The sequence below is a fragment of the Chanodichthys erythropterus genome, chromosome 19, assembly GCF_024489055.1.
Source record: "Chanodichthys erythropterus isolate Z2021 chromosome 19, ASM2448905v1, whole genome shotgun sequence".
In the NCBI taxonomy this organism is placed as follows: domain Eukaryota; kingdom Metazoa; phylum Chordata; class Actinopteri; order Cypriniformes; family Xenocyprididae; genus Chanodichthys; species Chanodichthys erythropterus.
In genome coordinates this window covers 7,404,657-7,837,156 of record NC_090239.1, presented here as the reverse complement: position 1 = coordinate 7,837,156, position 432,500 = coordinate 7,404,657, and the positions used below count along the sequence as shown (strand labels likewise).

Here is a 432,500-nt window from a genome sequence, read left to right as displayed (position 1 = left end):
TACTGACTCAGCAGCAGGTCGCGGTGGGCGTTTCTCTCTTGTGCTGGACTGGTGGGTTGGTGTGACCGTGGAAGGGGTGTGGACCGCTCTTCCAAATGGACATGCTCTGAGTACATGAGAAAACTATTTGGTATGTAAATGTGAGTAATTCTGTCCACATTTTTTGGGACTGAGCTTTGCAATACCTCATATCATAACTCATGGAAAGCACCAAAATGTCTGTGTCTGGATCATTAAAAAGTAAAATCACATCTGTGTTCCATACTTAAAGGGGGGGTAATGCTATTTCATGCACTCTGACTTATTTACACTGTTAAAGAATTGCATTCTCATGTTAAACATGGTCAAAGTTTTAAAACACGAGTTAGCCGTATGACGGAGTATTTCTATGCCAAATCCACTACTTCGGGTTTCAGTACAGGATTCCAGGTTTTTTGTATGACATCAAAAGAGAGCGTAATTCCTTGTATAGGCACTTCTCCCTGATAAGCGTGCACACGTCATTTAGAGCAAGAGAAAGAGCACGCCCATCAACGCGTTTCGTTCAGGATACGGAAGCCGAGAGATTTTTCAACAATGGCTGTGTCCCAATTCAGGGGCTGCACCCTTCGATGGCTGCATACATCATCGAGGCAGTCTCATTTAAGAAAAATAACCGTTAGATTGCAACGCAAGAAAGAAATTACTGTATTTTACACCTCACAATGAATATCGGTAAATTTTATTACGATTTAGTAAATCGAGGGAACGAATTAGTAAATCGGGCACACGATTTAGCATATCGGGTGATTGAATTAGTAAATCATGTGCACAATATAGCAAATCGATGGAACGAATTAGTAAATTGTGCGCACAATTTACTTTTTTTTTCTTGCATGTCATGTGCGGGGCTCGAATACAATATTTGCTGTTTGTTGCATTGTCAAATCACCTTTATTTATGTAGTGCTTTTTACAATGTAGATTGTGTCAAAGCAGCTTTACATTGATAACTGGTACATTATTTAGGCTGCACAGCAGCTCTTAAAGAATAGTGTCAATGCAGGCAGATTAAAGCACTGTTGAATATCAAATGTCAAGTCAAATTGTGAAAAAATTGTCTTTTTTTAGTTTATGTGTTTATAAATTAGCTTTTTTTTCTGCACTACCATTCAGTAGTTCGGTTTCAGTAAGTTTTTTTTATGAAATTTTAAGACTTTTACTTAGGAAAGATGCATTTAAATGAATCAAAATAGACAGTAAAGTCCATTTTAAAAATTCTATTTTAAATAAATGCTGTTCTTTTGAACTTTCTATTTGTCATGATTATCAGCTGGAGTGCCCTTGATAGCCACCAGAGGGCTATATTAAGACTATTATCACTATCAAAGACTTCAGTTCCCATCATCCTTTGCCCAGACTTATCAGCCATGATTGCATTCAGCTGTTCCTCATTTCATTGATAGTTTCTGTCTATATAAGCCTGGTTCACACATCCATTCCCTAGTTGCAAAGTACTGTCTAGTGTCACAACTGCAATTCTGAGCATTTATCCTGTGTTCTCTTGCCCTTGGTTTTGATCTCTGCCTGTTTTCTGGATTACCCTGCCTGCCCTGTGTGTTTCTAACATGTTGTATGTTTTGGACTGCCTTCTTGTGCATTTATGACCCTTTGCCTGTTCTTGACCTTGATTGTGGATTACCCTTAATTAAACTGCATTTGGATCCTCGACCATTCGAGTCTCTGAGCAGTCGTGACACTATTCATTGAAGAATCCTAATAAAAGTATCATAGTATCCACTAAGATATTAAGCCATACAACAGTTTTCAAATGTGATCATTAAAGGGTTAGTTCATCCAAAAATGAAAATTCTGTCATTTATTACTTACCCTCATGCCATTCCACACGGAGCCATCGGATTTCATCTAAAATGTCTTAATTTGTGTTCTTAAGAGTAACGAAGGGTGTGGAACGGCATGAGGGTAAGTAATAAATGACAGAATTTTTGGGTGAACTAACCCTTTAATAAATATTCATTTAGCATCAATATCAGAATGATTACTTTTAATGTCTTTCAAAAACAGTTTATGGAAATATTAATAACTTTCATGTTTAATATTAAGGACAGTTGCTATTTATACTTGGTTCAAACAGCATCTACCACTATTGTGTAAATAGCTGCTGCCTAAAAGATACTGCTAGAGAATCCAATCTGGGTCCTGAAGCTAAACCAGCTGAGAACCACTGCCCTGAAGTATATGAGGTCAGATTCACAGTTCTATGCTGGGAATATTGGCATACTGTTTCTCCAAACCATGTGACTGAGCAAAACTACTCTAATATGCCCAGAACTGGGTACTGTGGTCAGTGGCTGACTTCAGCAGCAGCAGGCACAATGAATCATGGTTTAGTGCTACAGCCTGCTCATCCATCCGCACGCAGTCCTGGATGGCTGCCCAGATCAAGCCCGAACACACACAGACTGCCACTCCATGTCAAATTAGAGTACAAATGAGTTTGAGAAGAAACCTCAGTTTTACTTCAGCAGACAAAATACAGGCAAAACTTATGTATGCACATACATTGATTAAACACCCACCAAAACTATTCTGACAGTGAATGGAAGCAGGATAAGTTACAATATATGTTTCAGAAGGTCACATGTTTAACGTTTTGGATGAATTTACGAGCGTGATCTCAAATTAGCCCCTTTAGACACACCCTATACAGTACACTGTGTGTCTGTCAATCAAACGTGTTAATTGGGTGGGATCTAGAATTATGTCTGTGGCTTGGAATGTGAATTTTTGATCCTGCTATGCTTTAGCATACATTATTATTATACAGTAAAGCAGCATGTTTTTGCTTATATCAGCCCATTAGAATAATTTCTGTAGGATCATGTGACTAAAGTAGTAATGATGCTGAAAACTCAGCTTTGCCATCACAGGAAAAAAATATATTTTTAAAGTATATTCAAATAGAAAACAGTATTACTGTTTTACTATATGTTTGATCATATAAATGCAGCCTTGGTGACACAAAAAAAAAAAACGTCATCATTGTAAATTAAATATATAGCTCTGCAGCACACATGCTCAGTCCTGACCAGAACATTTCCGTGAACTATATATAAGATATGAAGTTGTTTTTCCTTCTTTTTTTTCTTTTCGTAAATATCTCTCAGCCAGAAAACAGACATTAATTGTCTGGAAAGATTCAATTCTGTGTGAAACAAGCTACACTCTGGCCAGCCCTCCTTTCACATTCTTCAGTTCTAGTCTAAATCAAATCCCAAAAAATCTAACAAAAAAGCTGTACTGGAATGTCCATATCTGTGGTCCATTAAGGGGACAAAACATTTGAGCCTGTCTCTATTTGTGGGGTGACATTTTTCCAGTCTCTTCACGCTTTCATCCATCCATCCATCCACCCACTCAGTCTATAATTCTGAAATGCCATGTGTCTCCGCTCATGTAGCCGCTAACAAGACTGTCCTTTTCCTGATGTATCTGCTGGACTATGTTGTCCGGTAGAGAACAGAGGTTCTCTTTCAGCAAGAAGGGAGGACAGAAATTTGGGAGAGAAGGCTGGTTCATGAAAACAGTGGTTTGTCTGACCATCCTGTCCTGATACTGCTTTCACTGAGGTGACTGGACAATGAAGGATGAGTGTTTGTGAGGATATAACTGTAGTTGGGGGAACAGTAGGCAATTGTAACACACCAAATTTCTCTCATCATCAACAGTCTGGATGAATGGGACTCAACATATGCTCAATCACTTTCTGTTTCTGTCTAGACAATAAATAACTACTAACTAAATAAATAAATTCTTATTCTGTATGTTTGTCATTTTCCAGTAAAAAATATAAAACTCAATTAAACGAGACAAAAACTTATTTCAGACATTTAATTTGTTTTTGTTTATTTTTTTATTGTTTTGAGCATAAACAGCATCAACTAAATGTTGTTAGATTAAAGCGGAACTCAGTAAGATTTGCGAAGCGCAGCTCTGGACTACAACGACTTCAACACTCATCAGCGCAGTAGTTTTGCAAATACAGTACAAGAAATCTCAATGGAGGTGGGTAATTTTCGAAATTGTCTTATAAAGTCATAACATATACATTGTTTTTGAATTACCGTAAAGCATTTTGTCACTCTCGCGTGAACGTGAACATGAGGCGAGATTGTTTCGGGTCGGTGCAGCTCCACTTGCAAGTGCTGTATTCTGGCATAGACGTGCCAAAGGAGGTTAGTGCTCACCTCAAACACACCACTACAAGTCAATTAACCATCGAAGGACTTAGAAAACTATTTATGAAGGTAAAAAAAGTTGCTTAATTCTGCTTTAATGCTTAAAAAAAGATTAGCCAATTTTAAACAAAAGTTGAATTTATCTTGTTTTTGATACCCCTAAACACAAAAAGACTAAAAAAGATTAATATATATGTTTATTACTATATTTTTCTCACCAGAACAAATTATATATTTGATTTTTGAAAAAAGTGTAGTAAAACTATAATTAATATAAAATCTTAAATTCATTTTATCATTTTATTTAAAATTCATATATAAATTTATTATTAATTAATTATGAACTCTTAATATTAATAATTAGTAAAAAATAATTACAATGTATGTAACTTTAATTAAAATTAAAATTTAATTTAAATTTTAAATTATTTTTTTATTATTTTATATTGTATTATATTAATTAATAAATAAACTTGAATAAAGTAAAATGAATTAAATTAATATAAAATCTAAAATTATATATAACGTTTTTTAATTATGAATTATTATATTTTTAATTAATTAATTAATTTTTATATTATATCAATAAATAAACTATAATAAAGTAATATTAATATTTATTAAATTAATATAAAATCTAAAATTACATTACTTTTTATTAATTATGAATTATTATGTTTAATTAATATTTTTTTATATTATATTAATTAATTAATAAATAAACTATAATAATTAAAGTGTATATATATATATATATATATATATATATATATATATTGTTTTTTTTTTTTTTTTTTTTTTTATGATGTCCAATGTTGTTCCTTTATGTTAAAGCTTTGAAGTTAGTCAAACATTGATTTAATGCCACATTGTACATTAGGTGTTTGCTCCTTGAAGTAGTAAGATAATTCAGGGGCCCATCTTTAGTTCATGGTTTTAGTTCATAGTGTGCAGACAGACCGAATCCCAACAGCTGAGAATGCAGAGCTACAGTATGTGAACGCAAACCTTAGGAGAACGTGACGGGAGGCTGTGCTGTACACCTCTCTCCTATGTTAGGAAACATGGAAAACACACTGACAACTTGATGTCCACTTTGATCAGAAAGACCATTTTATTCTGTGAAATACATGGCAATGCTGGTCCTACAGCTGCACAAACCATCATGGACCTGCATGCTGTTCTAAGCTGGCCTTTCCAGCAGAGTCACATCTGGAAACTGAAATATTGCCATAATTTCATCCAAACTGAACTGTGCTAAAATTCTTTTTGTTATTCTTTCCCTCTCTATTCCTTCTCCTTCTGTGTGGTTCTTCTTGTTCAGCCCTTGGAGTGAAACACTAACTGCTGCGGTGAACCTACAGTTGTTGATCTCCGTTCATGTTCCACGTGCCCATCACGAGTCAGGCCGGGCCTCCCACGATGGAGCTCCCTCAGAGAGTCCTCCTTTAACCTCTGCCCCATGGCTGCCTGGGATAGCAGGGGCGTAATCATGGCCGTATTTTAATGACCTGCTGAAATTCAGAGGAGTTCCCGCCCTTAGAAACAGCTGCAGGATTCACTCCATCTATGGAGACGAGTGCTCAGGAGGAACGTGGTCTCCGGGGTCAGTTGTGGTTTGCCCCTGTATGGCACACTGTATACTGTATTGCCAACTCTCCTGCAATCCATTCCATATTTCTACTGTGCTGTACATGAAACTCTATCACTTAGACTGATCCTCCAAGCCACATTACACCCTATCATCTCCAATATTGCTCTCACAAGCACAGTACCCACATGCCAAGTACAGTACCAGGATCTTGTTTTAAAAAAGCAATAAACTCGACATAAAGACAAATTTGATCCCATTTACTTTCTCAAAGAACAGTTCACCCAGAAAGGACAATGCACTCTTCATTTACTCAACCATATGCCATTCCCAACCTTTATGACTTTCTTTCTTTCTTTCTTTGACTGAACATTTAAAGGCACAATATGCTATCCAAAACCACTTAGAACAATGTTATATATTTTGTTATACGCAACTGCTTGGATACATTTATCAACAGAAAAGGAATCATGTTATATAGCTCAATACAGTAAGTCTCATTGTTTAAATTTATTTTTCTTGATTTACAGAGAGTAACATGTTTTACCATGCCTAATACCGATCTAGCTTACTGCAGTGTGCAACAAGTGTCTCATAGTAGCCGCTGAGCGAACGCAAAGTAGCACTATAACAACTTTCAACATACAAATGTATCTAATATAATAGACCGTGCTGCTTTACCCCACATACGAAAGACCAGAAGAAGCGGAAGCAGCGACTGCGGCATAATAAAAGGTCCGCTGCTCTCGAGCCGTGTTTCGCGCTCATCTCCCATTAGCCTCGATTCTGCTCGTACAGCACTCAGCCATGTGCTGCTTCATACTACAGTAACGTTAATAATCTCACCCATGAACATGATTTCTAGTCCCATCCTGATTCTTTTTCACCGGCTGTAAACGTGAAGACAACACATCCCATGCCTTCACGAAATCGAAGCATTACCAAGCTACGCCTTTGTTTTGAATAAGCGACATATTGTGGTTTAAAGGCATATTGAATATATCAGACAATTTTTATGGACTACATACAGTACATTTAATCATTAATCTCTTTAAATTATATGAACAAAAGCAATCATGATTTCCCCTTTTGTGTGTGTTTATACTGTATAGAAAGTGCAGGGCTTGACCATAACTTTTCTGCTCACCAGCCACTGTGGCTAGTGGTTTTCCAAAGCTACTAGCCACTCAGCATTTTCACTGGCCACAATTTTGACATTGACACCTTGGGGAAAAACTGCCATACAGTTTTTTTAATATTAATGTGGCAGCAGGTATAGTAGGCTGCTGTTACTTTAAAGACCTGATGCACAGATCCATTATACAGTTACAATAACTAATCATTTCAAAATGTTAACTTGTAGACTGTGTAGCTAAAAGGAAATCATTTGCTGTTTCACGTGGCTGGCAAACCTCAATGAACTCACTGGAGAATATGTCACTGTGGTGTGAGCTTTCCGAAACCTCGGATGAACTCTGTCGTCACGCATTACTCAGACATACAGAGAGGTGTGATAAATCTGATTAAAATCTGAGGAGCACAGTATCTGAAATGTCTTGTATATACTTCTGGTTCAGTGAAGGAAATCCACCCACATAACAGGAATTAAAGTGAAACAATCTTCAACTGAAAACAATCTATGTTTGAGTAGTCACAGTTCAACGGACAGCACCAGCCCCTTTCTGAACAAAAAAAGAGAGAAAAAGATAGGCCAGCCATATTGTTCTGCCAACTCATCCTCCTACCACAAACATTGATATCATACCATCATCCTACATTGATCTTGGTGAAACTCTGTCTATGTGTGCATATCCACTGTCTTCAAATCAGATGCGGGACCATCCTGTTCAGGTCTACTGTCTAGCTTTGTCCAGCAGCCATCTCCTCTAAAATATCTAGGGGAAAAGACAAGAGAATGAAGGCAAGAGCAAATTAAATAAAGAGACAAGTTGAATGATGTGCATCAAACTCAAGCACAGTCACACACCAGCAGGGGGTATAGCTGGTCTGTCATCACTTTTCTGTCATGCCAGTGCAATGCTTTGTTTGTCATTGATCCAGGATCTTAACGGAGACATCCTTATTGTCACAGACTGAAGGAGATGGAGCGGATTCATTTTGACAGGACAGAGCTTGTCCTCTACAACTCTTAGACATTGGGAAACAGGAACCTTGCAGAGAAACCTGTCAGGCATACAGAGTTTAAAATATTAAAACATATACAGTATTTTGATCAATTTATATGATTATTAAAAATACTATCAGATTTCTTCCAAAGCTGGATGTAACACATAATGTCAATGACTTGAATGTCAAACATGTTAGACAGTCTATATTGACTGTCTGTGAAATTAGTTCCAGACGGTCGCATTAATCACACAGCATTACACAGAAATCAGGTCTAATTTCTGTTCCCTACCCGTCATGCTCTTCTTTAACCTAATAATGATATATACTACTCTTTCTGTTTCTGTCCCTTCTATCCCTAAGCTTAAGTATGAGCAATAATAATAGTCAATCTCGCCTTAAGCACCGGTAACCAGCATGTATGAACAAGGGAACATATATGAAGCAGGCCAAATAAATAAAATGACTTCTGTGTTTAATTCGCATCTTAGAGCAAACAGATCTTAGATAAACTCTGCACTGGATGAGATATTTTTCAGGATATATTACTGTTTAATATATAATTTCCTGATCTGCAGAGCAGTTATGCACACTCAGCTCTCTGTTTCTTCAGCATAACCAAACACACCAGACCGAGAGAGAGAGACGTCCACACTGTCGCTTTCAGCTTCTTAAACAGTAATAGATTCATAATATAATTGCATTTTATATACATAATCTAGTTCCTGCAAAAGTTAAATACATCTATCTTACATTTCCATTGATTTCAGCTGGCATTACACAATGTGAAAATAACTACTTTGGTTTTGTCACAAAATCTCTTGCTATTTCAAACAATAAAACAAAAACAAATAATTAATCTATCACTAACTGCTTGCTTTTCCAAGGACCATGGTGTATGTAGGCTGACCTCCCTTAAGGTCATGGATGGTGAAGTCAATTCTCACAGTGTCTAACTGATCTCTGGACAGCAGTAATAGTGCAAGAGAGAGCTAATGTGTGCTAAAGTGACACACTTTACTAAAACATTCCCACAAACGTCACATTTAAAACAAAAAACAATAATAAAATGTGCATCATAACTATTATTTAAAGTGAATCATAGAGTGTCACAGCCAGTGAACTTTTCCATTATAGACTGTAACTAGTTAGGCCACGTTCACACAGCAGCAGAATCCGGTTGTCAGTCCTGTATTTGAGTCCTTTTACGTTTACGTTTCGCTTTCGGTAACTTACAGCGACAGATGTGCATCATCTTAAGATGTTAGATCCAGTCACTGTTTTCCACCGGAGCGGCTCCCGTCAGTTTTGTATTTCTTATCCAAATTCAAATGCAGTGTCGTGCGCGAGACGTCGCAGAGGAGGTGACACGTGAGTGCAACGGTTAAAAACTCCGGCTAGCGCTTGTTTACTTGCTGCTGTTGGTTAATGAAGTTTGAATTGATAAACTCACGGTTCAATTGGTCTCTTGTCATGTCAAAAGTGATGACAGTCATATGAGACTTTTCAGTTTTATCAAAGTCCCTTTAAGACACGTCATTTCACTCGGCGGCCATCTTTGAAACGCCTCTCGGGCATCCTGGGCATCCATGCAGCTCCTATCTCTTTGAATGGGAAAACATCAAATTCTCCAAAGCTGTTTGCCAAGCTTTCGATTAAATTTCATATTTGAAATCACCAATGAAATCTGACAACAACTGTCTCATTTTTTTTTTCTTTTTTCAAACGCTCGAATCATGACAGAAAAACTGTATTTTTTTAGGCTGGATCAAGCTAATGCGCATGCGCAGACCTAAAACGCGTCTTTTGCGCCTCATTTCGGAGGCGCGCGTCTGACTGTTTCTATAGAAACCGGCGCTTCTAACTGCCGCTGCAGTGACGCGATGACTTTACCAATCGGCGATTGGCTCTTATTTTAAAGGCGGGACTTATTCCGCCATATTGCACGTTACACTTTCTCCATAGACAGTAAAAGAGACTTTCTCCCATTCAAAACAAAACAAGTGACATGTCTTGTGTTATTCTATAGTCTTTTTGTTTTATGGATATTACATTGGTCATTGTCGTTATGGTTACTAGTAAGAGAAAGTAAGAGAATAGAGTACCTCAGGGCAGTGTTGCCAAGTCCGCGGTTTTCCCGTGGAATTGGGCTACTTTTACACTGTTGCCGCAGGTTGTTTTTCGTGTCTGCATGTTGAATCGATTCAAAATAACATGATATTTAGTCCCTGGAATGCAAATTTTAGTGGAGTCCTGCCAAAAATGCGAATTTTACCCCCCAATACCATGATTTTACTGTGTTTTTACTGTTTGCCAAGTCCCCGCCAAAGGAAGTAGTCCCTTTTTAGCAACTTGTTAGCAACCGCCATTTTTAAGACACAATAAAGGTTTTAAAAAATCACAAGCGGGTTATAACTGGTGTGTTTTATGTCATAGATCAAAACTAATATTTAGAGGCTTTGTTAACCACAGACCTTATTTCAGGCGATGAAATAACCTTATTTGACTTTGGGGCGATGGAACTGGATGTCCTAAAATGATAACTCGCTTCCGGGTTTTGCCTACAAAAACACATCATTCCTGAGGTACTCTATACGGGCTTAACTCTCGTTGCACATTCATACAGTGTTCCAGACGCTACTGTAAGCTGCTGTGTGAACAGTGATTTCGAGACTCACACCTGTAAGTAAATGCGGTTGTCAATCCCAAAAACTGACAGTGTGAACATCTGATAGACATTATAGACATGACAGACATTATAGACTTCATACAATGATACAGAATCTGTTAAAGGGTTAGTTCACCTAAAAAAAAAAAATAAAAAAAAAGTATTATATATCGTCTCAAACCCGTAGGACCTTTGTTTGTCTTTGGAACACAAGATCTTTTTGATGAAATCCAAGGGTATCTGATCCACAGTCAGCAACGACATTGCACCTTTTGAGGTCCAAAAAGGTAAAGACATTATTAAAAATATCGACGTGACGTGACTACAGTGATTCAACCTATGTGTGGATCAGATACCTTCGGATTTCATCAAAGTATCTTAATTTGTGTTCCGAAGACATAGGATGACATGAGGGTGAGTACTTAATGACAGAAATTTCATTTTTGGGTGAACAAACCCTTTAATATATCTTAACATTATTTTTAAAAGTGCCTAATGCCTTTCTGCACTGACCTCATTTTGCTGCTGATAGTTTTATATCTCCAGAGTCTTTTATAACTTTTGCATGCTCAGCAAATGCTGTTGTACTGTTTTGGCGGTACAACCATTTTACAAAAGGAAATGTCAAGCGATAAATGTACCCACTGGAAAAAGATTCTGTCTCTTATTTAACCGGACTAGAATTTAGCAGATGGAAACTTGAGTGGAGAACGCTGGGTTTATGGGCCATTCTGTGCTACTGTTGATGGGGCTCTTGGATCTTTAAAGAGTCCCTGGCACGGAGCTCACTTCATTTCTCCTCATTTCCTGATGCCATTTCAAGAGTGTTCTCAGGTTTTCCGATCCTCTGTTGTCCTGTGCAGAATTACAGAGGAATGATGTTTCAGGATGGATATTGGCCCTAAAAATAACCAAAATGAATGCAGCTTTTATTTGAGACCGAAAGCTTAAAGGAAAAACGTTGTTTAAGAGAGAGAAAGACGACACAGTGTGCAATCTGGTCACAATACTGTTTATATGCACTTTTTCAACAGAGATATGAAAAGGAAGAAACCAACAGATAGAGCTGCCATTTTTCCCTAAACTTAAGCTAAACTTCTAAAATGAAAACAAAGATATTTATAATAAAAATTCTAAGTGTTTATTTTATTTCTCTGTTTTTAAAGTTTGTTCATTTATTTATTTATTTACTGGGAATTGATTTAATTGGTAATCTATATATATATTTTCCCTGCATCCTTAAAGGGTTAGTTCACCCAAAAATGAAATTTCTGTCATTAATTATTCACCCTCATGTCGTTCCACACGCGTAAAACCTTCATTCATCTTCGGAACACAAATTAAGATATTTTTGATGAAATCCAAGTGTTTCTGAACCACACATAGGCAGCAACGTCATTGCACCTTTCAAGGCTAAGAAAGGTAGTAAAGACATCGTTAAAATTGTCAACGTCACTACAATCGTTAAACATTTTATGAAGCGCCGAGAATACTTTTGTGTGCAAAAACAAAACAAAAATAATGACTTTATTCATCAATTTATTCTCTTCCCTGTCAGTGTCCTATGCTGTTGACATAGTAAACACAGTGCAGCACTTCCGGGTTCTACATCAGAACTACGTCAACAGCGTAGGAGACTGACAGGGAAGAGAAGAAATTGTTGAAAGACAAAGTCTTTTTTTCAAAAAGTATTCTCGTCACTTCACAACATTAAGGTTGAACCACTGTAGTCACATGGACTATTATAATGATGTCTTTACTGCAGTTCTTAGCTTTGAAAGGTGCAATGACGTTGCTGCCTATGTTTTGGTTTCATCAAAAAATATCTTAATTTGCGTTCCGAAGATGAACAAAGGACTAACGGGTGTGGAAAGATATGAGGGTGAGTAATTAATGACAGAATTTTTATTTTTGGGTGAACTAACCCTTTAACATAACTTTCTATCGTGTTAATCTTTGTAATGTCTTTTTAACAAAATCCAGTACTTAATGACATCATCTTCCAAGAAGTGACATTTTTTTTTGGTGGGAAAACAACACCACAAACAGTAGTAAATATTACCAATGGATTTTTAATGGTTTATTGTTTTGTGGTTGGTTGGTTTGTCTCACTATAAAACGTTACATCATTTTTTTATCAAATTTCAAAATTCATGTTGACCACCCTCATGCAAACTCTCAATTCCTCACTGATCAAACCCTAACTGTAGCCCTTTCTATCTTGTTTGGTTTCCATCCTGTCATTTTGTAAATAATCTAGTTAAAATGAACGTTTAAGTACCTGAGCTTGAACAGAGCATATCTCTGGTTTTATACTAGACCTTGTAAACCCTTTTATAGAAATAGTTCCTTAAATTACAGCACAGTCTAAAGGCAGTCTAAAGGTACTGCATAGCAGAAATAACCCACATGAAAACTAAATTAACATCTAAGCAGTAGAAATAAACATAAGACATGGATGGTTGTCCTGTTTTGTTAATGCCAGAGGCTTTGGGAATGTATGTGGCCTTTGGTGGCTGCTCTGGTAACACCCATGGCATCCACGGCACGCAGGACTAGGCGGGTTTCACCGCTTATAAATACACCCACTAGACAAGGCCTAAATTCACATTGCAACCTCCCCATCTCATGCCTGAGAGTGTGTGGTGAGCAGTATGGTTGATATCTTCAGTTTATTATGTGTGTGAAAGTTCTGAGTATCAGTGTTGGTGGACTCTGGTGTGTATATATTTATAGTGCTGAAGAAATATAAGCCTACTCGTCTGCAAAACAATTTCATCTGACGGGTGCCCTGCAAGCCTGGACTTGGCGTTTAATCTCACAGACGTCACTAAGATCAGGTTATATAATGTGAACAGAGGGGCAACTCTGAGCAATGATGTGAAATGGCAAAAAGTATTATTGCTCCTGAAATAAACTATGCTCAAAGACGAATCAAGATAACGCACATACACACACTTAAAGACTCATACTCTCTAAGAGGTGTGATCATTTTTCTTAGAATAACTTGTATGTTCAACAGAAGTCATAATTTTGCGGTGAACTATCTCTTTAAGGCACAGCAAATCCCTCTAATCTTTAGTCAAATGTATTACACACCAGGGCTGTGTCATCATTTTCCAAACCCCTGGTTCAATGTGGCTAAAGCGTAATATAATACAAGTATAAATTATTTTTAATTGATTATTAAATTGTTTAATTAAGGTTTATACATACTAGTTTCCATGACAGAGTTTAAGATAAATCTTAATGTTACTACTGATTTTTAGTAAATACTGTTACAAAAATTTCAAATGATTATTAAACAGCAAGCAGAAACTAAGCAAAATCTCCAGCCCTTCTGTGTCCGAATTCACTCACTCGTTTTCATTCACTCCCTCAAGTGGACTACATCAGTGGAGTACTGTAGGGACTAGTGAATGAGGGTATAAGGGGTGATTTCAAACACTGCCCAGAAGTTTGGCTCTGCCCATGAACCAGACCCGTTGCCATTACAATCGCCCCCAACCACCAGCGGTCCAAAGTATGCACTAGATGTTTGCCAACGGCCGGGTGAGTGGCGTGTTAGCCAGTCAGTGTCTCCTCCTGCTGTCGGTCAGGTTTACAGTGCAAATGTTAAGGGTCAGGAATCAGGCCTTCCAGAGCTCCAGCTGGGTAATTGAAACTTGAAAGCCCTGTAGTAGTAGAGTAAATAGATAAAACGCGTCACATGGGTAGTGAGAGGCACTTGTGTAATGTCTGGGGTTTGGCTGCTAAAAAAAGGAAATTATTGTTTCATTTTGCTCATGAAGTGTGTACCAAAAATAAAATAAATAAAATAAAATAAAATAGATAAAAAAAAAATGAAATAAAAACTAAACAAAATAAAATAAACCAAAGCCAAACATAATAAACTAAAATTACGTAAGAGGATTAGGGCCAAGCAGTAATAAAAAAATTAAACCATCTTGAGATTAAAGTTGTTAAATTTCGAGATAAAACTCGTTAAATTTTGGGAAAAAAGTCAAAATTAAATGTTGAGAATAAACTCGTTAAATTACGAGAAAAAACTCGTTAAATTTCCAGAAAAAAGTCGAGATAAAATGTTGAGAATAAACTCGTTAAATTACCAGAAAAAAACTTGTTAAATTTTGAGAAAAAAGTCTAGCTAAAATTGAGAATAAAGTAATTAAATTACGAGAAAAAAGTCGTTAAATTACAAGAACAAATTCGTTAAATTATGAGAAAAATGTTGTCTAATTTTGAGAAAAAAGTCGAGATAAAATGTTGAGAATAAACTTGTTAAATTACAAGAAAAAACTCGTTAAATTTCCAGAAAACGTCGAGATAAAATGTTGAGCATAAACTCGTTAAATTACGAGAAAAAAACTCGTTAAATTTTGAGAAAAAAGTCTAGATAAAATTGAGAATAAAGTAATTAAATTACAAGAAAAAAGTTGTTAAATTACGAGAACAAATGTCGTTAAATTATGAGAAAAATGTCGTTAAATTTCGAGAAAAAAGTCAAGATAAAATGTTGAGAATAAACTCATTAAATTATGAGAATAAACTCATTATATTATGAGAATAAACTCATTAAATGAGAATAAACTCATTAAATTATGAGAAAAAAAAACTTAATTTAACGAATTTGTTCTCGTAATTTAACGACTTTTTTCCTCATAATTTAATGAGTTTAGTCTCAACATTTTATCTAGACTTTTTTCTCGAAATTTAACAACATTTTTCTCATAATTTAACAAATTTGTTCTCGTAATTTAACGACTTTTTTCCTCATAATTTAATGAGTTTATTCTCAACATTTTATCTCAACTTTTTTCTCGTCATTTAACGAGTTTAATCTCGAGATGGTTTTATTTTTTTATTATTGCTTGGCCCTAATCGTCTTCCGTATAAAATACATTGCACTTCTAACTTAAAAATACTATTACAAAAAGAAAGCTCAGGTAGATTGATATATGAAAAGCATTCCTAAAGGTGTGGCAGTACATGCCGAGTGTCAAAAGTCTTTCTCATATTTTGACCAACACCTCTGAAACATTGCAGTGGTTTAAACAATAGAGCATGATGCTAGCAATGCCACAGCCATGGTTTTGATTTCCAAGTATTGCATGAAAGTAAAAAAAGATATACCCTGAATGCAACATAAGCTGCTTTGAATAAAAAAGACTGCCAAATTCATAAATCAGCCTGTGTAGGAGATCAAGGGTACAAAAAGGAAAGAAAATATTGTTGAGAAAGTAAGAGAGGGATGTTTCCCAGCATATAGAACCGCAGGGTGGTGTTTGGCACCAGTTCAAGCTCACTACTGGTCCCCACTGAACCCATTGAAACTTTATGGTATAATGGGGATGCACAGGATTTTAAAGCTTTATTACCCTCAAGAAATACACAACATTTCTGCTCAAATTCTCAGTGGCTGTTCAAACAAATGGAGCAATGCTAAAAGTGCCACAGACCACAGTGTTTACACATTTTGGGGATGTTTCTTCACATTAACCCAGGATAGGAGAAAGAATGTCATGGACTCGACTCGAATGCGAGTCGTACCTCATTGAAAAAGCAACGGTGGAGAATGACGTCAAGTCAGGCAGACACAAAGCACAGAGATAACAGCAGCGATCATTGTTACACTCATTGCTACAAGGGCTTTCCTCTTTTTTCTCTACTTTAAAGGTACAATATGTAAAATCTTTGCAGTAAAATATCCAAAAACCACTAGGCTAGTGTTAAATATTTTGTCCAGTTGATTACTAACAATATCTCTAATGTTTTCAACTACTTGTAAATCATGAGAAAATTCCCATTCTAAACAGTGACACGGGGCAATGCAGTCGCCTGTCAATGACGTCAGTTACCGCCTTTGTTACCGCCTTTACTGACGTAGAAACCACATGACAACAGTGCCGTGGACAAATGTGGAAGTAGTGTCTAGCGTCCAGCAAACCACTAGCTTGCTTCAAGCAGTTCCTTATTTACTTCTTGCAAGTTTTATGGTGGATTGTGTTACTTATTTATGGAACATAATTACTGTTTACCATCTGCCGCTGGTTCTGTCGAAAAGGACAGCTCCCGTAAACTCATGACCGGAAAAGCGGAAGCGGCGCCTGCGACTGTGTCATAATAAAAGTCCCGCTGCTCGTGAGGCGTGTGTTGATCAATCGCTCCAGCTCCTCGTTCAGCTCCCGCAACACTCGGTCCTGCTCTGCTTCATACTACAGTAAATTTAATAATCGCATCCATGAACATGAGTTCTTCCAGACTCCAATCCCTATTCTTTTGCACCGTCCATGGAGATGGAGACCACATGTCCCAAGTTTCCGCTCTAAAACTTGGCGTCATCAAACTACGCCTTTGTTTTGAATAGGCTTCTAGCGACCTCTAGCGGAAAAAAAATATCACAAATTGTACCTTTAAGAGACCAATGTTTTGATGTCCTTTATAGATGATGCAGAAAACAAAAGTTTGTAATATGATTTAGTTCTTGTTAACTTTTCTGCCTGAGCTTTTCTGGGTCAGTGTCTATCTGGCCTTGTTTCGCCCAGTGTAAATGCAGATAATGGATATGGGTCACTTTTAAAAGATGTAAGCTGGTCATCAAAAAAAAAAAAAAAAAAAGTCAACGAATCGGAATTTGGCATCAAGACCTGCAGGGTAAATTTAGCTGTAGTCTTCAGTCTCACATTATAAGTAACTCATGATCACATAAAGAGGTAAGAGTAGTGAGGTAGAAGTAATGAAGGTGATTAAGTGTTGTTGTATCCGTTTTCATGTTCATTTCCAGCTTACTCTCTGGCTGTTTCCTGGCAACATTGGCATCCCAGGAAAGAACTGTTGTTTCGAAGAACCTTCGTGGGACTCCACAGGAAGGAAGTTCACCCCACTCCACCCAGCAGGGGTCAGGGCCGGAACGTGTCAAGGGGTGGTGCACATGCTTCAGCACTGACAGCAGGAAACAAAAAAGAGAAATGTTGAAAAAATAAGCTTTTCAAACATTCAGGATGTGTACAGATCGAGAGGCTTCCGGACACCCTGAGTAGAACCGTCTGCTTATATTCAGTCAACTCAGAAACATGTCAATCAAACTTCTACTTTAACCACTAGAAAAGACTGGAGAAGTAGAAAACAACATATTTAAACAAAATCAATAATTTACATTATATGGTGGGAAATTCTGAGACCAGATTAAAAATCTTGCCTGGAAATGAAGTTATAAGATTTAAGTTAAATAAATTCTATTTTGCTCTTAAACACTTAAAACAGTGTTATTATTATTATTATTATTATTTGTTTTAGCTAAATCTATTAAAAAGTTTTTCACTACTTGAAATAAAGTATATATATATAGATGAAAAACTAATCAAATAAAAAAAAATATTTTAGTTCTAAAATTACAAAAACAAATTAAATAAAAACAAACTACAGAAATGAATAAAAATGACAAAAAATACAAATTATAAAAACTAAAATTAAAAGTGTAAATCTAAAATTAAGAGCTAATTCAAAATACACTCTAAAAAAACGGTTGGGTTAAATGTTTGCCCAACCTGCTGGGTAGTTTTATTTAACCCAATTATTGTTTGAAAATGACTATATGGCTGACTTAAAATGATTCTAAAATGAAATTAAAATGTTAATTTATTAAACATATTAATAAATGTTAATTTTCAAGATATTTTGGGTTCAAGTAAGCAATACTGTCATTTTTAAACAATAGTTGAGTTAAGTAAAACTACCCAGCAGGCTGGGCAAACATTTAAACCAACTGCTGGGTTTGTCCATTTTCAACCCAACTTGGGTTATTTTTAACCCAGCATTTTTTAGAGTGTAATAATAAATACTAACACTGACTCAAAATTTTGCACCAATAACAATCTGTAATGAAAAATTTCTTAAATGATAAAAGTATGCAAAAGTGTTGCGACTTGTGGACCTTTTGACATGTATAATTCAGAGTTTCACGTTTACAGCACTGATTTACAGCTACATCTGGGCACTATCAGCATCTCTTTCTTTTATCTCCTTCACAGAATCTTCATTATGTCTTGTTTATGCAATGTTCAAACACGAAAGATATCCAGTCCTTCTATCAAAATGCATAACTGGAGAACAAACCCTGCTTAAGTGAGATGATGGGAATGTAGGATTAATTATAATAAATGCTTTTTTTACATTGCATGGCTCATGCATTCACAAAAATATCATGATTTTATGCCTTAAGATGGTTCAAATGTCTGATTGTATGATAACTTTAACTCTGTGGTTTTCCCTCCGAGTATGACTCTGAGTATGCAAGATCCACCCCAACACTCGGGTGCAGTAAAAGATTTTTCACAGAACAATGCCATTGATACTATTACAGTACTATCACCTGCTCAGGAATTAGACCTGAAAGACTTCAATGATCTTACACTGACTTTGTACACACCATCTGTAAGGATGCTTTTAACACAATCTTACTGAAAGTTGGCACAGAAAGTGTTAAACCAATGTCATGCATTAACATAGGAGGCGATAACAAAATTGTAAAATGTACAAAATGTATACAAATATATAGAAATTATTACCACAAACTACACAGGCCAAAAAATTGCATAATTATTAAAATGACATCAGCAGCATGAAATGAACCGGAAGACTGACGACGACAACAACAACAACAACAACAACAACAACAACAACAGAAGTGTCATTTACAACTACAATTTTTAACATCTCTATTTTGACTAGGCTATACTGAATATAATATGCTAATAATAGTAGACAGTATTCAGTTAGTATATCCCATTCCTAAAATAGCTAGTTTAATGTTTCATTATCCCATTTGAGTAAATCACTGATCACTCAGTCTTGTCAATTGTCTCACTACAGTTGCACTGCTCTGTCCTTCACCGCTAATGATGTTGACATCTAAGACTAAGTTGAGGTAGAAAAGAAAAGAAAAGAAAAGAAAAGAAAAGAAAAGAAGAGAAAAGAAAACAGAAAAGAAAAGAAAAGAAGAGAAAAGAAAACAGAAAAGAAAAGAACTATATAGCCTATATTATAAATAAAGGATCGTTGGCTCCCCTTGCTGGTCATTAAGTAAATGACGTGACAGAGAAAAAGTCCGTTTGTGTTTTGTGGCACCAACACTGATTTACGGTTGATAATATGAAGTATCGATATATCGATAATGACGTTGAGTATTTAAAGTATCGATACTCAAATTAAAATATCGATACTTTTACCAGTTTTTTTTTTAATTAACAATAAATTGAATGCATACAATATGCATTGAAATGGACAAATAACCTATGTTAGCGAATAATTTGTAGTAGAAGTATCGATCTGAACACGCAAATGCTGCAAGTCAGAACCAATCAATCACAGAGAGTGCCACTACAAAACACAGGGCTGCGTTTAGTATCGTGATGCTTTTGGGAAACGCAGCCAAGAACAATGCATAACAGAAGACAGAAAAACATATTATTATAAGTTATTTCACAATAAACAAAATGAAATAGTAGCCTACATATTATATTTATTTAAATTGAACGTTAAAAGTTCATATTGATGTTCTGTCAGAATACAAATGTTTCATTTTATGGGCAACAGCCTGTCACTGGCAGCTTATGAAAATGAACCATTACTAGTTCAGCTAGGCATAGGCTTATTGGTAGATTTTCCATGGTTTAAACATTTTAACCATATGTGAACAAAAATATAATCTAATAAACTGTAATTAAGGCATATTGAATGTCAAAATGCCTTTCAAATATGTTAAGTGGGTATCATAACCCATTTTACTCTTAGTAATTCAATAATGGAATATATGTTAAAAATCTATAAGTTCATATTAGAGGTATCGTATCGGTATAGATATCGGCGATACTAGCCTTGAAATCAGTATCGAAAACAAAATAAGTGGTATCGCCCATCCCTAGAGACTCCTAGAGTCTTTATATGACTATACAGGGGAGATTCAGCTGATGGGACGTTACTTTTAAAGGTGTAACCATAGACATTGACGTAAGGAAGTCTTTGTTGTGAATCAAATTCAGACACAATGGTCAGGTGGCAGTTATACACACCTACATATTCAAATTAACTTTGAATTATCTGAGCTGAAATGAAACCTAAATTAGGCTACTGAACGTAACTCCGTCTTAGCTGTGTGACATTCGGCGAGTTGCTCCCGAATTATCCAGAAACATGAGCAAAAAAAGGGTTCACTTCGGTAAGTAGCCTATTGTTTTATGAAAAATTGTTACTGGAAATGTTTTAGGCTAATTTAAACAGCCCAGGTCTATTTAAATGCACATTTTATTAACACTTTGGCAGTATCAGAAGGTTAGCTGGCTCTAATGTGATTACAAATGTGTTGTTGTTGTTAGCAAATGATCTCCACAGAGGAAACAGACATTTGCCCAGAGACACTTTCAAGCCTCTTCCTTATAGACGTGTGTACGGACGACAGAGGCGTTCAGAGAAGGGTAATTTGCCAGAAACTTTTTTAAAAATGTATTTGAGTGTCATACTAATGTCGGTAACGACTTTCTTCCGTAGCCTAACGTTACTCAAAATCTCTCTCACAATTTCGACGTGAGATCAAAAGTCGCAATTATCTTTTAAAATGTTTTATTAAGCGGCAGAAATAAGCTTCAATACATCTGTAAGATAAAATGTGTAGCCTATGCAATTTTAAATAACAGTATTGTGTTTTTGACAGCTTTGAAAACGTCTAGTATACTGATAAAATATGATAGAATTAAATAATTGATATTATATTAAAATATATTTTCAAAATAAAATATTAAAAATGTCTAATACAGAATTAATGTGTTTATGTGTTAATCAGGGAGAAAGTGGCTCAATGGTATGGCTATATGTGCTCAACAGACCTGGTCTCATAATCAGCAAGAATTACCAACACAAAGAGGTGAGGTGTAGCCTAATGGACTTTTGTGTTCTGGGAATTCTGTAAATTACAATTTCCGGTTTTTCACTGTAAATTATACAATGACTTCACTTCCAAAAACAATATTTTACTGTAAAATGACATTATATGTATGGTTGGGTCTATTACAGTTATACACTAGTACGGAAACTTTGTTAACCAATTAACTCTTTCACCGCAGAATTTTTATAGTCTTTAAAATTACAATAATTTTTTACAGTGTTGGGAATCAAACCCACTACCTTTGTGTTGCTAGCGCCATACTCTGTTTGAGCTACAGAAAAGTTCACTATGATTTCTTCACATCTCATTTAATGTATTTGATTTTAATTAGGCCATGGCTCAAATGTCAAGACTCTGCTGAATATAATTATAAAGGACCTGCAGCCCTTAAGCGCTGTGAAAGGATCTCATCTTGCACGGATTCTACAACCCTCTTTAGATGTTCCCTTCCGGATCCGAACTGAACTTCAGAACCTTTACAGGGACAAGAGGTTGGAAGTACAGAAAGCAGTCAATAACGCAACTAACCTCACTCTCTCAGCTGAGCTGTGGAACTCCAGTGAGGAGATGTTCTACCTGACAGTATCTTGTCACTTAATTAATGAAAACTGGGAACTAAAATCATACGTTCTAGAAACAGCTCATTTACTCAGCGATCATACAGCAGAAAAAGCCGTAGAGCAACTTTTGAGAATTTCAAACGAATGGAACGTTACAGAAAAGACCGAATTTGTGGTTACAAATGTTAACGGCATAAGGAAGGTCCGTAACAACAGATGCAGATGGACCTATATATCTTGTTTTGCTTATACTCTGGAGAGAGTTTTCAAAGAAACAATAATGCTCTCCGACTGGGAACCTCTGCTCTGGAAATGTCAGCAAATAGTTGCATTTTTCCACCAAAACGAGAAAGCCTCGCAAAAACTCCAGGAGTATCGTGATTCTCTCCATCTCGAGCGAAAGGAACTGACTCAATCGTCTGGTCTAAAGTGGTTTCCTACTCTCCATATGCTGAAGAACATCTTAGTGCTGTGGCCAGCCATTTTTAAGGTTTTTGTCGACAAAAGAGTTGAGGATCTTTGCCTGAACGAGAATGAAAGAAGAATAGTTGAAAACATTGTAGCAGTACTGGATATTCTAAAGGACGTCACAGAGAAAGTAGGAAAAGAAGGGTTCAGCCCCATCTCAAACATCATACCGCTTGTCCAAATGCTGCAGGAGAGGCTGAGAAACCTGATGATGATGGAGAACAGAATAGCAAAGAAACTGTCAGAAAAATGTGACTATCATATCGGCAGCATCAAGCAAAACCTTTGGTTTAGAGTTTGCACAGCGCTGGACCCGCGATACAAAACCAGAGTGCTGCGGGACGCTGGCATTGAAGATGTTACAGCAGAAATCAAGAGACGCATCAGGGGAGAAACACACACTTACGACACTGAGAGTGAAGAGTCAGTCTGGCAAAAGTACTGGAAATTAACAGGAATTTCAGGGAACACACTCGAATTCTGGAAGACCAAAGAAGAGTTTCAAAAACTGGCAACGGTGGCCCGCAAGTACCTCACAGTGGTCTCCACTTCCATTCCAATGGAGCGTGTGCACCAGCCACATAAATCACAGATCGTCAACAGGAGAAACTGCCTGGAGCCAGAAAATCTCAATATGATACTGTTTTTGAACAGCAACCAATGAGAGAAAAAAAAAACAGTATGTACTATATGTATACTATTTATAAATGATGCCAATGCCAAATACTGTATGTCAAAATGTATATATCAAAATGTAAATTCATGTAAACCTGCAAAAGTCTATCTATTCTATTTATACATCTATGAATTAAAGCTTAAAGGGATAGTTCACCCAAAAAATGAAAATTTGATGTTTATCTGTTTACCCCCAGTGCATCCAAGATGTAGGTGACATTTTTTTCTCGTTGATCACAAATGATGATTTTTAACTGCAACCGCTGCCCTCTGTCAGTCAAATAATGGCGGTTGATGGGAACTTCATCTATAAGAGTGAATAAACCTTGCTTAGACAAATCCAAATGAAACCTTGCGGCCCGTGACGACACATTAATGTCCTAAGACACAAAACGATCGGTTTGTGTGAGAAACCGAACAGTATTTATATCATTTTTTACCTCTAATGCACCACTATGTCCAACTCCGTTCAGCATCGGTTAGTGATGTCTGATCGCGCTCTGACAACGGCAGTGATGTCTGACACTCATTGAAGTATAAGCGCGAGACATTACTGCCGTTGTCAGAGCGCGATCAGACCTCACTAAAGGAGTCCTGAACGGAGTTGGACATAGTGGTGTATTAGAGGTAAAAAATGATATAAATACTGTTCGGTTTCACACACAAACAGATCGTTTTGTGTCTTAGGACATTAATGTGTCATCACGAGCCGCAAGGTTTCATTTGGATTTGTCTAAGCAAGGTTTATTCACTCTTATAGATGAAGTTCCCATCAACCGCCATTATTTGACTGACAGACGGCAGCGGTTGCAGTTAAAAATCATGATTTGTGATCGACTGAAGAAAAAATGCCACCTACATCTTGGATGCACTGGGGGTAAGCAGATAAACATCAAATTTTCATTTTTGGGTGAACTATCCCTTTAAGACAATGACAACGAAAACCTTAAAATGTTAAGTTAGAACGAGAAAGAACCTTGGAGGAATAAATGACCAAATTAAGAGATGATTGCTATGATTCTGTGTGCTCAAAAAAGGAACATATTGAACAAAAATAAGACAAATTAACAAATAGCAGATACAACTGTAAATGGAGTTGTCTATAGAGTTCAATAAAACTTCTATAGGAGTAAGTTTCACTTTCTCAGAAACGCAACTGAAACAAAAGAATAAATTAGGTAAAGCAGGTGAGGTGGAGTTAAATTTAGCACTAATTCAATGTCAACATTTGTTTATTCAAAACAACACAAATTGTGCAAAAAAGAAAGTGTGGATAATTACATTGTCATCTGAAGTGTGGAATACCACTGCAAAAAAACAAAACAAAAAAAACTACAGTACATGACAACTATCAGTCACTATCATCAGAAACCACACCTCTACCTGAAGAATATAAGTAACTTCTTTTTACAGCTTCTGAAAATGGCAAATAAATGCAATTGGAAGCAGGATTAAAGTGGTAAAGACAAATGCAGATGGGATGAAGAGAAAAATAATAAAAAAAATAAAACAGGATCAGACCTCATGGGCAGCCATTTTGATAAATTAGAAAAAACATTTTGATACATTTCTGAGGAGATACTTTAAAAAAAGAAATGTTTCAGAGTAATTGGGATATACATGCATTCTGGAAATTCCCAAAAGATGAAGACTGGTACTAACCTGAATGAAGTTGCACACAAATGTCTGGCTGTTGTGTACCGGCTGACATCTTTGACATGGAGAAAGCCAGACTCGTGGCCAGTCGATGTGGTTGCTTGGATCCAGAACACAATCTACAGTATATGATATGATGATGTTTCTAAATGGCATCTGTTACCACATAGCCTGTTTGTCATATAAAATCAACATTTTTGAAGCATTAACTGATGTGTGTTGGTAGCATTATAAACAATAATAGCTTTTTAAAATTTATTTCAAGGGGCATAGTATTTAATTATTTTTTTTTTTTTTTTTTTTTTTTTTTTTAAGGACAGTTTACTTCAACATTTGTATAGTCAATCAATAATGAGTGAAAATACATGCATGTACAATACACATAGGCTACATTATTCCTTATCGTGTTTTTTCAGTAGGCGAAGGAATTAGAGAAAGGGCAACAATTGTAATTGATTTTACACAATATCCTGATAAAACATTTAAATACATTTTTGCATCAAAAAGAAACTAAATGACTCAAAATGCACTTCTTTTTCTTAAAGTGGAATAAGATTATGTTTCAAAATTGTATCTTGATTGCCAGTCACGCTGTTCATGTAGAATGAGGCTTTACCACCAGATGGCAGTATAGGAGCATAGAAAGTCTGCATGTGTCATAGTATTTTCACATTAGGTCATAAGACTGATAAAATATATAATATAATATAGATATCTGTATTTATTAAAACATTAATCTCATTTGATGTCAACTCATGGTGTGCTTACCTCATTGTTAATGTTCACCTTAAATCCAAAATATTTCCATGCAAAAACTAAAGGCCCCTTCACACACTAAACGATCATTATATTAACGTCAACACCAGCGGGGGATATTCTTTTTCTGTCATCTGCCGCTTTAAATGCTCAAGCACTTTAAGCAGAATGAATTCTGATTGGCTGGAATGATTTTATCGTTCATCAGCTGGAAAACAATCGTTCTGAAACCGATTCCGATTCCACTTTTCTTTAGTTATTGTCTTTGGTGTGTACGGGCCTTTTAAGAATGCGTTCATTTAATTTAGGAACAGTAGGCCAACTAAATTAAAGAAAGAAAGTATAGTCATAGAGAGTTTGCCCTTACTATGCTTTGGTGCCTCCATTTTAATTGTATTTATTAGTCATTTTATCATGATTATTACTTATTTAAGGTCCACCACTTTAGAGGAATTTACATTTTGAAATATAATGTGACCCTGGAATTAATCTGTCAGATCTGTTTCATCAGCAGAAACAGTGTGCAGTGGTAGATTTCCCTGAGTCAACATACTGAAACAGCTGTGATACAGTAGTTTTTAGCCTGAGGATGGTTATTAAGCATGCAAATCTGCAAAACACTGGATAACTACAGCATGAACAAACTTGCTGAGGTATTTTGCTTCACTCTTAAATAATGATTAACATTGACACTCATGAACATCAGTACAAATTATGGCCTTCTGGTGAAGTTTATCAGCTTTCTCTTTTATTGAAAAATAGAACTGTTATTTTGCAAGGGAAAGTGAGGCAGGTCAATATATATATTATTTCAGTACAGAATGATACAGAAGTGAGAAAAAGATAAACAGCAAATACTTGAGATGGTTTTATACTATACTTTAGTGTTTGTCAACCATTTTCTAAAGGAATTGTAGGAAGATGTTGTGTGATACACCTGTGCTCATATAGTAATCAAGCAAAGAAACTATAGTAACTTCTATGCTATCGTATATGGATACTGTTGTCTTTCTAAGCATAGAGATGAAGGTATTAATGGCCTGAAAGAAAACTACTCAAACTGTAGAGGGAGCCCTGGTGCTCTCAAAACCTGTTACAGTCCAGCATTCCAGCACAATTTCAGTCTCACAAATCCAGTCCCGCACATCTGGTCATCTTCAAAAACTTTGCGTGCAGCGTGATATCTCCGAGACCACTTCCTTAACCCATAAAATAAACAAAAATTAAAGGGCAATAAAAGAGAGGAAAAGAAAAAAAAATGGCACGTTTGATTATCCTCCATTTGTGCTTGCAGACAAAACGGCATGATGCAGCTTTTCAACCAGATATAAGGCAACACAAGCCCCTCGTACCCCTTTAATAAAGCCCTTTAACCAAACCATTCTATACACAGAAAACACCTCAGGAAACAGAGTCCGCATTACAAACATCCCTCGGTTTCTTTTTCAGAGTTCTTATTAATCGTACCTTGTTCCTCTGTACAGACATGCTGATTTCACAAACAGATGAGCAAGCAAATAATGTAGTTGTAGTCTTAAGAGTGTTAAAGCTGATGCAAAACAGATCACAAAGTGAAGGTAAAAGGCCACAGAAATCTGTACAATAATTCTATATCACAGAAACCAACTGTTTAAGAATATAACCAATTCTACGAAATGGTGTTCTCTTCAGCTTCTAGTGTGCTTATGTCAGATTACAGGGCCAGCACTGTTGATTAAACAATAACATCAGTCAAAAAACTCAAATATACATTAAATGAATAACTAAACATGATGTACATATATCAAGAGTGGAACACTGTTAAATTATCTCCCCAAAATATAACTGTGTGATAGAAAAAAATAATTTTCCAAAGTGCACAATGAACAGTTAATACTTGCTGGGATACCAGGATGTTAATCAATGGCAATTATTTGATGTTTTCTGTGGTAAACCGGAGCCTATAGTGTTAAGTATCTTGTCAATTTTAACAACTTTTTTTCTTGCTATTTTGTAAAATTCTCCTAATAGAGACCTAAATGTGAAGTGTGTAATTTCTGCAACTCTAAACAGAATTTCAAAAATTAGTGATGTTTTTTGAAAAGTTTACAACATTCACATCTGGCATTCGTCAAGCAAATGAGTAGCTCCGCCCCCCCAAACTTCCATGATTAGCTGAGCCAATGTTATGGAATCTATTTAAAGATTCCAAATAACCAATAAATAAACTTTATTATTATCATTTATGGATTTAATTTTGGTGTCGTTAGTGGTGCAGAAATTACACGCTTCTCAGAGAAATTACGTGAAAGCTTTACATGACTAACATAATATTGCATGGTGGATCAAGTTTGCTAATTTTGAGATTTTAAAGAATTTGAATAAAGTACATTTCTGTCTATGTTTAACCGAGGCAGAGGGTATGGCACTAACTCACAGAGTGGCAGTCTTATCACGGTGTGTTGATCTCTCTTGAAAACCTAAATACAAAAATACAAAGAACTACAAGAGTCATTCAGAGATGAAAACCCTCTATAGCCACTTCTGCTCATGAGCATGGTTTGAAGTTCGAGGCACTAGACTAGACCCTGAATAAGAGAGCTACCTCTCTGAGCCTATACAATGATAATCAAATAGCACACTTCTCAGCCCTCTTGACATCAATCCTCATTCACACACACAAAATTGACAAGTCATCAATGGTTCCACTTAGACTGATTCTACTGCCTCCAAGTAAAGCAATGTCTCCCCTGCTTTCGGTTTCTGTATCCCATCGATCTAAAGTCTCCACGATTGAGAATTTCATGTGACCTGACAGGAAATCCCCTTAAACACACATGGACCACATGACAAAGTCCAGATCTACTACATAAACAACTCTCGACAGTAAAAAGGTAACATATGCCAGAGATAAAACGTTCTGTTGAACCTCCAAACACGTTTATGGTATTCCAATCATGAATTCAACATTTACATCAATACAGTTTTGTGTACAAGGCAAAAATTTAGGATATAACTTAAAGATGGAATCAAAAACTGTAAAACAGAAAAATTAAGACTGTTGCTATTAGTTTGGAAGCATTTTCCGAGTCCAAAGGCATAAGGCGAGCTTCATCTGAGTACTGCGTCGATCATGGGAGAATATGAGGCTTGGTTCCACGCAAACCTCCTGTATCAGCATTCCCAGTGGTCAACACTGGAATTTATTAATGATACTCACGAGACTGTAATTACCATTTGAATTGGAATTCCCTTGCCTCGGCATATGCAAACACACAAGCACATTCCTCTCACAGCTGTGGCGGCTCTGGCAAAAGTCGCTAGTAACAGAGGGTTTGTTTGCCTGAACTATGAATTGTAGTGAAAAAGCATTTAGCAAGGGCTAAAACATACGTTTTCCCTTTCATCTCCATTATAAAATCAGTCCTCCACATCAATGTACAAGCTTTGCAGCCACCAATCGACCACAACCCACCTTCACCACTTCTTTTAGTCTTTGCAAAGACTGTTCTGGCAACTTACAGTTCATTTTACACCCTAATCTCATCGTCATCATCGTCATCCATGTAGGAGAAGTCCGTGTCGTCTTGCACTCGAGGTGAGCTGTACTTGATGTCGTCCATATTCCCCTCATAAATCTGATTGTGGGGTTTTTCCTCCAGCGCGGTGGACCCTGAACTTGAGACCGAACAGCTGTCCAGGTGTTGATGGTTCCTGGTTTGGAGCTCTGGAGTGTAAGGGTTGGTGCCCGGCCTTTGGCGTGGGGGGCGGATCGGAGGAAGGGGGTCCTCTTCCTCCATTTCATTGGGAGGACTCTGGGGCGGCGAGCTGCGGCCCTCGCTACTCTTCCCCTCTTCGAAACCCAGATCGTCATCATCTAAGCCCTTCTTGTCCATCACGCTCAGGATGTCGCCCAGCATGGAGGGACCCAGATCGATGTGGAAGGACATGATGGACTCTGCATGTTTCATGCCTCCGGTGTAAGGAACTGACGGACGCAAGTCGGTCAGCTCACCAAAATTCCTCTCATCCAGCTCCAAGTCCGATACAGTGGGTGCTGCGGCTCCGTTAAGCGGCTTTCCATCAGCTTCCGGAACATTCTTTAGAGGACTTGAGGACACGCTCTTGGGAAGGTGGATATCAGTACCTCGTCCTGCATTGTCATCATTCAAATATGGCAGCGAGATTGCGTTTTTAACATAACTTGGCGAGCCACTGGGGGGCGCCAGTTTAGATTTGTCAGGCTTGTCCCGATTGACCGACTGGGAGCGCTTGCTGCTTCGGAACGTACGGGAAAGGAGGCTCTGTTTAGGTGAGCTCTGCTGTACCTCCGGCTCCCTTGGTGGCTCCCCTGAGCGGCTGCTAAGAAAGGAGGTGTCCCCAAACGCGTCGCCTCCTCGCCCCACATGCATAGTGTGACGGAAGTCTCCCAGAGGTGCACTGATCATCTCTGCAGTCAGGTCAGCACGAGAGCGCCGCTTTGACTGGGAGGACGAGGATACAAGCTGCTTCAGAATAGGCATGATGACTTCTCAAATACTGTCCACAGAAAAGTAAAATCACCAGTTTTTTCTCGCCAAGAGATGGGTCACTCTTTCCGGTGTAGATCCAGGACAGTGGTCAGGATGAAAACTCTTCCAAGAATCTAGGACACATGGCCATTTTTATCCTAAAGTACAGTGTCCTGCCTTCAACATCTGACAACTGACCTATAACAGAAGAGAAAAGAAACAATAAATGTCATTTTATTTTACACAGACAACATTTTATTACCTAATCTGAGACAGACTCTCTTTTATTTTAGAACTTGAGTTGAAATGTACATGATACTTTGAATTTCTGGAGATTTTGGGCCATGCTGTTGACATCACATGCTAAATTTATGTCCCAATTTGTTTTAAACGGATTAATTAGAATGGAAACTTGGCTTTGAAAAAGAAAGCATTTCACCACTAAAGCCACTTGAAGTATTACATAACACATCAACGGAGAGGTGGAAGAGGTTAAAAAAGGAATTCCCATTTCATCCCATAAGCCAGGAGCCTTTTTATTGTTCTTGGAGCAAGTGCGGTCATGAAAGGGTGACACGTTGCACGAGTGTTGATTTACAGAGCTCCTGTTACTGAAGGATTTACTTTTGCATGGTGGTCACAACACCACCACATAAACCAAAGCTTTGTACACTTCCAACACGGCTTGCTATGAACTTTTGAACCATCTGTTTACCCAATTGAGGAATCTGGAATTAAACCACACAAATGGCATGCCAAATTCTAGGGCCTAAGATCGACTTTCAAAAAAATGCATTATTGACTTCTATAGTGTCAGTATTGGCATTGGACATCAGTGCTCCAAAAATGATCCTGGAAAAGCATACAACAGAATCCTCCCTTGAACCTGTGTGCAAATACTGCTATATTCAAAAAGTAACACAGAACTGAAATTGTAATTAATTTAGTTAAAGAACAATGCTATTCCAAACAGTAAAGAAAGTTTAATGAAAGTAGCCTTGCTTAAAAAAAAAGAACACAATGTACAAATGAAAACAAATAAAAGGGTGCAATGCAGATATCGGGCAGTAATGCGTTCCAAGGCACAAATCCAAGTCACAAATCCCTTCTTTCCAAATCCACATTCACTTCATGATTACATAACCATGATCTCAAAGGATCCTGGGAGCACAGACTTGTAAAGGTTTGCATTTCTTCTTAAATTCAACTCCTTCCAGTGCAGAATTCTCTGTAGTATGTGCCAGGCTCTTATATCATGCGGAAATCTAGACCTTTACTCTGTTGTACACCACTGCAGCTGCCTGAGATTTTCCTTCCAGACCTGCTGACAAGGTAGTTTTTCCTTTTCCCTTGACACCTTTCTTGCATTTTTCACCATTCCTTTTGACTGCTCCTTCCTTTTCATACGTAACTAGGTACTTTAATCATTCTAGTTCCAATTAACTATTTGGGTTTTGTAATTCTTCTAGTAATCTGAGGAAGAATGAACAGACAGTATAACATTTATTTCCATTAGGAGACTTTCCAGATACTGATTTGCAATGGCTAAAGGTGGTTTAAGATGGCTTGGATGTGTACATATTAAGCAAGCAAATAAATACATAAACAAAAGCATGTAATAATTAATGTATTTATTATTCATACTTAAGAAAATATATTAACAAACAAGTACAATAAACAATGAAAGATGGAGTACAACATTCTGTTAAGCTTTTAAAAAGCTTATATATATTAATAAATTTATTATTATTCATTCTTATTGCATGTAAGCTACTGCATGAGCTACAACCAGTTCATACTTTCTATTTTTTTCTTTGCTTCTCCGCATCCTTTCTCTTAAAGTGAAACATATTGCATGTCTTGGAAGAGTAATGGCGGTTGTATCATCCTATTGTAATGTCACTGTAGAGCGTACGAAACAAAGGGAAAGTATAAAAAGAGAACGACTGAACACAAGAGAATTCAAGTGCTCTCTGGGTTCACCGTGAACTTTTTTGATCCCCAACTGGGCGATGTGATTTATGGTTTAATAATCTGATTATCTGCTTCTTTACACAGGGGAGGCCTATTAGCCTTGACTGACCACCAACAGCAAACACAAGACTTAAGCACACCAGTCACTCAAACAAACTCTGATCAAAGAGTTGCACAACTAAAACAAAAGCCTAAAAAAGTCTAATTTCTCTGAAACTAAGGTGAAAACATGAATCGGAGCAGGCTTTGCTTGTTGCCGTCTAGACGGTTGTCCGTAATTCTCCATGTTTTCAAACATGACTTCATAGCCACCCCCGGGTTGTGTGCATGCCATCTGGATGAATGAGATCCAGGCAACAATATTCCAAAGACACGTCACCCCACCAAAACATTTGCATCTCTGACAACAAAAGCCCATTGAGCGACTGTAGCTGTGAGAGAACAGAGGAGGGTTTGATAAATGATAAGCTCTCCACTTGAGTCAAAGAACTGGGTGTCCCTGTGGAGGATTCAGCTCTGCCCGCTGGCAGATTGACCTCATTGTTGAATCACAGCATATCGCCCCACTCCAGGGCCCAGATAAATATGTTGTATCTGTGTTTGTATGAATGCACAGTAATGCAAGACACACTAGTTCCTGTGTAAAGGATTTTGATCATATATAAAAATCAACATAATCAAGAAAGGGCATTTTAACATCAGGACATAATGAGCTTGAATTAAAAAGGTACACTATGTAACTTTTGGCACTCTAGCACTTAACAAATAAAACTGCATGCATCTTGTGGAAGAACACTAGCTGGTGTTACTTAATTCTGGTTATGACGAGTCATGCAGGTACTGGGCTACGCTTCAGCAGATGTCATCCCACTCGGTCTAAAATAGTCCATATATAAACACTTGTTATAAGTGTACTGTAGTGATTCAGGATAAGACAAAAACACGGTTTGAAAGATGGATTCATGATGTATTGCTCATTACATAAATTTTGTAAATTTTGAAAAAAAAAAGAAAAATAATGGTAAAGACAAAACTGTATTGCATCAAATAGATTTAAATATATATTCAAATGGTGAAACTATATATATATAAAAAAAGAAGTTATTTTAACATTATAGATCTTACAATGCCATTTTAAAATATACAGGCTTGTATGCAATTTATGTGAAAGTAATATTAACCTCAGCCCTCATTTTAAGTCATTCGAAAACCGCTTGGGTATTCCCATGGGAACCCATGTCGAATTAGCCTACAAATTAATGTCATAAATCACAACTCAACAGCTCTATTGCTCCAGTGGTAGGAAAATCCCTTATTAAGCAATGTATATATGGCTCACAGGGCATGATTAATTATATATTTAAAGTCCCACTGAAGTTCCTTGGAACGTGCAGCATGTGTTGGCATAATTTCCACTGAAACAAAGGCATATCAAACTGCTCCTCCCCTTTTTAAAAATAGCCAATAGCTTTTTGTTTATTTAACAGCTCGACCAGAGCTGTTGAGCTTGGTAAAGCAGCAATTTCCTCCTAATTTCTAACCATTTCTCATCATAATCTCCATAATCGCTTTAAAATATAGCATTCAAATGTGCAGAATTCAAATGGGTCCAACGCCTTTTCTGGTATGCGCCGACTCGCGCATATGATCTGCTCTGTGCTATCGTGTCTCTGGACCGGAGCAGACTGTGCGCACTGTGGCAGTTTGAATTGATTTGCCCCAATGGAAAGCATATTTACACTGAATCGCTCCCTATCCCATATACTGTATAGTGCACTGTGTGCCATTCACCATGTAGAAAATAGTAAATGTGTGAACAAGTGACTGATTTAAGCTGCAGCTTCAGAGTCTTCTTATAACATAGGGGTGGGATGCTTTAGATTCTAGAGAGCATTTGATTGGACAGAAAATCTGATGAGAAGCTGAAGTGCAGTGATGTCATCAAAATCTTTGATCCATATTGGCAGAAGTGTGAGACAATAAGTTTTGAATGCTTATATCTTCTAAATGCAAATTGTGTCATTGTTTTGGAACACACTAACATATTCATACTAAAAGTAAAAAAAAAAAAAAATCTATTTTATTTCATGGGGACTTTAACTGGTTTTCTAGAAATTAATGCTGTTTGTTCTATTAATTCAACTGTGCTAAGTAAAAAATGAAATTTAAAATGAAATGAGTAAAATTTTCCATTCAAAACTGAACTGTCATTACAAAACTATTTGACTTAAATGGGAATAGATTTTTTTTTTTCTGAATTGCTCATTTTTAATAATTAATTAATTAATTAATACATACTTTTTTCGAACTGTGTTGTCAAATGTCATGAACTGGTTGTCATGAACCAAGCTTCAAAAAAACCCCACAAAGTCTTTGGTCCTTTTCATGCCTATTTCCAGCAATCACAGCGTCTAAACGCTTCATTAACAGCTACAACTCAGGGGATTTCAGAGCATGTCATTTGTGTTCAGCATCATTACACATCAGTACAAAATCCTAACGGCTCCTGAAAGACAACACACCAGCTAAAAATCTCTCTCTGCCTCTGGACATGTTTGTACATATCAGAGCTCACTGGAGACCTACAACTTCACAGGTGCTCGGACCCTCGTGATCAAACTCAGTGAGGGTCTAACCACACATCTGCAGGGCCTCGTTTCAGCGGGGCCTCGTTTCACAGCCTCCAAACCGGGATACCAGGAGACCCACTACGGTCTCGTCAACATTCCTAAGCGTGAAACACACAAATACTCTCACAAGAAAAAATATATTAGTCTGTCTCGTCTGGCAGGAGGTCATTATGGCAATGACGTAGAAAAACAAGGGATGGATTGTGGGTTAAAATGTAGAAATATTTTGAGGTTTGAGCATGAATGTGGCCATCAAACCCACAGCCGTATTTATACAACGCACTTTTATGTATGCAAGTCACCAACCAGAGATTAAGACCAGGAAAAATAAAGCAACTATGGTATAAATGATTCACATCTTAACCACAAGGATCATTCATCCCATGCTGTTAACTCATGATGTCACGATCTCTTGCGTAAAGTGTCCTCTCATGCAAAGCACATGGAAGGAAGTCAGATGAGACGCTCCACTAAATGAAACGCCAGCTGTCACTTAATGTTATTGTCTTTTTATTTATAGATCGGTTTTAATCTTTTAAGAGTACTCATTACTTATTAAACGGGGTAATAACACGCTCTAGAAAATATAACTATTCTTCCAAAACAACAGCAGCTTTCTGTTATTATGGTACACAACTCTGGAACTCATTACCATGTTTTATTTAGGGTGCGTTCACACTTGTAGTTCGGTTCGTTTGGTTCATTTGGTCCGGACCAAAGAAGAAAAAAAAAAACATTTGGTCCTGGTCCAGTTAGCGTTCAGATTGGCAATTTTATCACCGAACCTTATGGCATAGGGATACATTCACAACGTGATTGGTCGTACAGTATTTTATGACGTATTGCCTATTTTGGGACGGAATTTACCGAACATCCAAAACAATGCTGTTTGCTGAGGTAAATGCGCTCGTTGTGTGTACGTAGCCTGCATGTGATGGTATTTTGGCCAACTGGGAACTCGTGAAGAGCTTATAAAATGTGTAAATTAGTAAAAACAGCGGCGGGAATCCATCCGTCACAGACACAAGTGAACTGCTGTATGGAGACGCGCGTCTGATGCCTGTGCTGGGCAAACTCGCCACTATGACGAGAAAAACCGTCATGCGTGAGGATTTTGTCCTTTTTAGGGTCTCGTCTTCCTGTTTTTGGTTCGTTTACATGTCTTTGGTCCGTGTTGCGTTCATATATCGTTCGAACCGCACCAGAGTTCGTTTGGAAGCGGACCGAGACCCATCTTTTCAGCGGTCTCGGTCCGCTTGTTTGGTGCGCACCAGGGTTCGGATGGCAGCGTTCACACATGTTCAAATGAACCGCACTAACAGAACAATCGCACCAGGGTTCGTTTTGATCGAACCAAACATGAGTGTGAACGCACCCTTAAGCAAAAATGATGAATATTACATATTACATCAGAATATAGTGACGCTTTAGACATGACATGTAATGAAGCACCTGCAACCTTGTCAGTCATGACTGTATTCACATTACAGCATAACATTACGATTGTTTAACTTTTTTTTTTTTTTTTTTTTAATTGAAGGATTAGTTGACTTCAGAATTAAAATTTTCTGATAATTTACTCACCCCAAAGATGTTTGTGTCTTTCTTTCTTCAGTTGAAAAGAAATTAAGGTTTTTGAGGAAAACATTCCAGGATTTTTCTTCATATAGTGGACTTCATTGGGGTTCAACGGGTTGAAAGTTCAAATTGCAGTTTCAATGCAGCTTCAAAGAACTCTACACAACCCCAGCCAAGGAATAAGGGGCTTATCTAGTAAAACAATCTGTCATTTTCTAAAATATAAAATAAAATAAGATAAAATAATACTTTTTAACCACAGATGCTTGTCTTGCACTGCTCTGAGATGCGGCACGCATTACCTAATCAGGTTGGAAAGGTCACGCGTGATGTAGGCGGAAGCACCGATCCAGTGTCTACAAAGCGAATGTGCAAAGACTAGGTCAAACGGCCTTTACAAAAAAAAAAAAAAAAAAAAAAAAAAAAGGTAAAACAAAGATGTCGGATGATTTTGAAGTTGGAGGAGAAAATGAGATTTTTCAACCTACCGCGGTACTTCCGCCTACATCACATGTGACCTTTCCAATGTGATTACGTAATGCATGGCGCATTTGAAGCTAGACTGAAACTGCAGTTTGGACCTTCAACCCATTGAACCCCACTGAAGTCCACTATAAGAAGAATAATCCTGGAATGTTTTCCTCAAAAACCTTAATTTCTTTTCAACTGAAGAAAATCACACATACATGGATGACATGGGGGTGAGTAAATTATCAGGAAACAGGAAATCTGAAGTGAACTAATCCTTTAACAGTTTAATCTGCTTTAAGCATGCAACCAAGAAAGAAAGAACGAACGAACGACAGAACACCATTCATGTAAGATTTCAAATAAGCAAATTAAAATTATTAAGGCTTTATTCATTTACCTTGAATTTTGTGTGGTATCTACTTGAATGAGGAGCTCTATAAAGGATCTTCATAGTAAAAAAAATGCCATATATTTAAACTTGCTTGCTATATTTGTCTTTGTAACATCAAAGTCCCTTTCAAATAAAGTCTGTTCACTCAGCAGCCATATTTGAAATGCCTCCAGGCAGCTATTTCGGGCATCCAATACCAAGTCCTATCTATTTGAATGGGGGAAATCCTGAAATCTCAACTCAGAATATAACATATTCAAATGAGCAACAAAATCTGACATAAATTGTACCATGAATGTTGTTTCTTATGCTCAAAAAGCTTATTTTTCAAGCTAAACCAGCCAATGCACATGTGCAGTACCTAGCGTAAGTCTGAAGTTTATATAGGAACCGGAGATTCTAATGGCAAATGACTTTACCAATCAGCGACTGGCTCTTTTGTTTAGAAGGCAGGATGTATTCTGCCATATTGCGCTTTATAGTTTCTCCTATTCCTAAGTAATAAGAGTGAACCGTCACACAGGCCTACGCCAGCCTGAGATTCATTGAGATCTAGGACAGCAGGATTGAGGCACATTCATCCATTTGATTAACGTCAAGACAGAACATAATCTCTTTAAGACTAAACATCCCTTTAAGAGTCTCCACTCTTGGAGAGGTTGATGGTGTCAACAGTAAAACACTGAGGATTCCTGTCTGCCTGGCACAATGCCCCCCATATTAAACACTTAACAGCAGTCAAATCAGCCAATAAACGGTCAATACAGTTTTGATTGTTTAAGGCTGATTTGATTGCTGTTAAGTATTTGTAGTATTCCAGTATACTACAAATTTAAGCAAGGGTAGACAATAAGCTACTCCAGGAAGGAGAGCATTGCACAGAGACTGTCTGCATGAGATTCACACCACAGTGTGATATTCAGTGCTGCTGCTATCTGTCATAAAATAATTAAACTGTGATGTATTTTCTATGTATGCAGCTGTAAAATATCAAATGTTTTTAATTTCATACCGTCAATGTAGGCCTTCTATATAAAAAATTAAGAACAAATATTCATTACAATTTTACTTTATTAGGATGATTAACAAAATATCATCCTTATATAGTCCCTAACATGTTAACGAACTTTAAATTTTGTCCTGTATGGTTGCAAGAAAGCGATATAACATACACATTCACAAGAAATTTTAATTGAAACCAGGAACTGGTTGAAAGCATAAAAGAGCTGTACGGTTTTCAGATGTTATTAATGACTACAGTTACAACCCGTTTTTCCTGTTAACGCCTCCACAGGCCGGAGGCCTAATATAGACACTGATATTAGGTGGTGAATAAACAGATGGAAATATACATGTGAAACGGGGAAGACATGAAGACACCCACCAAATCAACCAATAGAATCCCTTCTCACACCCATAAACACTCTATAGAAAAAAAAAAATGAAACTGCGAAAAACGTAAATGTGTGTATACATTCGGTCCAACCCTGTGGACACAGAGGGAGAGAGAGACACTTATATGTGCACCTGTGTTGATACAAACACACTCAATAAGCAGTGACAGTGAAGAGTTAGGACCAAAACATGTACGTATATGTGAACGCAAACACTGTTTGAAAAGCAACACGTGTGTAAAGTAGACATTTTGAAGATGTTCTGGTCGCTCTTTGCCATGCAATCACAATGAAGGTTTCCTGGAGTTTTGAAGCTTCATGAAGGACACCTTCAGACGTCATATGTCCATTTTGAGCCATTGACTATTTAAACCAGATCAATGAACTCAAGAACCAGATTTGCGAACCAATCATTCAGACTAGTTTTGAGAACAAGACCAGCCGATTCATCTGAAAAGCTACGTTTCCCAAAAAGCATTGTAAGCATAAGTAGATTGCAGAACCAATGCCACCAATGGTCTCAATTTAGCCAACGATGCTTTTGAGAAACACAGACCTGAATGGTTTGTTCACAAATCAGAAAAGAGGGTGCAGAATTTCAGATTTTTGTCTGTTCCTCACACAAAGCTATTGTATGGCTTCAGAAGACTGGGGATATATTGCGTAGTCATATGAACTACTTTTTTTTTTTTTTTTTTGCATCTTTATGAAGCTTGACAGCACTAGTCCACATCCACCTAACATTATACTGAAAATACCAAGATATTACTTAACCCTCAGGTTGCGTTCAGGTCATTTTGACCTGGAGAGGATTTTCTTTTTCCCGATAATGCTACTTAATGTTTTCACATTAGGCTAAAACTTACTGATTTTACTCACCCAGGGTATAACTACTTCCCCAAATGTTTTGAGACATTTTTTTTTTTTTTGTGGGAACCCAAAAGTTGTAACAGGTTTTCAGTGCCAAACAAGTGTTAAAAGTCACTCTTTCTGCTTCAGAAGGAAAGTCATATAGGTTTAAAATGACATAAGGTCAGTAAATGATGACTACGTTCTAAATTTTGGTTAAACTATTACAGGGAGATGGCAGGATCATTAACAGATTATAACTCAATCAACAAGCTGAAAGAAACACACACAAAGTTCAACCACACTACAGAGTACTATCAGCTTCCCAGTCTCGGCTTGGCCAAGACAGGATATTATGCATTAGCTTAGTTGGCATTCAGCAGCCAGCAGGGTAAACAGATATACTGTGTGTGCTTGTGCTTTGAGTTTCTCTGCCAAACATGCTGAAACTAACCACAGGGATTACACACTAGAATGCAGAAAACACTAAAAAGTGTGTTTAAACCAGCGAGCCTCATGTGCCACACACAAACACACCCTTAAGTCTTTCAACCATTCAGTCTGACTTCACGTTTAACGATACCTCTAAAAAAAGGCAGCTTTACCTTTTCGTCAAAACCACTATTATGGCTCACATTTTACAGGAATCATTCTTCTTGCCAGTCACTTTTCAGCAAGGTGAAGGTTGCAGCTCTGTAATCACAGCATATAAACAGACAGAACGTGGCCCTACTAATCAAGTAGATGATTAACTTTCCACATCCTTTCCACTCCACATTCCTGCTGTTTTCCTCTGCCAAATGCCCATGGGTTCAGATTTAGCCAACAATCCTCTCACAGCTGTGTAATTCTGCACACAATCAAAAAACTTTAAACCCAGGCTAAGAGGGCAAAAACGATCACTTTTGAAAATGCAAATGGCATAATCTGGTTTGAGGGCTAAGAAGAATGTCTGCTTGGAATTTAGGCCCATAACCCTTTCCAAACAGCACAGACGAGAATGAGTGAAGGAGTGAGCCAGCAGTGCTGTGTCTTCCTTGGGTGTTGCCGGCAGTTTTGGGGCCCCGAGTGTCTAGGACACACAGGCATGAGTGTTGAAGAAAAGCAGACACACATCGGGTGGTGCCATCTTGGCAGAGGTGCTATAACGACTGTGAGCCAGCAGGCTGGCCACAGTCCTCACAGGGCATTTCCATCCAACATCTCAGACAGACAGAAAATGAGACCAATGTTACGCGCCTCTGAACATTTCTGATGGGGAGAGTGGGTAAGTTGCCCCCTTAATCTATAGCAAGCTGTGCTTATGTCACATGACCACTTTAGAAAGGGCCCATCATATAAGCACAATCTTTAATGGTAAAGCTTTTTATTTCAAAGTGATTTTTTTTTTTTTTTTTGCAATGTAGTCAAAATTCAATGTTATGTCAAAGCAAATTTATCCAGGTCTAATATATATTTAAAAAAACAATTTTCAACGTAAAAGTGCTTTATTGCTATGATTGTCAACAAACAAGTAATGACAAGAAAAAGCAATATAATAGCAATAAAGTAGTGACAAAAAAAAAGGTGCCAATATATTATATATTTTGGACTGTACTAATATATATATATATATTTTAGTAAAGTCCAAAAGTTTGGAACCACTAAGATTTTTAATGTTTTTAAAAGAAGTTTCGTCTGCTCACCAAGGCTACATTTATTTAATTGAAAATACAGTAAAAAAACAGTAATATTGTGAAATATTATTACAATTTAAAATAACTGTGTACTATTTAAATATATTTGACAAAGTAATTTATTCCTGTGATGCAAAGCTGAATTTTCAGCATTGTTACTCCAGTCTTCAGTGTCACATGATCCTTCAGAAATCATTCTAATATGCTGATTTGCTGCTACAAATATTATAATTGTGTACAAAATGCATATTTTATATATATATATATATATATATATGCATTTTGTACACAATTCATAAAACGTGAAAAGATTAGCCATTAATTAAATATAATATAAAATAGTTAGCTTACTATTAAAAGTGTCATTACAAAATGGTTAAATTGCTTCATCACAAATACTACTGCTGCTATTAATAATTAAAATACTATTTTTAAATGCTGGGTTATTCAAATAATAAAATAAAAAAAAAATGCAAAATACAATGCAGAAAAAAAATAAGACTTGTACATTAGGGATGGAACCTTCTAATTTATAGTTTTATTTTCTCATTTATGTTCATAATTTTATTTGAAATATAAATTAATTTATTAATTTATTCCTCAACTCAAATTACCCCATGACATACCACGGTTTAAATGGGACCACGGGGTATATTTCTATGCCCCTGTAATGATACAAATGTTTTTTCCATTTCGCTTTGAAATATAATTAGGTGTATTTGGCAACTTATCTGAAAAGTGCCACAGTTTACCCCAGTCGGTGACTGTGAGCCATCTGTGAGCCATCATGTTCCTCCTCCACCAATGCTCAGTTCTCCACACAGCTACAACTCATGAAGCACTTTGCTGAAGTCAAATAGATAAAGATGATATTTCTCAGATGACCTTCTCCAATATCTTTGAATTATGAAATGCAGACTTTGGACAACTTGTTGTCATTCAGCTTTTCTCTCTAGGTTCAAAAGTTGAACCATTTTGGATAATTCTAAAAACTGATTTTTACAATCCTGCCATTTCTGTAGGAAAATGCAATAAATGTGTCTACAGCATGAGTCACTGGCGAAGGAGGCTCAAGTTGTTTGCGTTATACATTATAGACAATATAAAGCCTGTCTTTCAAAACAACTTCCTTCACAGGTACACAAGACACCAGTCAAGCAGCATTTTTCAAGGCAGCACCCATGAAAAGGAAGGTCTCTATAATTTACAACTTTCTGTTTTGCTCATAGGAATTCCCCATTGGCATCAAAAGGATACAAGAACACCATGAGAAAGCCAAACTTGCAACATTCAATTATTTATTTATTTATTTTTTATTTTTTTACATCCTAAAGAGCTGAATAATTCTAAGACTGGTCTCAAATATTATACATTGAGAGAGAAATCAAATACTCCTGAACAGCTTTCAATTGAAACAATCCTATCTGAATGACCTAAAAAGACAATCTCAGAGCCCACACCAAGACTTCTCACAATCCCTTGCACTTGAAACAACTTATGCAGAACCTAATACATAGGCTATCACAGCATTTAAAAAATAAAAAATAAAAAAATACACAAAAAATTACCTTCATTTACACTTAGTTCAGACTTTCTTAGCTATTCTGAACTGCAGTTTGAAAAAGACATTTACTAGTCAGAAACTTACTGTAATTACTGTAATTGTGACGTCTACAAAGCATAAAACAATTCCAACTCTCCTGCAATGACAGAACACCAATTAAGTTAAAGTAAAAAAAACAAACAAACCATGACTTATCATCAACTGATAAATCCATGTAAGTCCTCTCAAGCGGTGACTCAACATGATGACGACAGTCTTTGTATATTTATGCATGCACGCATGATGTGGTTCAAGCACTGATTGCTAACGCACACCTGTCAGTGCGGTTCAGCTCTACTAGGTCTGAAAAGAGCAAGGTCCACTCACTTTACACCCTTAAACCAGATGTTCCTGGTTAGAAGAGAAGAGTAGCTCCAACATTTTGAGAGTTCAGTAACAGAACCATATCTCAAAGCAGAATTAATTGCACTCAATGCACAGTCATTATTACAAATATTTACCATGGTTGCCACCAAAATATTATGACAATGGTGGCTAACACAAATGAATGCAATGCAGAAGTAATAATAACTGCAGCAACTACAGTATTTTGGTACTTATGATCCTACAGGCAGTGCCTTTGGTAAATGTAGTTTCAATAGCATCACCATGGCATATTTTTCTAGTCGCAATCGTGTTAAATGCTGCCCAAATCACTTAATCTGAAATCAACAATACTTAAAGACCATGATTGATTCCCGTCGTTTAAAATAGGAAGCCTGACTGAGCCAATCAATACAACACTCCACCTTCAACACACTCACTGACCTAGTGTCTGAGTTTACTGGAGCATATAAGTGTTCCTCCACAACGCCTCTGGAAACGCCCAACTGTCTACCCTCAAAGACACTGAAACTGTGGAAGCAAAGTCACAACGTTCACAATAGACTTAAATAAACAGGCTTATAAAATAAAATAGATCTTAAAGTAGAAACGATCTGAAGTATAATTCAATCCCTTTACACAAACAAAAGTAATAGAAATTTATCTGACTACAACTAGACCTCAGAAGACATTCTTACCTTTGGAATTGTGATAGTTCGCCAATTTTTTGAAATCTTGCCAGCTAAACTAAACTAAACTAAACTAATAAGAAATCCCAATGATCCCATGACCAGAGGTTTAGAGAAATAAAATTAAATAAAATAAATCCCAATGATCCCCCCCAAAAAAATCCCAATGACGCTCCAGCATCCCCATGACCAGAGCATTAGAGAAATAATAAAATAAAATAAGTTATGAAATAAAAATAAGCCGAGACACTCTAGCATTCCCCATGACCCTAGGACAAAATGTTTGGAGAAATTAAATATGAAATCAAATGAAATGAAAAAGAAAAATCCCAATGATGGGCCAAGATGCTCCAGAATCCCCTTGACCCCATAGGACAATAGGTTTGGAATAAAATGGAATAAAATAAAATAAAATGGAATAAAATAAAATAAAATAAAAAAATAAAATAAAATGGAATAAAAATAAATAAATAAATAAAAAATAAAATAAAATAAAATAAAAATAAAAAATAAAATAAATCCCCACTTCATTCCTGTGGCAAGTTCTGTAAATCACGTCTGAGCGACCACAAGCAACAGTAACTGGCCGAAGCTTAGTGAAGGGTCAATTAATCCATCGTTGATCTATTTTGAAAGAAACACAACTGCTAAATTGCTAGTAATCTATGGAAATATAAACATTCTGAAGACCACACATGATTTTTCCACACATGTATGGGTCATGTGTCCATGAATTTGGGCCACATTTGTGGGTTACTTTGAGTATAATGACACTGAGTGACAAAGGGCATATGTTATGGATCTATAAGGATATTGGATTACTCAAGTGAAGCCAAGAGCATCTGGGATGGGAAATGGACACTAATGGAGAAAAGACTTGCTCCTTTTCTCTTTTCAAAAGCCACATGCTTGAGGGAGACCACCTGTTATTCTATGAGAAAGAAGGAAACTGGCTGAAATGAAAAGTGAATGATGGGGAGAGATGGAGAGGAGAAACATAAGAGAACGTAAAGAATAATGTACAAATGAAAAGACAGTGAAAAACAAAAATGAATGTTTTTCTCTCTGTGAAAAAGTAGTACACAAGCAAGTGTCCACAAAAGGGCTATGGAATTTGTTATGGCTTTTATCGTCTTTGTCTCTGGTGTTATCTTAGTTCAGGATAAACACGAGTATCATTAATGAGCAACATCATTAAACTGACATATTACAGTTCAATAAAAGGTGATAAACACAGTAATGCAACATTAACAGCTTGGAAGCAAGACAAAAAAGCAAAGAGCCAAAGCCCACAGAAAGTGGCTACTAAATTAAAACGCTATCTATGTGTGAAATGTGGCCAGACTAGTTGTTGGGCAAAAATGTGTGGCTCAACCCAGAGAAAATCACCTGTCATTTGCTCAAAGGAGTATCTTTTGGCTGCCACATGATTACAGTGACTTAAACCAGTTTCACAACTTTCAACACTATCAAACAACAAAGTAATCATGAATTTGTCATCTCAATAATGAGAGAGAAATGAATCTCAGTCTGAAATTCGACACAACAGTCATCATCTTGAAACCAAAGCAAGATTACTTAAGCGCCAAATTACTTCAGGCTGGAGTATTTGAAGAAACTAGTTCCCCATCAATGAGCATGAGTTGATTACATAGAAAATGAGTAGTCACCAGACTCACCAATAATTTTCACAAGTTCACATTACTACTAATGCCTATAGTTAAAATTACCATAAAGAAGTCTGACTACTACCAGAATAAATTCCAGTCCACTTTTTGCAGTTTATTCTGGCCAAAAGAGGTTTAAAGAAATAATTAAAAAATAAAATAAAATAAAACAGTTGAAACAGTTTCTATTTTCATTTTCCAGGAATCCATATCATAGATTCCTTATGAAAACACAGCAGATTAATATCAAGTCAGTTAATAATGACTGCAAGCTACACTAGTTAACAAAAAGTTAAACAAGGTCATATGACAGGATTCCTATGGACTATACGCTACAGGGCTTTGGTCTTCTTGGAATCAGAAGAACTGGCTCATTGCCTGGTGTCAGTGGGGGTCAGCCTGTAGGACGGCAGGAGGTTTAGTTTCAGAGGAATACGCTTCTCTGCCTCTAGTATGTCAGATTCCTGAGGCCTCAGCTGGGCTTGAAGCAGAGCTCGGGTTGTCATATTCAAGTTCACAAGGAGAGGAGACAGTGCAAAAATATTGACTCTTGGCAAGACAGAGTCGTGGTTAAAATAGTTTTACGTTCCCTTGAGGTTTGATATGAATGCAATACAGTTTTCCCAAGTTCAAAGTCTTCTACAAAAAAGCTAACAATATCTTGCAGACATTTCCTGTCATTGTATAATAAATGGCATGCCGTGCTGCTCAAAAACAATTTTGCATCAAAAATATTAAACATAAAATAAAAATGATCTGATAATCCAAAATAAAATTGAGTAAAATATATATATATATTATATATTATATTATATTATATTATATTATATTATATTATATTATATTATATTATATTATATATATAATATATAATATATAATATATTATATATAATATATTATATATATATATATAATATATAATATATTATATATTATATATATTATATATATTATATATATTATATATATTATATATATATATATATATATTATATATATATATATATTTATATATATTTATATATTATAATATATAATATAATATAATATATATATATATATAAATATAATTGCGTAAAATATTATATGACAGTAAAGATACTTAGAATGTTTCTAAACATTCCTATTTCAAATAAATGCTGTTCTTTTAAACTTTCTATTAATCAAAGAATCCAAAAAAACAAATCATGCGTCATGGTTTCCACAAAAATGTTAGGCAGCACAACTGTTTTCCACATTTATTATAATAAGAAATGTTTCCTGGGCACCAAATCAGCATATTAGAATGATTTCTGAAGGATCGTGTGACACTGAAGATTGGAATAATGATGCTGAAAATTCAGCTTTGCCAACACAGGAATAAATTACATTTTAAAACATATTCAAATAATAATAATAATAATAAAAGCTATTTTAAATTATAATAATATTTCACAATAGTACTGTCTTACTGCATTTTTGACCAAATAAATGTATCCTTGGTGAGTTTTAGGGACTTCTTTCAAAGAAATTTGAACAAAATCTTACCGACCCCAAATTTTTGAACATAATGCATAACTTTCAATCTTATAGCCTACAGTTTGATCTTCGACTTAACATGTGGTTTAACTTTAACACAAAATCTGCAAGTGTCTCTCATAACACAACCGGGATGGGTGGATGTTGAAGTTTTGTTATCTAGAAAGGCCAGGAACACCCATGATTAACTAACCACCATAACGGACAACTTACACGCAAACCTGAGGGCTAAATTTAGGAAGGTTATGCTTTCAAAGCCCCCCGGTTGAACTTAAGTCCCTTTGAACACAGATATGTTGACCTCCTGTAGTGTGTGTGTCGACAGCTGGGCTGATTACAACAGAGGAGGGGAGTAAGGCTGTCCGAGCAGCACAACTGACTCATGCTGCTGTGCTGAGTCACAAGAAGGCCACCATGATGATTGAGCACCAAGCTAAGAATTATTCATAGAGTTGATGCGAGTCTCTTCTCCTCTAATACACACACGCACACTTCGTACCGCTGCAGCTAAATCACATCACAGCAGCAGTGGATGGGCAAGCAGCCAGTTATATTACTACAGATCCATCCACACACACTCTCTCACTCAAGCACCAAGCAAGATGCTGCTGATGCATTTCATGTCAACATGAAATCAAATTTACATACACTTTCTTATTTGATTGCTATAATGTAATAGCAAAATAGCTATTAAAGCATTTATTTCGCCACTAATTGTTATGGTGCAATTTATGGTGACTTGATCAATGCTGAACTAGGGAGTTGAGTATTAACTGGTGAGATGAATGAAGATTCTTAGAAAAATGTCTGTAGTAAAAAATAACAGCATACAGGTAGGTATTAATCAAAGTAAAACAAATCATGAAATGGCTTAGTGTGATTATCAAATCTCAAAGGCTGCATTTTAATTAAATACTGTACATTTATGAGGTGTGCATTTCAGAGTAATGTGCAGCACTGCATTCATTTACAAAATTATCAGGGATTTTCATTATCTAAAAGCTTTATATGGTGTACTAATATATTATTATATTATATAATATATTTACACACACATACATTATATTATATATATATATATATATATATATATATATATAGATAGATAGATAGATAGATAGATAGATAGATAGATAGATAGATAGATAGATAGATAGATAGATAGATAGATAGATAGATAGATAGATAGATAGATAGATAGATAGATAGATAGATAGATAGATAGATAGATAGATAGATAGATAGATAGATAGATAGATAGATAGATAGATAGATAGATAGATAGATAGATAGATAGATAGATAGATAGATAGATAGATAGATAGATAGATAGATAGATAGATAAAGACAGACATAGATAGATAGATAGATAGATAGATAGATAGATAGATAGATAGATAGATAGATAGATAGATAGATAGATAGATAGATAGATAGATAGATAGATAGATAGATAGATAGATAGATAGATAGATAGATAGATAGATAGATAGATAGATAGATAGATAGATAGATAGATAGATAGATAGATAGATAGATAGATAGATAGATAGATAGATAGATAGATAGATAGATAGATAGATAGATAGATAGATAGATAGATAGATAGATAGATAGATAGATAGATAGATAGATAGATAGATAGATAGATAGATAGATAGATAGATAGATAGATAGATAGATAGATAGATAGATAGATAGATAGATAGATAGATAGATAGATAGATAGATAGATAGATAGATAGATAGAGAGGAGTTTTGTGTCATTTATTTAGTTGTAACAGACTAATAATTACAATAAAATATATTTTTTTAAATAATTAATAGTAATAGTACTACTTGTACCATTTATTATTATTATATGGACTTTGAAACAGAATACATATTTTGACAAATTTTGCCGCCCTACAAAACAATGCACATTTTTAATGCCATTTTAAAACAAGCACAATTTTTATCAGAAAAAAAAAAAATGCAATTAAATTTTTTCCCCCTCAAATCATGCAGCCCTACATACTGTACAGGTTTGGAACAACACGAGGAGGACTGGATAGTGACAGGATTTTAATTTTGGGGTGAAGAAATTGTCAGTCTTTAAGAAAGTCTGGGCGAATGCAAATTCTTGCATGAAAACCCATTTTAAAAGTGAAAGAATAGAGGGAATGGGGCTGTAAGGTAAGAAATGAAAGAGAAAATGAGGAAAGAAAAAAAGAACATTTATCTATCCATCTGGCAGGTCAGCCGTATAACACACACACACACAAAAAACGACCTTGGCCCACATATCCCATGCTAAAATTTAGGCCAGAACGGTCTCTCTGCCTGCCTGCTCTCCTAACTGGGATATCATAATGAGCTCAGGATATTAACCAGGCAGCTTTAACTCCAGGTATACGGTGACCTGTATAGTCTGTCCGGGCAGATACTGACCTCAGAGCTCTGGCACCAGGGTTGCTAAGAGACACTAATGCCACCTTTCACAAATACTGACACCAAGAATGATAAAAATGTCAAAGGTTAAGGGTCAAAGCCCTGGACCACACAATGTTCAAGTTATCATTTTTTATTACTTTCACATAAGCTTGTGGTGGTGATCATCGGTCATGAAAGAGGAATTAAGATGACAAATGATTCTTTTCAAATTCTTGGAGCAACAGTTTATATATTAAAAAAAAAAAAAAAAAAAAGTCAAACCAGGATACTCAAAAGTTGATTGTGCTGTTGAGACAACCCATTAGGGTCAATCAATTTCACTCTGATAACCTTTTACAATACCAGAGCGCTTGCCAAACAACAGTGTTGGCCGTTAGAGTAACGAACTGTGAAAATGCAGCCATCTGACCTATGCGCATTATGCAACAGATGTGGCCAATAGGTTCAGGATGATATATATGGAGAATACATCTGGAAATTCACAAGAAGTTCTTGGAATGCTTCACTGGATTCCTGTTTCATTGCAACGTGGACCATTTAATTCCCCCAAGTGGTTACATAACATTTCATCTCCCACTTTTTCTTCTTCAACTCGGACACAAGTAGCACACTAACTGCCCTAACATCAGCTCCAAGGTCCAACCAGGCATTTGGCACCGTTATACTAATGACTCAAAATCACAAGCTCCTTGTCTTCACCTTTAGTTTGCAATCCCAACAAGCAGCACATGTCAAAGCCCCCCATTAGAGATCACTTGTTAACTGCTAACTCACTTTCACAATCGTGTGCATTAGTAGCCTACAAAAGCCCCAGAATCTCAATCTGAAAGGTGAAATGCAGATTGTTGAGGAAAATTATATTGCCTCTAAAACAGAAGTTATGATTAACTGATTTAATGGGAATAAGATCTTTCCATATATATAAAAAAAGGTCAGTGTACTGCACATAGCTGATAAAAAGCCAAAGACAAACGAATACTGCAAACTTTTCAAACATCAAATAATATAAAACAATAAGTCTGAAATAACATGTAAATATTAGCATCTGAATCAATGTATTTCATTTAGGCTATTTAGTACACAACTCAATATACACTTATTGGGCTAAAGAATATATAAAAAGTTATTAATGAACATTACTAATTAATAAAATTGATTTCTCTGTCATTCCGACAACAAATTTGAGAAATACAGTTCCAAGATAAGTATAAATTTATGTAGGGTAAAAAATAAGTCTAAAATATTGAAACACCATTATTATATACACAGCACAAAGCAAACTAAACACATTAGAGGAATGTCTGAGACTGACTCGTTCAAAACTGTACAACAAAAAAGCTCTTTGGGACCAACTTGGGACCAAGTCCATTTGAGATATCTTTCTGACTGGCCTCTTAAGATCAATACAAGACACTTGAAGAGCAAATGCTTCATTGTATCTTTATCTAACCCAGTGAACTTTTATCTGAAGTTCTAATGGAAACTTGTGGAACATGAAAAAAAGAAATTAATTTACGTAAATAAATAATAAAGCCTTTTACCACTGTTTTCTCCGTAGCCTCAATGCCAAGTTGAGCTTCTCATCCAGCAACAATGGACCAAGTTCAATGGAATCACACTCCAAACAAAAGAGTCCGGAGAGTGTAATAACAAAACACAGGCTCAGCCTGACAGATGTCTCCGATATCCTTTCAACTTTAAACAGTTTTATGTTGCGAGCACGCCTTTATAGATAATAAAAAAAAACGTGTTAAGTAGGACACTCTCCGCGGAATCCTGACGAGCGCGTCTTCACGTACTGACTGTTCAATGTGCGATGGCGCACTAATGCAGTTCAAGCGTCCAGACTGTCCTCTGACTGAGTGTGACGACGCCCCGCCTCCCTGCATCAGCGTGAACAATTGAGCCCCGCCCCTTTCAATCGTGAGCTCAGCCTCCCATTGCCTTTTAAAGGACCAGTATCAAATTTACGACCATAAATTAAGTTTGTTTTTTTGGCGCCCATTCATTTTGATTTAAAGGCACCTTTACATATCATACACTTTTTATATACATTTGTTATTCATTTATTTATTTTTAATTTTATTGTAATACACATTAATTGTATTATTTTAATCATGCACATTTATTATCCTTATATAGTAAACTTATTTGTAATTATTAAATAGTAATATTTGATTTTAATAGAAATTATAATATAATCTATAATCTATAATTGTATTCAAATAATATAATAATTTATATTATCAGTAGGCATACATGGGGAGAGTTAAAGAAATTTAAAAAAAAAATCAAAAAATTTTTTTGTTTCTCTTTGTTTCATTTTATTTAGAAAATAATATAATTCTTTCATCAGGTCATCTTATTATTTTTTTTTCTTATATATATATATATATATATATATATATATATATACTGTCTAGTACAGAATATACATATTATTTGATCACAGAGTACACCCTTGGCACTAAACACTCATTATAATACAACACATCCAATTTTAAAAGTCCTTAGATGCAGCACTGGTATATAATATTAATGAAGTAAACCACACCACAGGAAAACACAAAAATAAACATTTCAAATTAATAGACATTATATGTAAAAAAAAAAAAAAAAGAAAAAAAAAAACAGATTTCTTTGCAAAAGTATCTGTGATCATCTTTTGTCTGAGAATAAAAAAGCTCATTTTCTGTTTTATTACGACCCTGGTTACAGTCACTAAATAGTGTGATGTTGCCGCAGTAACCACACCAAACAGCTGTGACATACTCAACCACATACATCCTCTTCAGCTGGGTGATTCATAGTGACAAACCATTCCAGTGGTCATAATTGCAAACTGCATGGCCAAACATACAATGAAATGCGGGCCCTTTAAACATCTTCATGTGATTAAAAAATAAAATAAAAAAACTTTCTTTCATGTACATCTGAATACACCTTCATTTTAGCGCTCTATTTTAAAACCCATATTTGGTTTAAGTTCTACACTGATCTGAAAGGCAAAATAAACATAAGCTTATTTTATACAATATATCTGCATGGCAAATTCAGGCAGTTAAGAAAAAAATATAGTGCACCTCAACATGCACTCATTCTCACTGTTTCATTGCATCCTACACACACACACACACACACACACACATGGTACAACCATACATCATAAGGTTCAAAAAAAGCATAATAACTAAACAAACAGAATAACATTCAGTTTAACTAATATACCATCCAAGCATGAAGGTCAAGATATGGAAATCCATATGGCCCACCTAAAGTTTTTGAAATTATGATGGGAATATATGTTTTGTATATAGTAAAGCTGTAAAAACCACTACACATTTACAGAGTTTTTAAAGTCAATCTCCCCTTCAAACCTGCCTATAAAAAGCCGCCAAAGTGGTCAATAAACTTCCCATAACTTTTCAAACTGGTGATTACTTCTTGACATGCTATATGTGGTGCTAGCAAACTGGCTGATCAATGGGCTCATATCCAGTGGTAAAGTTTTACTCTATAATCACCATCAAAAGCATTTATCCAACCATTTGATCTTGGCATGGTGCAAAATACCCTTTTGTGGAAGAGGAATATAATATTGAATTGAACATTTAACAAAAAATCAAACAGGAAGCGAGTACAGATGGTTCAAACAAGAAACTATCACCTTTGAATAAAACATTATGAGTTGTAGCCCAGATGGTGGAGGAGTTGCTAACAGCATTTGATATTAGAGTCCAAGAACTGGGGACTTATGAACTGATTACATTATGCAAACGCCCCAAATCTGTTGTTTTTATATACTGATATATCAAGTCATATGTTCAGATCATTTATTTCAGTTTACACTAGCATCTAAACCCAAATAGCATTCAATGCCTGCAAACCCCAAGACATGCAGTGTTCACAACACTTATATAACCCAAGATTATATAAGCATATTTTTTCCATTTATATCTGTTTGACTGGAGCACATTAATCATTTATCTGTCAAAAGCCATTTAGCTGACTTCAGGTATGTAGAGCTCAGGAACACCTGTCTTTGATTTGACCGTTCTAAAGAACATGAAATATTTTCCTTTGCACTTTTAAAACATGTTCCTCCACAAAAATGACATTTTTAGTCATTATACTGTGTCAGTTCCTCTTCTGTGTTTAGAAAGTTAACTTTAATCAGGAAATTACTTTTAATAGGATAAAAAAATGAGATCACACTGGGATGAGTATGATGTGGAATCTCCCTCCATTTAGACACATTCCTGTCCTGTTCTGCCTCTGACATCATTAACGTATAAATGCAAGGTTTTCTGTCTCACTCTTGCCATACTTCAAATGAAAAATGTAGTTTGGAAAAGGAGAAACAAGAGGAAAGAGCTCATATCACATTTGCGGTTGTCACCACAGAATAAAAGAGATAAAAATGATGGAGAAATAAATGCTCCTTCTCTTTAACATAATCAAAGTGTAAATTGAATCATAGATGATTGGCTTCATTCTCTCTGAACTTGAGGAGCAGTATGACTGTAAACTGGCTGGAGGCAACAGATGCTTCCAACATAACAGGATTTCATAGGTCTGTTGATCCGATTTATCCACATGCATTAAACCAATGAGAGTGACAGGATGAGAAACATCATGTGACAGGTCATGTATATGTCCAATAGAAGATGAAGATACACATTGCAACACCTACACAAAACAAGCAGAAGTATAAAATAATTGCACACACACACATTCAGTGACTGGGATTTTGCCAAGTAGAACATCCTTGTTGGTCCTGGAACATCTCATCAATCCTATCAGATTTTAAGGTTAAGTCAAACATACTTGCAATTATCTGATTGCAGACTTAAACATTTGGCTAATGTAACGCAAGTGCATGTTTCCATTAGACTGAGTTTGGACCTTGTATGTTGGACCTGAATGTTGTTCCAGGATGTCAATACAGGAACACGTCCTACCTGGCAAAATCACAGTCATCCACTCATTCCTAGTGGCTGTTACAGCAACTTAGTCCCTTTATCCAATAAAGCTAGTATTTAAGCCTGCACACCTAATAAATGCTACGCTTAATTGTTCTCACCTGTCCGAAGCATAACTTAAAGGGATAGTTCACCCAAAAATGAAAATTTGATGTTTATCTGCTTACCCCCAGTGCATCCAAGATGTAGGTGACTTTTTTTCTTCAGTCGAACACAAATGATGATTTTTAACTGCAACCGCTGCCGTCTGTCAGTCAAATAATAGCAGTAGATGGGAACTTCAACTATAACAGTAAATAAAACTTGCTTAGACAAATCAAAATTAAAACCTTGCGGCTCATGACGACACATTAATGTCCTAAGACACGAAACGATCGGTTTGTGCGAGAAACCGAACATTATTTATATAATTTTTACCTCTAATACACCACTATGTCCAACTTCGTTCAGCTTCCTGCTAGTGAGGTCAAAAAACGCGTTCTGTTGACGGAAGTGATGTCTCGCCCATATACTTCAATGAGCGCGAGACATCACTTCCGTTGTCAGAGCGCGATCAGACCTCACTAACCGGAAGCTGAACGAAGTTGGACATAGTGGTGTATTAGAGGTGAAAATAAATATATATACTGTTCGGTTTCTCGCACAAACCGATCGTTTCGTGTCTTAGGACATCAATGTGCCGTCACGAGCCGCAGGGTTTAAATTTTTTTTAAAAAGTTTTTTCGACTCTTATTGTTCAAGTTCCCAATCACTGCTATTATTTGACTGACAGACGGCAGCGGTTGCAGTTAAAAATCATAATTTGCGTTCGACTGAAGAAAAAAAGTCATCTACATCTTGGATGCCCTGGGGGTAAGCAGATAAACATCAAATTTTCATTTTTGGGTGAACTATCCCTTTAAGCCCCTGGAAATGAAGTTTTTTTGTACGTCCACCTCATCAGATTGAAGTTATTCCTAAAATTGTCTTAACCGGGTGCAACAAGCTTCCATCTACAAATATGCCCACACTGAATCCAGTAATGCAGGAGGACACCACACAATCACAACTAATCAGATCGTATCTTTAATATACAGTTATGTCCCAACTGAAAAGACCAGCAAATGTTGCATTGTAAATAATACACATGCTGGGTTCAAAACAACCCAAGTTGGGTTGAAAATGGACAAACACAGCAATTGAGTTGTTTTAACCAAGCAGTTGGATTAAATGTTTGACCAATGTGCTGCTGGGCAGTTTTATTTAACTCAACTATTGTTTAAAATGTACTACTGTATATGGCTGGCTTAAAATGAACTCCAAATAGGTTGGAAATTAAAAATCAGAGGAAACAATAATAATCAAAAGGTGAACATTTATTAATAAGCAGTTTAATGTTTATTGTTTAATTATTATTCATTAAACTTATTAATGAATGCTCATTTATTAAACATATTAATAAACATTATTTTTTTTTTAACATACTTTGGGTTCATTTTAAGCAAGCAATACAGCAATTTAGTTGAGTTAAATAAAACTACCCAGCAGCTGGGCAAATGGGCAAACATTTACCCTATCCGCTATAGGTTAAAGCAAACCAATCGCTGAGTTTGTCCATTTTCAGCCCAACTTGGGTTGTTTTTAAACCATCGTTTTTTAGAGTGTAGTATAATGGTGTGCCTACCAGGCTTTTGTATAGCTTGAAGGGTTAGTTCAATCAAAAAGGAAAATTCTGTCATTAATTACTCACACTGTCTTTCCACACCCGTAAGACCTTCGTTCATCTTCGGAACACAAATTAAGATATTTTTATTGAAATCCGAGAGGTATATAACTCGTCCATGGACAACAATATAACCACCACTTTCAAGGTCCAGAAAGGTACTAAAGACATCGTTAAAATAGTTAACGTGACTACAGTGGTGAAAGTGGTGATTGTATTGTTGTGTATGGAGGAGTCATATACCGCTCCGATTTTATCAAAAATATCTTAATTTGTGTTCTGAAGATGGGTGTGGAACAACATAATTAAAGACAGAATTTAAATTTATTTGGTAAACTAACCCTTTAACCAGCAAGATTTCCTTAGTCAACCACACTCTAAAAATGCTGGGTTGTTTCAACCCAAATTCGGGTCAAACCCATCCATCCATAAAAAATTTAACCCAACAGTTGGGTTTGTCAATTTTTGACCCAAATTTGGGTTGAAACAACCCAGCATTTTCAAAGTGCAGTTTCATTGTAAAGAATATGCTGGTTGACCAGTTTCATACGGCTATGTTGGCTTACAAACTGGACCAGCAAAAGATAAAATTGAAATTCAGATAAAAAAAAAACTCAGATCTATATGAAAAGAGGAACCTTTAAATTGCTTGTTTTCTTCAGTTGCTTCCGGTTAATGCATAGTTCTTGGAGTGGTAATGTAATTTTAAGGATACTTTCACTTAGCGTTACACATTTCCTCTCCAACATTAGTCACTTGTAACCTCTGAACGCTTTTTTCAATGTTCAAACCAATAACTTTTGCAGAAAACATAATTTATTTAGGAATATACTGTGTTCAGGCAGACTGAGCAATGTGATTGACCTTGTTTATACAGACAGTAAAATCACTTCACGGAAAATAAAAAGCAAACAACATCATTAAACCTCACAAGTAAGCTGTGCAAGTGCCGTTTAGTTCTCTGCTGGCGTCATGTTGGGTCCCTTAGTCCATTTTCTTTTATCTTCAGTAACTCTGAATAGCCGCGTCAAAGCGAAGTGGTGAAAAATCCATGGTCCGAAGTTCACAGGTACAATACATTTGCTTGGTTGCACAATCTTTAAAAATGTCATCAGCTTCTACGACGTTACGTCTTGCCAGATGATCTATGTGAACGGCGAAGATGGCATCACTGGCAGAGTCATGTAAAGTGAAAATCTGAGGTGTGTGTGAACAGGAACTCTTTAATGGGTATGTTTGACATCCAGCTCCGCCTGAGATGCTGGCAAACATCCCATATCCACTGCTGTTTATTTTAGGATTGTGTCTGACGTTACCGTTTGTATGGCGGAAGTGCAACCTGATGCTCAGGATGACATCATAGAGTCAAATCAAAAGGAGCAACAAATGACCCCGCCCACCACGTACACACACATACACACCCGCTGCTGACATGAATCCTCTGAATCTGAATGAATCCAGAGCAATAGTATAATAATATCATAGTAAATCAGACTCTTACATATTTGGCCTTTTATCTATCAGTTTCACACGACAAATATACTCGTGCTCCAGTCCTCGGCTTTACACAATCTACATTTCACATCTGGAAAAAAAACCCCCAAAAAACATTCAAAACACAGATAAGCATTAAGCACTTAATTTGACCTTTGGCCTTTTTAGAGCACTGGTGAAAACTGCCCTGTAACATCAATAAATGATGCTGACTTTCCAACTCAAACATGTGCTAAGTGCAGGCGGGTCTTTATCAGATCATAGTCTCTAGTCAAATGAACTTTAACCTCTCATAATCACCACAGTACTTTGTCATCTGTGTAAGAACAAAAATACCACAGTAAAAAAACACCATTTAGCATTTTTTCTTAATGTTAGTCTCCGCTGGTGGTCCAAGTGCTGAGATTTTCTCCATAGCCTTTTTTTTTTCTTTCTTTTTCACATGTTGGTGCTTCTGTCCAGCATTCGAAACTTAGTGTTGGTGTTGTACTCTTTTGTGGAACTCAATACAACAAAAGAACCAATAACAACAAAATGAAAAAGCAAACAAAAAGAATTGTTTGAACAAAAAAGTCATGCAGTTTTTTAAGGCAGCACAAAAAAGCCCAAAGCAAAACAAATACAGCTCACCGATGCATTTACATGTCTTTCCAAGTGATTGTCTTTCATTGCAAGTGAAACACTGAACACACCCAAGCAGATAAACAAAACAAAAACCTAAACGAAAAAAAACAAACAAACTGTGATCAAAGAAAGAATACAAAAATAAAATCAGCTTGCAATGACAAATAAAGCACAACAGAACCAGGGCTGATGTTTGTTGTTGTTCTTCGATAGACGTGAGTTTGACCAAGCATTTGGGAAAACAAGAGATCCCCCCTGCCTTCGTTTCGTGTTTCCTGTACCGATATTTTTATTCTGTCAAACAAAGGAGGAGAAGCCGGCGATGGGGGCCCGGGAGCCTGGGGCCAAGCTGCTTGGGGGCCGGTAAAGTGTGCCGTGCTGACTGGGTGGGTTGGAGCTCTGCTGGGATGGAGTGGGAGTCCGGCTTCCCTTCGGTCTAAAAAGGCTGCCAGTCTGGGACTGGCTTTGGGGCGTAGGGGAACTGAGCTGTGGGGGGAACGGGGGAAGAGGAGGCAGAGGTGGCGGAGGGGCGCAGTGTTCGGGCTCTCCGGACTCAGACTCGGTGTAGTTGTAGGCCTGCGCTCGGGAGATCCCCTTCTGCTGCCTGCGCCAGGAGTTGTAGTAGGTAGGGTCGCTGATGTAGTGGTTGACAAAGGAATGGGTCTTCTGCCGGTTGGGGTCCACCTCGTATTCGCTGTCGCTGCCCTGGAGTGGAGAAAGAGGGAAAGAATGAGTGATGGAGACAGAATCACTTCCACAATCTCAGTTTTTAAGGAGGGAGATGACTTGAGACGGTATCCAAGTTCAATCCAGAACCAGAGGATGCACTAGAAATAGTCATTATTTGTCATTTTGACAGCTGAGTTGTACATTGTCAGTCATGCTTATACTTTTATTCAGCAAGGATGCATTAAATTGATCAAAAGTGACAGTTAAGGCATATAATGCTACAAAAGACTTCTATTTCAAGTAAATGCTGTTCTTTTGAATTTTCTATTTATCAAAGAATCTTGAAGGGAAAAAAAAAAAATTATATTATATATATATATATATATATATATATATATATAAGTTTCCAAACTGTTTTCAACCTTGATAATGATAAGAAATTTTTCTTGAGCACCACATAACCGTTTTAAAAAAATACAGTTTTACTGTATTTTTACTGTATTTTAATGCAACCTTCTGTGATTTTTTTTTTTTTTTTTTTAAAAACTTACCGACCCAAAACTTGTGGTAGTTTAGAATGTAATTAAAAAATAAATTATATAATTCATAGCATTTCATATGTGTGTAGTTAATCTTATTATGTATGCAGTAGCGGCAAACATTCAGGTTGAATGGAAGTTAATAAAGATTAAAAATCATGACTGACAAGTGTGAGTTTGGTGAAAATGATTGATTTGAGTTATTTAGTCAATCGATCACAAAACATTTGATTTACACTGATCATTATAGCAAATTTACCATGTCAAATATTTTCAAGACTTATATTTATAATCTAAAGTGACATTGACAAGCTCTTTTAGTTTTTATCAAGCACTGTGTTTCGAGACAACAGATTTGACAGTAACTTGATGAATTATTCTACTGGAGTACATTTGGAATTTATAAATTTTCTCTCCAAATGACCTTTATTTACTGTGGTAAAGTAGCTGTGAAATGCAATAAACCACACACCTTATTGTTTAATCTGTCAAAAATTGCCCAAAAAGAAAGAAAAGCCAAACTAATGAATAAATAAATATCCTCAATGCTTTAGGACTACCACTCGACCCTCTGGTATCAATCACACGCTGTGTTTAGGGGGTTACATATCCATGTGGTGGGGTTTTGACCATGTATGCATGAAACGAATGGAGAGGATAGGAATGGACAAGCACTAGGAAGCGACTTCCTGTCAATCAATGCACAATGCATGTCCTCACCCATTGAGTTGGAAGAGTATGGAGGCCCCCAGTCTTAAAGGAGAAAACAAGCGCCTCCTAGAGGTAAACAGAGACATGGGGTTTAAAGCAGTGCAGTATGGGCCCTACGTCATATTTCATGGGACAAACAATGGCTTCTTCTTCTTATTCTTTTTTAAATGGTGCATTACCCTTACAAAAAAGTACTGTAATATCAGGTTTATTTTATATATTAATTTAATACAAGTTATTTCATAACAAACCTCTATTATCACCATTAACACAGTTTGAGTTAAATATTAAATTTAGTAATATTCAATATAAACATTCAGTATTTGTAAAGTCTTAAATACATTTTCTTCTTTTAAAGCCTTAACCTTTCTGTTAATTGTTCTACATCACAAAATCATGTACATATTTTCAAGACTTTTGGACCCTACTATTAGAAAATGAAAAGAATACCATGCTATTATAGTATATATCAGCGGACTAGTAGAATGATACTTTTTTATAAGGGTAATGTGGCCTGGGAGTACAACTTCTCAACACTTTCTCTGACACTAATGCATCTCCTGGATCAACGTTGAGTAGGTTGCTCATGGCGGCCTCCTACACTCTTTGTTGAGACAGCTCTCTGCACTAGAACAATAGACAACTGTATGAAAGTCTGCTCTCCATCAATCTGCATCTTCCACCACATTTATTACAACACCGGCCCTCTTCTCATTCTGACATATCTGGCTCACACTTCTAGAGCTGACTGATGGAGTTCAGATGTACCAACCGATGCCAAGTGCCAAGTGGAGAGGGAAAAAATGAAAATAAGAGAGGAACCACCATAGCTCAGGCTTTTAGTGTGTGCATATCCTTTTCAGTAAACTTGTCTATCCTCACCACCACTTTCTGCACTCCCTTCATGAGGAATTCAATCAGGGAATTTCCAAATGATACTTTTAAAGGCCCGCTGAAGTGTACACGCAGCATTATTGAATGCGTTGACATAATTTCAACTGAAACATGAAGACAGGGTGATATATATCGAACAGCCCCGCCCCTTTTATAAAACAGAGCCAACAGCGTTTTGTTTATATCACAGCACGGCCAGATCCGTTAAACTCAGTAAAACCTCTGATTCCTTTTAATATCTAACTGTTTATCCTCCTAATCTCCTCTTTATCACTTTAAAATGCAGCATTCTGTGCAGAATTCAAATGGGTCCGATACCTTTCGGATATGATCCGCTCTGTGCTCTCGTGTCCCTGGGCCAGAGCACACTGTGCTCGCACTGCGGTGAAAACGGACTTCATTTGCATCTATGGAAAGCATATTTAATAAATCGTTCCCTATTCTCTATATAGTGCACTGTGTGTCATTCGCCATGTAGAAACTAGTAAATGTGTGAGCAAATGACCGATTTCAGCCACAACTTCAGTGTCTGTTGATAGTGAGGGAGGGGGCGGGACTTCAGATTCTAGAGATCATTTGATTGGACAGAAGATTTGATGAGAAGTTGAAGTGCGATGTGATGTCATGAAAATCTGTGATCCATTTTAGCGGAAGTGACTGCAAGTTTTGAATGCTTATATCTCCTAAATGCGAATTTTTGTCATTGTTTTGGAACACAACAGCTTATTCATAACATTAAGGCTAACATATTCATACCGGGTGTGTCTCATACGTCCTGAAATGTGAAGCTGCGGGCTCTTTGATCGCCCCCTGGTGGCTGGATGGAGTACAGGTCATAAACCCCGCCCTCTCAATGCAGTCGAATGAGACTTCAGTGAAAACTTAAAAATAAATTCTGCTTCAAATAAAACTTTCTGAAAGATGGTTTTGGTCATTTGAGGTAGTTGTTATCACGCTGATATATATTCAATTGCTTGTTTTGTGATAATTTTAATTTTAGCTAGCATTTGACGCTATAAATACGGGGCGTGTCGTCATGATTCACAGTTGATTGACAGCTTGTCTGAGGACTGTCAGAGCTTCGAGGGGAGATTGAAGATGTATAACTAACTATATTCTTCAATTTCTTTGTTATTTAACACCAACAAAATGAGCTGTTCAGCAATAAACTGTCCTAACCGACCTACAGGATCTGATAGATCACTGAACTTTTTTCTGTAACATTAAATGTGGCGCTATAAGCTAATTAATAATGTTATTAGTTAAGATAACACACCTAATGTTAACCATGTCGGGAAAAAGCAGGTGATCGTTATCTGGCAGTTACTTATTAATTTTATGGGTATAAAATAATAATTAGCAGGACAAAACTAATGATAGCCTACTCTAATTACAGCAATCGATCTCCTGTAACGTTAGTTGAACTTAATTTAAAATGGCAGGATCGTTTCTGACGATTTAGAGTTGTTTCTAGTGGCATATTATATTGAGTTTATCTACTGAATTTGCTGTTTCAAAAGTATTATTGCTCTAGAAACAGAATAGCCATTTTATAGGTAGAGTTTTAAATTGTGTATAATTTTTATAGTCTATTTAAAATACATCAATGATGACGCAGTCGTCTGGGCGGATGTTTGATATCGCAACTCAGCCTCCGGGCTCCACTGACGATTCTTTCTTGACGTATTGCGTAACGTGTCAGCGCCCATTCGTTGGCCCATTTTGGCTTCAGTTCATTACAATGGAAGGAAGCGGCGTAGCATCGTCCATCTTTTTTTTACAGTCTATGATTCATACTAAAAGCTAAAACACCTTTTGATTTTAGGGGGACTTTAAGGGTTAATTTTGAACTTTCTGAATAGCTACTGTAGACTCTTGCTTCATTGTTTGACAGCATTCAAGGCTGTTACTAACTTAAAAAAAAAATAAATAAAAAAATTAATTAAAAAAAAAATAAATTTAATTAGGTTTAAAAGCTCTCTATCTGAGAGCAACACTATCATTTGAGTTTTTTTATTTCAACTTTTCACTGAACTATTGCAAAACACAGAGAGGATAAGATCACTATATTAAATAAATATTCTTGGCAAAACGTTTCAACGTGTCTCCTTGTCTTTGTGTGTTGAAAAGACTAACAATGTACAGATCTCTCCAGTCTATCATTATTGTAACATGTCCACACATATGTGACACACATGCCTCGGTTCAAATTCCAGAGAGGAAAGCATTTTCCCCAAAACCAGCCTCACATCGCCCTAAAAAAAGAGCTGCAGATTCCATGCCAAAATACCTGCTGAATTTCTTCAACCTTTAAACATCAGATGTTTTGGGGGAAAAAATCTGATTAAATTGTTTCAGATATCTATGCATAAGAGAAAGTTTCTTAAACATTCCCATTTTGGTAACCAAATTTCATGGCACCCCCACAAATTCACTGCTATTAGTTAATATAACGCCTTTACATACTGTAAAAATTGGTAACCTGCAATTAGATGTTATGGTTAACCCATAAAACATTATTTTGTTGAAATAAATTAGGTTGCATTTAGGTTGATTCAGCAATATTCCCAGTAAATAATATTTTTGACATGAATAAAACCAGTTAAATTAGATGTTTTTTTTAGGTTAGCATTTTATTTCAGTATATCATGCCTATAATAATACAAACAGAACGACATTGTTTTCCATTTAAATTGTTACAATTTAATTTAATAATAAATTATTTTTGATAGGTTTACCATGGAAATAAGGGACATTTTAAATAATATATTATATATAACCCTATCCCAAAATATATTTTTAAAGACTTGACCTTGGATTTTTGTAGCATCTTGCCTCAAGAAGGCCTATTATTGAGCATGTGCTGATTGATTTCAGCCTCTTAAATGAATGCAGTGTTTTAATGAGGGACATTCCAGTCATACCAGCAAATTCAACAACTCAATAAGCAGCAAACAAAACGCCCTGTAATTCAGCTTTGAAAGCTTTTTCTGTTCAGCGTGACCTCACAACGAAGCCAGGCTCAGAAACTAAAGCTATGCTGACACAGTGTGTGTGTATGTTTGTGTGCGTGTGTGTGGTCATCAAAACATGTTGGTTGACACAGTGCGTCGTGACCCAACCCTGCCCTCCCCCCGCTGACACAGAGGATGAGACAGCTGTTCTCTCCTCCAAAAATGTTTGTTTGCATTCATCCTCTCCTCTGTTTTTCTTTCTCCTCAATCCAGCTATGATCCATATACTATTTTCAAGCTCATTTGACATATAACCAACAATACAGTGTTATATATTACACACAGCAGGAAAATGAAATTCCACTGAAATCCAGTTGAATAAAATAATTAAATCAGAGCACATTAGCCATAATATGAGTGCTGTAAAGGGCAGCTGTGCCAAACCACCTGGAGGGAAAATCCAGTTGAAACTTAAAGCCAATTCAGCTGGTGATCACACACATGTGACTAGAACATTGAAGAAATATTGTTGCTGCCGTCATGCATCATGTGTGTTGCTTTCTGTTAGATATGCATAAGAATCAATGCATAATACAGATTTTGTGTATATAATTTTGGCAAAAAATAAACACGTTTCCCAAACACTTGGTTAAGCATGTTCAGCGCAGTCTGTCCACTCAAACAAACACTGCACTGAAGAAACTGAACATTAAATAAATGTAATTCTGAAAAAAAAGAAGAATTAACTAAAGAAAGAAAACCAAACACAACTGCACAATTTAATATTACAATAATTTTGAGCAGTATATATTCTAATGATGAGTAAAGTCTAAGGAAGGTTAGAAATTTTATCTAAAATTAAAAAAAAAAAAATATATATATATATATATATATATAATATATATATATATATATATATATATATATATATATATATATATATATATATATATATATATATATATATATAATAAATAAATTGGTCCCACTTTATATTAAGTGGCCTTAACTACTATGTACTTGAATTTAAATTAATCATTTGATACAATGCACTTATTGTGTACATACATGTTTTTACATTTTACTTATATTTTAAAAACACCTACATGTAATTACATCTGTAATTATATTTATAATTACACTGTTGACCCATCCCTTACACCTTACCCCTACCCTTAAACCTACCCATACCACCAAAGCTTTCCCTAACCTTACCCATATCCCACCTCAATAGCAGCAAAAGTGTTTTGCAATTCAATATGAACCCAATAAGTACATTGTACTTATTTTTTGATGTAAGTGCATAGTAGTTAAGGCCACTTAATATAAAGTGGGACCAATAAATTTACTAAAGGACAAAGTCAATGTGATTCAGGCCTCTTTATTATCATAAAATACCTTGTGTTATTTAATGCCTACATTTCAGACCACCAAAAATACCAAAACAAGTTATTCAACCAAACACAAACTAATAATAAAAGAACAAAAGCTGAAGACAGATTGTGACGGGACTGGTTAATGAATTCTCAGATGGGAAGATCTGATCTTACTGGAACTGGTTGTTTGGCACGCATGTTTTGTCTCCTGCAGAGAGAGAAAGTGGGGCAAGATGTTCCCACCCAGAAAATCCTAGTTTTGAGTTGAGCATCACCCCTGCCCTACAGAAATCTCTTAAAACTTCCTCTGTGGACCTACATTTAGACAGAGACACTAATCCTGACCTTGTGATAGTAGTTGAGAGAAACACATGGTGTTTAAATGCATTTTACACTGGATTATGGGTTGTTTTCTTTCTGCTGTAGATGACAGTGCTGATGCATCACTAGAGGCATTACGTGTGTGATATTTTTGTCCAATCTGCTCAAAATGACTCAAAAAAATGCAACGCAGGCCACTAGATTTAGGTTTCAAGGCAAGTGTGACTGCCAAAACAAACCCACCCTCTCTCATATCTCGACAGAGGGAGAAATCCTATTGTGGCATAGATATGGATTAACTGAGGGGGAGGAGCGTTTAAGTGTCTGTCTCTCACATTCCACAGATCCATTAGAATATTAAGCACAGCGGAAATCAGACAGACAAAGACACACTTTCATTTGGGCTGGGCGACATAGGCAAAAATAATATCTTCATACACTACCGTTCAAATTAAAGCAACGGTGCGTTAAAGTGACAGTCAGACATTCATAATGATTTCTATTGCAAATAAATGCTCTTCAACTTTCAAGACTGATAATAAATGTTTCTTGAGCACCAAATCAACACCAAGTCCAACAGATGAAGGATCATGTGACACTGAAGACTGGAGTAATGATGCTGACAATTCAGCTTTGCATCACAGGAATAAATTACATTTTAAATGACATTAAACAGAAAACAGTTCTTTTACATTGTAATAATATTTCACAATATTACTGTTTTGTATTGTACTTTTTATCAAATAAATGCAGCCTTGGTGAGCATAAAAATACTTGTTTTAAAAATATATAAAAAAAAATTAACAACCCCACATTTTTGAATGGTAGTGTATTTTAACACAATGTTTAATTTATATCTCAATATGTATGTGTTTGCTCTGAAATTACTTAAAAGGTTTTTCAATCAGAAATCAGAAAATGCAGTCAAAATCAAGGTATGATTTGCATACTGTTTTTTGGTAAATGAACACGGAATTAAAAAAAAAATTATAATTTTACTAATTTTCCAAAAGATAATAATCACTTTCATACCTGCAATAAGAAAGCATATTAAAATAAAAGTATCTTAAAGGCATAGTTCACCCAAAAATGAAAATTATCTCATGATTTACTCACCCTCAAGCCATTCTAGGTGTATATGACTATCTTTTATCAGACGAACACAATCAGAGTTATATTAAAAATATCCAAGCTCTTCCAAACTTTATAATGGTAGTGAATGAGGCATTGTATTTTGAAGCCCAAAAAAAGTGCATCCATCCATCATAAACTCCACATGGCTCCAGGGGGTTAATAAAGGCCTTCTGAAGCGAAGTGAAGGTTTTTGTAATAAATCTCATGGGATATTTTTTTATTTTTTGGGTGAAATACAAAGTTAGCATGAAACTCTAGATGGCGCAGACTAATAGGTAATTTAACACAACCTGCTAATTATCACATCATTATAAATAAATTATATATATATATATATATATATATATATATATATATATATATATATATATATATATATATATATATTTATATATATATATATATATATATATATATATATATGCAACAGATGATTGTTTCCTGCTGTATTAGTAGCCAATGAGCTTGCGTGCTTAATCTTTAAATACATGAGTTAGCATTGCTTAGTAGTGCAGCGTGCTTCAGAAACCCTCCACCTTCCCCAGCTCCACCTGTATAGATCTGCAGCAGCAGCAGCGTAGCAGATCTATTCCGCCAAGACCAAATATATCTACATATATTATACATATATCCATTACCATACCAAACACTCTGAGAGTTGTCATGACAGAACTATCCCTTTAAATTTAAATATTGCCAGCAAAATCATTGCAAATTTATTACTAATACTTGATATATGGCCCAGCTGTAAGTGTTAAGGCATGTTTTATCACATAGTGTTAATATATGCACATGTTTCTCCAAATAAATCTAAAATTTCTCTGCAACATTATAAGACTGACTGATTAAAGCAAAAACTTTCCATGAGAAAGAACTTTCACAAGCTATTTCGGGCTCTCTCTGGGAAGATTCTTAGAGTGATGATGATGTGACACTGGGATGATCATCAGAGAGCCAATTAAAACAAAGATTCTTTGACATGGAAGACTGCCCTAACAATCCCTGCTGTTAGCTGCAGCCGTAGTGCCAGCGTTTCCAAGAGAAACCTAGCGCAGCTCAAAATCTGATTTAAAAAGCCTTTTGTGTCCAACACACTCAAATAACTAGACAAAAATTACACCTGTCCGACATCTCACTCATCTCGCATGTGTTAATTTACAGGCAGAACTGTCTCGGGTGTTGCAATGCTAACTGAATTTAAGCCGTCTTTAAGAGTTCCTGAACAATGTCAGTATTATATGTCCCTGTGGTGGCTCTGGCTCTTTTGGAGACAGCTCAATGGATCTGCAATAGCCTGGAGTTATCCGCTCAATAAAACTTCAAAGAGAGATTCCAGCCTCTCTCCTCACTCGGCCTGATGGTGATGATACCAGACTTTAGCAGGAGCAGAGGGGAAACAGGAGATGCTCTGTTCCCGACCACGAGTCAACGGAGGCCCGATGCCAGAGGTCTGGAAGGTGGTGGCAGGAGGTGTCAGTGAAGGGTGAGGAGGAGACGTGGAGTTTTGAGATTTTGTTTGACATGATTTTGGGAGTTCTGACAGGGTAATGGTGAAAGTGTATGAAAAACGGAACAAAAAACAACTGCATGTTGCTTTAAGTCCTTAGGGAAATAAACTATTTTGCTAGGGGAAAAATCTAATATTTTATTTAAAAAAAATGTGTTTGTAAAAATAACTTCTTTGTACAGCAATAAAACCAGCTTAAAAAATAGGATTGGATGTGATACATTTAAAGTTAAAATATGAAAGTCTTCACTAATATTATAATATAAAAACATTTAATTTAGAGTGCAAACAGAACCCATTTTGAATCTCGCCAATTAAAAAATAATTACATTTTAAAATATATATATTTTTCAATAAATTGCAGAAGTGAACTGATTAGTATGCAGTTTAGTATATATATTTATAATTTTATAATTAGATTTCAAGCAGCATGAGTGAACTTTGTTACAACAATAATTTAATTAATTTAACTTTTTTTTCACTTTTTATAATTATCAAAAAATATCAAAAATTAGAAATGACAATAAAAAAAAAAAAAATCCACTCCACAAATCAGAAAGGGAATGACCCTTCTGAACACAGGACTAAAAATAGATTTATAGTGTGCAGCAGTGCTTCATGGGAGAGGTAAGTCTGTTAATGTGAAGAAAACAACATGATGAGTTTGTGTTTCTTGCTCTTGATTTAGTAACTGCCAATGCCAGACTTTCTCACGACTCAAACTGAGAGGATTTTGCTGATCATGCCAGCTAAATGGTCACTTGAGAGAAGTGGAGAGAGTCCAACCAAGGCCTTCCTGTTCTCACACTTCAGTCATTATGTGTGAGTATTTTGTTTGATTAAAGTTTCTGTGCACTGCACATTGTGTTTTCTTCTCAAGTCTACCACATATTTTCCAACCTGTGCCTCAGGACACAAAGTCTGGAGAGAATGATCTAGGATGCAGCAGAATGTTCTGGACATGATAAAAAACTAACCACCCACAGGACCTAGGATTGAAGCCATGCTCAAGTAAGACAGCCAAAATCTGAAGTAGGGTATAACAGACCTGTCCTGGAGGGCTGTATCCTACTTTTGAGAAAGTTTCAGCACAGCGAGTCTTGTCCTAATAAAAGTGTGTGATAAGGGAATTTCAACAGGTCCTATTCTAAATGAATGTGACTAGATTTAGCATTAAAAATGATGCTTGGAGGTTAAAGGGACAGTTCACCCAAAAACTAATATTCTATAATTATTTACTTGCCCTCATGTTGTTTTCAGATCTTCTTTCCTCGGTGGAACACAAAATATATATATATGAAATATCTCAAATGGTGCTTTTATGTCCTTTTTAAAGCTTGAAAGCCTCTTGAAATTAAATGAGGGTGAGAAAATGAGGACAGAAATTGAGTTTTCTGGTGAACTGTCCCTCTAACATGCATTAACAGACACGGACTGATAATGTGACAGAATGTTTGTTACCTGTGAATCTGAGATCTCTGAGGGCTTCTCTGTGAGACTGCTGCTCTCTGCTGGGATCAGGTCATTGTACTTGGTGCTGACGTCCTCATCGGAATAGTGCAGACTGCCTGGACTGGGTCGAGGAGGTGACCTGATGACAGGATTAATACTGTTTAAATGTCCAATTTTATTGCTTTTAACATAAAATGTATTTCTTTTTAACTTGTTTTGCAAAACAATATAAAATAAAAAAAAAGTCTGATGAAAAATGTTCTATTTTTTGTACACCTTATAGGGTTAGTTCATTCAAAAATGAAAATAATGTCATTTCTCACCCTCATGTCGTTCCACACCTGCAAGACCTTCATTCATCTTCGGAACACAAATTAAGGTATTTTTGCTGAAATCCAATGGCTCAGTGAGGCCTGCATAGCCAGCAATGACATTTCCTCTCTCAAGATCCATTAATGTACTAAAAACATATTTAAATCAGTTCATGTGAGTACAGTGGTTCAATATTAATATTATAAAGCTTCGGAGCGTTATGAGTCTTTTGTGTCGAATCATGATTCAGATCGCGTGTCAAACTGCCAAACTGCTGAAATCATGTGACTTTGGCGCTCCGAACCGCTGATCCGACACGCTGATTCATAATGCTCCGTAGCTTCCTGAAGCAGTGTTTTGAAATCGGTCATCACTAAATAAGTCGTTATTTTGTTTTTTTGGCACACCAAAAATATTCTTGTCACTTTATAATATTAATATTGAAGCACTGTACTCACATGAACTGATTTAAATATGTTTTTAGTACATTAATGGATCTTGAGAGAGGAAATGTCATTGCTGGCTATGCAGGCCTCACTGAGTCATCGGATTTCAACAAAAATATCTTAATTTGTGTTCTGAAGATTACCAAAGGTCTTATGGGTGTGGAACGACATGAGGGTGAGTAATAAATGATTTTTGGGTGAACTAACCCTTTAAGTTAATCTAAACAATTATATGACTAAGACAGCTGCCTAATCTCATATGTAATCTCATATATATATATATATATATATATATATATATATATATATATATATATATATATATATATATATATATATATATATATATATATATATATATATATATATATATTAGTTGCATCCTGAGTATAAGTCACACTGGGGCAAAATTGTTGAGAAAACAATAACAACAACAAAAACAACAACAAAGTAAGTATACATATGTGACCCTTTAATAATATATATCCACTTAAATAAATTTTTGATATATTTACAGTAGGAAATTTGTAAACTATCTTCATGGAACATGATCTTTTTCTTAATATCCTAATGATCTTTGGCATAGAAGAAAAATAGATAATTTTGACCCATACAATGCATTGTTGGCTATTGCTACAAATATACCTGTGCGACTTATGACTGGTTTTGTGGTCCAGGGTCACATATACATTTTATTATTACATACTATGGTAGGACTGATTTGTTTTTTGTGCATATTTGTGTGCATTTATTCGTACTATACTATACTGTGTGCTTGACATTAATAGCATTATACGAGTTGCTTTGGAATATATGTCGCAGCACGCTTCAGATGTAAAAAAAAAAAAAAACATGACTTATAGTCCGGAAAATATGGTACTGAAAATGAAAAATGAAGTAATATCTGACTGCAGTACAGTATGAAGCATCTTTAGAAATGGGTTGGCTGTAATTCTAACTGGAGACACTTGTCCCTTTGTTGGGTGAATGAAATACAGTGTGTGTGTTTGTATTGAGAAGGGATTCTTTATGAGCATCATGGGACCAGTGTAAGATTCCAGCTCGGAGGGTTTTCTGCATAATTAAGTCTCTGTGACACAGCAGTGGGGAGCAGCAAAGAAATACCTTGCAAATTCCAGATTATGCATCAGCTATTGAAAATAAAAAAAACTTATTTTACTGACTGTGGTTTTCAGCCTGAAAACATATAATATTTTTGTTACTCTCTGAAAAACCTTTAAAAATCATTTTACTTTAAGTCTTTTGTACAAGTTTCACTATGCTTTTAAGGACACTTTACATGTACACAACAGAGACAGCAAAAAAATTGATCAAATGTGCTATTTTCAGAACAGAGGAAGTGTCATTTTCTCTGCCACTGAAACCGAACCATTCCAAAACAAATTCTACATCCACACACAGCGCCTGTGTTTTGCCGACGTTTGCAGTCTATTTGTGTACAAGTTGTTTGCACATTTCTCTCACTACACTGTTGATTTCAAACCTGCATTCACGATTGCAAGAGAACATAAACCTAGTTGCTAAATACATGAATGTAAATATACACCTACAGCAAACAGAATCATAAAAATCCAACAACATATCAGCAATATGTAATCTAATTCTTTAGGATTATTTAATAATAATAATAATAATAATAATAATTAAAAAAAGATGCATTGGAAAATGCATTACATATTTATTTCTACAGAAAAAATAACATTTAATTACAAAAAAAAATAAAAATTAAATGGTCTCTCATAAACTACCAGTCCATATACCTATCTTCTTTTATGTTTGTAATTTCTCTTTCCATAAAATGAAAGTGAATGGAGGCAAACTAGACAAAAAAGCACTACAAAAGTATCACAAAAAGTCCAAAAGAGTCAAAATATGTTTGCACTTCTTCATTTTCATATTTAAGCAACATAAATGTAGGTCTGCTCTATAAACAAAGCTGTCATATGGTGTCCCCAAAACGTTTGTATGAACTACCCCAAAACTCTCAAGTCAATGGGAAAACAAATGCTGTTCTCTGTACAGTTTTGTTCTGATGGTGGACTTTGTCTGAAACCACAGACATGCCATCACAGACACTCTGAAGAATCTTAAAAGAACGATGCCGCTTTAGATCTCAAATCACTGACCCCCTTCTCAGCGGGCAGTCTTTGAATCCTGACAGTATCTTGACAGCAAGAAACTCTCTGTATTGTGTAACTTGAGTTATGATATGTCATAAAGCTCGAGGGTTTATGATGGTTTCTGAGGGTCTTGCTGAGGTTATAACAGCAAGACAGCGCACTTGAACCAGCTCTGCCCTGTTGAGGAAACACTTTGCAGTGTTTCAGCAACGTCTTTGATTCTTTCCACTTTGATGCTCCTGTCACTTTCAGGTGCAAGATTTTCCTGAGGTTCTTCAGTCACTTCCCTGATCCTCTCAGTCGGTGAGCACAAAATCCAACTCATGCTTTTTAAACCCTCGACCCGAATGAGAACAAAGCCTGTGGAACTTCATCTGCACATTCCTCCCACACCTCTCCATTAATCTGCGGCCAGAGGAAAGAGCCTGGCATCCCCTCAAAGACCAGAGGAACTTTGATCCTCCTCAAGGTGACCCAGGATGAAGGAAGGCAGATGCTGAGAACTAAGGAGTGATAATAGGCTGGATTTCTCAAATGGAATTGGGTCTGCACACCTGGCACACCTGGATATACCGCTACAGGTGGGAGGGTCTTTTCATGACAATGCTTGACTATATTTAAAATACTGTGTAACACATTGCAGAATTAAATTCTACGTGGACATAAATGTTACCACAAATCATGCATCTTACTGAGGAGAGGTCTGCTAGTACTTTTATAGTATTTGTGATTCTTGCCAGGTGGATGTAAAAAAAAAATGTAAAAAATGCACAGGCAAGAAAAATGTAAAATAATCTTTATTGTCTAGACTGAGATAGGGAGGTTAGGTTCAAAATAAACACTATAAAAAATAAAATAAAATAAAAAAATGACACAAAATGAACAAATGCCATGCTTAGAGACAAGTTGAAATAGATTAAAAAAATAAATAAATAAAAAATTCAGCGCAAACACTTGTAAATTCTTCAAATGCAGAGTCACCATCCCACCAAATCCATAATTTCGTAAAATAAATTATGGCATAGTTTTAGTTGCATTAATAGATGTTTTGTGAATATATTTTAAAACAGTTCCATTTCACTGAGAACGATGGCAGTATAGGTGAGGTTACGAACCCGAATCTGTTATTGCACTTAGCCTGTGCCATGTCAGAGAGGAATGGCCTCATTAGGGGAAACAGAAACTTTTATATTGAGTTTTATGATGGAAAGTAGGATCTTATGAAGGTAGCCATTTGGTAATCGCATCAGTCTTTCCATGAAACCTAGATTTTGGGCTATTTTTGCCTCATTACTGCCACGTGGTTGAAACTTTATGAGAGTTTAATAGTTCTATGTGCAAAGTACAAAATAAGCACATATGATAACTGATTTACCACTTCATATAAAATGTCTCCACCTAGCAGCTATTGCTGTCCTTTGAGTAATTGTTGTCATGACCATTCCAAAACTCTGGCTGACATATTTAAGCTGGAATACCTGCTTGCTCACATTACAACTTCAATACTTATGCCACTTTTTCAAGACTTTTCACACAATAGCAGTCTGTGTGGAATAAACTATGGAATATTTTCCATTGCTTTGTCACTAAATACATTCAATTACTACACCTTGCAAATTACATTAATTGTTTTTCCTCACTCAAACACAACCACCACCAAAAAATCTATGTATTTAAATGCCAATTTGCATGTTTACATACTTTTTCAAACTAATAAACGTAATAAAAAACTGAATAAGAAAGCAATTTGCTACATTTCTACACTAATATTGCAATATATTCCAAATCTAAAAACTGAAATACTATCAAAACAAGCTGAACAAATACAATACCATCTATGCAAAAGGGCACAACTTAATAATGTTCTACTGTAATGTAAACATGGACCAAGCAACATATTGCATTTAGTGCATGCACTGAATTCTAAACAGTATTGAGGTGTCATTCTTGTTTTGTAAAGAAATTTTACAAAAGAAAACAATGCTTACCTGTTTGTTAGTGTTTTAGGTCATTGTTTTATGAGTGACAAAGTGTGTTTGTTGGGTGTGAAATTTGCTGCTGTGTCAAGTTGTTAAGGAGAACTGTGTAAAGAGTTTTGAATAAGTGACCCAAGTACAATCCTAATGATTGTAAATAACTGTAAAAACTGTAACAAAGAGAGACAGTAACTTCCACTGACCTGGTATAGACACCATTTTTACGGCAGAAGGAATTTTTGACTGAAAGTCGACGATTGTTAAGCTCCAAGGCAGGGAAGCGGCTCTCGTCCAGACTGACCATCTCTCCATGTGCCAGTGCATTGCAGTTGGAATTGTTGCCTGTATGGATGAGATATGGAGACATTAAGATGTAGTTTGGACCAAAACCCAATAGATCACACTGAGATGTGACAAATTTTGTTTTGGTGAGGATGATGCTTTGGGTCTAAATTAACGGAACAGAAATGAATTTTTGTTTTGGGGTCAATCATAATAACAGGATGCAATGTCACCAAAACCACAAGGCCATAATTGTGGCATTTTTGGAGCTCAACACTCCCATTAAGGTAAAAAGTTCTGGGCGGACAAGTAGTCTTGTGTGAATGGTGTGTATATGTGTGTTTGTGTTGGACATTTGTGTGATGGAATGTTTTTTGTGTGGAAGGAAAGACTAGGCCTCTTATGCTCCCTCAGTTTGTTTAACATGTTTAGTGACCCACATGACTGACCCGCCCCTCAGTACTGTTGTGTTCAGCCAGCTCTTACTACAGAAACGCTGACCGCACATTTACACACACATACCAAACTGATGATGTCACAGCAACAACACTGCTGTTTCATTCATCATGCCTCTCACTGAATGACCCAGATAGATAGATAGATATATGATAGATAGATAGATAGATATATGATAGATAGATAGATAGATAGACAGATAGATAGACAGACAGACAGACAGACAGACAGACAGACAGACAGACAGACAGACAGACAGACAGACAGACAGACAGACAGACAGACAGACAGACAGACAGACAGACAGACAGACAGACAGACAGACAGACAGACAGAAAGAAAGATAGATAGATAGATAGATAGATAGATAGATAGATAGATAGATAGATAGATAGATAGATAGATAGATAGATAGATAGATAGATAGATAGGACAGACAGACAGACATACTTGAGTCAGATTTCTTGGCGTATTTCTTGCTCTGGCCTCTGATGATGAGGATGAAAACTAGAAGCAGGATGAAAATGAGGCCAACCAGAGCCACCACTACCAGAAACCACCATTCCTCATAGAATGGAGCCACTTTTTGAGCTGGAATTAAAAATAGTTGCATATATCATTACACAAATTGACTTTATGATTTCAGATTGATTTTCACTTCTACTACTTCTTCAAGGGTTTGAACTAACCTGATATGGATGGTGACGGTTGGCTTGGAGAGCCATACCCATAGTCATTCACCCCAATGACACGGAAGTCATAACTGACTCCCTGTTTCAATATATCCATGTTGAAGGTGTATGATGTCACTTCCTTGGGAATGTCCTTGATTAAGATGTCCCACAAGCCTTCATCTGAAACATTTTTTTTAGAAAAGAAAAAGGCCTAGTCAAACATAGTAGCATAGTTTGACGTTCATATCAGTCATAAGAGTCTGATAACCTTAAAGACACAGCACACCCAGATATGAAAATCCTGTGTTTACTTACTCACCTTCATGTCATTTTAAACCCATATACAAGTTTAGATCAACATGAGGGTGAATCATGTGAATAATGACAAAATTGTCATTTTGGGGTATATTGTCGCTCTAAGAACACTTGAAGAGTTCAGATGCAAATCCTCCAAGTGCCATCTGAAGTGTTCTTCTAAAATGAGCATTTTTATTAAGCTTGCCTGTTTATGTTCAGTTAAATTCACTTTAATGGCAATGAAAATGACCTATTAATTGATATTAAAGTGAAATTACTGAACCTAAACATACGAGCTTGATAAAAATGCTAATTTTAGAAGAAAATTTCAGATGGCACTTAGATTCTTTTGCATCTGAACTCTTCACTTATTTATGTGTTGTGTGTGTGTCTTAGGGCTTTGCTATAAAAATGCGAGACGCGGGCAGTGGAATGGAGAATAACCACAAGATCTTGAAGCGTTTCTTTTTAACTCGAGCGCCGTGATTTTAGAATGCCGTGTCATGCGCGAGATGCTGCAAAAGACACAAGACGCGAGTGCAATGGTCAAACACGTCCGTCTATCGCATTTTTACATAGAAAAATAATGGAAAAGTAGCGCAGTGGAATGGAAAAACACATTCTGTGTGAATGGCCCCTAACCATGCAACAGCTGTCAGAACTAATAATCCAGAAGTTAGACCTCATCAAATAACATTTCATCACAATAGATCACATGTCATTGCAGCTATGTCTAATGTGTTTAATGTGCTACCAAGAACCTCAAGCGCCTTCAGGAGCATTAGGGGAGAGAGAGAGAGAGAGAAGTGCTGGTGTCATGTGCCAGGTCTTGCAGAGAAATTACAGTTTGAGATCTTCAGGGCTGAGGGAGACAATAATATTCCAGCTCGACGGCACATGAACGGTATGCAAAAATGGTCTGGCATACATCACACTAATGTATGGATCTTTAACACACAGTTTCTTAAATCAATCCCACCTGCTCCTCCCCTAGAACTCACTCTTTTTTCATTCGAGCAGGGCTTCTCCTCGGTCATTGAGGGAATCTGATCTGCACTGTCTCAATTGGAATGCTCACATCAATATATCGCCTTCATCGGACACAAGCTGCTGTCAGCATCTTTTTTCTAGTCTGAGGCATATGGAACCACTCTTCATTTTATGGAGCTTATTATGAGCTCCACCTCGTCCGTTAAATCGCCGCCCTTCACCAAGTTCCTGACTGGAGCGGGTATGAGAGAGAGGAGGGGCGCTGAAACAACCAGGTCTGCTGGCGTGTGATGAGGCACACCTGAAGATAATGAAGCCTCGTCACCGCCGCTGTTAAATGCTGAGCGCGCCTCTCCTCGAGAGACCGGTTTCTTTCCCCCATGCATGCACGCTGGTGACCCTTTGGGTCCAGGAAGGGAACGCGGAGGGACTCCCGCACCACCATAGATGTGAGTTGCCAGAATAGAGAAGCATGCGTAACGCCGCCGACAGGTTAGGACGCCAGGCTGCTTTTCCCTCTCAGCTGTCATATGGCTTAAAAAAGGATCCTTTTCTCTGGACACTTTATTTTCTGTTTTTGAAGGTTTTCTGTTTATATCTGTTAAAGATAAGTCTAAGGTGTCCCCTGAATGTGTCTGTGAAGTTTCAGCTCAAAATACCCCACAGATTTTTTTTTAATATATTTTTTTTTACTTTTTAAAAACTTTTTTTTGGGGCATCTTTAAATATGAGCCGATTTAGGCTGTGGCCCCTTTAAATGCTCACGCTCCCCTCCCACGGAGCTCGCGCTTGCCTTAAACAGTGCATGTACAAAGTTAACACAGCTAATATAACCCTCAAAATGGATCTTTACAAAGTGTTCGTCATGCAGCATGTCTAATTGCGTAAGTACAGTATTTATTTGGATGTTTACATTTGATTCTGAATGAGTTTGATAGTGCTCCGTGGCTAAAGCTAACATTACACACTATTGGAGAGATTTATAAAGAATGAAGTTGTGTTTATGAATATACAGACTGCAAGTGTTTAATAATGAAAATAGCGACGGCTCTTGTCTCCGTGAATACAGTAAGAAACAATGGTGACTTTAACCACATTTAACAGTACATTAGCAACATGCTAATGAAACATTTAGAAAGACAATTTACAAATATCACTAAAAATATCATGCTATCATGGATCATGTCGGTTATTATTGCTCCATCTGCCATTTTTCACTATTGTTCTTGCTTGCTTACCTAGTCTGATGATTCACCTGTGCACAGATCCAGACGTTAATACTGGCTGCCCTTGTGTAATGCCTCGATCATGGGCTGGCATATGCAAATATTGGGGCGTACACCCCAATTGTTACGTAACTGTCGGTGTTATGTTGAGATTCGCCTGTTCTTTGGAGGTCTTTTAAACAAATTAGATTTATATACGAAGGAGGAAACAATGGAGTTTGAGACTCACTGTATGTCATTTCCATGTACTGAACTCTTGTTATTTAATTCAATTTTCAATTCGATGGCACCTTTAAATAAAAGCCTCTCCGAGGCCTGACACCACACCCACTGTGTCTGTCGTTTGCTCCTCCTGCCACAATATGTGAATAAAAGCCTAAATTCAATCTGTTCATCATATAAAGTGATCATGTCTCTTCAGAAAATTTGGACCAAACATTGCTCAATTCATATGTGTTAAGTTTTACGATCACTTTATGAACTTTTTGAAGCATCAAAGTGGTAATTGCACAGCTGTCAATTGAGGAACAGAAATCTCTCAGATTCCATTAAAATATCTTCAGAAAGTTTACAGGTTTGGAATGACATGAGGGTGAGTATGACATTTTTGGGTGAACTATCCCTTTAAGTTGGTTCTTCTAAATCATTTTCTTCTATTTTATTTCCCCACTGTAAGCTGTAAGTGAATTCAGTCTATTTTCTATTTCTGTTTAATACCTATTGCTGGCTTTTTTTTTTTTTTTACACTTTTTTTGGGTAGATGGGTAGAAAATTGGAGAGCGAGAAGGAGAGTGGAACCTGTCTAACCTATGATTATACCAGCAGTACCAAGGCTCTAAGTAGGGCTGCACAATTTGTGGAAAAAATCTAAAAGTGATTTTGCTGATAAAAATTGTGATTTAAAATGTGATTAAAAATGCTGGGCTTGTGTTGGCCAAAAATGCTGTGATTATACATTAATATGACCATAATATTATTATTAATAATAATAATAATAAAATACATTATTATTAAATAAAAATATTAAACAAAATAAGAATTATTGTAATTTTCACAGTAAAATAAAAAAATAAGTATTTAAAAATAATATAATTATATTAATAATCATACTTGTGCAACTGTAAAATTAAAATATATTTATGGCTATTTTCTTAATTTCTCTTAACTTTTTTCAAACATTAAACCATCAAGCTTTTATTTTGGCAGAAACCCACAGGAAACCCTCTCTCTCTCTCTCTCTCTCTCTCTCTCTCTTTTTTCTTGACAACAGCACTTCTCATTACCAGTGTGAACACAGTGCTGCACTTCAATGTGAAACACACAGCACATATATTTATTTAACTAAATTGCAGTGTTTCAGATGACACTTTTCGTAGACAAAGACTTTAAGGAAACGACAAGAACATATGAGATATGGGGAAATTAATTGGCACATACACATGAACCTGCAACTCCCACATGAGCACCTAGGTTCAACTAGAGCATGTGTTAACCACTAAGCCACGGCTCCAGCATTTAATTTCTCAAACGTGCTCATTTACATTTTTATCTCACCTGAGGGTCTGGCTTCAATAACATAACGTGTGATGGGTGCTCGCCCAGGATCCCCATTGGCCCAGTGGATGGTGAGGGCGGAGCCATATCGAGAGATGAAGGGCTCACCGGGAGGGCCCGGGGCTCCTGATCACAAAGAAGAAATGGGGTCACATGAAAGCTCAGCTGAAACTGTTCAGCTGAAACAGTACAGAGGCTCTAGCATACAGACAGACCTTCTCCAGGTCCTGTGGTGATGTTGGCCTCCACCTCCGGACCATAGGTAAAGGTTTTGGCACGAATGCGGAAGTTGTACGTGACGCCATCCGCCAGGTCTTTGATTTTCAGCCACAGGGGGGCGTTCCCCTTCACGTCCACCGTCACGATCTTACTGACGCCTGGGGGGGAGGGGGAGTGAAGACAGTCGACACAGGCCACTGAGGACTCTAGACAAACACACTGCTTTTAGTTCAGGCAACAGGAGCTCAACACACACTCACACATGGGTGTAGATCTCATTTCAACCACATTGTTGGAATCTGAATATTGATTGCAGGGTCCAAAATTAACACTCATCCAATGCTAAATGCAAGTGAAATGACTTTGGCCAGTTAATAAGAATTTGGCTGGTAATTGTATTATTTACTATAATTTGAGTGTTTAAGAATGATTATTTGACAGGTGAAGCACATGATCCATTAAGTGACCAGCATGACACATTTTGAAAGACTTGTGTGTCAACTTGTGGATATTTTATCATCAAAAGTTTATCTTGAACTCGTTAAGTTTCCTTCAGAAATCCATATGACGCCATATGAAGTCGCCAAATATGAAGAACAAAATCAAGGACTTGTGACAGATGCTGTTTCACCAGACAATGGATATCTTGTAAGCAGTGTTTTTATCGCTAACTAAAATGAAAACTACTAAAAATCATTTTTTTTAACTGAATTAAAAAAAAAAATAAAAAAAAAAATAAAAAAATATATTAGATGAAAAAGTTACACTTAAAAAGCATAAATGATAATTACAAAGGTTGCCTTAGCAACTTACTGAAATAAATTAGCCTACTAAAATTATTAAAACTGAAATTGAAATAATAATTAATTGAAGCTAAAAATGTATTTAAAAATATATTTAAATATACAAAAAATAAAAATGACAAAAGAGTAAAATTACTAAAACAAACTAAATTAAAATGAAAAATGGAAATATATATATATATAAAAAAAAAAAAAAAATATATATATATATATATATATATATATATATATATATATATATATATATATATATATATATATATATATATATATATATATATATACTATAATAGTATTTAAGATAAAATAATATAATATAAAAATAGTGATGCTTCAAAATTATCTGTACTGTTTGTCATAAACAAGCAAGGAAAAAAATAGCTAAATTATTTAAAAATATAGATATTAAATAAAAATAATGCAAAATACAACTAGAATGGCTACTAACTTTTTAATTAACCCACCACCAGCAGGTGTGGCAAACGTTAATTGTGGACCCTGACTAATTATAATATTGACAATTTGACGTTAGAACAATTCTGGAAGGAATTGTTCCCGGGCCCAACACCCCTGCGCACACACACGCGCACACACACACACGGATTTGATTCCAAACTGACCATCAATTAACCTCATGATTATTTACACTGTAAAAAATTATTTTCATGATTTCTTAAAACATTTTTTCTTTTGTTAAATCAACTTAGATAATTAATGCATTTCATCTATCATAATATTTTGAGTTTGTTGATTAAACTAATAGCCTTCATTGTATTAACTCAAATTTTTAATTTCAATAAACTCAAAATTTGAAGGCAACAAGGTAACCTTTTTAAGTTAAACCAAAAATTATTTTTTACAATGTTGTAATGATAGTAAGGTGTTGAAAAAAGGAACATTTAAGCTAAAGTTGGTATGTTTTAGAAAAACACAACACCTAAGAAACAAGAAAGCCACTGACCATCAACAGGCATGCAGGGCTCGTAGATGAGTCTGTAACCCTCGATGATACCATTAGGGAAGACAGGCTCGCCCCACGACACGTTGACGGAGGTGGTAGTGAGCTCACTGAAATGGATGAAACTGGGAGCGCTGGGAGCTGAAAGAGAAAACATCTGCTAATCAGGAGAGACACGACAGACAGTCTCAATGGCTTAAACACGTCTGCCTGTCTCCTTTTCCTGGGATTGAGTCTTTAAACCCTTCTTGGAACAAAAAATAGCTAGAACAAAATAACCTGTCATTCTTTGTCTGTCTCTATCTTTGGGGGGAAAAAAAGAAAAAGGGCAGACATAATATAGAGACAAATCTTTTTAGACGAAAAAGAGGAAGACTAGTGGGAAGATAGACTCTTGCTGATTTATTGTACTTCCTTTTCTATGTACTTGAACTCCACAGCTTGAGGCAAAATCATTTAACGCCAGTCAAAGTGTTTTCTGGATGAGCAATTCAAGATATCAGTGGGAACCGTCAAGCTATTATATGTAGTTTTAACCACAAACAAAAACATTGTTCTCTAGCATTCCAACCTCAAATAATCTTAACTGCATACTAAACAAAAACAATATTATTTTTTTTTTGCAACACATTTTAATGATTTTAATTTAACAAAAATATCTAACAAAACTCCAAATCCAGTCAACAAGTTCTTTAAACGATCTGATGATTCAAAAAATGTGCTCGACTGATTCAAATCAATGACTGGTGAGTCTCTTTGACCAGTTTGAACCAGTTCATAAGGATCAGTCCCTTGAGACTCAGACTATAGTAGTGGTGAAGTATGTCATATTTGTCATCTTTTCCTCATTAAAAAGACAATGACTAAACCAAGTGTAAATTCTGCCCTTCAATTTTACACAGAATGGAAACATGCCATTTTCTTCAAAATATCATCATGTTTCCCTTTCTAGAATTCTATATTAGCAAAAAGAGTGAAAACAAAAAGCCCACACATAACAAAAAATCCTGGAACGCCATTTCATCCATCTATTTTGACACTGAAGCTCAACACGGCCAACTTTATAATATCAGATGACAAAAACAGTCACTTCTTTGGCAATCAAATGAAAAGCACATTTCTTTCAGACTCCAAGGGAAGCATCTCCTTCAGAAAGAGAGAACAATCTACAGACTGTGTCCCACAGACGCTCTGAGCCGTGAGCCAGCTCACAGGCATGCTGAATGAAAACCACAAGGGCTGAATAAGGCAGAAATAACTCTGCTTCATCAGACCGAACTTTATACACACAAACAAATGCATATAGCAGATTTACTGATTAGAAGCAAATGATAGCTTGTTGAGTTTTTGATATGTCTTGGCCAGTTGTCAGCAGCGGTTCACATTCCAGAAGGTCTTAGACACATAAATAATGAAATCATTTAAAATAGTTTCCATCATTCCAAACTCCTAATTGATTGCCCATGTGTTTACTGTAAAATAAGTGGCAAAAGTACAATTACTCACTTCAGATTTATAATCTAAAAAAGGAGAGCTATCTAGTGTCAGATACCAAAGTGCTCTTCCTGTACTTGGTACATTATGTGCTGAGCAAATAACCTAGGACAAGTGTTTTTGTTGAGATATGCATAAGGGACAGGGAGGGACAGAACTTTTCCTCACCGGCTTGTTGGGTTCTTCCTCTGGTCGGTGGACTGCGTGGCCCATCGCCGGCTGCGTTGAAAGCAGCAACACTGATCATGTAGGTGGTGTAGCCCGTTAGATTCTTCAGCTTCACCCCTCCCTCTGGCAGGAAGAGTGTCCGTAGTTTCTCAGTCTCGTTTTTCCGTTGATATTCCCAAAAGAAAATCTACAATAAGAAAACAATAGGTGACACTCATATTATTGTTCTGTATTGTCTATTTTAGGCATTTATCAACACTCAGGTACTTTTATATGCCAAGTGTTGATTTTTTATTTATTTGTTTTTAAATGAAAAGAAAACTTTTTGTCCTTTTGTTTATATGAAGGGCACTTTACAATGTTCTTGGAAGTATTTTCCCTGCCTCATTAATTATTGTAACTTTTTCAAAGGGATCATGAACTGCATTGTTTTATTGTTTTGTAATGCTTTCTAGGTGCACTTTTAATGTTAGTATGATTTTTACATCAAAAATTGTCATAATTTAGAAATAAAAGGCATTTTTCCTACCCTGATTTTATCTCTCTAATTTGAACGCTCTGTTTTAAGGGACGTGTCTGCTTTAAGACTTCAGTGTAAACGCCAACTACTGTTGATCGTTTAGTCGCTGGGTTGATTTACTGACACATAGACAAAAGAACATCTGACTGTACATGAATCATTAATATCAGAAATCACTGGTCACAGATCAGGCATTAGAATTAACATGTTGTCACATTACTGTCAAGTCCATATCATAAAAGTCAGTTTGCAAATTGACCAAGTAATCCACAGTGAAATGTACCGAATACAAATAAATAATGCTCAACTTATACATTCACATCTTGCTGTCCCTGAAGCCATCTTTATTACTTGCTAGCTCTAGTAACCCAGCATTAGGGTCTCTCTGTTACCTACTGCGTGACGTGGACGATTCGGTGGGCGGGGCTAAACAGGCAGTGATGTAGAAGCAGGCATTGATCGTCTACGGAGGCGGTGTTTAGCCACACTATTACATAATAAAGTGCCACGTTCCACGACCTGTCGTTTTGGCAGATTGGTTTCAATATAAGTTGTTTTTAGATTAACGAGATAATTTTGAATTATTATAGGATGTTTTATAACACAATGACCTCTTATATTTCAAAAAATCAAGGGAATTTTGATTTCTCAGTTCATGAGACATTTAAAGTGGCCTTTATGCACAGATATTAGTTAGTTGCCCATATCTCAATTAAAAAAAAAAAAAATGAAAATCCATTATAAAAAATACAAATTAGTATGTTTAAAAATATGACGATCTAAACAAAGAGCAAAACAATCAAACAATTTCAACATTTAACTGTTTTATAAAACTGCCAAAATCAAGCTGAATCATTCAAAAAAAATCATTCAAGCTGTAATTTGTAATTATTCAAAAAGTGTAATTTCCAGCAGATGATGTAAATAGTTCACATTAGTAAGAAAAACCCATGAGTCAGGGAAGGTCAACAACTTAACATCATACAGAAAATACTCATCGGAGTCACACTAAAAGCATTTTCCACTTAATCATCAGAGACTGACCTTATAACCCTGAATGTCTCCATTCTGAGTCTCCAGTGGAGGAGGGTCCCACGTCACATCAAACTGTGTGGCAGTAGCTGACTGGATGACCACATTTTGAGGCGGGGCAGTCGGAACTGTGAGAGAACATTGATGTGATGTGAAGTTTTGTTCTATTCATGTATCAACAAAGAAAGGACTTCATAATGGTAATGCAAGTTTTACCTGCTTCACCAACAAACACTTCCTGTGGTGAGCTAGTTGGTCCCTCACCAACAGCATTGTACACACTCATTCTGATTTCATATCGCTTGTGTTTCATAAGATCTACAAGTGCAAAAAAACACAAATAACAGTTTCTTCATACATGGTTGGCACTTCACAGATTTAATCTACTTAGTAAAAAAAAAAAAGACAATCAATGTGATTTGCTTTATATTACATGTTCCACTTTCTGGATCATCTTTTTTTTTTTTTATTAACTTTGACTCAGTCTTTCTTTGAAAAAAGTGCCGGCTCCCAGTCCAAGTGATGAGTCAGTCTGCTTATCTGAACTCAATTTACACAGTGCTCTTCCTGCAGACATCAACGGCAGAGAGAAACCAGACGCGGCTCTTAACTTCATTACCACTCTAGATGTGAGGTGAGAACAGGCCTGCTGATAGCAGCTAGCCTAAACATCCAGGCTGCATGTTCTTAACTCTAAAGCAAGGCTTGACTTGTGCTGAATTAGACACAATCATATATCAGTTTTATGGGAGGAAAAAAAATTGCAGATTGTAAGAACAAACAGGAAGCAACTTACTGTCCAGCTCATACTGAGTGAGGGACGGCTCGCTGAGATTCCGTAAGCTATATGGAGCTGCAGGAGAGAAAGTGGAGGACATTTGAGAAGAAGATATGGTCAGAAAAAGAATAAGAGTGAGATATTAGCTTAAATAAAAAATAAATAAATAAATAAATAAATAATGAATATGGCATTTTGCTTGGCATACTACAATGATACTCTGGCTTATTTTATTATTAACTGATTAATTGATCATATATATATATATATATATATATATATATATATATATATATATATATATATATATATATATATATATATATATATATATATATATATATATATATATATATATATATATATATATATATATATATATATTATATTAAATTTTTCATTTATTGTTTTGGGCTGTAAGTTACGGAAGAGGATTATGGCCAAGCAATAATAAAAAAATAAAACCATCTCGAGATTAAAGTTGTTAAATTTCGAGAAAAAAGTCGAAATAAAATGTTGAGAATAAACTTGTTAAATTACAAGAAAAAAATCGTTAAATTGTGAGAAAAAAGGTCAAGATAAAATGTTGAGAATAAACTCATTAAATTACGAGAAAAAAAATCATTAAATTTCAAGAAAAAAGTCGAGATAAAATGTTAAGAATAAACTTGTTAAATTACGAGAAAAAAGTTGAGATAAAATGTTGAGAATAAACTCATTAAATTACGAGAAAAAAGTCGTTAAATTACGAGAACAAATTTGTTAAATTACGAGAAAAATGTCGTTAAATTTCGAGAAAAAAGTTGAGATAAAATGTTGATAATAAACTCATTAAATAATGAGAAAAAAGTAGTTATATTACGGGAACAAATTTGTTAAATTACGAATTTGTTCTGATAATTTAACGACTTTTTTTCTCATAATTTAACGAATTTGTTCTCATAATCTAACGACTTTTTTCTCGTAATTTAATGACTTTATTCTCATTTAACGAGTTTTTTTCTCAAATTTAACAAGTTTACTCTCAACATTTTATCTTGACTTTTTTCTCGAAATTCAACAACTTTAATCATGAGATGGTTTTATTTTTTTATTATTGTTGGCCCTAATCCTCTTCCATAGTGAGTTGATAGACAGTTGATAAAAAAGATAATTAAATATAAAAGATAAATTAATCACAATTTTCATGGTTAGGTGCAACAAAAAAAAGGCCAAAGCATTACAACGAAAGGGTTTCAACATTGGTAATTATGTTGCCATAATTATTATATTCTTTTTGGGTGAGTCATGTCTCGCCATATCTCACTAGTAAGAGAACTGTCACTAGTGCAGATACTGTATGTTTTATGCTTACAGGTGAGTTCTGCCCAGCTGGTTGAAGCGCCACTGATGGTATGAACACTGAAACTTCGGAGCCGATCGTAAAGCAACTCCCGATATCGGATTCGGAAGCCCAGCAGGATCCCGTTAATTTTCTCCTCAGGAGGAGGCTGAGGACGACAGGACAGGCTGAGTGAATGTCACCACACACATAATCAACAGTGTCATTAAAGGTGAAGTGTGGAATTTCTGCGCCACTAGTGTCACCAAACAGAATTGCCATTTCTCCTTCTGCTATTGGTCAGAAAAAAATAGACTCTAAGCCTTTGCCATTTAATTTGTGTCTGCGGTTGAAACTATTCTGCAACTACATGTAATTGGAGGTTGTGTAAACACATGTACGTTGCTATCCGGAGGGAAGACATCTTTGCTCTGTCACTTCAAACATTTGCTCAAGTTTAATGATCAAATCTGAGAAATCCCCCCTAATAAATCATGAATGAACTGGGTGGAACCAGTTCGCTCACCTTTTTGCCACCTGAATGGATAGAGATGTAAACCCGAGGCCTGGGGCTTTTTGAAATGGTAATTCAGGGGTGACTTTGAGAATATGTGTTTAAGATACATACTATGCCCTCCTGCTCCGTTATTACAAACTGTTGATGGAAAAGCAGAGGAGAAGTATAGTGGAAAGTCCCGCCCCCTTACCTGCCAGCAAATCAGCACAGAGGTTGTGGTGTGTGGCGTGACAGTCAGGATTGTGGGAGATTCGTCAGGAGCTGGAGAAAGCAAGAGACACAATTAAAAGACAGAAAGATAACTGTGTACTTGGCATCATTGTGAACGTTTTGCCGCATCAGCTACAATGTATTACGCTACATAAACAATTTATTGCTGAACATGCCAAGTCTGTCTTACTGCCTGATTTGTTGCGTTGGGTTTTAAACAGGCATTATGCATTGGCCCGTCTCACTTCACTAGAGTTGCTTAGGTATCACTCAGCAACCAGAGATACGGTATTACCTCATTTATTCTACTGCCTCCAGCAATGACATCATTGCTGGAACACAATAACATCACCTGCGTTCACAATAAAACCTTGGCTGCTATTACGGCTGTAAAACAGTACTCTCATAATACAGGCAGAATAGCATCTGTGTGCAGCATAATGGGCAATTCATGACATGCACATCACGTACAGAATGACTCGGCTGTATATATTCAGAGAAGAGAGGAAGGCGGAGCCATGTAGAGAAGAATATGGTGTTTAATGGCTGTGTTCTAAAACCTGGTGAGCTCCAGCACTGTCTACACAGGGATACTGTTCAAAACTTTTGGGTTGGTAAGATTTTTACGGCCAGATATATTGAATAGGGCAAATTAGCATGAGAGCACAATTCCCAAAAAGCGCAGATGGGAGTGGAAAGTTTTTTCAAAACTAAAAAATAGAATGAAAATCGTACTTATACACATGACATATTATACATTGGACGAAATAGTTCATTGAAATTATATTAACTATTTTTATCTAGCTTTTGGAAATGGGGTGTTTTCACTCCACAAACAGGTCTTTTTTTTATTTATTTATTTTTTTGGTAAATTTTAGCCTCAAATTGAATAAAACACTAATTTAATACAGCTCTTTTCCAGTGTGCTTTCCCAGAAGAACCAAGTGATGCTGCTAAGTGTTTGCTTGTAAACAGTAATTTCATGTTTAGTTTCAAAGTCATTTGACTGAGCGTCTACCAATATTTTATTTTTTAATGAGTAGCCCATTTTCTACTCCTTACACGGTTTAGAGAACATATGAGATGCTGACTTAGATTTTGGCCATACATCCACAAAAGGCTGTTTTAAGCAACCTACTGTAAGCTGGTTCTCTCAGCCTGCTCAGGTTGGTCTGGTTTGCTGGTTTTAGAAGGGTTTTGGGCACTTGTTAGCTGGATAGGCTGAGAGACCAGCTGCGTGACTAACTTAAGACCAGCTTGGGATCTTGGAAACCAGCTAAGGATATCTGAAACTCTTATGATGCCTTAAAATCTAAAAAAAAAATGGTTTTGAAACAGAGCTTTAGAGTGTGCATGTCTCCACAATAAAACATTGATAAAGAGTACAAGAGAAGTGAAAATAGTTAAATGTTCTAACCATCCTGTAGTGTTGTGATGGCTTCACTCTCTTCACTGTAGTCACTGTCTCCAATATCATTAGTGGCCTTCACTCTGAACTGATAGGAGGTGAAGGGCTTCAGTCTGAAATAAAAATCACACACGTGAGTCAAAACACAAGAAGCTACTTAGAATATGCTTTGCATAAAGCCAGCATAATGTTACAATGACTAACGATGTAATGCCACTCTTTATTGAAAAACTGTGCTGTGAAGTACTGTGACTTTATGCATCAAATCACACAAAACTTCCCAGCAGATGTCTTTTGTACCTGTCTACGATGTAGGAGCTGGACTCATGGCTAACAGACGCAGAATGAACCGTCCAGTTCTTCTCGGGCAGCTCTCTGACCTGAACCGTGTAATACCGGACTGGCGATAAACCGTCACTGCCGGGTTCCCATGATAATAGCACACTTCGTGCCTGTACGTTTTCCTGAGGGACTGTAGGGCGGCTGGTGGGCTGGGGCCGAGCTGGGGGTCAAAGTTCAAGTATAAGTAAACTTAAAACCTAATCAAACAAAGCCAATAACCAGATTAACTCCTATCATATGAAGTGTTGGGAAGTTCAAAATATTTAAATTTTTGTGAATCGGTTTGTTTAGTGTGAATTTAATGTGAAACAGAAGTCTTTCAAAAAACATTAAGCAAAACCTAATTTTATTTCACTTTAAAGGTGCCCTAGAACTTTTTTTCAAAAAGATGTAATATAAGTCTAAGGTGTCCCCTGAATGTGTCTGTCAAGTTTCAGCTCAAAATACCCCATAGATTTTTTTAAATTTATTTTTTTTAACTGCCTATTTTGGGGCATCATTATAAATGAGCCGATTCAGGGCTACTGGCCCTTTAATTCTCGTGCTCCACGCCCACGGAGCTCGCGCTTGCCTTGGACAGTGCATAAACAAAGTTTACACAGCTAATATAACCCTCAAATGGATCTTTACAAAGTGTCCGTCATGCATGCTGCATGCATACATTGGATTATGTGAGTATTGTATACTGTTATATTGTTTACATTTGATTCTAAATGAATTTGAGGCTGTGTTCCGTGGCTAACGGCTAATGCTACACTGTTGGAGAGATTTATAAAGAATGAAGTTGTGTTTATGAATTATACAGACTGCAAGTGTTTAAAAATGAAAATAGCAACGACTCTTGTCTCCGTGAATACAGTAAGAAACGATGGTAAATTTGACTATGCCAAGATAAATTAAATTTTTCATTCGAGGGCACCTTTAACTGAGATCTTCATTGTTTTTGTGCTCAAAGCAGAATTAAATTGTAAAATTAAATTATATAATCTGATGCATGAAAATGGAACAAATATATAGATGAATAATTTCAAAATTGTATCCAAATTTTAAGTAGCATGGCAATTTAAATAGTTTCAATTTAGTTTAATATATTGAAGCAAATATAAGCAAGCTACTTCTTTGGTTAGTAATTTTAGTGAAGTTAACTAGTTTTTCAAATAGTATAACTACTTTAAAGTATGAGTAACTTGTAGCATGGGAAGCTTTGAAGTAGCATCTCCAACACTGGTTTTTATGTCTATCCTCATAGAAACTCAAACAATATTATCTCTGCTTCACCACACGCTTATAATCCTGCTGAACTATTTAAAAAATACATTTGATTATGGAAAATGTATGACTCATTTTTCATTATATAAGCACACTTTATGAGTCAAAACCCCTGATCTCTACACTGGATCAGTGTACTGCATAAATAATCTGAGGTCTGATTGTGATGCTCTGTAAGAAGAACATGCTTTTGCATGAGTGGAAATCAGTGCAGCGAAACTTTCGCCAGACGTCTCAAACCACACCAAAGCGGGTCTGGCTAGAGGGGATTGAGTTGTTTTGGACTCAGTCTCAGTGGACTGTAGACGTCTCCGTTCAGAGACATGAACACACAAACACTCTCTCTAGATACAAGTCTGATTACATGTCCCTGTTACAGTCACATCATACGTAGATAAGGATGGGTGCTTTTTCAAGAGCGGGGAAGCACAGATGCCACTTATGAATTACAGAATGTGTTTATTTATTAATATACTGTATAGGTCTAAAAAAAAGTTCAAAATAAGACCTTTGATCATTCATTTCTTGCTTAATGTCAACAGACACACATTGATGTGATGCTCAGTTTGAACTTGTCTTGCTCCATTGATGGTGGTTGATAATAACGTGCATTACCTCTTTTCTCTGTGGTGACCACCAAAGCCTCCGCTGCCTCTCCCCATCCCTTGCGTGTCTGTGCTCTTATTCGGAACACGTACACGGATTCCGGCCTCAGTCCGGTGACGGTATACTGCCGTGCGCTGGAGTTCAAGACATCAAACGTGGCTGTGTTGCTATTGGTGGAGTTCAGGCGGTATGTGATCTGATAGGCTGGAGAGGGAACCGATGACATCACAGAGATTAGAACAGGACAAACTGCTTTTCCTCACATGCAATTGAGAGAATGTAACACATTTGGCTTGTTTCATAATTGGAGGAAACGCAAACCAATGAACAAAAGCAAAACCAATGTGATTTCATTAACAATGGGGCCGCTAAGGAGTGGAAGCAATTAAAAAAAAAAAAGAAAAGAAATTAATACTTTTATTCAGCAAGGACACATTAAATGAAATATTTCACAATATTAAAATTTTTACTGTATTTTTGATCAAATAAATGCAGATTTGTTGAGCATAAGAGACTTTCAAAACCGTTAATTCAAAATCGTTCAATAAAAATCTGAATGGTAGTGCAAGTAAGGGTAAATAATTCTGTGATTGTTTTCACATGTTCATGTATATTTGCATGTGTATGATCCATTAAACATCACTACTGAAATTATTCAGGGATGTTTCATCTCATGATGGTAAAAAGAGGTCATTCAGAAGACAAACATGCAAGTATAAACACCAGAAAACAGAAATGCATGCACACGACACACATGACAAACAAGCAAACAAACAAACTCTTGTACCCAGGATGATCCCATTGGGTTGGGAAGGTGGCTGCCAGATGAGTCTGACCGAGGTCGTCCGGACTTCAGGAAACAGAATGACGACAGGCGGCCCGGGCACTGAAAAAAGATCACACAGTCTTATCATACAGACACATCTAAGTACATAATAAAGCAATATTTATTTGTTATGTACTGCCATGCCCACCATCATCAAGGGTTCGCTCAAGGATTGAAGGAGAGCTGGGTCGGCCGTCTCCAATGCGGGTGAAGGCTAGCACCTGGATCTCATACAGAACATACTTCCCCAGTCCGGTCAGCTGAACACTATGGCTGGCGTTTCCTTCCACCGTCCAGAACTGAAGAGGAGAGTCTGAATCCTTCTCCTTATAAGCCACCTGTGAAAAAGAGAAGGTATAGATCAAAGTTAAAGTGGATGGGGACCACGGACAGCTGTGGTCACCATTCACTTTTTATTGTATGGAAAAAAAAACAGCTTTGGTCATGTGTTATGCAGTCATGTCTTCATATTGTCATTTCTGCAGCTTTGTTTCAATGAATGTTTTATTTTGTTTTTTCCTCACTGGGAAGTGCATCTCACAGACCTTGTAGCCCAGGATAAGTCCATTCCGATCAGGTTCGGGAACTTCAAACCAGCGGACCAGAATGCTGCTGGAGGTAGTGGCAAATGCAGAAACATTTGTGGGGCCACAAGAGGGGACTGCAATAAAACAGAGGAAAACAGAAGGATTGGTTAAAGTCAGATGTGAATATACAGATGTGTTGGTTAAAGTCACTATTAATTTATTCTTTTAATGGAGTATTGCAGTATTTATTATAAATAATTTATCCATGCACATCATTATTATTATTATTCTTTCATGTGCCCTCATAATCTATAATCAAAATAACTTTCCCTCCCTCTTGCAGCAACATCTCTTCTCTGATGATGTTCACTGGCATGAGGGTGGAACAACCTGTCACTCACATGAGATCGACCAATAGCAAACCACAACCATTCAATCAATTCTCAAAGGAATTTTTCTTGTTCGAGAAGCTGTTTCACTCGTATATACATCACAATAGCGAAGAAAATACTATTGCAACTTCCTGGAAGTTGCATATACAGTATAGATAAATTATCCTGTCTGAATACCTCAAGTCCTTAATGGGGTTGAAATATGTTCATTGTATATGTGTGTGTGTGTGTGCGTGTATGTGGAGGGGGATTAAGTGTGCTGATGGCTGGACACATATCAAAGGCAGTGGAAGATTTTGACCATTATTGGGGGAGTAACAGAGAATCACTCTGCGGCACAAATCCCCGGACACGGAGTGCACGATTGCAGGAATTTGATTGGCTAGAGAAAAATCAGGGGAGTCATGTGTACAGCCCCATGTGTTACCAATTTCCTCAACACCCACTTTTTAATCCCAAACTTGCTTCCCTAAATTCTGGTAACCACGGAGGCCGAACAGAGCTGAAGGAGAAAAGGGGAAAAAGAGGTGGTCCAGAGGAAGTGAGGATTGCTTCTCTTTCATGGCACATAAAGAATGAAAAGATCTGCATGTGTGCACAGTTAAGTACTCATTTAGGCTTGTTTTAACAGGAAATCATGTGCCCACATATGATGAATGCATTGCATTGAGCTCAACATATGTAATGTTTTTCCATTCCATATTATGAAATGGATAGTTCCGGCTCCACAGTCTGGCTGGATGAACCAGATATATTAAGCCTTTTGAAGCCTGGTTTCTCTTTACCTGACTCTCGGGTTCTTCCGCGAACGGGTTGACTCCATGGTCCTGCTCCAATGCCATTGATGGCCTGAACTCTGACCTCATACTCCGTCCACTCCTCCAGGTCCTCGATGGTGAACTCTCTCTCCAGGCGGTCTGCGATGACGTGCAGCAGGGCTTTGGACTGAGCTCCAGTCCTGCTGTACTGCACACGGTAACCCACCGAATCAGGGTTCCCGTTGTATTCCCATTCAGGAAGAGGCTGATGGACGGTTGAAAAAGAGAGAGTGAGTTTGTGTCTCAGTGCAACATATATGTGTATTATTTAGATTCTAGAACTTACCACCCATCTGAGCCAGAGGCTGGTCTCGCTGGCTGTCCGCAGGGTGACATTTGCAGGGGCCATATCAGGAGGAGCCTGCAGGGTCTGGATCTTCCTGGAAGGCTGGCTGGGTGGACTGGTGCCCACTATGTTCACCTGGCGCATACGAAACCTGCAAACCCAAATATACACTTACCTTAATGGGGTTTTATACATTAACATAAATCTCGGGTGATCCAATCACAAGTAGTGTTGTTAACTTAAAGTAAAATTAAAACCATTAAAAACTATTTTTGGTATGTAAAATAAAAATATAAAATGAGATATTAAAACTTGAACAAAAATCAGAAATGTTGTCTGGTCAACTAACTGAAATAAATAAATAATGAAGCTTAATTTGAAGTACTAAAATGACTAAAACTGAATAAATAATTAAAGCTATATAGAAATATTTAAAAAAAAATAATAATAATAAAAATGCCAAAAGCATGGCAAAAATACTAAAACTTAAACTAAAATTAAAATGAAACCTGAAAAAGAAAGCTAATTCAACATAATCAATAATTTAATAGTATATAAAGTAGTGTTATCAAAAGTACCGACTTCAATACCAAGTCAGTACTGAAATTTAAAAAATGTGACACTTTGAGAACTTTTGAGCGAATTTTTATAAACACCTCTGATTGGCCATTGTGTTCACACGCTCATTAGATACAGTATGTCTGTGATTAGCTATAATGATCAACACTTCATAAACATGCTGTAATTTGATATCAATGACGCTCATCACCGAACACTCTTTACAAATCCGCTCAAAAGCTCTCAAAGTGTCACATTTTTTATATTTCAGTATTGACTTGGTATTGAAGTCAGTACTTTTGACAACACTAAAGAATATTACAATAACACAAATGGTCAAGCAAGACCAATCGTATTATTATATCTAAGAGTAACATGCATCTCCTCTGTGATTTATTTTCAAGGAGACCTGTCAGAAACGAACCAACTGTTCTTGCACACCCTACTGAGGTCTTATTTGATAATAGAGTGAAGATAAATAATAAATGTCACCTATAAAAGGTGTAGGGGTTGAGGCCGGAGACCTCCAAAGAGCGAGCATCGGGCTCATTGGCCAGCTGATGGACCATCACCCAATCCTCATTCTCTCCAATGATACCGACCTGAAAGCAGAAAAGAAGAGAGAGATTCCTGCAAGTGTTCAGGCAAGAAAAGTGTGGAATATGAAAGCTTCACTCCCTTGAATAAAGAGAGACCCACCTGGGCCTCCACCTGCCAACGAGAAATTGAAGTCTTGCCGTCATATCCTGGCTTGAACTGCAAAGTTACTGATCGAGGGCCGATGTTTGAGATGGCCAAGTTTGTGGGAGGCCCGGGAAGCTCTGTATTGGAAGAGAGAAAAGAGTATTCTAGTTATTTAGTTTTATTTAATCCAGAATATAATTTAGCAATAAATCCTAATTAGAAAAAAATATAACATAAACAAAACATTAAAGGAATGTGTGAAGCTGTGTTATGGCGCCCTCTTTTGGTATGATGAGATTTTATATAAAAATGAAAGCACCACATTCAGTCACATTAATAGGAAAACACAAATTTTAAATTTTAAAAAAATTGAGTTTCTATGTGGTTGCTAGAGTGCTCTGGGTGGTTATTAACATGTTGCTATATGGTTGCAATGGTGTTTGGGGTGGTTGTTGCACCATAACAATAGCATGCAGCACTAAAATCACATTAATAAGCACCACCAGTTTCTGTAGTTTTCCCACAGTTAAATGTCTATGTGAAAGACAGAAATGAACGAGAACAGCGGTACAAATCATTCCACACTCACAGCTGTTACCCAGCTTATTATCAGAAGATGAAATATGCCTTCAATAAAACACTGTGGGAATGTCGTGAAAGCAGCAGGGTCTGCATAACTTAATAAGGGCAACATGGTGTGACGCTATGACTGTTCAGGATTCATACATCTTTAAACGTCTACATTTAAAGTACAAACTCTTGAATGTGTGCAGTTTGTACATAGTTTGAGTCTGGAATCCATAGACCATCTAATGAAGCAATAAAGGAGAAATTATCTTTGTCCTGGGAGTCATAATAGTGAACTCCACGCAGCCAGGGCAATCCGTGTGTTTGTGCTGCGTCGATGCAATAACGAGAGCTCAGACGTTTAACTTTATAACCCTCTGTAGTCCTTTTAATGGGAGCTCTAAAAACCAGTGGTGGTCTAAAGCTGGTTCAGGGGAACTAATGGAAAGTGTATGTTTTCTTGTCTCCTATTAACATGTCAGACTTTTTTCCGGTCTGGTTTTAATGTGCAATTTGCCGTAACTGTTTTGACTGGTTTGTTGTGCATGTATGTGTGCATTCATGTATGACTGCTTTACCTGGTGGTACTCCTGAAGAGATTGTTGAAGATGACAGCTGACCCTGACCCTTGGAGGTCATTCCGGCCACCTCAATGGTGTACGTGGTGAGAGCAGTCAGTCCAGTGACTCTGTATTCCAGAGTAACATTAGGCAGGTAGTGTGTAACCCGAGTGTTAGTACGGTTATACTCCTCCCATGATATACGATACCCTAGGAAACAAATATTAAATATAAATATTAAAGATGCACCGATGTGTTGGCCAATAATCAGTATCGGCTGATAAAAGCAAGTATTTTCACTATTTAAAAACAGCCGATGATCAGGGCCAATTATATCCTATCAATCAAAAGAGGGCAGAAAAACGTGTTCGGACTGCGACTCATGCTGTGTGTGAAGAAAATCTTTCTTGAGTTGAATTTAGGGCAACAATAATGCATTAATAGTTAAATAGCGACATAAAAGCAGGCTCTGTTTGACCCTATGAATCACCTGTAATTCAAGCCAGGGTTGCCAGGTCCACGTTTTTTTTCCCTACAACAAACATTATTTGTAGCATATCTCCCATCCAGTAATCACAAAGAGCTTTGTGCTTTGTTACTTCTGGTAAAATCTAATAAAATTGACAAATTTTGTTAATTTTATCACAAAATTCAAACAATAATGTTTAGACGCTCTTAAATGTGATGTGATGGATCGCTGTAGTGTCTCAGTTCAGGAGTCTTTTCTTCCACTTTATTATAAGTTATAGCATGAAAAACAAGCATGATCATCAAAAGGTATGTTGAAAATATGATACAGTGCAACTGATATGAATCATATCTCATGTAATTGCTCAATCAGTGTTTCAACCAACGTCAATAAAACAGCTTGCGAGCAATACGTCACTTAATGTTGCATTTAACTCAGGAAAGTTATCCAATGTCCACAGTTCGTTTGTTAGCTATAAAAACACTAGAGAGGAGCTTATATAATGTTCATTAGATATGTATATTTGAATAAATTTGCCATGAAGACAAGTGTTCATGAAAACTACCTTATGTGCAAATGAGTTGCATACAATCATTTTATAAATACATAAATATAAATTTAAAAAATCTAAATAATATCCATGTTTAATTTTCAGCCAAGAGGTAAGTATGTGATGTTTATATCCTCTAATAGTAAAAACCTGTTTGACAATACCAGTTCTTCAAAATATTATAACAGCTCGCCCACAATCACATGCATGTCATTTTGGACCATCTAGCAAACAGCTGAAATCCTGCCTCATACATTTTATATCTATGATTGGCTTTTCAGAAGTCATTTGAAGTCATATTAAAGATGCACTGAGATGGAATTTGAAGTACTAAAATTAAAAAAAAATAAAAAAATGAATAAAAATGAATGAAAAAAAAAAAAGGTAATTCAACATAATAATCTATACTATATTAATATATAAAGTAGTGTTGTCAAGAAAAATTATTATTTCTGCAATAGAAATATTTGTTAACAACAGATACAAATCCTACCAGTCAGAACGCCGTTCTTCTCGTTTGGTTCTCTCCAGCTGACTTTGAGAGAAGTGTCTAGAATCTCAGTGAAGCTCAGGTGACCCACAGCACCAGGAGCTGAAAATACAGGACAGGGATCAGATCAGACTAAGAGGTACCTTCACAGGTACAGTATACCTAGAGCTGTGAGTATGATTTCCATCAAAAAAAGGTCAGAGGTTATCCTGCTTCCACGGCTTCTTGTAATTGAAAGCACTAAACATAAACAATTACGGAAGAGGATTAGGGCCAAGCAATAATAAAAAAATAAAACCATCTCGAGATTAAAGTTGTTAAATTTCAAGAAAGAAGTCGAGATAAAATGTTGAGAGTAAATTCATTAAATTATGAGAATAAAGTCATTAAATTAAGAGAACAAATTCATTAAATTACGAGAATAAATTAGTTAAATTATGAATTTGTTCTCATAATTTAACACATTTTTTCTTGTCATTTCATGAATTTATTCTCAGCATTTTATCTCGACTTTTTTCTCGAAATTTAATGACATTTTTCTCATAATTTAACGAATTTGTTCTCGTAATTTAACAACTTTTTTTCTCGTAATTTAATGACTTTATTTTCAACATTTTATCTCGACTTTTTTCTCGAAATTTAAGTTTTTTTTCATAATTCAACAAATTTGTTCTCGTAATTTAACGACTTTTTTTCTCGTAATTTAATGACTTTATTCTCAACATTTTATCTCGACTTTTTTCTCGAAATTTAACGACATTTTTCTCATAATTTAACGACTTTGTTCTCGTAATTTAACAACTTTTTTCTCGTAATTTAATGACTTTATTCTGAACATTTTATCTTGACTTTTTTCTCAAAACGTAATGACATTTTTCTCATAATTTAACAAATTTTTTTCTCGTAATTTAACGACTTTATTCTCAGCATTTTATCTCGACTTTTTTCTCGAAATTTAACATAATTTTTTTTCATAATTCAACAAATTTGTTCTCCTTATTTAACAACTTTTTTTCTCGTAATTTAATGACTTTATTTTCAACATTTTATCTCGACTTTTTTCTTGAAATTTAACGACATTTTTCTCATAATTTAACAAATTTGTTCTCATAATTTAACATTTTTTTCTCGTAATTTAATGACTTTATTCTCATAATTTAATGACTTTATTCTCAACATTTTATCTCGACTTTTTTCTCGAAATTTAAGGACATTTTTCTCATAATTTAACAAATTTGCTCTCATAATTTAACAACTTTTTTCTCGTAATTTAATGACTTTATTCTCAACATTTTATCACAACTTTTTTCTCAAAATTTAACGAGTTTAATCTCAAGATGGTTTTATTTTTTTATTATTGCTTGGCCCTAATCCTCTTCCGTAAACAATAACCATGTAAAGCAGGGCTTAAAAATTAAAAACAAAAAGCAGAATCAGGATTTTAGCTTTTTGAGCATGATTTTGGTAAAATGTTAATAATATAATGACACATGCAAGTGTCTGACCATACATTAAGCCACAATACTAACTTTGACAACATGGTGTTTATTTATTTATTTATTTTTTTTAGTATAGTACTGGTTCTACACTAACCTGCAATTTTCACTGGTTTCAAACACACAACACCCTGGGTATTACCTGCCATTCACTTTCACTTAAATGTAATGCTTTAACGGTGACATATCTTCTGAAAATCTCCTGAGATCCAAAAGCTAATGCCAGCACATTGCCATTGCGACTTATCTATGATGACTTGACACCTGAGGCAGAACCTGATTTCACCAAGTGCAACATGATCCTAGATCAACATCTTTGTTGATCCTGGAACCACATTCCAATCAACCAATCAGAGTTTTCAGATAGGTATGTTGTCCCAGGATCAACAAAATATGTTGACACAGGAACGTGTCTAACTCAGAAAAATCATAACGTGCTCAACTTGCGGGCATTTTACTCACAATGGATGCGTCAACGTCACATTTTGCATAGGCTGTACTATTTGAATTCATGATTGGTTGACTGCCAAGTTAAATATTATAAGGAATAATAAAATAAAATTATTAACCAGTTAAAGGTAATTCCAAATAAGAGTTTCTGTTCAGAACGATTACACACAATTTCGTTTTATTTTATGTTCCTGTTCAAATTTTATTCGTTTCTGGTTTTTGTTTTCATTCCTTTCGTTCCGAGTCCTGATGTAAAGTGAGAATGTAAAGTGTGTGTGAACAGCACTCACTGTCTTCATGTGTGCGCAGGCGTCGTGGAAGGCTGCGAGGACCATCTCCAGGTGTGGTGAAGCAGAGCACAGAGGTGAAGTAATCCGAGAACTTCTTCAAGCCAGTGATGTGACCTACATGCACGCTGTCCTGGAAGTTCGGTCGAACTGTCACTACTGTCATCTCATCTTCCTTTCCTGGCTCCCATGCTAACAGCTAAAAAGATAGAGGAAAAAAAAGTGATCAAGTTTATTTATACATATTTTTTTTTTTTTTACTTTTTAATTTTTTTAAATATAATTATTGACTATTTTCATTTTTAATATTTATTTGTTTATACTTTTATTTATTTTTAAACTTTTACTTTTTTTATTTATTTATTTACTTTCATCTTGTATTATTAATTAAAATTAATTAATTAATTAATTAATTTATTTATTTTGTACATTGTCTAGTGACCATAGCAGCATTAAAGGATTAGTTCACTTCAGAATGAAAATTTTCTTTGATCGGGACAACGATCTGGGATCGCGTAGAGCATTTTGAAGCTGCACTGAAACTGCAATTTGGACCTTCAACCCGTTGAACCCCAGTGAAGTCCACTATATGGAGAAAAATCCTGGAATATTTTCCTCAAAAACCTTAATTTCTTTTCGACTGAAGAAAGAAAGACATAAACATCTTGGATGACATGGGGGTGAGTAAATTATTAAGAAATTTTAATTCTGAAGTCAACTAATTCTTTAATTCATCAAATGTTGGGAAAGAGCAATATAATGATTCGTCAAGCTTATTTTTAGCATTTTTAGGAGATGATTCCGATGTCTGGATCAAAACAGTGAAGTAAAATAATAATAAAACAAAATAGTAAAATAGTCTAAATGCTGCACCCTCCATAACCTAGAACTGGTCTGCAAGACTGAACCACTTTTGGGTGTGTTTGCACCATTACCTAATTTGCATAATATCATTGAAATAACACCATCACTGAGCGTGATTCATTTGAATTCAAGTGAATTCCCCACTGAGAATGGTAGAATGGTCACAGATTTCCTCTTTTGTCTCAATACTATTGGATTATTTGGCATTTCAAAGTTTATAGACACTTGAAACTCTCCTCAGAGGGCACTAAAGAGGGAATGAGAGTTATAAGATTGTTCTCAAATGAGTCCACAGAGAGAGAGAGAGAGAGAGAGAGAGAGAGAGAGAGAGAGAGAGAGAGAGAGAGAGAGAAAAGCCTGCCGACAAATATTCCCTCCAATCCCAGCTGTTGTTGTATGGGACCGAGCCTAAACCTGGCTAATAAGCTATTAAGACTAATGTGTCCGGCTGACTGTCTCCATTTTGTAATTGTCCTAAACAATTCTTTCCAGAGACTGTCTGGCTATAAAGAACCAGAGTGACAGAAGGATCAATTCAGGATCTCTCAGCAAAAACAAAAACAAAGGAATGAGAGCAGGGAGTTTGAAAGACACCTTTGGCTACCCTTGCATGAAATCTCATCAACAAACTTTTAAAAACCTAAAAATAAAAGCTGCGTTTAATGCATTTTCAGCAGCTCAGGTCTGAGTGCAGATTTATTCTCATTCCTTCAGCGTTTACCTTGTAGCCCTGGTTGATGCCGTTGATGAACTGCGGGTTCGGGGCTGTCCAGGTGAAGCGTATTGTGGTGGAGTTGACGGGCTCTGCTTTCACATTGCCTGGAGCGATGGTGGGAACTGGTTGACAGGTAAAATGGAAAAAGGAAGACAGAGACGGAAACAAATGAGACTTCTATTTTTGGTAACACATCTCAGCTGCTAAACCCCAGAAAACTGACGTAAAAGATACATTAGTTCTGTCTTAACAAATTATAGGTTACATTAAGGGAATAATTATCCAAATATGCCTCAGATCGTTACAAACCCATACACTGTCATTTTTAAAAGGAAAACAAAAGGGAACAACAGTTCACAGTAACCTCAAACTTTTATTTTGAGTAAATAAATACATATATTATATATTTTGGTTTGCTCTATCGTATGTCTTCACAAGACTTTGAATTTAGAGCACAAGTTATATGGACTACTTTTATGGTGTTTTTTTTTGGGGGGGGGGGGTTGTCTGTTTTGACTACTGAATGGTAAGGTGATGTGAAGACTCCAATTAAAAACAAAACAAACATGAATGGATCAGATCTAAGCCCTCACCTCCCTGGAGTGTCCACTCTGTAACCTTATGGCAGTAAACACCCAGTCCAGCTCCATTATAGGCCGCCACCTCAATTTCATAATTAGTCCAGATGATGAGATCCTCCAGCAGCAGGTTGGTGACATCAGGGTTAGAGATATTTTTATACTGGATATCCACAGGCAGACCGGTCAGGCGATACCTGAGATTAGCAGAGGGCTATATTGTTACTGTCAAGGACAGATGCAGAGATCTTCTGATCTTAACGGGCAGAGAGCTTTGACAGATCAGAGAATTTCCCAAGATAACCCTGTCTAAGGTGCTCTGATAAGCATCTCTAAAAATATACCTTGTCATCTACTCTTCATAATCAGATCTGTCTCTTGGTTTTTGTATCGCAGTACCATCTATAAGCAACAGAGGGTGACAAAGAACCACTCTAGAAATGTCAGGCCATTCTGTGTTTTCTTTGAACTGAGCCGAGGACCATATGGGGCGACCAAGGTTCGCAATATCAAAAACGGCCTTCAGCTTTCCTCAATGATGAACAGAGAAAAATATATAAATAAATGAACAAAAAGTCCATTTCACTGTCATCACTGACAGAGAGGAAAATGCCCTGAAGTGCTCAAATCCTGGAGTAGCCTTGAAATAATACAATACAATCAAATTTACCCACAAACCAGCTGTGGGGAAGGAGAATTTAGCCCAGCTGGGAAAGAGTCATATTGGCGTTGACTTGGAAAAACATACAATGAAAGATTGAGAGTGAAATAAGTGTAAAACAGAGAAAAAAACTAAAGGTTTAAAATACAATAAGACCCCTGACATGAGTAGACATGTCTCACCGGATGATGTACCCTCTCAGGATGCCATTTTGGTGGCTTTCTAGTGGTGGCTGCCACTGAATCATGATGGACTGGTTGGTGCGGCCACTGGCAATGACATTCTGAGGCGGAGCGCTGGGCGGCTCTTCTGGAAGAGAGACCCTGGAGGAGAGAAGGTAAACACAAGTAATTGGTCAACCGATATGGATTTTTTGATGGCTGATGCCAGTGGTTCCCAAACTGGGGGGTCTGAAATTATAAAAAGGAGGCATGGCAAGTCTAAAGGATAGTGTACAGTCAGCAGATTGTTATGAGGAACTTCTTCTGGGTGATACAAGACCCCAATGCGAATTGTCCAGCTTAATATGCGGATACTTGCCCAATTCAGAGCAGACAGTTACGTCACTTACAGCTGCAAGCACATAGTCGTGACAGAAAAACAGCGGTAGCAAGTGGAGGAAAATGTGCAAAATCCACAGAATAAGAGAAACATGATTTGTTGTGCCTGTGGATGTCAGAATTTGAATGCAAAAAAGAGTCTTCATTTTTAAAGAATACTGTTATTGAAGACACCCTTTGAAGCTAAACTCAGATGTTTATGTTGCAATTCACAGACTGGACTGATGAAACCTGCAATTAGTCTACTATTAAAAAATGAATTTGATGTAAACAGTAAGTCTACATAATATTTGCATATGTAATTCATAGAGGACATACATACATCTGTTACAAATATTTAAACCTGTAACATTTTACATAATGTTTAAACATAGCCTATAACATTTTTATCTCACTTTATTCTTGCATTTGCGAGTTTATATATCCCAGCTCTCCCAGATTTTATAACTCACAATTCTGGTAAATATTTCACAGAATTTTAACTTTTGTTAATTGATAACTTTTTTAAAATTCTTTTATTCTGTGGCTTCGACAGACTGCTACAGCAGAACTGTCATTATAAAACGGTTAGTTCCAGTCCTTGATTCTGATTGGTCAATATTCACGATAAAACACGGCTATGACCGCTTCACCCAAAGATTCTGTGTATCACTACACAACACCCTTAGCATCCCCTCTTAGCATCCCCTCTATATATTTGTTCTTATTGATATTGTTAATTTAAGCTTACTGTATTATAGTAGAGTATTATGAGAGTAAGTTACCTGCATTTAGATATAGCGGTTTCCTTTAGGTCAGTCCTATGTTCATCAAAAATCTGTTTGAATGTCCGCTGTGATATCTTGTCTTTTAACAGGTAATGGGTTTCCCCGTGACTGACAGCGCTAGTAAAAAATATTTGTCAGTTGCGTCTTGTTCCGTGTTCACAAGTTTCGATCCTTTCAACATTAAAAGTCCTCGCAACTGATTGAATCACTCATAAAGACAGTCTTTGGCGCCATCTAATGGCGGTCAGGGACTAGTTTTTCCAGCGGAAGGAAGGTTTTCAGTGAAAGTTGCACTGTTACATATTTTCTTGGCTTTAATATGTATTGTGTGGTAACCATTTAATAAAAGCAATAAGCCCCGTGAAGCCATGGTTTACAGTGAATTTATAACAGCTAATGGGCGTTGTTAGGCACGACGCGGAGCAAAATAGGTCTATAACACAAATATTAATTTGACATATTTTATTACCTCAAAATGAATTGAAGTTATCAGTTATCAGTTGTAGCGCATGTTGTTATGTAATAACAGACCACTAGATGGTGCAATTGAAGAATCAGAATTGAGTATTGTAAAACCGTGTAAAAATATAAATTAATATGCATGGTTCTTCACTAAGCATGGACAAGTTTGTGAAAAGTATATGATTCTGCTTCAAATGTCACAAGTACCAAAACAGCGTGTCTACTCCAGACGCGAGGGGCACATTTTCATCGCTGTCAAAATAAATGTCCTACTTCTGACACTATCCTCAAAAAAAATAAATAAATAAATTTTAAGAAATGTCAGAAAAATCAGCTGATATATTGGCATTGACCACTAAATACAATACACTAAAATGAAAATAATACCAGGAGCTGCAGATGTAGCCAAAGTCAAGGAAAGTCAGTTCACTCAACAACCATCTTGGGCTCAAAAACGTATATAATATTTCTAATCAGCAATAAAATAGGACATGAATGGTATTGCAAACTTGTTTTTTAGGCTAAAAAAATTAAAAAAGTTGTATTTTCATTTTTTCAGAACAGTTGTAAACACCAAGCGATGACATTGTTGACTGACAACTGGCTCTTTTACTTGGAAGGCGGGACTTCTTTTACTCTAGCTACACTCTAAAAAATACTGGGTTAAAAGCAACCCAAGTTGGGTTGAAAATGGACAAACCCAGCGATTGAGTTGTTTTAACCCAGCGGTTGGGTTAAATGTTTGCCCAACCTGCTGGGTAGTTTTATTTAAACCAACTATTATTTAAAAATTGCTATATGGCTAGCTTAAAATGAACCCAAAATAGTTTGGAAATTAAAAACCAGATGCAATTAGAGACAACAATAATAGACAAAAGTTGAATGTTTATTAATAAGCTTTAATATTTTATTAATATAAATTTAATAGTTTATTAATATAAATGTATTAATAAGCAATTTAATAAATGTTTATTGTTTAATAATTATTAATTGAACATTAATAAATGTTCATTTCCAACATACTTTGGGTTCATTTTAATTAAGCAATACAGTAATTTTTAAACAATAGATGAGTTAAATAAAACTACCCAGCAGGTTGGGCAAACATTTAACCCTACCGCTGGGTTAAAACAACCCAATTGCTGGGTTTGTCCATTTTCAACCCAACTTGGGTTGTTTTTAACCCAGCATTTTTTAGAGTATAGTTTGTCCTAAATTCAAATGGTCCGTCTCTGCTATATACTGTCTGAGATGTACTATGATCTCTCTGTATCTCTCTCTTACTGTATATAGGCTGGTTTGATCCTGTAAATTCTGAGTTGGGATTATCGTGGCTAGAAGAGGTTTGTCTCAAACCTCAGGAGAACCAGAAGGATTTGTGTCCGTTCTGATAGGGGCATTTGCTGAATGTCTAATTTAAGTGTCGAAAAGCTTTCTTTACATGCTGAGGGCTTTGATTGCACTGATCCTTGGAAGGTACACTGACACACATAAACACATCCAAGAAAAATATAGCCGTATACACAGAACGTTCAGACAGATAAATCCTCCCATAGTCACTGTCCCATGAGAGCACAGGCAATTTTCACATGCTGTGACAGAGTGATAGAGTTATCTTTATGGTCAGACAGGGCACAGCTATGATACTCGACAGGCTTTAGGACCCTATGATCAGCTCACCGGTCAGTCTCCTTGCTGAACTGGCCCTTGCCAACGTCGTTGACGGCACACAGGCGGAACTGGTACGAGCGTGCCGGGATCAACCCGTTGACTGTTACAGCAGTCGACTCTGGCTCAATGTTGGCCAACAGGACAGTCCAAGGAGCGTCTGTGTAGAGCAGATAATGAAGGACACTTAATGAACTAAACCAACAATCTTAAAGATTAAAAAAGAGGTTTTACATATACAATTTACTTAAGGTCCTATGAAGCCACAGAAGACCCTTTCAAGTTTCTATTTAGTGGTGCTTTAAAAAAGCTGAAGAACACAAACATAGAATAAGAACCTATAAAGTAGCATCAATAACTTTTTCATGTATTTTATGTATTTAAATAATTGTTTGTGATATTTGCTAAACCTTAAACCCTATAATAAATAATACTATTAAACATTTTAAATATTGCTATTGGTTATTATTTTAATTTTAATTATTATTTTTAATAAATATTTTAATAAAAAAGTAGTTAATAATAATAATAATAATATATATTAATAATAGGTATTGTTATAAATAAATTATTTTAATCATATTTAAATAATAATAATAATAATAAACTATTGAATTTTGTTTTGAATATTATTTTAATAATAATAATAAATACTATCACTGATGCTTATGTTATTGTTATTATTATAAACAAAATAATTTTATTAATAATGTATTGATATTTTAATAATAATAATATAAACAAATCAATTTTGTTTACATTAATAATAATAATAAATACTATAAATTATATTTATGTTATTAATATGATAAACAAAATAATTGTATTAATATTTTATTCATAATAATAATAATAATAATAATAATAATAATAATATAAACAAGTGGGTTTTTTATAGTACATATTTAAATAATAATAATTATTATTGGTGTTATTAATATAAACAAATTATTTTGATAATAATAATAATTATTTACTCTATTTAACATTATTATGACTTTCAGAACATCTTCAGTGAAATTCATAACAAGGTAACTATATCAGTGTCACACAACTTTCCCAAGATTAATGATCCACATTTGAGGTCTACTCACTGTTTTCAGACACTTCCAGAATGTAGCGAATAAGAGGGCTGTTCCCATCAAAAGGTTTGGCCCACGTCAGGTTTATGGCTCTCTTCTCTGTGGTGCTTAACACTGCGGTGGGGTTCTCAGGGGCATGAGGCAACTGCCTGTGGGTAAAATGTTATTTAAGAAGAAGAGAGCGTGAGATAGTCTTTATTTTTCAGGGTCATTAAATGAGCATTCCATGTCTAATGTCTAAATAAAACAAGTACATAAATGGGTTATTCTACAAAACTAAGGTCAATGCAGGTTGCCATTTAGAACTATTCATGTTACATGCTATCTAGTTGACTAGTTTTAACAACACATTTGACTGTATCATCAAGTTGCAGCCCCCGTAAATGTGACATATACTTTAAATATAAAATAGAATTTATATTAAAGAAGAGTTTAAAAAGAGAACGGCAATGTTTGACAGTGGAGAAATGTGGAAATGAAAGAATGAGTTTAAAACGACTGTGATTACCCATCAAAAAAAAAGACAAGGTGAATCAAAACACATTCAAAAAAATGATATGAACAGAAAGAAAAAAAAAAGACAAGCAGACAATAACTACTATGCTATTAAATTAAAATATGGAGGCAACGAGACCGAAAAAGAAACCGAATGAGTGCAGGTGATGAACAGGGATATTGAAAAACCGAATGAGGTACGATTCACAGTGCAGGAGAGAGAACAAATCAAAAAGAAATGATCATAAGAGATGAAGGACTGTGTGGATAGGGAACAGAGCAGAGAGGACGATGGGAGAGAGTTTTCATCTCTGACCTCACGCGTAAGTGTGCGCTGCGGGAATCATTGCCGCCCACTGATGTCACTCTGCAGGTGTATGTGCCGATGTCACCTGACCAGGTCTGAGAGATGTGCAGAGTTCCATTGACATCCAGTCGCAGTCGAGGCAGAGACAGAGGGAAGATCACCTGACCGTCCTTCTCCCAAACAAACCTGAAAGTACAGACAAACAACATAAAACATAAACCAATAGGTCTACAAATATCAGTTCATTTCAAGACCATTTCAGTGTATACATAGCTTTTTTATTCTGTCATTAAAATACAGATAACATAATGTGAAATTTCTCAGCAAAGCAGAAAATTAAGGAAATATTGTACAGCAGGAGTTGATTTGATCCATCTGGATTTGATTGTGAAAATTTTGCAATGTTAATGTTAATAGTGGTGGTTCCTAAAACCCTCTTTTTAAAATTTCTTAGAAATCACTACAAGCAACCACCTAATAAAGACCTAGAAACAAGGGCTGCACGATTTATCACAATTAAACCGCACACGATTTGGTAAAGGCTGAGATTATTTTATGTGCAGCTTGTCAGAGATGTACGGCTCTGTGATCAATAGTAAATGCTTCTCCATCTGAAAGCCAGAGGGTGCTCTTGAACAGAGTTTGGAGTAAAAACATGTTATTAAATGTTGTGTTTTGCTGTACAAGATGTTAATAAATGCTTCTCATGTCTGGAAAGATGTTTGACGCCTGTTGCTTTTTCAAATGTACATTATAAGCGACTCAAACTTGCCGTGCTTTCAGATGGATTAGCATTTGGAGCCATAATTCACTGAAAAGCTGCGCATAAAAAAATTAAGCGCATCCTTTGCAATTTCATAATCGCACTAAGAATTGTGTTTAAGCACTATTTCAATGTTATTTTTCATATTGTGCAATAAATTGTGCAGCCCTACTAGAAACCACAACACTCTAGCATCTTTTTAGTAAAACCCTTGCTACCACCTAGAATATCCTAGCATCCACCTAGTAACAGCCAAGCAATAACCCAGAAGACTGTGGTATCCACCTAGTTACAGCCTAGCAACCACCCATAACATCCTAGCAATCACCCACTTCTAGCATCACTCTTGTAAAACTATAGCAACCACCAAGAACACTCTAGCATCCACCTATTATTGGTCTAACAACCACCAACAACATCCTAGCAATCACCCAAAATGTTGTAGCATCCATCTAGCAACACCCTAGCAACTACCCACTTCTAGCATCACTCTTGTAAAACAGCAACCATCAAGAACACTCTAGCATCCACCCATTATTGGTCTAGCAACCACCAACAACATCCTAGCAATCACCCAAAATGTTGTAGCATCCATCTAGTAACACCCTAGCAACCACCCAGTTCTAGCATCACTCTTGTAAAACTATAACAACCATCAAGAACACTCTAGCATCCACCCATTATTGGTCTAGCAACCACCAACAACATCCTAGCAATCACCCAAAATGTTGTAGCATCCATCTACCAACACCCTAGCAACCACCCAGTTCTAGCATCACTCTTGTAAAACTATAACAACCATCAAGAACACTCTAGCATCCACCCATTATTGGTCTAACAACCACCAACAACATCCTAGCAATCACCCAAAATGTTGTAGCATCAATCTAGCAACACCCTAGCAACCACCCACTTCTAGCATCAATCTTGTTAAACTCTAGCAGCAAGTCAGAGCCGATGGTTAGTGGGCAGTGCTCTGACATGTAGCGCCAGTTGTGCTTCGGGGAACCTGAGTTCAAGTCCCGACCAAGTGTGACGCGCAAGACCTGAAAAGTGAAGGCAAAAGCATTTCAATCGCCCCCTGGTGGCTGGCTGCAGTATAGGTCTTAAACCCTGCCCTCTCAATGTAATTGAATGGGATGTGAGCCAAACTATATAATCCAATTACATTGCAAAAATTTTTTCCAAAGATGGTTTCTGTAATTTTATGAAGTACTCATCATGCAGACCTATGTTAAAGTGTTTGTTTTCCCAATAAGTTTGGTTTTAGTTTTTTGATGCTGTAAAAAGGGGTGTAACATCGTGATCGACAGTTGTGCTTGTGATTGAGTCTGTGGGAGTGGGAATATGGGCGCTCCCATGGCTCCACCTCAGGAACACTACTGCACAGACTCGGGCTCCAAACGATGTAATCGGCAATGACCGTTATTGGGATATTTTGGCTTCATTTTCTACAGTCGAAGGAAGAGGAGATGTGCTATCCTTCTTTTTTACAGTCTATGATCCTGACTTGGTCCTTTCCCGCCCCGCCCCCATTTCTCTCCAACTTGTAGGTGGAAATGTAGGTGGGGGGAGTGAATGAACAGCGCTCTCTTCCACTCTCATTACCCACAACTGAGGTGCCCTTGAGCAAGGCAACTAACCCCCAAATCACTCCCCGGGTGCTGCAGCAAAAAAAAAAAAAAAAAAAAAAAAAAAAAAAAAACCTCCTGGTGTGTGTTCACAGTGTGTGTGTATTCAGTACTCACTGCTGTGTGTGCACTTGGATGGGTAAAATGCAGAGCACACATTCTGAGTAAACGCCAAAAATAAAATATCTAACAACCAGCCATAACACTCTAACATCCACTTAGTAACAGCCTTGATGTCTTCAAATACAAATTAAAGTTAAACTTAAATCTAATAATGAACAGCAAATTAAACTAAAAATAGTTTAGAAGAGAGAGAGAGAGAGAGAGAGAGAGAGCATGACAATGATTTATTGCATCACTTCATTGTCAGTAAAGCAATCGTTCCTTTGTGCCACTGGTCTGGCAAATGTAGTTACCACATGACACCTTTGTGTATGAAACAGTGTATTTAACTGAGCAGCTCTACATATTACATTCATCACAAAGACACTGCACAGTGTTCAGGGAACATCCAAGGTCATCAGAAGCTTCTAACAGATGTGTCCGACCTCTGCGTAATCGATAAGACTCTCACACACACGCTGGAAACAGATACGCATTCACAAACACTCGTGATTAATTGCATCATGGCCTGGCTTGTTGGAAATCCTTTTACTGCTGCTATCAATTACTGGTTCCATCCAACACAATTACACCTCCTTCTCATCCCTCATTCTTTACAAAATAAGCGAAAAGCCTCCACGGGTGTTCGGAAGGAGGTTGCGGAGGACAGAAAGAAATGGAAGCGAAGACAGAAGGAGCCTGACATCACTGAATCAGCTGAAAACAACTCTTAAAAATCGTCACTAAGTAAAGTTCAGTCTGAATCTTGCCTTCAAATCACTCTTTGATGCCGGTCTGGCGTAATGGAGGATGGTTGAGGCTGCAGACTTTCAATTGTGAGCAATGAGATTCAAGGGAGATTCAAAGGATTCTGGGGATTTATACGGTAGTTGTAAATGTTGAGATAATGTAATGGCTCATGATTTCACGCTGGTGTGGCGTCATTAACATCAGACGATTTTATCCATTGGGATTTGAATGGTGTGAAACATGGCAGGCTATGATATTGCTAAGGCATGCATCACTATTGCTCATACTCAGGGTAAGGAATTTTAACAACCCCTGCATTCTGCTCAACGTTAGCAGTGGGATATTCCTACTAGTTTATTCCTAAGTGCTCCATTGCTTGACATTGCTGAAAGACAAGAAAGCAAAATGTTACCGCTAAGCTTCCCTGAATCCCGCTATATTTGAGTGACATTACAGAACAGAACTACAACCACCCAAACATCCTAGCAACCACCCAGAACACTCTGGCATCCACTTTGTAACACCCTAGAAACCACTCAGAACACTCTAGCATCATCATAATAATGCCCTTGCAACCACCAGGATCACTTTAGAATTCACTTGGTAACAACCTAGTAATCACCCAAATAATGCATCAATGCATCATCCATCAATAATGGGTTAGCATAGCAAACACCCATAACACTCTAGCATCCATCAATAATGGGCTAGCAAATACCCATAACACTCTAGCATCCACCTAGTAACGGACTAGCAACCACTCGGAAAACTCTAGCATCCACCAAGTAATGGACTAGCAACCACTCAAAACACTCTAGCATCAACCTAGTAATGGCCTAGCAACCAACCAGCACACCCATAACAACTGTCCAAAACACTGTGGCATCCACCTAGTAACACCCTAGCAACCACACAGAACACTCTAGCATCATCATAATAACAACAACCTTGCAACCACCAGGACCACTCTAGCATTCACCTAAGAACACCCTAGTAACCACCCATAACACTCTAGCATCCATCAAGTAATGCCCTAGCAACCACCCAGAAAACTCTAGCATCCACCTAGTAACGGACTAGCAACCACTCAAAACACTCAAGCATCCACATAGTAATGGCCTAGCAACCAAGCAGCACACCCATAATAACGACAAAAAAACACTGTGGCATCCACCTAGTAACACCCTAGCAACCACCGAGAACACTCTAGCATCATCAAAATAACACCCTTGCAACCACCAGGATCACTCTAGCATTCACCTAGTAACACCCTAGTAACCTCCCATAAAACTTTAGCATCCATCAAGTAATGCCCTAGCAACCACCCAGAAAACTCTAGCATCCACCTAGTAATGGACAAGCAACCACTCAAAACACTCAAGCATCCACATAGTAATGGCCTAGCAACCACCCATAACACTATTGCATCTACCTAGTAATAGCCTAAAAAGCATCCTGAACACTCTAGCATCCTAGTAACAGCCTAACAATTGCATAGCAACACACAAAAATCCATTTAGTACCACTAGGCAACTACATAGCAGTGTCCTTCATGTCATTTTGAAGGTGAAATATTCATATTTTCTTCAAATAAAGTAAACATGTAGCTGGTTAATATTTCCCCTACCCACATGGCTTTAGTTACTTTATCACAAAAAAAAAAAAAAGTAAAAAAAAAATGCAAAACATTCTTTGTTTACAACATTTATTTGCAGTCAAGTGTATGTGGGCCGCACCTGACTGAGACGCTGGGGTCATGCGTCACACCGCAGGTCATGGTGGCTTTTGTTCCTTTGATGACGCTCTGATCCTGAGGTGGATTAGTGATGCGTGTACGTGCTGTAAGGTGGAACCAAGTAAATGCACATCAGTATATGCACAGGTGTAAGACACAAACATGCAAACACACTTGAACATGGACATCATAAAGTAAAAGGATAGCCTCTGATCTATACACTTCAGAACACAAACACACTCACCCCAGACCACGAGATCAGCCGAGGCCTCGTCTATGCCACGGGAGTTGCTGGCCATGCAGGTGTAGGTGCCGGCGTCTGATATGTGGGAGGGGCTTATGAGTAAACTTCCTGACTCCAGGAGAGTGAACCGCGGTAGCTGAACCGAGCCGCTTGCCAGCACTCGTTCTCCTGCCGAAGTCACACACATATAAATACATATGACATAAAATTGTTATAAAATAGTAAAAATAAAATGGTAACCGCACATCATTTGGCATCTGCTGTATATTAGTGAACCAAGTTATATGATGAACAGAAAACGTATAACAAAAATATAAGGAATTTTATTTTAATAAAAACAATTAAAAATTAATTTGATTTTTTAACTTAATATTATATTATTATATTTAGTGCTGTCAAATCAATTATATGATTAATCATATCTAACAAAAGTTTGTTTACATAATATGTGTTTATATATATATATATATATATATACTAACATATTATGTAAACAACATTTATGTTAGATGTGATTAATCGTGATTATTGTTTTTTACAGCACTAAATATATTATATTATATTATATTATATTAAGTGCTGTCAAATCGATTAATTGCAATTAATCATATTTAACAAAAGTTTGTTTACAAAATATATGTGTGTATGTGTATTATATATATATTATTATATTTATATATTAAAATCTAATAATATATATAAACATATTATGTAAACAATTTTTATGTTAGATATAATAATTATATTATATTATAATATATTGTATTATATTATATTTAGTGCTGTCATATCGATTAATTGCGATTATATATTATGTAAACAAACTTTTGTTAGATATGATTAATCGCAATTTGACAGCACTAAATATAATATAATAATTATTATATTTAACATAAAAGTTTACATAACATGTTAATATATATTATTAGATTTTAATATATAAATATAATAATTATACACACATTATATATATATATATATTTAGTGCTGTCAAATTGCGATTAATCATATCTAACAAAAGTTTGTTTACATATATATATATATATGTGTATTATATATATATATATATATATATATATATTATGTGTGTATATATTATTATATTTATATATTAAAATCTAATAATCTATATTAACATATTATGTAAACAACTTTTATGTTAGATATAATTATTATATTATATTATATTATATTATATTATATTATATTATATTATATTATATTATATTATATTATATTATATTATATTATATTATATTATATTATATTATATTATATTATATTACTTTATTGAACCTGCATTTATGATACACATTCTACTGTTAGTTTGAACCCAAATACAGCTCTGGTAAAGTATTTACGACTCATGTCGTTCCAAACCTGTACGACTTTCTATGTTTTGTGGAACACAAAAGGCGAATTATACTGGTTGTTTCTTTCCATGCAATTAGTCCCTATGGGTACTGAAGGTTTTAAGCCTCAGAAAGGACATAAAAAGCACCATAAAAGTATAATAAAGGTCAATATGACTCATGTTCTATATTCTAAGTCTTCAGAAGTCATATACAATAGTTTTGTGTGAGAAACTGACTGAAAGTTAAGTCATTATGCACCTGTAACCTTCTCTTTCAATGAGATGTGACCAATTCATTGAAAAGATTTGAATCAGACATTGCTACTCTTTCACAAACACACAAAGTACAACCATGGCAAATGTCAAGATTTTTTAATGGAAAAAAGTTATAAATGTGGGTATGCAGCTCACACAAAGCTATTGTATGGTATCAGAGGACTTGGAATAATGTGTGAGAGGCATATAGACTACATTTTATACTGCTATTGCATCCTTTTTCAAGCTTGACAGCCTTGGTTTCCATTTATTCTAATTTTATGGACAAGAGGGACCAAAACAATTCTTTAAAACTTCTTTTGCGATCCACGGAAAAAGTCTTATGGGTTTGGAACAACAGAAGGATGAGTAAACAATGACAGAACTTTCATTTTTGGGTGAACTAATCCTTTAAAGCCACAAGCAAGCTTGTTTTCTTTCCTTCTGCTCCAACGTGAAACGTAAAGCACGGTTCTGGGGATGGACATGCTCCTCTAATTTGTCAGTCTTCCATACAATTGTTTCCTTACAGAATCATAATTTTGTGGCAACCAATATCTATAGTACATTTCTGATGGTTCTGGTTAAAAATGTACTTGTAGCTTCTACAATGATTTTTAATGAGCAGTTTGGATATTAAAGAAAGTTGTTATTACGTGTGTTTGTGTCATGCCTAACAACATCCTTTTACTGTGGTAAAATCACAGTAATGTACAACCAGGAGTGGATTATTTCTTTAATATACAAAAGTTTGGAATAATAATGTTTCTGAAAGATGTCTCTTATGCTCACCAAAGCTGCATTTATTTAATCAAAAATGCAGTAAAACCATATTGTGAAAATGTATTACAATTTAAACAACTTTTCTATTTAAATATATTTTAAAATGTAATTTATTCCTGTGATGGAAATGCTGAATTTTCAGCATCATTACTCCAGTCTTCAGTGTCACATGATCCTTCAGAAATCATTCTAATATGCTGCTCAAGAAACATTTCTTATTATCAATGCTGGAAACAATTAATAATTTTGTGGAAACCATGATGCATTAAAAATAAAAATTTTGGGGAAGCATTAAAAAAAAAAGTATGCTCAATTAATATTACTAAAATTAATTACACTTTTAAAATTGACTAAAAGTGACAGTAAAGACATGTATAATGTTATAAACGATTTATATGTATTTCAAATAAATGCTATTCATTGAACTTTCTATTCATTTAATAATAAAAATAAATAAAAATATCCCAGTTTACACAAAAATATTAAGCAGCAAAAACCTATTTTCAACATTGAAATGACCAATTATTAATAAATGAGCAACAATGATAATTGATAAAAGTTGACAACCAAATCAGCATTTAGAATGATTTCTGAAGGATCATGTGACACTGAAGACTGGAGTAATGATGCTGACAATTCAGCTTTGCCATCACTGCAATAAATTACATTATAAAATATATTAAAATACAAAACGGTTATTAAAATTGTAATAATATTTCACAATATTGCTGTTTTTACATTGTGCATATATAAAACAAAATGTACATAATTGTAGCCAATGTCAAATCACACAATCATTTTAATGTCTGATGACATCTGAACAGTATAATATGTGAAGACGGCATTGCAGCAAAACAGTAAATATAATGTCAGAAAATAACCAGGCAGAGCAGGTAAAACAGAGGAACAGAGAGGCACTGGGGTGAAGTGCAGCCTGGAAACTGACACTTTGTAGTGGTTCTTTGGAAATGCTTGAGAGTAGACAATGAGGGATGTGTTCTTCACCTTTCTGCCAGGTGATGGCAGGACGGGGCGCTCCTGAGGTCTCACAGTGCAGGATAACTGACATGCCGTCAATCACAGTGCTGTCGGATGGTCCTGCTGTGATGTTCGGAGCTATACCTGTGAGAGGAGCACACCTGCATGAGAAACAAAGACGTACAACGGCACACACACACGTTCAAACACTTCCTCGCATTCGTAAGCGCTGGGAAAATCACACAAAACTCGATTCACACGGATCAAAGCTTGGCTTAGAAACCAAACAAGTAAAGAAAACAACGGAATGAAAGCAGGTATGAAACGAAAAGTTGAACAACAGAAGAAAAACAATTCACTGGGAAATGTAGACAGGCATGATAAATTGGGATTTTGGAGGTGGGCGTACAAACAGTTCTTTACAGCCTGGTTGATAAGGGAAAGGGAAGGCTAATACTTAAAGGGGTTATGAATCGAGAAATCAACTTTTCCTTGAGCTTTTAACATATAAGAGAACATTGAACTATAAGAATATCCTGTAAGTTTCAGAACTGAAAACTAAACCTTGTTAGTCCGATAAAAGCTTTTATTGAAACCAGCCCCAATGAACGACTCGTCTATGACAGGTGAAACGCCGCCTCCGCATAAGAAATCAACGCCTATTTTATTGCAACGTTAGCCCCGCCCACTGGCATGTTAGTGAGATGACGAGGAGATAAGAGCGATACAGGACTAAAAATAACATTAACTTTCAAAGGATCCTAATGCTAGGAATATGGTTATTTATTTTCAACAATGTCTCAGTTGAGCTTTATTTATTTGTATTCAGTATTTCACTGTGGATTCTTTGGGAAATTAATTGCATTTCAGCACAGGCTTTGCAAACAGACTTTTACAATATTCAACAACGTAACTAACTGTGTTAATTCAAATGCCTGATCTGATATGTAATGATTCATGTACAGTCAGATGTTCTTTGTCTATGTGTCAGTAAATCAAACCAGTGACTAAACGGTCAAGTTCACATTGTTTCTCTTAGTAGGATGAAAATAATCTGTTATTTAAAAGTGATTAAATTATATAAAGAAAGCTATCAAAGAACGCTCCCTTTACAATCGCAGGAGCTGTCAATCAAACAGCGTGCGCTGAAGCTGTCAATATAACAGTGCAAGTTTTATTAAACAAATCTCTTAGTTACATCATGTTTGCACTGTTAGTTGTGTTGAAAGCATTTGTTAGTATGCAGAAATTGAGTTGCAATGACGAGATCACTGTTTTCATGCGCTCAACAACATGTCTGTGACTGTCTACAACAATGTTCATCACTGCAACCTTTCATGCCACAATCTAAATATAATGCCATAGATCTAAATGTAATGCGGTCAACACTTATCACGATTAGTTAACCTTGAGAGCTGTAATAGTAAAAACATGATAAAAGTTTTCAAGAGAGTAATACTTAGCCATTTCATATGCAAAGATGTTAGCCAATCACAGCAGTGGGCGTACACTGAAGTCTCACAGAAGACACGCCCCTTAAAACAGAGCATTTAAATAAGAGGGCTAAAATAAGGGTAGGAAAAATGCCCTTTATTTCTAAATTATGACAATTGTTGATGTAAAAAGCATACTAACATTATAAGTGCACCCCAGGAAGCATTATAAAACAATAAAACAATGCAGTTCATGACCCCTTTAAAGAGATAGTTCACCCAAAAATTTACATAACCTTATATTGTTCCAAACCTGTATGACTTACTTTTTTCTGGGGAACACAAAAGATGATACTTTGAAGAAGTGTTTTTGTTCAAACAAAGTCAAATGGGGTCCAAAACAACACTGAGACATTTCTTTTGTTCTCCACATGAGGAAGTAAATCATACAGGTTTGGAATGACATAAATGTTATGTAAATGATGACAAGATTTTCATTTTGGATAAACGATCCCTTTAACTTCAGTACCGTCCATACCCAATGTTCATTGTAAGCAGAGGTAAATATTAGCTAGATTTGGTGTTTAGCTTTTTAGCGAGCTCTATGTGTCCCTGAGCGGCAAGATAAGCTCAGTCAGTCCTCTATAAAAGCCCTCTTTATCTCTCCCTGTCTCTCTGTCGGTCTCTCTCTCTCACTAACTCTTCCTCACAACAGGGTATTAATCACAGCCTTAGCACAGCAACAAAAAAGCATATCAGCAGCACAAGAGAAAATGAAGACTGGAAGAAAGAAAGGCATTGTTGGTATGGCAAAAGCCTTTCTGATTGCAAGAGAAAGAGACAGACAGAGAGAAGCAGAGGAAATAAATGTCCACATGTATTTGTGCATCAGTGTATGAGAGCACGAGAGGCAGAAAGAGGAAAGGTGTAATCCGGAGAGAGGGGCGGATGGATGAACTCACTCGTAACAGCGAGATAGGTGTTGGTCTGCACCTCTCCGGCCTGGTTGCGGGCGAAGCACTGGAACATTCCGGTGTCATCAGGCAGAAGGCCATTAACCTGGAGACTACCCCCTGCCAGCACTCTGTAGCGCGGGGTCTTCACAGGGCTTATGGGTACTGCGTCCTTGTACCACACGATATCAGGCTGAGGGACACCTGACATGAATAGGTATAGATAAAGCTGAATGATAAATATGAAAAAAAAAACCTTAATAATATAATATATATATTAAAATAAATTAAATAGAATAAAATATTTAAAAATATATATATATTGACTATAATATTTAATATTATGAATATAAAGTCATTATAATTGATTATTTATTCTATTTAATTAATTATATAAAAATGAATTATTTAATCATAATGAAAAAAAAAATATATATATTTTTAATCATAATGAATATATATATATATATATATATATATATATATATATATATATATATATATATATATATATAAATAAACAACTTTTCCATGTTAATCTGAAAATTTTTTAACTATCTGCAATTCAAACTACTTTATTTAGTAGCTCCGCCCACAGTAGAATCTCATTGATCCAAAATCATGTTCCATACAGCTGTAAATTAAACCTCTTGTTCTGTTTTTGCTGTGGATGCTTTGTGCAGCATGTTGCTGTCAGTAAGGATAGAAAAAATTACTTTGTGCTCGAAAAACCTCTTTAGGATGAGATGTCAGGTGTCTCACCTCTGGCCTGGCAGGGAATGTCCACCACTTTCTCCATCTCAGCTGTGATGTGTTTCTCTGGTTCCTTTACAAACTGAGGCGGTTCTGCGGGAGAGAGAGAGAGAGAGAGAGATAGAGGGTTTTGACCTCCACATGTGCACTTTGGGGAAAGAAAAAAAAACAACAACAGACAAAGGCACAGGAAGCAAGAATGAGCATTTTCAAATAAATAGGACTGTTGTTGGATTTTTGAGAACATCCTGTTCAGGCTTTTTGGTTTTACTCTAACAACAGACTTTACAGTGGAGACAGAAATAGAAAAATGACCTTAAAGGAGACTAAATAGTGCCTGCCTAGTTGCATTTAAAATGACTATTTGCCTTAAGAAGAGTTTCGAAAATTGTGATTTTGACAAGAATACTATATGTGTCACTTTTATTCAAAGCAACGTATATATAGATAGAGTACCGCTATATACACTATTGTTCAAAAGCTTAGGGTTGGTAAGAATTTTTTTTTTAAGTAAAGAAGTCTATTGTGTTTTTTTTTTAATCAAAAATACACTAAAACAGTAATATTGTGATATACTATTGCAATATAAAATATCTGCATTCTAAAAAGCAATTTATTCCTGTGTTAGCAAAGCTGAATTTTCAGCATCATTACTCCAGTCTTCAGTGTCACATGATCCTTCAGAAATCATTCTAATATGCTGATTTGCTGTTCAAGAAACATTTCTTATTATTATCAATGTTGATAACAGTTGTGCTGCTTCATATCTTTGTGGAAACCGTGATACTTGTTTTTTTTTCAGGATTCTTCAAAAGAACAACATTTGAAATATAAATATTTTTTGCAATATTATAAATGTTTTTAATGCAGTAAAATGTCTTCTTTTAAATTACATTCTTTCTGAATAAAAGTATTCTTTAAAAAAATACCGGTATTTTAGGGTCTTTTAACTAGTTGCTTATTAGCATGCATATTACTTGAATATTGGCTATTTATTAGTACTTATTAAGCACACATTAATGACTTATTCTGCATGACCTTATTCTAGATTCCTAATCCTACCAAATACCTAAACTTAACAACTACCTTACTAACTATTAATAAGCAGTACATTTGGAGTTTATTGAGGGAAAAGTCGTAGTTAATAGTTTATATGTGTTCCCTATACTAAAGTGTTACCAAAATACTAAATATTGGAATGGTAGTGTATATTTTATCTGTATTTATTTTACTAGATATCAAACCCAAGACCTTGACGTTGCTAGTGTCAGTTGAGCTACAGGCACACTAGGACTGAAATGTCACCCAACTCAAGCTTTTCTGCAACGTCTTTTTGGGGACTTTCTGTTCAGTTGGCTTTGAAGAGCGAATCAGTGAACGGTTGTGCAAAATTCCTTTGCTCTTGCACATGCTCATTAGTTTCAACATGCCCACTGCTGCTCATCAAATATAGATTTTTTTTGCTGAATTTAAGATGTTGACTCAGCACACTGATTAAAATAAGCAGAATATTAGTAACCTAGCAAAAATTACATCATAATTGATGAAGAAATTAGTGATACAAGTACTAATGATATGCTGAGGATAGCCAGTCAAAACAGATGACATTTAAATATAGTCTTAAAGGTACAGTTGCAAAAACAGCTTGTTCATTTAAAGAGGATGAATCAAAGAGTTAAAACTATTTTTGGTGCAAGAGACCTTGAGTAACAATAGAAGTGGACTTCAGAACAGAAGAAAAAATGTACTTAAAATGTCATTTAATAATCACAAATGCACTAGTGCACTAGTTTATCTATCACACAAAGCTGTATACAGTCATATGTGTGTTTATTACCAAGCACATGCAGGTACGCTCCAGCGCTGACAGAGGGAACGCTGCTGCTACGGAGGACAGCTTCACACTCGTAGAAGCCAGAGTCACTGACCACTGGACTCAACACCGTCAGTCTACGGTTAAAATCGCTCAGTCCACTCCTCATCAGAACGCCGTCCTTCTTCCAACTGATGCTCAGCTTTATTAATGGCCTGATAGAGAATTAAAATGAGAGGGAAAGAAACAGGAAGAGTAACTGTCAACCATTAAAACTTTGGCTTTTCCAACTTAATACAGTTCTGCACTATCAAAGCACCATCTATGATATGTTTTTTTCAGTTTGAAAAAAAGAAAATGTTATTATAAATAAGCATTTACTCTGAAAGTCTATGGGGTAAGACATTTCACACAATTAAAACTGTATATTTAAGAGTATATTTACTATAAAATAGCATGAAATGCCCAGTTTTTCACCGTATAAAATAAAAGGACTTACCGTTAGCCATTTAACAGATTTTTTACATTATTTACCATTGCACTTTACAACCATTTTTTACAAGACTCAATAGAGTCTGTACTTCACCTGAAATAATTACAGAAAAGTGTTGAGAAAAGAATAAAAAGTATGACAGACCTCAATCCACTGCTCGTCTTGTAATCACCGTAATTAAAATAATTTTCCTGTCATTCAAACTGTGAAAGAATCAGAGGTTGTCACCTAGCATTGGCCACACACTCCATGGTGACCTCAGAGGTGCCGGAGATGACGCTGGTGTTCCTCGGCGGGATGACAATGGTGGGTGCGATGGGGTCTGCTGGACCACCAACATCTACAGCAGAAGAGAAATGTGAAAATGAGAAAACGAATTGAGCTTGAACAAGTGTGTTATGACACACAGGTAAAGGACATTATCGAGTGAGTGTTTTTAATAGAACTCTGATCTGTCATCTTCAGGTGTGAGTGTGTCCAGATGTAGGAAGTGCCAGCCGATGTATTGTACGTGTTACAGCAAGTGTGACAGGTTTGTGTTTGGAACAGGAACTTATATCTCTGCTCTCCTGGCAGCTACGCTTGTATATGTGTGAGAAAGAGTGTGTGTGTGCAGAGTTCTGTCAGAGACGGTCTTCTGTAAAGCACTGATACTCAACTACAGCTTCTGGGTAGGACTGTCCTCTATACACACACACACACACACACACACACACACACACAAACACACCTCCCACCCATAATCTCTAATCTCCTCGCTGTTGCCGCACCATTCTTTAGTTGCTGCTATTAGACTCAAAAATATCATATCCTGGTTTGCAGAGAGAATCTGATACACCAAAAACTCTTACAAAGTACAATCCATAACTGTCAATATTCTCGCTCTGGAATTCGGAGAAGCTGTGAGAGTGAAAACAAAGCACTGTCACAGAAGACAAATATGTGTTTGTCTGTAGCCTGTTGTTCACAGGTTTATATGTTCATATAAACCGGCATGTCTAAAATGGAAAAGCCAAGACTCGTGGAGTGGATACACAAAAGCTTTCATTTTTTCACATAAAAATGAGACATAAAAATATATATTTCATCTTTCACTGTATAATAAAGGCCAGGTTTAAAAATTACACATAGCGGAATAAAAATAAATAAATAGGTTATAACCAAATATTTAATAAAAAAAATAAAAAATAAATCAATTAATTTCAGTTTTCATTTCTTAAAAAGCACAACAACTTTTATGAATGTTACTATTAAATATGGAATAAAGTGATTATATTACAAATGCTGCATATACATATACATATATACATACATATATATATATACATATACATATACATATACATATATATATATATACATATACATATATATATATATATATATATATATATATGCAGCATTTGTAATATAATCATTAAAAATATGTAATAATTAAAATTAGCTTAATTTTACAACAGAAGTCTATAGGAGATAGTCCAAATATAACTTTGTGGATGTGTGTGTCCAAATCTCTACACACTTACTTTCTACGGACAGCGTTATGGGCTGGCCTGTTTTGTTTTCGCCGTTCTTGTCATTTACGGCTTGTACGTAGTATCTTCCGGCATCTGGAGCCACGGTGGACAGGATGACCAGCGTATTGTCCAGAGTAATAGCTCTGTGAGAAAACAACAAGCAGAATCATGGTCAAAAATCTCCAACTGTCAGACATCACACTCAAACGCTGATTTATAACACTCCATCAGTAATATCACCACAACTACACACCAAATGTTCAGTGCCGTGCTTGAAAAGCTGATATTTACTTGAAAATTTCCCAGTGGATGTTTCAGAGACACTGTAGAGTGCTAATTTACTGTCATCTCATTAGGCCTATTCATATACACAAAGACAAATGTCTTTAAAAACATGACAGAATTCTGAATGTTTCTTTTTTTGATGTTGTTGTTTTTCATAGTCATTGATTATGACTCATTGAGGTATAATGAACAAAGAAACTTAATTTCTCCATCTGCCATTTCACCTTCAGATAAACCATCTCATAAATTAAAAAAAAAAAATCTTTGCTTCATAAATATCACATAAACCTTTTCTGCCGTCTGGAATATGCAACAGCTGCTGTGATGGAAGACGTTTTTTCATAAAAACAGAAATATTACCATTATCTTCCATCTTTTCATTAAGCCCTTACAGTTCAAGTACTTTGAAATAAACATGCTAAATAAAGAGTTAACAAGTATAGGGAACCAGAAATATTATAAATCTAATACAGTTTTTTTTATTTTTCTTATTCCCTTGGTTAGCATAAGAGACTTCTCTTAAGTCTCTGTCTTACCAACAGTGTGTATATATTGTTTTGTCTATTGTATTACATATGTAACCATAGATTCTCATCTTTAGCAGTACGTTCATGCATCTCACTTTGAATAAGCAGCCATCTCCACCTGACCGCCCACTGCTGTCCACTGGGCCGTGTCCTGGCACTTACCCCATGGAGTCCCAATTACTGTGCCTCCTTTGTTTACAATCAATGTTTTCTCATTATGACTATGTGCTGGACAATTGAGGAAGAAATGTTCGTTCTGCATGGCTGCCATGAACTGGCCCCCACATTCCCCTGCTCGAGTCCTCCAGGGTGTGGAATGCTAATAGGAATCTGACCATCTCACTGTAGGAATACCAAATGTGTGCCGGAGCCCCAGAGCTGCTATTGCACAAGGCTGCAGATGCTTACTAATAAAGTCAGCATATTTTGAGGTAAAACTGACAGATCTTTCACTCATCTTTCATTCTCTCTTGGCTTTACAACTCTAAGAGAACAATTGATGGGCCTGTAATTGTATATATTCTTATACTACACACTTAAATCGAACTATAACATAATTGTTATTTAAGTTTTAAGTCACTATCTATACTTTCTTATATCAAAATCTGCTTCAAGCTGGAGTTCTGGAGTATTAATGTGGTTAAAAATAAATGTGGTCTATTTTTTTCCCCATTTATGCTTTCCATCAAACCGTTGTGGATGTGGTGGTACAGTCAGAAAGAGCTAGTTCTTTAGGTACCAGCCTCTATCGATCCATGAGTTTTCTGAGACCAGCACTGTAGTTGAGGTCAACAATAAACAGCATTTGCAAGTGAAACATATATTCAATGCCTCTCACAGATCAAAATGCTTACACTATGGCCTACACCTTCCATATTCAATTTATGCTTCAGTTATGCTTTTTTTGTAAGTTGAAAATGGAAGGCAGTCTGGTGGAAGCTGGATATTTTACTTTATAACGTGTTAAATATGGATATTTTTCTTACACAAACACATTGCTTTGCTTCAGAAGGCCTTTATTAACCCCTTGGAGCCGTGTGGAGTACATTTATGATGATGGATGGATGGATGGTGTTTATGATGGATGGATGCACTTTCTTCAGCTTCATATCGTTGGTTCCATTCACTGCCATTATAAAGATTGGATGCGTCAGGATATTTATTAATATTACTCCGATTGTGTTCATCAGAAAGAAGGAAGTCATATGCACCTAGGATGGCTTGAGGGTGAGTAAAGCTTGGGGTAATTTTCATTTTAAAGTGGACTAATCCTTTAAGACCATTTTTCAAAGTCTTGATTTTGTTTTTGGGATCTACTAGAATAGTTTTTCATGCTTGAGTGTTCAAAAAACACATATTTGACATTATTGCAGAACCTCTCTTCCCAGTCTGTCAGTTATGCACAGTTTAGTTGCTATCTCTGTCAAGCCAACCATTCCGAAAAGTGCAACGTGCTCTGATTGGTTGGCTGGACCAGTGTGTTGTGATTTGGTCAACTGCTTCGAGAGTGTTTCGAAAATGTCACACCCCTTACCGTAACCGCAAGTTTTGAAACACTATTGACACAGCTCAACCAGGCCACGCCCCTTTTTTGTGCATGGATTGGGCTGGAATTATTTAAATGAGGAATACTGTGACGTGTACATTCCTGGAAGAAAACTCAAGACTAGGTGTTTCAGGGAGTTCAGAAACATTGTTTACTGATAGTCAAACTCACTTTGTAACTTTGCAGACCATTTCCAGGCAACATTTCTACCAATTTTCTACTGATTTTTAATGGTTGTTAACAATACCGACTCTGAAACACATTGAGTTGTGGTGCTCATGTGGCCGACATGAGTTTGAGTCCAGCTTGCCTCATGCCTGGATCATGTTTTCCCATCATGTATTATCTGTTCTCCACTTTCCTACCAACAAAAGCTGCAATGATGACTATAAAAAATAACCAATAACATACAATGTGTGCACAGAGTGTTGCAGAACAGCTTTTATCAAACCAAATCATCAACAAAACAACTCAAATACAAATATTCATGAGTTTCTGCATATTTAAAACTAATTTAGTCCTAAAGCCTCGATTACAGCAATCCAAACACTTCAGCACTTTCAATAAAGATAAAACACATAAAATATTGAAATGACTGATTCTGCATTTACTGAATTGATAAGCGATATTACGCTAAGGATTTCAACAGCACAGTTTGGTTTATTAAAAAGCAAAAGCCTCATCCTATTCCTACACGTCGCCTGAAGATAAACCTTAACAACAGCACGATAAAGACATTACGCTCGAGCGCAGCTGGCTGTCACAGGATATTACATCAACCTCCTGAAATGATTAATGACTGCTGTATGATTAGAGCAGCTCAACATAGAGGGATGACATAAGTGCGGATGATTGATTTTAATATCTCCTCATGCACACACTTGGTCTCAAATTTCTCCCGTTTTCGGCCCACTATGCATCGTTCCAGACGGATAAGGGGCCGGTTAATAAGGGCGAACGGCTGTGGTGTGATGATCTGTAGTGAATATTTCACTCTGCCTGGGTCCTGGTGCGGCAGGTGTCAGGGAGAGAGCCACACTGCTGCTGAATTATGGATTGGAGTGAGCGGCCCAAGACTGCAAATTAATCTCAGGTGATTCCCTAAACCTGAGCACATAAAACGAGAATAAAGACGTAGCTAGCAGACCGACCAACTAATGAGGCAGTGAAGAACATGCACACACATACACATTTATAAATGCACATACATTGTTATTTCCTTATGCACATTCACACTCTCTAATATATGATCTACATGCAACCAAATTCCTGACTGACAGTGCACACATGAAAAAGGTCATGCATAAATATTATCGCACATGTCTCACAATACTCATAAATACTGCACATATACATATTTCTGAAAGGCACAGATAAATATAACGTAAGATGAAGCCTATGAACCCGTTTTATGTGGTGGCAACATATGACAGAGGTAAATTATTATAAACTTATATAAATGCCAAAGGACATGTAACCCAGACACCCATAAGTAATTCTGACATTTTTATCAGGAATTCTGACGTAATTCAAGTACCCCCTAATGAAGAGTGCATATACATTGAATGGGGATAAATTAAAACAGAATGGTGCAGTTTTTGTATTTTTCTATATTTTGGGGATTTGAATTTGGGATATTCTATATTATGGACAAGAATGATAAATCATATTCCTTATTGAGGAAAGACATATACTGCGTCCGAAATCGCTTACTGCCTGAGTAGGTACTACATTTGTATTTACTTCAAGGGTTAGTTCACCCAAAACTGAAAATTCTGTCATTAATTACTCACCCTCATGTCATTCCACACCCGTAAGACCTTCGTTCATCTTCGGAACACAAATTACGATATTTTCGATAAAATCCGATGACTCAGTGAGGCCTCCATTGACAGCAACACTTTCAGATGCCTAGAAAGCTACTAAAGACTGCTTCATGAAGCTTCAAAGCTTTACGAATCTTTTGTTTCGAATCAGTGGTTCGGAGTGTGTATCAAACTGCCAAAGTCAAGTGATTTCAGTAAATGAGGCTTTGTTACGTCATAAGTGTTTCAAAACGTTTCGAAATTTCAATGGTTCACCACTGGGGGGCGTGACTTTGGCAGTTTGATACACACTTCGAACCACTGATTCGAAACAAAAGATTCATAAAGCTTTGAAGCTTCATGAAGCAGTGTTTTGAAATTGCCCATCACTAAATATTGTTAAATAAATTAATTATTTAGTTTTTTTGGCGCACAAAAAGTATTCTCATCACTTCATAACATTAGGATTGAACCACTGAATTCACATGAACTGTTTTAAATATGTCTTTAGTAGCTTTCTGGGCATCTGAAAGTGTTAATTATCTTGCTGTCAATGGAGGCCTCACTGAGCCATCAGATTTCATCAAAAATATTGCAATATGTGTTCTGATGATGAACGAAGGAATGACAGGAGGGTGAGTAATTAATGACAGAATTTTCATTTTTGAACGAACTAACCTTTTCACAACCGTTAAAAAAGTTTGTTCAATATTGTATGAATAAGGGTTGTATGAATAAAGTTCAATTGTACTACATCCACCATGTTGTTACTGTCACATGACTTACCAGCGTCAGTTGCGCCAACGCTATCTCACGACCAATTCGTACGAATTTATACGATCTCACTCGTACAAATTCGTATGATTTGGGTGACGGGTAGGTTTAGAGGCGGGGTTTGGGGTAGGTCATTCGTACGAATTGGGTAACTCGTAAAATATGTACGATTTAGCAAAAATCATATGAATTCCTCGTCAAATTCAGTATGTACGATTTGAGATTGTGAGATCGGGTTGCGCTGCTTCACTTCTATTCATAAATCCCCTCTCTTTTAACCTACTGTTTTTCGAATACTATGTTCCGTACATACTACTCTTTTTGGGTACTGTTTTTTGCATACTATAAGTATTCAATTTTGGATGCAGCGATGCTTTTACCGTTCTGATTGATTCCATGATACCAGAACATCATACAGACAGTAAGCAATTACCTAGCAACCTAGCAACACTCTCAAAACAACTCAGAACACCTTAGCAGCTGCATACTGTAGCAACATCCTAGCAACTATCAACAACCATCAAAAACGTAGTTACTTTTTTTTGGACCTATTTCACTCTTTTCCTGCCTTTCTCTCTCTCTCTCTCTCTCTCTCTGTGTTTGTGTGTATCCCCACACGTGTTTGTAAAAAGATTTCATGGAATCAGTGATCAATGACTGTTTCTTGTCGAATCACAGAGCTGAGAAATTAGAATCACTGTTGAGTTGTGTTTTCTCATCAAAGGTATTTACTGTACCACATTCACTTACTGCAATCCCAAGAATGCAGTTCTGAGAGAATTCATACAGTATGTGTGCATAAAAAAGGGCTGTTCCAAGACCTAGTGTGCTGTCAACTTAGCGTTACAGAGTTACAAGGCAACACAGGTTCACTCAATGCAAAGGTTGTTCCAAAAGGTAGGTAGCATAAATACATCTTATAGCCAAAATCTGAATCATATAGCAATCCCAGAATGCACAGAGAAAAGTTGATTAGTATGGGGTCACTGTGATTTTTTAAAATGTTTTTGAGAGAAGTCTACTACTGCTCTGTGAAATATTATTACAGTTTAATCTCTTACTTTTATGTAAACCATGATGTGTGATGCTTTGATTCTTTGGATTCTTTGATTAATAGATTTATTCAGAACTTATTAGAAATATTTTACATTTTAAATGTCTTTGCTTTAACTTTTGCTCAATTTAATGTGTCCTTGCTGAATAAAAGTATTAATTTCTTTCAAGTGACTCCATCTTAGTGACTCAAACCTTTTGAACAATAGTGCACTGACAGGTACAGATAAAAAAGTAATTAATTAAAACAAATCTTACTACAAAATCATACTTGATTCTGATGGGTAAATCATGGCATTATATAGTCAAGTTATATAGTCTTTGTACAATGACTTCTAAACTGCATAAATAACCATCGACCAAGGACTTTATATATAAAAAGACGGTCCACTCGTATTACTATGAATGGGAGAAAGCACAATGCGCAATATGGCAGAATAATTCCCGCCTTCTAAATAAAAGAGCCAATCCCCGATTAGTAAAGTCATCATATTTAGGACTGCGCATGTGCATTAGCTTGGCCCAGCCTGAAAAATGAATTTTTTTGTCATGATTTGAGCATTTATAAACACAATTAATGACTTAGTCCGATTTCATTGGTGATTTCAAATATGAAATTTAATTGTAAGCTTGGCGAACAGTTTTGGAGAATTTAATGTTTCCCCATTCAAAGAGATAGAAGCTGCACTTGCATTCCAGAGAGGCGTTTCAAAGATGGCCGCCGAGTGAAATGACTTGTCTTAAAGGGACTTTGCCATCGACCCAGCAAACAGACAGATGTGCTGGTTTCACGGCCCTTGTAGCACTCTGTTCTTTTTCTTCTCAGATAAACCTAAATCAATATTTCATGTCCATAACATAAATTACATGAATATCCCCTGCAAAATATACCCCTACAGACCAGCTAGATGATGCCTTACTTGTTAGGATACTAGTTTAGCAACATGCTAATGTCAAATTTTACGGAATCAACTGAGTCGAGCCTGCTGCCTATGAAAACATTTCAAATCAGTCAGAAGGGAGCTGCCTAGATAGTAGACAGTAAGACAGCTTACTTGTGTGCTCCAGTGTTGAAATGTGTGTATCTGCTGACCCACTATAACAGCTATATGTACACAATGGCGAGTGGAATGGCATTTGTCAGTGCAGCGCTCTTTTGGCACTCTCCACGGAGCAGCAGGGTCCACAGTCAATGACCTCTATTACACTTAGACAAATACGCACGGCACAAGCCACGGTCCCTTTGGAGGAAATAGGATCTCGAGTGAATATCGCACGCACACTGGAATGGTAAATATATCTGGGAACACTTACAAATACTGACAGAACACACACAAGCAGATCTAGTACATGCACACACACAGCGCAAGCTGAATACAGGTGGTCAAATAAAACTGACAAAAAGAATATGCTTGAATTTTCCAGGGAAATGCCCAGGCACACATGCGAGCAACACCTGTCTAACAAACAAAAGCTAACGCTATTGCTGCAGCCAATATTTCAAGTTTTGTGATGCAGAAAAACAGAAGTAGCCCCTCTGGTGCCATCAGCGTCTGTTGAAAGGAAATCCTTTCTGACACTAGTCAAATATATTCAGACCTCAAATAAAACCTCAATTTTACCACCCACTAACAGGAACCTGAGCCAGCCCATGTGTCTTAAGCGTTTAGCATAACCATCCCTGCTAAACTGCTGTAAGCCGTATATGTCAATGAAAAATAGATGCAATGCTACTTTGGATCAAATCTGCTAGAGCTCTATGACCTTTGACATTTGGTCAGGAATGATAGCATGAATATTACAATCTATTTATGGTATGATTCAGTCAAATAACTCCTCACTGACAATGTTTAAATGCACAAACATTCAGAATACATATTCCGATTGTGTATGCATTTTTTAACACCAAAGATCTGTCACAGAATTTTGCTAACATCACCATATTGCGTTTGCAGGTGCAGATGGTTGAATTTACGTTACACTTACACAATCCGTGTAGATGTATGACTAAGGGGTTGTGAAGAATTTTTTGAGAGAGTAAAGATTTTATTTTTAGAAAAGCACATAAATGTATAATATACAGATGGGTAAAGAGTCTCATGACCTGCATTTTGTGCTCCTGTTGTCGGAGGGGATAAATCAGTTTATTAAATTACTGTACAGAATTATTCAAATTAAGTATCAAGAAAGCACTTCCTACATTCCCAGAATAGGATGTGAATTTATTCAGAATATGATGATTACAGGACAACATGTTCTCCAACCAATACAACCATATAGGTTGTTTGTCACTTCCCTGAATTACGACCCATAGGAGCGTTTACTAAAGTGGCGCCCCTGTCGACAACAGGACACTTTCATTTTAATTCATGAAATACGACCCATAGGAGTTTTTGCTAAAATTGTGCCCCCTTTCGACAACAGGACACTTTCATTTTAATGCATTGTTCCCTTTTATCTGCATCATGTTTTGGGCTTTGTGTAGCTCAATTGGTAGAGCATTGCAATAACAATATGCAATCATGTGATCATGTGATCGTGGGTTCGATCCCAGGGAACACATGTGCTCATAAAGTGTGTATGCACTGTAAATCACTAAAGTTAGGTTTAGGGATGGGGGTGGGTGTAGTCATTAATAAAAAAAATAGTTTTGCTAAATGGAAATAGGAGAAATGGTGTAAAAAGTCCACACATTGCATGTAAATGAACACGCATTTTGATTGGTAATGACAGTCATACGTCATTTCATGACGACAGACGTAACATGACACTGTCATTATTTTTATGCCCACTAGAGGGCACATGACTTCAAAACGTAAATATAGGTCGTAACTAAAGGTGCTACTAAAGGTGCTTGAAAAACTACCTGTAGGGTCGTTTTTTTTTTGGAGGACAGTCTCCTTGGACCTTAATCAGAAAAGGACATGCATGCAAACACACTGAATGCACAATATGCAAATGGTGATTATATAGGCTACTAAGAGAAATGCAGATATTTAATCCTAAAATGAGTTATGTCAAATCAAAAAAAAAACAACATTATAAATATAATTTTTTTCTTCAGAGGCATGTTTGCATACTATAGAAATGCTGTCACTTGTGTCCTGTCATCACTAATACACACCTTGCCCTGGAAATGACTGTTATTATGGAGGGACTGGTTTGTGCCGGTGTGTCACGAGAGCTGCCTGAAACCTCAACTACCACGCATTTAAGGGTATCCTGTTAGAAATGATGTTTTAGAAAAGAGAAACTTGAAGAGGAGAGTGTCAAATGAGAAACAGTCATCCAAATGCTGAGGACTATTGGCCTCTTATCTAAATCGAATTCTTTAGTGGAATAGGTCGGAATGCAGGGGACGAAAACTAAATAGAAAAACAGAATAGCACCTTTCCTTTAACTCTTGTTTGGAGTGGAGCAGCTCCTGGAATGTGTTTACCATCCGAGGTTCTGATTATACACAACATTAGCCCTCCCAAATAACACAACAAATCAAATGCAGCCAGTGGAAAAGGGCCTTTCAATTGCATTCCTATTCAATAATGAAAGACTAATGGCTGTTGCGGTTAAATGACTGCTTTCAAGCCGCTCTCTCGCTCCCTGTAGGCAGGAAGGTAATGAAGGGAGGGTGACGTCTCCGCCACACAAGACTGCTGTGGGACACACCAACTGATGATAAGGGACATGACATCAGAAGTGTCACTTTATGGATTTCATCTGAGAATCACTATATGATAGAACAATAGATAGACAGAACGACAGAGAGACTGACATATATGATGGACAGAGGGACAGACAGACAGATAGACACAGATGGGTGGACAGATGGATGGATGGATGGATGGATGGATGGATGGATGGATGGATGGATGGATGGATGGATGGATGGATGGATGGATGGATGGATATGACAGACAGACAGACAGACAGACAGACGGACGGATGGAACGATAGACAGACAGACAGACAGACAGACAGAAAGATGGATGGAACGATACGACAGATGGATGGATGATGGATGGATGGATGAACGATATGACAGACAGATGGATGGATATGACAGACAGATGGATGGATGGAACGATACGACAGACAGACAGAAAGATGGATGGATGGATGGGTGGATGGATGGATGGAACGATACAACAGATGGATGGATGGATGGATGGATGAACGATACGACAGACAGATGGATGGATGGAGAGACGGATGGATAGATGGATGGATGGATGGATGAACGATACTACAGACAAATGGATGGACAGACGGATAGATGGATGGATGGATGGACGGACGGAATGACACGGCAGACAGACGGATGGATGGATGGATTGGTGGATGGATGGAACGATACGACAGATGGATGGATGGACAGACAGATGGATGGAACGATACGACAGATGGATGGATTGATGGAAAGATATGACAGACAGACAGACAGACAGAGAGATAGATAGATAGATAGATAGATAGATAGATAGATAGATAGATAGATAGATAGATAGATAGATAGATAGATAGATAGATAGATAGATAGATAGATAGATAGATAGATAGATAGATAGATAGATAGACGGATGGAACGATAGACAGACAGACAGACAGAAAGATGGATGGATGGATGGATGGAACAATACGACAGACAGATGGATGGAACGGTACAACAGATGGATGGATGGAGAGACAGATGGATGGATAGACGGATGGATGGAATGACACTGCAGACAGACGGACGGACGGACGGATGGATGGATGGATGGATGGATGGACGGATTGGTGGATGGATGGATGATGGATAGACAGACGGATGGATGGAACGATACGACAGATGGATGGAACGATATGACAGACAGATAGATAGATAGATAGATAGATAGATAGATAGATAGATAGATAGATAGATAGATAGATAGATAGATAGATAGATAGATAGATAGTACAAATAAACCAATGAATGGAAAATAAAAATAGAAAAATAGCACTATAGAAAAGGCTAAAAACTGATCAGAGTCTGAGTTGACAAAGGCATCGAGCTTCCCTGAGAGCAGCACAGCCAACAGGAGCAGCTGCGGAGCCGGGACGGTGTAGAGAGAGTCCCAGTTGCAGCATCTCAGCACGAAATTGTCTCATCAAGGGGAAACTAGAGTCAGGGGAGCGTGGAGAGAGAAAAAAATGCTACTTCTGCTGGACAAGCTTCACCAATCTACAGCTCAATTTACAACAAAATCTGTTCATTCTCGCACAACATGAGAAAAGAAAGAAAGAAAAAATAATAATAATTTGGTTGATGGGCAAATGCTGGTCAGGCTTCAGTGGCTGCGCACACACAAACAAAAGATGAAGTGTTCTGAGTGGGTTAAATGGCTTTTTGAGTTCCTATAACTGTCCTCAGCTCTCGCGCATTTGTTAAATCCACCTCACTGCATCACAGACGTCTATAGAAACGTTACAAAACAGCAATATGAAAAAAGTATTTCGTGGCTCAGATTATAAATGCCTGGGGCAAATTACATTACACTATTACCTTCCATGAAAAGCAATAAGTGGAATTTCATTGAAGAGAAATTGTTTGTTTATATATTGTATTGATTATGGCAGCAGTAATTCACTTAATGATGATCGAATGATGTAGAAAAGCATTTTAATTGGGCATACATCCAGATGCACACTGCCTGGACTGCACTGATGGAGTGACTGTACATTCCCAGCATAGTATGCAAGTATTGTGGAAGTCTGTTAAATCTTTCAAAACTTAGCACTCTGAAATGGCCTGCAAAATGGGGAATTGCGGTGTGCAAATTACATTAAGCAGAATTTTTAATTCAGTGTCTGCTGTAACCTGATTTGCATAATTCCTCTAGTAAATCAGGTATAAAAAAAACGATGCTATGAGCTGCATCAAATTATTTTTAGTGAATTGCGTCTCCATATAAACATTAGTTTAGCTCGTGTGGTTCAGTAAGAAAGTGCATGCTTAAAAACAAAATGAAATTATAATTGGCAACACACATTACAGTCAGTCATACAGGTTTGGGACAACATAAGTGTGAGTAAATGATAACAAAATGTTCATTTTTGGGTGAACTATCCCTTTAAGTGATTCAGACCAAATGAATTAGAGATGTTTAATACTTAAAGTTAGAAGTTTGGAACAAACCATAACCAAAATGTCTATCTATTTACAGTAGCGCTGTTATGCAAGTGCTGTAATAATGTTCCGATACTCCTTTTCCATTCCCGATACCGATTCTGATACATAAGCCCAGGGTATCGGCCGATACCAGGGTGCAGGGCTCTGAACCAGTTCAAGGAACGAAAACGGAAACCAACGAAATTTTGACCGGAACGTAACCAGAAACGGAAACTGAATCAGATTGAATCGTTCTGAACAGAAACGCTCATTTGAAATGGCCATTAACCGGTTAATAACGTTATTTTTTCGTTCTATTTAATGTTTTGCTTTGGCAGTCAACCAATCACTAATTCAAATTGTACAGCCTATGCAAATGTGACGCTGATGCATCAAACGTGAGTGAAATGCCTGCGCTGACGCTCTAAAGTGAGATATGCCCGCACTGACGCGCTCAGGCTCAGCTGTCAAGTCATCATAGGTTAGGTAAGTCACAATGGCAATGCCCTGGTATTAGTTTTTCCGATGATATATGTCACCATTAGCCCTACATTTAAGTGAACATGAATTTCAAGTAGGCTAATATGCAGCTTGTTGTGCGTTTTGAAACCAGCGAAAATTACAGGATATGTAGAACATGAGTTCACACAACGCCACATCATGCACATGCAGCGGTTCACAATAAAACTATAGGCTAACATAACACATATATAGGCATGTGACGGTATCAAATTTTCATGTTGCGATTAATTGATGAAGCTTTTTATCACGGTATACGCTATTATCACAACGTTAAAATAAGTTGCAAAACCATTTTTGTCATAGTTTAACAGTTTTAAGAACTTTTTTGTAATAAAACAAAAACAACTCTGACTGAAATTTTCAAACAGATTAAAATGCAAAAAAATTAGGCTATAAAGAACAACAGATAACACTTTACTCTATTTAATGCATTAACTAAGATTGAGCAATAGCTACATTTGTTACAGAAAGTGTTATTTTTTGTTAATGTTAGTTTAGAAACACAACTGATCATTGTTAGTTTTATCTCAGGTCCATTAAATAAGTTATTTTGATTTTAGTAATGTTATTAAATAGTAAATAAGAAATTAACATTATTAATAATAATTAATACTTTATAAGTATTTTTATTGTCAGTTTAGTGATAATGAATTAACATGTTAACTAATTAAGCTGTATGTTTTCAAAGTTTTACTGAACAATAACAAATAATCGGAACATTTCTAATCATTAGGGCATGTTGTAGTCCAGATTAAAATATAAAAATGTTTAGGTTTGAAAATAAATATCCTTTTAAGTCTTTTTTAAGTATTCAGTATTTGGTGCTGTGATGAACAACACTGAGATTACAAAAAAACGAATGGCTGTTTGAAGCATTTTAAAAACTTCACTAGCGCAGTTACTTTGTTTGCACGGTTTCCGTGGTAACCGCTGCACGCTGCTGTTCCATCAGCGCCCTCTGCTGTCAGAGAGTGAACGCGCACTTTCATTCAGCTCGTCTCCTTCACTCGTTCCGCCATGTGCTTCTCGTGCACGTTGGGATTGTTTACATCTGAGCGCGTGTCCTTTTGACGCAGAAGACAGCGGTGTTGTGCATTTTATACGATTGATGGGTAAAGTATTCTTAATTGCCTTATAAAAAATTAATAATTGGTAATAAATTATTATTTACGGTATTCTGAAGTGCCGACGATTACAATATCGTGCATATTCATTATCGCGATTTATCGCATTACCGAATATCGGCACAAGTCTACACATATACAACAAAAGGGAATATTTAGGCCTATAGGCTACGCAAAATATTTCACCATATAATTAGGTCTACATATTAACAAAACGAAAGTGGTTCATTGTGGCACACTCCAGCGATCTAGGAAAGGAAACAGACATTTTGCTTGTTTTCATTATTTAAATGTCTTTTGTAAATGTATGAATTATGTCTGTCTTTTAAATTACGACCATAAACCATAAATTACAAAGTACAGTTTAGGAAAAAACGTTCCAGTGGTCGCAACGACGCCTCATGCGCGCACACACACATTTTTGCATTGCTTACTTGATATCGCAGCTGTTAAATATTAAAATAAAATACAATCAACCAAACATATAAAACTTTACACTGCTCAATTCAATTCTGTAATACAATCTGCCGTCCTGTGACCACCGCCTGACTGTGCTGTTATGTGAAGAATGATGTTGATAATGCGAGTTAAGTACAAAGCTTACATAATAAATAGCCTAATAGTTTAGTATTCGTCTTGAAAATGGAAACAGTGCCGAATGAGAAAGGTATGCTTCAGATTCACTTTAAATTAATTCATTTAGCATCTTATTTAGTTTTATTTCTAATAAATAACCCTGTTTTTCACTTCTTCGCTGCTCTAAACAGTGGTTGCTTATGGCAACACAGCACAACTTCCTGTGTTTGCATTCTGAGAAGAATTGATTTCCGATTTGCTGCGTTAAGCAAAGACAGCGGGCACAACTAGATATTGTTTAAGAAAATGGTATCGGATCGGTATATGAGTTTAATTACTCGCCGATACCGATGCTAGAATTTTTGCTGGCATCGGTGGTATTTCCGATACTAGTATCAGAATCGGAACAACCCTAATAATAGTATATTTCACCCTCCCCTGATTTAATCAGTGGGCATATTAAATGCAAATACTTTCATGTTGTCTTTTAAAACAAGAATGCTATTCTATAATTCATACTTTCCATGTAACACAAACTTAACATAATTTGGCAAAATGTCAACAGCACTGTTAACACAAATTAGCACTGTAGGCGACTCAAAAGCAAAGTGCTGGAAAATGTCATTTTATCATCCACAGCAGCGCTCTTGTGCGCTAGAATCTCAAAGTGGCTGAAGGGAGGCAGGGTTGTGAGCAAAAATGGAGAAACGCGTCTCTCTCTCTCCCTCTCTCTCAGACATAGATTATCCTGCTCTTTTCTGGGCCGTATGATTGCATGATTAGAGGGAAAAGAGACACAGAGTGGATGAGAGGTGAGGGAGAAAGCTTTATGCTTCTCTCCATTTCATGACCCTTGGGCCGCACAGCTAGTTTTCACTGAAACGAGAGCCACAAAATGAGTACAATCTGACAAAAATAAAGAGCGAGAGATTAGAATTCACCAATCTAGAGCAGACGGAGTCAGAAGCGACAGGACGCTCTCAGACAGACTAGCAGTCCTCCATGGGTGTCTCGGTCAATGTTACGCTTATTTCCATTTTTCACGGAGTCTTTGAAACTGCGACGGAGGTGCCAATGGCCTGATTAAAATTCAATTAAATGATTTTCCTGGAATAAATGTTATCAGTCCCACTCATTTGCAAGAGAGAAGCTAGAAACAGATGTTCATATGCAAGCAAGGCATATAAGAGTGCAGGAAGGAGCACAGGAAGACAGAGAGAGCGTGAGGAAAACAGAAACAACATTACAAAAAATGGCAATACTTGGACACATCATTCAGAGGCTTTGCAATTCCAGTTAGAAATGGTGATTAAAGGGTTAAGGACCTGATATACTAGCAAATATCTTGATCATGTGTTCTCTTTTTTAACTTTAGTTAGTGTGCAATGTTGCTGTTTGAGCATAAACAACATCTGCAAAAATACAATGCTTAAAGTTCAATGCAAAGGGAGATATTTTCTCTTACAGAAATCGCTTAAGGACTACAACAAATGGCTGGTAGGGACTACAACAAGCTTCTTCCAGGATTGGTGACATTACTAACCTTAAAATTTACATAAACCCCGCCCCCGAGAACACGCAACAAAGGGGGCGAGTCCATGTTGGGCTGCTTTAGAGAAGAGGAAGAGTCGTTGTACAAGAGTGTTTTTGTCATGCCATCATTTTACGCCGGACTGCTTCACAAACAAGGGTTGATTCAACGCTGGATTTGCACAAAAGATTAACATGACGACACATGCTAGTTGATGAGTTGAATCAACTCCACAGCAACTACATACATTTTTCCACTAACCATTCAGAAACGTCCACATGCATTCTAAAAGTTGTAACGAGTTTCTCCATCAGTGTCTAACTCCGGTTTGAACAATGTAAGGAAGAACACCATTACTGACAATTGTCATTTTGGCTGCGTGAGATTCTCCAGCTTTGTTGTTGTTTAGTAAGTGAAACGCGAACTGTTAAAGCTCCGCCTCTTCTGGAAAGGGGGCCAGGAGCAGCAGCTCATTTGCATTTAAAGCGACACACACAAAATGGCGTGTTTTTGCTCACAACCAAATAGGGGCAAATTTGACAAGCTTTAATAAATGATCTGTGGGGTATTTTGAGCTGAAACATTCTGTGGACACCAGAGAGTTGGGATGCATTGGAATGTTTGGTAACAGTATATTGCTGCAAAGGTATTTCAAACTTTTTTTTACACCACATGAAATAAAAAAAGAACTTCGTTGTGAATATATATCGGGGCCTTTAATTAAGTGATAATTCGTTTAAAAATAATTAAATGACCCTAAATTTCATTGTGTAGACTGACATTATATTACAAAGCCACTAGATAGCCAGATGGATGGATGGATGGATGGATGGATGGATGGATGGATGGATGGATAGATAGAGAGACAGACAGACAGACAGACAGACAGACAGACAGACAGACAGACAGACAGATAGATAGATAGATAGATAGATAGATAGATAGACAGATAGATAGATAGATAGATAGATAGATAGATAGATAGATAGATAGAAACAAAAACAATTCTGCAGATAGATGTTCAGCTTTTGATGACTCATAGAGGTTTTTGAGATCACTCACACTAGCAAATCAATAAATGCATATATGACAACAAACAAACCTCCACAAGTTCATACACACATTCAGAAACACACCTGGAGGCAATATAACAGTGTGCGTATCTCCGGACTAGATGTATAGCTATGAAGATCCCTCAAAAACAATCTTGTACAATCAAACTGCTTGTGGAAAGAAAACAATGAAGACGAAATAGAAAAAAGGAACCCAACTGATTCAGAAACTTACATTCGACTGCTGGGAGGGATTTTGCGTCCGTCTCTGAACCAGGTAACCTGTGGTTGAGGGAAACAGCGAATGTGAGGCGCCGGTATAACAGCTCCTTCTCCTTGGGATACGGCTTGAGCTCGTTCCCCTTCCTCAAAACTTCCCATATCTATAGACGAACACAAAACAAATGGTAAGAGTGAGCAAATTACACAACATACGTGTGTTAAACTGTTATATAGTGCATATGTTAGCATTTAGCACTCAACGTCTGTCTACATACTGACTCAGAACACCACTACAAATACAAACAGGACTTTAATTTCTGGTACAAGTGACTACATCAGTGGATAAAGAACAGTTGCAGTGTTATTAACGTTTGTCCCTTTGCCAGAGACACACAGCAGAAATTTCCAGTGTTTTCTAGTGTCTTTCACCATCTGCTTCAGTTGGGCAGCGTTTGACAGACGTGCTCTGACACAGCGCCAGACATCGTCGCGGCTGCCGTTGGACAGGGGATGATATGTGCTAGCTAGCTATCGGCCATGACAGTGACCAGAACTGACTCATCCGAACGGACATTCACCATGCGTTAAATCAGCAGTCATTCTTATCTGATTCAGCAGAATAAACGTCCTTGTTGCTTTAACACAGACACGAGTAACTAACTAAACTAAACTTCAATAACAATCGCTAGAAAAGAAGGTTTGTTGTGTGTTTTAAAAATGTAGTACAGCCCAAAATTAACATTTTATCATCATTTACTCATCCTGATGTCATTCCAATCCTGTAATATTGGAGGTCTAAGGCAGAATGTTAGAGGATGAAGGAAAGTAATATGGGGTTGGAATAACATGAGGGTGAACTATTCATTTTGTTAGCAAAGACAGTTAGAAACAGATGCCATTTCATGCTACACGGTGTGGAAGAGATTTAAAAATCAAAGGCAGTGTCTTAATATCAAGAGCATTATTCATCAAAAAAGCTAATTAAGGAAAACCACTTAAAAAATAATATAATATCCAGCATGGCAATGTCCTGCCTTTGATATCACAATGTCGTTTCCTGTGTATTGACTCCTGTATTTGATTGCTCTCACTTCATCCTTCAAAAGAAACGAAAGGTAATTGGATGTCAATTATTACACAGGTGCTTGAAAGGGAAATGAGAATAAGGTCTAAGTACTTCCATCCTGACCAGAAGTGAAGCACCTCGACATATCCTGAAATGAAAGGCGATAATAAGAAGCGATGGGCCGATACATCAGCCAGGCTGATTAATTTGATAAGTCGGCCATTTTGAGATTTTTAGCATGGGCTGCTAACTGTGAGCACATGGCGATTCACAGATGTGTGCGTTCCACATAACCTGATATTGCTGAGTTGAACATGTTCCTGGGTCAACATTTTTGTTGATCCTGGAACAACATTCATATCAACCAATCAGATTTGAGACTTAAAATCATGAATTGGTGCTTCTATATCAGTGTTATTCGTCTATCATTTCCTTCTGATTTTTGGGATAACTTATGGGTAGGGTTAGGATTAGGGGTAGGAATAGGGTTAAGACTACATTTTCAGACTAGAATGTTGTTCCAGGATCAACAAAATATGTTGACCCAGGAACGCATCTAACTCAGCAATATCAGGACGTGTGTTAGTTCCAATATGAAGATGCTTGTGTCAATAATAAAATAATAACATTTTGAGCAATTTTTCAGACCAAATACAAACCATTCAAAAGTCTGGGGGTTGGTATAAAGATGCTTTTGAATAAAGTTTCTTATGCTCACCAAGGCTGCATTTATTTGATCTATAAATATGGTAAAAATAGAAATTTAATGAAATATTATTATTCCAGAGATGGCAAAGTTTAATTTTCAGCATCATTACTCCAGACTTCAGTGTCATGATCCTTTAGAAATCATTTTAATATGATTTGGTGCTCAAGAAACATTTTTTTTTTTTTCTATGGAGTGAACATGGATCAGCGAGCAGGAAGTGAGCAAGAAGTGAAGTGATTACAGACAGGAAGTTGCTTCACTCACATACTTTGAGAGAGAAAAATTAAACTTTAATAAAGACCGGTGTCATGAGAAATCGAGTCTCCCCCAGGAATCAGGTCTCCTTTAGGACCCATGCATTTTGTTATCATAATGTCTTGACTAATTATAACCTATTTCACTACTGTGTGATGTTTATTACATTAAGTGCACAAACAACAAATATAAAATGAATGCCTATGTATTGCATAATAAAACAAACTGAAATGCTTGATTTCACAACCTATAGCTTTAGTTATATACGTTTAAGAACTATGTAATTTAAAAGACATTAACGGTCATTATAATGCATTTTAAACTATATAAATCATAACATGATTTTGCAGGAATTATAATCAGGCGCTAAAAATACTACCCATTAAAAGTCCGTTGAAGTAATGGGATCACTTGGGGTCCTAAAGGAGACCCGATTTCTGGGGGGACTCGATTTCTCACCACACCGGAAACAGCCGGAGAGGACAGTGTAGGCAGTGAAACTTGACTCTGGATTGAAACACCAGAGACTTGCCACTCGGTTCAAGCGCAGCAGCTGTTCCTCATGCTAAACAGATTATAAAATGGAGGAATGAATTAAATTCTGAGGGAGTGAAGTGATTGGTCCGCAAAACTCATCAATCTAATGAGGAAGTTAGAGTGCACAGCTGTGGCATTGGATAGGAGATTTTAATGAAACACAGGTACGTCACCTCACCAACAGCTGCTGTTCCTGTGAAACACACACACTGGGGCACAATTTGACCGTCTGGTAAAAATCACACACGCAAGGACCAACAAACACACAAATCCAAAGTGGTGGAGAGTTTCTATGGTTACTCACATGCCACTTGTACTTCAGTTCTCCTCTGTAACAACGCTCCGACTCTGTTCCTCACAATACACCGATAGAAGCCAGCATGCGATCTGTCCAGAGACGGTATCAAATACCTGTGAGAGATAAAACACAGTGGGTTTGCTCTCCAAAACCACAATAATGACCATGCATCAAGCATAATGTAATGCCAAACTGTCAGAGTGCCTTTCATAAGTGATTCATAAGCGTTTTATGTATATTTTATATGTACAAATGACTCTCATTCATTCTGTCACAGCCGTCCTTCGCAAAAAGAACATCTCTGTAATCTGTCAAAACAGTCAGGCTCGCACAAGCATGGCAGAGAGCGTTTCCTTTTCATTTCAGCGTATGTTCCTTATCTTTATGGAAGAACTCCTCAGAGAATATAAATACAGTTATAAAATATTTTTTTACTTATTCCCATCTCATTGTGATGACCTTGAATTCTACTTTTTCAGTGCAGAATGTAAATGTGCTCACATTACCATCTTCCCCTCAGTAGGTGGCGCTCTAACATACACAATGACTATGTGGAAGTAAAACAAGCTGCCCCAGGTTTTAGTGAGGTCTATGAGTGAGTAAATAGCACATGATTAGATCATGTCCCAATAGTTTTATGTTCCTCTGCATGAGACCCTTGTTACTTTCATTATAGCCAATATGGCAGAAAACCAACCGAGACACAGAACTGTTAATTCCTGGCTTCTGTTGTTCATTTGTAAAAGACTGAATAACACAGAAAATGAATTAAAAGTCATGGGATGAAATAAAGTTGCTCATGTTTGACTGATAAAGATCAGAACAATGCATATCTGCCATTTTAAAGTATAAAGGATCATATCTCTTAAAGGGGTAGTTCACCCAAAAATAAAATTCTGTCATCATTTACTCACCCAAAAGTTGTTCCAAGCCTATTTGATTTTTTTTTTTTCTTCTTCTGAACACAAAAGAAGATATTTTTAAGAATGTCAGTAACAGTTGTTCAGCAGAAGAAAGAAATTTATTCAGGTTTGGTGCAACTTGAGGGTAAAGAAATGTTTTATTTTTGATGTTTAAATATTTATTTTTGGGTGGACTATCCCTGTAATATATATATATATTATAATGTACATCTTCTTTCTTCTCATTTTTTGTGTCAAAAGCAAACCGACCCCAAACTATCTGTGAGTGGCTCAAAAAGTTCTGTTGTAAAACAAGCAAAGATGGCACATTTCAAATCTCATACTTCCAGCTGCAGTTGAGATGAATGAAAACGCTGTACCGGATATCTTTTTTCTCTTCTGTACACACCAACTAAAACTTCATTGCTTTAATTCACCTCTCATTGTGAAGTGGATGAAATCGGATCATCTTCCAGACATTTTAACTCAGACAAACCACATTTTCTCTCAGCTCGAATGACCTGAACTCAAATTAAAATGACCTGGAGGCCCATGGGCCACGCATTACTGGACCGGAGTGCTCTCCGACCTCCTGGATCAATGATGGAGGGAGATAAAAGAATGAAACTCCACAGAAATGAGCAGGATAGAGGGAAGGAATGCGAGAGGGAGAGGCAGATGAGGAAGACACTCAGTGTTTCGATCTAGATGCTTTAAAAAGCCATTGACCTCAGATGGCAATCAATACAAACAATGGAGTAGAGACAGTAAAGAGATCTGTCCAGACACAGAGAATGAGACTGAGAGAGAGATGGAAAGATAATGAGAGCAAAGAGAGAACATAATGCAAATAATAAGAAACAAGAAAAAGTCAACAAACAAAGAAAGGAGGATGACAGAGAGATGGACACAGAAACACATGCAAACAGGAAGACAACAAGTGGACTGTGATTGATGAGCCAGATGCTGTTAGAAGGTCAGCTGGGTGGTTATTCAGTCAAGCAGTCAACATTTTCTGTCACTCAAACTACTGCTGTCTGAAATAGCTTCTTATTTCCAATATAGTGTCATTTTGTCTTGATGTAAACAATTTAATTTCTATTGTAAACTGTTTTTTACCCATAAAACATTGAAGCAACACAACCTATGTACACCAGAGGGGGAGGATACAACAATAATATGGAGAATTATAAATATAAATATAACAAATAAATGGAGAATTCACAAAGGTAAATACGGTAGTCTGTCTTTTGATAAAATTTAGGAGCTGATAGTTTATAAAAAAATAATATAATATAATATAATATAATATAATATAATATAATATAATATAATATAATATAATATAATATAATATAATATAATTAAAATAAATAATTTTACACTTAGAAAAAAATCAAACAAATAAAATATTTGTTAAAATATTTTAACAAATATTTTTTAAAACATTTTTTTAAATATTGTGACCCAAATATTTTGGGTTTTTAACCATTATAAATATTATCAATATTAACAAAACTGCTTCACTGATGATTTTTATTTTTATTTTTATAAAACTATAATAAAAAAAGATCATATAAATTTCATTTATTTATCTATTTTTTATTTTTATAAAATTATAATTAAAAAAATATCATATGAATTTCATGACACTTTTCTCTTCATCCTTATATTTTTAACTAATGCCTTTCAAAACAAATGAATTTTAATTCAGAAACTTGGTCATCACAAAAAGGCATACTCAAGTAACTTTCAAAATGAATGGCATTTTTAAATAAATGAACTTTTGAATAAATCAGTAGATCCCAACACATAATTGAGCATCACATATTTGACTCACTGTCAAAAAGGAGCACCATATAAACTCTCAAAGGCCGCCTGCAGTCCACAAGAATAGAAGAGCTGTTATTGGCTATTATCTAGTACCACACTGACTTTAGACCTGTAGTTTAACCTACCTCTAACCGTGAGAGACGTGATTGTGACTGTGTGGGTGCGGAAGAAAATGGCTGAAGTTTGGAAAGTGAGAGTGGTAGAGTGGTGGGGCTTGAATGATGGTTGTCTTGTTAGAAGGCAAGAGTTGAAGAGAGCTGTTATTAACAGACTATAATGAAATATCAAACGATATTAGCGATGAGGTTAGCGGGTTGCAGATCCTGCCAGGCATAGTAAATTGCTTCTTGTGTGAAGTATATTAGCGTTAATGGACTAATTAGGAAGTTTGGGGGGCTGGTGGGGGGTATAGTTTTTAGTGTGATAGCGAGACAAAGCTTCCTACATGCCCTGAAACATTGCAGGCTGTACATGTTACATGAGCTAAACTCGACTAGATAAAGAGAGGCTGTGTTCTGATTAACATGGTCCTACACAGTGGTGATTGCTCCAAAATATTATACCTAAAATCATACTTTCAAATACACACATATTTACACAATATCATTAAAGGGTTAGTTCAACCAAACATGAAAATTCTGTCATTATTTACTCACCCCTATGTCGTTTCACACCCGTAAGACCTTCATTCATCTTCAGAACACAAATTAAGATATTTTTGATAAAATCCAATGGCTCAGTGAGGCCTCCATTGCCAGCAAAACAATTAAATGATTAGTTCACTTTTGAATTAAAATTTCTCGATAATTTACTCACCCCTATGTCATCCAAGATGTTCATGTCTTTATTTCTTAAGTCGAAAAGAAATTAAGGTTTTTAATGAAAACATTCCAGGATTATTCTCCTTATAGTGGACTTCAATGGCCTCCAAACGGTTGGAGGTCAAAATGACAGTTTCAGTGCAGCTTCAAAGGGCTTTAAACGATACCAGACGAAGAATAAGGGTCTCATCTAGCGAAACCATCGCTCATTTTCATTTTTTTTAATTATATGCGTTTTAACCATAAACACTCACCTTGAACTAGCTCTCTTCTTCTTCTTCTTCTTCTCTATAAGATTGTCTATTATTGCCCTCCAAAGGTCAAAGTTTGAACTAAATTCTCATTTACAATATGCTTGTGCAAGTACTGTATGTAACAATTAGTTCAAACTTTGACCTGTGGAGGGCAGTAATTCACTTAGCAGCGTCTACACTGCCAGAATTCCTTTAGAGAAGAGGAAGAAGAGAGCTAGTTCAAAATGAGCGTTTATGGTTAAAACGTATATAATTTAATTTTTTTAATTTATTTTTTTTTGCAAATTTTAGAAAATGACCAATTGTTTCACTAGATAAGACCCTTATTCCTCATCAGGGATCATGTAGAGCCCTTTGAAGCTGCACTGAAACTGTAATTTTGACCTTCAACCGTTTGGAGGCCATTGAAGTCCACTATAGGGAGAAAAATCTTGGAATGTTTTCATCAAAAATTTCTTTTCGACTGAAGAAAGAAAGACATAAACAACTTGGATGATATGGGGTGAGTAAATTATCAGGAAATTTTAATTCGAAAGTGAACTAATCCTTTAACACTTTCTAATGCCCAGAAAGCTACTAAAAATGTAAAACAGTTCATGTGACTACAGTGGTTCAACCTTAATGTTAAGAAGCAATGAGAATACTTTTTGTGCGGCAAAAAAAAAAATAACGACTTTATTCAACAATATATAGTGAATGGTGATTTCAAAACACTGCCTCATGAAGCTTCAAAAATCTTTTGTTTCGAATCAGTGGTTCGGAGCGTGCATCAAACTCCCAAAGTCACGTGATTTCAGTAAGCGAGGCTTCGTCAAAAGTGTTTCAAAATTTCAATGGTTCACCACTTGGCGGGGGGGTTGCGTTACTTTGGCAGTTTGATCCACGTTCCGAATCACTGATTCATTGGAACTTAGCATCGGAGCATCGGATATTATGAAAAATATCTTAATTTTAATTTTAATCTTAATTTTCTGAAGATGAACAAAGGTCTAACAGATCTTACAGGAACGACATGAGGGTGAGTAATTAATGGCTGAATTTTCATTTTTGGGTTTAATTATTTTTTTTTTTGGAAAGAAGTTTCTTATGCTCACCAAGGATGCATTTATTTGATCAAATAAATATACTCTAAAAGTCAGTGTCACTACTGGCAGCATGAGGCGATACCTGGACCCTACAGAGGTTGCGCAGGCAGTCCAACTCCTCTAGGATGGCACATCTATGCGTGCCATTGCCAGAAGGTTTGCTGTGTCTCCCAGCACAGTCAAGAGCATGGAAGAGATTCCAGGAGACAGGCAGTTACTCTAGGAGAGCTGGACAGGGCCGTAGAAGGTCCTTAACCCATCAGCAGGACCACTATTTGCTCCTTTGTGCAAGGAGCAACAGGATGAGCACTGCCAGAGCCCTACAAAATGACCTCCAGCAGGCTACTGTTGTGAATGTCTCTGACCAAATAATCAGAAACAGACTTCATATGGGTGGCCTGCTGGAGGTCATTTTGTCGATATAATTCATTAACACCTCATACCTGTTAACAAAGGTGCAGAAGTCAGAGATGAATTAAAACGAATAAACACCCTGGCCAAACACCTTGTAAAGTCCACTTGCCTGACCACTATCAGCCAATTGGATGCACCCGTATTCTGACAGATGGTGCTGTGGCTCTGAGTTTAACCTTGCAGAGTTTCGTGAAGAATAAAATCCCGCCACGAGCGGCATATATTCAGGGTGACTTCCTCTCTATCTTCCTCTCTCCTGTTCCTTCTTTCTCTAATGAATATAATTAACCTTTAAAGAGCTGTGAGCTTGTGCAGCAGGTTGAGAGAGTCAGTAGGGGCAGGGGCTTCAGACATTGATTGATTGATGTTCCAGCCAACAGAGAGCAATGTCAGGTCCCCTTTAATTAGCCTTCCTTTAACGCAGAAGTGAAAAGAGCGAGATAGAGTGAGAAAGCACGGGAGCAAAAAGTAGCAGATGAAGTTCAAAAGCCCCTGACTGAGACGGCTGACAAACAGACACCCGTCTGTGCTGATGTTGCCTTGGCAACCCGTCGCTGTTGGATAAAGTGGTGGTCAGCCTCTCTGTGACTTTAACCTATTCACAGGAGCAACACCTCAAAGATGTCAAAGAAAAAGTTTCCATGCAAAGAACAGGAGCATTGAACTAGTTTTGTTCAGTAGCCTGACTCCTGCCTACAGAATTTTATTTATGCTCACAAACATGCTTATACAACGCTATCTGGACTTAAATAATTGAAGACTATCATTGGCCAGCATTTCTATAAGTCTTGAGATTCTTAGACTGCCTTTATTGAATTCAATTCATTTTCATCAGGGTAACAATGATATTGCAAGAGGTTTAAGAACTCGTCAGACATCAATAAGTAGGGAAATACTGAAAAGGCTTGAATGTATCATAACTGAGGCTCAAGTGCTTCATCATCTGAGTAAGGTATACAGCGGGACTAAAAATAAGAAAAATATGCTTTTCACTACTCCCATAGTGTATGATTTCAAAAGAAATATATATGTTTTATTGAACATTGATGGAGCAGCAGAGAATCTGAAAATAAATCATAAACGTTGTTTGTTTGTTTAAAAATATTATAAATGGCTCACCAGCATAGGGGAAAAAGGCACAAAGTATTGATACAAATACTTTAGCTAATATAATATGTCTAAGTTAATGCTTGTTCAAATCAATCACTTTTAGTAATATGTCGGTTTATTCAGATAAATAAAATAATTCAAATTTGTTCAATAAATATACTGTCATTAAAATATATTCATTTAAAAATACAGAAGCACAATTATTTAAAAAAAGTAAATATTCTGAAAACATTGAGATCCCATAATAATTTAATAAAGCTTTACAGTAGTAACAAATAAATATGATATTGCATTATATGATATAATATATATATATTTTTTTTTTTTATAAAAAAAAAATATGATGGTTTCATTACAAATATGTAATTATCTCTAAGGTGGACACCCACTTTGATAAATGATATTTACCATCTGAATCCATGTCATGTCAACAAATTGAAAAGTCAGTCGGCTGTTTATTATCATGTTAATTATTGTGCGTTTCAGCCCAGCAGCAGGGGTGCCTTTTACCCAAATACCATACTTTTACATATTCTTCTGTTATTGAAAATCTGCTGCTTTATTTTCCTTGAACAAAAGTGAAAATCATTAACAAGACCTTTGTCTCAAAATAGAAATAGACAATATAGATAATTTTATTGATTCTCATTTGCTACATAAATCTACAACATTTTAAAAAACATTAATGGTGCCCTAGAACCAGTTTTTACAAGATGTAATCTTGTAAAATTTAATAGACAGAGCCGTAGTTCACTGACAAACCATGCAATATCGCGTTCATTATCGAAGGCGATTCATCTGCGATATGAACGCGATATTGCGTGGCTTATCAGTGAATTACGGCTCCGTGTATTAAATGCCGCTCCATTTGAAAGCAGGTGATGGCGATTTAGCGGTAATCAGGGAACCGGCTTTACTGACGAAATGCGCGTGACAATCGCATGCGATATATCGTGCAGCCCTATTGCTTACCTAGTCTGATGATTCAGCTGTGCACATCCAGACGTTTTGCCCTTGTCTAATGCCTTGAACATGGGCTGGCATATGCAAATATTGGGGTCATTCATATTAATGGTCCCGACTGTTACGTAACAGTTGGTGTTATGTTGAGATTCACCTGTTTTTCAGAGGTCTTTTAAACAAATGAGATTTATATAAGAAGGAGGAAACAATGGAGTTTGAAACTCAATATATGACATATATTTCCTTTTCCTGACATACATTCCTGGTTGCTTACACAATATTCAACTAAAAATGGAAAACGTTTTATGCATTTTGGCTATTCATTTACATGACAATGGTGTCTTGAGGGCCTGAAAAGGCAAACCTTTGAAAACGAAAACTTTGAAAGTGCAAGTTTTTGAAAACGATACCGATATCATCTCTGTGTAAACAATAAAAACGAGGATCTGTGAAAACGGTGACGGCATGCACATGCATATTACTTGTTTAGTCTGCAAGCGCATTTGGCGCGAGTGCTCTGTAAAAGGATGCGTCTAAAACATTCCCATTTTTTTAGATCGTTGTTGTGTAAATGTACTAGTTATCTTGTTGCTTTCCCGCCACAAGTTTGTCACCATGGGTATTCATTAATTAGATCACACCTGTTTGTATTCAGTTTGTTATCTTGTCTATTTAAGCCCTTTCAGTTCTTTGTCTGATGTTGTTTATGTTTTGTGCATACTGCTATGTAATGTAGCTTGATTTTTTGCAATTCTGCTTTTGTTTTGTATTATTAAAATTTTCTAATATTTGAACTCTATCTTCATCATTATCATCATCATTTGCAAACTAGAATGTGCTTTTTTCTACCACAGTCCATATAACTAATTTTAGTTTATTCAGTAAATAACGCAAATTAAAATAACATAAACTAGCTTTCATTTTATGAAACATAATAAAGATTCAAATATGAAATATATATTTTTGCAAAAAAATCTGGACCTAGTCAGGCAATCGAAACAAGCAAATCATGCCAAAAGAACTCTTTAGCGCTCCTCCACATCCATGAAGCACTGTAAATGATGTCAATCTTCATACGCTCTCAAAATAATTAAATATTTGTATAAATATAAGCATATTTTGCAATAGTTTTACATTCATCCAAGGCCACTGAGAAAGTGGACGGGCACTATTGCACTCTTATAATTCTGTATTCAGTTTGCAACCAAATTCTGTCCAAATTGAGCTGTTGAATTTTAAAACCCATTCTCAATTCAGTTCTGAATGGTGCACTACCCTGGCATGAATTGCATAATTATGAACATATCCAACAATGTCTGTAAGGTCAGACTGCAACAATTCCATTGGGAGGTTACGGGAAACTAGATTATGGATGCACTCATGCATACACAGATATACCACCAGACACTCACACACACAGATACACTGAAAGAATGCTGGATGGACGTCTCATATTTCAGGTGCGGAAAAGAAACCATTAGCATTGTCTGGACTGAAAGATCTTCTCAGTAAGTGTGTTGGTATCCGGTCACAGACATCCAGCAAGCATCACAACAGACCACATTAATGTTTACATGAAAAAAAAAAAAAAAGAAAACAACAGAACGCTTTTTCCACTCCGGTGCTGTCTTTGACATTGCGTGGTTTCAGGCAAAAAGAATGAAAGGAAGAAAGCAGATCTTTTTTGTACAGGCCTACGCTGCAGGTGATTCAATTTGCTGGGAGCGAAACGCAACATCGGCTCTGCCTGCAGACGCTGTTACAGGAAGCACTGATAACATCTTCTGCCTATAGAATAATCAGTGCATATAGTTGATGAATGGTACAGCCTTTCAGTAACCAAACAACAGCGGTACTTGCTGTTATGGTGACACTAATGGCAGGCATGTTGAAACAAGAAAAGGTTTGCTTATATAAGAAATACTAGTGAAGCTCTGTTTATTTCAGTACTGGAGAACAACTGTTCACAGTTTATTTGACTAGGAGTCAATGACTTCAACACAATTGATTTTAAACTATTTTAAATGATCAATAATTGTGAAATGAAGTGTGAAATGATGAGAATTTAGATTAAAAGTTAACATTTTCAATACTATGGTCATAGGGCGACCATAACAAGTTGTTGCTCAACAACAAGTTGGAGAATCTCACACAGCCAAAATGAGGATTGTCAGTGACGGTGTTCAGCCTTACATTGTTCAAACTGGAGTCGGACACTGACGGAGAGACTCAGGAAGAAGTTACAACCTTTAGATTGCAACTGGACGTTTCTGAATGGTTAGTGGGTAAATTTATGTAGTTGCTGTGGAGTTGATTCAGTCCAGCGTAAAATGACAGCATTTCGGTCCAATTCGGTCTTAAAGGGACAGTAGCCTATATTTGTCATTAATGTTAATAAAACAACAAAATATGTTAAATAAATGTCTACTTGGTAAATAAACCTACTGTATCTGAAAAACAAGTTGTATGTATATGTATTGGTATATGTATTGGTATCGGTGAGTACTTGAAAAAAAGTATCGGTACTCATACTCGGTCCTTAAAAAATGGTATTGATGCATCCCTAGTAACAACACTCTACTACAACAACTCTTCCTCTTCTCTAAAGCAGACCAATATGGCCTCACCCCCTTTGTTGCATGTGCAGAGTTTATGTAAATTTTGGGGTTTGTGATGTCACCAACCTGGGAAGAAGCTTGTTCTGAATCTTGACTACAGAATTGTGATAAAAAAAACTGAACTGTAAATGGAGTGAAAAACCAAAACCAAGAAGCCCCAATGGGAATGTATGGCACGACGATATATTACAGAATCTTTCACAGAATTTCTGTGAGAACCCTCAGTGGTAACTCGTCTCTGCCATCCTCCAGACAAGCCAAATTATTGCACTGAACTCTAGTTAATTTGTGCAGATCCAGTGTGAAATTGTCCCTGTTAATGTGAAAATATGGTCTGAGAGTCAGCCGTGAGAGGAACTTGTTTACTAAGATTTCAACATGAGAAACGATAACCACAGAGTGAAAACTGGAGGACTAAACCAAAGGATAACAGAACGAAAAGGAGAGAGATTGGCCTTAAAACATATCTGCAAGACATTTATCGGGTGATAAGTGAAAGGCTAGGTTCCTTTTTATGCTTCATAAAAGTAGTATTGTTATGATCCAAGCCAAGGCCTTCAGAAATATCAGTTAAATAGATTCAATATTTATTTTAAAAAGTTCTCCCAAAAATGAAAATTATACTCTTCTGTGCACATTCAAACCTATTGCTGTCCTTGTATTATGATCTGAGTGGCGGGAATTATTAAAGAGACAAGACTGTTGGTGTATAATGTCCTAAATTTTGATATTTTCTTCACAAAATCACAAAGGAATATAAAACAAAGTAATATAAAACATTGAAATAGCAGGTTGACTAATAAGACAATTACTTATTTTACACTACCGCTCAAAAGTTTGGAGTCGCTATGATGTTTTATATCTCATGCTCACCGAGGCTGAATTTACTTGATAAAAAAACACAGTGAAACAGTAAAGTGAAATATTATTACAAAGAACTGTTTTCTATATATTAAAGTGTATTTTTTTTCCTGTGTTGGCAAAGCTGAATTTTCAGCATCATTACTCCAGTCTTCAGTGTCATATGATCCTTCAAAAATCATTCTAATATGTTTTTTCTAACATTTCTTATTACTATCAATGATGAAAACGGTTGTACTGCTTAATATTTTTGTGGAAACTGCGACAGATTTTTTTCAGGAGTCTTTGATGAATGGAATTCAAAACAACAGCATTTAAACAAAGTCTTTTGTAACATTATAAATGTCTTTACTATCATGTTTTATCAGTTGAATGCATCCTTTCTGAATAAAAGTATTAATTTCTTTTTGAACTTTTGAATGGTTGTGTACATAATTGGATGAATTATTAAAATAATAATAATTTGAAAAAATAAATAATAAACCAATCTATCTAATTAGACAAAAATGAGACAAAACACAAGGTCAGGATGCTGAAAGAAAAAAGCTTTTTCAGGAGAATCTACAAATTACCTACTTAACTTTCTCTGCATTTTAAGCTGATGTAGGAGAAATTATTTTAACACTATTTAAAAATAACACAATAACATGTAAATTCTGCATTTAATCCTGCAAAGTGGTAGTGTTAAACAGACACAGAATATGCCTGAGCTCATCGGATGCCCAGGCAGGCTGATGTCATTAGCGCCACAGTAGCAGAGTCAGCTGAGCTGGCATTAGAGGACCACACTCCTGCCAGACAACAATTGATTGAGCTCATTTGGGAAAGTCTTCAATGTGTACCACACACACACACACACACACACACACACACACACACACACACATATACTTGTGTGTGTCAGGGGGCTTGGAAAGGAAAGGTCATTGAGAGCTGGGATGCTTTTAAATGACGATTCATCACTCTCTCTCTTTGCATAGAAGAGCATTCATGGCCAAATTACCATTCGGCTTTGCTGACCCACCTGCTTTCACATGCCTTCACATGTCATAGGGGAGGACACAGATGACACAGGAGACACCCCACACAAACACAAGAGTGTACAATCATCTGACAACTGGGTTTCATTTGGATTACTTTATGCATTACAGTTCCAAGTCTTGGTTCTGATCAATGTTACAGACCTTAAATTATCTCCTTGACCTTTAGATGTATTTGATTTCATAATCTGGTGTCCTAACCAGGCAAATTTTCATTTTGTGTACTATTTATATTGCATCTAAGCATGCAGATACACATAGCCAGTTCAAATGGGACATTTTTCACATTTTCTTTTCTTATTTATATTTCATTGGTAACACTTTAGTTTAGGGAACACATATAAACTATTAACTATGACTTTTCCCTTAATAAACTCCTAATTTACTGCTTATTAATAGTTAGTAAGTTAGTTGTTAATGTTAGGTATTGGGTAGAATTAAGAATGTAGAATATGATCATGCAGAATAAGGCATTAATATGTGCTTAATGAGTACTAATAAATAGCCAATGTTCTATTAATATATTAGCGACTAGTTAAAAGACCCTAAAATAAAGTGATACCAATTAATTTACCAATTCTGCTCAGTAATTTAGTATAATTATTATTTCACAGCACTCCAGAGTGAAATTAAATAGAAAATGGCCATAAGAGTTTATTATTCATTTGTATATTGATTTATTTTCATTTCTCTTCATGTTTCGTTTTGCTTTAAAAATGTGTTTTTATTTTTCACAACTCTCTGTAATGACTCAAAGCACTGATTATTACTTTTGTTTGGACACATGTAGATAATGGTTTGCATAATGTCTTGCAGGGATTTGCCAAAGAATGAAAATTCTGTCATGATTTACTCACCCTCATGTCATTCCAAACCTGTATGGCTTTCTTTCTTCTATTGAACACAGAATAAGATATTTTGAAGAAAGCTGGGTTGTTCGAATGTTCCAAACAACATTGATCCCTATTAACACTGAGAGCTTTATTTAAAATACCCATTTTTATGTTCCACAGAAGAAAGAAAGTCTTTAAGGGGTGAGTAAATGATGACAGAATTTTCCTTTTTAATCTGAATATTCATGTGCATATAAACATAGTCATTGCTAGAAAGAGCTCAACTGTAACTGGATTTTAGTGATAATAAGAAGAGATTGAGTTGATGGGAAGCCTTAGAACAGCAGTGACCAGCACACCATCTGTACACCACCCTGTCCCTCAGTCTAATCAGCCAGTTTTATCTTTTTAATTAAAACTCTATTCACCACAGCTCCAGAGTTTACATTATATTCAGAGGATAGTTAATTAAAAAAAGTCTGAATTGGATGACCTGAGCACATTTGGTGGCAGATACAATCATCTTTAAAAGTGAATTCCTGCTTTTCAACAATAATTGTTTCTTTGAATCCTCACCTTACAAAGTAAAGATGGAACAATTTATGTTTCATCACATTCCTGCTGTTCTAATCACAATCACTATTACAAGGATTATAACCTAATAAAACTAAAATTCATCATATTGGTAACTTCCAGAGATTTTTTTACTTTTTTGATGAGACATGAAAATATAGCTTCAAAATAGCCCACTTCAAAAAAAAAAAAAAAAAAGCGCCATTCTGTTCTACACTTGTGTCGAGTCAATGCTACACTTGAGGCAGAGGTTCTCAACTCTGGCCCTCAAGGTCCACTTTGCTGCAGAGTTGAACTCCAACCTTGATCAAACTTATGCCTGTAGGTTTCTAGTAATGCTGAAGACCTTGATTAATTCGTTCAGATGTGTTTGTATTAGGGTTGGAGCAAAACCCCTGACTTAAAGGGATTGTTCACCTAAAAATGAAAATTCTATTCTGTCCATATAATGAAAGTCAATATAATGAATATTCTGTCCATATAATGAAAGTTTTTGTCTATGACCCTGTTTCCACCTGGTATCAAGATGCATTTTGGTCGATTGGATCACAAGTGGATGACCCTAAATACAGGTGTAAACAGGGTGAGCTTGTCCACTTTCGACCACTTCTAGAGGTAGTTGTAAACGCATTCGACCAGATTGCTTTCGTAATGTCATGTGGTCAAATGTGTTTAAACAGCCACTAAAGACTGCCTACTCTCTGCCTACTGACCTACTGTGTAAACATTATGGAAAGTGCACTAGCCAGACGGGATTTAAACTTTGTTAGCTGAAGACCCTAGTTTGGTTTGAAGACAAAAAACATACCAAGCACAATGTTCTCTCACCATTCCTGATTTCTTCACAGAGTTCGGCATAGTCTTGCAGCTATCGAAAGCTGATGCTCTCTGTATGTTTTTCGTTGTCTCCAGGTGCATATGTCAATCGCGTGAGCTTATTTTGTCCATTATATCGAAAGATAAAAAAAAAAAACATAAATTTACCCGCCCATAGACCCTCCCCCTCGAAGAAATCAGGCCAGAAGTAGTTGAAAGTGGACAGAACAGACTGATTACACTATCAGGTGACTATGCGTCTTTCACTTTTGAACCGATCGACCAAAACGCATCTTAATACCAGGTGGAAACAGGGCCTAGAACAAAAACAACACTGGACACCACTAACTCCACAAAACAAAGGCATGAGGGTTTACTACCCCTTTAAGTAAAATGAAAATAAAACCGTATTTTCTTTTTACAAACCTGATTCCAAAAAAGTTGGGACACTGTAAAAATTGTGAATAAAAAAGGAATGCAATAATTTACAAATCTCATAAACTTATATTTTATTCACAATAGAATATAGATAACATATCAAATGTTGAAAGTGAGACATTCTGAAATGTCATGCCAAATACTGGCCCATTTTGGATTTCATGAGAGCTACACATTCCAAAAAAGTTGGGACAGGTAGCAATATGAGGCCGGAAAAGTTAAATGTACATATAAGGAACAGCTGGAGGACCAATTTGCAACTTATGAGGTTAATTGGCAACATGATTGGGTATAAAAAGAGCCTCTCAGAAGTCAAATTGGGCAGAGGATCACCAATACCCCCAATGCTGCGGCAAAAAATAGTGGAGCAATATCAGAAAAGAGTTTCTCTGAGAAAAATTGCAAAGAGTTTGAAGTTATCATCATCCACAGTGCATAATATCATCCAAAGATTCAGAGAATCTGGAACAATCTCTGTGTGTAAGGGTCAAGGCCGGAAAACCATACTGGATGCCCATGATCTTCGGGCGCTTAGACGGCACTGCATCACATACAGGAATGCTGCTGTAATGGAAATCACAACATGGGCTCAGGAATACTTCCAGAAAACATTGTCGGTGAACACAATCCACCGGCTAAAACTCTATAGGTCAAAAAAGAAGCGATATCTAAACATGATCTAGAAGCGCAGGCATTTTCTCTGGGCCAAGGCTCATTTAAAATGGACTGTGGCAATGTGGAAAACTGTTCTGTGGTCAGACGAATCAAAATTTGAAGTTCTTTTTGGAAAACTGGGACACCATGTCATCCGGAGTATAGAGGACAAGGACAACCCAAATTGTTATCAGCGCTCAGTTCAGAAGCCTGCATCTCTGATGGTATGGGGTTGCATGAGTGCTTGTGGAATGGGCAGCTTACACATCTGGAAAGGCACCATCAATGCTGAAAGGTATATCCAAGTTCTAGAACAACATATGCTCCCATCCAGACGTCATCTCTTTCAGGGAAGACCTTGCATTTTCCAACATGACAATGCCAGACCACATACTGCATCAATTACAACATCATGGCTGGGTAGAAGAAGGATCTGGGTACTGAAATGGCCAGCCTGCAGTCCAGATCTTTCACCCACAGAAAACATTTGGCATTCATAAAGAGGAAGATGCGACAAAGAAGACCCAAGACAGTTGAGCAACTAGAAGCCTGTATTAGACAAGAACGGGACAACATTCCTATTCCTAAACTTGAGCAACTTGTCTCCTCAGTCCCCAGATGTTTGCAGATTGTTATAAAAAGAAGAGGGGATGCCACACAGTGGTAAACATGGCCTTGTCCCAACTTTTTTGAGATGAGTTGATGCCATAAAATTTAAAATCAACTTATTTTTCCCTTAAAATTATACATTTTCTCAGTTTAAACATTTGATATGTCATCTATGTTGTATTCTGAATAAAATATTGATATTTGAAACTTCCACATCATTGCATTCTGTATTTATTCATAATTTGTACAGTGTCCCAACTTTTTTGGAATCGGGTTTGTACAGTATTCTCAACAGGAATCCATTGGTACAAAACTTGACTTTGCATAGGTATTTTATCATTTATATTTCTCTAGTACTACTACAACTGCAGATATGAAGGGTTTGAAATCCAAGATATTCTACATTAGAAAGCCAGAGACCAAAAAAAAACATCAAAAGCAAACTTTGAAGTTACATTAAGAACTTCTAGTGCAAAAACAAACATGGATATTTTTCAGTATATCAAAAAATAAGAACATAAATGACTAGAATAAATAAATAAATAACATCTACATGTTCTACACAGTTACACAGTGCAAACTCAATGATATACTTACCTAAAAATGAAAATTCTGTCATTATTTACTCACCCTCATGTCAAAACTGTATGACTTTATCCATATAATAAAAATCAACAGTTTTTTGTCTATATATAAGTCAAAGGGGGCCAACACAACACTGGTCTCAACTGACTTTCATAGTATCAACAAAACAAAGATGCCCCCCCATTAACATTTGGAATGAAATGAGGGTGAACTATCCCTTGAAGTAAAATAAAAATAAAACTATTTTCTTCATACTTTATTCTCAACAGGAATCTATCGGAACAAAAATGTATAATTTATATTTATCTTAATATTACTATAACCACATATTTGAAGATGTTCTAAGATATTCTACATTAGAAGACCAGAAAACATCAAAAGCAAACTTTGAAGTTACGCTCCATTTTAGTAGAAAACAAACACAGTGAAAAAGATCAATTACAAAAAAATAAGTAAACAAATGACTAAAATAAATATATAAACAGCACATAAAATATAATGAGAAAAATAAGAGATATTTAGAAATAAAATAACATTATTTAAGGCAAGGGGAATAAAGTGGCCAGAGCAGCCGCTAAATAGAATCCACATTTCTGTCAAATTAAGGTTAATGCAATTCTAATGTAGGCAGTTCTAGCGATCTAGTTTTGATACATCACAACATGCCATACATAATGTGAAAAAAAACTTTGCATGTTCACAAAAAAAAAAAAAAAAAAAAAAAAAAAAAAAAAAACCCTGCTGCAATGCAAATCAGTTATTTTTAAACAGGCATGAAAACACTCACTGACCTGTACTCCAGTGAGAAGCGTGTGATCTCTGTATCGTTGTGAATCCATTTAAATTCCAAAGGCCAGCTCCCTTCGGCCATACAGGTCAGAACCAACCGGTTCCTTTCCAGGTGCAACTGACTCGGTACCGGCTCTGTTTTAAAGTATGGAGGAACATCATCTGCAGAGAGACACAAAGAAAGAGAGAGAGAATGTGAGGAAGAAGGAATCGGTTCTGAGGGAAAACACTGTTTGACCTGCCGCAGGTAAACATGACCAGCTAATGCTCACAGACCCTTGCTGTATCGGGCCCTCTGCCTGCCGCTGATATTTGCACATAGAATTTCAAACATGGCCTGCTGTCTTGTGTGCCATTCAGCAAACCTGAATCACTCCACAATGAATTTGAGGATGAATATACATAACCTCAAACATTTATATCATAAGAAATATTTACACCTTTCTGTATTGCTAGAATGTAGAGTAAAATAAATGGAGGAAGATGATCAAATAATATAGACATTTTGCATATTAAAGATTTAAAGGGGACCTATTGTGCAAAATTCATTAAACAAAAATGTGTGTTAGCAGTGTGTACACAACCACCCTGGTAAAAATCCACCCACTCCTTTTTTATATCCCCCACAAATCCTAAACAGTGTCTCAACAGTGGCATTTTCTACACATTGAAACGGCACAATGTAAAAGGCCCCGCCCATGACAGTTGACAGAATCTGCCCTATTAGCTAAGCTCCACCCCTGAGTGAGCTGTACACAGTCCGCCATGTTTATCTCCTCTCTGGAGCAGCTATTGGAAACACAAGAATATCTCAGAGTAACAATGTTCAAGGGAAGAAGCAGGCGAGAACCGGTGAACGTTCTATGTAAAACTTTGATCACAAAATAAACAAACAACAAAACAAAAGTAAAGCAGCAGCCCCTCATGGACAACTGCTGCATATAAACATAATAAAACACAGCATAAATGTCCCAGGCCTGGCCCTCTCTCCTCCTTCACTTTCCTCGCTACTCCTTTTATCCTTCCTCACTCCGTTCCCGCAGCTCTTGGCCTCGCCCTGCTTGCCACACTCAGCTACGTGACAAAACAATCTAAATGTTCTTTTCTGTTTTGGCTGTATCAGTGAACACAGAAGGCGTTTTTCCATTCAACTGCACTACTTTTCCACTGCATTTCTATATAGGTTCACTAGATGGACGTGTTTGACCGTTGCGCTCACGTCTTTAATTTTTTACAACGTCTTTGGAACAATGTTCCAAAATTGCAGAGTTCAAATAAAAAAAAAAAAGAAAATAAATAATACATAGAAAATAATTCTAATAATTAAGCACAGTGGAAGTGGAATTTGCAATAGCCTTTTCTTCCCTATTGTGACATATATCCGAGTGAAACCAACTTGAACACCACAAAAATGTAGGGCGGGACTTAATTTTGTCTATCAGGAATTGATTGAATGGTTGTTGCTTGTTATTGCTGTGATCTCATGTAAGTGACAGGTTGTTCCACCCTCATGTAAAATATTTTGATTCATATTTTTTGGTGGAGCAAAAGGGAGCCCATGCCTAACTTGCAGACTTGATTTCATCAGACTTGAGCAGAAGCATTCATCTGAATTCTAGTCATGTCTGTATGTGTAAGCTCATTTTGTAACACACAGCACAGTTGTGTCCAGTCATTTAAAGTGGGTCCATGCACTCAATCTCATCTAAGAGTACTCGTTCATCTAATGGAAAGATGCCGGGAGCAGATGGAGCTGATATCCCATTCCCATAGGAGGAGGAATATCAGGAAAGTTACCTCAACAGATAGCCTGGTTACTTTCGACACGCAGAGTCAGCAACTACAATTTCGATTCTGATCCTAATCATCGGTGTAAATATAGACCAAATTAACTGAACGGTTGGATAATACAATTATAAGATTGAATGATAATCAAGCATTAAAATTAAACTGTCAGAGTGATCTATTAGGCAGACGGCTTGCAGTATTTCTTTGGTTTCACTAATCTAAAGAAAGTTTTAGCTCCTCGATTGAGAAAGAAAGCATAGAAGAAATGGAATACAGTGGCATTTTCCATATTTCTAGTTCATGTTCTTCATGCACTGGTGATTAAATATGTTACCTGTTGAACTTGGGGTACACTACAAAAATAGATACGTACAAATAAATGTTCTACAATATTAAAAAAAAAAAAAAATATATATATATATATATATATATATATATATATATATATATATATATATATATATATATATATATATATATATATATATATATACAACTTTAAAGTGAAAATTGAAATCAAATCAAAATTTTGCTGTAATATTTTTGTAATATATATATATAATATATATAATCTACCAAATTTTAAGGTTCCTGTACTGTGCATGTGCAGCAATAGCTTCAATTTCTTTTTTATATAAGCAAAATGGACATGAACTAGAATTGGATAAGATGTGTATTGATTAGGGTGACCACCATCAAACAAACAAAATGTGAGACAATGTGGGATTAAGTAATTCTTAACTTAATAACAACATTTGTATTCTGCCTTTCAGCTGATAAAAATACTTTGTTCTTTAGTAATTTCCAGAAAACACCATTACATCACAATATAACATAACATGTCTTTTTACATGTAATTTAAATTAAACATCACTGACCCTAAAGACAGCAGGCATCATGCAGATAACTATTTTTAATAAGGTGACCAGATTTCTGAAATGGAAACTGGTGACATTTCCTATTCGAGTGGTCAAAATATATGTTATTATCTATTTAAAAAAACAGGGACAATACATTTTTGAATGTTTTTGTTTTTAATTGTTGTGGGTTCCTTATAGGCTATTATTACATTAATAATTATGATTTAGTTTTATTATTAGGATTTTTGTACCTGAGTGTACCTTCACCACTTAGAAGACTGTGTGTGTGTGTGTGTGTGTGTGTGTGTGTGTGTGTGTGTGTGTGTGTGTGTGTGTGTGTGTGTGTGGAAATTGCTGCGTTGTGACGGAACTTATGTGGACGTTTACAATTGTGCAAAACAATCTCGCACCCTGTTGAGGCCCGGTTATAAAACATACAGACAGTATGGATAGTTAATATGTTACTAACCTTGAAACTGATTTTTATTTTGATATTTGACGATAATGGCGCTTTGCTCTGTTCCAGATCCAGATCACGTTAGTCATGAAGTAGCGGCGCGCGCGCGCGACCAAATGTATCTGCACAGCCCCCTCTGTTGGTTAACATGATCGCTACACAATTTCTCCAGCAGGCTGCTGTATGCTCGTCGGGCTTTTTGCAATGTATATGCGGGTTGGTTTGAACGAGCTATAAAACAGGGACATTTCAGGGGACAGAACACCAAAAACCGGTCTGGTCATCTGGTCATTTTTTAAACAGTTCTGACCAAGTCCAACTCCGCTCCACATTTGGATTGACAGCCGTCACAACCTACTAGTGACCGTGTTTGCTCCTTTCTTTTCAACCATTGGATAGAATTTTAAAAAAACGGCTGTTGGGATGTTACTTGCGTTGAAGCGCTGGTAGGTGAAAAACTACTCTGTAAAAATAATAAATTTAATGCTTCCTTAAAAAAAAAAAAGTCAAAATAACGCATGCACGTTTTCTTAATATTATAATTAAAAACCAACAGACTGATGAAAATGCGGGACATTTTCTCAATATGGAATCAATAATTTTCTCAACAGGGAGTCAAAATGCTGTGCGGTACAATGCAAAGCGGGACGGTTGGTCACCCTACTATTGATGCCTGGCCCTACTAAATATCACATTATAAGTTTTAAAGGAACACTCCACTTTTTTTGAAAATAGGCTGATTTTCCAACTCCCCTAGAGTTAAACAGTTGAGTTTTACCGTTTTCGAATCCATTCAGCCGATCTCCGGTTCTGGCGGTACCACTTTTAGCATAGCTTAGCATAGTTCATTGAATCTGATTAGACCGTTAGCATCGCGCTTAAAAATTACCAAAGAGTTTTGATATTTTTCCTATTTAAAACTTGACTCTTCTGTAGTTAAATCGTGTACTAAGACCGACAGAAAATGAAAAGTTGCGATTTTCTAGGCTGATATGGCTAGGAACTATACATTCATTCAGGCGTAATAATCAAGGAACTTTGCTGCCGTATCATGGCTGCAGCAGTGCAATAATATTACGCAGCGCCCGTGAGCCCCTGCTTGCACAGGGAACGTGCCTTGCAACCATGGAGACGTTTGTGAGAGACGCTGCGTAATATCATTGCGCCTGCTGCAGCCATGATACGGCAGCAAAGTTCCTTGATTATTACGCCTGAATGACAGTATAGTTCCTAGCCATATCAGCCTAGAAAATCACAACTTTTTATTTTCTGTCGGTCTTAGTACACGATTTAACTACAGAAGAGTCAAGTTTTAAATAGGAAAAATATCAAAACTCTTTGGTCATTTTTAAGCGCAATGCTAACGGTCTAATCAGATTCAATGATCTATGCCAAGCTATGCTAAAAGTGGTACCGCCAGAACCGGAGATCGGCTGAATGGATTCGAAAACGGTAAAACTCAACTGTTTACCTTTAGGGGAGTTGGAAAATGAGCCTATTTTCAAAAAAAGTGGAGTGTTCCTTTAAGTATTACTACACATTTCTTTATGCATAAAACATTTTTGAAAAGGGAAAAAGTGCAGCCTTAACTTTTAAATTCATACATTTACTGAATAAGTTGTCAGAACCATCATAAACTTATTGTCTTCCTTAGCTCACTGCCAAATGGGCCATATTAGCCCTTAAAACGCACACAGATTAGCCAAAAAAGCGCACATGCTTTGCAAATCCACTGGAAATATTCCGCCATCTGTGGAGCTTTGAGATAGGCCTACTATTTCACACATACTATGATTTGGGGTGCATTAATCCTAATCTATTTATGGTGGATGGATGGCATGCAAATTAAGATTCAGCCACTGTAAAGTATTAAATACAAGAGCGTTAAATACCTAGAGGAAGACACGGGCAAGAAAAACAGGAGGGGGCATTAATGTGATGCACGTTTGGGACATTCACAAAGTTTTATGAAAATGAGGTGGAAGGAGCCGTGCATGAGAGATCTGATTAGACGGGTGAGGCTAATTGTTCCCAAGCGTTTCGAACAGCACTTTTATCTCTGATAGAGAGATAAAGATGCAGACACCGAGAAAGAGAGAGAGAGAGACTGAGAACGAGTGATACAGTTAAAACAGGCAGAAGACATTGATCATCGATGAGTATCAGGGCTCGCGTTTCTCCCTCTCATTAGAGAACAAATGATCTGGTCGACTAAAAGCCTTAATGATCCGTCAATGGAGCTAACAAACACCCTGATGGGCCTCCGAGGGGCAGAGCGGAGCAGAGATACAACCATAAGATCATAGAGTCTCAATTACTGATGCAGTAAATGGCAGCAAAGAGGGCATTATGCCCTCCTGTAACCTTACATGAGCAGACCAGTAACAAGTGTTCTGGGACCAAATTGTGTAAATTGTACAGGGGCTTATGGGACGCATATCTTAATTGACAGACACGAAAGAGTCAGAGGGTGGAAAGACGAAGTTTTAAGAGAGGCCTTTGAAAAAAAGTATCACCACTGCAAGTCTTCTGAGAAAAACTACCCTAATGGGCGCTGACGTTAGATGTAGATGGTGAAAAGCTGTAAATCCTAGAGTTTGTTTTTTTTAAAAGAAAGCCTGTCGGAGGGGTTCGAGACAGGAGGTTGTACGCTGTCAGAAGATACACTGCAATTATGGTCTCTTTGCTTCTCCTGTGCTTGTTATCGTGAGTGTGCAGAAGTGCAAGAGGGGTCAGCCGGGGTTTCCCAAGGGGCCACGGTAGTTGTTTTGGCGACAAGTTGTCGAGGAGCCAAAAGGGGTCTGGTGGCTGGTGTCACAAAAGACCCTGCACAAGCGCCATGCAGAGAATTACACTTCTTAACTCATTAGTGAGTATCTCACATACACATAATACGCGTACACGCTGCCCAGGGGTTAACATCCATAATTAAACACAAGCTATGTGGTTCTATTAAAAGTACGGGCACCTTTGGTACTCCCTCTCTCTCTCATAATGAGTGATTATGCTTCGGACTCATTAAAGAGAACTGAAGGTGTGATGTGTTTACAAACACAAACAAATATACAGATATTCTAATGCAATAAAGCAGGCCAAGTAGATTAAAGGTGCCGTAGAATAAAAATTGAATGTACCTTGGCATAGTTGAATAACAAGAGTTCAGTACATGGAAATTACATATAGTGAGTCTCAAACACCATTGTTTCCTCCTTCTTATATAAATCTCATTTGTTTAAAAGACCTCAGAAAAACAGGTGAATCTCAACATAACACCGACTGTTACGTAACAGTTGGGGTGTACGCCCCGATATTTGCATATGCCAGCCCATGTTCAAAGCATTAGACAAGCCAGTAGTAACGTCTGGAGCACCACAGCTGAATCATCAGACTAGGTAAGCAATAATAACTGACATGATCCATGATATCATGATATTTTTAGTGATATCTGTAAATTGTCTTTCTAAATGTTTCGTTAGCATGTTGCTGATGTACTGTTAAATGTGGTTAAAGTTACCATCGTTTCTTACTGTATTCACAGAGACAAGAGCCGTCGCTATTTTCATTTTTAAAAACTTGCAGTCTGTATATTCATAAACACAACTTCATTCTTTATAAATCTCTCCAACAGTGTAGCATTAGCCATTAGCCACGGAACACAATCAAACTCATTCAGAATCAAATGTAAACATCTAAATAAATACTACTCACATGATCTAATGCATGCATGCAGTATGCATGACGAACATTTGGTTAAGATCCATTTGAGGGTTATATTAGCTGTGTGAACTTTATGCACTGTATTATAGTCAAGAGCTCGGGGGCGGGGAGCACGAGGATTTAAAGGGGCCACACGCTGAATAGGTGCATAGTTAATGAGGCCCCAAAATAGGCAGTTAATAAAATTAATTTAAAAAAATCTATGGGGTATTTTGAGCTCAAACTTCACAGACACATTCAGGGGACACCTTAGACTTATATTACATCTTGTGAAAGAACGTTCTAGGTCACATTTAACTGTATTTAGCTTTCCATGAGAAAAGAATCTAAGGATTTTTCTTGGTCCAAACCACAAAAAAAAAAAAAAAAAAAAAAAAAATATGGATGAAGCACCTTCACTCTCTTCTATTGTAGTAACTGAAGCCGGCAGTGTGTCAATATGGCGCTGACATCTTGAGTCTCGAGTCTGCGCATAGTGAACGTGGAGCTTGAGTGATATGAGTGATATGAGTTCAGCCGTGATATCAAGGTCCAACACAGAGAACAACACATTATGACGGTGTGAAATAAAAAGTTCTGGAAATGTACAAATTAAAGTTAAAGCGTCAATCTCCTCCTGAAGATCCAGTGACGACTTTGCTTAGAGAAGCTGTAATCTCAGCTGTCAATAATGACATCAAAACCCGCATTTTTATAGCATCAAATAACTAACTTAAAACAAACGTATTCAAAGAATGAAGACTTTAACATCAGCGTGATAAAAACTGCCTAAATGACAGAAACCAACTTTGGAAGAACAAATATTTGACGTGTAATTTGACAGTTTAGTTTGTCTCAGGTACATTACCTTACATTGAGAGGGCGGGGGGTTATGACCTATACTGTATCCAGCCACCTGGGGGTGATCAAGACTCTTTGACTTCACTTTTCAGGACTCGTGTGGCACGCTTGGTCCAAACCTAAAGTTCTATGGTTACTTTTCACATTGTACTTTTGGATCTGAACCAGGTAACAGCTCCAGTTTCACTGTGTTACTGAAGCATTTGTCCTAGTGATAGGTCAGTTAATTGGCTGAGACAGGCTATTTTGAGATCAGTGTCACACCTTGGTTGCTGTTGAAAGCGCACAACGCAGATGATGTTGAAGCAAAGACTTTAATAACAAACTCCGAAAGATAACGAACACGTTAGACACAAACAATAACCGACAATGAATAGGAAACAGGCAGGAACTTAAATACACTTAGCAGATTTCCACATGTTTCTTTTCAGAAATCTACCAACAAGCCTTGTCTATTTAATAACAACTTCTGTTTTGTTATTAAAATTACACTAATAAAATGTATAAAAGTAATATAATGAAATATTTTAAATAGTATTTAAATATTTACATATTTACTTGTTAATATTTACAGTTTATTTATTTAATTTGTATGCTGCTCATTTGCTGTTAAACTGTATTATTTACACTATTCAAAAGTTTGGGTTAGTATGTTTTTTGTTTGTTTTTTAAGAAATTGATTACAATATTACAATTTCAAATAAATGCTGTTCTTAAGAATTTTCTATTTATCAAAGAATCTGTCTATAAATTATATAATATATATTATACTATTATCATTATATATAAATTATCAAAAATATATATATTATGATTTCCACCAAAATATTCAGCAGCAAAACCCTTTTCATCTGTGATGATAATAATAATATGTTTCTTGATCACTGAATAAACATATTAGAATGATTTCTAAAGGATCATGCAACACTGAAGCTTGGAGTAATGGCTGCTGAAATTCAGCTTTGCCATTAAAGGAATAAATGGCAATTCACAATATATTAAACTAGAAAACAGTTATTTTAAATTGGAATACTATGTTGACAATATTAATGTTTTTACCTCTTTTTTATATTAAATAAAGGCAGCCTTGGTGAGCATAAGAGACTCCAATAACATAAAAATGGTAGTGCATCTGTATTATAACAACTATCAGTGACAGAGCCATGGTATCGTGCTTTGAAAAATAATACATTTAAATTCACTCCTAACCAATATAAACTGGATTTAAAGTTTAGGCTGAACACCAAAAATGTACACAACACTTACATCTGTCTGTACCAAAGTCACATGAACTGTAACTCATCCCCAAAAACCACTTTCACACAAACCAAACAAACTTGGGTGTGCTCCAAAAACTCAGAGCAGGGAAAAAGCTAGAAAAAGACAAATAAATTACAGCATTCATATGTAAATATCTTGCTCCCAGCATCTCACTGGAATATCACTTTAATCACAGCATAGGGTGCATCTGAAAACCAGCTTCATGATTTCCACAGCACTCTACCACAGAGAGATCCAGAGTAGGACAAGAGAATTCTTTTGTACCTGATGTGTTTCTCTCAGTATCCTCCCAGCCGCCTGTCTTCTATTCACATACATATGCATATTTCATATAGTCTGTGTAGCCTGAGGGCAAAGTGTGCATATAGACACAGAAACAGGGAATGACAGGTGGATGAAGCCAGTTGGACACTTAAAGTCCAAAAATCCTAGATAATAATATGCTTAGATACTGAATGCATACTAGAAAACTGAACAACGACATTTAAGATTGCATATTTTTTTACAGACTCCATCTCTGACCCAGTTACCCACACATCTTTAACCGCTGTGTCATCTGGAAAGAGTCACTGGTGGCTGAACCGCAGTTTGTCTTTATTTAGCCTGTGTCTGTGTGGTGCCATGACAGTCTCTAACCTCTTCCCAGAGACACACTCAGTACAAGGCCAGCATTCACCAAGCATACCTAGAGCAAGGGTTGGTCTTTCATTGGACAGATGACTTAATGGAGCTCTCTCCATTTTTTAAACATCAACTTCATCTCAGATGTTTCTGCCAAAATTCTGAAGCAGAAAACAGTAACAAATGAGAACTTTCAATGCGAGTATTGAGCTACAAAATGAATGTGGATAACAGATCAGATAATTTGATATTGGAATTCATATTGAGACTTCTGAATTTCGATTGCAAACTATCAATCTAAGCAAAATGTGTGGTATTGTGAGATGTCTTATGAAAGTGGAGACAAATGAGGCCTTTTTCTTAGCAGAAATATCCAACAGCGACACCAGTGGTTGAAGTCACAGCGGGAAGCAGCTTCTCTCTTGCCTCCCCTCAGCCCGTTGAGTTTTAACAGACCCGCAGTGTTTCTCAAAAGGTTGAATTGTCTATTTATCAACAAATCTGTCTATAAATTATTATCAGCAATACAAACCCGATTCCAAAAAAGGTGGGACACTTTACAAATTGTGAATAAAAAAGGAATACAGCAATTTATAAGTCTCATAAACTTATATTTTATTCACAATAGAATACAGATAACATATCAAATGTTGAAAGTGAGACATTTTGAAATGTCATGCCAAATATTGGCTCATTTTGGATTTCATGAGAGCTACACATTCAAAAAAGTTGGGACAGGTAGCAATAAGAGGCCGGAAAATTTAAATGTACATATAAGAAACAGCTGGAGGACCAATTTGCAACTTATTAGGTCAACTGGCAACATGATTGGGTATAAAAAGATCCTCTCAGAGTAGCAGTGTCTCTCAGAAGTCAAGATGGGCAGAGGATCACCAATTCCCCCAATGCTGCAGCAAAAAATAGTGGAGCAATATCAGAAAGGAGTTTCTCAGAGAAAAACTGCAAAGAGTTTGAAGTTATCATCATCTACAGTGCATAATATCATCCAAAGATTCAGAGAATCTGGAACAATCTCTGTGTGTAAGGGTCAAGACCGGAAAACCATACTGGATGCCCGGGATCTTCAAGCCCTTAGACGGCACTACATCACATACAGGATTGCTGCTGTAATGGAAATCACAACATAGGCTCAGGAATACTTCCAGAAAACATTGTCGGTGAACACCGTTGCCGGCCAAAACTCTATAGGTCAAAAAAGAAGCCATATCTAAACATGATCCAGAAGCGCAGGCATTTTCTATGGGCCAAGGCTCATTTAAAATGGACTGTGGCAAAGTGGAAAACTGTTCTGTGGTCAGACGAATCAAAATTTGAAGTTCTTTTTGGAAAACTGGGACACCATGTCATCTGGACTAAAAAGGACAAGGACAACCCAAGATGTTATCAGCGCTCAGTTCAGAAGCCTGCATCTCTGATGGTATGGGGTTGCATGAGTGTGTGTGGCATGGGCAGCTTACACATCTGGAAAGGCACCATCAATGCTGAAAGGTATATCCAAGTTCTAGAACAACAAATGCTCCCATCCAGACGTCGTCTCTTTCAGGGAAGACCTTGCATTTTCCAACATGACAATGCCAGACCACATACTGCATCAATTACAACATCATGGCTGCGTAGAAGAAGGATCTGGGTACTGAAATGGCCAGCCTGCAGTCCAGATCTTTCACCCACAGAAAACATTTGGTGCATCATAAAGAGGAAGATGCGACAAAGAAGACCCAAGACAGTTGAGCAACTAGAAGCCTGTATTAGACAAGAATGGGACAACATTCCTATTCCTAAACTTGAGCAACTTGTCTCCTCAGTCCCCAGATGTTTGCAGACTGTTATAAAAAGAAGAGGGGATGCCACACAGTGGTAAACATGGCCTTGTCCCAACTTTTTTGAGATGTGTTGATGCCATGAAATTTAAAATCAACTTATTTTCCCCTTAAAATGATACATTTTCTCAGTTTAAACATTTGATATGTCATCTATGTTGTATTCTGAATAAAATATTGAAATTTGAAACTTCCACATCATTGCATTCTGTTTTTATTCATAATTTGTACAGTGTCCCAACTTTTTTGGAATCGGGTTTGTATATTATCTATAAAAAAAGTGGGTCGCAAGACCGTTTTGAGTAGGTCGCAGAGTGTGTCTTGTTTTCCAATTTCACTATCAAATATTATGTTTTGAAACACGCCAAGGATGTGTTCTGTCACCTTTGTTGTTTTCCGTTTATACAAGTGAAATAAGAATGCAGAGTGAGAATTATAAATTATACAAATATGCAGATGACATGGCACTTGTTGCACTTTTATCGAAAGACTGTGTAAATTGAGTATGAAAAGCGGGTGTTAAAACTTGAAAAATGGTGTGAAGCAAGTTCCAATTCTTTTGTTGCAAGACAAAAGAATTGATTTTAAATTACCCAGAGCCCCTAACAGAAATAATGCTATGTGATCAACCTGTTGAAACTGTGAAGACTTTTAAGTGTTTGGGAACTATGATTGACTGTAAATTGAATTTCTCGGATAATGTGGATCTTATCTGTAAGAAAGCAAATCAGAGGTTATTCCTTCTAAGGAAACTTTCTGCAAGTCAGGTTGTTTTGCAAAAAGTTTATACTAGTTTAATTGAGAGTATTGAGACTAGTTTAATTTGCAAAGAGTTTATACGAGTATAACATGACTGTGTGGTTCGGACGAATTACATTTGTGAATAAAGTAAAATTAAACAGAATTACAAGAGTGGCAGGTAAAATCATGGGATCCAAGCAAAAGTCAGTCAATCAATTATATGAAATTGCTGTTCAGAGAAAAGCTTTGATTTGTGAAAAAGTACTTTGTGCAAGACCTTATGGGCTTCTTATACTCTAATGAAGCTTCGATTTAAAAAAAAAAAAAAAAAAAAAAAAAAGTGTGCCATTATATAAACATATGACTAAACAAACAAAAAATGTGTGTTTGTACCCATTCAACTATATTGTCTCTGAAGTATTACATTTTGCAAGTTTAAAAGTGCATGTCTACTGAGCGAGGATTCACCTCAATGCCTGAGGAGGTGCAGACGAGTAAGGGGCTGTTCACAAAGGACACAGTCTTGCATTAAAAAGTACAACAAAATGAAACGTAGACACATTTTTCAAAGTAAAATACCTTTGAGCGCCTTAAAAAATACAACAGCGAGACACGACACAGCTGCCGTCTGGCGTGGACATAGACAAAGAATTAAAAAACACAGCAAGAACACGTGTTAGACAGAAGTTCTAACTAAACAACGTCTGTTCTGTAATGGAGTTGATGTATAGCACCAGGATCTAAAAATTACAATGCCAAGAACACCTGCACTGTACTTGAAAATATGCAGCATAAACATACACAAACTCACACACTCTTTCTATGTCTGTAAAATGTGTACTTCATCTAGGTTTTTGGAGAACGTCTGTAAGGATTCAGTCAAAACAACTGAACCTTGTAATAGATTGTCATGAAAAAGTCTGGGATCGAAGTAGGTAACGTCTTGAAAATAAATTATAGTCCAGATGGCTTGATTGAACTTTTCCAGACACACACACACACACACACACACACACACACACACACACACACACACACACACACACACACACACACACACACACACACACACACACACACACACATATATACACACTCTTGCTCTCTCTAAAAAAAGACAGACTTTACAAAAGCTGATAACACATGACTCTGTCTGTCTGTGTGCGTCAGTGTGTGTGGGCGAACTGTTTTCATTTCCCCACAGTAGCTGGAATAAAATCTCTCCAGTGGACTGGCTGCACTAAGCAAATTATGGCATTATGATTATAGAAAGCAAATCTAATCCCTCACTACAGCAGACGGAAATGCAGTGACATCTTCAAGATAGTGTCTGTGACAGTTCCATCACATATGGAGCATGGGATATGTCTCTATAAAGCCTGCAGAGACATATTAAAGTGATGAAGAATACATTTGCTATGGGTTTATGACACAAACACATCCGAAATAGGCAGAAAACACAGCTGAAGATAGTTTAGGTACCTTACACTTCACAGTGCAATTACACCGCATTATCATTCAACTTAGCAGGTGAATTGCTAAAGTGTTGTTAAGAACTTTAGTGCCTGTGTTTGTAGCTAAAAAATGTGCATGGAAATCATCACACACAACTCAAGGCTGAAAAACAGCCTAATCTGGCATACATTCTGTGCATGACTGACCAAGTATGTGTATTTTTGAGTATTGATGTAGTCTGTCATTCTCAAGCAAACAGAGTATGTATTATTAAAAGGTGAAGGACACTGGTTGCCTTAATTTTTTAGCACTCTGGGGGCCAACCTGACCCTTCTTCACCGTTTACTGGTATGTGTCCACTGTCTGGTGCATAGTGAGCAGAGCATTGTGGGCATTTTTTATTTCATTGTCTATGTGGGACCTAAGCGGCATGCTTACACTGAAGATTGAGTGCTTAAGAAATGCAAACTTCATGCAAATGACAGTCAGAAATGGGTTTGATGGCATTCTGTGATGGGAATGAAATTTTAAACATTACTGGAATAAAATATTCTGTTGACAAGTGATATTTAGCATGAATGTTCACCGACTTTTGACGGCCAATATATTTATTATAATAAAATTATATTTATTTAATTTTATTTATTCATTCATTTATTAATGTGGATTGTATCTTTTACAATTGGCTATCTGCTTTAAACCAAACTAAACTAAGTGTATATTTATAAAACGGTTCGTTCCTGTCCTTGATTCTGATTGGTCAATAGCTGTGTTTTATTCACGATAAAACATGGCTATGACCGTTTCACCCAACGATTCTGTGTATCACTACACAACACCTTAGCAACCACTCTTAGCATGTAAACTATATGTTCTCAATTGATATTGTTCTTTGAAGCTTACTGTACTATGTAGAAAAGTATTGTGAGAAAGAGATAAGGTGAACGAGTTTATTACCTGCATTCAGATTTAGCATTTTCCTTCAGGTCAGTCTTATGTTCATAATAAAAAATCAGTTTAAATGTCCACTGTAATATCTTGTCCTTTTAACAGTTAAGGGGTTTTCCCATGACTGACAGTGCTAGTCAAAGCATTTGTCAGTTGCGTCTTGTTCTATGTTCACAACAATTTTGTCTTTTTAATATAAAAAGTCTTCGCTACTGAGTGACTCACTCATAAAGAAAGTCTTTGGCGCCATCTAATGGCGTAATAATGTAAGTTCTGTTGCTGTTCACGGTCAAGGACTGTTTCTTCCAGCGGAAGGAAGGATTTAAGTGATTTTACCTCATGAAAGTTAAATTGATACATATTTTTTGGCTTATTATTTTTTTATAAATGGTCGTGCTTAACACCCTTCAGCCGTGACTTATTCACGATACAACACAGCCTCTCATACCTTATTGCTTATATATATATATACACATATATATATATATATATATATATATATATATATACACATATATATATATATATATATATATATATATATATATATATATATATTGTGTGTGATGATGATGATGATGATTTTATTGACTGTCTACTAAAAGCAACGATATTGATCATGTTTCTTCCACACTACACATACCGTTAAGATAAATGCAGAAGATGTCTTCAGCTGTGGTTTAGATGACTGAACAAAAGAGTGTGTTCATCTGCGAGTGTGTGATCTCAGTAAGTTATTCAATCTGAGGAACGTCTCATTTGCTACTATTAGACAAAGAGCAGAAACAATCATTCAGGTATAATTGTCCTAATTGCTGCAGCCCCAGAGAGAAGCAGGGTGAGAGGAGGATCATGGGAACTATAGCAGAACAGTGAAGACAAATGGAGGATGCTATTATCCAAGCACTCTTCACGTTTTCCTATTTTCGTTTAAGAGCAGATGAAATTGATTAGAGCTGTAAAAATGAGATTACTTATAATAGACTTATTCTACTATTATATCTACTAATCATACTGTTCTACCTATTTGGACAAGTGAAGACACGATGGTCAGTTTCTATTCCTTTCTTCCATCACACCCCCCCACAATAAAGTCGATTTTATATTGTTATATGTTTGTGAGGCCGTACATGTGTTTAAAGGGGTTTGTAGAAATAATTTAGCACCTTCTCTTCTGCTGAAGTCAAACTGACACGTATGCATAACTGCAAATGCAAAGATTGTAGCAATGCCATGATCTGTAGTGTGTCTTTAAGAGCACATTAAGTCCATGTATTCGAATCTACACTCACAGTTGAAGGTCATGGCTATTTTTCACTTTGTCACTGCCATAGGTCAAGAATCTACTTCACACCATGCACGGACAGCTGCCTTTCCACCCACACCATTTCATCTATGGACCAAGACATTTTTCTAGCCTTACAGCACAATCGCCAGCACATTTGAAAGCTGAAGCTAGAGGATTGGGTGTCCTTGGGTCACTGTTATGACTTTTGACTTAAAATAGGTTACACTTAAAGGGTTAGTTCACCCAAAAAATGAAAATAATGTCATTTATTACTCACCCTCATATCGTTTCACACCCGTAAGACCTTACCGTTCATCTTCAAAACACAAATGAAGATATTTTTGTTGAAATCCGATGGCTCAGTGAGGCCATCAAGCAATGACATTTCCTCTCTCAAGATCCATAAAAGTAAATGTTTTATGTTAGAAAATATGGTCACACTTTATATAGGTGTCTTTAATTACTACGTGCTTACTCAAAAATTAATAGTTCAAAAAATTAATACAATGTACACTACACTGCTATTTAGGGTCACTAATTTAACTTTTGACTTAAAAGAGGTTACATTTGAGGATCAATATAGCATTTTTACTTTATATCTTTCTTCATCCTTTGCCTGGCAACATACATACCAAAGCACAGCACAGAAAGGGCTTCTTCAGCAACTTTTACTTTAGTCTTTAAAATATATAATTTAGTTCCTAAATTTATAAAGTTTATAAAATGGTACTGTTATCATAAAGCTGTTTTGCGGTGTTGAGTTTGTGAAGGCCGGGGGTTCTGATGAGTGTTTTTGGAATCGTAATCGTAAGGACTTTGAGCAGCCAGGCCAGACTAATCCTTAATTCACCCTTAATGAGCTTCTAATGAAGAAACCATTTCCCATTACACTGTGTGTGGTTCATGTACAGAAAAGAAAGCACAAGGTCTAAGAGAAACGATTGCCTGCCGATTTGGGTCATATTAAAACAGTTATTGACCATCAGTAAGACAACATTACGGTACACTGATTAGGCCAATATGAGTTTCCCGCTGCCAATGTGAATCCAGACCAAACATACTGTGCAGTCAAGCCAACATGGCCTCTGCATACAGACCTCTGTTTAAACTGACCATAGCCTCAGGTACCTGTCTCTCCAACTGAGTAGTGATCAAAGATCAGAATCAGTTCTGGCCTTCACCTAATCTTTATTCTACCATATGCCAACTCTTTACCCAATAGCCCACCAGCTGCCAAACTTGCCTGCCGAGTCAACAGCCTTGTCCAGCAACATCCATCAGACTGTGAGTAACAGGTAGGACTAAACACAGACCTGTTGCACCACTACCAAAGAAATGCACTTTGGATTATCAATCAATCAATCAATCAATCAATCAATCAATCAATCAATCAATCAATCAATCAATCAATCAATCAATCAATCAATCAATCAATCAATCAATCAATCAAGCAAGCAAGCAAGCAAGCAATCAACCAATCAACCAAATAAATATAGATAAATCTTGGGCTGTGTTTTATTTGTGTTTTATGTGTTTCATTTATTATTTTTTATCTGTATAAAACTGGAAATATTTCATAAAATTATATATATAGTCAAATATATGTAACCAGTAGTCGAATCAGACTGCCGAGATGCAGGTTGGTTTTACATCTCTATTTAGACAGAAAAGGGAAGGGACTGGAATACTCACAATTAGATGACAGACAGAAATAGTATTAGAAACAATCAAGAAGGATAGCAAAAAAGACAATGTAAGTAATCAAAGTGTACTGTAGGTGTGTCTGTGAGCCTGAACATAATCACCTTACACTGTCTCTCACTTAGTCTCTAGGCCTAGCAGCTCTATCAAAAAGGCCAATTTTACTGACACCTCCATTAACTGGCCTGTCCATCTTCCCCTCTGCCCCGCCCCTTTAGGTTACTCTCTCCACTTGAGTGACGATGTCATTACCGGACGGCATGCTGAGTGACAGCTCTCTCAGCCAGTCAGTCCATCAACATGTGAGTGACTGACAGCTCCAATGACCCCATCATTCTATTTCACACTTCCATAAATGTGTGATGTCCTCCCACTCATGATGCCACTAATGCTGGAGAACTTTCTGGGCTTGTCAGTTAGACATCTTCATTTCCCTCAGAGAACTTTGCAAATGAAGTACAATTGTGATGTGTTTATAGTTAATGCTTGTTTGCTGCCCCCTGTAGGACAAGCTGAAAAGAACTTGGACATGAAATGTCTTAAAATGCAAAATAACTGTAGCTATAGAATTAGAAGTTTTATCTATAACTTATATGTATTACTCATAGCTTTTACATTTTATTTTTTCTACACAATAGCTCTCAGCAAAAATAAAATAAAACACTGAAGCAGAAAGAAGACAGAATAAATGACTAAATGGTTATGAAGCCCTAAACTAAATTTTCTGAGACTTTAACACACACTGTAAACCCTAACACTCAAAATAATTAATTGGTTTGAGTAGGACAAACTTAAATTAATCAAATTAGTTCACTCAAATTAACTTTTATGAGGATTTGTACTTTCTTATTTCCAGCATGCTTTGCCCATGGCACTCTAAAGAAAGAGTAAATGCTAAAATTAAGTGTTATATAATATATATATATATATATATATATATATATATATATATATATATATATATATATATATATATATATATATATATATTTTTTTTTTTTTTTTTTTTTGTGCAAGATTAATGTTAAGTGCGATTAAGTAGTGATTAATGTTTTGTTATGCTACTTTAGAAAAGTTTCTGTTAATGTTGGTTTTTGGAGATTTACCATGATGGTGACAAGTGGTTCATGCAGCTTGGTTTGAAAGCAAGTATATTAAAAGCTTTATATTGCTGTACGCATTCAGCAAGTGTTATACTATGCTATTGTTAACATGTTAGCAAATTAGCTTGTTATAGCTAGCTAATTTTACTCTAATAAAGATGTTTACAATGTGGTTACATGATCATTTTAAATGAAATGTATAAGCATACTCAAACATTTCAAGTTAAGAACAATTAAAACGTATACAAACCTGCCAGTTCTGCTTACTTAAACTTTGAATTTCTTAACTTAAAAATTTTGAGGCAACTGATTGCCTTAATTTTTTTGAGTTTTGCCAACTTACTCTGGTTTACAGTTCCGTTATGTGTCTTGAACATCATAGAAGACAATGTTACCATCCATTCGTTTTAAAAGTAGGAGAAACCTAGTTAATTTGGATCTTTTTTTTTTTTTTGCACTATTATTTTTAACTTCTAGGTTTATATTCATCTTTATGTGTCTATGTCTTCTTGTATTATAGTAGCCTACATTGATGACAATAATTATTCATGAGACTGCGTGCCCTTATCCTATAAGAAGACGCCTTGCTTAATTATTCATGACAGCACACAGAGATTTCCTGTGACAGGCCATGAGATCGCAAACAGTAAATGAAAGATGCAGTAATGGGTCAAAAACAAGTGTTTGTTTTTGCTTTCCAAGAGTTTCTGCATTGCATAAGTTCTCTCTAATAGATCCTGAGTCTTCGAAACAAACACGATTCATCCACATTGTGAGTGTAACCAGTCTTTACGGCCCTTTAACCAATCAAACAGCTTATAAAGACACTGCAAAATAAGCCTCAAAAGATATTAAAGATGTATATCATGTATCATTTTTTTTTTTCATCTACTATCATATACACCCTGGAAAACATTCATATGTTGGTAATTCGCTCCATTTTCTCACATCCAGTAATCATGTTGCCACTACACAATACACAAACACTTTGACAACAGTACACACACACTGCCCTTTATAACCACACACACTGGTCTAACGTGTGCTGTGCCACTTGATAACAAGCAGGTCCTGAGAATAGCCCTGGTGTAAATGAACAAGAGAGTCACACTCTAATCTGATGGAGGATATATCACACATTCAGTTATGGAGAAACATCCTCAAACATGTGCAGCTCACATCCATATTTCATGGGAAGGTAAATCACCAATTAGTACCACCTGTATGTCCTTAAAGAAACAGCTTTAGGGATGAATCATGGAATATGATTTGTAAACAATAATCTGAACAACCTGTTAAAAGCTGAGAAGATGGGGCACTGCAGCAAGCTGTCGAAAACATCTTTGTTTAGAAGAATGTGTGTAAGCACAACCGCCTGTCTCATGCAATGTGTAAAAATAAAGCCAATTAGCTCCAGACAGCAAAGGCCACATTTTCACACTGGCTATTAATGTCAAATGATCGATTTAGAATAAATGCACACAACACAGGCTGATTTGAAAAACGTGTCTCTTCCTAAATGTTTGCAAAACTCAAAACAAATACATACAAATCACTGCAGTTTCCAGATTAAATGAAATCTAGAGTAGGGTTATTGGGTATTGGGTATTTTAAAAAGTGACAATACCAGCATTTCCCTAGCATTTTGAGCATTGTTGAGCAGATTCTTAAGCGCTTCTGATTGGCCCATTGTGTTCACACGTTCAACAGATATGTCTGTGATTGGCTACAATGATCATCGCTTAAAAAACATGTTGTAAATAGACATCTTTGACACTCTTCACCGAGTGCTTACACAGATACACACAGGAGTGTTTGAAAGCAGGTTTCTATTAGCGGATCCCTAATATAGCCTGCTTTCAAATGCTCCCGTGTGTATCTGAGTAAGCGCTCGGTGAAGAGTGTCAGTTCAGGTTTTTGAAGCAATGATCATTGTAGCCAATCTCAGACGTACTGTATCTGTTGAGCATGTGAACACAATGGCCAATCAGTGGTGTTTAAAAACAGCACTCACAATACCATTATTACCAATTTGGTATGAGTACGTTTGACAACCCTCCTCTAGAGGCAGTAGAAAAACAAAAACTTTTATTCATTCTCACACTAAATGATTACAAGGGCAGATAATTGATTAATAAAGACTCATTTTCACATGGTTCCTTCCTTGTACAATACTATATTATGACCTCAAAACGCCGTTACCATAGCATAACCAGCACCATGTATGGCTTTTCTGACAGCAAACTTGCTCGATACCTCACCCGGTATAGGATTACACTTGTGGAGCACTTGGATTTGAGTCAAGTGAAACATGTGTCACAATAAAAGAGCTCCAAGACTTCTAGAAGCAAGCTAAAATGGCGCGGTTTCTTCAGCTTTTCAGATGTTTAGGGTTTAGTACAGATGGTATGTTATTTTCAATCGCATTAGAGTGTTAAACTTTTAGCACCAGTCAACAGACATTTCACTTCCAAACTGCTGTGATACGTACAACAACCAATGATTAATGTTCATCTGTTTTGGATAAAACTGAACGTACTTTTAGCACCACTTACTGGACATTTTACTTTGTGTCGTGAAATGCCCAAGACGCAACATAATATCATTTTCCATAATGTCGCCACAGGCATGGTTTTACAGTGATCCCTGGTAGAACGCACCCCTACATGGCACATAAGAACAAAACAAATTGTTATTGTCTGTGTAATACTAGGTCCCAATCCAAGGGTCCCCTTAGAGTTATTCATGTCTTTGAAAACCCAAATAGGAGTTAATGAAAATGACAAAATTGACAGCCAAACAGCTGCTGTAGGAGAAATGTTGCTTAGTCACGTACCTCTAGGGAGGCGAGAAAACAATTAAAAAGCTGCAAAACTTGTGAGGGAACTGCTGAACTTTTACAGATTCTTTTATCTTTCCCTGAAGTCATCTTGATTTTAAGGTTGCTGTGAATTAGTGTAAAAATTGTCTGTGAATGTGAGATAACTTTGTTCCTGTTGTAGGGAGGTTTCCAACAGCAAATACTTTGTTATGCATGACTTGATCTCTGCTGCAATACTAGGCAGTAAAAATAGTAACTGTGTAAGCAAAAATCAATGAATCAATGAATCAATCTATCAATCAATGAATCTATCTATCCATCCATCCATCCATTATGCACTTCTCAAAACATGTCATGCACTGCTTTGAAAACTTACTTGTCACTCACATGTTGATGCACCTACTTTTAATAGTTTCACTTGATAGTTTCACAATGATAATAACCCTGATATACATAGACAAAATCCTTAAAAAAAACGACAACACAGACATAATAGAAGCACGTGTCTGTGTAAACAGGCCCTAAGTTATTACACCAGCCAGACATATCCACAGAGAATACTATTTTCTACAACATGACCACTGACCTAAAAAGCAACACGCCACCACTGCAAGTCTCCAAAGAGCTTGGTGTGATCACAGTATCTGAAGAAATTACAGAGGAGCGTTCTGCTGCGTTCCTGATGAGCCTTCTCTATCCGAAAGATAAATGCCCCAGACACCAAGGATTTTTTCCTCACTGCCTCTAAACAAGCATCTAATGACGTTGCAAAAAACACCTCTGCTTGCATCATGTACCGCAATCGATCAGCTCTGTCTTGGAATGACGTAAGACCGGTTCATACCGCCACCATACGACCCCTGCTAGACTACTCTACGACACCGATTATGAAATGGGAGGCCAATGAGTAAAGTCAAGGACTCGAATGTGATGATCCTTAATGAATAACAAATGTCTGAGGAATGCAGCAGGTTCAGGGCCGAGTCAGCTATTAAGATTACGCAAGTGGAATTAAACGCTGGTTTTCAGATCCCTGACCTTGGTGGCAGATTATAGGGAGGGACCAATAAAAATCAGACTTGTGCAGTGTCATTTTGAGTTTGTGGACAGCTTTATTCCTACACGTACACACACATGCACATATTCTCAAACAACTGTCACAGTTGAAGGTCATGGCTATCCCTCACCTTGCCCTGTGCCATTAAAGACACACAAAAACACAAACACACAATATATTATGAATTCAGACAGCAATTACCTCAAGGTGTAGTACTGCATGATACTGCAAGACACGCATAACAACAGCAGAGCATACTGGAGGCATTTGCTTTATACTAAAGGTTAAAAGGTCATTTTGATGAGCGTTAATTCTTGTGTCCACTATATAGAATACTGTTTTTCCAGCAAGAGAAAATAAATATCTTATTTTTTAGTAATAATAAAACTCAAGTGTCCTTCAGCTTTTGAAATGCAATAAATAAATAAATTATTATTATGCCACGATGGATGGATGGATGGATGGATGGAATGATACGACCGACAGAAAGACAGACAGCAGATAGATAGATAGATAGATAGATAGATAGATAGATAGATAGATAGATAGATAGATAGATAGATAGATAGATAGATAGATAGATAGATAGATAGATAGATAGATAGATAGATAGATAAATAGACATACGATGGATGGATAGATGGATAAAATGATACGACCGATAGATAGATAGATAGATAGATAGATAGATAGATAGATAGATAGATAGATAGATAGATAGATAGATAGATAGATAGATAGATAGATAGATAGATAGATAGATAGATAGATAGATAAATAGACATACGATGGATGGATAGATGGATAAAATGATACGACCGATAGATAGATAGATAGATAGATAGATAGATAGATAGATAGATAGATGATAGATAGATGATAGATAGATAGATAGATAGATAGATAGATAGATAGATAGATAGATAGATAGATAGATAGATAGATAGATAGATAGATAGATGATGGATACAATATATTATGAATTCAGACATGGATAGATAGATCAAATGGATGGATAGAATGATATGACCGACAGAAAGAAAGACAGCAGCTAGATAGATAGATAGATAGATAGATAGATAGATAGATAGATAGATAGATAGATAGACAGACATACAATGGATAGATAGATAGATAGATAGATAGATAGATAGATAGATAGATAGATAGATAGATAGATAGATAGATAGATAGATAGATAGATAGATAGATAGATAGATAGATAGATAGATAGATGTTTTATCTTTGAATAACTGACAAAAAGCACACATCAATTTCTATTTATATATTCAAAGACAAACATAAAATGGCAGACAAATCTAAACATTCAAACAAGAAAATGTGTCATATATTAAAGTTTATGGATAACTGAGTGCACCATCTGCATGGAATCTGCTAGTTAAACTTCAAAATTCTGAAGAAAATATGGCTTCCAGTTCCTACAGTATGTGAAAGTTTCTTCCAAAATGGTTGCTCCACCTGAAACTAACAGAGGTAACTAACAGAGACTGGGAACTAACAGAGGTAACAATTAAATGAACAAAAGTCTCAATATTTTCTGAACACACATGAGGTGTGACACACAGATAAAGACTCACACGACTGCACACAAACTCTTACACAAACCTTCGCCGGAAATTTAAAAGCCAGACAAGCAGCGGGACTCTCCCTATAAATGACCCATTGCTTTCTGTTCTCTGTGCCTTTCTGATGCAGATGAAGTCCTAATGGATTTTCCAGAAGCATTATTCCGCCCGCTCCTGCGTTTTTCTTTGTGACAAAGGACAAAATGGTTTCTATCAGGCGAATGAGTAGACGGATAACGACTTGGAGATCTTTGAAAGGCGCAGAGAAGTTGGTACGCGTCTTTGGATTTTGGGTCACATACAAGTTGCTGTTCAAAGTCGTATTAACACTGATGTATTCACATACTGTACACACTACTTTGGTCACACGCTTCTTTTTTCGTTTCCCAGACTCTTTTGGCAACATTTCTCAGCTCAGTGTAACAGCAGAGCCCCGTCTGAACTCACCCAAACTTGAACAGATGTTCAATAAATGTCTAAACTCAGACTATGAAAGGGGAATTCATCATCTCTTTAAGCGACGTGACATGAAAAATATTTCACACGGGCCTCGCGCAAAATCACCAGCATGAAGGGTCACAAGCTAATGCTGTGTTTTGGATGCCACAGTCAACCAGCTTCATCCTTTTTCATTTACACATCTGGCAGATGCTTTTATTACAAAAAGTGACTTATAATGCATTCAAGGTGTCATTTTTATCAGTATATGCTAGTGCATGCTCCAAAGTTTATCACTAGGGCTGGGGCAATGCATTGATTCTTGATTCACGATACAATGAATCTGGATTGAGCCTGATGTTTATATATCAAATATGATTTGAAGCAACCCGATCACTTATTTAGTGTTCATGTAAGCACTATGTTCAGATTTGTTAATTGGAATCATTTCAACAAAAAGTGTCCGTACTGTAAATGTAGCTAATGCTATCTAAATAAACAGATACATTCAGGGCTTTTATGACAATCCTGATCCATCAGCTTAATGAGCTGGTAGCCTTTTTCAGTACACAGAGAGTGTGAATTCAAAGAAGCACTTCCTCCTGGAAGGGACGGTGGCAAGAACATCACAGTGACATGACTGGAGAGAAACAGATGTTCTGGGACGTAGATACAAGGCAAATGTGACGCCCATGCACACCTGGCAGGATGAAGAAATACCACACTTGATGAAGATGGAACAAGATGGACGATACCAACAAGAAAACTACAGAGCACCATTATTCAGAAAGTAAATGAGCATGTCAATCAGTGATTCTCATATTCTTATACACATTTTGATTTTGCTTTCTTAAGAGTTTTTATTTTAACGATAATGCTAAATGATATCCTGTATGATTTCAAAAAAGAATGCCTGATGGGGCTGTGAAGGTACACTAGAAAAAAGTTTGCAAAACACTGCTTTAACTCTCTATTGATGTTAAGTATCTATGCTGGGAAACCTTTAATGGAGTCCAAGGGTGGTGAACGGACTATATATAGGAAGGCTGGAGAAGCTTGCAGTGTTCGTTTTCAGTTTTGGTGGAAGGGTGTAGGAAAAAAAAAAAAGGTGAGGGGGAGAGAACAGGATGATCAATTGTTGAGAAGGATGAATGCACAGAGGAAAGAAAGGGTGAGAGAACAGAGAAGGAGAGAGAGGGAGATTATGACCCAAGAGTGACACCGAACCACTTACTTTCTCTTGGTTGATTTGCGGTCCACTGATAAAGCGACTGGAAAACAATTAATGTCGTCAATGAGCCAACAAATGAAGATATTAATTCAGAAAGACAGGAGCGGAGGGCAGCTGGCCTCCTCTGTTAGTTACGAGCACCTGAGAAGCACTGCCAGAGACGCCATTAGTATTCACCCTTTACGCACCCTTTGTGTCTGTCTGTCTGTCTCTACACCTGTTCTTTCTCTCTGCATGTGACAGATTTTCCAAATGAAACCGAATATGCACTGGGAAATAACGACAAGCAGCTGGTTTGCGATTATAAAAAAAAAAAAAAAGAATTATAAAAAAACGATGGGTTAAAAACAACCCAAGTTGGGCTGAAAATGGACAAACCCAGCGAACGGGTTGTTTTAACCCAGTGGTTGGGTTAAATGTTTGTCCAACCTGCTGGGTAGGTTATGTTGAGATTCAGCCTTTCGTTGGAGGTCTTTTAAACAAATGAGATTTATATAAGAAGGAGGAAACAACGGTGTTTGAGACTCACTGTATGTCATTTCCATGTACTGAACTCTTGTTATTTAACTATGCCGAGGTAATTTCAATTTTTAATTCTAGGGCACCTTTAACTCAACTATTGTTTAAAAACAAAATATGGAACAAAATAAAACAAAACAATAGTTTTTGCTTGTTTCTGTCCAAGGACATTTATGAAATGAATAAACTCCTAATATAATGCCATCCAAGAAACACAAAAGATGATTATTCATTCTTTGCTTTTCCATTCAAAAAAAAAAAAAAAAAAGAAAAGGAAAAAAGAATGAGGATGGGAGATATAAAAAGCTCTAAAAGTGCTCTGTATCACATTATATTGTGCATTACATAATGTGAAAATTAATTTTTAAAACAAACTATTAAAATCATTTTTTTCATTAATAAAGCTAAAATACAGTATAAAAAATATCAAATAAAACATAAAATTAGATATGTTGCCTTAACTGATATTAGTATAAGTTAAGCAACAACATTAACAAAACAAAAATGAAGATTACGAATTAAACTAAAAAAGTAATAAAAATAGTAATAGTGATTAAAGGTGCCCTCGAATGAAAAATTGAATTTATCTTGGCATAGTTGAATAACAAGAGTTCAGTACATGGAAATGACATACAGTGAGTCTCAAACTCCATTGTTTCCTCCTTCTTATATAAATCTCATTTGTTTAAAAGACCTCCGAAGAACAGGCGAATCTCAACATAACACCGACTGTTAAGTAACAGTCAGGGTGTACGCCCCCAATATTTGCATATGCCAGCCCATGATCCCAACATAAAGGCATTAGACAAGGCCAGTATTAACGTCTGGATGTGCACTGCTGAATCATCAGACTAGGTAAGCAAGCAAGAACAACAGTGAAAAATGGCAGATGGAGCAATAATAACTGACATGATTCATGATAACATGATATTTTTAGTGATATTTGTAAACTGTCTTTCTAAATGTTTAGTTAGCATGTTGCTAATGTACTGTTAAATGTGGTTAAAGTTACCATCGTTTCTTACTGTATTCACGGAGACAAGAGCCGTCGCTATTTTCATTTTTAAACACTTGCAGTCTGTATAATGCATAAACACAACTTCATTCTTTATAAATCTCTTCAACAGTGTAGAATTAGCCGTTAGCCACGGAGCACAGCCTCAAACTCATTCAGAATCAAATGTAAACAATATAACAGTATACAATACTCACATAATCCGACGCATGCATGTCGCATGCATGACGAATACTTTGTAAAGACCCATTTGAGGGTTATATTAGCTGTGCAAACTTTGTTTAGGCACTGTTTAAGGCAAGCGTGAGTAAGTTTTGGAAGATCATTTAGTCCATCTCTGCAAGATGGACATTTCAGGATAAGAGATGGACTAAAAGTGAACTCCCACACCTTACTGCCAGATTCTGGAAGATAAATTCTTCAAACAGTGGTACAAGAGGATGTGGTGCTGGTCCTTCAGGAGTCACTCTCAAGCTGTCTGTCTATAAGGCCTATAAAAACCCAGTCTTCATGTACTTTATAATACTTCAGCTTGTGATTCTTATTAAGAGCAGGTCGCTTTTTAGGATTCTTCACCTAACCTAAGTCTCTTAATTATTTTGCAGTTAACGTGTCTTTTCTTCTCCAGCTGTTTTTGTATGACCCAGCTGACCCAATGAGCATTTCACTGTCCAATGGTCATGCTTTAACTTTGCAATTTCTAGTATTACATTAGTATTGCGTCCTTCTCATGAGTATTTAATAATTTTTGACTTTTATGTCTGAGTTAAATCTCTTTTTTGGCTCATTTTATCTGTAAAAGAAAACCTGCCTAATAATTCTGCACACCTGAATATAGGGCATTCTTCATTTCCAGCCTTCATGAACAATTATATATCACTTATAAATGATTAAAAACAATATTAATAGTAGTTATTAAGATTGATGTGGATTGGAATTGGTAAAATGTGCTTGGAAAAAAAATATGATCAGAAAATCAACTTGCCTAATAATTCTGCACTCCCTGTATGTATATATATATATATATATATATATATATATATATATATATATATATATATATATATATATATATATATATAAATAGTTCAGGGCACCAGAGTTCTCACCAGATTTTTGGTTCCCTCAAGTCTAAAATCCCCATATTAACCCCTATATGTTTGAGAGCAAATCTATAACTGCCTTTATTCCTCACTAATGGACACTTAAAATTGACTGCAAGCTATTCAGAGACTTTGTTTATTCACAGCAGTGGGGTTTATCTATAGTGGAAAACCTTGAGACAGATACAACAGGCTGCATGCGCAGACACTTGGAGCTCCTCTGGAGAGAGAAAGCAACATTTACACATTGGATCTTTCGTACAGAACACTCTGCACAAAGGTAAGACCATCTGCAATGCTAATCCAATTAGTAAACAAGTAGAAGAACACACACAAACAAACCAGACAGCGAGACCCAGAAAAGACCAGACTCATACTTGTCTGAGGTTGTTTGAAAACAACATGGTGACATTCCAAAACTAGGCCGAATAATTAAATGAGGAAAGCAAAGTAAAGTATACCCTTCAACATATCAGAATTCAAGGTCATTAGCATTAATCTAGAAGATTTACACCATCTGCCATGATTGTTTACACTTGCCTGGGTAATTAGATCCTAATTAGTAAATAGTTGGGGGCTGAGGAATGAGAAATGGAGCGATGTATGGAAGAAGAAATTGACAGTATTTATATGAGTTGATAAATACATCTGCTAATAAATTGAAGGGTAAAATGGTAATATTCATCCCAATAAGCGGATTAAAGATCAAACCAAACAGCCTATGTTCAGTGCATCTATCAATGTACCCCTACAAACAAGGGTTGTACTTTCAAATGGTTGGCACTTTCAAATTTGAAAACTTTTTTTTGTGAGGGATGTACTTTTGGATCGATGGATGGAAAATCTTATAAGTTTCATGCAAAATACAGAGGTAAAGCATATAAGGCTAAGAGTAGTCCATACAGGATCTCAAGTGCTTTTATGGATTTTGTATGCCGAAGTGTCCTTGGTATTGTGAAAGATGGTGAACAGCTCATATCATGGGCTGACAGCATTCAGATGCCTGTGCGCTTATGGGAAATAACCTCAGTTGGCCTCACAACATGTTGCCAATTTCCCTCAAAGCTGGAGAGAGCCAAACTCATGACAATACACAATCTCTGCCCCATAAACAAGAAGATTCAGCCTGAAAGGAGTGAGCGTTAGCATGAGCTTCAGATCCGTCACCCGGAGCCAAACACGAGGCAGAAGAACAGACTGCATTTCTGCTTGTGAAAGTCAAGAAACCACAACAGGGCGAGAAACTGCTATACACAAAAAAAAAAAAGCAACATAAAATTACAGCAGGAAATGAAGAAAAAGAGATGTGTGGAGAAGACAGGTAACCTTTAGCATCTAGCGGTCCCTGCGGGGCACAGACATTCACACATTTAAATGCCAACTATAGCACAAAAGATGCCAAAAACTGTTGAAATACGCTGCACAACCATATGTTAACACTACTATTTTACGACATCTGTCATGCTTCAGTCACACAGGGAAAAAAAATCAAGGACTGTTAGTCCTGCCGTGTAGATGTTTTTTAGTTTCAAAATGTAGCTGTCAGAAGAAACAGTTGATGTTCCTTCGGTGTGAAGGCAAACGTGGAGCAACATTTCTCTTCTGATTTCACTATGGACATAAGAGCTGGTTAAATAATGTTACATAATGAGGAAAAACTTTCTTATGGAATTATGAGCATCAGTTGAAGAGAAGTGAGTATTCTGGATGGATTTGAATCCACACTAGGACAATGCCATTCTGTTTCTAAGCATACGCTGCAGTTTTGTCATCTGCTGCTTTAAATGCTTGAGCTGAATAAGAGGGATTCCGATTGGCTGTCAATGTTTTTATTGTCCATCAGCTGAAAAAAAAAAAAAAAAAAAATCATTCTGAAAATGATTCCAACAATATAGTTTCTCTTTACTGTAACTGTTATAGCTGTGGTGTGGATTCTTTTATATTTGAAATGATTTTTAGAACTATATACAGTGTTGGGGGTAACATTACAAGTAACTTGAGTTACGTAATCAGATTACTTTTTCCAAGTAACTAGTAAAGTAATGCATTACTTTTTCAATTTAGAACAAAATATCTAAGTTACTTTTTCAAATAAGTAATGCAAGTTACACTAATTTCACATTTATTGCTCTCCTGTCCCCATGTTGAGAGAAATAAAGTGCAGAGGTGTGCGCTGTGTCAACATGATGGTTATTGTAGTTCTAGACTAAATGCGAACATTTACTCATCGCACTTGCACGAAAACATTCAGTATTCCTCAAAATGAATAAAAACAGTAAAATTCAATTTTACGCAAACCTGTAATAATTAACTATATTAAATTACACAAATGTACTTTATGTATTTAATATCACTTTATAATTAAACAGTGAGCATGTTTAGATGCAAACCAGTAACCTGATAACTCACAAATATCAGTTTATTGAAATAACCAGTTTACCCATTTACATGCAAACCAGTAAAGTGACAATGCAAGTAAACCATGTTTACTTGCCGTTTGTGATATTTCCTTCTTCCTTTCCTGCAAAACGCTCGCTCTGTCTGAATGCGTTTCTCTCTTGTATGACATGCACACTTCAATAAGTCGACAGAAAGCAGGTTAATGAGTTTACATGCAATGCAAAATCGGGGTAAGAGGCAAAAAACTACCTGTTCCGACTGGTTTATGCTTAAGCCGTTTATGACCTTACTAGAAAGAAACCGGTTTACCACGTTTACATGACCAGGTTTGTTGCTGGCTTATTAAGCTGTATTGCTGCCTCGCTATCTTATAAGAGAATGACTTGTACGGCAGCGTTTGTGCATGAAGGTACCTCACGAAATTGATTTCGGACAGACTTCTGAGGCAGTGTAACAGTTTAATGATCTACAGCAATATAGCGCGAGCTTTGGTGAGAACTAAACAAATATTTAATTACTACAGTAGTAATTTCTCGATAGAAATGATATCAAAATTGAAATATGTTGATCAAAATCATACATTTATACACAAACTGAGCAGCAAACGCAACTTTCGGACGCCATCTTTATTTTTCTAGCTCAACTGTCACAGAATGGAAAGCACAGGATTGTGGGATATCAAAGGCAGCTAAGAATACATCTATGCTTCCTTGAAAAAAATGATCAGATGAAGGTATCTCATGAGACAGGAAGTGAAGCTAACATTGGATTCGGACGTGCCTTGATGACTTACTACCTTGAAATGTGTCCTCAGAAGGCAGCATTTTCCAGTTTTCGGACGCAGCCATCGTCTTTGCTGCTGACCTTCAATAATCCAATTCAATCATTTGAACTGCGCCCTCTACTGTACAGGTGTAAATTTGCATTTCCCTCAGCCTGAATCTTATTAATTTCACTTTTGATTCGAATGGGCCTTAACATTTGCCAAAAATAGAATAAAAAGCCTGTTTGCAACGCATTACTTTTCATAAAAAGTAACTAACGTAATTAACTTTTTTTAAGGGAGTAATGCAATATTGTAATGCATTACTTTTAAAAGTAACTTTCCCCAACACTGACTATATACTTATCTTTACAGTTATCATCCTTGGTGTGAATGGGCCTTAACTCTTAAAAATCCATAACGTCCATGGACCCTTTCCATTGCAGTAAAGGTGGAAATGAGTTCTTTAGATTATTAAAATGTTCTTCACATATTAAAATGTTCTTCAGTTATCATCTTTGGTGTGAATTGGCCTTAACTCTTAAAAATCCATAACATCCATGGACCCTTTCCATTGCAGCAAAGGTGGAAATGAGTTCTTTAGATTATTAAAATGTTCTTCACACAAAATGTTTTTTTTCTACGGCATCACTGTGAAACACTTCCTTTTGGAACCATTTTTTTTTTTTTAAGTGTAAATCATAAACAGACCCTACACAAAGTCTACACTGCTCTGTTGTAGCATGAAACTACATGTCAGGAATATCAAATGGCTCAGAAGGAGCTAGTTCAATCTACCATGTACTAGTTTCAGTCACGCACTCGCTGTAAACTCAAATCTTATAGTATCCGTGAACATATTTACAAATCCTTTATTTTATTTTTTGGGGTTCTTTGGTTCTCCGAACCATCAAAACAAACAGTTTTATTTTTTATTTTTTCTTACCCCAAAAATGATTTAGTCACCCCCAGCTGCTTTCAGAACTTCAAAGACTCCACCAGCAGCTCAATCAATTAAAAATTAATTAAAAACAGGTTTCCTGATGTGAGGGAATGTCATTTTCCCTGAAGTTTACAAGTTATTTCGTTTTTTTCTTTTTAAACATTTACTCTTTAAAAGATTGTCGAACAAGATATAAAATGCAAAAGTAAAAAGCCCGTTTGAAATGACTTTTTACTCATATTAGTAATATTACATTTAATGATTCTAATTTCATTTGAAATAACCACCCTTTTAGTAAACAGCTTCAGTGTTCATATATAGCTGATAATAATAACCCAGTCAAAATATGTAGATTTTAATGCAAATACTTTTCGCAAACTAAATACATTTAAATCACTTTGAAATTAAATGATTTCTTCTTTTAAATAATTTAGTTACATAAGGCACTATAGATCACAATGTTGTAGAATCAACTATACTGACTATTCTTTAAATGGCAGTTATGTTTGAGGTCACTGATGATTGTTAATTCGGTGCGATGCAAATAGGACTTTCAAGACAACACTGAGATGACATTCTTCTCTTGAAACGCACAGATAAACTGGACGGCCATGACGACCGCTGCACTTTCTAGAGAAGACAGCTGTGTCTTTCACAACACCGTGGAGCAAAAACATGCAAACGGTTTTTGTCGCCTGCTTCAGTGCATTTAAGCTCAGCCGGAGAGAGACTCTAAGACCGTTTTCGGTATTCAGCATGCCACTCACACGGTTGCATGGGAATTATATTTTCTCCTGTGCCGCTAGGCAAACATTCCTGTGAGAAATCTTTGCTAATCTAGTTCTGTTTAAAAGCAGCAATTACAGGATCCACACGATTTAATTATGCCTGTGTGGAAGCGCCGCATATACATTCTCTCCCCGTGGATAATCTGTGTGTGGATAGATCAAAGCGCATGCACCTAACACACATGCTCACACACACACACACCAGGAGGCTGAATTCAACCATTATGAGTCAGATGAATTCTGTGATCAGGCAGCAAGAAAGCAAACACAACACTGAGAAATAAATGAACAGCATAAGGTTATAAAAATGCACAAACAACAGCATACTATTCACATGTGACCTCCTTCCATGACACCATACTGACAAAACACAAATACAAGTTCAATCGCCCATGATGCTAATAACAATGCTAATAATCCAAATGCCTTTCTGATGCTAATGATGATGTCCGCATTCTCCTCAATAATTACGATGAATTAAATGTTATTGAGCGCCATTTGCTCAGCGGTCATTGTCCATTTAACTATGTTAATCATGTTTAAAGCAGCAAAAGGGGAACACAAGCTAGTGTAGTGTGACTTTCTGCATTAATGTCCTGCTAAGCTGCATGTGCATTTAGAATAAACATGTAGCTTTTTTAATTGGTTCTTGTAGGCCAATTTGTGTGTTGGAGAATGGAGGTTGTGTATGTATAACAGATTTTTATTGTTGGAAAAGCTATCTTAGAGGGATGGTTCACTGAAAAATTAACACTCTGTCATCATTTTAGTCACCCTCATGTTGTTCCAAACCTTTACGATATTTTACTGTTTTTGTTCATACAAGGAATGTCAGTGCAGCTAAAAGAACATTGGATTTCATTGACTTTCATTGTATGCACAAAAACACATTGCTTCCAAATATCTTCTTTAGTGTTCCACAGAAGAAAATATATCATGCAGGTTTTGAATGACATGAGGGGGAGTAAATGATGACCAAATTTATAACAAAGACTTTTTAAAAATCCCTATGGGAAAAATGTATAGGAAAAATAGATTTAGAAAAAAAAAATTGGATGGCCACTGTTGAACTCTATTGTCATAACTCAACGTTGTCCCAGTTTTCTACAAAAATTGTATCTATTTATTTATTGGTGTAAGTTTTCATATAATAAGCCAGATAATGTATAGTGAGCCGGTTATTATTATAAAATAAACCCCTTCAGTGTGATACAATAACTCAATATACTATAACCTCAACCCCCTTTCAGAATGATAGATAGTTTCAAAGTTGTCTAGAAGTATAATTAGAGGTTGAATACAAATAAATTGAGACCCTTTTCCATTTATCTCAACAACAAAAGTGCCCCAATTTACCTTTATTCACCCTACTTCTACACAATTTTGCTTCCTGAGTGCAACCTTCGAACAATAAATGTTTACATTTACCCTAGATACTCCTCTATTTTTATGTTTACGTAACACAAAGACATTGAGGCACAACCAAAGACAAAATGGGTACTGCACACAATTGGCTACATTTACATATATATTACTTTAAGTATCAGCAAATGTGTACATGTACAACCTATTGTAACCAAGACAAGAGCAATACGTGTGCAGCATGAAAATACAATTTATGTAACCCGATGTTTTGCGATGACAGACTCCTACCTGACTCACAGTCTGGACGCTTAGACCTATTTCGTCATGACCTCCTGACCCCTACCGTCCTTCTCCATCCCCCTTTTGTACAATTTCCCAGTGATACCCTAATGATGTACACTTTTTTTTTTTACTCCTTAACTAGACCAAAAGTCTCTGGTGTCAGATCCTCACACTATTTTCCACTCTCCTCTCCTCTAATTTCCTGCCTTTTCATCCAAATATCTCTACTCCGTGTCCTGTCTTTTGATGGGTTATTTTAAGCTATTTTCGGTATCAACTTCGATCTCACAGTCCCTACGAGAGCCCTCGCAGACAAACCGCAGAGGCAAGGAAATGTGATCTAGAATGAGGTGGAAAAGCACACAAAGACACTTGCGCAAACACAGACATAAAGATATAGAGTGTATACTGAGAAATACAAACAATGAGAAAAGCATAGCATTTCCAGATGGAGCTTCTGGACCTCTGGAAAGGCTCTGTTCACACATTGTAAACACAACTCAGGCTTCTTCATTAAACCTTCATGCATGATGACATGGTGTTTTCCCACTTCTGTTGATGTTTTCTACTTTATGAAGCCTGTTTAGCGAACCTAGCCTCATTTCCACATAAGAGAGGACAAAAACAACACTGTTTCAGTGGGTAATGGAAATAGAAAAACCACTGACCATGGAAATGCTAGGGCAAGATCGCTGTCAAGGCCGTTTCCATCCACCCTGTCAGAGAATGAAGAGTACACCGCATCTCTATTTCTCCATTTCTGTCTGTCTCTCTCTCAATACCCTTGTGGTCAGATCTGAAACCAGTTGGAACTTGGTTCAATCCAAACAAGGCAAGGCAAGGCAAGCAGTGGTTCCTGGAAATAAGATCTTAAAAGTAGAATAAGCTAGGCTGATTATTGCTCTAGTCTCCAAACAAAGGAGCAAATCCCTCTTGTGTCCACAACCGCAGCATCTATTATATGAGCAAGTTCACCCAAAATGAAAATTCTGTCATCATTTACTCACCCTAATGTTTTTACAAACCCTCATTACTTACTTTCTTCCTTTGAACATAAAAGATGTTTTGAACAATGCTCTTTAACAAAAGAAAAAATTACCACTATAGTTTAAGAATACACAAACTTACGGAAACAGTCACATGATACAAAATCTACTGTATTAGTTCTGTAATTGCCCATTTAAACAGGGTTTGTATGCATTTTTTTATATATGCTAACCCCCCTGAAAGGAACCCCCTTCCTGAAATATAAAGACCACTGTACATTTTCATGTATAAAGTCTCATTTACACTATATGATAAAGATAAATATGATAGTAAAGAATATATATGAAGAGTTCAGACGCAAAAGCCATCAAAAATGAGATAATGATAATGAGCAAATGCTCTCCGCATATAGTATACGTTCATCAAATACTTTTGCTTCAAATCCACTAAAGCATCAGCATCAGCCTTTGGCAGAAACTGCTAAACCTCACTTCACTTTGTCAGCAAAAACCTCTAAGTCCATAGAAGAACCAATCGGAGGATGCAAATCGAATCATATGATTTCAAGATGAATGACGGTGTGCATATGAGCCGGCTTTCAATTGCCAGGCTGCAAGTTCAAGTATCATGTTTAGTTCATTGTTACAGTGCCAATGACAGGATTACACGAGTAGCAGGTAAACACAAATGTGTTCATTTTGCTGCTGTAAAACTGACAGAAACAGATGTTTTACTATGTCTTGTTGTCCAAAGAGGTGAACTTAGAGGTTTTTGCGAAAAAAGCACACATGGACTGTCAGACAGTCAAATTTGTGAAATACCAATGAATTGACTAAAGTGACATTTTTGAAACTAAGGCATTTCAATAACTGACTAATAACCTTTTCATTGCCATTAAAGTGAAATACTGAACCTAAACATAGGAGCCTTGTAAAAAAAATGCTCGTTTAAAAGAAAATATGTCAGATAGACTTATGCCAAGTTTACACTAGAGGATTTTAAGCCCGATTTGCAAGTTAACAAGCTCGCCGACAGGTCGGGCTGTGATCGGGGGCAAATCAGCGATGCATCAAAGAGGCTCGCTAACACGTCGTTGACACCAGACAAATATCTAGCATGCTAAATATCTGGAGCTGTCGGCTGACTCGATACCCTGTGGTGTCACGTGTCACAACAAGCTACAGCCAATAGACCCTTTTCACATTTCCAGGTCTCTCAGAAGCGGAAATCGTCATAGTTGGGTAAAATTCTATAGCGGTGAATGAGAGAAGACATTAAATATATTTTTTTGTGTTTCCATTTGCTCAAATAGCAAAAGAAAAACTCTACAACAGTGTTTTCGCAATTTTCAAAAAGAGGGAAAAAATAGAAAGCGACTGATAACAGAAGTCAGAAGAGAGAATGATGTCAACTTTGCTGTCACTCCCATAGCTGCTGTATTAGAAACACCCTCACAGAAGCGTTATTTTTGTAATTTGATGCAAAGGTAATATAATAAGTATAGTGTTATAAATGTGCATACATTTAAAAAAAAAAAAAAAGAAAATATTAAAATTTTTGCAGGATTTATGATATTGATGACTGTTAAAACGCGTCATTACAGTCAGTGGAAAGGGTCTATGAAATACACACTTATGTCTATGGAAGCAGCAATAGCAATCCATTCAAACTGAATTTTCCAATGTTTATTCAAATCAGATACACATTGTGTAAATAATAACTATAACTCACTATTACAATAAAATCTCAAATCATAGGTAGAATATTTGTAGTCTCAGTCATCAGTTTAGAAACAGGCGCCTCAACCCCTGTGATGTGTGGTAGAAGCAATGCGAGATCTCGAGAGAATGACGCACTCACAGATCAAGTGTGGTACAAAGCATTCTCAATTTATTCAGGAAGAAGGGTCATGTTTATAAGCATAGGTCAAACAACAATCTCCAGGATGGCTTGAGCATCCATTCATACTTAAGAATCAAACCTTACCATGTATCAAGGACTATTTCTTAGTCCTTGATAATATATAATAGCAAACAAAATATAAGAACAACAAATAAGAAATGTATGTGATAAATGTGTGTGCGTCTTCAACTTCTGGTTGCGTGTGAGAGTGTCAGTGTGTCCAAGGACTACTACTTCTTGTTTTGTCTAGGTAGGTACATGATGTGCAATAGAAAAATCCCAAGACACAAAGAAAGTCAAAAAGTGAAGCCCAAAAAATAAGAAATTATTTAACACTCACTCACTCACTCTATTCTTCTCCTAGTTCACTGGCCACGTATATTTTGGTACAAATGGATGAATTCATGTGCTGTAGCCTATACTGTAAATCTGACAGGACTCTCTGAGTGAGCAAGGCACAAACAAAGAAGACAGCGCCCATCTGGCGTTATAGATTAACATCAAAATCATGATATAGGTTTTAAATGACAAAACACACACATATTTGAGAATCGGAAAATATCAGATAGTTGATGACATGGTGAGAAAAGCAATAGGCTACATCTGTCATACAGTGTGGCTGCGGTGTGTCACGTGACAAGCATGACACGTTTTCGGAAACGTTCTAAAATAAAAGTTCTCCTTAAAGGGTTAGTTCACCCAAAAATGAAAATTCTGTCATTTACTCACCCTCATGCCGTTCCACACCCGTAAGACCTCCGTTAATCTTCGGAACACAATTTAAGATGTTTTTGTTGAAATCCGATGACTCAGTGAGACCTCAATAGCCAGCAATGACACTTCCTCTCTCAAGATCCATTAATGTACTAAAAACATATTTAAATCAGTTCATGTGAGTACAGTGGTTCAATATTAATATTATAAAACGACGAGAATATTTTTGGACAAAATAACAACTTATTTAGTGATGGCTGATTTCAAAACACTGCTTCACGAAGCATCGGAGCACAAATTAATCAGCGTATCGAATCATGATTCAGATCGCGTGTCAAACCGCCAAACTGCTGAAATCACGTGACTTTGGCGCTCCGAACAGCTGATTCGACATGCTGATTCAAAACGCTCCGAAGCTTCCTGAAGCAGTGTTTTGAAATTGGCCATCAAGTCTTTTTTTTTTTGACGCACCAAAAATATTTTCGTCGCTTTATAATATTAATATTGAACCACTGTACTCACATGAACCGATTTAAATATATTTTTAGTAACTTTATGGATCTTGAGAGAGGAAATGTCATTGTTCCCTATGGAGGCCTCACGGAGCCACCGGATTTAAACTAAAATATCTTAATTTGTGTTCCAAAGATTAACGAAGGTCTTACGGGTGTGGAACGGCATGAGGGTGAGTAATAAATGACAGAATTTTAATTTTTGGGTGAAGTAACCCTTTAACTCTGGGAAGTCTGCCAGAATTTTAAACTTATGTGTGAAATGATTAATTTAATTAAATTAATATATTTATATATGAATTATATTAAATATATATTTTTCAAATAAAGTTGTCGGGCGACAGCTCGTGTAGTGTGTGATCCCCTGTTGCGGTGAACACCACAACGACTTAAAGACTCCACAGCAAGTCATGTAGTCTGAACAGCGCAGCGATCTGCCGACATTTAAAGTCCTGTAGTGTAGAGGTTTTTGCAATGGAACTCTTCATACAGTATGTTCTCCATGAAAAATAAAAATGGGCCTTTTGTATTGTCATGTAGCCTATATCCTTCTTTTTTCTTGTACTTCCCCATTGGTTTTCCTCTCTCCATTTTGGCAAAGTCAACAAATAATAAAAAAATTTATGCAAAAAATGTAAAAAAGAAAAGAACAGTTGGGACAGTTAAGGCTACATCCAACTAAATGAGGTCAGATGAAACGGAAACCTAAGAAGCGGGTCAATGTGTGCTGTCCCATTACTTGGCTTACTCCAATACACAGGCCTTTCTCAAATCCTCACGTCCCAAACTAAAAGCTACTGTAATCAGCTGAACAATACCCTCGCTAAAATGCTATAATCCAAAGCCTGATGCGTGGACACACCTAAATGATCTGAGCCATATTTTAAGCCTAGAGACATCTTTCAGCTTAGAGGGCCGACTAACCAGTACTATACATTGCATGTTAATTAATCCCTAAAAGAAACATTTTAGCATGGAAGAGAGAATTCAACTCTGAGCTCTGTTAGCATGCTACTACTTCATCGTCTTTTATTTCCTCATCTACACTCTTTGGTAAGAAAATGACAGACAGCCCGATTCACACGGGCTACTGTGGCCTTTGAGAGAGAACATGTTAGGTGGGCTGCTTACAAGAACGAGAGCGGGTGCTGTGAAAATCCAGCTCAAAACCTACAATACGGATTAAATTCCCTTAAAAGCATAAGGCGTGCTTTTTTATCTTACATACGTGTCACATGAGAGCACATTAAGACGGCTTGCGTGAGAGTCTGGGTGTTCTCACAGCGAGTCCGATCGATTAGAACTTCGTGAAGGGAAATCAAAGACAACATGAAATGATGGAAGAAATGGAAAATCCAGACAATTCTGGAGTATTTTCTATCAGAGACAGAGTTAAAACCAGCTGGCTTAAAAGCTCAGAAATAAAAAAAATTAAAAAATAAAAGTTGAATCCGTGCAACGCTGTAGTCCATAATGCTCCAGAAGACATAATGGTTGTAGGATCAAAAAGAGATCATCACTCAGGCCGTATTGTTTTCTACAGATTGGGTTGAGAAAAAAAATGAAAGGGCTGGACTATTTTTTACTTCAAACGGCCTTTGCTGACTTCTCGTATCCAATCCTCTTGATCTGGTATTTCCCAGAGGAGTGTTGTCTGCATTACGATTCACAACCTTATGTCAAGTACCCTAGATTTCAAACAACTGGATAGCCTGCCTTCCTTACCTCAGACTCCCCCATTAACGTCAGAGCTTGTTTTATTAGAAACAACAAAAACAGACATTTGTTCTTACCCGTACATTACAAACACGACTGACTTCTTGACATTTCCTTTTTTTGTGTGTCTTGTCTTGACAAAAGACTCACTCGTAAGTCGGTTCGTAGGGTGCTTGTGCATGCTCTGTCGGAGAACATTTTTACTCTCAGGAGAGCACATCACATTCCATGTCAGAGCTTCAAGCGTCACAAATTCCAGCAAACGCTGTACACAAAAATAATGGGATGTTTAAATGTGTTGTGTGTCGTGTAATCTTTCAATATATGAAAATATTTTCTTAACTCATATAAACCATAAAAAGCAGAGACAACAATAAGTCATGAAGGTCGAATTCCTGAAGAGTGCTATCAAAACATGACTCTGTTTGTCCCATCCTGCCCGGCAATGGCTTAACCAATGGTGTGGTTTTTATATTATATAAATAAAAAATAATAAATAAATAAATAAATAAATGCACATATTATATAATGCTTTCTTAATGCAATCAGTAGTTTGGGGTCCGTAAGATTTTTTTAATTTTTTTTTAAAGTATTTTATGCTCACTAATGCAAATATAAAATACATTAAAAACTGTAATATTGTGAAATATTTTATATAATTTAAAATAACTGTTTTCTATTTTTAAATATTTTTTACTGATTTCTTCAGAAATCATTCTAATATGCTGATTTACTGCCCAAGAAATATTCTTATTATATTCTTATACATTATATATATATATATATATATATATATATATATATATATATATATATATATATATATATATATATATATATATATATATATATATATATTTATTTATTTATTTTATTTTTTTTTCAGAATTTTTTGATGAATAAAAAGTTCAAAAGAATGGCATTTATTTGAAATATAATTTTTGTAACAATGTCTTTACTGGTAAATATTATTAATTTAATGCATCCTTGTTGATTTTTTATTTGGTTTTTTTAGATACTGGACATTCATTTCTAAATTTGCTAAATATTACATTTAAAATTTTTAAATTATTAATAGTTTTACAGATTTTAAGTGAGCTTTAAGTGAGTGGTAGATAAATAAAAAAAAAAAAAAATATATATATATATATATATATATATATATATATATATATATATATATATATATATATATATATATATATATATATATATTTTTTTTTTTTTTTTTTTTCTTAAAAACATAGTGGTAGATAAAAAAAAAGGAAAAAAAAAAGTCTAATATGGGGTAACTGATATGATATACATCATGCATCCCCTAATCTAAAACATTTTTAACGTGCACCAAAAAAAGGCTATCAGTCCATTCATCCTCAGCTGCTGGTGTGTCCCACATCACTACTAAATCCCAACATCAATATGCAACCGGCACGACGGGCCGCTGTCTATTTAGGGCTGCGTGTCAGACAGCTGGAAGTGGAGCAGACCTAGTAAGAAGTCTCTTACTTTTTATTGCCTTGAAATAAACACTGGATGGACGCACTGGGATGGCACGGGCCTGGCCCTGTATTTTCTAAGCGGAAAGAATGAGCGAGAAAATGAAAGAGAGATTAAACATTATCTCTGCCCACAGAGCTTCAGAGGGGGCAACTTCTGCTCTGCTTTGTTGTGTGATCAAAGGTGAATCAGAGAGAGCAGATTTCAAGCAAAAGTAAAACTAAGCAAGTATTTATTCATCTAATTCCTCCCCAAGATGCCATGAATATGCAAGCAATTTCAGAAAGAAATGCCCTGAAGAACTTTTAGCATCTTAACCTTATGCAAACATAGCCTGTAGGGATTTCAGCAACGTTGAGTTCTTTTCAAACGTAGGGTAAAGGAAAACAAGAGATGCCAGAGGCTGTTTTAGAGTTTTAATGTTTTAATGTTTCAACTTGTTGAGGAAAGATAGCTGATTAAAAATCATTATTAAAGAAAGGAGAAAAGAGCAGTAAGTGCGCCTGACTCCAGGCTTCACTTTGATTGCCTCTACTGTACTCTGACTTCCAGCAAACTTTATTATCATAAAGATAATTACAGTTTAGTATATACTGTATGACAAACAGTGTGTGTTTGATGGACAAGGCTAGTGAGATAAATAAAAGAGAATGCGAAGGAAAAAAATTAAAAGATGTAAAAGTACATATGTGGGTAGCTGATGTGACATTTCAAGCAGCGCTATAAACCATCTAAAACTATTTTTAACAACAGTATGCTTGTCTAATTTCTGTCTAATTATTTATTTCACATGCAATCTTTATGGCCTCATTGATTAAGAGACTACATGAAACATTTGTACCTTTAAAACTTAATCTGTCACATCACAGAACTAATTATATTAGAAAAGTAACTTTAAAAAGTTGAAATGTGATTAAAAAAAGGTCAAAAGCAAAAGTAAAGACTTTTACATTGTTACAAAGGAATTATATCACCGTTTCCAAAAAAAGCAGCACAACCATTTTCAACTGTTTAATAATAAGATAATAATAAGAAATGGTCTTGAAGAGAAAATAATCATATTAGAATGACCTCTGAAGGATCATGTGACACTGAAGAGCAGCGTAATGATGCTGAAAATTCAGCTTTACCATCAAAGAAATAAATTACATTTTAAAATATATTCAAATAGAAAACAGTTATTGTAATAATATTTTATATTACTGTATTTTTGATCGAAAAAAATGCAGCCTTGGTGAGCATAAGAGAATTCTTTAAAAAACATTAAAAATCTTACCAACTCTACACATTTTTTTAACAGCAGTATATATAACGTATAAAGTCTGTCTGATCTACAGAAACTTTGCTTCTGTACTGGGGCTGGAGAGGTTTGAACTAAAACAAAATTGCATATATTACAGACTTAATGCACAGAGACGGCATAAATGTATATATGTCACAGACTTAATGCACAGAGGCAGTATAAATGTACACTAGGAGGCAATGCATCACACCTGAAAGTTAATTCTCACAGACAGCCAGTAGAAAATATGACTGATATGACAGTTTAGGTAGTTTACATTGCATACAAATAAAGTGCTATATATATATATATATATATATATATATATATATATATATATATATATATATATATATATATATATATATATATATATATATATATATATATATATATATATATATCCAAGTTTCAAATGCATTCATTTTAATGGGCATCTCAAAGAGGAAAAACTTCAGATTGTTTCTGAGCACTAGGTAGTGATGGAAGCAGACTATCATGATTTGGCATGCTTTATAGAGAAAAATTCATGTCACTATCATTTGCTGAATAAATGCTGTCATAATGTTTGCAAAAATGTACATAAACATTTCTTAAATTGCATTCTGTTTACCGCCTGCTTACTGTGGGAGTTACTTGCACAATGTTAGTTGCAGCAGGCAAGAGTTTTGTACATTAGGTGGGAATTTGAATAAGCCTATGATATGAAGCTAAAAATATACGCAGAAAAAGGCATGTTTGCACTGAAAAATTGTGCTATTTTAACACACAAAGTGCCGCTTTTAATGCTGTCTTAGTTCTGAAATATTTTTTTCCCAAATGGATTGTAAGGAATAAAATAATACTGTAACACTCTAAAAAGTAATTTAGGGGACTTGTTACCACAACTTAAATAAATCCATGGTTGCAAGTTAAAAATTCTGATTTATTGTGTTAATTAAATCTTATAAGTTGCAAACATGATTTTGTAGAGTTCTGTTGACATAATAATGTTGATTATTACATCAACTTAATATAGTCCGTAATTTAAACTCAAATTTCTGTGTTAATTAGCCTTTAAAAAAAAATAGGTTGCAGTAACTTAATGGAATTGTCTTGAAAACTTTGGAAATTAGGCAGTGGATTTTTAGTTTCCAGCATGCTTTGCACAGGACTGGATAAAGGAGAATACAGTAAATGTTGAAATTAAGTGTTCATTTATTTGTTTTTAGTGAAGGGAAAAACCTGTTAGTGTTTAATGCTGTTATGATCGAACTTTAAGCAATCAGCTTAAAACTTTGTTTTTATGCTATACATTATTAAGTTCCTCTAACTCAATGTAGCATTTTGGTTGAACGTAAATTCACTCAAAGTTGTCATAACTCAAAAAAAATCGATGCAAACTGTTGCGTTAATTTTTTTATTTATTTATTTTGGCGCCAACTTTTGCTGTCACAATATTAGATTTTTCACACCACGGTTATTGTGGCCAAAATAATTCACAATATCGATATATCGTGATATCTATAGAATCCTTGGGGGGAAAAAATATCAGTCTAAATATTTTTACTTTGTTTATTTAGTTTTTCTCTTTCAGGGTTGCTGCACATTTTTTTAAAGTCAGAAGAAATAAAAATGAATATTAGCCTAGAAGTCTATTCATTATGGCTGTTACCAATCAAATGAAATCATTATCAACAAAATCCATCTTTGCAGTACAGAGGTGACACAGAATGAAAAGTGGCATTAATATATTTACACAGCATTTACAATTTGTCTACATAAATTTAATTCAATATTTAAATATGGATTTTTTTTTTCTAATTTTAACATTTCCATTAAAATATACATTAAATATGAAACTAAACTGCCAGTAGGTGGCAGCAAGTCACTGTCTTTATGAGTGAGTGAGTCATTCATTCAACCGATTTGTTCAAATGACTGATTCATTCAGGAAGCAAGCAAGTGACCATCCTAATTTTAATCATTAAAAACTGATTTGTTCTAAACACGGATTCAGTCAGTATAACAAAATCATTTCTGTCTGTTGCACAGGGGCTCTGTTCTGCTGTTCATAATTTTGAAATTTTCATTGGCGAAATAAAGGAAAAAAAAAACAATATTAACAATACTGTGTCTAAAATGTAACTCACATTGTTCATTTAACAATAAGCTAAATGAACATTGCATTTGTGCTGATTTGGGGAAAACGGCACTCTTGTTCGTGTGATATTGTAAAACAACTATGATATGATATAATGACCAAAACTCGTTGGGGCAAAAATGCCCATGTGTCTTGAATTTTGAGGGCATATAACTGCATGCATACATCACGCTGAGTAAGACGAGTAAAGAAAATTTGGTACTTATTAAAAGAATCACACTTCATTTAAATATATGAACACAGAAAATCACTCTTAACAGGTTAATATAACATTTCCCATTCCATGACTAGTAAAATAATCGCAATTTACTCTCTGTAAAATGGCGTAATCCGCAGGGTGATGGACACGGAGGTGGGTTAAAGGTTGGTGGTGTTGCCACCCTACGCACTGACAGAAACTCTGGTATATTGTCACACCCTAAATTAACATAATATCGATATTTCATGCTTTGAATATCACGATTATCGTTACCGGTATATAGCGACACCCCTAGCGCCAACACATTTTTTAGAGTGTACTACTACTACTACTACTTACTTGTGTTCTATTCCTGATCAGTCACTGTTTATGTTGATTAGACAAACCAGCCCGGTGTTTTAATTTCCTGCCTGTCACACAGAAGGATTTTCACACCACAATTATGTACTTTACAAGTGTCACTATTCGACATGTCACTAGCTGACAAACAAGTTTACTATCGTGCAACCGAGAAAATCTAGCCGTGGGCTTTATGATGGATCTTAATCCCTGGCGTATGTATAGAGGAAAACATATTTTGCTAGAGTCAGATATGGTGATTTAAAGCTGCAGTCCATTGTATGTGTAAAAACAGATTAGAATAAAGTAACAAATACGGATAAGGAAAAAAAAAAAAAAACATCCCAGGACAAGTTTCCGCTACACTCCTTCAGATACTAAATCTATGAAGCTATAACCAATCAAATGCACTATTTCCACAGTTGCCTCTATTGTTACTGGCATATAAAATGATTGATGTAAAGAAAAATGGAGTGGGAAAAATGTTGATGGCATGTCAGAATGATAGATGAAGAGATCTTATCCCATAAAATCCAGTTGTTGAGTTGCCCCGCTGAGAACAGCGTCCCCCTCTGAGCAGCCACCCCTCCTCTGATAGAGAGGTCCTGACGTGCTGCTGGGATTTGACCCCTACCCATCCCACTCTTTCTCACACTTCTTTCTTTCTTACACTCACTCTCTATTTTTCCTTCCCCACTGGGTCTACTCTCAAAACCCGTGGCTTATCCTCCTGCTACTGATAAAAAAGTAATAAAGCTTCTTAATGGCACATCAGTTTCTCCCTTTCCCATCTCTGCGATCCGTAGTGGATTCGGGGTCCCTGAAAATAGCGCTTTGTTGTTTTATGAAACAAAAGGAGCAGGCAAGCGAGCATCTACGGGCTCCCTCGTGGTCTCCAGGTCCACGGTCTGCCATTCCAGAAGGCAAAATAAGCAACACTCTCAGACTTCTCAATGGATCTTCCCTTCCCCGTATCCTCCGCTGAATGGTCGCTAATGGCTGTCGAAAAGACTCGGCTTTCTGAGTCCAGGGAGGAAGAATCTCTAAAGGAAGGGGCTCTGGAAGTTTAAGATGGTTCTTTGAAGGTTCTTTTCCTGCAAGTGAAGAGCTAGTGATTGGGGTCAGTGCAACTCTTTATAAATGGAGAGTTCTATGTGTGCCAGTCCATCAGGTCGAAATGTTCACCTCAAAGGGTTTTTTTTGTGATGACAGTATCTTTTTGATGAGCTGAGAGAGAGGGTCGATGTTATTTGATGCTGTTTGAGTAATATTTCTATTCAAGGTGACCTGAACGAACATGTGTGAATATGTTTATTCACCAAGTTTTGATGCTGCTCGACCAACTACTTGAAAGATTTAAGTGCAAACGTGACCTGCTCCATCACTTTGAGTCGTTTTGACCCAGAAACACATTTTGAGTTTTACGGTATGTGCTGAATGAAAATAATAAAGAAAAGTCTCAGTTTTCTAGTGATATAATAATTGTTTCTACTCAAATTTGAGATATAATCATTGGTGGCTGTCATAAACAAACAAACATGTCGTTGCCATAATTAGACTAATTCAAACATACACTACCATTTAAAAGGTTTGAGGTCAGTAATATTTTTTAATTTTTATTTTTTTTGCATGAAACTAATTAAAAGTGATAGTAGAATGATACAAAAGACTTCTATTTCATACAATTGCTGTTTTTTAACTGTCCATTCATCAAATAATACTAATAAGACATTAAAAGGATAATTTATAATAAGAAAAAATCTTTCTTGAGCACCAAATCAGCATGTTAGAATGATTTCTGAAGGATCATGTGACTATGAAGACTGGAGTAATGATGCTGGAAATTTTGGAATAAATGCGTTATTATGAATTAGAAAAAAAGTTATTTTAAATTGTAATAATATTTACAATATTACTGTTTGTACTGTATTTTTGATCAAATAGATGCAGCCTTGGTAAGTGTACAGACTTTTTCAAAGACGTTAAAAGATCTTACCCAACCTCAAACTTCTTAAAGTGGTCCTTGATTATGATTTCACTTTTTTAACATCAGTTAATGTGTAATGTTGCTGTTAGAGCATAAACAACACCTGCAAAGTTACGATGCTCAAAGTTCAATGCAAAGGGAGATATTTTCTTTTACAGAAATCGCTTTTTAAGGACTACAACAAACTACAACAAGAGATTCTTTCCAGGCTGTTGACATCACAAATCCCAATATTTACATAAACCCTGCATCTGGGAATACGCAACAAAATGGTGCGAGGCCATGTTGGTCGGCTTTAGAGAAGAGGAAGTGTTGTTGTAGTAGAGTGTTGTTACCATGCCGTCATTTTACGCCGGACTGATTCACAAACGATGGTCAATTCAACGCTGGACTTGCACAAAAGTTTAACATGCTAGTCGATGAGTTGAATCAACTCCACAGCAACTACATACATTTATCCACTCACCATTCAGAAACATCCAGTTGCATTCTAAATTGTAATTTTGGCTGCGTGAGATTCTCCAGCTTTATTGTTGTTCAGCAACCGAAGCATGAGCTGTTAAAGCTCCGCCCCTCTTCTGGAAAGGGGGCTGGGAGCAGCAGCTCATTTGCATTTAAAGGGACACACACAAAAACGTCATGTTTTTGCTCACACCCAAATTTGAATAAACGATCTGTGGGGTATTCTGAGCTGAAGCTTCACAGACACATTCTGGGGACACCAGCGACTTATATTACATCTTGTAAAAGGGGCACTATAGGTCCACTTTAAAGGTAGTATATGCTAAACTATTAAGACATCAATAACAGGTAAAACAACAATAACAATACAAGTATGATTGTAGTGATATGCTCCTCCCCAACTTTATTTCTAGTGAACTAATACAATCTTTGAGGTTAGTTCTGAGGTAAATGCAACATCATGTGACATGTTGTTCACAAGGTGTTTTAATTATGTCTTTCCTTGGTTGACACACTGATTGAGTTACATTGGTACAAGTTACAAGTTGCACTCTAAAAAAGAGACAATCCGTTTACATCAGTTCACATTGAGGCCTACTGATTAAAAAAGCATCAAATTTGAATTAAAATTGACATGATTTGACTTTGTTTTATCAAAAATAGCATACACATAAAAGATCTTTTGCTTATAATCACAAATATTCGCAACACAAATATTCTTCTAGAGAAGATCAGATGTTCCTTGCAGCCACACTTGTTAACATTATCTTTTCAGCACTTCTGAGCATTGAATGGAGCTAGTTACTCTTTCAACGTGTTGCAACAGAAGAAAAAAAAAAAAAACTTAAGCCTTACGTACTTCAAGGGTCCAAGATAACCGAAGCCACAGGTCTAATCGAATCAGTCCTTCACCCTTATGTTTACAGCCAGGGAATCCTTTAGATGGATGTTCTCCCATACAATCAATCCTAATCTATAGAGAGAATTACACCAAGGTCTAGTTTCCTGGAGGAAATCAATGAGGTTACTTTTTCACCTCAGAAAAAAAGAGTCAGGAATATATTATGTCAACAGATGACACCTTCAAAATCACTTTGAGATAAATGTAGATGTTTTCCTACACTGTGCCTCAAACATCTTCAGTGCTTCTATGACCACAATACATAGTTATTCTTACTGAAGATGACCAAATTATACAAATAGAAAAAAGAAAAAAAAAAGGATTAGACGACAGAACAGACCTTGGAAAGACAAATATCAGTAGTTACAAGGCAGGCAATTGAGAACTCGGATGATGAAAGCCGCCCACTCCCTGACTCAGCCAGAGAAGGGATTGTTGGAAATAAAATGAATGGTAGAGGCTGGCTGGGGTGATGTCTCTGTGGGACAACCTCCAGACAATAAAAGCCATTATGCTTGCTGTGGGTTCCTGCCATTAGGGTTCCTAAAAGCCTGATCAGGACCTCACAGTCGGTCCTCCACCTGCCTGCTTGAGCCAACTTGACAGCTCAGCCCTGAGTAACCTGCCCCCGTACGCCCGGAGGCATGTCCTGGGTATGTGGGCAGCGAGAGACATGCCTTGATTGTGCATTCACCCGGCTGATTTCCGAGAAGGTACACAACTGAACATCAAAGAACACTCTAAGCACAAGCAAAGCATGAACTTTTCCTGTCATGGAGAGCAGGCACAAATGTGTTACTAAATAATATTTGCTCATGCTTTTCATGATCTGGGGACATTTTCATACACCAGAAAACGTTAAATTGGTCCTATTTACTTTCTTAACACACACTCATGGTTCTACAGTGCACAGCTGTGAATGTTATTCCAAAGAATAAAATAGTTCATCTTCATAAACTTTGATCAAAATGTATTCTCTAATGTGCCAACTTTTTCACCTTTTCAACTAACAATGATCGTCTAGGCTAAAACAATCACTTTAAAGGTGAAGTGTAGTTTTGGCACCACCAGTGTCACCAAACGGAATTGCAAGAATAACAACAGGTTTTTTTGAACCCAATTGGTTATCCAAGAATATATTGATTGAGTCATTGTGTGGTGCTGGTTCAAAGAAACTGACTAGCAATGACTTACTTTTAGCTATCTTTGCATATTAAACTATGGTATATAACACACTTCTGCATAATAAACTATGGCATGTAACACAAACTTTCTGAAATCAATAATTATCACAGTAATTTAATGCTGGTTTACATTAATGCAATAAAGATTAGCAAAGTAATAGCCAATAAAAATACTGAAATAGGAGTGTTACCGTTATACGCTGAGAACATCCATGTCACCATCTCGGTTCCCAGCAGGTAGAGGCTCAAATAAATGTGGCCTGATTCCTGGGACAACATCATCCTCTCTACAACCCACTGCAAGCTCAGTCAGATCTGCCTCCATTCTGGTGTGAAACGCCCACTTTTCACCATCCAATCAAAGCCAGAGTAATAAGATTAAGTCCCACCCTACATTTTTTTCTCTTGTTGAATATCCTGTTTAACTCATGAATCTCACATCACAGAGTTGAGCGTAAACACTTTTTCATGTGGACTTTAACATTGCCATGTTAACATCTAGAAATTAGTATTTGTAAATTATATATATATATATATATATATATATATATATATATATATATATTTACAAAATATAACCACTACAATTCAAAAGTTTGGTTTTAGGTTTTGTTTTGTTTTGAAAGAAAGAAAGAAAGAAAGAAAGAAAGAAAGAAAGAAAGAAAGAAAGAAAGAAAGAAAGAAAGAAAGAAAGAAAGAAAGAAAGAAAGAAAGAAATTATTTTATTCAGCAAGGACATATTAAATTGATCAAAAGCGACAGTAAACACTGTTACTAAGAATTTTCATTTGAAATAAATGCTATTCTTTTGAGCTTTCTATTCATCAAAAAATCCTGAAAAATATGCATCACGGTTTCCACACACACACACACACACACACACACACACACAAAAACACACAAAAGTTAGTTAGTTAACCCAAAAATGAAAATAATGTTCTAGATCTGTAAGACCTTCGTTCATCTTCGGAATACAAATTAAGATATTTTTGATGAAATACAATGGCTCAGTGATGGCACCATTGACAGCAATGCCACTGAACTTCTCAAGATCCAGAAAGCTTCTCAAAACATATTCAAAACAGTTCATCTGAGTACAGCGGTTCAACCTTAATATCAAAAAGTGCCGAGAATACTTTGTGTGATTCGGATCGTGTGTCAAACTGCCAAACTGCTGAAATCACGTGACTTTGGCGCTCCGAATCACAGAACTGAAACAAATGATTCGAAGCAGTGTTTTGAAATCGGCAATCACTATTATTGAAAAGTCGTTTTTTTTTTTTGTTTTTTTTTTTGGGTGCACAAAAAGTATTCTTGTTCACTCTAAAAATTGCTGGGTTAAATATGGACAAAACCAGGGATTGGGTTGTTTTTACCCAGCCATTTTTTTCAACCAATTTTGGATTTATTTTTTTTAGCCAGCAATATATTAATATAGTAAAAGGCATATTTTTGCTCACCCCCAAATAGGGGCAAATTTGTGGGGTATTTTAAGCTGAAACTTGACCAGACCAGAGACTCATATTACATCATGTGAAAGAGGGCATAATAGGTGCCTTTTAACCCAACCTGCTGGGTTTGTCCATATTTTACCCAGCTTGGGTTGTTTTTAACCCAGCATTTTTTAGAGTGTTGCTTTATAATATTAAGGTTGAACCACTGTAGTCAAGTGTAGTGAAGTGTTATGAATATGTTTTGAGTACCTTTCTGGATCTTGAGAAGTTTGGTGGGATTGCTGTCTATGCAGGCCTCACTGAGCCATCGGATTTCATTAAAAATATCTTAATTTATGTTCCGAAGATAAATAAAGGTCTTACGGGTGTTGAATGACGTAAGGGTGAGTAATAAATTACCTTATTTTCATTTTTGGGTGAACTATAATAATAATCAGCATCAAATCAGCATATTAGAATGATTTCTGAAGGATCATGTGACACTGAAGACTGGAGTAATGATGCTGAAAATTCAGCTTTGTAATCACAAGAATAAATAGCATTTTAAAGGTCCCGTTTTTCGTATTTTTTTGAAGCTTTGATTGTGTTTATAGTGTGCAATATAACATATGTTCATTTTTCGCGTGTACAAAAAAACTGTATTTTTCACATAGTGAAAGCACATAGTTTTACATGTGGATTATTGTGGTGTTGTGCCGAATGAACACAAAAGACAATAATTCCCGAGAGACTGAACTCTTTAATCTCCACAAGCAGCGACAGAAGATGTACAACGTTAGCACTCACTCAGAAGAGTACCTCATACGGAAAACAGCCATATACATAAACATAGTCCCCTCTTGTGGCCCTTATGTGCACTGCAGTCCAACATTAACTATTGCAATAAGGATACCACAATTATAATTTTCGGGAAAGAGTTAAACATAAATTGTAACCATTGATCTCTAAGTACAGCATCCCTGGGAAGGCCAAACAAAGGTGATTGGACTGCGGGATGAAAATAACACCGTTTCGACGACATGGCGACAAACACACTCTACAAACACAACTCTTGTGTATTCCTTTGGGCGGAGGTTAGTCAAAAAACTGTTTTAGTGACGTCGTTAAAGAAGGAAGTAGAGGGATGTAGTCCAAACTGGCCGTTAGGCGACTTCTGTTAAATAAAATATCTCGCTTGGCATTGAACTTTGAGCTTTAAAATTTTACAGATTTTATTTATACTCTAACAACAGCATTACACACTAACTAAAGTTTGAAACATGGGATCACGAAGAACGGGACCTTTAAAATATATAAAAATAGAAAACAGCTATTTAAAATTGAAATATTATTTCACAAAATTACAGTATTTTACCATTTTTTTTAACCAATAAATGCAGCATTGGTAAGCATAAGATAATTCTTTCAAAAACATAAAAAAAAAAAAATATCTTACTGACCCCAAACTTTTGAACAGTAGTGTATTGTTTGTGTCATGTAATGTATGTTGTAAGTCAAATTTCTGCAATAAAGTGATTTTTAATTCCAATTTTGATTAAAAGATGCACAAGTGGCTAAAGAAGCACAGAAATGAGTAAAATCTAATCTAATGATATATCAAAACATATATTTGTTACTCGTGACTAAAGTGAATGTTTCACTATATGAGGCTCACTATGACATCTCTTCTCTATAGGTGTTTGTCGGGCTTTGACAGATAGCTCTGCTATGACTTCACTTCCTGCCTCTCCAAGCATGCAGATCAGGCAGATAGCTGGGCCTCCAAATCCCAGCCCACAGCTAAAACTGGAATCACACAAGCAAAAATAAGGAAAGATGGAAAAGAAAGACAAGGTGACAGGGATATCACGCGCTCTCTATTTTCTCTGCCCGTGTCTGCCTATCTCTCTTTCACATTTTCCTTGTCTTTTCTCCTCTGTCCTGCAGCGTGAGCTGTCTCGCATGGCTGCCGGAGCATCTCCCATTGCTGGGAGGCATTCGGAATGAGCAAAGGGCCCGGCACACAGCAGCCAAATGGTTTTTTCTCCACGAACACTGCTAGTACTGCATGTTCCTGAGGTGTCGACTGCAGGAGGAGAGAACAGGTCTATTGTACAAAACAGGGATTTCCATGATGTTCAGCCCTAATTGACCTCTCTTAAAGGGAATACAAATAAATAAATAAATAAATAAATAAATAAATAAATAAATAAATAAATAAATAAATAAATAAATAAATAAATAAAAGGCCTGCCAAAAATAAAATGTCTGCCATCATCTACTCACCCTCATGTCATTTGAAACCTCTATGATTTTTCTGTTTAGGTGGAACAGATAAGGAGATGTTTGGTAGAATGCCCATTTGCTATTTTACTGTATATACAATGAAAATATGCAGTGATAAGTTCAAAAAAGCACCATAAATGTAGCCCATATGCTACATTTCAAGTTTATATGATAGTATTGGGTAAGGTTATTTAGTGATGCAGCACTTTTAATTGCATTAAAATGAGATGTGAGATATGAGAATGAGGCTGTACATAATAAAATGGTTACACATGCAAAGCTATCATATGGCTTTAAAAGATTTGGAGTATAGCACACAAGTCCTATAGACCAGGGGTTTTGAAAATTTCCCTGATATTAAAAAAATGTGAAATATGAAAACATAGTGCTGTCAAATCGATTAATCAATATATATATATATATATTATTATATTTATTTATATCATAAATATGTCTCTCTCTCTGTGTGTGTGTGTGTGTGTATATATATATATATATATATATATATATATATATATATATATATATATATATATATATATATATACACATATATATATATATACATACATGAGGGTGAGTAAATAATGACAAAAATGAGAATTTTATATGTCTATAGTTTATTAATTAATATTTTTATTAGGGTTTTTTTTAGTGTTTATGCAGTTTTAATGTTCATTTTTATTCAGTTTTAGTAATTTTAGTACATCAAGTTTAAGCCAAATGAAAATAGAAATGTTTTTTTTAATGTCTATATAGTTTTTATAATTGTTTTTTATTCAGTTTTAGTTTTATTTATTTTAGCACATCAAGTTAAATAGTTAAAAATGACAGTTTTCATCCCTTTAAGATCAGAATCAAGTGAAAGATTCTGAAAAGCCTTCGTTGGTCTGGTCACTGCTGACTTTTTCCTCCTATTTTCCCTCCTGTGTTAATTATTCAAAGCAAACTCTTTTTTTCCCCCTTTTTTTTTTTTTTTTTTTTTTAACTAAACAGCCAGGTGCTTCTAAAGGATTCATGCTAGGCTAATCTCTCTCATCCCAAACCATTTACTCTCCAGCAGTGCCGAAGAAAGGTCTGTCAAAAACTCTTAAGCCAGTGAAGACTTCGGGCAACCATTTAGACAGGGTTTACTTTGAATATCGCTGTGTGTGACTTGTTTGTGTCGCAAGGGGAATCGTAAAAGGACAAAATCCTGTGTGCTTTCTGTTAGCGACACTGAGCAGCACATGAAAGCCGTTCTCACTCCGCTAATACAGCAGCGGAGAACTCAGAGCCAAAAGCCTGAGGGGACCAAACAAGCTCCAACACACCAGTTACGCTCAGATAAAGAAAGAGAGAAAGAGAGAGCCAGAAAGAAGATGAAGAATAACACTTTTCAGCATTTCACAAGTAAGATCCATCCTTGTTAGTGGCTTGCAAGCCAAGCAAAAGTGAAGAAAAAAAAGTGTTTCAATAGACTCGCTAAAGGCACACTTTGCATCAACTTGAATGACTTTTTTAACTTCTACATGTGAAAGGTATGAAAATAAAAAGCAAGACCACTCCAAAACTGCGTAGACGTACAAACGTAAACATACACCCCCGTATCCCTCTAATTTCCCTCCTGAGAATCAGATCAGGAGGCGTTATTCAGTTTTTCCATCTCTCCATCGGGGAGAGTGGAGAATCTCTGTCCGGTGTCTGAGATCGATAGCTGGTTGGAGGGAGACGCGTGGGCCCTGGATCAATGCAAGAGGCACTCCGCAACTCTTTGAGCCATGTTGGTGGGAGACAAGCACCATAAATGCAATATGGAAGCAGGAAAGATCAAACAACTGATGGAGGAGACGGAAACTAGGGGATAGAGCAGGGAAAGGGGGGAAAGCAATCAGAGAGACACATAGGACTTCACAAAAAAGACAAAAATAAGAGGAAAGAGGGACCACAACACTGTTGCTTGGTACCAGAAATAAAACAGGAGCAAAGAGAGAAAAACACTTTTTAACAAGTTAGTAGCTCTGTAAGAGGTATAACTGTACTTGTATAGTTTCTTTAGTGTAGACCCATGTTCAAATTTCAAACTATTACTGTATCTATATATTAGGGCGGTCAATTGAGCACATATCTGCTTTCATACCAAGATCTGTCACGAAACTCTAGACTGTGCCGCTTGATGGGTCCTTAAGACAACCGGATGACTTTTACATAGTTAACTATGTGGCACCTGTATAGATTTGTTATGGGTAATTTATATATTTGTGCAGCAGCAGTATGTTTTACATACTCACAGCAGTGTATCGGTGTATGTACTTGCAATAGCGTAGCAGATCTATTCTGTCAAGACTATATTGTCATATCCATTACCATGCTAAAATGTTGTACTTTTTAATATGATACAGTGTTTTAGACAAACCTTTTTTATTTTACCTACAATATTTACGCAACTGGCACATTTTTAATGTGCTAGAAAATGGGAGAACAGAAGAAAAATCCAAACAACTTGTTTCATCTGTACATGAGATGAAAGTGTAAAGAGCGCAGGAAATGAGAGAGGAACATGAAATGGGGGGAAGATCAAACTTTAACGCCTTTCAAAGCTGTTTCTTTCAATCCATCACCCCTTACATTTGATTTCAAAAACAGAACGTGTCAGGTAAAACTTTTGAGAAGGAAACTGACAGGATTGAACTCTATTCCACTAACAAGGTCCATAGATCCTAAAAAAAAGAAATAAATGCAGTTTGACGTGTTCATCAATGTCCAGATAGCATTATGAGTAACAGCTGCAGTGATCTAGCTGACCTCTACACAGGTAGTTGAATCTCTTTTCTTAAACTGCTAAACTGTGGAGAAGAGAAGCACACACTTGGAAGATTGGAAGAACTGATCATTCAGACAAGCAGAAATATCTGAGAAAGGATCTGCGAAGGATGTAGTTTCTAAATCTATTTGAGCGTGCTCTTCGGAGCAGGATTAGCATTTGAGCTTCAAATAATGGCAGAAAGATCTTTTCAACAGCTCATCTTGTCCATAACCAAATGCCCTGCAGCAGGTAGGAACCCTTCTTTCTCAGACAACAAAATGCAACATTTTCTGCCAGTTTAGCATGTAGAATAATAATATAAATCACATGTTATTAAGATATTGCTTGCTGGGCTTACTTCACCTCCCTTCTAACACTGCTTTTAGCCTTCTCTGATACACTATCTAAAGATGTACCTTAGACTTATATTACATCTTTTTTTCACAAGATGTAATATAAGTCTAAGGTGTCCCCTGAATGTGTCTGTGAAGTTTCAGCTCAAAATATCCCATAGGTTTAGTTTAAATAAATTTTTTTAACTGCCTATTTTGGGGCATCATTAAATATGTGCCGATTCAGGCTGCGGCCCCTTTAAATCTTCGCGCTCCCCGCCCCCCCCAAGCTCTCGACTATAAAACAGTGCATAAACAAAGTTCACACAGCTAATATAACCCTCAAATGGATCTTTACAAAATGTTCGTCATGCATAGTGCATGCATGCTTCGGATCATGTGAGTATAGTATTTATTTGGATGTTTACATTTGATTCTGAATGAGTTTGATAGTGCTCCGTGGCTAACGGCTAATGCTACACTGTTGGAGAGATTTATAAAGAATGAAGTTGTGTTTATGAATTATACAGACTGCAAGTGTTTAAAAATGAAAATAGCGACGGCTCTTGTCTCTGTGAATACAGTAAGAAATGATGGTAACTTTAACCACATTTAACAGTACATTAGCAACATGCTAACGAAACATTTAGAAAGACAATTTACAAATATCACTAAAAATATCATGATATCATGGATCATGTCAGTTATTATTGCTCCATCTGCCATTTTTCGCTATTGTCCTTGCTTGCTTACCTAGTCTGATGATTCAGCTGTGCACATCCAGACGTTCTGCCCTTGTGTAATGCCTTGAACATGGGCTGGCATATGCAAATATTGAGGGCGTACATATTAATGATCCTGACTGTTACGTAACAGTCGGTGTTATGTTGAGATTCGCCTGTTCTTCGGAGGTCTTTTAAACAAATGAGATTTATATAAGAAGGAGGAAACAATGGTGTTTGAGGCTCACTGTATGTCATTTCCATGTACTGAACTCTTGTTATTCAACTGTGCCAAGGTAAATTCAATTTTCAATTCTATGGCACCTTTGACAAAAATTTCTGTCCAAGCAGGTTCCTGATTTCCTGTCATCATAATGAGAGATATTTCAAAGAAGAAGGTGAAACAATACACATTTCGTCAGAGCTCTCCAAAAAACACATATTGGAAGCTTCAGAGGGGAGAAGCCCGGAAGCTCCCGATCAAAACAAATAAAAGGCTCCTCAGATGGAACAAGATGAGAGGGATGTTCCATCAGGCAGACTCCATGCCAGACCTTTATTAGTCTCTGACTCACCTCAACGCTGCTCGGTGGAGCCCAGCAAATAGCAGATTAAATACATGGAGGAATTAAAGAAAAGTCTGAATCAAAGGAGATAAAAGCAGTCATGCTCTCCATATATTAACCATTAATCCCCGCCCCTGTTCCCAAATCAGAATGTGCGGGGGTCTGCTGGGAAGGGCTCAGTGTTGTGTCCCACTGTGACATTTCAAAATTAGTTTGAATAATACAGGTGGAAAAATTGGAGTGATTGGCACATGAGATAACATGCTGATTTGATGTATTTCAACATCAACTTTACATTAAAGGGAATTAATGAGATCGCTAACTTGAGAATCAGGAAACATACAAGCCAATTAAACAAATCAGATCAGAACCAAACAAGCACTACACTTCAAGATTATTTTTCTTACCTTTTTAGCAGATTTTTTCCCCCTTGTTTTAACCATAAACTCACTTTTAACCGTAAACATCACTCCTGATTTAAATATGTTTTTAGTACCTTTATGGATCTTGAGAGAGGAAATGTCATTGTTCCCTATGCAGGCCTCACTGAGCCATCGGATTTCAACAAAAATATCTTAATTTGCGTTCTGAAGATTAACAAAGGTCTTATGGGCATGGAACGGCATGAGGATGAGCAATAAATGACAGAATTTTCATTTTTGGGTGAACCAACCCTTTAAAGAGGACCTATTATATCAGTAAGGATGGTTTCTGAACTCCCTGAAAGCCTCGATTGTAGTCTTGAGTTTTCTTCCAGGAATGTACATGTTACAATATCTTCATTTAAAACAGCTGAAGTAGCTCATTTAGTTAAGCTCAAATAAATGTATCTTAAATACTTGTGTTGGAAAACAAGCCAAAAATATTTTTTTTGCAGTGACCAGACTAGTTTGAACCAATGTAGAGCAGCCTGCTTTTAATACTTTCTAAATATTACTTTCATCGAAATTTATGCAAGTCTAAGATGTAAGCTAACCTCACCATAAGTTAAGCTTTAATTGGATATTTTAACCCTAAAACGATGATGATCAGCAAAAAATTATTTCATGTCACTTTTTTTTTTCATCTGGACTTAAGTAAAAACATATCCAAATGAATTTTTAATATATTTGATATGTTTTGGATTTTATGAGTTGTATCTCCCACATTGCCCTATTAGGGTATGAAAATTCAAAGTCATCAATATTTTTATGATTTACTTGATGCAGAAAAAAAAATGTAATATGCAAAATATGCTGCATGCATAACAAGTCTGTGACCAAAAATTGAGGCATATAAATGTTTTGTATTTTTACATTGCTGAACTGTCTCATTTTCAACCTCAGGGGTTGCATCATCAATCATATAATGTAATTTATGATACAACATATACATTTACTAAGTAATCCTGAAGACTTTGGTTAGATTTTTCAGGTGTTTGATTAGAGTTGGACCTAAACTCATTATTGTAGCCCTCCAGGAGCAGGGTTAGACATTCAGGGTTAGATTCTTTTCTACCATAAAATGAGCTGTGTGAAACCCTGCAAGAAAATTTCGAATTAAAAATGAAATAATATCAGTTTTACATGTGAGTATCAACTTTCGCACATTTTTACTCAACACTTTTTAACTTTCACACATTTTTGTCAACATTTGAATAAAAAAAAGTCCGTGTACAGGGGGCCCAGAGGCCCTGGCTCCAGGTCCCCATTTTCTACTGAGAGGGACCCCCTCCCCTCAGATTGATTTCTATTAAGGGTGTTGGTTTTAAGTCAAACTGACAAAACAAGCAAAGAAAATTTGAACTAAATCATGTGACCCACATATTCCCAACAGGCTAATCTATAATAATGATAACAGTATTAGGTGCAAAATTCTCATGACTTGTACAAGAGACTAAAGAGTATGTATATTGTGGTGCATGTTGCCTGTTTAAAAGATTCGTGTGATTCACTGAACTTTGAACATGGAGAGAAAAAAAAAAAAAAAAAAAAAAAAACGCAGATGGCTGTAATAGCTATACACAGAAACACTGTGGCCGCTAACAATAGACTCTCAGCCTCTAACTACATGCTAATTTGGAGATCTCCCCCTCTGTTAGCTTTTCTACAAGATTTTTCATCTGTAAAAGCCGAGTTGCACTCAAAAACCTCTGCCTGAAGGTATTACTACCGCAATAAATGACATTTTGGCTGGTCATTTTTACTGCATAAAACATAATAATTAGCTGTTACCTAGTTTCAAATACTTTTCCATTTTGCATCAAATCACTGAGAAAATGTATTGAAGAAAAGATCCAGCCTCCTAGGACAAATTAATGGGCACTGACTTATATCTCAGAACACACAAGAATGAAAGTCTGGCTCTCAATTAAAATCAAAAGCAGGCTACTTCATACATTTCCAGAACATTTCTGAATTTCTGATTGGGAATGTTTACAGCAACCAACATCAAATTGCCCAGTGCTTCCACATTACTCTACATTAAAGTGTGCATCCCACTTAGTAAATGTCCTACTCTCCCCTGGCTCCCTATTGCCTCTCTTTCTCCTTCCCTTTTGGGAAAGATGACACAGGGCTTGGCGGGGAAAAATGATTAAGCAGTGCCGAGGCCTGCAGGGGAGAGATAGTCCAGCAAGTTTCATCACAGCTCTTAGGAGTCTTCAGGCAATGAGAAACAGATCAAGCAGACCAAGGTTTAAACAATTTTTTCCAGACATTTTGAATTATTTATTTATTTTTCCATGTTTATTTTTATTATTTTTCACATTTTGAGATTTAATAGGATATTGCATTGCATGAAGCACAGCAACAGTGCATACTCAATGAACGCTTAAGTTATGGATTTAACAATATCCTGATTGTAATATTGCTTTTGTACAACAGTTGAATTAACAAGAATTTAATACTGAGTAACTTACGTTTTAGACACAATGTTGCCAGTTACTTTGGTGCAGTTTTGTTTGTCAAAAAATAGAAAGAAAAGAAAGAAAAAAGTCAGCATGAATGAATCAGTGTTTGAATTGAGTGCATGATTCAATGAAACTATACATCCGAAATCGCATACTCTCTTGAGTATGTACTTATTTTGAATAAGTAATTACTTCACAACCACTGAAAAAAGTAAGTTCTAATTCTATATAGTATGAATGTGTGTATTATGAATATAATCTGGACGTACTACATTCACCATATTGTCCTTATCACTTGATCTATCAGCGTCAGTTACGTCACTTCAATGTCATTCACAAATCCTCTCCTGTGGCCTCATGGGATAGTAAAGTGTCCATCATATGTACACTTCAGAATCTCGCCTGAAGAAGTAGGTCATCTGGGTAATTTTTTGCCTACTCTTTTATGAATACTGTGAATTCGGACATAGTTCTTTTGTCACATACTATTTTTCACCTACTATATAGTAGGGAAGTATTCAATTTCTGATGCAGTCTATATTCATTTGTTTCACTTCCTTAATGAATTAGTGTTTTGAACGAATCGGTACTGAATGATTCATTGACTAACTCACTCACTAAAGACAGTAACTTGTCGCCATCTACTGGCGTGACGATGTAACCAGCAGAAAGTCACCAAAAATCCCCACCACTAATGCAAACACTGAACAAAATGTATCTTTTTAATACTTTATATTTTTAATATATTTATATTCATAATATATTAATTATATATATATATTATATATATATATATATATATATATATATATATATATATATATATATATATATATATATATATATATATATATATATATATATATATATATATATATATATATATATATTATAAAGTGGTATGACTGCATTATTTGAATCCATTCTTTCTAAAAACATTTGCAAAAATATAATAAATTAAAATTGCTCGATGTATTTTTGTCTCGTCTCTGTAAACGCTGAAAAACAAAGCTTCATAAAGAAACATTTTGGTCGGCAATTTCGTGACGATTTCAAAACAAGACATAAAGTCTGAACCCACAGGCTCAATTAAAGTAGTTCAAAGTTTTAAATGCCAAAAACAGCTGCTCAGTTTCATCCCAAACCAAACTCCAAGCATGCTTTCTCCCCAAACGAATCCACACAAGCTGTCCTCACATCTATAAAATATCAAAGTCGATGACGAGACTTCAGCCTTCCCACACTTCTCACATGGGGTGCTGGGGCGCTAGAAACGGAAACCCCTTGGACCCGAGGCCATACCCAGCTGTCATGTCATGTGCCATTCTAGACTGGCCGGCCCTCTGTGAATAATCCCATCCTGGAATGCATGGAGAATTCAGATGCCACGCTTGTGGCACGCCAGCCACGCATCAGGTCCTGTGGTTCACGAGGCTGGGAGACTTGGCATGGAGATTGGCTGAGGTACAGTTTTGTCTGGAGGGAGCAGGTGTTGCAGTGGGGGGGTCAATCGGGGGGTTTCAAATGCTGCAACCCCCTCCATCCACACGCCTGCCTGATTCCGAGAACAGGTGCGACGGGGCACAAAGGGTTCAGTGCAAAATCCGAGATTAGAAGAGGCTTTAATACAGATTTTTATTATCAACACCAAGTGACGGCCCGGCTGTGAGACCATGAGGATGTTTTTACAACCCTACACAATCACTGTACAGTGTCCCCTTTGGAGCTGCAGCCAAAGAACGGCCGTGCCAGCTTGGATGCCACTTTGTAAGCAATAACCAGATGGATTCTCTTTAGAGACACGGGCATGTTATCCGTGCAGACCTGCAGGGCTCTTATCGTACAGTAAATTCTGCTCACCGTGAGGATGATTCAAACATTTTTAATTGACTTTATCACCTGGCCCGACTGTCAAGTCCACTTGGACTCCATGAACATGGCAGAAAGAGAAAGAATGAGAAAACATCTGCTTGTTCTGAGAACATAACTTACTGTTTGTTTTGATGCCAAGGACCCCAAAATATGATGACCTCCATCCTAAAATATAATTCCATGTATAAAGAATCATTTATACAGATTTATATTATATATTGTCACTGTATAGCAAATTATACAAATTATACAAATAAAATTATTAAAATATTATTTGGAGAATATTAATTTGTAAATATTTACAGTAATATTAGATGTATAATCCTTAAAACATATTTAATATATTTATTTTAATATATGAATATATTTATATGAATTTAAATATATATATGTATATATATATATATATATATATATATATATATATATATATATATATATATATATATATATGTATATATATATAAATATTTTTAGAATTAATATTTTAAAAATTTCGTTTTCATTTTAATGTTCCTTTTTTGTAGTTTTTGTAATTTTGTTATGTGTTTTTGTATTTTATAAAAAAACATTTCTACTTAATTTCAGTTTATGTTTTATTTTAGTTATAGTAATTTTATTTCAGCTTCAGCCAAGGCAACATTTCTTTCTTTCTTTCTTTCTTTCTTTCTTTCTTTCTTTCTTTCTTTCTTTCTTTCTTTCTTTCTTTCTTTCTTTCTTTCTTTCTTTCTTTCTTTCTTTCTTTCTTTCTTTCTTTCTTTCTTTCTTTCTTTCTTTCTTTCTTTCTTTCTTTCTTTTTCAAGTTTTTCATCTAATATTTCAAATAAATTTTATTTTAACTTCATTTTAATTACTGAAAACAATTCTTAATTTTTAGTTTTAGCAATAAGGTAACTGTTAAACTAGGAATGCAAATAGAATAAAACAAATAAAACAATTGTGATTAATATCATGATTTTCAACCAACCTTCATAAAGCATAATGTGAAATATCAAACAGTAAATTTGTTAAAATACTGTTAAACATTCAATATTTAATTAAAACCTTAAGTTAAAATGTTAACAACCCTAAAAACCTTTTTTTCCTCTCTCATTTTTTTCCATAAGCCCCTAAGCCATCCCTGCAGACCCCTGTTAGAAAACACCTGCAGCTTTTTTGCCATGAAAATGATTAAAATGATTTTTTTTAAGAGTCAAACATGTGTTCAAGAGAACAGAATCCTCGCCTCTGGGACAACTAGTGCAAAATAGAAACGGAAATGCTGTTATTCAGGTCTGTGTGATACTATTTACATCTTTCACACAAGAGAAAGCCATTTCTTGGAAAGAAAAATCGAGCAAAAAGAATACATCCTGAAACCTGATTAGTTAGACTCCATTACTACTATCTGTTATTATTTTCAGAGGAAGAAATAATCCATTTCTTAGCCACTAACAGTTTAGGTAATTCATTTCTCACATGTTTTCGCAGCATGCGCCGTTCCGTACGGGCCCTTGTGTTGGTTTATCTCCAGATCCTGAGGTGAACCTAATCAGGTGCTGAGGCAGGGGACTGTCATGACAAAGTGAAATAATTGGATCTTTGATTTAAGAGCTGCATGAAAAACTAATTGCATGAGTTTGTCATTACCTCTCCTCTTGTTTGCTTCCTGCGGCACCGATCTACTCCACAACTCCTAGAGAGTTGTAAAGAAACCGAAACTCATTGTCTGCCCCTTTGCGAAACAACGGTTGCTTTTATTGCCTATTGAAGCCTTGGTGACTACAGGCAAACAGCTCTGAATGAAAAGGGCAAAAAGCAATTATTCGATTTAAGATGGCATTTGGATACACAACGGCCAAATGAGCATTGATTAGGGGAGAGAAAGGCCGATCTCGAAGTATAAAAGGAGAGCTGCTGACAAGTCTAAGCCCACAGTGTAAATAGGTGAGGTCCCGCTTCCAAACACTGCTCTCTGTTTTCTTGCATCCTGCTGACATTTTGCCCACCTCTGCACTGGAAGTGAGAAATAATCTGGACCAATCGATTCACTGTTAGCGCTGTAGTTTTGCCTTTCGTCAGCTGGGAAACAAGAAAAACTCGAGTGCTGGAAAGAAGTCTTTTCAACAGGTACATCAATACATGCTTTAAGCACGTTCTGTTTCACTCTATGTTTTTACTCATTCTTTCCCTCTCTTTGTCACACTCGTTCCTGTTTACTGACAGGCACCTCATCAGCACTGCAAAATGCAACATGAATCAATACATTCTGTACACCTGAGAAAAGACTCATTATTCTGATTTCTTCCGAACCTGAACAATGTGACACTCGAAACAAGCAGCTTTATCTGAAAGTGTGTTTGCATCATCTAGGGATAAACATGAGGCATTTTCACACATGAAACACGTTAAATTGCACTGAAATTGCCTTTTCCAGGTGCTACATTTGCCATTTACACACAAGACAGTTTTTCTTCTTTTATACGTATTACCAGTTTTGGGGGTAATGCATTACAAGCAACATAAGTAATGTAATCAGATTACTTTTTCCAAGTAACTAGTAACACGTTACTTTTACATTCACAACAAAATATCTGAGCTACTTTTTCAAAAAAGTAACGTTTAATCTCACTTTATTACTTTCCATAGTAAGTAGGTAGCAGCATCTCTAAATTTCAATTCTTGTGTCAGAAATACTAACAAGCAATAGCACATATTAGCATGTTACCATATACCCTTTGATACCATAGTCATCATGTAGCCATCCACAACCTAAGCACAAGCTCTACTCTTCAGCACAATGGTAACCACAAAAACTCCAACATAAAAACATTTTTGTTCACTCGAGTACTTACAATATCTCAAATGTTTCCAACTACAGTATTTGTAAACCGTGAGAAAATTGTAACTTTAACCAAGGCTCCGGGACATGTGAGGAATCGCCTTTCAATTGCGTCAATTTTATTTTGTAGAAACCATGGAAGCACAAAAAAACCTTTTTTAATATATTAAACATTTTAATATACAAGGGAACAACTGTTTGGTTACATTTATAGACAGAAAACTATTCATTGTTATATGGCTAAACACGTTTAGTCTTATTGTTTAAATCTAATTTTCTTGATTTTTTTGAGAGTAGGTTACCATGCTTTACCATGCCAGAGAAAAACACTATTTTCTCAAGTAGCTAACATAGCATAATCAGATGCAGCTTTATTTTTAGTAACAGTAATACAGAATTTTCTCCATCATACAATATGTTTTAAAATTAATTGCATGCCATTTATCAACACAAGCCATCCAGCATTTAATATGATATTCTAAAATCGAGATCTGTGTCTCACAGCAGCCGCCGAGCGAATGCACAGCCCCTAACATCATTTTCAACACTCAAATATATCTAATATGTTAAACAGAGCTGTGTTACCTCATACTCTTGACCGGAAAAGCGGAAGCGGCCCCGGCGACTGTGGCATAATAATAGCTTGCGGCGTGTGTTGCGCAATCGCTCCAGCGTCCTCGTTCAGCTCCCACAACACTTGGTCCTGCTCTGCTTCATACTACAGTAACATTAATAATCTCATCCATGAACATGATTTCTACCCAAATCCTATCCCAATTGTTTTTTTTTTACCGGCTGTGATGTGAAGACCACATGTTCCAAGATTCCGCGCTCAAACTTGCCGTCATCAAGCTACGCCTTTGTTTTGAATAGGCCTCTAGCGACCTCCAGCGGACAGAAAATTCTACATATTGAACCTTTGATTTAATGAAATTAAGTTGCGACAAAAGTTAGGGTTAGCGTAATTACCCGTATATAGCGTAATTACCCGTAGTAGATCTATACAGGTGGAGCTGGGGAAGGTGGAGGGTTTCTGAAAACGCACTTCACTGCTAAGGCAAATGCTACTCATGGATACTGGATACTAATACAGCAGGAACCAATTATCTGTGGCCATAGATAATGATGTGATTATGAGCAGGTTGAGTTAAAGACTTATTATCCTAGAGTTTCATGACAGAACTGTGTATGTATCGAAAAATCTATATATTTGGCAACATTACATTGCACTTAGTTTATTATTTCAGATGCCTTTTTTAAAAGACCACAATTGAAAAATGTATATTTTATATAAAATTCAACCTGCCAAAGTGGCTAGTAGGAGTGACTGTGTTACACACCACTGTTGAAATCCACCTGCATTTGGCGGGTGTTAATGTCAAGACTGAAGTACTTGGTGGGACAAACAGGATATCCTGCTTATTAACAGAAACTAACTTTAGATAGATAGATATGTTAGAGGGGAAACATTATTGCTCCATGCCTGTCAGACTGCTTTTGTCAGACCAGAGCCACAGACGGCAAGCCAGGTGGTAGAGATAGTCTGGCACAACGGGTCATGCCAACACACAGGGGGCCTGTTTATGAGGGCCATGCCAGGACTTTTAGTCTGACCGCATGCCTGGCACTATTTCCTATGCATGTGGCAGCTAGTCCCTACAGGGTGGTGTGTATTAGGCTGACACATAGATGGTGGAGGGGAGGACATGGTGCAAGGACAACCGCCGAGGGCATGGCTTACCAAAACGCTGGGATGTTTGGAGTGCCTCCACTTAGGGGTTTTGGAAGCAGCAGGTAGACTTGATCGAATCTTGATCCTCCTGCTGTGGCAGAACAGCACCATGGGAAAGAAAACTAGGATTGTGGGAGTGCATATGTTTGTCTGTACATGCCTGACATGTGCTTCCTGCTGCGATTGATTTGTGTGCACATACATAAATGTGATTTGAGTAACATGAGTCCTAGGGGAACATCACAATGCCAGGGAAGCATCCTCAATTCTCTTTTGTTGGCTCTATCTTCAAAATATTGTCAGATAATAGCATTTCCTGCTTCTTAATGCCACCCAAACATGCTAGCAGAGTGTTGACCCACTTAATGAATTCACTGGACCGGCTTAATTGACTGTCTTGTTACATGAAGCTAACTTGTGTTGGATGGAGGCAACCTTGCTTTTGTTCTCCATTACACTGCTGTTAAAGACATGGGTGAAAAGAAGGGATTCTGGAATCATTCTGTTTGAAGAGGGAGAGACAGACAGGAAGACAGAACCTATTAACTATCTTTGCCCAATACCAACACATTAAGGTTTCAAGGAATGACCTGCCATTAAAGTCAAAATGAAGTCAAAGCTGATGAAATTAATTTATAAGTTAATATGTCATTTCATGACATTTGATGACATCTACAAATTTAATGACATTTGTACAAATACTGATTATGAATGTTGACTGTAAAAAATATTTTACAAATATTTTTTCTAGTTTTTTATGAGTAACTACAAACCAATATTTGGTCCCAAACTAGCTACTATGGATGGATGGATGGAATGACCAACAGAATGATACTGTAGATAGAACAATAGATAGAACAATAGATAGATAGAACAATAGATAGATAGATAGATAGATAGATAGATAGATAGATAGATAGATAGATAGATAGATAGATAGATAGATAGATAGATAGATAGATAGATAGATAGATAGATTTACACATTAATATATTATTTTATTACATTTTCTACATTTTTACAAATACTTAGCTACTACGGTTGGATGGATGGAAAAAACTACAGAGACAGATAGAATGATGAACAGAGAGAATGACAGATAGATAGAAAGACAGAAAGATAGAATGAACGAATTAACTATCATTAGATAAAACAAACAATCGATAGAATGAATGAACAAACAAATGAAATAACGATCGTTTGTTTTATCTATTAACCATTCGACAGATCAATAGATCAAACGAACGATCAATAGATAAAACAAACAAACAATCGATAGAACGAAGATTGATCGAAGATTGATCGATCGTTTGTTCTATCTAGCAATCGTTTGTTCTATCGATAGTTTGTTCATTTTATCTATTGGACGAACAAATGATCGATAGATAGAACGAACAATCGATAGATAAAACAAACGAACGATCGATAGAACGAATAAACGAATAGATATGCCACGATAATAGATATGCCACGATAGATAGAATGAAAGATCGGTAGATAGAACAAACGATAGAACGAACAAATGAACAATCGATTGTTCGTTCATTCTATCTAGCGATCGTTCGTTCTATTGATTGTTCATTTGTTTGTTCGACAGACAGACAGACAGACAGACAGACAGACAGACAGACAGACAGACAGACAGACAGACAGACAGAAAGAAAGAAAGAAAGAAAGAAAGAAAGAAAGAAAGAAAGAAAGAAAGAAAGAAAGAAAGAAAGAAAGAAAGAAAGAAAGAAAGAAAGAAAAACAGCTTTCCTTGTTCACTGACTTTACCGACATGGCAGTACATTTCACAATGTTAACCAGTTGCACAATAGCTATGGTTTGTTTTAGTAAGCTTGCATTCAGGTTTGGCTTCATTCTACAATGGAATGCCCACATTTCACGATCAATCAAGTCCCGTCCTACATTTTTAAATTGTTGGATATTCTGTTTCACCCAAAAATATGTCATGTTACAGAAGTAAAATGGGTTGCAAATGGCTTTTCATGTTGACTTTAAGTACATTACAAAACTGGGTCTACTGAAAAGGTGAAACTTTGATTGATTTCTTGCAGTCCAGGATCTGCAGGGGGGCTGCTTCAGAAGTGCCTACACACTAGGGGCTCGTTCCACCATTCAGCTTCTAACACACACACAGACACACACACAGTGGCCGGTGCCAGTAACACTTTTGCTTCGTCAGTAAACAGTCGACCGTCCTTGTCACTAAAATGTTTATGTTGTTGGCACAGGCCTGCGGGGCTGGCAGCGAGGCCCTGGACTGACTGAGAATGGACCCAGAAGCTTCCAGAGACACACAAATAATGACAAAGCGCAGAGAGAATAATTGGTGACACTTTACTTGATCCTGCTGTATCGTATAGCATCTACTCTGGTGTCACACTGTGAACACTGAGCAGATATGTTTTGCATGTTCAACAATAAATCAGCCAATAGAATCCTACAGACTTACAATTAAATGGGATTTGAGGGTGCTGACATCTCAACCATACGATAGAGTTTTATATCTTTTAGATAAAAACATACATTTTGACAAAAAACAGCTTGAGGTCATTTATATATTTATATATATATATATATATATATATATATATATATATATATATATATATATATATATATATATATATATATATATATATATAATGCTCTGTTTCAGGGGACACATGCAGTCATACTGCAACAAAAGTCGTTACCTATTTGCCGCTTTTCTGCCGCTTCTATTTGTAAGCTTCTCTGACAACGTACATGACAAGCTGCTTCTTCTTCGGCTTTTGCCTTGATACGCAACATGACCGTGGACACTGCCTACTAGTGGTATGCATGCAAGTCGACGCGGACAACGTCGCATAAGTATAAATGAAAACAGATGCATAGCCTAAGGCGCAGAGGCTCCGGCGTAGGTCCGACGCATAAGTATAAATCAGCCTTAAGTCTCCTCGTCTTACACAGTCAATTGCGCTTGTTCCTGTTGAGTGCCCTTAATCTGGCAACCCGCGTTAGCGTCGAGTCTGAGGAGGAGCGGTTGGGGGAAACTACATTCTACTACAACTTTTTTTGAATTTGGACTGCAGTACCCATTTCAACGGCTGTCAATATTACATACTGCACCTTTAACTTCACTTCATGATTAAAAATGATGAATTTGCAGTTATTAGTTTTATCTTTGCAGGACCACACAGGTCTTTTAAGAGTGTCCCCATAGGATCAGACTTATAAGAATGGTTATCTAGCTCGTGGTTGTCACTGTCAGGGGAGTCTAGAAACACAGGAAGTCCCTTAGAGAACTCAAAGCTAAGTGAGATAGTAGTCACTGATGCCATGAGCTCAGTACAATTTTCAGTCAGAAATTGCTAGTATATGTCACAAATAATTGCAAAGAAATGTCAATTAACACACGTGTGACCTTTCCAATGTGATTACGTAATGCATGCTGCATCGCAGAGCTAGTGCAAGACAAGCATTTGTGATTAAAAAGTATATACATTTTGGACAATTTGGACCTTCAACCCATTGAACCCGTGAAGTCCACTATATGGAGAAGAATCTTGGAATGTTTTCCTCAAAAACCTTTATTTCTTTTCGACTGAAGAAAGAAAGACATCTTGGATGACATGGGGGTAAGTAAATCATTAAGAAATTTGAAATCTGAAGTGAACTAATCCTTTAATTGTCATGAAAGTAATGAAAGTAACAATGCAAAAGGTCCTAAAAACTTTATGTGAAATATAATTTCTTTTCTTTTTCTTTTCATATGGGATGACCTAGACATGTTCTTCATGGGTTTTGTTAGTTTCACCCATAGGTTTATCTTCATGGCGAACAAACAGACCTCTTATTTTCACTCTTCATTTCACTCCTCTTCCCCCTCTCTCTCTCCTTCTCTTTCTCATGCTCTCTCGTTCACTCCTCCTCTCTCTCCTTAAGATGACATGCAATCTCAGTCAAGCCGATAAAAGGATGAGACTGGCTATCCTGCATTCCTCACACAAATCTGCTGTAATCCACATACTGTTGTTATTTTCCTCCCCTTTAATCTCAAGTCCTTTCTTTTCATCCTCCTTGTGTTCTTTTCCTTTTTTAGGGTTTGAAAGTGGGTGCACAGAGATGAAAGAAAACAGAAAAACTAGACAAAGCACCACAAACAAAGTCTCACTTTCTTGCCTTGTCAGATGTCATTTCCAGTCAGTCTGTCTGTCTGGCCTTCTGAATTCTGACAGCTCTCACGTTTGGTGGTAGCCACTGTCAGGGGTCAGGTTTGTTGCAGATGCGTTACATCAGATGAAGATGCAGGCAAATCCAGAGCCGACCCCCATTTGCACCATTAGGGACGAACAGATGAAACGGGGATTACTCCCTCCTTATTAAAACCAACAGAATGAGGACCAGTACAACCATATGTGTCACAACCAGTGTAATCGCATTTGATCGGAATGAGATACTCGACAGAACAACAACAAAAAACACTAAAAACAGCCTCATTTGATGGTATAACATCTGTCAAGGCCCAAACAATAATGCTCCATAATGCCAGCACGTTTGTATAGCAATTTGACAGGCTTTTGTTGTTGTTTGTGCTCAAATGGATATGGCAGACAGAAAGGCCGAGCAAATGCACAGAGCCGAGTTCTCATATTTCAGCTTTCGTTATGTTTCTGCCCTCATTTTTCCGTCCTTTCACATTAAATATGCTTCAGAGGCTTCTTGTCGACGTTGCGTTTCGCTGTTGGAGTCATTAGAGCAGCGACGGAGATCAAACGTTGCACAAAGTCAGATAACATTACCTTCGGCATAACCAGAAAACACACAAAAAAACTGAAACAAAAGAAAACCACATTCAAAGCTCTCCAGGCCTTTAAAACTACAACCGCATGCACCTGTAGATTCGGGGAAGGAATGCCGCACGAGGGCACGACACCGGAGATGGGACTGCTGTGAGCAGTGAAGGGCGTGTCAGAGCTGTCAGCGAGCGCTTTGATAGGTTGAGCATGATGCTTGTCAGCATCTGCAGCCATTCGTGTACTGCACAGCAGGAGAGGCAAGGAGACGTTGTCTGCCGTTTGTAATGGATCTACCTTTCAGCCTGACAAAAAGAATGCACACTTTGCAGTGTGGAGGAAGAGGCTTTCTGACAGCATTGGGAGTTCTGGCATGGGAACTGTGACTCGGGTGCACTACTGCTGTAGAGTTCCAGCTAAATCAGCGGTATATGTCGGTTGACTGACATTTACATGCACTGATATAGACGTGTAAGAATGACTTTAATGCATTAAAGGTGCTGTAAGAGATTTCTGCTGAATTGTTTACCTCAACCACATGACATCTCTAAAACAAAGTCATATCAGCCAATATGATAGCAGTTAATTAAAAGGAGTCTGTTTGCATCTTTCTCTATTGAGGGTTATTTCAAAACCATTGATGTTTTTTTTTTCCCCGCAAAAATATTGGTGACCCGTTCTGCATTAAACATATTTTTATCCAATTAGATTCTTTCTGAAATAAGAATGTCCCTCCCCCTCATACAACCTACAACAGCAAACAACTAAATAGAAAGCATCAAATCATGGATCATGGTTATGTTGTAACTTAAGCCTATTTCTTATATTATATATATATATATATATATGTGTGTGTGTGTGTGTGTGTGTGTGTGTGTGTGTGTGTTTAAAAAGAAAAAAAAAAAAAAAAATATATATATATATATATATATATATATATATATATATATATATATATATATATATATATATATATATATATATATATATATATATATATATAATTAAAAAAAATAATAAATGCAAAAACTGCAAATATTTTAGAAGTTTACAAACCTTAAAACTTAAAAATTTAAAAACTTAAAACTTAAAAACTCTTAAAAACTAAAATGCAAAATCCAAATGCACAATATTTTTTTTTCTAACAGCAGGAGGGCATTTCTGATTGGTTAGTTTTCTGACAGGCACAGATAAATGGCAACCATGCACACATACAAATATATATGCAAACAAAACAATAATCTACAGAAAAAGTGATCTGACCAAGCTTTTGTAAGGCAAAATAAATGTGATTCATATAATATACAAAATAAAATATTGTAGCTGATCAATAATTAAAACACTTCACATTCATATAATATACAGTACAGTGGGTACGGAAAGTATTCAGACCCCCTTACATTTTTCACTCTTTGTTATATTTCAGCCATTTGCTAAAATCATTTAAGTTCATTTTTTTCTTCATTAATGTACACACAGCACCCCATATTGACAGAAAAACAGAACTGTTGACATTTTTGCAGATTTATTAAAAAAGAAAAACTGAAATATCACATGGTCCTAAGTATTCAGACCCTTTGCCGTGACACTTTAACTCAGGTGCTGTCCATTTCTTCTGATCATCCTTGAGATGGTTCTTCACCTACATTTGAGTCCAGCTGTGTTTGATTATACTGACTGGACTTGATTAGGAAAGCCACACACCTGTCTATATAAGACCTTACAGCTCACAGTGCATGTCAGAGCAAATGAGAATCATGAGGTCAAAGGAACTGCCTGAAGAGCTCAGAGACACAATTGTGGCAAGGCACAGATCTGGCCAAGGTTACAAAAACATTTCTGCTGCACTTAAGGTTCCTAAGAGCACAGTGGCCTCCATAATCCTTAAATGGAAGATGTTTGGAACGACCAGAACCCTTCCTAGATCTGGATGTCTGGCCAAACTGAACTATCGGGCGAGAAGAGCCTTGGTGAGAGAGGTAAAGAAGAACCCAAAGATCACTGTGGCTGAGCTCCAGAGATGCAGTCGGGAGATGGGAGAAAGTTGTAGAAAGTCAACCATCACTGCAGTCCTCCACCAGTCGGGGCTTTAAAAAACACCTGAAGGACTCCAAGATGATGAGAAATAAGATTCTCTGGTCTGATGAGACCAAGATAGAACTTTTTGGCCTTAATTCTAAGCGGTATGTGTGGAGAAAACCTGACACTGCTCATCACCTGACCAATACAGTCCCAACAGTGAAGCATGGTGGTGGCAGCATCATGCTGTGGGGGTGTTTTTCAGCTGCAGGGACAGGACGACTGGTTGCAATCGAGGGAAAGATGAATGCGGCCAAGTACAGGGATATCCTGGATGAAAACCTTCTCCAGAGTGCTCAGGACCTCAGACTGGGCCGAAGGTTTACCTTCCAACAAGACAATGACCCTAAGCACACAGCTAAAATAACGAAGGAGTGGCTTCACAACAACTCCGTGACTGTTCTTGAATGGCCCAACCAGAGCCCTGACTTAAACCCAATTGAGCATCTCTGGAGAGACCTAGAAATGGCTGTCCACCAACGTTTACCATCCAACCTGACAGAACTGGAGAGGATCTGCAAGGAGGAATGGCAGAGGATCCCCAAATCCAGGTGTGAAAAACTTGTTGCATCTTTCCCAAAAAGACTCATGGCTGTATTAGATCAAAAGGGTGCTTCTAGGTTTACTTTTTTAATAAAAAAGTTTTTCTGTCAATATGGGGTGCTGTGTGTACATTAATGAGGGAAAAAAATTAACTTAAATGATTTTAGCAAATGGCTGCAATATAAGAAAGAGTGAAAAATTTAAGGGGGTCTGAATACTTTCCGTACCCACTGTATAAAACTTTCAAAATGCAAAACTGCAAATGCTGTTTATAAAAAAAAAAAAAAAAAGTTAATTTTATGAAATATTTAATGTTTCATACCTTGATTCGGTCATCGATGATTTGAAAGCATCATGAGGAGCAAAAGAAAAAGAGAAAAAAAGACACATTAGGACATTTTAGTATCTCCTCCAAAAAGTTTCAGTACAACACTTGACTTGATTTTTTCCTGAAAACAAAGCCCACACACATCATTACACCACACAGAAATCCTAATAGGCTACTCCTGCTTAAGGGCTGCAGTGAAAATATTAACCGCATCTGTTTCAAAGGCATCACGCCATTCATTTTGACTTGTGTCAAAGCGAGCTATCTGTGATTAATTTTGCTCTGAAAAAACTAGCGTTTAATTAAATTTTTTTCCCAATGTCAGTCCCTATTCATCTGCATTGTGGAATCTGATCTACAGCCCCTCTTTGTATGCCCGGGGTCTGGATGTCTCCACGCAGTCACCGTTTTACTAATGTGGCTGTTTTCGGATAGTGTGATGCACTGCTCAGGCTTTTCCAAATCCATTGAAAATCGCCTTTCCTGATCGTCTCTCTCCTTCATAGATCAAGGAGATGTCCTCGAGATAGCACCCTTTGGCTGCCAAGACTCCCGGCTCAAATAACTCTCTCTGATAGCTGTTTTTGCACCGGGTTTCATTAAATATCCGACCGTGGTACACAGACACACGGATGCACATTCGAAAACTGATATGCGGCTAATCTGAGGAGACAAATCGCTAGGGCAAACAGTGTGTTAGAAAAGAAAAGAAACATAAAAATAACATTTAACAATGACACCAGATGCTTGTCCACCTCCAACACAACACCAGACATTTCATTATCCTACAGCAAAGTTTTGCTCAAGGCAAGAGGAATGATAAATGGCACAGTCGGGCCTCGTGATACCGCCTTACGGCTTTTACACTGCCTGTGAACAGATGTGGACAACATTTCTGATAATGCAAGCCTGAAGGAACGAGATACAAACAGCCGAACAAACCAGACCAATGTACATATGAAATGGACATAGCGTTCAGTATATATTGAGATCCATCTTTTCACACTGAGGACAGCTGAGGGACTCAAACACAACTATTAAAAAAGGTTTAAACGTTCACTGATGCTCCAGAAGGAAACACGATGCATTAAGAGTCGGGGGTGAAAATTTTGAACAGGATGAAGATGTCCACATTTTTCTTATTTTGTTGAATTTTTTTTTTTTTTTTTTTCATTAAGTACTGCCCTTCGGAAGCAACGTGAAGATACGTGCATGTTTCCCAGAAGAAAAATTAAGTACAATTTACCTTGATCTTCAAATTCAAAAAGTTTTCACCCCCCCCGGCTCTTAATGCATTGTGTTTCCTTCTGGAGCATCAGTGAATGTTTGAACCTTTTTTAACAGTTGTGTTTGAGTCCCTCAGTTGTCCTCAGTGTGAAAAGATGGATCTCAAAAATCATACAGTCACTGCTGGAAAGGGCTCAAATATGCAAAAGATGCTGGAAAACTGAAGAATCTGCAGGACCTGGAGGATTTTTCAGAGTTCAGTTTAACTGCTCAGAACAAACAAGAGACTCGTGAACAACCATCACAAATCACAAAACATAAAAATAGTCATGGATCATCAGGTAACCACACACAGTATTAAGATCCAAGGGTTTTATATATATATATATATATATATATATATATATATATATATATATATATATATGTGTGTGTGTGTAAAGTATCTCTCTCCAGCATTATCTTTTTAATACATTCCTAATACAATGCGCGGCTCTGCACTGTTTGGGAAGCTCACAATTGACAGCTATTTGAAGGATTCACTGTTAGTTTGCTATAACTACAGAGAGAGGCGCTCCAGGTTCCAAGAAAGACTTCGGCAGTCTGTGCCTGTGTCAACCACAACAGTCTAGCGATCAAATAGCATCATCCAGTTTTAAAGAGCCCTACAACACCATAGAAGCAGCAGCCTGTCTGATTACAAATATCAAAAGGATCATTCCAGGCAGATCTATTGTCAGATCCACTTGGGACTTTGGATGGAAATCAGTCTAGTCTTTTTTTGGTGGGGAATCAAAATTGACTTGTGTTCTACGCTTATTAGCCAGTGATACGGGGAATACTGCAGATAATAGATAATTTCTCAAAGAAACATGCTTAAGAGCATTTAAAAGAACAAGATCAATATGTGCATATGTATATGTAGACCCAGATTCTGGATTATAAGCATAAAGACAGTCTGACCAACTTAAATACACTATGAAATGAATTAATATTAAAAATGGATGCATTATATTGATCAAAAGTGGCAGTAAAGACATTTATAAATTTATAAAAAAATATTTCAAATACAAACCTGATTCCAAAAAAGTTGTGACACTGTGACACTAAAAAAGGAATGTAATAATTTACAAATCTCATAAACGTATATTTTATTCACAACAGAATATAGATAACATATCAAATGTTGAAAGTGAGACATTTTGAAATGTCATGCCAAATATTGGCTCATTATGGATTTCATGAGAGCTACACATTCCAAAAAAGTTGGGACAGGTAGAAATAAGAGGCCAGAAAAGTTAAATGTACATATAAGGAACAGCTGGAGGACCAATTTGCAACTTATTAGGTCAATTGGCAACATGATTGGGTATAAAAAGAGCCTCTCAGAGTGGCAGTGTCTCTCAGAAGTCAAGATGGGCAGAGGATCACCAATTCCCTCAATGCTGCAGCGAAAAATAGTGGAGCAATATCAGAAAGGAGTTTCTCAGAGAAAAATTGCAAAGAGTTTGAAGTTATCATCATCTACAGTGCATAATATCATCAAAAGATTCAGAGAATCTGGAACAATCTCTGTGTGTAAGGGTCAAGGCCGGAAAACCATACTGGATGCCCGTGATCTTCGGGCCCTTAGACGGCACTACATCACATACAGGAATGCTACTGTAATGGAAATCACAACATGGGCTCAGGAATACTTCCAGAAAATGACACATTGTCGGTGAACACAATCCACCGTGCCATTCGCCGTTGCCAGCCAAAACTCTATAGGTCAAAAAAGAAGCGCAGACATCCAGAAGCGCAGACATTTTGCTCATTTAAAATGGACTGTGGCAAAGTGGAAAACTGTTCTGTGGTCAGACGAATCAAAATTTGAAGTTCTTTTTGGAAAACTGGGACGCCATGTCATCCGGACTAAAGAGGACAAGGACAACCCAAATTGTTATCAGCGCTCAGTTCAGAAGCCTGCATCTCTGATGGTATGGGGTTGCATGAGTGCGTATGGCATGGGCAGCTTACACATCTGGAAAGGCACCATCAATGCTGAAAGGTATATCCAAGTTCTAGAACAACATATGCTCCCATCCAGATGTTGTCTCTTTCAGGGAAGACCTTGCATTTTCCAACATGACAATGCCAGACCACATACTGCATCAATTACATCATCAAGGCTGCGCAGAAGGAGGATCCGGGTACTGAAATGACCAGCCTGCAGTCCAGATCTTTCACCCATAGAAAACATTTGGCGCATCATAAAGAGGAAGATGCGACAAAGAAGACCTAAGACAGTTGAGCAACTAGAAGCCTGTATTAGACAAGAATGGGACAACATTCCTATTCCTAAACTTGAGCAACTTGTCTCCTCAGTCCCCAGACGTTTGCAGACTGTTATTAAAAGAAGAGGGGATGCCACACAGTGGTAAACATGGCCTTGTCCCAACTTTTTTGAGATGTGTTAATGCCATGAAATTTAAAATCAACTTATTTTTCCCTTAAAATGATAGTTTAAACTTTTAATGTGTCATCTATGTTGCATTCACAATTTTATTCACAATTTGTAGTGTCCCAACTTTTCTGGAATCGGTTTTGAAAATGCTATTCTTTTTAACATTCTATTTATCCTGAAAATGTATTAGTTTTCTTAAAAAAAAACAAACAAACAAACAAACAAAAAAAAAACAACAACTGTTTTTAACATCAATACTAGTAAGAAACAAAAAATATGTTTGAAGGATAATATGACACTGAAGACAGGAGTAATGCTGCATTCACGCCACCTTGTATTTACCGGAATTTTGAGCTGACAACACGTGACGTTATACTCGGAGCTGTTCACGTCCTTGGACTGGGAATTGTGCATTTCCATGGCACCACTATCAACGGCTAAATGAATCTACAGCGGTCAGGTGGTACATCGGCCACGTGGTACACGTGGGAGCTTTCAGAAAACTCCCAGCTTACAAGCTGTAATTACGAGCTCTACGAGGACGTGAACGCTTTTTACAAGCTAGAATCTCGTAACTACAGGAATTACGAGGCTGCGTGAACGCACCTTAATAATGCTGAAACTTCAGCTTTGCCATCACAGGAATAAACAAGAAACTAAAGTTCGAAGACAAACTTTGATGTTGGCTTGAGTAAGCCTTGATGGGCAGCCTGAGTCAAAAGAGCCAGTGCACACATCTGTTCGGTGTTCTGAATTAATTACATTTTTAAATATATTAAATCAGAAAACAGTTATTTAAAATTGTAAGAATATATGAAAATATTACTGTTTTTATATATTTGATCAAATACAGGCAGCCTTGGTGAGCATAAGAAACTTGAGTGGTAAAGTATATTACTTTTTAAATAATTACTACAGTAAAATGGATTTATTTGTATACATATTTATACACATTTTATAATGTAACCAGCTTCTTTTTGTTAAATGTTTTTCATTTAAACGTGTGCTTATGCTATTAATCATCCATCTGATTGGGCCTTGTGATGTTCACAAGTGTGTGGTGCATTTCTGTACACCAGAGAGTCAGTGAACAGACTGTAGGCTGGACGCCTCATAAAGCACACTGTGTGTTTCAGCGCTTAAAGTGATGCTGGGAAGGTCATGCCAAAGTTATTTCAGCCACTTAGTCTGGGTTAATTAAGGCAGTTCTTCTCTCCAAGGGAGAAACTTTTTTAATTAAGGAATTATGAAACAGCAAAGATGTCTCCAGGAAGTCCGTTGAACTAAGAACAATACAAAGGTAAAACACAGCTTGATATGAAAATGCAGCAGAGTTATAAAATAAGAAGAATGGCAAAACAAAAGAAAGGATTATATATTTGCCTACTCCGATTAGTGCTGTAGCTCTCACTTTACCAGATTTCAGCTGGCATTAAATAAGGATTAAGCTCTGCTTACTGTATTCAACTGTGAAAAAAAACAAAAAAAACAAACAAACAATGTTTTCTTGAAACGAAAGATGTGGAGTCAAAAGAACATGGTGAAAACTGAAAACTTTAGTGTTTGCCATCCGCTGGAGCAACAGCATGAGGCCAATACAACACAACCACAAATGTCCTCATTAAAAAATATATGAATCTTTTATGGGTTGGAGTTAATGAGCGTGTAATGTGGCCTGTGATCACTGAAGCTAATGAGAGAAAGGTAACGGTAAATATGATGCCAAGGACAGAACAATTTGGCTTCATGCATGTAGTTCTGTCATTCAGATTGATTTGATTCCTAATGTATCTTTTGAACCTAGTCATGAAATGGTCTACAAATTCTTGAAGATCGTCATGAAATACTACACTATTGGGCAGATTTACTAAACAGGGCAAATTACCTTGAAAGCACAATTCCAAAAAAGTGCCAATTGGGAGTAGAAATTTCTGTGTGTGATACTGGATCATTTCCATAATGACCAATGCAATCTACCAAGAGCAGCACAGATTTAAGACATGGTTTAATTTTAAGACTGGTTTAAGACATGCTTTTTTATGGGCGGTAAATAATGGTGCAAATACCAGTAAATTGACTAGCACAAACCTTAGTAAATCATCTTGCATGATTCATTTAAATACTTTCCTCTCATAAATTTTGCGTCTGGAAGGGAAACTCCAACAAATGCATATGCAGTAAGGTCAGCAGCAAAAATAACCCTGTCCATACCTTTTCAGTGCTAATTTTCACTGCGTGTCTTTAGTAAATCTTGACAGCAGTTTAACGCCAAAAGAGGGTTTGCGCTGTCTAAGAAAATGGATACAGCAGCACCCATATATTCTTGTTGAGTTCACACTTACAAATAATCAGATAAAATATACATATTTGGACAGGGCTCTGAGCTTGAAATCAAAAGTGTGCATCTCAAAAGTGAGGAGTTAGGGTGGTAGAGGGATGCTGGAACAGAGGAAAGTCGACTCTATATATAAGCCTCTTCTCATGCTGATTGGGTAGATTATCTGAAAAAAATCATTTAATGTAAAAAATATTGATATTAATAGAGAGTTGGTCCTACCAAACAGCTCCCATTCCTTTGGGAATGCTCTCCAGCATATGTCGGAATGTGGTTTCATGGATTGGGCATTGCAGTTCATCCTAAAGGTGTTCAAGTGTGGGCTTTGTGCAGAGCCGTAAAGTTCTTCCATACCAGACTCATTAAACCATTTCTAGATGGACCTTGCTATGTTCACAGGGCAGAAAAGGGTCCTTTCCAAATGATTTCCACAAAATTGGAAGCACAGAATACTCTATAATGACACTGTATGCCAAAGCATTAAGATTTATCTTTACTAGAATTAAGAGGACCAACCGAACCAGTTAATTAGAAGGGTCCTGCATACTTTCAGCCATGTAGTGTATTTTGAGAGAGAGATGACATGAGAAATTGGAAAAGAAATAGGAATAAATCAAAACTATCACAACCTGGTGAAGGATATTCAGCTCTAATCACAAAAGCACATTAATCATATTCCTGTGGAAGAAATATCCAGGGAAGGGTTCAAATAATTTATCTGAAATGATTCTCAAGTTATGCATTTACCATTTCCAGTCAAAAAAGATTATTTTTTATATACTTAAAAATGACAAAACCAAGTTTTGAGCGTAAGACTGAACAGGAGCCTACCAGAGAGCTTTTTCCTAGGCTACTCTTTGTCCACATGTAAATGATGACTTAATGGATTTTAGCCTCAGCAAACAGAAATTAAACCATACCTTATGCAGCATGTCTTGGATAATTGCGCAAAGACTCATTCAGTCAAGGGACAAATTGACACACAGCAATGTGAATCAATGAGCATGCATCTTTATTGGGGAGAGGGGGGTCGTTAATCCATTCTGAAGTCAGAAAGGGTGGACGGACGTGATCTATTTTGCAGTTAATCTGCCCTTCAGATGTTATGCATGGACAGTGCTTTTCTATTGGCTTTTAATTACCTGTGTGAGAAAGTCCATTTCTATGGGAATTGATTATACATTAAGCTCTCTTTCTTCAAAACACAAAGGGGTAAAAGGTGGGACACCACACACGGCTTCATTTGGAAGAGATAAAAAGTTATTTCTCTACAAGTTTTTAGCCTTTTTAAAGCAGAGATTAGATTATTTTAGGAAGGAGAGATGTAATTGATATTAATTAGAATGCACAACCAAAAAACAAGATTTTTGAAAAATTAAAAAACTGAGTTATCTCGTTTTGGAAAGAAACTCTTCATTTATTCATTTACCAGATGCTTTTATCCAAAGTGACTTACGATTGAGGAATACAATAAGCGATTCATTGATACAAAGTATCTTTAATACAACGTAGCAGGCATTATTTCGGATTGTACAAGTACAAACTCCATTAAACTTTAGGAATTTCAATTCAATACTGAATGTTGTGCAACCCTGCAAAGAGAATTAATACTTTTTAATCATATCTGCTTTATTTAATACACTGTTTAAAATGTTGAGGTCAGTAAGTTTTTACTTTAGATAAATTCATTAAATTAATTCAACAAGAATGCTTGGAATTAATCAAAAGTGACAGTAAAGACATTTATAAAGGTACAGAAGATTTCTATTGCAAATTAAGGGGCCGTTCACACAGAACGCATCTTTGCGTCTAAAAACGCGAGACGCGGCGCTCAGGAGTGGTTTTTAAAAAAAGCGCAGCGTAGAACGCGAGTGTCTCGAGACGCGCTTTTGAGACGTGAGGCAATTACGACAACAACGGAAATAATAAAAATGAGTAAACAGCAGAATTGACAGACACAAGTTTTGACATGGAAAAAAGAAAATAAGATAATAATGAGCGCCTCCTCCGCCATGTTGCCGTCAAATAAAACAGTTGTCATGCCAACTTGCTACTGTAAAAAGAAGCTTGCAACGTTCGCCCCGCCTCCGAATTCTTCTGATTGGTCCACTGTTTTGGAACTGACATTGATGAGCGGCGCTGCATGTAAAAGTTGAAATTCTTTTAACTTGACACGGCGTCTTAAAAACGCGGCGCTCATGTGAGAGGCGCTGCAAAAGACGCGAGACGCGAGCGTAACGCTGCATTCACACGGGGCGTCAGCGTCAACGCTTGACGGAGGGCGTGTCTGAAGCTTGTGCTGACGCAACCGTTATAGTGATTACAGCCAATCACATTACTTTCCTGTGTTGCACGAACGCAGTTGGCTGCGACTGCTCTAGGGTATTTGCATAGGGCGATCTGATTGGATGACGCCTGCGTTGGCACTTGAAAAGTTGAGAAATCTTCAACTTCTGCCGCTTGCAACGCGAGTGAAGCGACGCGACGGAACCCACAATTCAGTTCGGCAACGCATGACGTCACCCATTCAAAGTAAACGAGAAGCGTTAACGCCGGCGCCCCGTGTGAATGCAGCCTAACGGTAATGCACGTCCGTCAACTGTGTGTTTACATAGAAAAACAAATGGGAAAGTAGCGCATTGGAATAGAAAAACGCATTCTGTGTTCTTTTAAACGTTCTAGTCATAAAGAAAAAAAAAAACATCACGTTTTATACTAAATTATTAAGCAGCACACCTGTTTTCATTGATAATAATAGTAAATGTTTCAGTGACACTGAAGACTGGAGTATTTGTGTTGAAAATTTAGCTTTGCATCACAGTAATAAACAACATTTTAAAATACTGTATATTAAAATACAAAACAGTTATTTTAAAATCCAAATCCAAAAACCCAAACCACAGTAGTAAACAGTAGTGTAGGAGTATTGATGCAAGTTATGCTACAAGTTGAGTTCAGATAGGGATCCCCAAGCTTCTGACTTAACGGTCACTGCTAATGATAAGAGATTATAACACCTCTTTAGATATGAATTACTCGAATAGCCTTCCTAAGTGGTAAGAACGAAGACCAGCCAAACTAGCCTCCAGAATCAGAGCTATGATCAACCCCAAGGCACAACTCTAAAAAGAAATACACTCGTTCTTGCCAGGACACGATGCCATAATGACTACACACTTGCCAAGGTGCTACTTTTTGCCAATGCGCATTAAACTGCCTTGCTTACCCGTTTTTGGCATTTTAATAGTTTTTTTTTTAGACTCCAAAGCTATTTGGGCTTCAGTTTCACCTTTCCTGAAGAGACTTTTGTTAGTTTTAAAACAGAAATATTCCATTAAACCATTTGGAATTAGCCTTAAAGGGATAATTCACCCAAAAATGAAAATTACCCTATAATTTACTTCCCCTCAAGCCATTCTAGGTGTATATGACTTTCTTCTTTCGAGCCAAACACAATCAAAGTTATATTAAAAATATCCTGACTTGTCCAAGCTTTATAATGGGTGTGATTGGAGGATGAGTTTTCCAAAATAGTGCCTCCATCAATCATAAAATGTACTCCATGTGGCTCCAGGGGGTTAATAAAGGCCTTCTGAAGCGAATCAATGCATTTGTGTAAGACATATATCCTTATTTAAAACATTATAAAGTAAATTAACAACCTTCCTGTGCGACATCCATACCATTCAACTTGTGTCCAAAACATGATAACTTCCACAACGTAGTACATAATGACATGACCTATACACTACGCCATGAGGTAAGAAAGAAGAAAGTCTTATACACCTAGGATGGCTTGAGGGTGAGTAAATTATGGGATAATTTTAATTTTTTGGGAGAACTAACCCTTTAAATAATCCTTGTCAAATGTTCACTTTATGTCCATGTTCAGTCTATAACTGCATGTCTGTTGATCTGTTTCTCAGGACACAATTACAACAAACTTCCACATCCTAAATTGCTGCCTAGAGAGTTAGACTGTAATGCCTAAAGTATATAAAGAGTTACAATCATGAGTGGGGTAAAAAACAAAAAAAACAAATTACTCAGTGTCTGCAAGGCCTTCAGTTTGAACCATATTTTCAGATAGCACTCTGAATGCGGACATTTAGAGAAAGAAGGCAGTTTAACACATTTTATTGTCCTGGCACAGTAATTTACTCCTCTGAGGCAGGAATACAGGAGGTAAATAGAAAATGTGAAAACGGAAAGAGGCTTTCGTCTGGTAAATGAATGATTGACAGTGACCTGCTGTTTCTAAGATTACCATTTCAATCCACCACTCACTTCTCCCTCAATAACAGTACAGCAGAGACGAGTACAACAAAAGATAAATAAGTAAAAACATGGTAAACAACTTTAGGTATTTCTTGAGAATTTATGAAAATGTGTGTAATTTAAAAAAAGAAGAAGAGCAGAATGAAAGGAAAGATGGAAAATCTCAAAGTGTGTTCAAATCTTTGTCGATGTGGAGCACTTGGACAACCTTAAACAACTTTGAAAGAGCATATCAGACATGTTGTTAACACACATCTCGAAGTGGTTTCAATCAAACAGATCACTTCTGAGTGCTGTTGCGTTAATCTTACTCTAATTAACTATGCACCCATCCAGCTCACTAATGCTTAAGATCTCTCATGGATATGGAGTCTCAGAGTACAATGACAACAGATACTAGAACAATAGTCATGCTTTACCTCAGGGAGAAAAATACAAAGGCATATATTCCTTAGTGTGTATTCAAAGCCAGCCTGGGAATTATAAAATGATTTGTCTTTTGCATCTTTTCAAAGATCAATACTGGTTCATTTCAATGAATTTTAGTCTGGCTTCTCAAATTCAACTTACTGTTACGGAAGAGGATTAGGGCCAAGCAATAATAAAAAAATAAAACCATCTCAAGATTAAAGATGTTAAATTTCGAGAAAAAAACTCGTTAAATTTCGAGAAAAAAGTCGAAATAATATGTTGAGAATAAAGTCATTAAATTACGAGAAAAAACTCGTTAAATTTCAAGAAAAAAGTCGAGATAAATGTTGAGAATAAACTCGTTAAATTACGAGAACAAATTTGTTAAATTATGAGAAAAATGTCGTTAAATTTTGAGAAAAAAGTCGTTAAATTTTGAGAAAAAAGTCGAGATAAAATGTTGAGAATAAACTCATTAAATTATGAGAAAAAAGTTGTTAAATTACGAAAACAAATTCATTAAATTAATTTAGAATTTAATGACTTTTTTCTCTCGTAATTTAATGACTTTATTCTTATAATTTAATGAGTTTATTCTCAACATTTTATCCCGACTTTGTTCTCGTAAGTTAACGACTTTTTTCTCGTAATTTAATGACTTTATCTCAACATTTTATCTCGACTTTTTTCTCGAAATTTAACAACATTTTTCTCATAATTTAATGAATTTGTTCTTGTAATTTAACAACTTTTTTCTCGTAATTTAATGACTTTATTCTCAACATTTTATTTCGACTTTTTTCTCGAAATTTAACAACATTTTTCTCATAATTTAACGAATTTGTTCTCATAATTTAACAACTTTTTTCTCAGAATTTAATGACTTTATTCTCAACATTTTATCTCGACTTTTTTTCTTGAAATTTAACGATTTTTTTTTTCTCGTAATTTAACGAGTTTATTCTCAACATTTTATCTCGACTTTTTTCTTGAAATTTAACTCGTTTTTTCTCGTAATTTAATGAGTTTATTCTCAAAATTTTATTTCGACTTTTTTCTCGAAATGTAACAACTTTAATCTCGAGATGGTTTTATTTTTTTATTATTGCTTGGCCCTAATCCTCTTCCATATACTGTCTCATAGATTCGCTCACAGCAGCCTCGAGGTGAAGTTTATCTGTAAATAACAATTTAAATTTTGGTCTGTTCATCACTCAAAGCTATCATTTTACTTAGGAAGACTTTGAATATGCCGCATGATTCAAATAAACTCTTTTATGTATATTTATATTATGTTTATGCATTTTTCAGACGCTTTTACCCAAAGTGATTTTATAAGTTTTATTTGTTATAATACTTTTATGATGTTTTTGTCTTTTTCAAAACATGATAGCTACCGTATTCTATTAAAAACTAGAAACCTGTAACTTAAACTATTTAAAAATGTAATTGTTAATTGAAAAAAGGCTGAAATAAAAGACAAAGACAAATATTGCTTTATAATAAGGTGTCAGCAAACATGAACTAACGAGCAAAATATTCTTACAGCATTTGTTATCCTTTTTTTTTAATGTTATAACAATGTTCATGTGCATTAACTAATGTTAACAGATACATTTTTTGATCTTACATATAATAATCTTAATGTTATAATCACAGCATTCCCTAATGGTAGCACTTTACAATAAGGTTCATTAGTTAAACATTAGTTAATGTAATAACTAACATGAACTAACCATGAGCAATAATTTTTTTTTTTTTTTACTGGATTTACTAATCTTCGTTAACGTTAGTTAATGAAAATACAGCTGTTCATTGTTTGTTCATGTTAGTTCACAGTGCATTAACTAATGTTGACAAGATTTTAGTAATGTATTAGTAAATGTTGAAATGCTGTAGAAGTGCAGTTCATTATTAGTTCATGTTAATGGTAAATGCTGCAATTATAACATTACGATTATTAATGCTGTAGAAGTATCGTTCATTAAAAAATGAAACCTTTAAGTGTTACCTAAATATTAGATGAAAAACTTATAAAACTTAAAAATAAGTTTAAATGGATAATTCACCCAAAAATGAAAATATCTTCAGCAGAAGAAAGAAATGCATACAGGTTTAGAATAACTTGAGGGTTAGTAAATGATGACAGCATTTTCATTTTTGGGTGAACTATTAAATTAAAAGGTAAACCTTAAATTAAATTTTTAATTTAAAACAATAATAAATATTTTAAGAGCAGCATATGTCTTCCACAGAATAAAGAAAATCATACAGGTTTGCAACGACGCAAGGGTGAGTAAATATTTTTCATATTTGGGTGAACTATTCCTTTAAATATGTTTCAGAATAAATATTCCTTGAGACTAACCTTTTGTTTTGACTTCTTTTGGAGGAAAGGTGCCTGGTAACTGCAACCTGTTTACAGCCATTTTAATCAAAGAAAAAACTTTGAGGTCAAGAACAAGAGCATGTTCTGGAAGACTTCTCTAACCACAGTGATCTGTTAGCTTCAAGGCATCCTTATTCTGAGGTAACATGAAATAATGGAGATACATCAGCCAGAAAAAGAAACAGAAGACTGGAACTGAACGTAAACATCACGACTGATGTGACAGCTTTTAAAAGCAGCTCTGTGTCAAACAAAGTACAAAACCCTGTATCAGTCACTGTCTGTTTTTAAGAGACACATTTAACACATGTCAACATTTAACATGTTCTGAGACGCATGGCTCGGCGACAAAACAACACAAACCAAAAAAATGTCTCCCCTGGGATCTGTCCTCCTTAAGTGCACACACTCACACTCAAGATTGAGGCTGTAGGCCAGGACGGATTTGAAATGTCTCCTGCATTTCTCATCCTGAACTCAATTATAGCTTACAAGGGATGAAATCCCCTGTTAATTGCTGCCTTTCCACATGACAGGAAACATTTTCAGCTCTCAATTCCCAGGCCATGTGTACGTTATTCCACATGTATTGACTTCATCAAATATTTGACATTATGACAAATTAATTCCACTCATTTCCGACTGTTGAGAGCAATATATTAAAAACAGAAAATGAACAGAAATTGGGCTTGGCTTTCTCATTTTAAAGGTGAACCAGGCTTTCTTTCTTACTTTATAAATAATTAAATAAAATAAATAGCCCATTCATGGTTTTATTTTATTTTTGCCAAAATACACAGAGAACAGAACTATAAAATATTTAAATGAATAAATCAGGATTGATTTTTTTCTTTCTTTCCTTCAATGCAAAGGTCACCAAACCTACATGCAGTTTTCAGCTTCACTTTTGCCATTCTCATCAAGCATTTTACAATTACAAAAATAGCATGCCGAAGAATTAGGGAGGGAATGTGGTAAATATTTATGAATTAATGTATTTTAATTAATTCATAGTTTTATGCATGGAAAAGATGAGTTGGTCTCCACCATCTCTGTATCATTCCAAAATAATAGGAAGAACAAAACATAAGGTTGAGACCGGACACTTAAAATTACTTTTGCCAAATTCAGTCATATTAAATCAGCTTTTTTGACTGCAATAAAACCCACATGAAGCACATGTACAGTATTAGAAAATGCATTTGATTGGCCATTGCATTCAAGAAATCAACAGACATTGCTCAACGCTGCAAAAGTTGTAAATAGTTGTGTAGGCTGTCAGTGGAGGGCCAGAAAGCTATCAGATTTCATTAAAAAGTCTTCATTTGTGCTTTGAAGATGAACGAAAGTCTTACGGGTTTGGAACGACATGAGTAATTAATGACAAAATTTTCATTTTTGGGTGAACTATCCCTTCAATGCTCTAGATACGCAAGTGACAAATGAGTACAGGCATTGGTCCACCCTATATCACCAAGGTCCACTCACTTTAAAATTTCTGGCCTCACCACTAGGGTGAGTAAATGACAACATTTTTTGGGTAAACTATGCTATTAAGAGTCATAGAACTAAGACAATGAACTGTTCCTGAGCTTCGTCCCTGAGATACATTAGCAAAACAGGGTCAGGATAAGAAAGGAAGAGTCAGCTTTCTGTGTTCCATAAGTGGACTTGACCGTCTGATGTCTTTTCTCAACCCACTTGAGAGTGATGAGGTAGGATTACATGATAATCCCACACTCTCAAGGCCCACCGAGTTGAAGTAGGTCACCTGTGGTGGGGCAGATTACAGCTTTAATCTGACACTGAAGGGCCATGATCAACCTGTGATGACCCACACGAATGCTAGCAACAGCAGCAGCTAGTTCTGTCTTTCCCTCTATCTAGTTCTGCTCAGTATAAGATCTAACATCTATGTGTCAATTAAACTATGCAGAAGACTGGGGAATACCAGCAGTCACATACAGTATGTCCAATTCAGAGAAAACCAGGGGCCCTAAACAGATTGGGGGCCAAAAACATGTCACGTTTAAAATTACATCAAATGGATGGATGGATGGATGGATGGATGGATGGATGGATGGATGGATGGATGGATGGATGGATGGATGGATGGATGGATGGATGGATGGATGGATGGATGGATGGATGGATAGATAGATAGATAGATAGATAGATAGATAGATAGATAGATAGATTCTTATTATTAAGAAGGTAATGAATTGATAAATGAACAATAAATTATTATTATTATTTTCTTTTAACAGTTCATTAAGTTCTGATTCATAAACAATCAATTAAAAGGCATAACAAATAAATAATTCTATAATAATAATAACCATAATTTTCTTTTCCCCATTTAACAATTCATTCAATTCATCACAGTTCGTTCAAGTTATCAATTGATTATAAATAAAATAATAAAATATAAAAGAAAATAATAAAAAGAAAATAAAGTAAAATAATAAAAGAAAAGAAATATATGTATATATTTATATGAATATATGTTTCTAAAAATAGAAGTTTATTTTGTTTATTATATATTTACAACCAGTTATTGGGTGCATCAAAATTACTAACAGAATTGTTAAGGAAACCAAAATTATTAAGTGGAATTAGAACCGGAATACTTCAATGTTTCCATTTGCATCCCTAGTGTGCTGTCTGTTGCCTACACACACACACACACACACACACATGTTTGTTTTTGTGAATTGTGGGGACTTTCCATAGGCCGCAATGCATTTTATACTGTACAAACCGTACTTTCTATCCCCCTACCCTACCCCTAACCCTAACCATCACAGGAAACTGCACACCTTTATTTTCTCACAAAAACATCATTTAGTATTTTTATTAATTAATTTACATTGTGGGGACCGGTGGCTGGTGCCCACGATGTAGGTGAACTCAGGTTTATATTACATTGTGGGGATGATAAACAAAAGCACACACACGCACACTCTCTCTCTCTCTCTCTCTCTCTCTCTCACACACACACACACACTCACACACACACACAGTCACATCACCTAATGTCCTTCTCATCTCATCCCAATCCTATTGCTGTAATCCCACTGTGATAATGCTATTGTTTTTTTGGCTTCAACTCTCCAGTCCTTCTGTTTCGATGGGGATCAGTGACATCATAGCATTGGGTTTATAAATACCGCTTATTTGTCCTTTTTGTAAATAAGCTCTCACTGGATTAACATACACATTGCCACAGTATTATCCTTTATTGAACTGGGAAAAGAGGTAGAGCGTATTGGAAGAAATGCAGACGCTGCTGATTAGAACACATAACACAGTGCGCCCATGCAGACTGCAGATTAATTAACGGACAAACAGGCTTTATTGATTTCTCAGTGACATTGCAGTGGGGCAGAGAGAGCGAGGGTTATCACCACCCCTCCATCGCACAGTTCTGAATCTCTGCCATCCTCTGCATTCATTAAAGGAAACCGCCAGCATTTCCCCCAAATCGCTTCCATGTGGTAGTTATTTTACACTACTCAAGACTGTTTTAAATGCAAAATCCATGACTTGATGTGAAAACCTGCCAAAATATCCAAAATGTACTTAAGCTGCACTTACAATCAGGTTTTATTGTCTAGTCCAACTCAAGCAGAACTGTGATCAACATCTGTAACACTTGATTGAGATGAACTGATTGTTGCATTTCATTAGTCAATGTGAAATGCTGCTTGTTACTCATTTTACTTCCGTAATCTGACATACAGTGGCGTCCAGAGGACTGAGACCACTAACTGATTCTATTTTGCATTTTTTAGATTTTGTACTATTTCTCAGTACAAATTATATTATCCATGATGGAAGTCTCAGAAAACATACTGTGACAGACTTTATTTCTCATAATTGCAAATGTATCTCTACTGTATATCTCACAATGGGACTTTATATGTCAAAACTGCAAATTTATATTGCTTTTTTCTCAGAAAGTGATGTTATACTTGTAATTGAAAATTCTAATTGCCCCACTGTGGAAAAGCGGCTATTGTTTCTTTTTCACACAGCGCAAGTTTATCGGTGACTGAGTTCTGGACTCTTGCCAAAACTCCTGTTATAATCAATGACACTGTCTACACTGCACAAAAAATCTCTTATTTACAGCGTGTTTGCACCACTAGTTCATTCAAAAGCATTTGTGAGCATGCAGAAATTGAGTTGCAATGACGAGATCACTGCATTCACGCGCTCAACAGACACGCCTGTCATTGGCTACAATGCTCATCGCTGCAACCTTTCATGCAACGGTAGTAGTAGATCTAAATGTAATGCTATAATCAACACCATGTTTTACTGTAATAGTAAAAACATGGTAAAAGATTTCGAGAAAGTTCCACATGGAATACTTATTTCATATGCAAATAAGTTAGCCAATAGCAGTGGCCGTTTTCATTGACGTCTCACAGCAGACACGCCCCTTCCAACACAGCTAAAATCAAGGTAGAAATTGCCTTTTATTTCTAAATTATGACCATTTTTCATGTAAAAATCATACTAATATAAAAGCACCCCAGGAAGTATTATAAAATGATAATAAAAAATGCAGTTCATGACCACTTTAAATCAAAACTCAATGAAGGCAAAGCCAGACTTTGGTCCAACATGGCGAACTCCCAGGTGGAGTGTGCAGCGAGCTCTGGCCAGAGTATGACGCCTGCTCTTGGCCCCAGAAGCCCTTTATCACGGCATTACAGGAACAGAATGCAGCCCAGGACTCAATAGGAACCAGATGCCCAAATTATACCATATCCTGACGGAATGGCTTCAAGATGGCCTGATGCTACCGTTCTGTTGTTTAATGTGGGGGCTGGGGTCTTACTGTAGAATAAAGGAAGGGGTGGTTAAACAACAGAATGTAGTGTATTTTTGTAGATATTTTTGAGATCTACTGGACATCTGAGTCACTGTTTCTACAGTGAAAGCTGATTGTAGCCACACAGGCATGAGTTCTGTTATTCAAACATGGAAATGAGTCAGACCAGGCCATGTAAGGCAGATGGGGGGGGGGGGGGGGGGATCTGGAAGGCCAAATTAAGTCTCAGACCCAGCAGTCATAAATTAATAAATCCTTTCTCTTTCATCTTTGTCTTTTTGTTGCTATATATCATTGTCTCTATGGCTTTTTGTCTTTGTCTTTTTCTACCCCTCTCCATTTCTATTACTTTTCCATTTAATACTGTGTAAATGTGATCTAAAAACTTTTATAGGAGGTTTTACCTCTCAGAATGTAACATTCTTTCCATTACAGCTATATAAATTAATTACAAAGTCCTTTCTCCGGATCACTCTGTCCCTCTCCATGGCCGCTCTTTTATCCATTAGTGCAAAAAAAAAGTCTGATTTAAAAAGTTCTAAACACTCTAATATTGACCACCCTCCTTCTTTTCTCATCATTCATTCACACATTCTCCTCCTTTCATCTAGCAAAGGCGGTTGGCATATGGATGTATCTCAAAAGCTAAAAAAAATATTCTGTCTGCAATGGCAACATGTGATTGCTGAGTGATTCAATGAGTCTTTCACTCAACCGATTCATTCAAAAACAATTCATTCAGTAATTAAAGTGACTGACTGCATTCAAAGTTTGTATCCACATGCAGGTCACACATGCGCATTTAAAACAGAATAGACCGGAACACATGCAAGCTACAGCGACAATGGAGGCCTATATAGACGAAAGATTGTGTGAAGAGGTTAGAAAGTACATTCATTTGTACAACTCTAGCATGAAAGAATTCAACTATATTTACATGGGTTGTAACTCGTGGCGAATGATTGCTCAAAACTGTGAATGCGTCGAACTCATGTATATGCCTACAAGTCAGGTGAAGTATACTTTGCAAGGCTGTACGTTTGACTGTGCGCATTCGCTAGTGTACGCGTAAAAAAACAAAGTATGCCCAGGGCTGAAGTAGCAGGTCATCCGAGTCCTTTTTGCCTACTCTTTTATAAGTACTGTGAATTCGGACATACTTTTGTCACATGCTGTTTTTTTGTCTACTACAGGGAGTGCAGAATTATTAGGCAAGTTGATTTTCTGATCATATTTTTTTTCCAAGCACATTTTACCAATTTCAATCCACATCAATCTTAATAACTACTATTAATATTGTTTTTAATCATTTGTAAGTGATATATAATTGTTCATGAAGGCTGGAAATGAAAAATGCCCTATATTCAGGTGTGCAGAATTATTAGGCAGGTTTTCTTTTACAGATAAAATGAGCCAAAAAAGAGATTTAACTCAGACATAAAAGTCAAAAATTATTAAATACTCATGAGAAGGACGCAATACTAATGTAATACTAGAAATTGCAAAGTTAAAGCATGACCATTGGACAGTGAAATGCTCATTGGGTCAGCTGGGTCATACAAAAACAGCTGGAGAAGAAAAGACACGTTAACTGCAAAATAATTAAGAATTAAGGTGAAGAATTAAGTGTAAAACCATCAGGAACCCTTTAGTCTCCAGCGCCACCATTTCCCAGTACTGAAACCTACCTGGAGTCTTCAGAAGTGTGAGGTGTCAGGATCTCAGAGACTTAGGTTAGCTAAAGAATCCTAAAAAATGACCCGCTCTTAATAAGAATCACAAGCTGAAGTGTTATAAAGTACATGAAGACTGGGTTTTTATAGGCCTTATAGACAGACAGCTTGAGAGTGACTCCTGAAGGACCAGCACCACATCCTCTTGTACCACTGTTTGAAGAATTTATCTTCCAGAATCTGGCAGTAAGTTTTGGAAGATCATTTAGTCCATCTCTGCAAGATGGACATTTCAGGATAAGAGATGGACTAAAAGTGAACTCCCACACCTTACTGCCAGATTCTGGAAGATAAATTCTTCAAACAGTGGTACAAGAGGATGTGGTGCTGGTCCTTCAGGAGTCACTCTCAAGCATTTTTTAGGATTCTTCACCTAACCTAAGTCTCTGAGATCCTGACACCTCACACTTCTGAAGACTCCAGGTAGGTTTCAGTACTGGGAAATGGTAGCGCTGGAGACTAAAGGGTTCCTGATGGTTTCACACTTAATTCTTCACCTTAATTCTTAATTATTTTGCAGTTAACGTGTCTTTTCTTCTCCAGCTGTTTTTGTATGACCCAGCTGACCCAATGAGCATTTCACTGTCCAATGGTCATGCTTTAACTTTGCAATTTCTAGTATTACATTAGTATTGCGTCCTTCTCATGAGTATTTAATAATTTTTGACTTTTATGTCTGAGTTAAATCTCTTTTTTGGCTCATTTTATCTGTAAAAGAAACCCTGCCTAATTATTCTGCACACCTGAATATAGGGCATTCTTCATTTCCAGCCTTCATGAACAATTATATATCACTTATAAATGATTAAAAACAATATTAATAGTAGTTATTAAGATTGATGTGGATTGGAATTGGTAAAATGTGCTTGGAAAAAAAATATGATCAGAAAATCAACTTGCCTAATAATTCTGCACTCCCTGTATATAGTAGGGAAGTATGTGATTTCTGATGTAGTCATAGTCTCATAGTCTTTATGAGCGAGCCATTGTGCCAACTGATTTGTTCAAAAGCACTGATTCATTCAGGAACTAAACAAATGACCATGTTTATGAGCAAGTCAATGAGTCAGATTTCCAACCAATTCGTTCAAAGCCATACCTTTACACTATGTTCCGTGTTGAATCTCAGGCAGAACTAACGACACGTTCTGCATGTGATGATGAAAAAATAAAGTGACTCTGATGCAATTTACTTACACAGAACTAAAGCTTATGTAAATACGATTGTTTAGCTGCCTTGTAAGCATTTCTATTTATTTTAAGAAATGCAAAATACAGCGTTTCTTCACCTACATTTCTCAGTTCCTGCACCTCGTTCTGTAACGTAAGGGAATAGTATGTGAGAGAGTTAAAATACACACAGTGTGAAACAAGGTGCCTTGTGAAAGTTAGTGTTCAAAAAGTGTAGCGCTTTATTCCACAGAACACCTTTGCTTTTCTTCCTCTGCTCCCTGGTGAATTGTAGGACTTTGAATAAATAATGTGTTTGAGAGCTGAGGGTACGAATGCAAAGACTGACAGAAGACCTCTGGGGGGCTTTTCTCTCTGTGAAATTTTGCCTGCATCTCTTTCTCTCTGTCTTTCCCCACTCACTCTAAATATACCACCTCTCTCTCTCTCCTTATGTCTGCCCTGTAAGTGACGTCAGGAACTCTTAACGCTTGACAGATTTAGAATGGGAAGTGTCTGAGAGGGTAACGCTGAGGGTAAGATTGTTTTAGGGCATTTTATGAATGTATACTGAAAAAGGTGAATGGTTTTTGCAACATATTTTCCTTCTGGAATGTGACATATTTAGAAGTGAAACATAACATCGAAACAAAACAAAAAATATAGAGTGGGCCCAGTGTTATTTTTTACGGAAGAGGATTAGGGCCAAGCAATAATAAAAAATTAAAACCATCTCGAGATTAAAGTTGTTAAATTTTGAGAAAAAAACTTGTTAAATTTTCGAGAAAAAAGTCGAAATAAAATGTTGAGAATAAACTCGTTAAATTACGAGAAAAATGTCTTTAAATTTCGAGAAAAAGTCAAGATAAAATGTTGAGAATAAAGTCATTAAATTACGAGAAAAAAGTCGTTAAATTACGAGAACAAATTTGTTAAATTATGAGAAAAAACTTCTTAAATTTCGAGAAAAATGTCGAGATAAAATGTTGACAATAAAGTCATAATTTAAGTTTATTCTCAACATTTTATCTCGACTTTTTTCTTGAAATTTAATGGCATTTTTCTCATAATTTAACGAATTTGTTCTTGTGATTTAACAACTTTTTTTTTTGTAATTTAATGACTTTATTATCAACATTTTATCTTACCAGTTTTTTCTCGTATTTTAACAAGTTTATTCTCAACATTTTATCTCGACTTTTTTTCGCGAAATTTAACGAGTTTTTTCTCAACATTTTATCTCGACTTTTTTTCTCAAAATTTAACGAGTTTATTCTCAACATTTTATCTCGACTTTTTTTCTCAAAATTTAACGAGTTTATTCTCAACATTTTATTTCTACTTTTTTTCTCGAAATTTAACGAGTTTTTTCTCTAAATTTAACAACTTTAATCTCGAGATGGTTTTATTTTTTTATTATTTCTTGGCCCTAATCCTCTTCTGTATATTTTAGTATTATTTATGTAATATTGTCACGTTTATTTTTGGGTTTTGTTTCATGTTTGTGTTTCATATCTTTTATTTTGAAGTTTTATTCCTGGTTTCTTGCCATGTGATTTCCTTGCCCTCATGTGATCATGTCATGTGCTTCCCTAGTCTCATGTGTCATGTTCTGATTGGTTCTCTTGTTTCCTGTGTCACGTTCTCATTTGTTCATTGTTCAGGTGTGTCTTTTTAGGTACACTAGCCTGGCGAGATCTGGCGGTTAAAGGCGGGGGAGGACACTTTTTTGCTTTCCGTAGTGTGCTGAACCAACATTATTCATGATTGTATTATTCGATGATTGTAGCCGAAGAAGTGGATGCAATTGAAATTCCCATGTTTTAAATATCAGATATCGAATATCAAGACTGGTTAAATACAGTCTAAGAAAAAACAGGCAACACACATCGTCATAGAATCTGACCAATGAGAATAAAGTGTGTCGTCATCAATCAAGGATTTCACAGACGATTTTGAGCAACTGCAGCACCTAATCTAGGTGGCTGGTCGCGTTTTACTCTGGCAGTACTTTAATGGCACATGTGATCATAAGGCAGCTGCAGTGCCGATCAAAGTAGGACAAATTTTCTAACCAGAATGCATTGCTTTTGTCAGCCGGCAGCCGATCTTTGCGGTGCTGCATGAAGTCGAACAAACCTTATGTGTATATTTTATCTTTATATTTTCAATATAATTAATTTTATTTCATTTTTGTCATGCTTTTGTCATTTTTATTATTATTTTTTTTAGTATTTTCAATTTATTTTTATTTCAGTTAGTAATTGTAATAAATTAAAACAACTTATATCTAATTATATATATATATATATATATATATATATATATATATATATATATATATATATATATATATATATATATATATATATATATATATATATTATACACACACACACACACACACACACACACACACACACACACACATTTCGTTAATGACAACTGAATGCAACTTGATTTTATTTGAAGCCAGATCAAATGTACTACCATACCATACCATGACAAAAACTAATTTATGACCTCCAACATGTCATAAGATCTAGTCCTGCTTAATTTGACAAAGAACAACACTGACAAAAAACAACCTAAATGTGGCTGCAGAACTGACCCCTTCAAGCGTAAAACATATTTTGTTGTTTATTAATTCTGTATTTAGGTTCTTTTTGAGTCCAGTCACCTAAAGTGTCACTCCTGAGAAAGTAGTTTAGTCGTCCTCAGGGGCCCTCAATTTGTCACGCTAGGCCTTGTGGGACAGGGTGCTGTTTTTGGCAGAAGGTCGGTCAACAGCAGCCTGAAGGTGTCTGAGCCTCTGGCAGTGCGATATGTTTCACTCAGAATGAAAAATACTGCAGCAAACTATGACGAATGACTGATCAAAAACCAACAACACAAAGTTGTTCTAGCACACATCTGAATATACACACAAATAATAATAAAATATGCTCACAATCTATCTTTCACACTTCCCCATGTAAGATTGACAACATGTTTTCATGTGTTCACATCAGGACTTCTTCTGCCTATGGTAGGGGGTTAGAGAAATGTCAAGGAGAAAGAAATTGTCAAAGCGCAAACCAGCAAAGTAGAAAATGTATTGTTTGACACATCCGTGAATGTCTGCGCTGTCAGATCCAGTAAGTTTAGCCTTGCTGTTCTGAATATGATACACACACAATCTGATGTGACATGCATTGGCACACCTCTTCTCAGCGCAGTAGACTATATTCCGCAGACGTCGAGTGATGTGATGGGCATGACCCACACGCCGGTGACAGCAGCAAAATAGAAGGAGAAGATGAGAATAATGCGATCCTAACACCAGCATGGCAGGTTTTCAAACCGCGTGCTTCAGCATATGCTAAACTATCAGATCCACCTGGCAGGGACCGTAAGCACATTTGAGTTTCAATCCATCTGAACTTGAGAACCATGTTCGCCTTATATATGTAGGAGAGACTGACTAAATAGATAGTCCATATTTACCTTCTCATACTCCTACAATCAGTCCACACCTTCCAGGTTTTTACCTGTCTCACTCCCTGACCTTCTCTGCCTCTCCTCCTTTGTCTCATCCCCTGCCTTTACTTTTGGAAATGGCACATTTGCATGTGTAACTCATTCACATATTATGATTATTAATAAATGTGTGCAAATGCTATCATCATTATCCCCTCTGTGCACAACAGCTGTTCACAATGAGCTGCTTTAAAGATCAGCACATGATGCCGTTGAAATAGATCGACATTCCTTAATGTAAGATGTAAAACTGAGATCTTAAGATAATCTTTTGAGTGTTCTCTCTGTCTCTTCCATTCTCTGTTCTTAAAGATGGCTTTGTGAATTATGGAAGCCCGTTTCCGCCACTAAAAAAAAAAAAAAAAAAACGCCACTTAAAAAAAAAAAAAAAAAAGCCACTAAAAAAAAAAAAAAAAAGATTAATTGCGACTTTTTATCTCAGAATTGCGAGTTATAAAGTCAGAATTCTGAGATATAAAGTCGCAATTGCGTGATATAAAGTCAGAATTCTGAGATATAAAGTCGCAATTGCGAGTTATAAAGTCAGAATTCTGAGATATAAAGTCGCAATTGCGAGTTATAAAGTCAGAATTCTGAGATATAAAGTCGCAATTGCGAGTTATAAAGTCAGAATTCTGAGATAAAAAGTCGCAATTGCGAGTTATAAAGTCAGAATTCTGAGATATAAAGTCGCAATTGCGTGATATAAAGTCAGAATTCTGAGATATAAAGTCGCAATTGCGAGTTATAAAGTCAGAATTCTGAGATATAAAGTCGCAATTGCGTGATATAAAGTCAGAATTCTGAGATATAAAGTCGCAATTGCGAGTTATAAAGTCAGAATTCTGAGATATAAAGTCGCAATTGCGTGATATAAAGTCAGAATTCTGAGATATAAAGTCGCAATTGCGAGTTATAAGTCAGAATTCTGAGATAAAAAGTCGCAATTGCGAGTTATAAAGTCAGAATTCTGAGATATAAAGTCGCAATTGCGTGATATAAAGTCAGAATTCTGAGATATAAAGTCGCAATTGCGAGTTATAAAGTCAGAATTCTGAGATAAAAAGTCGCAATTGCAAGTTATAAAGTCAGAATTCTGAGATAAAAAGTCGCAATTGCGAGTTATAAAGTCATAATTCTGATATATAAAGACGCAATTGCGTGATATAAAGTCACAATTCTGACTTTATTTCTCGCAATTGCGACTTTATATCTCAGAATTCTGACTTTTTCTCACTACTGTGAAACGTTATTTCTCACAGTTCTTACTTTGCTTGCGTTTCCTTTCATTGCGACTGACCATCAGGATTGCTGCTTTGTTATTATTATACATTAAATAGAGGACATCATAAAGGATTATTTCTAGCGCCGATTTACCAATAAAAGAAATATTGAATTTACTGGAGGAGACACATATAGATTAGTCTCCGGACATATGCATTACGCAGGAATATGCATATATAATGTTTCCACGGTAACCTTGTACACAGCGTTTCAAGGAGAAAAAACAGCTTTTTACTGCCATCTAGTGGGCTTAATACTAAAACCACCAATACCTATCATGTTTCATTAACTTTGCAACTCAAAGGTAGAAATAGAATCATGCAATTCTGCAAATTACAGTCGAGGTATTTGGACAATAAAAGTTGTTTTTAACAGAATGGATACACTAATGAATTTTACACGATAATAACAATATCATAATAATCATAAGAAGAAGAAGAATCAGCTGTGGCGGAGGCGCAATAAATCAGACAAAGCTGAAGTGGCACATTTTAATACATCCAACAGCTTCAGACTTCACTGCAGCACGTCTATCGTTGGATGCGCTGTTACAGACAGAGATACTGACCATCAGTTAATTGCGAGAAAAAAAAGTCAGAATTCTGACTTTATATCACGCAATTGCGACTTTATATCTCAGAATTCTGACTTTATATCACGCAATTGCGACTTTATATCTCAAATTCTGACTTTATATCACGCAATTGCGACTTTATATCTCAGAATTCTGACTTTTTATCACGCAATTGCGACTTTATATCTCAGAATTCTGACTTTTTATCACGCAATTGCGACTTTATATCTCAGAATTCTGACTTTATAACTCGCAATTGCGACTTTATATCTCAGAATTCTGACTTTTTATCACGCAATTGCGACTTTATATCTCAGAATTCTGACTTTTTATCACGCAATTGCGACTTTATATCTCAGAATTCTGACTTTTTATCACGCAATTGCGACTTTATATCTCAGAATTCTGACTTTATAACTCGCAATTGCGACTTTATATCTCAGAATTCTGACTTTATAACTCGCAATTGCGACTTTATATCTCAGAATTCTGACTTTTTATCACGCAATTGCGACTTTATATCTCAGAATTCTGACTTTTTATCACGCAATTGCGACTTTATATCTCAGAATTCTGACTTTATAACTCGCAATTGCGACTTTATATCTCAGAATTCTGACTTTATAACTCGCAATTGCGACTTTATATCTCAGAATTCTGAATTTTTATCACGCAATTGCGACTTTATATCTCAGAATTCTGACTTTATATCTCAGAATTCTGACTTTATAACTCGCAATTCTGAGATAAAAAGTCGCAATTAATCTTTTTTTTTTTTTTTTTAGTGGCTTTTTTTTTTTTTTTTTTTTAAGTGGCGTTTTTTTTTTTTTTAGTGGCGGAAACGGGCTTCCATAGTGAATTCTTTGGGAGTCTATATTTAACAAAATGAAATCCTTATATAGTATCACACATGACAGTTCCAAGATCACAGCTATACTGTAACAACTGCCACTTAAAGGTTAAAACGTTTTTTTACAAGATGTAATATAAGTCTAAGGTGTCCCCTGAATGTGTCTGTGAAGTTGCAGCTTAAAATACCCCATTGATTTTTTTTTAATAAATTTTTTAACTACCTATTTTGAGGCATAATTAGAAATGCGCTGATTCAGGCTGCGGCCCCTTTAAATCGCGTACTCTCCGCCCCCTCCCGAGCTCTCGACTCTATCACTGCATAAACAAAGTTCACACAGCTAATATAACCCTCAAAATGGATCTTTACAAAGTGTTCGTCATGTAGCATGTCTAATCGCGTAAGTACAGTGTTTATTTGGATGTTTACATTTGTTTATGAATGAGTTTGATAGTGCTCCATGGCTAAAGCTAACATTACACACTGTTGGAGAGATTTATAAAGAATGAAGTTGTGTTTATGAATTATACAGACTGCAAGTTTTTAAAAATGAAAATAGCGATGGCTGTTGTCTCCGTGAATACAGTAATAAACAATGGTAAACTTTAACCACATTTAACAGTACATTAGCAACATGCTAACAAAACATCTAGAAAGACAATTCACAAATATCACTAAAAATATCATGTTATCATGGATCATGTCAGTTATTATTGCTCCATCTGCCATTTTTCGCTGTTGTCCTTGCTTGCTTACCTAGTCTGATGATTCAGCTGTGCACATCCAGACGTCCTGCCCTTGTGTAATGCCTCAATCATGAGCTGGCATATGCAAATATTGGGGGCGTACATATTAATGATCCCGACTGTTACGTAACAGTCGGTGTTATGTTGAGATTCGCCTGTTCTTCGGAGGTCTTTTAAACAAATGAGATTTACATAAGAAGGAGGAAACAATGGAGTTTGAGACTCACTGTATGTCATTTCCATGTACTGAACACTTGTTATTCAACTATGCCAAGATAAATTCAATTTTCAATTCGATGGCACCTTTAAAAGGATAGTGGAGAGGGAGAGAGAGAGAGTTCGAACTTTGTGAATACAAATATAAAGAAAGTTGGACAAATTATACAATTACTGTGTATCCACACTGACCCTTAAAAAACCTGCTTAAACTGGTTTGTGAAACATATTATGACCTAAACTTACTCATTATAGAGTTGTGTTGCTATTTTTTTTTTTTTAATGACGTTTCTGTCTGTGATGGTGTGAATAAAGCAAAACACTCATACACACACACTTTGACAGGAATCAATGACAGTTAACACGTCCCTTTCACAGCATTTCCTGCACCAATCTACAGAATCTACAGCTACACAACAAACCAAATTAAGTGAATCTGCAGTCTTGAATGTGATGAAATGCAATCATGCAAAAACTATAAACACTTTTGTTCGATTGTTTTGCCTTATGGAAGCCGTTTTCACAATACTTTTATTAGCAAGGATGCATTTAATTGATCAAAAGTGATTGTTTTTGTACTCAAACAAATACAGCCTTGGTAAGCATAAGAGACTTCTTCATTAAAAAAATAGATAAAAAAATAAAATAAAAATCTCACCAGCCCCAGATGTTTTAACGGTAGTGTAACTGTCAGATTCAGACAAACTAAGAAAGTTGTGAGAAATAAAGCCATACTGCAAGATATAAAGTCTCAATTATGAAATAAAAGTCACATTGTGAGATATAAAATCATAATTTGGACATACAATTTGGACAATTACCTTTTTATGTATTTTTATTTTACTCTCAGACAGAAACACTTCCATAGTTGCCTTGAAAAGTTGCACTGAAACAATCTTACGGGTGACCAGTGTAGTCTGATTCACAAACAACTGACTCTAATAAGTGAATCAGTCTAAAAGAATCTTTTACTGAGCTGTTCTGACTCACTAACTGACTGGATGTTTATGTGCCAGTATGTAGTTGAAGTGATAGTTTAAATTCCTTCTGCCTTTAGTCAGGCTTCATACTCAATCTGGATTATAATGCACTAGCCCTCCAATCAGAGGCGATTCGAGAGATTCATATGAATTCAGAGGGCATATGAATGACGGGTCATGGGATAACAAAAGGACACCAGTTGCATTCTGAAAGGGATGATGGAGTTTAATTAACCCAAGAGGATGTCCGGAATCACTTTGATACTGATAAACACACACATGCACACAATGTATACACTCGCATAGAAACAACGTGACATTTACTCAGGCGCCGGAGCAAAATCCTTCATGATAGATTCTCGGTGCCCAAGTGATGTGACCTAAATCCTGTTCAAATCTTCCCAGATGACTAGGTCTTACAACTGATTTCAAAATGAGATCAAACTGTTAATGGATGACATGACAAAGCAGAAATCGCCTTAAATTCTTAAAATGCATTCCGTTCAAAGAGTCTTATTACAAAGGGAAAAGAGGGCTTACTGTGAGTTGTGTATTCCATAGGGATTTAATGGTACCCAGGCAAATCTAACAAAAGGTAAATATGATTCACAAACAAAGAAAATGTTTTATAATACAAAAAGAGTGAGATAGGGTTAATCTGTAGTCATTATAAAGCAAATTTTATATAAAAAGAAGGATAAATGTGTAAGACAAAACTGAAGATTATAAAAGGTGACAGAATGAACAACAGGAGGTTGAGTCAGATTGGACAGTGTAAACAGCCAGGTGCCAACTCGCTGTCAGGGGGGCAATGACCCAACGACACCTTCACATTCAACACTAACTGCTGACCAATCAGAGTAGAGACTGACACCATGCTGAGTCAGTTACCATGGTCTCTTTTGACTCATCACTGCCAGAGGCAAAACACACACACACACACACACACACACACACACACACACACACACACACACACACACACACACACACACACACACACACACACACACACACACACACACACACACACACACACACACACACACACATATGCACTATCATCTATCTATCTATCTATCTATCTATCTATCTATCTATCTATCTATCTATCTATCTATCTATCTATCTATCTATCTATCTATCTATCTATCTATCTATCTATCTATCTATCTATCTATCTATCTATCTATCTATCTATCTATCTATCTATTTTACGGTGTTTAATTTCTGAAAATAAACATTTAAATCTATTTGGCAACAATGTCTGCTTGGTTGAAATGATTGGCCCTCTGTAATAATGTCAATATATTTACAGTATATTAAATATCACAAATCAGCTGAAAACTTTTTCAGCTGAATGGTGATATTCAAATGTCCAGTCAAATGTCTAGATAATCCCAGAGTTCGTGTGGTTTTCTGGGAATGCAGCCATGACTGTCATGAGTAGAAACGCACTAGAAATGTGTAAGGAACATGCTAGTTAGATTTCACTGCAGTGGGAAGAAATTAATACTTAAGCGCCAGAGATTAAGACAGAAACACGTATGAAAAGTTAGATATGTATAAGGGAAAGAGTTCAGCTCTCCACATATCATCTTTCTGTAACCCCTCAGTTCCAACTCGCCCCGCTTTGTGCGCAGGCCTCGAACCCGGGTCTCTGGCATGGGAGGCGGGCGTGGTAACAAGGAGGCTAAAGACTGCAGCCTCTAGTGCCTCTTGCTTGTGTGCCTCTTGAGGCCAGGGGAGTGAGGAGTTTCACAGCTCCTATACTAGCTGGCCCATGTTACACTCACCCCTTAAACCTCACTCCCATCCGGGTCACGGCACCAACACAACCCCTCAGGTCCTCATTAGGTCCTCGGTTTAATCACACAGCTCCTACTAGCTGGCCTCCATTGCATTTCCATCACTATTCTACAAGAATAGTTCACCCAAAAATAAAAAGTTGGTCATCAATTACTCTCCTTCATGCCATTCCAATTTGAATAACTTTCCTTTCTTTATGTTACAAGGAAAAAAAGAAATTCATACAGGTTTGGAATGACATTAAGGTAAGTAATTGATGACCTAATTTTCATTTTTGGGTGAACTATCTCCCTTAACCTGAAATTCTCCAGACTCTCAACAGGTCCGCACTGAAATATGCTTGGCTAGATTCATTCATCCCCCTGCGCCCGCCCCCCCGTCCTCCGAACATCACGCTCTAGAGCCCACTAATGACACAACGCAGCAATTCATTTCATTAAAGTGATTTCTCCTTTCTTCTCTGCCTAATTCATTCCATCCACTTTTTACCGCACTTGATTAAAAGATAAAGGAAAGCTTATTAAATATTAATAAGTGTGGATTGCTTTTAGGTGCTCGGTGCAATAATAGATTTTTTTCCCCTTTGCTTCACACTGAGCGGATCCGGGTGCGTCCGGCCCAAGCGCCTCTTCATTATCAGTTGTTTAAAGCACAGCTTTCATTTCACACTATTTTTTTTTTTTTTAATGTGTTCACCCTCCCTCTCTCTCATGCTCAGGCTAGTTTAAACCTGCCGCTCTAAAGACGTGCTAGTGAGGCTAGCTAATTAGCATCAGCACCACTCAGCAGGTTCACATACTTTGAGTTCATCTTCAATTGACTTTTCCTGACACAAATCACAGCTTAGAGGGGGAAGAATTCTTTAGGTCAACTCTCACTCTAGAAGTGAAACAGCATTGTGATATATCATCGTAAAGTAATAGTTTCAGAAGGTAATATTATGGTGGTTTGATGAATACAATTTAGTGGCAGACTGATATTTAGCCCAAAAAATCTGACAGTATTTGACTATTCACCATGCCACTTAAAAACTGCCTTTAAAAATCAGCACTGTCAGTGATATGAGGGTGCTGCTTGTACTACTATGGCAATTTTATATATGATAGCTTTGAATTGCTCTAGCATAACTATAATTTTCCAGTGAAAAACGCTGTAATTTTCCATAATATCCAATGCAACTGCAATGAAATATTTCAAATGTAAACACCTAAACTAATGACTGTTTTGCGTAGTAAGTGTGCCTCAAAGATGTTGTTCACATACAAAATAAGTTCATATTCAAGTAATAATCAATATAAATCAGTATATATACTTGCCAGCTGATTATTATGTTTCTAGCATTTTATATGTTTGGGAACAGTTCTTTTAACCCTAAGTGATGGAGTTGCGTAGATTTTCTTTTCTAAAAACAACCATGTAGGAAGATATATCATGGCCATATTCCAGGATGACAATGTCAAGATTTATGAGGCTGTAAAAGAATGGTAGGAAGGGAGCATGAAGAATCATTTTAACACATGAATTTGCACCTCTGAGTCCAGACCTTAAATTCATTGAAAGTCTTTGGGATGTGCTGGTGGAGACTTTACAGAGTGCTCACCTCTTGCATTGTCAGTACAAGATCTTGACCAAAAATTGCTGCACCTCTTGATGGAAAGAAATGTTTTTAATCTTGGCTTTGTCACCCTGGAATATGGCCATGATGTGTCTTTCTACATGGTTGTTTAAGAAATGAAAAGCTACACACTCCACTCCATAGCATCCCTTGTTGGCAAACTCTGTTTACACTAGCTCCGCCCATCAATGTCTGGTTGGACCACTCAAGTTTTAAAAAAGACACGTGGAATTCAACGTCTTCAATGGCGCAGCAGAGGCAAGTAAGCATAGACCTGGATTTTAACACGATTGATGCGGGTTTGAATCCACCTTTTGCCAAGCTATAAAAATGAAAACAATGTTCTAAAAGTGGAAATAAACTGCAAACAAGTGTTTAGCTATTGTTAATTGGGTAGGGTTAGGGGAAGGTGTAGGGAGGGTTTTTGTTCTCCCAATAAGGCAGCATCCATTTGATAATTTTAATAAATATAATCATTTACACTCTATGATATTATTGTATCCAGTTAATGTACAAAAATACTGAGATGCAAATAGTACCTGCCAATATAAAGTATAGATAGCATCTAATTACAATTTACTCCTATTGCAAAGAACTGATACTTTTACATGGTGTAAATAGAATCTATCACTATTTCACCAAGTGTAAATTGCATATCGCTAAGAAATGCTGCTATTGTCACTTAGCGTAAATTGAATATATTGCTACTTTCACTTAGTGGGAGGGTTGGAAGTGTGTGTTTTTATATATCATCACCATGGTTTTCTTCATATCATGCTTTTTTATGTCATCTTAACATCAAAACAACATCTGATGCGGGAATTCTAAATACAGCCAATAGCAATCCAACTAAACACAGCAGACAGAAGCACATGCCGGAACCATCTTTGTTTCCACAGTGACAGCTGCACAGTCTTATGGGATCTCTTACTGTGAGTTCCAGCTGCTATTTCCTGATCAGGTAAAGCCCTGGAGTCACTCTCACCCCCCGGGATACCTCACTTCTCCTCTTTCGACTACATACTCGATCTCCAGAAACTATTCTAATAGTCACCTTCCTGAACAACCTGTCGATTCGGCACCAATCAGGTAGCCTCAGCATCAACCTGGAAATGAAAAGTCATCCCATATCACCCACACAGCATGCACTTCCTCCCACACAAACACACACCCACCAGATCCTGATGCGCAATTGCTCGAGGAGAACCACATTAAGAGAGCGAGACAGCGGGATAGACGTGCTCTGGAGTTCACGCGTGATTATAGCCTGATAAAAAGACACATGATGAGAGAGAGAGAGAATCGTTTTGCATAAGATCTGGGTAGCAAAGGGTGAAACTCATGTCCAAATTCATCAGAGGGAAAAATGACTTCCTCCCCCTCACCTCATTCTCGCTTAGTGGAGATGAACAGCTAAAGCCGTTCGTGTCTGTTTGCCTTGCTTTATACCTTGGCATGTTGAGTGTATGATTGCCACTCTGAGAACCTGAGTGCTTGTGCCGTTTTATCTGAGAAAGGATATATGCACCCAAATTGTCGGTTAGCAGGTGGTTTGTTTTCTTAAACAACACTGGCAGACATAAAACACTGCCAAATAACCGGAAATAAATGCTTCGGTCAGTTTACTCAAGAGCCGATGGCAGATAAATTACACGCTATGAGAGACACTCGGCTCGCCTGCTGACACAAGCAGAATTAGGGCCTTCTAAGGTGAGACGAGACCAAAATAGACGCATTATGCTCTCTGCTGTGGAATCCACATGGATGTCCAAATCCAACAATGGGCCTCCAGCATACTGGAGCTCCTAACTCAGGAGTGATGTAAGAGCTATTTGTGACTCCAGAATCACAGTGGACCAGAAAAGGATAATGTGTTCGAGTCTGTGTAATAACGGCCTTCTTCATAACTCTGCATTTCCATAGGGATGTGATCAGAAGTAGTGAAGTAGAAAACTAAAGTTTTACCAGATCCCGGCAGACATTCCTTCACAGAAATCAAAAAGATAATTGTGGTTGAAAGCAATACGGCGTACAGACTGGACGGAGATGATCATAAATAATACTTGTGTTTGCAGTACACACTATCAGGTAAAATAATCGATGCATATGTAATGGTGTGTTGGGTTTATCTAGTACAAATCAGCAAGTTTCTGTTTTATAGGTGAAAAGTCGCCAACTTTCAGCGCACTAGCTAACTTAAATGTTAAACAAACATACAGCGATAGATGTGTGTGCCATCAATGAATGGTCTCTTAAAATAATCCACATTGCTAATCATAAATAGCCCAACGATAAGTTACATTAGACAAAATTCCCCGAACCACCCGAAAGTAATTCATATGTTGTCTAGGAAATATCCAAAACTTAAGTTAATTTACAAAAATAGCTGTCACGGTCCCGCAGAGTCAGTGACTGTACATATTCGGACAGTTCTGAACCTTCTTCTGCATCTATGTTTAATAAATCTCTCCTAAAACATGCTAGCTTACGCTTGTCAACATTGAGTCCAGCACCTCTTTTTGCCTCCAGCTAAGCCCCGCCCACCAGAAAACGTTGCAATGTTTACAAACTTTTAAGGGGTCTATATAGTGTTTTGTTATGAATTAAGATTTTTTTAAAAAAAAAAAAGAAAGCCAAAAATGTCTTCTAAATAAGTCATACAAATAATTTTTCACAAAAAATACTGAATTAAATTATATTGAAAAAAATTGTATAATACAAATAATAAACATAAATAATTTTTAAAGATGATGTGAGTAAAATCAAGTTTTTGCAAATAATATTTATAATTTTTATGATATAATATTTAATATTTATTTGGAAATATAGCATTTAATATTATTTATACATTTCTTTTAATGATAACATAAAAGAAATCAGCAGCTTGAAGAATACACACTCTACCTTTAATAAAAAAAAAAATATATATATATATATATATATTGTGCTGTCAATCAATGAAAAATTTAAATAAAATACAAATAAAAAAGGTTTTGCACCCCTGGTTTAAATAATAAGCAAATTGCACAGAAACCACAAGTGCATGCATGATTCAGTGTCCTTCACTGCTGCATAATTCCACAAACTCTTAGAAAGATAGATAAAGACAGAATAAAAGTCAAATAAATAATTGATAAAGCTTTGATTTTCACCCTTGCTAGAGACCATTCTTGAACAGAAAGAACCAGACCTGTACTGCAGGGTCAGAAGAGCAAAGGTAAAGGATTTGAGAATCTGACCAGGGCCTCTGAGAGCTGAGCAGCCTGCGGCCAAATCACACACAAACACACAAATGAAAGCCAATCATTATAAATACAGGAAACCAATGATATACTGCAAATCTTGGGGGCCCTATACAAAACCTAAGATGGGGACCTGTATAAAGTATCAGGGCTGTATAACACGGAATGTATCCGAAACACCCCCATTATTTATAATAATTCATTATTCCCTACATTAGTCCACTAATATAGTTCACTTGAGGGAGTGAATGAAAACGAGTGAGTAAATTCAGATAGAGATGAGCCGGAAGGGCTGCTGCTTTTGCATAGTTTGTGCTTGCTGTTTTAATAATTATTTGAAACTGGCAGCTCCAGTAGTAATGAAACGATTTATCTTAAACTCTGTCATGGAAATTATGTATAACCTTAATTAAACAGTTTAATAAGCAATTAAAAAGGAATTTATACCTGTATGAAATTATGCTGTAGCCACATTGGACCAGTGGTTTGGAAAATGGATGGATGGATGATTCAGCTGCAGGCGCCATCTACTGATCAGATGCAGAAATTAATTTGGCATGCGACTCTCACAGTGCATTGTGGGTATTATCTAGCCATTGAGTGTACACAAAGACTATAGAATAACACAAGACATGTCACCCGTATTGTTTTGAATGGGAGAAAGTGTAACGCGCAATATGGCGGAATAAGTCCCGTCTTCTAAAAAAATAAGAGTCAATCGCTGACTGGTAAAGTCATCGCGTCACTGCAGCGGCCGTTAGAATCACCGGTTTCTATAGAAACAATAAGACGCGCGCTTCTGAAATGAGGCATAGGAGACGCGCATTTACGTCTGCGCATGTGCATTAGCTTGATCCAGCCTGAAAAATACCAGGGTTTTTTGTCATGATTCGAGCATTTGGAAAACAAATTATGAGACAGTTGTTGTTTGATTTGATTGGTGATTTCAAATATGAAATTTAATCGTAAGGTTGTTGAACAGTTTTGGAGAATTTGATGTTTCCCCATTCAAAGAGATAGGAGCTGCATGATGTCCAGGATGCCCGAGAGGCATTTCAAAGATGGCCGCCGAGTGAAATGACTTGTCTTAAAGGGACTTTGGTGTACATCGGTTGTACACTCGTTATTGCAGTGCAATGTGGGATTGAATGAGTGACTTGATAATATCCACTATGGTTTCAGACACCGCTACAAATGGCTGTCCCCTCAAATAGGGGTATTTAAGGGTATAGGCGGCGATTTAAGACACAGCCGTGGAATTTGGCAAATTTTGGATGAATAAATCAAAAGTGAGACCGTTTTTGATAATAAATATTTTTTTTTTATTATTAAACCATAAAAGCACAGAATCCACAAAAATTAAAACTTTAATTTCTGCAAAAACTAAACTTTTTATAGGGCCCTGTTAAATTTTATGAACTGATGATTCTTGAAGTCCCTTTAAGACAAATCATTTCACTCTGCGGCCATCTTTGAAACGCCTCTCATGCATGCAAGTGCAGCTCCTATCTCTTTGAATAAGGAAACATCCAATTCTCCAAAGCTGTTTGCCAAGCTTTCGATTAAATTTCATATTTGAAATCACCAATGAAATCGGACAACAACTGTCTCATAAATTTGTTTCTAAATGCTCAATCATCACAAAAACTGTATTTTTCAGGCTGGATCAAGCTAATGCGCATGTGCAATCCTAAGTCTCTTGCGTCTCATTTCGGAGGCATGCGTCTGAATATTTTATAGGAACAGGAGCTTCTAACGGCCACTGCAGTGACACGATGATTTAAGCAATCAGCGATTGGCTCTTATTTAGAAGCCGGGACTTATTCCACCATACTGCGTGTTGCAATTTCTCCCATTCAAAACAATACGAGTGACGCGTCTTAAGTTATTCTATAGTCTTTGATAAAGCACAGCAACATCTAAATAAAACAGATTTCATTGGGCCCCTATTAATGGAGAAGTATGCTTTTAGATTCAGAGAGTTACAATATCTGGTATCCAACAAACCAAAGCAGCCAAACCTTGACCTCTCGGCGCTCGCGCATCTGTCTGCTCACACAGCAGCAGCTCTGACCTTCGACAGTAAAAGAGCTGCAATGAATCAGATTCATAGCCATTGTTAATCTTGAAATATCTTCAACTGCAGCATTGATTTTGGTACATTAACGAGAACAAGTCCATGCGCACAATATCAGATCTGATACTGATACCAGCATGGTATAATTCAATGCCGATTCTAATCAACGATCCAAAAGCTTCTCCCAAATAATGGCACTACAAAAGCTGCTTCTATTTCGTATTGTGTCAAAGAGAAAGTTCCTGCTTGTTAGAGTGTTGAGACCATGACAAATGTGTGTGCTGTGTGTGTGTGTGTGTGTGAGAGAGAGACTAACAGCTCAACCATACCATCAGCGTGACATGATGACAGTGGTTGTTTGCCTGTAATAGGGCTGGTGGGCGGCACAGCTCTCCACATCTTTCCCGCTGTTCTAAGGACATACTGACACTCCATGCACATTCACCACTACAACTACCAACCCACACACACATGCACAGCTTGTCTAAACGTCTACCATCTTATCTTCCACAAACAACACCCTTCTGGCTATTATCGCAAGAGTTGCGTTAAAATTCTGCTGAAAATTAGAGATAAAGAGCACCAACCAGAAGAACATGAGCCTTAATTGGGTATGAGAGGACATTTTGTTCTTGATTTTAATGCTGTATAACAAACAAAGTATACACTTGCCTCTCTAAAAAAAAGACTTATGTATATTACTCATCCTAATGTCTTTTCAAACCTGTATGACTGAAATTCTTGCATGACACACAATATCCTATAACGTTTTCACTATAATGAACGTGAATTGGGACTGGGGTTATCAAGCTTGAAAAAGAACATAAAAGCATCAAAAGTGACCTGTACAGTATATTTAAAATCCTTAAGATCAGAGAATCAGACTGAAAGTTTAGCAATGCATCACTCTTTTAAGTCAAATGTTGAATCAGGCTGAAGTGATTCATTCATTCAACTCAGAGGAGATGATAACCTTAATAACTTAAATTTCTGTCTTTTTCTCACACAAAGCTATGTTGTATGATTTCAGATAGTGAACAATTCCTTTTACGATACATTCACAGTGCTTTTGAATAATTTTTTGTAGCTTGACAACCCTTTTCACTTTTATTATATTGAAAAGAGTGTCCAGAAGCGTCTTCAAACACTCCACTTTTGTGTTAAGCCATCCTGTCAGACTAAAAGCACCCCCTTGCCTGGCTCGGTATCAGTTTTATTTTCTTTACAATGACACATGGGGGCTCCCATGTGCACACACAGGCCTTAACAAAAGGCGACAAAAGGTCCAGTGGTTGAGCCTCCTCTTTTTGGTTCCATCGTATCTAATCTGACCCGGTCCATAAACAGACAAGAGATATAAAGGGGACTGAAATAGCTCGCTGCCTGTCACATAACACAGTGATTGCTGATACCCGCGGCACGGCATCACGGGGTAAACACGTATAACACCTCGACCGCATTCCAGGACGAGATGACCCTTCAGAGCCCCCTCTTATCGAACCGCTCCCTGAATAGGTCTGCCATAGTGAGGCCAGACGGGCTCTGACAATGGACAGCACTCCTCTAGCTTAAAGATAGGACCGAATTATGAATGACTCCATGAGAAAAATATGTTGGCGGGGGTTACATTGACAGTGAGGGAATGACTTGCCTTGGTTAACTAATAAATAAACAATTTGATAGCAAATTGAATAAAGATTATCAATAGTAAACAATACTTACTATACATTTTCTACAATAGTGTGCAGGATGAATCACGAAACAGGGCCCCACCCACATTCAGCTGTTTTTTAACTCTCTAATGAGCTCATATAGTGTGCTGGTGTCCCTCCAGACAATAATGAGGGAATTAATCAGTCACATGACTAACATGACAGCTTCAGTGGAGCTACAGGCCTGAAGATGATCTCAAACAGCCATCACAAAGTCTTTCATGCACCTACTAGGAGACCTCATGTCTTTAAATGTAAATGGGAAGACTTTGTACTCTAAACAGAGCCCCAGCTTGCTATTACTACACGCGGATTGAATAATGCCTGCTGGTGTCACATTAAAAGGCTTCCCTGACTGCCTCTGACGGAGTAGTGTCATATACAGAAGATAACATAGCCCAGAGTGCAATTAAACACTGCATGTTAGACTGAACACAAATTAAAATTATTTCATATTACTAGCCTTTATGATGTTCTATCTTTCGTTGAACATAAAGGGAGATGCTCTGAAGAATGTTTTTATACAATGAACTCCAAAGAAAAAAGAAAAAAGACAAACGTAGTACCATTAAAGCAGTCTGTTTGACTCATGTGGTTTATTTCAAGTCTCTATATTTGAATAACAGACCGAAGTTGAAGTCATTACTCACTTATAATGTTGTCCTTCACTGCATTTGCAGTTGCATATTTTCAAATATGCATGGATTCTTTTAAAGACTCTTTTACAGTGATTTTTTTTTCTCTTTGAAAAAAAATCCCTTTTAATATATTTTGTGAATATAAAAAAACATTATTTGACAATCATGTCCACTGTATTTGCGCATATTGGACTACGCTTAGGACATATTTGTAGGATTTTTGTCCATTTCGAAACTGGATGGATGGATGGATGGATGGATGGATGGATGGATGGATGGATGGATGGATGGATGGAACGATAGAATGATAGATAGAAAGAATGATAGAATGATAGATAGATGGAATGATAGATAGAACAATAGACAACACTTGAACGATAGATAGAATGCTAGATAGATAGATAGATAGATAGATAGATAGATAGATAGATAGATAGATAGATAGATAGATAGATAGATAGATAGATAGATAGATAGATAGATAGATAGATAGATAGATAGATAGATAGATAGATAGATAGATAGATAGATAGATAGATAGATAGATAGATAGATAGAAAGTCTTTAAGAAAGTTTTTATTTTTGGGTGAACTATTCCTTTAACAAAAGCAGCTGCATCATCATCATCATCATCAGGGGTCGGAGCTCACACCCAGCTGTGCGCAGGGGGGGGAAATAATTGCAGACTGACTACAGATAATGTCATGGACAAGACATGGTTAATAATTCATGGCCTCAGACGGATGAGGGTGTGTGGGTGGAAACAGTGGCTGATGTTTCAGCCAAAGGCAACGGGAAGTGATGTAGAGTGTCTGAAAACACTTAAAAACGTACAGGCCCTGCATTGATCACACGGCCTGGTGCCACAGTCAGTTAGGACAAAGATGAGGAGCCCCCTGCGGCCCCACAGAGATAATGAAGAAATATATGAATATATGCAAATGACTCTTTGTCTTGAAAGTAGCTGTTAAAGGGATAGTTCACCCAAAAATGAATATGCTCTCATCATTTGTTCACTCTCATGTCATTCACAAAAGTACTTCTTTCTTCTGTGAAAACAAGACTTTGAATATTGCATAAAAGTATTGTCAATTTGGAGCTTAGCTTTCATTATAATGAAGAGTGGACAGGAATATTTGTTTAAATATAAACCCTTTGTTTTCCACAGAAGAGGAAAAAATCCAACAGGTTTGAAACAACAACTATTTATACACCAAACTTTCTCAATCTCTCTCTCACAAACGTACTAAACTCACACAAAAACAGACAATGTGCTTATTTGTCATTGTTTGACCCTTTCTCTCCATTCTGTCGCCTGCAGCTGTTTGGATCTCCATCATAAAACCCTGAAGTCTCTAACACAATCAGTGACTTCAGACTGACGCACATGGAACCAGCTTTTCGTCTTTTCTCCCATGTCAATCTCTGACAGAATCTCATGCATCAACCCGGGGCTCAGACAGGCTATGAATAGCGCCACTCTTTTGCATGGTCAAGGCCACAGACGCTACAACAACAGCCGCCACTGGGGAACAATGACAGAAGTAAGATGCTTTACGAAGGGCCAGAGGTCTGACCCCGGGCTTGAGCTCAACATGTCTGTGCCGTTGTGTGTGTGTGTGTTCCGGCTGGGACATGGACGGAGAGCCATTGATCTTCACTGATTTGACAGCTGAGCTTTTTGAACGTGATCTCATGAGTATTTGTGTGTATTTCTATGGAAAGTGTGGTCCTACCACACATACATTTACTTAGTTTCCATACACACTGAAACGAACAATACTGATGTATTGACAGCACTAAAATATAAATTATTTATGTATTTGCAGTTTGATACACGCTCCAAACCCCTGATTCAAAACAAAAGATTCATAAAGTTTCGAAGCTTCATGAAGCAATGTTTTGAAATTGGCCATCACTAGATATTGTTGAATAAAAGTTTTTCCGGCGCACAAAAAGTATTCTAGTCGCTTCATAACATTAAGGTTGAACCACTGTAGTCACATGAACTGTTTTAAATACGTGGCATTTGAAAGTGTTAGTTATCTTGCTATCAATGGAGGCCTCACTGAGCCATCAGATTTGATCAGAAATATCTTAATTTGTGTTCAGAAGATGAATGGGTGTGGAACGACATGAGGGTGAGTAATTAATGACAGAATTTTCATTTTTGGGTGAACTAACCCTTTAATGTGTTGATTCTATTGTACTCAATTGTCATATCAGTGACATTATGTTTTAGTCGCATTTAATCGGACGAATACACTCGAAGATATATTTAAAAACATCCTGGCTTTTCTAAGCTATATAATGGCAGTGAATGGGAGGCCCGATTATGAAGCCAAAAAAAGTGCATCCTCCCATCGTAAAAGTACTCCACACATCTCCGAGGGTTAATAAAGGCCTTCTGAAGTGAAGTGATGGGTTTTTGAAAGAGAAATATCCATATTTAAAACCTTAAAGCTTGAAAGAGCCTGCATATGTTTAAATATATCTCTGATTGTGTTCATCTGAAAGAAGATAGTCATATACACCTAGGATGGCTTGAGAGTGAGTAAATAATGGAATAATTTTCATTTTTGGGTGAACTAACCATTTGATATGTAATTATAACATTTTGCTCTGTTTGTGACTTCTGTTCAGAACTCGTTTTAAAGGATTCTATACACTTCTGTGATGTTTTTACCATTATTTATTATGTTATTTATTGTGTTTGTCGTGTATACCTGTAAATGTTACATATTAACCCTTAAATGCATACCTTGGGTCTTAAGTGACCCGGGATGTCATTCACTACCCTCCTCACTGTTAAATTTTTTAAAGTTAGACATCAACCTTCTTGGTATTCCTCAATCAATTTATTATAAAGAATATAACAAGAAAAAATCATAAAATTATAAAAGAATGCCTGTTTTTGTATTCATTTTTTGTAAATATTGTATAGGGTCGCTAACGACCCAAGGTGTGTATGAGTGTACATATATTTTTTCTGCACAACAATAATTGAATTTTAGATGATGGAATAAGTCCAATTCACCTTTATTCCACAAGTTGGCAATGTCTGATACACAATGATGAAGTGACGACTCATTCAGACAGAAAACGAAAGAATAAGCAAAACATGAAATGGCTCAGCGATTTACTGCAGAGCAAGTACTGAACACAATCAAATATGACTGTAACTGTCACTGGATGGATCTGGTGAAGCTGTTAGTGATCAAAATATTGATTTTGAAGATGTTGAAAATTATATAGTTTTGAGAATACGCTTGAGATCGCGAATGGACTCATATTCGTGATCTCAAACATAAAATTAGCCCATTATTTGCTGAATTTACTGGCAAATGAGCTCTGACGAGGACAGTGATGATGGCATAATATATCTACTCAAACCAAGCCCTTTCAAGCTCCAAAAGGTAATAAAATATGATTTATTTTATTCTTCTGTAATTGTTACTCTAATATCAGAGGAGTTTTATACTATCACGACGATAGAGATCTTTCCATGTTAGATATTGATCCGGGTCGTTAAAGACCCGAATATGTAAGAATGATTGGCGAAACAGTCATGCATTTAAGGGTTAAAGCATATTTATTAATAATTTTTATTGCTATTCTTACAATATCTCAATATATAGCCTATCTATAAATATCCAAATAACTATATTTTATTCATAAAAAATATGTATAATTAATAAATAAAACAACTAGAAAGAAAATAAATGTCTTCTATGAATGCTGAATGTTATATATATAATTATTACTTTTATCAATTATACATTTACATCATATATTTGTTAGAGTGAATTCAAGCAAATTTGGCCATTGAGAAGACCTGTGAAAACCATTGTGTTTGAACATTTTACATTTTCAAAAAACATCCTTTGGTATGATTTATAACCTGTTTTCCTCATGGGGACCAAAAATGTCCCCACAAGGACAAGGATTTCAGATATTACCATCCTTGCATGGTCATTTTGTCCCCATAATAAGGTAGTAGAATATACCAAGATGGCAAAAGGAAAATAGATAAATCACTATTTTACTTGATGCTTGTATGTAGAATGCATTTTATTTGAGTATGTATTAGAATAATATATTAGAGTATTACATAATTGGCTTGCTAACATCTCAAACTCAAATCAATTGTAAGTCAAGTATCTTCACAATTTGTGTTGCACATGCAGTTGCTGCCTATGTAGAACATTCTAATGCAAATATTTATGAGGTGTCATTTAATTAAGGATGCTGCCTTAGAAGGTTGTTTTGGATTGAAAGCTATAGTTCCTTTGGTGCAGTTACATTACGCAATTCTCTAATATACATGTATTAAACAGGCGTTGACATGTTCAAGCTGTGGGCAGTTAGCATGTTCAGGGATGTTTAGGGCTTTAGTATCGCCTGCAGCTATATTTTCTGCTGCTGCTGCAAATGTTAATTACACTGTACACTAACAGGTCCCTTGTGCAACTCCTCTGAACACAATTACATTTTTCTTGTTTATTTTCCTCTATGCAGTTTCAAGTAAGCTTGTTTTGACCTCAGAGATGAAGTCTATAATCTGAAGCGAAGCCATACTGCGAGATCTAAAGTCACACGGTAAGATATAAAATCACAATTATTAAAAAAAAAAAAAAAAAAAAATTAATTGTGAGACCTGAATTCACAATCACAAGAAATAAAGTCATAGCTGACCTCTATTTTTGTCCATAAATTCTTTAGAGACCTGTGAAAGCAAAAGTTTACCTGAGAGAGGTGACCTGTTACATTAGTTATTAATATCTGAGAATGACCCACAAAGCACAAGCCTCATGTCTTACATATTTAGCAGTTATTTAACACTCTATGTGAATGCAGTCTATATGCATTTTTAAGACAGAAATTAAAAAGAGAGAGAGAGAGAGAGTATGTTTTTCCTCAAATCCTAGCGGTGAGGCCACGGAAGCCTTTGAATAAACACCCTAAAACTCCCTCATATGATCACAGACTAAATGTGTGTAACCACATAAAAAGCACAACAACAAAGATTTCCTAAAGGACGAATGCTGGGAATGCTTGGAAAAGGGGTGAATTCCAAGTTTTAAGATAAATACACAAAAACAGAAATAATGAATCGTTTGGGTGTGTTGTGCAATGTGTATTGTGGGAAGGATTTGTGGTGAGATTTTGAATACGCTTCAGTTTTACTTTGTCTTTTCACAAAACAGATGGAGTTGCTGTTTGTCCCACAGTGGTTTGGCATGGTAGCACATACTGCCACCGATATTCCTCCTGACTAGACAAATTCCAGCTTAAAAACAGATAGAGAAAACCTCTAAGACTTCCCACTGTTGAAACCAGACACACTGAGTTTTGAAGTGACCCAGAATGTAGAGCCCGGCCTATTCACAGCAGAACTGAAAGAGCTCGGTGACCCGCTCATAATGGGGAACTTTTTCCAAAATTCCTCTGTTGAACTGTAAACCAGTAGAGCAGGGAGAACTAGAGCAACAGGCATTCTCTGGGATGACCTAAGGACAACTATCATGTAAACTTTCAAAAGCAAATAATATATTTTGCTGTACATGTATATGCATGTTTGTATGTTTGTTTATTAGTAGGAGCATTGCAAGATCAATGACAGCAACTGTTTGGAATCAGTCCCCACAGAACTCTGAAAATTTCAATTGGCAAAGAATTCTAACATCCATCAGTCACAACATTCTACATCCTCCAGCTCTGGTGTGCTCTGTTATTTGTTGTGCATTTTGAACTGAAGCTATGGTCTTGGGATTATTGCAAATGTCTTTAAACATTGACGCAAGTTTGAATCTGCTTGTGAAATATACAGATCCTATTCGCTATCATTTCTTGCACTAATAAAAAAGCAAATAAATAAATGAAATCATCTAAATCTATCTATCTATCTATCTATCTATCTATCTATCTATCTATCTATCTATCTATCTATCTATCTATCTATCTATCTATCTATCTATCTATCTATCTATCTATCTATCTATCTATCTATCTATCTATCTATCTATCTATCTATCTATCTATCTATCTATCTATCTATCTATCTATCTATCTATCTTCAATGTTTTTAGGAACACACACACACATAAATTGCAACTTTAATGTTAAAAAGGATGGATGTGAATTGCAATCAATGTAAAGATTGCAGTAATGTACAGTAAACATGTTAGTTATACTGATGCGCAAACAAACTGTTGCACTGTACACATACTATACACTGAATTTTGAAAAGGTTGTTCTGTAATGTTTTTTTGTTTTTTTTTCATGTGTGCTTTGGTGTGCATAAATTTTATGAATTGTATGGACTCCTTATATCATTTGGTTATTTAATATCCTTTTGGAGTACTTTTTTGGGAAGACATCTAAATTTACCTTGAAAAAAGCGAGCAGAAAATACAGTTTTGTGAGATCATCCTTTAATCTGATTAACTTTGCTTGATATAGAAAATTATGACCAATAAATACATAATATGTATGAGATGAATCGCACAAAAGGGTGTGATTAAACATTTTAATCATTTTAATCTACCCCTAATTATATATAATATATAATATATATAATTATATATATATATATATATATATATATATATATATATATATATATATATATATATATATATATATATATATATATATATATATATATCCAAAACTCCAAAACTTTGGAAACACCCCTGGCAAAGTATGGATTTGGATGATATCAGCATAAATCCTTATTATTTTTTGGTGCAAATACATTACAGTAACGTGACATTATCATTGAAGACCAGTAATAATAATTTTCATTTTGATTACATAATTATACACATGTCAAAGTCAGACATGCCCCTTTGCCAGCTGTGATGCCTGGTTACTGGTTTAAACTTGGCCCAGGTTTGTAAAAGATTTTTGGGTCAGCACACCTTAATAGCTTCAACAATTGATTGCCAATTAAGTTTAGAATACAATGAACAAATTAGAACCCAGTTTAGTTCAGAGCTGCTAATGGTGGGTATTTTGATGAATCAAATTTAATTTTTTTTCTATGTATAAACTGTTTATAATAAAATATGTTTTCGTAGTTTGTGTTGTTTGTGCAAAATTATCGCAAATTAAAAAGGATTCATGCCAATATTGTCCAAAACCCCACTTTTCTAGGGCGTTTCCAAACTTTTGGAGGGCAGTGTATGTATTATAATATATGTGTGTGTGTGTGTGTGTGTATATATATATATATATATATATATATATATATATATATATATATATACACACACACACAAAAGCAACTGCACACTGTTATTTTAAAGTGGTTTCAATATTCAAATATAGAATGTTTCAATAACTCTGTGAGGGTGTAACTACGGCTTGAAACCACTTTAAAAATAACAGCGTGTAGTTGCTTTTCTTCTGCTTTTGTGTTCAGACCCTCACATCATGTCAGCTTAATTACTCACCTCCAGCACAGACACTACTCTGCTCTGTCCTTTAAGGGATCCTTAATTAGAAATGGCAGAGAAGAAACCCATGTCTCTGGCCTTTGTCTTTCTTTTCTGCTTAGTCTCTCCACCATGCAGTGGCAATCACAGAATTTTCTATTGCACCCCCTCCAAGCCATTCATTAAAAACCATCTCCATCTCTCTCCATCTCTCTTTTCCCTGCAAGACCTTCCATCTCTCTTCATTTCTCTCTTTCACCCTGTTCACTGCACTGCACTTTCAGGAATAAGCTTTCACTGCCTCTACCGAGTCAATGCATTTCATTTCTATTGATCTGTTGCGAACCAGCTGGTGCAGTCCGGTACACATTTTGGTGACTATTAGGCTGTTTTCGATTACTTGGTCCAAACTGGAGCTCAATTCCGCCCCCATCCCCTGCAACCACTGGTCTCTTTTCACATTGCACTTTTGAGCCAGAACTGCAGTTTGCATCATCAAAGTGAGTGCCACTAAACACCCTACCAGTGCTGCTGTTCACCGCTGTAGCCAGGTAATGACTAAGACGGAGACGACACTAGTTATTTCACACACAGAATGTCACTTGCAAGAGATTGGACATTCTCAATTGGTCAATAAATAAATGTCTAAGAATATCATAATACCCAAAAACTCACCCTCATCCAAAAAATAAATTGTAACAAAATACTATTTTAAGGACCTGATGTTGCCAAAGATTTGCACAGTTTTCTGTGATTGGTAGGTTTAGGTGTAGGGGTAGTGTATAGGGCGATAGAAATGACAGTTTGTACAGTATAAAAACCATTATGCCTATGGAATGTCCCCACAATTCACAAAAACAACCAAAAAACATTTCCATGGTTTAACTTTCCAATCCTATACTAGCAGCAAACCAAACCAAGCCAGTGGGCCTCATGTCAAAACTATCTCTTCCTTAATCCCTGGAAGATCTAGAAAAAATGGGACAGTGGAGATCTCTTTAGATGAAGGCAGGGAAATGTTGGTATGTTGTGCAGTTCTGTGCACTCTCTGTCCCTGAGCTGAGTCCACTCTGTCGCTCATGTACAGTGGCCGGCCTACTTACTGCGACAGCCACGCGGCTTCACAAACAGGCCAGGAATAGCGTGGCGGTATCAATATGCTATTTATAATAACTGGATGCATAAATTACATTTGTCAAAAAGAGGGTGAGGGGGAGAAGGATGCAACCTAGTTTGCACCCTGCCTTCGTTTGTTGTCATGCTGAATGTCTTATGTGCGCTCTCTCTCTATGTCTCTCCCCCTCTCTCATTAAAAGCTAGCACTTGAGCCATCGGGTAATGAAGGTGAGGAGGCTTCAAAGTGCAATCTCAGGGGGACGGGGGCCAGCCATACTTGTGCAGGAGAGTGAGACATTTGAGATTTCAGAACTCTAATAAACTCCTTGTCAGAGAGAGGAAGCTTATGGGCTTGTTTATGCAGATGAAGGTGGGTATGAAGATTGTATGGCGGCTCGAGGATCGGATGACTCCATCTCTCCGGACTGGAGTCGGGCCAGCAGCTCGGTTGAGCCTCACAAGGCTCACTGTTCATATATTGGAAGGTTAATGCACCCAGCGGTACTACACTGCAGTGGACGAATTATTACATATTCCTCTGGTGTCTGCAGAGAACGGTTTTAGATACACCAGTTACGACCCAGACTTCATTTAGCACTGACCTAGGCTGACAGGATGCTGGCATGAGAAATGTTTTTGAAAAGGTACAATAAAAAGAAACTGGATTTGATTAAAAAACGTTATCACTTTTGCAACAAAACACAATAGAAACTGCTTGATTTTAATGGAGCTTCTGTTTTATCTTGTTCTTGTTCCAGAAAAGACTTTAAAACCTTTACAACTGCATTACCTCACAATACATTACAGTTCAACACAATTAAATGTGCACCGTGTTCAGGAGTGAAACAAAGGCCCTGTTTATACCTGGTATTAAGATGTGTTTTCGTTGATCCGATCACAAGTGGACGACGCTAAATACTGGTGTAAACGGGGTGTAAAATGCTTTGAGCTTGTCCATTTTCGACCACTTCCAGAGGTAGTCGAAAACGCATTCAACCGTATTGCTTTCGTAGCGTAAACGCTCATGTGGCCGAATGTGTTCAAACAGCCACAAGTCAAGTCAAGTCACCTTTATTTATATAGCGCTTTTTACAATGCAGATTGTGTCAAAGCAGCTTTACATTGATAATTGGTATATAATTTTTCCTTTTAAAGAATAGTGTCAATGCAGACAGATCAAAAGCACTGTTGAATAAATGTCAAGGATACTGTTGAATATCAAATGTCAAATTAAATTAAATTAAATTAGGGCTGCACGATTAATCGTATTTTATCATGATAACGATATCTGCTTCTCTCGATTGATTTTAAATAATCGTCATGATATTGGCCCGCTCTATAAAAATGAACATAATTTGGAAATATTGGAAGTAACACAAAAGACCACCTACTCTTCGCCTACTGAACTAATGCATAAACATTATGAGAAGCGAGCAAGCCAGATGGGATTTAAACTTTGTTGGCTGAAGACCTAGGGCACGGGGCACGTTCATATTTTAATTGTGCATACTTATTTTGTCCATTAGATCGTAAGATCTGAAAAAGCCTATATACAGTGGCATGAAAAAGTATGTGAACCCCTTGCAGAATCTGTGAAAATGAGAATTATTTTAATAAAATAAGAGGGATAATAAAAAATGCATGTTATTTTTTGTTTAGTACTGTCCTGAGTAAGACATTTTACATAAAAGATGTTTGCATTTAGTTCACAAGACAAAACAATAGCTGAATTTATTAAAATAACCTCATTCATAAGTATGTGAACCATTGATTCTCAATACTGTGTGTGGTTACCTGATGATCCACGATTTTTTTTGTTTTGTGATGGTTGTTCATGAGTCTCTTGTTTGTCCTGAGCAGTTAAACTGAGCTCTGTTCTTCAGAAAAATCCTCCAGCTCCTACAGATTCATCAGTTTTCAAGCATTTTTGCATATTTGAAGCCTTTCCAGCAGTGACTGTAGGATTTTGAGATCTGTGTTTTCATACTGAGGGACTCAAACACAACTATTAAAAAAGGTTCAAACATTCACTGATGCTCCAGAAGGAAACACGATGCATTAAGAGTTGGGGGGTGAAAACTTTTGAACAGGATGAAGAATTCACAATTTTTTTTATTTTGCTTAAATATCATTTTTCATTTAGTACTGCCCTTCGGAACCAACAGAAGATACTTGCACGTTTCCCGGCAGAAAAATTAAGTACAATTTACCTTGATATTTGAATTCAAAAGTTTTCACCCCTCGGCTCTTAATGCATTGTTTTCTTCTGGCGCATCAGTGAATGTTTGAACCTTTTTTAACAGTGTGTGAGTCCTTCAGTTGTCGTCAGTATGAAAACACAGATCTCAAAATCCTACAGTCACTGCTGGAAAGGGTTCAAATATGCAAAAGAAATGGTTGAAAGTAGAAGAAGTGGTTGAAAGTAGACAAAAGAGATGGATTAAAACACCAGATGTAAACAGGTATGTGTTTGCCTTGTCTACTTATGATCCGATCGATCAAAACGCATCTTAATACCAGGTGTAAACAGGGCCTCAGAATTGGACAATCATGTTTTACCATTTCTCACCAACACCTGACTCTTTGTAACACACACTGCCACAGGCGGGTAATGCCTGCTTGTTTTACAGGTGTGTGAAACTGCATGAAATCAATTTTGCAGCAAAGTCTGAGCGAAACCTGAGTGCTACGTGAGAAAATAAAAACCCTCAGACCTTATTTAAGCTACTTACATTCCCAGACCTGAAGTCATAACGGCAGAAGGCACTCAAGGGCCTCCCATCCATCCACGTTTTACTGTAAAGTTCTATTGACACACAGAGTCTCAGGTCTAGAAAACTAATCCACTTATCAGTCTTTTGTATCGCCGAGTACACTGCCGGCAGTCGAGTGCCAAATGCATCTCGGTCTCATCAGCGCTGCCTCTCCCTTCCGGCAGTGAATGTACCGCTCAGGTCCACAGAGGAATAAAAATGAGCCTGCATCAATTTGCGATGTTTACCGGAAAGGCCACTGATTACCCCAAACATTTATTGGTTTTCATTGTGCTGATTTATTTATGTGTGTTAAGCGATGAATGGCAAGCGAGACGGGTTTTATTACTCATCTTTTATGAGAGGAAGAGAGAGAGAGTGAGACCGACAGAGATAAGAGTTCGAGAAGGCAAGGCTGACGATGGTCAAGCCTTGCCAGGTTCAATAATGTAATCATCGGTGAGAAATGGGAACCTTTCATTTTGTTCTCTGCTTCCATATCGCAATGCCACCGAGAGCCTTTTTTCAAATGGGAGATTTAATCAAGGCAATGGCAACAGAGTGAAAAACTTTTCCCTTGATCAGAGTTGAGAGAACCTATTAGTCTCTGGCGCCAAACTTGCAGATGGACGCCTGGCACTGTACTGCTGGAAAGTATGCAATCAATTAGTCATAAATCAATGTGAACTTAGTTGTCAGCTGTATAGAGTTCCGTTACACTTCATGAATTCCATGAAACGTCTCTCGAAACTTTATTGATTATGTAACTAGGCTGTAGTTTTTGACATCTCTACCTCTATCCTCAAATCTACCTATTGGCCACCATGTTTTGATAATAGTAGCAACAGTTAACCCCTAAAATGAGAATCATTTGCTTAACCTCATGTCATTCCAAATCTATACGGCACAAAATAAGATGTTTAGTAGAATGTTTTTCCATACAGTTTAAGTGAATGAAGACCAGAAGTTATCAAACTCAAAAAAGAACCATGAAAGCCTCATAAAGATAGGTAATACAATTCTTTCTGCAGGTTATATTGATACGTCAATTGGTGGCAAGTGTCTTTATGAGTGAATCAATGAATTGTTCACTTAGCTGAATTGATTAGTTTAAAAAACGCTGATTCATTCAGGAACAAATCAAGTTAAGTTTAATGAGCGAGTTATTTAAACACTAGAATGAAACTGGAGTGAGTCATTTAATCATTCACTCAACCATACTGATTTATTAAAAAATGCAGATTCATTTATATTGATCATAACATACTGAGTCAATATTAAGTGAAGATTATATAGGATATGTATAAGATACATACAGGATCATGTGACACAGAAGACTGGAGTAATTTCAGCTTTACCTAGTTTAAATAATTATGATTTCTTAATGACTTTGAACAAAGTATGTGTATTTAGGGCTGGGCGATATATCGCATGAGATTGTCACGTGCATTTCGTCATTAAAGCCGGTTCCCTGATTGACACTAAATCGCCATCACCTGCTTTCAAATGGAGCGGCATTTAATAAACAGAGCCGTAGTTCACTGATAAGCTACGCAATATCGCGTTCATTATCGAAGGCGATTCATCTGCGATAATGAACGCAATATTGCGTAGCTTATCAGTGATCTACGGCTCTGTCTATTAAATGCCGCTCCATTTGAAAGCAGGTGATGGCGATTTAGCGGTAATCAGGGAACCGGCTTTACTGACGAAATGTGCGTGACAAAAGTATATACCCTATGTGTATATACTTTTATTATACATAACTCCTTTTTTTAGTTCTACAGAAAAAGGAAAGTCATGTCCTTGCAGATTTTAGAAGATTTAAGAGTCACTTAATAGGCAGCAACCAAGTTAAAAAACTAAAATGTCTCAGGTTGGCTCCTCTGATCTCTACACTGTAACCATGACAGCAGTATTATCTGCAAGCAGTCAAATATGCTTGATTTCACTGCTCTGCCTGCAAGTTGATGACACGACAACTCAGGGGTCGCAAATCACAGCAATGGAGTGGGTGGAACTTTGACCAAGTGATGACAACTTCCACATCAAGCGGGAGATGGATAGATCTCATAAATCTTGATCCGAGGGCCTCCAATCAATACACTGAGCATGAATGGCAGCTCATTCTTCATATACGGGAGCGGCCCACTCTACAGCAACCCGCAAACTCTCAGGACCTTACTGTCATAAACTGTCACCTACATCCTTTATGTGACACCTGGGTCATGTAATCATGGTCGATATCGACTAATCACCTGGAGCAAAAAAAGGAGCAAAAACTGCTAGCTAAACACAGTACTTTGTTGCTATATTTTATTTAGGGTGATATAACACCGAATTATACAATGTAAACAGCCTCCAAAACCAATGTATGTATTATGTATAACACAGTGAGGGCTTGTCAAATTCACAATGTCAGTTCAGATGTTGTGAGCTGAAGCATATGCCCATGTTGTGCAGCCTCAGCAAAACGAGTTTATTTCTGACAGCATTTTTCACCGCGGTAGTCTATGTTCAACATTAGCTCATGTTTTTAATATCATACATCATGTGACATAAACCTCCAGCGTCCTCTCCCTGACAACATAAAGGTCATGTTTGACAACATGAATTCATGCCATCAGAAAGATCGTACAGGTACTATTCTGTGTAAAAAGTGCCACTGGGCAGCATTAACGTCAAGAGAATTGCAGGATTAAATTCTTAAACGTCCAATCTGTGACCTCCATAAATCCGGCATTGATTTGTCAAATCCGTTTTTCTATTCATTTAATCTGGCATGAAATGTTCATAAGAGTAGATGTTCTGCATGCATAGGTGTCTCTTCTTGATAATTTTCCTCAATGGCAAATCAATAATTTTGAGGCTGTATCGACTTGAAGTAAATTATATACAAGAGGTTTTGCTGCTTTGTGCTGGTACTGCAAATCACATTTTATATTTCAATGTGAAGCTACACCAAGCCAAAGCAGCATGACAGGAGAGAAGAGCATCCTGTAGTGTTTTAAACAGTCGGACGCGTTTTGAATGTCAGTGAAACTGTGGGGTCTCCAGGTGGCAGCGAGAATCTGAGGATTATCCGAGAACATTGAGTTTAAAAGTAACAAAGCAAACAATAATTAGCCTTCCCATGATCCTTTACCAGCCTCCCATCTATTACGTACCGCATATCAACAGATGTCTTACGAATGCGGGGGTGAAAGAAAACAGAGAAAAGAGAAAATGTGGGCAGCCAGTCACCCCCCCCGCGTGTTTGTTTATCTGCACAGGAAGCATCAGGTGCCAACCAGTCTTCCATTTTTTAATGATTGATAATGGCGTCTCTTGAGAGTTGAGCTCAGCACAGGAAATGCTGAAAGGATATTAGCCGGGGCATCTCCTCTGTGCATTCATATTTTTATTTATGTGACCGCCACTCCAATAATCTGGACATGATTTTGTAATTGACACAATGACACTGCTTTACTGTTTATAATTATTATAACCATCATCGGTCATGCCATTGTTTTCATTAGCATGCTTATTATTGTTCTCAAACATTCAAAAATAAAAAATACAAAAACTGTAAAAAATAACCTTGTGATATTTATTAGTTGCCAACATCACAGGTCTCAACAGTGAGAGCGTTAATTCTCAGGTTCAGACTACACAATATTTTTTGTCGGTTACAGTGGTGATCAGAATTATTAGACTCCTTCATAAATATGATCAAAGATGACTGTAAAAATAAATCTGCATTGTTTATCCTTTTGATCTTTAATTCTTAAAATTAGCAAAAGTCTAACCTTTCATTGAAGAAAAAGAATTGAAAGTGGGGGAAAGTCACATTATGAAATAAATATTTATCTACAAAACACGTTGGCCACAATTATTGGCACCCTTTTATTCAATAATTTTAGCAACCTCATTTTGCCAAGAAAACAGCTCTCACTCTGATCCCTTGTCAGGTGTTCTCCAAACTCATCAGGCATTATAGAAGCAGAGACCATTCCTTCATGCAGAATATCTCCAGATCCTTCAGATTCCAGCTCCATGTTGGTGCTTCTTCACTTCAGTTCACTCCACTCATTTTCTTTAGGGTTCAGGTCAGGGAACTGGGATGGCCATGGCAGAAGCTTCATTGTGGGCTCAGTGACACATTTTTGTGTTGGTTTTGATGTTTGTTTTGGATCATTGTCCTAATGGAAGATCCAACCATGGCCCATTGTTGGATTTCTAGCAGAAGCGGTCAGGTTTTGAATTTTTATCTGTTGGTATTTGATAGAATCCATGCTACCATATATCTGAACAAGATGTCCAGGACCTCCAGCAGAAAAATAGGCCCACAACATTAAAGATCCAGCAGTATATTTAACCGTGGGCATGGGGCACTTTTTATCCATGTGTGCACCAAACCCATCTGGTGGGTTTGCTGCCAAAAAGCTATTTTTTTTTGTTTCATCTGACCATAGAAACCGGTCCCGTTCTGGATAAGAGCAGAGGATTTTTTCTTGAAACTCTCCCACACAACTTGTGAGGATGTAGGTGCTGTTTGATAATTTTTTTTTAGGCTTTCTGAGACTCAACTAATCTCTGCAATTCTCCACTCAAACTCTCCTCCTCACCACACATTAGGACGATTTAGACACACATCCTCTTCCAGGCAGATTTTTAACATTTTTAATTGATTGGAACTTCTTAATTATTGCCCTGATAGTGGAAATGGGGATTTTCAATGCTTTAGCTACTTTCTTCCAGCCACTTTCTATTTTGTGAAGCTCAACAATCTTTTGCTGCACATCAGAACTATATTCTTTGGTTTTACTCATTGTGATGAATGATTAAGGGAATTTGGCCTTTGTGTTTCCTCATGTTTATACTCCTGTGGAACAGGAAGTCATGGCTGGAAAATTTCATGTTCATGATCACCCTGGTGCGCTAAAAAAAAAAGTAAATATGAATGGGAATATACTTCAGAGATATTTTACTCATAAATATTCTAGGGGTGCCAATAATTGTGGCCAACGCGTTTTGAAGAAAAACATTTATTTCATGGGCCATGTGCGTGCTGTCATCGAGAAGGTGGGACTATCGACTGACAGAAGGTTCCGTGAGCATAAACCAGTATGTCTTGTTGTCTGAAAAGCCCCAAAGTGGACACATATCTGGATTTCATGGATATTTGGATTTCCTCCAAAGAGAACGGAGGTAACATATGCTTATTTGTTATTTATCTTTTTTCACTCTGTTGCAATAGTCCCTCGAGGAAACATCATAAACACATAAGTATTGTTGCCAAAGTTCCACAAACATTTTCTGCATTTTAAAATCCCACCTAGTATAGGGTGACCATATGCGCCATTCTCCCAGGACGCGTCCTGTCCAGGATTTCTAAGTTGCATAAAATGTCCCAGTTTTGGTTTTGTTTTCATATTTGCGGAAGGTAACGACTGAAAAATAATTTGACCAATAGCATGCATTATACATAATCAACCGATCGTGGCTTGCAAGAAGGCTGGATCTACAGAGAACGTTCAAATCATTGCAAATACAACAACATTTTAATGCATTGCATGAAGAATGTCAATAAGAACAGTGTCTTGCACAGACCTCCGTGTAGAAATCGCCTTTCTAAATCGTGTTCCGGGGGCACATCGATATGACCACTTTCACAATTAAAGAGGCAAGGGCTCAAACCATTTTAGGCAATTTAGAAATCCTGGACATGGCGCATATGGTCACCCTAACCTAGTAGGAACAATACCATTGTCTCTCTTTCGTTTCGGCATGTTTGAAAGCATGTAGGAACTAAGAAGGTCCTTCTGTGCTTCTCTTGGCCAGTGTCACACATGTGACAGAACTCGTCGTGGACAACCTAAAAATAATTAAACATGGTAGACTTTCTGTCCTGACGTTGTGAAACTTTGCAGATGTGGCATCGCTTGTCGTCCACAATGACACACTACATGAGCTGAAATGATCGAATCTTGCGCCCTGATGCCTATTGTCATTTATGAATCCCCATGACACCCTACGTCAAGCAGATTGTGACAAAATTGGGTTAAAATTTGTGTAGTCTTAACTGTGCGTTACTCATATTTATGATTAATCATAGATGCGTGAGAATGTAAAATGTATTTAGGAGCACATGTAAATAAAAAAAAGTCCTCGCGGATCCTTTAAAAATCTAACAAATTCAGAAATTTACAGTCATAAAAAGTCCTTAATATCTTAAATGTTATGACAAACATCTTAATTATCATTTTAAGAGGTTTTAAATTTGGGGGGATAGAAAAACAGAAATCGCAATACAGCCTAATGTGATTATAGAGTGGTGCGGGTATGACATCAGAACCCGGAAGACTAATTCGCGCCTGGATTCTTCAAGATTTTCCTATGGGGTTTAATAATGTTTTTTTTTTCAATTTATGAGTAAAATAAGGTCTGTGGTAACATAACTTTCCGATACTTTGATATTTTGTTCTACAAAGTAAATTACACACACCCATATTGAAAACGCACATTTTGAAGCTGTTGTGTTCATCTTTGAAAACGTATGTTTCTAATAAGCAACTGGATAAGAATGTTTGGGGTGTGAGTGTGTGCAGTTTACGTTGGAGAACAAAACGTCAAAGAATGTGCTCTCTGAAAAGAAAAATCCCTGCATCTTTATCGTAATATAAGCCCACCATCATTCGCAGGTGTGTTTTTTTAATCTTTGCATGATGTACATGGTTTCTCCAGGATATAATCATATACCCCTGCAGTCCACAAGCCTGCTGTCCTCCACCAATCAGCTTGTAGCATTTCCCTCACCTGTTTTATAGACTGTAATTTTGGTCCTCTCGCCCGCTACTGCACAGCTCTGAGAAAAGAAGGTCTTCTTATTCTGCTCTAGCATTTCTGAGTCATTACAGCCTGAGGGACTTTAGGACTTCATGATAAAGCAAACAAATGGCTCATAATCACAGTCATAATGTGGATATGGGTGTCATTAGCAATGCTATTTATTTCCCCAGTGCAAGTCGAGCGAGCACAGCTCTCGTTTTCCCTCCATTTCCCTTTCTCACTCTTTCCTCTTGGCAGAGTGACTTATTGTCTTTGACAAGAACGACAGCTCCTCTGTCCCATTTCGCGCTGATTCTCCGAACCCTACAGCATGGCGCTGCTCATTTGTGCAGCTTTCTGAAAGCCTTAGCTGATCCTGAGTCAGTGCTAGCGATCTGGCGGATAAATGTGAGCCTCGTGCTCTCGATCCTCCACAAAACACCACGAGACAAGAGAGTAGAGCCTTGGATTAGCCAGACAGATCATCAAGCCAGGCCGAAAAACAGAGATGTCTCATGGAAGCGTTTCAAAGAAGGAAACCATTCCAAATAGGCTCAATGAGAGCACACTGAAGACATGGGCATACCTTCCAGTATAAAACATGTGGCATCTAAGACTTCAACAGTGGGCCTCAAAAGTGAGACTGCCTTTTCATGTAGGGTCAAGAGAGACCCATAACTTATTGAGACTATTCTGGTTTACTGCACAAAAAGATCAGCACACCTCAAAATATAAAAACAGGGACATGTCATTGTGTTGCATCATTCTCAGAGATATCATCAGCTGACTGTCACCTAGCAATAGTTTTGAGCTCTCCATCACACTTCAAGGCACCCGCATGAACCCACTCTGGCAAAGAAGCATAATCCTCAATTTGTCCAAACATTAAATGCAACATCTATCCTTTACAATAAGGCCAATCTCTGAATGCACTACACTAAGCTTAGAAAATAAAATAAAAAATATCCAAGATGTGGATGTTAAAGGCCTATAATATACATAATATACATGAACAATATAAACATTTTAAAGGTGCCCTAGATTCAAAAATTGAATTTACCTCGGCATAGTTAAATAACAAGAGTTCAGTACATGGAAATGACATACAGTGAGTCTCAAACTCCATTGTTTCCTCCTTCTTATATAAATCTCATTTGTTTAAAAGACCTCCGAAGAACAAGTGAATCTCAACATAACACTGACTGTTACGTAACAGTCGGGGTGTATGCTCCCAATATTTTGCATATGCCAGCCCATGTTCCCAACATTATGAAAGGCATTACACAAGGGCAGCCAGTATTAACGTCTGGATGTGCACAGCCGAATCATCAGACTAGGTAAGCAAGCAAGAACAATAGCGAAAAATGGCAGATGGAGCAATAATAACTGACATGATCCATGATATCATGATATTTTTAGTGATATTTGTAAACTGTCTTTCTAAATGTTTCGTTAGCATGTTGCTAATGTACTGTTCAATGTGGTTAAAGTTACCATCATTTCTTACTGTATTCACGGAGACAAGAGCCGTCGTTATTTTCATTTTTAAACACTTGAAACAGTGTAGCATTAGCCCGTTAGCCACGGAGCACAACCTCAAATTCATTCAGAATCAAATAAAATAAATTAATAAATACAATACTCACATAATCCAACGTATGCATGCAGCATGCATGAAGAACACTTTGTAAAGATCCATTTTGAGGGTTATTTTAGCTGTGTAAACTTTGTTTATGCACTGTTCAAGGCAAGCGTGAGCTCCGGGGGCGGAGAACGTGCGATTTAAAGGGGCCACACACCCTGAATCGGCGCATTTCTAATTATGCCCCAAAATAGGCAGTTAAAAAAATTTATTAAAAAAAATCTATGGGGTATTTTGAGCTGAAACTTCACAGACACATTCAGGGGACACCTTATACTTATATTACATCTTGTACTAAAAACATTCGATGGCACCTTTAACAGGATACACTTTTTATATCATTGATTATAAATATTAATTTTAAAAAATCACTTTAAATAATACTTTAAATAATTAAAACATGGAATATAAATCTTGAATACTGACTGGGATTTTTTTTTCAATGGCAAAAAAGTGTCCCAATTTGCCTGAAATCATAAAAAAAAATATATATATATATTATATATATATATATATATATATATATATATATATATATATATATATATATATATATATATTTTAAAACTATATGGACTAAACATATATTTCATTTACAATAACTGTTGGTCAAACAAGAAGTGTCACACTGTCATCAAACTCTCTGTTGTTGTCAAAGTGGAACGTTTACGTACGTTTACGTGACTGCTATGCATTTTAACATTGGTAGAAAAATTATAAAACGGCTTCATAAAAATCCAACAAATGAAAATCAATTCCTGGGGGAAAATATCAATGTTTAATAAAAAGGTTAATTCCTTGCAATGGTTCTTACTCTGAGCTGTATTTAGCTGCCAGTCAAAATGAGTTTCATTTGCCAGAGCTGGTGAAACGTCTCCAGAATGAAGAAGAGAAGAGAAGAAAACATCTTAAAAATAACACAATTGCAGTTCAGCTGCTCTGACAGATTACCCTCTCCATTAGAAAACCTTTCACTTTCTTCAAGTAATCAAAAAACAATTGGCAGAGAGCAAAAATTCGATCACCAAACGAGAGCAACATGAAGGCATTCAAACGTTTAAAACTTTTAAAATATATGCCCTTTTGCTGGGCTCTGGTTTGGGTGATTGTCATTGTTATGAACATCTGAACATCACAATTATATAAATATGTCACACCAGAGAGGAAAACAATTCATCTTTAAAGCATTCTCTCACTTTCTCCTGTTCTTTTCTCAGTCCTACCATCAGCCATCATTGATTTTCATTTTCTGCAAATTACATTTTTACATTTTCTCTAAAATCATTACAGCTTGATTCATTAATAGGGGAAACTGTCAACAAAAAGCACGGGGTCCCACCAGGCTGCCTTAAATTCTGCCTGGTAGATTACAAAGTAACCATTGAACACTGTAGCAGCAATGGATTCTGGACTTTCTAAAACCACTTTAAAGGGGTCATTGATTATAATTTCACTTTTTAACTTCAGTTAGTGTGTAATGTTGCTGTTTTAACATAAACAACATCTGCAAAGTTACGATGCTCAAAGGGAGAAATTTTCTTTTACAGAAATTGCTTTTTAAGGACTACAAGAAATGGCTATTAGGGACTACAACAAGCTCCTTCCCGGGTTGGTGACATCACAAACCCCAAAATTTACATAAACATAAACCCTGCCCCCGAGAACATGCAACAAAGGGGGTGAGGCCATGTTGGTCATTGTAGCCATAATGTCATTTTACGCCAGACTGCTTTACAAACGAGGGTCAATTTAGGGACAATCGTCATTTTGGCTGCGTGAGATTGTCCACCTTTGTTGTTGTTGAGCAACCGAAGCATGAGCTGTTAAGCTCAGCCCTCTTCTGGAAAGCAGCCTGGAGCAGAAGCTCATTTGCATTTAAAGGGACACATACAAAAACTGTGTGTTTTTGCTCACACCCAAATAGGGGCAAATTTGACAAGCTATAATAAATTATCTGTGTAGTATTTTTAGCCGAAACTTCACAAAAACATTCTGGGGACACCAGAAACTTATATTACATCTTGTGAAAAGGGGCATTATAGGTCGCTGAGTCTGAATAAGCCTACTTCCATACTATGTAGTATGTGAAAAACAGTATGTGAGCCAAGTAGTATGTCTGAATTCATAAAACAGTAGGTAAAAGTAACCGAATTACCTACTACTTCCTCAGAGATTCCTAAGAGTGTAATCGATAGACATTTTACTATCCCATGAGGCCACGGGAGAAGATGGAAGTGAATACAACTGACGCTGTAGGTAGCATGGCAATGACAACAGTGCAGATGTATAGTATGTCTGAATTTCATTCACACTACACACATTCATACTATAAAGAACATTTTTTTTTTAATGGTCGCTACCTACTAGATGGTATGCAATTTCAGAGACAGCATATGCCACTTCTAGATTCCATTCCTCTCCTTTTCCCACAACTTTCTAGGCTCTTTTCACTCTCCTATTCATTAAAGACATAGAAAGCAAAATAAAAAAAACAAATAAATAAATAATAAGCCACTGTGTGTGGGTGTAAAGAAGATTTGTTTCCTTATAATTCAAAATCGTTTATAATTCTATGGTAATATCTAACTGCTTCAGGCCTCTATAAATAAGCCTATAAAAAACAAAATCACCTTTAATCCCAAATCAAAACCCCAGTGTGCAATATAAAATAATTGCCTTACCTGTCCTCTGTCAAAAGTGAGACATCAAAAAGAAGAAAGAAGAGAATGATAAAGAAAAAAAGAATGTTTAAATAGGTAAACAAATGTCTCATTCAGTGCTGTCGTTACTCTCACATTGCCATAGTCATTAAAACGAGATGGACCCGGCCCTCCCTGTGGCCACACAAATGACTCAGCACAATACATTTTCTCCCAATTACAGATCTGCTCCACACATTTTACTGGGCTAAACACATGCTGCTTATTAAAAATAAATAAAGCTGCATCCCAGACAAATACTCCCCCGGTTTGTTGTTTACCCAAACCACAACATGCTTATTAGGGGAGTACATATAACTACTGGTGAGGCGTAAACCCTCAATGGTGTCCAGTGTTGAAGACTAGAAGATGGACAGAACATCAGTGATCCAGCTATCAGACTCTAATGAAGCAACATTCAGCTAATTCAATCCATAGCAACATTTTTTTTTTTTTTTTTATGGTAATGGGCTTTTTTGCGTAGGTAAAAATAGCAATACAGGAATTGGTGTGGAAGGGATTAGGATTTGATGGGACCAGGATGCCATACAGGTTAGTCTAATTCCTGCTTTCACATGAGAGAAAATTGAACCACAAATTTGATTATTTTAATGGACAGTGCCAATAATTACAGGCTAGGTTGGTAGATTCTAGGTATTTGTAATACTGACTGTATCTCAGATCGTTCAGTGTTACCAATGCTAAGGTCATGGGTTCAAGTCCCACTGAACACAAAAAAACTGACAGAATACCTGGAATTCCCTGTAATATAGCATCTGACAAGTGAATAAATGTAAATTTAATGACAGCAAATTAAGCTGCTTAAACTGTTTCTACACACAATTGACACAAAATTCACAGAAAAGAAAATATCGCTAAAAGCATCTGCTAAGTGAATAAATGACAGCAAATGAGACTGCTCAAGTTATTTTCACACCAAATCAAATGAGAATAAAAAAAAAAAAAAAAAAAAAAAAAAAAAATTAAATATTTAATATTTGTGCTCGTTGTTCATGTTAGCTTAAGTCCATTTAATTATAATCAATATGGCTTTTGGTTTTAATAAGTAAAATTGATGAAAATTGTTGAAATTAACATTAACTAAGATTAATAAGAGTATTTTTCATTGTTATTTCATGTGAACTAATGTAGTTAACTATTAACAAATGAAAACTAGTTATTTTACACAATGTATCCTTAAATCTGGATTGGAGCCAACAAACATTGGCTGATTGGTTTAAAGACATATCGGCGTATCACTACTTAACATGAAACGCGCTCGCAACCCACTTTACCTCATGATGTGATGCATTTCTGTGTGCAACAGAATATTTAATGGGGAGGGGGAAAAAATTCTAGGATTGGAAAGGGAGGAAAAACTCAACTAGAGTCCTTAGTGATGTCTTAGATGTCTAGATTTTCAAGAGGCAGAATTACTACATTTGAATGAAAGATTACAAAGACAAACCGAAGAATGTGCATTAATAAAGTAAATAGGGTCAATTTAGTTTTCAAATTGAACTGAAATGCAGCGAGTAGCGGAGACAAGAAATAGAGCATGTGTGTGGGGAAAAAGAAAGAGTTCTTGATGGAAGGGGAGTTTCTTTCATCTTGTGCTTACTTTGAGTACCACCTACATCATAAACAGAGCTCTCAATATCTCTCTTTTTCTAACTACCTAAGCCCTAAACCAAGCATGCGCTCCCACATATATATACACAGACCCACAAACATCAAACGCAATCATACACACACTTGCACACCAAACATGTATAAACAGACAAGCCCCAGAATAGAGACAGGTCCACCTCTAATGGATGCCAGCTCAAAGAGCTTCTCCAAAAATGAAAATACCTCCATTTTCCTTTTTTTTTTTTTTTTTTTTTCAGTGAGGCCCATCCAATCAAAAACTTTCTGTTCTTTTCTCTTTCCATCAGGCTGTCAAATCATCATCTTCAATCAGCAGCCCGGCTCTTTCCCCGCAGTAACGGATTAATCTATCTGATATGGCAGCAAGCCTCGACCAATGAGAAGAGCACCTCTAACAAGAGGAGAATGAACTCCTTTCCTTTTGTTTTTATGCATAATTCATGCACCGCATCTCTCTGCCTTTCTCTCTCTGTCTCTGCCTCAGAAATTGATTATTTCACATCGGACCCTTCATGCAGATATTACACACCTAAAGGGAAAACAAATATGGTTTATTTGCAATCCCATACATAAAGAAAGTCATACATATTCAGTTATTCCATGCGTGTTTCATCTTAACCCAGTTGTAATATGGATATGAGAGGAAACTGAGGCGGGCGCTTTTTTTCGAATTCGCAAAAGAATCATAAAAACTTCACAGAATTGAAAAACATGCAGTTTTTCATCCCTAAGCATTTCTGATCCAGCCCATGGAGTTCATTATTTGATCTGTTATATTTCAATATTTTTTTCCCCCCCGTACCATCGCATTCGTGACTAGGATGTCAACCTCTAGCTCATTCGAGAAAAAAATCGCTGCGCTGCGCTAAAATAGATGACCCAGTGTGCCATGCTGGGACGAGGTACAAGAATTTCCCATCCAATCTGCCTGCTTTACCTTCACAGAGTCCCCATCCATTACGCCAATGGAGAATAAATGAATGGGATTTCAATATTCCTTCTAAAATAAATAATGAATCTGAGTATTTGCTTTGAAAGTCATTGTGGCCAGTCTCATATGTCATGGAGGCTTGGCAGCTGGCGCTGTAAATGCGATGATAAAGCTTTATACAAAGGCAAAATCTCCCTATCAAACTCTGGCTTTTCCTTTCACAAACTCCCTCTGGCTGACAATCTTTCTTTGTCGGTTCTGTCATCCCTTCATTCATGAAACACTCTAATATCTGCTGCTCCAAAGCTCTTCCCCTCCAACTACATTGCTCATGCTAAACGCCTGTTCTGTTTCATTTATTACGATTATACACAGCATGCAAAAGCATGCAGGCAGATGAAGGGGTGTTGGGCTCCTATTTTATGTTTTGAGGGCACTCAGTGAAAGTCCTGGCACACTAACATAAAGATAAAAGCCTAAATATATTTATCAGTGATATTTATCATCACTGTTGGGCAGAAACCTTGTATCTCCATATTTTTTCATTTTTATTTTTTTTTTCATAAATCATTACTATTTGTAATGTCTGTCTGTCTGTCAGTTTTGCAAATAAAATCTGACATTTGTCTTTGATTCATAGCCAATACTGTCTTAAAATGATAGTTCACTCAAAAATGAACATTTTGTCATCACATACTCACCCTCAATTTGTTTCAAACCCATATGACTTTCTTACTTCTGTTGAACACAAAAGAATATATTTTAAAGAATGTTGGTAATCAAACCGTTGACGGTAGCCAATGACTTCCATAGTAGGAAAAAAAATATATGGCTACTATCAAATGTCTGGTTACCAATATTCTTTTGTGTTCAACAGAAGAAAGAATCTCATACAGGTTTGGAACAACATTAGGGTGAGTAAAAAAATATAAAATTTTAATTTTGGGGTGAACTATCTGTTTTAAATAGCCACTATTTTAAATGGTGTGTAGCACATCAACTTTTATATCATGAGATTTTGGCCAAATGACAATAAACTGAGCACCCACATAGCTACAGTAAACTCTATAACCTGTAAGTATATATATATATATATATATATATATATATATATATGTATATATATATGTATATATATATATATATATATATATATATATATATATATATATCTGAACGCTACTAATGACAAAGTGCAGCAGCTCCTCCCTGCAGAACATGAGATCCAGAATCTAGATCGGGGTGGAGACAGGTTTAGGGATATATAAAGTGGGAATAGTTGGATCCAGATCCAGGGGGTGGAGATGGGTAGGTTTAGGGATATACAAAGTGAGAGGAGTTGGATCTGGATCCAAGCCCACCCCCTGGATCTTGTGTTCTGCAGTGAGGACCATCTCTGTCAAAAACCTTGTAACTCCATTTGAGCTTGATATTTGTAAAATGATAATATTATAATGACACATGCAAGTCGCTGACCACATACAAAGCCACAAAATAAACTGACAATGTGGTGTTTAATTATTTTTAAAAGACAGCATTTTTTTTTTCCATTTCATGAAAAATAGTGGTTTTGGACATACAAGGTTTTGCTGTGTCAGAAATCATGAGGCTCCTCACAATTCTTTTATTTTTTGACAATTTAACTATTTTTTACAAAAGTCACACAATATAATATGATACAAATCTGACTTCTGACTTGTGATGTAGCCTGGAATTAAACCACACTGTGTTGCTTCACTTTCCCAGAGGAGAACTGGTCCCATACTGAGCCTCGTTTCTCAGTTTTTTCTACATTCTGTCACAGATGGAGTTTGGATTCCTTTCCACTGTTGCCTCTGGCCTGCTTAGTTGGAGGGCACTCAACTGAGCAGGGTAGCATTTCCCAAAAGCATCATAAGCCTAAGTTGATCATAGAACAATTGCCACCAATGGTTTCTACGATCAACTTAGGATTACGATGCTTTTGAGAAACGCAGCCCTGGACGATGGCATCACTGGTTTTATACAGAGCTGCTTTATATCCGAATTGAGCTAATTAAATAAACTGATGAACTTTACAATGGAACTGAATCAACACTGAACTGACTTCAGCTGAACAATGACACTAATTCTTTTAGAGCTGCTTTACAGCAGAATTGAACATTGTTTGAATCATTAAATCATTACTTTCTTTCTTTTTTTACATCACTGCACAGTAAAGCTGCTTTGAAACAATCTGTATTGTATAAAGCTCTGTAAAAATAAAAGTTACTTGACTTGACAATATGAAGGTGGATACTTTTCACCAAACCTAGACCTGATGATCTCTTCAACAGCAAAATTTTTAACCTCCAACAATCATGTAGCTCCATTTTCAAAGATACTTCTTTTGGAAGTTGCATTTAAAATCCACTTAACTCAAGAAACTGAGGGGGCACGTGGCCCTTCGGCTTGAACAGGCATGGTGATTCTGGGAAGATGAGTCAACTGTGAAACCTCCATTCTGAAGGGACACGATCTTAACGCAGCATGCAAAATGTTTGGGCGGTCTAGGTCTGTGACCTTGGCTGATATAATGGTTCATGCAGAAAGGCATTTAGAAAGAACTGATAGAGCCGAGGAGAACTTTTTCAGGTATTTTTTTATCCTTTGGAGAGCATGGCATCTGTGATTAAGAGCAATAGCTTCAAACGACTGGGCAGAATGCCTGCAGCTGTGCCCACACTCTCTAGTTCTTTTTCTATATCTTTTTCTGTCCTTATAATGTATGAATAAGGGATGAAGTTGCTGCTGTGTTTTAAGAGGAAACAAAAGGGAAAAGTTAACAGTTGGCGGGCACATGTAAACAACTGCTTCCAAGCGGTCCATTCGCTTTATCGCCCTTCTGCCGGTGCGTTTGGGATTCGGCATGGATCCATTTAGTGACTGGTGGCTGGGAAACGGTTTAGTCAGACGTCTGTTTTATGGAGAGTGTGTCTCTGTGTGTTTGGCTATGTGGTGAATATTAAAAAGGATGTCTTTAGGATTCTAAAGGCCCGTCTAAATGCAAAATTCGGTAGTGTACGTTGCCTGTGGATATGCTGTAATTTTGGTGATGGCCTGCTTCCGCTTCATTGTCAAGTGTACGTGTGCATGTGTGTGTGCTGAAGACTGTCAGAACCGTGTCAGAGCTTACTGTGCCTTTATTTTCTCGGCAGGATCACCATATACTATTTTCACCATTCAGGCTGTCACTGGGATCCCACTTCTCTCAATTATCATCTTATTTAAGGGCAATTTGGCTCTCTACATGATAGACGAAGCCAAAAGGGGAGGTGTGGATGGGAAAAGAGACATGTAGTAAGAGACATATTGTAACTGGGTCTGAGAGAAACAAAGGAGAGAGGTGACGCTCTTTATTTTTATTTCATGTTGATGGTAAAGGATTGAAACAGACATCTACCCAAGCAACCACCCATCAACCATGCAGAAAACTCTAGAAGCCATCTTACCACAGTCTGGCAACCAAGCAGAACTCTCTAACAACCGCATATCAACACCTTAGTATTGTGGAGGCAAGTTTTTCATTGGCTTTCCAAAGGCCAACTTGATTTTCCAACTCAATTTCCTCTATTCCTTCCTATTTCTTGTGTATATTAAGCAGAAATCCACCATATCAATGTGTGAATGTAATCACAAAAACATTATTAATTCAAAATCATTCGATGACATTTCATATTTACCCTAGTGGGTGGTGACAAATAGTATAACAAATGGACAAATCATGTGTATTAAAAATATTCATTCAGAATTGTTTAATGACATTATTTACGGCAGCAGCTGATGACAAATGTGTGCTTTTCATGAAAGCGTCATCGAACTGATTCATTCAGAATCATTGAGTCATTCATGACTCATTCATCAAAACAAGTGTTATCATGCTTTATTCAAATTTCCATGTGTACAAATCTATTAAGAAAATTCAGCGGAGTGTTAAAAGTATTGTGTTTTCTCACAAATAAAAACAAAGCAGATATGTTTCCCTCATTGTGTGAATCGCTGAGTATACATGTAGTCAAACTATACAATAAAGACAATAACAGCATAAATATTATTTTAAGTTTAACTTTACGTCATTGTAATTTATTTTAGTCACATTTACACAGTTATGATTCGATCATTCTGTCTTTGTTGAAAAATGAGTCAGTGGATTAAAGTGGAATGATTCATTCACTCAAAAGATTTGTTCAAAAATTAAACAATGCTAGACAGAAGAAGGAGTAATATGGAACAGGTGGATAGTTTTTCCAAAAAGCCAAACTGTCTGATAATGTCATGTAGACTCTTTTCTAATTCATCGTTTGCTACTCCATTACCACGGTCTGACCGTTTCTTTCCCTGCAAGCTGGAGAGATCAAGGCTGTCTGGTTCTCCTTGCTCTCCCTAATGAAATGAGCATACAGTTTACAAATTAAAACAATTATATCTGCGGGCTAGAGGCGCACTGGTCCGTGAACCATGAAGCAACAGCATGCCAGAGCACGTTGAGTATTTCATCGTGATGACGAGAGTAGAAGAAGATGCCAAAGACAGCAGTCGGCATTTATTTAATTTGACTCATCTTCGCTCTGCTTGCAGCTGCGGCATGACTTGACGTTCAATGTTGAAACACACATTTTTTTTTTCCTGAGTTAATGGGGTGGAAATTAAATGCTACGTGTTATATGGGGTGTCCAATCCAGTATACAAAACGGAGACAGATAGCAAGGGAGTTCTGGGTAACTGTGTCTAATTTGCCATTAAAGATGCAGAGCTTATTTAAATCCACTAAAGAATGGTGTAAGTTTGTGAGTAAGAGTGGCTCGGGGGTTGCGTAAGCTGAGGATATTTTAGTTTCTCTCTTGCTCGGTCTGATCTGGGCACTTTTTCTCACTGCCATGATCAATATGCATCTATAGCATGGCAGAGTATTTCTTATGACTATGCGATGTGAATTCTCTGCAGTATAACCATCCTCTCCCCCTCTTCTCTTTCATTACCAGCCTTGCCTCTCATGAGACAGGATTATTCAATCTCTCTTTATCGCACACTTGCTCTCTAATTCTAGAAAATATACAGTACATCGCATAAGCTTTATACCTCTCTTCTCCTTCACATAATTCACACACAAGCTTAGATCTCTCTTTGTGACGATATTGTTTAGCGTTTATGACGATAATTAAACAATTTTAGTAATAAAAACATATTGTTACAAAATTATGACGAGAAACAAATATATTAAAGACAGACTAACAATATTTTTTGAAGAAAAATCTCAAAAAAAAAAATCTGATTGTTTCAAATAATCAAAATCAGTGTCAATAATGCTTTCCCACTTGAGTGTGAAACTAACCACTGAATGAATACCTGTAAACTAAAACTCTTTGCTAACAGGTTGTTTAGCTCACAAAAAAAAAAAAAAAAAAGCATCATATACACATAATCAGTGTTGGGGAAAGTTACTTTTAAAAGTAATGCACTACAATATTGTGTTACTCCCTAAAAAAGTAACTAATTGCATTACTTATTTACTTTTTATGAAAAGTACTGCGTTACATTACTTTTTCTCAGCTGGGTTGGGCTTGCTTGTTTGTTTTTTTAAAAACAACAAAAAAAAAGTTATATTTTTGGCAAATGTTAAGGCCCTTTCACAACTAAAGTGAAATGAATAAGCCTCAGGCTGAAGGAAATGCATATTTACACCTGTACAGTAGAGGGCGCAGCTCAAACAAACCTTTCAGCTGTGCTGCCATTCAGGATTAAATAAGAATGGGATACAGGAGAAGGAAGTTCAACACTCTTATTTCTAAATCTAATCTAAAGTAATTCTTGCTTATTAGTATGGTTGAATTAGATCATTGAAGGTCAACAGCAGAAACATTGGTTAATAAGGTGAGATTAAATACATAAAGTAATTTAATATAGTTAATTATTACAGGTTTGCATACAATTCTGAGATTGCATTTTGCTGTTTTTATTCATTTTGAGGAATACTGAATGTTTTTGAGCAAGTGAGATGAGTAAATGCATGTTCACATTTAGTCTAGAACTACAATAACCATCATGTTTACTAGGGATGTCCAGATCTGATCACGTGATCGGAAATCGGGCCTGATCACGTGGTTTCAGACTCGATCAGAATCGGACGTTACCTCCCGATCAGGACTTGGATATATTAGGGGTGCAACGTTTCTCAGTAAAAAATCAAACCATACGGTTCTCCACTTACGGTTCGGTACGCACTTGCACTGTGGACCATCTCGAATGACGACGCATCTATTGGTTAATATGGTTTGTTTAAAATAGCAACGTGGAAAACAGACAGAGTTCAAATAATGTATGTTTCAGTCGATGGATGCGCAAAACGTTACAACAACGATAATCAGAAAGCGTGGACAAAACTGTCACTCTTTGTAAACTGTTAGCTGCGAGTGCCTTCTGCTCTACTGTCCAGTCATTTACGCCGTCATCACTCAGGTGTTGATACAGGTGAAACCTGAACAGCACACGTTGCTGTCTGTGTTTAAACTAAACTAATTTAAGTCTTGCTGATTTAAGCCTTCAAGAACAAGACGCGAAAGAGAACTCGCACGCGCTGTGAGAAGATTTGTGTGCGCTCATCCGAAGTGCGCACACGCTTATTTCAGTAAGCTGAGTTCTCTTTCCAGTCTTGCACTTCAACGGACAAATTCATACAAAAATTGTCAACATGCCCATCTTAGCGATTATCCTAGCAAACATAGTCGGTTATGTCTTAAGTGAACGTATATTAGTCGAGAAAGACAGCGCATGTGTAAGAGTAGGCTATATGTACTGGATCGTGCATGTCTTCTATAGGGGAAAAAAATATATTCCTGCTGCCTGTATTTAATGTTAAATCAAACAACAAATAACAAAGAAATCACTCACTGCTCTTGACTGAATAGTTTTTGTAACTTCAATAATGATTAATCTTTATTTATTTTATACAGTAAAGATAATATGCAGTGATATTTTATATTTGATTACTTTATCCATTTTCTGTACGTGAAAACGACTGTTAGATACCTGGAAAACCTGAAAAGCACTATTCCTGGATCCTGGATTTGTTTTTTTTTCGCTCTTCTTTATTCTTTTTCATGTATTACAGAAGTATCGGATCGGGACTCGGTATCGGTAGATACTCAAAATCAAATGCCTCGGACTCGGAAAAAAACGTGATCGGGACACAGTGCACACAACACCTCTGCTCTTTATTTCTCTCAACATGGGGCAAGGAGAGGCTTCAGTCAATAAATGTAACTTGAGTAACTTGAGTTACTTATTTGAAAAAAAGTAACTTAAGATATTTTGCTGTAAACTGAAAAAGTAATGCATTACTAGTTACTTGAAAAAGTAATCTGATAACGTAACTCAATACTTTTCACTGCACACCCCAACACTGCACATGATATTGTATCAGTTTTTCAATTCAACAACCTTTACCTGCGCTCTCACACAGGCACACGTACCTCATCCCCTTCTTTCTTACACAAAACATCCTCTTGATTTTATCTCACACACACTTCTGCGCAGAGGGTGAATCAGAGGACTGATGATTCCCTCTGATAACCAATCAGAGTAAGCCATCTCAGTCACATCAGTCCAAGCCCAACAGATGTACGCACACTTGTGCTTTCCAGCTGTTTTCGCCAACATGGAGAGTGATGGAGTGGATTGCAGCCCAATCAGACTGTACTGAAAAAGATGCCTGCAGTATAAACGTATGTATGTCTGCATATGTAGGCAAAGCCAAACCAATGCACATAGCGGCCCCTGAGTATCATCTCTGCTTCCCCTCTTATTTGGACGCTCTGTCTGTGATTAAAACTGAGCTGCTGAGCAGATGTTGGGACACATCACAAGCATTATGAGCCAAATACTGAAAGACACATGCACAAGAAAAAGTGGCCCAAGACGGAACCTTGGGGGATGCCAACTTCACACCAACACAAATGAAGCCAGCATGGTAAGAGGTGGAAAAGCATAGAAAGAGAGACAGAGAGGAGGACAGAAAGGCAGCTGAAAGGAGTTTCTGAAGGTAGCGGGTTCAGACTAGGGTCAGTTTAAGCTCTTCAAAGTGTCTGCTCAGGGTAGTCAGACTGGATAAAGCTCCATAAAGACGCTTTTGCAATCAATTTGCATTTAACGCGTTTCGCTCTCACAGGCCCATTCATATTCGCTCTCCATGTGAGAGGAGAAACTCATCTGAACCAGTCAGCTTGAAAAAAAAAAAAAAAAAAATCCCGCATGAATTCTAAATATCACGTCTAAACTACACGTTCCATGCTAAAATGGTGATCCCGAGGTTATCAGAGCCTGGAGATTAATTAGCCAGACATGTCAAAGCAGATCATACTCTAAACATTTTAACAACCACCTGCAGGGTGACATGAGATATTTGCCTGTTAAAAAGTAAAGAAAAGTAGAAATCAGGAATTGAACACCTGAGGAAATCCAAATGTCATGTCCCTGAAGAGCGTTCCTGGCAATTAGCTTTCTTTATCTAATGAAAAAAGTTTATTTACCCCTCTACACTCCCTTCTCAAAACTCATTTTTATTCAGCTAAGTTGATGTTGAAGCAAAATGTGAGAGGGTGTAAATTAGATGTGAAAGAAAAAAAAAATACGCCCACACAATCCTGATACTTAGAAGCCCAAGGCAGTTGTTCTGTGCAAACCTCACCTCAGACAGATTTGACATGGAGAGTGTTGCGAAGAGCTCAGCTTCAGCCTTTAGAATTAGAAACTTACAGAACAACTGTGAAGAGTTCCCCAATGACAGCTCCCACCTGCCATTGCTAACAGTCCAACGATGCTAGCTGAGGCCTTTCTCCTGTTTTTGGTATCTGTTTTCCTAGTATTAAAGGGCTAGGTCGCCCAAAAAGGACAATTCTGTCATCATTTAAGCGCCATTCCAAACCTGTATGTCTTTCTTTCTTCTGCAAAATACAGAAGAAGATATATTTGACTAAGGTTTCAATTGTTTTTGTCCATACACTCTTAAAAATACAGGTTCTTTATTGGCATTGATGGTTCCATGAAGTGTCATGATCACCAGTTGGAGTGCCCTAGTTAGTCACTAGAGGGCACTCCAACCCGGACTGTTCCTCACCACACTTTTGAACTTCATTTCCCATAACACACTTCCCGGACTCATTATCCACCCAGCTGTTTTGTGTTTGATCATTAATTCTGTCTATTTATACCCTGTTTGTTTCTGCTTTTGTTATTGAGGTTATTCGTTTTTGGTCACTGGCTTCTGTTTGTGTTTTCTTTGTTTATTGTGGACTGTTCTGTGGACTCTGACTCTTGTCTGTCTGGATTATGTTTTTGGATCACCCAATTAAAGCTGCATTTGGATCTTACCTTCTTGTCTCTGTGCCATTACGTGACATGAAGAACCTTCAACACCAATGGAGCCTTTCCATCAGATATAAGGTTCTTTATAGTGTAAAAAGGTTATTTAGAACAACACATTAAGAAAAAATTGTTATTTTAAGAGCTGTTCACAGAAAGATTCTTTGGGGAACCCAAAATGGTTCTTCATTTCAACACTTTGAAAACCCACTCCTGAGAGTGTAGAATGAAAGCCAGTGAGGTCAGAAACAACATTAGACCCCAAAATAATCATCTTTTATGTTCCACAGAAGAAACAAATTCATACAGGTTTGGAATAACATGAAGGTGAGCAAATGATGACAGAATATTAATTTTGCAAAGAACTATCCCTTTAATACCATGTGTGAACAGAATCTTAGTGTGATGGTCTTACACACCCAAGGAAACTGTGAAAGAGAAAGAGAGATGCCTCAGAGAGAAAGAGATAAAAACAGAGAGATAGAAAGAGGACGCTAAGAGAACAATGTGAAATGTGACGAGGCATATTTAATTAAATTTCACAGGCAGTGAGGAATCAGATACAGGACACTCAAACAAGCGGTTCAGTCGCCCAGAGAGTCAAATGAGATTTGTTTTCAGGGCTGCTATTAATATATGGCAAAGTGCTTCCCTGATAAGTGAATTGCTTGGCCATAATTAGCATCCTGAAGGATTCGGAGCAAGAAAAGAGGCCATGGAAGGTCCACCAATACAAACAAAGAAAGATTATAGAAGAGAAAAGAACAGTGGTCATTGGTCAATGTACTAAGCTTTGGTTGAAAAGATGGAGCAGATAGAAGGTCCTCCAAGGTTTTAAAAGGTGCTGTAAGCGATTTTAGATGAGTCAAAGTGATTACATTTTGAATTTGTTATTAAAGGTTCCAAAAGTTGGTTTTCGCAGCAATGTAATAGAAGAGCCATTTTGTGTTCTCCAAATATCCTTTCAGTAAACGCTTCTTAAAAGTCATTTTTTGTTTGTTTTTTGTCTTAGTAAGGAAAAAAATTGTATTATCTAAAGAACTTTTTTTCCACTAAAAAGAACATTTTGTGCAGCTAAGCCATTTCACCACTACTGTTAGGTAACTGCACTGGTTCACTATTTTTTTCCACAGCTATTCAAAATTAGTTATGTATTCTAACAAAAAAATATATATATTTTTTTAGCAAACAACACATATATCACTAATATTTCACTAAAGTACAGTAGGTGTTGTACATTTTTTGAAGGTCTCTTAAAAACTTAAAGCACTTATGCCCTCCAATCGCAGTCTCTACCGATCACCACCCTCCAAAAACGTTTTAGCAAATGCAAATAATTCTGAATGACTAAAAAAGCTTTTTTTTTTTTTTTTGTGCTATAGTGTATCATCAAACACAGTCACTCTCAACACGGGTTTGACTTTGGGTAAAATCTGATAGTGTCCGGTCATTGGCGTTGTGTTGACCTTTGTCTTTGCTGATGGACAGCCTGATAAGCCAACAACCTCTCAAAATCTCGGTCACCATCTACAACTGAATCATGATCACTGTCCCATCTGAAGAGCTTTTTTTTTCCTTTTCTTTTTTAAAAACAATTTTTTGTAACATAATGTGTTCTCTACTCATAATGTGACTATATATAAAATTACATTACTCATATCTTGTTGTAACAGTTTGGTCATTTGGTCACACACTGCCCCAAAAATGGTAATGTTTTGAGAGAGAGAGAGAGAGAGAGAAAGAGAGAGAGAGCGCAAAAGAGTAGGAAAAACAATAGAGAAGCCACGGAAACCTTCAGGGCCAGGAGAAAGACAGAGCAAAGACAGAGTGAGCTGAATGAAATATGAATGTCACAGCGGGTGGGGGGAGCTTTTTGTTCTGTTTGTAATGGTGAATATTTGATGAGTCGAGGCTGTTCGGTAAGCATAGCACCATATGCTAACAATCAAATTATGAGCAGGCAGCAAAGTCACTCGTCATGTGAGCCATCGGCGCTGCGGGAAACACGGCATCTTGTGCGTCAGTGGCTGAAGCGCCCAGTCCTGCCAACAAACAGGAAACTTTTAGCTGAACTCCTCAAAGCGATGATCTAATCCTGACAATGTTTTTTAAGATTAATGTTTAAGGGTCATACATCCTATGACTCAAGCTGTGTTTCGATTCATAGGCTCCCACACACACTGAACTGAGAATGTGGGTAGAAGTTCACTTCACTTGACAAAATTTGATCATTCGGAATGCCATTCAAAATCATCAAACACAAGAAACAAGAGAGATCAGGGTTAAACTTGTATAAGTCTATATAAATATATATATATATATATACACACACACAGGTTTTAAAATTTGGAAAATAACACACTTCAGATGAACATGACATTGATCATCACATCAATGTCCAGCTTCATGACCCAATTTTGGCCAAGCTTTAGCTGTCGAACAGATGGCCTCACATTTGTCTCTAGAATACTTTGGTATACAGAGGAGTTCATGGTCAACTCAATAGCCGTGTTTCCACTGTCGGGTCTAAAGCGGACATGTTAGTGCGTGACAGGACTAGTCGCGTTTCCACTGTCACTTCCGGGGGTTGATTGTGCTTCGTCGGGGCTTCCTCGGGGCCAACAGCCCAGGTTTTTAGGCCCGCCGAATACCTTGGTCCAAAGCGGGCCGTCTCGGGCTTGAGGGAGTGGTTACGAACAAAGGCGGAGTTTATCTGTGTGTGGAGCATAGACAGTAAAAGAAATGGACACAGCGACCCCATTGGAACTCAATTGAGACAAGTGAAGCCCATTTTTAGCGAAACTTCCGTTTCTGACGCGCAGACTCAAACTAAGCTTGATGACGTCCGCAACCTGTCTGACAGATGTAAATCTTCTAGTAGCTGTGCATGAAAACTGCCATCGTTAATCTTGCAGAGACGGCGAGCTTGAGCGGGGAGTTCTTTGGCGTGAGTGAGCAGGAGTAAGTATTCTGATTAATTATTTTGTATAGTATTTTAAAATGTAACGCCAGTACGCCATATTAAGTTAATGCATACTATTGCCTGCGAGCTTCTCCTCCTGTCTGTACGGTAATTTCTCTACTGTGCGACAGAGAGTCAAGTGGTTATGACGCAATCGTTAGCCTATTTTTACAAAAACTGTTTCTACGGGGCCATAATGTAACATAGAAGGTAATGGAGCCCTTTATACATTGTCGTGTATGTTTAGAAATAAATTATGGACAAATGGAGTCTTTAAACGCCTCAGATATAAAGTTATTCGCTGTCAAAGTGACGCCAAAATGAATGGGAGTCAATGGGATGCTAACGCAAGTGAAGTTCTGCTACAAGATGGCGGCACGCGGCCGACTTCAACTTCCGGTCAACTTCCTTGGGCACTGGTGTGGAGACGGAGGCGCCGATGATTACATGTAGCCTAGGTTACCAGCTAACATCAGCATTAAAGACTTTTAAAATCATTTTAGCTCAAAACTCACTTTCAGACAGCAGCAAGTGTTTGAAATAAATTCTGTTTGTGCTCCGATGTGGATTTTGATCACCAAGACTATGCACGCTATTAACATGGTAAACATGGTAAATACAACGGCTTGAAGAAATCAGACAAATATACGTAGGCTATCACAATCATGAATTTATTTTAACTGTAAGCACGTCTCGTCTCTCAACGGACTGATATCCATATTTAGCTCCGCATATTTCATAAAATAAAGCAACTCCATGTTTTCGGGATTCCGTTTCTCTGTCACTGGAGAGAGTGCTAAAGCTCCTCGGGTCGTATTTTTGGTGGAAAATTTGTAGAAATTATTATTCTTTGTAAATGTGATGTAAACAAAAAAAGCGGCTAATGACTTTGAGGTGCCCAGGGCCTGTGGCTACAAAACAAGCCCCAAATCATCACCACTCCACCAGCATGCTTGACTTTTGGTATGAGGTGTTTGTTCTGATATGTTGTCTTTAGTTTTCATCAAACTTGGCATTGTGCATTAGGTCCAAATATCTCCACTTTGGTCTTGTCCGTCCAAAGGACATTGTTCGAGAAGTCTTGTGGTTTGTTCAGATGTATAACCAACGAATCCATTTTCGTTTTACCAATGAAAGGTCTGGTTGCAAATTCCTGTGCATCAGCAAAACCAACTGATTGATGAGCAACAACTATGACGTGATATTGATTACCATTTTCTACCGACCCTTGAGAACTTAATTTTGGACTAGTTCTCCTTTTACTGATGAAGTACAGGCCTGAGCTATTAACGATTGTCAATAGGAACTAATTGCTGGCAGTGCGATTTAATCAAGGATTTAACTAAATTTGTATCTAGGAAACAAGCCCAGAGACGCAACATCGGCAAAATCATTAAAGTGACTTTTCAAAACATGGGATGGATTAATTCACATTCGTTGCTTGAAGCGTATAGCATATCAGTGCTTTCAGTATGATTTATGAATGTTTCATGACACATTCAGGTATAAAAGTTGAATGAATGACATCATGAACAATGCCATATGGCTGAAGCCCTAGGGAATCCATCAGTCAGAGACAGAGATGCACTTGCCCTCAAAGTATTTATGACTTAGTCTGTTCCTTTCTGATTTTTTTTTTTCATTGTTCCCAATCACGACCTCCTCTCCTCCTTCCTTGTCTTCCAAAATGACACCCGATCATTATACTTTGATACCCTTTCCGCCTTCCTTCAACGTGAACAAAGTCTGACATTAAGCTTTGTGACAAAGATCAGCCTGGTCCAAAAAAAAAAAAGTACTAAAAGTTTTACTAATCTACGATAACACAAGAAAGACAGCGGCTGTTCTGACATTATCATATCCTTTTTAAGAATGCAAATCTGCAAATATGAGCGAGAATCTTGCCTAATTAGTGAAGGTAGTTGGAATCAGAGCAAGAACGAGCTCTCTCGGGCGTTGCGGAAAAACAGTTTTGATTCGTCACATGGGTGAAGGTCTTCTTCACCACCCGCTCATGATTTAATTGTACCCATTTAGAGAGATCAGAGATTCAACTCTCAAAGATATTAGGCATAAACTGGGCATTCTGGTATTCTTTTAAAATTTCTATTCATCAAAGAGTCCTAAAAAGCACCAAATCAGCATAGAATGATTTCTGAAGGATCATGTGACACTGAAGACTGGATTAATTCTGCAGAAAATTCAGCTTTGCGTCACACTAATTTTAAATTGCAATAATATTTCACAATATTACTGGATTTACTGTGTTTCTGATCAAACAAATGCAGCCTTGGTGAGCATAAGCGACTTCTTTCAGAAACTAATGATAATCTCACCGGCAATGTTTTGAACATTTTATATATATATATAAGTATACGATACAGAAAATTATTAGCATTTTTGAGTAACTATTCCTTAGAGCAGCTACGGAGGACACATGTTTCTCAAAGGGTAACTTTTAAGATGAAGTAATGTGACCTGTGCTATTGTAAAAGCTTTCAAGTGCAAGGTAATTGGCGGTTGTAATTTGGACGAGAAAAAAAAAAAGCAACTGGATATAAACTAATTGGGACGCTAATTCACCTCAGGGAAGAACACGTAAAATCTCATTTTGTGCTGGTTTGTTTTCCTGTAATTGTTCTCACGCCTGCCTGATCAAGGTCATCTGAGCCTGCTGTTATGAACCCTCCACCATGCTCAATAAATATTACATGTACCAAAGACACAGGAAGGAGAAAAGCAGGAGACTGGAAGGGTGAAATACAGACACCTAGTAAAGATGAATACAGGAAGACAGGAAAGTTATTATGACCTTGTGCAATCTGTTTGTTAACATGTAGGTTTACTTATGTTTGAAAAAAAGAAGGTTTCCCTTGTGTAGTGAGCAGCAGGGCTTAAGCATCCTCAAAGCTCTTTTAAAATACATGAGGCCACAGCACTGAAATACCAGAGTTACGGCTAATTGCATCACAGGAATACTGTATTGACTCGTTGCACATCTGGCTTGAAAATATCCTGTAGTAGTGCTGCAACAAAGTGATAAAATTGCTAAAAAATTAATAAGCGAAAATAGTCGACCACAAATAGCATGATTGAAGATAACCATAAAGCTATAACAATATAGATAACCAAAAATATAGAGTATAAAAGAATAAAAGAAAAATATATATATAAAAGAATAGCACTGTCCACACCACAGCTATAACAATAACGATATAGAGAAATTATATCGTTGGGATCACTTTCAGAAGTTTTTTTTTTTTACAGCAGATGAATGATAAAACACTGACAGCCAATCAGAATCCATTCTAATTTAAGAGCTTGCGCATTTAAAATGGCAGACGATATTGCGGAGAAGTTAATCGCCGAGGTCCAGAAAAAGCCACCATAGAGACAGAGTGCATTTAGGCCACGCCCACACCGTCTCCATTGACTTTGTATTGCGTGAGGCTATAACAAAAAAACAGAACAATGCCTTAAAGCTGCTGTGTGACAAGGTGTACAGCAAACAAGCTAAAAAAAACCCAGAACAAAGTTTTTATAAGCTACTGAACCGTAAAAGCCAGCCTTTAAGGAGACAAAAGTGGATACAGGCAATAAGACGTGAAGCATCAGCAGGAAGAATGGGTATATTTTGGGATCCTGACACTCAGAATGCCTCAGTAAGCCTGCGTGTGCAGTAAACATTTAGTCACTGTTACGTCAAATATCCAAATGTCAGTTTTATATATTATATTTCCTGTCGCTGATTACGTTCCCCTCCAGTGGGCGTAGTTCTCATAGTAATATGACATGTCGCGCTCTGTACCCACTTTTTAGTCTTTAAACGCTTGTTTTTTGGGTCGACAGCTTATAAAAAACTTCTGGGTTTTTGGTTCTGTTTTTTTTTTTTTTAGGTTTTTTGCTGTACATCTTGTCACACAACAGCTTTTAGACATTGTTCTGTTTTTTGTTATAAGTCAGAAATGAAAAGGAGGCAGGCTCAAGCAATACAAAGTCAATGGAGACGTTTGGATTGCACCCCCCCCCACCCCCGGTGGGTGTGGTTTTCAGATTATGACGCGTGTCACTCTTGTTTGACAAGTTAACCTCCCTTTTCAAAGATCTTTTAAAGAAAATGGATATATGAAAAAAAACAATCGGTCCTTACCTCGGAATAAATGCTGAGAAATATTAACGATTATGTCAGACTAGCAAAAAGTGTAACAGAAAATTACCTCAGGTATCCAGCACTAGTTTCGACAACGGTGTCTTGGTTTCTTTGAATTTGCAGTGGAAAAAGTCTAGGCATTGCTTTTATTCCACTATATTCAGCTAAATTCACTGTTAGATTAGATCGATTGCAATAGCTATTCACTCAAAACATAGCATGCTGAGGACATCTGCTGGTTAAAGCTGTGTAAATGCAACAAGAACAGCAAAAACATGTTGTACACACTTTGAAACCGATTAAATTTCATATTTTAAATCACCAATGAAATCTGACAACTACTGTCTCATAAATTTTGTTTCCAAACGTTAGTATCATGACAACAAAAACGGCATTTTTCAGGCTGGATCAAGCTCCCGGAGCTTCTAACGGCAGCTGTAGTGACGCGATGACTTTACCAATCGACGTGGCTCTTATTTAGAAGGCGGGACTTATTCCACCGTGTTGCACTTTCACCCGTTCATAATAATAATAATACTAATAGTGCACCGTCTTTCTATATATAAAGTCTTTCTTGTAACACAATTAACAATGTATGATATAAAATGTAATATTTTAACTAAATAACTTTACTATTTCTTTTTTTTTTTTTTTTTTCTTTTAAGTTAAAGCCCTTTATTCTAGGCCTATAACATTTAGTCTTCAGTCACCTGTTTAATTTTTTACACATAGTATTTTGGAGACTGCTTCCATATACACCTGTTTGACACGAGCGTGATCATTCGGGCTTCTTTGGAGCAGAGACTTATTGCGAAGGAGATGATCAGAGTTGACGAGTACTCGCAAGTTTCTAGTGCTCACCAGAGCGGAGTGTGACCATCTGTCTGTCACACTATCACACAAACACTTATCTGGAGCTGTACGTGTGTGGAGATTTTTATTAGAGACTTAATTACAGTGATAAAATTACTGTCTGCTGCATCAGTGAGTTAGAGGTAAATGAGCGAGTGTGTGATTGTGTGTCTCTAGGCTCTATGTCGCAGCTGTGTGCCTTTGTTTCTTTGTCGATGATAATGGTTCTGAGTCACTCATGAACACCTGCAACGCTACTAAATGGATCAGAAATTACAGAGGTCAATTTTAATCTTCTAAACGGAGGACACATAAACATGCAAGCGCCACGTTCAAATGTACAGCGACTATTCACCGGTGCAAACCACAACAAACAGATGAAATCATAGTACATATGCTCTGATAATGTGATGTTAATACTATGTGTTGGTCAAATAACACAAGTCAGAGGGACAGATTTAGGAAGGATTATCGCCAACTACCTCACAATACGATATGCACTGTGGTATGAATGTTATTAATCAATACACTCTGATGCATAACATTATGGGTCATAATTGAAACACTGAACTTAAGAAGTGGCTCTGACTGCACAGGAAAAATAGCACAGTTTCTGCTCATAAGATGATATGGATTTGCCCGGCATAATGCCCGGTTATGTTCTGCGTGGACATGCCGTGAAAATTACCTAAATATTATTACTCTATTACCTCTAGTCCACTATTAACTAAAATTGTGTCCATTAATGCAGATTGTCTGTCATTCTTACTACTCTGAGTAATGATAAAAGATGGAGCAAGATTTGTTTTATAGACTTTAATGTTAGATCGGTCATTCACTTTAGTGCTCGGCTAACGCATGCAGTTTCATTGATACTGTTAATAATACAGTTCCCACATGAGCACCGCAATAAATTAGAAATATATGTGAGGAATGGTAAGGAATTACAGTTGCAGCATCTCATATTGTATGTCAAAAAGAGTAGCGTATCACTGAGAAACGTCCTGCTCAAGTCGTCCTTGCGATGGAGGTTGAATAACTAGTTCTTCCAATATTACATCATCGGGCTTGCGCTCAGATTAATAGATTAATACAGAATACAATTGATATTGGTCAAATCAACACCATCGTTACTGTCTTTAGAGTGTGTACAATCTCTGAACTTTAGGAAGCCTCTGGAGATCAATCAACTATGGTAATGAGCATTTGTTTCCGACTTGCACTGTAAGTGGTAGACCAATCACAACAGACTGGGCCATCTGGCCAATCAAAGCAGAGCAGGCTTGTGGAAAGGAGGGATTTAGAGAGACTGATTCACTTGAGAATCATTGAAAAATGTGGTGAAGTGGAATGTATATTATCTTCACTTCTGAAGGAAAACCCCAGCAGACATTACTCCAGTGTACTAAGAAAACACTGTTAGCTCATCCATAGGAAATCATTCTAATGTGCTAATTTGGTACTAGAGAAACCTAAATTATCTTGGCACAGTTAAAAACTGCCGTGCTACTTAATGAAGTGTGCAAATCGGAATACTTTTTTTCAGTCTCTTTTTTTTCCGCTGCCGGAGTGCACTTTTACATATTTCTAAAGTTCAAATTTGTTTTAAAAAATGGCCAAAATGATTCCCCAAAAAAACTAATTAGCCTATTGGTTATTTGAGAAGTGAAGGCCATTCTAAGTTCTGATGGCCCTATACATTTCCTCACTGTATTTTTTTTTTTTTTCCTTTTTCAAAAGAACCTTTTTCATGAACAGAATTTGTGTGTGTGTGCACTGTAAACCTAAATTGAACAAATTAGTTCAGTTAAATTAACTGTTATAAGTATTCATTACTTTATTTTACTTTTGAGTTCACAGCACTGACATATTTCAAGTAAACAGAACTGTTTCATTGTTTTGAGTTGTATGAACTCATTTCTTTTCATTTAGACAAACTTAAGTTTAACTGAAACTGGGCTGGGATTTCTATTTCCCAGCATGCTTTGCCCATGGCATTCGAAAGGGAGAATAAATGCTCAAATTAAGTGTTTTATATTTTAATTTTATTTTATTTTTGTGCAAGATTAATGTCAAAAGGGATTTAGTAGTGATCAATGTTTTGTTATGTTATAAGAGTTTCTGGTAATGTGGGTTTTTGGAGAGTTACCATCATGTTGACAAGTAGCACAAGCGGCTTAGTTTGAGAGCAGGTAAGTTACATGCTTCAAGTTGCTGTACTCATTCAGTAAGTGTTATACCATGCTATTTTAAACATGTTAGCAAATTAACTGACATGTTTTAAATTCTCCTATTAGGGTTTATAGTGAAGTAAATAACTAATTTGAATTGCAAGAACTCAAAATAATACAAAAAAAAAAGTTAATTAATTAAAAAAATTATGTTAATTGCTATTAAACTGTATGAGATAGCTAACTCATTACTTCAAGAAAAGGGCAATTCAAATGCATGAGTACTACAAACTCAAAACTTGAGTGCTGCTTACTTAAAAGTGGGAACATCATAACTCAAAAAAAAATAATGCAACTAATTACCTCATATTTTCTGAGTTAGGCCAACTTATTTGGGTTTACAGTGTGTGTGTGTAAAGAACATTTCTTTACATTTCCTTTTTGTACTATAAAGGTTCTTTTGTGCAATGGAAAGGTTCAGTGAATGTTAAAGGTTCTGCACCATTTGATGCCAATAGAGAACCATTACTTTTTTAAGAATGTTGGTGAATAAAAGTATCAAATCCTTCATAAAAAGGTACATTTCTAAGTGTTTTCAAACTGGTGAATGATAGCGTACAACAGCTGCACAATGATCCACATGCTCACTACATTCTTTCTCTTTCTTTCTTTCTTTATCAAACATCTCATGCACAGTGCCTCTCAAGTGCACTTTACCAGTTAGTCAGTGTAAATTTCCGTATTTAGTCGGATGAACAGAATAAGGGAAAGAAAGGGAAAAGTGCTTTGAGGACTAAGAGGAAGGTTGAACCCTCAGGCGGAGCAAGATTCATGGAGGAGGACGTGCCCGCCGCCCGCCAGCTGGGACTTACTGCACTGCTGGAATGTAAGGAGAAGGGAGCAGAGGGCAATGTTATGGATGCATAAGGATCAGTACCCAAGAGATACAGGCCAAAGACACGGGGACCCGCAGATAAGAAGAGAGAAGAGAAACCAGAGGAGGGACAAGGGACATGACAGTTGTGCAGGGATAATAACAGCAATTTACACAGGGCTTTTCCTGGTCGAAAAAGGCCTTCAGTGGTAGCTAATATACGACATAGGCCATAATGCTAGTTTCCATTTTCTTTCTTTTTTTTTTTTCTCTCTTCCCACAATCCTCTCTCTCTTTTCATCCACAACCCCTGTCCCTCGGTCTAACTTGGCAGGGTATTTTTTCTGTGCCTCTCCTCTATTCCTTTTTTGGTCTTTAATTATCACTAATTAAGCTCTCCCTCGTTTGCTCCATTTTTCTCAGTGGGTGAGAGCGGGTTGAATAATTGGATGGAGAGAGGAAGACGGATGGCTCCTCCTGAGCCCAGGATTTGTTCAGTCACGGCACACAGGAATCTTCTGCGTGTGTTCCATCCTTTAAACGCCCTTCCTCTTTTGCTCCAAACGCCTGGGGATACTCATGCAAACCTTTCTGGGCACCGGGCCTTAAGAGTTATTTATAAAGATGCTCAAACTACATTTTCCTCTTATGACTGTGCAAAATATGTACAGTGGATATACTTTGTAACCTCACTTGAATAGCTTGGATTTGATAGTATTTATATATACCAATTTCAATCATTTATATACCAGTGTCAGGAATTGTTCTGCTGTTGACTCAAGTCAATAAAAGCATTTACAAGCAGCGTTACAAGATACTTAAACAAATGTTATCACAAACTCTCATGCACATGTGAATACTCCAAGAGGCCTGTCCTCATTTGCCTGAACAGACAGGAAGAACTTCACAAGGTCCTTCAGTCAGGCAAATTAGAACCTTAGAAGAGTGAGGAATCCTCTCCTATTTGGGTTTACAGAGTGTGTCTGAATCAGATCTCCACAGCAGATATCTATCCTCAGGCAGGAATCTTGCTTCAGCTGTGCTCATAATGAAGTCTGTTTTGTTATTTTTACTCATTAAAATGGCATATCAGAAATTCGGCTCCATCCTCACTAAGGGGGTGATATAAGCTATGCTCTTGAAACAAACATACAATCGAACAAAAACCTCAGAATGTTCCTTTCAAACAAAGGAAACAAAATTTTGCATAGCTCGAATGACTGTGATGACAAGAGTACAAATAGACGTAAAAAGGATCGATACATGCTCTCGGCAAGAACTGGTGCTTCACAGTTGAGTTTGTTTGGATTACTGGAGAGCAGGAAATAGTGGCTTTCTTTGTGTGCTGAAATGTTCTATTAAGATGAATGGACGGCTGTGACTCATGCTTGGCACAGAGGACCTCCTTTATTGTCATATCAGTGGTATTCAAGCTAGAGAAATGAATATCTAGTTTATATCACATACGAATATTAGATTTTAATTTTTGGAATTCAAATAGAAATGTGTGTAGAGGAAAATATTTGGAACAATGTGCACCAATGATCGGAACACGTTGAAGCAAAAAGGGTCAATTCTTTTTTATTAGTTCATGTTGACTTAATAGCTGTGGTAAAATGTTCTATGGTTATATATATAAACATTTGTAACATATAGTACATTTGAGTTCTTGGCAAAGGGAGAGATAATGGTAATAAAATAAGATGAAAATTGTCTTACCTGTCGATGCAGCATTTTTATGAAAGCAGCATGAAAAAAAGAGGAGAAAAAAAGAGAAAGAGGAATTAGTCAAGCTCACATAAAAAACATTTGACCTTTAAAGAAATCACAATCTTATAATACTTTTTCCTAATATCATATATAATTTAATTCTTGTTTTGTTGGATACAAAGCTCTGTATCTCAAAGGAAAAAACATGTGTTATTATTTTTGACTATCACACTGAGAGAGAGGTTGAGAAAAGAAACTGAATAGAGATAGAAAATCAGTAAATAGCACAGTGTGCCTATCTCTGCAAGATGGAAGCTGGTTTGCAATTAACTCATTAAAGCACGTTAATTACCCAGGTAGATGTTGCGCATCATTAATTAGTAGTTCACAGATTCACACACAAAAAAAGCTGGTGAATTATGTAGTGTAATAATCAATAAAGTAAGTTCAAACTATTTCTTTGTCGCTCTGTTTCCTGTGCTGTGAACACAGACTGTGTTGCAGTGTGAGAAGTGGTGAGAATATGCATTGATGAGGTTTCCCACGGTCATGGAAAATCTGGAAATATCAGGGATGTGATTTCCATGACTGGTGAAGACATGTAAATGAATAAAACTTTTAAAATCTTCAATTAAAAAAAAAAAAAAAAAATCCATAAAATTAATTTTCAAAATGCTAATCACCACAATTACCCATAAAATCTTGGAAATTCACTCTGGGAACGCTGACTGATGCACGTGATAAAGTGTGTGATAAAGGACCTTCATATCACTCAAATCACATATCACTTGGCAAAAGCCAATTAATACATGAGAAAACATGGTCTATATTGAAAAAAAAGGAAAAGAAGACAAGGAGAAAAAGCAACTATCACTATTACTACTTTCTCATATGGGGTTAGAGAGTTTTCAAAATTCCTGCCTTAAAAAAAATATTACTGTTTGCGTTACAAACCCCAGAACACCGTATTGACACCTTAAGCCCTTAGAAACACCCTAGCAACCACCCAGAACATGCTATCAACTCTAATCTATGCAATTTATTTCGTTTATATAGATCAGTGGCTATCAACCAGTGAGAAGCCCTTAACAACACCCTAGCAACCACCCAGAACATACTATAAACCACCAGGAAGCCCTTAGCAACACCCTAGCAACCACCAAGAACATCCTATCAACCACAGAGAAACCTTTAGCAACACCCCTAGCAACTATAGAAACTATCCACAAGTTATATCAACAACCTAGAACTCTGCACAACCAGCTAGAACACCCTAACAACCAAACTGGAAATCCTGTTATTCAGCAAGAAGCCCTTACCAACACCTTAGGAACCACCAAAAATATCATATCAATCACCAAGAAGTTCTTAACAACTCCTTAGCAACCATGCAGGACATCCTAGCAACACCCTAGCAACCAACCAGAACATCCGATCAACCACCATGGAGCCCTTAGCAACTCTTTAGCAACCAGCTATAGAACATCCTATCAACCTGTCAGAACTGCTTAGAGACCTTCTAAAACACCATATCAACATCCTAGCAACCAGTCAGAACATTTTATAAACACCCAGAACACAGCAGCTATTTAGCATTATACTTAGAAAACCTCAGCAACCATATAGCAATGCCCTAGCAACCACCCACAACATGCTAGCATCATGGTGAAGTTTTGCCCTATGAACTACTTGCATTTTTATTTTTTCATTTAGCCTATTTAATGAACACAATTTAGCCCCCTTTTCCCATCTTATTGAACTCTCCTTCACTCTGCTTCTGGTTAAACAAACTCAACAAGTTCTGTCTGAAGCGCTAAAAGCGGGTGATTAAGCTTCACAGACCACAGACTGCGGGACAAACGTTTCCTTTAGCCTGTGTATTATTTCCTCTTTAGCGGCAGTGAGTAAACATCCCGCGGCTTGCCTGCCCGCTGCTCTTGCGCATTTCCCTGTATTGAGTCTGTGAGAGCTGCTGAGAAGGGTGGACATCCATGACCTTGCGACACTGAAGGAGCAAAGCATGGATGCAGGCTGTATATTAAACACTTTCACAGGCGATGATGAACACACTCCAGTGAAAGAAAGAAAGAAAAAAAGGAAAGAAAACACACCACAATACCAAATGAATTAGGCTGTACTGCAATTCATGCTCAGCAAAAAGGTAAAAAAAAGAAGATAAAGTAAACATGCAATTAAAATTGTAAATATTATTATTATAATTATTAGTAAAATACTATTTATATTATATAATACAATATAACATAATATAACATTATTTTATTATTATTATTATTATTATTTATACAACGATCTGTAATTGTAATGATGGCTCCAATGTTTTCTGTCAATGTAACCAAGGCCTCAAGGGTAAAAAAAAAAAAATCACAAAACAAAACAATCTATTAAAATGTAACCAAGACCTCAAGTGTAAAAACAACAAACAAATCACAGCACGAAACAAACAAAAAAAAAAAAAAAACTAAATAAAACAAAAAATCTATTAAAATGTAACCAATGCATCAAGGATCAAAACAAGACAAAACAAAACAAAAACAAAGCAATCTATTAAAATGTAACCAAGCCTTAAGTGTAAAACACGAAACAAAACAAAACACGAAACACGAAACAAAACAAAACAAAACTAAATAAAAAATAAAAAATAAATAAATAAATAAATAAATATATATATATATATATATATATATATATATATATATATATATATATATATATATATATATATTAAACTGTAAAAGAGACCTCAAGTGTAAAGACAACAAACAAAACAAAACATGAAACGAAACAAAACTAAATAAAACAAAAAATCTATTCAAATTTAACCAATGCCTTAAGCGTAAAAACAAAATAAAACTCTATTAAAATGTAACCAAGGCCTCAAGTCTAAAAACATGAAATGAAGCAAAACTAAATAAAACAACAACAACAACAAAATCTATTAAAATGTAGGGTAAAAATAAAACAAGGTTAAAAACAAAACAAGGGTAAAAACAAAATAAAACAAAACTCTATTAAAATGTAACCAAGGCCTCCAGGGTAAAAACAAAACAAAACAAAACAAAACAATCTATTAAAATTAAATAAATAAAATGAAAATCCTCCCCATTTTAAATCCAGCTAAATTCTCACTGGAAGCACCAGAGGGGTGCCTCATCTAAAGGCATGTTTCATGATTTTCTGAAGAGTATTAATTTAATGAAAATGATGTTAATGATCAACTAAACGAGCTATGAAAGCGATCTGATTCGTCCTCTTCTCAGAGCGCCCGCAGCTGCACGAGTGCCGCCCATAGCAGCAGGTGTCTCCTAATGATGGACTGAAGACTCTCTTCCACCTACTGCTCGATATTTATGAATGCTTTAAATTCAGTAATAAATGACAGACGGGGCTTAAAAGACGTTATGGATCCCCCGGTGACTGGTTTAAAATGTTTATTTTAGGTTAAAGAGAGGTTCTATGAGGTGTGGGGAAATCCGAACCGGTTAGAGGAGGCAGATGGCTAGAAATAAGAGGACGGGAAAAGCGCCGGGACTCTGTTTTTGTCATTACAGGCAATAAGGGCCTTTTTTCTGGCTGGAATTTATGAGTCAACTGGCTATGGAGTTCACCGTACAATCATGGATTTGGAATGTATCACACACGGTTGATGGGAAATGCATTTTGGATCTCCACAAGTGCAGGCTAGCAGCAAACTTGAGTCACTGGCGAGACTAAAGGAGGCCATCTGATTTGTGCCATACTGAGGTTTGCTAAGTCAGTCTTTATACTGTGTATTTAAACTCCAAAGGTTCAGAATCATGTACTGGAAAATTAGATTATCTAATCAGCCACTATTTCCAATTCATTTTGTTTTTTCATTGTTTACTTTGTGCTTTTTGAAGCAACACTTCTGATATTCAATTTCAAAAGATCCTGAAACCAAACCGTTTCAGATGGGTTCAAACATAGTCAGCCAGAACTAGAAGAAAATAATTGCAGAAGGGAGAGTGGCGTCCTCCCATGCAGAGTTGCACATCTATTTGACTAATTATAATCAAGCCTTACAGAATCACCAATCAGACCTGCCACAATTTTTCAATCCGAGCCATAAAGAGGCTGGTCAAAGGTCTCATTAGGAAAATTACAGAGTAACTCTTATTGTCAGCACCTTTTACCCTCATACATGAGGTATTGAAGGACCAAACTGTAATTATGGAGAGTTTTTTTTTCCTCCCGTTCTCTCTCGCACAAGTGTCTCTCCACTCCATTTGATGCTGTCTGATGAATATAATTAGGTGGACCAACTCTTACAAGAGAAAGACTGGCGCTCAACTGAATTCTTGATGAGACAAAACGAAAGTGATTTGTTTATTACCGAGCCACTTTATACACAACATAAACACAGGGAAGTGACGGGTTAGACAATAATGCCTAAAGCATTATAAAGCAATTTTATCACTAAAGCCGTCAAGTGGATGCGTACCCTGCTGAAAATAACAGCTTACGCCAGACTTAGATGGTTTTAGCTGTTTTTAAAGGGGTTTTGAGCACAAAAAAGCTGAAAACTAGCCAGTTAAAGTCCAGCAAAGCAGCTTACACTGGTTTAGGATGAGCTACTCAGGGTTATCATTAACTAAAACTATAATAATAAAACCTCTGAAAAATTCATTGCATGTGGGATTATATTACCCTGCTAGAGTCTCGGCTGGCACACGCAGGACTGTCGCTAGAGGGGGGAAAGGTGGTGACAATTCTGTGATTTCAACCTAGGGTGGCCCACAGCAACAACACACACAGAGGCCCCAGATACCCTCGCTACGGCCCTGGGCACACGTGTTCACAATGCTACACTCCTGCGGGTCTCTATAGAAATGCCATCCCCAAACGGACCGCATGCTGTCACCCACCTCAAACAGCATCCATGTTACAGACCCAGAGGGCTTTTAATCACATTCCCACACTCCCTAGCAAATTACTGCCCCGTGATTGCAATCGATAATCCGATAGAAGCCACTAGACGTTGCCGTTAGGGACCGGGGACAAATGCCCATCAGAGCCGAAAAGCAGCAGGGGACTTTGTGAAAAGCAGGGGGTCATGTAATGCATGAAAACACACACTGTGTCATTCACTCCTATTCTGCTTTTGAATATTATTACCCAAGGGCAGAAACTTAACACAAGCAGAATTTCTCATGTTGACAGGTATGTAAAATAAAAAAGGGAACAAGAGATGGAGAAATGGAAAAATTAGACAACTGCATTAATTCAGTTGACATACGGATGGAATGAAGAGAAAGGGAGAGCGAGCGAGCGAGCAAGAGAGAGACTGCATGTTAGAAAAAAAAGTTTGACAGACAGTATGAGATGAAATTGAAGAAATTGAAGAGTAATGGGTAGCAGGGACTCTCTAGAACTTCAGTCTATCAGTCATTCTTTGACAAAATGTTCAGCTCGCGTCCATTTCTCTTTATCTCTCATTTCATTGATGGTGTTTTCTGCTCTCTCTTGCCTCTTTACTCCATTTGTCTTTTTGCACGCTCCAAAAAAGTTCTGTCTCTGGTGTCATCCATTGGTCATCTTTTCTCATCTATTCGTTCTGCACTCCTTATGACCTGTTTCCTTTATGGTGCAACATCTTTAAAGGGACAGCTCACACAACAATGAAAAATATGTCATCATTTACTCATCCTCATGTTGTTCCAAACCCTTATTACTTTCCTATGAGGAATACAAAAGGAAGAATAACAATGAATGTAGTCTGAAGCTTCCAAGCTTCAAAAATAGTGCAAATGATGTTTTCTTTTGTGTTCCATGGATGAAAGTTTGGATCGACCTGATGGACACATGGTTCATATATATATACACACTTTAAAATAGAATTAATTTCTGTGATGCAAAGCTGAATTATTCCAGTCTTCAGTGTCACATGATCCTGATTTCTTATAAATATTGGAAATGGTTGTCCTGCTTTTATTTTTTATTTTTATTTTTCATAACCTGTGATACTTTTTCAGGATTCTTTGATGAATAAAAAGTTAAAAAAAGAATTTATTTAACATAGAAATATTTTGTAACAATATAGACTAGCATTCAAAGGTTTGGGGTTAGTAATTTTCTTTCTTTCTTTAAGAAATTAATACTTATATATATATATATATATATATATATATATATATATATATATATATATATATATATATATATATATATATATATATATATATATATATATATATATACACACACACACACATTTGGAAACATTACTATTTCTAATGTTTTTTTTTTAAAAAGTATTTTTAAAAATGTTTTAAAAAGAAGCAAAAAGAATCACTCTGTCACTTCTGGGTCCAGGTCAGTGGGTTTGGGTTTCTATAATCACAACTTAAAATGGCTATTAACAAACAAAATGAAATCTAATTCCTAATCTCCGCCTCCCGTTCTCGTGAGCCTATTTGCACAGCTGATTGCTTTAAATCCGAGATTATGACTGTACACACACCTTCACACATCCACCACTTTTCCAGAGTATCCTGTCATCTCTCTCAGCATGGATGTCTTTAAATATGCCACTGTTTGCCATGGTTAAATGTTCATTCACCTCCTAGGGCAACGCTGCTTTCCTGATACCGGGCCAAACTCTGAGCCACCAGTGGGAAACAGAGCACTGTGTGTGCATGACGGCCCTACAATCACACTGGGTTTAATTGCCTGTGTGAAATTAGATCTGACCGCATGTCAAATGCATAGTCTGTGCAAGAGACCATTTCATCTGCAGACAAGATACAACATTGTAATTTTCTATTCTGAAGCCATCTGAGAATGACGGTCTGCATTGTGGGCAAAGATCAAATCGCATATTCTGTTGGATTTTGATGCACAGCTAAGATAATGGTAACGGCTATCACTTGTACTTTGTGAACTCTCTAACTTAAAGGGGATCTCTGTGAATTTTTCATGGTAGGTTCCCAGCAACCCTTGTATGAAATACTGACAGGAATAACAGTAAGATGTCAGTGCAATAAAAAGAAATGTTTTACAGCGTAGTCACTGCATATCATATTAGTGTCATATCTTCACTTTAAGCCAAATGCAATGCCTGATTTACCTCTGTGGGCGTCAGAAAATGAACATTTACTGTGACAGGAAAACATCTCACTTGCATTTTCTCGGGTTATGTGAAGAAATGGACAGGCTTCTTTCAGCTCATCGTCACAAATGCATTTTCATTTGGGCATTTCAGCTTAGCTAGCAAGGACAGGAGCGGGAGGAAGCGAGTTAAGTTATTCTCATAACCAGATGCTCTGAAACCTTCTTGGCTGACAGATAAGAGAATAAATGTATCAGGGGAAAAAAAAACAACATTAACAACTTGCAATGGCATTTGTATCAGAGATGAAATCAAGTAGAAGGACACTGAGGAAACCCAATTTCAAGTTGGTGAGATTCACATTCTCTGTTACACAGCCATACATCAGACATACATGTTATCAGTTCCATAATGGGTATTCTTTTTTTTTTTTTTAACCATTTTTGCGGGTTTACAGTATGTATAAAATTAGTTATTTTCATAATATGAAATAATTAATAAACTAATAATGAACTTTAATTATTATTACATACTATAAATATTTAATTATAGCAAATTTTACAAATTATCTTACGATTAACACAAACTTTGCAGTAGTCCGGGTTCCAAAACATAACAGTGTGAATGAAAAAGTGAAATGAGACCTGATCACAACGGATCATTCTTAAATCATGCCGGACAATAACATAAGGTTTGACATAAAATAATATCATCAAGTATTCAATTACAATAACATAAAAGTGTTTTTACAAGTGTTACACTATATGTGAGCAACTGCAATACAAACAGGTTGCAGATCATATCTATTCATATCTACAACATATTGTAATGGATGCTTTCAGAGGTCATGATTTGTTTAGATCGTTTCACTCCTGGTTAACAAAATTAAATTAAGACTGGTTTAACTAATGTTGTGTGTTTCAGTGTTGGGGTTCTTATTGCTCTAAAAGTGAAGCATCATGTGGTGTGCAATTCATTGAAGTGTCAGAAACGCCCTGCTCTACCAATCGCTGCATCTGCATTTTCTCTTTTCTCGTGAGACTTCACAAATGTATTAAATATTGATCTTTACCCTGGTAGGTATATATTTGTTGAGCTCTCTTTCAAGAGAGCTGACTAACTTGGTTTAGACTCAACGTCACATAAAATTAAAACAGAGGATGTGAGTGAAGGTGAAATGTAACTTGTTCCATTCATAGAAAATAAATCTCATAGGATTCACACCAGCCCTAAAGAAACTGCTCTGAATTTGTGAGTCGGGCCATCTTCCTACAGAGCGAGAGAGATAAAATCAGCCGTGTCTCCCATGATAAAAGACACCACGGTTTCCAATCTCATCCACACTAACTGTAAATGAAATATTAAACTTTGCATATATACGGGACATTAGCAGTCAACCTTGCCACTTTTCAATCAGACCTGGGGCGGAACGAGCGAGTCGAGGGATCAGCTAACAGCCATGAGGGAATCCTGGTAAAGCTGTCGTCTCAGCCGGTGTAGATCTAATACCCGTGAGTTAAATTACCGCTCACACAGAACAGGCCAGAGTGGAAAACACACAGGAATACAGGGATCAAAAACAACATAACCATGCAAATGAACTGAAGTGCATCACAGACTCTCTTCGGTTCAATCTAACTCTAATGCAGGAGATAGAAAGTCTGTCCTCAAACAAGGCATACACAATGAGTTTCTTTTAATTATTATTATAATTTTTTTTTCAATAATTATTATTTTTACATTGTTAATCTCAATATAACACTCATTAAAAAGGTCATCTTCAAAAACACCCCTCGTTTGATATAGCATTCCGAGGAGGATAGGGATTTGGGTCCCCCTTGGATGAAATGGGGTGGTGGGGGGGATGCCGGGGGAGCCGAGAATCGTCACCACCTTTCTTGGCCCTGGTTACTGGAAATAACATGAAAATAAGTATCAACTGATCATTATCAGTAAGAATTTTAATATCAGTGCATCCCTATTTCAAATATAGATAAATATGAATCTCTGAAATTACAACCCTTGTGTTCAGTTGTCATTAACTATTCTCTTTATATTTTGAGGTTCCCGAATGGGTATGTGTAAAAATAATAGTATAATAAATCAGAGTGTCTATTTACTAGGGCTGGGACAAAACATTGAATCTCGATTCACGATACAAAGAATCTGAAGCTATCCAGCAGTCTTCTTCATGAGCGTTTGAGAGTGTGCAATTAAAAACTAGCCTAGAGCGCCATCTGCCGTTAAAACTAAGCTCAGAATTGATTAGAGAGAGAAAATATCAGCATCGATCCAGATTCATTGTATCAATAGAGAATCGATGTATCGTCCCAGCCCTACTATTTACACAGTGCAAATAGCCTGTCTGGTTGGTAGATGCCATTTGCACTAACTCCGCCCACCACTGTCTGATTGAGCCAGACAAAATTACAATAGAAATCCTTCTAATAACAGGATCAGTGGTGTAGAGAATAAGGGTGGTATTAGCTTTTGACAAGACTGACCCAAGTTCGAATCCGCCTTTATCCAAACTCATTCTTCTCTGTTTTCCCATCACATATCAGCTCAAAGAAGCATTTAAAAATATTCGAAAAGTGGAAATAAAGTGGCAAACTGGTATCTAATAGTGTGAATAAAGTGTTTATTGGTAAGGTTAGGAGTAGGTGTATGGGTGGGATATATACGGAATGTCCCAAGTAATGTCCCAATGAGGCGGCATCCATTTATGATTTTAATAAAAAATCATATACATTGAATATGTTGTTATTATTGCATTCTTTTTTATACTGTACTACAATACAAAAGTAACCCTAACCCATAGCAACAGCTTTTTTCACTCAGTGTAGATAGCATCTATCACTATTTACATTTAGTGTAAATAGCATTTAAAGGTGCCCTAGATTCAAAAATTGAATTTACCTTGGCATAGTTAAATAACAAGAGTTCAGTACATGGAAATGACATACAGTGAGTCTCAAACTCCATTGTTTCCTCCTTCTTATATAAATCTCATTTGTTTAAAAGACCTCCGAAGAGCAGGCGAATCTCAACATAACACCGACTGTTACGTAACAGTCGAGGTGTACGCCCCCAATATTTGCATATGCCAGCCCATGTTCCCAACATTATGAAAGGCATTAGACAAGGGCAGAACGTTTGGATCTGTGCAGAGCTGAATCATCAGACTAGGTAAGCAAGCAAGGACAATAGCAAAAAATGGCAGATGGAGCCATAATAACTGACATGATTCATGATAACATGATATTTTTAGTGATATTTGTAAGTTGTCTTTTAGCTAAATGTTTTGTTAGCATGTTGCTAATGTACTGTTAATGTGGTTAAAGTTACCATCGTTTCTTACTGTATTCACAGAGACAAGAGCCGTCACTATTTTTCATTTTTAAACACTTGCAGTCTGTATAATGCATAAACACAACTTCATTCTTTATAAATCTCTCCAACAGTGTAGCATTAGCCATTAGCCACGGAGCATAGCCTCAAACTCATTCAGAATCAAATGTAAACATCCAAATAAACACTGTACTCACGCGATTAGACATGCTGCATGACGAACACTTTGTAAAGATCCATTTTGAGGGTTATATTAGCTGTTTGAACTTTTTTATGTTGTTTAAGGCAAGCGCGAGCTCTCGGGGCGTGGAGCACCAGATTTAAAGGGCCACACACCCTGAATCGGCTCATTTCTAATTATGCCCCAAAAATAGGCAGTTAAAAAAATGAATTAAAAAAAAATCTATGGGGTATTTTGAGCTAAAACTTCACAGACACATTCAAGGGACACCTTAGACTTATATTACATCTTTTTTTTAAAAAAAGTTCTAGGGCACCTTTAAAGATATTTGTACCTGGTGCAATGAAATACTTTTCATGCTATTTATACTTAGTGTAAATAGCATCTATTGCCATTTGCGCTTAGTGTAAATACCATTAATCATTTTTTGCACTAAGTGCAAATAGCTGCTGCCATATTCAGTATCAACCTCTTAGGTTTCAGTTAAATAGTTATATATAAATACAGTCTCTGACCTAATCAAAATCAATTTGACAAATAATAATGAAGTTTTACTCTTTGTTGTACAATAAAGTATATGTTTGAATGTTAAACTTAGTTTATAAACAGTTTTCATAAGATGAGAAAAGGTATCAACTATCAATCCAATGCTTAAATTTACATTTACATTAAGTCATTTAGCAGACACTTTTCTAAGTACTGTATGTTTTTTGAGATCTCAGATGTCAGGCACAAGAGTTAACCTGCAGTCTTTATCGTAGTCTTTCATGGGTCTGCAGAATGAAAGAGGAGCGGCAGATGGATGGAAATTGAATGAAATGCTTTATGAGGCTCAGGGCACAACAACCAGAGAAGCTCATTAAATAGAACTTGGCACCCAGGGATTCTTTTGGTCATAAACACACACTCTCGGGTATAACAAAACATGTAGTAGCTAAAAGCTGCCCGAGGTGGAAATTTTATCACAATTCCACTTTGAGGCGTAAACCAGCGAACAAACATTTAGCAGATCCCTGTCCGCAGCAACACAACCAGTGAGGTCTAAAATACCTGGAGAAAGTATTCAAAATCTATTTTTGAATGCCTGTTAATGAAGAAAGATGCTTTTTGCCCACAAAATGGAGTAGTTAAAGCAATCTATCAGCAGGTGCTAACCTCTAAAGCTAGCAAAAACCTGGTTTCCACACATAGATTTGTCTTGAACAGATGAACAGTCACAGACGTTGCTATTGCTAAGGTCATATTGGCCAACTTGTATGGTTGACACATTTCATAACACAGTCTACTATGAAAGTTTTAAACAAACAGACATATCTGTGCATAAACAAACATGCAGTATTTTAACCGAAAACAGTCCTGGCCACTTCGCCTTGCTCTGAATGACATGTAAATGTTCAAGTGCTCTTCATTAGCGTTCAGCTCAGCCTTCCAACGAGTGTTTTTGCCAATAAGAAAATGGAGATTTATGAGTAATGGTGCGGAAATTCACTGGCAGTCGTCCTCCCTCTACCGCTTGGAGCGTGACACGGCCACATCAGAGCACATTGGAGCTGTTGTGGAGAAGACGAGACTTCCATTCCAGTCAATTTGATATATTAAACAATTATTGAATATGCCACCAAATAAAAGTCTCTGACAAACAGGCCTGTGTAAATCTTTGGGCCGCTCTGTTAAATTATGTATGCCTTCATGAATAATGCAGGAAGTTATGTGAGTAAATAAATAAATAAAGTGTCGAAACAATCAGAAATGAAAACAAATATGTTCTCGTCACCGCTTTAGCTGATTCTATTGTTTTGATGACGAGAAACTCTGAGGCCGTTCTGGAAATCTAAATGGCCGAGTCGATACAAATCTGCTTGGCCGTCAGTCACGATTATATTTGAGGGTTTATTTTGATGATCACATTATAAGCCTCTCTGAAGGTTTGATGGATTATGAGCTGCTTAGCTGATGTAGAGTAATAATTTGATTGACAATTGGGGAGACTGAAGTCAGTATGAGGCACACACACAGCAGTACTAAACTACTCAATACATTGCAATCAGTGTCAGCGGGTGCTTCTAAAAGTACTACTAAACCAAGCACAAAACTGTACAAGCATTGCAAAAGATTGAAGTATGAGAGTTAAACAAAATGTTTTACAATCAATTGGATCTACATCACCGAACAATCTGAGTGTGACTTGATAATAGTGGTGTTTTAAATTTCCAACACTGCCAGTCACTGTTTCAATGGCTATATTCAGAAAAGTACACTGCCATGCTACTCTCACTATTGCTACAGTATATAGCATGTATACTGTAAACCCTTTGAGAATTTTCTGTATACATAACACATAGATGACCTACTACAGTACATTTGTCAAAATGAGCAGCATACAAGAGCCCTTATCATGTTGAATGGTGTATCCCACAAATGCAAACTTGGAATAAAAAAGATAAATAATTGGTTTTAATTCCAAAATAATAAAGCTGTGTTCCAATTTACCTCAAAAGGGGATATTGGAAATGGGAATGATGTCACACTCGAGTCGACCGTGTTCCAGTAAAGAGATCGGAAAACTAAGACGGACGTTTCCAGGCAAACATTTGTTGTGCTTGCTCTTTCATAATTCAAACACATAAAAAAAGCAGTATTTGCACAGATGATGCCGAAGTACCAAGTCCACAAATAGAGGTTGGATAACACTGTGTGGAACATTGAGTTTATTGAGACACAGGCAAAGAACAGTGCTAATAAATTACTACTGTTTCACTTCAGTTGAAGCGCTGAGCAGCCATATTGGATTCTGAAGTTTCCCAGTCAACAACTTCAATCTGGTGGGAAATTCCTAGTTCCCAGTAGTAACTTTTAACTTCCTATTAAAAGTTACTACTGGGAACTAGGAATTTCCCACCTCTGAGGAAAAACGGAACGCACCATTTGTGGATACAACTCACATAATTAAACATGGAATGTGATTAGGTCATGTGACATTTTAGTGAGGTCATGTGACAGAAATGTCTATCTTTATATTGCAATGTTTCAAAATGTGATATTTACTATTGTATGTAAATATAGATGTATGATGTGTCAATGTTATACATATAAACATTTTATATATGCATCATGTGACAGTAATGGCTGTTAAAAATACTGCTTTGCCATTACATGAATAAATTACATTTTAAAATGATATAGAAAACATTTTAATATGTAATATTTTTTCACAATATTACTATTTTTACTGTATTTTTGATCAAATAAATGCAGCCTTGGTGAACATAAGAGACTACTTTCGAAAACATTAAAAAAGTCTTACTAACCTAAAATTTTGATCATAAATATGCCATTTCCACACTTACAATGAAATTTGATATGAAGCTTTGCTTTCTGTATAGCTTTAAATCAGCCACATCATTATAATAATGTGTGGTGTTAATAATATTCAAACCTCTGAGCCACTGTTTTTGCTGCTTGTATGTTTAAATTCAAGTTGAGATCCTTATACATTCCTGTCTTGTCCTTCGGATCAGTCTTCTCTTTGATGTATCACACTGCCTGAATCTTTCACCTTCCATTGTTGCCTTTTCATCATTTTTTACTTTTTTTTATATATATCTTTTCTCTCTCTCTTACTATGTTTCAAAGCTCAATGTTTCTCCCGGGGGACTGTTTTCTAGCGAAAGACGGATTGCTGAAACATTTGTTACCCGACTAAAGTCTCTTTTCTTCTCCCACTGGTAATGTTCAATTGCACCATGATCAGGCGGGCACCCGGGGCCATCCAACTGGGACCGTGAAACGCTGCAAGGATTGCAGTTTTCCTGCTCTCGTCTTCTGCTTTAAATCACCTCACCTATACCAGCACTCAAATCCGCTATTAGTGCTGTAAACGAATACAGTCTCGGTTCAGCCCTGAGACGATTATGGTTAAAGACCCAGCGTTAAATTTTATTTCATCATCGGCCTGGCTTTTTGCAAAAGTCTCACATCAACATTTACTCGACACAGCTGAGTAATTGCTCAGGCTGGTGTTCACCTGCACACGTGCGTGGAGACTAAACTCTTTGCCTGGAGCTAAAACGGTGCAATAAATTGAGACCCTTACACTAAATGTGATGACCGAGTCTCTGTGGACTAGTGGAGTTTCATAATGAATCTTTTAAGGAAACTAACCATTCTCTGAATTGTAAACCATGTGACTGCTTTGATGGCCTTTTCATGCCTTCAAGGACTGTAGCATGAGCAAATATCCCAAAAGTACAAGCATTTTGTTGAATGCATGAGTTTACTGAGCAAAACGAAAAAACTGAACAAATAAAGTTTGAATGATGCTCTGCAGACCAACTGAACTGACTGAACGGGGAAAAAAAGAGATAAGTCTCTTAGAAGAACTCTGTGTGAATGACCTGAGTGAATCTGTTGAGTGACAACTCAATTGAATTCTAATAAAACTAGTCGACACCTACATACTCTAACCGACAAAAAATGTCACTGAAAAAATCAGTAAAGGAAACTGAACAAAAGATTTGAGTCACTGAGATTAATCTAAATCCCGAACCGTTAGTCTCTGTGGACTTGCTGATCGCTTCCAGCTAGTGTAATGACCAACAAAAACATCTTCCTGAATTACTGTAATCTATAAATTAATTTGAAGATTCTTTTTCAACAAATTGATCCAGAAGATTCAATTTAGCTGGATGAATCAAAATCCCCACTATTAGTTTATGTGGACTCGCTGGTCGCTAGATAATACTGTAATGGCCAACAGAAAGTTCTTGCTGAATGAATCTATGAACAAACCTAAGTGATTCTTTTCAGCAACCAGATTGATTCAATTCCAGCTAGTGTAATGACCAACAAAAACATCTTCCTGAATTACTGTAATCTATAAATGAATTTGAAGATTCTTTTTCAACAAATTGATCCAGAAGATTCAATTCAGTCAAATGAATCAAAATCCCAACCATTAGTCTATGCAGACTCAGTGGTCGCTACATGCAAGTGTAATGACCAACAGAAAGTCTTGCTGAAATTAAATCTATGAACTAAATTGAACATTTATTTTCAGCAACCTGATTCAAAAGATTCAATTCAGTCAGATGAATCAAAATCCCCACAATTAGTCTTTGTGGACATGCTGGTCGCTACTTATTAGTGTGATGACCAACAGAAAGGTCTTGCTGAATGAATCTATAAATGAATTTGAGCAATTCTATTCAGCAACCAGATTCAAAAGATTCAATTCAGGCGGATGAATCAAAATCCCCACCATTAGTCTCTGTGGACATGCTGGTCACTACTTACTAGTGTGTTTGAGCAATTCTATTCAGCAATCAGATTCAAAAGGTTCAATTCAGTCAAATGAATCAAAATCCCAACCATTAGTCTATGCAGACTCAGTGGTCGCTACATGAAAGTGTAATGACCAACAGAAAGTCTTGCTGAAATTAAATCTATGAACTAAATTGAACATTTCTTTTCAGCAACCTGATTCAAAAGATTCAATTCAGTCAGATGAATCAATATCCCCAAAATTAGTCTCTGTGGACATGCTGGTCGCTACTTATTAGTGTGATGACCAACAGAAAGGTCTTGCTGAATGAATCTATAAATGAATTTGAGCAATTCTATTCAGCAACCAGATTCAATTCAGGCGGATGAATCAAATTCCCCACCATTAGTCACTCTTGACTCGATGGTCACCACATACTAGTGTAATGACTAACAGAAAAGGTCTTGCTGAATGAATAATGAACAAATTTGAATGATTCTTTTCAGCAATCAGATTAAAAAAAATTCAATTCAATCAGATGAATCAAAATCCTCACCATTTGTCTCTCTGGACAGGCTGGATGCTACTTACTAGTGTGATGACCAACAGAAAAGTTTTGCTAAATGAATCCATGAACAACTTTGAACAATTCTTTTCAGCAAACAGATTGAACATATTCAGTCAGATGAATCAAAATGCCCATAACTAGTCTCTGTGGACTTCACCATACATCGAGGAGGGAAGAAAGAGTGAGAGAGAGAGAGAGAGAGAGGCGTATTTTTAATTTGCACAGGTGTGCTGAATAGAATGGATGTGGTGAACACAGTCCAATGGTGTTTTACATATAGATTGAATTAGAGAGAAGTTCTGCCCTTCATTAATGTCCTTTATGCTAATTCAGGCAACACATGTTCAGCAGAGAGTGTCTGAGTGAAAGAGCGAGCGTGTGCGCGCATGTGTCGCGGTCCAGACACACAGGCAGCGAAAGGCTTAACAAAAAGAGTGACTGCAATAGGAGAGAATGATAACAACTGTAGAGAGGGCACAAGAGCAAACAGGTGTGAACAAAAGACAGAAAAGGCAGCTGTGTGTGAGAGACAGAGACAGTAAAAGACATAGAGTAAATCCCAGGGAAAGAAAAGAACAGAGTAGGACAATAGAAAGCACTTCTCACAAGGATGGACAGCTCAGACCAAAGAGAAAGAGAGAAACAAACAAGAGTGTTTGTGTCTTAAAGGGATAGTTCAGACAAAAATGAAAATTCTGACATCCTTGTGTCAACTTAAGCTTTGAAAATTCACCTTTTGTGTTCTACAGAACATACATGTTTGGAATGAAAGAATTTTTGTTTTTGAGTGAACTGTTCTTTTAAGGTCGCTGAAGGGTGAAGCTGGATTCCATGTGCTGAAACGCTTTTCTTCAGTGAGATAACAGTCATTAGAGAAGGAAACCAGAAGAGCTAACGAGAGAATGGAAAGAAAGAGAGAGAGAGAGAAAGACAAAATGGAGACTGTTTATTTGTAAAAGAGTCTGGTTTTGTGACCCCTGCATGAATAGTCAGTATACTGAAATTTTATGACGTTTTTGCTGTTGATAAAAAATTAAGGAACATTGTGAATATTGCAAAAATTGTGTGATTAATTTCTGTAAACATTTCAAACTTTTGAATCTATATAGAGAATACAAATCTTACGTCACGCCGCATTGAGTTCTGGGTAACTTCTTTGTTTATCCGCCATCTTGACAGGATCGCGCAGCCTTTCCGTTATTGAGTTTAGTGCAGTAATTTGTTTTCTGTCATGATTGTGAAAAATGTCACCATTGTATGTCATTAATGCTGCATCGATAAATGCGATAGTAACTCAGATCATTGTTCTGAGAGAAAACAAGACAGTGAAAAACGTTTTTTCACCTTTTCTACGTGTAAAAACACCAAGGAAAAGCAGGTCGAGGAGATGACGAGAACACGCCGGATGGCAAATTTATTATTAATGGCACTGATTAAACCCACTGCTTAGCACTCAATAAAAGAATGACATTGCTAAGTGTTTTTGAACGTTTTGATTTCGTTTGGTTTAATAACATTACCTTTGCAAGTCTGACTCTCACTGCGCTCGTGAATTAGCAGAACTTGACGGGGACATTCAAATGCTTAACAAGAAAAACGCTTCATGTGACAAACAAACAATTCTGTACATATTTATTAAAGCATATTGTGTGGAGATACGCAAATGAGCCCAAAATATGAACGCAACACATTTATATCTTAAACGGTTTCCTCTCATGTCCTCTCAAGAAAACGCTTAATGCACTTATATTAAATATTAACCAATTAAAGAGGTGATATGATATTACAGAGACCAAATTTACAAATAAAGCACATGCAGAAAAACGGATGAGACCAAAATATAAACTTTCAGTATCACTTAAAATGCAAGCATTTTATACATTTTCTTCATAACAGTTTTATAAAGGTAGGAAATTGCTTAGCGTGGTTGTCGTTTGTTAAAATAAATATAAAAATACAGTGTGTTCGTGTCCGTCTGTCCGCTGAATTTGATCCATAATCTCTGATTCTCCTCATCTGTGATCGTGGAAAAGGGGAATTACAATGACAAGTTGTAGGCCTACTCAATATGCTCGTTTAAGCATCATTTAAACGTTTCCTACAAATAAATGAATCGACTTTCTCAGTGTTGATCACATAGATTTATTTGGATATTCATACGATGGCTGAAGCAGCGGTGAGCGTCCAGCATGTGACACGGTAAACAGATCAACATTGTAAACGAAATTTTACAAAACTTTAGTGAAAAAAATAAAATAAAAAATGACCATGCTATGCGATAAAATAGCTTCTATTCCCTGCAAACGATACCATTAAAAATGTTAACGTTCCACTTAATGGCAGAAAAAAAACAAAAGGTAAGCAAGAATCTGTGGCTGCGTCCGAAAACCTAGGTAGCTGTCTTGCTGTCTCGCTATCTTATAAGAGAATGACTTGTACGGCAGCGTTTGTGCATGAAGGTACCTCACGAAATTGATTTCGGACAGACTTCTGAGGCAGTGTAACAGTTTAATGATCTACAGCAATATAGCGCTAGCTTTGGTGAGAACTAAACAAATATTTAATTACTACAGTAGTAATTTCTCGATAGAAATGATATCAAAATTGAAATATGTTGATCAAAATCGTACATTTATACACAAACTGAGCAGCAAACGCAACCTTCGGATGCCATCTTTATTTTTCTAGCTCAACTGTCACAGAATGGAAAGAACAGGATTGTGGGATATCAAAGGCAGCTAAGGATACATCTATGCTTCCTTCAAAAATCGATCTGAGGAAGGTATCTCATGAGTGAGGAAGTGAAGCTAACATTGGATTCGGACGTGCCTTGATGCCTTCTTATCTTGAAATGTGTCCTCGGAAGGCAGCATTTTTCAGTTTTCGGACGCAGCCCGTATTAATTTCAGTACGAGTAATAGAGGGCGATCCTGTCAAAATGGCGGCGCCGCCCCGACATGCAACGAGGCGTGACGTCGGTTCGTATTCTCTATTCAGTGAAGACATTCTACATATATATAACTATCAACATTTGAAGTGGATCAAAACCTTTCATCAAAGTTGTCCTAAAACCTTCTTCTTAGGACAACTTTGATCGACTTTTTTGGTCAAATGTTACTGTATATGGTCACATTATTTTTTAAAAGTTTGGGGTCAATAAGATATTTTAAAGGTTTTGAAAGTCTCTTATGCTCACCAAAGGCTGCATTTATTTGATTAAAACTGCAGTAAAAATAGTAATATTGTGAAATATTATTACCATTTAAAATAACTCTTTTATATTTTTATATATTTTTAATGGTGCAGTTTGTAAATTTCTTGAGGCATCTACCGGAGAGGTTGCAGATTGCAATATAGAGAAGCTACGGTGGCCAACACAGGACACAAATGTTGTCGTTTGAGACAGCAGAGAGTGCTCTAGTCAATCAATCCCACTCTGTAGAGCAGTTTGTCCATTTAGGGCTACTGTAGAAACATGCCAGCGCAAAATGGTGATTTGACATGGAGGGGGACCTGTGGTGTATGGGATAGAAACGGCTCATTCTAAGGTGAGGGGGTACGCGAACAAAATACTGAGTAGTTAATTTAATTCTAACTTAGTATTAAAATAGAGCATGTTTCTCTAACTGCCAAAATGCTGTAAATCCAGAATATTTAATCAGATTATCTCATCATTTGCAGTCAAAAATGACTGTATCCTCACAAGCAGCATGCATATGATAGATTGCGTGCAGAATCTGTTGCCTTTAATCGCGCTAAATTACTGTCGTTCTCGACAATGCACCTTTGTAAAAGTGGGTATTTAGCACTTACTCGCATGAAGAACAAATACAGACACAGATAATGGATTAATTTCGATTTAAGACTCAAACTTTCTCCGATACAAAAACACACCTTGTGTGAGTTCTTGTATTTAACGATGATAACGAGCAAGAAAGCAGTTGTTCTCAAATATCCACATGACTGCAAACTTGACATTATTATACAACAGGTCAAAAAAAAAAAAAACGTACATTTTAAACACAGTACTGTCAGTATTTACCCTATTTACCCTATTTTGTGTTTCGCGAACGATTCTGTGGCTTTGAACAAATCGTGAGAGTCAGTGATTCAATGATTCATTCACAGCCACTTGCTTAGTTACTGAATGAATGACTCGATGACTCACTCATAAAAACAGTGACTTGCTGCCACCTACTGGCGGTTTTAGTGTAATATTTAAAAGTTTTTCTTAGTTTTACCATCATTGCATATTTCTCTATTGGACATTTGTAATTTATAACATTATTTATTTCATAAAGTTATTCATAAAGGTGAAAATATGCACTGGGAAATCAATTTAGGGGGCAAATATTGTCCCTTAATGGTAAAGGCGTGACTGCAGTCGAAGTGGAAGAGAGGGGGTACGCAGAAGGATGGGAATGCCTTCAGGGGGTACTCCAAGCTAAAGAGTTTGGGAACCACTGTTCTAAGGTAATAAAAACATAACGGTTCATTATGTAAGGTCTTTATACACCACTGAAAACAGTTATTTATATTATATTGCACTTCTGTCAATAGATCCTCCTAAAATTTACACACAGCACCTTAAAAAAATGTAATTTATTCCTGTGATGGCAAAGCTGAATTTTTAGCATCATTACTCCAGGCTTCAGTGTCACATGATCCTTTAGAAATCCGTCTAATATGCTGATTTGGTGCGTAAGAAACATTATCATCATCAATGCTAAAAACAGTTGTGCTGCTTAATGTTTTTTGTGGAAACCATGATCATTTTTTTTTTCAGGATTTTTTAATGAATAGAAAGACTGAAAGAAAAGCATTTATTTAAAATATTTTTTATTTATATTTTATATTTTGTAAGAATTTAAACGTCTGTGAATGAATCCTTGCTGAATAATGGTATTAATTTCGTTTAAAAATTTGTACTGTGTAATTTATATTGCTCACCCTTCTTTATATGAAGCATTCTACTGAATAGGAATTGTAGAGCTTATAACCTGTTCTATTTCCAGCAGTCAGAAATGACCAGTGTAGAGTCAGTAATGGCATCCTGGTTCACAGGGTCCTGTCGGAGCGTGGGTATAGGATTACAAGCAGGGGTCACACCACCCTAACCTTGGCCCCAGTCCACAGCTAATGCAAAGCACATATCTTCATCTAATAATACCCGTTGGTCTCTGTTCCCTCCAAAACCTACAGATCATTATATCCCTCCATTACTGTCATTTTTATGTTTGTTCCATGCATTCTGGATATCAGACCTAACCTGCCTCTTCCTCTGCTTTCTCCACAAGTGGCGTCTCATCTCTGGCCAAGCATGTAATGAATATTGCCAAGGAGCTTCAATCAGGGATGACACATAGAACATAAGCAGATGTTGGCATGTGTTACCACACTACACATATCCCCTACTCCCATCCAATTATGTAAACATAAAGACTGAATCTGAGACACCATAATCTCTTGTAAATTTCCATGGCCACACACGCAAGGCTCATATGCAATATACACTTATGAAACAAATAGATCCTGTCCTAGATGCTCATTTGTCAATACAGGATTCCTGTCAACACAAACAACTACTGTGTCACTTCACAATACCTGTGAATTAACATCTCATATCCCATATTAAAGGGACAGTTCACTCAAAAATTACAATTCATCATTTACTCACCCTCAAATTGTTCCAAACCTGTATGAGCTTCTTTCTTCTGTTGAACACAAAATAATATATTTTGAAGAATATTGGTAACCAGTCAGTTGATGCCACAGATTTCCATAGTATTTTGTTTTTCCTACTATGGAAGTCAATGGCTACTGTCAACTGTCTGGTTACCAACATTCTTCAAAATATCTTCTTTTATGAAGAACTCATACGGGTTTGGAAGATGAGTAAATGATGACAAAAATCATTTTTGGGTGAACTATCCCTTTAATAACGATATATTCTTACACAATAAATAAATACATAAATACTTGTTACCATTTAAAAATCAATATGACACTCAAGATATATGACTAACAGCAATTCTGAGAAAATATTTCTTGCAATACTGACTTTATAAAGCAATTGCAAGCTATAAAGTCAAAATTGTGAGTTATAAAGTCAGAATTGTGAGATATTAATTTACAAATCCAAGAAAAAAGAGTCGCAATTGCAAAATATGAACTCGCAATTCTGACTTTTTCTCTTAGAATTGAGAAAGATTTTTTAATTGAACTCGCCATTGCGAGTTTATATCTCACAATTCTTAGAAAAGAAGTCAGAATTGAGAGCTTACATATTGCAATTGTGGGAAAAACTGTCAGAATTGTTAGTTTAAAACTCAAAATTCTGACTAGTTTTTCTGCAAACGTGTTTATATCTCACAATTCTAACATTATAACTCGCTTTTCTGACTTTATTTCGCGCAACTATGAGTTTATATATCATAATTCTGACATTATAACTCGCAATTGCGAGTTTATATCTTGCAATTCTGAGAAAAGAAGTCAGAATTGTAAGATGTAAACTCGCAACTGTGAGAAAAAAAAGCTAAAAGATGAAAATTTGCAATAACGTTTTTTTTAATGTTTTGTTTAGTGGTGGTGACAAGCTTCCATAACACTATACTCCCTCATATAATGCTTTATTTTAGCAGAATGACTGCTTAAAGTCAGTCAAAAATAAAGTAAATATATAATAAAATAGTAAAAAAATCAAGATAGTTACTGACTAATTACACAAAACTGATTCTTCTCTTAGAAGTTAGTATTAAAAATAACAACATACACTATGCTTCTTTTCTGCTTCCCCATTATCACTAATTTATTTCTTGAAGTATTTATTTATTTGTATTTAAATAGGCCAGCTACTTGTAAACCAGCTGCAAAAAAAAAAAAAAAAAAGCAAACAGACTGAGTGGAAAATGTTGTTTTCAGTGCTGAACAGATTGTAGAAACACGTTTTTTACACATGTCAAAACGGCAGGGCCAAACCAGCCATGCCTGACTGTTGTGTGTGGCAGCACTCTGGCAGGACTAATGTTACAGCTGCTGATTTACGCTGCTAATTGACTGAACTGAATTAGACGGTGGTTACAACAACATTTGACTTGAACTGTGCGCTTATATCTGTAATTAAGGTCATTCTAATTCCGATTCATGTGTTCTGAACTTTACTGTCTACATTTAAATGTGTAATATAATGTTCACACATCAACAGAAAAGTTATTTTAAAGTAAATTAAACAAATTAAATGTTTACTGATAGTCACAGTTGGGTAGTATTTTCTATTTTTTTAATTTTTTTTTTTGCCTACTGGGGTCGAGTCTGTAATTGATTGGAGCAGGGCCAAGGCAATTCTGAGCTTTCCTTCAAAGTCATGAAGTGACCTCTGCTAAGTTGGCCACTTCTGAAATTTCAATTAACAGCAGCTCTTTGAAATGCTTTGAGGATGTGACCTTGAGACACCTGGAAACAGCAAAACTGCTGTGGAGAGTCTGTTGCTGCCTTAAAGGGATAGTTCATTTACTCACCCTTGTCATTCCAAACTGTGTGAAATCCAATTCAATTCCAATCCATGGAATGTTCTGATGACATATTTTTTCCATGCAATCACAAAAACGCTTTCAAGCTTCAAAAATGTTTCATGAAAGTAGTCTATGCACTGTATTTTAAATCTTCTGAAACCATATGGCAGCTTTGTGTAGGAAGCAGACTAAAACTGAAGTCATTTTTGAGTGAACTGTTATTTTAAGACATAAGGGAAGGTCAAAAAACATAAAATCCACTGCTAACAGACATATGTCACAGATTTCATCACCATGACAAACAAATTAAGCGTCTGTCATCGTGCGTCCTACCAATTTGTAACATATTACATTCTGATTAGGCACGGCCTGTGTTCAGCTATTTCGCTTTTCATTTTCCCAGTGCAATAATGCTTTCAGAGTCGATGCACACAGTTTTATTTTGAAATGGATTCGAAAAATGTCTGAAATGTGTCACAGTCTCTTCTGAGCAGATGATGGTCTCTTTGAAGTGCTTAACGAAGCCTCGAACGCCTCATGAAAGCTTTTAGAAGTAGCAACAACAGTGTCTGATTGATGTTTTATTTGTCCTATATTTCTAGCACAGATGAACACATCTAGTGAGAGAGAGAGAGAGAGATTCACCAAATGAAACATTATTTTGGCAGTCTTATTGTAGTCTAATAAAACCATTTAATTAAACCAGTTTCATTAGACAACCTTCAAAATGATGAATCTACGTAGTTTGCACGTTCAAAAATTCATATTGAGTCATTAATAGATTTCTCGCCTTGGCTTCATTCAGTGCTCCACTTGCAAATGGCGTTTAACCTGAGAGAAATATTAAATGAGATTGTGATTATGAAAACAATTGCCTGCGGTACGGCTGAAACAAACCAAACAAATTAGCATATTAGTCAATAGGGCTTTTAAATATAATAACTTACTAATGGAAACCAATTTGATGTAAATTAATAGAATATATTAGTTTAATTCATAGTGATTGACTGATTCTGTATTGTTTTTGAAGAAGCTGTAATCACATGCATCCTTTATGGTTTTGAATATGTGCATGCATTTCACATTAAATATTTATGGTCAACATGAAATCAAAATTGACTCTGTTTGCTTTCCTATTTGACTCATTGGTGCCTAAAATACTTTTAATAAAATGCAGACTTTTTATGATTCAATAAATTCTCAGATGATAAAATCAAGTCTCGGCTAGCCATTTTTCACTCTGAAATACGCAGTAAAATAAGCTGCGACTTTAACAACCCATTTAGTAGGGAGTTAAATATTATTAGTATATTACAAACTTCGAAATGAACAAATTCTTTTAAACTGATTCTGAAAAACTGCTCCAGATAGTCACACCCAGGGATTATCCTCCTACAACCCCACCTGCATCCATCCCGCCCTGGCCTCTCAAGTAACTTGGGCCTCGGAGGAATCAATCCCATTTGAAAGAAGAAAAGGAATGAAAACACATAAGAGGAGAGAAAACATCTGTGTCAAAGTGCGAGGCCCTGAACACGACGGGCCAAAGCGGTCCTTCAGATTTCCATCTGGTTTCAGTCACAGACAAAAAAAAGGGAGGGAGAAGCAGAAGCAGAATTCGGTTTACACAGACGCTCCGGGGAGAAGCGTCCCTTCAAGGGTATCAGGTGACAGAACGGTAGGCTGAAAAATGAAGTTACTCTTGGCCTCCCATTGGGAGGGCTTGAAAGTAAGTCAGGCATTGGGATGGACAGGGAAAGAGGTCACGCCGTATGTTTCCACTTTAGAGAGCGACTGGTCAGACGTGGAGGATGCGGAGGAAGGTTCGGCCAATTGGACGGGATGTTTTGCGAGAACGGGGTCCCAGAGAAAGCGAGGTGATAATTGACGTTTTGTGAAGGTCTGAGAACTTCTGTGCAGCCACAGCTGTTGTTAGGGACTCAGCTGTTGACAGAAGTTCAGCCTAGAGGAGCCATAAAAGTCTGTATTATGGCATTAACGACAATGCAAACCCTTTTATTCTGTTATTAATCTCAAACAAGGACGCTTGACACAAATGCATTGCTTTTGCCAAGAACTGAATTTCATGATAGCTCTTAGTTCTTACAACAAATAAAAGTAAAGCAAAAGTGCAGATTTTGACTATTTCAGAGAGACTTGACCTGTGCCCTCAACAGTCTATTGACATGTTGTGTAGCATCTCATATGAATCTGTAGAAACATTGAATAGGCAGTGACCTTTGGAGAAAAAGAAACATTCAGGGTCCAAATTGGCAGAATAATTTCTATTTCTACTTCAGTATTTAAAGTCCCCCTGAAATCAAAATTTAAGTATGAATATGTTAGCCTTAAGGTTATGAATAGGCTGGTGTGTTCCAAAACAATGATACAATTCGCATTTAGGAGATATAAGCATTCAAAACTTACAGACTCTCACTTCCGCTAAAATGGATCACGGATTTTCATGACATCACACTTCAGTTTCTCGTCAAATCTTTGGTCCAATCAAATGCTTTCTAGAATCTGGAGTCCCTCCTCCTCCTACACTCTTACAGACTCGGCTGAAATCGGTCATTTATTCATACATTTACTAGTTTCTACATGGTGAATGGCACATAGTGCACTATATAGAGAATAGGAAACGATTCAGACTGTGTAAATTTGCTTTCCATTGACGCAAATGAAGTCTTTTTTCGCATTAGTTTCACATGAACCGCCGCAACGCGAGCAGCACAGTCTGCTCTGGCCCAAGGACACGAAAGCACAGAGCGGATCATATGCGCGAGTCGGCACAGACCACAAAAGGCATCGGACCCATTTGAATTCTGCACAGAATGCTGTATACAAGTGATATAAAAGACATTATGAGGAGAAACGGTTAGAGATTAGAATGAAACAGAGGTTTTACAGAGCTGTAACATAAACGAAAGGCTATTGGCTATTTAAAAAAAGGGGTGGGGCTGTTCGATATATCGCCCTGTCTTCCTGTTACAGTTGAAATTACGTCAACACATTGAATAATGCTGTGCGATCCAACACTCTTCAGTGGGCCTTTAAAGCAGAACTAAGTAACTTTTTTTACCTTCATAAATAGTTTTCTAAGTCCTTACGATGGTTAATTGACTTGTAGTGGTGTGTTTGAGGTGAGCACTAACCCCCTCTGGCACGTCTATGCCAGAAAACAGCACTTGCAAGTTGAGCTGCGCCGACCCGACACAATCTCGCCAAATGTTCACGTTCACGCGAGAGTGACAAAATGCTTTATGGTAATTCAAAAACAATGTATATATTATGACTTTACAAGACAATTTCGAAAATTACCCACCTCCATCGAGATTTCTTGTACTGTATTTGCAAAACTACTGTGCTGGTGAGCGTTGTAGTCGTTGTAGTCCAGAGCTGCGCTTGGAGTATTAACGACAGTGTGATTCACTGAAGGAACCTGTAGGGGGAGCTTCGCAAATCTTACTGAGTTCCGCTTTAAAGTAGAAAGGTTTTGAAAGATTTGAAATACTCAGAAATACTACTGTAAAACATGATAGCCTCATTAAGTTACTTGAAGTTATTTTTTTTCTCCAATTGTTGAGACAATTTTGGATTTTGAACTAAAGTTTATGTTTTTCAAAAACTTATAGTAATCAATTGTCTTGAGTTTACTCATGTTTTTGAGGCAGCAGGTGAACTTGAAAATGTTTTACAGTGCAGAAACAATCTACCCCATATCTATATGTGACCCATGCTGGTAAAATGAGTCAGAATGTGGACGGTGTAACGGCCACCTAAGTTGTTTATGTACCTTTAAGACACCTCCTGTGATGTGAGTGATGCGTTGTCTAGGTGTGCGTGTGTCTGTGTAGTGTTTGGGCTGGTGATATAGCGGACTGTTCTACTATACTCTGCTCCAGAAAGCATCCTGATTTTTTAAAATTATTTTTTATTTGTAATTCTGCCAGAGTGTCTTGTATTTTTCTTCCCGCTCTCTTCCATGTATGCAAAGAGTAAGCCTATGAGGATCCTTTGAAGCTATGTATAAAGACGTATGGGATTACCAACTCTATTGTGTATGAGTATTCATTTCCTTCTTTTATTCCTGACATCTGGGCTATCCTAAAACAATCTGGTTGAGGTTACAACGGGCTAATTTTGAGCTAAAGGTAAAAAAAAAAAAAAAGTGAAATTTATTTTTTTTTTTTTCAAATTTGAGGTTTTCACAAAAATAAGTTCATTAAGCCCTCGTCTAGTGAACCCAGTGCTCCAAATGGCAATTATACATCTAAAAATATCTTTATTTGTAGGTTTTCTGAGAGGAGTACCTTTCCTTTGACCATGAAAAATGCACTTTTTCTCTGCTTGCTTCTCGACTACTGGTGCTTCCCCTCAGCACAAGTTTGGTATCATTTTAAAGTGCAGCACAGCGAATTCGTGATGTATGAGTCTGAACCAATGAAATGTGATTTTCAAACTCATGCTGAGGTAAACAAAATGATCATACTCGCGCTGACTGACAGATCTGAAACGTGCGCACAGTATTTAAAAAATCTGTCTTGGTGAGTATAAGCAAACATAGGGTGACCATTCTCCCAGGACGCGTCCTGCCCAGAATTTCTAAATTGCCTAAAATGGCTTGAGCCCTTGCCTCTTTAATTGTGAAAGTGGTCATATCGATGTGCCCCCGGAACACGATTTAGGAACGTGATTTCTACATAGAGGTCTGTGCAAGCCACTGTTCTTATTGACATTCTTCATGCAATGCATTAAAATGTTGCATGAAGACTTTGACCGCTCTCTGTAGATCCAGCCTTCTTGCAAGCCACGATCGGTTGATTATGTATAATGCATGCTATAGGTCAAATTATTTTTCAGTCGTTACCTTCCACAAATATGAAAACAATGCCAAAACTGAGACATTTTATGCAACTTAGAAATCCTGGACAGGAAGCGTCCTGGGAGAATGGCGCATATGGTCACCCTAAGCAAACATTATCTGTTATGTCTTACGTGAACATTTGGTTAACTGTTGAGGAAAAACATCTGATGTGTAACATTATATTAGAACTGTATGAAACAATAGGCTGTCTGTTTCAATAATGTTAATCAAACAATTGTGGAGTCATTGGGGAAAAAAAAAAAGTTGAATATATATATTTTCCTATAGATATGGGTTTTGGTGGTATTACCAGGGATTTTAAGGTATGGTTGCTAGGTGATTTTGTTTTGGAACCTTCAGAAAACTTTAACTTCATTTTTCTCAAAATTGACTTTGCTGACTCTATCCACTTCAAATAGGTGTCATTTTTTTGTCGGTTTCCAACAAATCATACATAATTTTGAAGGCGTTTTAAATATAGACTGTGAGAATAACCATAACTTGGCTGAAGAGATACTCAGCTACTCATTTAGGGCGATGCGTGTTGCAGTAGCACTGTCATAACTGGCTATATCATGTCATATAGCCTGCAACACGCTTTCACACATTTATTTTTTATTTTTTTATATTTTGGGAGGAGTAAAATTTATACATGTGACTTCAACAACCAGTTGCAGTTACACTTGTCCTCCTTTAGTGGTTTGAGTGATCAGATTTGGTGCTGATTGGTTGAGTTAATGCAGCATTTTGATTAGTTGACTCCACACAGCATTTTATTTCAACCATTGTTTTTTTAAAGTCTGTTGCGGTGCGTGCATTAAGAGTTGTTTGCTATTCGAATCAACAATGGAGTTTAAAAAATACGACCGATGGACTGACAATGAGGTCCAGGCTTGGTCGGCGGGGGTTGGAAGTTCCAGGGAAAAAAGGTCCTGGGACAAATCGTTCTGGGTAATTTCAGTGGAAACACAGCTTAAGTCATTGAATCATTGACTTAACATCCAATTCGTTCAACAACAGATTGATTTAGGAAAGAATTTCCACTGCTGTGCTTTGCTCGAGACATGCAGCAGATTCTGCTTTGGTTTCATTTGGAACAATGTTCGAAGGGGGAGCAAAAAAAAAAAAAAAAAAGTATCAGTAAATGCTTGTCTAAAATGTATGTTACTTGATATTAGCTTCCTATTTACTTCTTATTAACTTTTGAACAAAAGCAATATCATTTGCAATCATGTGGTTGTTTTAAATGTCACCATAGCTGACCTAAAGCCATTGCATACATTTCCACAGAATGAAGTTCATTTAGGTTCGTTTGCACAGTCAGTGAATTTATAATGCCATTTGTAAAGTGCTCATAGCGATACGCACACACATCTGTAAATTGAGAGTATGTCTGCAAAGATGGGAAACGGAGCCAGTCCCAGTCAGGTCTGGCAGCTCGTCTTCTATTTCCACCCCAGTTTTCTGATGCAATCCTGCCATTCTCCTTACCCAAAGAGACATATGCCATTTTCTTATCATTTTCTGGCCAGGGAGGCACAGAGAAACTTTGCTCTTAAGTAAAACTATGATAAAAGTTGATGTTCACCCATTTCTACTCATCTGTGATGTGACATGGGTTTGACTAGATTCAGAAAGCTGCATCACTGGGCTAGTGCAGCCCTGCCAAGACCAAAAACCAGTGGGGCATTAGAAAAGTGGGTCTTTCCTTGTTTGAAGCTCGGATTGGCACTTGGGTTAATGCTTGCTGGAATTCCGCATGCATCTCGTGTTGATAAGTGGGTGCTGGTGATTAATAACTGTCACAGGCGCTCTAAAATGTTCTCGCATACATTTGATCCTGTTGTGCTCTTTAATCCGTCCCCCGAACACTCGTCCCTTATTCTCTTTTCCACGCTCTGGATTTCTTTTACAGTCTGCGCTCTGATGTCTGGTGGCAGACATACCCTCCTCCTCATGTTTCTGACTTTGTATCTACTACAAGCTTGCTTTTCTACATCATTTCTACATCTACATTTTTTCACACCTCTTCCTTCCCGCTCGGGAACAGCGCTGGGGAAGCTACTTTAAAAACTATAGCTTGTCAAGATACAAGATAGTCAAAATGTAAAGTAGATAAATTACAGTCAATCTACATTTTAGAAATTCGGTTAAATACACTATAGGCCGCTTAAAAACAGAACATTTTTAAAATACAATATATTTTAATATACTATATAATCATCAGAGCCTGATAAATAATTTTCTTGTCTTGCCAACACAACCAGCACGAATGATTGTCACTCCTTGTCACAATCTACTGGCAAAGAAAGACTGCTGTCATTGTACACTATATAGACTACTTTGGTCAAAATATTTACATTTATGTTAGTCATCAATGTCATATTGTGTTACTAATCAATGTCATAGCAGCAATGCTCATGTATTGATTTATTTTGGCTGAAAGATGTCAGTTCAGAACACTCGCAGATCATTGTTCACAGCATGACCCTAAAAAGAGCGTAAAATACTAGTAAAGGGATAATTCACTCAACAATGAAAATGATCCCTTTTACTCACCCTCAAGCCATCCTAGGTGTATATAAACTTTCAGATGAACACAATCTGAGATTTAAATACAGTATATCCTGGCTCTTCCAAGCTTTATAATGGTAGTAAATGGGGGGCTTTGAAGCACATCCGTTATAAAATTAATCCACACGGCTCCAGGAGGTTAACAAAGGCCTTCTGAAGCGAAGCGATCGGTTTTTGTAAGAAAAAATCTCCGTACTTAAAACATAAATGAAAATAACTACCGTACACATCAATATGCGGCAGAAGCTTACGCTACTCCTACATCCTACACCATACATTGCGTTAGGGGTTACTCATTTGGCGCAAGTCGACTCGCGTAGAATCCGTATGGTTGTCGATATATATTTTAAATATATCTCCGATTGTGTTTGTCTGAAAGAAGACAGTTATACACCTAGGATGGCTTGAGGTTGAGTAAATCATGGCATAATTTAAATTTCTGGGTGAACTTGCGATTTGTGTTTTTCAATTTGAAATTGATTGCATGATAAATTATCTTTATGCACCAGGATAAGAGTCAACTGTCAAATACATTTTTATTATACATCATTTATTTATTTTGGAATACCATGTACAGCTAAATCACACACACACAAAAGTTTCACACTGACTTTAAAGTGACACTATGAAGAAAGTAGCCCAAAGCTATGCCATCTTTTTAATCACATCAGGCATTCTGTATCCTTATACACGCAAACCAATGGCAGCCGCACCCAGTCCCTCCACAGACTATCCGTCTGCCCTTGGTTTGTGGTCAAGTAGCTTGACTATATATGGAGAAAGAAATTGCGAGCTTGAGCTCATGTCCCCTTGTAACGTCTCACCGACCGAAGCCTCAAAACCAAGCGAGGCCTAAAACAGCTTGTAAAACCCACTTCCTTACAGAAAAAAATGTGGTTTAGAATCCAAACAATGAGGGAAATTCAAGTTTGGCCATATAAATAACAGGAAAAAAGGCTTGCTTCTCTGTTCTATCTTTTGACTTTATCCAGTAACCAGTGATCAATGTCTTTTTCAGGGACAGTATACAAATACTACGCATCTGGCAAAGTGAATGGAACATATGGAATGTGAAGAAAAAAATTTAACAAAAAAAAAAAAAATTTTTAAAAGATGTACGATTTGTCATTTGTTGAGAGGAATTTGCTGCTTTATGATGTTCTTCTACCTTAAAATTCTCCGTCATGATGAATGGACTCATTTAGGTCCGCACCTGGTTGAGTTCTGTCCCCCATTGGCGTGTGTTTGTGTGCATTTCCACCTCTTTATTTTCAGACCTGGGGCTGTGATGAGCCTGGGTGGGCTTAGCATGAGCTTTAGGGTCATGGTGCAGTGCCACATCTGAAAGATTGGGCACAGGAGGAGGGACAGAACCAATCTCCTCCATATGGTTGGATTTAAGAGCACGCCGGGTGGTTGTAAGCCTTTCTTCACCCTGTGAATCAACCTCGGCTGTGTTTTGTGAGGAGTTGTTCGGAGCAGCCACCTATGGAAAATCCGCTTTGTGGCTCACTGCTGTAAATGAGACTTTGGGTTATGCGGGCGGCCACGGACATCAACAGCGCCACAGTTAAACCAGCTTGGCCTGAACCGACATACTTCGGCAACATTCCCGATTTAGCTTCCATACGAGCTTCTTTTTCATCTGTAAAGTCCACCTGGAATTGTTCATGCAAGACACAAACTAGCATTCTAACGACACACAGATTGTGATTACCCCATAATGTCTTTATACCAACAACTGTTCTACTTCGTGGGCAGCTTGTAGCAATTACTAGCCCATCTACACTGTTGATTCAACCTAAATGAGGGACTTTCGGCCGCTGTGACTACTGTTTGTGCTAGATGCTCACAATGTGAACTGCATTAGGCTGTCATAATGCCTCCGACAGCTGGACCCAGAGAACAGGCTTTTATCTCTCTCCAATCTGAGTAATGGACTATCACACTTTATCCCAGAATAGCACAGGTCTCTCAACAGATTGGCAAATCAGACTCATCTATTACATTCTCTCATCCTGAGCCTTGGAAGGGGGTACAAGAGTCATCTGGGTAAAGGATTATTGCCTCGAAACAATCCGCCAGACTTTTCAGCGAAGTGAGAATTTCAACAGGGCCTCAGGCATCACGCTACGCCTCTCATGCATCAGTACTGACCTCACAGCAATGTATTTTGCCAACGCAAAGCAATGTGGTGGTTAGTGATATATCAGCCAGAATGAAATCAGCTTTGATAGTGAATAATACATCTTTTTTTTTTTTTTCTCCAATGTTTTCAGTTTTTAGTTAAAAAATGCATTTGAAAATGTGTTTTTATGTCAGCAAAATCTCTGTCATTAAATTGCATTGTGTATATAAATGGGTTTTTCAACTTTTTAATACCAAGAAGCACTAATAATGATAATCTTACAAAACTTTTTAAATATAAGAACAACTTGTGAAACGAACTAAATAAATAAATAAAATAAAATCTGTCAAAAACATATATAATATCAATCATTAATTTAAATTAAAAAAAAATAATAATAAATAAAATCTGGAAATAATATGGAAAATATTAACTTAACCTTAACTGAACCTTATACATATATATATATATATATATATATATATATATATATATATATATATATATATATATATATATATATATATATATATATATATATTGTAAGTAGAATTTTTGTGTCTTCAGACACAAAAAATGTGTCTTTAGAAAGCAGAATGAAACAGTAATATTTTCTGTCACTGTAAATGTGTTAATTATTGAGTTAAACATGAAAAAATTAGATAACACATTCAATTTAAAAAAAAAAAAAGTTCTGACAAAAAACTGTATGAGATCCACTGCTCAAGAAATCAACATCGACTGGTGGAAATGAAAAAAAAAAAACGCTATCGGTGGTCGACTAGATCGGACAGGACGTATGGAGAAAAGAGTGTAGAACAAGTCATCCCCCTCAAGGCTGCTCAATCAAAAGGGCTGTGTTAAAAAATTAATAGGATATTTCAAAAGAGTGAAAAGGGCACAGTGAAAACAGCTCGGCATGAATCAATCTATGATGTGCTCTATTTAGCGCTTTCAAAAACCGCAGGCTATTGAGTTTTACATATTCCACAGGTCTTAAATGTCTTTTTCGACCAGTGCATGCCCCCGTACAGAGTGGGTAAGGAAGGAAAGAGGCATACCTCTTTTCACACTCAGAAGAGGTTTTTTTTTTTTTAGCTGTTCAATAAAAATCATCTTGATGAGCTGCAGGGATCAATAGGGCCTCTCCACCTCCTGATGGAGTGCGTTAAACCCTCACACACACCGTGACAATCGTCCCCTTAACCACAAATTTCTGTAATCACTTGTAGCTTTGAGTTCAGCTCAGTCCCTCACAACTTGATAGCCACCTAATACACACTGTTGGGTGTTCAAGTGTCATTGATGTCAGGGAGAATTTAAGGAATCTCAAGATCCGTCGAGCATGTCCTTAAGAGTGGGACAGTTTTAAACTAATTGAGTCTCATGGTATCAGTTTTCACTGATTTTTCTAGGTGATTCAATAAGCACTTGAGATGAAAAGAAAGCTTTCGCAATATGAAAATGATCACTTAAAAAAATCATGCGAGTGGAACTACAATCACACAGGTTTCTTTATACTCACAAAGCTGACGAGAAGGCATGTCCTTGTTTTAAGGGTGTGATGAAATTTGGTCCTTTATAGTTTATTATAATTAAAATAATAAATATAATAAAAGAAGAACAGACAAGAGCCTTATACATTATGTAGAGAATCTTAGATGAAATTGACACCGACGTATGAATTAAACAGAGATTTTGAGGAAATTAGCTTACAATATTTGTTTGGAAAAATGAATAAAGTTGCACAGAAAATTATTGGTGATGACAGCCAGCTTAATGAGAAACATTGCAATGAAATGTGAAGCCCCGGCCAAGACAGAATTGACTAAAAATGAACAGTCCTTCAGTAAGCCCCACCCACAACTGTCAGTATTGGCTAAAAATTAACAGTCCTTCAACTGTCAATATTAACTAAACATAAACAGTCCTTCAGTAAGCCACGCCCAAGACTGTCAGCATTGGCTAAAAATTAAGAGTCCTTCAGTAAGCCACGCCCAAGACTGTCTTTTGGCTAAAAAAAAAAGAGTCCTTCAGTAAGCCACGCCCAAGACTGTCAGCATTGGCTAAAAATTAAGAGTCCTTCAGTAAGCCACGCCCAAGACAGTCTTTTGGCTAAAAAAAAAAAAAGAGTCCTTCAGTAAGCCACGCCCAAGACTGTCAGCATTGGCTAAAAATTAAGAGTCCTTCAGTAAGCCACGCCCAAGACTGTCAGCATTGGCTGAAAATTAAGAGTCCTTCAGTAAGCCACGCCCAAGACTGTCAACATTGGCTAAACATTGAGAGTCCTTCAGTAAGCCACGCCCAAGACTGTCTTTTGGCTAAAAAAAAAAAAAAAAAGAGTGCTTCAGTAAGCCACGCCCAAGACTGTCAGCATTGGCTAAAAATTAAGAGTCCTTCAGTAAGCCACGCCCAAGACTGTCAGTATTGGCTGAAAATTGAGAGTCCTTCAGTAAGCCACACCCACGGCTGTCAGTATTGGGTAAAAATTAAGAGTCCTTCAGTAAACCACGCCCAAGGCTGTCAGTATTAACTAAAAATTAAGAATCCTTCAGTAAGCCACGCCCAAGACTGTCAACACTGGCTAAACATTGAGAGTCCTTCAGTAAGCCCCGTCCAAGACTGTCAGTATTGGCTGAAAATTGAGAGTCCTTCAGTAAGCCACACCCAAGGCTGTCAGCATTGGCTAAAAATTAAGAGTCTTTCAGTAAGCCACGCCCACAACTGTCAGTATTGGAAAAAATTGAAAGTCATTCAGTAAACCCCGCCCAATAGGAACCCTGCTTAAAATGGAAATACATCAACTCAGGAGATTTGATAAAGCAGTATTGAATGAATTCTCTATACACACTGCTTTAACAACCACACACACTTACTCCTAATCCAGCTTTGCTGAATTTGGGCACTTTTTCTCATTAAATAGGATTACATCCAATCTCTGACAATATCATCTGTTTGGGATTTTAATTAAACTGTGCTCAGGTTAATGGCCATGTACACTCTAGTTAGAGTCCTTTCGCCTGTTTGCATCCCGTTAGTGAACACCAAGATGATGTTGACAAAGCCAGGCTAATCTATCAGGGTGAGACCCTAAATAGATCTGCTGAAGCTTATTGATTCCTTTAGTACATTCCTTAAAACCTCCATACCTACATCTGCACATTTGGCCGCTTCCTCCTAATGTATGCGTACCCAGAGATGCCAAATGCTAATATTTAGTTGACGACAAGATTATAAATTACCATGAGAAAGCTGGAGGCAGTTGGTGCCAGTCCCCTCAAAGTCAAATTACATCTTGTGTTTGCTTTGTCCTTACTTTAGGGGAAAACCATGGATGGTTGAGTCGCATTCTGTGACCACGAAGGACTTTGAGAAGCTGGCATCTGGTGCCAAAGCTTTGCTATTCATTAATTTTAATGAACACTATTGACTTGTTAAATTCCTGTGTGAATCTGGTTTTATGAGTCCTGTCATCCTTCAGGCAGTAAAGACGCTCTTTACACCTCTCTGCAGAGACATACAACAAAAACAATGATCTATATCCTAGGATTATTAACTAGAGAAATAGTGGAGGAAAGTCTGAGCTGGAGAAGATAAGCTCATTTTTTATGTGTGAAAGTAGCGGGAAAGAGAAAGTTAAACAAAGAGAGAACTACTACTTTATTGCTTAAAGAAATGTTCCAGGTTCAATACAAAATTAAGTCTACTGACAGTTTTTTTTTTTTTTTTTTAATAGTCTAATGACGTTTACCACAAAATTGTCCCTCAGGTTTTTTTTTTCTTTATTATTATTTATATTGTGGTTAGAGTAAAGCAGGTAATAATTTAGAGTAAAGAAAATGGGGTCATGCTCAGTGTTTCAAAGCACCTTAGTTCAATCTATCAATATAGTCTCATGTTAACAAGTACAGTGTATGTTTTGCGAATATACTTCTGAAAATAGTGTGTATTTTAAAGTTTATTGCATTGCCCTGTTTACTTACACTGTAAAATTTTTTGTTTGTTTGTTTGTTTGTTTTCTATGGTAAAGTTTTCCTGTAACATTCCTCTAAGTCTTGTAGATCTAATTAAATGTTGTTGTTTTTTTTTTTGTTTGTTTTTTCAGGAGTATTCATTCTATAATGCACCTCTCATCCCCAAACAAATAAGTACTCCAATTTAAGCTGCTCCTCTTTGGTTTGGGAGAACTTCTCCACCCAAGAAAGCTCCTTCAGTCTCCAAGGAGATCTTTTTCTCTCTTGTATTCACTCTTTTCCTTCCTCTGTAGGTTTCTAATCTGAGAAACAACACTTACGCTTGTGTTTTGATGTTGAATTTAATTGGAAGGGAAAACACAGTGATGTAGAGTTTAAATCAGTGCTGTGTTTGACCTCATTGAGACCATCTGTTGAATTTGTATAAAGGACAGCGAGATGCCAGCAAACATCGTGTCAATCAAACCCAAGCGATGTGTCTCAGGTTCCCAGAGGATCCCAGAGCTTTGTCTCATTACGGTCCTTCCTGTGCTGCCCGCTTTCAGACACGGATTTTATTTTTTCATGTAATGACGGAAAGGTTGGTCGTAGCTGCTCATTATTGATGACAATCCTGAAGTGGCGGCTTCATAAATATGGAACCCGGGCCTGTTTACCCGATCAGGAGTGCCCAGGAAGACATTTATCAAAAGAAAAGAGTGCCAAAGGCTGGAAACTTTCCATACCCCTGAGGGGAAGTAAAGGGCACATAGGCTGGGCATTAGTCAGGAGGGACAGCAAATGCTGTGATTTTGAAGCTTAAAGGAATAGTTCACACAAAAAAATGTAGAAAAAAAAAAAAAATGTTGCTTGCCCATAAGCTGTAAGGCTTTCTTTCATTTGTGGAACAGAAACGATGAAGTTTAGAAGAATATTCTGAACAATAAAGTGATAAAGTAAAGTGCTATCAAAGGCCCTGTTTACACCTGGTATTAAGATGCATTTTGGTCGATCGGATCACAAGTAAATGAAAAAGACACATTCCCGTTTACACCCGGTGTTTTAATCCGTCTCTTTTGTCCTGATTTGTTTGAGGTGTGGGTCTGTGGGTGGGTAAATGTATGTTTTTTTTTCAGATCTTTCAATGTAATTCACAAAATAAGCAATAAGCATTCCCTATGTTTTTCCATCTTCTCCGTGGATGTTCATATGTAAATTGTGTAAGCTTATTTTGTGCATTACATTGAAAGATCTGAAAAAAAAAAACCATACATTTTGTGCTTTCGTTTGTGCTCTGATATCCACAAGATCATGCCGATCGCGGTGAGTGCGTGTTAGAAATCAGGAATGTTGAGAGAACAATCCCTTATGGGTAGCGCGCTTCCCATATAATTTACGCATTAGGTCAGTAGGTGGTCTTTTGTGGCTGTTCAAACACATTCGACCACATGAGCCTCTACACTACGAAAACAATCCGGTCGAATGCATTTTCGACAACCTCTGGAAGTGGTCGAAAGTGGAAAGCTCAAAGCGTTTTAGACCCTGTTTACACCTGTATGTAGCATTGTCCACTTGTGATCCGATCAATTAAAACACATCTTAATACTAGGTGTAAACGGGGTCAAAGTGGAGAGTGACTGGGCTGTCAATGAATGAATGAATAGTTCATCTGACTCATGCACAATATTGCATATACTTTAAATATAGTGCTCAAGTCATATGGACTACTTTTTATCATACATTTATGGTGCTTTCAAATAATTTTTGAAGCTGTATGCAATATAGCAACAACAACACTATTTAAAATGCTTCCTTTTGTTTTTCAGAGAAGAAACTCATTAAAGAAAATAATAACAGATTTTTTGTTTGTTTGGTTTTGCTGAACCAGTCCTTTAAAGTGAGTTGATATGCTATGATATCTCATACATCTAAAAAGTTCCTTTCAAAGACGACACATCTGTAGCAATGAATTTGCATGAAAATGACCAGTTACGAATGTTCCTCTTCAACATCTCTCCTTTCCTAAGAGCAAAGAAAGAGATCTCCAGGACTGAGGGAATGCTCTATCAGCATGCTCCATGAATCCGTCCGGATTGAGGTGAGAATGGCAGGAATGATTGAGTCGAGTGTAAGTGTGGATGAAGGGCCCTTTGGAGAGAGCTGGTAGAGCTCCTCAAGCTAAAGGAGAACAAGTAGCATCTACTCAGGGTCTGCATTATTATGCTATTATTTCCTTCTAACACAAACTTCACTCCCAAAGTGGCCCAATTAGAGCACCGACAACGCTTCGAATACATTAGCCATTTTTCTTTTCAACCTCTATGTTAAACCACCAGGCATTCTGGCATTCAATAACACACTTGCTGTGGAAATAAACTGTCTAGAAAATAGTAGAATTGATTGTATGTTATGGAATGAGATGTATGGTATCAAACTGACCTTTAGTGATTACAATGTTATGAAAATCTCTAAATAATTTAACATTGCTTCACAATCTACATTTACTTGTCACAAACACACCCAAGGACAAGGAAATAAGCAGCCAAGAAATGTTTCATTCTCCTTGAGCAATCTTGTATTTGAACACATACGAAACCTTGAGCGCTGTGCCTTATCATTACAGCTCTAGGGGAGATATTGAAAAAATATAGAGACACAGCCGGCTAGTTTCTTTTGAATCTTCCTTGTGATGCCGGATGGTGCTTTGTAATCCACATCTTGGTTGTGCCAGCTGCCTGTCAACGTGCAGAATCTGAATATGATCCAACACTCGGTAACCTCACCCTTTAAAAGCCTTTCAAATGAACACGCTCTAGCTTTAATACCACTAAGCTACACTAAATTCACTTGGACATCTACAGCTGGTCTCCAACACTGGTGAGTTCACCACAAAAAAAGGCTGTGTTCACAACGTTATCGATTAGGATTGATAATCATTTTTACTAAAATATTATCAGTAGTGAATCAAATGCTGTCTGTATTGAGTAACCGAAGTCAAGACCTTCTTCTATAGTGTTCTGAAGAGATGATGTAATATTGTAGCGAACCCAGAAGTTAGCATTACCCTGGTTCCATTGGCAAAAAGCCAAAAGGATTTTGGTAACACTATGGGGAACAATTCTCACTTTTAACTAACTTCTTATTAGTGTGCATATTGGCTTTTTTTTAGTACTTATAAAGCACATATTAATGCCTTATTCTGCATGACCATATTCTACATCCCACCCAATACCTAAGCTTAACCACTACAACAACTACTTTACTAACTATTAATAAACAGTGAATTAGGAGTTTATTGAGGCAAAAGTTGTAGTTATTAGTGAATATGTGTTCCCCATACTAATTTTATTCCCTTTAACCAGACTTTTCTATCTGCTTTTGGATTATTGCGGAAAATAAGCTCTGTGACCAACTACTGATTGAATATTGAAGCCTAAATACAATCACCAGAAATGAAAATGTAAAGTTAGGCTATAAACAAACTGTACTCCACGGCTCACAAATCAAGGTTTATTTAAAATCTACATGTTAGAAAGTTTGAGTTAGAATAATTTGCAAGAACACAAAAAGGGTGTAAAAGCAAACTAGTGAGTAGATCCTCTTTGATGTGATAATACAGCCTCTCTAGTCACATTTTCCACTTCTTATCAACAGCCTTTTTCAAGACATATAAAAGCTTAAAATAGTGGGGTATTACTGATCGGTTTTATGTTGTAGAGTAAAACGTGAAAAATTCTTGAGCTTGTGTTGATCACAGACATTATTTCAGGCATTGAACTAAAACTCCATTCAAAAACCCATTGACTTTGGGATGATAGAATGGGCAATTCAAAAATTCTAACTCCTTTCTTTCCAGGTTTTAAGACTCATTCCTGCAGCACTCTATTCTTGAAGTAGCCATGAATAACACTGACAAATGTACATAACAATGATGGCAGCTTCCGTAACACTGTAAAGTCTTATCGCAGTTAACACAATGTTATTTAATAAACTAATCTAAACGAGGCACTTGTTCATTTGTCAAATCTTAATTAACAAACAGAGACTTTAAATTCAAACAATACAGTGTAAACAGTGGAGAGTGGCTATCATGCTTCCTAAAGTGTGATCTCACTCTCAGATATGCGTTGGTGATAGAATGTGTGTTGCTTTCATTCCTAACAAAACTGTGTGTGAATATAATCATACAGTGCACTGAAACAAGATAGACAGCAGAATTTTGCAGCTATATGAACATAGCCTTTGTGGTCACCCTTATTCAGATTTCAGAGATCAATTAAATCAGGGTCTGCTGGCCGTTATGTAGACTTACGACAGGGCACAGGTGTGGCAGGTGGTCAGGATGCCACTGGTGGAGGCTGGAAACAAAATGAGCATCAGTGTGTGCTGTGATGAGAGGTGATTCTGGCTTCAGGGACACTGTGGAAAATAGAATTAGGTGACACATGATAGGTGTGTCACCCTCTAACATCTGTCCAGCCCATATGGACCGAGTGTGTTCGTGCCACTGGGAGTCTCTCCTGACATCTTTGGAAGAATCTTGAATGAGATTACTGTGTGGTGTGGTGTGTGTGTGTGTGTGTGTGTGTGTGTGTGTGTGTGTGTGTGTGTGTGTGTGTGTGTGTGTGTGTGTGTGTGTGTGTGTGTGTGTGTGTGTGTGTGTGTGTGTGTGTGTGTGTGTGTGTGTGTGTGTGTGTGTGTGTGTGTGTGTGTGTGTGTGTGTGTGACAGACAATAGATAGATAGATAGATAGATAGATAGATAGATAGATAGATAGATAGATAGATAGATAGATAGATAGATAGATAGATAGATAGATAGATAGATAGATAGATAAACTGGATGACAGACAGACAGACAGACAGACAGACAGACAGACAGACAGACAGATAGATAGATAGATAGATAGATAGATAGATAGATAGATAGATAGATAGATAGATAGATAGATAGATAGATAGATAGATAGATAGATAGATAGATAGATAGATAGATAGATAGATAGATAGATAGATAGATAGATAGATACACTCTTAGCCCGGATTTTATATTTACTTAAAAATATAATTACAATATACTTAAAATATTTAAGTTTGGTTGCATTACTTATAAAATATAAGTAAATTCTACTAATTTGTGGGTGTATTTGAGTGTGTTAATAAATGTAAGTTAAATGCACTTAAATTATGAAGTTTTTCTCCTCACCACACCTCCTTCACACTGGTTTGCGGCGGGTAATGACGCCATTTTGTCATGGTGTGTATGAATTCAAGGAGCTGTTGATGAGCAGTTGGAACATTTGTTTTGGCTGTTCTACAGACATTTTTTCCTAACATTTACCTTTTTATAGTCACCAAAGGAGAAAATTACAATTTTTAAGTTACCATCATTGAGGGTCAGGGTTTGTTTTAGTTGAGCTCTTGACCCTTAACTTTTTAATATTAGATTTTGTTTGGGCAGTTTTAACTGCATTAAAACCAACCAGACAAGCAAAGTTAAAAGATGATCAGGTGATGTTGGTTATGTTTTCACATAATCATTATTTGATCTGAATCACTGAACTCATTTAGAACCCAATCTCTGAGTTAGATTTACATTATTGATTACAGAAGCACTGTGATTCTACAGCGGAGGATCAACTTCTACAATACAATTATTATTATTTTTTTTAAAGTTGTCCTTATCACAAAAAAAAAAAAAAAATATATATATATATATATATATATATATATATATTTTAGGCACACAGAGACATCAAGAATCAGCATGTGAATATCAATGACGGTGACAAGCAACATGTTCTGATACACAGATCAACTCTGAACATTAGAAAACAAGCTACTAAAAAGTCACAGAAAAACAGCAAAATTTAAATAGTGAGAATAAAGAAAATTACTAAGACAATTCAGTTCATAATTTATTCATGCAGCAATGCATGATGGGAGGCATGGATGAGTTTTGATTGGTGGCAAGTTAACTTGCTTAGTACATTGAACTTAAATATACTAGTTGTAATAACTACAAAATAATTAATATTACAAAACATTTTAAGTGAAATGAACTCGAATTATTAAGTTCACATTACTTAATCATTACTTAATTTTTTTAGGGCAACCAGTTTCCTCAAATTTTTTAAGTAAATTCAACTTATCCGGGCTAACAGTGTAGATAGATAGATAGATAGATAGATAGACTGGATGACAGACAGACAGACAGACAGACAGACAGACAGATAGATAGATAGATAGATAGATAGATAGATAGATAGATAGATAGATAGATAGATAGATAGATAGATAGATAGATAGATAGATAGATAGATAGATAGATAGATAGATAGATGATAGATAGATAGATAGATAGATAGATAGATAGATAGATAGATAGATAGATAGATAGATAGATAGATAGATAGATAGATAGATAGATAGATAGATAGATAGATAGATAGATAGATAGATAGATAGATAGATAGATAGATAGATAGATAGATAGATAGATAGATAGATAGATAGACAGATAGATAGATAGATAGATAGACAGATAGATAGATAGATAAACTGGATGACAGACAGACAGACAGACAGACAGACAGACAGACAGACAGACAGATAGATAGATAGATAGATAGATAGATAGATAGATAGATAGATAGATAGATAGATAGATAGATAGATAGATAGATAGATAGATAGATAGATAGATAGATAGATAGATAGATAGATAGATTGATAAACTGGATGACAGACAGACAGACAGATAGATAGATAGATAGATAGATAGATAGATAGATAGATAGATAGATAGATAGATAGATAGATAGATAGATAGATAGATAGATAGATAGATAGATAGATAGATAGATAGATAGATAGATAGATAGATAGATAGATAGATAGATAGATTTAAATAGGTCTAATGAATCAGTTTTCTGATATGATTTATACATTTACTGTACATACACACCCAGATGAATAACAATTCAGTTCATAATTTATTCATGCAGCAATGCATGATGGGAGGCATGGATGAGTTTTGATTGGTGGCAAGTTAACTTGCTTAGTACATTGAACTTAAATATACTAGTTGTAATAACTACAAAATAATTAATATTACAAAACATTTTAAGTGAAATGAACTCGAATTATTAAGTTCACATTACTTAATCATTACTTAATTTTTTTAGGGCAACCAGTTTCCTCAAATTTTTTAAGTAAATTCAACTTATCCGGGCTAACAGTGTAGAGAGATAGATAGATAGATAGATAGACTGGATGACAGACAGACAGACAGACAGACAGACAGACAGACAGATAGATAGATAGATAGATAGATAGATAGATAGATAGATAGATAGATAGATAGATAGATAGATAGATAGATAGATAGATAGATAGATAGATAGATAGATAGATAGATAGATAGATAGATAGATAGATAGATAGATAGACAGATAGATAGATAGATAGATAGACAGATAGATAGATAGATAAACTGGATGACAGACAGACAGACAGACAGACAGACAGACAGATAGATAGATAGATAGATAGATAGATAGATAGATAGATAGATAGATAGATAGATAGATAGATAGATAGATAGATAGATAGATAGATAGATAGATAGATAGATAGATAGATAGATAGATAGATAGATAGATAGATTTAAATAGGTCTAATGAATCAGTTTTCTGATATGATTTATACATTTACTGTACATACACACCCAGATGAATAACAGGCCTGCTAATATCAGATGTGTGGTTTAAGTATGTCAGGGCTGGAAGTGGCTGTCTTGGCCAGATCCTGCTCTGAGAGCTGAAAGTGGGTTAACTGGCTTTAGGTCTGAAGCTGGATAATGATGAGGAAAAGAACTGAGGGGAAACAAGAGACACTCGTGTGCGGAAACCACAAGAGGCGATGGGAAGGGGATGGAGAGAGACTGACAGAAGGAACGGAGGAACGAAGGAGTGAGTGAGAAAGAGAGAGAGGTGGAGCAGGAAGCTCGGGGGCAGCCTGGGAGGCAGTCTTTAATTGGCAGGGTTGTGTGAGCCTGGATGACCACCAAGCGGGACTGGCACAAATGTCCAGAGGGCAGAGACGGACCCTGGCACCACATGGCACTACCATAACCAGTCTCTCCAACCCTCCACGTAGCTCCTTCTCCCTCTGTTTCTGCCTTCCCACAATCCCACAGGCACTTCCATCTGCCTCTCTCCACCAAACGCCCTCATTACAGCAAGAGAGAGAAAGAGAGAAGAGTTGGGGACTAACTAAAAGTAGAGATGCTACCAACTTCAGCTGTGTTTAGCAATAAGTTCACTTGTTTTTGTCACACTGCAAAGTGAATATGAAAAATCTCATACATAGCAATGAAAAGTATCTTATGCTCACCAAAGCTGCATTACTTTGATCAGGAATACAGTAAAACAGTCATGTTGTAAAATATTATTACACTTTTTTTTCCTAATTTATTATATTATATTTATTGCTGTGATGGCAAAGCTGAATTTTCAGCATCATTACTCTAGTCTGCAGTATCACAAGATCCTTAAAATCATTCTAATGTGCTGATTTGGTGCTCAAGAAACATTTATCATTATCAATGCTGAAAACAGTTTGTTTGCTGCTTAATATTTCTGTGAACCACTTTTGTGAATTTTGTGCATCCTTGCTGAAAAAAGTATTATTTTATTTATATATAAAAAGCTTACAGACCCCATACTTTTGAACAGTAATGTATCTCTTATTATTAATTCAATCATAAAATAGTTACATAAAAAAAAAAAAAAAAATCACATAAGGGTTATTAGTATTTGACATCTTCAGCCATTAACCTCTTGAGATGTCCATTAACCTCAGGCTTGACGTCACTTTGTTTACCATGGAATACATTTACTATATAGAATATTGTCTAAAGATATTAAGAATGATAATAAATTATACAACATTTGAAAGTTATAAGGGTTTATTATCAATCTACAGTGTCTGTTTTACGATTTAGATGCTTCAGCAACAGTAATATTGTAATATGTGTCGAGAGTGCAAATATCAATACGCAAAATCAAAACGGGACTTCATAGCTTTATTATGAAATAGCCACCATGAGATGAATCCAATCCGTCACACTTGAGTAAAATGTCCATGACAAGCATCCATTGGAAAACATCAAAAAGCACTTTTTGTCCACAAAAACATTAAATCCATTAAATATTGATATATTGTCCATTGTTTACATCATATTCTCCCGAACAATCTGCCCTCCATCATCATTCTTCAAAAAACTGTGCAATCTGAACACTGTTTATGTTTTAAAATTGTATACGATCATAAACATTAGACTCTCACCAAAACAAATGAGCCTGCCTCCAAAGTTTATTTTTCCATTCCCCCCCAGATTTTGTGACATTCTACTGTTCCGTGCTAGTAAGAAGACATATTACATACCATTTGTAATGTCTACTACTTTAAATTTTGAGTAAACTACTGAAAAGGTAGTTAGCTACACCATAAGTCTACAAAAAAAAAAAAAAAAAAATAGCAAACTGCACGGAAGTTAGTTAAAATAGGCATTTCAAGGTTGCTTTCCTAACACAGACATGGAGAGAAATTAAAGCGCATTTGTTGAATCTGACTTTCATATTTTCCCTTTCTTCTTTATAGCAAGACCAATATTTGTAATAGGCAAACCAATATTAGTTATTCATTCAAAAACACACTAGAACACCCAGCACTCTTTGTTCAACAAACAGAACTGCTGAGAAATGTGAGGAGGATTTTTAACAAGAAAGAAAAAAAGGCAAAGAGTGGCCAGTGCCTTTAGATGGCTGGCTGTCCTTCACTAAAAGGGGTCAAAGGTCATTAGTAAGCAGTAACCGTTTACAGAAAGAGACAGATGAGGACAGAGCTGGGTGGCTGTCTGCTCACATACTTAAATGGTAAAAGAACAGAGCATCTGACCACCACAGTCATTGTGTTTATGTTAAGAGCAACTCTTGTTTAAGTAAGTTTTGACTAGACAAGAGTAACGGCTTTTAGAATAATAAAGAGACACACTGCTGTGGAGAACACACACACACACACACACACACACACTCTTACAGTACATATAAACACAGTTTATTAAACTCTGAAAACATAATGACCTTATTACAAAGAAACGGTCATGCTACTAATGTTTGTAAGGCACAGACATTCCTGCGGGACCAACATCAACACACTTGGGAAGGAAACTCCAGCCATCAATGAAGGGTTTATTTTATTGTGCTGGACAGACCAAACAAATCCACTCAGAGTGTTTAGAAAGAGACCGAAAAGTGCTTTGGGCTTATTTTAATGGTGGTGGTACATAATACTGGAACTAACTATCAGTATGGCATGAAGCATTTCACCTAGAAGCCACTATACATAAACAAACTGTGAATAACTCTTGGATTTATAAATCTATACTTATACACCCTACCAAAATAAAATATGTATTATACTGAGTCCAGTAAAATCAGTCGGGATATAGGAACAAAACAAGCATTGATGATGACGTGATAAACCTAAAAGCTTGGCTTTTGAATTTTAATGATGTAACATTACAGTTCATTCTTAAATTAAGATACATTCACTTCAACTTTTAGTCTGTACAGTGTTGAATTTTGTTTCTGGCTGCAAGAATTCAAAGACTATACGTTTAGTGGGAGTAAGTTAAGTTCGGTTTAACCCTCTGGAGTCTGAGGCTGATTTGGGGCTTGGAGAAGTTTTGACATGCCCTGACATTTGTGCTTTTTTCAGTTGTTCATAAACATATTAATGACAAAAGTGTCATTACACTGTATTCAGCACAAACTAGGCTACAATAATATGTGAGGAACATGTATGTACATGTTTGTGTTTTTGAAGGAATAACATTTATGCGTGGTTATTGAAAAAACAAAAAACTTAAGTCACTGAAATAAGGCCAAAAAAAGTATAGTAAATCTGTGTTTACAAGACTTCTGGGTATTGGAGGTTGTAGACTAGAGTTTTTGCTTCAAAATTATGTAAAAATTATGCTGCCTACTCCTTCATATAAAACAATATATTGATTTAGTTTTTTTAAGACACTTTTTGCCAAGAAACACAGTATGCGAGGAGACGTGAATCACCACTGAAAATGGGCCATTCTCACCTGAGAAGACAAAAGAATTGGATAGCAATGAGCTGAAATGACTTGCATATTAATGAGGCATTTCAGTCAGGTAGGCTGTGAAAAAAACCTTCTGTGATGTCTCAAGCTCATCATGATATATGAAACATACAGAAAAATATTATTACAATATAAAGTAATGGTTTATACTTTAAAATATGATGTATTTCTGTGATGCAAAGAGTCTGAATATAGGCTTTTAGTTTAAAAGCATGCACATTTGGAGAAATATTGGATTCTCATATGTTTATGTCAATTTTCTATACATTATTTTTATTTAATATTCACTGTCATTACTATGAGCGCTGGTGTTTTCAATTCATCCTTGAAGTCGGAGGGCGCTGTGTGCATTTTTAGTCCACAAATTCATCTAAAAGAAGAAGGGGCTATTCCAAGAATGGAGTTTCCAATTCATACAGCAGCCGGAGGGCGCTAAAGAAACAAAAACTCATTTAAACTTCATATATAGAAGAAAAGAAAAACAGGAACTAACTGCATGTCTTCTAGAGCTCGCTAACCATGACTTTCAACCTTGACCAACTCTTACAATAACTGTTCTGTAAAGGGTTAATTCACCCCAAAATTAAAATTCTGTCATTAAATACTCACCCTAATGTCGTTCCACAGATATTTTTGATCAAATCTGATGACTCAGTGAGGCCTGCATTGCCAGCAAGATAATAAACACTTTCAGATGCCCAGAAAGCTACTAAAGACATATTTAAAACTGAATACAGTGGTTCAACATAAAATGTTATGAAGCGTCGAGAACCCCTTTTGTGCGCCAAAACCCCTTTAATAACCCTTAAATAACCCTCTGTCGATTCAATTGTCCTTGGGTGAGGAATCAAAAATGCGAAGTGATTTTCTTTATGTACAATAGCTTAAGAAAAGCATCAGTCGAGGAGGATGAGGTGCTTGTTTCTTGAAAGGAATGATGTTATTGAATGCATGAGTGAAAACGACATGCATTGACTTCCTATACTGTACGTGCAGCAATTGAATTGAAAATGCATGAAGAGATTTCAGTGTTCAAAACTGAACCAGTTTGTACCAGTCATTTCGCCTGAATTCCGTCCTTTACAGCAAGTCTCTCCCTTTCTCCATCTCACACAGATATTGTATGCCGTATAAAATACCAGAGTTGCACACATTTTCTACCTAAACAACAGGCTTTACATATTAATTACAGTGAAATGATTGGTTGTTGCGCATTAATCTCTTCTTTTCATTAAGCCCTTGTTTTTCACTCTCTCTCTCTCTCCCTTTCTTCCTATCTGTTAGAGTGACAGACACCAAAGCCTCATGGGAAGGGAGGATACAAACTTCTGAAGGAGGACGATTGTGTGGCAAAGGAATCTGGGATGCTGGGAGTCGTTGCCTGGTGTCACTTGCAAAGAGCTTTCTCATTAGAGTGGCACTGTCTGCCATAATGCGAATTATCTTCCTGCTTTTGAAAAACCCATGTTTCAATTACCACAAAGGGAGCGCGGGTTAACAGCTGGATGCTCTGCGGATATGCATTCATTACGCCGGCGTCAATCTGTGCTGTTATACTCTTCAAAATACAGGTTGCAAAAAGAGTTTTACAGATTGAACCCGGATAAGGAAGCAGATTGACAAGATTTAAACATTATGTATTAACCGAGACTAGTGTGATCAAACAGTTTACAAACTTTGTATGTGCAAAATTTGATCCGTCTTTCAGTTGCTGCAACTGTTTTGATAGGATACTAGAAAGGTATGTTAATTCAATTAATTCTGAAGACCTTCATTAGCTTGTTCAGAATGTTCTTGATCAAAATAACATTAGAATTTTGAAAAATTCATTGTCGGACAATCATCCATCGGCAGTCTAACCTCTAAAAGGATGATTCAAATACTTTCGAAATACCCCTTTTAATCCTCCACTGTTGTGAACATGATATTTGGTTGCTTTTACAAATAGAGGAATTAATCAAAATGATTTTTCTGTTGTTTTCGCATAACTTAACTTGTGCTGAAGCGAAAACATTGATTTAAGGGTATGTCAGTGGTGAGCTTGATGTTCTATACCTCTTTAGAAAATGTGTTGATGCTTCAAAGAGCCCATGAGGGCTTAATTTTTTTCTAAAGAACCTGTATTGTAAATACAAGAAGTTTTATTTTAACCTCTAAAGAACATTATGGTCAACTCTTGAAAGATATAGTGCAGTGGTCTCAAACTCAATTCCTGGAGGGCCACAGCTCTGCACAGTTTTGCTCCTACCCTAATCAAACACACCTGATCCAGTTAATCAAGGTCTTCAGGATTACTAGAAACGTCCAAGCTTGTGTTTTGGAGCTGGTTGGATCTAAACTGTGCAGAGCTGTGGCCCTCCAGGAAATGAGTTTGAGACCACTGATATAGTGGTTTCACAGGCAGGACAGGATTTAGGTCAGTTAGTACATTTACAGTTTTTTTCAACTGCTTACACGCATTTTCAAAACTTTGCCTTAACTTTTTTTTTTTTTTACAAAACTTCTCTTGCCTCACATCTCTTGCAAAATTAAGTACTGCATTCAAAATTTCACAAAAAAACAACTCAAAAGCAAACATTTGTCTTGTATTGCAAACACCTTTGCCATAATATCCTACACAGTTATTTAAAACCTAAAGCTATTCTTTCATGAGCTCATATGTACATTTCAGTACAAGATTGAAAGTAATTGGTAACACTTTACAATACGGTTCATTTGTTAAACATTAGTTAATGGATTAACTAACATGAACTAACAATGAGCAATACATTTGTTACTGTATTTACTAATCTTCGTTAGTGTTAGTTAATGAGAATACAGTTGTTCATTCTTTGTTCATGTTAGTTCACAGTGCATTAACTAATGTTAACAAGCTTTTAATAATGTATTAGTAAATGTTGAAATTAACATTAACAAAGATTAATAAATGCTGTATAAGTGCAGTTCATTATTAGTTCATGTTAACTAATGTAGTTAACTAATGTTAACTAATGAACCGTATTGTAAAGTGTTAGCAAGTAATTTGCAGAGAGATGTTGAAAAAATCACGGTAAAACTAAGACAATTTAAAACCAAGCTATTTATTTTTTACTGTAAGATTTGTGGTTGTGAATACAGTATTACACAGTATGAAAGAAAAGAAATACATCAACCATGTGTAGTTGGACAGAAAAAATGGCTGTGTTTAAAAAAGGAAATGAAATACTTCCTGTTAGATTATTGTGTTACATGTTGCAAAAAGTGTTTTATGAAATTGAAAACTGAGTTGAAGGCCGATAATTAGTGTATGGTTTTGCAGATTTCTGGTGTTTGAGTGTCAGGTTTCAGAAATTGTGTGACAAGTTAGGATTTTGTGTGTAAGCATTTGAAAAAAATTGTAATTAGCTTTTTAAAATGTGCCTTAGGGGAAAAAAAGAAAGACAGAAAGAAAAAAAAAAACATAACTGATGTGCATCTTGAGACAAAACAATAGAACTGACATATTTTAAGATACGTCAGTGCAAGTTGCTTTAAGTTAAAACAACTCAAACATGCATTTTAGGACTAGGTCCTGGACTATTTCACCCAAAAATTATCCCATAATTTACTACCTAGCCTCATGCCTAGGTGTATATGACTTTGTTTTTTCAGTCAAACACAATCAGAGTTAAATTATAAAAAATATTCTGGCTCTTTATTGTGGGAGAGAATGGTAACTGGGATTTTGAAGACCAAAAAAGCACATCCATCCATTATAAAAAGTAATCCATACAGCTCCAGGGGTTAATAAAGGCCTTCTGAAGCAAAGCAATGTGTTTTTGTTTGATAACTTTATAAACTAGAATCACTGGCTTCCATACGAGTCGATTCCGGCAGAAGAGTGAACTTTGACCTGGCACATGACGTATTGATGAACATGGAAGTGCAGAAGATAGAGCAAAACAAAACACCGGTCATGAATTAGAAGTCTAAAATGAGAATTTTTAGTCTAGCGTTTTAGTTTGTTGCCCTGGCTTATTTGTTTCAAGCGCAAGAGGCATCTACTCTCACCTAAGCTTATAATACTCCTACGTTCTACTTTGGAACTCAACTCTCTCATGAACGCGTGGATGGACATTCCTGGAAGCTAGTGATTATAGTCTATACAGTTATAAATATGGATATTTTTCTTACAAAAATCCATCACTTTGCTTCAGAAGGCCTTTATTAACCCCCTGGAGTTGTATGGATTACTTTTATGATGGATGGATGGATGGATCATGGTTACTATTCACACCCATTATAAAGCTTGGAAGGCAGAATATTTTTAAATATAACTCTGATTGTGGTTGACTGAAAGATGAAAGTAATATACACCTATAGGATGGCTTGAGAATGAGTAAATTATGGGATAATTTTTGGGTGAACTAACCCTTTGAACCTACGGTGCAAAGAAACCATTATTTAAGTCTTGTCTCACGCATTTGGTCCACACATTTTAGCTCCGCTTTCCACTTACAGCAAAAAAAAATGGGTATTAAAATAAATGCATTTAAGCATTTGCTCTTTCACCATCTCAACATTTCCCTCCATCCTTCCTTTTCACGCTCAAGCAGTCATGTTAACCTTGGTCTGGCTCATTTCGCTTGTTTCTGGCAATGCTTATCCGTTCAAACATAGCTCTCGGCGTTCAAGGTTACAGTTCTGGAAGATGAGCAAGATCCTTGCAGACAAAAGCTGCAACAATCACAACAAGCACTTCAGATTGCCACAAAACCTCGCTGTGCGCCCAGCATACCAGAAACAGAGGCTGACAGGAGCGCCGCACAATCAGAAATGAGAAGTGCTTTTTAAATACGACCACAGGAGGAGAAGCGAGAGGAATGCTTCTTTTCTTCTGCTCTTTTAATCAGAGGAGAGGTTTGTTTCATGTCGCATAAACCTCTTTGGTTTAACAAAGCTGACTGACATCTTTATTAATGGGAACCAGGGGAAACGGATACATGCAGACATTAAATGGCATTAATACGGTGACTCAATACAGAGAAATCTGATCTGAGCTACAGAGGCATCCGGCATAATTATCTACGGAAAGGACATGGACATTGTGAATAGTGAATGTCTGTGTGTGTGCTTATGTATGAGCTCTTTTCTCTGCTTTTTTCTTCCCAAACATGACATCTGTTCTGTGATCTGAAGTATCTCTGTGTGAGCGTGCGTGAGCGGGAGTTAGATTCATCAGTTTCCGTGAGTTTCTGTGCGGTCACTACCCTCCTATCTGTCAAGGCATCTGTCGTGTGAACTGACGCAGGACCAAGTCCATGCATTTGGGTGTGTGTGAATGTGAACACTTTTCATTACAGCATAAAGCTTTTTATCCATCTGGTCCCCGGGCAGTGTTGGAAGCTGTGTACCTGCAACATATCTGAGTAACCTTTTATCCATTCTGTATAAAGCGGGCCAATAAAAGCACACTAAACATGCTAGGGCAGAGAGCTTAGATGGAAAGACATATTCATCTTCCTCCAGGCTGAGAGAAAGCAGGATTATGCTTATAAGAGCATTTGGGAACAGAACGAAAACGGATGTGAGGCCCTCAAGACAAAATAAGAGAAAGAAAAAATAACTTTTTGGTGTTTCTTTAACTATGGACACTTCTGGCTTTGTGGATTTTTATAAACTAGAGCATATTTAATAATAATATCATAATAGAGCAGTATTTGTGGAAATGTAATTTTAAATTAAATTGTTCTCATTTTGTCTTGCCTTTGAGAATTTCATGTGCTTTTATTCATCTAAAATACAAACATACAAATTTGTTAAATATTTTTCAATAAAATTCGAATGGAATTTAACAAAATTACAGCTTGATTAGAACTAATAGTAAAAAAGTGACATTTACATTATACATTTATTTATTTTTCTTCAAGGACTTCTAAATTTTAAGCATGCATTTCACAGATACAAACAGTTGTAATTTGCATAGATACAGATATAATTGAATTTCAAATATATACTGAAATATTTTTATTTATTTCATTGTTTATTTAGATTGTACGGAAGAGGATTACGGCCAAGTAATAATAAAAAAATAAAAAAATAAAAAAATCTTGAGATTAAAGTTGTTAAGTTTTGAAAAAAAAGGTCGAGATAAAATGTTGAGAATAAACTTGTTAAATTACGAGAAAAAACGCATTAAATTTTGAGAAAAGAGTCGAGATAAAATGTCAAGAATAAACTTGTTAAATTACGAGAAAAAAACTCGTTAAATTTCGAGAAAAAAGTCAAGATAAATTGTTGAGAATAAAGTCATTAAATTATGAGAAAAAAGGTGTTAAATTACGAGAAAAATTCGTTAAATTATGAGAAAAATGTTGTTACATTTTGAGAAAAAGTCGAGATAAAATGTTGAGAATAAAGTCAATAAATTATGAGAAATTAAATTAAAAAAAAGAATTAAATTCTCGTAATTTAATGACTTCATTCTCATAATTTAATGACTTTATTCTCAACATTTTATCTCGACTTTTTTCTTGAAATTTAACAAGTTTTTTCTCGTAATTTAAGGAGTTTATTCTCAAAATTTTTTCTCGACCTTTTTCTCGAAGGTTTTTTTTTTTTTTTTTTTTTTCGAAATTTAACAACTTTTAACTCGAGATGGTTTTATTTTTTTATTATTGCTTGGCCCTAATCCTCTTCCATAAGATTGTAAGAGTTTTAAACATAATAATAATAAAAAAATATAATAATTTATTTTATGAGAGATTTTCATACTAGTTGTTAACCAATAAAATCTATTAAATGTGAATCATTTGTAAAGTAACAATAAATGATGAAGGCATGTCAGCTTTATGGATGGATGGATGGATGGATGAACAATCTGTTAATTTATACAAAATTCAAGCCCCTGTGGTTGAGAAATAAAAACAAGCAAAAAAAAAACACATAAATTACCAAATCAAAAACCACTGCCCATTGCCCATAAACCGTTCTTACAGAGATGAACAGATAACCGTATTACACGCCAAATGTTAATGTCATCAGACGAGAGGAGCAAGAGAAACCGAAAGGACAAAAATGAAAGGAGAAATAAACAAGTGCAAGAGCTGCTCTGGTTGGGCATTAGAATGGCAGGCTGCATTCATTACTGCGATTCCATCACCGTATGGTCGAAGCATATTTCTTCATGGCCTGTCGCAGGCCCTGCCGGCACAAGGGCAGCCATGCAAGGGTTGCTTATGGCCCTGAGATAGACTAATGAGAAAAGTCCGCCTTGTACACACACACACACACACACACACACTTAAGCATGTAAGCTGCAGAAAGCAAACAGAGGAATCTGAACTGGATGCCTGGACTATTAGTCCCCTCATTCTGTCTCAGGGCACATACACTGGAAAAAAAAAAAAGTTGAGGAAACTTAAAAGTTTAAGGCAACCAGCTGGATGAGATTTTTGAGTTCTCCAGTCACGTCTCAGCGGCTGCACAAAAGAAACAGGCTGTGATAGTTTCTCAGTGATACAATTTAGGGTTAACTGAACACTTCTTTGCTAAGAGCTATGTGCAAAAACAAAACAAAACAAACAAAACAGTATTTAGCCAATTCATTTGTTTTTTATCAGCTTTGCTTAGATTCCATAGATCCCCAATAGTCTGCATCTAAATCAGTCAAATTATACAGGGCATCATCAAGACCAACAAGTGGAATAGGTGTTTGTGCTCTGAAAATAAGTTTTGTATATAATAATTGAACTGTGCTTAAATCTTTCATCAGGTTTCAAGCTCTTAAGAATGATAAATAAATCAAGTAACATTCAACAGCAAAATATGCAGTTTCATACAACATCACTCTCCTCAGAACAAAATTCAGCACATTTCCAATCAAATGACCCTGAAATTCCCAGGCTCACTTTAAATGAAGTCCTTGACCTGGGCTAAATTCTCCTTGGGTTAATTCGGTACCATGGGTGAGATGACCAGATTCTGGTGTGGACATTCCCACAGCCTGTTTCCACAGCTACCAAAAGAGAAGAATGAGAAAGATAAATAGCCAGCGGGGAACGACCTCTGACCCCTAACCTCTGTGACTCAGTCACCTCTCTAATAATGGACAATGTCTAAAACACCCACTCAGCCTTTTCAAGACATTTAAAAAAATACCTTCAGTCTACGAATATTCCACATTTTTTCCTGGTTATTCCACATGGTCCAAAAGTATGTTCTTTTCTAAAGCAAATTAAAACGTTTGAGCAAAGAAAATTGCATGTAACAGCAGATACCTGCAGACGAATCATATTTCAAGTGACTTTTACATGTGATTCCCTTTCAGATCAAATTGTGGCACGTAATGAAGACCTGGGGGTTATAATAAAATAGGACAATAAAAATGGGGTGTCCTCATTAACTAGGAGAGGAAAGGGTCCATGCCGAAAGGGTCGAGGAACACATAAAGTGGTTATCTGAATCCTAAAAGTATTTGTTTAACCAGGATACTTTAAGGAGTACTTTAAGCTTCAAAAAAGAATGAGAAAGCACCAAAAAATATGACAAACATGGTCCATTTGACTTGTGCGCTAATTTCTATGTCTTCTAAAGCCATGTGTCATATCTTTGTGTGAGGAACAAACCAAAATGTAACTATTTGTCTTAATTTCCAGTGAGCTGTTAACCCCTGCAAACTAGATCAAGGAAGTGAACTTGAGAAAATGGACTGATTCATTGACTATATGACTCATAAAAATGATTCATTCATAAATTTTGTTTCTCTAGAAGATCTAGGGCAGATGTCAAGATTTGCAGTGAATAGATTAACTTAAATTGCACTCCTATGTTACTCACACAAAGCTATCATATGTCTTACATATAAAATGGTAGTCGTACTGACTAGTTTTTTATTGAAGCTTTGGAGGCTTTATTCTGCAATGTTTAGGAAATGAGTGTGAGTTAAAAATGACTAAGTCTAAAACACTGCTGTTAACATCATCAGGTCATCAGATGTAAAAGGTCCTGAAGTCCTTTGCAAGTATTCATTATGGAGAGTTTCTTGAGCATTGGCGCTGTACTTCAGCACTACTATCACTCTCAAACAGCTTTAAAAATTACCACTGCGCTGAACAAACCAAACAACTAATGAGTCAACAAGGAAATGAATTGCTTTCACGGTGCTCTAATGGCCAGAGCTGGCCCCAGGCCCCGGGTTTTTTTTTTTTTTTTTTTTTTTTTTAATGGTGATTTTACTGCGGCCCCAGTTTAATGCTGATCTTAATTAAGGTGAAACAGAGATCCCCAGGGGCCAGCGGCAGCCATCACTGCTGCTATTAAGTCACACTGTGGAGAATTTATGAGGCATCATGGGGCAAAACAAAACAGATGCACACTGAGAAGCACACAAACACACACACACTGAACCCACAAATGTGCTGGAATACAGAGACAAGTTGTAATATATAAAGCCTCTATATCAACAAGTCCTGGGGGACCTGGGTACATAAAAATAGCTCTTAAACAGCATGACAACTAATTAATGTAATTCTAAAGATTTCAATTATATATACGCTTAGGTTAATATATTGTGACACTGTACAAACACACACAGAAAAAAAAAACTTTTTATATATAAAAATTCACAGTGAACACATCCATCTAGCAAAGAAAAAAAAATGAAACCATAACCATAAGACTTCTAATTTCTGAGTGTAGAAGTACAAACCGATATTAAATTCCACATAGGGAAGATATTCTAGTGCTTTTACCGTGTGTTTGTACTTTTGGGAGCTTAACAGAACTGTTCTAAGATGGGAAAAAATAATGTTGTGTTAAAAAAATAACAGTGAATAATAATAATAATAATAATAATAAAAAAATGAACATTATTTAATTATAAATAAATAAATACTATTATTTTTTAATAAATCAAATGTTTGCTTAATATTGACTATACTTTGTACTCTATATATCCAGAATTAATGCTCAATAACTGTTTTCACTGAAGTAGATAAATATCTAATGTGACCTGCACAGCTCCTCATATCCTCTTGACTATTATAGTGGCTCCTTTAGAGGTCAAGTAAACCTGGGTGTCAACTGTCCGATCTAATCAAACCGTATAAATAATAAAAAACACATTTTCAAACACCTTTAACAGGGCTTGACTTCCAGAGTCTGCAGCTTGCCGGATTCTGTGTTCCACCGTCATGCTCAGAGTTTAAACACAGCCTAAATATCAGCACTGTCTTCTCAAATGCCACAACACCATGATGAACAACTACTCGCTTTCCTTCAACATTACAAAAAAAAAAAAAAAGAACAGGTCAAGTAAAAGAAAAAAAAAATAATAAAGGTGAATGTGAAAAAGTCAAATCCGCCTTTAGAAATCTATATGACAAAGCATTTCGGGTCTACTTGCAGTGCTTTGACAGGAAAACTTAGTAGATTTATGAAGAATCTGAACATCATCCTTCTATCATAAGGGTGAAAAAATGATTACAAAAAGTCACTGTTTTGGTGAACTATTCCAATTAATTCAATCAGAAGTTTTCTCCCAAAAACAGTGCAGAAAATGCAAGAATTACATCAGTCATTTGAGATGAGAGACTCAAGCATGCAAATATGATTTAGCCTATGCATCTACTCCAGTTTAAACTTCTCGGAGATGATACAGAATATAAAGATACAATAATTGCGACAGAATGAACTGTGATGTGAGCACTCTCACCCCTGTCTTAAGGGACAAGGACAGAGCAAGGAAGAGGAAACCAGCATGAAGAGAAAGTGATGAAGATAAGATGAGGGCATTCTGTGATCTTTCCTCAGCTTTATCCTTTTCCCCATCAGGAAGCATGTTGGCTAATCTTCACATGCTTCACAGCATGCTTGAGGAAGCCCTTACTCTGTCCGACAGCAAAGCTGTAATGGAAATCTATGCTCAGGCCCTTAGGACTGAACAAGGAGAAGGTGGAGGCGTGTAAAGTAAACTATACTGTGAAGACAAGGATAAATCACAGAGGTTAGTATAGCACTTGTGAGTGAGACTTCATTTTCTGCTTTTAAATCATGGCCGAGATGTCCCATTGGATTGCATACAAGATATAAACTCGCAAATCTGTATATAACAGAATTCAAAGAAAAACGTCACAAATGTGAGATGAAAACTCGTAATACTGAGAAAACAGTGCAATTTTTTGGCTGTGGTCTTTAGTTACATATGACTAGTATATTGGCTGTTTATTAGTACTTACAGTATAAAACTCATATTAATGCCTTATTCTGCATGACCACATTCTACATCCCTTACCTACATCCTACCCAAAACCTAAACTTAACTACTAACTTATGAACTTTTAATAAGCAGTGATTAACAGTTTATTAAGGCAAAAGTCACTATAAAACCAAGCAAAGAAATTAATTAAATGAAATGCGTTTGTTTTACTCAAATAATAATGAAAGCTTATTGTACTTAACAGAAGAAGTTGCGTGAACTCAAAATTTGATTGTAGTAAGCCAAAGTTAATATAATTGAGTTGAAACAGATTTCTAATCCAGCATTCTTTGCATCAGACTGTATAAGGAAAATAAATGTTGAAATGAAGTGCACTGTAAAAACGATAACTTAAAATTGTTCACCTTACTAAGATTTTTGCATTCACCAACAATAAAATTGCTAGTTGGAACTTGAACTATCTGTTGCAAGCCAATTGAACTCACTTTCAGACGTTTCTGAGGAAAAGTTCATCTTATTTAATAAATTGAGTTTTATAAATATAAATAAAGTTATTTTGAAGTTGTAGTTGACACCCACAAAGCAAAATCCCCAGTGTTAAATTAACACCCAAAGTGTACACATGAGTCCATCTTGCCGGGTGTTAAAAAGTAACACTGAAGCAGTGTTAAAGTTAATGAGATAATTGATTGATGATTGACAATTAGTGGTGACACCTGATGATAATAAGCAGAATCATTGAAGAAACAACAAGAGAAAAAGAGAGAGACACAACAACTACAACTGACTTCCAGCCATTAAACATTAGGCTTGTTTGAGATGAGCAAATTCTGCGCAGAATCGATCACCGGTGATCACAGCGAGATGCATGCCGGTTAGAAATGTGTCCGAGGGTGGTCCGCCTTGCTCTGATGTCATGCTGACGTGTGTCAAAAACCTCTCGCGAGGGCGAGGCGGACGTGTCGGATTCTGCAGTCGAGCGCAGTTGCTCTCCACCGACTGCGCTGACCAAAAGCATGATGGGAAACGACTTGCTGACGACACAGCTTAAAGCTTATTGGTTTAAACAACCGTGATGTATTGATCTCTTTTAAAATGTTTGATTTTAAAACACTAATACCATGATTTTATGCGTATAAATTATGTGTGAATATTCCTAAAGTCTCTGACAGTGTGATCTCTCTATGGGTTATGTGATTGTTATCATATTTATAAAAATATATAAAAACATGTTTGTAATTAAAATAAAAATGATTGATACACATCCTTCGAATGGAAATAAATAACAAGTACTTTGGGTGTATTGTTCATTATGTTTATTTCCACTTAAAAGCAACAGAACGTAAATTACATCCAGTTTATCAGCAACACAGCGCATGAGAGTGAATCCCGCGATATCCGCCTTTGATCTCGCAGGTGTCTGATGCACTACGAGAACGGAGAATTGTCCATCTTGCCTGCACTTTTTTCACTCCTCCCCTCACTGCAGCCGCCTACTCTCGGCTGAACTTCAGGCGAGGCTAGGCGCATCTCAAACAAGCCTATTATTAAACTTATTATTAACCAGATTGATTTGATTTCTGTCATACATCAACAAACGTTCTTATTGAGAATTAACAGATGTTTAGATGTTAATGTTTTAATGAAAGTTTAGTTTGAAGTCACCATGATGGTGAAAAGCATTTCCTTTAGTTGGGCTCTTGACTCTATTAATTAATATTAATTTATCTCTGGCTGTTCCAACTTTGTGTTTGTAAAGCACATTTGTTATGGCCAGAGAAATTATGATCTGGGCAGTGTTTCCCAAAAGTGCTTTGAGCCAAGGTTGATCAATTTAGGTTTACAATGCTTTGGGAAGCACAGTCATAATGGATGTGTTTCCTCATTGTGAAATGGCCAGATTCATTGGTGACATCCAGTATTAACTGGTGATATAGATGTTATATTATTTCTTATAGTAAATCGGTTACCACTTGAGATCCAGCAGAGCTTTTATAATCTGAAGGGTTTTTAAAAACAACAACAACAAAAAAAAAACACACAGACATCAAGAATCAGCATATGACCCTCAACAATGGTGACAATCAAAAAAAGTGCTTCATGTTGCAGTGCATGATGGGAGCCACCAATCAAAATTTAAACTCAAAATAGTAAGTTATTACAGGGATGGTAATCTGAACTCAAAATAGTAAGCTTTTACAGACTTGAAAATTCCAGTAACTTGAATTTAAAAAACTTAGTTGTCAGAACTTGAAAAACTTAGCTGACGCAACTTAATAATTGTAGTTCTTCAAAACTTAAAAAATAAGTTGATATCTTCAACTCAAAAATTCTGTGCAGTCGGTTGCCTTGAAAATTTGAGTTGAACTAACTTTTTCTTATTTACAGTGTGTTTTTTTGTGTGTTTTTGCATGAGATTAAAGGTGCAAAAGAGGATCTTTTTGTCGACTGAGAAACCAAAGACTGTTACTGAATTTTTGAAATGAGCGCATGCGTAAGAATGGCCCCCCCTCCTTTCGAGGGAACGCCTCACAAAACTCGTGCATGATTACTGGAACACGAGTGTTTACCACCAGCATTCGCTGTGTCGTGTTAGTGGATTCATTATGTCAGACTCACCGCAGGTAACTCATAATCTGCAGTTGTTACTCCTGTCTCCAGACAAAAACATCGCATGCGGTGCCTGTGTAGTGTGGAAAGTTACTGGAGCGCGCAGCCGCGCTCGTCTCTCACAAGGAACGTTATGGCAGTGACTGACAAGCCGGAGGGCCAATCGTTTACGTGATGATCGCGTAAACGATTGGCTGATGTTTTTAAGGCCCTACCTCGTGCACAGATGATGTATATTAATATTATTCCTAATAAATAGTCTTTTATCAGTTAGTAAAGACAGTTTCAAGTAATATTGCAAAAATGTATAAAACAAAACAACTTTAGCACCTTTAACATATACATAAGTTAGTGTAATGTTGTGTTATGTTGGGATTTAAGGGGGATTGTGTTATATTAGTTTTGTGGTGAAGAGCAAAGGATGTGGTTAGGTTGAGGATGGGCTGAAAAACTTTTAAGACCACATATACTGTATTTTGTTTGACTATACATGTATATAATGACAGTCTCTTTGATAGTTATAATAGCATATGTTATTTGCTTTCATTTAACCAAGATCTGAATGTGATGTTTATGTAAATGAACTGTATGTAACGTTATGATAGGTGGGGCGAGGCTGGGAATGGGAGCGAAGGGAGCCACTTCCACGGCTCTCGGCCCGCCCCACTTTTCACTAAATTTTTAAGTTCTACTAACTAAAAAAAAAAAGAGTTAGTTTAACTTAAACGTTTTGAGGTTAAACATTTCCTCACATGTTTTGAGTATTCTGAACTTATTGAGTTTAACAGTGTAGTTAATAGATAGTTAATAGTGAGAACTGGACTCTAAACTAAAGTGTGACCAGATATTTCAATCAATTCAAACTTTCTCAGAATTGCAAGTTTATAAAAGTCAGGAAGAAAGCCAGAATTTTGAGAAAATAATTGCGAGAAATAAAGTCAGAATTGTGAGATAAAAAGATTTTTATTATATTTATTTTCCATTTTTATTCAAAGAGTTTATAAAACGCAATTCTGACTTTATTTCTTGCAGTTTCGAGTCTTTATCTCGCAATTCTGACTATTAAGCCAATTATAATCAAAAGACATCAAATCTAAATCTTCAGCTTTTTATGTGTGAAATAAGGCATTGATTCATCTTTTTCGAAGCTCAAGATAAGCCATGCGCTGTTTTCTCAGGTTCCACAATATTTGTTGTTACATTTGGCCCCTGTAGATAGCAAAACTCTCTCTCTCTCTCTCTCTGTCTCACACACACACACACACACACACACACACACACACACACACACACACACACACACACACACACACACACACACACACACACACACACACAGACACACATCTAGAGCACTTCACAGCAGGTGTATTACCTATCTAACACAAGATTACCTCATTGCGTCCTTCAGCGTTGGGAGACCACTTATCTGTGCTCATCACACACACTTACCAACAGGCCCTCAGAGCGACACACACACACACACACACACAATTCTCTCATTCTTAATGAGTGTTAGCAGCAATCTCTCTCAGCATTAGCGACCCTGTCACTACAGATTATCACTGCCAAAGCGAGCCTCATCTTCATCACGTGTGTTTTTTGCTTGCAGAAAAGTTTCGCAGGCGCGCAAAGACTTGATACTTCTTACAATCATTGTGCTTGTTTATGTGCGGCTGAGTTAGTGCAGGAAAGAGACAGAATGCAGGTTTGGAGATAGTGGAAGAAGCATCACATATTATTTTCTTCTTCCTGCTGCTCAGTGGGAGATTTTTTTTCCTCATCTCTCCGAAAAGCTGCATCTACTGTTACAGCAGCAGGTGCTGGAACCACCGACAAGCTCAATCCCCCAGAGAACAGCGGGAGAGTGTGAGAGCTCAGGAACACACACCTAGACTCCGGAACGATAAATAACACACTCACACACTCGCCCGTATACTAACACTTTGGTTTATCACCAAAAAAATAATACTATATTTTGTGTTTTCTCACTAGATTTGAGCTCCACTCAATTATTATCGTTCTCATTATAAATAGCAACTTAGCTGCTCTGATGTATTAAACTGCATATGAACTCATTGTTTTGAGAACATGGTTGTATAGTGAAAAAACGAGGTGAACATTCATTAGCTATATGGCAGACGCTCGCTGTTGAAGCCGCCCTGGAATGGAGGGACATTTTCAAGCCACAATGACAGCATGGAAGTTCTCACCCCCACTGGGCCTCTCATAAACATGAAGCCAACCCACTGAGACCCGTGCTTTAGGAAAAAGTGTGTGTTTGTGAGTGTGAGGATTCATGGTGTTCCTTACAACTGATTTGCTAAAAATAGTGCAGTTTTCCAGAAACAAGTGATTTCTTTTCTCTCAAGTATGACAAAACATCAGACATCACAAATGGTTTTGTCACATTATTATGGTTGCAACCAGGCGAATGGAGGCAATATTCACTCTAAATGAATCAAAATGGAAGTTTGATTCATTTTAGCTAATGAGTTCATTTGGGTTCATTTGGATGACAAGGTTCAGTTTAGTCATTACTAGACCCAGATCAGACTTTTCAGCCTTTTCTAGAGATTTTTCGGTAACACTCTACTTCAATAGTCCACGTTAGACATTCTACTAACTTTAAGTACATGTAGAACTTTGCAAGTGCATGTCAACTTATTCTCCTAACCCTAACAGTCTACTAATACTCTAATGAGAGTTAGTTGAGATATTAAAGGATTAGTTTATATTCAAATGAAAATTAGCCCAAGCTTTACTCACCCTCAAGCCATCCTAGGTGTATATGGCTTTCTTCTTTCTGATAAACACAATCCGATATATATTAATAAATATCCTGACACATCCAAGCTTTATAATGGCAGTGAGCGGGATCAAGTATGAGCTGAAGAAAGTGCATCCATCCACATCCATCCATCATAAACGTACTCCACATGGCTCCGGGGGATTAATAAAGGCCTTCTGAAGCGAAGCGATGCATTTGTGTAAAAAATATCCATATTTAACAAGTTATGAAGTATAATATCGAATAAATAAATCTCAGATTGTGTTCATCAGAAAGAAGAAAGTCTAGGATGGATTGAAGGTGAGTAAAGCTTGGGGTAATTTTCATTTGAAAGTGAACTAATCTTCTAATTAGAGTTAGTAACTTTGTAACTACATTTCAGCTAACAGTTAAATGTGTGTAGGGTTTAAAGTGGACTATCGAAATAAAGTGTAACCAAGATTTCTTTTCCATCAAGTACGACAAAACTTTGTATTGTATTGAGGATGCAGCCAGGCGAGCAGATTGAATACTCAAAAGGCCATCTAGAGCAGTGGTTCCCAACCTGGGGAACCTGGTGCTTATATGTTTTGAGGTCAAATATGGATGCAAAAAATTTTTCAAAGAAATTTTTTCAAATGATAATTACCTTCTTTGAATCTATACGTGGTCTCTCAGCATACCAATCACATAAACCGCTTACATTTTTACTACACAAAAGATGCGAGTAAGCTCACACCTGCCGTAGGAGGTGCAGAAAATATGAAAAGATTAGCAGCAGTGGTGGTATCTCAGTTTTCACCAGTCTACAGTACAAAAATAACACAGTGAAAAAGTGTGTATAATTCAAACTACTTCATTAAAAACACCCGACTAATCGCCATTAACCATTCGCTGGTTCATGGCTGGTTCATGAATCACTGCTGTACGTCTGCATACATGTGCTGCACTCCTTCAACTCTCTTCTGAACTCTTTCCCTCATACGAGAGCACGTTCTCCTCATTAGAGCTCCAGGTAAAGGTTTGCCATCATTTGAAACTGGCTGTTTTTTGTTTTATTTTGGCAGATCTCTGCTCCGGACTTGAACACAATTTTTTTTTTTTTTTTTTTTTCAAAAATGTCAAAATAGGAGTCTGAAAAGAACGTTAAGATGGTTGAGAGAAGGAAGTGCAGACACACCAACAGAGAAAATGCTATCCCAGGCAGAGCAAACTAACTACTGGAAGAAAATTCCAAATATTAAATTTGGGGGATGAATGTATTTTTGAAAGGAAGTGTCTACAGAAAAGATTTGATGGCTTTTTTTTTTTTTTTTCATCTTACCTCCGCATAATACCTGTTTTGTCTGTAATACCTGTAAAGTGTGAATTGACCTTTAAGGTAGTGTTTATAAGCGCAATGATTTGCAGGTGAACAAATATCCAGGGCAGAACTTCCAGAACACCGACTCAGTATTGGCCGAAGCTGCCTGACGCAGGTGTGATGCTGACGCGGGAGTTGGCCAATAATAAGTCAGCATTCTGACATAAAACCTGGAAGCTCTGCACTGTGTCTACAACGTAAACAGTGTAGGAATGAGAGGGAAGGGAAGAAATTGTTGAATAAATTCATTATTTTTGTTTTGTTTTTGAGCACAAAAGTATTTTCGTTGCTTCATAACATTAAGGTTGAACCACTGTAGTCACATGGACTTTTTTAACGATGTCTTTAATACTTTTCTGGACCTTGAATGTGGTAATTGTGTTGCTTTCTCTTGGGGATCAGAAACGTCTTGGATTTCATCAAAAAAAATCTCAATTTGTGTTTTGAAGATGAATAGAGGTCTTGCAAGTTTGGAACAACATGAAGGGCAGCAATTAATAACAGAAATTTCTTTTTTTGGGTGAACTAACGTTTTAAGAACTAGTTTGACCAACTAAAAGTTAGACAAGAGGTAATCAGTCTTTTCCAATTCAGATTAGACTGAGCTACCTTTTTATGTAACTTGCTTTAAAAAGTTAGGACCAGTTTGGAAGAAAACAAAACAGATGACTAACTTTTGAGACTCATATAAGCAGTATATGCAACCGGCCACAAGGTCTGGCATTATAGCCAGTTCAGCGCAGTAGTCATTTCTATCATTGCTATGCTGTTCAAATTCAAGTCAATTAGCATTGCTACTAACAAAAGCTTGGCCAAGCATGAAAACAAAAGTATGTCACAGACTGTCCTGGCAGTTCAATGGCCGTCTTTGGGCAGCTGCCATCCCCATTACAGAAAACAGCCCTCTGTCTGCACGGCCAATTCAACAGCTAACATCATAAGCACTGAACCGAAATGAAGGCGAAGACAGAGAGCTAAATAACGAGAGATCGGAGGGATGGCGAATAATTCTTGCTACTTGAACTTTCGCAGATGGGAGTACAACAAGCACACACAAGCCACTATAGAGAATTAAACAGCCAGCTGAGCGCATCAGTGCACAACTAATCAAAAGTGTTGTTTCTCCGTCTGAGGAAATATAATGAACAACTGAAAAATAACATGACTCTTGTGCTTTCTGAGGGACTGTTTAGTCTGGCATCATTGAACCTCTTCTAAAGTCAGACTTCTGACTACTGAGATAATCCGGTCATTTGAGTCATCGGCTTGAAACACTCACCAGATTTGTGCGATAAGAATTACATTACTGAGGGAAGGAACCGCCACAACACAAAGTGTATATACTGCATTAATGATCTAAACCAACACTTCCAAAAATGCAAGCCACATAAATATCATAACCATCTCTCCAACACATCTCTACAACTTTTTTAGTCATATTTCCCATTAATCATAACACCCAGAGAATAAAGTTCAGGTTTTGTCTATCATTTCCTGCACTGATTTTGGGGGAAATCTGTAGAAATTCTATGGAATGGATTTAAACATGGAATAAAATTTGCTGAGTTGGAAATAATGCACTTTTATTGATACTAGCTGAAATTAGTCAAATTAGTCAAAATATGTAATAAACACACAACAAGAATTAGCAAATTTCCCAAAAATCTACAGACGTAAAATGTTATGATACAGTTCAAACACGTCGTTTCTTATACCCATTAAGACTGCATTTATTTTGATCAAATATACAGTAAAAACAGTAATATTGTGAAATATTATTAGAATTTAAAATAGCCGTTTTCAATTTTAATCAATTGTAAAATATAATTTATTCCTGTGACGCCAAAGCTGAATTTTCAGCATCGTTACTCCAGTCCTCAGTGTCACATGATCCTTTAGAAATCATTCTAATATGGAATATTATCAAAATTAAAAACATATGTTGCTTAACATTTTTTTGCTGAAACCATGATACATTTTTCAATATTTGTTGATGAATATAAATGAAAATTGAAAAAAGAAATTGAAATCCTTTGTAACAAAAATGTCTGAACTGTCACTTTTTATCAATTTAATGCAGTGTATTCATTTCTTTGAAACAACATTTTGAATGGTAGAGCATACATATTTATAAATATTAATGAAATACATATCACTATAAATATTATTGTCAACTCTGCTTATGATTTAATGTAGTTTATGTATATTTTAATAGGTATATTTAGTGTGCATTTCAATGTCACCCTACATTAGATTCTCACTGGTTTTATAATAAATGTTCTAAATTAAGAATAATTTACTACTACTAATTAGCTCCACAACAAAAATCACTGTGTAGCAACATTTTTTTTTTTTTTTTCTATGGGCATGTCAGATGATTTATTTATATTTCAATGATCTATATAATCACATTTATGAAATCTCAGGATTATTCTGTGTAAAAGGATCACTCACCACACACAAAACAACAGCTTTCACAGCATAACACAGTCAAGTTCTTCTACATTTAGGTGGCACACTCTCCACTGGCTTGTTTGACTGCAGGCCACATTCTGCACTTTGATGCTAAATCTTCCACATACACTGTTTCTTCCAGAATAGAGGGGTATCTGCCCTTCTGGGCTCCTTCACGGCAGGTTAGCCTGCTTCAAGAGCTCCTTCTTCCCCCCACAGTGATCAATTGACCCCTGCCAGGAGGAGCAGGTTTGCCGGCATTAGGCTAACACAGTGGTACAGCTCTATTAGCTCACTAATCTGAGTGATCTAACCATTATTAGTCATTTAAGATGACAGCTAGGCACCATTCTTTATGTATTTCTTCCAAATATGAACTCCATGACTGCCATTTTTGCCTTGTCTCCCTCAATCTTTGAAACTCTCAATCACTCTCTCCCATCCTCTTTCTTTCTCTCATGGATGAATACACTCAGTGTTCTGGCACATCCTCTCTCTCTCTCTATCTCTCTCTCTCTCTCTCTCTCTCTCTCTCTCTCTCTCTCACACACACATACACACACACACACACACACACACACACACTGGACCTGTGGGTAGAGTTGAGCGCTGGAAGTCTCCTGGCATGTTTAATGCAAAAGCATAGGCTGAATACTTTTGATAACTTTGAGACAACTTGACACAAGCACACTACAGACTACAGTATGTGGATGCTAGCACGCTATAGCAAGATAAAATTCATACGCAAAAGAAGGGCTTCACAATAAAAATGGCCCACCATGGGCCAATATGAGAGAATTTTGTCTCTACTGACATTAAAACTTTGATATTCATTTGTCGAGCCTTACAAATGTAAACATGCTTTTTTGAGATTGTTGTAGCAAACATTCTGTGATTCCAGCTTGCTGCAATATTTTTAAAAAACAAAACAAAATAGTAAAAAAAAAACTAATAAGGAAAAAAAAATATAAATATTTCTACATTGCTGTAGCAAATTATTCTGCTAATTCATGTTAATTTTCATGCAATTTTAATTCATGCAATTAATTCAAAATCTTTAACGCGTTAAAATAATTTAATGCAAATAAATTACTGAAGCATGCAAAATTGCGAATTGCCACATTCCATTCCTTCTGTTTAAAGCGGTTATGGCGGTAAGCAATATGGCCCTCCTTAACGTCCAACTCAGTCAAATAACGTGAATGTATCTTTAACAGGTATTCTCATAAACACAGTCAGTTACATCATAAGTGAACATAAAGAACTGCGAAATAAATTGGATGTGTGTCAGTACATTAGATCTGTGCATTTGCTCTTAAAGTGACAGAAGCCTAATATTGCTGTCTATGTCATTAATGTTAATCAAAAAACAGAAAATCACCTTAAAATCAGTCTACAGCGCATGGCGCAAGTGCGTTTAGGGCGTGTCCAAATCCACTTTTGCTAGTTTAAGGATGGGAAAAATGGTCGGTGCATGGTCTAAAAGGGTTGTCCCTATTCTCTTAATTAGGTATGGGTGTGTTTTGGGCGTAACATGCAATAAACCAACCAGAGTCTTTTCTCCCATTCCCTTTAAAAGCCAGTTGCTCTCACGCCATGGCAGATTCACTGTTTACATGAACTCTCATACCCAAAACTGAACTCTTCTCTAGTGAGGAAACTAATCTGCTCATGCAAGAAAAAAAACAGACGCCACACTCAACCAAAGCATTTTTATCTTTATCCACACAATAATAATCTTTTACATTGTAATCTTTTTATTTTGTAATATTTGGCATGTTTCTGTGCTGCTGCGCATCCCTGTGTGTGTGTAATAAGCTGAGTGCACACGCGTCTTGCACTCACATAAAGGCGCAAATTACTAACGTGCTCTTTAAATAGCAAAACAAATATTTTGCGCCATTGACTTTACCCCAGGTTTTTGTTGATAAACGGCGCAGTCTATTTCTGTTGCCTCAAAATAGCGAGCCCGATCACATGAAAATGCGTATCAATAGTACGAGTTTGTAATCTCGTAGAATATATACGCCAAAATGAGTTTTGGCGTGCTTATGGTACGCAGTTTTTCGCGTGCATATGATACGCACTTTTTGGCGTACTATACGTACGAAACCCCCACTCCCCCACCCCCATCCTACCCATCCTATCATATGCACGCGAAAAACCGCGTACCATAAGCGCGCCAAAACTCATTTTGGCGTATATATTCTACGAGATTACAAACTCGTACTATTGATACGCATTCTCATGTGATCGTGTTGAAATAGCAACGTACCAACAATGCACCTGAACACACCTCGTTTCCCGCCCAGCACGCCCATGAGCGTACAAATGGGCATAAACGCATTTGCTATTTAAACAACGTAGTGCAGGATGTGACTACGTTGGATTGAAACTAGCAAAAAACACTTGCATCGAGTCTGGACCGGGTGTATGATAGGGCCTATAAAGAGAAGACAGTGCAGTGTTGTACAGTGTTTTGTTGGGTAGAAAAATAAGTTGACCTTCAGAATAAGTTGTGTTAAGTCTTAGTATTGGCAATCAAATAAATTTAGTAAAATTGTCCAGTCTGAGAGTTTAATTTGGCTGTATATATCAAATGATAACAAAATACATGTTAAGATAAATGGTGTATTCTCAATTCTGAAATAAGTGTGTGATTAATCACACAAAAGGGTGTATATTTATTGTATATATACTGTATCAATTGCTATATATATAGCAATTGTCACATGACACAGTGATTATCCCTCCATATGCAATAGGTTGCCATCCCCAGCACAATAATATTCTAGTGAATATTCTAGTCAGACATTTTTGGATTCACCTTTAGACACTTCATGGTTTGGGGAAAAAAAAAAAAAGTCTGACAAGTGGAATTGCAGTGTACAACTGTATAACCATGTCTACACAAGACTGGACTACTGAATAAAAGCTCTTCTTTCACAGCACCGTATGAAGCTACAGTCAGACAACGTGATGCACTCCAGCCTTGGCTCTGCAACACAATGACCCTTGTGGTTTAATTATGGAACGGCATGTCTTTGTATCCAGAACTCTGACGGCACAAAGGCCGCACTCCTTTGGCCACAATTGACTATATATGGTCCCCTTTCAGGGAAAAGCTCTCCTCCATATGCAAAAGATGAGGACAGGGGGAAAAAAGCTTGGCTCTGTGTGGGCCAAGGTGAAAAATAAAGCACATCAGTGGCTAGGATTCACATACAGAAATAACAAGCAGAGATATGAAGAGCAGAGTGTGCTGACCAAGACTCTGAATGGTATAAATTATGATGGCCAGACACTCGGAGGGCCAGATAAAGGGGCCAGATTAATGGCTGGGCTTCAGGACCACAATAAGGCATCATTTCTTTATGCAGTGCCTATTGCACTGACTGCAGCAGCCATCGGCTGAGGCAGGTAGGATAGGATGTTGACGGAGGCCTCATTAACAGGTAGGAAGACTGGCTGAGTTGAAGTTTAGTTTACACTGAGTGGAGCTCAGCTTTTTATGATGTTACAGCACTATGTGCAGAGAATTGGAGAGATACACATACAGTGGGGAAATTAATCCCAGGGGAAGGTTGTATCAGACTCACAAATGCAGACAGGCATGCCTTAATGCTTGCAGAATGAACTCAAACATGCACAAACACACACACACACACACACACACACACACACACACACACACACCAATCAAAAGCCATGCTCAAACTGATTTCAACACCAAGAGAAATTCAGAAAACAGTTCATATTTATACCGATGATCAGGGTGATACTAGGATTTCAGCCTGAGGCGTAATGAGTGCCTTATTTGAATATGAGCTGTGAATATGAGAGGAATAATTCTTGCTTTAAGAGAGGTTGCATTTTGTTTGACAGACTTAAGTTGCCCCATGTTAAGGGTAAGCTGTGCATGCATGAACAAGTTACATTGAAAACAAAAATATGAACAAAAAATTAGGGGAAAAAAACAATAAAATAAGGAAAACAAAACAAAAAAAAATAAAAATAAAAAAAACAAAAATAAAATAAAAAAATACAAGATACAATAAAATTTTTTATATATATTATATATATATATATATATATATATATATATATATATATATATATATATATATATATATATATATATATATATATATATATATATATATATATATATATATATTACATTTTAACAATAAAATTACAAAGAATAATATTTACTAGACAAATATTGTTAATTTTCAGTTAATATAAAGATAATTACACCTTAAACTAAAATGAACTGTGTGCAGGAAAATAAAATAAAATAAAATAAAATAAAATAAAATAAAATAAAATAAAATAAAATAAAATAAAATAAAATAAAATAAAATAAAATAAAATAAAATAAAATAAAATAAAATAAAATAAAATAAAATAAATTAATGTGTGCAGAAAAATAAATAAAATAAAATAAATGACAAATAATGATATTTTTTATATTTTAACAATACAATTACAAAGAATAATACTAGACACATTTAGAATAATACTATACAAAATTACTAGACAAATGATTTTTAGTTTCAATTACAGTTTTTTACAGACGCTAGGACACATTTCTCAATACTTAGGTCACTTTTGCAAAACTCTTCACACAGTTCTCCTAACCAACTTTCAGCTTGGCAAAGCAGTTCATTTCACATTCAAAATGCACTAAATCTACCAAAACACTGTATTCAGGTCTCAAATCAACTCATTCTTCCAGAACACTAGCAAAGGTTGACAGCCGACAAACACACTCTGTCACCCACAAAACAATGACCTAAAAAACACTAACAACATGTTGCATTATACAATGTTTTCTTGTGTAAAACAAGGACACATCTCTGTTTATAATTCACTGCAATATATGTTACTGGAATGAATCAGACGTGATGCAGAATTCGTCAATATTTTATGTCGTTTATTTATTTTTATAATTTTTTATAATTCCAAAATACAAGAATTTGTATACACACCATCCACTGATACAGATACAATTCAATTGTTTTTATAGCATTTAATTTTAAGATTTAAAATATATTTCATTAAAATATTACTGTAGGAATGCAGCAAATTGCTGTCTTATTCAGTTTTGTATTATGTTACTGTTTTGAACACAAGTTTAACAGTTTTGAAAACAGTATGTAAGCGTGTGCAAATTGGCCTGTACGTACACAGAGTTTTGGCAGTTGTTGTGTCTGAGTGAGAAAAGAATTCATGAAATTTGAGAGATGTAGTCAATGAATGCATTTTGTGCCAAAGCAATGATAAATGATCCTCAGTTTAGCCCACATAGACTTCTGTTGTGCTCACTGTGTGAAGAGTTTTGCAAAAGTGACCTAAGTATTGAAAAATGTGTCCTAGCGTCTGTAAAAAACTGTAATATAAAATATAATTACACCTTAAACTAAAAAGAACATATAAAATGATATATCAACTGTCATAATAAAAATAATGTCATTTACAATATATATCGTAATTATATATATATATATATATATATATATATATATATATATATATATATATATATATATATATATATATATATATATATATTTTTTTTTTTTTTTTTTTTTTTTTTAAAGGTTACCACTTTTACATTTATGCGCATCTCACAATCACAAGTCGAATTATACAATGAGTTCTATCTAAATAAAAACAATGCACAGTATACTAGATTAAAAGGGGTGACAGCTTACCACTCCACTCGCCCCTATAAAGTGTAAATGGATGTTTGCCTGCTGCATCACTACAGTATGTGCAATCCCATAGATTTCCCAGGAAGAACTCAGAGAGCATTCCAATGAATTCACAGAGATCACGGCAGTCCATTTCCAGTACTTTCATGGGTTTTAACATCAGATAAAGAGAGGGGATAACCACAGAGTAGCAACAAAAGCAACTTTGGATCAAGCTGTCCTTCTCAACATTAGTGCTCTGCTCAGATCTGGGCTAGTGAGCAAGAGAGAGAGAGAGGGAATGCCAAAGAATAGAAAGACAGAGGAGCGATCACTAAAAAGCAGAAGTGGCATCAAACAGAGCTGTGCTCCCAAAGGAAAAGGGCTGGGGGGAGGCCGTCCCGTCTTTATCAATATGGGGAGCCGGCGGCAGACGTGCAGGGCTGCCCGCCAACTGCATCAAGCATGCACGGCACGCTCCAACCTCGCTACAGTGATGAGGCAAACTCTGTTAACCATTAGCAACCGGCATGCTGGAACAGAACGCGCTTTAAGAATTCTGACAGGGGTTACGGCTGTTTTCATTAGTGATGTCAGCATGCATTTCAGATGAGAGACAAGTTTATACAGGGTAATTCATATTTCTTGTATGGAGTGCAGTGGTGTGGTATGGCCAATTTCACTCTCATTAAATGTTTAATATGCATATTGACCTGTGTTTTGCAAAATCCTGGTAAAGAGTTAGTTCAAAGATTGCTAACACTCTCCTATAACACTACTTCTAATGGATTTGATGGACAGCTGGCATGGAAATGGCTCAAGGATCTCTATTAGAGGTAGCAATAGAGGTTTACAACTTATATATAGAGGCTGACAGATTAATAAACATTCAAATGGCAAAATATGAATCAAACTTTTCATTTAAAAAAAGAGAATTATACAAATAAAATAAATTAAATAATACATACTATTTGAAAGTAGTGGAACACATAGTATTGTTTTGAATCAAGATAAATATCAATATTAGTTGAGCCAGAGACAACATTTTACCGTACATCAATCAATCAATCAATCAATCAATCAATCAATCAATCAATCAATCAATCAATCAATCAATCAATCAATCAATCAATCAATCAATCAATCAATCAATCAATCAATCAATCAATCAATCAATCAATCAATCAATCAATCAATCAATCAATCAATCAACCAACCAATCAATCAATCAATCAATCAATCAATCAGCCAGTCAATCAATCTGTCAGTCAATCAGTCAATCAATATTACATTTCTAATCATAATGTAATGCAAGTTCTCTTTTGGATTGTAAATGATTGAATACTGTACTACTAATCTGTTTCATAACGTCATATTGTCTATTAATGTATCATATTATTTATTTTAAGTTACTTTAAATTTAAATTAGTAGAACCTAATTAATATTAATGAGTAAGTAACTCTGATGCACATGAATATACTAGGTTACTCCCATTATAAATCAACAAGGCCAGCTGAACTGCACTAGTGAGCTTTTATTCTGATAGTATTACATACATCACAAGTATTTTATACATTTTTGTTCAGAGTTCTGGTACCACGGTTTACACGAAAATGTTTTTCCTTTGCTTTTTTAAAAGTTTTGCATAGAGACAACAACGTTGTCAAAACGATCTGCGAAAACAACTAAAAACGCTGTATTATGCATGCCAGGCCAGTAGTTGGCGATGTCAGAATTAGAATTAGTTGGCAATGTTAGAATTTGGTGTATGTAATTCATGTTCATAGTAGTTGTGCAGTAAATCTACACTTTGCTGGAGAAGCGTTATTAAACTCATATCTTAAGCAGCACAAACACAGTCCTGTAGTTTGCCATTGCTGTTTTGGTTGTCAAGCCTAGAGCGTTCCCTAAAGTGCCGTTACCGTTACCAGTGTTTTGATCCCTTCTCAGGGAACAAGGGTTACATACATAACCCGAGACATTTTTGTAGTTTACATGGAAACACTAACGGTCTCGTTTTCAAAAACTTGCACTTTGGAGTCTTTTTTCAAAAGTTTGCATTTTCAGTCCCCCTAAAACGCAGTTGTTGTGTGAATGAACGTCCAAAACACATAAAAAGTTTTCCACTTTTAGTTGAAAACGGTGTTGTGTAAACAGTCCCTACAAACCTGATCTTACATTAAAAAAAAAGCCCTTACACAAACAACTTGCACATCCACTACATCCCACCATTTCAGAAAATTCCATTTTTTTTCCTCAACCGCTGTGGCATTTGGTCTTTCAGCACCTGCTATTTTAAGTATCTAAGTGCAGGTGGTGTGTCAAAAGGTCAATGCCATGCTGTGCAATGATACGATTCTGAGAAACACGCTGAGGGGACGAAAACTGCACAGGCCAAACTAAGACTGTCAGAGATTCATGCTGCAACCACATCTATTCAAATATCAGCATCTTTTGATATTATTTATTTTTGTACATTAGTGCTTATACCAAGATAAAACAGCATAATTTTCATCTAAATGACACCGGTTAACATGTTTATTTCAATTTACTCTAACACAAAGAGTTAAATGCATCACTTTGAGATGTTTGTCAGCTTTATTACTCAAACCACAATGCAAGGCCACGCAGGTGGCTTTTTTTTTCTTTTTTCTTTTCTTTTTTTTTGCATTAACATTTGCATTTGCACTAGAACAGAATGCCATTTGGCTTTTCAGCTTGATTAAAGGACACAAAGAGAAAGCGCACATAAGTGAGAGAGAAAGAGAGATTCGGTCATTGTGTACCATGGCAGATTGCGCAGGCAAGGCAGTGTACATTCTCTTTATGCTTGTCTTTGTGTTCAGTCGTCTACCTGAAAAAAAAAAAAAAAAAAAAAAACCACTACCAGCAAGAGGCTATTTCCATCATTCAAGAGGAGTTGCATGCCATATATGCTGTCACAAATGCATCCACACACAAATACTCCAATCAATGGCTGTTCACAAACTCCTTTTGTTCCTCTAGAGTTCCTTTGTCACCTTGCTCAGAAATGGGTACTTTGCCATTATTGTGTTTGTTCAATAGGAAGCCCTCCAATTCACCTTTCGGTCAGCTATTTCCTTATTTTGTCTTTGATTGCAGGGCTGCAGAAGGCTCCAAACACGAAATACTGATTTGGCCACCAAGGTCATTACATCCAGATGTACAGCATCTGGTCTAACTTGTTATACTATCTCACTCTAGGTGCACATTCTCCTGTAACCACTTTGTCTGAATGTCTATTTAAAGGCCCACCCACTTTGTGCCACTGTGGGGACCAAGACAGGCAGCCTTCCTGCCGCATGCCCATGACTACCATGCCTGAGTGTGTGCACAGCTGGTGGGGTTCAGTCTATTACAGAGGCTATCAAGAGAGCTTCTGAAAGGTAACACTACAATAACTGGATTTCAATAGCAGAACACTTTTGACAATAACATTGTTCTAGCGTAACCTAACATATCTTTGCTGGCACTTTGCACTTATTTTAAAATTAAAATATAAAAGTTGCAAAGTTCCCTTAAAGTTCTCTTCAAGAACCGCCCACCATCTGATGCATACTGCTCATGAAACTGGAGAGCACATTCTCAGTATGGAAAACTCTAATCTGATTGGCTGACTTTAGTAAACATGAAAAAGTAAACTGCAAATTTATTGCAAAATTATATACATATGTTCTTGTTTTTGTACAACCTTTGAAGACACATGTTTTACTGTTTTGTCAATCTGTTATTGTGGTGTAATCTATTTCACTTAAACCAATCCTTAAATGGCAGCTAAAACATGAACAGCACAAAAATAAATAAATAAATAAATTGTATATATATATATATATATATATATATATATATATGGTCCAACTGGGCAGTTCTTGGCCAGAATACGTATGGCATTTAGTCGAGGTCTGGCGACACGAGATTGCCCAAAGTGTGAATTTTACAAGAATTTTAAGGACATTTACTCACAGCAGGAATGCACGATTTATTCCAGGCACAATCGCTAAAGGAACAGACAGCTGTGGAGCTAGTGCTTCCATTACCCCGTGTTTTTATGCCTTATAGAGCTGAGGACTTCAGAAAGGTGAAGTGAAGCACCTCAGCATCCAGCCCTGCTGCTCTCGCTGTTTAATAACAAACATATATCCTCTCCTCCATTTCTGAAATGGCGGCGAAAAGGCCGTTAGAGACTGAAAAACAGCCACACAAATTAAAGACACTGTTAGGTGTGAAACCGTTTTTGGGCTGCGGTCCCCACTATCAGCACCCACCATAACTGCCACGTAATGGCCAGAGTGATGTACTGCCACTCGGTCCCAGCGTTCATTTCCTACAAAACTGCCCGCACCACTGCACAAAACACTGTAAAACAAGGCCTTGACTCAGAATACGGAGAGGCCCCCTCAGTATTTGGCCTTTGCTTTAGTGGACGGACATGATAAGGACTGTAAAAAGGAAGGAGAGATTGCTCATCAGCGGTGCAATTAATCAATTAGAAAGAGCAAATCGACCCCCCCCCCCCCCATCCAGCATGGCAGGCTGACAGCACTCAGGTGTAATTAAAATTGTAGCTATTGACAAATCAAGATGGATGGAGGACCACCACGCCACTACGCTTCTTAGTGAAAAACCAATGAGAATGAACGACCATCGTTTTACATGTTGCACAGGACAGCTTTATTAATTCTTTTACAACTGTCATCTTCCTATTGCTATCATTTAAGTTTTAGTTAGAGTGAGGTTAGTTAAAAAACATGTATTTTCTAATCCGTGAAAATAGGCCACAATGTACTTACTATGAAGGAATTTTCTGTATTTATTTTTCACAGCTGCCTATTTTGAAGTGTTTAAAGGAAAAATCATTAAAGGGACAGTTCATCCAAAAATGAACCTCAACCTCAAGCCATCCTAGGAGTATATGACTATCTTCTTTCAGTGAAACACAATCGGAGATATATTTAAAAATATTCTTGCTCTTCCAGGCTTTATAATGGTAGTGAAGGGAGGGGTGGGGGGCATTTCTCCTTAAAAATAATCATTTTAGACTTCTAATTTGTGACCGGTGTTTTGTTTTACTATTTCCTCTGCACTTCCATGTTCGTCAATGTGTCATGTGTCGGGTCAGGAGTTACTCTTCCATCGCAAATCGATGCGTATGGCTATCTGTTGCAAGCTAGTTTTATAGTTAATAACGTTTTACATATGGGCATTTTTTCTTACAAAAACCCATCGCTTCACTTCAGAAGGCCTTTATTAACCCCCTGAAGCCATATGGATTACTGCTATGATGGATGGACACAAAAATGTAGGCTTCAAAACATTTACAAATTCTGCATTTCGTGTAATGGCGAAGCTGAATCTTCATTACAGTCTTCAGTGTCACATGATCCTTAAGAAATCATTCTAATATGCTGATTTGCTGATCAAGAAATATTTCTTCTTATTATCAATGTTGAAAACAGTTGTGCTTCTCCATATTTGGAATATGTGGAAAACATGATGGGTTTTTATAAGATTATTTGATGAATAGAAAGTTCAAAAGAACAAAATATTTAGCAAATGTTCAACTGAATATTCCCTCTGTAACACACAGTAAATGACAGCAGGGTACATTGAAAACCAGCCTTTTTAACGCTATTTCTTGTGAATATGACAGGAGAAATATTCACAAACACCACCTCAATTAACTGGGGATTAGAGCGAAAGATTTCTGTGACAACCTGTGGCGCATTGCAGACATTATCGGATCAACTATAGAATTTGAGAGATTATCATCTTGTTGAAGATGATAATCACAATAAGTGTGAAGCGCTGTTGGTCATCTAAACACACTCTAAGGTGATAAAAAATACCAGTTTGTTTATGGACACAATGGCATTTTCGTCGCCCCCATCTGCTTGTTTGAGAAAAACCACAAATGTGTTCGCTCATCAATGAGAAGCACCCAACAAATCAAAGTTAGGGCAATTACACTCCCACATCCCTCTTCTTTATTTCAAAATGGCAACAGCTGTTTTCTGTGGTCTAAACTGCACTGTAATTTCATAGGGAGCATATGGTTACAGTTGATTAATCCAGAAGGAAAAGTGTTTTATTATTTCCAAAGGCGGATGGGTAAATAAGCCCTCAAAGGGGCAGAGAAAAGGTAAGGCGTGTACCCGCAGGAATTGATTGGGGGTTCGGGCTTCCTCTAGCGAGTGGCTTCTGCTCCGTGGCATTGATTGATGAAGCCCCTCTGTGCTGGTGAGATGTGGCATCTTCATGGAGAGAGTGGCAGGCGCCATATGCTCACTGCTACGCATATGCACACGCACAACCACATGCCTGGTTGTGTGCCATGTCACACTTATAGACTAATCTTAGTGCATTGTGATGGAAAGCACACATACACTTCTAACAAGTTGAACCCAGAAGCCTGTGAAGTCTGTCACAACATCTTGGATTCCTACATTGTCACATTTATACTTAACTATTAAGCAGACGCTCTTATCTGAAGTGACTTTCAAATGAAATTGCTACAACTTATTATCTTAATGAGATGTGTTGTAACAAATTTACAAAATTGCCAAGAATGATACACAATAATACAGAGATGTAAGTGTGACAAAGTAGCAGCGGAAAAAGAGCCAAGGTTTAGTTTGTATAAACAATAAAAAGCAATTTGATCCATTTCCACATGATGCAAAAACTTGTGAAAATGAGATGCAGGAGGAGATAAAGTTGATGGAAATGATTTATTCATTAAAATTAAATTTAGCCTCACACGCAAACTTTAATCAATAATGAAAATATTTAATAAAACCTAAAAGGTAAAATAACAACCATAAAGAAGCAGTCAATAGTTAATAATAAAATTTAGAGTATTCTAATAAATCCAGAGTATTGTATCTAATAGATGAAGATCAAAAAGAGCAATAATTAAGACATTTGCAGATAAGAGACAAGAAGTAGTAGCCAAGGAGAGCAAAGGAGGGAAAAAGCTGAATTATCAAAGACTTGCTCAGCTTTATACCATGAGCATATAGGGAAATTTACATCCCACACAAACGGATGTTTTTGTTAAAAGAAAAGGTTAAATGGTTTTACCCAGTGTCAAAAATAGATATAAAAGTTGTTTTGACCCCCTTTGGGAATTTTGCAAATCTTACCCTTTTAAATGTCATCAGGAAAAATAACAGACGTATTTTGATCAGATTTCAAATTCAAATGGTTAATTCTGCAGGCGTCCGATGTCTAACCACAAACGTGTCAGTGTGACCTGTCACATTGGAACACTTGAAGAACAACTGAACATACATACATACATACTCTTAGATATAAAATAAAAATAACCATAAGGGTACAATAACAAGTAAATACTTGAAAATATGATAAGAATTAATACATAAAGTAGGAGTACATGAATATATGAAAGCAAAAGTAAAACTGATAAATCATAAGCCATAAATGATTAAAATAAATATTAATATTGACCATTTCGGATCCATCACCACATAACTTCAAACATACATATTACTCCAATAACCAACCCTTTAAAAACATATCTGTTGTCCTGGGAAGGTCAGTAATTCAGATTTCTACTTACCATGTTTTCCTGCATAATAATAGCATTATAACATAATAATAGCATAATAATAACAGTATTAGCCAGTATAATAAATTAACCAAAAAGCGTTTTTACTGTTTAGTTTGTGTTGCGTTCCGATCCCACCTTCTATTCTCCCTAATGTTTCCAGTCTCTTCTCTCACTCTATTTATTAACAAAATGGCAGAGAGCCCAAAAATTATATTTAAAATGGAACAAAAATTGGTCGTTAGAGCACTGAAATACACAAACACACTTTTAACGGCTCATCGCATTTTGGGGTGTGAATGAGACTGCAGAAGATGTTCTGCGTTAGAGCCGTGTGGCACGTGTCTTGAATCGAGATCATTACCGCTTTAGGAATTACAGTGTGTGGTATCATACCATGACGCCAGCTACAGGTCCAATTATTCACAAGAATTTTGAGATTACTAGCCTTTTTTAGCTTATAAACACGAATTCACACACGTTCACGCAAGCACCCCGAGGGAGCAGCAATTACAGGGTTCAGAGGTGGCACCTTACGCAAGACCCAATTTGATTGCACTTCTATTCCAAGTGCACGGCTCGCCGCTTAAGAGTGTGAGACTTAAAGGCCTCATGAACAACGCATCACACTGAAGTCCACGCTCATTACCATACTGCCACACGTTCTGTCTGACTTTGGTAAACAACCCCAAAAGCGCCTTGCACAGTCTCCACACTTTGCATAATTGTGTTTTAAAAGGCCTGGGATTCCGCTGACTATTACCTACGGAATGAGTACTTGAGTGCAGCGTTCTCCGAGCGAACGTGGAGGTATGTTCATCTGATTTTCTGCTTTAAAGAATTTAAAAGAGTTACGGGCTCCACCAAGTCACAGTTAATGGGCAACATTCCCACAGAGGCTCATACGTGGCGGGATCATACGAGGAGAGGTGTCTGAAAGAGTTCAGCTACAAGTGGAAGTGTACGGATTGCAATTCCACCGGGTGCAATTTCTCTCAGATGCGGGTCAAAGAGCAGCGCTGTAAAAATAAAAGTTCTTCAACGATTCATTGCTGAACTTGCTGACTTCTTAAGAACAATTTTTCATTGTATATACTGCTGAAAAGTTGTAAGTTAAGATTTCCAGTAAGATTTCGTTTTCGTACAGAATACTTGATCCATCCATCCATCCATCCATCCATCCATCCATCCATCCATCCATCCATCCATCCATCCGTCTACCTGCTTAAAGGGTTTTATAAACTTTCAAGTCAACACTCAAACATTGCTTGAGATCGCCATTTTGTTCTTATTAGATTAACAACACAAATAAAAAAAAATTCAGACCAACCTATTTGTTTGGAACCTGGATGTTCTTAATTCAGTTAGCCATTCTAATTCAGTTTGGGTTATAATCATGTCTTTGATCCACTACAAAGAACTGGCTTGTAAGAGTCATTCCCTTCCTTCCATCCATCCATCCATCCTGTATTTGCTTGGCCAAAGAGGTATTACAAAAGATGCTACAATATCCAGGTGTGGTTCTGCTTAAACGATTCCTGAAGACCCAACTTCAGACGCCGGGGCATGTGGGAAAAATGGAGGCAGGAAAAAGCTTTCCATGCTGAAACGGTTGGGTATGGAGATAGCATCAGAGACACACTGGCTGTGCATGTCATTGTGCTCTCACACATCCTGAAATGCTATTCCCTATAAAGCCCCTTTCTCCCCCTTCTCCATTTCTGCCTTGATTCAGGCCAAGCCAGTGAGAGAAAGAAACCTGTAACTTCAAAGAAACCACTGCAGGCATACACACTGTATATGGAAAAGAGCCCAGCATTGATTCAACATTTCAAATCTTAATGTTCCCACAACAGAGACAGTTAACGTGCACCCACTAATATTCCTACACAGAGGAGATCACAAAACGCTACTCATTAGAGACGATTTCAGAAGCAAGCAGAACTTTATCAAAGAGAGATTGGAAAGATTGAGCCATAAACCAGGTCAGCTGGGGACCAGTTTACATAACCTGAGAACAGCTGAAACTAAGAATGGTCACAATGCAGACACCCCCATAGAGGCTCAAGCCATGAACCATCTGTCTTAGCTTGTGCACTGAATTTCCATAGAGGCAATAATGTAGATCAGGGGCCTGTTGCACCAGCTGTGAAAGTTAAAAATTAGCATAGTTATGGCATAAATAGGCACTAAAATACAATTTATGGAACACAAAACATATCTGAACTGTAACCATGCATATAAATTAATATTTATGGAAGCCTGCAAATAGAATATAAGCAGACTGATTAAGGTAGATTGATTTCTTTATGCATGTATCAATTAATCAATCAATCAATCAAAATTAAAAATTAAAATATATTTATAGTTGCTTAATATTATTTACATATTTAAATATAGTAATTGTTTTTTTCATTTCAAAACTATTCATCATATTTAAATAGAAAAATAATTAATTACCAGTTATTAAATTACATTGGACAGTTATGCAACAAGAAATCTTTATAATTATTTATCTTTATATATATATATATATATATATATATATATATATATATATATATATATATATATATATATATATATATATATATATATATATATATATATATATAGTAGAAATATAATTAAATACCAGTTAATAAAGTATTATATATTGGCAGTTATACGAGGAAATACATTTAAAATATAGGTGAAATATTCTAAATAAATAAATTGCACACAAATGTATTTTTTTCCCCATACAGTTCCTTAATATAATGTACATATTTAAATATACTAATTATTCTGTTTCATAACTATATGTTGTATATCAACAGAAACCATTTTTTCCATATACAGTTTGATTTTGATATTCCATTGACAATTTATTTATACAAACATGCTCTACACGTCCCACTTTAAACAAGGCCTGATGAACACTGCTGCAACTCGACCCTGGTGTATTTTCACATAAACCATACAGAATCAAGACACATCCAAGACATGCAATCTGAGCTAAGCGGGAGGTATAGTAAGAAAGAAAATGTGAAAATTCTTTTATTTCATTCTTGTAAGCAACCTCTAGCAGTCCCCTTATGTAATGCGACTTCAAAGAGCAGAAAAAGTGCAGATTAAAAAGGTTGGAATACATTGAGCGAAAAAACCTGAGTGCCCCTGGAGTGACAATAAGCACATTTCAGATGAAACGTGAGCAACGACAGCGAATAGTGGCACTGTATCAATTACACCCCTTCACCGGCACCCTTGAGTGCCCCCCTCCTCAGCTCTTTTCATCTTCCTCAAACTTTCTCAAGAGTAAGATATTATCAGCATCATTAGCGTTTTAGCTTTTCCTTTTTACACATCACTGATGCATCTTTTTCAGCCTATTCTGATGCACTTAACAATCTGAATCCCAGAGTTTTCGTAGTTATTTGTTTGACGCTTAGCATGTGTTCGTAACAGCCTTTGGCAACTTGGCGAAATCAAATGACAACTGCTAAGCAATCAGGCACTTTCTTACGAGTTTGTAACCGGCGTGTTTTAGATGGAACCATGGTACCAAAGTATGTGCCTACCGTGCAACTCGCATTAGTCACCGAAGACATATCTTTGTGCAGTCAAAGCTTCAGGGGCCATGACTCAACTGACTAGAAGCATAATGCCTGCTTCAGTGGGCTCAGAGAGAGCATTTAAAACACGCACCATGGCTAAATGCCTCGCTGGCACAGTCCTTGAACTTAGTATTCGGGTGTGCGTCGGTGTGTGTGAGCACATTCGGTTGCTTCTGTTGGCCACGCTTGACTCCGAGGAGCTCTAATCACAAATGGATTTGTCCGAGCTTTTTAAACACGGCTTCTTTTTACGTTGCGAGTGAAGGATTAGTGTGTCTAATCACAAAATGAACAGATTGGTTGAAAATAGCTGAACACGGTGGAATAATGAATGTAGGTAAAGAAATTACACTGCTCTTGATTTAGCAAACGCATTTTATTATTATCTGATTAGCACACTGTGGAATATCACAAACACGTTTTCTCTGTCTGTTTCGCTCTTTATTTTTCACTCTCACTTTCTTCCAAAAGTTTTTTTTTTTTTTTTTTTTTTCTCAAAAATTTAATATTTGCTGACTTTTGTGCTAGCACTCCAAAATGGATGTAATATTTTACCCAGCGCTATGTATATCCACTTCTTCTCTGCGGACTCCATTACACCTCCCCAGGTGAGTTGAGACACAGCGAGTCATTAGGCTCTACAGGAATCTATGAGGTACCTGTCTGACCGAACAAGCCATTCCCTTTGTGACTCTATACTTTGCTCTCTACAATTTCCAGATGCTGCTGATGAGGTACAATTATGGACAGACTTGCTTTTGCATCTGCAAGCTCTTAAATGCACAGATAAGGTACATGTAAATACATATATTTGAGTTTAACCGAAGATATTTTGATATTTCAAATGATATATCCAAAATTTATTCACCCTCAAGCCATCCTAGCATGACTTTCTTCTGTCAGCCAAACACAATCTGAGTTATATTAAATAATATCCTGGCTCTTCCCAGCTTTGTAATGGCGGTGAATAGTGTCTGAGGTTTGGAAGTTACTAAAAGCGCATCCATCCATATACTCTTCCACCCATCCATCCATTTTTCATAAAAGTAATCCATATGACTCCATGGGTTAATAAATGCCTTCTGAAGCGAAGTGATGGGTTTTTTTGTAAGAAAATGTCTATATTTACAACTTTATAAACTGTAATCACTGGCTTCCGGCAACGACCGTATGTGTGTTCACGAGAGAGCCGAGTTCTGGCGGAAGGGTGACATCTGACCCAACACATGACATAGGACATAGCTTCTCTTATCTTACATTGAAATCCTCCAACATTTTTCTTTTAAACTTCTCATATTAGACTTCTAATTTGTGAATGGCATTTTGTTTAGCTCTATCCTATCCATACTTCCATGATCGTCAATTCTCACCTAAGCTTACAAAACGCTTACATCATACATCGGAAGCCAGCGATTATAGTTTATAAAGTTTTAAAAATGAAAATTTTTCTTACAAAAACCCATCGCTTCACTTCAGAAGGAATTTATTAACCCACTGGAGTCGTATTGACTACTTTTATGATGGATGGGTGCACTTTTTGGAGCTTCAAAAACTCCATTCAATGCTATACAAAGCTGGGAAGAGCCAAGATATTGCTGAAAGAAGAAAGTCATATACACCTAGGATGGCTTGAGGGGGAGTAAATGATAGCATAAGTTTCATTTTTGGGTGAACTATTCCAATAACTGCTCTGGTCAATGATATGATTGGGTTTTGGGGCATTATTAAAGCAAACAGGAATGCTTCATTTCCTAGAAAGCCATGACCTGTTGAATTTCCCTGAAATCCAATTCAGTAAATTCCACTTACATCCCTGCTGAACTCAGACTAGACTTATCACTGTGGTGTCTGAATTATAAGAAAGTATTTCCAGGTATCTGAAATATGTTTGGTCATGGGCTGAGTGATAAGTTCACTTTTGATTTGAAGTTGAGCCACTCATGCGGACCACTAGAGCAGTCCTCAGGGGGTAACATCAAGCCCCTACATGCAATTGGTATTCAGGCAATGAAACTGCCTGAGGCATTGCCCACAGCAACAGTATGTCCGAAGAAAGCAGTAGCCCCCATCCAGACCCAAGCTGACCCGACAGAGAGTTTCACACCTGCCCTGTTTAACATGGCGGAGAAGATTCAGGAAGAATGAGTAAAGAAAAAGACACTTAATCAATAGTTCCAACCCTCTGTCTCCTAGTTTTGGGTGATTCGTATTTATGAAAAAGCATCAAGGGCTCGATATATCTGTTCATGCGAACTGGTTTCCTAAGTGTCGACAGTAAGCAACTTAACAGGCCATCGCTGAAATCTCAGGGAGTTGCCAAGGTCAGACCCCATGAATCCATCAGTCAGTCTTGATCTACAAAAAGCCTGCAATATACATCCAAACTTGAAATATCCTAAGCTGAACTTTTGTTCTTTGTCAAACTTTATCTATTTTGGGAAAAGGTCAAAGTATAAGAGAAGCCAAATATTAGATATACACACATTATAACTGACATAAAAAGTGCTTCACATGCGCTGTTTTGAGGATTCGAACACTCAACGAGGCCTTCGGTTGAAGAGCATCATCAAATCACAACCGGTTCTGATCAATGTGTCATTACCTTCACTTCGAACACTGCAGTCAAGCAATGAATGGTATTCAGCGGAAAAGTTTTCTAGTTCACTGTTGTGGTGGCGATGTTGAATATGCTCTGCAAAGAGTCCAGAAGAGTTACCGCTTCGACCCTGCCAAACTTAGACAAAACTTAGACCTTCTGAAACCTTGAGAAACACATGGTTTAACAGCATGCTAACCCTGTTGAAAAAACCAGCATATGCTGGCTAGGTATGTTTTGAAGCATGTCAGATAGTTTAAGCTGGTCCTTAGTTGGTCCAGCTGGTCATGCGCTGGTCCTAAACAACTACCTCCATCTGAGGACCAGCTTAAACCAGCTTAAATCAGCTGCCATGCTTTAAAACATACCTAACCAGCATCTTCTGTTTGTTTGTTTTTCAACAGGGAACAAAGATAACCTACTAAAGTCAAATGCCGATTGGGTGAATTGTACAGTAAAATGGTTTCCTTTTCTTGAATGATGGAGTCCTGTTCTCAGCAAGGTACTGCAGATCTATGGCTGCAGGTTTGTTGAGTGAATGACAGATTTGCTAGCATATCTAAGTGCACGCAAAACAAGACATAATATGTCTTGATTACTTCTTGTTTGCATTTAGTCCAACAATGTGTCATTACCAGGCACTGCATGACAAGCAATAAAAGCTAAGTTAAGGTGTGAAACATGAAAAAAGTCCATTGTCCATAGTCAATAGCATTGAGGTGTATGAAACATTGCTCTGAGAGAAGTCACTTCGAATTTCCGTGAACTTGAACATGAGCGAAATCTGTGTGGCGAACATTATCACCCTCACTCAATACTCCCAATCACAAGGATTCCTATTGGAATACCTGGCAAAATTTTGCCAAGCAAAGGTAAATGTGACTTTTTCTCCAAACTAACTGTAGCAGTTGCTGATAATCTTCATCTTTGCTGTGGCTCTTAAAAGTCATGATGTTTAATTATGAAACATCATTTGATTTGGGAGCTGCGGCAGGGATGATGATTATCAGTGAAAATCGGTGGAAATTCAGTGTATATTCATGCAAAATATGCATACATCCCTACTATTAGTGTTGTCAAAAGTACCAACTTTGGTACCAATTCGCTGCTGAAATTTTAAAAATGTGATGCTTTGAGTGCTGTTGAGCAGATTCGTAAACACCTTTGATTGGCCATTGTGTTCACCTGCTCAACAGATATGTCTGTGATTGGCTACAATGATCAACACTTCAAAAACATATTATAAATAGACATCAATGACGCTCTTCACAGAGTGTTTACATTCGTTGGCAATGTTTGACAACGCTACTTACTATAGTAGGCAAAAAGGTACATGAAATGAGTAGTATGTTCAAATTTGCAGTATTCATACAAATTCCTGGATGACCTATATTTCTGGTGAAAGGATGTGAAGTGGCAGTGAAGTGATGCAACTGATATCGTAGGTCATAAAATGACGTCAATGTGATGCATGTTTTACTTTCGGATTTTATTCATACTCACTTTTTACATCTTTTTACACTTTTTACATGTCATTAATCAAATCTAGCAGCGATTTTGGATGCGCCTTTGGAATATAGCACACGATTTGCATGAACTGCATTTATGGTGCTATTATATTGGGTTTTGGAGCATCATAACCACTATGAGCTGTTGCTGTATATGGTAACAATTTGATATGAATATTCTTTAAAGACAGATATTCTTTTTTTTGTTGTTGTTGCTGGCATTGCATTGAATTGCACTGCATTTGTTGGAAAAAAATCAGAGTATACAGATTTGGAACGGCATAAAGGTGAGTAAATAGGGCCAACTGAATTAAATTCTAAGGTGCATCTCCTTAAGGCTGTTAAACACTTATTTATGTAGTCTGTACAGTGAAAATCAAAATAAAGCCCTCACGGTTCTGTTTAGGTAATATATTCCCAATTTATCTCAGAAGGGGGGCTTTTTCTCTCTGCCGAGTAGGAGTATCTCAATGGATTTTTCCTTAAAACCACAACAAGATTCAGAGAGCTTCATAAGCGCTGTGGTGGGAATCTGTTTTAATGATGTTTAGGTGAGACTCCCAGACCTCAGAAATGTTCCTGGAGAACCTGTGAGGTTAGAGACAATTAACTTGAATGAATCAACCGATGCCACAGATCATTATAAAACACGAGCATTGGATGCTATGAGGAAGAACACGCATTCCCTCTCTCTGCTCTACTCGTTCCGTTTTCCTTCCATGCACACATACACAAACTGGTACCCTAATCCTCCCAATGTGTAAGTTATCACTCTACTGTAAATGTCAGGTTGGACAGCATACACTCATGAATGATGGATATATGGCACGTCCTAGTTTGCCACGGTTTCCTCCCAAGGCAGCATTACAGAACAGCCTATTTCCCGATCCAGGGCTTAATGTTTGCAGCTATCACGCATTCCCAACACTCCCACCTGTGCTTGCATAACAACAAGCTAAGCAGCCCAGCTACGCTTAGAGAAAGTTTTAGTAACACATTTCAGCAGCATTGCATTACATTGGGGACAATATCTTGGAAAAAATATTAGAAAATATTACATTTTTTGAGCACCTGTGTAGATATTTTCATTTTAGCCAACATCGCCCACCCAGCAAATGTATTTTTTTTCCCATGCACGAGATTTGAGTATATTGCTTCTATCCTTTTCCAGGCGGAAAGAACGGAAGCGACTGCTCATGCGAGCTTCTGTTGCTCGCCTGCTGTCTGCAAAATTTAGACGAAAACAATTTTCCCCGCTTGAGGCCATCAGCTGAGGAGAGAGGCAAATTACCACAAGTGGCCAGTTAAAATGCCTTGCACTCCGCATGCAGAGAAACTCAATGGACTACTTTCTGTCTTTTCAGTGGTATAAAACCATGCTGGACGGGGGGCATGTGCCCTCAAAATCAGGAAAAATAAAATCGATATTGCAATAAAGAAAGTAAAAAAACTTCTTCTTCTTTTCTTTTTTTGCCGAAATGGGCTCTGTGCTTCTCATTCATTCACATAGTGTAACTTTTATGTCTCGAAGTATTCATATGTATAAGTAAAAATTTAGTTAGATGCCTACATGCACTTTTTGCAAGTCCTCATTACAAATAATGTATCATTATATCATAAAATCTCACATCAGCACTCAGAAAATGTGCATATGATGAACATGCACCTTATACAAACACTTTTCTAAGATGCCACTGGTGAGCTCTCTGTTACAGGGCTTTCTCGTTATGTGCACCCATAAAACAGTCAAGGAGTTCATTAATTTTAATGGATAATCTACAGACTCATTAATTGGCTGTGGTTAATTTCGTGGCCATGTCGTGTATAATGTTGCTGCATGTGGTACGGACTTTAATACACTTCTAAATGCAGGTGGGTTATTAGTGAGAGCAAAATGTTCTGTTCCTGGAGGACTGCACATTTTGGAAGCCTCCCTTATTTAACTTACCTGATTTATATCGTGAGCTCATTACTAAAGTCTCCAAAACCTAAAATGGGTGTGTCAGATAAGGGAGACATCCTAAATGTGCAGTGCTGGGGAAGGTACTCCTGGATTGACAACCACTGCTGTACAGTGTCTCCATGAGACAGAGAGAGATAAAAGAGAAGAGAAAGAGAGAAAGCAGAACTGCATGACACATATCTCACATATATAAGGGAATATGGTGTAAGATGCACTTATTTTGTGCATTAATAACTGAATAGCAAGTTCTCATTTAATGGACTGTTAAATGATGCTGCACATGCTCAATTCATCTGCATATATCATTAAAGACACGCTGTTATTAATCCACCTTCCTTTATAAACTGTAATTACCCCAGATTAAATTCCTACAAAACTCCGAGGTTAAATGTTAGAGTCCCACAGGCTCACACTAGATACAGTTCATTTCCAGCGTTTGAACACCAAGCGCCTTTTACCTTGTGCTGATGCCAGATGTAGGAGCACCGACAGCAATATTACAATCCAACAGGGTCTCTTTCTCGCTTTACCCGAATTCCCAAACATTGCCAGAGGAGCAGATGGAGAGATACTGAACGCGGTTGTCCGGCACGCCGGGTACATGTTGCTCCTCCACAGTCCAGCCACAGTTGTGCGCGTAATTTTCGAGAGTGTCTCTGACGCGTCTTTGCTCAAGTGAAGCGATGTCTTGTGCGACTCAATAAAAGACTAATCCTTTACATGTATATTTTAACCTTGAATTTTGTTAGGTTGCAAGTGAGAGTTTGTTTAGGTTAAAACTTTGCGCAATTACGCACGCACAGTCTACGACTCCAATGCACAGAGATTCTGATTTTTCATTGATCAAATAGACTTTTTTTTTTTTTTCATTCGTTTACTTAATAAATGTTTGATCAATGAGTATATTCCCAATCCAGAGCGCAAACGCTTTTAGTTCACGAACTGTTGATAAAGGTCTCCAGTATCTGATTAGACGGGTGAAAATTCGCTCATAATCAATAATGCTGTGTTAATCTCATTCCAATAACCAAAAGTTAGTCTCTGTTCCTGGCGCGTTGCTGTTGTTATCCCCAAGACGAGTCTTTTGCAGTGAAGAACCTCCCGTTCACTGAGTCCGCCCAGATGCAGAATAAGCTTCATTCGGCATAAGTAACTTTCCAAGTCCCGTTTTAGTGCGCCACGGTGCCGTTTGGTCCAAACGAACCATGCTGTGCGTGAAGCTCCGCTGTGTACGAGGGTGCAAAACGGTATACGCGAGAGATCAAACTGTCATCACTGAATGCCGCCCAGGAACCGGCCCGTTGAGCTGAAGATCTTCAGCATCGTATGAGCAGCGGATCGGAGAGAGCGGTGCGCGCGGAGGGGGCTGACGCACGGTGCCACCGCGCGGTGAGCTCCAATAAGACACGCAGTGAGACAGACTGGCGCTCGCTGCTGAATGCACTGAACGCGTGCGAAAACAGCCCAACAGTAATTCTGAACGGATGAACGGTCACAACGACCTTTCAGTAATGTCTCCATCACTCTATAAAACAGCGATTACTGCCAAAAATAACACGTCTCTGTGTCTAAGATACTTCTGTTGTTTGTGCATGTGTTTGCGGAGCTGAAAAATGATGGATATTGATATTTAATTGACTGAATTTAATATACATGACCTTTGGGTATTCAAACTAACAGATATATAATATATATATATTATATATATAATATATATATACGTCCGTCCGTCCGCCCATCTATCTATCTATCTATCTATCTATCTATCTATCTATCTATCTATCTATCTATCTATCTATCTATCTATCTATCTATCTATCTATCTATCTATCTATCTATCTATCTATCTATCTATCTATCTATCTATCTATCTATCTATCTGTCCGTCCGTCCGTCCGTCCATCTGTCCATCCGTCTATCTATCTATCTATCTATCTATCTATCTATCTATCTATCTATCTATCTATCTATCTATCTATCTATCTATCTATCTATCTATCTATCTATCTATCTATCTGTCCGTCCGTCCGTCCGTCTATCTGTCCATCCGTCTATCTGTCCATCCGTCTATCTATCTATCTATCTATCTATCTATCTATCTATCTATCTATCTATCTATCTATCTATCTATCTATCTATCTATCTATCTATCTATCTATCTATCTATCTATCTATCTGTCTGTCTATCTATCTATCTATCTGTCCATCCGTCCGTCTATCTATCTGTCCATCTATCTGTCCATCTATCTATCTGTCCATCTATCTATCTGTCCATCTGTCCATCTATCTATCTATCTATCTATCTATCTATCTATCTATCTATCTATCTATCTATCTATCTATCTATCTATCTATCTATCTATCTATCCGTCCGTCCGTCCGTCTATCCGTCTATCCGTCTATCTATCTATCTATCTATCTATCTATCTATCTATCTATCTATCTATCTATCTATCTATCTATCTATCTATCTATCTATCTATCTATCTATCTATCTATCAATCATGTGTCTCTATCTATCTATCTATCTGTCTGTCTGTCTGTCTGTCTGTCTGTCTGTCTGTCTGTCTGTCTGTCTGTCTGTCCGTCTGTCCGTCTATCTGTCCATCCATCTGTCTGTCTGTCTGTCTGTCTATCTATCTATCTATCTATCTATGTGTGTGTCTGTCTGTCTGTGTGTCTGTCTATCATTTAGTCTGACTGCCTGTCTCACTTTTCCTCTGTCTGTTTGGCCATCTGTGTGCTTGTCTCTGTCCATCAATCAGTCTTTTGTTTCTTTTTTTGTTTTTCAACTCTCTATTCATATTAATCCTCCCATTCAAATAAGAACTGGATTGTAAATTGACATTTAACTGACATCAAATGTTTGTATTGTGGCATTTCTAAAATTGTTGGCTTCCTGTGATTAATCTTTTGTGTTTTTTTATTTTTCCATTTTTCAAATAATTTTGTGTGGGCAACAGAATCTGCTAAATGAAGAATACATAAATGTAAATGTACTATTATTATGAAATTGCATTAAAAACATAAAAGAACCAACCAATCTAGCCCAAAACAGATTGATTCACAAAATACATTCAGTTCAATAGATAGTAAACGAGCATTTTGATTGGGAATATTGATCTTAGAATTACAGATAGCTGAATCAAAACAATATGGCAAAACTATGGTAAAAATGGAGCAATGAATGAATGAATGATTGAATGAAACGTTTTTTTTTTCTTCAAAAAAAATATGTAAACATTAAATAGATATAAAGATAAATTTACTTCAGAAGCAAATTGCATAGGATATAATTTATATTGAATATTTCTCTTTTTTCTACCCCATTGACAAAATAAATCTGACACAAAAAAACAGGTTCTTCCCAAATAAACAATTTTAACTTAATTTTAACTTGTTTTAAGAATATTTTGTACTGTAAAACAAGACTGATTAAAATAGTCAGAACACGGATTAAGAAAATCATTTTTTGCAGTGTGGTTCAACGATAAAGATCCTAATCATATTTCTCAGAGCAGAAAACAAGAGAGAAAACTAGAGAGAGACAAGACAGACTTTAAAAGAGAACGTAAAGAAGAGTGCATATCAGAAGTGCATACATCAATTTATACATCAGTCAAAGGAATCATTTGGGACACATTGGGAGCAGGTCTGTGTCTTGCACTTATGATCCAGTGGAGAAATACAGAGAGCCCGCATACAGCAAAACACACACCTACACATGCTCCGGGCTAGTACACATGCACACGCACATTCACAAATGTATGCGAATGCAAACACATGCACATCTATATGTAAGGATTTACTGTAGAATTGGTAACACTTCACCAGAGTGGAGGTCAGATCGCAGAACAAGCCAACATCAGACTACTTTACAGGTCTGATTTCTCGTGCGAAGCCTGTTCGCCCACACACCCAACAAACACACAAACATACTTCAAAGACTATTGATCTTCTCTGGCCTGCGGGAAAAACAACTTCCACATCAAGCAGCGCTCCTTTGGGTTAATCATACATGTCAGAGGGCCGACGCTAATCTGTGAATAAACCTGTAAAGCACCTTTAAGGCCAGGTTGGGAGGCCTGGAAGTGGACCGGCCTTCTTAACACATGTGAGTACTGGAGAAAATGTGGTACTGGATCTGGGTCTTTAAAAAGGTTGCTCAAGCACACTAGTGGTGAAATAGATAGATAGATAGATAGATAGATAGATAGATAGATAGATAGATAGATAGATAGATAGATAGATAGATAGATAGATAGATAGATAGATAGATAGATAGATAGATAGATAGATAGATAGATAGATAGATAGATAGATAGATAGATAGATAGATAGATAGATAGATAGATAGATAGATAGATAGATAGATAGATAGAGAGATAGATAGAGAGATAGATAGATGCTTTGAAATTATATGTATTGTGAAAGCTCTATACAAATAATGTGAATTGAATTGGGTTTTAAAAAAGGCCATATTTATTGCTACTTTTTGTATTGACTAAATTATATTTCTAATCGACATTTGTCTTGCTTCGTCTGCCAACTTGGATGGATTTTTTCATCGAACTTGTCACAATGCATTATAGGATTTGCTTCAGTGAGGTGAACAACCCTATACTGTTCTCACTTCATCAATTGAAACAGACTAATGTAAGAGAGGTATTGCTTTAGAATTCACCTCTGTATGGAATCTCACACAAAATGGAACCTTCATGAAATATGACTGGCAGCAGAAAGAGACTGAGAGAGAGGGCTGTGGTCTGGAACGCTGCTACTTTTGGAGAGACTGCCAAAGCATTCACTATTACAAGAACATGCAGTACTGCAGGTTGTGGGCTCAAATTAGTGGATTGTAAAATAACTTGCATTAAACAGTTATTGTTTTTCTTTCAGTAATATGCTGTTACTGAAATATGTTACTGACAGATCAAAAAAAGACACCACCACAGTAGTGTGTTGTGGGTGTTGTTATGTGATTTTGTTGTTGTTTTTCCTTTTTCTTTTCTGAAATACGGTTTCTAGGTTAATTGTACCAGATGGTTGCTGGTTGACACAAGTCCAAAGAGCCCAGTCTCTATGACATTCTGGTGTAGATTTCATTTCAGATCCCTCCCCCATAATGATTTTTTTCCTATGGAAGCTTGTTTCCACCACTAAATAAAAAATAAAAAAGGTAAGGACCCACTTTATATTAAGTGACCTTAACTACTATGTACTTACATTTAAATTAATCATTTGATGCAATGCACTTATTGTGTACATACATGTTTTTACATTGTACTTATATTTTAAAAACACTTGCATGTAATTACATTTGTAATTAATTTATGTAATTGCATTTATAATTACACTGTTGACCCATCCCTTAACCCTTACCCCTACCCTTAAACCTACCCATACCACCAAAGCTTTCCCTAACCTTACCCGTATCCCACCTCAGCTGCAAATGTGTTTTGCAATTCAATATGAACCCAATAAGTACATTGTACTTATTTTTTGATGCAAGTACATAGTAGTTAAGGCCACTTAATATAAAGTGGGACCAAAGGTAATTGTGACTTTTTATCTCAGGATTGTGAGTTATAATGTCAGAATTGTGAGATATAAACTCATAATTGCGATAAATTAATTTCTGAGACAAAAAAGTCAGTCTTTTTTCCCCCTTAGAATTGAACTTGACAATTGTGACTTTAAAGGTACAATTTGTGATATTTTTTTCCGCTAGAGGTCGCTAGAAGCCTATTCAAAACAAAGGTGTAGTTTGATGACGCCAAGTTTTAGAGCGGAAACTTGGGACATGTGGTCTCCATCTCAACGGACGGTGCAAAAGAATAGGGATTGGAGTCTGGAAGAACTCATGTTCGTGGATGCGATTATTAAATTTACTGTAGTATGAAGCAGAGCAGGACCGAGTGTTGCGGGAGCTGAACGAGGAGCTGGAGCGATTGATCAACACACGCCTCACGAACAGCGGGACTTTTATTATGACACAGTCGCAGGCGCCGCTTCCGCTTTTCCGGTCATGAGTTTACGGGAGCTGTCCTTGTCGACAGAACCAGCGGCAGATGGTAAACAGTAATTATGTTCCATAAATAAGTAACACAATCCACCATAAAACGTGCAAGAAGTAAATAAGGAACTGCTTGAAGCAAGCTAGTGGTTTGCTGGACGCTAGACACTACTTCCGCATTTGTCCACGGCACTGTTGTCATGTGGTTTCTACGTCAGTAAAGGCGGTAACAAAGGCGGTAACTGACGTCATTGACAGGCGACTGCACTGCCCCGTGTTACTGTTTAGAATGGGAATTTTCTCATGATTTACAAGTAGTTGAAAACATTAGAGATATTGTTAGTAATCAGCTGGACAAAATATATAACCTAGTGATTTTTGGATATTTTACTGCAAAAATTTTACATATTGTACCTTTAAATCTCACAATTCTGAGAAAAAAGACACAATTGTGAGTTTATATCTCGCAAATCTGACTTTATTTCTAGCAGTTGCGAGTTTATAACCCACAATTGTGAGTTTATAATATACAATTTTGACTTTATATCAAACAATTCTGACTTTATAATACAAAATTCTGACTTTATATCACACAATTGCGACTATAAATCACACAATTATCACATTATAACACAAGTGTGAGTTTATATCATGCAATTCTGAGAAAAATGTCAGAATTACGAGATAAAAAGTCGCAATTGCCTTTTTATTTTTATTCAGTGGCGGAAACAAGCTTCCATATTTTTCAGATATTACCTTTCATGTAGTGTGTAATATAGTGGTTTGTGAATGTAAAAGGTGTTAAAAATTTCAAAAGATCAAAGTTCACAATAAAGGAAATTGCCTCCCAAAAGAAAGAACCGATTCTGAACTGCCTGAAACGAGTCGTAATTCCAGTCTTACTTCCTGTATGAACCTATATAGGTTTATAACAAATTTGCATAATGCCAGCCAACAGTCTTCATTGGCTGCCTGCAAACGATGCCTACTTTGACCCACCCTCAGACACTGTAGTTTTGGCTGAGGCCTGGAAGAGTTTGGTTCATGTTGTTGACATGTCGAGAAGACACTGTTTTTTTTTTTCCACTGCAAAAGCAAATTTATTTCTTATTCACTTCCAAAGAATAAGGACTCACACTCGAATTGATACAGTAAAATCGACGCCATTGTTACTGTTCCTATCACTGTGTATACAAGTGCTGATGAACTGGAGCTGGAATTCAGATATGGTATGGCCTTTCAGTTTTTCCAACACATGCTGTAAGCGTTAGACCAGTCACAACAGACGCAGCCATCTGACGAATCAGAGCAGGTTCTCGGAAAGAAGTGGTTTAGACCGGATCCTTGATTGAACCGTTTCAGACACTTTGAGAAAAGAGGTGATGTTGCAATGTATATTATGAGAATTTTTTTATTATCTTGGATGCATGCGAGCCTGTTGAAGGAGACCTCCAAAACAAAATTAGGAATGTTTAACATAGCATAATAGAGGCACTTTAATAGACCACCAGGTAAAAATCCTAACTCGGATTGTTTAGAAAAGTACTGTAGCATCACAATTTACAAACAGTATATAATAGTTACCAGCTATGGGTTTTTCAAATGCCTGATGTGAAACAATAGTAATGTTTACCGAACTTCAATAATAAACAGGCTGAACACATGATATACGTATTTAGAGATGGTCCTCACTGCAGAACACAAGATCAAGGGGGCGAGGTTGGATCCAGATCCAACTCCTCCCACTTTACATATCCCTAAACCTATGGATCTCGTGTTCTGCAGTGAGGGGCTAATGAGAGTTTACTCATCACTCTCAACAATTAGTATAAGTTTCATATTTACATTTACTTTACCTTTTTTTCTTAGAAGTAACTCATTCACATGCTGTGCCATCCTCTCCAGATCTGTCTTTGGATGCAGTGATTTGTTAAAGGAGATATTTTTTAAAAGTCTTTATCAAAGTGTAATTCTCCACCTAACCTTTGATATTCAGTACTGGAGACACAGCAGGTATGAATTAAGAGAGATGTGTTGAGGATTCCTGCACAGCTGCTGTAGTCTTACAAGTTTTTCAGGTGTGTAGGACTGACGGGTAGAGCACTAAATAATGCAGGTGACAGTGACTGAGATACAGAGAAACTGAGGAAGAAAGAGAGAAAGAGAAAGTTGAGAAATATTATGCATTACATTATTTTGATACTTCCTAATAAAAGTTACATTTGTAACAATTCAGCAGTTGCTTTCATCCAAGGCAAAAAACACAAATGTTTTATCATACATGAGCCAACAATATTAGCAGTACTGCAAAAATAGACAACAGTAGAGCTCCAGAAGTAAAAATCCCATTCATTTTCTCCATTTTCAATAACAATATGTTAACATTACACAGACAGAGCGAGACATACCAGGAGCTTAAAGAGTGATGTGTCTATTCACAAGTTCACCTGCCCAATCAGTCTGAATGGTTAATGGTAAAACAAACCTGCCTTGCTGTCCTCGAAGGAGGCTCGAACCCGAGGCTCAGCTCGAGCTCTGAGTTAAACCCCCCTATAACAATACTGCGTAGAGGGAGAATGAGAAAAATAGAGGAGAAGATGGGGAGGAGGAGGGATGCTGGATGACGCAGTGACTGCTGCTTATACTCTCGTAATGATGATTGACAGGACTGAATGTTTAGGCTCCTCCCAAACCTACATTTGGAACTACATTAAAAGACACACATATACATATACATTATATATATATATAAATGCATAGTACAGTCCAAAAGTTTGGAACCACTAAGATTTTTAATGTTTTTAAAAGAAGTTTCGTCTGCTCACCAAGGCTACATTTATTTAATTAAAAATACAGTAAAAAACAGTAATATTGTGAAATATTATTACAATTTAAAATAACTGTGTACTATTTAAATATATTTGACAAAGTAATTTATTCCTGTGATGCAAAGCTGAATTTTCAGCATCATTATTCCAGTCTTCAGTGTCACATGATCCTTCAGAAATCATTCTAATATGCTGATCTGCTGCTCAAGAAACATGTATGATTATTTTCAGTGTTGAAAACAGTTGTGTACTGTAGAAAGTTCAAAAGAACAGCATTTATCTGAAATACAAAGCTTCTGTAGCATTATACACTACCGTTCAAAAGTTTGGGGTCAGTAAGAATTTTTATTTTTATTTTTTTTAAAAAGAAATTAAATAAATGAATACTTTTATTCAGCAAGGATGCATTAAATCAATCAAAAGTGGCAGTAAAGACATTTATAATGTTACAAAAGATTACATTTCAGATAAACACTTCTTTTGAACTTTCTATTCATCAAATAATCCTGAAAAAAAAATAATGTACACAAATATTTTGTACAATTGTAAACAATAAATGTTTCTTGAGCAGCAGATCAGCATATTAGAATGATTTCTGAAGGATCATGTGACACTGAAGACTGGAGTAACGATGCTGAAAATTCAGCTTTGCCAACACAAGAATAAATTACTTTTGAAATATATTCAAATAGAAAACAGTTATTTTAAATAGTAATAATATTTCACAATATTACTGTTTTTACTGTATTTTTAATCAAATAAATGTAGCCTTAGTGAGCAGACGAACCTTCTTTTAAAAACATTAAAAATCTTAGTGCCTCCAAACTTTTGGACTGTACTGTATATTATATATATATATATATATATATATATATATATATATATATATATATATATATATATATATATATATATATATATATATATCAGTGCCTTGCAAAAGTATTCATACTCACTGAACTTTTCTACATTTTGACATGTTACAACCACAATCAAAAATGTATTTTATTGGGATTTTATGTGATAGACCAACACAAAGTGACACATAATTATGAAGTGGAAGGAAAATGATAAGGGTGTCCAAATGTTTTTACAGATAAATATTTGAAAAATGTGGCGTACATTTGTATTCAGCCCCCCTGAGTCAATACTTTGTAGAACCACCTTTCACTGCAATTACAGCTGCAAGTCTTTTGGGGTATGTCTCTACCAGCTTTGCACATCTAGAGAGTGCAATTTTTTGCCCATTCTTCTTTGCAAAATAGCTCAAGCTCAGTCAGATTGGATGAAGAGCGTTTGTGAACAGCAATTTTCAAGTCTTGCCACAGATTCTCGATTGGATTTAGGTCTGGACTTTGACTGGGCCATTCGAACACATGAATATGCTTTGATCTAAACCATTCCATTGTAGCTCTGCTATACATTTAGGGTCGTTGTCTGGCAAGGTGAACCTCCACCCCAGTCTTGCCCTGTATTTGGCTCCATCCATTCTCCCATCAACTCTGACCAGCTTCCCTGTCCCTGCTGAAGAAAATCATCCCCACAACATGATGCTGCCACCATTTTTTTTGCATTTAGGCCAAAAAGTTCACCTCCTTCCACATGTTTTCTGTGTCCCCCACATGGCTTGTTGCAAACTGCAAACTGGATTTCTTATGGCTTTCTTTCAACAATGGCTTTCTTCTTGCCACTCTTCCATAAAGGCCAGATTTGTGGAGTGCACGACTAGTTGTCCTGTGGACAGATTCTCCCACCTGAGCTGTGGATCTATGCAGCTCCTCCAGAGTTACCATGGGCCTCTTGGCTGCTTCTCTGACTAATGCTCTGTCAGTTTAGGTGGGCGGCCATGTCTTGGTAGGTTTGCAGTTGTGCCATACTCTTTCCATTTTTGGAAGATGGATTGTACAGTGCTCTGTGAGATGTTCAAGGCTTAGGATGTTGATTTATAAGGTAACCCTGCTTTAAACTTCTCCACAACTTTATCCCTGACTTGTCTGGTGTGTTCTTTGGTCTTCATGATGCTGTTTGTTCATTAATGTTCTCTAATAAACTTCTGAGGGCTTCACAGAACAGCTGCATTTATACTGAGATTAAATTAAACACAGTTGGACACTATTTAGTAATTAAATGACTTCTGAAGGCAGTTGGTTCCACTGGATTTTAGTTAGGGGTATTAGAGTAAAGGGGGCAGAATACAAACGCACGTCACTTTTCAGATATTTATTTGTAAAAAAAAAATTGGACACCATTTTTGTTTGTTTGTGGTTGTAACGTGTCAAAATGTGGAAAGGATTAATGGGTATGAATACTTTTGCACTGTATGAGTGTGTGTAATATATATATATATATATATATAATATATATAAAATATATATATATATATATATATATATATATATATATATATATATATATATATATATATATATATATATATATATATATATATATATATATATATATATATATATATATATTATAATCAGTAACTTAGTTAATTGTGTATATTGTAAGTTCATTATTGATTAAATCGAGTAGCCCATAATGTTACATGGGATGAGTTGTTCATTCCTTCAAGGATGTGTTGTACCTTCATCTTTAGTATTTTCATATTTTCTTTTCAGGTTCAAATTAAAGTTTGCAATGTTGTAACTCATCTTAGATAGTTGGTTTGACTCAAAGAACTTTTTTTGTAATCCTTATATAGAGAGAAACTGAATGTTCAAATACTTCCAGAACCAAGGCAGATAGAAAATGAATGGTAACTACACCTTATAGGCTATCACTGTGTTATATCATCCATTTCATTTTTCATTTTCAGGGCTTTCTTGGTTAAAAAAAAAAAAAAAGAAAGAAAAAAAAAAAAAAAGGACTGTAACTGCAAAGTCTGGCCAATAAAGTTTCTTTAAGCTGAACTGAACTCAGAAGAAAAGAGAAGGCATCGCATCAGCAAGTTTCTGATGCCTGAGCCAGTGTCATTGTGCTGTCACACTCCTGGAAGAGTAAACAAAGTAAGTAAGAAAGGGAAAGAAATGATGAGAGAGGGGAGAAGAGAGAGCCCTCATATCCCTGCAGGTACACACAGTGACATTAATAGGCTGAAAGACAGAGTAATTAATGTAAGAGGCTTTAATCGTGACCATTATGACAGATGGAGAAAGGGTGAAAAGCCAATGGATTTTGCAAGAAGGAAATTTGTTTTAAAACGAGAGTGTGAAAAACTGAGTGAAGAAAACAGTTAGACTGTGTTTATAGAGGCAGGATAGGGTGAATGTTAGTTTGAGATTTCTTTCAAGGGAATTAAAAGCACGGCATAACCAAGGTCTCAAGCTGGTAAATTCAGTATACATGCAAACTATACTTTCTGACATTTTTTCTGACATCATTTATTTCATACACACTGTATACAGACGGAAAAGTGTGGGTTGTAGGTGTATGTCAAATCTTACTGAACGGATCAAGGACAAACAATGAGTGGTGTTTCAGTAGATGCAAGTCAAAAGTCAAAATGTACTCTCTATTTCTCAGTAGCCGTTTCTGAAAAAAAAAAAAAAAAAAAGAGTGTGAGAAATTGGAATGCAAGTCGTGACAGTCTGACACTCTTACACCTTAGTGGCATCACCCTATTGAGTAAAAGAGTGAGAGGTTATGGTTAGGCCACAAAGTTTCAAGATAAAAGCCAGCCAGACTTTGGCTGTGTTCAAGTGTTATTGTGTTCTTCCAGGCCACCGCCACTGCACAAAACTCATCTTTTCATTTCAGAGAGAGCAAGGAACTCCAGGATGAGATTGAATTGAAACTTTAAGTGAATCATTCTATTGATGATTCAGTCGAACTAATTCCCAAAGCACTTACAGAGATGTACGACACTCGATTTAACTACTGAATCAAAAACATAATATGACTAAAAATTGCATTTTAATTTAAGTTGCTTCGCCATCGCCTCGATCATAAGAACCTTCAGGGAGGAAAACAGGTACATGTACCTCAGTGTACTCTACTGTAACTTTTGAGTGCTTTACTCCGTTACAACACATGCATCATGCAAACTGCCTTACAACCAGATATAGTTTCTGTCTGCTTCCATTTTGTATAAAGGATGTCACAGTTACAGTTATCAGTACTTTTATTTTTGTAGGACACAGAGACAATGGAATGGAAGAAGCCTGACTAGACATTTCAGATGACGCATGCCAGGGGTGGATCAGGCATGCAAGAGGATTTTACCCCCGCTGCCTGGATAGGACCAGTAGAGCCTGTGATGTTGACGAGATTGTCTGGCCTGTCCCAGACCAAAGATGTGATGCTTGGGCAGAATATTTTTTGTTGTTGTTTGATGTATTGTACTGTACAGTACATTAAGGAATAAAACATGTGCAAATGAATACGCGTGTTCATCATGTGAAAAGTTCAGTAAGGGGGAGAACCACAAGCAACACAACTTATTACTGTTTTTTGTAGCATTGTTTTGAATTGATTTCACCAGTGTGTTAGACTATGTTGTAGTGTGTGTGTTTTTTATGGCTTGTGTGTGATGTCTGAGGTTTTTCAGCAAGAGTGAATGGTTTGGAGTGTAGAGCTTCATTTTGACCTGAAAATAGGATGTTTGGGGAATTAGGTGAGACAGATTTGTTATGGATTTGTGTTTACTGTTTTGAGAATATGACGCATTGTTTCAAGAAATGTGTTTAAGCAATCGAGAAAACTGTAAAAGTAATGCGATATAATATTGTGTTACTCCCTAAAAAAGTAACTAATTGTGTTACTTAGTTAATTATTTTTTATTTTTTTGCATTACTTTTTCTTACGGAAGAGGATTAGGACCAAGCAATAATAAAAAAATAAAACCATCTCGAGATTAAAGTTGTTAAATTTCGAGAGAAAACTCGTTAAATTTCGAGAAAAAAGTCGAGATAAAATGTTAAGAATAAACTTGTTAAATTACGAGAAAAAAATCGTTAAATTTCGAGAAAAAAGTCGATATAAAATGTTGAGAATAAAGTAATTAAATTACAAGTCGTAAAATTACGAGAACAAATTCGTTAAATTATGAGAAAAATGTCGTTAAATTTTGAGAAAAAAGTCAAGATAAAATGTTGAGAATAAATTTGTTAAATTACGAGAAAAAACTTGTTAAATTTCGAGAAAAAAATGTCAAGATAAAATGTTGAGAATAAAGTCATTAAATTATGAGAAAAAAGTAAAATTACGAATTTGTTCTCATAATTTAACGACTTTTTTCTTGTAATTTAATGACTTTATTCTCAACATTTTATCTCGACTTTGTTCTCGTAATTTAACGATTTTTTTCTCGTAATTCAATGACTTTATTCTCAACATTTTATTGTGATATTTTTTTCTCGAAATTTAACGCGTTTTTTCTCGTCATTTAATGAGTTTATTCTCAACATTTTATCTTGACTTTTTTCTTGAAATTTAACGTTTTTTTCTTGTCATTTAATGAGTTTATTCTCAACATTTTATTTTGAATTTTTTCTCGAAATTTAACAAGATTTTTCTCAAAATTTAACAACTTTAATCTCAAGATTATTATTTTTTTATTATTGCTTGGCCCTAATCGTCTTCCGTATTTTCTGCCTAGGCTGGGATTGCTTTTTTCGTTTGTTTTTAACAACAACAACAACAACAACACCAACAAAAAAGTTATATTTTTGGCAGATGAAGGTGAAATGAATAAGCCTCAGGCTGAAGGAAATGCAAATTCACACTTGTACAGTAGAGGGCGCAGCTCAAACAAACCTTTCAGCTGTGCTGCTGTTCTGGATCACAGGAGAAGAAAGTTCAACACTCTTACTTTAGCAATAAAAAAATTAAACACAAATGTAATGCTTAACTAAAATCATTTTCAATCATTTATAGGTATGGTTGAACTGGATCATTGAAAGTCAGCAGCAAAGACATTGGTTGATAAAGTGACATTAAATAAAGTATATTTGTGCATTTTTGGAAACCTAAAGCTGTCCGTTGCCATCTTAGCAGCGCGTCACCGTGCGTCACTCCCGGATAACTTAAAATGGTCAAAGAGGCGGGTTGAGCTGAGGTGACGTGATGGCTGCAAACAAACGGCTAGTGGTCACAGCAGCAGCAATCCACCTGTCACTCAAGTGAACGTGCCCTTAATTATGCTGAACTTAAAGGCTTAATATAATTTAAACGGATGAGTTACAAATAAAATCCACCCCCCTCACAGTTGTCATGAAGGGCAAAATTAGCTATGTAAGACCAAAACCACAATTTGTACCAGGCATGTAAACATGTTTTTTTTTTCTGCTGTTGGCTTCAAGAGAAACAGGGAGGTTGCCGCTTGGTTGATTAACATTCTTAATTTGCAGTTTTGAGAAATATCCTGAGTTTGCTTTTCACTGTTTTTATTCATTTTGAGGAATACTGAATCTGTTTTTGTGCTAGTGAGTTGAGTAAATGCTCACATTTAGTCCAGAACTACAATAACCATCCATCAAAATGTAAAACGCCTCTGCACTTACTCCTGATTTCTCTCAACATAGGGACAGGAGAGCTGTCAGTCAATAAATGGGAAAAAAAAGTAACTTGCATTGCTTATTTTGAAAAAGTAACTCAAATATGTTGTAAATTTAAAAGTAATGCATTACTTTGCTTGTTACTTGAAAAAGTAATTTGATTATGTAACTAGTGTTACTTGTAATGTGTTACCCCCAACAATGAATGTAAAGTTAAGTTGTGGAGCCATGATTTGTTGGACATAGAGATGCTCTGTAAATGACCAAAAGTTGAGGACATTTTAACTTTTGCTGAAACAAATTCTGTTGACTAATGAGAATTTGAGATCCAGTTGTGCTTTTGGAATCTTTTACTGTATTTCCACTTGATTTCAAACTGACAG

At 36.5% G+C, this 432,500-nt stretch overlaps 2 protein-coding genes and 1 long non-coding RNA gene across 13 annotated transcripts; all 3 read right to left on the bottom strand.

Annotated features, from left to right (window-relative positions):
- Positions 1-26,402: 26,402 nt before the first annotated feature.
- Positions 26,403-30,198, bottom strand: cdc42ep4b (CDC42 effector protein (Rho GTPase binding) 4b). The gene has a single exon (XM_067368575.1). It carries the CDS (start codon positions 30,177-30,179, stop codon positions 29,187-29,189), a length of 993 nt encoding a protein of 330 aa, XP_067224676.1. The 5' UTR covers positions 30,180-30,198; the 3' UTR covers positions 26,403-29,186.
- A 48-nt stretch (positions 30,199-30,246) lies between these two features.
- On the bottom strand, positions 30,247-418,048 carry sdk2b (sidekick cell adhesion molecule 2b). 11 transcript variants are annotated; one of them, XM_067368567.1, is made up of 49 exons: positions 417,232-417,308; positions 212,579-212,730; positions 161,613-161,772; positions 144,419-144,525; positions 141,561-141,708; positions 124,410-124,543; positions 123,112-123,223; positions 122,415-122,605; positions 120,587-120,670; positions 119,834-120,028; positions 117,466-117,582; positions 114,069-114,236; positions 113,826-113,928; positions 108,853-109,029; positions 108,054-108,190; positions 106,972-107,119; positions 103,685-103,825; positions 102,857-103,038; positions 102,270-102,385; positions 100,688-100,883; positions 98,455-98,553; positions 96,961-97,152; positions 95,831-95,952; positions 95,624-95,733; positions 94,574-94,724; positions 94,255-94,492; positions 93,096-93,211; positions 92,699-92,888; positions 92,512-92,610; positions 91,734-91,928; positions 89,808-90,009; positions 89,517-89,620; positions 88,080-88,150; positions 87,406-87,541; positions 86,070-86,126; positions 85,490-85,591; positions 85,286-85,401; positions 83,722-83,908; positions 82,063-82,200; positions 80,295-80,504; positions 80,080-80,205; positions 76,028-76,192; positions 75,789-75,929; positions 74,804-74,942; positions 69,735-69,864; positions 69,322-69,378; positions 60,097-60,153; positions 56,982-58,873; positions 30,247-30,365 (listed from the first exon to the last, which is right to left on the bottom strand). In XM_067368567.1, exons 2-48 carry the CDS (start codon positions 212,667-212,669, stop codon positions 58,466-58,468), a joined length of 6,765 nt encoding a protein of 2,254 aa, XP_067224668.1. In that variant the 5' UTR covers positions 212,670-212,730; positions 417,232-417,308; the 3' UTR covers positions 30,247-30,365; positions 56,982-58,465. The 11 variants fall into 11 exon arrangements, with proteins under 11 accessions (XP_067224668.1, XP_067224665.1, XP_067224667.1 ...); XM_067368564.1 differs by lacking the exon at positions 212,579-212,730 and having other exon boundaries at positions 417,232-418,048; XM_067368566.1 differs by lacking the exon at positions 212,579-212,730 and having other exon boundaries at positions 80,295-80,456; positions 417,232-418,048.
- Positions 273,716-300,321, bottom strand: LOC137007305 (uncharacterized). Its single transcript, XR_010892592.1, has 3 exons — positions 300,096-300,321; positions 299,779-299,869; positions 273,716-273,757 (listed from the first exon to the last, which is right to left on the bottom strand). It is a non-coding gene; the product is annotated as an uncharacterized lncRNA (long non-coding RNA).
- Positions 418,049-432,500: the final 14,452 nt, after the last annotated feature.

What these genes read in the sequence shown, in the direction of transcription:
- cdc42ep4b (XM_067368575.1), bottom strand. Translation starts at nt 30,179, where the DNA reads ATGCCTATTCTGAAGCAGCTTGTATCCTCGTCCTCCCAGTCAAAGCGG.
- sdk2b (XM_067368564.1), bottom strand. Translation starts at nt 417,376, where the DNA reads ATGTACCCGGCGTGCCGGACAACCGCGTTCAGTATCTCTCCATCTGCT. An exon ending in GACTTATCCTGGGCTACAAG is followed by an intron (nt 92,889 to 93,095) that starts GTCTGTGAGATG and finishes TCTTTTTCACAG; the next exon opens with GTGGCTTATAAGGAGAAGGA. An exon ending in AAAAATGGTGTCTATACCAG is followed by an intron (nt 69,865 to 74,803) that starts GTCAGTGGAAGT and finishes TCCTGTCATCAG; the next exon opens with GTCACCTCCTCGACCCAGTC.